This window comes from Eretmochelys imbricata, chromosome 2 (genome assembly GCF_965152235.1).
Source record: "Eretmochelys imbricata isolate rEreImb1 chromosome 2, rEreImb1.hap1, whole genome shotgun sequence".
Taxonomy (NCBI): Eukaryota; Metazoa; Chordata; order Testudines; family Cheloniidae; genus Eretmochelys; species Eretmochelys imbricata.
The window spans coordinates 154,912,871-155,397,026 of NC_135573.1; the positions used below are offsets into that span (position 1 = coordinate 154,912,871).

The following is a 484,156-nucleotide window of genomic DNA, read 5'->3' on the forward strand; positions in this document are numbered from 1 at the left end:
AACCTGGGAGTGGGAGGGACAGTGACTCCCAGCCCTGGGCCTGAGCAGCACTGGGATTAGGGGAACCAGGCAAGAGGGTCTCGGTACCTGAGGTTGCCCACAGCAATCAGGGAGTTAGTGAGGACAGCGCCGGGTGGAGAGTTATCAGGCAGCTCCTCAATGAGCTCCTGTGAGACCCAAAGGAGACAAAGGAGTGCGTGAGATTCGGGCCCCGCTGACACTTTCCAGTGAGGAGATTACAGCTCCCCGCACACCCAGCAGGATCCGCCCACCTGCCTCCCACTCCTCCCATTCCTGCCCACTAATGACCAATCTCAGAATTTCTCCCGTCTCTTCTCCCCAATCTTCAACCTCAGCAATCCCTGCCCTCAGCTGCCCCTCCAGCACCAGCCATCCCTCATCCATTGACCCAGGGAGAAACCTGCCCTTCCCATGTCTCTGTCCTCCCTCCAGCTGCCGGGTGCCTTGTCTCACTCACCACAATCCTCTCCACCACAGCTGTCTTGCAGCACTGTGGCTCCAATGTGTCCTGCCCTCTCTGCTGTGCAGCGAGACACACGGGGTGGAAGGCGTGCAGGAACATGAGCTGCTGGGCCTCATCCTGCACCCACCAGGAGTGGGGTTAGGGGAGAGAGAGCCAGGTAGCCAGGGACCTCCCTGCCCCACCCACGCCAGCTGCAGGACTCAGGCCTCAGTGGGGGATAGTGGGGACCCTCCCATTGTCCAAATCACCCACGACTCCTACACAAGCAGGGTCAGGAACTGGGACAGTGCCTGTGTGGGGAGGAGACCCCGGCTGGTGTGTGACCAACACCCCCATCTTGGGAATCCGAGGTCATGGAGGAGAAAGGTCTGCATTGGGGTGGTGGATCATGAGGGACAAGACCCTCTGCAGGGGGTTGGGATGCTGGGAAGGGGCAGGACAATCTCAGTTCCAGCACAGCTGGGGAACGTTTGTACCTTTTCTCGGTCCTGGAGGTGCTCTTGGATGTTTTTGAGAGCAGCCTCCTCTGTGGCCACGTCCAGTCATTCCTCCTCCTCCTCGTCCTCAGAGTCCCTGGGGGTCCCTGCACCGGGGAGAGAAGGGGACAGGGTGACTCCTGCTGCCACTCAGGGAAAGGACAGGGGCATGGTGGGGCAATGTGCCCCCTTTCCACCTCCGGGATCTAGGGCAGATTGTGCCCCACACTTCCCCCTCTCAGTGATGCCTTCAGCCCCCAACTCCTTCAGGAGCCCATAGCAAAGAGATCCTCCCACTGTCCTGGACTCCCTGGGACGTGCCTTCCCCTCCCCCGACAATGGATCACCAAGGACCAAAGTGGCAGCATCTAGTGTCAGTGGGGTTCACGTGGCTCAGGCCAGACACCTGGGCTGGGGACCCACCCCCATAGCACTGATCAAGGCCTGGGCCCAGGGTGTTCACAGCTCCCTCCTCACCCCTCCCTGAGTCCAGCCTGGCTCCTCACCTGGAACAAAGCAGCGGCGCCCATCGGCCTTGCTGCTGCCCTAGTCCCAGGTGCTGTTGCTGTCCCATGGGGAGCAGGCCGAGCTGCTGTGCTGGGAAAGGGATCCTCCACCTCCTGCCCTGGGGAGGCTGGAAGGTCTCAAGTGACCAGGCTGGGCTCCTGGGGCTGGTGCTGCCCACACAACAAGCCCAAGAGCCACCCTGCCCGGCTCCCCTTCTGGGCTGGGTCTCGCCTGTCCAGCCGCATCCTGGGCCAGCTCCATTTTGGCCTGGCCGGGGCCTCTCCCACCTTGGTGCCTGTGCCGGGAGCGGGTTTCCTCTGCCAGGAGGCTGGGTCTTTCCACCTCCTGGCCCGGCTGGGAGCTTCTTCTCCGCTGCGGGGACAGAGGGGCCACTCTGCTCCTTGGGAAGATGGCAGCTACTTCCCTCAGGCTCTGGGGCCACCTGCAGAGCCTTCTTCCTGAACATCCTTTGGAGCCTGGACATCCTGGAACCGAGCAGGGAGCAGGCGTGAGTTTGGGGTCAAGGCAGCCTCTCACTAACCAGCCTTTTTGGTCCCTCCCCATCCCTGCCCCAGCCAGAGCAGTTCCTCCTCCCCCCACAGGGGTGCAGGGAGTGCAAGCTACACACACTGGCAGGAGTTCATTGCATGATCTGCTCCCAACGTTCCCCCTCGTCATCCCTGGTGCTGCAATACCCGGGGAGTCGCCTCCTTTTTGAGCACTGGGGTCAGTCACAAAGACCATCAGTCACTTTGGACAAGCAGCTGCCTCCTGCCATCCCAAGCCACACTCCCCACCCCGAGGCTAGAGAAGGAACAGAACCCAGGAGTCTGGACTTCTCCTGGGAAACCATTCCCCATGTCAAAGTCACAAACTCCCTTGGCACAGGAAACCCAGGGCCCCCTCGTTTCCCATTGATTTTGATGCTCAGCCGCTCACAGGGTCTGGCCCAGCTCAGAGACTCTCAGCCTGGGGAACAGTCTCCCACAAGGGAAGGCCTGGGAGCCCCATTGCTGGGACATTTCCCAACACACCGGGCATGGCCCAGGAGAAGTCTCTCCCTAGTCTGAGAACAAGGGACTCCTGGGGGCTGTTTGCAGATCAAATCTCCTTTTGCAGAAATTCTGTCCCCCAATTTCTGCCTATCCCCAGACAGACAAGGGAAGCCACCAAGGAACCCTAATGCCACTCACTTGCTCTAGGTGATGGAGTGATGGATGGATGATGTTCAGGGTCGTCCCTTGCCCTCCTCCTCACTCCCCAAGCCCAAGACAGGCTGGAGAGTGTGGTGACCTGAGGAGTTACCCTGCCCAGCCAGCAGGGAGGGTGATGACACTGGGCGATTGACACTGGGCGTGAAAACAAGAGTCTGGCTTATTGCCAGGGGACGGAGAAACTCAGCCAGCAGCAGGGGGTGCAGAACGCTTCCCTAGTGCGGGGGTGACAGCGCCTCTCAGCTTCTGACATCCCAGCACTTTACACACCTTCCTGGAGCCTCCCAACCCCCCTGGGCTGTAGGGGCTGCGACCCCAACCCTACTGATGAGAAACAGGCCTGGGGAGGGGAAGCTACTGGCTCAGAGTCACACCAAGTGTCAGAGCCATGGATGGGACCCAGCGGTCCTTATTTTCAGGCCCCTTCACAAACCACTGCTGCACACTCCGTCCCACAGCTGGCAATTAGAACCAGACCTTCATGTCTGGTCCCCCTGCCTTTGAGAGGGAGTGTGCTCTGCTGTAGTGACTGGACCAGGGCATTGGGAGGCAGGACTCCTGGGTTCCATTGCTGGTTTTCCTATTGACCTTGGGACTCTGGGCAAGTTGTTCTCTTCTCTATGGCTCTGTCCCCAGCAGTCAAATGGGGATTTAATACTTTCCCACTATTGGAAAGTGCTGGGAGAATCCCCCAGCAAAAGCTGCTCTTACAGTGCTAAGCAGCATCTGACCATTAAAGGTCATAGAATCATAGAATCATAGAATATCAGGGTTGGAAGGGACCCCTGAAGGTCATCTAGTCCAACCCCCTGCTCGAAGCAGGACCAATTCCCAGTTAAATCATCCCAGCCAGGGCTTTGTCAAGCCTGATCTTAAAAACCTCTAAGGAAGGAGATTCTACCACCTCCCTAGGTAACGCATTCCAGTGTTTCACCACCCTCTTAGTGAAAAAGTTTTTCCTAATATCCAATCTAAACCTCCCCCACTGCAACTTGAGACCATTACTCCTCGTTCTGTCATCTGCTACCATTGAGAACAGTCTAGAGCCATCCTCTTTGGAACCCCCTTTCAGGTAGTTGAAAGCAGCTATCAAATCCCCCCTCATTCTTCTCTTCTGCAGGCTAAACAATCCCAGCACCCTCAGCCTCTCCTCATAAGTCATGTGTTCTAGACCCCTAATCATTTTTGTTGCCCTTCGCTGGACTCTCTCCAATTTATCCACATCCTTCTTGTAGTGTGGGGCCCAAAACTGGACACAGTACTCCAGATGAGGCCTCACCAATGTCGAATAGAGGGGAACGATCACGTCCCTCGATCTGCTCGCTATGCCCCTACTTATACATCCCAAAATGCCATTGGCCTTCTTGGCAACAAGGGCACACTGCTGACTCATATCCAGCTTCTTGTCCACTGTCACCCCTCGGTCCTTTTCCGCAGAACTGCTGCCTAGCCATTCGGTCCCTAGTCTGTAGCGGTGCATTGGATTCTTCCATCCTAAGTGCAGGACCCTGCACTTATCCTTATTGAACCTCATCAGATTTCTTTTGGCCCAATCCTCCAATTTGTCTAGGTCCTTCTGTATCCTATCCCTGCCCTCCGGCATATCTACCACTCCTCCCAGTTTAGTATCATCCGCAAATTTGCTGAGAGTGCAATCTACACCATCCTCAAGATCATTTATGAAGATATTGAACAAAACCGGCCCCAGGACCGACGGAGGTCGGAGTGCACTGCCCAGGAGGAGGAGTGTTTGGCTCTGGGGTTTCAGCTCAGCCCTGTCTATAGAGAGGGGCCCGGCCATGGAGTTTGACTGAAGGAGACCAATTCTCCAATTTGTTTAGGGCATTTTGAATTCCAGTTCTGTGCTCCAAAGTGCTTGGTGTCATCTGCAAATTTTATAAGCATTCTCTCCACTCCATTTTCCAAATCATTAATGAGAATATTGAATAGTACCAGACCCCGGACTGATCCCTGCAGGACCCATTAGATACACCCTCTCCGTTGGACAGCCAAGCATGGAGGAGGACTCTTGGAGCATGGGCTTTCAACCAGCTGTGCACCCACATTATACTAATTGCATCTAGACCACATTTCTCTAGTTTGCTTGTGAGAATGTCCTGTGGGCAGGAGTGAATGTAAGTCTAGGGACTTACCGGTACGGGGCTGGGCTGGGGCCGGCTCTGGCCCCTGGAAGGGGCAGGGCTGGGGGAGGTCAGAGCCATCCCCGGCCCACCCTGTACCGGCAAGCCCCCTCCCCGGGGTAACAGCAGCAGCTGGGGGCTCCGGCAGCATTTTAAAGGGCCTGGCAGCCGGGGGCTCTGGCAGCATTTTAAAGGGCCTGGGTCGGTAGCGGCGGCCAGAGCCCTGGGCCCTTTAAATCGTCCCTGGAGCCCCGCCGCTGCCGCTTCCCCAGGGCTCCAGTAGCAGGACTCCGGCCATCACTACCGACCCGGGCCCTTTAAATCGTCCCCGGAGCCTGCTGAAGCCCTGGGGAAGCGGTGGCGGGGCTCCGGGGATGATTTAAAGGGCCCAGGGCTCAGCCGCCGCTACCGCCCCGGGCCCTTTAAATCACTGCCCCAGCCCCGCTGCCGCTACCCCAGGGCTCTGGCAGCGGGGCTCTGGCAGCAATTTAAAGGGCCGGGGGCTCCAGCTGCTGCCGGGAGCCGCAGGCCCTTTAAATTGCGCCTGGGGAAGCCGATCCACCCCGGTACCTCAGTGATTCTAAGGCACAAAGTCCAAGGTGGGGAATAAAATTCTGCCATCTTAAGCTAGTGTTTTCCATGCCTAGAATTCAGCTGGCACCAGATGAATCAGACTAAACAGGTTCTAAACCTCTCGGAGGTTCATGGAATCATGGAATATCAGGGTTGGAAGGGACCTCAGGAGATCATCAAGTCCAACCCCCTGCTCAAAGCAGGCACAATCCCCAATTTTTTTTTTTTTTTTTTTTTTTTTTTGCCCCAGATCCCTAAATGGCCCCCTCAAGGATTGAACTCACAACCATGGGTTCAGCAGGCCAATGCTCAAACCACTGAGCTATCCCTCCCTCCTTTCTTACCTTCTGAACAGGGATGTCTGTTTTCCAGTAAAATCAGTAAAAGGAAAGGAGAAAACTCGAAAGAGGGTCCTCCTTGCACCCATGTATATGAACCAGAATTCTCTCTCAGTCCTAAAGGAGAGACCTCGAGAAGGAGACTTGCTGAGGCAAAGCCACAGGGATCTCTGAGGTTTCTCTGGCTCTGCGCCCCTGTCCTGCCTGGCTGATGTCAGCATCTCTCTGTGACATCACCACCTCCCCACCACCTTTGACCAATAGGCTGAGGTCCTGCAAAAGGCCCTTGTGATGTCACTGCCACACCCACCCCTCCCCTGCAGTGCTGATGTCCTGCCCCTGGCCAGCCCCTTTGGATGTTTGAGCTACTCTCTGTGGATCAGGAAGCAAGCCAGCTAGACAGTAAGACATCAGAGGCTGCTCCCCATGCTAGACTCTGTTTTTCATAAATTAGTAGACTTTCAGCCCAGAAGGGACAATTAGAGCATCTAATATGACCCCCTGCATATCACAGGCCTCCTGTATGGCACAGTAGCTGGTTTTTGACCAAACACATTCAACAAAGGCATCTAGTCTTGATTAAAATACATCAAGAGATGGAAAATCCACCACTTCCCTTGATACTGTACTTTGTTCCTTAACCCCTCTGTGCCCCTTGTTACTTGTCACTAAGAGTTTCCTGCGTTCCATGGGGAAATTCCAGAAGACTAAAAGAAAGATAATATTGTGACAATATTTAAAAATGGTAAATGGGATGAACTGGGTTATTATAGGCCTTTCGGTCTGACGTGGGTCCTGGGCACAACAATGGAGTGGCTCATATGGGACTCAATTAAAAAAAGAATTAATGGAAAGTAATATAATTAATGCCAGTCAAAATGTATTTATGGAAAACAGATCCTTTCAAACTAACTTGATATCTTTTCTGATGAGATTATAGATTTGGATGATAAAGGGAACAGCGGTGATGTAATATACTTACTACATGTAATATACTTACACACCCGTAAGACATTTGACTGGTATCACACAACATTTTGATTAAAAAAACTATAACAATATAAAATGAACATGGCACACAGTGAGACACGGGCAGTGGGTGAAGCTTCCCCTTCGGGTGGCTAGCTTGCTACCCCGCCTCTTCTGGCTGAGGCCCCGCCCCTGCTTGCTGCTCTCAGCCCCCTCTCCTGGCCCTGGCCAGGGTGTGGGGGCTGAAACCTCTGCCCCTCCCCACTATGGTCCTACCCTGGATGGGGTGGGGGGCTGAGAGCTCAGTTTGGGCCATGGGACGGGGTGGGCTGAGACTGCAGCAGAGCTCTCTCTCCTGGCTGGAACTCCAAGCCCGGAGTCCCTCCCTCATTCTGCCCGCGGCCATGCCCATGGCCCATCCTATTCTGCATCTTCCCCCACAGCCCCTCCCCTGTTCCACCCATGGCCTAGTCCCCATTCCTCCCCCACTTCACCTCTTCCCCCCTGAAATTGAATAGAAATGTAGGGCTGGAAGGAACCTCAAGAGGTCATCTAGTCCAGGGGTTCTCAACATTTTACTTTCTGAGGCCTGTCCCAACATGCTATAAAAATTCCAGGGCCCAGCACCAGGGGGGTGAGGGTGTGGCTTGGGGTTCTGGGTTTCAGCCACTGGAGGCGGGGCTCGGGGCTTTAGCCCTGCAGGGTGGGAGCGGGACAAGGGGGTCAGGGCTTCTCTCTTCTGTGGTGGTTGGGGAGGTTAGGTCTCCGGATTTTAGCTGCCAGATGTGGGGGCCTCGGGGCTTCAGTAGGGTGACTAGGTGTCTGGTTTTCGACTGGAACACCCAGTCGAAAAGGGATCCTGGCAGCTCTGGTCAGCACCGCGGACTGGGCCATTGACTGTCCAGTTGGTGGTGCTGTGCAGTGGGACTGGCAGGCTCCCTGCTAGCTGCCGTGCCTTGCGGCTCCCAGGAAGAAACCGGCATGTCCTCCCTCCAGCTCCTACATGTAGGGGTAGCCGGGGGGAGGGGGGGGCGCGGCGGCGTGGGTCTGCATGCTGCCCCGCCCACTGCCTGCAGGCGCAGCTTCCATTAGCCAGGACAGGGCAAGGGACAAACTAGTGCGCCTAGCAGGCAGCTGTTGAGGGGTGATGGTGTGCACTTCTCCCGCTGCTGCTGGCCCTCTTCTCCTCCTCGTGCTCTTCCATGTGCTCCTCCTGTGGCTGGGCTTGAGCTGCGGTGTGTGGCCTGCAGCGAACTGCGGTCTGTCGCCCCATCGCTGGGACCCAGGAGTTGGAGGTATGTGTATTCCCATCTCAGAGTGCTGGGAATGGGGCTGCACCCCCATCCCCCTCACTGCATTCCTCCCTGTCCCAACCCCCCTGCACCCTCATGCCCCCGTCATTGCATCCCTCCCCCTCCCAACCCCGCTTCATCTCCATCTCCCTCACTGCATCCTCCCCCATCCCATCCTGCCCAGTCCCTCACACCTATCCATCCTAGCCCTATACCCCTTACAGCACTCTCCCACCCATCCTCTCCACATCCCAGAGCCGCCACCCCATGTCCCTCACCCCCACAGCCCTGTATCCCATTCACCTGCATACACTGCTGCACTCTCTGTGCTCCCCACATCCTCATGCACCTGTCGCCTTCTGCTTCCCCCTGCATCCCCATCCACCCCACATACCCCCATATCCCCTCCTCTCTCCTTTACTGCCCCCTTTCACCCCACTTTTGTCTAGCTACATTATAAACTCTTTGTGGCAGAATCTCTCTTTTTATGTGTATGTCCAGCATCTACCTCCCTGGAGCCCTGATCTTAGTTGGGGTCTCTAGGCACTAAACAAAAATTTTAATAATAAGTAATGCGGAAGTACATATGTTAGACCATGCTAGATGTGTACACATGAATACATGTGAGTATCTGCATATAGGCGTGGGAGTCAGTTTCTACAGATTTATTTATATAGGTATATGGACAAGTATGCATTTCTGTGGTTGTGCGCTATGGATTTGTATATGGGCTTCAGGAGTGGGCCATTAATGGATCCATTGCAGCTGTGATAATGTGTGGTCCTAATTCTACACATAAAATTACAGTAACTTTAGTGAACAAAAAACATGGAGCTGATTACGAAAAATGGGAAAGGGGAGGGAAAGAATCATGAAAACCTTTGTGAAATTTCATTTTTTTTAACATTAGCCTTTTTGACTATTTTGCTGCCAGCTCTAGCGTCAGGTAACAAATAAAACATGAAATTAGCATAATACATCTGTCAAAACAATAAATATGCCTGTTTGGGCCTTGCAGTGAAAATGAGCAGATGAGCAAGGATCGGGGAGAGCAAGTGATGGAGGGAGGGGGGATGGAGTGAGAGGGGGTGGGGCCTCAGGAAGGGGCTGGGCCTCAGGGAAGGGGCGGGGCAGTGGGCTGGGCAAGGGGGTTCAGTTTCTGCAATTAGAAAGTTGGCAACTCGGGTTTCAGCCCTGCAGTGTGTCAGGGCTGGCTTTAGCACTGCAGTGCGCTGGGGCTGGGGACTTCTGCCCTGGGATGCACCAGGGCTCAGGACTCCAAGCTCCCAGCTTTAGCCCTGTGGGGCGGAGGGGCTCGGGGCTTCTGCACCACAGTGTGCTGGGGCTCGGGGTTTCAGGCTTTAGTCCTGCAGGGCACCGGGACTCCGGGCTTTAGCTCTGCGGTTTAGGGGGACTCAGGACCCCCCAGGGGGTGGCAGACCCACAGTTGAGAACCACTGATCTAGTCCATCCCTCCACAATGAGTCAGGCTTAATATACCTAGATCAGTGGTTCTCAGACTTATTTGATTATGCTCCACTTCCTTGTGTCTGTAGTAGCAGTAGTCAGGGTGCCCAGCCAGCAGCCACTGCTCTCCAGTCGCCCAGGTCTGAATGTGCTTCTTGTCCTATCCTCAGAGGTTAAAGAGAACAAGTTTTCTCCCTCCTCCTTGTAACAACCTTTTAAGTACTTGAAAACTATTATCCTGTCCCCTCTCAGTCTTCTCTTCTCCAGACTAAAAAACCCAGTTTTTTCAATCTTCCCTCATAGGTCATGTTTTCTAGACCTTTAATCATTTTGTTGCTCTTCTCTGGACTTTCTCCAATTTGTTCACATCTTTCCTGAAATGTGGCGCTCAGAACTGGACACAATGCTCCAGTTGAGGCCTAATCAGTATAGAGTAGAGTGGAAGAATTACTTCTCATGTCTTGCTTACAACACTCCAGCTAATACAGCCGAGAATAATGTTTGCTTTTTTTTTACACGTGTTCCACTGTTGACTCATATTTAGCTTGTGATCCACTATGACCCCCAGATCCCTTTTTGCAGTACCCTCCTTTCTAGGCAGTCATTTCCCATTTTGTATTTGTGCAACTGATTCTTCCTTCCTAAGTGGAGTACTTTGCATTTGTCCTTATTGAATTTCATCCTATTTACTTCCCTTAACCTTCTCTTCTCTAGACTAAATATGCACAATTTTTTCAATCTTTTCCTGTTCAACTTGTTCACGTCTTTGTTAAAGATTGGTGCCCCAGTTTGGACACTTACTTGCAACGCTGCTGTTAATACACCTTTGTCTTTTTTGCAAAAAACTACATCACATTGTATTTGTTTCAGGAAGCCTCCCTCCCAATCCCTGGCATGTAGGAACCAGGACCACAACCCAAATCTCGCTGTCTTGTAGGTTCCTTTTCTGCAAATACTTTTTCGGATTGGTCTTTTTATATGGAATACCCATCTAAAAATTAGGAGAGGGCTTTTGGGGAATTGTTTGGTGGGTCTGGGAAGCAGCAATGTCTGCAGAGTGGGCAAGCTTCAACAGGGAGATAAAGGCTGCCAATGATGTAATTTCCTACTTGATTGTTGCTCTAATGCTAGCTAGGCCCCAGCGGCCCTTCACCTTGGAGAGCAGCCAGTGAAGGTTAATATGAAGCAGAGGCTGGTTAATACTGCACCTCCTCCTGCCTAGGCCTGGGACACAGCTGCCAGCTGTATCTGCCTGGTGGCTACATACTCAGGGCTTTACAGAAATGTAATGAAAAGGCCCCTAGGGTTGCCAACTTTCTAATTCCACAAACCCGAAAACCTTTGCCCTTCCCCCTGCCCTGAGGCCCCACCCCTTCTCCGAGGTCCCATCCCCACTTTCTCCAGCTCCCTTCCTTCTATCACTCACTCTCCCCCACCCTCACTCACTTTAACTGGGCTGGAGCAAGGGGTTGGGGTGTGGGAGGGGGTGAGGGCTCCAGCTGGGGGTGCAGGCTCTGGGGTGGGGCTGGGGATGAGGGGTTTGGGGTGCAGGAGTGGGCTCCAGGCTGGGCCAAGGGGTTTAGAGTGTGGGAGCAGGCTCAGGGCTGGGGCAGGGGTGCAGGAGGGGGTACAGACTCCGGCTGGGGGTGTGGGCTCTGGGGATGAGGGTTTGGGGTGCAGGAGGGAGCTCTGGGCTGGGCCAAGTGCTTTGGAGTGTGGGAGGAGGCTCAGGGCTGGGGCAGGGAGCCGGCTCCAGGAGGGACTTTGGATGCAGAAGGGGGTTCTGACATGGGGCAGGGGGGTTGGGGTGTGAGGTGTAACGATGCTACCTTTGGTGGGACACAATTGAGAGTATCAATTCAGGACAAATTGCTTAGAGCAGGGCAGTCACAGCCCAAGGCTGAGTGTCCTTTATTATTAAGGCACGCCAAACCAGCCAAACAGAGAGGACTTCGGTTTTATCCCACTGGCTAACCAGAAGTCATACAAGCAATTCCCTCAGATACTGCAGTTCCCTTGTATCACCACCAGCACCATAGTTATGGGGATGGATGGTTATGAAAATCAATACCCCAGTAAAAGAAAAAAGGATCTCCTGACCCAAAGGACCAAGCCCCAGATCCAGGTCAATATACGAGTTAGATCTTACCCACAAATCACGCTGTTGCCAATCCTTTAGAATCCAAAATCTAAAGGTTTATTCATAAAAAGAAAGAAATATAGATGACAGCTAACAAAGTAGTCAATTACATACAGCAATGGCAAAGTTCTTGGTTCAGGCTTCTGGCAGTGATGGAATAAACTGCAGGCTCAAATCAAGTCTCTGGAGTACATCCACAGCTTGGATAGGTCATTCAGTCCTTTGTTTGGTGCTTCAGTATAGCAAAAAGAAAAGGAGTACTTGTGGCACCTTAGAGACTAACCAATTTATTTGAGCATGAGCTTTTGTGAGCTACAGCTCACTTCATCAGATGCTGTAGCTCACGAAAGCTCATGCTCAAATAAATTGGTTAGTCTCTAAGGTGCCACAAGTACTCCTTTTCTTTTTGCGAATACAGACTAACACGGCTGTTACTCTGAAACCTGTCAGTATAGCAAAGTTCCTCCAGAGGTAAAAAGCACGATTGAAGACAAAATGGAGACGATGCAGCTGAGCTTTTGCCATGTGGCTTGTTCTTCCTTTGTTCCAAACACAACCTACCCAGCATATGGCATAGAAAAACCTTAGAGTTCTGTCCATATACATGTCCCTGCATGCCTTGCTGAGTCACAAGGTGTACCTGCCTTCTCTCAATGGGTCAATTATATAGCTGATGGTCCTTAATGGGCCATCAATCAGGCTAGGCAGTGCTGATGCCAAATTTTCTGGGGTGTTACCCAGAAGCATACCACAAGTTTGAAATACAGATAGTCTAAAGCCAATACTTATAACTTTAAATACAAAATGATACATGCATACAGATAGCACAATTATAACCAGCAAATCATAATCTTTTGATAGGCATCCTACTTGATCTCCTTTGTACAAGATTTGGTGCAATTATAGGACCTTGGTTGCAACAATGATTTATACAGTCATAGTTCACGTCAGTAACATCACAGAGGTCTGGGAGGGAGTTAGGGTGCAGGAGGGGGTCCTGACCTGGGGCAGGAAGTTGGGGTGCATGGTCTGGGAAGGAGTCAGGGTGTGGGTTCCGACTTGGGGCAGAGGTTCCCAGCCAATGGGAGCTGCGGAGCCGGTGCTTGGGGTAGCGGCAGCATGCGGAGTTTCCCTGATTACTCCTGCATGTAAGGGCTGGACATGCTGGCTGCTCCCGGGAGCCGCATGGAGCTATGGCAGGCAGGGAGCCTGCCTTAGCCCCACTGTGGCGCCGACTGGAACGTTAACAGCCTGGTCAGCATCTGCCAGGGTCCCTTTTCGGCCGAGCATGCTGGTCGAAAACCAGACGCCTGGCAACCCTACGCCCTGTCCTGCAGCCGGCCAGTACACTCTGTGACTCTGGCCTGTTGGCGAGAGGCCCAAGAGGGATGGACGAAAGCAGGGCTTGGCCATGTACTGAAAAACCACACTGGGGCTTTAAGAATGGCTTATGTGACGCTGCCTTTTATTTGCCATCTGGGTTCTGAAGCCCCAGAGAAACATGGCGGCCGAGATCTCGCTGCCCCGTCCATTCGCCTCCGCTGTGAAGAGGGCAGGTGCAGACCGACGCGGCCCGGCCCCGGGGATATGAGGGGGGCTTTGCCGCCCTTCCCCTTCGAGCCGGGCACGCGGAGAGTCTCGCGCCGCAGCGTGACCCCGGCAGAGGGCGCCGCAGGGAGGGCAGAGCGCGCACCTGTCCCGGCCCGGGACTCCCCCTCTGTGACTGTGGTGTGCGCGCATCCCGGGCCGGTGGGCTGCGTTGAAGGGGCACGTCCAACTCGGCAAAGAGAAGCCGCGCGGCTAAGACGCAGACGTTCCCCTGTGAAGAAACTGCATTTACAGGAAAAGGAGGACTTGTGGCACCTTCCAGACTAACCAATTTAAATGCTCAAATAAATTGGTTAGCCTCGAAGGTGCCACAAGCCCTCCTTTTCTTTTTGCGGAGACGGGCGGACACGGCTGCTGCTCTGAAACCTGGATTTACAGGTTCCGACATCAATTTGGCGGGAATTCTCCAGAACCAGCGAAGGGGCTCCGGCACCGCCTTCCGCGTGCTGGGCGCCTTCCCGCCTCCCTTTCGGGCGCCGTTCGCCAGAGGGTTGTTTCCCCGCAGCATCCCGGCATCGGCCGCGACGCTCCGGGAAGTCCGTGGGAGGGACGCGGCCGCTTGCCACCGGCTGCTGTTGACGTCGGCGCCTCCGGGCTCCCCAGGCCGGCAGCGAGCGGCGCGGCCCTAGGGCCCCAGCGACGCCCGCGGATCTCTCGGCTTTAGGGCGCCGCCCAGACCTGAGCGGGCGGCCGCTCTTCCCTCCCAGCTCCTCTCTATGGTCGCAGGTCCCAGTTCCCGCCGCCCACTCCCGTTAGTCACGTGGGCAGCGGTTTCCGGCGGGACTCGCCGTGGCTGGAGCCGGGAGGTGGCGGACGCTCGCCGCGTGGGTCGGTGAGTGCGGTCCGCGTGGGGCCCCCTGCGCCCCCCACTCCGGGGGGCCCCGCGCATCAGCCCCGCCCGCTCCCGCCGGGTCGGTTTCGGGGAAACCGGGGATTCGCCCCCCCCCCCGCTGCCGGGGGCGGTTACACGGCCCCGGGCTCAGCCCCCGCCGCTCGCTGCGGGCCGGGGGTCCCGCTCCCCTCCCCCGCTCTCTAGCCGAGCCCCGCAGAGCGGGGCGGGCGTGACACCTGGGGGCGCTGCCCCGGGGCCAGGGCGGATTCAGCCCCCGCTGCAGAGGCGGGGCAGGGCACCCCCCGGGGGCTTCTTTGAATCGCTGACAGCGAGACCCTCTGGGCGTGCGGGGGCGCGGTGTGAACCCGTCTCCTGCCGGCTGAGGGGTCCCCACTGATGCTCCCCGAGGCGCTGATCCTGGGAGCTGCCCTGGGCGGAGGCGGCTGCTGCCCGCCCCCGGGAAGCTGGCAGGGTTGGGGCTCAGCTTTGGCGCTACCAGCAAGTAAGAATAACAATGAAAGCCCGTCTCGCAGCGAGCCTAGCTGTGCTCCATTTCTGAGCTCTGACGCAGGGGCAGCAATAACTCAGCAGTAACTAACTGTTTGATAATTAAAAAAGAAAAGGTGGGGTGGAGAGGAGAGGAGGCAGCACATGGAGCAAGGAGCTGGAGGTCCCCGCTTCCCATGAGCCGGGTAGGGAGCCTGCCCCCAGCCCTGCCACCTTCCCCACCCCCTGGGCCGCGACCCTCCTCGATCACCCACGGCACCCCGCCAGGCCGCACCCCTCCCCTCCAAGCACCCACTGTGCCCCCCAAGCCGCTCCCCTCCCCCATCCCAAGTTTTATTCAGGGGTATATAGTAAAAGTCATGGACAGGTCACGGGCTGGGAATTTTTCTTTTGTGCCCATGACTTTCACTAAAAATACCCATGACTAAAACATTGCCTCAATTATCAGCTATATAAGGTTTGGCCAGATAGAGGCCCTGAGACTACCTGTTGTCCTAGGCTTGTTGCAAATGGTTGAGTTGAAAACAGAAATTTCTACACTTCCTGTCCTGCTGCTCAGAAAACTGCATCAGCAGAAGTGGATTTGACCAGCTCTTACCGTTACTTCTGCAGCAGGGGTACGAGAGCTCACCTTTTCATTGGATAAACTTTCTTCTGATAAGTTTATGCCAGTAGCATACACTTTTCTCAAATTATATATATAACTCAAAAACTTTTTAATGCACAGTTAAAAATCACAATTGGCCAGGTTACACGCTGTGGAAGCTTTTCTTTTGTGATTTTTAACTTGCAACGTTAATGTTGCATTCCTATACATTTAATTGCCTAGCTTTCTTTTAAAAGTAGGTGTGGGAATGACCCCTACGTATATGCGCTTCCTTGTGGTATAGATACATTTCAGGTAAACTGTGTGCGTATCAGCTGGGCATGCCTTTAACTACACGAGTAACAGGTATGCACGTCAAAGACCACATAGTTTATTAAAATAAATTTGTTAGTCTCTAAGGTGCCACAAGTACTCCTTTTCTTTTTACAGTTTATTGGGGATTCTTTTATGGTGTTCTTCACACAACGCACAGTCAACCTGTGGAGCTCCTTGCCGGAGGATGTTGTGAAGGCCAAGACTAATAACAGGGTTCAAAAAAGAACTAGATCAGTTCATGGAGGTTAGGTCCATCAGTGGCTATTAGCCAGGATGGACAGGGATGGTGTCCCTAGCCTCTGTTTGTCAGAAGCTGGGACTGGGCAACAGGGGATGGATCACTTGATGATTACCTGTTCTGTTCATTCCCTCTGGGGTACCTGGCATTGACCAATGTCGGAAGACAGGATACTGGGGTAGATGGACCTTTGGTCTGACTCAGTATGGCTGTTCTTATGGTCTTACGTATTCACAAGAACTGCGCTCCAGTTAGGGTGGAGAGATCCCAAGATGTGCTTGAGGACCTGCTCTCCACACAAAAATTTGAAGTTTCTGTCCTGCTGGAGAATCCAGTGTATTGCTCCCTCTTGAAATCTGACTTATTTAATCTCTCCCCACTTAAAAAAAAAAATGTAAAAACTTATTTTTTCAGAGGTATTTTTAAGTTACTACCACAGTTGCTGTAGTGTTTTTTTTTTGTTTTGTTTACTCACCTTGTTTATGAATTTTTTGAGGCTGGGATGTTCTTTTTATTAGTTAATGAGAATTGTTTTGATGGTGGTGGCACTTTTGCAATGGAGCAGTTGGGGCGGAGCTTTGTGAATAAAATTATTATTTGGGGATGCAAAGTCTGAATTGTGAGTGTTATATAGTGATTAACTAGCTTTCTTTTAAAAACCAACTGAGGAGTTGAGGGGAGTAGAATGAGTTTGGGTGCCCGGCCATTTGAAAGGAGGGTTCAGGTTAGGAGGCAGCACTAAGGCAAACAGTTGTCTCCACATTTTGGAAAAAACTGCTCATTTAAATAGCTGTAATTGTGCTGCTTACAATGTAACATTTTCTTTTGCTGTGTATGCTCAATCTTGCATTTTTATACAGTAGAATCTCAGTTACAAATACCTTGGGAATGAAGGTTCTTTGTAACTCTGCACAAAATGTTATGGTTGTCCTGTCAAAAGTTTACAACTGAACATTGTCTTAATATAGCTTTAAAACTTTTATTATGTAGAAGAAAAATGCTGGTTTCCCTTTACTTTTTTAGTAGTTTACATTTAACATAGTACTGTACTGTATTTCCTTTTTTTTTTTTGTTTGTGTCTTTGCTGCTGCCTGATTGGATACTTCTAGTTCCAAATGTGTGGTTGACGGGTCTGTTCATAACTCTGGTGTTTGTAATTCTGAGCTTCTACTGTAATTTTATTTTGGAGGAATTTTTTTCATTTAATAGAGCACCTGTTCATTGAAAACTGTCAATTTCGCAGTTAGTCTGTTTCTGAGTTACATTTTTTGTGGGTGTGTCATAACCATACAGCTAAGGGTAGCTTAGAATTCCTCCTTACCTGTAAGGGGTTAAGAAGTTCAAATAACCTGGTTGGCACCTGACCAAAGGGACCAATGGGGAAAGAAGATACTTTCAAATCTTGGGGGCAGGAAAGGGGGAATTTGGAGGCTTTGTTGGTGTGCTCTCTGAGGAAAGCAGAGAGGCATCAGGTCAAAAAAACCCTCCTTCTCCTATAAACCATCCTGTACAAGTCTCTGGTATTACACAGAGAGTAAGTAAATAAGGCAAGGCGCGTTAGATTACCTTTTGTTTTCAGCTTGTGAATTTTCCCTTTGCTAGAGGGAGGTTTATCCCGGATTTTTTGTAACTTTAAAGTTTTGCCTACAGGGGAATCCACTGTGTTTTGAATCTGTAAATACTGTAAAGTATTTACCATCCTGATTTTACAGAGGTGATTCTTTTACCTTTTCTTTAAATAAAACCCTACTTTTAAGAACCTGACTGATTTTTCCATTGTTCCAAGACCCAGGGATTTGGGTCTTTGATCATTTTGTAACCTATTGGTTAGGATATTATTCTCAAGCCTCCCCAGTAAAGGGGGTGTAAGGGTTTGGGGGGATTGCTGGGGGAAGAGGAACTCCAAGTGGTCCTTTTCCCTGGTTCTTTGTTAAATCACTTGGTGGTGGTGGCAGCATTACTTAAACCCAAGGTACAAGGGAGAATTTGTGCCTGGGGAGTTTTTAACCTAAGCTGGTAGAAATAAGCTTAGGGGGTCTTTCATGCGGGTCCTCACGTCTGTACCTTAGAGTTCAGAGTGCGGGAGGGAACCCTGACAGGGTGCAAGGGAAGACAGTTAGCATTTTTCTTCAGTGCAAAGTATATATTTTATACCCATCCTCCACTCTCCTTCAGAAGTAACTTAATGGATTGTCCTCAAACTTAATCACCTCTAGGATGGAGAACAAGCATAATATATTTCATTCCAAAGTATGATTTAAAAAAAAAAATTGTTGGTGAGTAAAAACAAGCTGTTCTAACAAGAGAAAAATTTGCACCATAACAGCAGTTGCAATCAGTTACTGCTACATGGTTTGTGATTACATAATGGAAATTATATTGGAATGCATTTATGCATGCCCAGAGGCAGATAAAGATGAGCTGAAAATCAAAAGCTTGTAAGGTCTTAGAGCAGGGATCGGCAACCTTTGTCATGTGGCCCACCAGGGTAAGCCCCCTGGTGGGCTGGGCCGGTTTGTTTACCTGCCAGGTCCGCAGGTTCAGCCGATTGCAGCTCCCACTGGCCATGGTTCGTTGCTCCAGGCCAATGGGGGCTGCGGGAAGCGGCGTGGGCCGAGGGATGTGCTGGCTGCTGCTTCCCGCAGCCCCCATTGGCCTGTGGGAGCTGCGATTGTCCGAACCTGTGGACACGGCAGATAAACAAACTGGCCTGGCCCGCCTGGGGGCTATCCTGGCGGGCCGCGTGCCAAAGGTTGCCGATCCCTGTCTTAGAAGCAATATGGGTATAGATGCTACCTGTTTAGTTTGGGACCAAAATGTAAGTTTTGTGAAACCGTTTAACGTGAATAGATTATTTTTTATTGAAACAGGATTTGTATTTCAATATTCTCATGTATTGCTGTGAACTCATACACAGCATTGAGCTAGTACATGAGAATTGAAAGTCACAAACTAAAATGTAGCTTCTAAGTCTCGTGTTAACTGTCCAAAAGAAGTGAAATCTGTCAAGTGAATTGGATTTAAAATTTTCATTTTTAATTGTTCTGTGTGGATGTGCTATTACTAACACAGGCAAGGGGTTTAAGAAAGATTGCCCTGACAGTATACATATAAAACATAAAGTTGCAGACTTTACTTTCTCTTCTGGCAAGAAAATATGCCTTCCGTAAACAGAGTTACAAGTGATGAATTTTGTTAGAAGTTTTTATATTTGGTCAGCAATATCCCAGTTTTCTTGAATTAAAAAAAAAATCCCTTTGGGTTTGTTAGTTTAATGGTGAATTTTGTGTTTCTGTGTGTATCAAGTTTCCCCAAAATCAATATAAATATGGAAAATTTATGGTGGCTGGGATTTTGCTTGTTCTGGCAGATACCACAACATTTAGCGTAATGATTTCTCAGGTTCTTAAGGTAGTGGTTGTCAAATACAGGACTAATTCTATACATTTAACTACAGTATTATATATTTTCTGATTTTATAATCTTAAAAACAAAACTTAAAAACTAAAGAAAAAATAATTCTGAATTTCTACATTGTAGGTTAACACCTCAAATTGAATGTAAGATTAGTAGAAAATCTGTACTAGAATATTTGATTTTATTACTAAACATTTGAGTACTTTTTTGGCAAGGTCCAGTTATTTTTATGAAACCACTTAATGAACCCTGATATTTATATATTTTTATTTCAGAAACTGAATATTATACTGGTATGAAGTCTGGGATTTGCTATAGTATAATTATTGCTAAAGTGAGTCTTGGACTAGTGCAAAAAAACTGTGCTAAACTAACAATCCAGTGAAAGTTTTATGAACTGATCCCTTTGAACTGCCAGCATTAAGACATGAATACTACATACCACTGAATTTTGGAGGCACTCAGATTTCGAATAGTATAAATCATTATTTTTATCCCAGGAAGGCTGAGAGTTATTGGCCCTTAAAATCATATAATGACATCTTGCTTTTTATTTTTCTGCTTGAATCCTGACATGATTTTAACTGCCACTATCAGGACCCATTACAGCCAGACATCAGTGCTTCATACAATCAGAAATCTTAGAAACAACTTTCATCTGGTATAGAGTATTAATCTATTGGGTTGTGATATCAGCTGCTAAAATTCTGTTAGTCCTAAAGTGGAGGTATGGTGCAGTACACAAGATTATCAGAATGTAGGAACCTTAAGGTGCAGTGTTTTGTGATTTGATAAAGCTAGAAGCAGTGTGTCAGTACAAATATGTTAAAGCTTTGATTCTGAACTAGAAAGTGTCTCTAAAAATGGCATCATGGGGTTTCATTTTTTCTCATTGTGTACCTAGGTTAGGAAAATTTATGAGCATTTTATCTGTGCTGGTGCATCTGCATGGCTGCTAGTGACAGTACAAACTATAACATAGGCAGGGCACAGACAGGATTTTTACCACCACATTACCTACACCCTGTCTATCACTACAGCTTCTGCTGTTGGTAGCAATGGTGCAAAAATGTTTATACGCTTTCCTAGAGGAAAGCCAATATGCCTTGACTTTTCAGTCTTTTTATGTTTATTTTATTTATTTTCTCCTAATTACCATTGCTGCAAACTTAACCTGTGGTTTGAGAGTCAAGCAGCCAGGTTCTTTCCTTTTCACTCATTGCGTCAGCAATGAAAGTTTTGTAGGTCAGATTAGGGCCTCAATTACACTTGTGCAATCTGGTTGTCTTATTTGTGTTGTTAGATGTGCAGCTGGTTGGGATTTTCTGACTGATGCACAAATGGAATAGAACCCTGCTCTAGGAGCTGCATTGGCTTTGCAGTGCTAACATGAGTAAAAAGTCATAAAAAATGTGCTGTTTGTTGGGAAAGAAAAGCAGATTTCACTCTGAATGCAGGTAGGGAGCAGTTATATTGCTTAAGAAGGTGCCCTTCTTTGTAAGTCTTTTTCAGATCTGAGCCATACTTTAAGGAGCAATAAACTATTCCAGAAGCCAGTTCTTGAGAAGAATAGACATGGTTTTACCGTAAGTTATTTGATTGCCCGTTGTTTAATTAACAATTTGAACGTCTCTCTACAGAGCTTCAAAATGACTAAAAAGAGGAAACACCAAGAGGATTTCCAAAAGGTGAAGCTAAAAGTTGGAAAAAAGAAGCCTAGACTAGAAAATGCAACTGATACAAACTTCAAAACGAAGGCCATACATCTTCCTGAACAGCTTAAAGAGGATGGAATACTTCCCACGAACAATAGAAAACTTAACATAAAGGTATGGTAAGGTAAAAGTTTCAGCAGTGATTTGACAATTTATTATGTTTTTTAACAAAGGTTGTGTTTGAGCACTGTCCCACTGACCTTGACCAAATGCTGGACTATGGATACTTGTGAAGTTTAGATAGTGGCTTGGGTCTTTGGATGAGCTAATAACCTAAGGCAGAGATTTTAAAAAATAGGAGCCGGAAGTTAAATATTGTTTAGGAAGCTTTAACTCAAGACACCTGTTTTTTAAAATCTTGGTGTTATGTCATTAGTTTTTCATTAGTTTGTCCAGAGGCAGAAGGTTTCAAAAATAGACTCCTAAAGCCATATTTAACTTTAGGTTCCTGTTTTTCTTCATTTTTCATCTGCGTGCTATCCCCTCTCTAAGTCCATCTGTTGCAACCTGAAAGGAACTGCACCTTCATGATCTATCAAAGGCATCTGTTTTTGGCTCCTGGCTCTTCAGAGGTCACCTCTCTTGGGTAGGGATCTGTCTCTATCTCTTGACAGGGGTTTTTCCAGGCTGTAGTGTTTCCCGCCTACACTGTGATAGCCCTAATAAGCCAGACCACCTAAGCAGGCTTTCTCTGCACATTGCTTTCTCTCCAAAGGCTACGAACAGCTGTAATTGCCAGCAGTACAGGGTACCACACAGGTCTTTCTAAGCAAATACATTTGCTCTTAATGTGAAGGCATTACAGAGAAAGCATTAAAAACAATAAAAGAACCTACACATCTGCTAAAAAGCTTACCAGAGGTGACCCCAACTCCAACCTGGGGTTCTGTTCGGTGTCAGTCCTTCGAAACACATAACTGGATTTTCCCCTGGGGTTACAAGTTCATAATTGTCTCAGATTCAGAACCAGAACTATTATGAGTATTCAGTCTTTCCTTTATATAGCTTAGGCTTATGATCTTGGTCTCATGTAACAGGTGATCGGCAGGCAATGGCCACTCTTCAGGGCAATAACTTCATAAGACTGTGTTTTTGCATAACTGGACATAGGGACTGATGGTGCAAAAATGTATTTGCATTGACCTCCCCTTAGATCAGTGGTGGGCAACCTGTGGGGTGTATGCGGCCCATCAGGGTAATCCACTGGCGGGCTGAGAGACAGTTTGTTTACACTGACAGTCCACAGGCATGGCCACCCGCAGCTCCCAGTGGCCGTGGTTCACTGTTCCTGGCCAATGGGAGCTGCGGGTGGCCGTGCCTGTGGACAGTCAATGTAAACAAACTGTCTTGCGGCTCGCCAGCGGATTACCCTGATGGGCCGCAGGTTGCCCACCACTGCCTTAAATAGTCCTCGGGTCCTCATTGACCTGCCCTTAGCTAATCCCCAGGAAAACCAGTTAATACTTTTTGTTCCAAAAGTCCATTCTTGTCTGACACATTGTTCAATATAGTCCTTTTAATCAATACAGTCCAGCTCTCACATCTGTCACCTTTTTCCCCTTCTAGAGGTTGCATACAATTCGAGCCACAATAATTCGTAAATGATTCTTTTAATATATTGGACTCCAAAGATACTTAAATTTAATTCAGTACGTTCTCCAAAGTACAGCAATTTTCTGCAATATATCTGTCACACCACCTTCCTTTCCTTGACTCTAGCTCTCCCACTGGAGGAGATGAGGGGCCACCTTCAAAGAAGTAAGTCTGCTATGGGTAACTTAAAAGCAGCTGTGCAGTCATAGCTGGCGTACTCCAGCTCTACTCCGCAGGTAGAAGTGGGTAAGAGAGAGTCTTGCTTGCTATTATTAATTCAGGAGGCACACAGATGTTATGATTATGAAGGTCATGTAAGTACCTAGATAGCAAACCATGAAATTATTGCATACTTCCTGTAATTAGGAAGGTAGGTGACTTGTTGGCTGTTATGCTCTAAAAGAAAGCATTTTTGGATCTGAAATTATTAAGCTCTTGATATAGTCCATTAAAACAGTTTCTATACCTATTAAGTCTTTTAAGAACAGATTAATACTAGAAAATGGTCAGTTTAAAGTTTTTGAAGGAATAACTAGTAAATGTGTCTCTCTCTTCTTGTAGGATCTGCTTTCACAGATGCATCACTATAGTGCCGGAGTTAAGCAAAGTGCTCTTCTTGGGCTCAAAGAACTGCTGTCCCAGTATCCATTTATAATTGATGCACACCTTTCAAATATACTAAGTGAGGTGGCAGCTGTATTTACAGACAAGGACTCTGGTGTCAGAGTAGCAGCAATCCGGCTCCTTCAGTTCTTGGCTCCAAAAATCCGAGCCGAGCAGATTGCTCCATTTTTTCCTTTGGTAAGTGCCCACCTCTCCAGTGCCATGACTCATATCAGTGAAGGAATTCAGGAGGATTCTTTAAAGGTCTTGGACATCTTGTTGGAAGAGTACCCAGTCCTCCTTACTAATCGCTGTAGTATATTGCTGAAGAATTTTGTAGAGCTTATTTCTCACCAGCAGTTGTCAAAAAACCTGAAAAGTAGAGAGAAAATATCCTGGATGCTGTCTGTTAACCCTAACCGCAGAGTAACTTCACAGCAATGGAGGCTGAATGTACTGATCAGATTCAAGAAGTTTCTCCAAGCATTGGTAGATGGTTCCAGTGGATCAGAAGAAGATGAAGAGATCCAGGAGCAAAAGGAGAACTCCCAGTTCATGAGGAACTCAGTATGTATAAGCTGGAAGGAGCATGCCAGTAATCAGCAGCACATCCAGCTATATGAAAATGGTGGGTCACAACCAAGGATCAATTCAGCATTCAGACTAAGGTGAGAAAAATGTTACTTGTCTGATAGTTTCATTGAGTCAATTCTATATTTACAACTAAGCTAATATGAAACTGTTGTATGTTGTTGCTGCTGAGCCACAGGTGTTCATTTTTGTTCTAGGACTCTAGCGAGATTTATATTAGATCATTCAGTGAGATGGGTTATTTTACCACAACAATTTGATCAGGTTATGGAATATGAAAATATAGAAGTATTGAGCCATTGATAACCATACTCTATGTCCATTATGACTCTCTCAGTGCTGTTTTTCATTAACCACAAATAAAATGGTCATTTATACCACTTGTTACAAATTTTCAGTACAGGCCATCCTTCCATTACATCTTCCATGCAGATGGAACACCAGAGCATTATTTTTTACTGCGTATAAATGGAGAGTGTGAAGGCAAATCCCTTTTTAGTAGTAGAAGTTAAGTGTACTGGCCCAGAGAGCGTCTCATGCTTTAATGATGTGCATATTCTAATGTGATGTAGACACATTAACTTCAGGCCATGTGATCAGCACTTTTTTTTAACTGAGGAATTTTGAAGGCTCAAAAAGTTAACCTGTCTTGACTGTAACTTTGATATCTTTTCTCCAACCTACAGTTTCTTTGCCTGAACATAAAATCTTTCATACTATCCATTTTATAAATACTGTCTGGCTGTCTGAGGTGTACAACTATGTAGCTATTTGGTATAATCACACAGGTCACTTATTTTGAGGTCACACATAGAATTGTCAGTGCGCACATGCTTTTCATCAAATTACCAATTTTCTAGATCAGTTCACTTATAGATAAAATGTGACTTCTTGAAATATGATTCCTTTAACTGACAAAAATTAGTGATGAAAGTGAAAAATAACTTTTTTAATGTATGCTTACTAACAAGAAATAGAAATAATTAACAGAATAGATACTGAGAAATGGACTTAATTTTACATTTATGAAAAAACCCAATTGTATATTTCTAGTCCTCTTCCCTAGTGACCCTCCCTACACTAGACAAAAAGCCTTGCCCCACTTTGTTCGTGCAGTGCCTGTAAGACAGTTTGCATCCACACACAAATGTCATCCTTGGCATTTTATATTCATTGTAGCATTCATAGAATGAACTGCCTGAGAACAGTAGTACTACCTACCTCTTAGGTAGCACCTTTCATCCATAGATCTCAAAGCAGTTTACAAAGGAGACACGTAGCATTATCCCCATCTTATGGAGTGGGGAAACTAAAGCACAGAGCTGAAGTAACTTGCCCAAAGTCATGTAACAGGCCAGTGACAGAGCTGGGAATAGACCCCAGGTCTCCTGAGTTCCAGTCCAGTGCTCTATCTACTGTATATCTGATTGAACTACAGGAGGGTATAATGTGTCTTTCCCCTGTGCAAATTCAAAGGCAAAGCTATTAGCTGGTCTTCCCATCTCCACTGCCACGTTTTACCTGTCAGTGACTGTTCTGTGCTTCCTGCCATGGGGGCGGATCAACAGGAAGCACCTTATTTGCAATGAGTACTGGGAATTATATGAAGTTAACAATAGTGTGCAGTTGATTGCCAGTATCCGCTTCTGTAAGCTAGCAAGTAAAAGAGTTCAACTATCTTCTTGATTTCCAATAAAATCTGCTCCACTGAAAACTTTGATTGAGTTATAAGCTGGGCTGTGCCAGTGAAAAAGCCCTGCTTGGATAATGGAGTGCAAGTCAATTCACATGGAGTCAGAACTAGCAGGTTTACGCCAAGATGTGTCAGAGGCTTGCCAAATTGTGCACTGAATGCTGTCCATGCAATGTGAGAGCTGAAGATGCATCATAACAAAGACTGAGAAGATACCTGAACATGTGGTGCTAGCTGAATTAGCTGCCCTTTCTGTGAGAAGCTGGATTTCAGTAAGGAATCCAGAGAGCCGCTGATGTGAGCGAGCATGAGGAAGAGCCAGCAGATTACCAAGAGGAGATGTTACCAGAATCTAAAGGATGGCTGGCAAAGGAAGGTGATGGCAGCAAAGTCAAGTTATTGGGAAAAGAAGGGCCCTCCTCAAAAGGTATTGAGATGTATTTCATTTGATCACATTTGATGGTTGTTTTACTATGTGCACTGGGGGATTGGGGGGACCTGGGGAGTGAGATAAATAGGACCAGTCCATCTTGTCTTACTGGTTACAGCCATGATTGCTAAGAGTGCAAGTTACCACTAATAAGGGTAGAAGTAGTCTGGTGCTGGAGATCGAAAATAGATGACTAGATAGTAGTTCTCAACCCGGGGTCCTGGGCCCCCTGGGGGGCTGTGAGAAGGTTTCTGGGGGTCCTCCAGGCAGGGCCAGTGTTACAGTCACTGGGGCCCAGGGCAGAAAGCCAAAGCCCCACCATGCAGGGCTGAAGCCTGGGGCCCTACCACCCGGACTGAAACCAAAGCCTGAGCAACTTAGTTTCGCGGGGCCCCCTGTGGTGTGGGGCCGCAGGCAGTTGCCCTGCTTGCTAACCCATAATGCTGGCCCTGGCTTTTATATGCAGAAAAACAGTTGTGGCACAGGTGGGTTAGGGAGTTTTTATAGCATTTGGCGGGCGGTGGGGGGGCCTCAGAAAGAAAAAGGCTGAGAACTCCTGGACTCAAGCATAGAGCCCTTCTCCCTGACCACTTTTTCCTGCCCAAAATATCACATTAACCTGGAGGCTCTTAATCCTGTCATCCCTAATTCCATCTCTTAGCTCTGCAGTCAGTTCTCGGGGCTTGTCCACACTTGAGGATCGATGCTGCGGCGATTGATGTATCCATGGTCGATTTTAGCGGGTCTTTAGTAGACCAGCTAAATCGACCGCCAATCGCTCTCCCGTCGACTCCTGTACTCCACCTGATCGAGATGAGTAAGGGGAGTCTCCTGTCGATGTCATGTCATGTAGTGTGGACCCCATGGAAAGTAGATCCAAGCTATGTCAATTTGATTTACACTATTCACGTAACTCAAATTGCATAGCTTAGGTAGACTTTTCCCTTTAGTATAGACAAAGCCTCAGCCTCTGCTACTACTGTTGCTGCCAGGAAAGAAGTAACTTCTAATGGGAGGGAAGAGAAATGCCTGGGATTCCCGTGGCTTCTACTCTTCATGGACAGTCTCAAAATGGCCAACATAAATGTTTAACACACAAACAGTATTAACGTCCTCCTGAAAGCTACATCTTTTTATTGCACTAAATCTTACAGGCAAGGTTAGTGGTCCAAGATGTTACTCATTGATATAATACTTTTATTACCCATGAGAGGAATCAGTGCAGATAGTGCAAATAAATTTATCATGTATTTTAATCTTTTGCTGCTCTGACAGCGGGGGACAGCAAAATCTCTCAGTTGGCTACACTTCTAGCTTTCTGACAGCTTTCTTATCAAAGCAGTCGCTGTTCTGGACATAAAAAACAATAACTTGCACACAAGGTGGAGAGGGGGGTGAGATATTAATTGCTGCCGTGTCTGGTACAGTCTGCTATTTTTATTTAAACAAAACAAAACCTCATTTGCCACCAAAGTGAGTACCATACATACCCCATAACTGGAGTATTAGCTTTTGAAATAACTTATAATAGGCCCATGTTTGTTCCCTATCTCTTCCTCCCAAGTGCTCCAGGCAAGAATTAAGCTTTTTACCTTTAAAAAAAAAAATGTAATGCATACCTTGTCTTAGTGATCACTGAGTATTAATATTGCAGATGGGCTCTGTGAAGTCTTATCTGCATACTGTTTAGCTTCATTCCAAAATGAGAATATTTGAACAGTTCAAAGCCATAATTTAATGTTCAAATTTGCCTTTTTCTGATTCTTCACTAGGTTTTGCTGATACTTATGAAGTTGTAGTTGCAATGGATGAGGAATTGATTGAAATATCTCCTCTGCGAAGATTCCACTTTGTCCCACCAAATTCATTTTTTAGGAGGTCAAGAGCAGAGAAATGAAATCCCCTGACATCTTGAAGAAGGCAATGTCGCGGGGTGGGATCTTCTTTGAACTACAGTTGGAGCTAAAGAGGAAAAATAAGCTGCAGCTGATTCAGGAGGAGGAGAGAGGGAAGCTGCAGAGGAAGTTGAAGGAGACTAGATTGCAGGAGAAGACTGAGATGGACCAGGCAAGAGAATAAATGGAGTATTAGATGTACATCAGGTGGATGAAGATGGAAAGCTAAACTCAACTCATTTGCCAAATCATTAGGTCTTCTGTACTGCCATTGGCAATGCTCCCCAAGGAGAGGCATACATATCAGCCTGATGTTGGTTTCAAACAGCCTTATACAAGTGACTTGTCTCTTTTGGCATTTGCAAATGGCCCCGCTCTTGCCCTGTCTCTCCACTAGACTCCCTTTACCCTCCCTCTGCTAGGCTTTCATCGTCCTCTTGCTGCTCTGATGACACAGATCAGTATTATGCGCATCTATAGAATCTTTTTTCCTTGAGCTCCATCTTAATTTTTTGTTTTATTAGAATCTGTCTTATTTATTAATTAAATAGTCTACATTCTATTAGAAATTATTTGAATGCCTAATAGTGACATAGGACAAATAGTAAATAGTGCTTTTACCACCCAGTCCCTTTGTATCCAAGTGTCCTATAATAACTACCTTGTACAAGGTAAACAAGATGAATTGTTACAGTAACAGTTTTTCCAGGCTACCTTAGCATTAAAATATATTGTAAGGACTATACATTAGCAAAGTGGTTAACAATTTCACTGACATGAAACACTCATAGCTCCCATATCCCTGTATAGCAAAGTATACTGCAATAGTCAAATGTCAACTTTACAGACTACCCTAATCTTTGCGCACTGTAGCTTTTGTTAGCTGTGGAGGTCTGTTTACACCTCTTTTGCCACTGAAGTTGCACATACTGGTTGAGCATATCCTGGATCTTACCAGTTTTTCTTTAAATGGCAGTTATGCTGGACTCTTGCCCACGAGTTTCAGCAGCTGAGTACAATATATCTTTCTGCTTTCACAGTTCAGTCCATCTTGCTTTCACAAATGTTGTGAAAAGTCAGGCTATTGAAATAAGTGGATGTATTCAGTCAGTGTTTTTATTACAGTTTAACAGGAACCTGGAGGAGCTTGCTTTCAGGTTTTTCAAGGGCACATTGATCTACCATTCAGTGCTTGGTGATGTGGTAATTAAAGCAATTTGTCTCCATAATGTGAGTAAAATTCAACAGACTACTGCAGGCTAGCCTTTGCAGAGAGATTGTAAAGTGTTATTTCTGACTGAGAAGTAAGTATTCCAGCCAATTATTGTCATTCTAGAATCCCAGCACAATGTAATCCCATCACTGCACTGTATCCATACCACAACCTTATCCTACTGTTTGGATAAGGCTCAGGTCGAGAAACTAGACAGACCTTAATGTGAGGTTGCTTGCCCTGGGACTTCTGTTGGAGTTCCTCTTGGTGTGCCAGATGCTGTCATACATACTTTGCTCACTGACTGTAATCTAAAGGTCTGTAATCTAAAAGTAGAATAATAATGAATTCCACCCACCACTGTTTGACTCTCCTCCTCAGTGTGATCTTTCCATAACAGCCAAACACAGGACATTTATTCTAATATAAACTGGGACAACTCCTCTGAGGAGAAGTTCATGCCATCAGTGGTGATAATAAAATAGGAATATTGAAGATATGTCTATGCTTAAACAGCTACAGCACTTCAGTGTAGACACTCACTACAGTGACGGGAGGGGTTCTCCTGTTGCTGAAGTTAATCCACCTCCCTGACAGGTGATAGCTAGGTCAATTGAAGATTCCATTGACCTAGTGCTGTCAACACCAGGGGTTAGGTCGGTATAGCTACATCTCTCGGGGGGTGGATTATTCACAACCCTGAGAGATAAAGCTGTGCCAATGTAAATTTCTGGTGTAGACTAGCTATGAGATACTTACACAAGATTCACGTATTATAACTATGTTCTTATATGGACTCCACTACTAAGTTCTTTAAGCTCCCACAACCATTTTGGAAGTGTTCTGGGAATGGTAGATAGGTGCTTTTGTAGTTTCAAATGTCTTAGGAAACAAATGCAGTGTTTTAAGCAATGTTCTGTAGACATTAAATTGTGCAAATAAAAGTGGTGTAACCAGCTTTTTCATGTAATCTCTATCGCTGCAGTGGTTCACTCTCCTAGTTTACATGCACTCTAAGTTTCCTAGTTGCTAAGAAAGATCCTCTGGTGGTGCCTCTAATGCTTCTGCATATAATGTTCCTTAGAAATAAAAGGAAACTGATGTGGGTTGTTAATTTTACTCTTGTGGATGTAAGTGCTGTGGGAAGTGGCACTTGAAAGTCTGGGTGGGAGACTTCCAGGGAAAATAAAAGAGAAAAACCTAAAAAATATAATTTCCCTCTGCTGCCTTGGGTGGAAAAAAATGCATACAGGATATTTTGCCCTGAAAAATACCGCATCTCTTATGTAGCTGGTTGAGGGAAAAAACAAGCCACGGTAACGTGATCGCAAGCCTCTTTGAATGTTGTATATCTATACCGGGGTTCTAAAGATTTTGACACATGCTTCATTTCCTCTTTCTTGGCTTCTTTCTCTGTCTGCTTCTCTCCTTGCTTGGTTATTTTTCACTGTTCTTTCTCCTCCCTCACTGTGCCCTTGCTGCTGAGTGGGAGTGTGCACTACTTCTGACCCCTTCTCTTCTTCCCTTTATGTCTCTTGCTGTCCTCCCCTCCCTGCAAGGGATCGTGCCTGGTAATACACAATTATTATGGAGCAGTAACTTTAAAAGATTTCAATCTGCTGTGCCTGTTTAGTATATGCCGTGGGTTGTACCATAGGCAAGCCTTCTCTGCAGAGTTTGGCTAATTGTAGAATTTTTAAATTACAAATGTGGCCAAGGCAAGTATTTTTTTTCAAACTATCATAAGTTATTTATCTTATTGGGTGCACTTTAGTTTATTGAGATTCTAGAGAGATTATTATAGTTATAGTGTTATTTCCATTTTTAACTATAGGGACTTTCACTGCAGCTGGAATGAAGTGAGGCCACTATTTATCAAGTCAAAGTAATGTACACAAGTTCAGATTTATAATGGGAGTTGCTTGTCAAGCGGGTTGAAAACCAGACTGATAATGGGATATGGTGTCCAAAATCATAGGATGAGGGCATTATTGCTCTCCAGAGAGTTCTCTTTCGGGGGGCAGATGAAACATGTTGCCTGTAATGTGTTTTTGTTAACCCATGAACCCTTTGAAAATATTTTCAAATCCTGGTTCTTCTGAGATTGCTCTGTTTTAGGAGCTTTGTAATTTTAAAATATTTACTGGTTCTCATTTATGGGCGCATAACTCCCACTGAATTCCACAAAAGTTGCATGAATGTGTCTGAGGGAAGAATCTGGCCTCCTGTGTAGTGCATATACCATATATACTTGTTCATAAGCCAAATATTTTTGGTAAAGAAGTGATGCATCAAAGAGCAGGGGTCGGCTTATAAATGGGTCTACACCAAAATTTGATGATTTTAAACTCTATGAAATCATTGAATTGAATATCTAATACATTGTCGTTTTGTTTACCTGGAGCATCTGCAGGCATGGAGCCCCTTAGTTTCCTGTGGCCGCGGTTTGCCATTCCCAGCCAATAGGCAGGGCCGGCTCTAGGTTTTTTGCCGCCCCAAGCAAAAAAAATTTTTGGCTGCCCCCCCTATTTTTTCCCCGTGCCCCTCCCCAACCTTGCCCCTTCCCCAAATCCCCGGCCCCGCCTCCTCCCCCAGGCGTGCTGCATTTCCCCTCCTACTCCTCCTTTCCAGGCTGGGAGGGAGGGGGGAGAAGCGGAGTGGCGGTGCGCTCAGGGGAGCAGGCGGAGTGGAGGTGAGCTAGCGTGGGGAGGGCCGCAGGAAGTAACCCCGGGGGCCGGGGGGGGGGGCGGGCAGAGGAACTGCTCCCTGCCCCAGCTCACCTCCACTCCACCGTTGCCTCCTCCCCTGAGTTCTCCAACCCCAGAGCACCCACGGAGTCGGCGCCTATGAGGGCCGGCCCCGGAATGCTGCCCCTGGAGATGTGCCGCCCAAGCACGTGCTTGCTTTGCTGGTGCCTAGAGCCGGCCCTGCAAATGGGAACTGCGGGAAGTGGCGCCACTTCCCGCAGCTCCCATTGGGTGGGAACGGCAAACCAGGGCCACTGGGAGCTGAGGCTCCTTGCCTGTGAATGCTCCAGGTGAACAAAACGTCCGGACCCGCCAGTGGCTTACCCTGATGGGCCAGGAGCCAAAGTTTGCCAACCCCTGAAATATTGGGTTGGCTTATGAAAGGGTCATACAGTTTTTACCATTTTTACTTATCCATTTTGGGGGAGTCAGCTTATAAACGAACTGGCTTATGATCGAGTATATACGGTAGATCTTTTAGAATACAGACAGGGTGTTAAGGGAAAACGCCCTTGGATATTCTAGCTCACTTAGAGAGAGAAAATATGTGGGACATAGTTTTTCTTTTTGAATCTATTATGCTAAAATTATACCATTTCACTTTCTTGATAGTTTTATTTTAATAATCTTATTTTCACATGAATCTGTAGTGGTCAACTGCCAATTGTTACTCTCTACAAGAACAAAGCATGTAAAACTGGCTGAAGCATCAATGGGTTCTGAAACCTTGTTTGCACTTTTGTCTGCATTTTTTTTTACCTACTATTATTGTAAGCGAACCCTAAGATTATAATAGTTGAAAGAGATTAGATTTTTTCTCTTTTTCAGTTTGTAAACTCTCCTTATTTAATAGCACTTTGTTTACAATCAGTTTTAATTATTTTTCCTCTGCAATCATTTCACTCTGTGGATTTTTCACGTAAACGGGGGAGAGGAAAACATTTATTTTATTTTTATTAAGTAAGTGTGATTGTAAAGGCACAAAGATTGGCAGGGGAATTTGGAAGCTGGTGTAGAACTTTAACTTTTCTTCTAGCTCAAACTGACAACATCTCATCAAAATGAATTCAGTGCACTGTTTCAGTTTTTTAAAGCAAATAGTTACTTTTTAGCTTAATATATTAAAAGCTATCATATTGTGCAAATACAGTGCAGTGAAGGTGGTCCACTTCTCTTTTTAATGTAATGCTCTTTATCTCTGATTTTTTTGCTTCTGTGGTTTAGGTCCCTGGTAGGCGTGACAGACAGAGTGGAAAAAGGCCTGTCCTCTGCTGAAAATTTAAAAGGGTTTATTGAGATAATAATTCCAATATTGATTGAGTGCTGGATTGAAGCGTCTCCTGCACAACTTGCTGCTCCCATTCTTGGAAATCTTTTGGAACCTGAATCTCAACAGCTAATGCAACAAGTGCTTAGTATCATATACTTGCTGTGGAAACTCACAAAGCAACATGACGAAACACACAAAATGGTAAGAGAAAGGAGTAATGTGATCTACAGCTTAAGCACATAAGTTAAATTTGCTCTGCCTATAATTTGGTGACTCTTTATGATATAAGTGAGGAAAATAGTTTTTAAAATAATGGAAATAAAAATTTAGTCCCAAGTCTTGAAAGTTATCTTATGGAAGTATGAGTTTGAGCTTTCTCATCCTTTAATCTAGAAAAGTAGCTATCAAACTGCGGTCTTTCGACCACCATTGATTTACAGAGTCCTTCCTGGCACTCTGCAAGGCAAAAAGTTTTGAGATCGAAGCAGTGGAAGATTGGATTGTTGGGAAGGTATATGGTTCTGTGAGAGCATGTTTGATTCTCCAACTTTTCATTCTGCAGACAGCTCTGTAGGACAGTGAATCATTTTTCTGAGCTGTAGTAATCTTGAGAAGCTGGAGAGGCTTCATAAAAGAAAACAAGGTCTCAAAGAGCCACAGAATAATCATGGTGTGAGGTCCTTATGTTGCTTTCCGGTATTTGCAGAGTGATGTCATGACTCTCAATTTTGAAGATAATCAAAATTACAACAAAAATATTGCAAAGCAGTGTTGAAATGTCTTGCCTTCATTATTTGCAGCTCCGTGCCTGTTCACCAAAGTAACTCCTTTTTTACTTCTGCTACACACTTCTAGATTCTGCAGCATGGTATAGGGATGTCACTTTTCCCATTCCCTCTTCCCCTTTGGCTGCTGGGAGGGATGGGAAGAGATATGTTGGCAATTCCTTTCCTAACATCTCTGTAAGAGAGTGCAGGTTGATTTGCTGAGCACTCTCTATGCTACTATATGTTCCAGACAGCATGGGTAGCTGTGTGTCTTTGATCAGCTGTTTTGCTCCTGAGATCAAATGGAGTTGGAGTTGCTCTTGTTGAAACCATGGACTTCAAGAGATGCACAAGATGAGAAACAATGCTGTAAAAAGTGTGTGTAGTATGTGTGTGTATATATTACTCTCTTCTGTACATGTCACAGTTCAGGGCAACTGCAAGTGTATTTCCCCTCTATGGTCTAGCAAGGGCACCTACTCTCAGGTTACTGGCTCCCCAGCTGTCATCTCTTGGGCAGACACACACGTCTCTCCCATTCCTGACCTGGGTATTTCCAGGCTTCACAGTTCCTTGCCTACACTGACTTCCCCAGCAAAGTCAGACTGCCTAAGCAGGCCTGCTCTGCTTTTCTCCGCAGAGGCTGTAAATGATGCAAATGCTGCAGTGATAATTTACCAAACAGCTCTTTCTAATCAAGTAAGTGTTTTCTTAAGAAAAAGCGTTATAGAGAACACATACCGAAAATAATAAAAGCATCTGCACGCATGCAGACAAGCTTACTAGATATCACCTCAACGCCACCAAGCGCTCCCGCTGGTGACCAGTCCTTCAAATCACATCAAGGTTTTTTTTTGTGGTCAAAAGTTCAAACTTGTAGTTAGCTCAGAACAAGCATGCCCATGAATCTGTATGTCACTGTCTTATCCTTGTTTTGGCCTCTGCTCTTGTCCTCCTGTAGAAGGTGATCACCAGACAATGAGTTTCTCCTCAGGGTGCAGCTTTGAAAGATTAGGTCCAGAGGAGAAAACTTACCTCGTCCCAAGTATTTCCTAGGAATCCCACTTAACTTTTTCTAGCATGTTATTTCAAAGAGAACTTTGCTCATAACACTTCTCAGGGCTTACATTAGCCATGTCTCTTCTTTAGAGATCTTACATACAATCCCACATACTCATTTGTATTTTGAATACAATGAACTCCTAAGATCATGAAACTTAATTCAGTGAGGTTTGACCAGAATATTGCAGGAAATTCCCATATCTGTCTTAATACTTAATGTTTTATGATGTTACATTGTGAGATTTTCCACAGTATGAAGGAAGTTGAAGATAAAACTATTATTTTAAATCACAGTTGGCACTCTTGTTGCAAATTGCATTATAAGACTGCTTTCAGGGGTTAGTTTGTTTTAAATTACACAGGGTTGAAACTAGCCAAAAAACCTGTTAATTTTAATTAATTTTCTTCTTCTATAAAATTTTGTCATGAATCAAAATGTTTTTATTCAGATCACTGTCTGTCTGAAGGACTCTCTGAATTGACACACCAATGTTCATGGGATTGATTTTTATTCTTAACTAATACTACATCTTAGTTACTATGTGAAGGATCTAACAATAAAAGAGCTATGCTGCATTTCTCTTTCAGGAACTCAATTATACTAGCTTTCTTATGGTTGCAGTGGTCACTAGAGTGCCATGGTATTGACAATTGTATAAAAACTTAGATAGATGAAACGGTTGATGTTATGTCCTGCTATTTTCAAGTGTTCAAAACTTCCTTGAAACTTTCCTTTGGGGCAGAAACATTTCAGAACTTGAGGATATTACATTTTTTTTATCCTTTTAAATCATGGAGTCAGAATGAGAAACGCCCTTTTTTCTTTACATATTGAACCCATGCAAATGACTGAATTTTGGAAGCAGAAACTTTGCATGTAAATAGTCCTTGAAAAGTGGTGTTTTGGAGAAATGGTGAAGGTGCAGAGAAGAACCACTAAAATGATTAGAGACAGGGCTGGGAAAAATGCCTTCCAGGGAAATTAAAGGAGCTATAAGTAGTTTCTCAAAAAGAAGATTGAGGAGATGGTTTGAATAGTGTATAAACACCTTCATGGGCAGAAAATACCAATAAAGGGCTCCTTATTATGGTGGTGAAAGGCATAACAAGGACTAATTGCTGGAAGTTAAAACCAGATAAATTATAAGTGGGGCTCGTGGCATCATCTGTTGTTAAGGTTGCCTGTTACTTACTGTTAAGACTCTGTTTTCAGTTGCTTATAACATTGCATATCTAACTGTTTGGCCTTCAATTTTCTATGCTGGATGTCTCTCAAGTTGAATGATTTTTGGAAAATTTTGGCTGAAATGGTTCAACGATTTCTGAGAATCAGACTAGGGCAAATAACATTTTTTTCTTCAAGGAGTGTCCCTGTGAGTGCTCCACTTTAGGTGTCTTGACGCCCTGCGCTTGTAATCAGAGATTTGTGGTAGCAGTGGCCAGTTGGGCTGTGCACGCACTGTACCCATCTCATGCCGCACCGATCAGCAGCGCCCTCTCCTACTTCAGAAAAAAATTATAGTAGATAATTCTTAGTGGTGGTGTTAGCTTAGTTGTAGTTAGCTTCCCTATCCCCTTGCCCTACTCTAATTTCTTTAATTGCACCAAAAAAAAATTTTTTTTTCCCTTTTACCTCTCCTATCTCTTTGGCAGTCTTAGCCTCAAACAGGGTTTACTCCTTTTTTTTTTTCTCTGAGGGCTTGTCTTCACTACCAGGGTAAGTCGACCTAAGTTATTCTACTCCAGCTACGTGAATAACGTAGCTGGAGTCAACGTAGCTTAGGTCGACGTACCCCAGTTTCTTCATTGCGCTGCACTGGTGGGCGACACTTTTCTGTTGACTTACCTTAGTATTCTCGGGGAGCTGGAGAACCAGGGTCGACTGGAAAGCACTATGGTCGATTAAGTGGTTCTTCACTAGCCCCACTAAATCAAGCGTTGATCTCCCCATAGTGAAGACCCAGCCCTAAGAAAACTACTCTCTCAGGCATGCCAGGTTCACCTGGTTTTAAATGCTGCCTGACTTGCAGACTCACATTACTTAAAAGTTTCAGAGTAACAGCCATGTTAGTCTGTATTCGCAAAAAGAAAAGGAGTACTTGTGGCACCTTAGAGACTAACCAATTTATTTGAGCATAAGCTTTTTCATTGTTCTCAGATCCAAGGGTTTGGGTCTGTGGTCACCTATGCAAATTGGTGAGGATTTTTACCAAACCTTTCCCAGGAAGTGGGGTGCAAGGGTTGGGAGGATTCTGGGGGGAAAGACGTGTCCAAACTACGTTTCCCAGTAAACCCAGTTAGTTTGGTGGTGGCAGTGGTTATTCCAAGGACAAAAGATAAAATTAATTTGTACCTTGGGGAAGTTTTAACCTAAGCTGGTAAAAGTAAGCTTAGGAGGTTTTCATGCAGGTCCCCACATCTGTACCCTAGAGTTCAGAGTGGGGGAGGAACCTTGACATGGTGGCAGAGTGGTGGGATTAACCTGAAATCATTTTGAGATCAATTTGAGATTTTTTGAACTAGAAATACAGATTTTCAAAAGGAAATTTTTTTTTCCTTTGGGGCTGCTGGAAGGGAGGTCCAGAAAGCAGCTGAAACTGAAAGCAGCTTGTTTTTTCTCTGTTTTGGAGCCAGAGGAGAGACAAAAGGGGATTATCTTTGTGAATTGCAGGTTTTCTTTGCCTGGAGGCAGGGTACTTAACTCCTGCAGGGAAATTCACAGTCTTCCAAACCAGAAGGTTTTTTTTCCCCCCTATAAGTAAATGGGGGGGTGTTCTACACGTTTGCCTGGAGACAAAAGTGGAGGGGCTTTTTTTTTTTTTTTTTTAGGATTTTGATTTTTTTTTACAAGGAGCACAAGTTTGAAAAGGAATTTTTTTTTTCCTTTGGGCTGCTGGTAAGCAGGTTTCCAAGTAGTTGGAGGTTTTTTGCTTTGATTTGGGGCCAGAGCAGAGACAAGGGAATTGTCTTTTTCTGTAGGCTGACAATCACTATCAGAGAATAGGTATTCTATTCCAGCACAGCAAAATTTTACAGCCAAGTTTTGTTTGTTTATTTCTAAACCTCGGGTGTAAAGTTAGTTAAAAAACAGAGAGGTTAGGATGACAAAATCCACGGCTCGACAAAAGCTGGAATTAGCCAGATTTCAGGCTAAGGAAAAACAAAGGGAGCATGAAAGACCGATAGAACTCATGCGGCTGAAGAAGGAGGAGAAGGAAGAAGAGAGGAAGCATGTGGAGGAGGAGAGGGAAAAAGAGAGGAAGCATGCACTGGAGATGGAGAAGGTAAAGGCTCAGCAGAATATACCAACAAACCCTAGCAGTCCTTCTCCAGGTACCACTCCCCATCCCAGAAAGTTCCCCACCTACAAGGCAGGCGATGATACTGAGGCCTTCCTAGAAAACTTCGAAAGAGCCTGCCTTGGGTACAACATCTCTACTGACCAATACATGGTAGAGCTGAGGCCGCAGCTCAGTGGACCCTTAGCTGAGGTGGCAGCTGAAATGCCTAAAGAACACATGAACAAGTATGAACTGTTTAAATCCAAGGTGAGAGTCATAATGGGGATAACACCCGAGCAGTCTCGTCGGAGGTTCAGAGCCCTAAGGTGGAAACCAGACGTGTCATTTACCCGACATGCCTACCACATTGTGAAACATTGGGATGCCTGGATATCAGGAGCAAGTGTTGAATCTCCAGTAAATTTGCCCTTCCTAATGCAAATGGAACAATTCTTAGAGGGTGTTCCTGAGGAAATAGAAAGATACATCCTAGATGGGAAACCCAAAACTGTAATCGAGGCAGGAGAGATTGGAGCCAGATGGGTGGAGGTGGCCGAGAAGAAGAAAACTGGTCGCAGTTGGAGCAGAGATCAGAAGGGACAACCCCAGACCACAGCCTATCACCGGGGGCCTCCCAAAGCCCCACCTACCTCCCAAAGAACCCTCCAGACCCTTTATCGTCCCACCACCCCATTCTCCAGGAACCCACCTCGCCCCAGTGACCCGTCAGCTGGACGATGTTTTAAATGTAACGAGCTTGGGCATGTAAAGGCCAACTGCCCCAAGAACCCCAACAGATTACAGTTCATTGCACCGGGATCACACCAGAAGTCTGCAGGCCCAGATACCTCCCAGATACCCTTGGAGCGGAGGGAAACTGTGAGTGTGGGCGGGAAGAACGTCACCGCATGGAGGGACACCGGAGCACAAGTATCCGCTATCCATGCTTCCTTAGTGGACCCCAGTTTATTCAACCCAGAGATCCAAGTGACGATTCAACCCTTCAAGTCCAACTCTTTCAATTTGCCTACAGCCAAGTTGCCTGTCCAGTACCAGGGTGTCAGGAACGTGGACTTTTGCAGTCTATGATGATTATCCCATCCCCGTGCTGTTGGGGGAAGACTTGGCCAATCATGTGAAGCGGGCCAAGAGGGAGGGAATGGTCACCAGTAGCCAGGCTAAACAAGCCGTGAGGCCTAGCTCTATTCCGGAAACTTCTGTCAGGACCCAGTCAGAGGTGATGGACCCGTACCCCAGGCCAATGTCTGCAACAGCAGTAGTGGATCCAGTCCCAGAACCGGAACCAGCGGAACAACCAGCACCAGACCATTTGCCAGCACTGAATCCAGTACTTGCAACCTCAACACCAGAGGGCCCCACCGAACCTGAACCGGCAGCAGCCCATAACCCTACACAAGAGGCTCAGCCGGAGCCTGAACCCCAACATAGTGTCCCAGCGGAGAGTGGTTCACGGTCACCGGAAACAGCCCCATCCCCTACATCGCTTCCAGAGGGACCAAGCATAGGTCCACAATCCAATGAGGAACTGATGTCTCCAGCATCAAGGGAACAGTTCCAGACCGAACAGGAAGCAGATGAAAGTCTCCAGAGAGCTTGGACGGCGGCACGGAGCAACCCACCGCCTCTCAGCTCTTCTAATCGATCCAGGTTTGTTGTAGAAAGAGGACTTTTATACAAGGAAACTCTTTCTGGTGGACACCAGGCAGACTGGCATCCTCAGAGACAGTTGGTAGTTCCAACTAAATACCGGGCCAAGCTCTTGAGCTTAGCCCACGATCACCCTAGTGGCCATGCTGGGGTGAACAGGACCAAAGACCATTTGTGGGGGTCATTGCACTGGGAGGGAATGGGCAAGGATGTTTCTACCTATGTCCGGTCTTGTGAAGCCAAAGAGTGGGAAAACCCCAAGACCAGGTCAAAGCCCCTCTCCAGCCACTCCCCATCATTGAAGTTCCATTTCAGCGAGTAGCTGTGGATATTCTGGGTCCTTTTCCGAAAAAGATACCCAGAGGAAAGCAGTACATACTGACTTTCATGAATTTTGCCACCCGATGGCCGGAAGCAGTAGCTGTAAGCAACACCAGGGCTAAAAGTGTGTGCCAGGCACTAGCAGACATTTTTGCCAGAGTAGGTTGGCCCTCCGACATCGTCACAGATGCAGGGACTAATTTCCTGGCAAGAACCATGGAAAACCTTTGGGAAGGTCATGGGGTAAATCACTTGGTTGCCACTCCTTACCACCATCAAACAAATGGCATGGTGGAGAAGTTTAATGGAACTTTGGGGGCCATGATACGTAAATTCGTAAATGAGCACTCCAATGATTGGGACCTAGTGTTGCAGCATTTGCTCTTGGCCTACAGAGCTGTACCCACCCCAGTTTAGGGTTTTCCCCATTTGAATTTGTATATGGCCGTGAGGTTAAGGGGCCATTACAGTTGGTGAAGCAGCAATGGGAGGGATTTACACCTTCTCCAGGAACTAACATTCTGGACTTTGTAACCAACCTACAAAACACCCTCCGAACCTCTTTAGCCGTTGCTAAAGAAAACTTACAGGATGCTCAGAAAGAGCAAAAAGCCTGGTATGATAAACATGCCAGAGAGCGTTCCTTCAAAGTAGGGGACCAGGTCATGGTCTTAAAGGCGCTCTAGGCCCATAAAATGGAAGCATCGTGGGAAGGGCCATTCACGGTCCAGGAACGCCTGGGAGCTGTTAATTATCTCATAGCATTCCCCACCTCCAACCGAAAGCCTAAGGTGTACCATATTAATTCTCTAAAGCCCTTTTATTCCAGAGAATTAAAGGTTTGTCAGTTTACAGCCCAGGGAGGAGAGGACGCTGAGTGGCCTGAAGGTGTCTACTACGAAGGGAAAAGTGCTGGTGGTGTGGAAGAGGTGAACCTCTCCATGACCCTTGGGCGTATGCAGCGACAGCAGATCAAGGAGCTGTGCACTAGGTACGCGCCAACGTTCTCAGCCACCCCAGGAGTGACTGAACGGGCATACCACTCCATTGACACAGGTAATGCTCACCCAATTAGAGTCCAACCTTACCGGGTGTCTCCTCAAGCTAAAACTGCTATAGAACGGGAGATCCGGGATATGTTACAGATGGGTGTAATCCACCCCTGTGGAAGTGCATGGGCATCTCCAGTGGTTCTAGTTCCCAAACCAGATAGCTCAGTGGTTTGAGCATTGGCCTGCTAAAACCCAGGGTTGTGAGTTCAATCCTTGAGGGGGCCATTTAGGGATCTGGGGCAAAAATTGGGGATTGGTCCTACTTCAAGCAGGGGGTTGGACTAGATGACCTCCTGAGGTCCCTTCCAACCCTAACCTTCTATGATTCTATGTGCAGATGGGGAAATACGTTTTTGCGTGGACTACTGTTAGCTAAATGCTGTAACTCGCCCAGACAACTATCCAATGCCACACACAGATGAACTATTAGAGAAACTGGGACGGGCCCAGTTCATCTTTGCCTTCGACTTAACCAAGGGGTACTGGCAGGTATCGCTAGATGAATCTGCCAAGGAAAGATTCACCACACATCTCGGGCTGTATGAATTTAATGTACTCCCTTTCGGGCTGCGAAATGCACCCACCACCTTCCAAAGACTTGTAGATGGTCTCCTAGCGGGATTAGGAGAATATGCAGTCGCCTACCTTGACGATGTGGCCATATTTTCGGATTCCTGGGCAGACCACCTGGAACATCTACAAAAAATCCTTGAGCGCATAAGGAAGGCAGGACTAGCTATTAAGGCTAAGAAGTGTCAAGTAGGCCTAAACAGAGTGACTTACCTTGGACACCAGGTGGGTCAAGGAACTATCAGCCCCCTACAGGCCAAAGTGGATGCTATCCAAAAGTGGCCTGTCCCAAAGTCAAAGAAACAGGTTCAATCCTTCTTAGGCTTGGCTGGTTATTACAGACGATTTGTACCGCAATACAGCCAAATCGCCGCCCCACTGACAGACCTAACCAAAAGGAAACAGCCAAATGCCGTTCAGTGGACCGAAAAGTGTCAGAAGGCCTTTAACAAGCTTAAAGCGACACTCATGTCTGACCCTGTACTAAGGGCCCCAGACTCTGACAAACCATTCCTAGTAACCACAGATGCGTCCGAGCGTGGTGTGGGAGCAGTTTTAATGCAGAAAGGACCTGATCAAGAATTCCACCCTGTAGTGTTTCTCAGCAAAAAACTGTCTGAGAGGGAAAGCAACTGGTCAGTCAGTGAAAAAGAATGTTATGCCATTGTCTACGCTCTGGAAAAGCTACGCCCATATGTTTGGGGATGGCGTTTCCACCTGCAAACAGACCATGCTGCCCTGAAGTGGCTTCACACTGTCAAAGAAAATAACAAAAAACTTCTTCGGTGGAGTTTAGCTCTCCAAGATTTTGATTTCGACATCCAACACATCTCAGGAGCTTCTAACAAAGTGGCTGATGCACTCTCCCATGAAAGTTTCCCAGAATCAACTGGTTAAAATCGTCCTTGAGATGTGGAAAATATTGTTAGTCTTTATGTACTTGGTAGTATATTTAGAGATGCATGTATCTTATTAACTCTGTTTTTCCTAGCGCTCCAGGAAGAAATCCCAGCCAGTGTTTCACCCTAGCTGAGATTTGGGGGGCGTGTCATAAATGTAAAGGGAAGGGGAAACCCCTTTAAAATCCCTCTTGGCCAGAGGAAAACTCCTCTTGCCTGTAAAGGGTTAAGAAGCTAAAGGTAACCTCGCTGGCACCTGACCAAAATGACCAATGAGGAGACGAGATACTTTCAAAAGCTGGGAGGAGGGAGAGAAACAAAGGTCTGTGTCTGTTGGTATACTGCTTTGCCAGGGATAGAACAGGAATGGAGTCTTAGAACTTTTAGTAAGTAATCTAGCTAGGTATGTGTTAGATTATGATTTCTTTAAATGGCTGAGAAAAGAATTGTGCTGAATAGAATGACTATTTCTGTCTGTGTGTCTTTTTTGTAACTTAAGGTTTTGCCTAGAGGGATTCTCTGTGTTTTGAATCTAATTGCCCTGTAAGGTATCTACCATCTTGATTTTACAGGGGTGATTCCTTTACTTCTGTCTGCTCAAATAAATTGGTTAGTCTCTAAGGTGCCACAAGGACTCCTTTTCTTATTACTTAAAAGTGCCCACATGGCAGAAAACTGACTGCCAGGATAAGAAAAGCCAGGGATCTCCAACTGAAGCTCCTCATGATGGAGAAATCTGTTAGGCCAGCCTCCAACCCCAAGTCCAGGTGCCCTGGCCAACTGTCAGCAGCCTCTGACAGGGCTGTGCTCCAACAACGGCTGCCAAGAAGCCTGCTCCTAGAAAGGCTGCAAAAAAATGGTCGCAGACATCCCTGCACTGAGAGTCGCCCAAAAGAAAGCAATCTCCTGCTGAAAGATCTCCCCTGGTACTGAGAGCGCTGGACTGTGAGGCACCAGGAACGTACAGTACCGAGAGTTCCCAATGAGCTAAAGACCCTATGCAGGCAAGCTCTAATGGAGGTTCACATACTAAGTGAAACCTTCCGCCTTGGCACACAGGTAGCTAAAGAAGATCTTGGCACCGAGCGGTACAGTGGTGCGTCCTGCTCTACCTATTCTGCTCAGTAATCTGTGTGCTCTCAGTAACCCCCTGCCGATACCCAAGCAAGTGTAGGAGGAATCCATCTGGTTCAAATGCAGTGGGGGCAAGCGCTGGAATACAATAGTTGGGACAAGGTGTGTCTGGGAGAGGTGGTGGAGACTGGGATTGTCATGTCCAGGAGACTGGGAGTGGGACCTAATGGGAGATGGAGGGAGGTGAGGGGGAGAGAGAGATCTGACAAGGTGCCAGGTTATAGGGAAGAAGATAACTGGGACTGGCTGGGCAAAGAGAAAAAAATTCTGCAGGAGGTGAGGACACAGATTGGATGGGAAGCCATGGAATGGTGACTGGGCGCTGGTGGCAACTGGAGGAGACAGGCAGATCAGGGAGCTGGGGAGGGAACTGGGATTAGCAGGCCAAGGGGATTTGGGGACTAGAAATGATTGGGCAAGGAGATGGGGAGTCTACAGGAGTGTGACTAAGGCTATGTATCACTGTAAGGTAGGTAGCTTCTCTTTGTCAGCAAAAAGGAGCTCTCTTGCTGACAAAATACACTCTCTCTGTCTCTCTGTCTCTCTGTCTGTCTGTCTCTCTCTCTGTCTCTCTCTCTCTCTCAGAGAGAGAGCGGTAGGTTTGTTGGTGGGAGACTGTCTCCTGCTGACAAACTGCTGTCCATACCAGCACTTCTTGTCATTACAATTTTTGTTGGTCAGGAGGTGTGCGTTTTCACACCCCTTACTGACAAAAGTTTTAATGACAAAAGTGCAGTGTAGACATAAGACACTGATCAAGGAGCCTGGGATTGGAATCAGAAACAACGCTACTGTGAAAGGGACAGGTGGGAGGGGAGAGGGCAGAATTGATCAAGCTTGGAGGTAATGGGCAGAAAAGTCTGTGCCAAATAGAGAACACTTCCCTCCAGAGTTTGGAATGAAACCCAAGATCACACTGCCTCACCATTCCTCTGCTGTGAGCAAATCTCTGAAACCCACTGTCAAAGTGTCCCCATTCCCCTCTAGTGCTGTCCCAGTTGGGGATGACAACCTACTATTCCTATCCATTACTCCATTAGCTACAGTAGCAGAGTTCTGTGTGGACCAAAAGGATCCAACCTGGCTAATGAACCACGTAGGTGTGGATATGATGCCACTTGGTGGACATTTTTTTTAAGTTTGCTTTTTAAAAAACTTTGGAAATTACACAGAAATTGCATTAAAAGAACATTTAAAATGCAGAGTCAAACACTCAAAAGTTAAGAAATGCCAGAATTAAGGTTGCCTGTACAACCTTAATTTGATCCTCTTGTGTGACTGTATTATGATACAGTCTTTAATTACATGATTATGTACTGTTTTCCATAGGGCCCCTGCTTCATTCAGTGCACACGATGAATGGTGCTTAATTAATGAGCAGCTATATATGTTGTTTTCTTTGTGTTCAGTGTGTGGTCCTAGGCCTGATTTACTGCAGACTATACAAACACTGACAACAGAATTATTAATTTCTTCAAGTGCTTTTCTGTGGTGCTCATCATTTATAGCATCCGAGTCTGCACCAACATTAAAGAAATTATTGTCAGAATACCCCTGTGAGGTGAGGTGGTATTATCCCCTTTTTACAGAAGAACTGAGGCACAGAGAAACTGAGAACAAAAGTATCCTTTAATTTTGGGTGCCCAGTTTGAGACTTAGGATTGGATTTTTCAGAATATTTAGCATTATATAGCACAGCTCAACATCAGTTGCATGTGTGAGTGCTCTCTCTCCCCTCCCTCCCCCCCAAGTCAGGCATCCAGAAAATGAGGAACACAATTAGTGATCACCTCTGAACAGTTTAGTTTAAATGACTTGACTAGCATCATATAGGAACTCTGACACAGGCAGGGATATGATCCAATTCTGTACGGCAGTTTTCATCTGCCTTATCTATGAAACTGTTCTTTCACTTTTGGTAGTCCCTTGTATCATTCACGACACACATTCCAACTCTGCAGCAAGCGAGACAGGAGTCCTACAGGCAGACTGCTTCACTACGCAACCTTGATTTATCCCCAGGCAGCTCCATTCTGTGCATTGCATGAGGCAGAAGTGGAAAGGTGTGCAATTAGAAATAAGGTACTAATCTTTAACCATGAGGGTGATTAACCATTGGAACAAACTACCAAGGGAAGTGGTGGATGCTTTTGAAGTCTTCAGATCAAGACTGAATGTAGACACAAGCTATTGGTCTCGTGGCAGGGATAACTGGGAAATTCTGTGACCTGTGCTATACATGAGGTTCCTTCTGACCGTAAAATCTATGCAAGTAATAAAGCCCTGTTTCTTCTCCCTATGTTCAAACACACCCATTGCCTTTTCCTTTCCCTTCTGGTTCACACTTATCTTCCTGCTACATTTGAGATATTCCCAACATTTCTTATATCCCCGGTTATCTCCTCTTTGGTAAACATGGAGGGAGGTATTTTGGCTTTGCAGAGGGCAAGCTCCTTTTCTTGCAAGGCTGCCCTCTGCCTTCCTGCTGGCAGCTGTTCTATATAGCCTGGGTGGACTATGAATTAAACAATGGGAAACCTTATTGCGAACTAAGGGGATGTCTGCATGCGGAACCTCAGTATGTACTTTCTGTTCACACCTTTAGTTAATTCAGTTTACGTGTTCCTGTGTACCTGTTCACTAAGAAAATGTACAGGATCTACTCTGGGTGAAACACTGCCCCCAGTCATAAGTGATTATCATTGTCTAGTGAACCATTTTGTTGTCGTGAAAGTCATCATCCCATAAAGAATGTGTATGTGAAAGAGCTTTAAATCGGAAGCTAAAATATTTTTTTCTCCTTCCTATGTCACATCCTGTTTTTTTTTACTAAGCATTAGTTTTTGGTAGACTATTAAATGATTACATTTCACTTCACTTACAAGCATTGTTTTCTAATGTATTATCTGCTTTCCTTAATAGGAGGCATGGCTTCGAATGAATTACCTTGTTGATTTCAAGCATCACTTCATGCGTCATTTTCCTTATTCTTTACAAGAAACAATTAAGCACAAAAAGAGAGATCCATACAAAAGGTATGAGTAAAACAGGTGTCACTTTACGTCTTTTTCTTTCATGAATAAGTGAGACCACATGTATGAATGAGATACACAGCCTAGTATTAATCTTTCAGCATAGCAAAAGGAAAAAATACTTTGGGTGGGTTTTTTTCTTTAAGAGATGTGGAGAGGTATTTAGATGGTGGTTAGGTTGCTCTTAATTGATACATTTATAAAGAGTCTAAGATAATTTCTCATATGAAACTAGATCTGGATGTTATTATTTCAGAGAAACTAAAATGCAGAATCTTAGAAGTATAAGTATTCACTTGCATTTATTAGACAATTGGGTTCTCAATTTGTGGCCTGCAGGGCACTTGCTGCTGGATTCTCTAGGTGTGTTTGTTCTACTGGTTTTGGGTATCCTGTTTCCTGCTGTTAAATTGCATTGAAAACCAACTAAAATACATTTATTTTCCGTGTAGTTATGGTAGAGTGTTGGATGAATGTGAACGGAAGGTCCATAATATCTCTATTAAGATATGGTCCATGTTTCAAGAAAGTGTGAGAGCCCTGTATTAGATAATGGATCGGTTTATGCATTATATCTTAGTAGTAGTAAACAAAAATCTGTGATCTGGAGTGTATTTGGGCCCTAAGTGGCTGAGTAATTATATAAGGGAGAGTAAAGACACTTCTCTCTCCAAGCCAGGGTTGATCAGAACCTGTCTCCCCCTATCTGTGCCTTGGCAGCACAACTGAGCCAGTTTGGTGGAAATAATAATCTGTTGCTTGGAAGGGCCAATACCAGATTGCTTCCCTTCTCCACCCCCAGGCAAATACTGAAGGATTTGTGGCTTTCTGTGAGGCCGTGTATAATAGCATGCCCTCACCTCAAGAGCACCCCATTATGCCAGGGCATGTTGTTGCAAGGGATCCTCATCTCTGGTACCTCCTTGCAGCTTCTTCTTCAGCTCTGTAATGGAACATCTCTTGTCAGTATCTTCTTCTAATTGTCTCTATCTAGGTGCTTTGTGGCCAAATCACATAAAAATGCAATCCCCTTCCAGGGTCAATCTATAAATCCAAACGTCTTCCAACTAATAATTCTTCTGCGCCTCTTGGGCTACACTTTTGTCCCCTACTCCTGGGTGCTGCAGAGCTTCTCCTATGATACTTTTTCCTAGCAGGTTTTTCCACAGGGCCTCTAGGGGTATGTCTGCACAACATCTTGAACCAAGCCTCCCAGCCCAGGTTGACAGACTTGGGCTAGTGGGGCTTGTGCTAGTGCTCTAGAAATAGCTGTATAGACAATGATTTTAAGTTGTGGCTTGGATGCTGAAGCCCCATGGGGTTTACACTGGTGCAGCCACGCTGATAGTTGAAATTCCATCGTAGGCTGTATCTGAATTACAGTTTCTCTGGGCTCCTCAACGGGTGGTGTGTAGCCTACAGGCACAATTTAGCCCTACATCAGGAAATCGTTGTGCTTGAAAGTGTGCATCAGTGGAGTCTACATAAAAACCAGCAAGTGTTGTTAGAATTTCAATTCCTACTTCAGCTCCCCTCAAAAACTGTAAAATTCTGAAAATGAACATTAAAGGAATGCATGCATCATTCATGTCCTATATATTCCTTCTTCATAACTCCATGCAAGTTACACCTCATCACCATATCTCTAAACTATGCCCCACCCTACCTCTAAGCTATAAGGCTATTTTGTTGGGTCAGTATAGAATCAATAATATATTTAATTAGACAGGTACCCCCCAAATTTCTGAAAGCAGAGCTCCCTTTCAGGAAAATAAGACCCGTCACCCCTCTCCACCCCAAATCTCCACTGTGTATAATTAAGGTCCATGCATCTTAATTTACAGATCTTCCATAAATTACACTCTCTTGGCTAGTTCTTTTAGCCACTTCTCTCCTTTTGGGAAATGCTGCTGTAGATATTCAGGTGGTTATACTACTACTACTTTCCTGCATGCTTTGAGCAGTTACATTAAATCTTAACTATGTATCATCATTGGCTTCTGAGTTAGCACTCACTGAAATGAATAGGTCAGTTCTCAAATGAGGCAGTTCACACTTGAGAGCTGTTGTTTATCTTTGCAAACTCTAGCAGACCTCTTTGAATTGATCACCTTCCACATTTGGAAGGGTTTATTTTTTTGAACCGTACAAATTAATTTTTTGTTTTTAATGTAAGCTATTACTAAGCTATTTTAATGTAAGCTATTACTCTGAAGGACAAATTAAGTCTGTCTGTAAGGCCCCAAACCCTGGTGCCTCACTCTTAAGGAAAGACAGAATTAGACCTAAAGACTTCAAAGCTAATTTGGTCTCAACATGTGTTAGCAAATACGAGAGCTCCATACATTTTCTGTTGGTATAATACATTGATGGAGTGTTAAAACGTCTTTATGAAATAAAATAAAATAAAAATGCTATCTTTTTGGGTGGTAGAATGTGTTAAATATATGGTGTTTGACATATATGGAAGTATATGTAGGCTTTGCTGATTGATAAAATTACTTTTAAATTTAGCAATTTACAGATTTACCAACTAACATTTTGTACTGCTTTAAAAAAAAAAAAAGAAAAAAAGGAGTGACATTCACTCTTAGTTATAGCACACTGGAAACTTCTAAATTGTGTTAGGCTAATAGTCTCGGGAATGGAGGAGTGAGCATGGAAAGGAGTCATAATTATACTCTTGCCCTTCCTGGGACTGTTGTATAATCTTGTGAGCTCAGTGGAGGTGTTGGGTGCTTATCATGTTTAAAAATCAGGTCACTTATTTATGTATTTAACCATAGATTTAGGAGCCTTCGTGAGGCTCCTATTTTTAAAAGTTTTGCTTTAAACCTGTAGTGCTTAGAAGAAATTTTTTCTATATTACGATAACTTTGTGAAACATTAATACATTAAAAACTGCATTCATTTTTCATAAATATCGATATATGTATTTTACTTAGCACCAAGTACTGTATGACATCGTCAAACAGCGTAGACCATCTTTTATTGAATTTAACCCTGTGTGACATTATGGTTTCACTGGCAAGTGCTTCAACACTTCAAATGGATTCTGACTGGCTGGGTATGATAAGAAAGTTTGTGACCGAAACCCTTCAGCATGGCTGCAGATTGAACTGCAAGCAGTTGAACAGATTGCTTGGAGTGACATGGAGACTAATGCAAATACAACGAAACAAAGGTAAGAGTAGTTAGCAGGTAGTTGTCTTTAAAAACCAAATATATCCTATGCACAGGAAATGTTCTGTGTCTCTGATTAACTTCTACAGTCTAAGGTGGATGGGGTACAAAGTTAAGGATGTCCTAAAATGTTCTGTAGTGTGTACTGTCCACAAAGTAATAATATTTCACTGTATACATCCCCTACTTCACAGGGCATTGAGAATTGCTGATTAAAGAGTTTTGTAAAGCACTTTTAGATTCTTGGATTAAACATACTCTAAAAGTGAAAAGCAATAGGAGTAGTATATTTGTGTATTTGTACCCATTTTCTCTTACCTTTAAGTAAAAAAAAAAGAAGAGGAAAAAGAGATCACTTTAATGAATAAGGGAATTCATTTACATCTGCATCTTATTGATCACAGTTAATCAGTATTTCTTGAGGCCATTTCAATGTTCCATTCTGTGTTTAAAATCATTTTCATGGTTTGTAGATGTGCCTTTGTAATGATAAGAAGGCTGTCATACTGCTATAATGACATGGAATGATAAGCTTGCATTGATGAAAGCCTGTGTCAAGTAACACTTTATTTCCCAGTGTTTCATTAATTTTCCTTTCCAAGAGAGGGCGCACATCTGTCACTTCTAGGTCCAATGCAGAATGCCTCTCTTTCAGCTGCTTTTTCTTGATTGTGATACAGGTGAAATATTGCTGGCCCTTTATGCTGCTCCATTTTTGATGGAGGACTTACTCAGGCTGTGTCAACACTTTGGGCTTGTCCACACTACTACTTTTGTCACTATAACTTATATCACTCTGGGGCGTGAAAAAAACATCCCCCTGAAGAACATAATTTACACTAACAGAAGTGCTGGTGGGGACAGCGCTATGTCAGTGGGAGAGTGTCTCCCGCCGACGTAGCTACTGCCGCTTGTGGAGCTGGTTTTATTATGTTGACTGGAGAGTTTTCTCCCTTTGGCACAGAGTGGCAACATGAGCGATTTTACAGAGGCGCGCCAGCATCAGTACAGCTGTGCTGCTGTAAGCTCGCTAGTGTAGACATGGCGTTAAAATGCTACAGCAGCACACTTCCACTGGAGTGTGGTGTAGAATGAGAGGTGATCTGTGAAATAGCATGAATACTTTTATCCATTAAAGGCTTTACAGATAAGGACCAAGTTCTAGAAGTAGATCTGGATTCATATAGGGATTCACAGTAGTGTGTGGTGTACCAGGGTTGGGCTGTGTGTGTGGAACTAGCTGTGTCCAGATGGAGCATGTTGTAACAGTGTCTGGATCCGACATGGGTAGGTCTTCTGCATCTGAATGAAAAGGGTGAAATCTGTTGATCCTGGACAATCAAAGATCAAGGAAAGAAGGAATTAATGGCCAATGCAGGTATTTGAATGTCTTTTAACAGTAATGAGTCCAATAGGACCCAGAGACTGAAACCAACTTTACAACTAGAGGGCTGATGCCTTGATTAGAGTGTGAGGTGGTAGCTTCTACCTGCTTTTCAAATGCTCTCCCATTCCTAATAGTCACACCTTCTTAGCATTCAAATAGATTATCTGTGATTTTCAGTATTCATTCATTTTCATTCTTGTATTATTTTTCATTGTGAAATTCTTTAATACTTTAAAAACGTATATGTTATGTGGGTTTCAGGTAGTTCCTTATCTAGCATTGTAATTTTAATTGTCTGAGGAATTTTACACTGCAAGCATTATTTCAAGATTTGTCTGTGAAGGCTCATTGTACATCCTGCAGAAATTGATTCCAAAATGGTTTACTCCCAGGATTTGGATTTTACATAGAAATGGGTATTTTAAAATATTTTACTAGCTCCTCAATAGATATTCTTAATGTAATGAGAAGATAAAAAGCACTTCTAAATTTCACATTTTTAATGTTTTTTCTTTCTAGTGGCAATGGAGACTTTGATAAAAGCAGTATATACACTGTACCAGCAGAGGAATCTCCTCTTTCCTGTTCGTATGTTGCTTTTGAAATTTTTTAGCAGGGTTTATCAGAAAGAAGAGTTGAGCGCTCAAAGAATCAGGTAAAGATTTTTTCTTTATTTTTAAAATTTTTAACCTTGCAGATTTAGTCTCAAAGTTTAGGCCATGAACTTCCACGGTAGAACAAAGCTTGTTGATACAGAATAAAAGCTCATTGGGGAAAGCTCAGATGATGTGTCCCTTTGCTCCATTTTTCACAATTTCTTCCCCACTGCCAGAATTGTTTTGGAGAATTTGGCCAATCTGTGCTCAAATATAATTTATTACCTAATTTCTATTTCCAGTAAATTTAAGCATGTGTAAAATTTTAAATAGTTAATTATCCCAGTTCATTCATTAAGCAGAGGTTTTTAATTTCTTTTTTGCCTTGAAATTCCACACATGACTACTTTTTAAAACATTTTTATGTGTGGCAAAGATGGAGATTTGCAGAAATAGATACATTAGAAAATTAGATCGTTTACATTTAGCTTGGTAAAGAATTAAATTGAACTACAATAGAACCTCAGAGTTACGAACGCCTTGGGAGTGGAGGTTGTTTGTAACTCTGAAATGTTTGTAACTGAACAAAATGACATGGTGGTGGTTGTAAAAGTTTACAACTGAATGTTAACTTAATACAGCTTTGAAGAAGAAAATGCTGCTTTTAACCATCTTAATTGAAATGAAACAAGCACAGAAACAGTTCTTTCTTCATCAAATCTTTTTTTAAACTATCCCTTTATTTTTTTTTAGTAGTTTACGTTTAACACAGTACTGTACTGTGTTGCTTTTTTTTATTTTTTTAATTTTTGGGGGGTGTGGGCTCTTCTGCTGCCTGATTGCATACTTCCACTTATAAATGAGGTGTGTGATCTGTTCGTAGCTCAACAACTGTATGTAAATTGTTGCTGATGTGACATCTAGGATTGCAGTTTTTTCTCCTTTTTTAGTAGGGATAAAATGTGAGTTCTGTGAGAAGGACCTCTCTGTACATCCAACATGTTTGGAAATGTGGACACCCATATTGTTTTTGCTCTAGTACCTTCACAGAGCTCCCTTTTATTTCTGAATATTTGGCCCTGAGTTTTTAAAAGACAACATCCAATTTCTTTCCTGTATCTATGGTGCAGAAACTTTTTTTACTACACGTCTACATTTCACTAGCTGCTAGCAGTGTTGATTAGTATACTTTGGATATCTTATTCCCAGAAATAATTATTTTTAATGTTCAGCCTTTTTATATTATCACACTTGTGTGATTCCACCGCAGCCCAGTTAACAGCTGTGGAGTTTTCCAGAGCTGCTCTTGGTTCTTATTTAAAAAGTAATGGAACTTTGTACAGATTGTAAGCATTTTGGAGTAGGGACTGTCTTTTTTGTAATGTGTGCGCGTAACCTTGCACAATGGGGCCCTGATCCCTGTTGGGGTTCTCTAGGCACTACTGTAATAGAAATAATATAATAATGATAAAAGTTGTAGTAATAACTTGCTCTAGCTCAATAGTGGCTGAGCACTGTGCCTTTACTCATTCTATCTGTGGATGCTGAGATGGTCTAGTAAGACAAAATATGGGAGTTTATATTCTGTGCCCCATGTAAAGCAAAGAAGTCAGGAAACAGATGAATGTGCCCTGTTGTCTGGGATACTTAAGGAAAGGTCACTCCCTGAGAAGATGCTCTGTCTCCAATGTACTTACTGTATCTGTCAAAACCAAGAAGTTACTGCTTATACAGAAGGCACTTAAACTGATTTTCAGGATTTGTGTCCCTCTGGTTCCTGGCGGATTCCAAAGATCCCATTTAAATCTGGGAGATCTTTGAGCCAAACTACTTGGATCTAAGTCCTCAGATTTGCATGGTTCCTCGTCTTCTGAGACTTCAGGCACTTTATCCAGTGCCTTCAAGAGGAGAGAGTAGGAGTGCTCAGGCTAAGGGGTGTCAAATAACTAGTCTGTTGTGTGTTCTAGGGCAGACTGTTGCCTCAGTTCCTGAGACCTCCAGGTACTGCATTCTTGGTAACAGAATGCTCCTCAGACATGGAGGGGAAGAGGATAGTTCCTGACAATTCACCTACAATTCTACTTGTTGGTTCTATCCAGTCTCTGATCCTCCACTCAAACAGGAATATAATGCCTCTTCTGCAATGACTTCATCATGATCCCTTCTTAGAACAGTCATGTGTTCTCTGTAGTAAGCCTGATGCACATTCTCTGGCAAGTACTCTGGTTGCAGCGGACCGGAAATAATACATCCCTTTTCAATCAGGCAAATTGAAAAGGGATGTAGTATAGAATTAAATATGAAAATATACAATACACTCAATATGGTGTTCCATGTTATTAAATTAAATTTTAATTATGCTTGCATTTTCAATATGTCGCAGATTTTTATATTGATGTATAATTACTTTGTAGCACTGGTATTTCTTTAGGGGATATTTGAGGATTTAGGCTTCCAAGGAGGTGGTTTGAGATTGTGGAGTATGCACATTAGTTGGATGCCTTTGCTCTGTATAATGAAATGGATTATCTGGATGTCTCTACTATTCCAGGAAATAATTGACAGTTTACATAGCAAAAGTTTTGTTTCACAATAAGCCGTCCCTTGCTGTGAGTTGGAACTTCAAGTGGTCCCTGCACGTTCCCACTCCTGGGATGTGCAGTAATGCAGCTCTGCTCTCATAGCAGTGCCTGTTGGAGTGCTCTCGCATCTCCTCTTGGCCCTTCTCTTACTGCTACTGAATATTCTGAAGGTGAGGCTATGAGAGGGATTGTGATGTTTCAGCCACCTCAGTTTTTTCTGTCAGTGGTTGCAGACAGACCAGAAATCTCACTAGTTTCTTCCAACCAGGATCTTTGAATCAAGACTCTCACGTTGTTAGCTAGCTTTCAGTTGGTGTCAGATTAGTCTTTTAAATTTTATCGTTTTAAAAGTTATTTATTTCTTTATTTAGTTCATTTTAGTCCATTCCCAACCTGCAGCACTGATCTGTGCATCTTCAAGGAAAAAGGTGTTTGCCTTGGGGAAGGTTGTTCTCTGTTTCTCTGAACCATATGCAACACCTTGACCCGAAGGGCTCATAAGGAGCATCAAAACTGGCTCCAAGCTTGCCTTCTCCATGATGCCTTTGCAACCAAGTCCTCTTGATTTAGAATCCTTAGGATCTGTAAGTACAGATAGGTCTCCTTCAGGGACTAACGAGCAGCATAAGACCCCTTCCAAGATCTCTGCTACCAGGGTAGAATCTAATATCCTGGTACTGAAGGTTTTGCAACCATTGGAGTTGGCTGTCTAACAAGATGAGCCGTCTCAGATGTTGACCTCCATTAACAGAGCCAGTCTTCAGGAATGTAATCCTTTGTATCAGACACCTCTGGTTCCAAGCAAAGAAATGGCACAAATATTGACCTCTGTTAGCAGAGCCAATCTGTGTCATGGGACCCCTCAGATACCATAGCCTCTATTCCAAGTGCATCTTTGTGATGGGTTGGATCACAAACCCCCTGGGCGTTGGAAACTGATGTGCCAAGACTACTTCTGCTCCTGCTTTCCTGCCCTGTCAGCTTAGGACTTCAGTGCCCTGCCTGGTTTGAGCCAGACCTGATAGCCTGCTGCAAACCCAGACCCAGGTCTGAACTACATCCCCTAACAGCTGTACGCTTAACTGAAAGCAGCTTACAGAAGTGTTCCTCTCTTGAACACTCAGATGCCCAACTCCCAATGGAGTCCAAACCCTAAATAAATCCAATGTAAATTGCAAAAGAGCCACAGTAATACATCAGCAGCCCCCCATCCGCTCCCGCTCCCAGCGCCTTCTGCCCACTGGCAGCCCCGCCGATCAGTGCCTCACCCTCCCTTCCTGCACCTCCCAATTAGCTGTTTTGTGGGATGCAGGAGGCGGTGAGGGTGAGGGTGAGGGGCGAGGGCACGGCAGGTTATGGGGAGGGGTGGGAAGGGGTGGAGTGGGGGCAGAGGCAGGGCCTGTGGCAGAGCCAGGGGTTGAGCAGTGATCACTCCCTGGCACATTGGAAAATTGGCACTTGTAGCTCCAGCTCCGGAGTTGGTCCCTATACAGGTTGGCCACTGCTGACATAAGGTAACTGAAGACTTCAGTTGTAGATGAGATACACTCTCTCTCTAGGGCTATCCAGACATACACTTGTTTGCAACCAGACACAATTCAAAATGCTTGACGTTTTGTTTGAGAGCAGGAGCAGACAGCCGGTTCATATCAGATGTTTTTCTGTTCAACTGGATAATAGGTCTTCTTTATGCCTTTCCTTTCCCCCATTTCCTTCAGTTCAGAGTCCAGAAAAAATAGACAGGCTAAAGTGTCAATAACTTTGATTTGCAACAGAATAGGTGAGACAACAACTTCAAGATTTTCTTCATCTATCTAAAGGGACCTTTTGGTTTTTCCCAGTAACCACTTACCCAACAGAACGGTCTGATTTATCACTCAAACATATGCTGTCTGCATTTGACAGCATGGCCATCGAACTCTGACAGACATTAAAAAGTCTTGCTTTCTTGAAATTCAGCATGTCCCAATAAATTCTAGCAAACAGTCAAATCACCACCCTTCTGTGACTTCAGATGGAAGAGATTTTTAATTTAGGACAATAATAACATAGTTCCAGAAACATCTTCTATTTACTCCATACTTGAATACCTACTTCAGTTAAAGCTATTGGGACTTTATATTGTCTGGGAACGTCCACTTAGCCATTTTGGTGCATCATGCATTAATTGATAAGACAGTATTCATGCATGATATAGTTAAGAGGTTCATGAAGGGATTAGTAAACGTTTATCGTCCAGTCTGAGTAATCTCTGATATGGGATCTCAACCTAGTACTTACTCAGTTTGTGACCACGCCCCCCCCTTTGAACCTATGAGGGAATGTTCCTTATTTCACCTTTCTGTCAAAACAGCCTTCATTATACTAATCACATCTTTCTAGAATAATAAGCAAATTACAGGACCCATGGCTGACTAATTGTTTACTGTCACCCACAATGACAAAGCAGTCTTCCATCTCATCCTAAATTCCTTCCCAAAGTAGTAAGAGTTCTGCCTCATCAGTCTGTTAACTAACTGGTATTCTAAAATAAACGTGCTAACAATAAACTTGCATACATCATTTAATAAAACATACATTCAGCCTTTCCCTCTTTAGGGGTGGATCTGGTAATGATGACAGTGTTTCGGATCTCTGGGGTAGATCAGGGTAGACTCTGAAACACAGATCTGTGGCCTGGATGTGGTTCTGCAGTGAATTCACAAACTGTAGAATGATCATATACACGTGACCCTCCATATGGCTGAATGGGATGGATAGGTTCCAGAAGCAGAGGTTTGAGGTGCCTCTCAGAGATCAGGGGACCTGTTGAGTGAACTTCATGCTCCTACTCAGGTAGCATTGAGTTTGTGCCTGAGATGTACATGAGTAATTCAAATAATTCTTTCCAGTGTACATCATCTTATATTGTTTATAACACATTTCACTTGCCATTGTGCTGCCCTTTCACGTAGATTTAAGTCCCTCTGAAGTTCCTCTCATTCTTTTCTCCTCTTGACTAACCTCAATAATTTTGTCACCTCACTCTATCATCCTTCCCTTTTCTCTTCCCCTCCTCATCTACTTCTAACATCTCCTTTGACACCTTGCTCTTTGACAATGATGTCTCACTCTTTCACAGTGTTTTTTATTATCTGAAGAGAGCAGGTCTGCAGTAGGTATCTCAACATCTGCAGCTTCACCACAATGCTCCTTTCCTCTTTAAATGTTCTATTTTTCTCCCTGGTAGTCCAGCAGATTCAGTCTTGCACAGTCTGTCCAAATCTTTAGTCTTTTGCATCTGATGCACATAAATATAATTTCTTCTTTGCCTATTTCTCTTCAAAGTTTTCTTAGCTCTTCTCACTTCCATCTTACTTTTTACTTGCCATACATTGTTCCTTGGGCTGCATTTCTGTTTTCTGGAAGATATCTGTTTTGCTCAAATAAGCTCCTTTATCTTACCATTAAACCATTTTTATTGTCTTTGGTGTTTTTTTTTTTTTTTTTTTTTAATTTCTGAGTGTCACTTGTGGTATACATTCTGAGTCTGATATTAATTTCCTTTTGAGTCTGATATTAATTTGCCTCCCTTAACTAATTTCTCCATTTTAAAAAATAATCCCCTCTTTAAAGTTTGGAATACTACTTGACATTTTTTTTTAGATATAGAGAAAAAGAACTGAGTGCCTTGAGGACCATGCTCCCTGTTATACCCTTAGGTCTAAACTTTTGAAGCCAATCAGAAGCACTCATGCATACGGCTACATTTTAGTCACGGGTATTTTTAGTAAAAGTCATGGACACGTTATGGGTAGTAAACAAAAATTCACAGACCTGTGACCTGTCCATGACTTTTACTAAAAATACCCCTGACTAAAATGGGGGAGGGTGGGGAGAGAGACTCGGGGGGCACAGCAGGTGCTGGTGAGGGAGGGCTCGGGGGGGAAGTCGCGGCCCGGGGGGGGCACCATGGGTGCTTGGGGGACGCCGTGGGTGTTGGGGAGGGAGGTGCAGCCCAGGGAAGCACCATGGGTGCTGGGGAAGGGGGCGCGGGTGCTGGGGGGGGTGGGGTTGGCGTCGCGGCCAGGGCGGGCATGGGTACAAGGGGACGGGCTTGGAGGGGCTGGGGCAGGCTCCTTATCCAGTTCTTGGGAAGCGGTGGTCCCAGCTCCCTAGCTCTACGTGTTGATTCCACTCTGCCCCAAGCCCAGTTTCTGCAGCTCCCATTGGCTGGGAACTGGAGCCAATGGGAGCTGCAGGGGCAGTGCCTGGCTGCTGGCAGAGGCAGCAGGTGGAGCTAGGGGAGCTGAGGGAGAGGAATAACCCCTTTCCCCCCACACACAAATAAACAGTAGCTCAAGCCCTGAGCCCCCCTGCACCACACCCTATGGCAGGAGGACCCTGAGACTCACCTTGGGGCTGCTTGAGCTGCTCAGGCGGCTCCTGGGCCAGCCACAATGGGCTGCTGCAGAAGTCTGAGGTCACGGAAAGTCACGGAATCCGTGACAAACACGGAGCCTTACTCATACAGCCTCAAAGGTCACACTTTCACTCTCCAGCACAGGGGAGGGCAAACTACGGCCCATGTGCCAGTTCTGGCCCATCAGGGCTTTCAGTCTGGCCCACGGGGATTGCGAGCCCATGGCGCAGCGGGGCTAAGGCAAGCTCTCTGCCTGCCCTGGTCCTGCGCTGCTCCTGGAAGCGGCTGGCACCACATCCCTGCAGCCTTTGAGGCGGGAGCAGAGTGCTCTGTGCACTGCCCTTGCCTGCAGGCACCGCCCCCCGCAGGTCCCATTAGCCGGGAACCACCCCACACCCATGAGCCACTGCCAGACATACTGGCCACTTCCAGGAGCGGCGTGGGGCCAGGGCAAACAGGGAGCCTGCCTCAGCCCTGCTGCACACCGCTGCCACCCCGGAGCTGCTCGAGGTAAGCGGGGCCACAGCCCGTATCCTGCACCCCAACCACTTGCCCTGAACCCCTTAACCCCCTGCCATGAGCCCCCTGCTGCACCCCTCTTACACTCCAACCCCTTGCCCTGAGCCCCATCCTGCACACTGCACCTCCTCCCACATCCCGCACTCTCTCCTGCACCCCTTCCCCAGCACTACATTAATGGCCCTGCATACAATTTCCCCACCCAGATGTGGCCCTTTCGCCAAAAAGTTTGCCTGGACATGCTCCATCTTTGGGTGTAAATCTGTAGAAGCGATATACTTAAAGAACTGTGTTTACTGTAATTTACTGTGTTTACTGTACCCTGTAATGAACTTTTTCTTGGATGGAGAGATACAGGAGACATATCTGTAACGGTTTAAATACATTGTTGGAAACATGGACAGACTATGTATTTAGTCATAAAAGATAACAATGCAAGATTAAAACCTTCATGATAAAGTGAGGGAAGTACATGAATTCATGGAAGTTCATTACATAATTCATTCAAAAATATCCTTTAAATAATGGAAATATTGGGAGGATTGAATAATGCAACACACTTGTTTGGAAATATATACTTGGCTAAATATAATCCAACTGCTATGCTTTCTGAAAGGGAGAATAATGCCTCTCTAATCTGTTAAAGTTCTTTAGAAAAAATATAGATAAAGGAGATGTGATGGACATCATTTTTTTTTTTTAAAAAAAAGCTTTTTATAAGGTCTCTGATAAAAATAAACAAACAACCTTGCTCCTAATTAGGAATATAAACCATGAGATAAGAGAGAAAATCCTGTGGATTAAAGAGTGGGAATGGTTATACGAAATGTCAATTTAGGGTGAAGCAGCAATGGAAAAGGCAAATAGGATGGGTAAGAAACTAAAGGAACATGACATTGTATTGAACTCCTTTCTTTGAAGCATTTTGTCCAGTTTCCTTTTCTCTTAAAATAAATAAATAAATAAATCTGAGATTAAAAAGATAGAGAAGGACAGTGAAGATATGATTAAATATGATATGAGCCAAAAAAAAAATAAAATTTTAGTTTGGAAAGTGAAGAGTTACAGGGGACTTTTGGTATTCAGTGTTAAGGATATAGTGAACCCTGAATTGTGTGTACTTTTCCTCTGGCCCATAATATGTTGGGTCACTAAAGGATATTAATAGATGGTAAATTTAGAGCAAACAAAAGGAAATGCTTTTTCACCAGCATATAGTCAATTTGTGAAATTGAGTTCTGAAGGAGGTTGTTCGGTTACATGTTGCATAAACTGTTGGGGCTGTGAGAGAAGTGCGTGTATGATGATTCACTACGTACCAACACAATCAGACTCCTAGCTGAAACATTATAAATAGATACTACATTACAGTATTATAAGTATTCTGTATTTATTGTAAACATAAAATAGATTTAAGAATATTTGTATTGAAGAGAAAATAATTTTTCCAACTAACTTTTTCCCCCTTCTTTTAGGAGCCGAAGTAAAGTTTTATCTCGTTGGCTGGCTGGCCTACCTCAGCAGCTTGCTCTCCTTGGTTCAAGAAAGCCTGAGCTTTCAAACCAGTTGATTGAGACCATTCATTCTGCTGCATCTCATTCAAACAAGGAATTGTTACAAAGTTTGCAAGCCACTGCTTCTCGAATTTATGGTAAGACTTTTGTACTAAAACATAATGAATTTTGTCTTGTCACTTGACATGAGAGGGATGGTACAAGGAGTGAAAAATCCTGTGTCTCCTGACTAAAGGCAGAGTACATACATGAAATGGTTATTCATACCCTTAAAATAGAAATTTGCAAAGAAAGTCATGGCTGCAGCAATTTTATTTCCCTCAAAACTGAAGTTTCATTTGAAGCTATCTTTTTTTCTTTTTTTTTTTTTTTTTAGGCTGGACTGATAGATGAGAACATTTGATATCTAATTTCTGTACAAAGCTGGACTTCGTGATATTCCTTTATTTTATGTTTCTCTCTACTTAACAGTAGTTTAATGCTTTCTAAAGGCCTTGTTTGTTCAGGTTCTTAACTGAACCATCAGGGTTGTAAGGAGTACGTTCCTAGTAGAGCTGTTGATTAATTGCAGTTAACTCATGTGATTAACTCAAAAAAATTAATTGCGATTAATGGCACTGTTTTAATCACACTGTTAAACAATAGAATACCAATGGAAATTTATTATATATTTTTGTATGTTTTTCTCCATTTTCAAATATATTGATTTCAATTACAATACAGAATACAAAATGTACAATGCTCACTTTATATTATTATGTTTGATTACAAATATTTGCACTGTAAAAATGACAAATAGTATTTTTCAGTTCACCTCATACAAGTACTGTCGTGCAATCCTTTATCATGAAAGTGCAGTTTACAAAAGTAGATTTTTTTTGTTACATAACTACACTTAAAAAACAAAACAATGTAAAACTTTAGAGCCTACAAGTCCACTTAGTCCTACTTCATGTTCAGCCAGTTGCAAAGACAAACAAGTTTGTTTGCATTTACAGGAGATAATACCGCCCACTTCTAATTTACAGTGTCACCTGAAAGTGAGAACAGGAGTTTGCATAGCAGTTTCGTAGCTGGCATTGCAAGGTATTTACATGCCAGATGTGCTAAAATTTGTATGCCCCTTCATGCTTCGGCCACCATTCCAGATGACATGCTTCCATGCTGTTGACGCTCGTTAAAAAAAATAATGCATTAATTACATTTGTGACTGAACTCCTTGGGGGAGAATTGTATGTCTGCTCTGTTTACCTGCATTCTGCCATATATTTCATGTTATAGCAGTCTGGGATGATGACCCAGCACAATGTTCTTTTTAAGAATGCTTTCTCTGCAGATTTGACAAAACACTAAGAAGGTTTCTAAAGATAGCTACAGCACGTTACCCAAGGTTTAAGAATCTGAAGGGCCCTCCAATATCTGAGAGGGACGAGGTGTGACACATGCTTTCAGAAGTCTTAAAAGAGCAACACTCCGATGTGGAAACTACAGAACCTGAACCACCACCACCAAAAAAAAAAAAAAAAAAAATCGACCTTCTGCTGGTGGCATCTGACTCAAATGATGAAAATGAACGTGTCAGTCCGCACTGCTTTGCATCATTATTGAGAAGATCCTGTCATTGGCATGGAAGCACGTCCTCTGGAACGGTGGTTGAAGCATGAAGGGACAAAGGAATCTTTAGCGCATCTGGCATGTAAATATCTTGCAACACTGACTACAACAGTACCATGCGAACGCCTGTTCTCATTTTCAGGTGATATTGTAAACAAGAAGCATGCAGCATTATCTCCTGTAAATGTAAACAAACATGTTTGTCTGAGTGATTGGCTGAACAAGAAGTAGGACTGAGTGGACTTGTAGGCTCTAAAGTTTTACATTGTTTTATTTTTGAATGCAGTTTTTTTGTACATAATTTTACATTTGTAAGTTCAACTTTCATGATAAAGAGATTGCACTACAGTACTTGTATGAGTTGAATTGAAAAATAGTATTTTGGTTTTTACAGTGCAAATATTTGTAATAAATAAATATGAAGTGAGCACTGTACACTTTGTATTCTGTGTTGTAATTGAAATCAATATATTTGAAAATGTAGAAGACATCCAAAAATATTTAGAAAAATGGTATTCTATTATTAACAGTGGCAAAGAGTCCTGTGGCACCTTATAGACTAACAGATGTATTGGAGCATAGGCTTTTGTGGATAAATACTCACTTCGTCAGATGCATGTAGTGGAAATTTCCAGAGTTTCCAGAGTAACTATGCAAGCAAGAATCAGGCTAGGGATAACGAGGTTAGTTTAATCAGGGAGGATGAGGCCCTCTTCTAGCAGTTGAGGCGTGAACACCAAGGGAGGAGAAAGTGCTTTTGTAGTTGGCTGGCCATTCACAGTCTTTGTTTAATCCTGAGCTGATGGTGTCAAATTTGCAAATGAACTGAAGCTCAGCAGTTTCTGTTTGAAGTCTGGTCCTGAAGATTTTTTGCTGCAGGATGGCTACCTTTAAATCTGCTATTGTGTGTCCAGGGAGATTGAAGTGTTCTCCAACAGGTTTTGGTATATTGCCATTCATAGTATCTGATATTATTAACTGTGTGTTTAATTGTGTGGATAATTTTTTTAGTCACACGATTAAGTTTTTTAGTCTCTTGACAGTCCTCATTCCTAGAGGTGTTATACTTTGGATAAGACTTTTATAGAACAGTATTTGTTGCAAGAGTGGGGAAGTTAGCCCTTCTATATTGGCCAAATTCCAGTTTGGGTAATTATATTCTTCTTACGCAGATTTTTCCCTGAAATTTCAAGAAATTACATACTTCCCTGCTTTGCTTGGATGCAGTATTTTTCTTCTCTTAGACTCATAGACATTAAGGTCAGAAGGGACCATTATGATCTAGTCTGACCTCCTGCACAATGCAGGCCACAGAATCTCACCCACCCACTTCTGCAGTAAACCTCTCACCAATGTCTGAGCTATTGAAGTCCTCAAATCATGGTTTAAAGACTTCAAGGTGCAAAATGTCGTGTACTAAAATGATTAATCTTTGGGTCAGGGATCATCTTTTCATTATATTTGTACAGTGCAGTTCTCAACTTGCGGCTCACTCAGCACATGTCTGCGGCGCATGTGACGTTCTCAGGTCCATACAGGTAGTATTGGATGAAGCCCACCATGGTAACTAAGTTGAGAACCACTGATACAGTACTTAGCATACTTAGGCCCCCTGGTTCATGACTGGGGCTACTAGTTGCTACTGCAATATGAATAATAAGTGTTGCTGTATGCTGTTAAACAGCTCCTCTGTTCCATCCCAGGCTGCATTTTGCTTGTGGTTGAAAGGAATTCCTGTGTTTTATATAAAAGTTGGTTAAATATTTTGAGGTCTATCAGGATGAAAAGCTCTATATAAAGTATTTTTGTTACTGTTGTTTTAATAATAATTTCTCTGTCTATTCCATTATTCTGCAGCATTGGAATTTCCTGAAGAAAGTATTTCTTACTGCAGTGTTGCCAATTCACGAGTTTTTATCCTGAGTCTTGCAATATTTACTGTTTTTTTGTAAAGCCCCAACTCTTAGTCAAGTGATATTGTAAGAATCTGTTTTCATTTTAAAATTAAGTTTCTATACTTCACTGTTGCAGAGAAAAGTCTGAAAATGTGACCCAAGCATACACTATACACTCAAGAACCATAAGACATCTAAAAAGAACTCTAAATCTAATATTTTTAAACAATCTCAAGATTTTTAAACCAATCTCTTAATTAATTTTTGGACTGACTCATGATCTTTGAATGCTTGGGCTTAGCAATACTGGAACTGTAAAGAAGTATCTAACCTTTCACTTTCTAAAATAATGGAATCTTTAAGTTGTTTCCCTGAGTCTGCAGATAGTCTGGCTGCTTTGTTTATCACTTTTTCTATACATGTGCTTGAATGGGAGTTTTTTTATAGTGGACTACACTTATCCAAACATGGATAATCTAAAAGCAAGTGGTTACCAAAACCCAAATAGAAAGAGCCATACAGAAACGGACATTGAAGCAACAACGAAAATTCATATGGATATTTTACTTAACTGATATTGTAAAATGCTTTGAAGATGAAAAATGTATTGTAAATGCTTGGTATTGTTAATACTTTTAACTTATTATACTTACAGCCACGTAGGAGCCCCAGTGGCCTTCCTGATTTCTTTACCCCTCCTTGATTTCTCTGCTACTTTGTCCTTACAGACAAACTTCTTGATTGATTTGCTGTTACATTTGTGAAAACAGTCCCCAGTGGCCATCCATTTACTATGGGTCCTAGAATTGAAGGGACAAGTTGGGCTTTGGTAGATTAATCAGTCTTCAGTGTCTTATGCAATATTAGGGGGAAAATCTTTTCAAGCATGATAGTGTTTAATTCAGTTTTTTTTGTGTACCTTTTTTAAAATTTAGATCCACTAGATGGCACTCTGGTTCTTCTTCCAGCAGAGTCACAGCAACGCTTAGTGCAGCTTGTATACTTTCTACCATGTTTACCAACTGACTTACTTTCTTCTCTAAGTCGCTGCTGCATTATGGGAAGAATGTCTTCAGATCTAGCTGCCACCCTCATTGGGATACTGCATGTGAGGTAAAATGTCCATCTATTTAACTATGCTTTTGGGTTTTTTTTAACTTAGCATTATTTTTCTTAAATATCAAGTTATTTTATGCAGTGAGTTTTCGTTCACCATGTCATAATTACACTACTAATTTGTAATTGTTTATAAACATTATAGTAATTTAGCAAGTAAGGTCAGATATCACGTGACCCTGCAGAGCCAGAAATGGGAACTTGATGGTCTTGTCAAAATCACATTCTCAGTTCTTCTCTTTGATCAAGTCCCTCCACAGGTTCCCCCTTAATTTTTCCAGTCTCTTATCTCTGTGTTATGATCTGTCCCCTTTGCTCTGCCAGAGATGGCAGGTTCCATTTTCATTTTGTTCGTTTTCCCAATAGGCACATTAACATGCTCTCATTTACGGTGAAACTCTTAGTAATCAGTGTCGTCATATCCTGCCCTTCTTCAAACTCCTTCTTAAGATGAATGTCTACCTTGGTTGCTGTGGTAAATAGCCTAATGATACTGGCCAGACAGATGGCTTATTAATAATTAATCTCTTGTTAATAATTGCTCCTTGCCTTGGAAGATCCTCAGAAATCCAGCTTGAAAGTCATTGGATGAAATCCTGGGCCCACTAAAGTCGATAGGAATATTAATGGGGCCATGTATTTCACCCATTGATATTTTAAAGTGTATCTTTTTATAAGAAGGGTTCCTTCTAGGTGTGACAAATTTTAGGTAATATTTTTCTATTGCCTATGTGTGCCTCAGTTTCCCCTGTAGGTTACATTTTCTCCTGGGTGGAAAATGACTGTTTGCTCTCAGGGCAGGCTCAGAGACATAGGTACTAATGTTGCCTAGTTGTCTGAGCTTGAGTGGGTCATTGGAAAAGGACTGGCTGAGGTGATAATGGCAAATCCAATCACTAGGACACTGAGTTTAGCAACCAAGGACCCAGAGGGAGATGGATTTCCTCATCTTTCAGCAGGAAGCTGAGCAAACATCCTTTGGCTGGAGAACAAAGGACTAGAGAGGGGTGTGTGTCTGGGGCGGGGGAGAAGAGTTGGCTGCTGGAAGGAGCTGGGGCTATCGCTTGGGATCTGACTGAGGAGCTCAGATGGAGAGACAGACAAAGCTTGAACCATGGGGTTCCCTACAGCTTGGCCGGGCTCGGGGCTAACTAGAATGGTCTGTGCTTTAACCTTTAGTTTTCTGTGCTAACCTAAGGACTGTCTATGCTGTGTTCCAGTTGACTAATAAACCCTACTGTTTTGACAATGCTGTTTGAGAGTCACTGCAAATGCTTGGTGAGGTGCACTAATCCCTGAAGAGTGTACAAATCTCTACCAGGAGAGAGTCTCAGTTGGCCTCACTGAACAGAACTTGCAGTGTGACCCTGGAGGTCTGGAGCCACAGATGTTTGGCCACAGGAGGTGGTGAGGCCGTGTGGCCTACCTTAAGGAAGAGTGAGACCCTTGGGGGTGTGGCACACTGAAGAGTTTCTCCAAGAGACTATTCCGAAACTAGGGGGGTAGCACCAATGCTGTGGATCTGTAAAGAAGGTATCTTTAAACTTAAATTTGTCTCCCTCTATGGTTGGACACCAGATAAATAAGCTCGAGGAGAGGATTGAAAAAGTCACACAATTTTTCAAAACGCTCTAAAACTTAAGAAATAGTTTTCCAGTAAAGTGTATGGCGCATAACACAGTGCATAATGGTGGGGTGTGGTATAAAATTTTTATTGGTACTAGTTTAGGAAAATCTGCACAACGTGTTTATGGATTCACCACTAGTGAATAATGCAACCAATGCACAAAATGGTGCCAATAAAAATTGTACATACCATGTTATCATGTGTTAAACTATAAGATTAAGGCCCTGTGTAGTTTGTGGCAAGTTAGAAATAAAATTCTGTGGCAAAGCCCATGGCCATATACTAGAAGTTCAGTGGCTGCCTCAATTTCAATACATCCTTTCAATTTTGAAATAAATGCAAAAATGATTAATGCAATGGGGACAGTTTTCCTTGTGGTGTTTATTTTGATATTAAATAAAATTTACGTTATGCTGTCTCAATTTTTAAGAGTGCGGCAGATTTTTGTATTAAACGCATTACTGCATTCTGGAAGTTGTCAGGAAGCTGGAGATTTTGGCAGCTTGGTAGGGGACAGTTGGTTCTTTTGGCACCTCAGAAGGCGTGGGAGGTAGTTAAGATTTTTGGCACCCAGGAGGTAGTTAAGACTTTTGGCAGTGGAGAAGTAATGCATCTCATCTGCCCTTCCTCTTTGCAAGCAGAGGCAAAGAGTGATTTTGAATTTGTGGGGGTGGGGGCCAGAAGGGGCGGGCTTTGAACTCCTAGTCTTGTACCCTAGTGATCCGTGACAGCAATCAACTTGACCCACTGCTCTCCACTCCAGTTTTTCCTACTTCAAACAGCAATTATGAATAAGAACATTAAATAGGATATTTCTGCTTCAAAGGACTAGCAGTGAGCAAGTTAACAAAATTGCCATTTAAATTGTTGTTAGTATGTTGGAATCAACACCCCACTGAGGTGACTGTGACTATGCACATCTTGTTGTTTCAGTCTGTCTGTGGACTCGGGGCCTTGTCTACAACTAGATTTTTTTTTTTTTTTTGATTAAAATTTCTGATAGTTGCTACTACCAGTAGAGCTCCATGGATGGTAGCAGCAGTGAGAAATCTGCTGTCGACAGACATTTTACCAGTTCGTTGCATAGATCTACTCTGAATAGAGTTAGACAAGATGGTGGTTAAAATATCAGCATCCGGACTACCCCAGAAATCTCACCCTTACTGCCCCCTTGCTGGGGAGTTTTAAGAGGGGAAAAAAAAAAGAATGCCAATTGGGTAGAGGCAGCCAGAAATAAAACACTGCACTAGTTTACAGTCAGGCCCCATTGAGATGAGTAGCTTACCAAGATTTGAAAATAATTGGGCACTTATGAATAATGAGAACATTCAAAGTTACAGTAATAGAGATTTAATAATTTTTTTTTTAGAAGGCATATGAACTCCTGTTTCAGGGCATAAACCAACCTCTAATGGACGGAGGGGCTTGTCTACATGGGAAGTTACACTAGTAAAAGGGTAAAGTATGAATTAAACCAGTGTAACTCCCTGTGAGGGCACTCTCATTCCAGAATAAGAATGCCTTTTCTCGGTTTAGTTAATACTTCAGAAGCAGTTTAAACTGAACTGGAAAAAGACACTAATTGCAGAATGAGTGTCCACAGGGAGTTACACCAATATAACTATGGTGGCTTAAGTATACCAGTATGATCATATCTGTATAACGTCTTGTGCAGACTAGCCCTAAGAAACTTGTCTTGTGGGCAGGTTAGTCTATAATTGCCTGTTGCAGCGTTTCTGGCACTTTCCTTTGAAGCATTTGGTGTTGTCCGCTCTTAGAAACAGGATAGTATTCTAGGCGAACCATTGTTTTGATCTAATAAGGCAGTTCCTACATTCCCATCTACATAAGGAAAAATCATGGCTGAAAACTGATATCTGCAATAGTTGTTCCCTCTGGAATCATTTTTGAAAATCACGCAACTGCTGGTGTCGATTGAAACAAGCCATTTTCAACTTTGCAACAGAAAATGTGACTGAGCGAAAATTAAAATGTTCTTGTCCCTATGTATGTTACCAATTAAACCTTTTTCAGTATCTGTTCTGAAAGGCCCATTGCTGACCTCTGTTTTCATCAGTCAGTTTCCTAATATATATGTATGGTGGGCCTTTGTATTTGGAAAATCAGATGTCAAGAATTATAACATTCATAAACCAGTCGTAGAACACTTCAGTCTCTCTGGTCACGCGATTACAGACATGAAAGTTGCGATATTACAACAGAAAAACTTCAAAACCAGACTCCAGCGAGAGAGTGTTGAATTGGAATTCATTTGCAAATTGGATACAATTAACTTAGGTTTGAATAGAGACTGGGAGTGGCTAAGTCATTATGCAAGGTAACCTATTTTCCGTTGTTTTTTCCTACCCCTCCCCCCCCACCCCACCCCCCGACGTTTTTGTTAAACCCTGGATTTGTGCTGGAAATGGCCCAACTTGATTATCATACACATTGTAAGGAGAGTGATCACTTTAGATAAGCTATTACCAGCAGGAGAGTGGGGTGTAGGGGGAAAAGAAAACCTTTTGTAGTGGTAAACACCCATTTTTTCATGGTTTGTGTGTATAAAAAGATCTTCTGTACTTTCCACAGTATGCATCCGATGAAGTGAGCTGTAGCTCACGAAAGCTTATGCTCAGATAAATTGGTTAGTCTCTAAGATGCCACAAGTACTCCTTGTATTTGGAAAGTTTTCTTTCACAATCAAAAGGGCTAAAAATGTAAGTTTAAAAATTCCAAAACTTTAAAACAGACGGCTGCACAGTTTGGTAACAAGAACTTGGTTCTGCTGCATATTCTGTAGCCACAGAATTCTGGAATACATGTGTTTTGCCTATACAAGTTTATATAAATCAATCCTCCAGATTCTTCAATATGCTGTAGCTGTTGGATTGCCTCTAGATGGCACTGTTTTACTTCTATTCAAATTCTGTTTTGTGGAGAATACTTTTTCATGTACAAGTTTCTTAGTCCAAACCACCTGCCTGTCTGTCAGATACTTCAAATAGATCCTATTCAGCAGCACCGTTGACTCGTCGTTATATTTGATAATTGTTTTTCCTGTCTTAAAAGGGTCTTTCCTTTTAGTTATCCCTACACTGAAAACCACGTTACCTGTATATGTGAGTATATTTGTGTATATATTCCCAGAAACACACGGGTGTATATTCTCAGACAAAGCCTATATTAAATTGGCGTTAATATTGAAAGTAAATATTCTGGGTAAAAATTTAGGGTATTATGCTGTCAGAAACAGGATACTTTTCTAAACAGACTACTAATTTAGGGTAAAAATATTACAGGGACGTTGTAATTATCCCCAAAATAAGCATTATAAACCCAGGAATTTAAGAGGTATAGATATTAAACTTTTAAAAATCAAATAGGTTATGGTATGCAAATCCACAGTTAAGGCACCCAAACAACCTTACCTCAGCACCAGAGTGACAGAGTACACACAAAATTATAATTAATGTACATTAGTGTTTGTGATCTACTGTTAATTGGAACTGATTTTTAAAGACATTAGAAAGTTTCAACTTTTTTCCCCCCTCATAGAGTCAACCTGCCTTTCTGGAAAATAGTAGTTCCCCAGTGCTGTTAGGTGTTCGAAAGGAGCAGCATGTGGAACAAATGGATGGACCGCTTTACTAAGGGCAGCCTGGCCTCCGTCCCACTCAGAACAATGAAAGATGGTAGAGCGTGTTTGAGTTTCTCTGAAGGAGAACATTATTTCACCTTTGATAGAAAAACTTTTATTTAAGAAATATAATAGATAAAATTCCCATTGTTCCTAAAAAAATTTTTTTTTCTGAATCTACTGATTGCACCAAATCTACAAGATCCAGCTCTCTGCTAGTTTTTGTGTGAATTGATAATGCCTGGGCTGAGATCATTTGACACACAAAATTTACGTTGTGCTTAATTTCTTACAATTAATTTTAAATAGATTCTTTAACTCCCAAATGAATGGGTTTACTTGTAAATTCTCAGAACATTAATTTAGAAGAGCAAATGCTGTAATTTTGGGGAGAGTATGCTATATTCTTCGCACATAACAAAGTGGTTGAATCCCTGCTTTAAGTTCAAATCTCAACTGAACCTTAACTATGGAACTGTACTGGCAACTCCAGCAAATGGATATATATATAGGTGGGGAGAAATTCTCTCCAGGGATGGGAGAAATATATTAGCTGAACCTCTGATAATAGAGTAAGGCTTTAAAGCCAACAGTAGAAACAGCTGTAATTAGATTTGGAAAGTATTTTCCATTGTAACCTCTCTGCCTCCATTTCCTCATTTTTAAAATGGGGATAATACTTTTTCTACTTCACATGGGTCAGCTGTTTGGCGGCGCTTAGGACTTTCTGGGGGAGGGGAAGGAGCGGGGATGCGGCGTGCTCCGGAGAGGAGGTGGAGTGGTGGTGGGAAGACGTGGGTCTGCAATGGAGCAGGGACGGGAAGAGGCGGGCCTGGAGCATCCCCCAGCAAAGTTGGTGCCTGTTCTTCTCCAAGTAAGCTGCCACTGCTGCTGCGAAGGCGCTTCCTAGCGTCCTTGCCTGCAGCGGGCTGTGTCTGTGTGGCGTAAGCCAGGGCACTTCCCACCCACAGTACAGTATATAATGCCTTTTGTCTTCCCTAAACAAATTTCCTTGGAACCTAACCCCCCGCATTTACATTAAATCTTATGGGAAAATTGGATTTGTTCAATATCGTTTCACTTAAAGTTGCATTTTTCAGGAACATAACTACACTGTTAAGTGAGGAGTTCATGTATATAAGCAGTTTCTTTTTGTGTTCAAACAGCCTTTGCAACCACAAAGAAAATTAGTAGCAGGTGAAAGCTTACTTTTAACAATGCTGAGGCCAAACTGTTGTTTCATTTAAAGTAGGGATATTTTTTTCTCCAAATCCCCTTTAATTCCTCTAGATATTAGTTGCAGTTTGCCATACCTACACTTCCAAAATACCTGATCCTCCAAAAGAGTTGATTAAAAATAAAAAAATTCTAGCCCTTTACCTGTATATTACAGCCTATGGGGGCGGAAACACCATCTTTCCCTCAATATTTATGATCAGGTCTTGAAAAACTTACCAGACCCATACTAGTTGAATACCTACATATGAGGACAAGGGCAAGACAAGAGCAGTGTTCAAGGATGGCATCCTGTTTAGAGTTCCAGCATTTTCTAATGCCACCTCCATGACCTCCCTTTACTCCTTTCCTCTCCTCTCCCCCATCCCTCCAATCTGGCGGGAAAGATGTGAGCAGTGTTTATCTAATGTGCAGTCCTAAAGCCACTAACTGTATGATTTTAAACCAGTTTGGTTAAACTGATGCAAACGGGGATACTCTTACTGAAGTTTAAAGCAGTCCTGTTTTGGTTTGGCCTAAGTCAGTTAGGAATTGGTCTAAGATAAACTGAAATAAACCACTCTTAAGCCAAAATAAATGTCCACACAGGCATTGACAAAACCAGTTTAAGAGCTTGTCAGCATGGGAAAGTTTTCAGTGTCTCTGTTTTATCTATACAGGTATAACTATCCTGAAAAAGTCCATCCATATGGTTTTGTTCATGCTGGATTAAGCTACTTTCATGTAATATTGCATCCACAGAGATCTCTGCTTTTAAAAAATAACTGCACAATATTCTGGGGCAGGTATCCCATGGTGCAGTGTCCTACCACTTAGGTCTTTGCATTATGTGATACCTATTGGAACCCACTGCAATTCTGGAATTTGGGATCAAACTAAAGAAAAACCCACATGATTCTTCTCCAGTTGTCTTATAATTCACCAGATTTTTTTTTTTTTTTTTTTGCAACTTTTTGCAAACTTTTGCCAGAATGCTGCAATCTTGATAGTCATTTCCTTGTCAGGCTGCTCCATAGGTAGTGGCAGTCAACATAGCCAGATGGTGCTGGTTGACTTGAGGGTCATCCACGATGATGTAGAAATACTGCTAGAGGAGGATGAAATCAAGTAGATACTTCCGCATGACATTTTCCTGGAGTGTTTCTCTCGGTGGAGCACTGTTTGTGGGCTCAGCCAACTGGATTCAACTGGTGGAACAGGATAGTCATGTACAACTGGGATAACCTGTAGTGGCTGCAGAATTTCAGGTTACTTTCCTAGAGATCTGACCAGAGCTCACCCCAAAGCGGTGGAACACCCACGTGAGAATTCCCCTCAGATGGTGGAGAGCATGTGTCATCACCATCTGGAAGCTTGCCAGTCCCCATTGTTGCTAGTTAGTAGGTAACCAATTTGATGTATTAGTAGAGAAACTGTCAGGGCTGTCAAGTATCGGGGGTAGCCGTGTTAGTCTATATCCACAAAAACAACAAGGAGTCTTGGTGGCACCTTAAAGACTAACAGTTTTATTTGGGCATAAGCTTTCTTGTGTAAAACAAGTGGTGTTTTACCCACGAAAGCTTATGCCCAAATAAGTTTGTTAGTCTTTAAGGTGCCACCAGACTACTTGTTGTTTTTGTCAGGGCTGTTGTCATGGCGGAGTGTGCTGCAGGCCTGGGTCAGACTCGGAAAGCTTGGCAATACATGGGAGATTATTGATCGATTTGCATGGTTGGGGTTTCCAAATTGTAGTGGGGTCACTGTTGGGACCCAGATAGCTATTCTTTGCCTCCTAAACTAGCTTCAGAATTCATCAGCAGAAAGGGTGTTTCTTCATCAAGCTGCAAGGCCAGGTTGACCGCTGTGGAAAAATTAATCAATATTATTATGGGGGTAGTCTGGAAAGCTCCATGATGCCAGGTTATTTAGAAATTCACGTCTGTTTTATGCAACAGGAAAAAATTATTTTGCTCCCAAGATGACTAAGCACACTAATGATGGTGTGATTCCTCCTGTCATTTTGGGAAACCCAGCTTATTTTCTGCTTTCCTGGTTTATGAAACTTTTTACAGTATACTTCAATAGGAGAAAGAAGCTGTTTAGTTAAACACTGTGTAGTTGCAGAATGATGGTGGAGTGCAAATTTGGAAGACTAAAGGGAAGGTGGAGGTGTCTCATGACAAAGTTGCAGGCTTCTGAGCACTATCTCCCTTGTCTGATAGGTGCTGGCTGACTTAGATAATCCAGTGCAACTTTCTTCTGTGGACGAGCCCTAACTACCCTTGACTAAACTAGTAGCAGAATTTGCATCCCTAATTATGTTAAATTATATGCAAGCACAAATGGCCTACACCCTATGTCCTAAAACCATTTATCTTAGTTCTTTCCTTTAATGCATAAACTTCACCTGTGTACCTGTTCCACTGAAAATGTAATTGTGAGCAGTTACCATGTGTGTCCATTTGCACGTTTTGTATGTGCCTTTCAGATGCATATGTTTGAAAGGTAGCCTATAGTGCCTCAGCTACAGGGCTTATTGAAAGACTTGACCATATTTGTGAAGAATATGTCCAAGAGTTCTATATGTAGCATGTGTGTGCCTCAGCAGCTGCTGTGTGTCTGCCTCAGCGCCTCTTTCATGCATGTCTTGAACAGTGCTGTTTCTGCTGTCTTCTCTCATTAATTTGTGGGTTATTTTGAAAGAAGTGAGGTAGTTTTCGTATTTGTTAGAGTCAGTTTTTGGAGAGTAAAAGTTTGTCACCACAAGTAAAGATGATGGTGGGAGAGGTAAGGGATTTCAAAGTGCAAATGAATATTTTTGAATTGCTACATTTCCTGTCAGTAAATCTGAGCTCTGGCTGCCTGGAAGAGGGTAAGAGAGTGTACTGCAGAGTTGAGAACACCAACCTCCTCCCATTTAAGCTAGGGATTTGTTATCTAAGCACCTTGTATGTGGCAGCTGCCACGGTATCACATGGAAAGAGTTGTTTCAGAAATAGCTAAGACCCAGGTAGGGCTTTAAAATCAACACCTTAAACTTCACTCAGAAATCATTTGATAGCGAGCGTAGATCAGAGCATGAATATAATGGACTCCTTTTGGGATATAGCCACATTCCGCACTAACTGCAGTTTCCTAGTGGTTTTGAGATACAGTCCTATAGCGTATATTCCAGTAATGCAAAGTGGAGATTATAAAGGCATGGATAAAAGTAGCAAGGGCTGCATCTGAAAGAAAAGGTCACAACTTTCTTGCCAAATACAAGTGAGAAAAGAGACTTTTGACAACTGCTGCTACCTGGAAAATCTGTGACATGAATAGCAAAAGAAGCAGTGAGCTTAAGTTAATAAGATTCAACTTTGATTTTTAATAACAATCGGTCTGTTGAACTGGTTGCCTAATGATGCAGTTACAACATGCTCAATAGAGAGATTCTCATTGAGATTAGATAAAATTATGGAAATTATAGTGTACCGTTTATCATAGTTAATTTAGGGTTTGGGCTAGATGATTGAAGAGGTCCCGCTCATCAACAGTTCTGTAACAGTTAGATTCCTATCTTTGATAAAACGAATTTATTCAAAAAATGGAAACTAAAACTTACATTTAACTATATCTCCTCCCCCATGTATTGGAGAGTACAAAAGGCATGTTTTAAGAGTTAAATATTTCTAACTTTTAAATTATGAGCAGTATTTAAATATATTTTTAGAAATTCACAAATAACTGAAAACTATATGTGTAAGTATGAATATATTTCACTACAATTTGTGTGCAAGATAGTTTGCTATTTTCCCCTGTTTGTAATGCATCTACATTTATTCATTGAAATTGAGGTTTCTCTTTATATTGAACATTTTGATCCCATTTCCTAATCACCTCCATGAATCTCAAAAAGTAATAGTTTTAACTAGATACTTAAATCCTATGGAAAGGGTGACCATATTAGTCTTGTATTTAATTTATAGATTAGCTTCACACAGCATATATTAGCATCACAATATTTGGCTATACTAATACTTTGGGCTTCTATAGAACCTTTCATCTGAAGCTCTCAAAGCATTCCCATACAATTAATTAAACTTCACATACTTCTGGCAAATAGAATCATAGAAGATTAGGGTTGGAAGAGATCTCAGGAGGTTATCTAGTCCAACCCTGTGCTCAAAGCAGGACCAACATCAACTAAATCATCCCAGTCAGGGCTTTGTCAAGCTGGGCCTTAAAAACCTCTAAGGATGGAGATTCCACCACCTCCCAAGATAAAGCGTTCCAGTGCTTCACCACTCTCCTAGTGAAATAGTTTTTCTAATTTCCAACCTAGACCTCTCTCACTGCAACTTGAGACCATTGCTTCTTGTTCTGTCATCTGCCACCACTGAGAACAGCCTAGACCCATCCTCAGATAAGTCATCTGTTGTACAGATGAGTGAACTGAGGCACAGAGAGCGTAAATGAATGACTTGAAGTCTCACAGTAAATGGAGAGCCAGACATAGAACCTAAATCTCCTGGCTCTTAGACCATGTTCTGTGCATTTGATAGTTACATACAAAAACCTGTTAAAATAACATTGCTTGACTTTACAACTTGAATAATCAAAAGTTAGGAAATGTCAGAACAAAGGTTGCTTGTGCAACTTTAGTGTGGCTCTCTTGTGCATATGTATTATGATACAGTCTTTAATTATATAATCACATATTATTTTTTCCATGAGACTTGTGTTCATTGAGATGGAGTAAAGAGGCCCAAAGAGTCAAAAGTGTTAACATAATCCTGTCACTGTCCAACATTAAACAGTTTTAAACAAGATTTAGGGTTTGTTGTACAGACTTCAGCCTGCTTAGTGCCATGGCAACCACACCATTTAAAATCTCTTTAACCTTTTATTAAGGCTGCAGGAAAAGAAGGAAGAAACAGTTAAAGCATTTGAAATGTAAAATATTAAGTAAAGCTTTCATATTAACATCATTCCTTTTTCCCTTTTGCTGAAGAGAGACTTTAGAAAGAAGCAGGCCAGTCTTGTAGATGGTATTAAAGATGGTAATTACTGTCCTTTTGGGGGAAAAGATGGGCTGGAGCTGTTGTTATTGGTGGTGGTGTTTAAATCCAATCCCATTTCCTAAGAAGGCAAAACAAAAGGGGAGAGAAAAGAATAGCAAACAGAGAAAATGCAGCTTCTGTCTCTGGTGTTGAGTCTCCCTTGCCACCTCATTGTTGGAAAAACACTCGCACAGCATGCTGTCTTATCTGCTGCTTTGAGACCTGGCAACTTGTACCAGCATTGGACTATTAAGGGTATTGCTTTGAGCTGCTTCTTTCTGGTCACAGGCTCACAACAATGTTGCAGAATATACAATCTTGGTTGGCTAAGTCAGATTCTTATTAGACCGATTGAATAAAGGAGAGAGATAAGAAACAGTGATAGGGAAGAAAAAGGACATGAGAGGGTAGGGTTGACGAGAGAGAGTCTCAGATCCCAGGTGGTGGTTGGGATTCAGCCACTGATGGTAGAAGTTACAATGTTATGTGGGGCCCTCTTTCAGGCCTGGTCTAGCTGGGAAGTCTCTCAGGATCAGGATGAAGAAGGCCTGGGGTTCCAGGGTGTGGAAGCCACGGTAATGAAGCTCACTCCAATAGCCAGTTTTTCTCCCCAAGATCTCTTTGTTTAAGGACCCCAAAGGGAAGTGATGCATGGAATAGTCCATCCTCTTATTATTTTGTCCATCAGTGAGGCCTTATTTGACACCCCGAATTTGGTTCACTCATTTTGGTTTTACAGTATTCTTGTTTACTAGACAAGATCTTAACACAGTCCTTGTTCTATCACTAGACCTTTTTGTTTGGACTAATTCAGTCTTTCTCTCTTGCTTTTGAACCTCTTCCCATCAGCATTTGTTATAGGTTTTTGTGGCATTTTATAAATTTTCCCTCACTTTTTACAGTCGAACTCATAAATGAGGTAAAGTTGTAAACCCAATGATTACAACAGATTCCTCCCTCGTTCACTGCGCTGGATGGACCTGATCTTATGATGACTAAGGATTGTATTGTGAAAGAAAAGAAACTGTTTTTGATGGGACCCCTTCCTCATTTGTTGCAGAAGTTGGAAGCTGTATAGTGAATGAGGGAGGGGATTGCAGGGACAGAAAGGTTTGTCTCATAGTGGCAGTAAGATGAAACTGGTATGTGTCTGTGGTGGGGCGGTATCCCACCCCCATGCCAGGTTGGGCTATAACAGGCTAGAGCGGCTGCACAAGGCGGCAGCCAATCAGGGAGGGCGTGTTAGAGAGCCAATCAGGGCCAGTATTACAGCCAGCCAATCAGGGCTAGGCAAGGCCCTATATAAAGGCTGCCCAGGAAGGGAGCAGGCAGCGTCTCTCAGACCTGCAAGGGAGAAGGTCTGTCACCTGAGTGAAGGAGACCAGCACCCAGGACAGCGCAGTGCTGGGCAGGCTTGGGGGAGCTGAGGAGAGCTCCAGCCCAATACCCGCCAGGCTGCAGGCGCTGATAGAAGGGCCCACAAGTGCAAGCTGGCCAAAGGGGAAGTGGCCAAGGGAGGAGAGGCGAACAAGGGGAGCGAAGGAGGGCAGGGAGGCTGCTGCCAGAGGGTCCCTGGGCCGGGACCCAGAATAGAGGGCGGGCCTGGGTTCCCCGCTTCCCCCTTGTACTACACCCAGCCATTAGGAGTGGCCATAGCGGACTGCACCCGACCCCTAATAGAAGTTAGACTTTGGGGATGTGGTTGGCCACTGCGGCTGGGGTGAAGAGAAAAGACTGCTGTTAACCACCCTACCCACCCCTCCCCCCCCCGAAGGGGGTGAGTGTGGACTTGGGGGCACTGCTGGAGGCAGTGTCCTGAAGAGGACGCCACGGAGCAAGGAGCAACGCGAGTCCAGATGCCAGCAGGACAAGAGACGGATGGGACACCACCGACAGACGGTGCTCAGAACTGAGCTAATTCCCAGAGTGTACAGCAGGAGGCACTGCGGTGGTGAGTCCCGACACCGTCACAGTGTCTGACCTGCTAGTTCCTAGCTCAGGCTAAATTCTGCAAAATCTACAGAACTACTTGTGATCTCTTATTTTTGACCTTTGTGATTTTATGCTCCCTCTGTAGGGCTCTTCAAAACAGTGGACTTAAAACCTGTGGGCTTCAAGCCCTGTCTGTCCTGTGATGGACTAATCCCCCTGAAGGATGGTCACAGTAGACGTCTGTTCTGCCTGAGGGAATTGCACATTCCAGACAGATGTTTGGTATGCTTGTCCTTCTCCATAAGTATGAACAAGTCACACATGCACGCGAATTGTACTAGTGGACAAGCCAAAATTGTTCTGTGTCCTGTCAAGCAGGCAGGTGATACCTAAGGCTGATGCAGAGAAGTTAGCAATGACTAAAGATCTGGCGTCAACACCCCAGCGCCTGACCTGACCTCCACATTGATGTCAAAGTCAGCATCACCATCACTTCCATTGTTGAAGTCAGGCTCTGAAATGGGCTCTCTGAGACCAAGGCAGGAGTTCAGTGCCTTCTCGTAAGGACTGATACGGCAAGGCCTCTGGAGGGAAATCCTTCAAGCCCTGCACAGCATCATGGACTGGAGAGAAGGAGCAGCCTGCAACTCTGGACTCAACCAGCGCAGCTCTGGCTCTGTTGTCACACCTCTCAGCATTGATCCTGGCCTTGGTGGTTGAGAGTAGGAAGAACCAGGGCACCTTACCCATCGGCACAACCTCTAGAGGTCTACTCCTCACCGTCATGGAAAAGAGTCCTCCCTGTCCTTGAATAAAGAGCTGTTCTCCCTGAAGTCTGCCATTGTCTTCACCAGGAGACATATGGGCTTCCACTGCAGGAAGGGCTTCTGATGTTTGGTTTTGGTCTTCTCTATTTTTGACTACCAATAAAACACCCCCAGGGGGAAAAAAGGAAGGAAATTGGTGTTTATCCAATAAATCTTTCCCTCCCTGACACCCTCTCTCCTTGCCCATCTAGTCTCAATTTTCTCTGCTTCCCCCGACTCCCAGTTCCAGTCTCTTTGCCTGTCCAGGGCTGGCTCTGAGGTCCCTTTATCTCGCAGGCTCCTTGTCCCTGTCTATGCTCCCCATATACAGCTCTTGTCTCCTCTGCATGCAATTCAGGCAACTTCCCTCTCCAAGCTACTTGGGAATCAGCAAAGGGTGCATTGAAACGAAAAGAGAGACTGGCTCCCTGTTCACCGTTCTGGTACCTGGATCAGGGCCCAGCATGGGTTAGAACTGTCCAATGCTGTAATTGCACAGAAACCCTGAAGCCCTGGGATGGAGTATGCTTTGGGCAGGCAGAATGTTTGGGGAATTAAGCTACGAAGATTCTAGCATCTCTTTACTGAGCGTGTGTGAACTGCAATTTTCTCAAAGGCTTATAACTTGGCCAAATTTGGGTGGATTTTCATGGTGGCAGGAAAAGTCACATCCCTGACAAATAGGCCACCCCTTGCCAAGTTTCAGGTTTCTGCCCCAAGTCTTGGGGGGTGCTAGAGCTTCTCAAAGAACAGGTCACCAGAAGTTAACATGGGCAAAACAACATGTATTCCCCCGAACCTCATTCTTGTAGATGGCTGAACCATTTTGGCTAAGGCAGACACTCAGCATGGGAAATTTCAACCCAAATAATTAGTTTGACAAAGTTATAAGCAACTGAAAACAGAGTCTTATAACAGGAAGTCTTGGGCAACCTTAATAGGTGGTGCTATTAGCTCTGCATTATGTCTTACCTATTTAAAAATATAACACCATGAGAAACTTCAAAACGAGTTTTACATTGGGTCTCTTTTCTCTGTATGTTTTTTTTATTATAATTCCTGTGTTTAAGATCCTTATCCATTCTAAATATATGCTGACACTACTATTTAATGGACTCCATTGTTGCATAAAAAGAGATATTTTAAAGTTACTGAATATAATGAAAAATATAACTTGGCCTTCCAAAATAGTGACTTTTTAATTTAAAAAAATTTGTTTTATTTTAAATCTATAACATCAAATGTAAAATAAGGTTCCAGGTAAAATATAATTGGTCCAAATTATTGTGTCTGGTGGCTGCTATTTTTTCCCATAAGTGTTGTATCAGTAGTTATGAAAATTTACCACGTCAGGAACACAATCTACAGGCCACCTTTGTTGACAGTCATGGAGGAGGAACGTTTTCTATTATCCATTTAAAAACAACAAACAAAACACCCAATAGGCAAATAAAATTGTGTGAAGCTGGTATAAGTTTTACTTTAACAGTTGAGGGATGGGTGTGCTAAAAATAACACATACTGATTTGATTTTTAAATTGATTATATTAATGTGTGATTTCCAAAAGTGTATTTTTAATTATAGTGTTTTATAATAGCCCTCCCGTTGTTTTTGTTTTTAAATAGATCTTCCTTTGCTGGATGGAAATGCCAAGTGCAGGACAGTTCAGTGAACGATGTGGACTACTTCAGCTTCTTGTTTTCGACACTTACAGGCAATCCCTTTGAATTTTATAAATTGAAATTAAGAACATGAAATTGATTGTGATAAAGTGATATTGAATCTCATTTAGTCTAATTACTGTATAAAGTAGATTAATGATGAATATTAAATATGGGTTAAATACTTGTACACAATGGAAAAAGATCAGAAATTCTAGCATTGTGATATGCTTTGGTTATGGGTGAGAAAGCACTTTCATTCTTATTTTCTATTTTTAGTGGCTTACTCTTTCACCCTCAATTGCCATGTGGACTGAATATTTTTCATATTTTGTTTCAGTACATACATATGTACTGCATCTTGGCAGGGGGTTAGACTAGATGACACGGTCCCTTCTCACCCTACGGTCCTATGTTTTCTTTTTGAAAACTTAAAGGAAGTCTATTCAGCAATGTTTGAATTATTTGAGTAAGAAAAAGAAATTATTCCTGCTTTAAGTGAATTGCGTAACTGCTTTATTTATTTTGATTGATAATAGAATTAATGAGCACAATAGAGTGGGCTTCCAGTGCTCTTTAGACAAACAGAATTATTACTAACCACTGAACACCGATGCAAATAAAAGTCAAGTCCCAAGATTTTCCCAAACAAAGAGGATAAAAGATGTGCTCTACAGAGTGTCTGGATGGTTAAATCTGGCAGACCAAGATGGGGAGTGAGGTTTTGTGCATGAGTCGCAAAGAAGCAGTTTGGATTTCAGATTTCATATTTAGCATGTACGTAGTCCTCAATCAGAGGGAGAAATTATTAGTGTGAAAACTAGTGTACTGTGCATCCTTAATGCAACAATTGATATTTTACACATGTGAAACTGGATATTGCAATTTTCCCTTTGTGAAATTGCTTTTGCAGATCCCAGCTGCTTTTGTTCTCCACTTTTGGAGCTGAGCATTATGCCACATGGATTGCAGAAATGTGAAAAGCTGTTAGCCTAGGATGGGCTTTGTGCCTTGTTGTGTGCATTGAAACAGCTCTTATAAAAATAGGCACAGCAGCACCTCCCACTTCAACGCCTTTTTTTTTTTTCCCCTGGTGGTGATCTTATGGAATCTCTGGTCATGACTCTGGAGTTAATGATGAACTGCATTTTACACTTAAAGCAGCATTTCAACTTCTTTGCTTTATATTAAGAATACAACATATCTTTGATAAAATTACTGCATTTACTTTATTTGAGTTACAGAACAAAAAGTTTTCTGAAAATTTGAGTTAAAATTTATTTTTAAATGTGTTCTCTAAGAAACTTGGCATTCTTCAAAGCTTTTTAAATCTTGAATAATCTTAATGGAAAAACAAGCTTCAAATTTCTCCTCCTCCCATTTGTGCATTCCTGCCCCGATCGTATTCTTGCTCATCTCTATGCCTTCCCAAGGCTCCCCACAGTGCTGCTTCCTGGTGTTGGGAGCTGAGGGGGGACAGTGAGGGGTTGGGGATAGAGTGGGGTTATGGGGAGGAGCAGAGGGAAACAGATATGTGTGGCTTTGGGAGGGATGAAGGATTGTATTGAGGAGAGATGGGTGCTGTCCAAAGAGAGGGGCCTGAGAATTGGGGAGGTAATCAGTCTCTGAGGACAGATGTCTGCAATTTATGGCCCCAGTGATGTTGCCTGAGTGCACAATGGAGCTGAGGCAGTAGTGCTGTTGTGTGTAGCCTTTCACTCACTGATCCCTTGGCACAAAGGGACAGGGCTCCCCATTCCAGTCCCCAAGACCAGTGCACAGTCCTGATTTCACCAACACAGGAGCCCCCTGCATATGAACCTCTTCTCAAATTCCTGACCAAATATACATTCCTGGCCTCATTCCACATTGACCCTGAATCCTGCATTTTTAGCTACTTGCCCATTATGGTCCCTTTGCAGACTCCTCTTCTTCCTGTTCTCCCCAGACTCTCTGCACAGCCTCCTCTCACTAACTGCATGCCCCCTGCTGCCCAGTTTACCTCCAGACTTTCATAGGTAACTAAATTGAATATACATATGTTTCCTTTTAACTCTGACAGTCAAATTCCACAATTAAATATCTATACATTTACTTGTTTGCCCATATTTTTTTTAAAAATAGTTAAAATAAAAAAACCCACCCAATCCTCCTGTCATAAATATAAAGGGAAGGGTAAACACCTTTAAATCCCTCCTGGCCAGAGGAAAAACCCTTTCACCTGTAAAGGGTTAAGAAGCTAGGATAACTTCGCTGGCACCTGACCAAAATGACCAGTGAGGAGACAAGATACTTTCAAAAGCTGGAGGGAGGGAGAAACAAAGGGTCTCTCTGGGTGAGGCTTTTGCCGGGGACAGAACAGGAATGGAGTCTTAGAACTTAGTAAGTAATCTAGCTAGATATGTGTTAGATTCTGATTTCTTTAAATGGCTAAGAAAATAAGCTGTGCTGAATCGACTGGATATTCCTGTCTTTCTGTCTTTTTGTAACTTAAGGTTTTGCCTAGAGCGATTATCTATGTTTTGAATCTAATTACCCTGTAAGGTGTTAACCATCCTGATTTTACAGAGTTGATTCTTTTTACTGTTTCTTCTATTAAAATTCTTCTTGTAAGAACTGAATGCTTTTTTCATGGTTCTTAAGATCCAAGAGTTTGGGTCTGTGGTCACCTATGCAAATTGGTGAGGATTTTTATCAAACCTTCCCCAGGAAGGAGGGTGCAAGGTTTTGTTGAGGATTTTGCGGGGAAAGACGTTTCCAAACAACGCTTTCTCAAAAATAAACCCGGTTAGACGTTTGGTGGTGGCAGTGGAAGTCCAAGGGCAAAAGGTAAAATAGTTTGTACCTTGGGGAAGTTTTAACCTAGGCTGGTAAAAGTAAGCTTAGGAGGTTTTCATGCAGGTCCCCACATCTGTACCCTAGAGTTCAGAGTGGGGAAGGAACCTTGACATGGTGGCAGAAGTGGAATTTAAAGGTGTTTACCCTTCCCTTTATATTTATGACGCCTCCTGATAACCAGCTGCTCCTGATAACCAGCACACTGTTCCTCTCAGCTCTCTGGCACCAGAAAGCAGCACCACCGGAAACCATGGGAGAGGGAAAGAGTTATTCTTTGTCGAGTGCCTGGACATGGCCATTCCACTGTAGGTGTGTGCGCACCCCGAGTACAGTTGCCAGAAATTTTTCCCTCAGTGGTACCCATTGGGTTGGCTCTGGTGCTGCACGCTCACAACGCTGGCATAAAGGGCTCTGGCTGACCTTGGACCCCTTCATTTTCTTCTTAACGCCAGTGACGTTCGCTGGAACTGCTCTTCATGCTATGGCAAGCTGTTCTTAGTGGTCTTCATTTTTATTTGTTTCTTCATATTGTGTATAGTTAGAGTTTAAACAGTTGCTCAGTTATATAGTTTAGTTGGTGCTTCTCCATCAGTTAGCAGAGTTTTGCCTGGAGGCATTTGCTGAGGCCAGAGACCTGCTGTCTCTTTCAGTACCACTGGCAGTACAAGAATTGGCAGCATTGGTGCCAGTGGGCAGGAGGGAACATGTAGTCCCTAGCTGTCATCTGGTTCCAGGCCCCGCTATTACCATCTAGAGGGAAACTGTCCTGGCTGGCCCTGATGGAAGCCTCCCAGCCCCATCACCGATTTCTGGCACCAGTAGGAACCACACCACCATGATTCCCAGAGGAAAACTTGTTAGCTGATTTGGAGGTTGGGTCAAACTCCTCCCATCCAAGGAGTCGCCCTTATTCTCCCTCCAGCCATCCAAGCCCCGTCGTGGACCCCCAGCACAGGTATGCCCACCATGTCCTTGGCCTACCGGTTACTGTCCGCCCTTTTGGAACCCTTTGGGGTTTTCCCCAATGCCAGGGCCCCATTCTAGAAGCTCTGACTTGGAGGCCTCCAAGAGAAGGGTGCCTCCATCTCATTGGGCAGCACCCGACCTAAACTCCGGCATTGAGCCCAGTATTGAACTTCAGGATCCGGATCTGCAGGATCCCTTCAGTGCAGAAGGAGAGGAGGAGGTCCCTTGCGTGTGCAGGCCGCCTCCCCGGACGAGGCAGTGTTGGGGTGGACATGTCGCCTCCTCAAGAGGACTATAAGGCCCACCAGGAGCTATTGAAGAGGTTGGCCTCAAACAGGCTTGCACACAGAGGTAATGAAAGAATCCTCCCATAGTCTGGTTCACATCCTGGTTGCTGTGGGCATGTTGAAAGTGGCTCTACCTCTCAGTGAGGCCATTATGGACTCAGTGAAAGCCCTGTTGCAAAGCCCTGCCTCCCTTCCCCCCACATCGAAAAAAGCAGAGAGGAAGTACTTTGTGCCTGCCCAGGGTTATGAGTTCCTCCTATACTCTTATCTCTCCCTGCTGCTCCCTGGGGTCCTTGGTGTTCTTGGCGGTCAGTGAAAGGGAGAGACAGGGCCTACAAGGGGCAATTCCTAAAGCAAATGACTCCAAGAAACCGGACCTCTGGTCTCCTGAGGTCCAGCAATCCCTACAGGACTGCATGGGTGGTCTCAGACCTATTCTAGACCTACGCCGACTCAACGGCTACCTCACGGAACTGAAGTTCCGCATGGTCTCCCTGGCTTCCATTATCCACTCCCTGGTACTCTGACCTTGATTTAAGAGATGTCTATTTTCACATTTTGATCTTCCAAGGCCGCAGAAGTCTGTTCTCACTCCGGTGCAGAGGATGGAGTTTATCAGAGCTGTGCTTGACTCCACCCAGGCCAAGGCCTTCCTCCCAGAAGGCCGTTTCACACAATCATGTCACTAATACCACACATCAAGGACCACCCCATTATGTTTTTGTCTGAGACTTCTAGGTCACAGGGCCTCATTCATGTACGTGGTACAGCACGCAAGACTATTCCTCAGGCTCCATCAGGCTTGACTGGCCTTGGTCTACTCACTGAACCGCCACCATCTAGACTATGTGCTCACAGTGCCTTCCCCAGTCCTAGCCTCCCTCAATTGGTGCCTGGACCCTTTGGTGGGTTGCTCAGACGTTCCCTTCGCCTGGCCCCAACCTTTGATTTCTGTGATCTTAGACATGTCAGAGCTGGGCTTGGGAGCTCACCCAGGGCCCCTCAGGACCCAAAGCTTGTGGTCCCCAGAAGAGCTCTCGCTACACATCAATGTCAGAGAGCACAAGGCAGTTTGTCTGACCTGTCAGGCATTCCTGCCTCACATTATGGGCAGGAGCATGCAAGTGTTCACGGGTAATGCTGCAGCCATGTTCTACCTCAGCAGGCAGGGAGGGGCTTGCTCTTCCCCCCGTGTCAGAAAGCAATTCACTTGTGAGAGTTTTGCATAACCCAGTCAGTCCACCTTGAGGCTTCTCACTTTCCGAGAGTGCAAAATGAACTGGCAGATTGCCTCAGCAGGCGTTTCTCCCATCACTACAGTGGTCCCCTCGCCTGGCTATTGTCAGGGACGTTTTCCACCGGCGGGCGACTCTCCAAATAGACACTGTTTGCAGCCAGATACAACAGAAAGTGTCACCAGTTTTGTTCCCTATGAGGCCACAGCCCCAGGCTTGCTCATGGATGCCTTCTTGCTCTCGTGGGCAGTGCACCTGTTCTACGCTTCCCCCCCATCCTGCTCGTGCACAAGGTTGTGCTGAAAATCAAGCAGGACAGGGCATGGGTCATTCTCATGCTCCCTCTCCTCCCAGACCTGATCTCCCAGAACCACAGTCAGCTGCTCCATTATAACCTCAGTACCACCATCCACTTGATGGCCTGGAAGCTCCATGGATAAATATTGCAGAGTTGGCTTGCTCAGACAGGTCTGCTGGGTCCTATTAGGTAGCAGGAAGCCCTTTACCAGGGCTATATACCTCTCCATTTGGGCATCCCAGCAAGGAGTCTCACTCCCACAGTCATCATTGCAGTCCGTTCTTGAGTATTTTTTACACCTGAAATAGCAAGGTTTAGCGATTTCATCAATTTAAGGTTCATCTTGTAGCAATTTCAGCATTCCACCCTACCTGGTGAATAATTGATCCATTTTTTCTCATGAAGTGGCCATTTATTTCCTCAAAGGCATAGGAAGACTATACTCACAAATACAGGAATCAGTCCCTTCATGGGACTGTGATGGGTGGACTAGGCTCTGAGGCCCCCTCATGGAAGCCTTTTGACCCTGCCACACCCCAGAAAAGGGCAGTAGAGAGGTCCTCAAAGCTGCCTATAGTGGCTATGTGGGAAGTAGCCCACCGGGGCCCAGCAGGTCAGTATAAGAAGAGCTGCAGGGCCAGACCAAGTTCAGTTCCTTTCTGGAGCTGGAGGAGCATGGATGGTGTGTGGCTGGCTGAGGGAGCTGCTGGACCTTGGATGAGGTAGTGTTGCCAGAAGCCATGGAGAACAAGAGGGAGCCTTGAGCTTGGTTGCAGGGACTCCATCAGGACAAGATCCTGAGGTAAAGGTGAAGACGGCACGGGGAAGTGGCCCAGGCCATTAGAGCATTAGTGCAATTTAGATAAAGGGACACAGTGACAGCTGCTATCTACAGGGTCCCTGGGCTGGGACCCAGAGTAGTGGGCTGGCCCAGGTCCCCCCAACCCTCATTAGTCACTGGGAGAAGTGGCCTAAACATTGAGGCACCCCAGAAGGGAGAACTAAACTCTTTTAGTGGCCTAGCTGAAGAGGGCGAAGACGTTGCTTCCAGGGATGGAATCCTGGGGCATCGCTCTATTCCGGAGCAGGGACAAACTGAGAGAGACGTTACAGAGGGCACTGAACTGGAAAATCTCTCCAGGTAAGAGAGGCCTGGGAGGGAACCCTGACCAAAAGGTGCAGAAATTATAAAAGCTCTCCAGGTAGATAGGCCTGGGAGAGAAGATCTTGAGCAACTAGCATGGAAAATGAATAGCTCTCCCTGTAGAAAGGCCTGAGGGAGAAGATCCTGATCTACTGGAGTGAGAGACCGCCAAATCTCTCCAGGCAGAAAGGCCTGGCAGGGAAACTCTGAGAAACTAAGGCAAGCACTACTAAAGCTCCCTGGGTCAGAGGCCCCTGTTGGACTTGTACCTCGAAAGGGGTTTGCTTTGCTTTTATCTCTCTCTCTCTCACTCACACACACACACTCACAGTCACACACACACACACACACACACACACACACTCTGATTTGGCCGGGCTGAATCAGCGAACTCTCAACACAAACAAGTAGTGAGAAAGTGCAGGCACACGCATTTAGCCAGGGGGTGCTCCTGACAGGTGAGTGCAACCCCGTACAGGGACCTAAAGCTGGTCTTATCAAAACAGACAGCCCTCCCACCCCCGTTTGAGCCACTGGCAATGTGCCCCTTGTCATACCTTTTCTGGAAGGTGGCCTTTCTGGTGGCTATTACTTTAGCCAGGAAGGTCTTGTAGGTCCGTGCCTTTATGTTGGACGACCCCCCCCCCCCCCCCCCCAAAATACATGATCTTCTTTACGGATAAGTGCAGCTTCACGCTCACTCTGCTTTCCTCCCAAAGGTGGTTTTACAGTAATCAGGCAATCTTTCTGCCAATTTTCTAGCTAAAAACACACATGAGCAGGGAGGAGCAACGTCTCCATACTCTGGACATTAGATGTGCCCTAGCATTCTACATCGAGAGGATCAAACCGTTCCGTAGATCCATCCAACTCATAGTGATTGCCGAAAGGACTCTGCTCAGAGACTTTCGTCATGGATTACATCATGCATTTGCATGTGTTATGAGCAGCAGGTAGGTTTTCCACCACCAGCTAACCTGACTGCCCACTTCACGAGAGCACCAGCATCAGCATTGCTGGCTCATGTCCCTATTCAGGACATTTTCAGAGTAGTGACTTGGTCATCATTGCATACGTTTTCTACTCATTATGCCATTACTGAACTGGCTAGGGATGATGCCAGTTTCGGTCGAGAACTCCGATCTCACCATCCTATGCTACTGCTTGGGAGTCAACTACAGTGCAATGGGCATGTGCAAGCACTTGAAGAAACAATGGTTACTAACCTTTCCATAACTGTTGTTCTTTGAGATGTGTTGGACATGTCCATTCCACAACCCACCCTCCTACCCCTCTTTTGGAGTTGGCCAGAAGGAAGGAACTGAGGGTCTGCAGGGTCAGCCGGACCCTTTATACTGGTGCTATGAGCACATGGCACCAGAGACTGACCTGACAGGTACCACAGAGGGAGAAATTTCAGGCAACTGTGCTTTGGGCGTGAGCACACCTCCAGTGGAAGGTAAGGTTATGGAAAGGCCAGTAACCATTTTTTGTGTGTGCTGAGGGGATGGGGATAAGTCACATGCAAATTAATTACCAGATTTACAAATATACTCCAGCTGCTCTGGTGAAGCAAACTAGTTTTAAAGCCCAGTTTAACTGGCTAGTGTACAGCCTGCACATACCAGTGAATCTGAACCTAAAAGTTAGTTAAATTTTATAAAATTGATTTGAGGTTGATACTACAGATCTTCAAATCATTAGATATATTACATGGTAGTATTGCCTTTAGGATTCTTATTTAACATAGTATGAAATTTTTAATAATTTAAAGATAAACTACATTAAGATGGAATTTATATTGAATGTATTTATATTGAATAATTTAGGGGTAAAAACAATTATAGCAATGTTTTAATTGTAGTGACACCACGAGACGGGAAATATGGGGAGATGGAATCAATATCTTTAAAAATCAGTTTCTTCTCTTCTGGGACCACAGAAACTATAATGCTTGAATCATAATTGTTCAGGTGATAGTGTGACATCATTACAGAGCAGTGTTTGGTTGCCTCAGTTGTATGTTTACATACTTCAATGAGATTGGAATTTTCTTAAGGCTAATTTTAAACTCTGAATTACCTAGGTATGTGTTGCTTGTTTTTGCAATAATTACATCATCAATGTAGTGCTTTTATCATTAATTATTTGTATGTACCCACAACTTTAATACAATTTTAATGTAGATTTTTGTCTGGGAATTTATGTAGTCCTGTAAATGTACTAGGTACTTTACAATTGGTAAAACACACAGTAGAAACAGAGAGTGAAATGGAATTCCTTCTCTGGTGAGCTTTAATGTAAATTCACAAATATAACGAGTACTGGTGATGGACAAGCAGCTGTATATGGACATAAGGGCTGATAGCCTGAAAGCCCAATGTTCAGTTTTGTCTGAGGCGAGGGGAGGACACAGATTAAAATATTACAATTTTAAACATTTTATATATGGGTCATGTTACAAAGTATGATGAGCATCAAATGGAATCTCCGTTGCACTCATCCTTGCTCAGTTTTTTTTTTTTCATTTTTCAGGACTGATATTTTGGTTTCCATACAAACTTATTTGCTGGCTTTTCTTTCCTTTCTCTGCATAAATAGTTGAAGCAGTTTGTTTTACACAGATATAGAAATTGCCTCTAAAATTTAAAGTAGGGATCTGTGATATTTAGTTTTGCTGTACTAGCAGCCAGTGGCTGCTAGGAGTCTCCAAACCTGATATACAGAGAACTATAGTTTCTATGACTGGAAATTTTGTCCAGGCACAAAACAGTATACTATTCATATTTTGTAAAGCTGTACATTGTGAAAAATAGAAGTGTCCCTCAGACTTTTTTTTTAACTGAATTACACTCAAAGTTTTGAATGGATGTTTCTTAGCTTTTCCCCTTAACCTACATTTTTGAACTACTTTTTTGTTTTTGGACATTTTCCTTTTTGAACTCAGAACTCATATTTTTATATACTACTTTCAAAATATCAAGTGAGACGTATTAGAAATGTGGAACAACAAACGTTCTGTGGGCACAAATAAAGGAGTTTTTTTCAATAGTGCTAATAAAGTAGAACAGCGCTTGACTTGCTTTGTGATCCTAACGATTTCATTCTTCCACTGTCTCTAGGATTCTCTAAAGAGGAGTTGACTAGCCTTCAGAGCATTAGAGGAAAACCTCACATTAGCCAGACACAGTTTTCATCTGTCCATCTCTACCTGACTGATCTGGACCAATTTTTACACCACTGGGCTGTGACAGAGGTAATACATCAACACTAATTCTAAGTGACAGCCAACAAACTCAGAACTCTGTCCCTTTTCCTTATCCCTTGATGTCTAAAGTCCTTTCATGAGTTAAAAAAAGCTCAGAATATTATTACTGTTAAACGGCAAGACCATTCTGTAGCTCTCAGGCAGTATTTTGGTAAAGCTGCTTAAAAAGGAAGCATGCAGTAATAAAGTGTGTAAAATATTACTTTTCAGAAGAGGGAGTACAGCTTTGGTGGAAAATTCTTAAACACAAATGATTGTGTAAGTGTTGACTGTCAAAAGAGAAGAAATTATCGTAGAACGCTAATTTTGAAAGATTTTTTGGGAGCACATTTCACTGTTAATTAAATAGCACCCTTATTAAAGTTGAGTCATATTAAGCTGATATTGAGAGTACTTGGATATAATTTCTTATGCTTATTCACTCAGTTTACTGAAATGAGTAGCCTTCCTGTGACACTGTGAATTCAGTGCCTGTCTATAGGACCATACAAATTTGAAACTTGGCTTTATTGCTGGTTCTAGAAAGATCTGCGGTCACCAAATTTTATTTTAAACTAGTGAACTGTGTGGTGTGATTTATCTGTCTTTTATTACATGGCTACCACATAACATAACTTCTTTGTATGATAAAAATATAACTGAATTTGTTTGATGAAATGCAAACAGAGACTGAAAGTATTTAACAAACCTTAGTGACATGGACACTGCAGTTTTGATCCACCCACTGAACAATGAGGTTGGAGTGCTATGACAAGAGAAATGCTTCTTGGACAACTGCTGTAATTAGGAATTTAATATTGTTTATGTAGTCTTTCAAGTAATCTTTTTTTAAAGAAAGAAGACATATTTTAGACTGTTCTGTTTGCTGTAATCAGACCTACAGCATAATTAAACCTACAGTGTAATTCATAGTCTTACTGGTGACCATATTTACTGAGGTAGAACAATGATAGTCTAGATCTGTCTGTACATGTGTATGTATATAGAAGTCTGTTTAAGTATGCACATTATTTACACATACAAAAAATTTACTAGACTAGAAATAATAGTTTATTGTCGATATAAAATCTGGCCTTTGTATCTCTCATGCTAGTCGAGACAACTCAGCTAGGGTAGTTCAGCCTTCCTCAAGGCCTGGGACTCAGCAAGGAGGACTATCGTATTTGAGAGAAGTCTGAAATTCCCCAAGGTTCCTTGGTCTCATACACCTCTTGATGGAAAGCTCCAAGTTCTTTTTCAGGTTCTCAAATGGATAATGGTCCCTTAGCAAGAAGTTGAGTATCTTCTCCGACTTACTCCTCTCAGAAAGAATATTTGGGCTCAGGAGTGCCCATCTGCATTTCCTCTCTAATTGCATGTCAGACAGAGACTTGAGGTCCCCCACAAGGGCTAAACTCTGAAAGTGAGCACTGTCTAGGAAGCGTAAATTATTCCCAGACAGGCACAAAAATCCACAAATACCATAAAAACCAAAGAAGAGTGAAAAGACATTCCAGAGTCTCATCTTCTTCTGTTATCTTACCCAAGGAAGGGGAACTCTGTATTTTGGGTTATAACTCTTAGCTGGGGAAATGAGAAGTTTTTCCCTACAGACATGTTGGAGAGCTTGGGAAGAAATGTAGTAGTCTCCATTGGGGTTCAGCCAGATACAAAGGAGAAGCAGGCTAAAGCCAAGGGAAAATACCTTCCCTCCAAAACCAGGGCTGAATTTTCACTTCTCCATCAAGGGAGAATAAGAGAATCCTGATAAGGGAAAATATTTGAATTGGAAAGCCATGAAATATTTTATATGGTCTTGGATCCTAAATATTCCCTCTTTATGCTCCCCAAGCTTAGTACGATAGTTTTGGTGTGGTTTTTACTGTGGTATTGGACTTCCCCAAAGACCCTGCAGATAGAAAAATTGAGTTACCCTCAAATGAGCGTTCAAAACTTCATCTTCAGTCCTCATAGCTCACTAACAATCATGTTTCACTAGATCCATGATGTCTTGATTCAGTGACCTATAAAGCTGCAGCTGACAGAACCATGATGAGCTGAAGTCAAAGCAAAAGAAAATCTCTCTGGTTAATGAGTCTGTAGTGGATAGATTCATGCATTCTATGTGTTTGGCAGAAAATTCAATGGCAGGAAACCAAGTATAGCAGACAGCAGATAATCTAAACAAATCCTGTGTGTCTCAGATTCATTGGGGAAATCTTGCTGGAAAGAAGATTAATAAGGTGGTGGCTGACATGGATAAATAGAGAGGATTCACTCTCTACCACAGCAAAGCCTAAGATAGACTATATACCACAGAGGTATCAGAGAAGAACTTTTTTTGTTCCAGGGGTAAAGTCTCAGCCTGGAGCATCAGAAGGAAGTAGACCAGTGATCATAGGAAAATAGATACTCTGTATTGCAGATGGCTGTCAGCTTTTCTGTGTTCTTCCTTCCTCACTTCCACTACTTCCAAAGATGAAAAAGGAGGAAGTGACTTATTTTATCCTATGGCTGAAATTGACAAAGAAGTTCTTGGTACGTGTACCTAGTGGAACTGTCACAGAGGTCTCTGCTCCATCTTTCCAGCAGGCAGGATTTCCTATCACTGGGTCCACTCCTGGCACAGAATTACATGAGTCTGAGTATTGAGCCACAAGCCCTAACGAAGATGGTAGGTCACCACGAAGCTATCAGAGTTCCTCAGAACAGCATGTAGATGTGAACCAGCTGTTTGACCTTTCTTTCCTACTTGGGATCTCTCAATTCTTCCATTGGATGGCCTCTGATCCGGCTGTAGTAACATTGTCAAGAAGTCTCTGAAATCTCTCTGCTATTGGCACAAGTCGTCTTATTCCATCCATAGGGACAAGATCATTCTGTGTGCTCCAGTACCATTCATTACCAAGATAAACTCTTCCTTTAAATACATCACAGGAGATCATGCTGTATACTACTGAAAACATATATTGGGCTATGTACGACTGAAAACATATATTCATCAAATTCATCATCACTGTCATCTCCATACAAGGCAGGCTGCTGGCCGAATATTTTCAGGGTGGTGAGCATCTTGTCTTCGCACGTGAACATTTGTTTAGCTGAAGGATTGATTTGGGAGCATATGGTATTTCACATATAACTGGTGTGATCAGTACATCCTCCAAGACCCATCCATGCCTGATAGGGGAAGGTGTAGTTCTGGATGTGCTTGATCATCCCCATTCCATTGCCTGATAATTTGTTTTCCTAGAAGCAGGCCGACAGACAGAAAAACTGCTACCTACAAGGGGTGCATTTATACCTGCTATCAAGAACACAGATATCAACGTAGCTCTGCAGATGTTATAATGTTGCTCTTCAAATGGTTAACTCAGCTTGTGAACGCCTCCAGTGCATTTATGAACTCCTTTAGTGACTGTGTCAGCCATTCTGAGCATCTTCAGAGCGAGGAGACAGCCTTTGGAGGCTGAATCAAATACCTTCCAGTAAGATAATTTGGTCTTTCTAGCCAGCCTTCTGGGTAATGTCACATCCTGAAAAGGCATGGAAACCTGGCAGTGTGGTGGCTTTTAATGGTCTGAGTGATAGGAACACATCCTGAGGGATGTTCAGTGATTGTTCCCCAGCAGCAAGCACAAAAAACAGAATCTTGCGGTTGCATCTTACAGAGAGAGCTAGAACATCTGTGTCTTGTACAATAAGTCTTGTTTAGTAGCACCTTTCTCTATGGCATTGATGGCATGCAAGATAATGTCAGTGTCGGCCTCATCATAGGAACTATGAAGAAATTCCACTGAACAGAGTGAGGTGGCATTCATTACGCCATGTGACAACTAAATTCTTTGAGGAATACTTTGCATGCTGGAATATTTTTGCTGCAGGGCATGCAGTTAACTTGTCCTTCGTGTGAATATGAGACACTAGCTTCTTCATTGTGACACTGGAGATATATGTGGAGTCAATGGTTATTAATTGGACAGGTGCAATAGCACGGAATCTCTTCTTTCTGGTAATATTTTCAATTGATTCTTCTGTGTATGTATCGGACACAAGGCGGACTTGGTCATAGGTCTGCTGTTTTCTCTGTAGCCTCCTAATGAAATGTTCAGCTGACCCTTGGCAAGTGTTAATAGTTTCTGGTTTTCTGAGAGCTTGTACCTCAACTTTACTATCTATGATTGCTATGCTAAAAGGCCTCTGCTGGTCAATTCATCAGAGGTTCTGGCTTAGGAAGACCATGCAAGATGTGCATCTGTGTTCTTTTTGCCTTGCATGTATGCATTGTTTCATTGCATTCGAACATCGATCATGGTACCATGGAGAACTTGTACTTTCCCAGAGTCTCACATAGACCAGCATCACACTGAGATCTGGACACAATCAGGAGATGAGCCAACAATAACCCGTCTGTGGTTGGCTCAGTAATAGTCCCTTCCACCATCACTCTGACTTTCTTCTTTGCATTTGAGCACAGCTTTAGTGTGTTCTTTTTCATTGGAGCCAATAAATTGACGGAGCTTTGGATAATTTAAGTTTTGTAGGCTTCGTACAAGTCGTGAGCCAAAGTATCTGTTCAACTGACATCTAAGAGTGACTGCTTCATACAGTTCCTTACCTGTCTCACATGCTGAATCTATGCTTAATGGATGCCTCCACATTTCTGCCATACTGCAGAAGAAGCAGGGGTTCTTCTCAAATCACATGCCATGGGACCTAGTATAGGGCAAGTCTCACTCACAGCTGGCACTTTGTCCCAGTATCTTCAACTTTTTCCTGATGCTAGACGTACTTCCTCTCCAATGCTAAATTCAGGTTATGGGTGCACTTCTTATAGCATATAACGTGCCACCGAGCATTGTGTTTAACCAAGTCCTCCGCGGTGGTGTTCTCCAAAAATGCAGCTACTAGTCAGTACTCTTCATCTCCCCATTGATGTCTAAAAATGATCAAGACCAAAGTGAAAACAGGGATTTTGCAATACATTATTTGGGATTGTAATTAATTATGTTACATAATGTATGTTACGTAAATATGTACATACTATTTGCGGATGGATTCCAGTAATTTCTGGCTGGATGCTGATATCTTAACTAGTGCCTTATTACAACTCTTTTGGCATAATACACAAAGCTGATAATCAATACCACTGAACCACTTATTTTTTTGCCAATGATGGCATATCAACTTGAAGCACTCCTTCCATTTAAAGTAATCTGAAACATTAAAAAAATTAATCAGTTATGTTATGAGTAGGGCTCTACCAATTTCACCGGTCATAGGATTTTTAAAATTGTAAATTTCATGACTTCACATATATAAATCTGAAATTTCATGGTGGTATAATTGTAGGGGTCCTGACCCAAAAAGGAGTTGAGTGTGTGTGTGTGTGTGTGTGTGTGTGTGGGTCGCAAGGTTATTGTAGGGGGATTTGCGGTACTGCTACCTTTATTTCTGCGCTGCTGCTAGTGGCAACGCTGCCTTCAGAGCTGGGCAGCAGGAGAGTGGTAGCTGCTGGCAGGGAGGCCAACTGTAAAGGCAGAGCCAGTGCCAGCAGCCGCACAGAAGTAAGGATGCCATGGGATTGTTACCCTTTCTTCCATGCTGCTGCTGCTGGCGGGGGCTGCCTTCACAGCGGGGCATCTGGCCAACAGCTGCCGCTCTCCAAGCACTCAGCTCTGAATGCAGCACAGAAGCAAGGGTGGCAATATCACAACCCCTCTAAAATAACCTTGTGACCCCCTCTGCAACTCCCTTTTGGGTCAGGACCCCCAGTTTGAGAAACGCTGGTCTCCCCTGTGAAATCTGTATAGTATCGGGTAAAAGCACACAAAAGACCAGATTTCACGGTCTGTGACGCTTTTTTCATGGCCGTGAATTTGGTAGGGCCTTAGTTATGGGCATTAATTGATAACACAGTACTGTCAATTGAGGGCCATAATTTAGCTTTGTGATGGCTGCATGTTTGACATGCCTGTGTTAAAGTATAATTTAAAAAATTGATATGTAAACATTTTCTCAAATAAGTACATAATTGTTCTAGGTTTGTCATGTTTGGTATCATTGTGTTGATGGGAGAAAGGGCTTTCGAATGATACCCAATTTGACCCATTTCCGACAACATTGTATTATCAACATTTCCACCAACTGGGGAACCTGGAGCTGTTGAGGGGATCAGTAAGTCCCCACTGCTGTGCCAGAGAGGGTGACACATTTGAAATTATGATTCTGTAGTTTTTTATGCATCAGATGACACTTCTCTTACCTATCGTTAATTTGCCCATGGAATCACACATGCTCCCAGACAGACACTTTTTATCCTCCTGACCTGTTTGGACATACAGTATAAGGAGATCTGGCCTTTCTGCTACTAGCTTACAGTGCTGGGCATTCATTGGTGCAATCAGAGATACAGACTATTCATTAAAACTAAGATGAAAAAGAGAAGCTAGTGTTTAAATATATACATACCTGAGATTTAGCAGGAGAAACCTATCACATCTAAATAAGGCTCACTTGTCTAAAGAAAAAAAGATAATTTGGGGGTTGGGTAGTGAACTAGACTGCACTATCTTGTAACCATTAGCTTTGGTTGCATGTGGTCATGAATAATAAGTGGAAGATTGGATAGATGTACTGTCCAAAAGGTAGCTCTTCTAAATGGTTTATAACAAAACACATTTTGGGAATTGTTTTGGTCCCCCTAATTTTTTTAATGTTTCTGCATAGAAGGATTATTAAATACTCCTAGGATGCTAGAAGTACAAAGCCAAATAAGTTTTAACAATTTACTTACTAATTTAAGGAACAACATACAAGAAAGCCAGTGTTTTTTTTAAAAGATGCCATTTTGTGTAAATGTTAATATTAATCTTCATCCTTGGTCATGAGAGATTAAATATAAATGCAGGAATCTTCGCCCATTTTATTGAGCAGCTAACACTTACAATGACCACTGCCACTTATTAGAGCCAATTATTTAAGATTGTACCCCTGTGACTAAAACTGATGAGATTCCTGAATAAGCTGTTGCAGCTTAAAGCAAGAAGAACTTCCGTTTTCATTCATTTTAACTGGTCATATGGTCATGTGCATGTCAGTAATACTGTTCCACTACTCTGTAAGTGAATTGACCTGTCAGTGTCAAATGAAATAGTAATAACAGAAATGAGCAGTTTAACAAATGAAACAATGTGCATGTGATAATTTTTGTTGCTATGAATTTAATGTCTGACTGTGTGGCCTCTGAAAATTTTAGAAAAAATGCAATTTACCACTTTTTAATTCTTCTTAAAGTCTGGATTCCAGAGTAGCAGTCTTGTTTGTCCTATACCAGGCATGGCCAAACTTACTGACCCTCTGAGCTGTGTACAATAATCTTCAGAAGTTGGAGAGCCATGAAACACACACAGCCTGCCCCACAGGGTGGTGCCCCACCTCCCCCCCCGCACGGGGCTGAAGCCCCAAGCCGCAGTGTGCCCCCTCATGAGGCTGAATCCTCGAACTCCCTCCAGTCTGGTAGGCGGAGAATGTGCAGGGCGTGGGGGGGCTCAGCGAGTTGCACTTTAAGTGTAAAAGAGCTGCATGTGGCTTGTGAGCCGCTGTTTGGACACACCTGTCCTATACAGTACATTTAATGACCTGTGGGAAGGAGTAGGCAAAAAAGAGTGTAAATTTAGAGGACATAACTTTGGGGAACCCATCCAGTGTCAAAAGTGTGAATAGACTGAATCCAGAAATCATGGAAGAAAATGGAGACACTTATTGCATAAGGTACTTTTGCATGTAATACAAAAAAGTGTAGTGATGAGATCACCTTTTAAAAGATGGAAACAGCCTAGTCCTTAAATGGTCACAAGGTGGAGAACATTGATCAAGAAAAGGATCCAGGAGTTGAAGTTGACAAACTTTAAAAAGTAATAAGTGGTAGCTGTTCAGAAACTGAACACTGATGTGACTAAACTTATTGAGGGAGCAAAAAAAAGCAAAATTGATCATATTACCATAAAAAGGGCTATAGAAACTATAGTTGGACTGCTCACTGAATGAGACCCAAAATAGTAAGGGCATTGAAGAATCACATACTGTCTAGAAGAGGTGATAAAGCAAGGATGATAAAGAATCTCTGAGATGGTAACATAGGATGGGAAAAGTACATTGCTATTTTAAGGAGTGTAACTTTGGATTTACATCCTTGCAAAATCTTGATTTCTATGCTTTACCTCATTCCAAATCCAGATTTCAAAATTAGAGTTGAGAGATTGTTTTCATGTGGCAGATCACCATCTGACCTGGGTTGTTAGTTGCTGAACTGCAGACTGATCAGAAAGTCAGTAACTGAAATTTCCAATGCTGGCTGCTAATCAGCTTGCAGAGCAATGGCCCTTGACTGACCAGTGACCGCTGAGTTATACCACAACAGAGTTTGCTTATGTTCCTGCCATATAGCCTTGTAAGTATAGTTTTTTAAAACTTACTATGAACTCTTAGTTAAGCAATGTGATGAAACATGAATTGAAAATGTTGCTGATGCATGTCAGCTGTTTTGAATTAGAAATAAAAATGTATTTTTATTTTAGTCTCTTTAAGAAACAACTTAACATAAACCTTTCATTTTTATGTAGAATATCCAAAATTTAAGCTTACAAATAAAATAAACACTTTTACCTTAAAAAAAATTTGCTGTGGCTATGAAAGCCAAAGAAATAAGGAGGAGGAGGAGCCTCAATGTACACAAAACACTCATTCAAAAATGTAGTGAATTAAATATTTTATCTTTATTCTACTGTTCCCTTTTTGTAAGAAAATATAAATGCTGATTTCTTCTTCTTTTTTCCAACGAAAAATTGTAACAGGGCTTTGGGGCTTATTCATGTGTCCCAGGGCTTCTGTTATGATCCTTTGAAACTGGGAGCCTTAGTCACATTTGTGCTCCTATCATGTGCTATGAATTCAGGAATCTAGGAAATTGAGTGTCTTTTCCTGCCTTTTAGGAAAGAGGGCAGAGGGAGAGACCCAGGGTCAGAAGATGATCTGTGAGGAATTGGGGCTGTTTACATCGTCATGTGTAAGACTTGAAAGAGAGACAACTTCAGGGAGCTGGAACTAGTTGGGGGAAGCCTTGGCTATGTAGGGCTGGGGAGCCCGGGAAAGAAGAGCTTTAATGACCATTAACCCCGTGAGTGAAAGGCTAACATGAGACACTGAGACTGTTTTGGGTTGTTTTGGTTTTGAATTTTGTTAATAGAGAGAGCTCTGAAAAAAGAACTAGAACAGTGCTGTCATTTGGGGTGTGATTTCACCTTCCTCCAGGTGGCACATCAGCCACAAGAGAGAGAGTAAGTTTAGCCATGCTTTCTGGGTATAAGTAGCTTAGAAAAAATAATTCATCGCTAAAAAAATAAAGATATTCTAAATAGGCCTTATGTGTCATACAGTTAGGCCAGGAAACCTTTCTACATTTGTCCCCTAGCCCATGGTTGGTTATTTAGTTCTAATTTTTAGTGTAAGTTGAACCTTAACAATGTTTTAGGATTACTCTAAATCCTTAGATGTACATTACAATGTAGTGTGTAAATGTGTGTCACACTGTGCATGTATTTTTTTCAGTAATTTGTAACTAAATCACATTGCTGTTCTTCTTTTCTAATATATTGGACTGTAATTTCAGCCCCACCATTTTTCCTTCTTATTCCCATTCTGAATAATCTGCTCCTGCAGACTGCATTTATCCTGTGCCCTCTTTCTGTGTAGGTGTGGGGTTTTTTGTTGGTTTGTTTTTGTTGGTTTTTTAAACTCTGCAATGTGGATGCTTTTTCTGGAGGAATTGAATCTGGAATGTTTTTCATATCATGCTCTGTGAGCTTAGCCAAGCCATAACAATAAAGATCTCTTGTTGTAAGCAGCTTCTCCAACAACTCAGACCACTGTTAATATTGCCCTGTCAAATCTGTTTACTTCAGAGAGAGGAAGCAGCACCTGACAGGAGAGTACATTGTCTGGTAAGGTATGGTGCTCCGGGGGATGCTGGCTTAGCTTTAGAAGGCAAGCTTCATTGCCTGCCCCATCACCTGAAAATTTCTCATTTTCTTCACTCTGCAGAAACGTGATACTGGATAGAATTCTGCTTGCAACACAGTCACCCCACATAGTATCTTGGGAATTAAGAGCACTATAGCCTGTCCCATTTAGTTACCAATATTTGAAAAGGATGTTACCATAAATTGAAAATAATTATTGGTTTAGTTCCTGAAGTCTTTGTGTTTCTTATTCTGTTTTATAATAAAATAATTTCTCTCCTTACCTTATTCTATCCCACATTCAACTTTAGTTTTTATTTGTATAAAGAATACATTGAGCTAAATTCTCTTCTGGTGTGACTCCGTTTAGTGGACAGTGAAGAATTTGGTCCACTGCTTTTTCTTCATATTTGTGTAGTCTCTGCATGCTCACATATGTTTGTCGGGATGGGAGAAAGATGTGCATATCTTTATTTCTCTGAAGAGAAAAACTCTGCAGTATAATTAAGATTGAAATAATATGCTGACTTCCAGAAAGGAGTTACTGGTACATAATTTCCTTTGAGGGGTGGAAGTGGAGTAAAAGAAAAGGTGAGGGATGTTCTGGATGTTGGATGTTCTGAAGAGCGAAAGGGAACTGGAATAATGATGAGCTGCCACAGTTCAAGTGGGTTTCATGTCAAAGGTCTGATGGGTCACTTGTAAATGGGGGGGAGGAAATGTTTGGGTTGTAGGGCCTGCGAATGGACTGAAAGAAAGGAAGGGATAAGAAGAAAACGGGAGGGTTTGAAATAATAGGAAATTAATAAAATAGTAATTTGTATTATGAACCCTTTCCTAATTTTAAGTCTTTCACTTATATCAGTGGTTAAAAACTGGGGAAATGCTGAACAAAAATACATGGTATATTGAATAAAAATAATAAAATGTTAATAATGTAAAACTTTAAAAAAAAAAAAAAAAAGTGTGCTTCTCCATCCCTTTATCTCCTCCCCTCTGTGTGTGTATTGCATGTTTAGAGCCTGATCCTACCAAGTTGCATTTGAGTAACTTTACTTATATAGGTAATCATTTTGAAGTCAGTGGGACTAACTCACAAGAATAAAATTGGTCACAGGCATAAGTGTTTGCGGGACAGAACCCTTAGGTTGTATGCTTTTTGAGTCAGGAACCTGTTGTATTATGGCCAGTACTTAGTAATTTTTTAGCTGCTAAATAAATAAATAACTACAAAAAGATAAAACTCTCCTCCCAGATCATCTTTTCATTGTGTCCCTTCTAGCCAGAAGGGCTCAGAATGAGACTGAGCTCATTTCAGTCTGAGTTCTCTCTCTCTCTCTTACCCTATCTTTTGTCTTTGGAGGTTCAGCTTCTCACACATGAAGTACTGTATACAGGATGATAAGATCTGCCAGCAGTCTCCCTGGTTCAGACTGCAGTTATGACAGGTTTTTCACATTGGAGTAGGGGGAATTCAGGCTGCGAAGTAATGCATGCAACTGCTTGGAGGTAGAAAAGTGCACTTAATCAGCCAGAGCAGATGGGCATACAATTTGCCCCTTCATTCAAGGTCTGAAGGGCAAAGGAGGGATAATCAAATTGTACATGGCCAGCATTCTGGAATACAGAATATCAGTATTCACTAGCTAACAGTCTCGAGATTGTCAGAATCATCCTGAATTTTTGCCCTCAGTTCTGGGGTCCAGCCCACTACCTCTCTCTGTCTTCTGCTGGAGAGGTTTCTCCTGTGGTTCTGACCTCCAGCCTGCAGGGACTGTTCTTGGGGCTACCTTTCCTGCTCTTCTTTTTTTCCACTTCCCATTATTTGGCTTCCTTGCTCTCTGGTAGTAGCAGACTAGAAGTGGAAGACAGTCCACAATGGGGGATGGAAGACAGTCCACAATGGGGGATGGAGGGATTCACCAGCCTGCAGCAGCAATAGTGAGTTTTCAGAATGTGATATTTTAATGATGTGGCTCTGGTTAACATAAGAGGTAGTCAAGCTGCTAGAATGTTGAGCATTGGTTTGAAAATATGCCATTGAATGCTTTGTGTATCCTCCATTGTGCTTATGGTTATTTCCAATATGTAAAATCATCCTTCTGTATAGCTTAGGCTTAATTTATTCAGGTGGCCATTTGATCAAAATAAAAAGTTAACTCACAACAAAATGCTTTTCTTGAAGCTTAATTTTTATACCAGTTTAAAATGTACAGACTTTTTTCTGTGTCCATTCACTTCTATAATATTCTGAAACAAAATTGCTCTGGCTTTGGTCCAAGGGCAATTTGTTATGAGTGTGCTAAAAATGTGATAAATGCTAATTAAATGTAAAATAATGATTCTGCTGTGACGTTCTAGCATGGAAATTAAACACTATGCAAACCCTTGCCTAAGGAAAATAAATTGTAAGAAAATATACTAATTTTGAAGTGATAATTAAGTTTTCTTTGCTGTTCATTTCCATGTCTAACCAAATTTGAGTTTCACTTTTATAACAGACATTTATTATTGGACAGACATTTCAAACAAGATTTAATTTATATTAATGAAAATAATTTCCATTATTGCTTTAGAAATATGAAAATAGAATTGGACACACAGAATGTTTGTTTTGGTTGAAGGTAAGGAGGATTCAAAGAGAATTGGAAAAAATAACTTCTAGAGAACAACATAGCACTGGTAATTCAGCACTATGTTGCTGTTAACTTGCAGCTCTGGGTTCTTCCATCGTTGGCTGGGAAGAACTAAATTTATGGTGGGAGATATTCTGTCAATTTGGGGTTCAATGAAAATACCTTTCTGGACTGACAGCACCCTGTCTCTAAGCTGGTGCCAGGAGAGAAACTCAGATCTTTATTTTCACCAAGTGGTTCATCCAGGATTTGCTGGGTTTAAGAAGTGGGGTTTGTTTGGCAGTGGGCCTTGTTAGCTTGCCAGTTAGGTCTTTAATAATATGTTGATAGGCTTGGCAGAATTCAACTTTAAATTTTTTAGTAATATTGTTTATTTTTAAGCATTTTTTCTATTTTTAAAAAATGGGGGAATGTATAAGAGCAGACAATAGGGGAGGTCAGACAATTATTTAATGACAATAGATGATGAAATTCAAAAAGTTAAAGCTTTATAACCATTAAAACACAATTGTCAAAATCACATGTCAAAATATACAAGGTAAATATCTTGAAATGAAACATGAGTGCTCAAGCAGTAATTTTTCTTTCTTTGCCTATCTGTAATTTTCAGTTTTTATTGATATAAATATTTTTCATTGGGGGTGTGTGTGTGTGTGTGGTGAAATCGACATTTACTGACATTTACCAATAAAAATCCTTCCAAGCTTAGCTGTTGACCTTGCATGGGTGTAGCTGGAGAGGAAGCTGAGTGATCAGCTAGGGTGCTTCCAAGTAGGAACTTCAACAGAGAAAGCTTGGAATTTGGCTTTTGGTATTTTGGATTATTTATGTTTTTGTTTGACATAGGGGGTGGCTATTTAAAACTATGAACAGACACTGGGTCACAAACCTTAGAGACATGGGCCCATTATGGATCTTGTTCATTTTTGTTTGGCTAAAACAAACACCTTAGGAAGGAAGATCTTGAGGATCAGGTTGAGAACTTTTATGGGCCAACATAAGGAGCAGGTCAAATCTCTCTTACGCCTGTTGGCTTTTCAGTGGATAGTGATGGCAGAATGGTAATTGTGTGAGCCTGCTCTGAACTCACTATAACTATAGCAGGTTCCACAAAGTAGTTTTTGGGGCAAGAAGTAACTAGGTGTCTTTGATTCAGTGAGATTAATGTTTTTAATTAATAGGTCCATCATGTATGTATGTTTTATTTGGTTAATCTGAGCTCTGATTTTGGGGTCATCTTGATACCTCTGCATGTAGTAACAAGGAAACAAGAAATTGAGGGTCATGATGTATGGGGGTACTTAGTGGGGAGGTCAGGAAGAACCTCAATAGTATCATTTAAATGATAGTGGTATGTTACTGCTTACAGTCTTTTCTGTCTTAAGTGGTGCCCTCTATTGACCGTAGGTGCTTGTAGTGTTTTGAAATATCGGTTTGTGTTCTAGATAGGACTTTGTTTCTGTTACAAGATAATCAGTAGGTTCAATTGGTTATACTCCAGTCTCTCTCCTGGGCTAGTATATGAATTTATAATGTACCTTTCATCTTGAAAGATCCCAAAGCACTTCACCAATTTTTCATTGACATACAAACTGCATACATTACAACCAATTTACCTGTCACTGAAATGCAACCATATCTGGGATTAAGTGTAATAATAGTTTAATAGTACACAACCACATTACAGGATTGGAAATGAAGATGAATACAATATCTGTTTGATGCTGTGGGGGCAACTTAGGTTGAAGTATCTGGAAAAATCACATGAGAATTTGGCCAGGATACCATGATTAACAGCTTGTATAGTTTTGAAAATGCCATGGAATTATACCTAATCAGAAGTGATAGACCTCAGCATTGTGTTCTCCAAAAGACAATGCTTCGAGTAGTATGCAGCCCCAGCAGCATAATAGGGCGTTGGTTTATTTTTGATACCGTGGGAAAAATGTTTCCTATTGTATCAGCACTGCTTGCTGAAACACTTACGTGTTCCTTGAATTTCTTTCATCCAAGTACTGACCTTACCTACTCTGATACTGTTCAACTTGCAAGATCTGATGGGATCAGAGTTGCTTAGCAATAAGTTGAGATAATTTCTGCAGCCCAGTATCTCCCACAATTCTGGTACATATGGGCTATTCCCCTCTTTTTTGCAGTTTCTGGGGGCAGTTCAAAGCTGTAGTGCAGTCTCTGCTAGCCATGTCTCCTCCTCTGGCAAATGAAGTGTAAAATATAATTAGGAAAGCCAAAAAAGAATTTGAAGGATGGCTAGCCAAAGACTCAATAAGTAAGAGCAAAAAAAATTGAGTACATCAGAAGTAGGAAGCCTGCTAAATAACCAGTGGGGCCACTGGACAATCGAGATGCTGAAGGAGCACTTAAAGAAGATAAGGCCATTGCGGAGAAACTAAATGAATCTTTTGCATTTGTCTTCATGGCTGAGGATGTAAGGGAGATTCCCAAACCTGAACCATTCTTTTTAGGTGACAGATCTGAGGAACTGTCCCAGATTGAGGTGTCATTAGAGGAGGTTTTGGAACAAATTGATAAACTAAACAGTAATAAGTCACCAGGGCCAGATGATATTCACCCAAATGTGAAATTGCAGAACTACTAACTGTGGTATGTAACCTATCCTTTAAATCAGCTTCTGTGCCAGATGACTGGAGGATAGTTAATGTGTTGCTCCAGAGGTGATCCTGGCAATTACAGACTGGCAAGCCTAACTTCAGTACCAGGCAAATTGATTGAAACTATAGTAAAGAACAGAATTATCAGACACATCGATGAACACAGTTTATTGGAGAAGAGTCAACCTGGTTTTTGAAAAGGGAAATCGTGCCTCAGCAATCTACTAGAATTTTTTGAGGGAGTCAACAAGCATGTGACGGGGGATTCAGTTATATAGTGTACATATATTTTCAGAAAATCTTTGACAAGATCCCTCACCAAAGGCTCTTACGCAAAGTAAGCTGTCATGGGATAAGAAGGAGATTCCTCGCATGGATCAGTAACTGGTTAAAAGGTAGGAAACAAAGGGTAGGAATAAATGTTCAGTATTCAGAATGGAGAGGGTAAATAATGATGATGCCCAGGGGTCTGTACTGGGACCAGTCATATTTAACATATTCATAAATGAGCTGGAAAAGGGGGTAAAACAGTGAGGTGGTAAAATTTGCAGATGACACAAACATACTCAAGATAGTTAAGTCCAAAGCAGACTGTGAAGAGTTACAAAGGGATCTCACAAAACTGGGTAACAAAATGGTAGATGAAATTCAGTGTTGATAAATGCAAAGTAATGCACATTGGAAAACGTACTCCCAACTATACATATAAAACGATGGGGTCTAAATTAGCTGTTACCACTCAAGAAAGAAATCTTGGAGTCATTGTGGATAGCTCTCTGAAAACATCCACTCAGTGTGCAGCGGCAGTCAAAAAAGTGAACAGAATGTTGGGAATCATTAGGAAAGGGATAGATAATAAGACAGAAAATATTGTATTGCCTCTATATAAATCCATATAAATCCATGGTATGCCTACATCTTAATACTGTGTGCAGTTCTGGTTTCCAATTCTAATATATCTTTTTTGAGATGTGGCAAAGGTACAGAAAAGGGCAACCAAAATGATTAGGGGTATGGAACAGCTTCTATCTGAGGAGAGATTAGTAAAACTGACTTTTCAGCTTGGAAAAGAGACGACTAAGGGAGGATATGATTGAGGTCTATAAAATCATGACTGCTGTGGAGAAAGTAAATAAGGAAGTGTTTATTCCTTTTCATAACACAAGAATTAGGGGTCACCAAATGAAATTAATAGGCAGCAGATTTAAAACGAACAAAAAGAAGTATATCTTCACACAACGCACAGTCAATCTGTGGAACTTTGCCAGAGGATGTTGTGAAAGCCAAGACTATAATAGGGTTCAAAAAAGAACTAGATACATTCATGGAGAATAGGTCCATCAATGGCTATTAGCCCAGGTGAGCAGGGATGCAAAACCGTACTCTGAAGTGTCCCTTACCTTGTTTGCCAGAAGCTGGGAATCGGTGACAGGGGATATATTACTTGATGATTACCTGTTCTGTTCATTCCCTCTGAAGCACCTGGCATTGGCCGCTGTTTGAGGATAGGATACTGGTCTGGATAGACCATTGGTCTGACCCAGTATAGCCGTTCTTATGTTCTTATTCTCTCCTCTTCCATTTCTAGGAAAGTTGATCCAGAAGATAAGGAGAGAGAAAGCAAAGATCTCCACACTGGCCAAAGAAACCCTTGAGCATTGGCCTGTGGTAGACTTGGCATTAGAACCTCCATTGAATCTATATGTGAGGCCAGACATCTTCACCAAGATCATATCTTCCGTCTAGACCCAGACTGTATACAACTGACCACAAGGCTATTGAGAGGGAAGCACTAATCGTGGTCTGACTGTCTTCATGAATGATTGGGATTCTAGTTTTAAAGTCTGTCTGAAGGAGAGTAAAAGCCTACTCTGTCTTCTGGACAAGGTTTAGCTTGTAGTGTCAAGGAAACGATCCCCAAGGACCTTGGAATTCCAGATATTCTGGACTTTCTTCAGGACGGTGTGGTCAAAGGACTCTAGCCCAGATCTGTAGCACACTAGGGATTGGCCATAAGTTGCACTTTATACGCAGGGTCCTTGGGTTCCTTGGCAGAGGAATACTGAGATTTCCCAAAGCAGTCAAACTGGCTAGACTTGTGGTCAGACCAGTCTTTCTGAAATGGATCTAGTTCTGGTGCTAAAATCCCTAACAATCCACCTGAACCATTTACGTTGGTCACACCATTCTACCTACCCATAAAAACCTGTTTCTTGATTGCTGTCACGTCTGCTGGATGAGTGTTGGAGTGGCAGTTTTATCCATGCAGGAACCTTGTTCTGTGTTCCATGATGGCAAGATAGTGTTAAGGACTTCAGAATCTTTCTTGCTAAAGAAGAACTCAACTTTCCATGCCTCGCAGGAGATCATCCTCCCATTGTTCTATCCAGAGACATGGCATCCTACAGAAATGATGTGACATAATCTGAATGTTCATAGAGTACTAAAGATTGCCATCCAGCCTACCACATCAACAAGAAGATTGGGCATCATGTTCATATCCTTACCCCAAAGAGTCAATGGCTCTGGATATCCAAACTGTCTTTAGCCAGATTAATCATATTATGCATTGTAGAGGCATGGAATCAAAGTACACCGCACTGGATCTTTGACAACGTCATAGGCGGAAAGAGCCTGCATGTCCTCTGCAGGGATCTGCAGAGCAGCAACATGGTCCTCTATTAGTTCCTTCATTAGACACTATGAGTTGGACTTTCTGTCCTCTTCAGAGGAATCCTTCAGCAGGAAGGTGCTGCACGTAGTGATCCAGAAATAGCTTGCCATTTTGGTAGTTAATTTTTATGTGGGGGGAGACTTTCTTCATCTCATTCTATTTCTTTATCCCTGTCTTCTTCTGTTTGTTGCTTGCTACTTCCTGTACATATCAAAATCACGGGAGACATGGGGCTGCAGAATGAGAATTTTTTTACCCAATAACTTCCTTTCTGCTACCAGTGTCTTCCACAATTCTACCCTCCCTTTTAGCAAAGGGATAATTTAACTTTTACATCTACAGATTATTGGGTTAGTTATCCTGTTGTACATAATTTAGTGGTTGGCATGGACATTATTATTACTAATTCTATTCGAAGAGATTTTCACAGTTTTGGAATGAATCATTTGGCAGCAAGCTGGAGAAGGGGGTGTGACTAGAAGAATCTCCCCTGCTTTGTTAGTTGATATTTGTACAATTTGGGGACAGCTAGTCATACCTTGCTTGAGGTTTTGATCTTGCTATCTGATATCCGGTTTTTTAAAGGACAGATCGAGAAGTCATTTCACTTCCCCATTAATGTAGCATGTTATAGTTAGCAAAAAGTAGTTTGTTATTTATATTACAGGGCCGCCTAAAATCCCAGTTGAGATTTGGACCCCATTGTGCTAGGGACTGTAAAAAGGGGTGGTGTTATGATAAGTGGGGCCTACATATTCACCCTTATTGTGAGCTCAACTGTAAAAAGTATGTGAAAGGTAAGATGGCACAATAACCTATAAAAACAAATGTTTGTGGGGGAAGATAGACTGAATTTGTCCAAACAGAAAGTTCTGCTGATACAACTCAAGGACTGTTTTAAGATCGTGGTTGCTTGGTAAAAAGAAAAGTGTGGAACCAGAAATCTGTGAATCAAAATTGGTGTGTTGGAATCTAGGCTGTATTGCTGGACACAATAATGAGGGGGTGGGCTATTTCATCCACTATTCCCTTTTATGGGTCATTAAAGAGAAATTGGGAGAAAAATTGGCTACTGGAGCAAGCTTCACCATCATGACGGCCACCCTCGTCATGTCCTGGGACCCCAGGCCTTCATCCTGATCCTGAGAGATGTCCTGACAAGACTGGACCAGAATGAGGGACCTAAATGATATTGCCACCTCTACGGCTCCAGCTGAATCCCAGACACCACCTGGGATGAATCAGGATTGGACTTCAGCAGCAGTAGCAATGGCTCCAGCCCATCTCGGCTAACTTCTTTTTCCCAGAAGGACAATTATTACAATCTTTGATACTGCCTGTCAAACAAGGGGGGTTTTCCTTCTAAAAACTCTCCAGCTAAAGGGAAAGAGAATAAGGGATGTTAAAATGAAAGCCTTATTCAGTACTTCACATTTCAAAAGCTTTAACTGTTTTTCTTCTTTTTTTAATCTTTAATAAAAGGTTAAAAGGATTTTTAATAATGTGTTTGCCATGGTACTAAGCAGGCTGAGCTCTCTGCATACCAAAACGCGAACCTTGTTTGACACTGATTAATGATGGACAGTGACTGGGTTATGTTAACACTTTTTGCCCATTTGTTTAATCTAAATTAGTATAACAGTGGTCCCTCCAAAGAGTTTACAATCTAAATAGACAAGACAGACAAAGTATGGGATGGGAGACAAGCACAGAGAGGTAAAGTGACTTGCCCGAAGTCATACAACAGATGGTTGGCAGAGGTGAGAATTAGAATCCGGGTCTCCTGACTCCCATTCCAGTCAGCTGTCCATTAATAACGTATTTCTTGCATCCCCAAATATCTCTTTCTGCTGTTTTATTTGTATTTGGTGATTTCTGACCCAGGCAGTTTCTTTTGTAACACTAAAGGTTACTTTTAAAATTTTGAAAAAGGATCAGCACTTTAAGAGGGATAGCTATTGTGTGTCCACATATGCCCATGTATTCATATGTGTACACACAGATGTATGTACAATAAATACCATATTTGCCTGTCACATGTGTTAAATTCATAAATATAACTGTTTGTTTTCTTTCATTTAAACAGGTGGTATGTCACAGCTTGTCCACTATACCTTCACGAAGTCAGTGTTTTGACATCCTCCAGAACGGTATCTGTAAATACCTGGTAAATAACATTTTTGTTGTATTTTCTAAAAGTTATGTCCAAAATATAGAATGCACTTTGAAACAGCTTTGTGATATTCTGATTAACTCTGTACCCAGCTCTCCAGTATAGCAGCAGAACACCAAAATCACCAGGATCACAAATGGCCCTAGTAAAACTTCCTCTACTGAATACTCATCAGGATCTTGTGTTGGGACCTAATACACTAGACCCTGGTGCTCTTAAGGGTCTCTTAATCTCAATAGGTTGCAGCACTGTCTTTTGGCCACGGGCGCATTTCCTAGGCCCAAGCTGTCTTTCACCCCTTCATGGAAATGGGCCCTGTGTCCCAGCTGCCCTAGGTCCCCAGGACCATTGCTGACCCCTCAGGCTTCCTGGGACCACTCCCTTTCCCGGAGTTCCACCTTGTGTGTGGTCTGTGTTTACAGTTTAAACTCCCCAAGGTATAAGATAGGTGAAGCAAACAAACACACACACACACACAGAGGCATCTCAGATAATTCTAAACACAATTACACTTTACTTAAGATCGCACAAAAGAACTAGAGATCTAACTTCCTGATCTAACCAAAAATTCCTCAGATTTGTGGTCAACAACTCCCACTACCAATTCACAATACTGCCCTTTGCCCTGTGAGCAGATCCTCATGTGTTAATGAAGCATGTGGCAGTGGTGTTCTGGAAAAGTCAAGAGTCCACATATTCCCTTACCTAGACTACTGGCTAGTAAGAGGCCAGTCCAGGACTCGGGTACCATCCAGCTTGGCCACCATAGAGTCCAACTTAAATGTGCAGGGGTCCTAATCAATATGGAGAAATCTATGCTGACTGCTGTATAGAGAATAGAATTTATTGGGGTGGTCCTGGACTCTACAAAGGCCAAGGATTTCCTGCCAGGGTTGAGTTTCCAAACAAAACAGGGTATTACTCTAGATCAGCTGCGGCCCATGTGACATCCTCAGGGCCTTGCAAGTAGTGTATTATGTGGATGTGGCCCACATAACATGTGTGTCCCACAATAGTAAATAGGTTGAGAATCACCGGTCTAGATTTAAAGGCCTATTCTGTCAATACAATGTAAAACTGCCACGAGCTTCTATGGCGCATGGGAGCATGCACTTACATGGTGCAATATGCTAAACTGCACCTCAAGAAGCTATGAAGCTGGTCAGCCTCAATGTGTTCACCAGCCTGTCATCATGGAAATTATGGTTCAAATGCTTGTTCAGGTCTTGTCCTCCCTGGACGGATGGACAGAACCCTTGAATGCTTGCATGAGAGTCTTCTTCATTCCTTCACAACAGACACAGTCACAGAAGGTATTCCGCTGGAGGAGAAGGTATTTGTAGGTATTTGTCTTTGTATTTGTATGCCTCCAGAGGCTGGTAGGGGCAGTGTGCTGGGAGAGAAGCTGAGCCCTGATTAGGGGGCAGGTTTTCTCTGACTAGGGGTCCTATAAAGGTAGCCAGCCAGTCAGGCAGCAGCACAGACAGCTGCAGCGGCACAGGAGCCAGCAAACAGAGCTGTAAACAGGGTAGTTTGAGTGGGAGTTTGCAAGGGGAGTTTGCAGGGAAGACTAAGAGAGCCAGGCAAAGGAACAGATAGGCTAGTGAAGGGAGTGTGTGGTGGTCTGGCAGTGTTTTGGTGCTCGTTGGGGGTTTGTTTTGCTGTGGGTGGTGGTGTTTTGGTTTGGTTTGTTTCCTGGACTAACAGGATTTAGGTGGGAAGGCAATGACAGATACAGAGGCAGCAGTGGGAGTGACCCATGCAGTGGAAGACACAATGAAGATGACTGGATGTGGAAGCTGTGGCATGTACGTGATCCTGGAGGGGATACCTGAAAAGAGTTTCGTCTGCATGAAGTGCTGCCTGGTAGAGCTGATGGAAGAAAAGATTCGAGGACTGGAGATGCAGGTGGAAACTCTGGTTGAGTTTAGAATGGGGTTCGAGCGGATGATGGAGCAAAGACATGAGGAGCCTGAAGGGAAAAGCTCAGACTTGCAGATGGAAGCAGGACCAAATAACTCTGAGGGGAGTCTTCTAGGTGAGGGAAGTGGACAGTGGAATCCTGTGACTAAGAGAACCAGGTAGAGGAAAAGACGGGCTAGTGAAGGAGAAATAGAGCTCAGGAACAGGTTTGTGGAGTTGGGAAAGGAAGAAGGGGCACAGCAGGTGATACTGAAGGTGAGAGGGCAAGGAAGAAGAGAAGAGCAGCTAGTCCTATAGGAAGAGGGGACGAGTCAATGGAGATAACACCAAATATGAGCCTGAGGGGGATATGGGATGGGTTGCAGAGGATTGCAAGGAAAATAGGAATCGAGAGGACTAGCAGCCAGAGGGAACAGGGGATAGACCGGAGAATTGCACCATCACCAGGAAAAGGCAGGACTGTGTGATTGGGGACTCCTTACTGAGAAGAATAGACAGGCCTGTAACCACAGCTGATCCAGAGAACAGAAGGGTGTGCTCTCTGCCAGGGACTAAGATACGGGATGTGGACCTGAGGCTGAAGAGGATCCTAACGGGAGCGGGAAAGAATCCACTGATTGTCCTTCATGTGGGAACAAATGATAGGGCTAGATTCTCACTGGAACGTATCAAGGGAGACTATGCCAGGCTGGGGAAGACACTTAAGGAAATCGAGGCTCAGGTGATCTTCAGTGAGATTCTGCCTGTTCCTAGAGAAGGGCAACAAAGGTGTGACAAGATTATGATGATCAACAGATGGCTCAGGCAGTGGTGCTATAAGGAGGGCTTTGGGATGTATGGCCACTGGGAAGCATTCATGGACAGAGGACTGTTTTCTTGGGATGGACTTCACTTGAATTGGGAGGGAAATAGACTTCTAGGATGGAGGCTGGCATAACTGATTAAGAGAGCTTTAAACTAGAAATTTGGGGGAGATGGTTGGGAGATGTCCAGGTAATCGCCATGCTGGATTTTAACATTGAGAGGGAAGAAAACAAAGTAAGAATGGATACAGCTGTAGGTAGGAGAATGGACATAAGGAGGAAGGGTAGTGTAGATACCAGTCTAATAGGTGATACTGGCAGTAGAATGTCTGTGCCTAATTGGGTAAAGAATGTGAGCGAAGCCAAACAGCAAAAATTAAGATGTTTGTGCACTAATGCGAGGAGCCTAGGTAACAAAATGGAGTAACTAGAGCTGCTGGTGCAGGAAGTGAAACCAGATATTATAGGGATAACAGAAACATGGTGGAATAGTAGTCATGACTGGAGTATGGGTATTGAAGGGTATATGCTTTTTAGGAAAGACAGAAATAAGGGCAGAGGTGGTGGAATAGCATTGTATATCAATGATGAGGTAGACTGGAGACAAATAAGTGATGGAATGGTTAAGACAGTCTGGGCAAAAATCACATTGGGGAAGAAAGCTGCTAGAGCCTCCCCTGGGATAGTGCTTGGGGTGTGCTATAGACCAGCGGGATCCGATATGGATAGAGACCTCTTTAATGTTTTTCATGAAGTAAATATTCATGGGAATTGTGTGATCATGGGAGACTTTAATTTCCCAGATATGGAGGACAAGTGCAAGTAATAATATTAGGGCTCAGATTTTCCCGGCTGCGATAGCTGATGGATTTCTTCATCAAGTAGTTGCTGAACCAACAAGAGGGGATGCCATTTTAGATTTGGTTTTGGTGAATAGTGAGGACATCATAGAAGAAATGGTTGAAGGGGACAACCTTGGTTTGAGCGATTATGGGCTAATTCAGTTCAAACTAAATGGAAGGATAAACAAAAATAGATTTGTGACTAGGGTTTTTTATTTCAAAAGGGCTATCTTCAAAAAATTAAGGAAATTTGTTAGGGAAGTGGATTGGACTGAAGAACTTGTGGCTCTAAAGGCAGAGGAGGCCTGGAATTACTTCAAGTCAAAGTTGCAGAAACTGTCAGAAGCCTGCATCCCAAGAAAGGGGAAAAATTCATTGGCAGGAGTTGTAGTCCAGGCTGGATGGGCAGGCATCTCAGAGAGGTGATTAAGAAAAAGCAGAAAGCATACAAGGTTTGGAAGATGGGAACGATCAGCAAGGAAAGCTACCTTATTGAGGTCAGAACATATAGGGATAAAATGAAAAGGCCAAAAGCTATGTAGAGTTGGACCTTGCGAAGGGAATTAAAACCAATAGTAAAAGGTTCTATAGCCATATAAATAAGAAGAAAACAAAGAAAGAAGAAGCGGCTAAACACTGAGGATGGAGTGGAGGTTAGGCATGGCCCAATCTCTAAACAAATACTTTGCCTCAGTCTTTAATGAGGAGCTTAGGGATAATGGTAGGATGACAAATGGGAATGAGGATATGGAGGTAGATATTACCAGTTCCGAGTTAGAAGCCAAACTCGAACAGCTTAATGGGACTAAATCGGGGGGGCGCAGATAATCTTCCTCCAAGAATATTAAAGGAACTGGTACATGAAATTATTAGCTAAATTGGAAAAGATGGGGATCAATATGAAAATTGAAAGGTGGATAAGGAACTGGTTAAAGGGGAGACTACAGTGGGTCATACTGAAAGGTGAACTGTCAGGCTGGAAAGAGGTTACTAGTGGAGTTCCTTAGGGATCGGTTTTGGGACCAACCTTTTTATTACTGACCTCGGCACAAAAAGTGGGAATGTGCTAATAAAGTCTGCGATTGACACGGAGCTGGGAGGTATTGCCAATACAGAGAGGGATCGGGATATCATACAGGAAGATCTGGATGACCTTGTAAACTGGAGTAATAGGATGAAATGTAATAGTGAGAAGTGTAAGGTCATGCGTTTAGGGATTAATAACAAGAATTTTAGTTAGAAGCTGGGGATGCATCACTTGGAAGGAACAGAGGAGGAGATGGATCTCAGAGTATTGATTGATCACAGGATGACTATAAGATGCCAATGTGATATAGCCGTGAAAAAAGCTAATGCGGTCTTGGGATGCATCAGGCGAGGTATTTCCAGTAGAGATAAGGAGGTGTTAGTACCGTTATACAAGGCACTGGTGAGACCTCATCTGGAATATTGCGTGCAGTTCTGGCCTCCCGTGTTCAAGAAGGATGAATTCAAACTGGAACAGGTACAGAGAAGGGCTACTAGGATGATCCGAGGAATGGAAAACCTGTCTTCTGAAAGGAGACTCAAGGAGCTTGGCTTGTTTAGAGCCTAACCAAAAGAAGGTTGAGGGGAGATATGAGTGCTCTCTATAAATATATGAGAGGGATAAATACCGGAGAGGGAGAGGAATTATTTAAGCTCAGTACCAATGTGGACACAAGAACAAATGGATATAAACTGGCCATCAGGATGTTTAGACTTGAAATTTCTAGCCATCAGAGGAGTGAAGTTCTGGAATAGCCTTCCAAGGGGAGCAGTGGGGGCAAAAGACATATCTGGCTTCAGTACTAAGCTTGATAAGTTTATGGAGGGAATGGTATGATGGGATAGCCTAATTTTGGCAATTAATTGATCTTTGACTATTAGCAGTAAATATGCCCAATGGCCTGTGATGGGATGTTATATGGGGTGGGATCTGAGTTACTTTCCTGGGTGTCTGGCTGGTGAGTCTTGCCCACATGCTCAGGGTTTAGCTGATGGCCATATCTGGGGTCGGGAAGGAATTTTCCTCCAGGGCAGATTGGCAGAGGCCCTTGGGGGTTTTCGCCTTCCTCTGCAACACGAGGTAGGGTTCACTTGCTGGAGGATTCTCTGCACGTTGAAGTCTTTAAACCACGATTTGAGGACTTTAATAGCTCAGACATAGGTGAGAGGTTTGTTACAGGAGTGGGTGGGTGAGATTCTGTGGCCTGCGTTGTGTAGGAGATCAGACTAGATGATCATAATGGTCCCTTCTGACCTTAAAGTCATGATTCTATGAATGTAGATTGGGGCTCTCACTTGGGTCCCTTTCAGACACAAGGTCTTTGGTCTATCCAAAACCTAAAGCCAAATGTCAGGGAGCTTTGGGCTATCTATTTGGCTCGCATGGCATTCCTGCCATGTATCAAGTGGTAGAATTTGTTGGTGCTCACAGACAATGACCATGTTTTGTGTAAACAAAATGAGTGTGCGCGGGGGGTGGGGGGGAAGGCATTTGACAAAGTTACGCCAAGAGATAATCCTGCTTCGGAATTTCTGCATCACCAGTTTCATCAACCTGAAAGCTGCTTATTTACCAGGGATTCAAAATGCTCTGGCAGATCATCTAAGTAGGTCATTCACAAGACACCATGTGTGGTCTTTGTCCAGATGTGACCCAGGTCCATTTTCCAGCTGTGGGGGACTCCCTAAGTGGACCTATTTGCAATAAGAGCAAACACAAAATGGCATCATTTATGTTCCTGAGTGGCCCACAGTTTTTGACTTTACTACCCATGTCGGTCAGACCTCCACTGTCACTCCTGTGGGATGCGGATGTGATCTCCCAGGACAGTGGCTGACTCCTTCATCCCACCTGACAGCCTGGATGCTTCATGGCTGACACCCTTGGAAGGAAGGTGTTCTAAGGGAGTTCAGACAGTTCTTCGAAATTAGAAGTCTTTGACTAGGACTACTTATTTGCTAAGTGAAAAAGATTCTCCATTTGGTCCAGACAGAAGGATGTTTCCCTGGCTCGGTCTTTTATTCAGGATATATATTGGACTATCTCTTGTATCTGAAACAACAAGGGTCAGCTGTTAGGTCCATCAGAGTCCACCTAGCTGCTGTCTCAGCTTCCACTCTCCCATGGATAACCACTCGCTTTTTCCCAATCCTATGCCCAACAGGTTTCTGAAGGGGTTAGACAGATTATATCCACATATATGCAGCACAGTCCCTCCATGGAAGCTAAATTTAGTTCTAGAAAAATTGATGGGGTCTCCACCTTTGAGCTGCTAGCAGCCATTTCTCTGTTACACCTTTCTATGAAGATGGCTTTTTTGGTCGCTGTTACCTCGGCCAGGAGAGTATGGGAATTGTGAGCCTTAGTATCAGAACCTCCTTTTATGGTCATCTTCAGAGACAGTTTTCGTTCGACCTCACCTGAAGTTCCTGACTAAAGTAGTTTCCAGTTTTCACATTAACCAAGCGATTAATTTACTGGCTTTCTTTCCAAAATCTCATTGCAATAAAAGTGAGAAAAAGCTTCATACTCCAGATGTTAAAAGAGCTTTGGCTTTTTGCCTAGATTGGATTTAGCCATTTAGGTCTTTGTTGCAACTGTTCATTGCAGTTTCAGACAGAATACAGAGCCACCCAGATTCTACCGAAAGGATGTCTTCTTAGATTTCCACCTTTATTTATCTGTGCAACTGTGACATCCCCAGGATACAAGCTGGACTTTTGAACAGTGGTGTCCCCTTAATTCTCCAAACCAGGGCGTCTCTTACACTGATTTGCTAGTAAAAGCAGCCTCCCCAGGCTTTGATCTCACACAACCATCAGCATGTTAAGATACTCTCAAAATTATACGAATGCTTTCACAGCCACTCATGAACAGATATAGGGCAACATCCACATATTCCTCAGTCCCAGCTTTGCACCCCAGAAATATGCATCTTACACTGCTCAAGACCCTTTTGGGCAGTGCAGGCTCATAAATCTGTCATTTTATCAAAGAAAATGAATATGCACCAGCCCTTCTGCATATCTGAGCAGAGATTCTCCAAACACTTTAATCAAAACACACTGATTTAGATAAAAAAATAAAACAAGTTTATTAACTAAAGAAAGATTTTAAGTGATTATAAGTGATAAAAGTGTATAAATCAGATTTGGTTACAAAAGAAGTAAAAGATAAAATCGCAAGCTGTTTCCTAAACTTTATCAAGCGAAGATTTGAAGGAAACAGCTCTTCTCACCCGTCTTGATGTTGCAGGCAGTTTACAGTTCTTAGTACACTGGCTGGATTCCCTTCCCATCCTGGGACCAATCTCCCCAGTTCAAAGTCTTTCAGCCAATCTTATTTCAGTAAAGATGGGGGAGGAGAGAGCTGGTCTGGGGCCTTTCTTCCCCCTTTTTATATCCTGATCCTTTTTACTGGAAAAGTCCTTGCTCTGTCCTGGGGTCAGGCAGTTCCATGGCATATGTGAGCTGCCGACTGTCCTTCAGGTGAATAGTAAATTTCTTGATTACAACTCTCCTGCTGGTGAATGGCCAGTTAAACAGTCACTGGTCTCTTAGCACATAGCTGGGTGTTGGCCACCCCTTTGTTGTCTCTGAAGAGCTAGACTGTGGGCGTTCCCCAGAATTACAATATGTTCCAGTAACAAACATATAGCGAAATCTCATATTTCCATATACAATGTTGATACACATATTTTAACAGAACGATAATATTCAGAAGATTATGATTTTTCTAGTGATACCTCACAAGGCATAATTTGTACAAGATTTATCATAATTTTGACCACAATAGTGTAGACCGCCATAGCTACCAGCTGGCTATCACAGGGGATATCACACCCCTGGTTAGAGTGTTGGCCCATTCGATTAAGTCTTAGGCTACTTCCTCTGTCTTTCTGGCTCACATGCCCATCTAGGACATTTGTAAGGCAGCAATCTGATGATCAGTCCCTATGTTTGTCCCTCACTGTGCCATATCTCATCAATCTAAAGACAATGCCAGATTTGGATGGGTGGTCCTGCAGTCCCTGTTCAAGTAGACTCCAAGCCCACTTCCTGTTCAAACTGCTTGAGAGTCACCTACAGCTGAATGGACATGTGAAATCACTCAAATTAAAAATGATTACTAACCTTTTTATAACTGTTACTCTTCAAAATGTGTTGCACATGTCCATTCCATGACCTTTCCTACTTCCCCTCTATTGGCATCTATATGGTAGAAAGAAATAACAAGCGTCATGGATAGCTCCACCCATTATGGCTCTGTGTAGTGGTGTGAGGCAACAGAGGTCACTTGTGCCGCCCCGACAGGTACTGCTGAGGGAAAAATCTCCAACTGTGTGAGGCATGCACACATCTGTAGTGAAATGGACATGTGCTACACATCTTGGAAAAACAAGAGCTACAGGAAAAGGTTGGTAACCGTTTCTTGTGGCTGAAATATTCCTCCATAACAGGACACATACCTAGACTGTATCAGAGAAATTTGAAGCACAGCTCAAATACAGGAGGATTCTGCTGTCAGGGAAATATCGTTTAAGCATTTGAATGCAGGAGTTTGCCAGTGTGGAAGTGTTCCATGGAGTACATTCTTCAATGCTCTGTTTTACTTGAATGTTTACTTGATCAGTTTCCCTGCTCTTTACTGAATCTTCTCCACTGTTTTGAGATTCTGTACTGGAGTGACCAGAACCTATGCATTTTGCTCTAGGTGCCTCTGCTAAATATTGTGATCAATGATTTGTTCTTCTTTGAGTGTTGGTTCCTATGTGTATTCCACTGTGGGTAAACGTGCGCTTCATGCTCTTTGAGACCAGTGAATTCTTTCAAGTAGTGTCCATGGGTCCACGCCTCTACTCTCCTTGTGCTCCACTCCAAGGGTAAAAGGGTGGACTGGACCAACCACCTCTCCAGTTCCTTCTTACCACAGCATGGCCTGGATCGGAATCCTCCAGTGTCTGGAGCTGACACTTTCTATTCTTTCTGTAAATATTCAAAGTTATATATATTATTATTTATTTTTTGTTGTTTGTGATTTGCTAATTCTCTAGTTAGTGTTAAAATCCCCACCCTGGGGAAAACTCCTAGTTCTCCTGGTGTGGGATTTAGATTATGCCCAGTATACTGGCCTTCAAAAACTGCACCTACTGCCCTGCTCCTTTTTGGTCACCAAGAACCATTCCGTTGCCTCTGCTGCTTCAGAGAAGCTCATATCTCTGCCAAGTGTAGTATCTGGTGCTCTTTTCCCAGCAGCGTACCCGAGTCAGACCCAGGCCAGGGAGATCCCCCTGTACATCAGGCAGAGTTGGCAAGGAGCCCCTAGTACTAGGAAAGGATCCTTTTGACTGGTCCCCCTCATGAGAGTAAAGGGCACTCTCTTAAACATAAACCCAGATCTTCTTCTAGATTCACTAAGAGGAGAGATCCCTCCCTGTCAAAGTTGGGTGAGCCTTCATGTCCAAGCCATAAGGAGTTAGGTCCTCCTAAGCCACATGGTCATGTTCAAAAGACGTATAGGAGCAAGACGCCTTTGGTACCAGGCTCTGCATTGACTTTGACACTGACTGCAGTGCCACCTAAAATGAAACACTGGGACTCTAAGGACCAGGAACTGCCAGTATCATCATCAACCGTGTGGTCAGAGACTCATTCGCTGACGGCACTGTTACGGCCCCATAAAGAATTGCTGTCTACACCTACTCTGGTGGTATGGACTGACAAGACGCAACTTCTGAATGTGCCGGTGACTTATACCAGTTCAGACAGTAACTTCATCTTCCCAGACCCACAATCTTTCTTGATACTGGGACCAGTCCTCACCAGGAAGATAAAAATGCCTACAGGAATCTAGGATTCTGGAAGAAACCTATCCCCGTCCCATCCACTATCCACAGTCTCCTCTCAGTGATGCCAACAGCACTACAATGCAGCTGGATCCAGACTTTTCATCTTTGGGAAAGTCAGATGTATCAGTGGAACTGCTTCTCCGCCACCTAAGGAATTCAGACCAGAAACGGGATTGAGAATCTCCTGGAACCAGGTTTGGCCACCCAGGAAGGAACTTTCTCCTCGGGACCAGTGTGTACCCAATGCCACCACAATCCGCCTTTTGATTCCTCATACTGTCCTTATTTGGGTCCCTTACACATGTTCCCTGGACTCTGTCCATTCCAACAGGTAATCTTATCACCATTCTCTTCCAAGATGTCAGTCTGAAACCATTGAGCCCCTAGAAAAAGGAGAAGATGAGCTGGATCTGCCAGTTCCACTGGGCTCTGTCATGGTAGTCAGCCAATGAAGCAGTCACTCCAGCCTCTCCACCTCCCCCAGATGATTATAGACAGTTTCAGGAGCTGTTATGGAGAGGCGGAAGAACTCCAGATCTCCCTAGAAGAGATCCAGGACCTCCAGCATAAGCTCCTGGATATTCTGCAACCTGCGGGCTCCAATCAGGTTTGCCCACCCAGTAAATAAAGTCATTAGAACTGACAAGGGTTGTGTGTCACACACTAGCTACCTGTGCCCCCCTTCAAGTGGTCAGAGAAGTTATACTTTGTCCTCGCTAAAGGAGGGGAGTTCTTGTTATCCATCCTGCTGCAAACTCCTCAGTGGTCCAGGTGGCCATGCAAAGATCCAGACAACACCTAAGGGCCATCGCTGCAGATAAGGAGGCCAAGCGTCTCAGCCTTCTGGGAAGGAAGATGATTACATCTATCAGCCTGCAGTTTAAAATCTCAAACTATCAAGCCTTTCTCACCAAATATAATTTCCTGAATTACTCTAAATTTCTAGACTTTAGGGACAAGTTGCCCCGGGAGGACAGGGTTTAGTTTCAAACTCTTATTGGTGGGGGCAAACCGCTGGCCAGAACCTCTTTATAAGCTACGTCAATGCAGCTGATACGGCATCAAGAGCAACGACAGCCACCACTGTGATGTGACAGGAATAATGGCTGCACTCTTCGGGGTTTCCCCAGGGATGTTCAAAACACTGTATTACCTTTCTGTGAGACTCATCTTTTAAATGAGAAGATTGACAAGTGTTTGCACGTGTTGAAAGACTCAAGGGCAACTCTGTTTCCTGGGCATATATGCACTTGCCCCAAAGAAAAAATACTTTTAACAACCCTACAAACCAAGGCCCTTAACTCAATCCTTCTATCACCGGTGCTCCTATGAGCCACCCTGCAAATGACAGAAAATGTAGAGGCCAAGATACCCTGTGACTTCCACTTCAACCATGGCTACTCAACCTCACATTCCAGCTAAGAGATATTTTTGACAACTTTTAGAGAGTTGCAAACCAGTATCAATGGCATCTCTACCTAATTCCGAGATCCATTTGGGGGGACTCCTAGCAAAATTTCCCCACAATTGGGCAACAATAATAGACACATGGGTGCTGTATATCATCCGTTCTGGCTATACTATCAAGATTCTCTACCCACCTCCTCCAGAACTCATTTCCCTGTCCCTTTTCAAGGACCACTCTCATGAAAGACTCCTCCTTCAGGAGGTATAGTCTCTTCTCCAACAGGGAGCAATATAGCAGGTACCCCCTCAATACTGGGGTTCTAGTTGAAATATTTCCCAAGAAGAAAGGAGGCTGGAGACCAATTTTTGACCTGTGTCAACTCAGTGCTTTTATTTGCCAACTGAAATTCTGCATGGTTACATTGGCATTGATAATACCATCTGTCAAAAAAGGCACAGGGTTCGTGGCTTTTGATATGAAAGGTGCATATTTTCTTGTAGAAATTCATCCCTCCCGCAGATGATTCCTCAGGTTTGTGGTGGGCCCCCACCAATACCAATACAGCGTGCTCCCCTTGGGTTTAGCTGCAGCTCCCAGAGTCGTCACAAAAGTGTTCTCAGTAGTTGTAGCTCAGCTCAGATGAGGCGGCTCCTCCACCTTCCTGTACTTGGACAACCAGCTTCTGACTGGCAGGTCTTGCCTGGAAGACTTACGACAACCTCGTCACTGCTCCACCTTCTAGCGTCTCTGGTAATTTGCGCAAATGTGGGGAAGTCTACACTGACTCCAATGCAGACCATAGAATTTATAGGAGCAACATTGAATTTAATCAGGGTGAAGGCCTATGTCCCCATGGACAGATTTCATGCCAGGGGTGCTCTGATAGATCTAGTTATACATAGCCCTTGAACATCAGTTCAGATATGCCTAACTCCCCTGGGCTGTATAGCGTCATGTATTTATGCAATGCTGTATGCTAGACGACTCCTCCATTGCCTAGAGACTTGGCTCCAAACAGTGTATAGACGAAGCAAGCACAGCATGAATACTATAGTGATAATTCCTTCCGCTCTGGTATGGTGGAGTGACCCTGGACATGTGTTCATGGGAGTTCCGTTTCTAGCCCCCACACTCAACAAGACAATAATTACAGATGCCTCTATGATGGGCTGGGGAGCCCACATGGACAATCACACAGAGCAAGGCACTCTGACACCTTGGGAAGCTCAAATGCATATCTTCTGGAACTGAGAGCTGTACGAGAAGGTTGCAAAACATTCCTGCTATTCATACTATCCCGTCCCATCCTGATAATGTTGGAAAACATAACTGCCCATTTCTATATAAACTAGCAGGAAGGTGCATGCTCTGTCCCCCTCTGCATGGAAGTGGTGTATACAGAGCCACATCACCCTATTGGCAGTGTACTTCCCAGGTACCCAGAATTCACTGGCAGGCAGCCTCAGCGGACATTTCACCATCAACATGAGTGGCAATTACATGATTCAGTAGTAAACAGCATCGTCACTCTTTGGGGAACCCCCACTTAGGACCTATTTGCCTCGTAAGCAAATGGGAAGTGCAACATATATAGCTCCAAGGGAACTCAAGGTCAGTACTCCGGGGCGATGCTCATTTCCTACCTTGGACTGATCACTTCAGTTATGCCTTCCCTGTCAGCCCACTACTATGTCAGGGTCTGCAGAAGATTTGACTATACAAGGCACATTGCTCCCAGATGGCCCAGACAGTTCTGATTACCAAGCCTCCTACAAATGTCGTCCCTTCTGCCCATCAGCATTTGGACCTTTCCGGATCTTTTGATCCAGAAAAATGGTAGGGTTAGGAATCCCAACTCTGATGCTCTTTATCTCACAGCTTGGTATATAGATGGATGTTGAACCGATAATGTTCCTGCCGTGAAGCTGTGCAAAACATTCTTCACCAGAAAATGTTACCTAGCCGAATGGAAAAATTTCTCTGCCTGGGCCCAGTAAAACCGTGTATCTTCAGAGACAGTCCAAAATAGCGGGAATATCTGCTATCTTCTTACTCTTAAAATGGCAGGCCCTTCCCGTAGCTCACTGTGGGTTGACCTGATGGCGATTAGCACGTGTCATCTACCATCAGATGGTTACTCAGTCTCTCCCTACTTCCAATTTGGCTCAGTCACCCCTTTGAGTGAGTGGTGTTGCGATCTGTTGCACAGAGTTACCACACCACTCAAATTTGGCCTGACCGCCCCTCCATCTGGCATAACAGAGGGGCACCTGCGCCATATTTGAGTGGCATTGAGACTCCATGTTGCAATGCCATTATTAGAAGACTCGCCGCTCCTCCCTTAGAAAGTTTGACGAGGGGCACACCTCTCAGTTGAGACCTGTGCTTTCTGAGCAAAGAATTAAATGCATTAAAACAAGCTAAAACAAAAGTGGCATTAATTCACAAATCCTGTCTATAAAATAAGATGATTTTGATAAAACGCAGAGAGATGGAGTGGTTTGTTTACACGGCTCAGCAGGAAAGAGACATAAAAGATGTTTTGGTTTTGGCAAACAACAAACTTTATTTTATATTCAGTTCTCAGATCACTGACTCTGAAAGTAGATTTAAAAGGGGAGTTGAATAATCATCCCATCTACTGCATATGCCCCAAAGTACCCTTAACTGGTTTTCTCTGTGAAGATACTAACAAAGGATCAACTCCTGCAATACAACGGAGCATCAAGTTAAACGTCATGAGTAGTGTTAACAAAGCCAATGATTAGCGTAAAAATAGTAGTCACTATGCCAAAAGAAAGAAGATACGGTCCAGATACATTACTAGGGCTTCTGGGTGATTTTAATCTAGCTGACTTCAGTATTAGAGTGTCTCAAGTGCCAGGAGAGGAAATCTGCTAAATAGGTTTAACTACTGAAATCATCATGAGAATGAGAACAAAGACACCTGGAGCGTTCATGATCAAAAAAGATGGCATTTATTTAGAAAAGTTATTGTCCTTTACAAAATGCCAATGGAAGAGCAACCGAGTGGGGTGTGTTTCCTTTTAACTACAGCAGACAGCAAGCAGAAATGACTGCTAGGTATCCTGTCCCTTTTTTATACCCTTGTTTAGGGGCATAAGGAGTTAGGGAGCCTGGATGCAGACACTGCAAAGCAGAAAATGTCAATTTCAGGCGCATTGAGGCATTTACCAGGAGTGGGGATCCACACAGATAATGCTTGAAGAACGGATTCTTTCTGTACAAAATGCTTTATGCTGAAATAAATATTCTCCTTCAAATCAGAAGGTAAATATCAGTTTTAGCCAATCATGCATCTCTATATCTGGGAAGTGATCAGATAATTTCTTGACTGAGTCTTTGGCACTTAGGAGGTTTCAAGAATATTTTACTGTATACACCTGAATATCTGTGTTCAATACATCTGATAGACAATTTAACATCCTGACTCACAATGTGTATAGAAGACAGTTATTCATAGATTCTAAGACCAGAGGGTCCATTATGACCCCCCGAATAACACAAACCATAGATTATCACCCTATTTCTGCATCAAGCCCATCACTTCATGAGTAGTGTTTGCTCGGAAAGAATTAACCCTGTAATGTTCCAACAAGAACGTTTGTCCTCCTTTATTGTAAATGAAGTATTCCTACTAGAAATTTGAAATTTTTTTACACTTCTTTTCACCCGCCTACTGACCAATCACACCCACAAATCATATTCTGTATTTCCATAGTAAAATTATTAACAAAGCTAGATGGACTAAAAATTTGTACCTGTTTTCAAAACTGGAAATACAAACATGCCACCTCATAAGTGAGTCGCCAGCTGGTTGCTTGAAAACTAGAACTGTTTGTTGCAAGCTTGACTAGTCTAAAACTGGTTTTATATTCAGATAAACAATGCTTCATTAGTATTGATGACCAGTGTGTGAATCTTATCAAACATTTTTTAAATGGCCAAATACAGTAGAACAAAGATTCTAGCACCAGAATGGCATTTCAGAACTCAAATATCTTTTTAATTGTCCACGTCTATGGAAAAGAAAAGATTGGAAAATTGTGGTTTTCAGCCTTCTGTTTATCTGCTCTGCCTATGCCAATCCTTGCTTATGTTCAGGATGATATACTCTTAGTATTACAGTGTGGGAATGATTGGTTCAGGAAACTGTGGGCTCACTGTGCAATATTCTTCATCAGTTTTAATTTTACTCATGGTGCCAATGTAGTAAAGCACTTAAGTACATGCTTAACTTTAAGCAGGTGAGTAGTCCCATTGCTTATCCACTAGATCCCTTCCTTTTTTAAAAAGACCAACCAAAGGGTGTCACCCTATCCCTGTGACCCTTCATTCCAGTTTCAAGTGGTGGGAGAGCTGTTCTCTGTCCCATGATATAATCTGGAAAGGAGGGAAGGCACACAGCCTGTTCTGTCTAGACTGCTCTTCTTGCGTATGCCTTGACATCCTTTGGAGCAAGTCTCAAAGCTTTGTTTCCTTTTTAGTTATGTTTGAGATGGGTGCTGTATGTGTGATTTTCCTTCCCAGTTGTTTGGGCTACCGGCTTACTATCCGTTCATGTTGCGAGTGGTCATAGGACATTGGAAAATTTTATAAACACTACTGTAATTACTGATAAATGAACATTAAGTTCCCATTTGGCTACACAGAGATGTGTAGTGAAGGAAATTTGTGTCTACTCTTTACTGGTGACCTCAAATGAAAATTTGTCAAAGCATTATGGATCCAGACTCGTACCCCAGATTAGTGCTCTTCAGTTTGATGTTGGATCCTGTTATTTCACTTTGTAGGCTGGGAACACTGCAAAAAAAGTTTGTGTGTGTGGCATAGGCTCTGTGCTCAAGAGTGACCTGTCTGCATTAGGCAGCAGTGCTGATGGGTCCAAGTGAGTCCTGTCTAGTATCTGATGGGAGAAGTGGTGGCTGTGATGCAGGACTTTGGACTGGGAAATTTCAAGTGGGAGAAAAATAGAGCTTGTTGTGAAACACGGAGAACTCTTCCACCCCCAGCCAAAAAAAGCAACACCAGTGGGCTATTGCTTTTGTTTTTCTGATCATCTTTGCTTTAAATCCTTATCTTGAGCTGGAATAAATGTTTAACTAAATGTAACAAACACGGCATTGCTATATGGCATATTTTGTTTAATTATTACTGGATATTTAGATTTACGTTAATAGTTTACCTTCAGTTTAACATGGGAGTCACTTCCCGAGGGAAAATGAGGGCAATTTTTAAAAATTGTTGAATGTATTAATTTGAATAGGAGGGTAAGTGATTTTTTTGTGATATTCTAGAAGAGAAACATTCTATGCTAGCGGTATTTGTATGCCAATAAAAGACTGTTTGTGTCAGAGATAATGAACTTGTTTTGTCTCCTAGGTTGGACTGGCTGTAATACCTGATAGCACAGCTGGATCTATTTTGTGTGCCATGAGTAAGCTCCTGGATCAAGCTTGCATCCTTAGTGAAAATCTACACAAATTTCTTGCCTCTTGCTGTTATAGTCTTCTTTACTTCCTGTTAACTTTAGACAAAGAGGATGCAGAACATGTGCAGAAGAGGTAATGCTTGTTGTAAATGACAGAGAATTTTTAAAATTTTCTTTAATTTAACATCTGTGTTTTGAATACTTGTGACTTTTTTCACTTTGTGCTTTGGCCCCTGTTCGTGCTTATTCTGAAATAATTGTTGGATTTAGGAAAATCCCACCATATGTACGGTTAGCTGGAATTATAAAAAGTTATTTCAAACCTTTTGCTTATGATAGTTGTTGTAGGTTATGTCAGAAAACAGTGTTCTGTCTTGGCACTGGAAAGGTAGGCATTCATACCTTAATCTTTGGATTTAGCCTTTGGTTCATTAGGAACAGTGAAAGTGACACTTAAAATTCTTGGATTTAGAAAGTCATTGTTCTAAGACACTAGTGCTTTTAATTAGTCTATACTCTTAACTAACTAGAATATTGAGCTTTAGCAAAGCTGCTCAGACATGATTTTATAGAATTTGGAAATCAGTTTGACTAAAAAATGGCTAGATATATTTAAACCATGCAAGTATGTTTACCACTGTAGATGGAATGTATTTTTTTTAGAGAGGCAAGATAGATGACGTAATATCTCTTATTGGTGAAAGAGACAAGATTTTGAGCTTACACGGAGCTCTTTTTCAGGCTTGGGAAAGGTACTCAGAATGTCACAGTTAAATAGAAGGTGGAACAGATTGTTTGGCGTAAGTGATTAACACTCATTCAGGGTGAAGTGGCATGTTAACACCTCTTTAGTCATAGGCCAAAAAAGGAAGGTTATCCGGTTACAGATTGTTGTAATAAGCCATAAATCCAGGGTCTTTATTAAGTCCATGATTTTTAGTGTCTATCAGAGTTATGAATTTAAAATCCCAGGCTTGTCTTTTTAAGATGTTATGCAGGTTTCCTTTGAGGATGAGGACTGAGAGGTCAGATATGCAGTGATTGTTTTGTGAAGAGTGCTCACCCATGGCTGATATGGTGTTTTTGTTTCATTGTTTGTCTGTGTGAGTTCATTCAAGAGCGTAGCAATTGTTTGGTTTCACTCACATAGTTGTCATAAGGGCATTTAGTGCACTGGATAGGGAACGCCACGCTGTAATAGGCAAGTGCAGGACTCATGGATCTTGAAAGGTGTGTTGTGGAGGGTGTTAATAATCATAGCAGTGGAGATATGTCTGTGCATTTTGCATCTGTTGTTATAGCAGGGTCTAGTCCCGCTTTGAGTTGGTGTGTCCTGGTCTTTGAGGAGCTTGCTTCTGATGATGAGGTTGGGGGTTATTTGAAGGCCAGAAGAGGGGGTTCAGGAAAGATTTCTTTCAGGATGTGGCCCTCACTGAATATTGTTTATTGTAATTGTTTAATGATATCCTGAATAGGTTCCAGTGTGGGATGGTAGGTGACAACTAGGGGTGTGTGGTCAGAGGGTTTTTTCTTCACACATTGAAGCAAGTTTACTTGGGGTATTTGGGTGGCCTGTTCCAAGATGCAGTCTACTTCTCTGGGGAGTATCCTTGTTTGGTGAAGGTAGTTTTGAGTGTGTTAAAGTGTGTATCCTGCACTTTCTCCTCAGAGCATACTCTGTGCTTTCTGACTGCCTGGCTGTAAATAACAGATTTCTTGGTGCGTTTGGGGTGGTTATTGGATCTGTGAAGGTAGGTATACTGTCCTGTGGTTTGGACAAAGTGTTTGTTGTTGAATGTAAAGTTGTAATGGGTGAAACTTTGATGTTGATGAGGAGGAAACGGATGATGTTGACTGTGTGTTTGGGGTGGATATCCGAGGGTTGTCCGTTGTCATATAGATATCTGGGGCAGGCAGCGATGCTCTCATTGTGAGGGTGTTGGTGTATTGGGAGGTGACATCCATCATGGCAAGGGTGGTGTGCTGAGAAAAGTTGTTAGTATTGCAGAGTTTCTGAAGGAAGTCAGTTGTGTCCTGCAGGAAACGAGCCCTTTGTGTGGTGAGTGTGGTGAGGGTCCCATTGTTGAAGCTGATTGTGGTGTTCAGGAAGTTGAGGCTGGTGTGGGAGTGTTCTAGAGAGAGTTTAATGGACGTGTGGTGGTTGTTAAAGGTGTGGTGGAAATCTATGAGGGAGTTTAGGTTGTCAGTCAAGAGGATGAAAATATTATTGATGTATCTCTGGTATATCACTGGTTTTGTGATGCATTTGTCCAGAAATTCGTCCTCAAGGTGGTCCAAGAAGAGGTTGGCACATGGGGAGCCATCCTAGTTCCTATGGCTGTTCCTGTGGTTTGGACAAAGTGTTTGTTGTTGAATGTAAAGTTGTAATGGGTGAAACTTTGATGTTGATGAGGAAGAAACGGATGATGTTGACTGTGTGTTTGGGGTGGATATCCGAGGGTTGTCCGTTGTCATATAGATATCTGGGGCAGGCAGCGATGCTCTCATTGTGAGGGTGTTGGTGTATTGGGAGGTGACATCCATCATGGCAAGGGTGGTGTGCTGAGAAAAGTTGTTAGTATTGCAGAGTTTCTGAAGGAAGTCAGTTGTGTCCTGCAGGAAACTAGCCCTTTGTGTGGTGAGTGGTTTTGAGCATGGTTTCTATGGGTTCTGATATTCCTTTAGTAACCATGGCCAGATGTGGGTCTGCTTGGGTTCCCTTGATTGTGTATCTTGGTAAGCATGCAGAAGGTCCTTGGGGTGGGTTTGTGGGGGGTGAGGTTGTAGAGTTTCTGTTGGAGTTGTCTGGGGAAGGATTTGATGATATCCTTAAATTCCTGGGTGAATTGTGGTGTGGGGGGGGTCTTCGTTGAGTTCTTTGTAGTAGGTGGTATCGGAGAGTTGACAAGTGGCCTTGTTAATGTAGTCACCACAGTTGAGGGCTATTATAGCACCCTTTTTGTATGCTGGTTTGATCACTATCTGGGGGTGGCTGGATTTCAGGGACAGTATAGCTGTCCTCTCAGTAATGGAGAGATTGCGGTGGATGGGATGTTAACCGCTGTACAATAAAGAGAACAATTGTTCTCATATTATATAGTTTTTAGTTTTAGAATTTACATAGAATTTACAAAAACTGTATGTAGGACCTAGTTATTCGTTTATGACTGATAAACACTTCATTGCAGACTGGATGTAAATTTCTATTCTCCTGTACTTGCTGTGTAACCCTTGTGGAATATTGTATTTCTCTAATACTCTCTCATGTGGATTCACTGCATCCCCATGAATTGCCATATGTGTATAGTTGAAAACAGCCTATCAGATCTATCAGTCTTAACTTTATGGGCACCTTGACTTGTGCAGATAAGGATACGGCCTGGGAGCACGCTTCCAACACACTTCTATTCTGCGCTTGAGAAATTGCCAGCTCTGTTCATTGGTTGTTATTTCCTCTCCCCAGGGACATGTTGTGGGGATCGTGTATTTCAGTGCTAGCTCTGGTGCCACGAGTGTTGAGGTTGATGCTGCAGAGTCTTCAAGTGAGCAGGGCCTGTCGGGAAGAACTGCCTGTCATTGGCCAGTTGCTGCGTTTGCTAATGCAGCATGGACAGCTCAGGAGTCACATGGTGACAAGTGAACTTCTTGTGCAACAGATTGTCAAGGATATTATGGTATGAAACTATTTTTTTTCCCAGAAGACTTCAAGAATACCTTCTTCTAGCAGTGAGAATAAACCTCAACATCCCTAATCTGCATACAACACTCATTCAAATCGCATACAAAAAAGGCACCCAGAACGTGGCTTGTGGAATCCAAATTTTGGTCCATAGCTGCCTTTTGTGTGCCTTGACAGGGCAGCCCACAGAATAGGGGGGCACCTATGTGAACATGTGCTACTTCTCAGTGATGATCCTCACTGGCTGCTGTGTCATGCGGCATTCTCTGGGACTGCCAAAAGCGTGCAGTATGCCACTATCAATCAGTGTCAGGAAAGCCATTCCATTGCTGCTGCGCAGATTTCTCTGCGTAAGCTCTCGCTGACAAGGAAGACCAACCTCTAAACTTGTAGCCATGGGGAACAGTGGCCAAGTAAAGGGGCACTGGACACCAAAATCTATTGCGTGGCAAAAGGCATCTGAGGTTGGTTATTTTCGTTACAGACAACAACTTGATATAGAAGGGACTACAGTGAGGGAGACAAACGAGGGTCAATCCATGAGTTTACACTAAAACAGTAAAACATTTGAGATTTGTCAAAAATAAGGAACCTGATCGTTTGTCACTGAGTTATAGAACAGCATCAAATTGGAACAAACTTTCCTAAAATATGTACAACCACACTTCACTACCTGGGTGGGGGAGAAAGGGCAGAGACCCAGCACGAATCAGTGAGGCCTGTGGCTTAGCAAATCTTGAAAGAAGGGCTGTCTAACTGGGGAACATTGTGTAACTGCAAAACACTTACTGCTTCTGTTTGCTGAGTGGGCTGCCGCCAGGATTTCTGCGCAGTATTACTGTGCTTGTTTTGGGACTGTCGATCTGAAAAGCAGGTGTCTCAAATAGGTTACTTGTTTTGATGGAGTGGGCTAGGATGTTCTTTAGCTTTAAAGACGGAGGGCAAATGTGGCTTTTTTAGACTTCAGTAGGTGGCTGTGCATTCCCCCAGGCCTAGCATGTCCACAGGAGCCAGTAAGGCTATAGCTACACTTAGGGTGGCGTGTAGAATACAGGCACAACACGTGTAGCTAAACACCACAGTGAAAGGCAGGTTGTGTACTTGTCACTGCAGTGTGTGGCTACACCTGGCAGTGAAAGGCTCCAGGAGCAGGAAAGGCTTTGACAGCTCCAGGGAGCTGCCGGAGCCTTTGCCCGCTGTTTCCACACTGCCGGAGCCTTCCCTGAGATATGGGAGACTGCTGGGGCGTGTACTGTGCCGAGTAGTACTCTGCTCTACTCACCTATCCCATGTCTCACCATTCACACTGCTCTGGATACCTGTGCTAGCGGGGCATGCAGTGTTACTTTCCACACCGCCCTCAGTGGAGATGTGCCCTAAAAGAGCCTCTGCCATATTCTGTGAAGAGATGACAGACTTGGTTTCTGGGGTTTAACACCGTGATATTTAAACCTGCTCGGCCAGAGCCTGTGGTGTTACGCTCCCTGTGGGCATAACTAGTATGCTAGAGTATTCTCTACCCTAGAGCTCTCAGCGGTTCATCTAGGGCAGGGATTGGCGCGACCTCTGGCACACGGCCCACCAGGCTGCGGTTCGCCATTCCAGGCCGATGGGGACTGTGGGAAGCGGCACGGGCCAGGCCATGTGCTGGACACCACTTCCTGCAGCCCCCGGTGGCCTGGAGCTTCAATTGGCTGAACCTGTGGATGTGGCAGGTAAACAAACCGGCCCGGCCCACCGGGGACTTGGCCTGGCGGGCCGCAGGCCAAAGGCTGCCAATCCCTGATCTAGTGGTAGCCCTGGTGAGAGTGTTTTTATAAAGCTCCTTACTGTAGACATGGCCAGTGAGTCTTCTAATCATTTCCACGAATGATTTGGAAATGCATTGTAAATTGCTGAATTGGAACTAAGCAAACAAACATGATTAAAATAGCATAGAGACTGCATAATGGTACACTCTGAAATAATTGCAAGTGAATGACACTTATCAGATAAATTCACACACCCTTCATAGTATCGTAGAAATGATCTGTAGCTGATCTTGTAAGAAGTAATGAAGTTTTAAAATTATCATTTCACTAGAGCGCTGTCTCTCTGGTAATGTTTCTTGAACTCCAAATGATGGCTTCTCCTTTTCTCAGTAATTACGTGGTGTGTAAATGAACAAGGTTCCTCTGTATTTGATTTCTTGTTTGCAATAGAATTTCTGGTTAACTGAAAGTATCAAGCCAACAAACTGAAGCTTCATGAGTAGTACTGTTAGTTTATTGGGTCGCATGTGGGGTTTTCAACCTGTTTCCTTTTTGCTCCAGACACTGAAGAGTGCTGAAGTCCAAGAGCAATGGCTAACAGACCTCCATTACTGTTTCAACATATATCTTGCCACACATCCACCGGGACCCGGTGCTATTAGCACAGAATATTGAAGAGATGAACATTGTACATCTGCTTTAAAGTGTTTACTTCCATTTAATTCTGAATGGAAAATGTTGGAACAATGTTTGTTATAAACATTTTTTAAGTGGAACTTAAATAAAAAAAAAATTTCATAAAATCTGTTTGTACTACATTACTTTGGTCTTGAAGCAAGAAAGTAACATTGCAGTGGAAGTAGTTTAGGTAAGACTGTTGACTGCAGGAGAGAATATGCTGAGGACAATCCCAGCTGTTGAAGTGAAAATATTAAATGCTGTCACTGTGGAGAGCATCTCCTTTGTTTATTGGATTCTTGTATTGACTCCAGTCATTTTCCATTATTTATACTAACATTTAAAAGATTTCATTGTGTAATAGTCCACCTTAAAAAGCATGAGTAATATTTTTGTATTGTATAACAGTATTTTGGATATTTACTGAATATAAAAAATAGAAATGTAGTAAAGAATAAAGTCAGAGTAATAAAATACAATATGCTTAGGAAAAAAGGAACATGTTACATACATATTTTTTCTTAAAAAACATGTCCACCAAAGTCATGCCCTTGTCTGCCTTTCATTTCACTTGAGAAGTCAATGGCAACACTCCAGCTCACGTCAGTGGGAGAAGAAGGCCCCATGGTATGCATGGCAATATAAAAAAAAACTATGACTATTTCACTAACAAAGACATTTCCTTTGGTTTGAGGGGAGAGAGTGAAGTGGTGAAATCCTGGCCCCACTGACTTTTATAGGGCCAGCCTTTCACCCTAGAAACTTAACAGTTAACATGGTCCTTTCTTTCAGTCACAATTTCTACCAGTATGTTAGCATCGAACAGTGAGCTCAAACACAATGCTTCTTTCTCTTCAGTGATGAATCAGAGCGCACAGGTTGCTGTTGAGCAGATGCACTCATTCCTAGTGGAGGCTATACTTTCTGCTCTGCATAGATTTTGAGGTACTTATTACAGGTAATTTCAAGCTTTTGGTACTCTGAATTTGGGGTGAAATGAGACACAGTGACAAAGATTTTCTAAAATAGTTAACCCTTTGCTCTGCACACTTAACTTGTGATTAGAGCAGTTTGGAAAAAATGATTTCAGTCCCTCAGGAAATTCCAATACTTTGGCATTTACTTTCATCCCAAAAAGTAAAATCAAATTTTTGTGGGATGAAAAATTCTGAGAAACTTTGACTTGGAAATATTGAAACAAAAACTTTCAACATTTTTTGACTAAAATAAAAAATTGACTATTTCAGCCACAATGAAATTGACGAAGGGCAGCCATCTAAAACGACATAAACACAAAGTATGGAGAGACATTGGTTAGGATATTCCCGAGGGGGTACGCTATGGTAATGAACAAAGAATTTTAATATGTAGCAATACTAGGAATTTTCACTTCATAGCAGAGTGTGGAATAATCTCAAAGGAAAGGGTGGGAGCCATATTAGTTCACCCCCCTTTAAAATTAAGAATAAATATGTGGATTGCATTGAGAAATTGGCTGTTTCATAGATCTGGATATTAACTGCGTGATAGGAGGGGAGGTTGGGTTTCTAATTTAGAGGGAATTTCAGCTCCCTAATTTTTAATCTAAGTGTAGAACTAGCCCTTGTTTTATGCTTTTTACCTAGAGAAAACTACTTGCTTGTATTGTTCTCCCAGGAAGTTTTATTTTAGCTTTCATAAATCAGAAGTGCTGTGATAGGGTTGGAGAAGAGAGAGAAGGCAATACTGTACATGTTCATTATATAAAGTTTTTTTTCAAACCCCGTACGTGGCTGAACGTACGGCTGTAATTAATACTCAAAACATATTTACAGATAATTTTGATAAATTCTGTAAATTGCTAATTCCAGCCCACTTCTCAACTTTACAAAATTTCAAATGTCATTCTGTCAGTAAATAAATTATTTTTTAATTCTACATTTCATTGGTACACGAAATGAGTTCAACTCCCTGGAAGTCTGGTTTGGCATTACAGCACCGAGATAATACAAGAACGGAAAATACCTGTGTTAGCTTAATATTTTGTATACTTTTTTCAATTACAAAAAAGATTTCATACATCCCTGTAGAACCGGGGAGTAGTCTTTAAATTGTTCTCAGGTTCCCTATTACTACTTCTCAGCTTTGCTTAATGCTTGGGTCTTTTGGTTTTTGACTTTGCAGCAGTGGTTGGTCTCATGTTGTATGAAAACTGCTTCAGTTTCCCTTCATTCTCCAGCAGATGAACATACTGCAGGTTGCTTACTGTAAAAACAAAAAATGTTGTGAGTTCTGTGGGGTAATACAGATTTTTTTCAAAGAAAAGCTGCAGTCTGCTGTGGATCCTAGCCTTCACGTCTGCATAAATTATGAATACTTTGTTATGTAAATGAGGCCATTTAACAGAACTGTCCAAAGTTTCATCAGCAAACCAAATACAAAACCCTTCTTGACAACTCCACTTGAGTCCATGGTTCTGTTTCGCTCTATCACAAGCTGGGGAGGCAGGCACATTCATTACTGCGCTTCATGTCAACAGAATTTTCAGAAGTACTGAAGTGACTTAGGCACCTACATCTCTTTGACTGACTTTGCTCTAGCTAATTATTGAAACGTTTACAGGTGACAGGCGTATCTCTGACAACAGCTGGTTTGTTGAAATTAACCAGGCAACGGCAAGATACTTTGTTTAGTATTGTTTGTGGGAGCTTGACGATTTACAAACCTTTCATTTGAAAACAAAACAAGGACTTCTCACAGCGTACACACCCCTGTTCTAGGCTTGCTCAGTTTTGAACTCCAAGAGCGGAATCCAGCTTGACCCCTGCAGAACCTGCTTCCGAAGTTGGGAATTCCAAACTCCCGACAGTTTTTCTATCATATGTACAAAATATTATATATCTGACAAACAGTGGTGTGGTTTTTTTACCTAGTTCATGATGCAACATGTAAATAACTTGCCTGCCACAAGATGGTATAAAGAATAAAAGTGCCAAGATTGTGATAAAAAGATAGCCATTTGCAATCAGTTAGTTTAAACAAATACTTCCTGGTTGCAGTTACTTGTCAAAGATGGTCTGAGGTGGCAGGGGAACCATGCTTTCTCTCCCCTTCCCCATGGGCTAAAATAGGGTTTTCAAAACATCCAGCAAATTCAGTTTTTATCCTTTGCCAAGTTCTCCCTCCACCCATCTTGTGGAGCAGTGGCTGTGCTTCCTGCCAGGGCTTTGCCACTGTACCACACCTGGGGTGTAAGCTGCCTCCCATCCATACCTTTTTTTTGTCCCCATCCCAAAATGTTCAGCCTGCGTATGCCAGTGAGGATGTTAAACTAGTTTGGTGCCAGTCTCCAGTTGGCAGATTTGTCACCATACACTTTTTCACAAGGCACAAGAATGTTTGTTAGTGCCAATATTCTTCTCCTTCCCAGCTGTTCCCTTCTCAGAGAAATGAATCAAACTTGAGTCCATTTTGACCTACGCTAGACAACTACGTCAAAAATACTGTTTCTGGCATTAGCCGCTGACAGCTCTGAACTTTTCCAACAAACTTAATGTCATGCACGAAGGGCGTCAGATGGAAAACACGTTACTGTCTTTAAGACAGGGCTAAAGTTCCCTAAGCTCCTATTAGGTGAATGAAAGTAGGTACTGTTCTACAGGCACCGGGCAAAGTTCCTATCACTATCCTACTTGTCACCAAGTTATGAAAGGTAAAGTCCACTCGAAGCTGCAAAAGAAAGCCTTTCTATTTCATAAAAGACAAGAGCAAAGAGATTTGCTGCCCCTAAAACTGAAGAACTAATCAAAACACTATTTAAGTTTTAAAATCTATCTTCAGCAGTTCCGTGACTCAGTATGCAAAGGTAGCAGATGAAACACCTGTCTGGTAGCTTTCGAGGCTATACTGAGACTGACCAGAGGTGTTCTCTTAAATAGTGCAAGAAAGAGTGTCGGTTTGTCTCCCTGTGAGACAGAAATGTGTCTACCATTATAATGTAACTCCAAGGGCAGCGCTGCTTTAAGACTCCCCTGTGACTTGAGAGACTTCTAAACGAGCCGGAGAGCACCAAGAAAAGGGCCTAGGAACATTTTTAGTTTTCTTTCATTATTGTCCTAACACCAAATATTTTAAATCAAGGAGTCCGCTTTTTAGCTATGCAAGGTCTTGATTTTTGAGCCACAGCTGGTATGACTAGAGAGGACTGCTCTGGCCATTCAAACTGACCCTCTGATTTTGCAAAACTAATGACTGCATCACCCCTGCTACCATTGGTCTAACCAGTCGCTGAATAACTGCAGACTAGTGCTTTAACATCTGTCCTCTTAGTCCGGTCCAGTGTTTGCTGATTGAGCTCAGTGAGAATTTGTTCCCAGATTCTATTCTCATCTCGTTCCTCCTTAGCCATTGCTCCCTGTCCTGCCATCTCTTAAGAAATTCCTTTCTTTTGTGATCTTGAAGCTAATTACAAACTGTGCTCAGCATCTCCCTCTTTTCTGGTAAATAGGTTAGCTCCCTTTTCTCTGGCCTTTTCTTCCAGTCATGATGGCATTTTGTTGCAGTTCTGTGCATTTAGCTCTAATTCATCTAAATCCTTGCTCAGCCCTGTAAACCAGACCTGCACACAGTGTTTCATGCAGAGAACAGAGACAAGTCTTCATTAGCAACACCCAGAAATGTCAGCATGGCTTCTGGTAGCAGTGAGATCTACAACTGTAACTCTTACCTAGTAACACCTAGCTTTCATGTGGTGCTTTACAGAGAATATCATGGTCCCCATTTTACAGAGGGGTAAACTGAGGCACACACAGTTGAAGTGACTTGCCCAAAGTCACTCAGAAGGCCTGTAGCAGAGCCAGGAATAGAACAGAGGTCCCTTGATCTTAGTTCAATTCACGTGGCCAATGTGTCCACATCCAATGGGCAGTTTTAGCAGGAAGGCCAAGGACTGAATGAATAGGAATAGGAACTACCCTCTCCCACAGAAGCAGGCCTAGCTCTGGGTAAAGTACTGCAGAGAACAATCCTATGCTACCAAGGGCCTGACCTAATCTAGAATTAAAACGGACAGACAATAGTGTGCCTAGCAGCTGGTGTGCGCCTCTGTCACCAAAAGCAATCCACTGCCCATCTTAGGTTAGTGTATTGCTACGGGAGCAGGGCTGCATGATTTTCAGTTTCATTAAAACCAATTGTTGAAATACAGTTTTTCAGGAGTCTCGGTAACTCCTGAAATCAGGAAAATGGCAGGGCAAAGGGTATTGGCATTTTTTCTCTCTGTAACACTGAGTATACGAGAAAATGTCAGGTATAATTCTTCCTTTAATGAGCAGGGTCCCTTAACGCTCTTGTTGTTCTCCCTGAGTCCTGGATGCCTTTCAGCGGCAGATCTGGGCTAATGGCTACTTATGAGAACTAACCTGGAAAGGCTGAATAGCTCCCAATGTAATGGAAAGTGGTGAGAGGCCACTAGCCCTTTCTAATGGGCACCCCGGTACATGGGGAAAGGGACTGGGCCTGGCTACTTTCCCCTCCATCTCTCACCCCGCCCTGCTGCCTTGAGTGCTGTACGTAGCAAGGCTACTCCCAAGTGCAGACGGCTGACGTGAAAGGGATTTTAGGGCTCACATTTCAGCCTTTTAAGTAAGGTTAACACTTAGAATCACTCTGCAGAGTTGAACTGCACTAACAATGGCATTGTGGGCTCTGTGATCCCCAGATCAAACGTGTTTCATCTACCTAAGCAGTAAGCAACTTGGGGCAGCCACAGTCTAGCGCCTAGCAGAGAGGGATCCTAGGCTCTATTGCAATACAAATAGTAAGTAAAAACATTTTTTTGCAGATTCAACATGGGATCTGAGTCAAGCTGGATTCTTTCCATCTTCTGCACTCTTGCTGGTAACAGATTGTTACATGTGTGCAGCTCCAGTGCCCTCCGTCTCTATTCTCCATTCCCCATCTGGAATAACTCTTGCCTTCAGTGGCTCTGCACAGGTGTAACTGATTAGAACGTAACAAGCAATTCTGTAGCTGATGCACAAGGAGGAACAGAATCCAGCTCACTTTGTGACTTGTGCTGGCTCTGCAGGAGGTAGGAGTAAAAAGAAGAACAACGTGTTTTTATCACTGCAATGGGCAGCCAGGGGAGTGAATGCGCTCAGCACACAGATCTAGGGAGGAAGAAGATTCAATTTTTACGCAGCACTTTTCAGCATAGAACAGTGGTGGGAAAGGCATTTTGGGGAGCAGGAATGGAAAGAGGGCCACGGTAATTAAAAATGAAGAGTAAAGATAAAAATCCCGCCCCCTTCCCCAATCCATCAATTACTCCCAAACACCGTCGGAAAAGTACATCTAAACATAACCTGTGAGTGTGCAGAGTGTATGGCTTCTAGCTGTGGACCATTAAGAGCTGGTGTACAAATGTGACCTAATTGAAAAGGGACAAGCAGCCTGCATCCCCAGCGAGGGTGTGGAGTAATCAGTTCTTGGTAACACTGGCTGTGCTGTGCGGCAATGAGGCTGAAGGCAGAGGGCTGCTTTTCAGAATGCCAGAGGAATTCACCCATAACCTACTTGCTACTAGAGTGTGACTCAGTAGTAGAAAGAAAAAAGAAAGTGCTTTCACCTTCACCACCTGTGTAACTGTCTCCCCCCACCCGAACACTTCCCCTCAACGTATAACATCACAGCGACAGGGATTTTAAAAATGCTTTTCTGCAGGAAGGTACCAGCCAAGCATCCCTGGGAGTTGGTTCACAGATATGACATCGTGAAAAAGGTCTAACCAGCAAGCCAGAGTGTATCTGGGCAGTATGGTCAGATGTGGGTATCTGTGTCCATGAGCACATGTATGCAATTGTACTTGTCTACGGTAATTTATGTTCACAAATTCTCAGTGTGTGTAGAAATGTCCTATCTGTGCTTTCCACATGGTCACCAGATACTGTGCTGATAAATTAAGTATGCACAAATATGTGTATACAAATGCACACAGGTGAGTTTAAACATCTCTCCTTCTCTCTAAACTGCCACCATGTAATAGGGTTTTTCCTACTCACATTTGTTTGAGCATATCTTGTTAAACAAACAAGTTAATATAAAAGAAAAAAATAAAAAATAATACTCAAAAGTCCAAAAGGAGTGACAGAACACAGAACCCCAGCTCTCTGGGTGCTAGCTGTCTAGGCACAATGATACCTTAGACTGGATGTTCACTTGGTTACCTCATTTTTTGGTTTTATTATTATTACTATAGTTTTGTTTCCCCCATTTTCCTTTCATACTCAAGCCATCTAAAACTAACTATAACATTTTAAATTCCAGCAATGCTTCCAAAGCTTCACTAAGGCAGCACCCTTACCTGAGATCATGTGCACATCAGAAAGCTTATGCTTTGAAGAAGGTCTTGCTGGATGGCAAACTTTTCCTTCTTGAGAACGACCTTTAAGAAACAAACATGCATACTTTTACAAATTCACACCCGGGTGTGCTTATGTACAGTTATAGACCATTTCAATGTCAACTACAGCACTCTCTTAATTTTAAACACAAAGACTTACATTAAAATAATCTTATCATAAAGAGTCTCATAAAACATTTATGATGGAAAATTGTTAGGGCTGTCAATCGATTAAAAATGTATCTTGCGATTACTCACACTGTTAAATAATAGAATACCATTCATTTAAATATTTTTGGATGTTTTCTACATTTTCAAATATATTGATTTCAATTACAACACAGAATACGAAGTGTGCAGTGCTCACTTTATATTTATATTTTATTAAAAATATTTGCACTGTAAAAAACACAAGAAATAGTATTTTTCAATTCACCTAATACAAGTATTGTAGTGCAATCTCTTTATCATGAAAGTTGAACTTACAAATGTAGAATTATGTACAGAAAAATAACTGCATTCAAAAATAAAACAATGTAAAAGAGCCTACAAGTCCACTCAGTCCTACTTCTTGTTCAGCCAATCGCTCAGATAAACATGTTTGTTTACATTTACAGGAGATAATGCTGCCTGCTTCTTGTTTACAATATAACCTGAAAATGAGAACAGGCATTTGCATGGCACTGTTGTAGCCAGTGTTGCGAGATATTTACATGCCAGATGCGCTAAAGATTCCTATGTCCCTTCATGCTTCAACCACCGTTCCAGAGGACGTGCTTCCATGCCAATGACAGGATCTTCTCAATAATGATGCAAAGCAGTGCGGACTGACACATGTTCATTTTCATCATTTGAGTCAGATGCCACCAGCAGAAGATTGATTTTTTTTTTTTTGGTGGTGGTTCAGGTTCTGTAGTTTCCACATCGGAGTGTTGCTTTTTTAAGACTTCTGAAAGCATGTGTCACACCTCGTCCCTCTCAGATATTGGAGGGCCCTTCAGATTCTTAAACCTTGGGTCGAGTGCTGTAGCTATCTTTAGATATCTCACATAGGTACCTTCTTAATGTTTTGTCAAATCTGCAGAGGAAGTGTTCTTAAAAAGAACAATGCGCTGGGTCTTCATCCCAGATTGCTATAACATGAAATATATGGCAGAATGTGGGTAAAACAGAGCAGTCATATAATTCTCCCCCCAAGGAGCTCAGTCACAAATGTAATTAACGCATTATTTTTTTAACGAGCATCATCAGCATGGACGCATGTCCTCTGGAATGGTGGCCAAAGCATAAAGGGGCATACAAATGTTTAGCACATCTGGCACGTAAATACCTTGCAATGCCAGCTACGAAAGTGCTATGCAAACTCCTGTTCTCACTTTCAGGTGACACTGTAAATTAGAAGTGGGTAGCATTATCTCCTGTAAATGCAAACAAACTTGTTTGTCTTAGCAACTGGCTGAACACGAAGTAGGACTAAGTGGATTTGTAGGCTCTAAAGTTTTACATTGTTTTGTTTTTGAGTGTAGTTAATGTAACAGAAAAATCTACTTTTGTAAGCTGCACTTTCATGATAAAGGATTGCACGACAGTACTTGTATGAGGTGAATTGAAAAATACTATTTGTCATTTTTACAGTGCAAATATTTGTAATCAAACATAATAATATAAAGTGAGCATTGTACATTTTGTATTCTGTATTGTAATTGAAATCAATATATTTGAAAATGGAGAAAAACATCCAAAAATATATAATAAATTTCCATTGGTATTCTATTGTTTAACAGTGCAATTAAAACTGTGATTAATCGCGATTAACTAAAAAAAAAATTGTGATAAAAAAATTAATCGCGTGAGTTAACTGCTAGTAATCGACAGAGCTAAAAATTGTTAATATGATCCATAATGGAATTTCAAGTAACTTTTCGGTACATTCGGTAGTTTCTACACAAAATGTGGTTAAATAAGTATATTTCCTTTTCAAGTTTTCCACAGTGTTTGGTTGAATAATTATCAGAGTAAACCTGCGTTCAACTCAGTGTTAGAAATGCTGAGTATGTGTACTTTAAAAATGAGCAGATAAGTAATATCACCTCCCAATCACCACATTCACCCCAAATTCAGGTCTGGTGAAATAGAAATATGGGAGATGTCTGTCTGTCTGAGGGACACCTGTCCTGGAGTAATGATATGCAGTGACCCATACAGTTTTAAAGTTAAAAAATCAGGTTTAGAAATGATTTGCTTCTAAAAGTATCCAAACTGCTTCCCCCCCCCCACGACTTGGATTTATCTGTGTATTTAAAAAAAAAAAAAAAGGATTGCTAACTCTGGTGCTGCAAAGTCCTTAGTAACTTGGGAAGTATTAAATCTATAGCAGACTCCAAAATCTAGGAAAATTGAGAGTTATGAAAGCATCAGCAACGAAACACTTAAATTCTGAAACTTTAAATTGCCACAACAGAATTACCGTATATCTGCTTAAGGATGGATTGCTTGCTTGTTTTTATGGCCGAGTTGCTTTTATTTATAGATTTCAGGTTTTTACATGAAGACACTGATTTCAGAGGGCCATGGTTCAGCTGTTTCTTCCAAGCGACCTGGATGAAAAAAGCAGCTGTCTCTTGTCTCCATTTGTCTTCATCTTCTTTGCACTGCCGCTCAGCACTAAAAAGCTGAACCAACTTCTGTCTTAGCTGGTAACTGGAGAGAAGAGAAGAGCACTTGTTTTAGATGACCTGTTTTAACTTCAGTGTTTTACATGGATCAGTTCACATGGTGGATTACATGAGTAACTGGGAAAACAAAATTCCCACTGATGTGACAACTCATTTGGATGAGGAATGTTTGCTTACCAGACAGAATAAGACCTGGGTTCAATTCCAGATGTGACCATTAATTTCACACAATTACTAAAGCAGACAACGACCATGGGTATCAAAAGTTACGCTGGAATTTCAAACTATCTGCAGCCAAACTAATAAATAATGTACCAAAAAATCACCCAAAGTGAGGACAATATTAAGAACAAAACTACGTGTGGTGTAATCTATCAATAATACTACCTCTGTGTTCATTGCATTCACAACTGAATGTAGTGGCATAAACTTTTCTGGTGCATTCTCATGCATATTTGCAAATTAGGGACACAGTATAGGGGAAGATACTGGCTGAGTCTATTTCCTCTTTCTACGCAGAACTTGAGAAGCTCTAAGGCCTGATTCTTCACTGCCTTGCAGCTTGTGCCATCATTTATACCTGAGCAATGTGGATGTAAAATGCTACCAACCAGAATAACAGTATTATGCACCCAGAGTTCTTCGTACTTCTGAAGGACTCTCAGTCCCTTCCCTGGTTTCTCCAATCTCTTAGTTCTCCCTAAATGTTTCACTCCATCTTTCTTCCAGTCTCTCTCCTAGCCTTACCACTGCAGCTGTGATGTGTCATTGACAGTTCACAAACATCCCTTCATATCCTCAGGACGAGGTCTAAGTCCCTCCCCTTCATTTGGCTAATAACACTTGCACAGAAGAGCTACATTTTTCCTTGCCTCAGATGTTAGTAGTCTGCGCTGTACTTGCATTTTATACTAGAGAATAAACTGACTGGCCCAAGAATCCACTCTAAATCTTCCTGCTATGACTTTTCCCCAGGTTAACAGTAACTTATTAATTATGACGGCATTTGATGCTATGGGATATAAGATGATGTCATTGGTGTTTGGCTGCTCTTCTGAAGTGAGTCAGTGAAATCCGTCTAGTTTCCACACCCCCATGAATCACTATCACACCTGTTGTTCATTGAGATCCATGCTGGAAGCCTCCACAGTGAAGAAAAGGAAGGAACGGATGCGAATGAACACAAATCCCATCTCACCTGGGAAGTAACGGCAGCCTTACACTGCTGCTGCCCAGGCTGTACCAGCTCTTTGACAATTGGTTTCTAGCACCTTTTACAACAAGATCGAAAGTAAAACAAACTAATGCAACAGAACCAGAAGCAAAATCATCACCGGAATGTGCTATAAGCCATCGTACTAGAAGGCGCATGAGACAGTGGACTGGATGGCTCAAGTGATTGTTAATGAGATCTAGAGTCTTTTACCGCTACAACAGGTTGTCTATTCAAGTCCAGGTGACCAAAAGTTACCAGCAGCTGTGCTTTTTCAGTGGCCTGTGTGAAATGAGCTGGTGCTCTCAGGTATGCCTATCACAAAACCCACTACCATCCCTACCCATGGCTGAAGCGGAGGCACAAAGGACTGAATATACATGAAATTGGAACTACCCTCTCTTCCTCTGTGAGGTTGCCCGCCCATGCCAGATTGGTTTTGCAAATAGACACCACAAGTTTACAGGGCTGTTATTCTGACACTTTTCACAAGTTCTACATTCATTTAAAAAAAGCTGAGAGAGAGCTGATGAAAAGCAAAGGCTAGTACCGACATGAGGATTTAACTAATCAAAACAGAGCAACACTATAATGGTTAAGTCAAGAAGCAAGTAAACAAACATTTCTGTGGATTTGTTGCAGGCCTTCTTCCAGAGACAAGGAAGTGTTATCCATGTATGTGTTAAGTAACCTGAGCTTAGTCATAACAGTAGGCCATTACAGGAAAAAACCTGTACACTGCTGGATAACTAATGACTGTTGCTATTAATTTAGTCTACAAAATGTATGTAAAGACAAATGCAGAAAAAAACACTGGGTAACCGTTTAATAGCTGAGTGGAAAGGAATGTTAAACTGTACTCCGTGTTCGACAATTACTCCTGTAATAAGTGCTGCAGGTATTTACTGATATATAAATCAAATGGTCACATGGACATTATATCCCATCATTGCCATCAAAGATCTCAGAGAACCTTCTGGTAGTTTTTGGAGACACACAAATATTGCAGGGAACCAAAGGGGAGGGGAACCTATGTAGCTGTGCTTCAGCTTATGTGCAAATATTCCACAAAAATGTGTCTATCTGGTTCTGAGGCAAAAAAGAAGGGAAGCAGGGGGTTAAATTTTAAAAAAAAACCCACAGAGTGCTGCGCTAACAAAAATTCAAAGCTCAGTCAGCACACTAGGTGCATATACCATGACTCTGAAGTGTATGTGTAGCAGGAATGAAAATGCTAGCAGTCTGTGCTCAGGTTTTTGGGTAAGGAGGCTTTGAACTTAAGAAAGTTGTAAGTAAAGTTAAAGATTTGTGTGAAAATAACAGACTGAAGTGCCTGATGCCAGCTGGAGATTTACAGTGACAGCAACCAAAAGATTTCCAGCTTTTGTCAATTCATTGTGGGCCCAAGAGAGTGCCACCAGCTTCAATGCACCAGACAAGGGAGCGAGGCGGACACAGGAACTGCAAGCCTCGGTGAGCAGGATAAGCAATTAACCTTTGGCAGGCCAGATGCCTTAAGAAACGCTTTTGGGGACTAAATTTGTGAAGTTTGTGGACTGTGGGAATTGAAACATTTTTCTGGAAAAGGGAAATTTAACGCGCATCACAGAAATATAAGTTACTAGCATGATGTCAGTCCAGAATGCTGAAGGGATGAGCTTGGTTGTATCTCAAACTGTTTTACATTTTCAATAAATATGGTAAATTGACTCTGCAAAACTTACAGTGAGAGTCAAGTCTATTTAATCTCCTAGTTTAGTGGTTGGTGGAGTCAAAGAACTCAGGTACATACTGTCATATAGCTTCATTAAAGTAAGTCCATACCTTTCTTGACAGGTTTCAGAGGGGTAGCCATGTTAGTCTGTATCAGCAAAAACAACGAGGAGTCCTTGTGGCACCTTAGAGACTAATGAATTTATTTGGGCCCAAATAAATTTGTTAGTCTCTAAGGTGCCACAAGGACTCCTCGTTGTTTTTACCTTTCCGGACACTCTTTACAGGCACACAAATCTTTTACATAAAGTGGAGGGCTACAGAAATAGTGCACTAATCACAAAAGCACACTCCACAGTCATTCTGCACTTGCTTAGCCTGTTGTTGAACTGCTCCTTGCTGCTGTCAATTTGCCCTGTGTATGGCTTCATAAGCCAGGGCACTAAGGGATAGGTGGGGTCTCGCAGGATCACAATCGGCATTTCGACTTCCCGTACAGTGATCTTCTGCTTTGGGAAGAAAGTCCCTGCTTGAACAGGCCAGTGTTCTGAAAGATGCATGCATCATGCACCTTTCTGGACCAGCCTGAGTTAATGTCTGTGAAACGCCCACGGTGATCCACAAGCCATTGAAAGACGGCATCAAATGTGGACGGAAGAACAGGGGTTGCTGGGATGCGAAGCAATGCATCACGGGGCACTGGGACTGGACCTCCTCCACCTTCCCACAAGCCTTAGCAGCAAAAGAGGAAGAGGTGCTCTGTGGGATAGCTGCCCAGAATGCACCACTCCAAATAGCGCTGCAAGTGCCCCAAGTGTGAACATGCTCTTGCACAGGCAGCTGTCAGTGTGAACACACAATAGTGGTTTCCCTTCTGCGCTCTCTGAGCGGCACTGTAACTGCCAGAGCTGTACCTTTGCCAGTATAGAGGTGTGCTGAGACTGAGGGAAAGGATTTCAGCTAGTCAGACTGCTGGAGCATGGGGTGAGAGAGACTTTTGCTTTGAATTTACTGAGCTTGTTAATTAGTTATTAGCTGGGTTTCACCTTTTATTTTATTTTAATTCTTACTTGTATGCTTCATTACTTGTAATCAATTAAAATCTTTTATTTTCTGCAGTTAATAAACTTGTTTTATTGTTTCATCTAAACCAGTGTGTTTGGATTGCTTCATTTAGAATAACAGGTTTTGTGCATATCATTTTCTATTAATAAAATAATGGACTTTATATGAGCTTGTGTTGTCCAGGAGAGGGCTGGGCAGTACAAGACGCACCTTTCTGATGGAAGTCTGGGACTGGGAATTTGCTGGTGTTGCTCTGCAGTGTAATTCAAGAGTGGCTGGCCACAGTACTCAGACCTTATAGCTGGGAGTAATTTACATGCTGGAGGCTGTGTGTGAGCAGACCAGGAGTGGTTGGTCTCACAGTGAAGCCGTGTAAAAGGCTGGAGAATTGAGGGGACTGTTCAATAGTCCAGATTATGTCCTGGGTAATGTCTAGAGCCCTACCAAGTTCACTGTCCATTTTGGTCAATTTTACCATCATAGGATTTTAAAAATCATAAATTTCATGATTTCAGAATTTTAAATCTGAAATTTCATGGAGTTGTAACTGTACGGTTCGCGGCTCAAAAAGGGGGGGTTGCAAGATTATTGTGGAAGTTCATGGTATTGCCACCCTTACTTCTGTGCTGCTGCAGGCGGCAGCGCTGCCTTCATAGCGGGATGGCCGGAGAGCAGCAGCTGCTGGCCGGGAGCCCAGCTCTGAAGGCAGCACCACCAGCAGCAGCAGCACAGAAGTAAGGATGGCCTGGTACAGTATTGCCGTCCTTGCTTCTGTGCTGCTGCCTTCAGAGCTGGGCCCTTGGCCAGCAACCGCCATCCTCTGGCCACCCATTGCCACTCTTACTTCTGCGCTGCTGCTGGGGTGCTGCCTTTGGAGCTGGGGTGCCTGGCCAGCATCCGCAGCCTTTCGGCCACCCACTCTAAAGGCAGGGCAGAAGTAAGGGTGGCAATGCCACGACCTGCTACAATAACCTTGCAATCTCCCCAATGGCCCCTTTTTGGGTCGGGGTCCCGCAGTTTGAGAAATGCTGGTCTTCCCTGTAAAATCTGTATAGTACAGGGTAAAAGTACACAAAAGACCAGATTTTATGGTGAAGAACAGATTTCACAGTCTGTGATGCATTTTTCATGGCCATGAATTTGGTAGGACCCTAGTAATGTCACATGCAGGGACCGGGAGTGTATTTTTTTTTCCATTGAGTACTTTTTCTATTATTAATTATTAGTGACTTTTATCCCATATTGCTTTACATACTACTGAATATATAAGTATAACTTTCCCAAATATTATACAAACTATATACAGGGATCAGTACATCTACATCTTGGGGGAAACATGCTGACTTTTTGATGCACCATCCTAGAACAGAAAGTGACATATAACATTCAATCAAAACTTCAGCAAGAATTTAGATAGTAGGCAATGTAATTACCCAAGTTGGAATTTGCTTCAGGCCTCAGGTTTTATATTCCAATTTTTCTGAAAATTGCCATGGGATCCTTGCTCATCAAAAATGGTCAGAACCTACTTTTTGTGTATTAAATAAAAGAAAGCATTTCCAGCAGCACGGTGCCCCCTAAAACCTTGTTGGGACATTGATTCAGTACTAAGTGGAAGAAGTGCTCCCTATTGAATCAACACAATACTACCACATACTTTCAGCTGTGTTGTCCTTGATGTCTCCTATCCCAGTAGTGAGCCACCCCAACTCTGTTTAGCTTGTGATAGGTCATAGGGGCACAGCCCACACAGGACACCTTGCAGATCAAATTTTTTTTCCTAAAACATTTAACTGTTGGTTCCGGCAAGGAAAAATAGGTCTAAGGATAGCTATTACCATCGCTGAGGCATTTATGAAATGCACTGTGGGAATTTTGGGGGTCACTGCTCTGAGCACCATAATAAGAAACTCTGGGTCATCCATCCTTTGTTATAAAAAAAAAGCACAATGTTTTACAAATAGATGAGGAGGAAAAATCTTAGTGGGAGCTACTGCAGAATCCCCGTGGCACAACAAGAAGAGCTAAGGGCAGACAGTGTAGATAGGGTTGGGAAATGAAATGATTCTTTGTCTCACCATTCACCAGACCGAGTAAAGGAAACATGCCAGAAACAGTCAAAGTTTTCTGGAAACAGAAGATGACAAATATATGAACATAAGGGAGACATCACAAAGAAAATGAGAAAAATTAGAGAGAAATCCCAGCATTAATTAAAAACACCACAGAGCAGGCCTGGAACCTCTCTCTGCAATAGGAGTGTACCCAGAGAAGGTAAAGTGACTCTCATATTCCAACAGCAATTTAACTGGAAATATACAATCCTATAAATCTAACCGTGTATTGAAAAGATTTCAGGGGCATTAACAAGAGGCAGAACAGGAGCACAGATACAGACTGGTTAGAGTGAGTGTGACTGTTGAAATGGTCATATTTGAAGGTTAGGAATATAAGAATTGCCAGATCAGACCATGGCCCATCTGTTCTGTATCTTGTCTGTAGTAGCGGCCAGTAGCAGATGTTTCAGAGAAAGGTGAGAGCTCCTTATATTGCATCTAGTTAATCATACAATGTTACAGGTGAAACATCACTTCCCAACCTCTACCGGTAACAAGCTTGTTTGCCTTTGTATATTTTTCTTAGCTTGTTTACCTGCAAATTATTCATCTACCAAACGCTCCCTTAACACAAGCTTGTTCAATTGTCTCATGTGTTCTTGTTGCAGTGAATACCACAGATAGACTAGAGCAGGGGTAGTCAATTATTATTTGTCCAGGTCCAAATTTCTTGGTCAAGGTCCAGACCCCCATCCAGCTCCCCTCCCCTAACCACCCAACAGCCCCTCCCAAGCTCCCCGATTGCCTGCCAGCTCTCCACTTGCCCTGCTCAGAGAGTAGGGTAACCTTATTTCCATAAACTGAAAACAGGATGCATGGGGCTGGCCTGAACCACCCAGCATTGCTGTTTTCCCCCCACCAAATATTTCTGTGCCCCCAATTGAACCAAGCAGCAGAGATGGGGGCGGGGAGAAGAGAAACGGGTATGGGCTAGGATCTGGGCAGCAAAGCAGGGTGTGTGTGTGTGAGTACTTCTGAGTTCGGAGCCAGGAGGTGAAGCCATTGGACTATGATCCAGCTAGCCATGCAATGCCCCTTTGGGGGCTGGGAAAGCAGAGAGGCAGGAAGGGGACTCCGGGTAACAGGAGGGACCAAGGAGACTTCAGATAGCAACCCTGGGGAGAGCTGGGATGTGGCAGAAGCAGGTGACTGCAGGTGGACTGGGGAGGGAACAGGCCACTTGGGGCAGGGGGCTGGAAAGGGCTCCAAGGACTGACCTCAAAAGACAGGCCCATCCCTGTGCTGCTGCCAATGGTGCTGAGGTTGCACAAGCAGTCGCCCAGAGAGACACTGTGCCCCACATCCTAGCCCAGCTGCTGGCCCCCTGCCGTGGGGGGGGTCTCCGCTGGGAAACAGGCACGGCTCCAGCCCCGGCTCAGCTTCAGCCCATGCTAGGATCACCACCTTTGAAATGCAAAAAAACCCGGCGCTCCCCCCCACAAGTCAAGCCGATCACAATCCCAATCCCCAACCACAAGGCTACTCCGCAACTCTCCCCGCTTTATCAGCCACTTATAGTATCAAGAGAGAGAAAACATATAGATAAGATTGATAACATCGCACGTCTCCTCACTCTCATGTAACTCAAACCCTCTCTCACACACACGCAGTGCACTTCTGCACTGGTGGGCAGACAGCCACTGTATTTTCAACAATTTTGATCTATTATCGCTTAAACTGCAGAAGTGGGAACACTGCAGCATCTTTAGCTGGACACAGAAAGTTTTAACAGTAGCTATCCCAGTGTATTGTGACAAAAATGCAAATCTTTAGACCCACGTTAAAAAAAACCTGGCATATTAAATTATTTTTAGGGCCAGGCTGGATCAAATATCGGCCATGTGGAAGCTCTAGCCCATGTGATCACTGAAAAGTGTCTAGTGGTCCGGATTTGGCTCGCGGTCCTCTGCTGACTACCCCTGGATTAGAGACTCATATGCACTGCAGAGATTTCTCTATTGCATTATCCCCCGATGCTGTCTGGTGTGCTGCGGAAGGGAGAACAGAGCCAAAGCTCCACCCATTGCCCACAAATGGGGGATGCAGTGGTTCTGTGAAACCATTGCCACTCCCATGCTGTGAGCGGCAGTAACAGTAGCCAGTGCAAGATGGTAACGGGGTGTCTATGCTTCCTTACTAGCTTGCATGGCTACACAAGCTAGGCCACGATCTGTCCTGTAAGCCTTACTGTACAAAGCAGCATGCTCAGTCACCCTATCAGTTCAGGACTGCTCTCTCTCTCTCTCAACCCTTATCCACACTTCTGCATGATTAAGCCCAATGGGCGAAATAAATGTCCATCATACTGTAAATGTGGCCTGTATATCTATGTGATGCTGTATGATTGAAATATGACCATCTATATCATTAATATTGCCACTGTTAGACAACTGCAACAAATCTTGTACAAAGAATGTCATGTAAGGTGTCAATGGAAAAGTTATGATTTGCTAAATAAGATTATCCTAAATCCATGTATCATCACTGTATCTGAAGTTATGAATATTGCTCTATATATCTGTATCCCAAATGTGTTTGGTCCTGGGGTAACACCCACCTGGTAAAATCTACATTTGAGGGCCCACCAAAGGCAATTAACACTCACAGCGGGCCATAGAAGAAGCTCCTCATGCCTGTTGAGCATTCCTGTGGATGTCCCAGCCAGGCGGCTAATGACTAAGGCTCCGTGTTTGTCACAGAGATTGCAGAAATCACGGATTTCGTGACTTCCTGCGACCTCTGTGACTTCTGCAGGGGCTGGTGTGACTGACCGCAGAGCCGCCCAAGCCGCTGCCTTGGGGACAGCCACACTGGCCACTGCTGGAGTGGCTCTGCAGCCAGGTGCTCGGACGGTGCTGCAGCCAGCTGCTGCTCTGGCAGCCCCAGGTAGCTAGTCCCGGGGACTGGCCAAGCAGCAGCCGAAGTGGCTGGCCCTGGGGACCGCCGGAGCAGCAGCTGGCCCTTGGGCTTCCCCAACCCGTGGTGGCTGGAGCAACTGCTGGTCCTTTGGGGCCTCCCTTCCCGCCCTGGTGATGGCCGGATCAGCAACAGGTCCCCCAAGGGCTCTCCCCACCCCAGCAGCGGTCAGAGCAGCAGCGGGCCCACTGGGGCTTCCCTCTCACCCAAGTGGTGGTCAGAGCAGCAGTGGGTCCCCTGGAATTTCTGTCCCCCCTCACCAGCTGTCGGAGCAGCAGCAAGCCCCCAGGGCTCACCCCCCCGGCGGTGGCAGGAGCAGCCGTGGGCCCCCTGGGGCTCCCACCAGCAGATAGTGCTGCAGGCGCCACAGGGCTCCTCCCAAGGTGGTGGCAGGCGCGGCAGTGGTCCCTCTGCAGCTGGTGCAGCGGGCTCCCCCCTGGCAGGAGGCTTCCCCACTACGGTACTACCAGGTTATTTATGGTATAAGTCATGGACAGGTCATGGGCCATGATTTTTTGTTTCTTGCTTGTGACCTGTCCATGACTTTTACTAAAAATACTGGTGATTAAATCATAGCCTTAGTAATGGCTGCCCCTGTGAGTCATCAAAGCATGTAATGACATGTGATATGCTCATGTGACCCTGGACTCCATCTTGGGCCTCTACTTTTCCACAAACTGAGGCTGTGGGCTTTGTGTTTGAAACAGAAAATTTCCAGGCACTTGGGCAAAGGGTATAAAAGACACTGGAAACATCGCCATCTTGCCTCTTTCATGCTCTGATTCTCTGGACTATGGACTTACAACTAAAAGGAGCATTCTATGGACTGACGACCTTCCAATCTTTTGGAAGTTACCAGAGACTTTACAAGCCAGCAGTTTATTTAATCACTGCTACAAACCTGAAAAAGAACTGTGCAATGATTGTATGTATATGATCTATTAACCATTTTAACTCTCTTCTTCTTTTCTCTTATGAATAAACCTTTAGATTTCACTTACTAAAGGATTAGCGGCAGTGTGATTATTATATATTGACCTGGGTATGTGGCCGATCTCTTGAGATCAGAAGAACCCTTTTGTTTGATGAAACTGGCTTTCAGTAACCACTCATCATAAAGCCTAGTGTTTGAGTGGTGAAATAAAGGCTGGAATGCTTAAGAAGACTGCATTTCTGAATTCTTGTTAACTAGTGTGGTGAGACAGAAGTTTATTTTGGTTACTGGCTTGGTACATATTTAAGGATAGAATAACCACCAGTTTGGGGTGAGTCTGCCGTATTTCTCAGCAGTTTGTCAACGTGCCTCAGTGGTCACAGCTGAGAATGCCAAATTCAGGACAATCTATAAAACTTTTGTTTTATTTAATTTTAAAAGGAAATTAACACTTTTTAGAGTAAAGTATACAGAGACTTGGAAAGATTAGATGATCGGTATACGTTATCAATTATAGTTTTCTGTCTTCACACAAAAAATGAAGAAGTAACATTCCACTCAAAAATTTAGAAAGGAGGAATTAAAAATGTATGATATACTGCATTTGCAGATAATTGGCTTACTCTCTTTCTGTCAATTTTTAGAATTAGAAATTAAATATTAAGAAACATGATCAAATATTTTATTTCTGAATCTATTATTAATCTCAATTTTTTACAGTCATATGGGACAGATTCTGCCACATTTACTCCCACTGAATAGTACCTTACTCCATGAGTAATATTGTCAGTGACTTGGGATTCTACTGGTGCATTTAGCAAGGGTCTTCCACTAGGATCTGATGGGCATACACCACATAATAAGTTCTCTGCACGTGTGAGGATAAAACAGGGTTGTGGGGAGATCAAGCATTGGTAGACCTCAGTCCTTCCTGTCCTCCTTCTCCTCTATGTAACAATAATTCCCATTGAGTAGAGTTACAACTAGAGTTTCCAGTACTGGCTGCCAAGTACATCTAAGCTGCCAAACACCTTGCTATTTGGACCCTATTTAATAATCAGAGGTCAGTGTGGAATTGCACATGAGTTGGCAGGAGGTGGTGGTAGCAGAGATGGCAAAAATCTTTGCTAGATAAGTAGTTTAAACTGCTGCATGGGGGATAAATTTCGGGCCTTTGTTTTCTGTGAAGTAATAGCCATGTTCTAAACAAAATGTTTATATTTTAACTAGCTATTAAAAATCATTACTCTCCTTGCATTCTTTATGAACTGACTTAATGACTCCTGGCCAGTAGCACACATTTCTACTTATTTAGTGATAGAGAATTAAATCCCTGATTTATCACTATAAATGTTATAGGGAAAGGGACGAAATAGAGAAAGCAAGTTCCCAAAGAACTCTGATTGTGTTTTATCTCTCTGTATCTCTCTCTCCCCTATCTTCTGTAACAATCTTACCTTCTCCATGTCCTCTGAATAACAGTAGCAGCATAGTTCTTCTTCCGAAATAGCTCTTTTCTTGTTCTTTCCTTTTCTATTATCTGCATACGGATCTCTAATGGGATAAGTTCAATATTCATACTCTGACATGTGAGATGGGAACATAATTGATCATCTGCATTCTTGGACCCCGTTATATCTGTTTTTTCCAAGTTCAGACTATCATCAAAAATAGTGTGTGCAGCTGGATCACTTGGCACAGGTCTTGTAGTTCCTGCTTTGATAGACAGTAAAGTGCAGGTCTTTTTTGCTAATTCATTATTTGCCACATTGTTAATTTGTACTACAGCATGTGAACTGTCATTTCTGATGTTTACAAATCTCATTTTTGCACTTCCGGGTCTACTGGAGCCAGCTGGGGAACATCTCTCACTGTTTAACTCTTTATTTCTTGCTTTCAGCATGCGTGGTTTGCCTTTTGATAGAGTTTCACACTGCCTTGAATTCCTTGAGTTTCCATCAGTGCAGTTAATATTCTGCAAGCGCCCTATTGTTCCTTCACAATGGCTTCTGTTGCCAGCTATAGATTGACTTTGATCTGCTAATTTCTCCGCAGCACTGGCTGTGTTACAACAAGGGATGTGCTTTTCATTGCCATGTGCTAAGCCTTTCTCGCTTGCAGTCTGCTCCTTGTGCTTTTCACCATACCACTCTGTAGCCGCCACAACTTGATGGTTAGCTTCAACTTTGGCTCCGTCATTTTCTTTACCACAATGGAAATGGACACAAGCTGTCTTGCTTTTGGTGTGTTTTCTGGATAATTCTTTAGAGAGATAAATGAAAAATCAATGTTACAATCATTAATACTGCAAAAATGAGCTTATTTTTCTGATTCATTTTTTGCATAATAACCATTATGTGGCACACTGACATTTAGAAATATGGAAAAAGAAAGTGAATGAGCAGGAAGTATTAGAGGGGAAAAACATCCACGGAATAAAAGGAACCAAACTTCTTTATTTGGTTACTCTGTGAACATTTAATTGATTTCTCTTACGGACACAAAATTTGAATCAGATACCTAGACTACCTCTCACTGAGAAGTAATGTTCAACGGTTTTGATGTGTTGGCCTTCCTTGTGAAAATGGATTCAATGTATGGTAATGGAACACCCAATCCTATTTACACATCTGCTTGCTCCACTGAATAAAGTACAGCAGAGTACCACCACTCCTAGCATGTCTAAGAAGTTTTTGATGTAGTCATGATGTATTCTGTCATATAATGAAAATCCCGCTCTGTATACTTAGTGTAATTCCCTGCCACAGATATCCCAGACTGCTCTATGACGGGTTTCCCCCTGGGCCGCCACCTGGAACCGGAGTACCACTGAGCCCTCTGATCCACCAGCCTGGGCTCCCTTTCACACTGTGCTGCTGTGACAAGTTGCAAATAGCTCCAGCCTGCACTTTCACCAGCATTCACACAAGTAGGGACACAGCCAGTTGCAGTTACAGGCAGGCTATCTAACCACCAGTCTCCCAGCCTAGGACCCCAGAGCAGTACTGTCCTCCTGGCCTGGTCAAATCTGGCCAGTATATGGGTTTAATATCTGGTCCGCCTCGCCCTCAATGTGAAGAGGACCATGCACACTTGTGGTAACCAAGCTGAGAGTTCCCTCAGACACCTTAGTCAACAGCACACTGGTTTGTATTAAAACATAAAATAAGTTTAATACCTTCAAAAAGATAGATTTTAAGTGATTGTAAGTGATAGCAAACAGATCAAAGCAGATTACTGAGTAAATAAACAAAAACACAAACTGAGCTTAACATATTAGATAGGTTGGAGATGAATTAGCAAATTCTCACTCTGAGTGATAAACAGGCTGGCAGATTCTTAAGGCACAGCAAGCTGCCTTTGCTTTGCAGCTTGGGTTTCCCAGGTTTTAATACACAGGCTAGAAATCCCTTTAGCCTGGGACCATCACATCCCCCAGTTCAGCCTTTGTCCCTCAGGTGTTTCCAGGTGAGTTGTTGTAGGGAGAGTGAGGTACCATCATGATGTCATTTTCCCCTTTTATATCTTCTTCCCACTTGCTGGAAAGCTCTTTTGCTGTGACCTGGGTCAAACAGTTCCCATTGTGTAGAGCTATATATGAGAGGTTTCTATTGTACACAGTTCCTGGGGTAACCCTTGTGCTTATGTGCATTTCCTCAATAAGACATTAATATTGTTTGGCCTTTTTACTGTTGTACCTGAAAGGCTGTTTGTGGGTGTTTTCAACTTCACAACATCAATCCAATGAGATATTAATGTCTCGGAGACCAAGACTTTTAGAATGATACCTCATCAGGCATACTTTGTACAAAACATATCCTAATTACATGACAGTGGTGAATACTGGGGTGCCAGGGTGAAACACACTCAATTTCTAGATCCCTGTTCCAACATCCTAAATCAAACTACAAAAGTCCCAATTTTCCTCTGCTGTAAATTTTCTCTTTCCTATTTTCAGGTCCAGGCTGGGACAACTTGTCACCTGTGACAACAGCTTCTAAACATTCTGGTGATAATGGCTTGGAAGTGGGACTGGAGCACAAAATGAAAATCCCTCAGATTGTTTGCTTTGGCTGCAATGCAGAATTTGCTTAGTAAGGAGCCCCAAGGGAGAACAGAGAAGAAGCTAGAGCACAGAAAGGAGTCAATACAGCATGCAGACAGAGCTAATGGATAAGACAAGAGAGAGAAAAAATACATTTGTTATTATTGTGTGTTTGATAAAATACAATCACAGGAGAGCCATAGAAAATGCTTAGGTTATACAGTCCAGTAAAGCACATAAAAACCCATTGGGCTAAATTCATCCCTGACATAACTGCTTTAACTTCAGTGGAGAAGTCAGAGATCTATTGTCTGGATAAGAGGTTATAGCATATTACCATTTGGTTTGCAGGTAGGAAAAGGGATTATTGTCCATAGTCTTTCAGATTGGGAAGACTTGTCAAAGGAGTAGCTCAGGGTTTGGTACATACTGAGACTGTTGTTATTCTTACTAATCTATCTGAACAAGATTGCCATGTAGGCAAATAGCCCAATGTGCTCCGGGGGGTATATTTTTTTAATTCAGTTATAGGAATGGGGAAGGGAAATTTTTATATTCTTGGAATATATTCTTGGAATATACAAAGTGTGTTTTCCAGTTCACAGCAATATCAGCATTTGTGCAACATTTTATGCTAATCAGACTTAATGTACTATGGTTTTTCTTCTTTAACAAAAAAAAAGTGGGAAAAGGAGGATTTTCCTAATTTGCGTCTATACATTTATCTCCTAAAAAGATCAAAATAGGATGGTTCTATGAACATAATATGACTGTGACTAAAGGCATTATCCTGCTCCCAGTGAAGTCACAGGCAAAACTCCCACCAACATCAATATGAGCAGGCATGGGCTAATACTAAGTACACAAGTACATTTCCAGTATTGTCAGAACAATATCTCTGATTCCCCAACAGATTCATTCCTATCTTGATAAGGAAAAGTGAGACAACCCTTTAAAAATAGAATCCATCATATTGAAATCTCTGGGTGACCTGCTGTTTGCACCATGAGTATAATAGATAGAACCTGAACTGAAGTCAACCATGACTCACTATTATGGTTAAAAATAATTTGCTACAGAACTTTCAGTCATTAGGCAAGTAACTAAGAGGAGAAGGAATTGAAAATGGTCAAATTCAAAACAAAATGGAGAAAAACAAAATGGTTCTAAAAGCTATAGACCATATATAAGAATGAAGTGAGCTTTTTCTGAGTAGGGAAACCAGGAGATAATGACTGGCGAGTACACCCTGGCATGTGAAGAGTGGTCTGTAAAATTCTCTCTGCTCTGAGAACTAATAGGCATTTCTGCTGCTTCACATGAGAGAGAGAGTGAAGACCGGAAATAGGACTGCCTGAGTGAAGAGCAGAGTGAAGATAGGAGCCTTTAACTAACGTTTCTTTTATTTTAATTTTTATACATTAATAGCAGGTGCAAAAAAGCAACTTATAATCACTATGCTGGAGTTCCTTCCAAAGTGCCAGATTCAGTCATTTATTTTGGACCAAATCCTAAGCAGATCCTTTCTAAAAGGCAGATGGCTTTCTGTTGGGAAGCAAGAACTTGATACTCGCTGAAGGCCAAATCTTGGACCCCACTGCATTTAATGGATTTTTGTCTGAGTAAAGACTACAGGATCTGCCCCTTAAGACTAAATCCTGCATTCCCAATTTGGTACTTATTCAGGTAAAACTTTGAGATCTATGAGAGTTTAGCCCAAATAAGAACTGATTACGGGCTTCAGAGTTTGACTCTTATTGCATCTAGTTCTCTGGCATCCCAACCTCTCCAAGCTCATCATCAGAAGCAAGCTCCACACAGACCAGGGCACACCAATACAAAGCATCACCAGACTCTGACCAAACAACAGATGGAAAAACTGCAGACATATCTCCACTGCTACAATGATCAACACCCCCCACCACACACCTTTCAAGATCCACGGTTACTACACATGCCTTTCGCAACACATGGTGTACCTCATCCAAGGTACTAAATGCCCCAATAGCAACTATGTAGGTGAAATCGGACAATCATTATGCTCTCAAATGAACTCACACAGGAAAAAGATAGAAGACAAAAACACTCTATTACCTGTGGGTGAACACTTTTCACTAAATGATCAGTCTCTACATATCTGATCTGCCAGGCCTCATCCTCAAAGGAAATCTGCACAACACTTTCAAAAGATGAGCCTGGGAGCTTAAATTCATAACTTTGCTAGATACTAAAATCATGGACATTGGAATTATGGAAGAGAGACACTGGACTTATGGTTTATTACAACAATCTATAACCCACTAACAAACCCCATCCCTCAGCTGCTTTCTTCCCTCCCCTCCCTTTCTTTCCTCCCTAAGATTGGAGTGGTGCTAATGGGCCACAACACTTTGAAATATGTGTTCACCACTTATGCTAAACAATCTGTTCCACATTGTATTTATCTGTGACACTCTGATTGAGTTTCCCGGACCTGAAGAAGAGCTCCCTGTAAACTCGAAAGCTCGTCTCTCTCAACAAGAGAAGTTGGTCCAATAAAAGATATTAACTCTCCCACCTAGTCTCTCTCAAATCCTGGGACGGACACAATTACAATAAACCTTTTATCAGCACATTCCTGTCATTTTAGAAGCTTATTACCCTTTTTTGGGGGTGGGGGTTGTGTGCTTTTTTTTATCAGGGGGCTAACTGGAAGTTAACTGGTTTGAGAGCTTAAATAATAGACTTTGTAACTAAATTTTGGCTATGAAAGATGGAAACCTGATTTTTATGATACTTGCATTTTATAAAAAGTCAACTGTAGGGACATGTCACTGTGAGCAAATCCTGAAAGATGATTTTGGTGAGACTCAGGGAAATGTCACAGGAGAGTTTTGGCAAAGGAGGGGTTGAAAGAAAAGGGTATTCACACTTCTTTTACATTTTTTATACTTCTGTTTTTTCTTGTTCCCTTTCCTCATTTTTTCTGCATCTTTCAAGCTTTTTGTCCCTTTCCTTTTCCCTCCCTTACCTTCACCATCCCACATTTCTCTCTGTCTCTGCCACACATATTCATTCTGCAATGGAAAACCTTATCTCTGGCAAGTCTTAATTTTCTTTAGTTCTTTATATTTGCAACCGTAATATTTTAATGTGGTGTTTATGAGAGACGGCATTTACTGTATATGCCGAGATTTACATTACTATTTGTTTATCATTACCCAATTATATAGCCCTATCATGCAAACATCTGGCTAAGAGAGAAATCTTTTGTCTGGTTTTGCTATAAGGTCAATTAACTATGCTGTCTAGTAGGCCGTTAACCTGCTCCCAAGGTAAAGGAGTTTGGGTGATGACGCAGAAGAAACAGATCCTTAACTTCCTTTTTCTTTGCTCCATGGTAATAGACTTCCAGTTGTCTGAAGAACAGACAGGAGGTGGGGTTAATTTTACATGAGAGACTACCAGGAGTTCTTGGGGTCTGAGATTGCTGGAGAGCAGTAGGCTCTTACAATGCCCTCAATTACACCTGTATAATTCTTCTGTGATGTAGCTACAATGCAGATTCAATGCATGAACTAGTCTTACAAACCAAGAGGTTATTAAATAGTTTTTCCCACTAGTGGCCCAATCACTAATTGTGTTTGGATAATATTTTGTTATTTCTTTTTTGGATTGCTAAATATGCACTGGAAATTCAGATCAAACAATTCTAATGTATGTGTACTTTTAGCTCTCCTGCTGGGTAAATCTTTTCTTAGTAAGATAGAAGATTATAACCCTTTTAAGAGGAACTAATCTTGCTGTTTCCCTTGACTGACATTTGCACCGGTATTTGGGGGCTAGGGAAAGGTGTATGTGGAAATGTTGGGGGGACATTAAGGAACGTGATGCCTCCCAGCACCTCTTGAACAATGGTGGAGAGGGAGTCACAGTTCTTGTTCTCAGGGAAGCACAAGCTCTGCTTCCTCCTACTGCCGCCAGGATGCAAAGTATCCCAACTGGAATGGGGCACAATAGGAGTGCCCTGTCATTGGGAGCAGCCTGCACAGTCCTTCTATGCGCTGGGGACCTTCACCTTGCACACTCTGTCTATATATAAAATTTCCCCACTGAAGTTCACCAGAAACCCACAGGAATTCCAAATATGTTTTTTCTTAAAGTAAAGCAACACTGTACTTAGTACTAATTGCTTAGGAGAGGAACACAGCTATTTACATAAAACAATATATATCCACTTATCAGCTATGATAGGAAATAATTGACAAAAAGAACAGAAGATAAAGGCGGGTGTTTAAGTGATAACTTTTATCTTTCAGTTCCCTTTATTTGAAACAGAACACCGATAAACTACCAATCACTTGTCTTGAAACACTTTGAATATTAAGTCTAAAACACATAATAAATATTTGTAATTATGACCATGGAAACTGACAGAACTTGCATACTAAAATGTGGTTCATATTCCAATGAATATATTAGTATCCTGTATGTCTGTCTTAAACGATAAAAGAACAAAAAGGGAGCACAATATGCTTGCTCTCAAGATGGAACTGGTCAGACAGAGCCCATCTATAGACTATCACTAGACAGCCACTGCCTAGTCAGTCTGGCCAATTCATTGATTACAAACCTTTTTGGTTTTTGTGATCTTCACCCGGTAGCTCTGCAGACAGACATTTTTCCTTTGGTGTTGTTTTGTTTTGAGAGGTTGCAGGTGATCCTCTATTGTTTTTCCCTGCCTGGTTTTGAGAAATGCTACCGCAGAAAAGCCTGTAACTATGCACATCAATTTGTTTACTGGACAGCTGTGGAGTGCTAGGAGTTCTGTTACTCTTCTCTCTATTTGCAGGATGTGGCTGTACTTGCACCCTATTGAGTACCAGGTTCTGCATTCCCTTCCGCAGTTCTGCTTCTTTCCTCTTATTTTCTTCTTCACGTTTCCTATAATTAAAGTCAATATTATAAATGTTAACAAAGACCAAATATTACAGCATGTTTCTGAAAATGATTCCATCATCAGTGGAAACTTGACATAAATCACAGTATGAGCTTGATAGTCTAGGTTTTTCATGCTTTTATTTTCAGCACTGCCCACTAAAGGAACAGGTGCATATGGTGCTGAAACATTTCTGCTTGACAAAATGTAACAACTGAATTTGGGCAGTAGCTGAATTAAGGTAAATTGATAGAAGTCAGGTTTAAGTCCATCTCACAGAGGTTTGAACCATTTTAATGAAATAGATTTTGCACCTTTATTTAAACCACTGGAACTTTTTATAAAGTCAAGGTCCCAAAAATAGAAACCACAATCAGAATTAAACCTCCCTTTTTGTTTTAGTTTTATTGAAAAAACCTTGATGTTTACTTGTTTAAAAGTTCTCTTATGAATTATTTACTAAAAAAAATACACTAACATAAGGACAAGTCTACATGTGCAAAGAAATAGTTGTAATACAAATTAAAATATCTGTATAAAATGAAGAAATAATCTGAAAACAAGTAACACTTAGAAACAATGCAAATGAATGCATGGAACATTCTACTTTACTTTTTTAACTTTTTGTGTTAATTGTTAACATTAACATATACAAACTTTCAATACAGATAATAAATCTTATTCATAACCTGTATTGTTACCTTTAAAAGACTGATTTGTGTTTGGTCAATCTCTTATTATCTGTATATTTATTTTGTTCAAATTCTAAAAATGGTAACCATATATTATAAAAACTACTCGATCCTGATATAAAGCTGTCTGATTTTTTCTCCCCGTTGAAGCAATTTCCCATACTTTATTTCTTCATGCCGCCAATGCTATTATTAGAACTATTACTTATTCTGCTGTAGTGTCGAGAGGTCCCAGCCAGGATAAGGCCCCATTGTGCTCAGAACTGTACAAACACATCAGGCAACATGATTCCTACTGCAAAAGGTTGAAAATCTAATGTAAAAAAAGGCACAAAGTGAGTGCAACAAACAATAGGAAGGAATGGGGGGAGGGGAGAGGAACAGTCACATGGTTATGTAGGCCATAAACAAGCAAATGTGCATAGCTTGATTATTCCAGTTCGGTTCAAAGGCTTTTTCTCTTTTATTAAATAATTAATAAATTGAATGAGCTATTGCCAGTTGCTGTACAATCTACCCATCATTAGTTGGCCAATTTCTTGTTGCAGCAGAAGTGGCTCTTGAGGAGGAATTTAGAGGTGGAGATGGTCATCTTCAGCTCAGGTTCAGGGAGGGCATTCTGCATGTAGGTGGCATAATGGAAGAGAGAGCAGATCATTGTGGGAGAAGCAGCTGGGTGTTTAAGGCTGGCAGAGCGGAGAGGGAAGGGAACACCATGATTAGACAACATTTTTCAGAAGTAATTCTAACATTTTGCTTCTCTGTTGTCTTTCTTGTCTATTTAAGTGGGAAGCTCCTCGGGACAGGAACCGTCTCTCATACTCGGTGTATGCGCAATGACTAACACAATGGGCCCCAATATTGACTGAATAACAATGTGGTGCCCATAGTCCCAAAATAATAAATAGAAGAGTGGAAGGAAAGGTGAGGACAAAAAGCTTGATTTAGAGACAGTATGAAATGCGGTGCCAGAGTTGAGATTCAAAGAGGGGTTGACAATCAGAGCAACAGACAAGGAGTAAGATCCGAGTAGCTGTGTTTTGAATTAATCCTGAAGCAGTGCTTCAAATTAGTCATGTTTGTAGATCAAATCATGTAGCCTTCTTTTGCAAAAATTGATATATCTTATACAAATGCAAAATATTTCAAACCAGAGTTGTGAATTCGAAAGTTGTGTACACTTATTTTACCCATAAAATAATATATTTGATTTTAAAAATGGAGTCTTTGAAAATAAACATTGAATAGGTATGAAAGATGATTCTGGCCAAGATTAAAAATAAATACAAGTGGAATTGCACCACTTTTAAACTCTGAAGGTTTTTCCTCAGAACTGGAATAAATCCCATAATCTGTGGCAACATTATCGTGCACTTGTTTTTATAAATAGAAAACTAAGCTGAGGTTATAAAATAAAGTGACAATTCTTCCTATAAAAATGGACAGGTGGTAAATGTCAGATCACATAGCCCTCTGATATTTTAATTTGTTTCCAATGCTGTAACATGGTTTGTGGACTGTTGACACATTAGCTCACAGCACGGCATATGACAGGTTAGTTATGCAGCATGTCATCATCAGTTCCTGTGATTCATATCAATGCCAGTACGTGTCATTTCAGTGTGATCTGTCAGGGAGAAGCCTTAACTTTATCTGTCACTGCTATCTTAGCATGTATGTTCTGCAGAAGAAGCTGATTGAACCCGGGTGCCTGAAATACTGTTAATGGATCTACAAACTGCACTCCTGGCAGGTTGAGGTACTTCAGCATTCCCTCCGGCATTGATAACAGTGGCTGGTTTCAAATAATAATATTGGCATTGCACAAATAGACAATGTGTGGGTGTCTGTCTCATGTACAGTATAGATCTCACTGCCGTTACTCTGCCATTTGATCTGATAAATTAGACCTTACTATTCACGGAACAGTTTTTTTCCTTTCTTCCGGAGAAGCAAACAGCCTACTACTTGAATCCACAATTCAGTCCATAAAAGAAATGACACAGGCAATATACAATCAACCCACGAGTAGCCTGAACCTTGTCACTCTGAATTCAAGTCTATCTGTTGACTAGCAGAACAACACAAAAGATTGTAACTGCAACACTAGGCTAATTAAAAAGTTTTAAAATGAACACTTGACTGAGAAGAAATAAATGATAGTTTTTCTTCCTGTAGAGGTACTTTATGTCAGTTTTACCTCAGAATTATGTGGCACTGTGCCGATCTCACTCTCCCTCACTCTCCAATCAGGAGAGTTTACCTTGTGATTTATTTTATTTATTTTGAGATTAAATTCAGTTTATTTTACACTGCGCCAAAATCTTCAATTGGAATGTGCTGTCGAATTTTGTATTGAAAATCCATTATTACCTTGTAGAAGTTGTTGAGGAGAAGCTGGTTGTTTTGACTGCTGAATAGGAGACAGTTGGGTCTTTTGGCGCCCACAAAGGCACAGAAGGTAGTTTGAGGTTTTTGACAAACAAGAGTAAATTCAGGCTTTGTTATTCAGTAAAAGATGCTTCTCCTCCTCCTTTACAGGGAGGAGAGGTGGTGATTTTAAATTTTGGAGATGGCAGGTGTAGAATTCCTCATTCCCCAGACCTCAACAGTAATAAGTTACCTCTCTGAGCCCTGCCCTGGCATCTGCCACTACATCCAACAACAGATAAGTATATTAGCTGGATATTTATGCTAATTAATGCATCAGAAGTGAAATACTTAATAACATTTCCATTTAAGCTGTCCCTGTTATGTTTCATTGTTAACAACCCATTGAGATGAATGGGCAGTTCACATCTCTCAAAGCTGTTGTTTCAGAATGTCTGCAGACTCCAGAGGACAGTAAATTTATACTTAGTTCATATATTTGCAAGCAAAAGGGATGTAAAACAAAGAATGGATTCTGGAACAAAATGAAGTAGCAAATTCTAAAAGATGGATTATTGTTTACTCTATCTTGTTCCCTTAAATGTAGAGAGGTCTCCCTACAATAAGGAAGGACAGCTGGAAGAAAATGCAATTTTCAGTTTCAGTTCATGTGCAAAACATTAGAGAGTCATTCACTACGTTCTTATTCTCACAGAGACATTATATCAAATACTGTTGTCAATTTTTATTAATCTGAAATAAAATTCTTCTAGGCTAAAAGATATATGTTTTTGCTCTTTGGATGTCAGGTGATATTTAACATTTATTTGGATAGAACTAAACCTTTCTGTTCCTCACCTCATCTGTTTGTTTCACATGTGTGTTAGGGGGCTTATTCCTTCACCCACTTACTTGCCTGGTCCTTCTTGCATGAACAAAGAGCAACGATACCCAAAGTCCAAAGGTGCAAAGAATTCGATGTTTATTGGGGTGAACTTCCAGCAAGCATGATTCCAGTTTCCTTCCTTAGTGTCCCCCTTCCCAGCTCTGACACCACAGAGCCTTACACCTGTGTTCCTGTTCCCATTCCACCCCCTTAGCCAAACATGATTCCAATTTCCCCACCCCGATTCCCTGTTCCCATTTCCCACACCCATCCACTTCCTGATTGGCTGCAGACTATATAGTAAAACTTGAATTCTGCTTAGCTATACCTTAACCAATCATTTTCCTGAAATTTAACTAACCAATCCTAACATATTGTAACATGATTATGTAACCAATTATATCCCACCACCTTAATTAGTTTACACCCAGCAAAATTAATTATACAGCAGACAGAAACAATCACAGAACCAGACAGAGATTATACAGACAAAGAATAGCAAAGTGGGAACTATAATGACAAAACAATACAGAAGTGAGAATTTCACATCCCAGCTATTGATAAGTGAGTTCTTGCCAGACAGGATGCTATCAAACTAAGTTTCCTTTTTCATTTTCTAGGCACTTCCCTGTCTCTGGAGGTGATAGGCATTATCAGGACAGGACTGTATTCCTAACAGCCCAATAGCACCTTCTTTCAATGTGACTAGTTTGGAACGTGAGGATGTGACCGGTCGCTTCCCAGCTTATGGCTGCCTCTGCTGCTTAGCCAAAGGCCTTAGCCTAAGCACAGGGCCTCAGACTGTCACAGTAAGAGAAAGACCTTACACCGGCAGACAATGATTTTGATTCTTTCTTTTATATCTCTATAACTAGCTAAGTGATAAGAATACATCTAAATTCTTAGAGTACAGGCCTTTACGGACAGGCCTGAATATCTATATCCTAACAATGTGGACCAAGTGAAAGGTCAAACAGTCTCTGCACAGATAATCTCCAAACAGATAATTTCCTGTACCATGACGGCATATGAAGTAGTTCAGGCCCCTCAAGGGGTACAAGCTCATTCCACCAGAGATCAGGCGACATCAACAGCATTTCTAAATGACATTCCTATATTGGACATTTGCCGGGCAGCCTCTTGGCCCTCTGTGCATACTTTTTCAAACCACTATGCCATTATAGCTGCATCCAAATCGGATGCAAACTTCGGGAAGGCAGTCCTGCAGTCCTTCTTTAAACAGACTCGGAGCCTCACCTCTTGCAAGTACGGCTTGTGAGTCAGCCACTTGGAATACACAGCTGCATCTACTCAAAGAAGAAAAAACAGTTACCTCTACCTGTAACTGTTGTTCTTCGAAATGTGGTACAGACCTGTCTTCCATGATCTGCCCTCTGTCCCCTCTGCATCAGAGTCTGTACTTCTGATGTTCGGAGCTAAGGAACTGAGGGGGTTGGGGCAGTGCTGTCCTTAAATGGCCAGGACAGGTGGGTACTGCTAGGCAAAACTCTCTAGCTCCAGTGCGCAGGGTGTGCACACACCTGCATGGAATTCACATCTGCACCAGAAGAACAACAGGTACAAGTAGGTGACCGTTTTCTACAGAGATTCCTAGAGATGGTTATATAACAGTTTTGCCACAAATATACATAGTAATGACAGTTTATGGCCTGATCTTACAACCCTTATGCAAGTGAGGAGTCCCAGTGAAGCCAATGGTACTACTTGTGTGGTAAGCACTATGTATCTTAAGGCTATTTCAGAGTTGCTATATTAAGAATTTGAATGCCTATGAGAAATGAAGCCCATGAAAAGAGTGAAGAAGAGACAAGAAGTCTTGTATTACTCTCTTTAAAACTAACCAGTTAAACTGACTATTGATGCCTCACAAAGAACAGTGGTTGCTGCTTTATTAAAGGATGGAACTCCAATTGCTTTTGCTTCCAGAACAATGATGAAAAGTGAAACAAAACTGCCCATAGAAGAAGAGAGATGCTTGCTGCACTATTTGGGTAAGAAAGGTTTTTAAGTATATGTTCATGGTAAACAATCTGAAATAGAAACTGAAAATAAATTTTTAGAAGCCATTTGTTACCAAGCCCTTGACTAATGTAATCACCCCGCCCCTCTGCCATACATACAAATTCAAAAACAGAGAATCCTGAGGTACCAGTTTATCCTAATGCAGGTGCTTGGTAAGACTTTTGTTACGGCAGATGCACTCTCTAGGGCACATTTATCTGAAGCTGACAGTAGGATGGCCTATAAGACTGTAAGTGCTCATGCTGACTGAAAACCTACCAGTCTCTACTGAGAACATTCAGGAGTTGATACAAGAAACACATGAGGATGTGATCAAAAGGATGATATTTGACGGATGACCAGAGACAGAGAGATGTCTCATCCCTAGTTCATCATTACTGGTCTGTTCAAAATGAGTCAACGTTTGCTGGTAATGTATTTTAAATGATTCCATGAAGCATGAGGAAAGAAACTGTGACGCTGCACTACATATGTTTTATGAAAATATGCTTATGAGTGTAAATAATGATGTAACTGGAATATGCTTTATGCAAAAGGTCACTTGTAAGGTAAAATTACAAAGCTTATAATCTACTGAGTGTGTTCATCCTATTTGTTTGTATGTATCATTCTTGTATCTGAAACTAGAAATATGAAGTATTACTCTGAGGTCCTACTGAAATTATGCAAAGTGTGGGCCATTAATGGTGGCTTAGGCTCCCACTGACTAGGACAATTGGTTGTGAATGGGTTTATTTACCTGCAAGCCTTCTTGTGTACCTGACCTGGGTAATGAAGAATGAGGTCTTACAGTGACACGTGACCATGACACATGATACTGGAATCCATCTTAAACCTGGTGCTTTTACATTTAGAAGGAGGGGTGGGGGACCCAGAGAGACAAAAGATTCCCACCTTGTGCCAAAGCTATAAAAGGGGGTGGAACAGAACAAAGGGGGCGCCAGTTATGAGAAAACGCCTAGTTACCACCTGAGCTGGAACTAACAGGGACTGTACCAGGGGAAAGGATTGGGCCCAGACTAAGAAGGAGTCTAGTCTGTGAAAGAAGCTTATTGGAACACCTCTGAGGGTGTGATTTAGCTGTATTCAGTTTCTTAAATGTATTAGGCTTAGACTTGTGTGTTTTATTTTATTTTGTTTGGTAATTTACTTTGTTCTGTCTGTTATTACTTGAAACCACTTAAATCCTATTTTTTATACTTAATAAAATCACTTTTCTTTATTAATTAACCCAGAATAAGTGATTAATACCTGGGGGAGCGAACAGCTGTGCATATCTCTCTATCAGTGCTATAGAGGGCAGACATTTATGAGTTTACCCTGTATAAGCTTTATACAGAGTAAAATGGATTTAATTGGGGTTTGAATCCCATTGGGAAATGGGTGTCTGGGTGCTGGAGACAGGAGTACTTGCTGAGCTGTTTTCAGTTAAGTCTGCAGCTTTGGTGGCGTGGTTCAGACCCTGTGTCTCTGTTGCAGCAGACTAGAGTGTCTGGATCAACAAGGCAGGGTTCTGGAGTCCCAAGCCACCAGAGAAAACCGGCTCAGAGGTAGTTGCAGCACATCAGGTGACAGTCCAAGGGGGTCTCTGTGACCGAACCTGTCACAGAGATGTTATGTTGCATTCATGAAGATAATCTAAGGAAGGAATTATACATGAGGAGAGTCACTGAAATTCTTTTCCAGTCTGGTCTGAAATGTCAAAAGGGTTTTGAAATGTTCAGAATGTCAAATACATTGATCACAACAGCCTAAGGAACCAAACCACCCCCTCACCCCCAGAACCTTTGCAGTGTCACGGAGAGACTTAAGTGATGGACACAAGCACCTAACTTCCTCCAACATCCTAGATGCCTCTCAATCAGGCGACAGGCCAAAACATGACATAGAGGCAGCCCGCCTGGGCCTGATGGATGGACTAATGATAGCCTTGCACAGGCACCACAATTCCATTTTCACATTTCCTTGAATCTTAGCAGCATTCGTCACTCTTGATCATGAAGGGCTACTTCGCCGCATAAAAGAAACTGACAGGAGTGGCTGAAACAGCACTACTTGATCCATTCATTTCCCCCAGACAGCTCACAAGGTGCTGTGATGAGTACATTACCAACAGGGCTAACACATGAGTTCCTGTATGTATTATCCCCGTCCTCTTCATCATACACAAAATGACTCAGAGGTAGCAAAACGCCATGGACTCTAGTGCTAACAGTATGCTCAAAACACTTATCTCTATGTCTCTTTCTCCTTTGCCATCACCTACATGTCTCAATGAGTGTAAGAAGAGCAGCTGGCTTGGACAGAATCTGAGGAATTCGAGAGTGATGGTGCTAAGAACAGGTGGGAAACTTACAACACAGACCTCACTCTCAGCTGAAGGTGTCTGAAAACTGATGCTCAAAACTTCAGGCCTTGTTGAATTCCTCATTGCTCCTAAAAGAAAAGGAGTACTAGTGGCACCTTAGAGACTAACCAATTTATTTGAGCTTTCATCGGATGCATCTGATGAAGTGAGCTGTAGCTCACGAAAGCTTATGCTCAAATAAATTGGTTAGTCTCTAAGGTGCCACTAGTACTCCTTTTCTTTTTACGAATACAGACTAACATGGCTGCTACTCTGAAACCTGTCATTGCTCCTAGAAACACTGATAGTATTAGTGCCTAGAAGTGTTTTTTTATATTTGGCTAGCCAGAACACAATGGCCTTTCCTCTCAGAAAAGGAATTCACCATTACTATCCACGTGTTTGTCACCTATAGGTTAGACTACTGCAACTCACTTTATCTGAGGATGAACATAACTGACAAAAGGAAGCTGATGCTACAGCAATACAGAGCAACACATATACTGACAGATACATCACACCAATACTCCTCGGGCTCTGTATCTAGTGTAAGTTTGAAGGCCTAATTCTGATTTGCAAGACACTTAACCACCTGGGTCCAAGATCCCACACAAAATATTTACCCATTTACAATCCTTCAAGACACCTACACTCCAAAAGGACATTACAGAAACACTAGCCCAGGATTAGATTCTTGGGGGAGGGACAAAGCATCTTCAGGGACAGGAATGCAGTTGTCGAGTATCTTATCAGAAGAGACCAAACTGAGTCCAATCCTGACCATAATGAGGTCCAACTGGATACCCCCTCTTTGATAACATCTTCTTCTCACAATGGCATTTTCCTAGGACTAAACCCACAACTGGACAGATCACAGAGGAGAATATAGATGGCAAGAATAAATCACAACCAAAATCAACCTCCTCCTTCCACAAGCACAGATAAAATACCATCCAAACACATACACTGGAAAAATGAGAGGTTGTGGAGTGCGAATGCCTAGTGCTCCAACTGCTGTATGGACCTTAGGGTATGTCTACAGTGCAGCTGGGAGTGAGCCTGAGAAGACAGACTTGTGCTAACAGGGCTCAAGCTAGCGTGCTAAAAACAGCAGTGTGGATGTTTTGGCTTGGGCAGCAGCTTGAGCTCTCAAGCCCACCTGACCCCCTGAGTCTGAGTTTGGGAGACTAACCTGAGTCTCCGCTGGAGCTGCAATATCCTCACTGCTACTTTCAATGTGCTAGCTCAAGTCTGTCTACTTGGGCTGGGAGGCTCACTCCCAGCTCCAGTGTGGACCGCCCTTAGGGACCACAGTGGCAGTTGTCTTAGAGTATGTTGACAGTGCAATTAAAACCCTGTGGCTGGCCCATGCCTGTTAGGATATAGATATTCAGGCCTGTTGGTAAAGGCCTGTACTCTAAGAATTTAGGTGTATTCTTATCACTTGGCTAGTTCTAGAAGTATAAAAGAAAGAATCAAAATCACTGTCTGGCAGAGTAAGGTCCTTCTCTTACTGTGACAGTCTGAGGCCCTGTGCTTAGGCTAAGGCCTTTGGCTAAGCAGCAGAGGCAGCCATAAGCTGGGAAGCGACCAGTCACATCCTCACGTTCCAAACTAGTCACATTGAAAGAAATTGCTATTTCCCACATTGCTATTGGGCTTTTAGGAATACAATCCTGTCCTGATAGTGCCTATCGCCTCCAGAGAAAGGGAAGTGCCTAGAAGATGTAAAAGGAAACTTAGTTTGATAGCATCCTGTCTGGCAAGAACTCACTTATCAATAGCTGGGATGTGAAATCCTCATTTCTGTATTGTTTTGTCATTATAGTTCCCACTTTGCTATTCTTTGTCTGTATAATCTCTGTCTGGTTCTGTGATTGTTCCTGTCTGCTGTATAATTAATTTTGCTGGGTGTAAACTAATTAAGGTGGTGGGATATAATTGGTTACATAATCATGTTACAATATGTTAGGATTGGTTAGTTAAATTTCAGGAAAATGATTGGTTAAGGTATAGCTAAGCAGAATTCAAGTTTTACTATATAGTCTGCAGTCAATCAGGAAGTGAGTGGGTGTGGGGGTGGGTGTATGGGTGCGGGAGATGGGAACAGAGAATGTGGGTAAGGAAATTGGAATCATGTTTTGCTAAAGGGGGAGATGGGAACAGGGAATATGGGTAAGGAAATTGGAATCATGTTTTGCTAAAGGGGGAAGTGGGAACAGAGAATGGGGGTAAGGAAATTGGAATCATGTTTGGCTAAGGGCAGAAATGGGAACAGGGACACAGGTGTAAGGCTCTGTGGTGTCAGAGCTGGGAAGGAGGATACTAAGGAAGGAAACTGGAATCATGCTTGATGGAAGTTCACCCCAATAAACCTTGAATTGTTTGCACCTTTGGACTTCGAGTATTGTTGCTCTCTGTTCATGCGAGAAGGACCAGGGAAGTGAGTGGGTGAAGGAATAAGCCCCCTAACATCTTGGTGCCGTGACTTGGATGCATCGCATTGGATAGATGAGTGGCACCCTGTAAGTCCCCTCCCCAACATTCCACGCAGCTGCTTGCAGGGGGTATCGCGAACTCTCGTGATGATAGTTGCGGGTTCTGGCAAGCCAGGGTAAAGGATTTTTTGGATAAATGGATAAGGAAGAACCAGGGCCCATATCAGGTGCAGGGGTCAACCTGGGATGAGATTAAAAAGGAAATGGAGGAAGTGTTAGGGGACCCAGAGGGATGGGGTGTGGCTGAGGAGCCCACCCTCCTTGGTATATGGGTAGTGGAAGAAGGTCCCTTGCCCATAGGGACTGAATGCCTTCCAGGGAAAGGAGGCACTTCAGTCTGCTTGTGAGAGGTTTGAAGTAAGGGCAGCATTATGGGAAGCTGCCAGTAATCTTTCAAGTTTTGTGCTGCTTCAGCAAGGGCTGCTGAAGAGTTGTAAATTAGTTAGGGGTAGTGAAAGATGATTTGGCACAACAGGGTTTAAAGTCAAAAGCAGAGTTAACAGACTACCTTTAGAGACTGGAGCTGGGACTTGGTCCTGGGGGAGTGGAGAGAAAGAAGGGGGAAAAAAAAAGTTTCAGAGTGCAACCTGCCTTTCCACACTTTTGTTTTTCTGAAGTTTTAATGGAGGGTACTTTGGATACTTATGTGAGATGTGAAGAAGGAAGTTTTTGTTTAATGATAAAACCCAGTTATATAAATGTAATTGTATGTGCAACTCTGTGCAGTCACATTGGATGGAAGCTTGGTAGTTAAATTATCCAAGGGGGTCAGGTCGAGTGGCTACTACCACCACTGTGCTTCTGTCCCCAGAAGCCTTTACAGCTATTCTGAGGGGAAAATGGGCCCTTTTCCCATAGAAATGGTCTATAAGGGATTGCTGCAGGCAGAGAGAGAATCTGATCAAAATTATTTGACTTTTGGGTAATGTAATCAAAGTCACTAAAGGATGGAAGGCGTTTCTATTGGAACTTAACTTGGCTGCCCCTGGTTGTGTCTAGTTGTACAAGATGGAAGTGTAATCGGAGTACAGTTGTGTAAAAAGAGTAATCACAGTGCAAGGGATGTTAGGCAAAAGAGAATTTTGTGTGTGTGCACAGGTAAAAGAAAAGGAAAAGGGGAGGAATGATGGGAACACTGAGCCTTGGGATGGCTCTGGGGGATTAGATTGTTGCTTTGGTGGGTGCATGAAAACTCTGTGGGCGTGGGGGAGGCAGTTACACCTTGTGTAAAATTAATATGGCTAATATAATGTTATGGAGGTTAAACTATGGAAGGAATGTGCATTTTCCCAGGACGTGTGCAGTGTATATTGGAAAAAGGGGTAAAAGAAATGCAAATAAAACACGGTACTTCATTAAAATCCTAATAGGGCTCCAAAAGGAGCCACAATAAGTTGTGCTTTCTTTTTCAGATCTCTGTGTTTTGGAGCAGGAGATGAAAGTGGAAAGTAATCAGAACTCTAGTGTAAGTGGAATGTTTCCCTTTTAAGACACTCTCTAAACTGCTAACAGCTTTGGATCCAGAAGCAAGCTAGTAAGCCTCTGTGTAAGTGCAAATTACTTAGCTGATGGGCACAAAGGAGCTGCAAATAACGAATACATCTGGTCAGCAAACAAGCTACTAGAAGACTCAGATTATGGCCCTCCAGGAAAGGGAAGTGAAAAAAACAAGTCAAGCCTGAAAATAAGGGGGACAGGTTGACCTTAAGGGGTGTGTGTGTGTACAGTGCTAAAATCTGAAGCTGTGTCTCAGCTATTACCTGAGAATAAACTTAAAGCTTGGTACAGCAGAGAAACGATTGCAAACTCGGTCTGTTGTACAAGAGGGGAAACTGAGGTACACCACCTCATGAATGTCATAAATGACCAGTGAGTGGCGTAATTCACTAGCCTGACTATAGAACAAAATAAGGACAGCCTGGAAGTAATTCTTCTGTTTTTCCTGCAATTAGCAAGGAAATTTGTAAAAGAAAGTGGTATTATTATTAAGCAATAATCTGTCCCTACCAGGGGGGTGGAAATTGTTTCTTTTGTTTTTCAGACACTCTACAAGCAAGCTGGCGCCAGTGGAAGAATAACTCAGAATACCATGGATCTGTGTTTTGTGTTGTTTGTCTGTGGTGTTTGTCTTGTTGCTAGCATTGTTGTGTTTTAATGAACAGAAAAATCTCATGATATGGGTGGGGGATGGCTTCAAAAGGCTGACCTTGGGGGGGGGGGGTGGGAAGATGTGTATGGGAATGCAAAATGCTCAACTAGGAGGCCAGCACCTGTGTAATAGCTACCATGGTACCTGGAAATGGAATGGCAACCAAGGTGGTCCCCACAATCCCTATGGAAATAATGAGAAGTGGAGGAGCTCACTGGGAATCAATGGGGTGTGTAAAATAGTGTAAATCAACAGAAGATGTTTGGATGTACCCCTCTCCTATGACTATGGAGGAGCACGATCAATGGCCTAAGCAAGGGGTGGACAATTGGGTGTACTGTGTATAAGGTGTTTTGCTGAGAATGTACATATTACTGGGGGCACAATTACACCAGCCCATAACCAAACTATACCCATCTATATGCTGCTATCTGGACTTTGGTGCACAAATGGATCTGTGAATCTTATTGCTGTAAATAAGCCAGTGCCTACTGCCTGATTCCATACCAAGTGGTCAAGCTGGTTTGGACAATATCCCATTTCTCTGTGATCATTCAATGAACTTATGATATGGACAAAAGCAAGCAAAACCTGCAGGGGCAGCTTGTTGCAACTGCCAGCAACTGGACACATAAGATCGTGACCCCGTCGAAGGAGGAGAGGCAGTGTTTTGGGGGTGTCTCGGATGTTGGACCATACTGCAGCGGTCAGGACTCGGTGTTGCTGTGGATTTTGTATTGTTAACTGTACTTGTGTTACGTTGCATAGGGAGATAACCTATAAGTAATGTAATAAGCCCTCCAAACCCTGCAGTGTACTAGACAACCTGGACCCAACCTTCTCAGGCCCACTCTAATGGGAAGTCTGGAACACTAATTGGAATAGGTGTGGTATGCCCGTACCAGAGAAGGTGCAGGGCACTATACTACACAAGGGGCAGTGGGACAAATAGAATATTGACACCTTCAACCTTGATGCCTGGCCCTATCAGGAAATGTGTCGCCATATGTCCTATGCTTTTTCAGGGATACCTGGGCAGGAGGATCCCAAAAGAAAAAGGAAAAAAAGGGGTGGAGTGTTAGGATACAGATATTCAGGCCTGTTGGTAAAGGCCTGTACTCTAAGAATTTAGGTGTATTCTTATCACTTGGCTAGTTCTAGAGGTATAAAAGAAAGAATCAAAATCACTGTCTGGCAGAGTAAGGTCCTTCTCTTACTGTGACAGTCTGAGGCCCTGTGCTTAGGCTAAGGCCTTTGGCTAAGCAGCAGAGGCAGCCATAAGCTGGGAAGCGACCAGTCACATCCTCACGTTCCAAACTAGTCACATTGAAAGAAGGTGCTATTGGGCTTTTAGGAATACAATCCTGTCCTGATAGTGCCTATCGCCTCCAGAGAAAGGGAAGTGCCTAGAAGATGTAAAAGGAAACTTAGTTTGATAGCATCCTGTCTGGCAAGAACTCACTTATCAATAGCTGGGATGTGAAATCCTCATTTCTGTATTGTTTTGTCATTATAGTTCCCACTTTGCTATTCTTTCAGTCAATCAGGAAGTGAGTGGGTGTGGGGGTGGGTGTATGGGTGCGGGAGATGGGAACAGAGAATGTGGGTAAGGAAATTGGAATCATGTTTTGCTAAAGGGGGAGATGGGAACAGGGAATGTGGGTAAGGAAATTGGAATCATGTTTTGCTAAAGGGGGAAGTGGGAACAGGGACACAGGTGTAAGGCTCTGTGGTGTCAGAGCTGGGAAGGAGGATACTAAGGAAGGAAACTGGAATCATGCTTGCTGGAAGTTCACCCCAATAAACATCGAATTGTTTGCAGATTTGGACTTCAGGTATTGTTGCTCTCTGTTAATGCGAGAAGGACCAGGGAAGTGAGTGAGTAAAGGAATAAGCCCCCTAACAATGCCAGCTGACTTGGTGCTTGCAGGGCTCGGGCTAAGGTCTGTTGAATTCCAGTGTAGATGTTCAGGTTTGGGCTGCTTCCTGGGCTCTAGAACCCTGTGAAGTGGGAGGGTCCCAGTGCTCGGGCTTCATCATCAGCCAAAATATCTACAGCTCAATGAAACAGCCCCACAGCCCCAGCCCTGCGAGCAAGTGTCAGCTGGCATGAGCCAGCCGTGCGTGTCTAATTACAGTGTAGACGTACCCTTAGAGAACATCAACACTGCAGAAAAAGGTGTGCTCATTCTTAACTCATGTTAGTTAACCTACATTAGCCAACCTGGGTTAAAACAGCAGTAGAGACACAGCAACTTAGCTTGTAATTCAGGTTAGCAGCTCAGGTTCATCCCCAGGTTGCCCTATAGGTTTTAACTTGAGCTGCTAACCTCATTTAAAAGCCAAATTGCTGTGTCTTCAGTGCTATTTTAACCCAAGTTAGACAATACAGATTAATTTATCCTAGTTAAAGAACATACTTTTTTTTTTTTTTTTTTGCAAGGTAGACACAGCCTTGGTGAAATGAGAGATAGCTGGGCAGGCTTTAGCTAAGGAAGCCGCTGTTAAGGACCAGGATGTAGGCGGTTTGGCCTCGTAGTCAGAGTAGGAGTCATGTCTAGCGAGCAGAGCAGGCGTCCAGGTTGGGGAATGAAGGGAAGGGTCAGCACCAGAGTCAACTGCCAGTTACCAGAGTCAGGGGTCAAGCCAGAGTCAGAACCAGGAATCAAAGTTGAGGGTCAGAGCTGAGCTCAGATACCAAACGCTAGAGCCAAGTCAAGCCAGTGTCAGGGTCAGAAGTTGGAAGCTGGGGTCGGAGCCAGGACTGGTAACTGATAATTGAAGGCAAAGTCTAAGGGCAGGAACTGAAGGAGAGGCAAGAATCAAGCACGGAGCAGGAACACAGAGGGAACAGGAGCGAGGGGGCAGGGTGAGGCAGGAGCCAGGAGTGGAGCAAGAATCAGGAAGTAGGGTTGGGAGCCGGAGGCAGGCACAAGCAGGATCCAGTGCAACCACAACAGGAAACCACCTTGTTGCTCGAACTTCCTGTGCCTTTGGATTAAATAGTGTGGTTGAGCTGGGTGATCCTACAATCTGGAGTCCCATGGGTGGTGCTGAAGCTATAGTCCTACTAGCTTCTTGGCCCACCAAGTTTCAGCACACATTGGGTACAGAAACCCTTAGTGATTTATGGAGTTGGTGTATGTGGATCAATCCTGAGGAGGCAATCTTCCAATTAAGGATAAATCATAATGCCCTGGGAGCACAAGTTGGCCACCACTACTGAGAGGACCTCGGAGAATACTCTGAGGGCTAATGAGAGGCCAAAAGGGAGAATTCTGTACTGATAGTGGTCTTGGCCTAGTGTGAGTCTGAGGTATTATCTGTGACTCAGTATGATCGAAATGTGGAAGTAAGCATCTTGAAGGTTGAGGGTCAAGAACCAGTCTCCCTTTTCTGATGATGGGATAATCATCGCCAATGTGACCATCCTGAACTTCTGAGGCTTAATAAATTTGTTAAGCAACCTGAGGTCTAGTATAGGTCTCCAACCTCCATTTTTCTTGTGTATCAGGAAGTAGTGAGGGTAAAAGCCTTTGCTTCTTAGATGTACGGGCACTAGCTCTATGGCTTGTACGCTGAGGAGACGGTCTATCTCTTGTTGTAGCAGGCTTTCATGAGAAGGGTCCCTGAGTTCACTGTGTCCATGATAATCGAACTGTGAGGCAGGTGGGAGAAGAGATATGCTATGTCTTTTGCTGGAACATAATAGCTTTTGTTGGCTCGCTTGCACTTTGGTGGGACTGACACAAGGGTCTGCCATATGAGTTAGGCAGGGTTGAAGAGGGCCACGTTAATAAGGAGGGCTACTCTGAACGAGACAGAAGAATGTAAAATGTCCACTAGTTTGTGGTGTGACTCGGTCACCTCTGGGCCAGCTCCTGAAATAGCTTAAAGTCATCTGCCAACGATGGTGGAGGGGGCATCACTATCTTGTCTTGTGATGATGATGAGAAATTAGTCTGGGGGGTATCTTCCTTCTCAACTTAATTGTTCAGGCTGCTTGGATGCCCTCAATATAGCAGCCAAAGGAGGAGGTGTCCTTGGCTCTTGATAGGCCACACTATAGCCATGGGAGGCACAATGTTTGCGTGCCTGCTAAGAGTCCCAGTAGGGCCATTGAGAGGGTGGGAAGGGGGCTGGTGGTTAGTACCGTGGCTGCCCATACTAAGGAGGCTGGGGCTCAGAGCAACTGTATGGCTGAGGTCTGGAATTGGCCACCTGTAGGGTGGGTCCAGAAGAGTGGCGGGAGACCACGTCTTCTTGATCACTATCTGACTCAATGAATGAAAAAGTGGGTACATGGCATGATGTTGCCAGTGAGCCTGGAGCTCTGGATGGACTCACTACTGGAGCCCTAGTACTAAGTAGAGGCAAATCCAGTGCATCAGACACTGAAAGGTCTGTTGTGTACCGGAAGTCTGGCGGTGCCGAAGGCATTGGTACCAGTGGTGGTTGTCGGTGCCAAGATGTCTGCATCAAAGGAGTCAATGATATGTACCTGATAGTGCAATCCGCCGTTGCCTGGCAAGCACTTGGCTGATTCTTTGTACTTCTCATGCCCAGTTGGTACCAATGATTCCTTGCCTGTGCCCACTGGGTCCCTAGACATCCCAACATGCTCTGTCGGGGCACTGCCATGCAAGCCCTGGGTACCTGACTTAGACAACTTCGGTGCCGCTGGTACCGATGATACAGAGCAAGCCAGAGATCGTTTTTAGCTTGGTCGGAGCTCACTCTGGGGACTCATAACTCTTTTCTTAAAGGTCTTGCAAGAGTAGCTCATGGGTGTTTCCTTGAGCTCACCTCCCTTAGCAATAGAGGGTTGCGTTGAGGCTTCCTGCTCTCTGTGGCTCAAAGGGTGGTTGAAGGGCCACCTCCATTAGGAGAGGCTTGAGTCTCAGTTCTCTATCCTTTCTGGATCTGGGCTTCAGCTGTTGGCACAAACCATACTTTTGTATGTCTGGGGGGTGTGGGGGGTGTCTCCAGATGAGGGGGGAGTGCGAAGAAAAATGAAGTCTAAAATAAAGTGTTTTTTTTGGCTTTGGTAATAAAAAATAAAGGAGTAAAGAAAAGAAAGGGAAGCTCCAAAAAGGTAGCTAAAACTAACAATTCTGAAGAAGTTAATGATCCGCTAATGGACAGCTAAAGTTCTGTCTCTAACCAGGGGCGGTTGAGAAGGAACTGAGGAGGGTTCACCTGCTTAGGGTTCCTTGGCCTTGTGGCAGAGCATGAGCGGGGGGGTAATGCATGCGCAGGCCAAATGGACACCGCTACACCAACAGTGGAGAACCAATAGGGATATTACTTGAAGAAGAACATGGGACACACTGATCTGACTGGTTTCAGAGTAGCAGCTGTGTTAGTCTGAAGTGAGCTGTAGCTCACGAAAGCTTATGCGCTAATGAATTTGTTAGTCTCTAAGGTGCCACAAGTACTCCTTTTCTTTTTACTGATCTGACTGTTGTCATCGTCCCCGTTTTAAGCCTCAGTGACTGAGAAGAAAACAAAAACAACGCAAGTCTCAGAATTAATATTGTTTTTCATCTTGTCCTGCTTCTCCTCAATATAAGCTGGAGTTTATTAGTTATGGGGGCCCTTTTGTTTTAGGGTCTTTCCACGCTTGAGGTGGTATTTCCTCTGTAAATGGAGTTTTAACATTGGATGTTCTCAGATATCTATGCTCCTTCCTTTGGCTAATAACAGTACAGCAGATTGTGAAAGTGGCTTGGGATATGGTTGCTGAATCAGTGTAAAAAAACCTGCCAACAGCTGATTTCTTCTTTGGGCTTCCTGACACTTTTGGCTGCATAACACAGCCTGAAAAATATTTCTGATTTCAAATTTCTGAACTTCCCTCTCATTAATTGACGTTGCAGGGTGCCTCATCTACTTGGTTTTCTTACTACATACTTTCAGACTTGCTAATGTCATTTGCCACAGAACAGTAAGAGATACTAACATATCTAGTCTTCTCATTACCTCTTACTCCTTTGTCCTTGTTCAAGACTTCCATAATCTACAGATTCATTGTTAGAATCCTTTTCTTAATTCACTCATATTCTACAACTCTGAACTTTTACCGGATTCTTCTCCTTTTCAAGAATTAAGTTTTTTATTCTGGAATTACAAAGCCATAGGTCTCATTGGGATCAGTTCATTTGATTCTAACACTTCTGGCTTCTTCCGTTTTTGTTATCTGCATCTGGCTGTCTGAGGGCTCAAGCAGACATCACTGAATTGGTTTATATTTTGAATAATTCCAATAATTTGTAATCTTAAGAGTTAAAGACTTATTTTTTTAAAACGAAAGCTTAGATTCTAGAGCACAAGATGACAGATTTTAGAAAAAATATTGGGTTTGCTTACTTGCCAGGAGCCAGCCCCATTTGATCTCAAAAAGGTCTCTGGAGCTGACCCTAATAAGTTCACTAGTTCTCAATCGATTTGCAAAAAAAATCACAAGACTAAACAAAAGCCCCCAAATAGCAGGTATTTACTGGACAGTATAGCCAGTTAAGACTCTGGCAATTAACATGTGTGATCAGAGAACACGATCCTACATGCAGCACAGCAAGATTTTTGAACTTTGCCACATACATTCCATTTGTTACCATCCCTGTGACAATGGCAGTGCTACGTCTCAAAAGCCAGTGGTCGAGACCAGGCCTTCTCCTATGAACCACCTAATCATCTGTGCAGTTTTGTACATGATATAAAATATCTTTGTTTAACCAACATGAAATAGGTTTATATAAATGATATGCATTTAACCAATTTGTATATCTACAGATGCTGTTAGCAGTTATAAATTTATTTAGCACATAGCACATTTTAAATGCCATCCACAGTATTTGTCTTCACTTCTTGCAACAGTGAATTACATACTGTAAATTGCCTGTACTCTGAATAAAACACTTCCTGTCCATTTTATCATAACCATCATTGTCTATCCTTATCATTTTTAGGTGAAGTACCCAATTTTTTTAAAAACAAACTAACTCAGAACATTACAACTTGTGGAATGATTTATATATAACTAAAAAAAATCAATTAAAAATTTAGGAAGAGAGTTTTAAATACAGAAGTTGAAGTCTTTTTTTTTTTTCTTTTAACCTAAGAAACAGTTCACCACCATTCAGTATTCCCATATGCTATCTACATTTATCTGGAGAGCAGGTTTATCAGATCAGGAGGGATATTAGCTGGCTGTATGTAGCTAGGAGTAAAACTCTGGCCAAGCTTAACTGTAGAATGCACAGATGGATACACAGAATGGTGACAACATAATGTCCCCTCCAGTTTATGACAGATCATAAAATTGCAATTAGATAAAATTTGTTATATGTGACAACTTGATATGAATATATGCTCAAAATTGTATATCAATTCAATTTAAATAAATATTTCCCCCATACTTGGTATAGAGACTTTGTCTCCACTATTTTCAATGAATCAGAAACAGTATAATAAATTTTATAATATACATTAAAAACACACACAGGAGAGTAACAGAAACACCCACATATCATAATGAAGGAATGATGTCTTATGAAATTTTGTAGCTGAAAGTATCACATATTTTTCAAAACACCAGGGACATCACAAGTACGAAAATAAATTCTTTTGGTCAAATCAGATCTAAATCACACAGAAAGAAGCACAGTATTCCATGTTAAAAAGGAAGTTATTAGATAATTTCATCAGAGATGGCTGGTCTATGTATGGATCTTCCACTAAGTTCAGGGGAGTTCCATAGGTAGGGAGGCTGCAAACCATACCCTGTGACAAGTCATCCCTGAGCCTGAACTGGTGAGACATCTGAGGTAATTACTTGAAAATCTTATGACAGGCCAATGCCAATCAATCAGGGCCCAGCCAATCCACAAGCAAGGGACTAACCAAGTGACCCCGAAGCAGGTTATATAGGCTCCTAATGAAAGCAGCCACTACAGCCCGCTCACTGTTGCTACCTTGTTTGGAGGATTTGCAGATGCCTCAAAGTTCTGAGAGATTCCCCCAGCCTGCGCCTTTTGCTGCTCCTGTCCCTGCCTCACCCTCAGCTGGCTCCCCTGCTATCCTGACATACCCCAGGAGTGAAATCTCAGTCCCACTGAAGTTAGTGGGAATTTTGTCACTGGTTTTAAGGGGGCCAGGATTTCATCCTTGGAATTTAGATTATCTGACCATTATTATTATTGGTCCTTATTGGCCATAAATGATTAATACAACAGTGGAGATCAAATTCTTCCCAAAGAAGGGATGTTATCCAAATTGCAAGGAGCAACACAATTAATGTATATACAATAAAGCAGATGACAGCTGTCATCATATATAATATGGAGATAAGACAGAGTTTACAAGCCCCAGTAATGTATGCTCCATGTTAATTCAGGTGACCTTTCTGCAGAAGTAACAGCACACACGTCATGCAGCAATATAAGAGCTAATGTTTTCATCCCAGACTTCTTCAGAGAAGTCTTCCAACTTTGGTAGCAAACATATTCAACAGAGAATAAAGTGAAATAGTTTCCAGACACGGACTGGAAGTTTCAGGAGACAATATCTCCACTCTACATGTCTGATGCTGTTCTGAGAATGGTTCTCTTAAATTCCTGTTGAGATGTGAGGAACCCCACTACAAACATTCCACTAGGGTTAAACATGCAACAAAAATGATAAAAGGTCTAGAAAACATGACCTATGATGGAAGATTGAAAAAACTGGGTTTGTTTAGTCTGTAAAAGAGAAGATTGAGAGGGGACAGGATAACAGTTTTCAAGTACATAAAAAGTTGTTACAAGGAGGAGGAAGAGGAATTGTTCTTCTTAACTTCTGAGGATAGGACAAGAAGGAATGGACTTAAATTGCAACAAGGGAGGTTTAGATTGGACATTAGGAAAACCTTCCTAACTGTCAGGGTGGTTGAACACTGGAATAAATTGCCTAGGGAGGTTATGGAATCTCCATCATTGGAGATTTTTAAGAGCAGGTTAGACAAATACCTGTCAGGAATGGTCTAGATAACACTTAGTCCTGCCATGAGTGCAGGGGACTGGACTAGATGACCTCTCGAGGTCCCTTCCAGTCCTATGATTCTATGTTAAAAAAGCTTTAGTGAAAACCTTTTGGCTGAGATTTTCAGAGCCACTTTCAGCTGTACAATTCCCATTACAGTTAATGAAACTAAGGCATCCACGTTGCCTGAATCTGAAAATCTCAGCTTTTGCATTTCTGTTGCTGACAACACTTCTGGTCTATTAGAGACTGAGGGGTGCTCTGTAGCATTGCTATTATATTTGTTTTTGATCGTGTTTGGTTACTTGAGTTTGTATGTGAATTGAGGTATGTATGTGGATTGGGTCGAAGTGTGGTATAGTTTTGAGATGCATTTTCCTTTCAGGATTTATTTGTTGCAGAGAAATGAAAGGGAAATATGTGAATGTTTTGTGGAAATGCCGTGAGATAGGAAACACATCTTCATATATGTTTGTATAGTATCTAGCAAAATGGGGCCCTGGTCCTAATCAGGGCCTCTAGGCATTGCTGTAATAAATAATAAATCTCTGTACAACCAGATATTACAATTGAGAAGATTCTTCTGTGGGTTGTTTATAGTAAAAGAGTTTTTAAATATCTCTTCTGTGAGTGTTGAAGTAGCAGAATCAACTAACTTAATTAAGCACCATCCACCAAATAGGATGTGAAGTAACTGAATACTAGTTTCTTTCAGCTGGGTAAGTGGCAATATTTTAATGCTGGGACAAATGGAAAACATATACATCTTTATGTAAGTGGCAACATTAGCACGAGTGGATTAGGAATCAATTTGTCCCTCTTGAATATTGTGGAACTTCAGACTACAAAGTTCTATAAACTATATTTTAGTTGCTTGATAGAACAAGCAGTTAAATTATTTTGATTAAATTCACCTGTTTGTTGAAAACTTATATTCTTAGTATATAATCTCATCACAATTCTGGCACTATGTCAATTATATAAGGTAGACGGTCACTCATATTCATCATGTTTTATGTATAATTACTTGAATTACATAAATTATTTAGTCTACGTGCTTTCTAATCCGATGTCAGTTTTAAAGTACTTTTCTAGTTAAAAAACAAACAAACAAAAACAGTGTGTAGAAAATCTTTGTACAGTATATGAAACCTACTACTTTTGCCTTTCTTGGCTGTAAAATCCTTACAAAATTGGTGAAGTACAATGTTGGTGAAGTACAACGTTCTTTTTCTAAAATAAAGTTAGCTAAGGTAAAGTTAGCTATCGATAATCAAACTGTGGTCTTCTAAATATCTCCCATTTATTTTCCTCATCTAATTACTAGTATCTTCCCCAAACTGATGTCAGACTAACTAGAGCATAAGTTCCTTTCATACCCCTGTGAAAATGTTTTGAACACCTTTCTATCTTCACTGTATGAATATTGGTTAAATGTTTACTGATGCTCAATTAACAACTTTGTACTCTGCAATATTTTGTCTAGTTCCTGGATTTTACTTAAAGCGTGTAACTTTAAATTAGAATTATCAAGGGAGAGGGGGAAGGATCACATTTAAAGCAATCTGGAAAGAAATCTGACTTTTCACTTGGTACAGTTTTGTGAATTTCACTGTGATGGGTGATCACAGATAATGAGAAAGTTGTGAAATTCTGCTTGTTTTCATTTTAGAGCAGGTTGCAAAGCTTCATAAAATAGATACAAAGTTAATTTCAGACCTATGTTTATTTTCAAACACCTAAACCATATTCTCTTTTAATACTAGTAAGAGACTCCCTATTTAAAAAATCACTCATGTATTCATATTCAGACACCTATAACATAGGAGTTGAATTGTGGATTCAAAGCCTGTAGAAGTGGAATGTGGAACAAGCTACTGGAGGAAGTCAGAGAGAACCCTAGAAGAATCACCTATTTGTTAAAGCTTTCCCAGAATAAACAAAATCTAGAGGAAAAAACAAACAAGTAAAGCTTCTTAGTATCTGGGAAAGATAAAAGGCAAAATCCCTATGAAGACATCCATTAGGAACAATTACCATACACAGATGTAATACAGCTACTACAGTAATGGGTGATAAAGAAACATCCTATATAGATTAGATAGGATGTGGACGTCAGATATACTGCAGATGTTTGGAGGGAACATGGGCATTGTTTATCTGATCAGTTTCTGTTCTCTTTTAATTTACCTTGTTACTGGGCTATTAGAATACTTCATTTAGCCTTGCACTTCTGCTATGAATTGGTATTTACCATGGCTTTAACAACCTAAGAATAAAAATTAGGGGATGGCAAAAGTCATTTTATGCCTGCCCTTGACAGGAAGATAATTTAAAAAGTTTAATTTGCTGTACTGTAACTGGTGAACTCTTTCTATCTGTGTGAAAATCTATTTAAGTTCTATATTTAATAGCTTCTTTCTCCTTCTACCATCCTGTATTTCCTTCACTTCTTACTCCGCTGCTCACTCACTTTTTGCCCAAATACACTTTGCTCACTCTCAACTTCCCCTTTGTTTCTATCCTTCATTCCTATAGTCTTGTTCACTATAGTCTTGTTCGGTAACTCCTTTAGAGAGACAAGGTAGGTGAGGTAGTATCTTTTATTGGGCCAACTTCTGTTTTTGAGAGAGGTCTGAAGAAAAGCTCTATCTAGCTCAAAAGCTTGTCTCTCTCACCAGCAGAAGTTGGTCCAATAAAAGATATTACCTCACCCACCTTGTCTCTGTAATATCCTGGAACCGACACAGCTACACCACCACCACAGGAAACTCCTTTGTCATTTTAAAAGGAGAAGTACTGAAAAACCAGCTAACAGGGTTAATACAGAGCAGGATTGGCACAGGCAACTCTTTAGAAACTGATTGGGTGGGAAGTCTCTCTTCACTTCCCAACCCCTGAGAAACAGAGATAAGGGGGCAACTCATCACAGGAAGAATGATTCTCAGAGGGAGGGAGGATAGTATCCTGCATGACAGAGGCCCAGAGTTATCCATCACCACAGAAATGATAAAGCTTCAAGAAGTATTTGTTTATTTTTTAAAAAAAACCCTCCAAACATAAATGTATTATACAATGTACCTATCTATACACCATCTGGTAGAACACTAGATTTTCCTTTAAGCGAACACAGACTTTATTTCTAAAAAGATGTAAAAAAATATAGAGCAATTCATCTGTAAACTACTATTATCTTCAACAATTTCATTTTTAATAGCTTCATTTCTGCACTCTCCATGTGTTAGACTTACTTGGCAGCAGCATCTTTTCTCAGCTGTTCATGCTTCATTAGAAGATTTTTTCTGTCTTGGAAAGCCTTTCTAACCTTGTATCCTTTGTAGACAGCTTGGATTTTGAAGGCAGCAATGTCCTGTATGGCAGCTATAGACAGAGCACCATGTTCTAACATAAACTGAATCACCTCATGGTGTTCTCCAAGCAAAGCATAATCAAGTGGCGTGTATCTAAAGACAGAAAACATACAAGTGTTATGATAGATTAGACTGCTAGTCCCAATGTATATTTTTGGGCTAAAAAGTGAGATGGAAGCTCCACTAAAGAGGAAACCTCCTCTAAGGAAAGAGTTTAACACCTTTTTCAGAGAACCACTTTTCCAAATTCTGAGGATCTGACCGATTCCATACCTTAACATGTTTCTTTAAAAAGAGGATTTGAGCAAGCAATTAAGACTTAGTTGTTCCTTGAGGCTCACTTACAAATATATCCTCTGGGAGATGCACTTTGTTCCTAAATTAAATTTATAAGTGAAAAATGCCCGTGATGTGAGATTAGGTGGCATGCTGGGTTATTTGCACAAGTATTTCCTTTCTGGGGACTTGATTCTAAATTCTGGTTTAGATCATAAGTAAAACTCATCTTGGTAGTCCCATTCTACCCTCTAGCTAGTGAATCTTTATCCACATAAGAATACCACATAAATACTGTAATTACATAATTAACAAGGTTTACATCTTTGACAAAGAGAGGCCAAAACAGAAATAGCAGTGATTTTGCAGGACAGGGTTAAGTGCCTTGGCAGAGATGTGTTACAGAAAGATTGATGATATTATGACCAACTATAGCACATGGTATTACTTCCACACTTTCAGAGGCATTAAGGGTAAAATTTTTAAAAAAAGACTTAGGAGACTAAGTCCCATTTTCAAAAGCCACTTATGGGCCCAAGTGCCTCTGTTTTTTAATGGGACCTAGGCAAAGTCAGTTAGGGTATGTCTATACTACAATAAAACACCCACGGTTGACCCAGGTCAGCTGACTCAGGATCGCAGGGCCCGGTCTGTGAGGCTATACAATTGCAGTGTAGATGTTTGGGCCCAGGCTCTTGACCCTTCCCCATCACAGCCTGGCAGACTGAGCCCTGAGAGCCTGAGTCAGCTGACCCTGACCAGCTGCAGGTGTTTTATTGCAGCGTAGACACATCTTTAGGCACTTTTGAAAATTTTAGCCCAAATTCACACAAGCAGTAATGGGCAGCAAAATGTACACAACCCTCCCCCGCCCTTGATTTGAAGTGCCCATGCTAGGAAAATACATTTATTAACTGAATATTAGTGGTAACAGAAAAAAAATATGATGCTTATACAATGTATCAAGTTAAACAGCTAGTATCAATGCATGAGGTAATAAAAATTAAGGCTCTTTTTGATGGTAACCAGCAAGGATGCAATGCAGATAAAGACAGGAAGAACAGACAGACAGCACAATTGGACTTGCCATATGGTGATGGTTTGATGGGAAGATTAGAGTGTCTGAACTGAAATGTCAATAGGAATAAAAGGCAATGACAGAGCATGGAGATTTGTAGGTCAAGGTGTGTTGCTGATAAAACATTAAAGGAGACAAAGATTTGAAATAATTCTTGGACAGATACTACTAAAAGGAGCTCACTTGAGAAAAATCAATTTTAAAAGTTTACCTGCTGCTTTGAATATTTTTATGGAACAAATACAAAAAGATATTAAAGCATATTTTTAGGTTCCTAAAGCATGGGTGTCAACAGAGGTTACTTACCTGTAACTGGAGATTGTTTGAGATGTCTGGTCCCTATATGTATTCCACTAGCCCCACTCCTTCCCCTTTGCTTCAGATCCTTCGGACTGGCAGTAAGAGAGGAACTGGAGAGGTGTCAATCCATAGTGCCCCTTATGTCCTCAGTTCGGAGTATGAGGAGAGCAACTACACAAGCACGGACCAAGGGACACCACAGCCAGAAATCTCCGATCTCAGGAGCACAGTGTGCACTTGTTCCCTTGTGTGGAATACACATGGGGACCAGCACTTCAAGAAGGAGCCACGATTACATTTATAAAAAAATCATTGGGCTTATATTGACTCTCTTGTCTCCCATTTACCTTTCTCAAAAGCCTTCTTTGCTCCTGAAACGTCCCATCTCTTGGCAGAAAATAATGTTCTGTGACAGTTTGATGTTATTTTAAAAAGGCATTCTTAAGAGTTTTTTAGGATCATCATATTTCAAAAACAGTTTGGTCTAGAAACACCAATTTGTTTTATTAATTTGTCCTCAGTGAGAGTATTTAGGACTGAGTTTTAGAAGACTGGTAGTTAGATTTAGACTTATATTAAAGTTCCAAATATATGTATATTCTGGAGCTATGAATGTTAACTCCTTAAGCCAAGTGGTATGGTTTCACAGTTTGTGCAAAGGTAGGAAACTGCTAAACCTCCCTTGAAGAGTGCTATTAGATAAGAGCAAATGGATGCCTCCCCACCATAGGGGCACCATGCGTTAACATGTGGAAGTGTGCATATTTGAATGTCAATCCATCAAAATCAAACTACAGCTCTGCACCTAAGGTTCACTCATACCCAATTATGACAGAGTTTAGATGATATGACACACTATTTGACAAATGCAAATATAGCATCCCTATCTGTGCAACATTAAGGTTGAATATTTAAATACACAAAATTCTGGAAATTCAAAAGTTAAGGTTCCTATAACAAGAATGGCACTCATACCTAGAAGACTACTGCTTATGCTCCTAAATGTATGGCTTACTATGTACAGTATGTGCAATGTGGCTGAGTATTTGGAATGTTGTCGCAGCCTTAACTCTTCAGCTTCCTGAGATTAGTGCATTTATGTTCTTAACTGTAATTCTATTAATATAGTATTTTAAAATTTACTTCCCTTGTCTTTTAAAACAGTAAAAGAAACACACAAAGAAAAGAGAATAGAGATGTGCCAGTGCATTTAGATTAGATAATGCAATTATAAGCAAGAGCATATCTGAATGTGGGATCTAAGGATCACACATACAAACACAGTGATGCCAAGAGGTGAACAGAGGGCTTCCCTAGATGCTAGTGAAGTGGTTATAGGCATACCAGGGTAAAAATCTTTAACTTGAAATTCTTCAAGCACCATTAGCAGCATTCTTTAAGACAGGTAGAACGCTGGTCACCCTCCAGTTCTCGAGGAGAATATCTGTTTTTAATACTATAAATTAAAATTAATTCAAATACAGCTGTTTATTTTCATTTTCTATTGAAAGCCACCATAGATAGCATTAGAGAAACACAACTGGGAGCTGCTTAATGCTTTCTACTGTGGTTTTCAATAGAAAAATGATAATACATTGCTCTGCAGGACAGGAAGAGACATCTGGATGGTCAGAGCAGGCAACAAAAAACAAATGATAGGGGTAAGCAAGGCAATTAAAAAATAATAAGGGAGACAGGATGGAAGCCAAAACCCTGCAGCACTAATGTACATTGGATTTTAAATCATTCTAGTGATTTTTAAAATGTTGATGTACTCATATCTATTTGGCATGTCGATCCATAATTTTGTTTATGATTGTGATGAAGTTGTCTTCTTGAAAAGAGACACCAAAATATGTAGTAGCACTGATTACCTGCAGTCATGTGACCAATTTAAACTATCACAACCGAAGATTTTTAAATCAAAAACTATTATTTATATGTCAGTCAGAGACAAAGAAAACAGATGCAAATTTATAGTCACCCTATAATTATAGAGGGATTTATTTTTAGTTGGACCATCAGAATACAGATAACCACCAGGTAATCTGCAATAACTATTTTTAAAATACAATTTTACTTTTCTCCTTTCACCAGATCATGACCTCACTGAACTGAACAGCAAAACTCCAGTTCGCTTCAACAGGAGCAGGACTGGGCCCTGTATAGACATCTGTTGGTAGATTTGTGAAAACGAACAGCTCCATCATCTTTTAGTGACGCAGTATAAGAAACAAGAAAGCAGAATTTAATTAAAGAAAGTGTATTTTGGGGTTTTTGAAATAAGGTTGTACTAAACAGAAGAACATAGGGTTAAGGTGGAATAGAAAGACTCATTTCCTAACTCTGGCATTTTGGGATGTATAAGTAGGGGCATAGCGAGCAGATCGAGGGACGTGATCGTTCCCCTCTATTCGACATTGGTGAGGCCTCATCTGGAGTACTGTGTCCAGTTTTGGGCCCCACACTACAAGAAGGATGTGGATAAATTGGAGAGAGTCCAGCGAAGGGCAACAAAAATGATTAGGGGTCTAGAACACATGACTTATGAGGAGAGGCTGAGGGAGCTGGGATTGTTTAGTCTGCAGAAGAGAAGAATGAGGGGGGATTTGATAGCTGCTTTCAACTACCTGAAAGGGGGTTCCAAAGAGGATGGCTCTAGACTGTTCTCAATGGTAGCAGATGACAGAACGAGGAGTAATGGTCACAAGTTGCAGTGGGGGAGGTTTAGATTGGATATTAGGAAAAACTTTTTCACTAGGAGGGTGGTGAAACACTGGAATGCGTTACCTAGGGAGGTGGTAGAATCTCCTTCCTTAGAGGTTTTTAAGGTCAGGCTTGACAAAGCCCTGGCTGGGATGATTTAACTGGGAATTGGTCCTGCTTCGAGCAGGGGGTTGGACTAGATGACCTTCTGGGGTCCCTTCCAACCCTGATATTCTATGATTCTATGATAAGGTGAATAGGGCAAATAAAATTTAAGTAAATTTACTTTAATTCACTGTATTTCTGTTCATTTCACTGTTATTGTGTGAAGCACCAATCCTGAAAGACTTACACACGTCTAAATTTACACACTAAGAGTAGCCTCATTGGCTTCAATGAGATTACTCACACAGGGTAAAATACACAGAAGTTTTCTGCAGGATCAGGCTGAAAAGTACAATAGAAATTTAAGATAAAGATTTGAACAGTCTTATTTGAAAAATAGTGTCTTCAACTGCATAATTTAACTATTCTCCAGTCCCGAGATTACTCCAGCGTTTTTTAGATGTGTTCAAGCTCATGTTTCTCAGACAATATTTGAACATATGACAGACAAACCAGAGTAGGTGTGCTAAATTAGAAAATAATTTGTTTAATAAACTGTACCTCTCTTCATTGTTCTCCATGTGATTAGGGAAAGCATCAAAACCCAGCAGCAACTTTATAGCATCAAGGTAGCCATTGTTACACAGCCAATGTAAAGCAGTCCTTCCCTATAAACCAAAAATATATGAAGTAAGAGGTTTATTAGCTGCTAACATTATATTGCGGAAAGAAAAATAGCATATGGTGTCATTCAGGGCTCAAATGGACCTTATGACCAAACAAGTGGTTCCAAAATACACCTTGTCCATTAAAAAAGAAATAAAGAGCTTAAAAGCAAAAATCACTAAAAAGATTTTTAAAAATAGATATGGGCCAAATTTGCAGCTGTGCAGAATTTATACTCTGTGAAGTTAAGAATAGCAGAAGGAAATCTGTCTCTAAGCCTCCTTTCAGTTTCCGAAATCATGGGCCAGCGAGGGGCCAAAATAGCCCTCTGTAATTTAGACTGGCCTAAGGACCAATATAAATGATGCCAGTGGATGTAGTCTTGTAGAGCCATGGATCAGATGGAGCACTGTGCACTCTGCCGTACTTCAGCAGGCTCCCCAACATTCCACCTGCATCAAGGGCATTGGTGGCAGGTGGCATAGAGCTTTCCATGACAGTTCTAAGTCTCACAAGGGTTATCCCATGTCAGGAGAATCCTCAGCTGACTTTTTAAGGCAACTTTCTGGCTGCTTTGAACTACTTGATGTAGCAGAAATCAGTTGAAGCTAGGGCCAAGGATCTGGCCTTCAGGTAATACTTTGACCACATTCTTGGCTGTCAGTACAGCTGAACGTTGTGGCTCCAAATTTGAGACCACTGTAAGTAGAATTTCCAGATATGAACGCTCTGTAGCAAGTTTCATTAAACTGACTGTGGGACAGAAAAGTATGTCGCATGCAGTGTGGTAAAAGGTTAACATATTGGGGCAAGTTAGCTGCTGGTGTAAACTGGTGCAGTTCCATTGACTCCAGTAGAGTTGTGCCAATTTACAGCAACAGAGAATTTGTCCTAGAATACAAAATCTATTTTGGTACCGAGTTTCACTTAGTGCCTAAGGGAAGGAGCAAAGGAACATACAAGCAAACTACAATGTTCTTATTTGCCCTTAAGGGCTAGACAGACGAATAATTGCTGCAGTTCTTTCGGCAAGTTTGTTGCACCTCACTTTCTCTATCCTCACTAACACATGCTAGAGACAGACATGGTGTGGATTACAAAATTACACTCCCTTGTTAAATATTTAAATAAGAAAAACAAACAAGTAAAGAATAAGGAGTTTTTAAAAGGATAATTTTAAGATGTTAGCTTTAAATGGAAAAGCCAAAGGACAACATGGAAATGTGCATCTTCAGTTTATGGTGTATATTAAAATAATAATCTTCGATCAAGCCCTAAAAAAGTGAAATATGAAGGGAAAGTAGTCTTAGGCCTGCTTTTTCTTCCCCTACAATAGCAGTGAACACAGATTCATCGTACCACTGGTGTGAAAAGCAAGGATTAAGGCCACTGTGCTGCAGAAAAGAGAAGGATATGCAGGAAGGAGAAGATACTTTCAGTTTAAGCTTGGTCTGACATTAACTTAAATGACACAGTGAAGAACAACATACCTCTTTATCTTGAATATTTGGATCTGCGTTATTTTCCAGTAACACGACCATGCAGTTAATATAGCCTCCATATGCAGCACACTGCAAGGGAGTTCTACCTGCATAATCCTGCACATTTGGGTTGATTTTATTTTCTATCAAAATTTGACATACATCAGCATTTCCACCCAGAGCTGCCCAGTGAAGGGGAGAATGACCATCTTGATCAACCAAATCTACTCTTGCTCCCCCTGTAATAACAAAACAACATTTGAACATCAGCAATAAAAGCACCAAAATATTTTTGCATGTCAGAGGAAGGGGAGATTAAGCCCATGTCATGTTAGAACACCTCTGAAAACCAAAAGACCAGGGGTTTCATTTTCAAAAGCACCTAAGTGACTTAAAATCCCAAGCACAATTTTCAAAAGTGACTTGGGCACTTAGGAGTTTCAATGGGAGTTAGGCATCCAACTTGTTCAGGTGCTTTTGAAAATCCCATTAGGTGCCCATCTACAACTTTAGGTGTCCAAATACCTTTGAAAATCTTGCTGTTAGGTGCTTGAATCCTTTTGACTTGAAATGAGATATAGGCTTATAAATGCCTAAGTCATGTTTGAAAATCGAACTTAGATGCTTTTCAAAATTTTACCGCTAGCCTCACCACATTATGGGCTTTTGCAGTTATTTCCTTTTTCTTTACTCAAGCATGTAAAATTCTTCTACCCAAATCAAATTCATTTATTTAGTTTGCTTTCCCCAAGGTGCTCTTACAACAGTTAAAAAATACAGTACTAAACTACAAAAAAGCCACAAAATATACCAATCATTGGCTCTAATCAAACCAAAAAAAATCTGTCCCTATAATAATATAACTATAATGATTCATATGATTCAGTCAGCCCCTGATCACGTTATGTCCACCAACTCATCACTTCCACAAAAGCCAAAGAGAAAATATGAGTGTAGACCAAACGTGATGCTTCTACAAATGCTGGTAGCTTAGATGATACGCCTATATCTGTGTAATATAATTATTTTCTTTTGTGGTTTCTATTATTTCTAAAATTGTCTAAACAATAAAACTTTGTTTATAATAAAAAGTTACAGGAAAAACACATTAAAGTGATGATATCAAAAAAGTTGATTTTTGAACTGTATTTGAAACAGGTAAACCATTTAAATGTTCAAAGATTGCTACTGAACCCATTCTCACCAATGGTAAACAAAATTTAAATTGATCTCATTTATAGGAAAGAGAAAAAAATACTATGTGAGGTTTTAGGAGATTAAAGGGTACTGGAAGAGACTCATGGGGAGAGTGGGGAGAGACAAAGGCTGCTTTTGGGTATATGTTTAGTTTTTCTTAGTTTTAGTTAGTCTTCTCTCAATGCAAATAATTTGCTTTTACTACTTACTGTTCTATGAAATGTACTACACATAAATCTTTCCCTATTGGACTAATTTTGGGCTCTTCTTTTTGTCCAGCAATGCCATTTATTTTACTACCTACCTACAACAGCATTTTAACTCTGTGAATGGATTTGTAAATTTGTGACAGCTGACCTTTAATGAGTGTCTGTATCACTTCTTTGTGTCCCATCTCGCAGGCTCGGAAAAGTGGAGTATGCTTCATTACATCAGTTGCATCTATCTGTGCATTATGTTCTAAGAGCAATTTCACAGTGCTGACATGGCCGGAAAGGGCAGCAGCATGTAATGCTGAAAGAATAGTTAGAAATTAGACAATGACAATTAGAACTGTCAAAAATAATGATTCATTTCAATAATTTTGGTAGAGAGAACTGCCATTCAATCACAGAACTGTGAACAGCTCAAAATAAAACAAGTGACAGGCAATCACTACTTCTCTCTTGCCACGCAAACAACACAACATAATGCATGATATAAAAAGGTGGCAGCTTTGTTACATCTTCTTTACTCATGGAAACACAAATTCAAACCTCACCAGAAGTTCGACTGGCTTATACTGAATTGTAGGACAGTAGCCTCTGTACACACTATATGAAGCTACTGCCTCCTCTTTTACTAATCCTATTACTGAGTCACTCCACTACAGACAACACTGCCTATGGCTACTGCAACAAACCCCTTATTTATTTCTCTGAGATTTTCCTGACATCAAATAAAATGGTCTCATTTCACACTAACATGAGATAAATGTTTTTCTGCAAAAGATCTTGGAGATGTGCTGCCACTGGATTTCTGTTCTGAGGAAAAGGTGTGGAAAGTGCAGAAACCAGCTGCAACTGGCTCCTGTAGCAGTAAATACTGCATTAGAGGTGTAGTGAAAATTCTTGTGGTACAGAAAGAAGGAGGCAGCTGAAAGCAGCTGCTTCCCTCCCATTCCAGAATTTTCTTTTTTCTGACCGTTGCATGTAGTTTTGCAAATTTTAGGGGGAAAGTTAAGGCTGGGTGGGTAGTGTGAGTCAAGTAGGGTGATAGTTAGTGATGAAGGATGGTTTCTTTATATGGCAGTAAGGGAATATCTGGATTTCCTAACATTTGATGTTTGTTAACACTGTAGATATTTGTAAAGTAAATGTAGTGTTGTATTTTGGGGCTCCGTTGAAACTCATTTTCAAACTTAACTCTTTTGCTAGATCATGCCATTTTGGCACAATCCCATGTTAGGAGAGTGCAAGAGCAGTGCAAGCAAGACACATTTTGCCTCAGTGGCAGGTGGAGCAACTAAATTGCTTCCTTAAAGAGATGCAGCACACTCCTTGCCAGACAATCATGTGACAGACCAGATTCATGGCTCTCTGCTCCCTCTCTCTGGGGGGAGTAATATGGGAGTAGTTCCTGTGCTCCCTTGACTGCAGGAACTGCAGTTTTGCCTGCCCTTACATAGGTCATGGTAGGGTGTCCTTTATATCCTGCTCCCATTTCGCACATGGGTGTAAGCGAGAGTCTAACCCTTTGTTCACAAAGATTTTCATTTAGGACTATGCTTAGCTAATAAAAGGCCATATGTTCCCATCTTCTATGGGGCACAGCAGGCAGCAAAAGGGACCAGTGAAGGGCTTGGGAATCAGGGGGGAGATTCAGTCTCGATGGCATGTTCCCACTTGCCCCAGAGACCAAGGAAATCCTTCTGCATGAAAGTCACATGGGATTGGTTCTGCAGACTCCTATCCTTTCACATTTCCCCTCTGTTTTCTTACCCCTGAATCTATGCACCATCCACCTCACTCTGGCTCAGCCCAAAGATTACAGCACAAATCCTTCAGCAGGGCCTGAGACGGCAGGAGGATGGTAAGATGTTGCTTGGTTGCAAATGATGTTTCTATCATCCATAACCTCATCCCACTGGAGCTATCAACTGAACTTTGTCAAAATACAAGTTCAGCTAACCCAGATGGTTCTTCATGGAAAATCAAGCCAAAAAGAGTGATGACATTTCAACAGATTTGTTGAAATGGAGGGCAAATGTTTTGGAGATTTGCTTGAAATATTGATTTTATGTGCTTTGGAGTGGTAAATATATATTAAAAACCTCCTAACTGTAAGAACAGTAGGAGAATAGAACAAACTGCTTAGGGGAAGTCGTGGAAGCTCCTTCACTGGAGGTTTTCAAAAAGAGCCTGGATCTCCATCTGTCTTAGATGGTTTAAACACAACAAATCCTGCATCTTGACAGAAGGTGAGACTAGATGACCCTTGTGATCCCTTCTAACCTTATGGTTCTATGATTCTAAACAATCCAAACAGTAAGTTGAACTATGAAGAAAATCAGTCTCAAAAGTATACTTTTAGTACATCTTTTTCCTACAAATTACTTTTCTGATGACACAAATTCTGAGTAATTTAGAATGACTATATCAATATTTATATATACACATTTATGAATGCCAGTTACAGTAGATTGAACCAAATGCTTCCCTTACAAATGATCTTTTGATCATTTTGTGAGCTGTACTTATTTAAATTTCATTTGTTCAGAGAGTAAAACTAGGTGCTTTAAAAAATATCTAGGTGTCTCTAATTTTCGCAGGTTTAATATACATAGTGCCAGATAGTGATCATTCCTGAGCTGGTGTGTCAGGGGTAGGAGGTGGAGGACACATAGAGTCCTTATCCACCCTTTGTGCTCCTGTGCAAAGAGTAGCTAAAAACCTATACCTTGCATTCCTTGAATGCTAGTGCAGGAGAGGTTTAGTGCTATCTCAAACACAAGACGCACTACAAGGACTACTGCCAGGAGGTACTGCTTGCAGCTCTATGCTACAAGATGTATCAATGGCCAGTCTTGTATGTGTTCCTCCAGCGTAGTGAGGCATTTGCCTGCCTCTGTTTGCCACAGGCTGAGTACCTTCGTGAACTAATGCTGATACAGTGCCCCTGTATACCCATTTACGCAGCTGTAGCTCTAAAAGCTGCAATCTACTTCGCAGAGCATATACATGGTCAGTAAAACAAACCCTAAAGTGTGTAGCCTTAATAACTGAAATCATGTGTGCATAGTAACCGTGGTCCACATTTTATCACAGAACATTTACACTGTACAGTCAATTTTTAAAAAAATACACAAATGTTTAATTGTTGGGGCTACCATGGGGGAAAAATCATTAATTATGTACAGAAGCTTCAGTTACATTAGTGAAAAAAAGCCAAAATCACTGAAAGCTCCACTAGCAATTTGGGTGGGTGGCTGGATAGACATGGAAATTTGACAAGAATGAAGTAAGTCCCTGCTGCTTAGCAGATTTGGATGGGTCTTGATTATATGTTCTGACCCCACAGTAAACTCTAGACTCTGTTTTCTGTATTGCACTGAAACTGAAGGCAGTAAGCTACTCAATCAGATAACAGATGGGGTGTATGCAACAATACAATAGTAAAAGAGCTGCTGTGTCAGCTTGGCCTGGTTCTTCCCCTCCATCACTCATTCTGACGCAGGCATCTTGTTTCCCACTCTGTGCTCAATATTTTCTTGTAAGCAAAATTTTCTGTGATGGAGTCACGGTGACTGAAGAGATTCTTCAGCCAGCTGGTCACAATAGAACCTTTGTTCCACCGACAGTCAGATCCCTCACGATTGTACACAGTTGGTGACGGCAGAGCTATAAAGCTGCCCCTGCAGTGCTCCTGCAGTGCTGATCCCTGAGAACAGTGAAATTCCTTTTCCTTGGTGTCATTTTCCTGCACAATAAGGAACGTCTTGATGTTCTATCAAAGCTTTGGTCTGAATGGAGATTTTGCTCTTTGTAAGTAAATGCAAAAAAACTACATTAATGCGATGTTATAGCTGAGCTTTACTCAACACAAGCACAAAAGTCAGAAAATTCAAACTTGTGGTCCCCACAGCAACTGTATCCCAGTCCCCTTAGGCTTGTGCACTGTATTCTACTACAACCTTACTTTCACAAAAACCATGGGAAACATACAAAGCCTTCTGAAAAGATAAGTCTGGGACAAGGGAGTGATTTCAGGGTGGTATATATGCATGATCTTTTGTTAACGGGAGGCCAGATAAACTGAATATGGAAATTCTTATGCTAAAACATATAAATTCAATATGGCCAAATTCAGACTGCTCGGGGACAAGGAGAGAACAGTGGCATAATTTTGCACTTCTCGACTTTTAATGTGCGCAACTCAACTGTAGTTTTGCATTAATGGGTTGTTTTGGGGAACTTTCATTTTTTTGCATTAAAAATTCCTCATCAAAACATGAAGGTTAGAAAATGGTCACACATTAGTGCAATGTGTTATGTGAGACAGAAAGGACTGTAAAACAAACCATTTGACTTATCCAAGAACAAAACTCACATCTGAATAATCTCACAAACCCAGGGGTTCCCAAACTTGGTTCGCGGCTTTTTCAGGGTAAGCCCCTGGCAAGCCGCAAGACGTTTTGTTTACCTGAACTTACCCTGAACAAGCTGTGAACAAAGTTTGGGAACCCCTGCACAAACCCAACAATTGAGATGCTGTGCTCTGTCTGTTCTGTAAGCTGTAGAAAGCCTTGTTGATGTGTGGAGCTTTAATAACTGTGGTGACTGCATGGGATTACTACACTTTTAAAGTCTGAAACATAGTGTGTGGCAGAGTTTAAAAGACATGTCAGGTGGCAGCAGTTATAGCTGAGATTGATAAGAGACTGCACCAAGAATAAAGTGGTAATGGATGTAGCTTGTAAAGACAAAGTCATTCGATTTAAGGTTAATTAGGTTTATGCCTTTTTTTTCCTTCTTGGGGTATATCTTTGCTGCAGAGTTAACCAAGACGGATCACTCAAGTTAGCCTCACCTGAGTATGAGTGGCCACACTATACAGCCACACTTAAATGCATTCACACTGGTGCTGCGCTCACTTGTATGAAGCTTTAGGACTTCTGGGGGGTATATCCCATGCTTATTAGCGGTGCTTTAAGCTGAGCCGTTCTATGATTCTTTTTCAGTCAACTGTGGAAGAATTTCTCTTGGCACAGAGGGGGACTTGTGGGAAGGCATGGAAGGACTATCAGCACTTGAGTGGTTTAGCCTGGGTCCTCACTGAAAAGTGGGTGGAATACCAATCTGAGTGTATGCAACACCTGGGCTTTAGCCTATTATACCCCAGGACAGGACAGCTAGCCTGGGTGCAAAGTATCACCACCACACTTGGGTGAGAGGGTTTTGCGTGTAGACAAGAGACAGGTTAGGGGCAACCACGCAAGGAAGAGCCCGAGTGAACTTTGCAGTGAAGACATGTCATATATGAGGGCCTGAGACTGTCTTAACTTGAGTTAATTCTGCAGTGACGTACCCTTAAATTAACTATTCTCAAGTTAGCTTGACTGCGAGTGGCCATGTTATAAAATAACACTTGAGCTACACAGAGTGGTTGGATTACTGCACAGTGACTATATTAATAGCACAGAGAGATTGTGCTAGCAGCTGATGAATGATTCAAGCTTTGCTTACATCTGATGATGGACCCTCCAACTTAAGTTAAAGGTATAGGACTCAAGGTAGGGGAAACATTCAAGTTATAACTTGAATTAACTCTGCAGTGAAGACAAGCTCTGAAAGGTGTTTAAAAAGAGGTTTTCTATATAAAAATTTAGGAGTTCTCGATTCTTACTCTACGTATTGACTGGTGAAGTATTAAGGAAATGGAATGTGATCAACCAAGAAGGAACGAAATATTTTTACTCAAACACTCTGTTAACACTTATCCAGTGTAAATACAAGGGAAAAAAGCTCTCTTGGGAATTCAATTCCCCACACGGTAACTAATAGAACATTCTAATATACACCTCTACATCATCCAAGAAATCCTTCCAACAGCAATAATAGATGAGATGGGGGGAAAATAATCTGAACAAACCCTGAAAGCCAATCAACCAAAAAATCATAACCAAACCCCTCCTCCAACAAAAAGTTTTTAGACATAAACCCATTTTTCTCTTTTCCAAGCCATCTTTAAATAACCAAGTTCTGTGACTTCAGCATGAGTATTAAAAATATCATAGTCCTCTGCTTAAGAGGAGCAATCTACCACGAGGTCCAGGTCCAAAATTCCTCTCCCCTCACATTCTGCTATGCACAGATTGTCTGACTGGCTGTCACCCCACTATCTCCTACATGTCACTGGTACATCTGTGTTTATATGTGGATAGTTTGTAAAGCACTTTGGAATCCTTTGAGATGAAAAGTGCCGGATAAATATAATAGCAGCATATTATCGTTACAAAATTGTATGACTTTTTCTATTGAATGAGATTGAATTCAGTTGCTATGAGAACCATAACTTTGAACTTCATGACTTTGTGTGATTTAATTCTGAACCACTGTGCTAGTTTCATTAAGCTTTTCGCATTGACTAGATAATAGGATGTAAAAGACCTGTTGGGTTACCACATTTAACCTCTTGCATTGGCACAATGTGTAGTACATTAATCCTACTAATATTATATGAATCCTATTTATGATTTTCATGCTGATGACTCAACTACTTCACTGGATGGTTTATTATATTACCTACAAGTTTTCTTCAGCTACTGAGAAATGTTCATCTATATTCAAGATGAAATGTTTCTATTTTTAGTAGGGTTGTCAATTAATCGCAGTTAACTCACGCGATTAACTCAAAAACGTAATTGTGATTAAAAAAATTAATCACAATTAATCGCAGTTTTAATTGCGCTGTTAAATAATAGAATACCAATTGAAATGTGTTAAATATTTTGGATCTTTTCCTACATTTTTAAATATATTGATTTCAATTACAACACAGTATATAAAGTTGACAGTGCTCACTTAATATTTTTTATTACAAATATTTGCACTGAAAAAATGGCAAACAAATGAAATAGTATTTTTCAATTCACCTCACACAAGTGCTGTAGTGCAATCTCTTTGTCATGAAAGAGCAACTTACAAATGTAGATTTTTTTTAGTTACATAACTGCTCTCAAAAACAAAACAATGTAAACCTTTAGAGCCTTCAAGTCCCCTCAGTCCTACTTCTTGTTCAGCCAATCATTAAGACAAACAAGTTTGTTTACATTTATGGGAGATAATGCTGTCCGCTTTTTATTTCCAATGTCTCCTGAAAGTGAGAACAGGCATTTGCATGGCACTTTGGTAGCTAGTATTGGAAGGTATTTACATGCCAGTTATGCTAAACATTCGTATGCCCCTTCATGCTTCGGCCACCATTCCAGAGGACTTCATGCTTCTATGCTGATGATGCTTGTTAAAAAAATAATGTATTAATTAAATTTGTGACTGAACTTCTTGGGGAAGAATGGTATGTCTCCTACTCGGTTTAACCCACATTTTGCCATATATTTCATGTTATAGTAGTCTCGGATGATGACCCAGCACGCTGTTCTTTTTAAGAACACTTCGCTGCATATTTGACAAAACACAAAAAAGGTACCAATGTGAGATTTCTAAAGATATCTACAGCACTCAACCCAAGGTTTTAGAATCTGAAGTGCCTTCCAAAAGTCTGAGAGGGATGAGGTGTAGAGCATGCTTTCAGGAGGCTTAAAAGAGCAGCACTCTTATGTGGAAATTACAGAACCCGAACCACCAAAAGAGAAAATCAACCTTTCTGCTGGTGGCAACTGACTCAGACGATGAAAATGAACATGCTTTGGTCTGCACTTCTTTGGATGATTATCGAGCAGAACCTGTTATCAGCATAGATGCATGTCCTCCGGAACGGTGGTTGAAGCAAGAAAGGACATATGAATCTTTAGTGCAGCTGGCACGTAAATATCTTGCAACGCTGGATACAACAGTGCCATGCGATTGCCTGTTCTCACTTTCAGGTGATATTGTAAACAAGAAGCGGGCAACATTATCTCCTGCAAATGTAAACAAACTTGTTTGGCTTAGTTCAGAGTAGCAGCCGTGTTAGTCTGTGTTCGCAAAAAGAAAAGGAGTACTTGCGGCACCTTAGAGACTAACCAATTTATTTGAGCATAAGCTTTCGTGAGCTACAGCTCACTTCATCAGATGCATTCAGTGCAAAATACAGTGGGGAGATTTATATACGTAGAGAACATGAAAAAATGGGTGTTACCATACACACTGTAACGAGAGTGATCACTTAAGGTGAGCTATTATTAGCAGGAGAGCGGGGACCTTCTGTAATGATAATCAAGGTGGGCCATCTTGATTATCACTACAAAAGGTCGTCGTCCCCCCCCCCCGCTCTCCTGCTGGTAATAGCTCACCTTACCTGATCACTCTCCTTACAGTGTGTATGGTAACACCCATTGTTTCATGTTCTCTACATATACAAATCTCCCCAATGTATTTTCCACTGAATGCAACGGATGAAGTGAGCTGTAGCTCACGAAAGCTTATGCTCAAATAAATTGGTTAGTCTCTAAGGTGCCGCAAGTACTCCTGTTCTTTTTGTTTGGCTTAGTGATTGGCTGAAGAAGAAGTAGCACTGAGTGGACTTATAGGCTCTAAAGTTTTACATTGTTTTATTTTTGAATGCAGGTTTTTTTTGTACATAATACTACACTTGTAAGTTTAACTTTCATGATAAAGAGATTGCACTATAGTACTTGTATTAGATGAACTGAGAAATATTATTTCTCTTGTTTTTTACAGTGCAAATATTTGTAATCAAATATAAAGTGATCACTGTATACTTTGTATTCAGTGTTCTAACTGAAATCAATATATTTGAAAATGTAGAAAACATCCAAAATTATTTAAATAAATGGTATTCTATTATTGTTTAACAGTGCAGTGTTTAACATTAATTTTTAATCGTGCAATTAATCGCGATTAATTTTAACTGCTGACAGAAAGCATCTCCTGTCTAATATTAATGTTTATTTAATATTTGCATAGTGTAATATCTCCTTTTTCTCAGTTGGTTCTCAAATAGAAGAACTGCTCTAATCTGCACAAAAAATGGTTGTTCTCTCCCCATACTGAAGACCCTGGGACTGCTAATGTGCAAAGTTAAGCCCATGCATAAATGTTTGTAGGATTTTACTTACGTGTATAAAATTACTAATGACTGTTTCTAGCAGGTTTTTTTAAACCAAATGCAAGCATCTAATAGCTCTTTACTGTAAAGCAAGCCTTACCTGTGCCAGCATATTTATCTGCCATGTTGATATCAATGTCCAATTTTAAATTCAGCATAGTCCTGATGACATCATCACTGCCTTTCCCAGCTGCCCACATAAAGGATGTTCTTCCCTCAAGATCTGAGTCATCTTTCACAGAGGGATGTTTCAAAAATACTTCAACTGTTTCCTGCAGAAAAACTTCACTGAGTAAGAATGCCATTGAAATTAACATAAAAAGAGTCTGTAATGACAGAAGAAACTATTGTTTTGCTTAGCAGTTTTTGCTTAAGAAGCAAAACAAGGCTTCATTTTTCCTTTTTAAGGTTATATACAATATGTCTCATAATAACATTTCTGGCTTGTAATATCATCACTTGTATCATGTTGTAGAATTCTCAACCCTGATCATTGTGTTATTCTCTTACTATGCCTATTTTTTGTTTATAACACCCATGGCTATGTCACAAGTTATGAATACACTGGTCTTATTCTGATTTCACTTCTTACTTTCTGTAACTTACAATCACTGTGAGGGAAATGATGGGATAACATTACTAGAAATAACCATCTTGACGAACAGCAGAAACAATGCAAGAAAAAAATCCTCTTTTTTTTTCAAATTTGGATATGACTTCACATGAATAGAATTTCCTTTTTCAAAGACCACTAAGTGATCCTATAACAGTTTCACTGTATGATAGGTAACATCTTTAGAGACAAAACCACTATTTCTAACAGTCAATAAAATAATCAGATTATTAAATTACTAAAATATAGTAAATCAGAAAGATGAGAAAAGTCATTACAGCTTAGCCCAGGCTTCCATTGTGTAATCGACACACTAGACTTCCTCTTTAAATCAAAGAAAAAAACTCCTCCACCTCTTTCTCAGGTGATGCTTTGGTTTTAAGCTGTCAATGATATAAGACCTTTCTAATCCACCTCCCAGCATCACTGATTCCATTACAGTTTCTAAAATAGCAAATTATAAGAAAAAGAAACAAAACAGTCCAAAACACAGAAGATTTACCCTTCCCAGCCCTCTAGGCTAGGTACACATGCTCTGAGCTCACAGGACCCCACCAGCCGAAAGCCAGCAAGTTATATTATTCCTACAGCCAGGTCTACACTTCCACTTACTTAAGTATAATTTACATTGCTCAGGGGTGTGAATAAGCCACCACTGAGTGACGCAAGTTACGCCAACCTAAGTGCCGGTATGGACAGCGCTATGTGATGGATAGACCTTCTCCAGCCAACGTAGCTACCACCTCTGGCAGAGGTGGATTTATTATACTGACGGGAGAGCTCTCTCCTGTTGGCATAGAGCGTCTTCACCATAAGCGCTATAGCAGCACAGCTGCATCAGTGCAGCTGTGCCGATGTATCGCTTCTAGTGTAGACTAGCCCTAGGTCAAACGTAAGTGGATCAGCTCAATATTGGAATAACTGGGAGAAACTGAATAGACTGAGGGTCAGACTACATGGTTGAATGGTACCTTCTGATCTTAAATTCTATGAATTTATGAATCTAACTTGCAGAACAAGAAGGCCTACTTTCCAAATAAACCCACTCATTTAACCTGATGCTGGTTATATAGTTAACGTCTGTAGTAAAGGAAGGGGCAGTAAGGTTTCTTTCAAAACATCAGTTTGGGAGAGGGAACTTAAGGAAAAAAATAAATGTTAATAGGTACCTCTGTGGAAATAATTAGAGAAAGTTTGCATTCAATGAATTTATCAAAGCGTGCCAAGCTCAGGACAGTCAGGAATGGGTCTATACTGGTGAGTTCATCTTGATTTCCTGAGCTCTCTGCACAGTGAATAAGCTACTTTTTGAGTTCAACCTAATGTATTCCAGTAGCTCCTGAAACTGGGAAGGAGCTAATGGAGCTGTCTTCTGAAGGGAGGGTTTGTAGCTTGGTAGAAGATGAGATGGGCAGCTTGAACCTGGTTGTCTGTACAGATAACACCAATAGCAACAGAGATCCTTTCTGAAAGGGAACTGTGCTCGCGAAGGGTAAATCATCTCAGGGTATATCTATAGTACGAAATTATTTTGAAATTGTTCTATTTGAATTTTCGGAAGTGATTTTATACATTCGGTCTTGTGTGTCCCTACTAAAGCGTGTGAATTTGGCAGAGTGCGTCCACAAAACCGAGGCTAGCATCGAATGTCAGAGCGGTGCACTGTGGGTAGCTATCCCACAGTTCTCGCAGTCCCCGCCGCCCACTGGAATTCTGGGTTAAGCTCCCAGTGCATGATGGGGCAAAAACATTCTTGCGAGTGTTTCTGGGTGTGTGTCATCAGTTGCTCCTTCCGCCGTGAAAGCTATGGCAGACAATCGTTCCGCACCTTTTTGGCGTGCAGACGCCATCATGCTTGCAGCAGACAGTGCAATACGGTGCACCGCTTCTCCCCCGGTACAATGAATCCACCTTGCATTTCCTCTCGTCTTTCTATGTAATCTCTATAAATATCTACTCTTTCTCTTCCTCATCAACCACTTCAGCTGCCAACTCTGCTTGGCCATCGTAAACCGAGCAGCACAGCTTCCGCCGCCAACTCTGCTCTCCCGCTCTTGCCGCACTACTGAGCTTCTCAATGTTGTCTGTCCTGGGCTCCCGCCTCCATGAAAGCTACAGAAGACAACCATTTCCCAATTTTTTTCGGCTATCATGAACCGAACAGCACCTCTTTTCCACTGCCATTCTTTTCTCCTACGTTTTGCGCCCTTTTTCCAGGAATACCCGCGCAGGCGCCATAGCGCGGCAAGCCTGGAGCCCGCTCAGATCTCCACTGCAGTTTTGACCATTGTAAATACCTCATGCATTATCCAGCAGTATGTGCAGTACCTGCAAAACCGGGCGAGGAAGCGACGACAGTGCGATTACGATAGTGATGAGGACATGGACACAGACATTCCTAGAAGCATGGCATGTTGTGATTGGGAGACCATGGTGGTGTTGGACCAAGTTCATGCCTTGGAATGCCGATTCTGGGCCCGGGAAACAAGCACAGACCGTATAGTGTTGCAGGTATGGGATGATTCCCAGTGGCTGCGAAACTTTCGTATCTGTAGGGCCACTTTCATGGAACTTTGTAACTTGCTGTCCCCTGCCCTGAAGTGCAAAGACACCAAAATGAGAGCAGACCTTACAGTTGAGAAGCGAGTGGCCATAGCCCTGCGGAAGCTTGCAATGCCCGACAGCTACCAGTCAGTCAGGAGTGGACAAATCTACTGTGGGGGCTGCTGTGCTGCAAGTAGCCAATGTAATCATTGACCAGCTGGTATCAAGGGTAGTGACTTTTGGAAATGTGGATGGCTTTAATGTGCTGGGGTTCCCTAACTGCGGTGGGGCGATAGACAGAACGCATATCCCTATCTTGGCCCCAGAACACCGGGGCGGCCAGTACGTAAACCGCAAGGGGTACTTTTCCATGGTGCTGCAAGCACTGGTGGATCACAAGGGACGTTTCACCGACATCAATGTGGAATGGCCGGGAAAGGTGCATGACGCTTGCATCTTCAGGAACACTGGTCTGTTTGAACAGCTGCAGGAAGGGACTCACTTCCCAGACCAGAAAATTACTGCTGGGGATGTTGAAATGCCTATAGTTATCCTCGGGGACCCAGCCTACCCCTTAATGCCATGGCTCATGAAGCCATACACAGGCACCCTGGACAGTAGTCAGGAGCAGTTCAACTATAGGCTGAGCAAGTGCAGAATGGTTGTAGAATGTGCTTTTGGACATGTGAAAGCACACTGGTGAAGTTTACTGACTCGGTTAGATCTCAGCACAACCAATATTCCAATTGTAATTGCCGCTTGTTGTGTGTTCCACAATATCTGTGAGAATAAGGGGGAGACATTTATGGCAAGGTGGGAAGTTGAGGCAACTCGCCTGGCGGCCAATTTTGCACAGCCAGACAACAGGGCAATTAGAAGAGCGCAGCAGGACGTCCTGTGCATCAGGGAAGCTTTGAAAGACAGTTTCATGACTGGCCAGGGTACAGTGTGACAGTTGTGTTTGTTTCTCTTGAAGTTACCCACCCTATATATATATATATATGAAAGGAAATAAAGTCACAAGTATTTAAAAACCGTTCTTTATTATTTGTCGCACAACATATTGAAAGAAATCAGAAGGTAGACCGGGGGATGGAGGGAGGGTACTGGGGGAGGAGGGAAGGACAAGTCCAGAAACCAAATCAAAATTTCAGACATGCCAGCTTTCTGCTGCTTGTGCAATCCTCTGGGATTGAGTGTGTAGGTCCCCGTAGCCTCCCCCGTGTTTTTGGGTGTCTGGGTGAGGAGGCTATGGAACTTGGGGGGGGAGGGAGGGCGGTTATACAGGTGCTGCAGCGGCCGTCTGTGGTTTTGCTGCCTTTCCCGCATTAGATCCACCATACAGTGGAGCATGTCAGTTTGTTCCCCCATGAGCTTGACCATAGCATCCTGCCTGCTCTTATCGCAGGCGTCCCTCTTCTTTTCATGTTCATTTAACGCTTTATGGGACTCTGCAATTGTTTGCGTCCACACATTCAGCTGGTCCCTATCAGTGCGGGAGGACTGCATGAGCTCAGCGAACATGTCGTCCCGAGTTTGTTTTTCCTGCCTTCTAATCTGGACCAACCTCTGGGATGTAGTAGATAGGGGCCGTGTTGAAACATTTGCACCTGCGGGAGGAGAAAAAGGGAGGGTAGTATTTTAAAAGATACATTTTAGAGAACAAAGGGGACACTTAGTGAAACAGGCAATTCATCGTACACAGTACGTGTTCTTTCTGTACAAGGTCGCATTTTGCCTGTTATATTGAAGTGCCTGCCACTTTGGTGTGAATAAGCCATCACACGCGGCTGGGCAACAGAATTCAGCTTGCAGGCAGCCATGGTAAGCCCTAGGGGCATGCAGGGTTCTGCTTCTTCCGCATTCATTTCAATGCTTTCAAACTACCAGGCCCCCTTTCCCATAGCAAGCAATGCCTGGGGGGTTTGCCATATAAAAGGAGGGCCTGCAGGCTCTCAGGGATGATTGCTTCACCCCGCCCAACACCCCATGTGGCTCCGATGAGGCTCTAAGCAGGGATGAGCCCTTTAAACTAAACGCGAACAGCCCAGCACAGCTGGGTTTCTCCCCACCCCCAGGCTCCGATCAGGCTCTCACTCACCAGAAGTGCCTTCTCCAGGGTCATGGTCCAGGAGCCTGCATTGGGAATGGGAGGAGGCTACTGGGTCCAGCGTTAAGAATAGTTCCTGGCTAGTGGGGAAAACGGATTCCCCATTTGCCGCTTGTGCACTGTCCTCCTCCTCCTCCTCCTCTTTGTCCTCCAATAACTCATCCTCCTCGCTCCGTGCAACTCCCCCCTTGCAGGTGTCCACAGACAGTGGTGGGGTAGTGGTGGCGTCACCCCCCATAATTGCATGCAGCTCATGGTAGAAGTGGCACGTATGGGGCTGTGACCCAGAGCGCCCATTCGCCTCCCTGGCTTTTTGGTATGTTTGCCTGAGCTCCTTGATTTTTGTATGACACTGCTCTGCGTCTCTGGAGTAGTCTCTTTCCGTCATGGCCCTGGAGACGTTAGCGTACGTATTTGCGTTTCTTTTTTTGGAACGTAGTTCTGCCATAACAGATTCATCTCCCCAACATGTGATGAGATCCAGTACCTCCTGTTCGGACCATGCTGGAGCTCGTCTGCAAATCTGGGACTGCGTGATCTCTTGTGATGGTGGACTCTGCATGGTTGCCTGTGATGGTGGACTGTGCTGATGGTGACGAAACAGGAAATGAAATTCAAAAGTTCCTGGGGCTTTTACCGCCCACCTGGCTAGTGCATCGGAGTTGAGAGTGTTGTCCAGAGCGGTCACAAGGGAGCATTCTGGGATAGCTCCCGGAGACCAGTAACGTTGAATTGCATTCACAGTACCTGTAACCCGGAACTGCAATCTCGATTTTAGCGCTACTCCACTTGCCGAGGTGGAGTTCAGAAATCGGATTAAAGAGCCCTTTAAATAAAAAAAAAACATTTGGTCTTGTGGACAGAATTGGTTTTATTTCGAATTAACTTGGCTAATTCAGAAATAACCGCGTACTGTAGACCAGGCCTTAGTGTCACCACAGAGCAGGGGCAAGCTGGTAGTGAACAGGGTGTTGAACGTATGCATCCCTGAATGAGGCTCGAGAGTCATTCCTCTAAGAACATAAGAATGGCCATACTGTGCCAGACCAATGGTCCACTTAGCCCGGTATTCTGTCCCTGATAGTGCCCAGTGCCAGATGCTTCAGAGGGAATGAACAGAATAGGGCAGTTATTGAGTGATTCATCCCTTGTTCTCCACTCCCAGCACTTAGAGGCTTAGGACACCCAGAGCATGGGGTTTCATTCCTGATCATCTTGACTAATATCTAGTTCTTTTGTGAACCCACTTACAATTTTGGCCTTCACAACATCCCTTGGCAATGAGTTCCACAAGTTGACAGTGGGTTTTGTGAAGTAGTACCTCCTTTTGTTTGTTTTAAACCTGCTTCCTATTAATTTAATTGGGTGACCCCTGGCTCTTGAGTTACATGAAAGGGTAAATAACACTTCCTTATTTACTTTCTCTACGTCATTCATAATTTTTTAGATTTCTATCATAACCTCCCTTAGTCGTTTCTTTTCTAAGTTGTAAAGTCCCAGTCTCTTTAATCTCTCCATACCCTAATAATTTTTGTTGCTTTTCTTTGTACCTTTTCCAATCCTAATATAGCTTTTCTGAGATGAGGCGACCCGAACTCAAGTATGTAAGGTGTGGGCATACCACGGATTTAAATAGTGACATTATGATATTTTCTATCATATTATACCTTTCATTATACCCTATCGTACCTTTCCTAGTGGTTCCTAACATTATATTAGCTTTTTTGACTGCCACTGCACTTTGAGTGGATGTTTTCAGAGAACTATCCACAGTGACTCCAAGATCTCTTTCTTGAGTGGTAACAGCTAATTTAGACCCATCATTTTGTATGTATAGTTGGGATTATGTTTTCCCAACGTGCATTATATGTTGCATTTGTCAACTTTGAATTTCATCTGCCATTTTGTTGCCCAATCACCCAGTTTTGTGATACCCTTTGTAACTTTTTGCATTCTGCTCTGGATTTAACTATCTTGAGTAATTTTGTATCGTCTGCTAATTTTGCCACCTCATGGTTTACCTCTTTTTCCAGATCATGTATGAATATGTTGAACGGTACTGATCCAAGTACACATCAATGGATATTTACCGCTCTGCATTCTGAAAACTAACCATTTATTCTACCCTTCGTTTCTTGTCTTTTAACCAGTTACTGATGTATAAGAGGATCTTCTCTCTTATGCCATGACTGCTTACTTTATTCATCCACTTGATCACCCTTATCCACATGTTTGTTGACACTCAAAGAATTCTAAAAGATTGGTGAGGCATGATTTCCCTTTACAAAAGCCATGTTGACTCTTCCCCAACAAATTGTGTTCATTTATATGTTTAACAATTCTGTTCTTTACTACAGTTTCAACCAGTTTGTCTGGTACTGAATTTAGGCTTACTGGCCTGTAATTGACAGAGTTGCCTCTGGATCCTTTTTTAAAAATTGGTGTCACATTAGCTATTCTCGAGTAATCTGGTACAGAAGCTGATTTAAGTGATAGGTTACATATCACAGTTAGCAGTTCTGAAATTTCATATTTGAGTTCCTTCAGAACTCTTGGGTGAATACCATGTGGTCCTGGTGACTTATTGCTGTTTAAATTTATCAATTTGTTCCAAAACCTCCTCTAATGACACCTCAATCTGGGACAGTTCCTCAGATTTATCACCTAAAAAGAGTGGAAATCTCCCTCACATCCTCTGCAGTGAAGACCAAGGCAAAGAATTAATTTAGCTTCTCTGCAATAGCCTTATCGTCCTTGAACGCTCCTTTAGCACCTCGATCTTTATTATTACATGCAATTACCAAGATGCTATGATATAGACTATTGTATTCATGTTTGAAAAAATTTCAAAATCAATATACAATTTTTAATATATATTTTTGATATTAACATTTTGAAATCTATCATCTATATAATACACAATACAGGAAAACTGAATAAAACTTGTGAACACACGTCTGGATACAGATTACTCTACAAACCATTAGAAATCTGTTCTGAGGGCTATCCTATTTCATAGAATCATAGAAGATTAGGGTTGGAAGAGACCTCAGGAGGTCATCTAGTCCAACCCCCTACTCAAAGCAGGACCAACACCAACTAAATCATCCCAGCCAGGGGTTTGTCAAGCCAGGCCTTAAAAACCTCTAAGGATGGAGATTCCACCATCTGCCTAGGTAACCCATTCCAGTGCTTCAACACCCTCCTAGTGAAATAGTGTTTCCTAATATCTAACCTAGACCTCTCTCACTGCAACTTGAGACCATTGTTCCTTGTTCTGTCATCTGCCACTACTAAGAATAGCCGAGTTCCATCCTCTTTGGAACCCCCCTTCAAGTAGTTGAAGGCTGCTATCAAATCCCCGCTCACTCTTCTCTTCTGCAGACTAAACAAGCCCTGCTCCCTCAGCCTCTCCTTGTAAGTCATGTGCCCCAGCCCCCTGATCATTTTCGTTGCCCTCCGCTGGACTCTCTCCAATTAGTCCATATCCTTTCAGTAGGGGGGGCCCCAAAACTGGACACAATACTCCAGATGTGACCTCACCAGTGCCGAATAGAGGGGAATAATCACTTCCCTCAATCTGCTGGCAATGCTCCTGCTAATGCAGCCCAATAAGCCGTTAGCCTTCCTGGCAACCAGGGCACACTGCTGACTCATATCCAGCTTCTCATTCACTGTAATCCCCAGGTCCTTTTCCGCAGAACTGCCACTTAGCCAGTCGGTCCCCAGCCTGTAGTGGTGCAAGGGATCCTTCCGTCCTCAGTGCAGGACTCTACTCTGTCCTTGTCCTTGTTGAACCTCATCAGATTTCTTTTGGCCCAATCCTCCAATTTGTCTAGGTCACTCTGGACCCTATCCCTACCCTCCAGTGTACCTACGTCTCCCCCCAGCTTCGTATCATCTGCGAACTTGCTGAGGGTGCAATCTATCCCATCATCCAGATCATTAATAAAGATGTTGAACAAAACCGGCCCCAGGACTGACCCCTGGGGCACTCCGCTTGATACATGATAATTATCATTAGACAATAATTTGTATAATCTATGTTATATTTTAAAATACTTTGCTTTATGTTTCAGATATACCATACTTACAGCAAAGTTGCTCTGTGCTGCATAATGTAAGGGTGTTGCCCCTTGGCTATCAGATGGGATTGTTCCAAACTTATTTCTTTCTAACAGGAGATGGACAATCTGTGCATGGCCTGACAAAAGAGCAGAAATTAACATATGAATAACGTATGCAGCTGACTAGTTGCTTTGCTCTGAAGTCTTCTTTCCTACATAAGAAACATTAATAAATGCTGGGACATTCAAATAAAATCATAAGATTTCACATGAGCTTTATGTTGCAATTGTCCAACTTGGCATGCTGTTTTTGCCAATGGTGCTCTAGTTTCACTGTTCCTTCTACCCTCATCTTTTGCAGGCCACCAGGGAACCATGATGGCCTGGGGAAATGAAACTGCGGAAAAGGCCATTTAGAATCTATAGTAAAAGACAAAAGGCTATTATAGTTTATTACTACACCATCAATAGTACTTTGTTAGACAACAGTCTACTATACTGTAATAAGTGAGATGGATACAACCAAAACCTTGAATTTGACCCAGTGGTCAGCTCAAGGCAGCAAAGTGAGCCGTGGTCTGGGATGATGTGCTTTTGGTTGCTCGTGTTGCTTAAACCAGCAATTTCATTTCAAGGTACAGTGTGTTGTAGGAATCAAGCCTGGAGGTCCTTACTCAGTTTTTATTCACGCAGAATTCCCATTGAAGATCATGGTAATCTGACTGAGAACGACATGAAAAACAACTAAAAACCTCAAGATTTGGCCTCTGGATATTATTTCTTGCAATCATTTGAAAAACTTCTTGTAAGCATTCTAATTTCTTCCCCCAAAACTCCAGTTTCCCCAAGCACACCCATTATTTCAACTCTATGTTCCAACTCATTAAATGAATTCTACATGAGAAAGTTACTTACCTTACAGATATTGGAGGTTATTTGAGATGTGTGGTCCCTATTTGTATTCCACTGTGGGTGCACATGCACTTTATGTGCCTGGAGTTGGAGAATTCTTGCAACGAGCGTCTGTTGGTCTGTGCATGTGCCATTGCTCTTGTTGTGCCTTGAGCCAAGGGTATAAAGCAGGGATGGCCAACCTGTGGCTCCAGAGCTGCATGCGGCTCTTTAGAGGTTAACATGTGGTTCCTTGCATAGGCACTGGCTCTGGGGCTGGAGCTACAGATGCTAACTTTCCAATGTGCTGGGTGGTGCTCACTGCTCAACCCCCATCTCTGCCCCAGGCCCTGCCCCCACTCCATACCTTCCCCCAAGGCCCCTGCCCCTTTCCCCCGAGTCTGCCATGCCCTCACTCCTCCCCCAATCCCCCCAGAGCCTCCTGAGCATGCAAAACAGCTGATTGCAGCAGATGGGAGGCGCTGACTGGTGGGGCTGCTGGTGGGCAGGAAGTGCTGGGGGATGGAGCTGATGTGGGGGGCTGCTGACGTATTACTGTGGCTCTTAGGCAATGTACATTGGTAAATTCTGGTTCCTTCTCAGGCTCAGGTTGGCCACCCCTAGTATAAAGGGTGGAGCAATACAATCACCTCTCCAGTTCCTTCTCTACTGTAAATCAAGGAATGATCTGAAGCAGAGGGGAAGGACGAGTAGTGGCATACAGATGGTGTATACATTTCAAAGAACCTCCAGTTACTATAAGATAATTAACCTTCTCTTCTTTTTAGTGCTGGTCCTTATGTGCATTCCATTGCAGGTGAATGACAAGCAGTATTCAAGTAGAGTGCGAGGATGCAGGTTGCAGAGTCATTTGAAGGACTGCTGAGCCAAAGGATGCATCACCTAAGGAGTCCTGTATTAGAGCCTAATGTCTCATGAATGTGTCGATGGAACTCCATTTAGCTACCTTGCAAATGTCAAGTAGAGGCACATCCTGAAGCGATGCCACTGATTCTGCTAGTGCTCTTGTAGAATAAGCCCTTATCCATGAGGGGAGGAAGATGTGACAGCTGGTAGAAGAGTAGGATACAGCCCGAGATCCATTTAGAGATCCTCTGGGGAGATATAGCTTGACTTTGGAGTCATTCTGCTATGGCGAGAAACAGTTTAGGTGATTTTTTGATTGGTTTAATCCTTTACAGGTAGCAGGCCAAGGCTCGTCATATGTCGAAGGAATGAAGTCTTCTATCCTCCTCAGATGCATGTGACTTCAGGGAAAAAACAGAGAAGTGGACTGACTGATTTAACTGGAACTCTGAAAGTACTTTGGGGTGAACTTTGGAAGTAACCCTAATGAGACTTTGTACTTATGGAATATAGAGAATGGAGGCTCTGCCAGTCGGGCTCCAAGCTCATCTACCCTTCTGGCTGAGATGATGGCCACAAAGACTAAAACTTTCATTAACAGGCGATACATGGAACATGTGGCTAGTGTTTCAAAGGGAAACTTAATGAGTGATGAAAGTACAAGGTTTATGTCCCCAGTTCTGTGTTTGATAACTTATAAAACGTACAGCGTTTGTATATACGACTTTATAACTTTGGCCTTGTCTATACTACAAATGCTTTGCTGGTATAGCTATGTTGGTACAGCTATACAGATGGAGCCCCAGAGCACAGATACAGCATAAGATGACAGAAGGATTTTTTCTATCGACATGTTAATACCACTACCCTGAATATAACATTGGCTGTGCTTACAGAATCACTCTTCTCTTGGCATAGAAAAATAATAGAATCATAGAAGATTAGGGTTGGAAGAGACCTCAGGAGGTCATCTAGTCCAAACCCCTGCTCAAAGTAGGACCAACATCAACTAAATCATCCCAGCCAGGGCTTTGTCAAGCTGGACCTTAAAAACCTTTAAGGAAGGAGATTGCATCTCTAGGTGTTAGGATATAGATATTCAGGCCTTTCTGCAAAGGCCTGTACTTTAAGAATTTAGGGGTATTCTTATCAGTTGGCTAGTTCTAGAGGTATAAAAGAAAGAATCAAAATCACTGTCTGCTGGGGTAAGGGCCTTCTCTTACTGTCACAGTTTTTTCCTCTGATTTCCACTCCCTTTCTTAGCTCACTTTTAATGGTGCGGTTCATGCGTTCCACCTGCCCCGCAGCCTGGGGGTGATAAGCAATATGGAACAACTGTGTGATTCCAGTGAGGGCTGATAGCTCCCCTAACAGATCTGACCGAAAAGCAGCTCCTTGGTCTGAGTCAATCACCTTTGGGACCCCCCAGCGAGTGAATACCTCATTTACCAGTATTGTAGCAGTTACCTGGGCAGTTTGATACTTTGTGGGGAAAGCTTCCACCCACCGGCTGAAAGCATCCACTACCACCAACATGAATCGTTTTTTTCTGTGATCTGGTGGTAGGGGTCCTGTGTAATCAATCTGTATTCTTTCCCATGGTCCCCTTGGGGTTTGTCTCATTAATTTTCCCCTTAGCACCTTGTGAGGTGGGCTGTGCCTGGCACAGTCCAAACAACGTTCCAGATGTGATTTTAAATCAGCTGCCATTCCTGGCCACCAGCACAACCTTTTTAAAGTTCCCAGTGCCTCCTCAAACCCGGGGTGTCCCCCTGCCAAGCTTCCATGCACCCAGCTTAAGAAAGCCATCCGACTTCCCTGAGGGCACAACATTACCGGTCCCTCAATTGTTAAGACACACCAAATCCCTTCCATTAGTTCCACCTTTGGCACATGCCTGTCCCCAGGTTTCATGATGCCTTCCAGTCCTGGGTCAGATTCCTGCAACTCTCGAATTCGCCCTCCCCGATCTGTATCCACCCCACTTCTTGTTAACACTGCTACAAGCACACTCTCTTCTGGCTCCCAGGGCCATGGGGGTGCCTCTGTTGCAGCCCACTTGGCCTCTACATCGGCCAGATTATTTCCTTTGCTTAGGGGTCCTGTTTTCTTGTGTGCCTTTATCTTTACCACACTGATCCGTGTAAAACAGTGACTGGGCTCCTCCACTCGCTTCCACCAGGTAGCATGCTTGATTGTGGAGCCGTCTGTTGCCCTGAAATGATTATCTGCCCACCATCTCAGCATTAATGTGGCACCACGAAATACATAATCTGAATCTACCACCACCCAACATTCTGGCTCAAATTTGGGATCCACTTCATTTAAAGCTGTTATCAAGGCTGCCAGTTCTGCCTCCTGAGCTGACTTTGCTTCTAGTGAGAAACCAATGGTGCTGACTGTCTCATTGCCTCTGATTCCCACAACAGCTAAGCCTGCAGTTTTCCGTCCCCCTTGATACCTACAACTTGATACACCCAAAAACCATACCAGTGTCCCCTCTTTTACCTGATTGGGGTTAGCCGCCCGAAACACCTGATGTTGGGTTTTACCTGGGCTGGCTTCACATTGGTGTGGGGTGCCAGCCAGATGTAATCCAGCTACCCAGACTATGGGGTCCTTTAACACCTCTGCTTTAATGTTTTCTGCCTACAGAGCCAGCAACCATTTAGCAATACGCTGTCCACTCACTTGTCCCTGTAAGATAGTGTGCATGTTTAACAGCCGCAGGGGGTCATGATGAGATCGGACTATGACTTTCTGCATTCCCGTAAAGTATTTAAATTTCCCTACCCCGCCAGTAGGAGCACAACAGCACCTTTTCACACCACCCATACTTCAATTCCACAGCACTCAAAAGTCAGAAGGCAAAGGCCACAGGTCGGTCCTTTGCTCCATACTCCTGTGTTAATGCACAACCAATGGTAGTGTCCGATACCAAAGGATACAGATAAAAGAATTTCTCCCCATCCGGGGAGGCCAGCACTGGAGCACTGGCCAGGTTTTCCTTTAGCACTCTCACTGCCTCAGTACACTCTTCTGACCACTCCCAAGTTGAGGCTCGGGTTAGGTCAAATAGAGGCTGGGCTATTTCTGCATAATTGGCCACAAAATCCCTGCAAAATCCAGTTAGACCCAGAAAACTTTGCAAGCTTTTAACATCCGTAGGCAGTGGCAGGGACTGGATCAGTTGCACCCGTCCCTTATCGATTTCCCTTCCCATCTGAGACACTTCCACTCCTAAGTAGGTCACTCTTGTCTGTTCCATCTGAGCCTTTTTCCCATTGACCTTCAATCCTGCTCTTGCCAAAGCTTGCAGGACCTGCTCAGTTAGTTCCCTGTCTTCTTCCTCTGTCCCTGACATTAGCAACAGGTCGTCTACATATTGTATGCACCTTGCTGAATCCACCCCCTCCAGAGCCTGTCTCATGTATCTGTGAAAAATTACAGGGGAGTCCCTATATCCCTGGGGTAGGACTGTCCAGCATAATTGTCTGCCCTCCCATGTGAATGCAGTTTTATGTTGACACGAGGTAGCTAGTGGCAGAGACCAAAACCCATTAGCTATGTTAGCTATTACCAAAACCCACTGGAATTATGTCCAAAACTGTGAAAATTCGGAATTGGGGTCCAATACGAGCCAACATTTCAGGGTATGCTGCCACCACTGAGGCTGGCGAATTGGCCAGAGCATTTAGTGCCCTGTAATCCACAGTGAGGCGCCAGGTACCATTTGGCTTCCTCACGGGCCACACAGCAGCATTACAAGGGGATGCAACTGCCCGAATCAGTCCCCTCTGTTCCAACTCCCCAATAGTTGCCCCCACCTCTGCCAATGCCTCCCGAGGAATAGGGTACTGTTTCTGTGGGGGAGGGTCCCCTCCCTCCATCAGTACCTCCATGCTGCCCCTCCCACAATCCAGGTTATCCTTCGCCCACATAGGGATGTGTTCCCACCCAGCCGGGGGTGGTGGGAGGGCATGTGCCGCCTTAATGGTCATAGTGGCTATCCCCATGGGAATGGTATAGCCCTGACCGTCCTGCGTTTGCCCCAGTAAACACACCCAATTGGCTAAATCCAGTACAAGTCCCAGTTTGTGTAAATCTCCTGCCCCCAACAGATTAAGCATATCATTACAACCCCACATAATCTCCCCTTCCCCCCAGATTCCTTTGATTTGTCCCCGCCTCAGGGTTAACTGTGTCTCCCCTCCCGTTGCCCCTACAATTGTCACAGTCCCTTCTGAGGGTCTCCCCTGCCCCCATGTGGTTAAACTGATGGCTGCTCCAGTGTCTATCAAAAAATCCCTCATGGGACTCCCTTCGATTGCCCCTGGAGCGTGGGGCGACCAGATGCATCCCGTCCTAAACTGAAAACATGGACAGGACGCCTCCCAGGGCACCCCTAAGTTGCAGCACCCACCTCTGTTACATTGTGTTACATTGCATATGGAAACGATCAAGGGGGGCACAACCCTCTAGAGAACAGCCACTAATTATAACCTATAAGTAATGTAGTAAGCCCCCCCCAAGTGTACTAGACAACCCGGACCCAACCTTCTCGGGCCCACTATACTGGGAAGTCTGGAACACTAATTGGAATAGGTGTGGTATGCCCGTACGAGAGAAGGTGCAGGGCATGGTACTACACAAGGGGCAGTGGGACAGATGGAGCATCGACACCTTCCACCTTGATGCCTGGCCCTATCAGGAAATGTGTCGCCATATGTCCTATGTTTTTCCAGGGATATCTGGGCAGGAGGATCCCAAAAGAAAAAGAAAAAAAAAAAAAAGGGGGTGGAGTGTTAGGATATAGATATTCAGGCCTGTCTGCAAAGGCCTGTACTTTAAGAATTTAGGGGTATTCTTATCACTTGGCTAGTTCTAGAGGTATAAAAGAAAGAATCAAAATCACTGTCTGCTGGTGTAAGGGCCTTCTCTTACTGTGACAGTCTGAGGCCCTGTGCTTAGGCTAAGGCCTTTGGCTAAGCAGCAGAGGCAGCCATACGCTGGGAAGCGAAAGGTCACATCCTCACATTCCAAACTAGTCACATTGAAATAAGGTGCTATTGGGCTGTTAGGCACTATCAGGACAGGATTGTATTCCTATCACCTCCAGAGAAAGGGAAGTGCCTAGAAAATGTAAAAGGAAACTTAGTTTGATAGCATCCTGTCCGGCAAGAACTCACTTATCAATAGCTGGGATGTGAAATCCTCACTTGTGTATTGTTTTGTCATTATAGTTCCCACTTTGCTATTGTTTATTGGCATGGTCTCTGTCTGGTTCTGTGATTGTTTCTGTCTGCTGTATAATTAATTTTGCTGGGTGTAAACTAATTAAGGTGGTGGGATATAATTGGTTAGCTAATCATGTTACAATATGTTAGGATTGGTTAGTTAAATTTCAGTAGAATGATTGGTTAAGGTATAGCTAAGAATATTACTATATAAATTAGGGGCAAACAGGAAGCAAGTTGGGGTTCGAAAATAAGGAAAAAGGAACTTGTATTTAAGCTTGCTGGAAGTTCACCCCAATAAACATCGAATTGTTTGCACCTTTGGTTTTCGGGTATTGTTGCTCTCTGTTCATGCGAGAAGGACCAGGGAAGTAAGTGGGTGAAGGAATAAACCCCCTAACACTAGGTAACCCATTCCAGTGCTTCATCACCCTCCTAGTGAAATAGTGTTTCCTAATATCCAACCTAGACTTCCCCCATTGCAACTTGAGACCATCGCTCCTTGTTCTGTCATCTGCCACCACTGAGAACAGCCGAGTTCCATCCTCTTTCGAACCCCCCCTTCAGGTAGTTGAAGGCTGCTATCAGATAGGGTGACCAGACGTCCCGATAAAATCGGGACTATCCCAATATTGAGCAGTTTGTCCCGATACTTAGTTTCGGGTGCAGCTTTTTTTTTTTTTTTTTTTTTGCGCTTAGGCAGCGGTGAGAGGCATGGGGAGCGCCTCTTAAATTGTTATATTCACCCGGCACATCTGGGTCTTTGGTGGCACTTCGTCGGCGGGCACTTCTTTCTTCGTCAGCAAGATTTATTTCCCACCGCCGAACGTGCCGGGTGAGTGTAACAATTGAAAAGGCGCTCCCCCTGCGGCAGTCCCGATATTTTGGATTTAGCATCTGGTCACCCTACTATCAAATCCCCCCTCACTCTTCTCTTCTGCAGACTAAACAAGCCCTGTTCGTCCAGCCTCTCCTCGTAAGTCATGTGCCCCAGCCCCCTGATCATTTTCGTTGCCCTCCGCTGGACTCTCTCCAATTTGTCCACAACCTTTCTGTAGTGGGGGGGCCCAAAACTGGACACAATACTCCAGATGTGGCCTCACCAGTGCCGAATAGAGGGGAATAATCACTTCTGCTGGCAATGCTCCTACTAATGCAGCCCAATATGCCGTTAGCCTTCCTGGCAACCAGGGCACACTGCTGACTCTTATCCAGCTTCTCATCCACTGTAATCCTCAGGTCTTTTTCTGCAGAACTGCCACTTAGCCAGTCGGTCCCCAGCCTGTAGCATGGGATTCTTCCATCCTCAGTGCAGGACTCTGCCCTTGTCCTTGTTGAACCTCATCACATTTCTTTTGGCCCAATCCTCCAATTTGTCTAGGTCACTCTGGACCCTATCCCTACCCTCCAGTGTGCCTACTTCCACCCCCAGCTTAGTATCATATGCAGACTTGCTGAGGGTGCAATCTATCCCATCATCCGGATCATTAATAAAGATTTGAACAAAACCGGCCCCAGAACCGACCCCAGGGACACTCCGCTTGATACCAGCTGCCAACTAGACAACGAACCGTTGATCACTACCCATTGAGCCCAACAATCTCGCCAGCTTTCTCTCCACCTAATAGTCTATTCATCCAATCCATACTTTTTTAACTTGCTGGCAAGAATACTGTAGGAGATTGTTTGAAAAGCTTTGCTAAAGTCAAGATATATCATGTCCACTGCTTTCCCCATATCCACAGAACCAGTTATCTCATCATAGAAGGCAATCAGGTTGGTCAGGCATGACTTGCCCTTGGTGAATCCATGTTGACTGTTCCTGATCACCTTCCTCTCTTCCAAGTGCTTCAAAATCGTTTCCTTGAGGACGTGCTCCATGATTTTTCCAGGGACTGAGGGGAGGCTAGCCGGTCTGTAGTTCCCCGGGTTCTCCTCCTTCCCTTTTTTAAAGATGGGAACTATATTTGCCTTTTTCCAATCAGCTGGGACCTCCCCCGATCACCACGAGTTTTCAAAGATAATGGCCAACAGCTCTGCAATCACATCAGCTAATTCCCTCAGCACCCTCGGATGCATTAGGTCTGGACCCCTGGACTTGTGCATGTCCAGCTTTTCTGAATAGTCCTTAACCTGTTCTTTCACCAAGGAGGGCTGCTCACCTCTTCCCCATGCTGTGTTGCCCAGGACAGCAGTGTGGGAGTTGACCTTGTCTGTGACCTTGTCTGTGTCTATACTGGGGTTTTGCTGACAAAGCTACGTCAGCTGGTAGGTGTGTTTTTTCACACTCCTCACTGAATAGCTATGCTGACAACATTTTGTAGTGTAGAACTGGCCTTACAGAGACTCAGACTGGATATGTTAATGGAAAAAAGTCAGTAATAGCAACATTAGAAAGATAAAAAAATTCAACTGTATTTTTTCCTGGCTGAACTGCGGGTTTTGGGAGGGAAAAGGTAGTACATGAGAGATGAATATCACACACTATCTCATGGAGACAAAAGATGCCCATTTGCCCTCACAGTGCCTGAAAAGGTCTTATTAGCAGAATTTTGCAAAGCTTCATAACTTGAAGTAATGTGTTCTTCACATTAAATGACTGGTATATCAGAGAGGAGCAGGGACATCAGTGTTTCTTCTGGTTGCTGCACTCGTTCACAAATAAAGCCATTTAGTATACCTACAGTTTCAGAGAACTTGATATTCATCTACTGAGCACTGCTGCTACTCACAAGTTCTGGAATCAAAACAAATCAGTTCCTTTTCATGCTAAAGTTTTCATTATACTACTTATCACAAATGTAACATTTTGCAATTTCAGGTGAAGTGCAAAGTTTAACTTATTAAGCTTTGAAAAACCCTTGTGAGGGGAGAAGAGCCAGCTCTAAAATCATATACAATCAGTAATATGAATGATTATATCCTCAGCTGGTGTAAACTGGCATAACTCCATTGACTTAAACAGAGCAGGTTTAGACCTGCTAAAGATCTGGCCTATTGGTTCTACTGATCTTTGAGATCCTTAATGCCCCTACAGGAGGGTAGGGTGCCAGCTTCTTGTAAATGAGAGGTTGTTAGGCCCTTGCTCAAGACTAGCCTCTTGATAGTGACAAACTTTACAACTATTACTTGTTTCTAACCCACCTTTTTGCGGTAAGGTTATTGAAAATATGCTGGCCAGGCAACACCAGTATCCTCTGGAGTCCATGGACATCTGTCATCCCTCTCAACCAACTTTTCAGCCATGATATAGTACACAGATTGCACTGATTTCATTTGGCTAATGATTTAGTCTTAGCAATGGACAAATGTTAGGTGTCCACGCTGATGCTTTTAGATATCTCTGTTCAAGAGGTTCTGTTAACTCAACCACAGACCATAGCAGTAGTGGCTGGCACTTCAGTGATTCTGCTCCTTCTTCTTAAAGATCCAGGAGGGTGACGTTTGGTAACTGCTCATCTCTTTCAAGGGCTCTCTTGTACAGTGCTCTTCTGGGACCTAGTCAGTCACCCCTCCAATTCAATGCTTTTGTGGGTCTGCTTGGGGGGCAGTATACAGATAACATACAGTTCTGTCTCTCTAATCCAAAACCATGCTCTGAAGTGTCCCTAGCCTCTGTTTGCCAGAAACTGGGAATGGGCAACAGGGGATGAATCACTTGAGGATTGCCTGTTCTGTTCATTCCCTCTGAAGCACCTGGCACTGGACACTGTTGGATGACAGGACACTGGGCTAGTTGGACCATTGGTCTGATCCAGTATGGCCATTTTTATGTTCTTATCCAACCTGGGAGCTGTGATGTCTTTGGAAATTCCTGATTAAGACAAAAAGAAAAGGAGTACTTGCGGCACCTTAGAGACTAACAAATGTATTTAGTCTCTAAGGTGCCACAAGTACTCCTTTTCTTTTTGCGAATACAGACTAACATAGCTGCTACTCTGAAGCCTGATTAAGACAGAAATTTAGAAGAAGGTGAACTGAAGTTCAATCCTCACAAATCTCTGGATGACTGGAGGCAGGATCTAGATTTATCTAATGTAATTATCTGACTCCCATTACTATAGTCTCTGACTAACTTACAATCTTTAATATCACCAATATAATCTTTAATATCACTTACAAGCTTCAATATCGTCTGTGAAAAAGGAAAGCATTATCAGCCCCATTTCATAGATGGATAACTTAAGCACAGAGAAACTAAGTGATTTGTCCAAGGTCTTACAGGAAGCTGGATTTACAGGAACCTAGATTTGCCAAGTACCAGGCTAGTGCCCATAACCAATAGAACATCCTTCCTCCACAATGCTAGAGCTTATGATTGCAGGGGCGTGCACATCCTTTGTCAACGAGGTTCACCATTTAGGGGATCTTCTGGATCCCTTATTACTCCTTGCTTTGGTTGCCAGAAAGGTCATGCTTATTTATTTCACATGATGGTTACAAACAACTCTCTCTGATGTGGTTTTGTCACAGTTATCTGCGTAATTATCTCTCATTGGTACTGTGCTAGTGTTTAAGGAGACCAGTAGGGATCTGGGCCCCAGTGCGTTAGGAACTGTACAAACACAGAATAAGAAATGGTTTCTGCCCTGAAAAGCTTACAGTATAACAGACAAGACAAAAAATGGATTGAGGGAAGGAATAAAACATACAAGCAGAGTGAAAAACATGATGGTTTGCAAACATCTTGTTAGTTCCACTTTTTTTTTTTTTTTTGAGAGTGGGGTTTTTGCTGGAATTGGGATTAGCTACATGGAAAGAGGGAGAGGGAACACCGAAGGGAGGGGGCTAAGAAAAGAGAGGGAAAGAGGAGGAGCATGGAAAGAAAGTGAATTGGGGCTGAAGTAAAGAGACTGTGAGGGAGGGGGTGGGAAGGCATTGAAGCAAGCAGCTAATCAGTGAAGGAAAACACCGTCCAGAGTAAAAACTCTAAAAAGTAGTTACTGATGACATCATCAGTGTCTGAAAGTCCCTACTCTGGGTGCTTGTCTCTGCTCCTGCTGAGTGGATCATCCTAGGAGTTTCTTCATTCCCCAAGCCACAAAGCTCTGGGAGCCTCCAAAGGTGGTGGTAGTGGGGGCTCTCCCTTAAAAATAGTTCTGGATCTGATTCTGATGAGTGAGAAAGGTAACCCCATTTGGGCCTTATCTTCCTCTGACTGACCACTCATGGTGTAGCTGTACCTGCTGCAGCTGCTTTTCTCTGCTCCTCTGGGCTGAGTCTCTAGGTACCTCCAGATGGGATTATTCTAATGGACTCAATGAGAGGTTACCCTTGAAGATCATTCTGAAGGAACAGTTGGTGCGGAACGAGGTGGCCCACTTGCTCAGTTGTGTTAGCTATAGGAAGCATAAAACACAAGTGATCCAAACAGTGCAATGGCTCCCCCTAAGCATTAGGATGTAATTCAAATTGTTGATATTGATCTTTAAAGTCCTGGTTGGTTTGAGGCCTGAGAAACTGCCTTTCCACCTATGCATCCCATTTAAAATGAGAATAGTTAATATGCTCTGAGTAACTGCTCTTAGATTTGAATGCATGGTCTGATGGTATAGGACATTTTCAGTGGAGGTTCTCAGTCTCTGGAATTTGCTTCCCAATTAGTCTGATAGCCTATCATAATTATTCTACAAAGATTAGTTAGCATAGTGCCAGGCAAGAATTTAATAGTAATAGGAGACAGGATAAAAAACTGACAATGGCCCTAAGTAAGTTTTGCATTCAGTGTTATTCAATTCACCCAGTAAAGCTGCCCAGTGAAGAGGAGTTCGAAAGAGGTTGTCATAAGATGTCACATTGCAGCCGTCATAAGAGGTCAGGACATCAACCACTGCCACATTCCCATCAGCAACTGCAAAATGAAGGGGGGTTCGTCCTTCATAGTCCTGCCAGTTCAATAAAGATTCTGTGGGAGCAGCATCCTGTTTAACAAAGACATCAGAAACATAAAAATATGTTATATGAGTTTGAAAGAAAAATTATATACCCTTCATGGATAGTGGAAAATGCCTCACAATAGGCAAGAGATGAAGTGTCACTAATCCGTACAGCGGGAACTGGATAGTTTTATAACCAGTTACGTATACTAAATCTGCAGTTACTGTCAAATATTTTTGGCTCATGTTTTTGATATCTATCCCAAGCTTCTGTTGCAGTATTTCATCTTCAGTTCACACCAATGGGTTTTGCCCTGGTTATGTAGTGTGAACAGATCCATACACAGGTCCTTAAAGGACTGACTCAAGTATTTGTGGAAACCATAATTAGATCTCTCACGTAATTAGATCACTTTTTCCAGGTTTAAAAAGCTTCGTAGACGGTCCCACTGCTCCACCGCATAAGATACTCCTCTTTACCACATATTAGTGGTGGTGTCCCCTGGCCCGTTTCTAAAACACGAAGCTCCATTTTCAATTCTTTGAGGGGGTCAATAAGCATGTGGACAAGGGGGATCCAGTGGATATAGTGAACTTAGATTTTCAGAAAGCCTTTGACAAGGTCCCTCACCAAAGGCTCTTAAGCAAAGTAAGCTGTCATGGGACAAGAGGGAAAGTCGTCTCATGGACTGGTAACTGGTTAAAAGATAGTAAACAAAAAGTAGGAATAACTGGTTAGTTTTCAGAATGGAGAGAGGTAAATTGTGGTGTCCCCAAGGGATCTGTACTGGGACCAGTCCTATTCATCATATTCATCAATGATCTGGAAAAAGGGATAAACAGTGAGGTGGCAAAATTTGCAGATGATACAAAACTACTCAAGATAGTTAAGTCCCAGGAGGACTGCGAAGAGCTACAAAAGGATCTCTCAAACCTGGGTGACTGGGCAACAAAATTCAATGCTGATAAATGCAAAGTAATGCACATTGGAAAATATAAATAATAATTTAGATGGGGTCTAAATTAGCTGTTACCACTCAAGAAAGAGACCTTGGAGTCATTGTGGATAGTTCTCTAAAAACATCCACTCAATGTGCAGCAGCAGTCAAAAAAGCGAACAAAATGTTGGGAATCATTAAGAAAGGGATAGGTAATAAGACGGAAAATATCATATTGCCTCTATATAAATCCATGTTACGATCACATCTTAAATACTGCATGCTGATGTGGTCGCCCCACCTCAAAAAAGATATATTGGACTTGGAAACGGTTCAGAAAAGGGCAACAAACATGATTAAGGGTATGGAATGGCTTCCATATGAGGAGAAATTAATAAGCCTGGGACTTTTCAGCTTGGAAAAGAGAGGACTAAGGGGGGATATTGTAGAGATCTATAAAATCATGACTTGTGTGGAGAAAGTAAATAAGGAAGTGCTATTTACTTGTCATAACACAAGAACTAAGGGGTCACCAAATGAAATTAATAGGCAGCAGGTTTAAAACAAACAAAAGGAAGTATTTCTTCACACATAGCACAGTCAGCCTGTGGAACTCTTTGCCAGAGGATGTTGCAAAGGCCAAGACTATAATAGGGTTAAAAAAAGAACTATGGATATTAGCCAGGATGGGCAGGGATGGTGTCCCTGGCCTCTGTTTGCCAGAAGCTGGGAATGGGTGAGAGGGAATGGATCACTTGATGATTACCTGTTCTGTACATTCTCTCTGGGGCACCTGGTATTGGCCACTGTCGGAAGACAGGACCTTTGGTCTGACCCAGTATGGCCGTTCTTATGTTCTTAAAGATACTATTCAACACAGCGTTACAAAGGAAATTTAAGAGCCTTCAGGTATTTTTTGTTTTTAAACACTGTAGTTCTACAAATACATGAGTTTCTAACTGGTTGAAGTTTGATCATTTAAAAACCTTTAAAAAATGTGTCATGGTCAACCAATCTGATCAGCTGACACAGGTTTCATTTGGTATAATAAGCAACATTGGACATTGAATTAGGTATGAAGAATTCTAAAAACATTGCATGTAAAGACTTGACTTGTTTCTCATGTTTTCTTAAAAGCATAACATAAAATGTATTAAACTATTTAATCAAGTATTGCAGATGTATGGTCTCTAACTATATACTTCTGAAAAAAGAACAAGGTGGGTGCAATGGAAAAAAAGGTTACCTACCTTTCGTAAATGTTCTTTGAGATGTGTTGCTCATGTCTATTCATGCTAGGTGCATGCGCACTCAGGTGTGCAGTCATCAGAGATTATTGCCTTAACAGTATCCGTAGGGTCAGCTGTGGCACCTCCTTGAGTGTCGCACTCATGCATCAATATTATTAGGCGCCGCTGGCCCTAGGCCCTCTCAAGTTCCTTCTTGCCGGCAACTCCAACTGAGGGGCAGGAGGGCGGGTAATGGAATGGACATGAGCAACGCATCTCGAAGAACACCAATTATGAAAGGTAGGTAACCATTTTTTCTTCTTCGACTGCTTGCTCATGTCAATTCCATTCTAGGTGTCTCACAAGCAGTTTCCCTGGAGGTGGGCTCGGAGTTCATGATCGTACAGGTTGCAATACTGCTCTACCAAAGCCAGCATCGTCTCGGGCCTACTGGGTAAACGCATAACGTGATGTAAATATGTGGACGGACAACCAGATGGCAGCCTTTCAGATATCCTGGATTGGCACTTGGGCTAGGAAAGCTGCTGAAGAGGCTTGTGCCCTGGTTGAGTAGGCAGTTACAATTGCCGGAGGAGGCACCGTGGACTGCTTATAGCAGTAGTGGATACAGGCAGTAATGCAAGATGAGATTTTCTGGGCTGACACTGGACAACCTTTCATCCTGTGGGCCACTGCAATGAATAACTGCGGTGACTTAAGAAAGGTTTGGTCCTCTCAATGTAGAAGGCTAGCCGTCTTCTGACATCCATAGAGTGCAACCCATGCTCCTCCTTCTACTCATGCGATGTAGGGAAAAAGACAGGTAAGAATATGTCCTAAGTCATATGAAACTGGGAAACAACCTTGGGTAGGAAGGCCAGATGCGGTCGTAGTTAGACCTTGTCCTTGTAAAACATTGTGTAGGGTGGCTCTGAGCTAAGTGCCCTAATCTCAGAGACTCTGTGGACAGATGTTATTGCCACCAAGAAAGCGACCTTCAAGGAGAGGAGGAGGAGGGAGCAGGAAGCCAGAGGCTTGAAGGGGGCTCCCATGAGCTGCAACAGCACAAGATTTAGGTCCCCCGGAGGAATGGGGTCCCTGATGTGATGGTATAGGTGCTCTAGGCCCTTGAGGAACCTGGCAGTCATATCACGGGCGAAAACTGGCCTGCCCTCGAGTGAAGGATGAAAAGTTGAAATAGTGGCCAAGTGGACCTTAACAGATGAAAGAGACAGACCCTGGATCTTAAGATGCAGGAGGTAATCCAGGATTGACTGCAGTGAGGCCCTCTTGGGTCGAATGCCTTTATCCAATGTCCAGCATGTAAACCATTTCCATTTGGTAGATTGCTCTGGTTGAGGGCTTTCTGCTGCCTAGCGGGACCTGTTGGATACCAGCCAAGCACAGCCGCTCTTCCACATTCAACCATGCAGCAGCCAGGCTGTCAGATGCAGTGCTGTCAGGTTCAGATGCAACAGTCTGCCATAGTTCGAGAGAACAGGTCCGGCCGGAATGGTAGTTGTAATGGGGGGCCACCAAGAGGTCCAGCAGTGTGCTGAAACAGTGCTAGCATGGCCAAGCCGGCAATATGATTACTTTCGTTCTGTCCTGCTTGATCTTCACGAGGACTTCATGGGTTAATGGCACTGGAGGGAAGGCGTACATCTGAGCCCACGACCACAGAAGCAGGAAAGAGTCCCCCACCTTTGGAAAATGATGCTGACCACCTCTGAATGGAGTGACCACTCGTGGCGAGATGAGAAGGTCCTGCTTAGGCGATCTGCCAAAGTGTTTCTGGCCCCAGGGAAGTGAGCGGCCATGAGGTGAATTGCGTGCTGAATACAGAAATTCCAGAGTCTGAGGACTTCTTGGCAAAGGGCTGAGGATCGCCTTGCTTGCTGATATAGAACGCAGTGGTGGTATTGTCCGTCAGGACTTGAACCACCTTGCCTTTTATATGAGGCAGGAAAACTTGACAGGCCAAGCGTACCATTCTGAGCTCCCTGACATTTATGTGTAAGGAGCGATCGTGACTCAACCAATGACCATGCATGCCAAGATCGCCCAGATGAGCTTCCCATCCCAGACTCAAAGCATCGGAGACCAGGGTAACCGATGAGGTCATGGCTGCAAAGGGGACTCCCTCCATCACCGATGTGGAGTCCAACCACCAAGCGAATGATGACAGTATGCGGTCTGGACCCTTGACTGCCTGGTCTATGTTGTATCAGTTGGGGACGTAGACCGATGCCAGACATGCCTGTAGGGCCTGAGATGGAGCCAGGCATGTAAGTGCAGGCCGCCATGTGGCCCAACAGTCTCAAGCATGTGTAAGCAGTAGTGAGAGGGTAGGTTTGCATACGTGAGATTAGGTCTGACAAAACGCAGAATCGGGCTTCGGAGAGGAAGGCCCTGGCCCGAGTAGAGTTGAGGACTGCTCCTATGAACTCTATGCGCTGCACTGGAACTAATGTTGATTTTTTCTTGTTTATCAATAGGCCTAGATCGCAACATGTGGAGAAAACCAGATCATGGTGCTGCCGCACCTGATGCCGAGACCTGCCCTTGATCAACCAGTTGCCGAGGTACGGGTAAATTTGAACACCCTGATGCCTCAGGTAAGTGGCCACTGTCACCATGCACGTTGTAATCACTCTGAGGGCTGACGAGAGACCAAAGAGCAGCGCTGTGAATTGGAAATGGTGCTGGCCCAACACAAACCAGAGGAATCATCTGTGTCCTGGCAAAATGGAAATATGGAAATACGTATCCTTTAAGTTGAGGGCAGCGTACCAGGAAGGGGATCATGGAGGCCAGGGAGACAATGCAAAACTTCAACTTCTTGAGATGCTTTTTGAGGTGACGCAGGTCCAGGATGAGTCTTAGGCCCCCTTTTGCTATTGGGATTAGGAAATATTGGGAGTAGAATCCTTTTTCCTTCTTATCCCAAGGGACCGCCTCCACCACTCCCAACCTTAGGAAGTTTTCCACATCCCGAGCGAGGAGTTGCTCGTGAGAAGGGTCCCTGGAGAGGGACGGGGAAGGGGGGTGGGAGGAAGGGGCAGTCGAGAATTGTAGGGTGTAGCCCAAGGTTATTGTGTGGAGCACTCAACGATCTGATGTCACTCATGACCATGTCGATTGGAAGGGGCGCAGGCAGTTGAGGGAAGAACGCGAGGGTGGATCCAGGTACTTGACTGGAGTGCCATCCTCGGATGCACCTTCAAAACTCCTGTCTCTGGCCCCCATGGTGTTTCAAAGGACCAGGTTGAGCTGGCAAGTGAGAGGATAAAGGGTCGCAGTGCTTAAATGCTTTGTCTTTGTCCTTTCTCCTGTAGGTACCCTGCCAGGAAGACTTCCCAGGACTGAGGCAGAGGAGGTCAGAACTGCTTTCTGGCCTGCTACGGAGTGTGGAGGCCCGGCACTTGCAGGATGGCCTGGGATTCTTTAAGGCCATGCAGCCTGGTGTCAGTGAGCTCAGAGAAGAACCCCACACCCTCAAATAGGAGTTCCTGGACTGTGGCCTGCATCTCTTGGGATAACCTCAAAGACTGTAGCCAAGAGCTGCACCTGATAGCCACCGCAGAGGCAACCGCCCTGGAGGCCAAGTCTGTAGCATCCCAGGCCATCTAGAGAGTGCCCTTTGCCACCGTTTTTCCCTCCTTCAGGATCGTGGCAAACTCGAGGGCCAGGTCCTATGAAAGGGCCTCCCTGAACTTGATAAGGGAGTCACATAAATTAAAATTGTACCTGCCCAACACGGCTTGGTGGTTGGATACCTGGAATTGTAGGCTGGCCATTGAATAAATCTTTCTGCCAAAGAGTTCTAGTAATTTGGCATCCTTATTTTTTGGTGTGCTGCTAACCTGGCCCTGCCTATTCCTCTTGTTAACTGCGGACATGACCAGCGACTGGTGGGTGCGTAAAGAGATATTCAAACCCCTTTGCAGGGACGAAATATTTTTGTCTGCCCTTTTGGACAGAATCAAAGATGGGGTCTGCCACAGCATTTTAGCAATCTTTAGGACTCCGGGGTGGACAGGTAGTGCAATGCAGGCTGGGGAACTATATGACGGTGAACAAGTAGTCTGATTGCTCCTCCAACTCCTCAATTTCGAGGTTTAAGTTGGTTGCCACCCTTTTAAGGAGAGCCTGGTGCTCCTTAAAGTTGTCGGGGGGACTGCCAGTCTGGGAGGGCCGGCCCTTTGTCCAGCGACGAAGACGACAAGGGCGTCACTGGCGGAGGGGCGGGTTCCCCTACCCTTTCTGAAGACAGCTCCTTGGGTGTTGGTGCCTGTTGAGTTGTCCCTGCGGTGGATTCTGCACTGTGTTTTGAGCCCAGTGCCGGTGGTTTGTCCGAAGCGGCCACAAAGGAGCGGTGGGAGTATGGAACTAGCATCACTGGTACCCCTCAAGGGTTCCAACATGGCCATTGAGCAGGCCACTGTACCTGCTGCCATGCTGCTGGTGCTGTGCTGGCCTCGTGGGCCGACGGGGATTTGTACCCCTTTGCGATGGGCTGAACCCCAGCTCCGACTCGGATCAGTCACCTTCTGGTGACCAGGGTGGGGCTGTGGAGGTCTGTGTGTGCCTGTGTGTAACTCTTGTTGGAGACCAGTCTCTAGAGGGCGGGGATTGCTGCCAGTCCCTCGAGGGGTATCGAGGCAGAGGAGATCAGTGCCACGGTGGCGAGCAGTCCTGCACTGGCGGGGACCGGCACCTAGGAGACTGCCTGGATGATACAGATCTGCGCCAAGGTGATCATAGGCAGGAGGCTGTCTGGTATCAGGAGCGCAGGGACCGGTGCCTCGATTCCAGGGATCTGTGCCTTGTGGAAGGAGAGCATGGTGCTGGGGACTTGGGCCTTCTAGCCGGCGACCAAGGTCCTAGGCCTTGGGAATGGGGACGAACGCCTGTGATCCAGGGACGATGGTGCTCCTCTGTCCTTTGGGGAGGTCCCATGACTGGCTTGCCCTTGGGCTGCAGGGCTGTAGCCACTTCCAGTGCCTGGTGCGACATTTGCAGAACTGGTAGGCTCACCAGGTCTTTGGCAGCTTGGGCCGTCTCAGGCAATGAAGCTCCACATAGAAACTGGGATCCCCTACTGCTCCCGGGAGTCGGAGTTGGATCCTTGGCTGGGCTAGGGGTTCTGAGTGTAGCTCCGGGGCGGGCATGGGGCCTGAACTAGGTCCTTTGCCCAGAGCGCCCTTCCCCTTCTCGGATGGTGATGGGAAGCCCTTTTTCTTCAGATGCTTCTTGGGCACCAGTGAGAGGGAACGGTGCTGGGAGGCTCCTGGTGCCAGTGAGACGCTTCTCACCGATGCCGAGGTGCTAGGAGTGGAATCCGGTCAGGAGGGCTCTGACACCTGATGCAGGACGGCCTCCATCAGGAGGGCTCTCATGCAGATGTCCCTCTCCTTTTGGGTTCTGGGACGAAAGTCTTTGCAAATCCTGCACTTACCCTTTATATGGGATTCCCCCAAGCACTTCAAACAGCTGCTATTGGAGTGAGTGATAGGCATTGGCCAGCTGCATGACAAACACAGCTTAAAGCCCAGGGAATGGGGCATGCCCCGCTCCAAGGTGAAGTTGCAGCTGGGACTCTAACTACTAAACTAACAACTAACACTTATTTTAAATGCTAACTAAGTACCTACAAACTATATAGAATGGGACTAACAATGGGCTAAGAACCGCTTACGTTCTTGCTATGCAAGCCAAGGCGCTCTGACTAACCACCATGGGCAGTAAAAAGGAACTGAGAGGGCGTAGGGCTGGTGGCGCATAATATTGGGATGTATGAGTGCGGCACTCAAGGGGGCGCCACAGCTGACCCTATGGATCCCGCTAAGGCAAAAATCGCCGATGATAATGCACGTGCGCGCACAAACCTAGAATGGAATCGACATAAGAAAGCACTCAAAGAACAACATTCTTTGCTAGCCATTCAATATCAGCACAACACAACCCCAGGGCTTTCAATGTGTCCCATGTCACATGCTCAGCTAAGTGCAGTCCTTAAAATTCCACTTATCCTACGAAACAGGAGTGTCTTTTAACAACCCTCCCCCAGCAAAATGATGTTACGAGCTGAGGAAACCTTGTTATGGGTCAAGTTACAACCGCTCTGGGATTCATGGGCACGCCCCCCACAGCAGCGGCCCCCCGCAGCAACAGCCACTCCAAGGTTTAGTCAGGGTATTTATAGTATAAGTCATGGACAGACCACGGGCCGTGAATTTTTGTTTATTGTCCTTGACCTGTCCGTGACTTTTACTAAAAATACTGGAGACTAAATCGCAGCCTTATGTATGACCCTGGAAGAAACCTGAGGAGAGGTTTTTGGGTGAGAGGTGCAGGATGAAAATAGTGTTCTTGGTGCTGTGAGCAAAAGAAGCTGTTTCCTGCTATTTTATTCCTTCTGTGTTCAGAGACACGGGACTTGGTACGTTTTTTGTAAATAAGCAAAACTGCACCAAAGAAATACCTACGATCAATTTCTTCTCTTAACTGGAATAACCTACCAGATTCTGAATGTTTGGCTAGGTGCTTGGGTCAAAAAGGGATAACAATAACAAAACAGGACTCAGTGTTACACAGTGGAATTCAGCTTGCAGGGCAGGAAATCTCCTACATAAAGGGAAAGAATTAAAATCTTGGAGCCAAATTCTGCTCTGTTTCACTTCTGAAAATTCAGAGTAACTCCACTGGTGTAACTGAAGAATTTGCCATGAGACATTAAGCAAGGATAACTTTCTCTAGTACAGAGTGGGGTTTAGACCACGATAAATGGGAAATTATTAAGAGAAAATACTGTACACGGTTGCATCCAAAAATCTGCACGTTAAAGGGGAGCTCCAGTGAAAACTAGAAGACATTCTGATCACTGCACCTAGTAACAAAGGGGCCTGCCTGATCCAATTCCCATTAAATTACAGGGAGCTTTTGACTTCCCACGGATATTGGAACAGGTCCTAAATCACCTACCTTTTCAAAATGTTGTAAATATTAAATGCAAAAACTAGCAGTGCTTCAACGTTGAGAATGATAAATCAAGAGGAGAAAAGTTTGGAAATTCCATAGTTACTGTTTATACTGCAATGTTAATTCAGCCATGTTGCACATCTTGTATATTTTATTGAATAGATAAAATAACACAAATACATTTGGGGTTATATTTAACCATATTTCACAGGTGCAACCTGGATGAGTTAACGTTGCAGTATAAACCATAACTCTAGAATTTCCTCATTTCTGACTCATTGATTTCTAGTAATATTAACTACTGGAATGTCCTAACATTTGATTACTTTATTTTAAAGCTTAATGGTCATTTTTGGATGTAATATTATAAGTAAATATTTAACTATCTATGCCATATTAAGTAATCACTAGAAGAGTTCTCAGTTTCATGCACTGGAAACATTAATTATAGACTTTTAATCAGTAGATATTAGTTATCTGTGCCTTACTAGAAAATAATGCAAAACAAACAATAAAAAACCCCACAAATAATAATTATCCAAGACCAGTATACCAAACTAGGCTGTAAATTATCACTGGATATAGCCACAAGTTAGTAGTCAGGCACAACAGCTGGGTTAAATTTGACAGATTCTATCCACAAAGTTTCATCTAATCTAGTATATTAATAAGAGTTGGGAAATAGGAATCTTTCCTATTAACTAAGTACACAATTAGAAGAAATGTTTTTACAAATGCCAAGCTATTATAAATTTTAGAAAAATAATAGAAGTATGGCTTACAGTTCTACTACATTGCCAAATTGTTTTTACTCGAGCCATACAATGAATGAAGGGAGGGAATTAAGTCTCTTCCCTCACTCTGTTATTTCCTGGGTACAGTTGGCTGTCATTGTGCGCATTTGGACCGCTTAGTAGGTGGAATATAAGGCAGAAAGATGAAAAAGCAATCTCACTATTTTTAAGAGATGGCTCATTCAAAATGACAAAGTGCATAGCAATGAATGACTTTTTCAATGAACACTCCAAAGTTTATTAGAGAAGAAATGTGTGCACAAATTGATGGTATTATTATTGGGAACCAGAAGATCATCATTCCCTCATCTCTGATTTATTCCTGCGTTTTGGGAAGCCAAGTGCTTAATGAGGAAGTTTTAAATTAGTGGTTTTCAAACTGCAGTATGGGGAGCATGATGGTCCACAGAGCACTTCCACATAGTCTGCAGAGCTGCTTTTGCCACAATAGTGAAGTATCTTTTAAGCTTCATGCAACAACTCTTGTTACTAGTTGTACCTAGTCCAGGACACAAGTGCTTCCAGATTTTTTTGACAAATTAATATAAAAGTAACTAAGCACCTATCACCTCCTATACTGCTGCTTCTTTCTTTCCTAGGTGTTTTTTTCTGGTGTAAAGGTTAGCTGTGATTAGATTTTCACACTATGTTAAAATTGAAAGTGCAGAAGTAAATTGCAAAGTGATCAGGAGTGATTAGAGTAATGGAGATGGCAGGAAACCATGGAAGCTTTTTGAACTAATAAATATCATGTCTCATACTTGTAAAAAAAATAAACAATAAAAGATAAAAAATAGGGATATGGAACTCAGCAGCTGCACCCATCAGATGGTGCAACTTTACTTTGTTCTTTTACCCTTAATTCTGTCCCAATTTTTTTTCATGTAACAAAGTACCGTGGGGTTTAGAAAGGTGAGAAGGGAAGTTGTTCAGGAGATGAACTCCAGCTTAAATTCTGGCATTACTCTGAAAGTTTATGAAAATGGCATTGTAGGGTTCCATAAAATAATTTCTGTATCAAATATGACCAGTTGTTCCTAACTGCTAGCCCTGAAAATTTAACCTACTCTGAGAGTCAAGTTGAGCTCTTTCCTTTTCATACATCATCATCTGTTATAAAGGTTTTGTAGGTCAAAATATCTCCTCATTTAAACCAGTGCTACCTCTTTCCCTTTTGGTGGCTTATCCAGGGGTAATCAGCTGGAAGTTAATAAGCAGTTGGTTGATGATGCACAAGGAAGTACAGAATCCTTCCACTCATGCACTCAGATGTGTTGGCTCCAGAAAGAGTAAACAATAGTAAAAACTTACTTTTAACATTTTTAAACTTGTAAAACCTAGCTCTGAATGCAAGCAAGGAACACATCCGTTGAGTAAGAAAGGGCCACCTATGTACAGTTACTTTTCACAATAACACCCGACCATGATGTTGATCTTGTACCACTGAAGGCAATGGAATCTTTGCCACTAACTTCAGTGGGTGCAGGATCAGGCTCTTTATGAGATGGTCCACACTATGAAAAAGATTGATAATCTCTGTTTTAAACAATTCCAACATTTGAAAACATAAAACTCTAAATCTGATTATTTTAACCACTGCCCATTGTTCAACAAATATCTGTCTATAGCACTGGAATTGGGATGTTTATAAAAGGACTATTTTAAAGTTATCTTGTACTGTAAATAAACCCCGAAGTACTGAATATATTACAAATAGCTTCAAAATTCAAATGCCATATTTGGAATAAAAGATGCCCAATACAATTTTGTAAACATTATTATTATTACTATTGATTATATATGTCAGAAAATTACTATTTTAATAGTCTACAATTTAAAATGGCTAAATGTAAGGTTATGAATGTACTTTAGCAAATTGGGCTAAATTTGCATATGTGCAGAAGAGTTCTCAACTTGCAAGATCTTCTAAGTATAAACAGCCATTATAGATAGCTCAATGGATGTCTGCCTCGTGAAAAAACATCTTAAAGAGGTAGAAAATAACAAAGACTGCTGTGATATTAAAGGGAAAATGCAATTCTGCATTTCATACCCTTGTTTCATGTCACTGAAGTTACTGGGGTTCCACGGAGTGAAAGTCAGGATAGAATTAGGCCCTAACAATTTTGTATGACTCTGTGCAGTCATTATAGTTTCTAACAAGAGAGAGAGAGAAGGAAAACATACAAGTCAGCAAAGGATTATTTAATCTACAAAGGAAGATTTCTAGAGGGGACTATATAATTCTGAATAAACTGATCCAGGCATGCTGAAAATTGATTAGCATATCCTTGTACTCTGACCCATAACGTAAGAAGCTGGATTCACATAACGAAATTAAGTGGCAGTCAATCTAGAATCAACTAAAAGAAACATGTACAACGTATTAGGTAGTCTCCTAATGAAATTCACTGCTCAAATCATTAAGACAAATAATATGCCTATTTAAAAGGGTAGATTTTACAGCCCTCAAAACATTTACAGCTATGTAAATAATCATATCATGCTTTGGGCCATAAATTTACTGTCCTTTGCAGTTCAGAAGGAATTCCTTTCAATCTTCAGCAAAACACAGCTGCCTAGGTGCACTGTGAGGTATATTCTATTTCTTATGAAATAGTTATTGGACACGAAAGGGTTTAGCATTACAAGGACCAGTGGAGTGATCCATCAAATTTTATACTTCCATGAAACTGAAAATATGTATATCGAGTACAGGACCATAGACAGAAAGGAATTATTATAATAAACTCTCTTACCAGAATACATTTGACTGTTAGAATTGCACTGGGATCCTTGTGGTTAGCTGCCCAATGAAGTGGGATTTTGCCTTCAATATCAGGTATTCCAATATTAGAATCGTGTTTTATAAGAAGTTTCACATGCTCTGGGTTATTGTAGTAGGCACTCCAGTGCAGAGCAGTTTGCTAGAACACAACATCACAAATTTTACAAATACATAAACTTTAAAAATGAAATTAAATGGATACAGTTTCAAAATTAGTTTTGTGAAAAAATACTTGGAACGTATAAAAAAAAATCTTCATAGATTCTTGGAAGATCCAAGAATCTATGAAGATATCTCTGCATAGATTCTTGGAAGATCCAAGAATCTATGAAGATATCTTTTTATAAATTCCAAGTAACCTTTCTTAATGATCTCTAATCCGGTTATATTTTTTAAAGTGTAGAGATTTACACTATTTACACTGCTGTTGCAACATGAACATTAATGTATCTTAGATCTATAATTAAGGCTAAGATTTTGTCACAGATATTTTTAGTAAAAGTCACAGACAGATCACAGGCAATAAAGAAAAATTCACAGAAGCCCACGACCTGTCCATGACTTTTACTAAAAACATCCGTGACAAAATGGGGAGCTGAGGAGTCCCCACACTGCCCGCAGCAGCTCAGCAGCTGCGGAGGCCCCAGCTTGGAAGTCCAGGGTCCCCCCCTACCCGTGGAGGCTTGGAGCTGTGGAATCCCCCCACCGCCTGCAGCGGATGGGAGCTGCAGAGTAACTCCCACCACTCTGAGCCACCACAGGCAGTGGGGGGGATCCTGCAGCTCCTAGCTGCCACAGGCTGAAGTCATGGAGGTCTCTGGAAGTCATGGATTCATTGCTGTGTAGAACTCCGGGCTTGGGCTGGATCCCAGGGTGTAGGGCCCTGCAAGGTGGGAGGGTCCCAGAGCTCAGTCTCCAGTCTGAGCCCAGAATTCTACACAGCAATGAAACAACCCTGCAGCCTTAGCCCTGCAAGCCCAAATTAGTTGGCACGGGCCAGCAGAGGGTGTCTAGTTGCCGTGTAGGCAGGCCCTTAGTTTCAGTATGAAGTTCTGGACATTGGACAAGAGTTTTCATATGATGTGATTTCATCTATTTGACTTCAAAAACTCACAAACCATTAAAAAACAAGGACATTCAAAGATATAGGACACCTCTTAATTATGCATAATGTCCACATAGCATATTTCCACTGAGACAGACAGATTTCACTTCACTAGGAGCTTCCTTCTCCCTACAACAAACAAGGAAACATGCTACACACAACTTATTTACTCTTCATAGCAGAGTAACAAACTTAATTGGGACACCAGAAATGTTAGTAAATATTCAGCATTAACTTATGTGCACAGGTTTATTGTGTAGTGTGTTTTTCTTTGCTGGGCCTGAGACAATCCCAAAATCCCTCTCTCTCATCATAGGACTGTTTTTTCCCCTTTCTCCCACACACATAAGGATTTTGTTCCCTCCCTCTTTCCATACACAGGGACTGTGTTTACTTCCTATACCAACACACATACAAAAGGGTTTTCATAGGGCTGGTCTCCACTATGGGGAGATCAATGCTGCTGCAATCGATGCAGCAGGGGTTGATTTAGTGGGTCTACTGAAGACTAAATCGATGGCAGAGCGCTGTCTGGTTGACCCCGGTATTCCACCTCCCTGAGAAGAGTAAAGTGAGTTGACCGGAGAGCGTCTCCTGTTGACGCAGCACATTGAAGATACCGGGGTAAGTCAACCTAAGCTATGTCAACTTCAGCTACACTATTCACGTAGCTGGAGTAGCGTAACTTAGGTTGACTTACCCCAATAGTGAAAACAAGCCCATAGATATACATTATAAAGTCAGAGGGGACCACTGTGATCATTTAATCTGACTTCCAGCATAACACTTATTTGAATTAATTCCTGTTTATTGAATTAATTCCAGCACATCTTTTAGAAAAACATCCAATCTTGATTTAAACATTTCCAATGATGGAGAATCCACCATAAACCTTGGTAAATTGTTCCAATGGTTAACTACCCACACCAATAAAAATTTGGACCTCATTTCTAATCTCAATTTGTCTAGTTTCAACTTCAAGCCAATGGATCTTGTTGTAACTTTTTCTGCTAGATTGAAGAGCCCTGTATTATCAAATTTCTGTTTCCTAAGGCACTTACAGATTGTGGTCAAGTCGGTCTTAATCTTCTCTTTCTTATACTAAACAGATTGAGCTCCTTAAGTCTTTCAATATAACATATGTTTTCCATCCTTTAATAATTTTCGTGGCTCTTCTCTGAACACACACCAATTTATCAACATCCTTCTTCAATTATTGACACCAGAAATGATCACAAAAACAACAAGGAGTTCGTTGACACCTTAAAGACTAACAGATTTATTTGGGCATAAGCTTTCATGGGTAAAAAACCACTTCTTCAGATGCATGGAGTGAAAATTACCACTTATTTGGTAATTTTCACTCCATGCATCTGAAGAAGTGGTTTTTTACCTACGAAAGTTTATGCCCAAATAAATCTGTTAGTCTTTAAGGTGCCATGAGACTCCTTGTTGTTTTTGTAGATACAGACTAACATGGCTACCCCCTGATACTTGACACCATGCAAGGCAGAAATGATCACAGTATTCTGATATTAATTGCACCAATGCCAAACAGAGGTAATATAACTTTCCTATTCCTATTAAGTGTTCCCATTCAGCTTTGTGAAACTGGCCCTTTAAAAACATCAAGTACATATATTATTGGTTTGGACTTTTATCTGTTTGCACACAATGAACAGAAAAGGAGTACTAGTGCACCTTAGAGACTAACCAATTTATCTGAGCATAAGCTTTCGTGAGCTACAACTCACTTCATCCGGATGCATTCTGTGGAAAATACAGTGAGGAGATTTATATACACACAGAACATGAAAAAATGGGTGTTATCATACACACTGTAAGTGATCACTCTCCTTACAGTGTGTACGATAACACCCATTTTTTCATCTCCTCACTGTATTTTCCACTGAATGCATCCGATGAAGTGAGCTGTAGCTCACGAAAGCTTATGCTCAAATAAATTGGCTAGTCTCTAAGGTGCCACTAATACTCCTTTTCTTTTTGCGAATACAGACTAACACGGCAGCTACTCTGAAACCACACAATAAATGTAATCAACTCAGGATCACCTGTACCTAAGCTATCACTAATTTTTAGTTCTGTGATCAATTTCTCTTAATCTGTCAAGAGGAGATTTTGTATAGAATTCTCCTGTGACAGATGCAACACTTTTTGGGTTAGGCAACGATCAACTATAATTTTTAGAAATTCCAACTATGTTTTAGTACTGGCAGCATGAGACATCCGGCAAATCATGCAGATTAAAGTCCTGCATGATAACACAACCTTTTACCCTGCAAATTAAAGATAGTTGCTTAAGGAGCTGATAATCCTATTCTCCAATGTGATTTGGCGGTCTGTAAATGGTGGTTTTAGTACCCTATTTGTGCTTTATCTGTTAGAGCACTGATCCATAAGCATTCAGGATCATTTGCTTTCAAGTTGTCAATGACTCAGAAACAGGTAACGGGTTTTGTTCACTTCCCCTCATGCAAATCAGTTTTGTTTACTCCCTCCTGACATAGAGGATGTATTTTTACTCCTCTTGATCCTACCCAGGGATTGTCTTTATTGATGCCCTCCGAACACAGGTCTTTACTCCTCACTACATGCAGGTTCTGTGTTTAGGAAGTGCGGATGCAATGCTCTACCCACAAACACTCTTAAAATTTACAATTTAAGATAGATTACTGCAGTCTATAGCAGCCCCATAACATCCTTAAATATAAATCCATACTAAGACAATGGCCCAAGTAAACAGAGCTCTGCCATTTGACTTGCTGTGTGACCTTGAGCAAATCAATCCACAACTGTATTAATTTAGATGAACTAAATGGGCCAAAGATGTTATCATACCCCAGTCACTGTCCAATATCAAACAGTGTTAAACAAGGTCTGGGGTTTGAAATACAGAGACCTCAGCCTGCTTTGTACCATGGCAAATACATCACTAAAAATCCTTTTAACCTTTTATTAAACATAAAGAAAGGAAAGAAAAACAGTTAGAGCATTTGAAATATAAAGTATTAAAGAAGGCTTTCATTTTAACAACATCCTGTGTTCCCTTTAGCTGAAGAGTTTTTACAAGGAAAAAACCTTTCGTTTGACAGTCCCTTAGATGGTATAAAAGATGGTAACAACTGTGTTTTTGGGGAAAAGAGAAGTTAGTTGAGATGAGCTGGAGCTGTTGTTAAATTCCAATCCCATTTCATCCCAGGTGGTGTTTGGGATTCAGCTTGAGCTGGTAGAGGTGGCAATGTCATCTGAGTATCTCTCTATAGCCCAGCCTAGTCAGGACAACTCTCAGAATCAGGATGAAGAAAGTCTTTGGTCCCAGGACATGGAGGAGGTGGCAGCTATGATGGTGAAACCTGATCCAGTAGCCAATTTTTCTCCTTAAAGTCTCTTTCTTTAAGAAACCACAAACGGAATGGGGGGGGGGGTGTGGAATAACTCATCCCCTCATTATTTTGTCCACCAATTAGGGCTAGTTTCCAACACTTCAGTTTTGGTTTATTGATTTCTGTTCCACACGTCTCTTGTTTACCAAGTATGATCTTAAAACAGCCCTTGAGTCATATCAGTAGACCTTTTACTTTGGACTAATTAAGTCTCCCTCTTCCTTTCACACTTTTTCCTATCAACATTTGTTATTACAGATTATTGTGACATCTGATGAAATTTCATGTACTTTTTACAGTTGAGCTCACAATTAAGGTACATTTGTAGCCTCAATTATCACATCATCAGCTCTTAGCTTTGCCAACTGCATAAATGAAAAATGCTTATTCAGGGGTTTTACTAGGATTAAAACTATCCAAACAATGTAACAGTTTTGATGTTTGTGGACCCTGATTAACATACATTGACTGTTAAAGATAAATGTTTTTCTCTTTTTTTCCCCTTCATGGTGTTACTACAGGGCAGAGTTACGGTTTCTGCTAATGGAGAAACATTCAGTTTTGAAGAATAATGGGAGTGGGGGGGAAATGACCATTAACTCCCCCAAATATTCAAAGGTAGGTTTTGCACAAGATTTCAGTGAGTTTTAACTATGTGGAAAGTTTGAAGAGCTTCTTACAGTTAAGGTTGTCTGGATGCCTTAACTGTGCACTTCCATACCTTAACATTTTTGGATTTCTTTTAAATTGAACCTGAACTGATAGTTTCCTGGGTTTATAATGCTTGGTTTGGCGATAATTTCAATATCTCAGTAATGTAGCTTATTCCAAATAACTGATACGTATCCTCAACCTTAAATCCATTTTACATAAATCCTGTCTGGAAATAACAAATATATTGTTACAGATCATTATTGTACCATTGTTACAGATCATTACTTGTGACAGGGTCGGGCCAGATGGCTACAGGAGAGTGATCGAACGGAGATATATTAGTCCCACATTCAAGCAGGTCCCTTTTCCCTGGGTAAGGTAACAGGGGCAGTTCCAGAACAATCAGGAACTTGCTGGAATGAATTAAGGCAAGCAGGCTAATTAGGGCACCTGGAGCCAATTAAGAAGCTGCTAGAATCAATTAAGACATGCAGGCTAATCAGGCACCTGGTTTAAAAAGAACCTCACTTCAGTCAGTGGGAAGTGTGCAAGGAGCTGAGAGTGGGAGGGCGTGCTGCTGGAGGACTGAGGAGTACAAACGCTATCTGGCATCAGGAGGAAGGTCCTGAGGATAAAGAAGGTGTTGGGAGGAGGCCATGGGGAAGTAGCCCAGGGAGTTGTAGCTGTTGCACAGGTGTTACACGAAACACTGTAGACAGCTGTGTTCCACAGTGCCCTGGGCTGGGACCCGGAGTAGAGGGCGGACCCAGGTTCCCCCCACCTCTTCCCCCGAGTTGGTACAAGAGGAGTTGACCTGGACTGTGGGTCCCACCTGCAGGGAAGGTCTCTGGCCTATCCCCCCGACCCAGTAGGTGGATCAGCAGAGACTGCAGGGATTGTTCTCCTTCCTTTTTCCCATGCTGGCCAGTGATGAGGTTAGCTGAGTGAACGGCAGGTTTGAGCCACAAGCAAAAGTGACCAAACTGAGGGCTGCCGTGAATCTCTGAGGTGAGCAAATCTGCCAATAAGCGCAGGACTCACCAAAGCAAAGGAGCAAATTTGTCACATACTGTACCAAGCTTATTTTGTGAAAGCAAAAAACCCAGTTACTTACCTTTCAAAACTGTTGTTCTTTGAGATGTGCTGCCCATGTCCATTCCATTCTAGGTGTGCTTGTTCCCACGCACGTGGTCGTTGGAGATTTTTGCCTTAGCGGTATCCATAGGGTCAGCTGTGGCGCCCCCCTGAGTGTCACACTCATGCGTCGGTATATCAGGTGCCACCAGCCCTATGCCCTCTCAGTTCCTTCTTGCTGGCAATTCCGACAGAGGGGTAGGAGGGAGGGTAATGGAATGGACATGAGCAACACGTCTTGAAGAAAAACAGTTACAAAAGGTAGGTGACTGTTTTTTCTTCTTCAAGTGCTTGCTCATGTTGATTCCATTCTAGGTGATTCACAAGCAGTATCAATGGAGGTGGGCTCGGAGTTCGCTGTCTTGCAGCTTGCAGAACTTCTCTGCCTAAGTCAGTGTTGTCTTGAGCTTGCTGGGTAAGCGCATAATGAGACATGAACATGTGGACAGACAACCAGGTAGCGGCCCAACAGATCTCTTGGATTGATACCTGTGCCAGGAAGACCGCTGATGACGCTTATGCCCTAGTCGAGTGTGTCGTCACGATCGTTGGCGGAGACACCTTCACCAGCTCATAGCAGTATCGGATGCAGGCTGTGATCCAGGATGAAATCCTCTGAGCAGACACTGGGCAACCTTTCATTCTGTCTGCCACCGCAACAAACACTTGCGTTGACTCATGGAACGGCATTGTACTATCTACGTAGAAGGACAGCGCTCTCCTGATGTCCAGTGTAGCCTGCACTCCTCAGATGATGATGAGGCTTTGGAAAGAAGACAGGTAAGTATGTGTCCTGGCCAGTGTAAAACTAGGAAATTACCTTGGCCAGAAACGTCGGGTGCGGGCGAAGCTGGACCTTATCCTTGTAGAAGACCATATAGGGTGGTTCCAAAGTAAGTGCCCTGCTCTCAAACACCCTGCAAGCCGATGTTATCACAGCCAGGAATGAAACCTTCCAGAAGAGAAGCAGGAGACGGCAGGAAGCCAGAGCCTCGAAGGGAGCCCCCATTAGCCTCGACAGCATGAGATTCAAATCCTGGACGGATGGGATCTCGGACGTCCGGGTAGAGATGCTCCGGACCTTTCAAAAACCGTGCCGTCATGTCATGAGCAAAGATCAACCTGCCTTGGAACGGGGGATGGAAAGTAGAGATAGTGGCCAGGTGAACCTTGACTGATGACAGGGACAAACCTTGGAGTTTGAGGTGCAGCAGATAATCCAGGATCTCATGCAAAGGATCTGCTAAGTTTAGAAGTGTGTGCAACAAGAGTGATGTAGTGGTGGGAGTCTGCTATAGACCACCGGACCAGGGGGATGAGGTAGATGAGGCTTTCTTCCGGCAGCTCACGGAAGCTACTAGATCGCATGCCCTGATTCTCATGGGTGACTTTAATTTTCCTGATATCTGCTGGGAGAGCAATACTGCGGTGCATAGACAATCCAGGAAGTTTTTGGAAAGCGTAGGGGACAATTTCCTGGCGCAAGTGCTAGAGGAGCCAACTAGGGGGGGCGCTTTTCTTGACCTGCTGCTCACAAACCGGGTAGAATTAGTGGGGGAAGCAAAAGTGGATGGGAATCTGGGAGGCAGTGACCATGAGTTGGTTGAGTTCAGGATCCTGACACAGGGAAGAAAGGTAAGCAGCAGGATACGGACCCTGGACTTCAGGAAAGCAGACTTCGACTCCCTCAGGGAATGGATGGCCAGGATCCCCTGGGGGACTAACTTGAAGGGGAAAGGAGTCCAGGAGAGCTGGCTGTATTTCAAGGAATCCCTGTTGAGGTTACAGGGACAAACCGTCCCAATGAGTCGAAAGAATAGTAAATATGGCAGGCGACCAGCTTGGCTTAACGGTGAAATCCTAGCGGATCTTAAACATAAAAAAGAAGCTTACAAGAAGTGGAAGGTTGGACATATGACCAGGGAAGAGTATAAAAATATTGCTCGGGCATGTAGGAATGAAATCAGGAGGGCCAAATCGCACCTGGAGCTGCGGCTAGCGAGAGATGTCAAGAGTAACAAGAAGGGTTTCTTCAGGTATGTTGGCAACAAGAAGAAAGCCAAGGAAAGTGTGGGCCCCTTACTGAATGAGGGAGGCAACCTAGTGACAGAGGATGTGGAAAAAGCTAATGTACTCAATGCTTTTTTTGCCTCTGTTTTCACTAACAAGGTCAGCTCCCAGACTGCTACGCTGGGCATCACAAAATGGGGAAGAGATGGCCAGCCCTCTGTGGAGATAGAGGTGGTTAGGGACTATTTAGAAAAGCTGGACGTGCACAAGTCCATGGGGCCGGATGAGTTGCATCCGAGAGTGCTGAAGGAATTGGCGGCTGTGATTGCAGAGCCATTGGCCATTATCTTTGAAAACTCGTGGCGAACCGGGGAAGTCCCGGATGACTGGAAAAAGGCTAATGTAGTGCCAATCTTTAAAAAAGGGAAGAAGGAGGATCCTGGGAACTACAGGCCAGTCAGCCTCACCTCAGTCCCTGGAAAAATCATGGAGCAGATCCTCAAAGAATCAATCTTGAAGTACTTGCATGAGAGGAAAGTGATCAGGAACAGCCAGCATGGATTCACCAAGGGAAGGTCATGCCTGACTAATCTAATCGCCTTTTATCATGAGATTACTGGTTCTGTGGATGAAGGGAAAGCAGTGGATGTATTGTTTCTTGACTTTAGCAAAGCTTTTGACACGGTCTCCCACAGTATTCTTGTCAGCAAGTTAAGGAAGTATGGGCTGGATGAATGTACTATAGGGTGGGTAGAAAGCTGGCTAGATTGTCGGGCTCAACGGGTAGTGATCAATGGCTCCATGTCTAGTTGGCAGCCGGTGTCAAGTGGAGTGCCCCAGGGGTCGGTCCTGGGGCCGGTTTTGTTCAATATCTTCATAAATGATCTGGAGGATGGTGTGGATTGCACTCTCAGCAAATTTGCGGACGATACTAAACTGGGAGGAGTGGTAGATACGCTGGAGGGGAGGGATAGGATACAGAAGGACCTAGACAAATTGGAGGATTGGGCCAAAAGAAATCTGATGAGGTTCAATAAGGATAAGTGCAGGGTCCTGCACTTAGGACGGAAGAATCCAATGCACCGCTACAGACTAGGGACCGAATGGCTAGGCAGCAGTTCTGCGGAAAAGGACCTAGGGGTGACAGTGGACGAGAAGCTGGATATGAGTCAGCAGTGTGCCCTTGTTGCCAAAAAGGCCAATGGCATTTTGGGATGTATAAGTAGGGGCATAGCGAGCAGATCGAGGGACGTGATCGTCCCCCTCTATTCGACATTGGTGAGGCCTCATCTGGAGTACTGTGTCCAGTTTTGGGCCCCACACTACAAGAAGGATGTGGATAAATTGGAGAGAGTCCAGCGAAGGGCAACAAAAATGATTAGGGGTCTAGAACACATGACTTATGAGGAGAGGCTGAGGGAGCTGGGATTGTTTAGCCTGCAGAAGAGAAGAATGAGGGGGGATTTGATAGCTGCTTTCAACTACCTGAAAGGGGGTTCCAAAGAGGATGGCTCTAGACTGTTCTCAATGGTAACAGATGACAGAACGAGGAGTAATGGTCTCAAGTTGCAGTGGGGGAGGTTTAGATTGGATATTAGGAAAAACTTTTTCACTAAGAGGGTGGTGAAACACTGGAATGCGTTGCCTAGGGAGGTGGTGGAATCTCCTTCCTTGGAAGTTTTTAAGGTCAGGCTTGACAAAGCCCTGGCTGGGATGATTTAACTGGGAATTGGTCCTGCTTTGAGCAGGGGGTTGGACTAGATGACCTTCAGGGGTCCCTTCCAACCCTGATATTCTATGATTCTATGAACCGGGCCTGCTTGGCCCGAATATGTTGTTCCAAGGCCCAGCACATGAACCTTTTCCATTTGGCCAGCTAAGTCGCTCTGGTGGAGTGTTTCCTGATACCCAGGAAGACCTGTTGAATACGGGCTGAGCATGACTGTTTGTCCACGCTTAGTCATGCAGTAGCCAAGCACCAAGTGCAGCACCGCCAGGGTTGGGTGCAAAAGGCTACAGTGGTTCTTGGACAGCAGATCTGACCAGAGGGGCAACTGCAGCAGAGTGCCTACTGAAAGGCTCAGCAATGTGCCAAACCAGTGCTGGTGAGGCCATGTGAAGACTATTAGGATAATTCTCGCCCTGTCTTGCTTGATCTTCACAAGGACCTGTAAATCAATGACACTGGCAGGAAGGCATACATTGGTGCCCCTAACTGAGGAATGAGAAAGGCATCTTACAGGGAGCCCCTGTCCATCCCACGGATTGAACGGAACACGTGGCATTTTCTGTTCTGCCTAGACATGAACAGGTCCACCTAGGGAGTCCCCCATCTCTGGAAGATTAAGCTGATCACTCCAGATGGAGCGATCACTCATGGTGAAATGAGAAAGTCCTCCTGAGGTGATATGCCAAAGTGATCGGAACATTTCTGGCTCCAGGCAGGCTATCAGATGAATGACATCCTGTCAGAGTTCCTTCCCCACTCTGAACTCTATGGTACAGATGTGGGGACCTGCATGAAAGACCCCCTAAGCTTATTCTTACCAGCTTAGGTTAAAAACTTCCCCAAGGTACAAACTTTGCCTTGTCCTTGAACAGTATGCTGCCACCACCAAGCGTTTTAAACAAAGAACAGGGAAAGAGCCCACTTGGAGACGTCTTCCCCTAAAATATCCCCCCAAACCCTACACACCCCCTTTCTTGGGGAGGCTTGAGAATAATATCCTAACGGATTTGTTACAAAATCATCAAAGACCCAAACCCCTGGATCTTGGAACAATGGAAAAATCAGTCGGGTTCTTAAAAGAAGGATTTTATTTAAAAAAAAAAAAAAAAGGTAAAAATCCTCTCTGTAAAATCAGGATGGAAAATACTTTACAGGGTATTCAGATTCAAAACACAGAGGATCCCCCTCTGGGCAAAACCTTAAAGTTACAGAAAACAGGAATAAACCTCCCTCTTAGCACAGGGAAAATTCACATAAAACAAAAGATAAACTAATCCGCTTTACTAATCCTGGCTTACCTATACTGGTTGCAATATTGGAGACTTCGATTAGGATGGGTTGGAGAAGATGGATTTCTGTCTGGCCTCTCTCAGTCCCAAGAGAGAACAACCACGTAAACAAAGAGCACAAACAAAAGCCTCCCCCCTGCCAAGATTTGAAAGTATCTTGTCCCTTTATTGGTCCTTTGGGTCAGGTGCCAGCCAGGTTAGCTGAGCTTCTTAACCCTTTACAGGTAACAGGATGTTGCCTCTGGCCAGGAGGGATTTTATAGCACTGTATACAGAAAGGTGGTTACCCTTCTCTTTATATTTATGACACATCCCACTCACAAAAATCCCAAAGGCGGGAAGCTTCTTCATATAGGGCCAAAGACCTGGCACCATCATGCTTGTTGATGTAATACACCACACGGGTATTGTCCATCAGGACCTGCACCACCTTGCCCGTCAGGTGGGGCAAGAAAGCCTGGGAGGCCAAGAGAACCGCACTGAGCTCCCTGATGTTGATGTGGAGAGTCAGATCGTCCAGTAACCAGAGGCCCTGCGTGCTCAAGCCGCCCAGGTGGGCTCCCCAGCCCAGGTCCAAAGCATCGGAGACCAGGGTCAGCAACGGGAATGGGGCCTCAAAGGGTACTCCCTCCAACACTGATCCGGGCTCCAACCACCAATCCAGGGATGACCTGATGTGATCCGGCACCCTAACTACCCCGTGTAGGTCATGCCTGCTGGGGACGTAGACCAACGCCAGCCACGCTTGCAGAGGCCGGAGTTGGAGCCAAGCATGGCTGACCATGTACGTACATGTGGCTATGTGGCCAACTGCCACAGGCAGGTGTGAGCCATGGTTAGCGGGTGGTTCTTTACATGGGACATAAGGTCTGACAGCCTGAAAATGCACTTCTGGAAGGTGCTTGGAGTCAAGAACCATTCCAATGAACTCTATTCACTGCACAAGAGTTAAAGTGTTGTTTTTTCTCGTTTATTAACAGGCCCAGGTTGCGACAGGTGGAACGCACCAGACTGAGGGTCCTTTGCACTTGCTCCCAAGACCAGCCCTTGATGAGCCAGTTTCGAGATACGGGAAGACCCGGACCCCTCGACGTCTCAGGTAAGCAACCACTGGTGCCATAAATTTTGTGAACACCCTCAGGGCCAATGAGAGGCCAAAGGGCAGCGCTGTGAATTGAAAATGGCGTCCACCCACTATGAAATGGAGGAAAACTCTGTGACCTTAGAATATGGAAATGTATTCCTTTAAGTCGAAGGCAGTATATCAGTCTCCTGGATCCAGGGAGGGGATGATGGAGGCCAGGGAGACCATGCGAATCTTCAACTTTCTGAGAGACTTGTTGAAGCGATGCAGGTCAAGAATGATCTGAGGCCCACTTTTGCTTTTGGAATTAGGAAGTAGCGGGAATAGAACTCTTTTCCTTTCATGCCCCGAGGGACCTCCTCCATTGCATCCAGGAGCAGGAGGTTCTCGACCTCTTGGATGAGGAGTTGCTCGAAGAGGGAGGTGGGAGGGAGGGGTGGCTGAAAATTGCAGGTTATAGCCCCAAGATACTATGTCCAGCACCCAGTGGTCTGTGGAGACCCGTAATCAGGCCGAAGGGTAGGGATGAAGATGGTCAAGGAAAGAACAAGGTGGATCTGGGGAATTGACTGGGGCGTCACTCTTAAGCACATCTTCAAAATGAGCGCTTCTGGCCCCTGGGATGTTTCACTGGGCCAGGCTGCGCGGGTGAGTGGGAGGAGGAAGGGCAGCGACAACTAAAGCTCATGTCTCCATCACTTCTCCTTGCAGGCCCTTGATGAGGCTGCCAAGGCCTTTGTGGCGGGGGCAGCCGGAACTGTTTCTCTGCAGACTGCAGCGTATGCGTACCCAGCGAGCAAAGGGTGACCCAAGTCTCCTTTAATCCATGCAACCTTGCATCAGTCTGTTCCAAAGAGACCGTTCCCAGTGAATGGGAGGTCCTGGATAGAGGTCTGCATCTCTTGGGACAGGCTGGCAGTCTGAAGCCAGGAGCTGCGCCTCATGACCACCACCGACTTGACCCTAGCCACCGAGTCTGCCCGCATCCCATGCCATCTGGAGAGAGCACATTGCCACTATAGTGCCCTTCTCCACCAGGGTGCTGAATTCCTGGGCCAGACCCTGAGCAAGGAACTCCTTGAAGTTAGGAAGGGAGTCCCAGACATTAAAATTGTATCTGCCCAAGAGAGCCTGATGGTTTACCACCTGGACCTGCAGGCTGGCTGTTGAATAAACTTTTCTCCCAAAAAGATCCAATCTTTTGGCCTCTTTATTTTTGGGAGTTGAACTAGTGTGCCTCTATTTGTCCCTTTCATTGACTGCAGAGACAACCAGTGAGCCCGAAGGTGGGTGGGTATAAAGGTACTCGAACCTTTTGGCTGGGATGAAGTACTTTTTTTCGGCCCTTTTGGAGGTGCGAGGGATGGACGACGGGGTTTGCTAGAGGCCTTGGTAATTTTCAGGACTAGGTCATGCACTGGTAATGCAACACGTGCCAGGGTAGAGGCTGAGAGGACATTGAACAAAGTGTCCACCTGCTTGGCCATCTCCTTCACCTCTAGGCGCAAGTTCTCGGCCGCTTGTCGAAACAGGGCTTGATGTTCCTTAAAATCATCCGGTGGCCTGGCCCTCAATGGTCGCGTGACCACACTGTCCAGGGATGAGAATGATGACTGTACCACCGGGGAAGGCTCTGGGGCTTCATCCCCCAAGGGGAAGAGGGGTTTGGGGGTAGGGGCTGTCTCCTCTACCCTGACCTCCGAGAGGGTCTGATGCACCGAGCCCGGTGCTGCCAGCTGTTGCTCCGAGGCAGCAGCAGGTGAGTGGTGCAAAGAGGGCATCATCATCACCGGCATGCCCCAGGTGCTCCAATAATGCCACTGAACATGCTGCCAAGGCAGCACCGTAGACATCGACGCAGGCTCAGGTGCCCATTTGTGCCAGTGCGGTCTTGGTGAGGGGCTGAACTGCCCTTCTGTGCTGGAGGAATCCCCTTCCGGTGACCATGGCAGGGCTGTCGACGCCTGTATCTGCCTGCAGACAGTCGTCGCTGGAGACCGGTGTTTGGAGTGGGAGGATCGGTGCTAGTATCCAGGGGACCGGTGCTAGTATCCAGGGGACCGGAATCACGACGGGGAGTGCTCCCACGGGGCAGGTAACCAAGATCTGCGCTGAGAAGGCAATTGCTGAGAGGGAGAATGGTGCAGGTGGAACAGAGACTGGTGCCTCTCCCAAGGCGATCTACGTCGATCAGGTGCCTCCCCCAAGGCAATTGAGGTGCCAGTGACCGAGGGCGAGCCCCAGAGGATGTGGGCTGCGATGCTGGAGATCTGCGGTGTGGAGGCGGAGAGCACCGCCACGTCTCAGGGGATCAGTGGCGCTCCACTGCCCTCTGAGGGGTCTTAGCAGCTGGCTTGTCCTTGTAGGGAGCCTTTGCTGCTTCCTGTGGCACGCGCGGTGCAAGTGGAGGACTATGCTCTCTCAGCGCTGGGGGACCTTGGGAAGGCATCAATGCCGTCAGAAGTTTGGGTCCCCTACCACTCCCGGGAGTTGGTGGTGAATCCTTTAAAGGCTCAGGGCCCAGACCGGGGAGGCACGTCCACATGGCTCTGGCGTGGCAGGGCAGCCCAAACTGGGTCCTTTGCCTGATGACCCATGGCCTTTCTTGCCTGGTGCTGCGGAGCCATGCTTCTTCGTTTTCTTTCTGGGCACCAGCAACAGGGAGCAGTGCCGGGCGGAGCCCTATGCCGGGGGTGCGCTGCACACCAAGGCTGAGGTACTAGGCGAGACTTGGTGGGATGGCTCAGAAGCTGGACGAAGAGCAGCCTCCATGAGGAGAGCCCGCAAACGTGAGCCTGCTCTTTCTGAGTCCTGGGTTGAAAAGTTTTACAAATACAACACATGTCCTTCACATGTGATTCCTCCAAGTACTTAAGGCAGCTGCTGTAGGAGTCACTTACAGGCATAGGCCTGTTACAGTCCGCGCGGGGCTTAAACCCCGGAGACTGGGCACGCCCCACCTGGGGCAAAGTTCCCGCTGGGACTCTAACTTCTAACTCTTAACTACACTTAACAACTACTTAATACTAATTATTATAAACAACTATTTACAAGGCCTTAAGGCTCCAAGTCAGAAGAGACAAAACCACTAGCCCTTATTATGCAAGGAAAGGCGTTCTGACTAACCACCACGGGCAATAAGAAAGAACTGAGAGGGTGTCGGGCTGGCAGTGCCTGATATACCAATGTGTGAGCGTGGCACCCTATGGATACAGTAAAGATAAAAATCTCCAACAACCACGCACGTGGGCACACCTAGAATGGAATCGACATGAGCAAGCACACAAAGAACAAAGGTTTCAGATACAGAAAACGTATCTGCCAAGGTAACAGAAATAACAGACATGTTTCTTTCATATTTATCTGTTTTATGAATTGGAATTGCATTAAAACTGCTACAAGAATTGTCACTAAAGCAGTATCTTACCTTGTTTCTGTCCTGTGTATCCACTTCTCCTGGTGCCATGTATTTTAGCAACAAAGCTAAGCACTTGGGACTCTTGTGGCGGGTAGTTAAATGTAAAGGCGTCATTTCTTCTAAATCCTTTTGCATCCAGTTTGCTCTACGAGCAAGTAAAAGTTTCATGAAGCGATAATTTCCCTGGATAAGGAAAAATATAACAGTAAGAAACTAGTTCTAGCAACTTAATCAAACCAAAAGATGACAATATTTAAAGACACCATTGTTTTATTACGGTGACAAAGCAATACCAGCCAGCTGTAATGACTGGCAGGGACTTGAACCTGGGTGGGCAAGCTCCACTTGGTGGCAGTCTTAACCCAGCCACTCCTTGTGATCCACAAACCACAGAAGATGTACACTATACGAAGTCCTGTCCAAAAGCTCCAAACTGACAGCTGCCTTGGAGGCTCCCAATTGGTCCCCTGACCCCATATAAGCCCACAGAGTGTTCCAGGATGCATCCAGGCAACTTGCAGATTACCAGTTAGCTACGATAACTGACTCTGATGCTGAGCTCCCAGCATCCACTGTGGCTCTGACTTGGATTCTGACCATCACTCGGGACCCAGAACCCCAACAGAAGTTATGATCTCTGGTACGGATCTCAGCCTGGAAATCTGACCTCGAGCTGCTCAAGCCCAGACCCTTGTCCCAGGACCCTGACAGTTTGCCTGGACCAGTCCATGCTAAAGGTCATCCCCATAGGAACATGGAGGCAGTGGGTCATCACATGCCTGGCATGTCTCAAAGGGCACTAGAAACATCTGAATGGGTTGACCATCCCCAGGAGGAACTCCCTACATCAAGAGCACAAGTGTTGCAGCTCTCATTGCAAAGCCAGATCCTGTAGATGCAGATGCTGCGCTGCGGACTCAACTAGTGCAGTAGACTCCTGGGGAGCAGGCTCCAAGGTGAGAATACTGCTCTCTAGAAATGTTCTGCACCTGCGTCCTTGGATGTGGGGCCAACCTTCCCACACGCAGTGGAGACTGCCAAAAATTTAGGGGGTTTCTTAATCATTGCCATGTGCAATTCCTGCTCCACCCCTAGTCCTATCTACTGATTTAGCGAAGGCAGGATTTGTAATTAGCCTCTTTAATGGGAGAGGCATTAGATTGGGCCTGACTCTGGCTAGAAAAGGAATGCCAACACTGCTGAACTGGGATGCTTTCTTTCACGTATTTTCTACCATTCTGGATGATTCCTACTGCACTTTTTTTGCTGTGGCAGACCTGCAAAAACTACAGTGGGGAAGAATTGGTTGCCTCCTACACCACCCACTTCAGACAACTTGTCTCTGACACAGAGTGGAATGAGGAGGCACAGCTCCACCAGTTTCAGTGGGGATTGCATGAGGAAATTAAAGATGAACTACCTTGCATGAAAACCCAAACACATTTGGATGCCTTTTTTGATCATGCCATATGCATCGATAACAGACTACACCAGTGACATAGAGAAAGGAATGGGTCAGTGCCACATCCCAGCCACATCCCAGGTGCCACTCTTCAAAGTGGTTGGTCCCAGGGCCCATGCAACTTAGTGCAGCCCACCACCATGTGACTACCAAGGAAAGGGAATGCCATTCCCACCACAGTTTGTGTTTCTCCTGAGGGGAACCTAGCCACGCACTTGCCGGCTGTCTGTTGTGGTCCCAAGACATCCATCCCCTTATAAAAGCATGCCCAAGGCACAGCAAGCTCTCATTACACCTCTAAGTTCAGGTCCTCCTCTACATCCCAGGTGAACCTTGATGAGTTCTCCCACAGTGTGCACTTGTGGACTCCAGGGAAGCAGACAACTTCATGGATGCTGACACTGCACAAACCTTGACCATGCCAGTGCAGCCAAAGGTAAGTCCTGACCTCATAGAGACTATAAGATGGTTAGTTCCTGTCCTCAGACCTGGTGACCCAGGAGACCATGCCTCTGGAAACTGTTATCTAGAATCATTGAGAAATCCTAAAATTTGGAGCTCTCTCTTTACCGCACTTTCCCATAATCGTTGGCATCTCATGGTTGGCAACACATGACATGCACATCCTGTCAGTTTCCACTCTGAACTCTTTCAGCACATCTGCCTGCACATACCATTTGATGGAGCCCAGCCAGAGACTGGATTACCACTTGGAAATCCCCTGACCCTGGCCATGAGTCAGGTGAGACCACCACCAGAATCAACCCCTGTTCTTCCCACTAAGTACCACAAATACCTGGATGTCTTTAGAAAAAAAAAGTGAATGTCCTATCAGCATACTGAGACTATGACTGCCCGATTAAGCTACAACCTGGGGCCAAGATACCCTTCAGCCACATCTATGCAATATTGGAACTGGCAGCCCTGTGGCTCTATCTCCAGGAGAATCTTGCCAAAGGGTTACTCGGGCTATCAACCTCCTCTGCCAAGGCCCTTCTTTTTGTCAAAAAGAAAGATGGGAACCTGTGCCTATGCATGGACTATCGGGCCCTCAATCAAGTAACTGTCAGAAACCGGTACTCCCTCCCTCTCATCCCAGAATTGTTGGGCCACGTGCAATCAACCCAGGTACTCACTAAGCTCAACCTGTGAGTTTACAACCTGGCAAAGATCAGAGCAGAGGATAAATAGAAAACAGCTGTTTGAACCTGCTGTGGCCATTATGAATACTTGTTAATGCCATTCAGTCTCACAAATGCTGCTGCAACTTTTCAGCATTTTGTGAACAGTGTAGTCCATGACATCCTAGACTAGTACGTCGTAGTTTACCTTGACAACATACTTGTCTTCTCCAGAGTCCAAGACAACATACCTAGCATGTCTGATCAGTCCTGGATTGAAATTTACTTAAACTACAAGTTTCCTGGCAAATATGTCTGTAATACAGATATTGCACACCTAATTTCATGCATTTTTAAAAATCTTTCAAGATTGTTTCTTAAAGAATATATTTACTAAAAAGTTACTTTTTCTCCCACTAGGGCAGGGGTAGAATAAGAAACTTTATTTTTATACACTTTCAGCTATTGCCTGTATACTGCCTTATCACATTGCCTCAAAGACATACCTATAAATTATGAGCCAGGTTTTCTAAGATGCCATGTATTGTGCAACCTCATTTGTGATATTTTGTGCAAATTATTTAATAAGCTAATTTATATAATTGCAAATACCCATATACATCAATATTAAAAATGAGTGGATTTAATCCTGGTGAAAGACGTTAACTTCACAACTACAGCAAATGATGTCCTCTCTATCTAAAGAGCAGCAGCAAGGCAAGCTGCCCCCCACAGACTGTTCTGCCAGCAAGGCTCAGGGGACATCTCCACAGCAGCTGGGAGGTGTAATTCCCACATTGGATAGATATTTCTTCTCAAACTATCACCTAAAAATAGGGCCACCATGGCCTGGGCTAGCCACCTAACTATGCACCTAGGGAGATCAGTGGGATTGTATTCATGCATCTAGCCTGAGCCACATGGCCACAGTGCTATTTTTGGACATTAGCTCAAGAAGAGTTTGTACTTGTACCTGAGCTCGGAATCAAACCTCCCAGCTGCTGTGTAGATGTACCATAAATCCTGGCTGGAGGTGGACTTCCGTGAGGCACTACTGGGCCAGTTCAATCTCTGTGGCCCCATATAGTTCTTGGCCTCTGTGCTGAGTCTGCCAATTAGTGTGTTTGTGATGTGGGAACTAAAACTGAGAACTCAAAACCTCCCCACATATCAACTGTTTGTGAGACGACAATGGAATGCTAGGTACCAGAATTCCTGGGTTCTATTCAGCACAAAACCAAAACAAATGGTGGGAACTAATGGACACCCTATACACCTGGGGTGAAGGAGGATAAAGACGAATTCCTGACCCTGGGAGCAGAGTGTTTCCTAGTCATTTGACCTACAGACAGCATAGTCAAGCACATACATTTGAATGTTTATTCTGAAAGGCACTGTAGCAAAGTAGATGACAGTAGGCTCTGTCATGTTAGAGACCTGGGTCTTATTCCCCACTCTGCCTCAAATGACCTTGTACAACTTCTTAGTTACCTTATTTACAAAACAGGGGGAAATACAGTGGCCTGCTTCTAAGTGCAATAGGTATGAGGCCTTGGGCAATAGTAAGGCTGTTAACATGTACAGAAATATTAACAGTGCTGGGAAAACGCTTGATCTCTCTATTCCTTTGTCTCCTCCTGTGGCATTTTATCTGAGTAGTGAGAACATGGAAGTGTCTTAGCAGGTCTGGATCGAGGGATATGGCTGATCCACACAGTGTGCAGGTTAAATGTGTGAGCGCACAGGTGGCTTAAAGTTCACCTTATCACTCTCCTGATCTTCGTTCAGCTCCTGTGTAAGGCTGGCTCTTTTGCACAGAGTTAGAGCAGTCTAAGGGATATTTTAACTAGAGCTGGGCATTATTATTTTTTGACAAATAGTTTATTAGCCAAAAAATGATGTTTCAGTAGATCCAAAGCTATCTGCAAATTTGACACATTTCCCAGATATTTTCAGCCAAATATTTTTTTCAGGCGCCATTCACCAAATGGCTGGAGCAGGTGGTGGTGTCACCTCTAACCCCCTTACAACTTTTAACTCACTGGTTAGGACACTCACTTAGAATGGCTGAATTTGAGGCTCAATTTCCTCCTCTGCCCGATATGGTGAAAGAGATTTGAACTTGAGCCTCCCATATTGCAGGAGAGTGCCTCAGTCCCTGGGCTAAAAGTTATAAGGGAGGTAAATACCATCTCCTACTCCTTCAGCCATTTTGTGAACACAGCCCTTCATTTCCTTTACTTTAATGTTAAAAAGTGCCTCAAAATGAAATCTGTTGACTATTTTTGATTTCATGATTTTTTTTCAGAATTTACTGCATTCTGTTACATGCAAAACAATTCTTTCCTGATTTTTTTCCCCCAGGACTAACAGTGAACCCAAGAAATTCAGCTATTTACCTAGCTCTAGCTTTAATTGGCACAAGTAGCTGAAGCTCGAGCCAGGGGCCAACATGGTTCCAGGGCACGCCATCCATGCTCCCTTTCTTTCCCAAAGAGTAACATGTCATAGCAAGTTGTCATTTCTTTCATAGAACTTTTGGATATTGAAAGCAGTGTCACATGGCATGTTGGCTCTGCTGTTTTGTAGCTGAGCCTTTATTATACCCTCAGCTAAAGCTACTGATACTTGATGATTAGCTGTCAGTTTTGGGGCCAAATTCTGGTTGCTCTGACTCAGAGGTGCTAGAAAATAAGATGGTGCAGAGATCCGTTTTCTCCTGCTGAGGAACCAGACAGAATCTGGTGCTTTGCCCTCCATGAGCCAAAGGGCATTAAGAAGAAGTTATGCTAGAAGCTCTTGACATCCCAAAGAGGCCATGTTGCAGACTGAGGAAGATGCTGGGGGAAGCATATGTTTCACCTGTTACAGAATGTAGAATTGGCAACTCTTCGGTGTATGGCTCCAGCACACTTGGAGGCATGTTTCAGGAACAGGCGGCCTCCAGAAAATTCTAGGAGTCAGTGGAAATTGCCTCAAAACCAATTCTAAAACTGACTTAAGGCTATCAGGCTTTGGCCCCATAGTTCTAGTGTCTTTAGACCCTTCTGGACAAAAGCAATGCAATGGACATCACATCACGGAATGGGGTCAAATATGAAAAAAGGAGATGATTTTCAAAGAGAGAGATAAACCATAAGAAATGACACACTGTTGGAGAGCGTGTGTCAAACTGAAGAAAGGCCAAATAAATAGAAGAAAAAAATAAGAAAAAACAGAATTTGTGCTAGTGAATTTGTATGATATTGTATTTCCTTGACAAACATCCTATGTAAATGTGTGAGGGATAGATGGGATAAGTAACAATTTAACACTCAGACTATTGCTGGTTACTCTGGGTTCTGCAGTTTTAAAAAAGCTGACGAAAAAGTCAGTAAAAGCAATCCTATATTAAACAGAATGCATTTATGACCTTCCAGTAAGCAAATGGGGCCATAGAGCTCTGCTGGATGTGGGTTTTCAAATTCTGGAAACTGTGGATGAATCCTAGAAAAAGCAAATGAGCTCTATTTCTCAAGTCACAGAGGATGCTGGTGGAAGACTGGACATTCCTCCTCCTACCCACCCTAATTTGTAATTAAAACGTTTCAGTTTGGACTAAATGGGGGTGCGGGGGAATCAATTCACAGACCCTATCAAAAATCTCGTATCTCATTCTAGACGTTTAAGTCTGCACTTGGCCAAACACTGGAGAAAATACTGTAATGTAGGGAAGTGCAGGCACTGGCAGGGAATGAATTAGATGACTTAAATAAATCTTGTCCATCTTTAAATTTCCACTATTCTATTATGTAGATTACAGTGGCTGACTTTAAAAAATGATTATCATACCAATAAATGTTAGACAGTAACGCTAATAAAGGATTTTTCGTCATACTATTTCAGAATAACACTTACTGTAGTTTTCTTCACTAGCACTTTTATGCACCATTGGTGAAATTCACCCTGATGTGAAGGGCCACCACCAAGCCCTCTACACTACCTTATCTCCACAGAGCGGATGCCCTGAAGGACTGCTGACAGAATGATCATGTTGGAGTGCTTGCGTACTTCCTGCAGCTCATGGAAAGGATCCCTCCATTGGCACAGTAAACCATAATGGGAGCAGGGTAGAGGTGGGTAAGGGAAAAGACACTAGATTTCTCATGGATCCAGAGGCCCCAGACTCAATGCCAGTGGCACAGAAAGACTATAGTTGCTATTCCCATAGGCCATAAGGGTGGCAGAGAGTAGAATTCACATCCTCAACTGCTCTGTACTTTATCTATGTATGGCCTGAACACTGGGGTTTTATGTGAACAGAGTGGATTCACCAACGCACAAATAAACCTGCTAGGATTATTTTTCCTACTACAATATTTTACTTTAAAATAAAATGGACAAAATATTAAAGAGGATAAATTAAGGATGAGCTCAGACAAATCTCCTCTTCCAGCTTCTGAAGTTTACTGCCATTGATCCTTGCTCTTCAGTGAAAGCTTACAAAAAAGTCTGCCAAAAAACCTCAACAAAGCTGCCAGAAAATGCAAACTGCTCCCAGTGCCAGAGCCAGCAAAGATACTGAATCCTTTAACGATATTTGCAGCAAGTTCAGTGAATGGTGAGTCACTATTTCCTGTTCTTCTGCTGTGTGTCATCTGAAGCATGAACTTAGGATTCTTCTCCTTTAATACGCAGATATGCATCAGGGCATATCTTGAAATGGACACATGTAACAGTACAATATTTGTGCAACTACGAATCCATGCTAACACATTCAATTGACTTTATTCATCATGAATTTTGGAAGAGGGGGGTGGTGGGGAAACTCTTATTACTAATGCCATGGCACTTTACAGGTAAATAAATAGACAAAGAACTTGCAAACTAAATTAAAAAGAAAAAACAACAAAAATGATAACCCATGCAGGGCCTGAGAATTGAACTGGAGGGAGACAACAGTAAACCTAGGTCTGCACTGCACTACAAACCTATAACGGCATAACTACATCACTAAGGGAAAAATCCACACCCCTGAATGACATAGTTATACTGACCTAACACCCCTTCCCCCCGCCACATGTAGACAGAGCTCTATTGACAGGAGAGCTTTTTCCATTGACACAGCTTCCGCCTCTCAGGGAGGTGGATTAACTATGCTGATGAGAGAAAGTGGAACTTTCACTTCACTTCACTAAAGTGACGCAGGTGTGCCACTGTAGCGCTGTATGTGAAGACAAGCCCTAAGTAATGTGAAGAGAACACTGTTCTTGGGGGGAGAATAGTATTTTCCTCTCAGAGAAGATCATCTAAGTTGTTTTTTTTCACATATCTTGCTAGTTACATATTATTCTGTGTGCACACAATAGGAATTTCTCTCCTTGGTGGACAATTATGGAACGTTTCAGAGAAGCAGAATCGAGTTTTTTTGGAAGGATTTAACTGAAGAGTGGGTGAAAGTTAAAAAGTATTACACAGAAAAATAAAGAAGCATGCATTATTATCATTATCCCCATGCACTACTCTATGGTCAAGTAATGAAAACACTCCTATTTTACGTTATTTTATTTGTTGCCAGACATTTTCCTCACCACTCACACACCTACTGTTTATGTTATCCTGTGGCATGCTGGGCCACTAACAAATTCCTCTCCTTAGGAAACAAAATCTGTGATGAAAATCTTATTTTCAAAGTACGAAAACCTGTACTACTGCGAAGGTTCCGATTCTTCCAAATTATTTAAGGTTTTGTTGTTGTTTCTAACAGCAACAATAATAAATATGGGGAAAAGACCTGCCTGAAATGATTTCTGACTACCTCATAATGAATTTAGACGTGCTACTCTAATTTTTGTTGTTGTTGTTTTGTTTTAGCAATGCCATTTGTGATGCTGTATTCCTTACAGTTTTAAGAAAAAGATTAGCTACTAGCTATTCCCAAAGACCTTTACTTCCAGATCTCTCCATCACTGGAAAAAGTGATGGTGGGAACCTCCTACCCAATATCAATGAATTCACAGAAGTTGAGATATCCAAAAAGTTAAAAGATGAAATGAAAAACTGTCAGACTGAGAACCTATTTCTACTGACAGGTTCCAGCTTCAGGTCAACTAAAATGCAGAAAACAAAATTGCATATAAACTCTCCAGCTATACAGGGTAAAAGGATTCCTAAATATGGCCCCAAATTTACAACATACCGTGCATTGGCAGACGGGTGTGCCCAGATGGATCCAACTGCAGGAACTGGTCCTATAACTCCAGTTGGTGGTGTTTAATTGAGTAGTCTTGTTATGAATTTAATGGGCAATTACTTGAGATGATCAATGTATATTATTATTTTTTCTAAAAAGAGGTGGAGAAGGAGGAGGGAAGACTAAGTGGACTTCTTGGCTTCAAAGTTTTACATAATTTTATTTTTGAATGGAATTATTTTTGTACATAATTCTACATTTGTAAATTCAATGTTCATGATAAAGAGACTGTGTTACAGGACTTGTATTAGGTGAATTGAAAAATACTATTTCTAGGGCTTTCAAGCAATTAAAAAAATTAATCATGATTAATCGTGCTATTAATAATAGAATACCATTTATTTAAATATTTGTGGATGTTTTCTACCTTTTCAAATACATTGATTTCAATTACAGCACAGAATACAAAGTGTACAGTGCTCACTTTATATTTATTTTTATTACAAATATTTGCACTGCAAAAAACAAAAGAAATCGTATTTTTCAATTCAGCTAATACAAGTACTGTGTAGAATTATGTACAAAGAAATAACTGCATTCAAAAATAAAACAATGTACAACTTTAGAGCCTACAAGTCCACTCAGTCCTTTTTCAGCCAGTCGCTCAGACAAACAAGTTTGGTTACAATTTGCAGGAGATAATGCTGCCTGCTTCTTGTTTACAATGTCACCTGAAAGTGAGAACAGGCATTCGCATAGCACCGTTATAGCTGACGTCACAAGATATTTACGTGCCAGATGAGCTCAAGATTCATATGTCCCTTCATGCTTCAACTACCATTCCAGAGGACATACGTCCATGCTGATAACTGGTTCTGCTCGATAACAATCTAAAGCAGAGCGGACCAACATGTTCATTTTCATCATCTGAGTTAGATGCCACCAGCAGAAGGTTCATTTTCTTTTTTGGTGGTTCGGGTTCAGTAGTTTCCACATTGGTGTGTTGCTCTTTTAAGAGTTCTGAAAGCATGCTCCACACCTTGTGCCTCTCAGATTTTGGATGGTACTTCAGATTCTTAAACCTTAGCTTTTAGCTATTTTTAGAAATCTCACATTGGTACCTTCTTTGCATTTTGTCAAATCTGCTGTGAAAGTGTTCTTAAAATGAACACGTGCTGGTCATCATCTGAGACTGCTATAACATGAAATACATGGCAAAATGGGGGTAAAACAGAACAGGAGACATACAATTCTCCCTGAAGGAGTTCAGTCACAAATTTAATGACGCATTATTTTAACAAGCATCATTAGCATGGAAGCATGTCCTCTGGAATCGTAGCCAAAGCATGAAGGGGCATACTAATGTTTAGCATATCTGACATGTAAATACCTTGCAACGCTGGCTACAAAAGTGCCATGCGAACGCCTGTTCTCACTTTCAGGTGACGTAAATAAGAAGCAGGCAGCAGTATTTCCCGTAAATGTAAACAAACTTGCTTGTCTTAGCAATTCACTGAACAAGAAGTTGGACTGAGTGGACTTGTACGCGCCAAAGTTTTACATTGTTTTGTTTTTGGAGTTATGTAACCAAAAAAAAAAATATCTACATTTATAAGTTACACTTTCACGCTAAAGAGATTGCACTACGGTACTTGTATGAGGTGAATTGAAAAAATACTATTTATTTTGTTTATCATTTTTACAGTGCAAATATTTGTAATAAAAAATAATAGAAAGTGAGCACTGTACACTTTATATTCTGTCTTGTAATAGAAATCAATATATTTGAAAATGTAGAAAATCATCCAAAATATTTAATAAATTTCATTTGGTATTCTATTGTTTAACACTGCGATTAATTTTTTGAAGACCGATTAATTTTTTTGAGTTAATCACGAGTTAACTGCGATTAATCAACAGCCCTCATTATTTCTTTTGTTTTTAAGGTGCAAATATTTGTAACCAAAAATAAATATAAAGTGAGCACGGTACACTTTGTATTGTGTTGTAACTGAAATAAAAACATTTAAAAATGTAGAAAACACCCACAAATATTTAAATGATATTCTATTATTGTTTAACAGCACAATTAATTGCTATTAATATTTTTATTTGCGCAATTAATCACGATTAATTTTTTTTAATCACTTGACAGCCCGATGCAAAGGTATTGCCCCATCTGAGTCTGAAAAGAATTACACTGAGCTGCATTTAATCTAAATACTGATGTCATTTCTGTTCATGTTGTCTTGCAATCTCCACCATCAGACAGAGGTGGGATGTCAAAACAGAACTTTTTGAAACCCTGAACAAGAGAACTCATGAGTGGATAGCTATTAATAAGGATAACACATAGCTCTTCATCCTTAGAACTCAAACACTTTACAAAGGAAGGTAACTATCATTATCTCCATTTTACAGATGGGGAGGCACAGAGAGGTTAAACTGACTTGTACAAGGTCAAATTGTGAGTCAGCGGCAGAGCCATCCCTAGCCATTTGGGTGCCCTATGCAGCTCCCCCACGGCGGTGTCGTGTCCGAGGCCTCCCCCTTTCCCCAAGGATCTGGGAGGCAGGAGCTGTGGGGGGCCACTTTTGGGGGCCCCACAGGCCCAGAGTGGCCCGGTAGATTAGCGGGGGGCCGGGAGCAGCCCGCTCCGCTTCCCTCGCCCCGGCGCCAGCCCTGTCGCTCGGGAAAGGGGGCTTGAGGGAAGGGACCCCCCCCTGCACTCACTGGCAACGGCGGGAAACGGAGCAGCCCAGCCCGCTCTACTCCGCCAGTGAGAGCTGGGGGGGAGGGGGGGACACACACCTTTCCCCAACACTTCCCCCCTCCCCCCAGCGACATGGCCGGAGTAAGAGAAGCGGAGTGGTCTGGGGGCGCGTCACTCCGCTTCCCGCTGCCAGAGAGCGCAGGGGGCGTCCTTTCCCCAACCCGAGTGACATGGCCACGGCCGGGGCAAGGGCAGCAGAGCGACGCGGCCCCAGCCCACTCCTCGTCCCGCCGCCGATGGGTGCCGGGGCTCATCCTTTCCCCGCACGCATTGGCAGGCGGGAAGCGGAGCGCCGCAGCTGGGAGCTGGCGGAGTAGAGCGGGCTGGGGCCAGGTTGCTCCGCTTCCCGCCGCTGCCAGTGAGTGCGGGCTCACTGGGGGACGAGGTGGAATGGGGGGAAGGGCAAGAGGTGGGGGTGCAGGGAGTTGGCTGGGGCCCCACACCCCCCCTTGGGACGGCCCTGCCCTTGCAGTGTGCGCAGCCCGAGGGGGGTGTGGGCGGCCGCGGGATAGGGCTGGTCGCCAGAGCTGGTTCTGCTGCACGCGGATGCCTACGGCACCAAATTTCATGGTGCCCTACGATGATGGCCCTGGAGCCAGGTTTAAAACTCCAGTCATCTGACTTCCAGTCCACCAGCTAGTGTTCACAGACAAGTCAACAACATCTTGTGTTCAGTAGTATCCAAGATTGCCCATAGATCTAGAAAAATCAGCATGGACAGCTGGAGCCTTGTTCATTGCTAGGAGGAGATTTTCAAGAAACATGACTAATCCAGCATGACCGGAAGGTCTGAAGGACCTGCCTCTTTGCAAGCAGTTAGACCAAATGACCCTGAGAATCCCTTCTAACCCTATGGTTCTATGAGGACCTGAGGCTGAGCTGTAATAATTTATGAATACTACATGTGACTTGGTTATTGAGATAAATACTGTACAGCTAGACTGGGGTACTGGAATGCTTAATTGATTTCAATAGCAGACCTGCTAGGGAATTAGCAGAGCGGCAAAACAATGTCTCTAATAAGTAAACACAGCAGGTGTAATTAAGAAACAATGACAAACTATTTAGATGTGAAGATGCTAAGTCTTTGGCTACAGCCCAGTTACATTGCTGTGCTTTGCAAAGGCTGGAATTGGACAGATCTAAAGGACCTGAAACAGTTAAGAAGTGACTCTCTGGAGCCATGGTTACCAAACCTTTTAATACTGTAGCTTTCTTATAGATATTTCAAAACTATAGTTTGAAAATATGGATTTTTTTTGGTGTGTCCAGACAGTCTACGACAGAGAGAAGAGGTCTGTTTCAAAATGCATAGTTGTACCATAGTTGGTTGAATCTCTGATAGTGATATCAAAGACAAGTAGTCTTCCAAAGTTTAACAATTTCTATGTTTAGTTTTCATAGAAATCGTTGCTGAAACCCCAGATTATCAGAAATAGCTGGAAGTAAATGGAAACAGCACTTTCATAGCCTAATTCTTTCAGCTCTTTGTACACTCCTCTAACAGAAATTCAGTATTCCTGGTGTGTTAGATTTGAAAGCTCGGTCTTCAATGTATGATCACTTGAAAAATCGAAGAGATTTATTTAAGACGAGATATTTAAGGTTGGGTTACCAAGAACGGGTTTAAATTCAGCGGTTATCTGAAGATTCACACTCAACTCCAGGAAAATATTCATCAAAATGGGAATACAATCCAGACAAATGCGGTAATATTTAGTCTTTTAAAGTGTTTTGGTCACTTTCACTTTTCCTTTTTTCAGAACTCTGATAACTCCCTTTTCAGTGCGGCATCTCCACAGACAAAATTTCTTCATGAATCTCCAGTTTTCTCCTTCATATCTAGTATATTTGTATTCCTACCTTTAAGTGTTAGGTTCAGTGCATTCAATTTGCCAAATATGTCCTCTAGATAAGCTAATATAGTCAAGAAGTCCATATTACACATGTAATGTGCAAGGTCTGTTTTCTCAAGGAGGAAAATTCTGATTTTGTCACAAAATTCAAAGATTTGTTATAACATCAACATGACAAACCACCTGAATTCACAGTGAAATAAATTGAGTGTGGTCAGAGCCCATCTCTTTGCACAGCACACTAGAACAACTTGTGTTTTCTGCCTGGGATTTTATAAAATTAACAATTCTAAAACAATGTTGAGGGCCTCATGTACTTTAGGTTGCAACTTCTTTGATGCTGTAGCTTAGTGATGAATCATGCAATATGTCCAAATTGCTGCCGGTGCCTCTTTCTTTATTTATGCTGTAACGCCACTGTTCTTTTCCAGCCATGGGTGCTGTCCCATCAGTGCACGGCCCACACATATGACCTAGTTAAGACCTTCATCCACTATGAATGTATCGAGGATCTTGAATATTTCATCACCAGTTGTTCGGTTTGGGATTTCTTTACAAAATACAAGTTCTTCAGCTATTGTATCTGCTTTGACAAATCTCACATAACACAGAAGATGAGTCAAGTTGGGTATGCCTGTGGATTCCTCAAGCTGCAGTGAAAGATATTGACTCTTCTTAACTTGTTCTATCAATTGGTCCTGGATGTTTTCTGCAAGGTCATCAATACATCAATGGATGGTATTCAATATAGTCATGGTTTTCAGTGCCATGGCTGCTTACTCTCCAGTCATAATTCTATACATATATTGCTGGTAGAAGTAGAAGGGTCTTTCCAATGGTGTGTGCTTGTTTGCATTTTGCAAGGCCACATCATAAGATGCTTATAAGGCTTTTTGAGGAGCAGCTGTTTCTTTAGACATGACTCTTGTTTATGAATTCTGGGTGTTTGGTTTCTAAATATATCTTACTTTTCTGTTTAACTTTATTAAAACCATCTTCTTCAGATAAGATGCAGGTGATTTTTCAACCTAGTTTAATAGTCTCTTAATTAGGAAAAAACAAAAACGGCCTTACCTATTAATTTTCCCCCCACCCCCCCAAGCACTCATGGCTCCCCCACGAGCCATGACTCACAGTTTGGGGAGCAATGCTCTGGACAGAGTGTGTGTGTGCAGGCAGAAGAGGAAGTTGTTATGCCTTGTTTCCGAGGAACAGGCAGAGATAGACACAGGCTCGACAAAACCAGCGTCTAAGGCAGTTTGGCCTTCCTAAGCTTCAGGGGATGGTAAGTCTTAGAAAGACAGGCAAATATATAGAGCGTTTTATTGTTTCTCTTATGCTTTGCTGTGTCCCTGCTGCTAAACTTAAACAATACTTTATTTTGAAAAAGGTGTCTGGTCCCTGTATTAACCACTGCTCACAGGTCCCAAAGGGAAGACTTGAATGTGCCAAGGCCAGTCAGAGCTGCTGAGCAATTATAGTTGGTACACAGGCAGCTGTAGCATGAGACCTTGTCTAAGAGTGGGGGAGACATGAGATTTACCCCAGATTTGGGGAGAAGCAAGAGGCCTAAGGCTTGATAGGGTACACTTGGAGCCAGGGAGGGGCCGAAGGCACAGTTAGCTCTGCAACTGTGAAAGAAGAGATCTAGGAAACCAGAGGATTTCAGATTGCACTATCGTTTATTAATATATTTATTGAGATTTTTAAAAATGCATCCATCATTAAAAATGGATAAACATTATTATGTGTTACTAAGTTGCCTCATCACAATCTTCTTACTACTCTTTTACAAAAAGGGATAGACTCACAGTTCAATAACTCCTTTTGCTTTAGAGGAATATAATGAAATTAATTTATTTTATTATTTCATCAATAAAACATTCTGAAATATGATAGCATTTCAGTTTACCACAAACCAAAGGTAAAACAGGGTCGCTATATTAAAAAAAAAAAAATCTTAGCAAGGGTATAATCTTTACCGTTTCAGTCAAATGTAAATTTAAGTTATATTTATTTATTTTCCCTTTTTAATTGTATAATTTTAATTCTGAAGTACCTTGAGATTTGTGGTATAAGTGTAGTATAGTTTACTGTCCTTATATCTAAATTAACCCTTTTATTTAGCTCGTTTGTGGAAAAAAAAATCCACATGCTGATCAGATTTCCTCAAGAGGGCACTCTCCTCCAAATCTCCTATTGTACACACTATTTTTTCAAAGACTGTAAAAATTCCCAAACTAAATCACTGGAGCAATTTTTTAACTTAGAAATTACACATTAACTTTTGAACCATAACACTTCAAAAGATAATTAAAAAAATCATATTGAGTCACAGTTGAGATTTAACGGTTGCTTATTTCTGATAAGGTAAATTGTGCATATTCATTAGTAGTGATTCCTTAGATCTCTAAAACTAGGATAAACCTGTAGATTAACAAATACTCAAAAATTTTTTATCAGTGTACACAGACACTCAGATAAGAGGCAATATTATATGAATTACATGAATGGCACCTTGATCTTAGATTAAGAAACAAAACATAGAAGCATATATTAAATTTCACGTTACAATAGCATCCTTTCCAAAGAGGTTAACATAGACCCTATGCGAAAAGAGCGGTTTTAAAACAGCTGTTCACTATTAGACTCTTTCTAGACTTTTACCACTCAATCAACTTGTTATGGCTCTGAAAGGTATACCTTCATATGGCTTGCCTTTATGTATCACAGTGTAATCTGAATGCTCATTTTTATATGCTGAGATTAATACAGTTGAGCCTGCTCTGCTTTTGAACTCTTGAATTCTACTATTGAAAAATTATAGACGTTTACACCCAAAAAATAAGTAGTGAGAAGAGGGTTATGATGTTTTGACCCACAGAATTGCATGGCCATTTGTACCACATTCAAGTGTTTTAATTTCTTAGGAAGGAAATTGACTGTGCACCTCTTTTAATTGAGACTTTTCTTCTACATTTTCTCTGACTGTATCCCCTTGTAGAAGAAGCATGCTCCCAATTCATCGATCATGACTAAGAATGACACAGAGCAGATGGGAGATTTTGCTCCACTTGGACTTATCAGTTTCAGCTGCTATTTAGGAAGCAGGCTAAACCTCTCAGAAAAAATATAACAGTCATTGCTAGTATCCTTTATTTCTCATTCATTTATACATTTAGATACAGCATTGTTCCAAAATATCTTAAATGTAACATTTACAACAGCACCTAAGATACAAACATCAGAACTAGCATTCTGATGTTTATAATAACAGCTAACTGCTAGAAAGCTGAGAACAGTTCTTCAAAATAAAGTAGAAATAATATAATATTAACAAAACTAAAAAGAATGTTTTAGAGAGGCAGATTAGTTAAGGCTGCTTCTGTTTTGATAAATTAGGTATTTGTAAATGAGGTTGTGATACTGGTTTGATTTGTAATGCAGTAAAACCTTTTCTAGATATTGCTGTAAGTAGACTTTATGTGGTTAAGAAAATTCTCAGCATTTATAATACAAGCTTGATTATACTACCCTTATACACATTGAGTTATACCATACGCCCCAAAAATCAGTGGAACTATTCTGGGGAGTAAGGTATGACTCAAAATGAGTAACAGTATCACAACAGTAAGTTTTCTCTATATTTGCTGACAAGAAACTTCATTAACAGAGTGGCATCTCCTGCTCTTCCAGACCTGCTCTGTACTCAGATTACATTTCCTGAAAATAAAAAATCCCCTGAAACAGGCAGATTGTAGCAACATGCCTATGTTTCATTTTCGGATTTTGCCGTGGGTTGGGTTTGAATCTACAGTGCCTGGAGTAGCTCAGGTTTAATGCGCAGTGCATATCCCTTTGAGCCACTAACATTCTGTGATTAGTGGCTGGCTTGCAGTCCTCTTGGCTATTTTGTCTGCATATACAGACTGTAATCCATTTGGCTAACAAGCAGTAGATTCAAGCCTCTCTCGACCGCGTAACTATTGAGTAATGTTTTCAATATTGTTTCCTCAAAGGGGTAGTGGATCCCTGGAATAAATGTTGAACTATTGAGACTCTTTGGCACCCATTCAGAGCCATGGCTTGATCCCCAAGTATGTGCAAAAAACATTGATAAAAAAAACCTTTCACCTCTAAGAAATGTTTTTTTTTCTTGGGGGGAGAGGGCCTGAATCTTAGGAAAGCCTTGTGCAAATTATCCTAAATTTGGATCACTAACTTCACCCCACACCTCCATGGGGCAGCAAACTTCAAGGAGATGTAAGAAAGCAAGTGGATTTTAGAGCACTTTCAGGAGTCATCCTTTAAACAAAAAGCATTTCCCAATCTTAAGTACAGAGGAGTTGGTGCTCTCCTATAATACCGTATGACAAATATTTTTAACACAAACAATGGTTTTCTTAGCCATGCAAAGGCAGCTCATGGCAACATTTAGAAATGGGTTTTTTTTGTGCTTAAAAAAAGCAAATTGGAATCAGAATTTAGATCTCAAAAATTCCCAAAGTCTGAATGGCTGACGCACACTATTTACAGTACTAATCATTTCTATGTACAATTTATTTGGTGTTGGTCTGTAAATCTTGTAAAGTATAAAAATGATCTGTGTATCTCAGCAATTACAAAATAAAATCTTAATATTTAAACTGCTTTTTTAATAGCTAAAATTAACCCTGTTGCAAAGATTCCTTGTTGCTTTACTAAAACAAAGGGTACACCAACCAAGCTATTTTGGTAAACTTAACACTAGAAGTGATATTCATCTACCAGGCTGCAAAGAAAGCACTAAAGCAAAAAGAAATTCAAGTGTCTCCATTATACACCGCAAAACTGTAAACAGACCACATGGACATCAATTTTTTCTGGGGTGTTCCCTTGAATTTTTGTAAGATACAACTGATACACTGGGTGAGAATCAGAAACCGAAGAAGATTAAAAAATTCTTATCTTAGCTCCCAGTGCTGTAGGTACTGTTAATTCATGCTGCAGTGTTCTATGCTGTGTTACAAATGTACTGAAGTCTGAACTGTTACTAAAAAACAACTGTCATTTCCCTTTTCTCTGTCTCCCTAAGTGTCTAGGAATTTATGAGAGCTAAATTTGATTTGCATCTGTATCCTCAGAAAAGTTGCTCCTTAAAGTTTAAGGATATTGTGAATAAAACTGATATATGATTAAATTTTTCACTAAATAATAATAATGTTGCTTTGACACTATTAAATACAAGCAAGCTAACTAACGGGTGTATTAAAGAAAATCTTCAAAAATACATTTTACACATTGGTGTTGCACTATGGCATTAGTCCACTGAAGTTCAGCACTGCAATAAATCTCTGGGTGCTATATTTTCCTTCCACATTGAGAAAGGTGATGCCATACTCTTCATCTCAAGTAAACTGCTGCCTGGCAAATTTAAATATCTGATGTATTGCTAATCCTCTCAACTCAACCGTGGCAGCATCATCACTAATCTTGACATTGTATCTAAATCTTACAAAGTACCCTTTTAGCAACTCCACTAGAAGCAGTTTAGACTCTCAACTAAAACTCTCAGCCCAAAGAGAGAGGCTCAAATAGCTGAATAGCAGTTTTATTTGCCAGTTTCCAAGTTTAAGATGTTCATCCATCTGGCAAGGCATCTTAGGCAATACATCAGCCAAGAACAACTCTCTATGTCTTGAGACCAATTCTGGCTATCAAACATGGCTTGACTGAAAGCAAAGCAGCATCTTTAGCTGCTCTGTAGCTGAACTCTGATAATACTTCTCTCCAATGCCTCTTGCAACCTTGGCTTCGATATCTTGGTTTCCATAGGAATAGACAGCTATTAAGTGGCATATGGTCAAAGGGTATAAGGGAGAGGAAAACTGACCAACACTGTAAAACCAAAAGGAAAAACTTTCCCAACATGTTTTTTTAAAAAAGGAAATAAGCGCCTGTGTGCCTTCAGCATTGAAGTCCATTTATCCATGACCACAATTTGTGTATGCTTTTCTGTGCAGTGCTATGAGCACCTCAGAAGTTCTGGTGTCTAAATATATCAAGAAAAATTAACTGCTTCCATCTAAAAAACACTGCAAGGACGAGAATGCAATTAGCATTCTAGTTTCCAGCTGATCTCTTCTACTGTTATTGATTTGTTTTCCTACACTGTTCTTTAAAGCCATTCAGGCAGAAGTTCCCAAAATATCTAATCTCTCAAGAATTAGAGACAGAAGGTGAAATAGAACCCATTCATATTTATAGGATCTCTGTTTACTGCTTTATGCAGAATGAAAATTGAGTTATTCCAACTAATATTTTAGTGATTTAAGAGATTTGTCACACAGTACTGAATCAGTGAAAAAAAAAAAACATATCACAAAGTAAAATGTTCCTTGAAATAATTTTCCTAATCTAACACACTCCAAGTATGACAGGGTTGAAGTTATAAACCTATTTCCCTGAACTAGAACAGTCTTTACAAAAAAAAAAGTACAGTATAAGTATTTCCATGCACTCACTGCTTATTTTTTCACTCCTACCAGCCACATGGTTTTAATGGATGTTTATAAATATGTAATGTTTACTTCTTAATTTGTAGTACTCCTAATTACAGCTGAAATTTACTGGATAACTGTAGAGCTATATGTAATTGTTTTCATCATAGCATGATAGCATATTCCTGTTTGCAGAAAGAAAGAGGATTGTTTCAAAGAACTCAAGCCCCAAGTGAAAATCTGAAACAGGAAAAGGCCCCTTATATTTCTACTAAATCAAACTTTAATATCCCCTCTGGGTTGGGGGTGGGGGAAGGGTGGAGTGGAGACTAAAGTTACCTGATGAATTTAGATGTTTTCCTTCAAATAAATTTTTTGTAAATACGTTTTTCATTTCTCCACCAGCTCTGCAGATTTATCTTTATAAAACAAGGCAAAGAAGACCCCGTCTTTATATAAGTATATGTTAAGACATAAGTAAAATGAGTTAAGTCTCATAGCTTCCAAAAGCGTGGTGTCTTAAATAGAATGGTTTAAATATGAGTTTAAAAACTGATTTCAGAGTAACAGCCGAGTTAGTCTGTATTTACAAAAAGAAAAGGAGTACTTGTGGCACCTTAGAGACTAACCCATTTATTTGAGCATAAGTCCTATTAGCAGTAAAGGGCCTGATTCTCAGCAACTTTGTACTGTATTGGTAGGTCGCCAAATACAAATGTAACCTATTTTGCAAATGGACTCCTGGATGTAATGCGTAATTCTGAGTATGCATGCAACTAGACTGGCATGCACACTACACAGCCAGAAGTGCATACATACACATCTACAGAGTTACTTAAAACCAGGCCCTAAAAGTCAAAACATAAAAAAAAAAGAAAAGAAATTAAAAGATTAGACAGCAGAGAAGACATCAGGATAGTTAAACAGAAATGTAAGGGACCTCCATTTGACAGACAGAACTGTAGCAGCCCAGTGACCCTAACACCATGGTGGGGCACTGTAGACACAATTGGGAGCAGGGGGAGAAATCTATTGAATCATCAGCCTCACTTCCTGTAGCACATAGGTGTTCCTTGGAGATTTCACATACAAATACTGACATCACCTATTCCAGTTTAATTTCTGAGATCATAGGAAACACAGAACAATTTGGGATGGTTGCTAAGAAGCAAGCACCAGAACATGGAATCCCCTCAACATATGTTCAGAAATCTTTTCAAACTATGAACTTATATTTTTTAAAAAGGAGTGGAAACATTATGACATTCAGATTTCTAGTAAACAGTATTATTCTCCATTTTATACATAGGTTTCATTTTACTATTTGTGTCTACACACAAGATTTGATTAAAATCTTTTTCATGCACCATGACCCACGTTTGAATTCCATCCACCAAAAATAAACAAATAAATAAAATGTCTGAAATGTTGTTTCTAAATATATATATATATATATATATATATATATATATATATATATATATATATATTTGTTAAGTGTTTTTCGTGATGATTCACCTGGTGGGAGTGGGGAGGATTTGACAGGAATAGACAGGGCAACCCATATTGTTATTTACCTTTGGCAATAATTATTGACAAACTTGAGGCTCAGTTATATTTGAACCACTTTGTATACATATATAATGGAGGGGTTTTAGACTGAAATCAGGTCAGAAAACCCTTAAATATTTGGAAAAATGAAAAAAGTCCAAGTAAGTTATCTAAAGCCCTAGAACTTCTAAAGATCACTGGGCTTCTGACCTCTTAAATTATGGAGAATAGGAAGCTGAAAATGAGATACTTTTTAAGTCTTCCAAAACATGTTCTACTTTATCAAGACAACCGTTTTTTCCTCTGTCTTAGGATGCATGAATATATTATTTCATTTGCAAGGTTACCCTCAGAGGTCTCCACACGTGCTGTCAAGGTTCCTTCCCCACTCTAAATTCTAGGGTACAGATGTGGGGACCTGCATGAAAACCTCCTAAGCTTACTTTTACCAGCTTAGGTTAAAACTTCCCCAGGGTACAAACTATTTTACCTTTTGCCCTTGGACTTCCACTGCCATCATCAAACATCTAACCGGTACACTACTAGGAAAGAGTCTGTTTGGATACGTCTTTCCCCACAAAATCCTCCCAAACGTTACACTCCCTTTCCTGGGGAAGGTTTGATAAAAATCCTCACCAGTTTGCGAAGGTGACCACAGACCCAAACCCTTGGATCTTAAGAACAATGAAAAAGCATTCAGTTTCTTAAAAGAAGAATTTTAATAGAAGAAAAAGTAAAAAGAATCACCTCTGTAAAATCAGGATGGTAAATACCTTACAGGGTAATTAGATTCAAAACACAGAGAATCCCTCTAGGCAAAACCTTAAGTTACAAAAAGACACAAAAACAGGAGTATCCATTCCATTCAGCACAGCTTATTTTCTCAGCCATTTAAAGAAATCAGAATCTAACGCATATCTAGCTAGATTACTTACTAAGTTTTAAGACTCCATTCCCGTTCTGTCCCCGGCAAAAGCATCACACAGACAGAGAGAGAGAGAGAGAGAGAGAGAGAGAGAGAGACTTTGTTTTCCCCTCCCCCCAGCTTTTGAAAGTATCTTGTCTCTTCATTGGTCATTTTGGTCAGGTGCCAGCGAGGTTATCCTAGCTTCTTAACCCTTTACAGGTGAAAGGGTTTTTCCTCTGGCCAGGAGGGATTTTAAAGGTGTTTACCCTTCCCACCTAAGCTGGTAAAAGTAAGCTTAGGAGGTTTTCATGCAGGTCCCCACATCTGTACCCTAGAGTTCAGAGTGGGGAAGGAACCTTGACATGGTGGTAGCGGTGGGATTTTAAAGGTGTTTACCCTTCCCTTTATATTTATGACACATGCGATGGATGTTCTCACATTTTCATTACAACACTTGCATGTCAGGTCTATTGGTCACTTTCTGTCACTTACTTTTAATCACGTATGAAAAAATGGTCTCTTCAAAGTTTCAAAAAAATTAGTATTGAATTAACAATTTCAAAACTGACAAACTGAAAAAAATTATAATTAGACAGAAAAGGACTAGCTGTTCATTATTCTGAAAAGGTAGATTAATCTAAGTGAATCTTATAGTCTAAGACATGCTAACGCAAAAGCTGCCAGTTTCTTGGAATCAACAAAATTTACTTACATAATTTATTTATAGATCAAGTTTGCCTCCAGTATAATTCACCTAATTCTCTTCAATCACCAATTTAACCAACTGCTTACAGACAGATGGAGAGACGAATGACAAATTAGTGCTCCCAGAGTTTGTGGCACAGCCATAAAAACTGAATTTATTTTTCAAATACCCTTTATAGCAATAGCCTTACAAGCTGAAGACATCCTATCTGGTTTACTATTGATTCAAATGACAAACCTGAGCATCAGATTAAGAAAGTGTCAGACACCCGATAGAAGATTCCTTGACAATACAGGAGAAAGGTATCCTGTCTCAAAATGATCTATTGCTGTTACAGTGTTTACTGAAGCATTTATGGAAACATTGTATAACAAGCTAATTTATTTCAATTTGCAATTATAATGCCAACAACTAATGATAAGCGGTAAAAACAAACAAATAACCATTCTGTCTTATTAACTGAATACTAAAATACCAGTCACCTTATTTAAAAACAATTGAAACTGGGTAGCTAATGCTGCAGCAGTAGTCTTGTTTTTCATTACTAGTGAGGAAACCTAGACATACACAGAAGGGGTTTCAAGGTCCCAAAACAGTATATTTTCTTGTACCACCAGCTCAGCTGGTGGGGGGGCGGGGAGGGGGAGAAGAGGAGGTAAGCATGGTATTTCCGAAAGGACAAGCAAATGGAGGTACTTTTGTCTATAGAGCCATTTAAAAAATATGTTCTAGACTGAAGATGTCAAAACACTGGGGGCAGCATTGAGCATATCTCTTGTACACCAAGGGAAACTACAGTGCTAAACATGCTAGGGAAAAGTGAAAGAGAGTGGAACAAGATGGAATCTACTGAGATATGAGCAATTATGCTATCCAAGTATAGCAGCACGTTCAAAGAGAATCACACTTTTAGAGCAAAACCCATTATTTGCAAAGCTAAATATAGCTACAGAATTGTTACAGTACATGAAAATAAAACAAAATGAAAGGGGAGGTGAGTAGACTTTCTGATAATTTCACACAACATGGGGCTGGCTAGTGTATGAAAGTCAGGATGTTTCAATCAACATACGAAGGCCAATTTTTGGCAGTGAGATGAACAATGGATAGTGTGAAAGTGTTCTCTAAAAGGCTTAAAAAGAGTGTTGTTCCCTGCACAAGAGATCACTATTTTTAGGCAACCTCTTGCTTTAAGTGACAATCCTAAAGTGTCCCTGATTTTGCACAGTTCTATTCTATCTTTATTACAAAATTCTCTCTGTTGGTCCAACTATCTCTGCTGGTTTGGGGTTGTTTTTTTCCCCAGTCTCTTGAGTGGTCACTTAGGACAGGTTTCACTGTACATTATTTAAAGACTTTTATAAATGACTTTTTTCACCTTATCTCGTGCATGGCAACTAACACTTTTTAAAAACAATACTGAATTTGAGGACATCAGCTTGAATGATTATTGATAAGGAGAACAAAATAGAAAAGATTACAGAAAGTAACAGTTGCTAAGGAGGGATTTGCAGAATTAAGTGGGCACTTGGCAGCAGGGATTGTATAAAAGGAAAAGTTATGGTACTCTTTCACACTCTGCTCACAAAATAAGCTTCACCCACTTGACACCCCCAAAATGAGCCACTGCTATTAGTTGATTGTGCAGATGTTTAAAATGTGTGCGCCCTCTGGGTTCAGCTCTCTCTCACTGGGGTTTGAATATACCAATAGGCTCTACTGGGCTCAGCTTCCCCTTGGTGTACTACACTGGTTTGAACTTGGCTAATACTTTCAAGGCTCTCTTTAAAACATGACAACTAGAAACTATTTTAAAATGAAATCTGATATTCTGGAGAACTAGGCAGCTTGAGAGGTGTGCCAGTATGCTCAGCTATACCATATACATACTGGCCAAGCTTAATCCCTGTTTGTCAGACAGGAAGTGAAAGACTATTACATGCATAGGAAACAGTATAAAAGAAGGTCTGAAGCCATAGATGAGAGAAGCAGACCAAAGGAACAGTAAACAGAGGACTGGGAGGAATAAAGGGAGCAAGAGGTAGAGTATGAGAGCAGAGATATGTGGAAATGGAAATTATATAGGGACATGAAAGTGAGAGGAAGAGCTTGATTTGATGCAATAAGAGACAGGAAATTAATTAGGTGAATAAAGGATAGGAGTCACATGGCTGGAGTGGACAGAAAGGAAGTGATGTTTTGGGTAGGCTGAAGGGGAAGCAAGCGAGGAGGCGAGAGAGGTTATTAAGATGAGAAGGTTATCCAGAAGAAAAATGCCCAAAATGTAGACAAGGGTTTTAACCACAGAGATAATGAGGAATAGGCTAATAGAACTGGTGATATGAAGAAGCTTCAGAACTTGGAAAGAAACCAGATATGGGCACATAGCCATAGCTATTCCTGACCACATTATATCAGGATGATCATGCTCTTGACTGCCTATAGGGCACACAAGACATCTTTTTCCACAAGACTTCTGTTTTTGTTATTAAGGGAAGATGTTTCTTATGGCTTAAAAAAAAATCTCCCAGTAAGAAATGGTATGAATTTAGGTGTGAAGTAATTAGAAAGTTAGGTTAAATGTTCTTTTATGTGATTCTTAACTTTTTACTTGGCTTCTAATGTGCACAGATGAACACCGAAACTTAGATCCAATTAGCTCAGATCTGACAGAATCTAAACTTATACTGAGTTTGTAAGCTGAGGGGTTGGGGAAAATAGTGGAGTCATCAATAGTTATAGAGAAATGAGGAGATAGAACTGGAATAAGAGAAAAGTTAAGACGTTCAGTTTTGTAAAGACTGGGTTCGAAATGGCAGTGGAGCATATTAAAGAAAATGTCTGAGAAGCAAATTGGAAAAGCAAGAATGAACAGAGGTACATAGCTCAGGCTTTTGTCAGCATGAAGGTGGCAGCTGAAACAGCAGCAGTGGACTTCAGTGGGAAAAAAACAGGTCCTCTGTCACTTTAGTCACTGAAGAGGGATGCCAGATACTCCCTTTGAGAATGTTGCATCTGCAACACTCACACCACATGCTGACCAATTATTTCATAACTGAAATTAGGATCTACTTTTAGAGCACTTCCAGCAAACCACCAGTAAAGCCCTATTCCATTTGTTTAATGGGTATTGTCATTAAGTGGTGTAGCACAGGGAGTTGTGGCATTGGTAGTAACCACCACCAGAATTTTGAATTCCAAAACAGCAGCAAAATTGTGGCTCCAGAGAGCATTGCCACAAAATCATGAAGCCACAATGAAACGGAAAATGTTCACCTCTCCACCTTTAATTAAAAAAGATTTTGAAATGGAAAAAATATCACACACTAGAAAAAATATTAAAATTAAACAAAAACATTTTTGCCTCACTTCTGAATGCTTGGACTGTTTATTCTTCATATCTACTGGATCTGCATTACTCAAATGTGTTTTGATGCCCCCTACTTTGTAGTGTAATAACAATCAGTGTTCACCAAAGAGCCTGAAAAACACTGAAAAACAGTAAATTATGGGCAAGGAGGGAATTCACATTCTGAGCTTCAAAAGCAATTGTGAAGACATAAGTTGATGTATATGATTGACTATAATTTTTGCTTTAAAAAGCCTCTTATTACAAGTTCAATAGCAGTCAAGGCTACTCAGCACTTTGCAGGAAGTGGTCAGTTATATGCAGGATTAATTAGGCCCAATATCGTAATTCCCAGAGTAACATTTTACATACAGAAAAGCATAATCACACTAACATGTCAAGTTCCAACTTGAAAGTAGTTGCATGTTGAGAAGTAAACGAAGTAGGAGATGCACATGTGAAAAGCACTGTTTTAATAACTTTGTAAATTAAACAGGTGCTTATTTAAATGTTATCTTGTTACTTACTCTGTGGAGGAAAATACTAACACTCTAAACCTTTTGAGGCATTCTGCTGAACACATTCATTTACTAGTATAATAATGCCTCATTCATTGAGTTTATATCCTTTGGATCAAAAACATTTTCTTCAAGGAATAGCCAGATAGCAAAAGAGCAAAAAACACAATAATTCAGCTGCCAAAACTGTACATGTAGTGCAATAGTTAATATATAGTATCTATTCCACTTAACATAAAATCATAAAATCATTAATTGACTCTTAGAAGGAACTACCAAATTTCTGCAACAATAAAATATTAATTTAATAAACTATTTTCTTTCTTTATAATTCCTGCTAAAGATTTTCCTCTTTGGTGGCTATTTACTTTTGCTACATCAAAATCTTTCAGATTTATATCCCCCATTGGCGTAATAAAGTTACTTTTACTCAAGACATAAAGAACCAGCCTGAATTGGTATTACACTGCCAACACTGTCGCACAAAAAATATCATTTAAAGTTACACAGGTTCATTAACAGCAGGGATGTATAATTAAACAAAAAGAGGTTAAAGCATACATTAGCCTATTCTACTTTTCTATCTATTACTTTTTTAAAAGCTTTCATATGACTTCCTCTGAGTCTCTGAAAGCTAACCATCCCTCCTTCCTTTCAGTAAGGCTGACATTTGACAGCTTCACATAGCTGACAGGCTTACCCAACAGCCCACCCTCCCTATTCTCAATCCAATTAGACCTCTAATCCTCCAGATGAAAGGCCCAACTACTCACGTTCCTCATGACAACGACAGCTATTGATTATTTGTCACTACAGCTAACACCTTCTCTGTCGAGGCCACTCTGACAGAAGCAAACCTACCAAATTAGACAGCACTTTATCTGCCCTAGAGGCCAAATGGCACAACAAGTAAAGGCTAATAAATGGTATAAAAATGAACAAATCATAACATTATGACAGGTTGATCGTTGCCAGCAGCTTCACAGCTCAAGCTTGATGCTCTGTTAGACCTGCTCCTTCTCTTCTCTCCTCCACTCCTGCTCCAACTTTGACTGCATTAAAGGCCAGAACAATTAAGGCATTTGACCAGCAAAGATAAGCCAGGATAGAAGTATCATCAAGGGACACAAATGTCAATAGCAGACTACCGTTTGTCAATACAACCATTCTAGAGATGCAAATGCTTATGTCTCTTCTCTCCACTAGGTTGCACTGATTCTCTTCATAAAGAATTCTTCTCAAACTCAACAGAAGCACTGCAAAAATTAACCCCCAAATGTCACACACAAAGACTGGAAATGTTGTGCCAAGAGCAGGATTTGTAACATTAAAAAAGGGATCCTAAAACTCCACATAAAACAGAGATAGCCTAATTTCTAAAGTTTTTGTTATGTAATAGAGCGAAAGTCTTCCTTTCACTTTGATGGAGTTACGTCATAGAGGAATTTGTTTCTTGGATTTTTCATTATTATTAGAATGTAAGCTCTCTTAAATTGTTAGCTGTTCAAGGCAGGAACTGTGTTTTCATAAGGGATTGTTCAGTACTCAGCAAATGGGGGATCAGTAGTCTGGTCCCTATCCGAGTACAAACAACAAATAAATAATAATAGCATTTGTTAATTGTATTATAATAGCACCCAAAACCTTCAGTCAGGATCAAAGCTTCATTCTGTTGAACAAGACAACACACATGGGGGGAAAGGGAGACAGTCCCCGAGCTGAGAAGCTTACCATCAAAGTTGATATAAAAGGCAACATGTGAGTGTAACAAACAACATGAAGGAGGCAGGGAGAAAGGATGAGGCAGGTAACAAGTAATAAGGTCATGAGGTTAAGTAAATAAGCTGTGTACAAAATTTGATGGCCCCAAATCATGTTAAAGGTGATTTTCTTTTAATAAATAAATTAGTAATATCTGGTATCCATGCCTGCCATTCAACCTAGCCATAGTTAGTTGGCTGATGTCTTATGCATGTAGAAGTGTGTCTTGAGAAAGCAGTCTTATGCCTTCAAAATTATGTATAGATCAAAAAAGAAAAAAATAAATCAAATGTTTGTTTTGTAACTATAGTATATGGATTTTAATTAATAATTTTTCGAAAATTGACAATTTAAATGAGAAAATGTTTTTATCATGTTGCACCTGTGTTTCTATGATGTACCGGCAAAAACAAAAAGATACAATTCAATATTAATTAAAAAAATCTAACCCCCCAACTAATACAATTATTCATTCAAGGAAAAATATTTCAACATACAGTAGATCTGTATCTTATTTGTCCACAAGGTGGTTTAACTTTATTTATTCTCACTAAAAATAATATATAACTTGCGGGTTGGGCATGAAGGAACACATGCATTAGTTAACCTGTTTTACCAAAAATATGGGAATAAGCTGCAAAAATAAAAATTCTATCTAAAAGGTTCACATTTCTAATATATTATCTTAAAGTTCATCAGAATTAAAATAAAAAGTTTGGTAAACAAAGATTCCTTATGAACGATACTGTATCAAGAAAGAGGATGGTATCGTAGGTCACATAGATGCTATACTAATGGGCTCATTAAAAACATGAGCTAGATGGAAAATTGCAACTTTTTAGGAAGAAAGCTAACTCCAAATTAAGATTTTGTTTTTAAAATGTACAAAACAAGTATAAGTTATTAAAAAATGGACTAGCAGATGAATACTTTGAATTCCAAAAAAATCATTCTAAAAAATGTAAAAATGATACATTTTAGAAATATTGTAATATTTGCCATAATTTCTCTGTTATAATATAATAATTTAATGCTTATTATGAACATTAATACAGATATATCTTGATTTAAATACTGTTTTGCTCTTTTCAAAGAGTATCTCAACATTAGAATAGATGGGGCTTTATAAAACTCCTTGGGTTTAAAGAGACTTCTAGTGACTCATTTAGAATCATAGAACTGGAAGGGACCTTGAGAGGTCATCTAGTCCAGTCCTCTCCCCTGCACTCATGGCAGGACTAATTATCTAGACCATTCCTGACACGTGTTTGTCTAACCTGCTCTTAAAAATCTCCAATGATGGAGATTCCACAACCTTCCTACGCAATTTATTCAGTGCCTAATCACCCTAACAGTTAGGAAGTTTTTCCTAATGTTCCACCTAAACCTACCTTGCTGCAATTTAAGCCCATTGCTTCTTGTTCTATCCTCAGAGGTAAAGAAAAACAATTTTTCTTCTTCCTCCTTGTAACAACCTTTTACATTCTTGAAATCTGTTATGTCTCCCCTCAGTCGTCTCCTTTCCAGACTAAACAAACCCAATTTTTTCAATCTTGCCACATAGGTCATGTTTTCTAGACCTTTAATCATTTTTGTTGCTCTTCTCTGGACTCTCTCCTATTTGTCCACATCCTTCCTGAAATGTGGCGCCCAGAACTGGACACAATACTCCACTTGAGGCCTAATCAAAGCGGAAGAATTACTTCTCATGTCTTGCTTACAACACTCCTGCTAATACATCCCAGAATGATGTTCGCTTTTTTTGCAACAGCGTTACACTGTCGACTCATATTTAGCATGTGGTCCACTATGATCCCCAGATCCTTTTCCATAGTACTCCTTCCTAGGCAGTCACTTCCCACTTTGTATGTGTGCAACTGACTGTTCCTTCCTAAATGGAGCACTTTGCATTTTTCCTTATTGAATTACATCCTATTTACTTCAGACCATTTCTCCAGTGTGTCCAGATCATTTTGAGTTTTAATCCTACCCTCCAAAGCATTTGCAACCCCTCACAGCTTGGTATCGTCCGCAAACTTTATAAGTGTACTCTCTATGCCATTATCTAAATCATTGATGAAGATATTGAACAGAAATGGACCCAGAACTGATCTCTGCAGGACCCCACTTGTTATGTCCTTCCAGCATGACTGTGAACCACTGATAACTACTCTCTGGGAATGGTTTTCCCAAGAGTTTTCCAACCAGTAGCTCCATCTAGGTTGCATTTCCCTAGTTTACTTATGAGAAGGTCATGCAAGTCAGTATCAAAAGCTTTACTAAAGTCAAGATATACTAGGTCTACTTCTTCCCCCCATCTACAAGGCTTGTTACTCTGTCAAAGAAAGCTATCAGGTTGGCTTGACACGATTTGTTTCTGAGAAATCCATGCTGACTGTTACTTACCACCCTATTATCTTCTAGATGTTTTCAAATTGATTACTTATTTGCTCCATTATCTTTCCAGCTACAGAAGTTAAGCTGACTGTCCTTATTTCCCTTTTTATAGATGGGCACTATATTTGTCCCTTTCCAGTCTTCTTGAATCTCTCCCATCTTCCATGACTTCTCAGAGATAATTGCTAATGGCTCAGATATCTCCTCAGTCAGCTCCTTGAGTATTCTAGGATGCATTTCATCAGGCCCTGGTGACTTGAAGACATCTAATTTGTCCAAGTAATTTTTAACTTGTTCTTTCCCTATTTTAGCCTCTTCTGATCCTACCTCATTTTCACTGGCATTCAGTATGTTAACTATCCAATCACCACCAACCTCAGTCCCCTTGAAAACCATGAACACCTTCACTTAATTCTCTAAACTGGGTGAACATGCCCAGTTATTTTAAAATTTTCTCATACACATTCTTTTTCCAAACCTTTTGATCATTTTCAGAGATTTTTTTGTTTCGTCTTTTTTTTTTTTTAAATATGGTGCCCAAACCTGAATGGTGTATTCTATCCAAAACCTAGCCAGTGCCAAGTAGAGTGGAACAACTGTCATTCATGTTTCATGTACAGTATCAATAAAATCCAATAGGATACCCTTTTATAACAGCATTGCACCACTGACTCAATAAGTTTTTCCTCTGCTATCATCCCTGCAACTTTCTCAGATCTGAGAGATACAAATTGCCTTATGCATCTGGAAGTCCCACCACCCCCACCCCAGCAGAGGACTGATGTACAGTGGGAAGAGGCATGCAATGGACGTGGCCCATTGTTCCCATCCAGATAAATTCCCTCTTCTGTACTTATTACTAAGCAATCCCTCTGATGCCCGCCCCCTACACCCAAGGAAACAGAGTTAAGAAAGAGACATAGGTTATAAATATAAGTAGAAACTGAAAACACAAAATGGTTAAAAGAAATTAAAAAGCAACTAATGTGGATCCCTGCACTGAGTCCCATTAAAGTCAAAGGGGCTGTAATGGAGGCAAAGTCATGTATGAACATAAATATTTTCCAGATTGGAAACCTTAAAGACCAAGACTGATTAAGTTTGGGAAAGGAATAGAATATATTAACAAAGTAACCATGATAAGCATATGTCTTATTATTTCTACTTTAAATTAAGTCTATGCATACATAAAAAAAAAGCCTATCCACAACTGCCCTTCTACATTGCTATTCTTAGGCTCTGCTCCTGCACTGGGATCTGTAGCATGTACCCCCTACATATGTAAAATCCCATCACCCTTAACTGGACTCAGAACAAGAACTCACATAAATAAAGTTACACACATCCATAAACAGTTGCAGAAATGAGTCCTTAGACTGTAAGATCTGTAAAGCTAGGACAGTATTTTTATATGTTTGTACACTGTCTCACACATTTTGGGTGCTGCCACATTCACACATAAATAACAACATACATGGAACAAATATGTTATTCCAGGTTTTCAGAGTCCATAAATCTTCCACAGAGTGATTACGTACAATTTTAATAGAGTAGGCTGCCTAAACTCAGAAAGATCAAAGAGAACCACATTCCTCAAGGCTATTTCACTTTGTTTAACAGCATAAGAAGTTATTGCATTTTCCTCTCTTTGACATGATTTCACACTCGATTGTTGTGCACCATCATGTATGAACATCAAGCATTCTCTAAGAATCTGTTGTACACATACCATAATCCATCTATGTATTTCTACCACACTAATTACCATGGTATGTGAATGACTATTAAAGATCTAGGGCACTTGGGGTATATCTACACTGCAATAAAAGACAGCTGTAGCTGACTCAGGTAAACTGATTCAGGCTCATGGGGCTTGGACTGTGGGAATGTAAAATTGCAATGTAGATGTTCAGGCTTGGGCTGGAACCTGCGCTCTGGGACCCTCCCCCATTATGGGGTCTCAGATCCCAGGCTCCAGCCCAAGCCTGAACATCTACATTGCAATTTTACATTCCCACAGTCCAAGCCCCATGAGCCCAAGTCAGCTGACTTGGGCCAGTAGTGGGTCTTTTATTGCAGTATAGACAATCCTTCTAAGGCCCTGACCTTGAACTGACTCATGCACTTGAAGGCAATGGAACTAGTCCACACTATGTAAAACTAAGCATGTGTGTAAATCTGTGCAGGATTAGAGTCTAAATCAAGATTTAACTCCACAATTCTATGGAATCACACTGATGTAAAACCAGTGTGAGATCAGACTCAACCCTCCTAATATATATGTTGTGTGACTGAAGTCTGACTTAAAACAATATAAATTCAAGCAACTACCTTCTATAGTCCTCCTCTGGGCTCTACTTCCAGTAATCTGCCTGAATTTTAATCGATTTCACTAGGGCCCAAACGCATTAAATTTAGGCCAATTCCCTGCAATATATCCACTAACTATATAACTGGGGGCCTGACTGAATCTGACTACCTGATGTTCTTGTTAAACTTCACAGTTTACAGATTATGTTATACACTGAAGAAAACCAATAAGAACAAGGGGTCTTCTATATTCAAATTGCAGCATCCAAACAAAGTATTTTAGCAAGAGCAGTAGCAGCAGATATCATCATACTTATACAAAGAAAATACATGACTCCACGTAGGTCACATTACCAAAGAGCCAATGCCAGATCAGAAGGGGCAGCTTTAGGAACTGCAGCACTGCTACCTCATTATTGGACCCCTTTCAATTTTGCAGTTCTACTTAAAAGCCCCAGAAGAATGCTGCAAACCAATGTATGACCGATTTGCCTGTTCCTTCAAGTTACATTTGGCATTCAAAGAGAATGAAACTCTTGTTAGAGGCAGAAGCTGGGAAGCAAGTTCCGCACTCAGAGGAAGATGCTAGTGTGCAGAATCTCAAAAGGAGAGTTTATCTGAAAACAAGTAATTTGCTGCTGATGGGAAGCCTCCACAGAGCCCATGAATACTAGTGAAATCGAAGAGTAGCAGGAGGGTGCTGCTGATGTGGAAGAATGTAAACTGGAAGGCTATGGCCAAGAGAATGACCACCACCATGATGAGCAACGCAGAGACAGACAACTGACTGACTCTTTTTTTCTACAATAGCTCGGTAGGAGTAATTCATACTACTGGTCACTTTATTTCACACTAGCCCAAATACAAAGTACACACACCACCTGAAACAGGCGGAACTTTATTGACGCTGGCTGTTTCTGAGTCTAAATAAAATGAGTAAATTTAACTTATACTGCCTGGAAAATATATTAAAAGTGGACCATGAGCTGGCTTTGTAAAATCGCTACTGAAATCAATGTTCTCTCTATCATAGGACTATTCTGGAAATTGAAGAAAGCGCTTTGATATGCTCAAGAAGCTAGGCTTCCATTGTCTTGTATGTTTCTATCTACACAGCACTGTGACCATTTTACTATAGTTGACCGAGTCCTTTCCCCTCCTTCTACAGCCGGGATACCTGGAATGTGACAAATCAGGACATACACTTTTCTGAACTGCTGAATATATGAGACAATGATTTGACTTGTTTCCCAATATCTAGACTATGACCTTCTATCTGTTTTCATGACATAAATTAAAACATAAGGGTAAAAGTTCAGAGGCCTTTTATTTTTAACTGAAACACACACAACATAATTCAGTTGACAGGGCCCCTACTTCCAACACTCTGTGAGCTGCCTAAGGGGTTATAGCTCCAGGAAAGATACCTTGGGGGGAAAAAAAAAAGACAGTTATCTTTTCCGTTAACTGGTGTTCTTTGAGATGTGTTCCTTATGGCCAATCAACGTAGGTGCGCGTGCTTACCACATACACCAATGCCAGAAGTTTTTCCCTCAGCAGTATCCATAGGGGACTGGCTCCGGTGCTCCCTAGAGTGGCGTGCACATGCCGCGATATGTAGGGCGCCGCCGGTTCCCCTCACCCACAGTTCCTTCTTGCCGGAAATTCCGACAATGGGGAAGGAGGGCAGGTTGTGGAATGGACATGAGCAACACATCTTGAAGAACACCAGTTATGGAAAAGTTGACTGTCTTTTCTTCTTCAAGTGCTTGCTCATGTCCATTCAACTTAGGTGACTCCCAAGCAGTAACCCGTGAAGGTGGGAAGGAGTTCACGGACATGTAGGTTGCAACACTGCTCTGCCAAACCCAGAGCAGTGGGTCCCTGGCTTGCTGAGTGATGGCATAGTGGGCCGTGAACGAGTGCACTGAGGACCACGTCACGGCTCGACAGATGTCCTGGATTAGGAAGCGTGCCAGGAAGGCCGCTGAAGATGCTTGTGCTCTGGTCGAGTGGGCTCTGACGATCAGCGGTGGAGGGACTCCCGCCAATTTACAGCAGGCCCAAATGAAAGAGGTGATCCAGTTAGAAATCCTCTGCGTGGACATCAGGAGGCCCTTCATCCTATCAGCTGTAGAGATGAACTTATGGAAAGGCTTTGTCTGATCTAGGTAGAAAGCCTTGGCCCTTCTTACATCCAAAGCGTGGAAGCGCCTCTCTTCACTACTTTCATGGGGCTTAGGGCAGAAGACCGGAGGGAAGATGTCCTGGCTCATGTTGAAAGCAGACACCGCCCTGGGAAGGGAGGCTGGGTGGGGCTGGAGCTGGACTGTGTCCTTATAGATGACTGTGTACGGCAGTTCTGAGGTCAGGGCTCGCAGCTCGGGAGACTCACCTCTCCAACGTCACTGCCACCAGGAAAGCTATCTTCCACGACAGGTGAGACAGGGAGCACGGGGCCAAAGGCTCAAAGGGCGGGCCCATGAGCCTGGACAAAACCCAATTGAGATCCCACTGAGGAACCGGGGACCAAACTTGAGGAAAAAGTCTCCCGAGACCTCTGAGGAACCTGACCATCATGTCATGGGAGAACATTGTCTGCCCTTGTATAGGCGGATGAAAGGCGGAAATGGCTGCCAGATGCACCCTGATAGAGAAGTGTGCCAGGCCCTGGTTCCTCAAATGAAGCAGGCAGTCGAAGATCGACTGCACCAAAAAATGCGAAGGGGAGATGCCCCATTCGGCCACCCAGTGGGAGAACCTCGTTCACTTTGCCAGGTAAGTCTGTCTAGTCAAGGGCTTTCTACTCTCGAGGACGACCTTCTGGACCCCTTCCGAACAGGACCATTCCTCAGGGTTCAGCGACGCCACATCCATGCCATGAGATGGAGAGACGTGAGATTGGGGTTCAAGAGTCAACCATGATCCTGTGACAGCAGGTCCGGTCGGTTCGGCAGGGGCCATGGAGGGATCGCCGACAGGCTCGATAGCGTCCCAAACCAGTGCTGGCAAGGCCACACTGGGGCGATCATGATAACCTGCGCCTTGTCTCTCTTGATTTCCACTAGGACTTTGCTGATGAGCAGAATTGGAGAGAACATGTACATCAGGCTTCCCGCCCACAGCAGGAGGAAAGCAGCGGAGAGGGAGCCTTTCCCAGACCCTGTCTGGTGCAAAACCTGTGGCATCTCCTGTTCTGCCTGGTGGTGAACAAATCCACTTGGGGAGTTCCCCACCTCTGGAAGATCATGCTGGCTACCTCCGGTTGGAGCACCCACTCGTGGTGAGAGGAGAAGTCCCTGCTTAGGTGATCTGCTAGTGTGTGCTTGGCACCCAGAAGGTGACACGATCTTAGGTGGAATCCATGGTCAATGCAAAAGTCCCAAAAAGACGGAGTGCCTCTTGGCAGAGTGCTGAGGATCGCGTTCCCCCTTGTCTGTTGATGTATAAAATTGAGGCTGTGTTGTCCGTCAAGACTCTGACTACTCTGCCTGAAAGGTGAGGTAGGAAGACCGCGCACACTCTGCACACCACCCTGAGCTCTTTGATGTTTATGTATAGCGTCGTTTCCACTGGGGACCACATACTTTGGGTCTGGAGGGTGCTGAGGTGCGCCCCCCAGCCGAGATCCGAGGTGTCCAAAATCAACTGGACAGGGTGAGGAGTGCTGATGAAGGGACCTCCACCCAGGACCACAAACTGATAAGTGGTTGGGACCTACCATAAACCAGAGGAAGCGTCTGTGTCCCTCAAAGATGGCGATGTGAAAGTACGCATCTTTCAGATCGAGGACAGCTACCAGTCTCCCAGATCCAGGGAGGGGATGATGGAGGTCAGGGTGACCATGAGGAACTTCAGCTTTGCTAGGAAGCGGTTCAGGTCTTGCAGATTAAAGATAGGTCGCAGACCACCCTTGGCCTTTGGGATTAAAAAGTAGCAGGAATAGAACCCCTTGTTCCTGTACTCTGGAGGAACGACCGCCGTTGCACCTAGCTGCAGTAACCCCTCTACCTCCTGCATGAGGAGACTCTCATGAGAAGGGTCCCTGAAAAGGGATGGGAAGGAGGGGTAAAAATTAACTGAAGGGTGTAGACCCACACCACCGTACTGAGGACCCATCGGTCCGATGTTTATAGATGCCCATGCAGGGAGGAAAGAAGAAAGGTGGTTGGCAAGAATAGGGGAGGGAGGATCCTGGGAACAGTCCGGTAGGTCGCCCTCGGGTGAACCCTCAAAATGAGCACTTGCCTGCTTGCTTACTGCAGGTCGAGCTCGACTGAGAGGCCTACAAGGGCTGTTGGCTAAGACGCCTCTTGTAGCCTCTGGATTTCTTATGGGGAGGCTCCTGGCAAGGGTGCTTCCCCTGACCCTGAGGCTGCTGTGGCTTAAACTGCTTGCGGGCAGGGCCGGGAACATACAGACCCAGCGTTTTCAGGGTTGTGTGGGAGTCCTTAAGCCCTAGAGCTTATTGTCCGTCTGGCACATGGCGACAGCTGAGGCCTTGGTTTGGATGGCAGGGTCCACTGCATCTGACACAGCTTGGAGCGTCACCCTGGCCGCAGTTGTGCCCTCCTCCATAATAGCCAGGAACTCCTTCCTGGAAGCCTCAGGAAGAGAGACCTCAAACTTGGCCATGGCTTGGCACATGTTAAAATCAAAGTCCCAGGAGGGCTTGATGGTTGGCCATCCTCAGCTGGAGACTAAAGGATGAATAAACCTATGCCCGAACAAGTCTAGTCTCCTGGGAGTCTTCATTTTTAGGGGTAGCCCCGGGTTGACCTTGTCACTGCCTGTGGTTAACTGCTTCTACCACTAGGGAGTTGGGGGCAGGGTGGGTGTACAGGTACACGTGGCCTTTGGATGGCACAAAGTACTTTTGTGCTCAACCCTCTTGGAGATTGATGGCAGGCAGGAGGGAGTTTGACACAAGGCGTTAGTGGTCTTAGAGACCCCATCATGGAGGTGCAGAGCCACCCTAGCCGGCGCTGTGGAGCAGAGAACATCAAAGAGAGAGTCCAAAGGCTCCTCCAGCTCCTCCGCCTGAAGACCCAGTTTGGCAGCAACCCTCTTCAGTAGCTCCTGGTGTGCTTTAGCATCATCCAGAGAAACTGAGGGAGGGGGCCCTGTTATAGCCTTGTCTGGCGACGATGAGGAAGATGCTAGTGCTGTAGGGTCCTCCACAACCACTGGTGGCCTAGTGGCTTGTTCCCCTGCTCCTTCTTTGACCTGCGGGGTCCTTGCACCCAAGGCTTCTTGAACTGGAGGAGGGCGGGACAGAGAGGGAGCTGGTCTCTCCGAGGCCCCGGACACCAAGCAGGCGGCCTGACAGGGCTGGGTGAACGTCCATGGATTCCAAGGATACCATGGTGCCGGCCACTGTGCCTGAGGCCACAGGGCCAGTTGCAGTGCTGACAATGTAGCCAGTACTGGAGCTTGTCCCGCCGTCAGGGAACCTCGCTCTGAACCAGGGCTGGATCCTGAGTGGTTGCTACCTGGTGACCAGGACGGATCGGAACAGTGGCTCTGTCCCAACTGGTGCCAGTCACTCGGCCTGGAGTCCTGTCTGGAGCGGAGTCTCAGGGATCGGTTCCACTCAACAGATCCGTGACAACCTGGAACTGGTGATCTACATCTTGTGCTTGAAGAGTGGTACCAGGATGAGGAGCGGGACAGGACGTCGGAATGGGACTGGTGTCAGGAAACGCCCGCACGCAGCAATGCCTTCCTAGGGGATTGGCAATGGTCCGAGGATTGGCGACATCCATCCCTCAACGGGTCTCTGGAGCGATACTCCTGCCGGGGGGGCGCATGCCTCCAAAGGTCTGAGCCTGGTAGTCAGTGAGCTGCACCTTGAGCCTCTCTGCCCATGCCCAAGGTCTGGGGACTGAATTGGGCTGCACTGCGTCTGCCTTTTGTGGTCAGATGCGTGGCGGCTACAGGAGGGTGAGTGCTGGTGGGACGTTCCCTGTTTCAGGGAACGATGCTGCTGAGGTGGGGACCAAAGTGGTCCAAATGCAGGTTTACCCCATGACCGGGGAACTGCAGGAGCCAGTGCGGGTGACACAGGGAGGGACATGATCTCCTATGCCACCTACAGGGCCTCTGGCGTGGACAGCACTCAGAGCTGCCGGAGGCCTCTGCCGCTATCTGGAGTAGCTGGCAGGGAACGGGTTGGGCTACATCACTCCGCCAGAGCTTGTGCCCGAGATTCCGACGTGGGTGAAGGGCTGCCCAGCATGGAACCTCACACCCAGTCTTATCCTTTCCCTTGCAGGAGGCTGGAGACTGGCCTCGCGCCATCTTTTTGGTCGTAGCCACGGATGGGTACTGATGCCAGCTAGTGGATGGTCCCGGTGGGGCGCTGCATATCGAGGTCACAGTACTGAGCGCTGAGTCAGAGTTACTCCAGTGCCAGAGTGAGGGCCGACTCCATAAGGCGTGCTCTTAAATGAATATCGCGCTCCTTACATAGATACTAAGGTCAGAAGGGACCATTATGATCATCTAGTCTGGCCTCCTGCACAATGCAGGCCACAGAATCTCACCCACCCACTCCTGCGAAAAACCTCACCTATGTCTGAGCTATTGAAGTCCTCAAATCGTGGGTTAAAGACTTCAAGGAGCAGAGAATCCTCCAGCAAGTGACCTGTGCCCCATGCTACAGAGGAAGACGAAAAACCTCCAGGGCCTCTTCCAATCTGCCCTGGAGGAAAATTCCTTCACGACCCCAAATCAGGTTTTTCGCCTTCCTCTGTAGCATGGGGCACAGGTCACTTGCTGGAGGATTCTCTGCTCCTTGAAGTCTTTAAACTACGATTTGAGGACTTCAATAGCACAGATATATGTGTGAGGTTTTTTGCAGGAGTGGTGGGTGAAATTCTGTGGCCTGCGTTGTGCAGGAGGTCAGACTAGATGATCATAATGGTCCCCTCTGACCTAAATATCTATGAATCTCTGAATCTATAAAACATGGCGATCAGCTAAACCCTGAGCATATGGGCAAGATTCACCAGCCAGATACTACAGAAAATTCTTTCCTGGGTAACTCAGATCCCACCCCATCTAACATCCCATCACAGGCCATTAGGCCTATTTACCATGAATATTTAAAGATCAATTAATTACCAAAATCATGTTATCCCATCATACCATCTCCACCATAATCTTATCGAGTTTAATCTTAAAGCCAGATAGATCTTTTGCCCCCACTGCTTCCTTGGAAGGCTATTCCAAAACTTCACTGCTCTGATGGTTAGAAACCTTTGTCTAATTTCAAGTCTAAACATCCTGGTGGCCAGTTCATATCCATTTGTTCTTGTGTCCACATTGGTATTGAGCTTAAATAATTCCTCTCCCTCTGATATATTTATATAGAGCAATCATATCTCCCCTCAGCCTTCTTTTACTTAGGCTAAACAAGCCAAGCTCCTTGAGTCTCCTTTCATAAGACAAGTTTTCCATTCCTCGGATCATCCTTGTAGCCCTACTCTGTACCTGTTCCAGTTTGAATTCATCCTTCTTAAACATGGGAGACCAGAACTGCACACAGTATTCCAGGTGAGATCTCACCAGTGCCTTGTATAATGGTACTAACACCTCTTTATCCCTACTGGAAATACCTCATTAGCTTTTTTCACGGCCATATCGCATTGGTGGCTCATAGTCGTCCTATGAACAACCAATACTCCAAGGTCCTTCTCCTCCTCCGTTACTTCTAATTGATGCGTCCTCATCTTATAACTAAAATTCTTGTTATTAATCCCTAAATGCATAACCTTACACTTCTCACTATTAAATTTCATCCTATTACTATTACTCCAGTTTACAAGGTCATCCAGATCTTCCTGTATGATATCCTGGTCCTTCTTTGAATTGGCAATACCTCCCAGCTTTGTATCATCCGCAGACTTTATTAGCACACTCCCACTTTTTGTGCCGAGGTCAGTAATAAAAAGATTAAATAAGATTGGTCCCAAAACCGATCCTTGAGGAACTCCACTGGTAACCTTCCTCCAGCCTGACAGTTCACCTTTCAGTAGAACCCGTTGTAGTATCCCCTTTAACCAATTCCTTATCCACCTTTCAATGTTCATATTGATCCCCATCTTTTCCAATTTAACTAATAATTCCCCATGTGGCACGGTATCAAACGCCTTACTGAAATGTAGGTAAATTAGATCCTCTGCATTTCCTTTGTCTAAAAAATCTGTTACTTTCTCAAAGAAGGAGATCAGGTTGGTTTGGCATGATCTATCTTTTGTAAAACCATGTTGTATTTTGTCCCATTTACCATTGACCTCAATGTCCTTAACTACTTTCTCCTTCAAAATTTTTTCCAAGACCTTGCATACTACAGATGTCAAACTAACAGGCCTGTAGTTATGCGGATCACTTTTTTTCCCTTTCTTAAAAATAGGAACTATGTTAGCAATTCTCCAATCATAAATTCTCCTGAGTTTACAGGTTCATTCAAAATTCTTGCTAATGGGCTTGCAACGGGTGCCAATTCCTTTAATATTCTTGGATGAAGATTATCTGGGCCCCCCAATTTAGTCCCATTAAGCTGTTTGAGTTTCGCTTCTACCTCAGATATAGTAATATCTACATCCATATCCTCATTCCCATTTTTCATGCTACCATTATCCCTAAGATCCTCTTTAGCCTTACTAAAGACTGAGGCAAAGTATTTGTTTAGATATTGGGCCATGCCTAGATTATCCTTAACCTACACTCCATCCTCAGTGTTTAGCAGTCCCACTTCTTTCTTTGTTTTCTTCTTGTTTATATGGCTATAGAACCTTTTACTATTGGTTTTGATTCCCTTTGCAAGGTCCAACTCTACTTGACTTTTAGCCTGTCTCACTTTATCCCTACATGTTCTGAGCTCAATAAGGTAGCTTTCCTTGCTGATCCCTCCCATCTTCCACTCCCTGTATGGGTTCTGCTTTTTCTTAATCACCTCTCTGAGATGCTTGCTCATCCAGCTTGGTCTACAACTTCTGCCAATGAATTTTTTCCCCTTTCTTGGGATGCAGGCTTCCGATAGCTTCTGCAGCTTTGATTTAAAGTAATCCCAGGCCTCCTCCACCTTTAGATCCATAAATTCTTCAGTCCAATCCACTTCCCTAACTAATTTCCTTAATTTTTGAAAGTCAGCCCTTTTGAAATCAAAAACCCTAGTTGCAGATTTATTTTTGTTAATCCTTCTGTTCAGTTTGAACTGAATTAGCTCATGATCACTTGAATGAAGATTATCCCCTAACCATTTCTTCTATGAGGTCCTCACTACTCACCAAAACCAAATCTAAAATGGTATCCCCTCTAGTCGGTTCAGCAACTACTTGCTGAAGGAATCCATCAGCATCTAGGAAAATCTGAGCCCTATTATTATTACTAGCACTCGTCCTCCGGTCTATATCTGGGAAGTTAAAGCCTCCAATGATTACGCCGTTTCCATTAATATTTACTTCATTAAAAACATTAAATAGGGCTCTTTCCATATCCAAATTAGATCCCGGCGGTCTATAGCACACCCCAAGACTATGCCAGGGGAGGCTCTAATAGTTTTCTTCTCCAATGTAATTTTTGCCGAGACAGGGGCTCATATTTGGTGTAGTCTCCATTGACTCTACCCCTTTTCCTATAGGACTAGCCGCTCTTCTCTTCTTCCTTGCCCTTCCACCTTCAGCGACTACCTGCTGAAGGACCTTTTCCTCCATCAGCTCTATCAGACGGCATTTCATGTAGACAAAACTCTTACCAGGTACCCCCTCCAGGATCATGTACATACCGCAGCTTCCACATCCAGTCATCCTCATTGTGTCTTCCACTACATGGGTCACTCCCACTGCTGCCTCTGTATCTGTCATTGCCTTCCCACCTAAATCCTGTTAATCTGGGAAACACAAACCGCACCAAAACACCACACCCACAGCAAAAACCAAATCCCAAACAAGTACCACAATACAAACTCCCCTTGCAAACTCCCACTCAAACTCCCCGGTTTACAGCTCTGTTTGCTGGCTCCTGTGCCGCTGCAGCTGTCTGTGCCGCTGCCTGACTACCTTTTAGGACCCCTAGTCAGAGAAGCCCCATCCCCTAATCAGGGCTCTCCTACTCTCCTTCTTAGTCCTTAGCTTGAAGGACTTGCAAATCTTGCACTTCTCACTAACGTGTCCCTCGCCCAAGCAGCGCAGACAACTGCTGTGTGGATCACTAACATGCATGGGCCTCTTGCAGTGATCACAGGGCTTAAAGCCTGGGGACTGGAGCATGCCACGTCCCGAGGCAAAGTCCCATTGGGGACCCACGAAGTCTTTAACTATAGCTAAGGGATTTATAAACTCTAACAGAAAACTATATACACTATAATTCAAGAGATAACTAGTTCGTACGAATGAGCAGTAACAGCACTAGCTGTTAGTCTCTAAGGTGCCACTAGTACTCCTTTTCTTTTAGCACTAGCTGAAGCAGCAACAGTTCCAGCACCGTCACTGGCGGCAAGAAGGAACTGAGGGTGTGGGGAAGTGGCAGCGCCCTATATACCACGGCATGTGCGTGCCACTCCAGGGGGTGCCGGAGCCGATCCCCTACCGATACTGCTGAGGGAAAAAGTTCCAGCACCGGTGCACGTGGCGAGCATACACACCTAAGCTGAATGGACATGAGTAAGCACTCGAAGAACAGAAATTTCTCTGAGGAGCTCAAATGGTCTTCCTGTAGGAGCTTGTAATGTTAAACTACTTCCTTCATCATCTCATAGAGCAGAATAAACACCCTGTTTTGGCTCTAGGACTGCCTTCATAGTTACTCAATGGGTGAGCCTTAGCAGGATCGACATCCACTCCCAGAAGAAAAGATATTCCAGCCTTTGACTTTTCATCTATGTGATTTTTTTCCTGTTCTAGTCTGATATAGACCAATTGTCCTCTATTTTTTCTTCACTTGCACATTTACAGGCTTGCTTATGCGTTCATACCGTATGCTGATCTAGCAATTTTAGACAGGGATTTAGAGCATTACTACAATCTTACGACCTATATTAGGTCGACTTACAGCCACCACAGTAATTACTGTGGCGACTGATGTCCTCACTACCCTCCTTCTCTCGGTGGTGCGTGTCCTCACCAGGAGCGCTTCTCCCGACTGAAGGGGGCAGCTTGGGGGGAGTGAGCTCCAGGGCTCTCAGCTCCGCACAGCTCCCTGCTGGGAGCCCAGCTGCCCCCTCGGGGCTTCTTGCCTTCCCATTCCCAGCTGACCTGGCCCAACATTGTTTAGCTGCTTACATCGGACAGAATCACAGTTTGTAAATTACTAATTGAATCAGCTGCCTGAGTCTCAGGTTTGAAGTTTAACTATTGACTTTCCTTGTCAGTTGTGGATATTCTGGCAGAAACTCACCTCTAGTCACAAATTGCTGCTGCTTAAACAGCTAGGAAGGGGTATTTATGAATAGAAAGTTAATCTGATTATATAGGAACATGAAGGCAGCACAGAAGTGAAGATGGCAATACCGTGACCCCCCTGCAACTCCCCTTTGAGTCAGGACCCCCAATTTGAGAAATGCTGGTCTCCCCCATGAAACCTGTATAGTATAGGGTAAAAGTACACAAAATAGCAGATTTCACACTCTGTGACACGTTTTTCATGGCCAAGAATTTGGTAGGGCCCTAATCATAACTTCATTGCTATAGATTTTGACACTATTGTAAATACTAGCCTGATTCAAAACCCATTTAAATCAATGGAAATATTCTCATTGACTGCAATGGGCTTTGGACAAGGTTCTACGTGACCACAATAACCAACAGACATGAAGAGTAACTTACTTCTTCATAATTTTTCTGATAACAGTATTTATTGAAGATGTTCAGTAGCCATTTTTCAATCAAAGTTCTGTTGTTGTTTTGAAAGATTTTTTTTTTAAAAGATGGAAGGGCTTGCTGCATTTTAGGGCTAATGGCATCCAAACATGTCCCATCATTACATCACAGGCTTAGCAAAAAAGTATCTGTAACCAAGTAAACATTTCCACTCTCCACTTCAAACTTTGGAACTGAAACACAGATTTCCATATTTAAACCATTATTTGTATGCACACACACAAAAAAACATGTCCTTGTTTATCTTGAATACTAAATTTCAGCTCATTGCCTTTAGAAATATTAAACCAACAAAAAGGATTATAAGGGAAAGATAGTTCTCCCTGATAGTTAAACTGCTGGCTTATTAAATGTTATTGGAACACCTGTGAAACATAAAAATTCTTAAAGAATAGGGAAACTTGGGTGAATCAGATTTATTTCCCATTCTACCCATTTACTTACAGTCAGGCTGAAACCATGTCCAGTTACGCATGTTTCCCAAACAAAAGTAAAACCCCAATCAATCAGCATTTCTAATGATATTTCAGCAAAATGCTATGATGAAAAACATTTTAGGAAGTAGCATTTTCCAGAAATGACATTTCAACAGAGCACAACTCTTTGTGTTGCCAAGTGAACGGGGCCTATGCTAACTTTATGTGGACCACTGGCAAATAAATGATGTGCTGTCTACGTGCTATTTTTTGCCCATCATTCTGGGCAAGTTTTGGGGTCGCAGGAGTGAGTAGGCGATAGAGCCTGAGGAAGCAGCAGGTCTCAGAGTGCAAAGACGAACTACAGGATTGTACAGGACCCATGATAGGCAATATCTCTCCCCTTCTGCCCTCCTTCCCATTATTTGATCATCCTGCAGGCACTATAATTCCTGTTCCACTTACAAGTAGTCCATCAAGCCATCCCACTTTTCTGTACAGTAACCTAGTCTCTCTAGAAAGAGGAAGGATCATTTGTAATATAGAAGAGAACTGAGAGTCAGAAAACTGCCTGGGTTCTATCCTCAGCTCTGCTCTTAGTTCAGTGTGCGCCATGGGACTGGTCACAATCCCATGTGCCCCTCGTTTCTACACCTGCTGTATGGAGATAACAATACTGCACCATAACTAACCCCAGCTTTGTAAAGCCCTTTGAAATCTTCAGATGAAAAGTGTAAAATTATTATTATAACCTTAATGATCATTTTAGGACTCATGTCTTTGTGCTAGATCCTTGGGCACTATCACTATCCCCATTCCTTCATGCACATTGCAAGCAATGCACACTTGAATTGAGAGTTGGGAAGACAACAGTTCTAATTCTGCTCCTGCTGATGTCAATGGTTAAGCTTCAAATGATTTTTAAAGAAGCAAGAGTTAGGCCCATTCTAATCAAACACATTTGGAAATCCTGTTAGATGTGCTTCCCTCAACGAGGGGGCATAATCTTCCTACCTATTCCTCAAAATGTTTCCCTCTGATTCATGAGTCTTACCTCAGTTCTACCCCAGTTGGGTTTTCTAAGCAATCCGACAATCAGGAATGAAGAAACTCTCTCTACTTCTTCAGGACTAACAACCAGACTTAGTTTTGCCTCTTTTCTAATTTCTCCAAATTTGCTACCCTATTTTCAAATTTTTAAGCAGAGCCAACAATAGTCTCTTACCACTTCAGTTGTAGTGAGAGAATCCTGTATTGTATCCAGTTTTCATGCAATAAATCTATGCCATGGATCATTGCAGTTTTCAGCTCCTGCAAACAGACTCTGGGGATGTAGAGCGGCTGGAGCCAAGGCAGAAACTGCAGCAGTGCTGACATCCTTAGCTGGGCAGCCAGGCTTTGAAAAAGCTCTCTTTTGCAAAAGGTAGCATTCTCCCAAAGCATCTTTGGGGCATTTATAAGATTCCAGGCAGTGTTCTGAATCTCACATCTCCCCCACCCCCACATCATCAGGTTTAAGGTGATGCCTTAAGTTAGAGTCTCTCGATGCAATATTTCAATGCTTCTTAAATCAAGAGGTAAAATAGGTCAAAGATAACAGGAACAAAATGGTACTTATGATTCAAATGAAAACAAGACAAGTTAAATATATATGTGTACACACACACACACACAAAGAGTGAGAGATCAATTTGAAACTGGTCAGCTGCAGCAAAATGACCGAACTTCATTTTGATAAAGCTATCTTGCTCCTAATCCCCACTACAAAATGTTATCTTTGACCAGATTTTCCTGAAAAATTTTTCTTCTAGTTTTTGTTCCCTATCTCTGTGTGTAAGATCAGAACAAAAACCAGAGGAGCATGTGCATGTACAGCAGGGGCTATTGAGAGAGGAAGGGGAAGCTGTTTCTGCATGGGAGCTAAGAGCCCCATGTTATGGCCAAACTTTGGCAGGAGTTGAAGACAAAATTCAGCTCCCGCTGTGCTCCTGCCCTTGGAAAGCACTGGGTCAGGGTATACCTGCTTCCTCCTCTAGCTACTGCAGTGGGTTGTTAGGCCACTTCTGCTCTCTACAATCAAGGGTTTCAATGATCCTGGAAGATGGGGCTGCTTCTCTCCAACCCTATTTCAGAGGGGAAGAAAGAGAGACATCTTTCTTCCCTGGCCTCAGAGGACCCTGCACCCAGAAGCATTCAAAATATGCTTTCTCCAACTTCCTTCAGTTTTAGTAATCTTAAGTGTTACTTGTAACACTAGAAGAGAAAAAATAAATAAAAAATGAGAATTTCAAAATGATGATATCTCTTTAAAATAACTATAAGAGATAGCTTGATATAGGAATAAACATATCTTTGGAAATGACTGGGCAGATTTAGAACAATTTTATTACACAACTAGTAAACACTAGTAATGCCTTCCTTACTTTAATTCACTCAGAGATGAAAAGTCTTTCTTAATTCTTTAGTTAATCAGCACTCATTGCTTTATACTCCTGTATCCCATCAATCTGACATTTCCCACTGAGTTAGCTAAACTCAGTGTTACGTTGTTTTACATGCTTTTAATACAAATAATGTAGAAAACTAAAAGCTACAAAAAGAAAGTGTCAGGCATGGAGAAACTCTATTAAAGAATTAAAATATTTAAAATGTTTTTAGTTAGTTTATCTTCAATTTAACTAGATTTAGATGCTGACAATTCTTGTTTCAAAATTAAGTATCTCATAAAACATGGTAATTTGACACTAAGCCTTTGAAAACTGAGCACAAAGCAGGGGGTAAGGTTTTCAGATTTCCTAACTGAGAAATGGCATTATCAATTTGATATGTATTGTACATGTATTCATCTACAGAACTACATTTGCAAATAAAGTACCTTATAAAGGATGTGTAAATATATATGTGAGTATTTTAAATAAGTGAATTTTTTTTAGTCTGCTTTCTTTATCTCTAAAAATGATATGGAGAGTTACCTGATTTCAAACATTTATGGTTTTGTTTTTATTAAATATTTTATATGAAAAAATGAGAGAACACTGGAAAAATCTCACTTTCAATATTAAAAGCAAATGAAGTATTAGATTTGCTGTAAAAGTGCAAATACTACAGCTGTATAAAGTCTTCCTCTTAAAGCCAAGGACAAATATGCTCACCATTAGAATTCTAAGGTGAGTGACAAAAATTAATAAAACTAGCTGCTATCTTACTCTTCCTCTCTGCCCCTACCACCAGAGACAGAGAGAACTGGAAGTTTAAGGGAATGAATGCTGTGGGATTAGGCTCCTAATTCTAAAACAGGTATTTGTGGTTTTGCTATGCTCTATTGGCAGAATCAGAGAATAGGATTCTTCTCTTTTTCGGGAGTATGCTGTAGTAGGAGAGAGATTTTAATTGCAAATTAATTGGCCAAAGACAATAATTCAGTTGGGAAACCTGGTTTTTCCCACAGTGCCAACATATTTTGGCAGATCTAAAATACAGTACAAGAATGACAGATATTTGGAGGAATCTTCACCCTCTTTCAATATGATTATACCTTTTACTCCCATCAGATTCCACATATTCCCTGACAGATTTTATTTTCTTTCAGAGGTTCTTTTGCATTCATCTCACTCTTATAAAATCATTCTACTGTCTACTACTGACAACTAAATTTGGACCTGTGTATTCCCAGCATATAATGTGGCAATTGAGCCTCTACTGAATAAACCTGAATTCATAACATTCTGGGAAGACGAGACACATATGGAAGTTTTAGTATATACATTATATAGGGGCACCCTGAATTTTTTATGTTCAGAGGCTTTAAAGGCTTATTTGTGATAGGCAAATAATTGTGCACAGTTGGGCTATGAAGAAGTCACACATAGCATCTTTTAAAACATAAATTGCTATATCATATGCCTGAATATGAAACATTTGAAGAGTTACAGTCATGTGTCCCTTTCCTGAAAAATAAGAATTACAAGTTTTGACCTCACAGTTGATAATAATTAAGGTGTGAGTCCAGATGGACCTACAAATTTAGGACCAATTCAGTCATCCTTCTTCACACTAAATAGCATCTTACTCCACTGACATTAACAGAACTACTCGTGGAGAAAGATACTACACTTAAAGTCAGCAAGGATATCAGAACTGGACCCTTAATGCAGAGGTACTGCAGCTAAGTTTGATAAGGGCATGTGATTGTAACCTACAACTTCAGTTGTTCATAACTCTCTCTCTCAGCATTTTCCTTACATGCTGTAATTTCACATGCTTAATCTCAGTCCACAGATGGTTTAAAATGTTTTTAAGTTTGGGCAGGTTCATTTTTGAATCATATATTGGGAGAAAAAACATCATATTTTCCCGTCTGAAAGAAAATCTTGCAACCCTTTTCGCATGCTCTGATGTATGTACCCCACAGTCAGATGGGGATAGAAAAGTTAAATGCTTTCACTGCATCAAGGAAGAAGAGTTGCCCTTCTTTGCAGAGAGTTCCTTGGCTGACAGGAGGGCCTGAGTGTTTATAGAGAGGAGTTATTGTTGTTCTTCTAGGGGGGAAAACTGAGCTTTTCCCACACTAATTGAAAAATGTTCAGGTTGGTAGGTGAAGAAGCTCAGGATTGGGATTGTGAACTGGTGGGGTGAATATCCGAATGTCTGTCTGCTGTGACCATTTGTTTGACTGGAGCTAGTTGCAGGGACTATTTGACTGTCTGTTTGTTTGCTTGAAAAGTGTGAATTGGGAATGCTTTGTTCCAGGAGGGCCTTGAAAAAAACAGTTACTTACCTTCTTGTAACTGTTGTTCTTCGAGATGTGTTGTTCACGTCCATTCCACATTAGGTGTGCGTGCACTGCATGCGTGAGTGTCGGAAACTTTTTCCCATAGAGGCTCCCGTCAGGCTGGCGGGGCCCCCCCGAGTGGCGCCACTGCGCCGTGCATATATACCCCTGCTCCCCGATCCCCTCCGGTTCCTTCTTGCCGGCGACTCCGACAGAGGGGTAGGAGGGTGGGTGGTGGATGGACGTGAACAACACATCTCGAAGAACAACAGTTATGAGAAAGTAAGTAACTGTTTTTTCTTCTTCGAGTGCTTGTTCACGTCCATTCCACATTAGGTGAATCACAAGCTTACCTCTGGAGGAGGGTAGGAGTCATGGAACAACTGCTCATAGGACCGCTCTGCCAACTGCCGCATCCTCTCTGGCCTGCTGGCTGACCACGTAGTGGGTCATGAATGTGTGGACCGAGGACCAGGTGGCTGCTTTGCAGATCTCCTGGATCGGGACCTGTGCCAGGAACGCCATGGAAGTCGTTTGTGCCCTGGTTGAGTGGGCCGTGACCGCCGGGGCCTGAACACCTGCGAGCTCATAGCACACCCAGATGCAGCTTGTAATCCAAGATGAAATCCGCTGTGCCGACACTGGGAGGCCTTTTATCCTCTCGGCTACAGCCACAAACAGCTGCGTGGATTTGCGAAAGGGCTTGGTGCGCTCCAAATAGAATGCCAGCTCTCGACGCACATCCAGGGTGTGCAAGCTGCGGTGACTCTGGTCCGTATGGGGTTTCGGGAAGAACACCGGCAGACAAATGTCCTGGCCCAAATGGAATTGGGAGACCACCTTAGGGAGGAACTTGGAGTGCGGTCAGAGCTGCACCGTGTCCTTGTGAAATACTGTATACGGTGGCACAGGGGTGAGGGCCCTCAGTTCAGACACCCTTCTGGCCGAGGTAATGGCAACCAGAAATGCCACCTTCCAGGAAAGGTGGAGGAGAGAACAGGAAGTGAGGGGCTCGAAAGGGGGTCCCATGAGTTTAGAGAGGACCAGGTTAAGGTTCCATGGAGGGACTAGGGGGTGTGAGTATGGAAACACCCTCTCCAACCCTTTAAGGCACTGTCCCACCATTGGGTGGGAAAACACCAAGCCCCCCGAGAACCCCGGATGGAAGGCAGAGATGGCCGCCAGGTGTACTCTGAGTGAGGACGGGGCTAGCCCTTGCTGCTTGAGGTGCAGGAGGTACTCCAGGATGGCCTGCACCAGGGCCTGGCTCGGCCGCACCTGTCGGGGTTCACACCAACATGAGAACCTTTTCCACTTGGCCATATAGGTCGCCCTGGTAGAGGGCTTTCTACTGCCAAGCAGAATCTGCTGCACAGAAAGGGAGCACTGGCTCTCCAAGGCGTTTAGCCACAGAGCCTCCACGCCGTCAGGTGCAGTGACTGCAGGTTGGGGTGGAGAAGCCACCCACTGTCCTGCGTAATGAGGTCCCAGTGTAGGGGCAGGACTACTGGGGCCTCCACCGACTGCTCTAGGAGCGATGTGTACCAGTGCTGGCGGGTCCAGGCTGGGGTGATGAGGATCACTGCTGCCCTGTCCCTGCGCACCTTAAGTAGGACCTTGTGTACCAAGGGGAGCAGGCGGAAGGCATACATCAAGCCCCCTCTCCACGGGATCGCAAACCTGTCCGCAAGCGAGCCCAGGCTGCGGCCCTGGAACGAACAGAACCGTGGGCACTGGGCGTTGGCCCTGGTGGCAAACAGGTCTACCCGGGGAAACCCCCACCTGCGGAAGAGCGAAAGCATGATGTCCGCCCTGAGCGTCCACTCGTGCATGCGGTACGACCTGCTGAGGGAGTCCGCCAGCTCGTTTCATACCCCAGGAGATAGGACGCCTCAAGGTGAATTGCGTGGGCTATGCAAAAGTCCCAGAGGAGGAGAGCCTCGTGACAGAGTGGCGAGGAACGGGCCCCGCCCTGTTTGTTTATATAAAACATGGCAGTAGTGTTGTCTGTCAGAACTGTCATGCTGTGACCACTCAGAGTGGCATGAAAGATCTGGCAGGCGAGATGAACCGACCTGAGCTCCTTCACACGGATATGGAGTGACCGCTCTGCTCCGGACCACAACCCCTGCATCATGAGGTTCCCCAGGTGAGCTCCCCATCCGTGGTCTGATGCGTCTGTCACCAGCATGAGGTCCGGCTGTGGGGCGGCGAAGGGGATGTCTTCGCAAACCACGGGCTGGGACTGCCACCACCGCTGGGAGTCCAGCATGTCCCTTGGGGCTGTCACTATCAAGTCCAGGGGGTCCCTGCCTGGGTGGTACACCCAAGTGAGCCACACCTGCAGAGTCCGGAGTCTCAGTCTGGCATGCCTAACCACGTGCATGCATGCCACCATGTGACCGAGCAGCCACAGGCAGCACCTGGCCATTGTTGTTGGAGACTGGCGAAGGGAGGTGACCGCTTGCTGGATAGCCTGGAATCAGGATACTGGAAGGCTTGCTCTGGCCTGCACCGCGTCCAGGACCGCCCCTATGAATTCCACTCTCTGCGTGGGTACGAGCGTGGATTTGGGGACGTTGACCAAGAGCCCCAGCTCGCGGAACAATCTCAGGGCCACCTCCACACGGCCCCTCACTTCCGCCTCATATTGGCCCGCCAGGAGCCAGTCGTCGAGGTATGGGTACACCCGGATTCTCTGCCTCCGTAAGAAGGCCACCACCACCGCCATGCACTTGGTGAACACCCGTGGGGACGCGGCTAGACCGAACGGGAGAACTGCAAACTGGTTATGTTCTTGGCCCACAGTGAAGTGTAGGAACCGCCGATGTGCTTGGTGGATGGTGATATGAAAGTACACGTCCTTCATGTCGAGGGCAGCGTACCAGTCCCTCGGATCCAGGGAAGGGATGATGGTGCCCAGAGAGACCATGTGGAACCGGGCCTTGACCAGGAACTTGTTGAGCCCGCACAGGTCTAGGATGGGGCGAAGGCCCCCTTTGGCCTTGGGGATGAGGAAGTACCGGGAGTAGAACTCCTCCCTCCTTAGGCTGTGCAGCACCGCCTCTACCGTCCCCACCTCTAGCAGCGAGTGGACTTCCTTCTCTAGGAGGTGCTCGTGAGAGGGGTCCCTGAAGAGGGACAGGGAGGGGGGAGGGAGGAGAACTGCAGCGAGTACCCATTCCGCACCGTGCGTAAGACCCAATGGTCTGATGCAATGTTGGACCACGCACAGGAGAAACGGGACAGCAGGTTCAGGAAACAAAGGGACGGATCCGGTGAGTGGTCTGGTACGCTGTCCTCGAGCGCACCTTCAAAAGCCTGGCTTAGTGCCCGGCTGGGGTTTGTGCTGGCCTTGGTTCTGGCCCGGCGCATTATTGTTACTGTTGTTGCGCCGTCGCCTGTTATCCCTGCCTTGCCTACGGTAAGGCTCATGCCTATGGCGAGGCTGGCACTGGCGTTGAGGGGGAGGCTGTGGCTTAAAGGGCTTCCTCTGGGTCGCCGGGGTGTGCATACCCAGCGACTTAAGCGTAGCCTGCAAGTCCTTAAGGCTGTGCAGCCTCGTGTCTGTCTGGTCCGAGAAGAGACGGACCTTTCGAAGGGGAGATCCTGGAGCGTATTCTGGACCTTGGGCGGCAGGCCTGATTCCAGGAGCCACGCCAAGCACTCATGACCACCCTTGAAGCGATTGTTCTAGCTGCCGTGTCTGCCGAATCCAGGTAGGCCTGGAGAGAGGTCTTGGCTACTGACTTGCCCTCGTCCACCAGGGCCATGAACTCTTGTTGGGAACCTTGCAGGAGGTTGTCCTTAAGCTTCCCCACTGCCACCTAGGAGTTGAAATTATGCCTGTTGAGGATGGCCTGCTGGTTCACAATCCTCAACTGAAGGCCCCCAGATGAATACACCTTTCTGCCAAAAAGGTCCAGGCATTTCGCCTCCTTGGCCTTAGGGGCTGGGGCCTGCTGTCCATGGCGCTCCTTTTTGTTTACCGCTGAGACCATGAGGGAGCATGGACTCGGGTGGCAGAACAGGAACTCACAGCGCTTAGATGGTGCAAAGTATTTACGCTCCTCTCCTTTTGCTGTTGGAGCGCTGGAGGCCGGGATCTGCCATATGGTCTTATAGTTAGATTGAATGGTCTTAATGAGCGGGAGCGCTATTCTGGATGGAACTTCGGGGCTCAAAATGTCCACCATGGGGTCCTCCTGCTCAACTGTCTTCTTGGCCTGCAACCCCAAGTTCTGGGCGACCCTGCACAGCAACTCCTGGTGGACTCTATGGTCTATTGGTGGAGGGCCAGACACTGCTGTACCCGCCACTGCCTCATCCGGGGATGACGAGGAGGTTAGCTGGTGCTCAACCCCCTATGGCTGGTCCTCCTGCTCCCCTTCTCCCATGGGAGGGGCCTCCGGCTCGGGCCGGGGCGGGAGTCCAAGGGACGGTACCAGACTCGGTGCCAGTCTCTCTGGTTTATCCTGAGGGGATGCTGGAGGCCTGGATACTGTAGCCTCCGGCACCATCTGGCGTTGGTGCGGGGACCGGGACCGCTGCACCGAGTAACTTGCCCTGGATTGGGCCCCTTGATGCTCCTGATGGCCCTTCTGGACCCCCTGGGCCTAATGGCCTGGTGGCCCCCATTGGGGTTGCCAGCCCACCTGAGGATCCCTGCTGTCCCGGGCCCGGTGCGGGTAGCTATAGAGGCTGAGTCTGCGCCGGACTGCGGCGACGCCAATCGCGAAGGCCATGGAGATGCCAACTATGTTCGCCGGCAGGAGAACGAGCAGCTCCTGGCTGAGCGGGAGCGGTACCGGTATCGTCGGGACCAGGATCTGGACTGGGACCGGTACCGGCGTTCCCTGGACCAGGACTGTCTGCGGGAGTCCTCTGACGAGGGCCGTCTCAACTCCTCCCGGTGCCAGTCTCTGGGTGGTGCCGGAGAGCGGTGTGCCCCTTCTGGTGCTTCCTCGTGCCGACCCACTCCTGGTGCCACAACCTCCTTCCAGGCCACTGGTAACTGAGTCCGCGGAGTCAGAGCTCGACCAGGACCAACTCCAGGAGCAGTGCCGGGACGGTGTCCTAGGGCGGCACACCATTGCTGGCTTACCCCTCGACGGCACCCGTGGCATGGGTGCCGGAGGGTTCTCCCTATGCAGGTGGGGGCTCGCCGCCAACAGCTTGATGAGGTCCTTTGCAGCCTCAAAGGTGCCAGGCATGGAGTGCTGATCCGTTATGCCCTCAAGCCCATTGTCCGCACTGAGCTCACTTAGGTCTGGGCTCGGTGGGGCTTGTGCTGCTGGGACCACCAGTGTCGGCGCCGGTACCGCAGCCTTCCCGCTCTTATCGACGCTAGGGGCCTTGGGAGGCGCCGGCCTCCTGTGCGGGGAATGACTGCGCCTTCCTTTCGGCTGCGCCGGGGGCTGCACCGGGGAGGACGAGCAGTGCCGGGCCCTAGTCTGGCGCTCTGGGGCCAACAGTTACAGTGCTTAGCCGGTGCCGGGTCTCTTGACGGCTCTGGAGCACTATGCACCGAGGAAGCCTGAGCCGGTGTCAGGCGCTTCGGGCCCAGTGGCTGCAGTGCAGCCTCCATCAACAGCTGCTTTAAACGAAAGTCTCTTTCTATCCTTGTCCTTGGCTTAAACGCCTTGCAAATCCTACACCGCTCAGTTTGATGTCCGTCCCCCAGGCAACGTAGACACGAATCGTGGGGGTCACTAACTGGTATAGGTTTGTGGCACGTGGCGCAAGCCTTGAATCTGGAAGCCTCTAAGCACCTAATCACTTAAGTGTCCACAATAAAGGTATGTTAACTAACTGATAACAGCTACTCTGAAAAGGCTAAGGGACTGCTCTTCTACGAGAGAGAGAGAGAGAGAGATTGTTCCAATGCCACCATGGACGGTAAGAAGGAACTGGAGGGGGTTGGGCCAGCAGGGGTATATATGCACGGCGCAGTGGCGCCACTCGGGGGGGCCGCTAAGGGAAAACGTTTCTGATGCTCGTGCACGCAGCACACACACCTAATGTGGAATGGATGTAAACAAGGACTCAAAGAAGAATGGTTGTTTAGAGGGAAGGCTTTGAGCCTGGGCAACTGCTTCAAGCCAGCAGCCTTATAAAAAAGCAAACAGTTGCAAACTGAGTGAGCAGCAAACAGAGGGAGTTTGCCTGTGAGTTCACCCTGGGGGAGTTCCCACAGAGTTTTTTGCCTTTCAGGCTTCTGTGAGCAGTAAATACAACATCTGAAGAGGCTCCTAGAAAGAAGCCAATATAGATAGTGAGCGATCAGCTGTTGTGACCTGCACAGGATGTGCCATGTTTGTCTTTCTCCCAGAGGATAGAAGCAACTTCGTCTTTACAAAGTGCAAGCTGGTCTCCATACTGGAAGAGAAGCTTAAAGGACGTATCAACCCTGCGCTGCATCAGAGAAAATGAAGACTTTCTGGATAGAAGTCAGTGTTTGGTACTGCAGGCACAACATGTTGAAGAATCAGAGAGGACAATGGAGAATGGGGAAGAAAATTGGCAGCATGTGACTTCCAGAAGAAGAAAGAGGAGAACCCATGTACCCCCAAAGCAGACAGAGGTAAGAAACCATTTTCAGGCTCTCTGTATAGCTACTACGGTGGAGAATGGTTTGGAAGAGTCATCTGAGGGAAGGAGACCCCATCGACTGGAAGGCAAGGGATGCATTGTCCTAGGGATGGGGGTTCCATGACCACCACTCCCAAAAGGAGGAGACGGGTGGTGGTGGTCAGGGACTCCCTCCTAAGGGGGACAGAGTAATCCATCTGCCGTCCAGGCCAGGAAACTCAAGAAGTGTGCTGCTTGCCTGGAGCTAAAATTCAGGATGTAATGGAGTGTCTGCTGAGACTGATCAAGCCCTTGGACCGCTACCCCTTCTTTCTTCTCCATGGGGGCACCAATGATACTGCCAAGAATGATCTTGAGCAGGTCATTACAGACTATGTGGCTCTGGGAAGAAGGATAAAGGAGTTTGAGGTGCAAGTCATGTTCTCATCCATCCTCCCTGTTGAAGGAAAATGCCCAGGTAGGGACCATCGAATTGTGGAGGTAAATGTGTGGTTGCGTAGGTGGTGTTGGAGAAAGGGCTTTGGATTCTTCAACCATGCGATGCTGTTCCAGGAAGAAGGATTGCTAGGAAGAGATGGGATCCACCTAACGAAGAGAGGGAAGAGCATCTTCGCAGGCAGGCTTGCTAACCTAGTGAGAAGGGCTTTAAATTAGCTTTGCATGGGGATGGAGACCTAAGCCTGCAGGTAAATGGGGAAGTGGGATACCAGGAGGAAACACAAGGAAGAGGGTGCATCGGGGAGGCCTCCTGATTAATACTCAGAAAGTAGGGCAATCGGCTAGTTATCTTAGGTGCCTGTACACGAACGCAAGAAGCCTAGGAAACAAGCAGGAAGAATTGGAAGTCCTGGCACAGTCAAGGAACTATGATGTGATTGGAATAACAGAGACTTGGTGGGGTAACTCACATGACTGGAGCACTGTCATGGATGCGTATAAACTGTTGAGGAAGGGCAGGCGGAGGAAAAAGGTGGGGGAGTTGCACTGTATGTCAGACAGCAGTATGATTGCTCAGAGCTCCAGTATGAAACTGGAGAAAAGCCTGTTGGGTGTCTTTGGGTTAAGTTTAGAGGCAAGAGCAACAAGGGTGATGTCATGGTGGGCATCTGCTATAGACCACCAGACCAGAAGGATGAGGTAGACAAGGCTTTCTTTGGACAACTAACAGAAATTTCCATATCACAGGCCCTGGTTCTCATGGGGGACTTCAATCACCCTGAAATCTGCTGGGAGAGCAATACAGCAGTGCACAGACAATCCAGGAAGTTTTTGGAGAGTGTTGGGGACAACTTCCTGGTGCAAGTGCTGGAGGAACCAACTAGGGGCCATGCTCCTCTTGACCTACTGCTCACAAACAGGGAAGAATTGGTAGGAGAAGTAGAACTGGGTGGCAACCTAGGCAGCAGTGACCATGAGATGCTCGAGTTCAGGATCCTGACAAAAGCAAGAAAGGAGAGCAGCAGAATACGGACCCTGAACTTCCGAAAAGCAGACTTTGACTCCCTCAGGGAACTAATGGGCACGATCCTCTGGGAGGTTAATATGAGGGGGAAAAGGAGTCCAGGAGAGCTGGCTGTATTTTAAAGAAGCTTTACTGAGGATGCAGGAACAAAGCATCCTGATGTGCAGAAAAAATAGCAAATATGGCAGCCAACCAGCTTGGCTTAACAGAGAAATCTTGTGTGATCTTAAACACAAAAAGGAAACTTACAAGTGGAAACTTGGACAGATGACTAGGGAGGTGTATAAAAATATTGCTTGAAGAGGCAGGGGTGTAATCAGGAAGGCCAAAGCACAACTGGAGTTGCAGCTAGAAAGGGATGTGAAGGGTAACAAGAAGGGTTTCTACAGGTATGTTAGCAACAAGAGGAAGGTCAGGGAAAGTGTGGGTCCCTTACTGAATGGGGGAGGCAACCTACTGACAGATGATGTGGAAAAAGCTGAAGTACTCAATGCTTTTTTTCCCCTCGGTCTTCACAGACAAGGTCAGCTCCCAGACTGCTGCACTGGGCAGCACAGTATGGGGAGGAGGTGAGCAGCCCTCAGTGGTGAAAGAACTGGTTAAGGACTGTTTAGGAAAGCTGGACATGCACACGTCCATAGGTCCAGATCTAATGCATCCAAGGGTGCTGAGGGAATTTGCTGATGTGATTGCAGAGCCATTGGACATTATCTTTGAAAACTCGTGGTGATCAGCGGAGGTCCCGGACGACTGGAAAAAGGCAAATATAGTGCCCATCTTTAAAAAAGGGAAGAAGGAGAATCCGGGGAACTGCAGACGGGTCAGCCTCACCTCAGTCCCTGGAAAAATCAAGGATTCCTTGAGGACCTGCTCCATTTTGAAGCACTTCAAGGAGAGGAAGGTGATCAAGAACAGTCAACGTGGATTCACCAAAGGAAAGTCATGCCTGACTAACCTGATTGCCTTCTATGATGAGATAACTGGCTCTGTGGATATGGGGAAAGAGGTGGATGATATATACCTTGAGTTTAGCAAAGCTTTTACGGTCTCCCACAGTATTCTTGCCAGCAAGTTAAAGTAGTGTGGATTGGATGAATGGACTATAAGGTGGAAAGAAAGCTGGTTAGATCGTCAGGCTCAACAGGTAGTGATCAACTGCTTGATGTCTAGTTGGCAGCTGGTATCAAGCGGAGTGCCCCAGGGGTTGGCCCTGGGGTTGGTTTTGTTCAACGTCTTTATTAATAATCAGGATGATGGGATAGATTGCACCCTCTGCAAGTTTGCGGATGACACTAAGCTGGGGGTAGGGGGGAAAGGTAGATATCCTGGAGGGTAGGGATAGGGTCCACAGTGACCTAGACAAATTGGAGGACTGGGCCCAAAAGAAATCTGATGAGGTTCAACAAGGACAAATGCAGAGTCCTGCACTTAGGATGGAACAATCCCATACACTGCTACAGGCTGGGGATCAACTGGCTAAGCAGCAGTTCTGCAGAAAAGGACCTGGGGATTACAATGGATGAGAAGCTAGATATCAGTGAAGAAGGCTAACGGCATATTGGGCTGCATTAGTAGGTGCATTGCCAGCAGATTGAGGGATGTGATTATTCCTCTCTATTTGGCACTGGTGAGGCCACATCTGGAGTATTGAGTCCAGTTTTGGGGCCCCCACCACGAAAGGATGTGGACAAATTGGAGAGAGTCCAGTGGAGGGCAATGAAAATGATTAGGGGACTGGGACACATGACTTATGAGGAAAGGCTGAGGGAACTGGGCTTATTTAGTCTGCAGAACAGAAAAGTGAGGGGGGATTTGATAGCAACCTTCAACTACCTGAAGGGGAGGTTCTAAAGAAGATGGAGCTCGGCTGTTCTCAGTGGTGGCAGATGACAGAACAAGGAGCAATGGTCTCAAGTTGCTGTGGGGAAGGTCTAGGTTAGATATTAGGAAAAACTATTTCACTAGGAGGGTAGTGAAGCACTGGAATGGGTTACCTAGGGAGGTAGTGGAATCTCCATCCTTAGAGGCTTTTAAGGCCTAGCTTGACAAAGCCCTGGCTGGGATGATTTAGTTGGTGTTGGTCCTGCTTTGAGCAGGGGGTTGGACTAGATGACCACCTGAGGTCTCTTCCAACCCTAATCTTCTATGATTTTAAACCCTGCCAAAAAGAGCCATTGTTTATTTCCACACTAAAACTAGTGAACTCTAACTTTCCACCATGAGGAATTGGGTACCATTTGGTTTATTTTTTTCTGTTGAGAACAGAAGGAGCTGTCCATGTCTTAACTATTTTTGTGGGTCTAATTGTGAAAGGTCATTCGATACCTAGGACTGGTTGGTGCCATTTGATTTCTCAAAAAGTTCTTGACAGGTCTTACTACATGCTCACAAGAACTCAGAAAATAAAAAGTGATACAGAGTCCTTAATGAATTAAGAGAATTCCTAATTTCATGTTAAGAACGGCCATACTGGGTCAGACCAAAGGTCCATCTAGCCCAGTGTCCTGTCTTCTGACAGTGGCCAATGCCAGATGCCCCAGAGGGAATGAACAGAACAAGTAATCATCAAGTGATCCATCCCCTATCACCCATTCCCAGCTTCTGGCGAACAGAGGCTAAACACACCATCCCTGCCCATCCTAAGAGCCATTGATAAGCCTATCCTCCACGAACTTATCTAGTTCTTTTTTGAACCCTGTTATAGTCTTAGCATTCACAACATACTCTGGCAAAGAGTTCCACAGACTGTGTGCATTGTGTGAAAAAATACTTCCTTTTGTGTGTTTTAAACCTGCTGCCTATTAATTTGATTTGGGGACCCCTAGTTCTGGTGTTATGAGAAGGAGTAAATAACACTTAGAATCATAGAATATTAGGGTTGGAAGAGACCTCAGGAGGTCATCTAGTCCAAACCCCTGCTCAAAGCAGGACCAACACCAACTAGAAAGTTCCTTATTTACTTTCTCCACACCAGTCATGATTTTATAGACCTCTATCGTATCTCCCCGCCCTTAGTTCTCTCTTTTCCAAGCTGAAAAGTCCCAGGCTTATTAATCTCTCCTCAAACGAAGCCACTCCATATCCCAATCATTTTTTTTGCCCTTTTCTGAACCTTTTCCAAGTCCAATATATCTTTTTTGAGATGGGGCGACCACATCTGCATGCAGTATTTAAGATGTGGTCATACATGTGGTCATGGATTTATATAGCGGCAATATGATATTTTCTGCGTTATTATCTCTCCCTTTCTTAATGATTCCCAACATTCTGTTCACTTTTTTGACTGCTGCTGCACATTGAGTGGATGTTTACAGAGAGCTATCCACGATGACCCAAAGATCTCTTTCTTGAGTGTTAACAACTAATTTAGATGCCATCTAAATTATTATTTATGTTTTCTAATGTGCATTACTTTGCATTTATCAACATTGAATTTCATCTGCCATTTTGTTGCCCAGTCACCCCATTTTGTGAGATCCTTTTGTAGCTCTTCGCAGTCTGCTTGGGACTTAACTATCTTGGGTAGCTTTGTATCATCTGCAACTTTTGCCACCTCACTGTTTACCCCCTTTTCCAGATCGTTTATGAATATGTTGAACAGGACTGGTTCCAGTACAGACCCTTAGGGGACACCACTATTTACTGCTCTCCATTCTGAAAACTGACCCTTTGTTTCCTATCTTTTAACCAGTTACCAATCCATGAGAGGACCTTTCTTTTTATCCTATGACAGCTTACTTTGCATGTTGTTAATTCACACAATTTTATTTTGAATCTCACATTTGTTGGTGACTTTCTTAAAACCCCAGCTCTTCTGGTCAGAGGATTATGAGAGAAACTCACCTTTTGTTTTGAGAGAAAAAAAAAGTTTTCTTGATTTTTTGCTCAAACATGAAGGTTAGAAACTATGAACCCTAAAAGCTCAAAAGCCAGAAGACAAATACAAAGAACCCAAAATATATTTTTAAAATCTCATGATTTAAGCCCATCTCAATAGTTTTGAGGTGTGGCATGCTTTATTTATTTATTTTTAACCCTTAGGGTTCAAAAATAATAAATCGCACATGAGGTCCTGTTAATTTGAAAGATTTTATTTTGGAACAAAGTTATAAATGCCACACTGAGCATGCACAGGACCTCATTTTCATTAAGATTTAGAGTGAACTGCTCAAATACCAATAAGGAAGCATGTGCAAGAAAGAGCAGTGAGGCAAAAAGGCCAGTTTGGTTTCCGCCTCCACGGGTGAAACTGAGGAAAAGCAGAAGTGAAAGGTCCCTTTATGTATGTTACCTCTGCCGTATATGTTGTATGTTGGATAACAGTTTGCTGTTAAATGAATTTACTATTTAAAGCAAAAAAAGAAAAAAATCTAGTTGTAATGCAACATTAAAGGTGCAAGATCAAGAGTCAAAACTTCCAGGAACTAAAGTTGCTCTGAATGTTAACTTTGCATATGTTGCATATTTTGTTATATGCCTGAGCGACAGAGAAACAGTTTAACGTTTATATTCAACAAAGGAAGGAGGAATGGAAAATATTACGTATGTGCAATCTTCACCTTATATAATGAAACTTGTAACAAACAACAACTCAAGAAACTAATAAGTAGTCTTAATAAAGGTGGCTGAGAACTTTGTGTGAAGCTAAAGAGAATTCTATACAAGATTAAATCTCAATGGAAATGAAAAATGTTCTTGTTTATAAAATTCTTAAAACATAAATGATCTGAAATACTTAATAAAATTAAGTTTTTAATGTATGAAAAGTTCGCTTGTAGCTAAAACATTCATTTGTCTGCCAGTTACATACACAAAATAAAGAATGGACTACACTGGTGATTCAATGTAACATTTTACAGCAATATACATATCTATGCAAAGAACAGAGTCTCTCATACATAACTGTATGTTTTCAGAATGTATGCCTTGGGAGCAATGGGTCAACTAGACTCCTAGAAAAGAGTAGTACTATATCTAAAACCAATTGTGGGTAGAACTCTAGTCACCTTGGAGAGGTGATCACTTACTAAAGGTAATCCAACATAGTAAAATATTTCAGGATATCTTTATATGGTCACTTGAGGAATTTAGACACGTAAGGGTTACCTTTCAGGACAACATTTATCAAGCAACAATTTTTACTGTATATTGTGTGTAGCTGAAGGAACTTTTGGGTGCAATTAACACTACTTTTAAAGGTTTCAGAGTAACAGCCGTGTTAGTCTGTATTCGCAAAAAGAAAAGGAGTATTTGTGGCACTTTAGAGACTAACCAATTTATCTGAGCATAAGCTTTCGTGAGCTACAGCTCACTTCATCGGATGCACACTGTGGAAAGTGACTGTAGCTCACAAAAGCTTATGCTCAAATAAATTGGTTAGTCTCTAAGGTGCCACAAGTACTCCTTTTCTTTTTACTACTTTCAAAGGAAACAAATAAAAGAGAATTACAGAAGACCATCTTGCACAGTTTACTTGGTTTTTAGCATTTCCCAGTGAAACTTGTACGCAATTTGACTTGGCAAATGAACAATTATTTCCTAATACTGTTTGGGATCCACTAACGGACCCCTATGTCCATTGAAAGACCCACTGACTTCAATGGACATCTGACTGGGTACTGGGGTCTGCTCTAGCAGATCCTGAAGCAGGAATATGGCCGTAACCAGTTGCACATGAATAACTGTTAAATCAAAACATTTCTCTTTTCAAACCAAGCACAGACACTAGTCCTCAGTAAGGATTCTGACCATCAAATATTTCACAGTTCAAACTTCACCCCATTTCATTATAGCTCCGTCTAAAACAAAAATATGTGTGTGTATACATATATGTACACACACACACACACACACACTCACACACAAAATTAAATATTTTGGAAAATTATGAACAGGTGAAAACAAAGTAGTATAAATTACATGGTTTAACACACAGCTGAGTGAACATGGCTGAACTGACCTTAACTTTTGAACAATTAAATCCTCAACCATAACTATGAATTAAAAAATTAAAAGAAAAAAAATCATTAATTTCAATATACAATTGCCATGATCTGTCCTCACTGCAACTCCTTTAAAACAGCGCTGTCCTTTCCTGACTGGCTCTGTAGCTCCGCTCCACCAGCTATGCCTCTTCATACCCTTTGCCATGCAGTCACTTCCCTGTAGAACAACCTACAATTCCTCTCCAAGCCTAGTTGCTGCAGAAGCCCTTGCTACCTAAGCGCTGTCTCACCAGCTGATCTCACCCACCTGCTTGGTTACCCATTACTTTGGATACTCCTCCCAATCCTAAATACTCTTCATACATATTGTTCCCCTCATGACTAAATTATATTTATTGTTGCCACCTGTGATGGATATATCATACATAAATAGTAGGGCTGTCAAGCGATTAAAAAAAAATAATCGTGATTAATCGCACTGTTAAAGAATAATAGAATGCCATTTATTTAAATATTTTTGGATGTTTTCTACATTTTCAAATATATGGATTTTAATGACAAGCCAGAATACAAAGTGTACAGTGCTCACTTTATATTATTATTTTTGATTATAAATATTTGCACAGTAAAAAACAAAATAATATTTTTCAATTCAACTAATACAAATAATGTAGTGCAATCTCTTTATCTTGAAAGATGAACTTACAAATGTAGAATTATGTACAAAAATATAACTGCACTCAAAAATAAAACAATGTAAAACTTTAGAGCCTACAAATCCTCTGGAATGGTGGTCGAAGCATGAAGGGGCAAATGAATGTTTAGCTTATCTGGCACATAAATACCTTGCAATGCCACCTACAAAAGTGCAATGCAAACGCCTGTTCTCACTTTCAGATGACACTGTAAATAAGACGCGAGCAGCACTATCTCCCATAAATGTAAAAAAACTTGTTTGTCTTAGCGATTGGCTGAACAAGAAGTAGGACTGAGTGGATTTGTAGGCTCGAAAGTTTTACATTGTTTTGTTTTTTTGAGTACAGTTATGTAACAAAAAAAATCTATATTTGTAAGTTGCACTTTCACAATAGATTGCACTTCAGTACTTGTATGAGGAACTGAAAAATACTATTTCTTTATTTTTACAGTGCAAATATTTGTAATAAAATAATACAAAGTGAGCATTGTACACTTTGTATTTTATATTGTAATTGAAATCAATATATTTGAAATGTAGAAAAACATCCAAAAATATTTAATAAATTTCAATTGGTATTCTATTGTTTAAAAGTGTGATGAAAAGTGCGATTAATCACAATTAATTTTTTTAATAACGATTTTTTTTTTAGTTAATTGCATGAGTTAACTGCAATTAATCGATAGCCTTAATAAATAGGAAACAAACTGATATAACTGAAGAAGGCACAACAGATATGTAATGAATTTCCTAATACAGTACCTAAATTTCACTTCACGTACTTTAGCTTTTAAGAAATTCTCAGAGTTGCTGCTGGCACTGATAGTTAGTTAACGCACAGTCCTGCAGCCATTCAAGTCAATGACAATACTCCAATACGTATCACTGAATGTAGGAGCAAGCTTACAGAGTCAGAACTTCATTGTTCTGAAATGGACAAGAATTGCTTTCCCTAGAAGGGAACAGTTATTAGAGCAAAGGGCCACTAGATTAGTGGCTAATGAAGTCAACCCTATGTTTAAATCACAAAAAATAGAGAGAATAAAGAGATTAACTGTTGCACAAGCCAAATTCCTAGTAACATTTTCCAAAATACTAACATTTATAGCATGATGGCCTAGAGAACAGTAGAGTCCTTTGAAAATACTGGGTATCATTTACTTAGTTATTTAAGAGTTTCTTAAACTGAATGCCAGTGGCAACATTAGCAGCGCATTAGGTATTAGAGCATTTTTATTTGATTACCTTTTGTGCAGCAAGGTGGAGAGCAGTTCTCTGGCTATGATCAGCTTTATTAATACCTACTCCTGCCTTCAGCAAGGCCTCAGCACAATCTAACCTGTCAGCCAACACACAGTACATGAGTGGAGTCCTCCCAAATTGGTCTTCTTTATTTTTCAGCTCAGGGTTTCCTATAATTATACAAAAGATGATTACTAAAGTTTGCATCACTAAAGCTTAATTAAAGGTAAAATGTAACTATCCATTTGAGAAAGCATGTAATCTGTACAGACAAAACAATCTTTAGTCATAAGTTGCTGCCTCAACAGTAAGTGTTTTAATAGGTTAAAGAGGTACTCACAATTATGAAGGCTACTGTAAAAACAGATCAGTCCCTACTTTTTTTATCCCATCCCATAATAAGGAACAGAAGGAGAAACTGAATGAAACTGGATTTTAACATCAATATTATCATCTATTTCACTGCTCCTCATTTTAGCATAAACAATCAGCTAACATGCTTATCCATCTCTTTTGGATGCAAATACTGGCACAGCATGAGTGAGTCAGCTGGTTGCTGCCAAGAGATGTTGGGATTGGAAACTTGAAGTTCAAGCCCTTCTAAAAAATTCAGATCGCTTCCTTTCCACCCACAATAGGGAGGGAATGAAGATGCATCCCCACAGTGCCAAAAGTCTTAACTGCTTCCTGGGTGTCAAAAACAGAAACCAACCCCCTCCTTCCTGGGTATCAAATGCCCCAAGTATCCTTTACTAAGCTGTCTAAATTGAGCTCCCACCTGACAACTTCTACAATGTAGTTCTGTATCATCAGTATAAAAATCTGCAACACATTAGAAATAGAACATTTGGGAGCAGGATAAAATAAATCATATTTAATATAAAAATAAACCCCCATGGAATACTATACTGATTATATCATGCAACTTCATAACTCCCCCTGTGCTCAGAGCCACAATCCACTGAAAGTTAATGTGGCCATGCAGGGGATTCCTTCCTCCCCCTTAATCATTTGTGCAGCTGCCTGGCAGAAGAACATAACTAGCCCATAATACATATTCAGTCATTCTTGTTTCAGTTTGCAGCATCCTGGGACTACCAATCCCAAACATTCAAAAAACATGAATCGGCCCCCCCAATATAATAGAATTAGTTTTAAAACCATGATATATTTCTATAAAAAAATAAATGATTGGTTATTTTTATTTGCCCTCTGGTTTCTAAGACTTTAAGATTCACGTTTGCAAGTTTTCTCTGCAATCACGAGGGCTAGAAACTTATTTTTTGTAAATGAAAACTAAGATGCTAATATAATCACGACTCCAGAAGCTGGGGCTTTAAGAAAAGAATTAAACCCCATCACACTCTAGACCAGGGGTGGACAAACCTTGGCTCAGGAGCCGCATGTGGCTCTTTTACAGTTGAAGTGCGGCTCACAGAGCCTGCTACGCCCCCACTTTCCCCCAATTCTCCACCTAAAAGACTGGAGCGGGGAGCTAGAGGCTTCTGCCCTGCAGCTGGGTGGTGGAGCTAGAGGCTTCTGCCAGAGACGACTCGTGCTTGCTGAGAGTGGGGGGATAATTTAAAGGTTTGGCTCCCTCCATCAAGAGCTTGAGTCTTGTTCCCCCCAGGCATGCTCCCCCTTACCCTCAGCAGCCCCTCCCTGCAGCTCCCAGGTGTTAGCTCTGCACAGAGGGGCAGCGGCAAACAGCTGGGAGCTGCAGGGAAGGGCTGAAGCTTTCGCTCCACAGGGAGAAGCAGCAGCAAAAGCAGCAGCTCTCCCTATAGCTCCCAGCCTTTTGCTAATGCCTCTCCCCAGGGCTGAATGCAGTCCCCAGCTTGCTGGCTCCAGTAGCTGCTGTGCAGGGAGGGGGCTCTGTGGCACCATGTGACTGAAAGCAGGGCCAGCAAACTCTAGGAAAAATCTGGGGGATGTGGGAGAGGGGGGTATGCAACTCCAAATGGTCCCCCAAGCGTTGCCTCTGACTTCTGCCTAGCAGGGACCTGTTGGGGCTCGAAGCTTCAGCAGGAGAGGGGCTGAAACCCTGAGCTCTCAAACTTTTGAAGATTGTCATATATGGCTTTAGCCACCTCTACTGTAGACAAAATTGCAACAACTGCCACAATGCTTCCAGTCTTCATATTTTACAATTTGTCTTGTCACTGCTGTTAGACAGACATAACTACTGGGTATACTGGCAAGGTCCAATGAGAAGGCCCTGACATGCTACTGGATAGAGGTACATAGAGTCTTGATGGCATTTTGAAACTTTCTTTGGGAAAGAACAGACATTGTAGTGTACCTGTAAACACATCCATACACTTTCCACCCCTAGAGATTCTTGTACAAGTCATACACCAGCCTCTCTAGGTCTCTTCTTAACTGTGCCAAGGACAGGGGTTTTCCCCCCATCATGTCTTCAAGTTAGGAATATCCACATGGCTGCCATAGGGACAACTTCTCCCAGCCAGTTCCGCTCTTCCAAATTTAGGAAGTAGCTGGTTGGAACCACAAAGCACTAGCTCAATCCCTCACCTCTGAAAGGAGGGGAATACCAGACCACCCCGGTTATGGAAATCTACCCTTGGACACTAAAGCCAGGGTCAACAGCATGGGCTTCTTTATGAGTCCCATCCAGCTTGCTCTAGACCCCTTCCTTCACTCTCATTGGTCCCATCATCTGTCTCCTAGGTATTTTTTAAAGGCAAACCTGGAATGGAGTGCTAGGAAGATTCCCCTCACAAATCAAACAGCCTATTCACCTGGTACATATTGTGACAGGGTATACCAGACCCTCTGAGGCCCCCTGACACACCCCGTTCCAGAAAAGGGCAGTGGAGAGGGTCCTTCAAGCTGCCTAGAGTGGCAGTGTGGGACACAGCCAATCAGAGCCCAAGAGGTCAGTATAAGAAGAGATGCAAGGCCAGAGTAAGGCCAGTTCCTTGCTGGAGATGGAGGAGCATGGATGGTGTGTGGCTGGCTGAGGGAGCTGCAGGAAGCCGGAGAGGGATAGGGAATGGGAACGAGCGCTGGTTGCTGGGCCTCCAGTAGGACAAGGCCCTGAGGTAAGGCTGAAGATGGCACAGGGCTGTGGGGAAGCGGCCCAGGGAATTAAAGCAGCAGCATGACTTAGATAAAAGGACACAGTAGGTAGTTTCTATCTACAGGGTTGCTGGGCTGGTACCTGGAGTAGTGGATGGGGCCAGATCTCTCCCTTCCCCCTCATTAGCCACTGGGGGAAGTGGCCTGGACATTGAAGCACCCCAGAGGGGGAACTGAATTATAGTGGCCCAACTGGAGAGCTGCAGCCAGAAAGGCCCTAAAAGTCTGAAGACATAGTCTCCAGGGAGGGAGCCCTGGGGCACCGTTCTATCCCAGAGCAGAGACAACTTAAGGGAGATGTTACGGAGAGCACTGAGAGAGACTACTGTTGGACTTGTACCCTGGAAGGGGTTTTGCTTGTCTCTCAGAGACAGACTGTATGTGACTTGGCCAGAGGGCTGAGTCACAAAGACCCACCACAGAGTGAGTGTGCAGGAGCCTGCACTCAGCCAAGTGGGTGCTTGTGAGAGGTGAGTGCGCCCTGCTACATGTATAAAAATTAAACTTCTTTTTGAATCCCCCTCTTTTTCTCCCTTCAGGGCAACCAAGCACAATGTCAGACTTTGTACAGGCATGATTCAGCACCATACCAAAAGATTATTTATTGCTCCATTTAGTCCATTGCCTCACCCTTGTGCTCTACTTTATCACCTACTGAGAACATATGATTTGATATGAAGTAGTTATTTACAGACTCAAAGTAATGGTAACTAACCAGAGTACTTAGTTAACTCCTGGTATTTACCTTGTTTGTGATAGACAAGAGACCACAAAATGCAATGCCATCTGCTGTGGAATTACCTCCTGCAGTTCTCTGTCCTCTCTATTCTTGGACACTCTGTCAGAGTTTCCAGTAAGTCTGAGAGCCTCCTAATTAGAGCTGGAGAACTAATTGATTTTTTGGTTCACTGGCAGGTTTAAAAAAAAGATGGGGGTGGAGGGGAAATTCGATTCAACCTGAACCAAAAAGAGAGGTTACCTACCTAGTACAATAACTGGAATTCTTCAAGATGTTGTCTCTCTATGGGTGCTCCACATCAGGTAGTGTGCATACCCATGCAGTCTTGATTGGAGATCTTTGTGAATAGCAGCCACACCTGTGCCCTACACAGCCTTGTACTCCAGTACAAGGGTGCATAGAGAGTGATGGACCCACTGCAGTTCCAGTTCCTTCTCAACCATGAAGACCAGAGACAAGGACTCCAAAGGAGAGGGGAAGTGGATCAACCACAGAGGCAAAACAGCTACTCTAGCAACTATACAAGCTAAGTAACCTCTCCTTCTTTGAGTTATTGTCCCAATGGGTGCTCCCTATAAGATTCCCAAACAGTACCCTCAATTACAGAGGAAGATATTGAGAAGATAGATTCAGTAGAGCATAGAACAGCTTCACCAAAGGCCACATCAGCCCTAGTCCATACATGATAGTGTAGTGCTGGGAAAATGTGTGCAAAGAGCTGGAAATGAAGTCCTGGAAATGGGTGCCCCAACCTAGAAGGTAGGTCTCTGTGGTGGTAATCTTTGTAGGAGAAGGATGTGAAAAGGGAACTCCCACACAGTACTTTCAATGATCTTTCCACTGGTTTAGGGAGCAGAGAACCCTCCAAGGTACTGCCACCAGTTTGAGCGTTTGTGCTTGCTAGGGGATGCAGAAAGAACTGAGCCAGCCTTGCATGTAGTGTTACTGATGTACAGGCTCCCACGTGGTCTAGGAGCAAAAGGTCAGCTCTTGCCGTTGGTTGAGGATTCTGTTGTAGTGTGGAAATAAGGCTGGACACTATAGCAAATTCATCCATGGACAGGTACGCTCTGGCAGACATGGAGTCCAGTATGGCTCGGATGAAGTCTATTAGTTGTAGAGGAGCGAGCAGACTTTTCTCACATTGAGTCAGGGGCCCAGAGAGTAGAAGAGGAATAAGTGCCTTATTTGCTTCCAAATGCACCTCAAGAAAGAAGCAATCCTTGAGGAGCCAGTCATCAAGATGGGGGAAGAAAATTATTCCCATCTGACAAAGATTGGCTGCAATGGCTGATAGGACCTTTGTGAAGACACTTGGGGCAGCTGAAAAGCCAAAGGGCAGGACATGGTACTGATAATGGTCCTTGCCAATGATGAATCATAGGAAGCACCTGGGGGAAGTTCCATGAAAGTACGCATCCTGGAGGCAGAGGCAATGAACCACTCACCCGGACCCAAATATGGAATTATTGGTACCATGGTCACCATCCTAAACTGCTCAGTGAGGACAAAGGTGTTTAAAGCCTTGAGATCAAAAATCGGCCTCTACCTTTTTTTTCTTGGGAACCCAGAAGTACCTGGAGTAGAATCCTTTCCTGATGGAAATCCATTGGAATGGGTTTGATCACCCCAGAAGCAGAAGAGCTTGTATCATCTGTCATAAGAGACCCTTGTGAGAAGACTCCCTGAAAAAAGGATGGGGATGGTATGCGAAGGAGGGATGGAGCTGAACTGGACAGCCCAATGAAACTCTCTCTTGGATTCATCTCTCTGAGATAATGAGCTCCCAGGAAGTACAAAATGAGAGGAAGTCCTCATAAAGGAGTGGGCTGGTACAGCAAAGGATCCAGAAAACAGATGATTCACAATGCTCAACCAATAGGTCAAAACAATTGCTTAGAGGAAGTTGCCTACTGAGATCATACTGTAAAGGATGGCCCCTGATTAGGAAATCTGGACCTCTTTCTGGAGGTTTGGCAGTGGACTGGGAGAGGCAATTGAGCTATCTGTGGCTTACAGTATTTATTCTTTGTCACAGGTGTATAGATGCCAAGGGATCACAAAGTTGCCCTGGAATCTTTGAATGAGTGGAGGGATCCATCTATGGCATCAATGAAAGGCTTAGGCCCTTAAAACGGAAGGTCCTCCAGAATATTCTGTCCTTCCAGGGGAGGACAAAGGATTGCAACCATGATACTTGACGCATGACTACAGTAGTGGCCAGAGAGTGCAAAGCTTTGTCCACTACATCAAGTGAAACCTGAAGGGAAATCTTAGCAATCACCTGGCCTTCTGTGATCAGAGCTTGAAACTGCTTCCTCTGGTTTTGAAGCAAATGATCAATAAAATGAGAATTTGGAGCAATTTGTGGAGTTATATTTTGCTGTCAAGTCCTGTCAAGACATGACCACTCTGAATTGCACGGCAGCTAAAGAATAGCTTTTATGGCTGGGAAGGTCCCAGTGCTTAAGCTCTTGGTTGGAGGGTGTTGATCTAGACCAATATTTCTTTTATTGACAGCACTGATGATCAAAGAGTTAGAGGTAAGGTGGGAGAAAAGTTACTCTGAACCCTTGGGCAGTGCATACTAATTTTTATCACCCCATTGACAAGTAGGTAGAATGGTTGCTGGTGTTTGCAACACTGTGCAGGCTTGCAATAAGCAGTCACTGACTAACAATCTTGCCCTGAGAAGAGGACTAGAAGATATCCAGAAAGGAGTGCTGAAATTCTTGTATTTCCTCCCAATGGACATACAAGGCTTCTGCAATCCTTTTTATAGGATCATAGAATATCAGGGTTGGAAGGGACCTCAGGAGGTCATCTAGTCCAACCCCCTGCTCAAAGCAGGACCAATCCCCAATTTTTGCCCCAGATACCTAAATGGCCCCCTCAAGGATTGAACTCACAACCCTGGGTTTAGCAGGCCAATGCTCAAACCACTGAGCTATCCCTCCCACCTAGATTTGAGGTCCTGAAAGGTCTTGCAATATCTGAGTAGGAAGGCGGAGGAGGAGGAAGGGGGGGCACCATAACTGCTTCATCTGCTGAGGAGGAAGATTTATTGGATAGTGGTGTCTCCTCTATGCCTCACTCTTACTCTTGTGAACGCTCACCCTGAGGAAGAGGGTCCCGAGGTTCAGTGGCTGATGGTTTTGACATGTCCACTTACAGACATCAGAGTCCAAGGAAGTGTCCTCTCTTGTGTCTATTGGGAGGCGTTACAGGTGTCCATATCAAAGACTAAGGAAGGAGTTGTAACTGCATTGATATTAGAGGCAGAGTCTTCATGAGATCATGTGGTAGCACTGGAAGACAGGCCAGATCCAGAGGGACTGTCAGTACTGGCAAGAAAACCTTTTGAGTATCCCTTGACAGAGGGGATTTGGGTTCTTCCAGAAAACAAAGATCCTCATTGAAGAGGAAGCTGGGCAGTACCAGTGAGTTTGGGAGTGACCATGTCAAGTAGTACTGGGGACTGTACTGATGGATGATATGGGCACTCCTTGCCATGACTTGATGAGGACTGTACTGAGGATGATTTTGATGGAGTCGTTGCTTGTTGAGGAGTCCTTGAGTTTAGAAGTCTCCACTTCCAGTACCGCTGCAGGTGCTGCTTAGGGTTGCTTGCTCTCAGTATTGGAAGTCTTTTTGGGTAGTCTCAGTACCAGAGGACATACCCATACTGTACAGGGACATAAGGTCTCCTTGTTCCCTGACTTTAAAGGTGATTTTTTTTTTCCTCTCCCTTCTCTTGTGCACTCTCTGGGGAACAGGTCTCTGGTGTGGGTCCCTCTCCATCTCTCCTGTCTGGGAGACCCAAGTTTCAAATCCCTGCTCCATTGACTATTTATATATAGTTGAACAGGAGAGACTGAGTTACACCACACCAGAATATCCTACAACCCAGTCCAGGGGTCGGCAACCTTTCAGAAGTGGCGTGCCGAGCCTTCATTTATTCACTTTAATTTAAGGTTTTGCGTGCCAGTAATACATTCTAACATTTTTTAGAAGGTGTCTCTCTATAAGTCTATATAACTAAACTATCATCATATGTAAACAAGGTTTTCAAAATGTTTAAGAAGCTTCATTTAAAATTAAATTAAAATGCTGATCTTATGCCGCCAGCCCGCTCACAGCCTGGGGTTCCGTTCACCTAGGCCGGCAGCAGGCTGAGCAGGGCCTGCGGCCAGGACCCCAGCTGGCAAGGGGCCGGCAGCCAGAACCCCAGACTGGCAGCAGGCTGAGCGGGGCCAGCGGCCAGTACCCCAGATCGGAAGTGCACTGAGCAGCTCAGCCTGCTGCCACTCAGCCTGCTGCCAGTCTGGGGTTCTGTCCACCAGCTCTTGCCAGCCAGGGTCCCAGCTGCTGGCCCCACTCAGCCCTGCCCACATAGAGTAGGTACCTACCTTCTCCCTGGTTCTAACCCATTCTCTTTCTCTCTCTCTGCACTGAGCTGAGGGTGGGGGTGCACTGAGCACAGGGCTGGGGGGTGAAGGAGCAGGCTGGGGGTTGGGGTGCAGGGTCTGGCCAGGAGCTAGAATGGGGGAGGGGGCTCACGGTTGGGGCAGGAGTGCTTACCTGGGCAGCTCCCATTTGGTGTGAGGGGTGCAGGAGCTCCAATTTGGTGCTCAGGGTGCAGGTGGGAATGTGGGGCATGCAGGAGTCAGGGCATGGGGTGGGGGGGCTGGGTATGTGGTGGGGGTGCCAGGGGTCAGGGCAGAGGGCTGGGGGTGTGGGCTAGGGTCATGGGGGTGCTCCCAGCTTCCTGCCTAGAGCGGCTCACGGCAGCGGGCTGGAGGAGATAAACCCTGATTTCACCCCCCTTCCCCAAAGCCCTGTCCCCACCTCATCTCCGCCTCCTCCCCGGAGCAGCGGCTCTGCTTCTCCCCCTCCCTCACAAGGGCCATCAGCTGATCGGGGGCAGAGAGAGGAGGAGGGGCAGGAACTCAGCATGCTGGGGGAAGAGGCGGGGGAGGGGGAATTTGCCTGCACTGCAGCAGCAGCTGGCAGGACCAAGCTTCTTCACCCTGCGCCGGCAGGGGGTGGAGAAGAGCGGGCTGGGGCGGGCAGGATTTTTAATGGCACGCTGCTGCCTGCCGGGGTCCTGGCCCCAGCCCTGCTCAGCCCGGTGCCAGCCTGGGTTCAGCAGAGGGCTGAGTGGGGCCGGTGGCTGGGACCTGGCAGGCAGCAGCATGCCATTAAAAACTGGCACACGTGCTATAGGTTGCCAACCCCTGGCCCAGTGGTTAAAGCAGTGTCCCATGTTAGAGACACAGATCTAATCTCTGTTCCATATGAGACACAGGAAGGAATTGAACAGGGTCTCCCACATCCCATGTGAATGCCCTAACACTTAAGGACAACTGGAGGGCTGAAATCTCAGGAGAACATTTTGTCTAAGGCTATGTCTACATTAGCACTTTTGTCAGGAAAAATTTTGTTGGCCAGGGGTGTGGAGAAAAAACAACAACACACTTCTGACCGACATAAGTTTCAACGATAGAAGCGCCAGTTTGGACAGCATTATGTTGGTGGCTCTCCTGCCTATATAGCTACCACCACTCATTGGGGGTGGATTAATTATGCCAACGGAAGAGCTTCCTGCCATCAGCATAGAGTGGCTACACAGGAGATTTACAGCAGCGCAGCTGAAACAGTACAGCTGTGTCACGGTAAGGTCTCTAAACTTGCATGCAATATAGGTGTAGCCTGGGATGCTGCATGATTAAGCAAGAGGCCATGAGTCCAAATTCTAGTGTAGACATAGCCTAAATTTTTCAGCAGGGAAGGGGCTTGGAGAGTGGAAAATTCCTAAAGGCAGAACAAAGAAACCAAAGTGTTGATGACAAGCTTTAAAGCCACAAAGGCTTGGTGAACAGAGAGAGACAGAATATTTTGGTCAGGCAAGAGGGGCATGCTTTCATAGTGGAGGAGGTACCACCCCATTTTGTAAATGGCACCTAAATTAAAATTGTCAAACTATGTGGTAAATTTGTGTCAACATCGCAAATAGTTTCAGGTTGACCAAAACCATACTCTTTCAGCAAATAAACTATTAATCCAGAACATTTTGTCCAGCTCTACTTCTGATCAAACTACTTCTGGCATTGGTCAAGCTAGCCATTCATCCGTTCAGGAAGCTGAAATTAGCAAGGGGAGGTCTCTTCAACTGAGAAGCTAAGTTTAATATAAACAACTTAGATTTTTTTTTTGTAATGTTGAGTCTGTCTGTAACCTTCCCTAGACACCTACCTATAATCTTGCTGCATCGGCCTAGTATGATGCTGATGACTACGCTCAATGCCCACAAAAAACTCACCCTTGGCCTTGTCTCATCCATCCCTGAAATAAGAGGGCTGATGCACAAAACAGTTCTTTCTGATTTTGGTTGGATTGGAATGTCCATAATTGTCTTTTGTGTGGTATGTCAGCCAACAGCATGAAGTACAGATGCACAAAAATAATTAATTAAAAATAGAACCTTGCTAATTTACACTAATGACTGAGAGAACTGTTGCAATTTACTGAATTTTGAAAATTAGACTAAGCAGGCAATATAAAAGCAAGAATAATGCACTGCAAAAAGTACTTTGGTCCTTTAATTTTAGAAGTGTAGTTTAGTTTTAAAAATAGGAGATTTTTTTAATACCCTAATATTCTACAGAATTTTTTTGCAAAATGAAATTAAGTCAAAACAAGACTTCACTGCAACACTTTGCTATTAAGGGGTACCTTTTTAGCCCTGGCCTATACTTGTGTACATGCAATTCTTCATCTGTACAAACACAGGCCCCAAACGCCTGGGTGAGAATTCTGCCCTGAATTGTTCTTGCAAAGTGCAGAGAAACTGATGTTTTGTGTGCATTTTATTTATTTAGATGTAAATAATTATAAGACACCAACAAGAGTTCTAGGTGCCTTAACACTTAATTTTATAGCATACTACATCTAACAGCATGAAAAGAGGTTATTAGCGAGGTTCTATTATAAATTATTTTTAAATGTTAGGATTAGTGCTACTCAAAGGGGTGTTTTTTTGTTTAAATTAAGCCCTAGTTATACATGTAGCTGGTCTTTGATAAAGAAAATAAACTAGAATCTAACAGTTACCATCCACATTAGTTACATACACTACACAGGTGTTTTAAAAAAGTAATGAATTCTAATTGTTTTAGGTGATACACTTTCCAATTTTAGGGAAGCCAACAAATATATATGTTCTTTAATGTGTAAAGTAAATTAGAATGCCATCTTATTTTCCTCATGGCTTCTAGGCTTACAATGTTTGTTCATTGCTGCTCAAGGTGATAAGTTGTAGTGTTCAGTAGCAGTATTAGAAAGCAATAAGTAGAAATGGGTATTGTCACTTGTTCACCTAATTATTTTATGTGGTCATTAATCTGGGACTTCAGTCAGGGTGTAATAGTTATGCTAATGATAAACAATGGGAACCAAAACTGAAGGTGCAGTTCTTCCTTGGCTCTTAAAAGCTTTTCTTAAGTTCTCACTTCATAGTTTTACATGAATTTCATCACACACTGGGTACAGTTTGTAAAAGAAATGTTCTTCTCTCTCAAAAAGACTATGGAGCTGGAAGCCAGGAGGCAGAGTGAGGAGGCAGAGCTGGAGCAACAGAACCTTGATGACCAGGACAAATGCAGGCCTCTTGAAAAAGAGAAGAGGGTCAGGTCACATCCATGGACTGAAGACAGCAGAAATAAGGGTGTGCCTGATGTGTGTATGATGGACCCCATCACCCTGCCTGGAGCCTGAGTCATCATGGACACTAAAGGTTGTTCTGAGATTCTGACTGTGGGAACGTGGGAAATTATTTTTCTTGATGTGGTGTTTTCTGTAATGAGGCAACAAGGGTTAAATCCCAAGGGCACACGTAGAAGCCTGTCATGGCCAGACTCAGTGGTCGAGATAGCAAGCTCACTGTCTACCCTCGCCAGGGAAACTGAGACAGTGTTAAGTGTGTCTGGCCCAGTTAAAAGGTGCTGTGGCCCAGAATCTGCTGGGAGTAGTGAGTCACTCATACAGTTAAGAAATGCTTTGGACCAGAACTCCACTGGGGGGCAGGGAAGGTTGGCGAGTGCAGTAACACAGTGGTACAGCTAGGAAATGGTGTTTACTAGTTTGTTCAGCAGCTGCATAAATTAATACATTAAAAAATAGTTCCTATGGCAACTTCCACTTTGCTACCTTGTATGTTTACTTTACCACAGTCTCTTTCTTTACATTGGTACTTAACAAATATCTAGATTATGTTCTGTACAGGATACAGAAGAGATGGTACCATGCTCCCAAGCATTTTACAGTTTGGATTATGATCACGTAACACTAGGAAACATGAAACAGTAGTCAACATAAGGCTGCGAGTCTGTAACAGCGACTCTCCGTTACTTTTGCAGCTGCTGGTGCTGGCTCAGGGGCTGCCCGAGCTGGGCAGCCCCTAAGCCACCAACAGCAGTTTGGGTGAGTAGGAGTGGGGGTGCTTACCTCTGAGTGGGGGGCTCCCCAGCTCCCATGACCCTGCAGCTCCTAGGCGGCGAAGCAGCTGCGGGGGGGGGGGGGGGGGGGGGAGGCTTCACGCTGCTCCAACCCATAGGCCCCCAACCCCCACAGCTCCCATTGGCTGGGATTCCCAGCCAATGGGAACTGCAGCAGCCAGCACTTGTGGTGGGAGCAGCACGCCAAGCCCCCTGACCCCTCAGGTGCTAGGAGCTGCAGGGACACAGAGCCGGGTAGGGAGCCCCGCCAACAACCCCTCTCCGTCCCTCCCCCCACCAGCAAGGGTCCTGGCCACACACTACGGCCTGACACCACCCCCCCCCCACAGGAACAGCAGGGCTCCCAGGCCGTGCTGTCCAGCCCCCTGCCCCATCAGTGGGGTCCCCAAGGCCACTTCCCCAGCACCCATGGTGCCCCTGGACTGCCCCCCTGCCAGTACCTGCAGCTCCCGCCCAAGTTTCAGTCACAGATATTTTTAGTAAGTCACGGATAGGTCACAAGCAGTAAACATAAATTCAGGTCACAGGCCATGAATTTATGTTTACTGCTTGTGACCTGTCCGTGACTTTTACTAAAAATACCCGTTACTAAAAGTTAATCTTAAATATAACTAAATAATGTATAGTTAAGGCTACATTTTAGTCACGAACTATACATTATTTAGTTATATTTAAGACTAACTTTTAGTCACGGGTATTTTTAGTAAAAATCATAGACAGTAAAACAAATTCACGGCCCGTGACCTATCCATAACTTGTACTATACTCCTGACTAAATCTGGGGAGTGCCACGGGTGCTTGTGGGGGGCACCACAGGTGACAACCGGGGGGACACCACAGATGGTGGGGGGCACAAGTGCTCGGGTGGGGTGGGGGTTGACAGGGCTGGCAGGCTCCCTACGCAGCTTCTCAGAAGTAGCAACATGTCCCTCCCTCAGCTCCTAGCTCTGTGTTGTCAGCTCCCATTGGCAGGGAACCATGACTAGTGGGAGCTGTGGGGGCAGTGTCTGCAGGCAGACGCAGAGCTAGGAGCTGAGGGAGGGACATGTTGCCACTTCTGGGGAGCCCCCCCCCCACCCAAGGTAAGCACCCAGAGCCCTCACCCCTTCCCGTGCCCCAGCCCTAAGCCCTCCACCCAAACTGCTCCTTCTGCTGCTGGGACAGGGGGGAGGGTGCGGTACACGGTTGCCTCAGACTGCCCTGGCAGCAGCCGGTGCGACTTGCCCAGGGGCTGCCTAAGCTGCTCAGGCAGACCCAGAGCCAGCCACACTGGCCACTGCAGAAGTCACAAGAGGCACAGAAAGTCCATGACAAACTCGCAGACTTAGTTATAATGGCATGTCCCACAATAAGATAGGTGGGGAAGGGGTTAAACATCCACTGATCTGAGGGATTGCTGTTCCTTCAGAAAACCTGACTCCTGGAACCAGAGTTCTTCACATGCACTCATTAGAACAGGGGGACCAAACAGAAACATGCAGAGGGCTAAAAAGGATCCCTAATAGAAAGATTTCAGAGTAGCAGCCATGTTAGTCTATATTCGCAAAAAGAATGTAGCTCACGAAAGCTTATGCTCAAATAAATTTGTTAGTCTCTAAGGTGCCACAAGTACTCCTTTTCTCTTTGCTAATAGAGGAAGTTGTTTTTTTTTTAACCCAGCCTGCCATACTGCTGTTGTGAGAAGTTGTGCAAAACTGGCTGGGTTAGTGGAATATTGTCAAAAGATCTTGAACAGTCTCAGAACATTAAGGCAAGTACTGTCTTGGCTCATAATGCTGCCCAGTGCTCTGGTGTGGTCACACAAGCATACTACAAACTGCCCAGTTTCCTTCAGGAATCTACCAATGGTTTCAGCAGTTCCTGATGAAAAGCCAAAAAATACTGTTTTGATGTCATCACTGTTGTGATGTCATTCCAGTTTTGCCAGGCAGTGGTTGGTTCCTCCCCACCTCCAGCAAATGCAGTCTACATCATATCCTATTAATGCATGAAAAAGTAGAGCTTTTACCTTCTTTGCCAAATATTCTAGCAACTTCGAAAACTGAAAAGAACCTATAGTTTCCTTCCCATCCATAAGGAATCCAGAGCAACATTATCTGGGTCATACACAACAGTCCTTGAAAGAACTACTATTTCTTTGTCCACAGCCCTGATCAATACTTTCTGCTGTTTCTGACAAACGGCATCAGCAACATGCAGGAAATACTTGTATCATGTTTCTCCAAATGAACACAGTACAAGGTTATTCTAGTGCTGCTTTGCAGTGATGAGAAAAGCATAGTTTCACCAACACTGGTGCATAATTCTTTGCTGCCAACTTTTAATGATAATGGCCCAGTCATTTGACAAGTTCAGTCTTGTTTTGGCTAACTCACAGAAACCTTTTCCAGTTTACTTTGAACAGTAGCGTATCTAGGGTTTTGAATGGGAGCAAATGTGTGGCAGAAAAACTTCTATAGTGTACTTCAAGCTCTTATTTTCCCAAGTTAGAAAATCCACACAGCCCCATCCAGGATCTTCACTTCAAACAGCAGGTGGTGGTGGTGGTAGTGGTAGTGATTCCCTCAAACTTTTTCTGTGCTAGAAAGTTTTCAGTGATCTGAATGTAGCCCGTAAATAGGATTTATGCTTTGTGCTAGTTTAATTCATTCATTATTTCCCTTTCTTTTTGCTCTCATCATTAGGTCATTGTAGTTAGTTAAAAGGGCATGATTTGCTTATTTGGCTCTGGAGAGATAACAATTTAGGTGACAAGATAAACCACATAAAACTATTAAATATCACTTCCTAATGCAATTTACTACTTTAATACTACTAATTTACTCCAGCAAGACTTAATCATGCTTTCTGAAATTGTATGAAGACATCTTTGCCTGACTAGCACTTGAACAACTTTGAATACTGGTTCAGGGGGAATCATTTCTGAAAATCATTTGCTTAAAAGGGTTCAATTTCCCACTGTAGACTGTTTCATTGTTCAGCTAATTTAAGACATTTACACACTTGCCCTGGTTAAGATAGTGAAACTGCCCGATTCTCATGCTTTTTATGGACATGACAGACCTGAAGCATAAGCGTTTGAAGGCAATGAAATGAGTTTTGAAGATTGGTACAATTTGAAAAATGAGCATGAATAGATGTATTTAGCCAGTAAATTTTATATTTTCAACAAAAATTGAGTGATTTCTTTATATCTCCAACTAAACTACTAGTCTAACAAGTGTTACTAATAAATTTAAAGGTGTATTGCACATTTGATAGTTAATATAAATACAAACTAAATTCCTTGGTATTTCCAAAGTCCTTATCCTCATTGAGGCCCAAGAGCTTTATTCTCAGAGGTGCTGAGCAAATGGAACTCCCGTGGTCCCAGCAGGAGTTGCAATTACTCTGCACCTCTGAGAATTGAGCCCTTTACCCACAACAACAATTATATTTCAAAATTTAAATGAGTCAGTTTCCAAAGTTATTTAAATAAGTGACAGACTGCAGACTGTCGGCCCTTGGTCAGAGAGGGAGTGTGAAATCTTAGTTCCAATCAACTCAATGAGACCAGAATTTTGCATTGTGTCTTCATCTGTGTTTGGAAATAACCAAGAACATTACCAAAATCTAAGTGACAAATAAGGTTTTGGTTTATTTTTCTGAAATTCTGTGTAGTAGTAAAACATTGCTTCTCCACATGTTCAGGCGACTCAAGCAGTTGGGAGAGAACTTTACTAAACTTTCCAGAAATTTACTCACCTTTGGCAAGTATAACCACGTGAAATTTCACCCAAAGGGGAATTTGGTCAAAATGTTAAATTTCCCAAAACAGGTGTTTTAAACCAATGTGCCTTCTTGGTCAGACCAGTTATTTAATCGTTATGATAAATTTTCTATTTAATCTTATCATTTAATTACATCACAGACAATAGATGATGATAATAGGACTGCATATTTTTACAGGCATTACTAAGAGCATACTTCCACTTAGGATCAGAACAAGGACAGTAATACTGGAAGTTAAATACTGGAGTGAAAAGCTGCCAATTTTAGATAGCTGAGACATGCATCTATAAAGAGAACACTTACCTGCTATTAGCTTTTGGAGGGCACCCTTATCTCCATTAATAGCAGCAGCATGAACTTGAGATGCTAGTGAGGAACCATTGAACAGCCAGTTCTCTGAAACATTCATACTCTTCCCAGGTATTGTCACAGGCTGGATCTACATCAACAACATTTTTAGTAAAAATTATATATTTTTGTACAAATCAAAATGTAATGCAATTTTAATCACGTAATGTGAAGAAGACTAATAGAATGTTAAAGTGGTTAGATTGTGCTGTAAAAACAAAAACATGTTCTGCTTTATATGTTAACAAAAACCTCTAACTTAGGCTCAATAGACAAGCCATACATTAGAGATATTTGTAATAGTCTTGTTGCCTGAAAAACAAACACTAATTGAGACTCTTAGCTGAACTCTCCAAATAGCATAGAATATATATTCATCTACAGTTGAACAGAATGTATTTAAGAATTTTATTTTATCTGCTTGAGTCACTAACAGAAGCCTGGCACCAACCATCCTTTTCCAATACATTTGTCACAGATAGTAAACATAAGCATATTAGTCCAAGTTAACATGATCTCTTGAGAGTTAGTAATATAGCTCCATTTACCAAAGGATCTCAGTGTTCTACAAAGTGGTATTATCCCCATTTTACAGGTCAGGAATCTCAGGTATAGAAAAAAGTTGTTACCTGCCAAATGTCACACACAGTAACAGAACTGGAAATTTAACCTAGATTCTCAGATCCATGCAATAATCACTATATCGCACTGCTTCCATGCTACATAAGGGTAGTAGGATTCAGGGTATTTTTAAATTAAAATAGGAAGTACCCCAACCATCTGCATATTACTCAATTGTCCTTATACAAGGGACAATATTCTCAAGCTCTCCGAAGAAAATTCATTCTTAAAATTGTGTTCTCAATTCATGTATGACAATATTAAAGTATCTAGTGAGTACACTCTAAATCAGTGGTCCCCAGCGTGGTGCACGTGGGCACCCGCTGGGGCAGTTTTGTGCGCCTGCAGGATACCCCGCTGCCAAAAAGCATTGCCGTTTCTCGGTGGCATTTCGGCAGCAACGCTTCTTGCCGCTGCTGCTTCTCGGCAGCATTTCAGTGGCCGGTTCTCCAGCAGCTGCGCTTGGCGGCGGCGTGTCCGGCGCCCACCACAGTCTTCTGGAAATAGCAATATGCTATTCCCACAGAAAGGTTGGGGACCATTGCTCTAAATTATGGCTATATTTCACAGTTTATGAGCATGTGGTCTAATGGATATTGTCATGGGGTCATTTTATCACAGTTTCTTATTACTAGGGGAAAAGGACCACTTCTCTCCACCCTCCACACTAGAGTTCCAATCTCAGTCTCTATGCCAAGGCAGTAGTCTAAGGTTGGTCCCCCATATTTCCCTGGCCTCCTGAGATTGTCCTTCACATTCCCCATTCCCTAGAGAAAACCGCAGAATACAGCTAATTTTTCAACAGTTTTAAACAACCACAATTCCTCGAACCTTTAAAAGAGAAGTCCAAAACCTTCAGACAGTCTGAATAAAAAAAAGTAAACAGTCTCCAAATCTCCTCCTACTCCAAAAAGTAAACAAAACAGACTCTTGCTCCAGGAGGGGAACAACATAGTTTTTAAGTCCCTTCCTGTTGCAGAAAAGCAACAAGCAAAGGCTTTGCCAATTCTTGCAATTTTACTACAAATTTCATGATACTTGGTGTTTTTTGTTATGATATGAATACAGCCTAAGATATGCTTTATACAAGATGAGTCATGTGAGGTATCATTAGAAAGTTACGATTTACTGAATGTGTTTAATATAATTTGTATGCATGTATCATTTCTGTATCTGTCTATGTAACAATTACAACTGTGGGTAAGTGCTTGGGAAACACCCACCAGGACAGTAAGCAATCAGCCTTAATGGGCCATTTGGAAAAGACAATGAGTCTTTGAAGATGCTGATCCCCCATCTTCCCAGGAGTTCCTTCCTGTAGACCATGCAAATAAAACTTGTCTCATGGTTGCCCTTACACTGAAAGGTCATGTGATGATATTTTGTACCAGGTGACACTACTGATACTTTTCGACTGGAAACAAAGGCTTCCTGCCTTATATAAATTCTATTTAAGGCTGGGAAGCAAAGGAATCTGAGCTTTCCATTTGCCACCCCACCTGAGGAAGACTGCTGAAAGCTCCTGAAGAAACCAAGGAACTAAGCTAGGGGAAGGCAAGGGCTGAGTCCAGGCTGAGAACAGGAGTCTAGCCTGTAAAGAAACATAACTGGAACTCTGAGCTGCAGAAACACTACAACCTGCCTAAACAATGTTTAGGGTGAGAAATTACTGTGTGTAACCCATTTCTTTAGTGTATTAAGCTTAGTTTGCATGTTTTATTTTATTTGCTCAGTAATCTGCTTTGCTCTGTTTGCTACCCCTTACAGTCACTTAAAATTTACCTTTTGTAGTTAATCGACTTATTTCTTGTTCATTTCAAAACCCAGTTTGTGCAATTCACGTGGGGGGAGGGGGAACCTGTGCATCTCTCTCCACATTGAGGGAGAGGGTGAATTTTTACAAGTTTGCACTGTGCAGATCTTTCTATATGGCACAAGACAATATTAATTTTGGGTTTATACCCTAAAGGAGGTGTGCACATGAATGCTGGCCAATCCCCGAGCCAATTCCTCCCACACAGAGCTGATCTCAGCATCAATGTATCCATTTGCAGCTGGCCGTGTTCCTACTTATGTGTGTGTGCTGGAGAAGTCTTGAGGGCCTGGCACAGCTAGGACAGGGTGAGGAAACCCACACTGGTGGAATGGGCAGAACCAGTGGGACCTCAGCACATCAGGTGGCAACATGGATGGGGGGGTCCAACCTGTCACACATCCTACTGCATAAAAATGTTAGCTCTTGCTTTTGCTTTTTTAAAAAAAAAAAAAAAAAAAGTTTCTAGTCTTTGTGGTTGCAGAGAAAAGCTTGAAAATGTGTCCTGATTCTATCCTAAAGGTCCAAAAAGCTGGAGGCACACTAAAAGAACCCCCGCCCAATTTTTTTTTAAATTCATGATTTCTAAGATAATATCACAATTTAGGGGGGCCTGACTCATGATTTTTGAAAGTTTGGGGTTGGCAGTACTGAAGCAGTCTTTAAATTCCATTTTGCTATGAAATGAAAAGAACAGTCTTTTAAACAATACACAGAGGAGGCCCTTCCCTGTGTAGCAACTTGGCTATTGATCCATGCCCAGCAGTGGTTTTCCCCTATGTAATAACTGCTCCCATCTGATTCTAAGCTGTCACTTAACCCTTGCCTCTCCAGCCCCATAGCTTTCTTCCTCAGCTATGTTCCTGACTTCCTACAAATTACATCCAACAACATATATTTAGGCAAAAATGTAATACAAACTAAGCTGATCTGCAACTATTGCTGTTGAGTTTTTGCAAAGAAACTGAGACTTGGGAATTATATACCAGTCTAGGGAAAAAGTAAATAAACAACCTGAATAATGGAGAGAGAAGAGATTACTGTATCCTTTAAAAATGATGCAAATGCAACATCTGCCTTACAGCGGGATACATAGTCTACTTGGACCTTTCACATTGGATAGGGCTACTGGAAATGTTGTTCTTGTTTTCTGATTTATTAAAGTTGATCACATTCACATTTGATGATGTATTCCAGGATGCTACTCAAAGGGTGATGGATTTCCCTCTGAGTTAGTGGAGAACTAGCTGCCCTTTGATACGTTTTCCCTTGTCAGTTTCTCCTCTTGCTCCTGTGAAAAAAAACTCCAGTATACCTTTTCCAACAATACCCCAAAAGGCCACAAAAAGATAAAAGGCCTAACACAATGAGATCTTCCTTTCACTGGGGAAGGGGAAAAACCTATGAAATCCACTAGGGACCTTGTTATGCCAATCCCATAAATGGGGAGGTGCTCTTATACAATAGTGATGGCTCTAGTACACAGCTGTAAGACACACATAGATTATGGCATTTAATGCATAATAAATCATCAGGGGGGAAAATAGTGTCTCCTAACTTTCTACAACTGGCTCCCACAAAATTCTTCTTCTTCTTCCATGAAGGAACTTGGTGAATATCTGCTTCTTTTGAGATGCCTGTGCTCTTTCCTTGAAGGTCTGTGCTTTTCACTGAGTTTTCTGAGGAAGAAGAAGAAATCAAAAGCCTTCTTCCAGGTTATTTTTTTCTCCCAACTTAGCAAAGGATCTATGCCTTCTTATATGTTCCTTGAATTACAGTGAGGTTAAGGAGATATGGGATATTTGTGATTCAGATCATCATAGATTCTTTAACGGGGAAACCATCAACTTCAAACAGCTACTTAAAAATAGTTTTAGTACCTCACCCCATGTTCCCTTGCCAATTTTTGTTGAGTTTGCCTATTTCTCTCTCCTATAGTTGCATGGAAGACCCTCAGCGATTAAGGGAACTACCCAACAAGACTCAACTGTATGTGGAGCAGATTTGACTGTTGTTGGAACATCTGGTAGCAGTTTTGGCTACCTGCCAGCAATGTTCCCTCTATTTTTTTCCATCCATGTGCGCAATGAATTTTGTTATGTGCACCATATCAAGGTAATGCACACATTATGCCACCAGTAGAAACAAAAAGCTCTAGATATAATATATATTTTTAAAAAGTTACCATAGGGATAATTACTCCAGCCAAGACTGGTTAGGCATTTTAGAACTCACTACTCAAAGAATTAAATTTAAATGTAAGAGAGAAATAAAATTTATGAAATGCATAGACCAGTAAAAAAAACTAAAACAACACACTTTGAAAAAATAAAATTACAAAGAATATATGTGCATTGCAGGAAGTACCAAGAAGTAATAACAAACAACAAAAACCCAAGTATGTGTTGAGAGGTGAGTGTGAAAGAAAGAGTGGGAAGTGCAAAGTTTCAAAAAGTTCAATGAATAGAACATAGTTGGGGCGGAATTGATCTGGACAAGGAGAAGAAGTCTGGAGATAAAAGTGAGAAGGGATGGACAGACAGTAGAAACACACGTGAAACTGTTTGAGCAGCATATTCCAGAAGTCCTGAGGTCTTTCTGAGTGTAGCCTTCATTGATTTGAGATCTACCATACCATTCTCTCACTAGAAGGGAAAACCTATAATGGCAGCAGGCTGTAAAAAAGACCCAGTTTGGGAATAAGAACCATTCAAGAATTGTATGTTTGCTGACAATGTTTTAAAGAAAGTCACACCAGTGAACTGGTGGAAGTCACTTAAGCACTTGGATTCAGATTGTTAAACTGATAATCTCATTTTTAACAGCAGTAGCTTCTTCTGCCAGTGTAGAAAGAATATTTTCTTCCTTTGGACTAATTCATTCCAAATTGAGAAATCGTTTGAGACCTGAAAAAGCAGGAAAGCTTGTTTTTCTTTTCCAGATTATGAACAAATAGGAAATTGAAGGTGAAGATGACTGAGTTAGCTGCAGAAGCCAATATTTTAAATTTCTCATGTTGACCTGGCTGACACAGTCGATTTAATTTTTTTTAAATTCATTTAACTATTTTAGTTAAACAAACAAAAACAAACCTGATTTTAAAAAAAATTGAATGTTTAATTCAAAAATTCATATGCTTGTTTTGTTAAAATATTACGTGTTTGCTGTTGAAGAAAAAAAAATCCAGAATACATAATGCTGTTGGTTTTAGTTAAATAAAACAATTTAAATGTCTGTTTGGTGATGTTCTCCTCTTAATACAGCATGGCAAGAAAATCCTCCAAATATTAATGATTAACCTGTTGAAATGGAGATACTTATGAAGTCATTGGGAGGTGAACTATCTGCTTCAATTACCTTTGGTAAATGAAATAACCAAACAATCATTAATTTTCCAATATAGCTGTAAAAGTAATCTGAAAAGTTTTCAAAATAAAGCACTTTAAAAATGTATAGTGTGTACCTTCTAAAAATGAAATGTACATCTATCTTGGAGTTGTGAAAATATGTATTAAGGTTATAACAACCAACAAGAATGCACTTTTATGTAGAAATCCATGATTAAATCAAGTCTTCCTGACTGATTTAAATCAAATCCACCCTGAATTAAATTTATTAACCTAAACTTGCGATACTGCAGATTATGTACTATATGTACTTTATGACTTTTAAACCACACTTTGTACTTTTGGATAATTTTAGAATTATACTCATATGTATAGACACCAAGGCTATCCATTAATCGCTGTTAACTCACACGATTAACCCCAAAAAATTAATCGTGATTAATCACAGTTTTAATTGCACTAACAATAGAATACCAAATGAAATTTATTAAATATTTTGGATGTTTTTCTACATTTTCAAATATATTGATTTCAATTACAACACAGAATATAAAGTGTACAGTGCTCACTTTGTATTATTTTTTATTAGAAATATTTGCACAGTAAAAATGATAAACAAAGTATTTTTCAGTTCACCTCATACAAGTACTGTAGTGCAATCTCTTTATTGTGAAAGTGCAACTTACAAATGCAGGGTTTTTTGTTACGTAACAACTTAAAAAGAAAACAATGCAAAACTTTAGAGCCTACAAGTCCACTCAGTCCTATTTTTCGTTCAGCCAATCACTAAGACAAACTAGTTTGTTTACATTTACGGGAGATAATGCTGCCCACTTCTTATTTACAATGTCACCATAAAATGAGAACAGGCATTCGCATAGGACTTTTGTAGCTGGCTTTGCAAGGTAGCTACATGCCAGATATGCTAAACATTCATATGTCCCTTCAAGCTTCCACCACCATTCCAAAGGACATGCTTCCATTCTGATGACGCTCGTTAAAAAAGTAATGCGTTAATTAAATTTGTGACTGAACTCCTTGGGGGAGAATTGTACATCTCCAGCTCTATTCAACCTGCATTCTGCCATATATTTCACGTTATAGTTGTCTCGGATGATGACCCAGCACGTTGTTCATTTTAAGAACACTTTTGCTGCAGATTTGACAAAACACAAAGAAGGTACCAATGTGAGATTTCTAAAGACAGCTATAGCACTCGACCCAAGGTTTAAGAATTTGAAGTGCCTTCCAAAATCTGAGCGGGACGAGGTGTGGAGAATGCTTTCAGAAGTCTTAAAGAGCAACACTCCAATGCGGAAACTACAGAACCCGAACCACCAAAAAAGAAAATCAACCTTCTGCTGGTGGCATTTGACTCAGATGATGAAAATGAACATGCATCCATCTGCACTGCTTTGGATTGTTATCGAGCAGAACCTGTTACCAGCATGGACGCATGTCCTCTGGAATGGTGGTTGAAGCATGAAGGGACATATGAATCTTTAGCACATCTGGCACGTAAATATCTTGCAATGCTGGATACAACAGTGCCATGCAAACACCTGTTCTCACTTTCAGGTGACATTGTGAACAAGAAGTGGGCTGTATTATCTCCTGCAAATGTAAAGAAAGTTGTTTATCTGAGCGATTGGCTGAACAAGAAATAGGATTGAGGGGACTTGTAGGCTCTAAATTTTTGCATTGTTTTGTTTTTGAGTGCAGTTATTTTTGTACATAATTCTCCATTTGTAAGTTCAACTGTCATGATAATGAGACTGCACTCCAGTACTTGTATTAGGTGAACTGAAAAATACTATTTCTTTTGTTTTTTACAGTGCAAATATTTTTAATAAAAATAAATATAAAGTGAGCATTGTACACTTTGTATTCTGTTATAGTTAAAATCAATATATTTGAGAATATGGAAAACATCCAAAATATTTAAATGGTATTCTATTATTGTTTAACAGTGTGATTAATCGCATAATTTATTTTTTTTAATCACTTGACAGCCCTAACAGACACTCTTTCCTTAACCTAATGACAGGTTTCAGAGTAGCAGCCGTATTAGTCTGTATCTGCAAAAAGAAAATGGAGTACTTGTGGCAGCTTAGAGACTAACAAATTTCTTTGAGTATACGCTTTCGTGAGCCACAGCTCACTTCATTGGATGCAGTAGTCTCGAAGTTGCCAAAAGTACTACTTTTCTTTTTTCCTTAACCTGTGTATTAGATAATTTTAACATTAAATGCAGGGATAATGAAACATTGCCATCTTTAGTGTACGAGTAAAGAGCAGCAGAACTGTACTTAACATGCCCTGACTGAGAAGGTAACCCCCTAAATTGAACCTCACTTGCCAAGCAGGCAGTAAGGATGCCAAATCCCAGGGAAAATGAGAGGAGGTAGGAATAGAGACAGGTGTTTCTACTTGATGGTGTGGACTCTGCCTAATAGTTACAGACACCCCTTATCTGGTGTTGAAAGACAGAACTGACTGGACTCAATTGAGAACCTTGGTTCTGTTCAGTGATTACTAGAACTGAAATGACAGAAGATCAGATCTCAGAGCTATGCCATAAGCCTGGTGTATGGGTAGTGCTGTAGTGAATAACAATGAAGAGTCAGCAGCACAGAGGTACCCCACTACCCAGTGAAATCACTAAGAACTGGGCTAAGTGGTGGACCCTGAGACCATACAATTGCAGAAGAGGCAGTTCATAGCAAGCAGCAGCGATAGCAGCAGGGAAGCATGAGCGTACGGTGGCAAAGACAACAGCAGCAAGCAAGTTGCAGAGAGGGTGGCATCAGTAGAGGCATTGCTTGACGCCCACCCCTCCTTTTGAGGGACGGGAGCTGAACCTATACAAACACACCTCCAAACTATTGGTCTTCACTGACCAAATTCAATTAACTGTGAGGGGTGTGCAACAGAGAGAAAGGAGATGGTAGAAAACTGAGGCAAAGGATACTGCCAGCATATGGTGGGGTGGGTGTTGGCTTATGGCTACCTACTTTTGGATTGTGGCTGTGGTATTTTCACAAATTAAGTTTACTCAAGCTGTTCTTGTGAAGGGTACTGATCCAAGATCCCAGAGGAGCCCTGCAAAGTGTAACCCTTTTACCAGGTGGATTTGGCAACAACAAAGGCCATGTTCAATAAGTAGGGGTTCCTTTTAACAATACAGAACAGAAACGGCTGGAACCCTGACCCAATAATCTCAGAAAACTAACCATCACCCCCTCCCCCTGGCACCCCAAGAGGCAATACTTCCCCATTCGCAAGCACTAAGTCTGTGTATAACAAACAAAAACTTTTATTAAAAGGAGAAGGGAACTCAGCGTTAATTAACCAGCTGCACTCCACTCACAGTTGGTTGACCTCCTTCAGTGAAGATCCAGATTTCAGAGGTGGGATCAAATGGGTTCACCGCCCACTCCGAAAGGGGGGGTGGGCATCAAGCAATGCCTCTACTGCTACTGGCTCACAAGACAAACTACAGGTTCCTTTTATGAAAGAAGTCATTTTGGAACTATTTTTAATACAAATCAACCATAGGTGTTTCCAATCATCTAGTTATTACATAATTAACATCTCTGTATGAAATTGGTTATTACACTGAAAACTTTTATTAATGAATATGCTACTTATTTTACATGTCCTTAAAACTTGAATCCTGCAGTTAGGAACAGTAATTTACCTTATTAATTTTGAGAACCCAGGATGCTGGCAACATTACATTTTATCATGACAACAAAATTATGGATAATTACTTGGACATCAATAGGACTTAAATTATGTGAGATTTCATACTAAATTATGATGATTCTTGCTCACATACACAAGATTAAAGTGACATCACTTTTCTGTGTTGGCAAGATACCAACTTGTTAAATTTTAAAACAATAAAAAAGCAGTTGTGCCAAATTTTGATTGATCTATTCGTTGCATGTATAACAGCATAGTTCATTGAAAGATATAAAAGCATTCTAAAAATATGAATGAATTACCAGTAAGTAGATATTACACTAATTTTATATCTAGAGAAACTGAGAAAGATGTTAGGGTTGAATGTGTCAGACTGAGTATCTAAAGTTCAGCACATAATTAAAATTTAAGCCAAATATGACTTGAATAGAGGTTTCAGTGTCTAAATTTGGACACCCATGTCTGTAAAATTTGGGCAAAGTAACTTGCCCTAGGTCAAGCATGTCGTCTGTGGTAGAGTCAGGAACAGACTCCAGATCTCTTAACTCCAAACTTATACTTCCTTCACAGAATAATGAGCACCACAGCACACTTAACTAATGTTGATCTGCAAATGAGTTTTTAAAATGGGCTTGTGTCCTGTTTTGCTTCTCTATACTTGTTTTTACATTAGAAATATAAATAATAGTTTGAATTAGAGCTGATCAAAGGGTTTTAAATATTCCATTCAATTTTATTTAACCATTTTGTTGCTATTCTCTGAGCTCCCTCCAGTTTATTGATAACTAAACGTATTTTGGAACCCAACTACCACAGTATTTGGCATCCAACAAATGCTTGTAGTAAGTAAACAAATACCTTAATTACATACCACTGACCAAGGAATTACTTTACTGGCTATGGCCTGAACTAATGAAAATCGGTGTACCGATGCTGCCATTAGCAACGTGTGCTTATTTAATTTTTTTTAAGCTGAAGCACACCGTTGCTAATGGCAACAGACACAAGAAAATTAACAAACAGCCACACTATTTTTAATTAGAAAATCCCTAGCCGAGTTTAAAAACCAGAACAAAATACATACAAACTGAACTGTCCTGAACATTGCCCCGTCAGCCACTACGGTTGCCAGTTCTGGTTGGATGTATTCCCGGAGGTTTCATCACATGACATAATCTTGAATGAAAGAGTTATCTTTAATTCCTGGGGACGCCAGGCCGATCCCGGAGGGTTGGCAACCCCATCAGTCACTGGTGACCCTGGGGGCCGCGGCACAACACTGACAGCCGGGTACCACGGCGATGGGAGAGCTGGACACAGAGCGGGAGCCTGGGGCGTAGCAAGGTCCATGGGGTGGGAGCCGAGGGGGTGGCAGGGGCCCGGCGAGCGGGACGTTTGAAGAACAAAATCTCTTCAGAGACCGTGAAGATTTTCGGCTTCCCCCACGAGCCGCTCGGTGGGGGCCGGGGCTCCCGGCGCTGCCGCCCCGCTCCCACAGCCACCGCCACCGCCGGACACGCGTGTCCCCGGCAGCGCGGAAGGCGCCGGGCAGGGCTGAGAGGCGCCTCGCCCTGGGACCGCCCCGCTACTCACCTGGGCCGCCGCCGCGCGGGCCCCTCCCTGCCGCGCCGGGAGGGGAGGAGCGGAGCAGGCACTTGCCGGGGCCACCCCCAGTGCATTGTGGGAGTCGCTCCGCTCCGCGCGCGTGGAAGAAGATGGGGGGGGAGAAGGGAGAGAAATGCCTACCTTTCCCAGGAGGCAGCGGGTTGCGACGGCCCCGCCTCCGCGCTCAGCGAGGTGCATGGCGGGAAATGGTGTTCCGCCCACCTCTGCGGGCAGGACTGCAATTCCCGGCGTGCCCCGCGCCGCGCTGGAACCCGGAAGTGTGTGGCTGAGGCGGGAGCTCCCAGTGGAACTTGTCCGGGGTGTTTCCTGGAGACGGGGGAAGTGAGGAGCCGCCGCCGCCGCCGAGAGTGGGAGCCGCATCACCCCCCGCCCCTAGTGTGACTGATCTACCATGAGACCCGCCATCTTCCTGCCCCCGCCTGACCCCGGCTGCGTCCTCTTGATCTTGGTGAGTGACCGGCCCAGCCTCCCACCGCCCCTGTGAGCCCGGCGCTGCCCCGCTCTCACCGGCCTGGCGCGGCGGCGGCGGCGGCTGCCGCTGGGGGTACTGGCTCCTAGTCAGACAGCCCTGTCCCGCCATGGGCTGGGAGCTGGGGCGGGGGGTGAGAGCTGGGGGGATTGAGGGGGTGGCAGGTGTCCCGGCCAGTCTGTGACTAGTTTCCCATCGTGAATCCTGGGTTTCCCTCCGCGCTTCCTCGTGTAGTTTCAGGCACCTCTTTCCCCGTCTGCGCTGGGTGGGGGGTGCCGCTGGGTGGGGGGCGCCGCTGGGTGGGGGCGCCAGCGGGCTCGGTGTATTGGGGCGGATACTCTGGGTGACCCCTCATGGGGGCGAGCTGTGGTGCTGCTCTCGCCCCCCGACACCCTCCTCTCCCCTCCCCTCCCCTCCCCTCCCCGAGCCCGCTCCGGGCGGTGTGTGTGCGGCGGGGGGTAACTTTGGCTGGCAGCGCCGCCGCATGAGCTGCCCGGGGGGGGAGTTAGCGGGAGCAGCTCCGGGTTGGCGGACTTCTCTGTTGTGGCTCAGCCTGATAGGCTGCGAACCCGGAACGAGTCGGTCGCGCCGGCGGCAGGGCAGAGGCTTGGGCGGGGAGCGCACCCCGGGCAGCAGGGTCCTCTCCAAGGAGTAGCATCGCTCACCGGATCCTGTAGCCGCTTCACACATACCAGAGAGAGTCCCAGCAGATCTCCAAAGCTTCAGTGGAAGCACGGGAGGGGGAGGGGAATAAACATTTCCCTGATCTGAGTAAAAAAGAAACTAATCTAATGGGGAGCTGCAGTTTCTTCGTTTGTAATAATCCTAGATCTTAGTGACAGTAGAAAAGAGACCTCTGAAAAATGTCTTTGTGTTGACAGTTTCCCTTCAGATTCTCATTGTCATGTGTTTTTAAAATTGTACACTTATTAAAATCCTTGTTGCGGTGTTAAAACAGCAGATTTTCTAGTGGAGCAAGTGTAAAGTATACTTCTAGCGTTTCATTCAAATTGACAGTGAAAGTGTTTCACTTCCTGTTTCTCATGAGCCTATGTGGATTCTTAATGTTTGCAACCCACTTTTGAACAGGCACTGAGTACAAAAGCCTGTATTTATAAATAGCAACAAGGCTTCTGTAACTAATGTTGAAAGACATAATTGAATGATCTCATACTGTCAATTTAGTTTTTGAAGTATCTGTCTTTAGGTATGCTATTGGAACGTTTTTTAAACTAATGCCTCATTTATACATGATTAAATTACCTTCTTGTGTAAAAATTTGCACACTCCGCTTTATATGAACTTGAAATGATCGCCAACGTGGACATTTTGTACTAAAAGGTTTTTAGTCATCCTTTTCTAGATAGCTCAACTTATTTGTTAACTTGTTTCCACTTTGCTTCCAGAGTGGGCCACATTCTGGTTGCTTTATTGCCTAAGTAATTCATTTAGATACATGGGACTTGTGTGGGTAAGATTAATAGGATTAGGGCCAAGGGTGCTAATTTATTTAATTGATTTATTTTAAACTTTTAGTTAAGAGGAGCCTGGTTAGAAAAAGGAATAATTTAAGCATAGGGGTATGGTAAAAGAGCAAACCTATGGAAAGGGAGGAAAAAATGGCAAGGGGAAAAAGAAGGGTATGACAGATGAATGGGAAATACAAATAGTCATACAGCTTTAAGGTTAATAAAATACTTATTGTATTAATGTATTGCGAGAGTACAAATGGGCATAAATTCATGCATATATTTACATAAATTTGCAAATTAGTTAGATCCCTTTGATTCCTGGCAGTTTGCCAATATGACTTTTTATATTTTATGCTACTCTCAAGCAGCTACACTTTGAGCCTAACCGAACTGATAGTACTCCTCTAATTTAGCGTTATGGCTGAAAGTTTAAAGATTTGGGCATATACAAAATTATGGCATGTACAGCAATTGTAATCTGTATTCCTTTTGCATAAGTAACATATACTTCTGTATATGCTGATAAATTTGTCTTACATTACAAGTACAATGTAACTGAGTTCCAGTTGCTATGGAAATAATTGTTACTTCCCTGAGTTTTTTGTTTAACTGTATCCGACTGCGTAGTGGATTTCTTGTTGCTTTCAAATACCAAATCAAGCAGTCATGCACTGAAAAGCTCAAATATATCTAGAGTTGATATTTTTACTGTACAAAGATTCAAATAAATAAATGTTTGCAAACCTTGATACCTCGTTAAAAACTTGATGGAACATATCATGGTATTTGTGCATGAGATGTTTCCTGTTTTATTTCCAGTATTCAGTTATTTCAGGGGCAGGCAAACTTTTTGGCCTAAGAGCCGCATCGGGTTTTGGAAATTGTATGGAGGATGGGTTAGGGGAGGCTATGCCTCCCAAAACAGCCAGGCATGGTGTGGCCTGGCCCCTGCCCCCATCTGTCCCTTCCCCCCGTCCCCACCCTGCTTCTCGCCCCCTGACAACCCCCGACCTATTCACCTCCCTGCTCCCTGTTCCCTGACTGCCCCTTGCTGCCCCCATTCAACCCCCCCCGTTCCCTGCCCTCTGACCTCCCCGCCCCCTAGTCACACCCCCGCCCCCTTACCGGGCTGCCTGGAGCACTGGTGGCTGGACAGCTATGCCACCATGCAGCATAGAGCCCCTGGTCAGGCCAGGCTCTGCAGTTGCGCTGCCCCAGGAGCTTGCAGCCCTGGTGCCCAGAGCATTGCGCTGGCGGCGCAGTGAGCTGAGGCTGCTGGGGGGACGACGCAGCAGGGGAAGGGTCGGGGGCAAGCCTCCCGGGACAGGAGCTTAGGGGCCGAGCAGGAGGGTCCCACGGGCCGTAGTTTGCCCATCTCTGAGTTATTTCCTAGATTGCAAGGCCAGAAGAGGCCGTTGTGATCATCTAGTCTAACCCCTACAGGCCATAGAACTTTCCCAAAATCATTCCTAGAGCAGATCTTTTAGAAAAACATCCAGTTTTGATTTAAAATTGTCAGTGACGCAATTGTCATGTGCTAGGTGGCCTATATTTTTTGAGGGAACTGTGCTGTTTGAAAGAACCCTATAGTTTGGGGACCACTGAACTAGCACAACAGGGTCCTGACCCATGACAAGGGTGCCTAAGTGCTACAGTAATACAAATCGTAAAAATAACTTATGCCTCTTAATAGAAATGCTAATAACATGAGCAGAAAAGAACTCAGTGCCATTTTGGAATATGAAATACAGGATTTGAGCATACTTCATCTCAGCCTCTTATGGTGAATTGGTTCGCTATATTTCAAACAGTTGATAACCAAAAATACTCTGCATTTACATGGAGGGGTTTTCATTTAGCATCATGCTACAAAGACTTTGGTTAAATTATTATAAGTGTTTTACCATCCATATCAGTATCCAGGTATATGAAATTTCATAACTGTTTATGGCTGCATATAGCTTGCTGCTTATACAAAGAGTTCAAATCCTGTATTTTTATTACAATGATACAATAGCTTTAGTTGCATATATATGAGCACTGTTCAACTATGGTTATTGGAACCCTTACATATAACAAAAGAATCAAGCTTTTATTGTTGCAAGAACTCAGTAGAAATTGGGAAATACAAGATTGAAAAACAATGTGTATAAGTTAAAAGAAAGTTTTATTCCTTAGTTATTAGTGCAGTCTACATGTATGCAGATTTCATGCAAAGAGCCTTATGCTTCAAAAAATCAGTAAGTAATGAGATCAAGAACTTCCATATATTTTAGCTGCAAATCTCTTCATAAATAGATCATCTGCTGCAGCTTTTCATGTATATGATTAAAAAGTAACTAGATGTGTGTGGGGGAAAAACACAGAACAAAGTTGCAGTGCTTGATATTATCAGGGTAATACCCCAAATTGAACATCAAACTTGGTCCTGTGTTGAAAAAGATCACTACGCTTATCTGTTTGAGTCAGGTCACTCACCATAATGCCTCTTAATAGGCACAGATTATTATAATGTAGGGTGTATCAGTATCCCCATGGAAATAGATTTCTGACTTGTGCCTGCTTAACACTATGTCATGAAAAGAAAATCAGTCAAACTTTAGATCTTTCAGATCAGATAGTAATATTTTTGCATATCATTTTTATTCTGTGTGTCTTTACCTACTAAAATATGCTACAAACTCTTCAAGTGGGAAAAACATGTCCTTTATTGTTCATATCCACTATTTCCAGGATTACGCACACAACAAACTTTTGGGATTGGCTTTTGTGGTGGTGTATGAGACCCTTTTTATGTATATAGTTTTGATAGCTTCCAAAAGGTGCTAGATGCTGCACAGACATGTAGAACATATGATCTCCAAAGGGAAAAGAGACAGAGTAAGTAAGTGGAAATCAATCTGGGACATGATAGATACATGGATTGTTAGTTCTCTTTGCTAAGTATTTGTTATAAAAACTTAATATGAGGTCTTTGAAGGGCAACTCCAGGTGAAGGGGGGGTAGGGAATACAGGATTAAGAGAGGCAAATCGATAAAAGTAAGAAGAAACTGACCAAATAAAAAAATTGTTATTTAAAATAGCTGGCAACTTTTTTAAAAAGTATTTCTTTCCTGTGGTTTGCTTTTTTTTTTTTTTTTAGTTGCTGATTCTTAAAGCTCAGCTCATTTTCTCAGTAGCAAATGGCTTTCATTTTTAGATGGATATCATGTAATGTCACTTGTTCATTGTATGGCTTGATGTCACTAACTGTACACACAATCTTGCTTTGTGCCTGTGCACTCCTCCCTTTAAGTTAATACAAGTTACTAATATCAGATATTATTCTTTGCTGATATTGGCCTTATACTCCAAATTTTAAGTTCACTTTCTCCAGAGGCTCTTTCAGTGTGCAGCTTACCTACCAAAGCATTTGTAGGTGTTGAGGATAATGGCTTTAAAACATGCGTCAGTCAGTGAACTACCAAAGAGTTTCCAGTTCAGCTTTAAATTGAAACAGATCTTGATTGAGTTTGAAGGTTTTGGCCTCCTTTAGGCCTGGTGTCACAAATCAGTCCGTGGTAGGACATTCCCATTAGGCTCCATGGGGAATGCATGCACATGAGTCCAATAACTCCATCTTCACCACAGCAGATTCTGCAGAGTGTCTTTTTAGACAGTTGGTATTCACTTTCCAGCTGGAGCATACTGACTGTGTCGTCCTGTCTGTGTCCCCAGTGATGCCAACAAATAGCCCATAGTTCGTAGAAGGGGTGAAACAAAAGAAAGGTGAAGAAAAGCCTTTAAGCAGCTCCCTGCAAGGGAGTATCAGTGTCCACTTCAGAGTTCGCTGGGCTCCTGTGCAAGCCTCAGTTCTTTTTTCCTTCAACTCAGGGGCTCTGCACCCTCGTTCTGTGAGGGCAGGGGCTCTCTAGGCCAGGGGTTTTTGCAACAGATTTTTTGGTGGCCTCAGAGTGCAGCCACCAACTCTTGCTGGTGACCTCACTGACACTTTTTCCTAAAATTATTTTTTTTTCCTAAAGTTGTTAAAGTAATATGCACATATATACATCCAAATCTTTGTAATTTATTTATGTAAGGTTTTGGGTTGTTTTTTTGCAGACTCAGTAATAAAAATCATGCACAATTGTCTCTGTTCTTTTCTGGACCTAACAGAATAGAGACACAAATAAGGTGCTTTGCATGTTCTTGTCTTTTTTTGTTATTGTTTCTTTTGCTTTTTTGGTAAAAGTGGTTGTCTGTGTAACAATTCTGAAGTAAATTTAAAAATGCTTTGACACAATAGAAGTTCAAATAATAATGAAAAACATCTGTGTGGCTTGGAGGAGGAATGGGGAGGCACAGCTGCAGGTGGTCCGGGGCTCCTCTGGGCAGATGTGCGGGCTCGGGGCTTCAGCCAGCCTGGAGCTCCTCTGGACGGCGGGGGCAGGGGAGAGTGTGTGCTCTGGGCTTTGGCCAGTCCGGGACTCCTCATCACCCCCTCCATCTGCCTGCCACTCACCTCCTCACACACACCCCCGCTCGCCTCCTCGCACATACCCACACATTAAAAAGACTCACAGAAAATCCTTTCGATTTAACACCAAGTTCTGTTACTATACCCTGGAAGTGAGAATATATTGAATGATGTATTTCATTTTGGACTTATAGGCTCTAAAGTTTTATATTTTTTTGTTTTTGAGTGTAGTTTTTTATATTTTTTTGTTTTTGAGTGTAGTTATGTAACAAAAAAATACATTTATAAGTTGCACTTTCATGATAAAGAGATTGCACTACAGTATTTGTATGAAGTGAATTGAAAAATATGTCTTGTTTATCATTTTTACAGTGCAAATATTTGTACTCAAATAATATTAGGTGAGCACTGTACACTTTGTATTCTGTGTTGTAATTGAAATAGATATAGTTGAAAATGTAGACAAACATCAAAAATATTTAATACATTTCCATTTGTATTCTATTGTTTAACACTGCGATTAATCACAATTAATTTTTTTGAGTTAATTGCGTGAGTTAACTGCGATTAATTGACAGCCGTAGGTGTAACACGCTGTTTCATATCTCCCTCTTTTTTTGAGGGATGCTACTAGTGAAGAGCTGACTGACCATGAAAGCTAAGAGGCATTCATCTCATTCCAATTTAAAATAGTTACATGTAAAACTCCCACAGAGGTATGATTTTCCCTGACCATATTCCCCAGATGAGCCCGCTGAACTTGCAGACTTCAGTTGGTACTGAACTATGTGATGCTCTCTAAAGCCTGCCTGGTGATTCAGCCAGTGGTGATCACTGGACTCTACGCCTTGCTTTAACAGCTGGGAAAACTATATTTAATATTACATCATGTTGGGCCTCTTGACAGCTAAGACGTACACAAAGGGTTGTGGTAATTCTCAGTGAGGGTGAAATCTCAGCCCCGTTGAAGTCAGTAGAAAAACTCCTGTTGATTTCATTGGGACCAGGATTTCATCCATCAAAAGTTTTCTATATGCGCAATCTGAAAAGCTGACTTCATCTCAGGTATTAAATCTGCATAATGAGGGCACTAGAGGACTTAGTGAGTCTCCTGCTCTTCTCCCTTCCCAGGTAGAGGCAGATGTTCTGGGTTATTCATGTGTTCTGTTTTATTGTTTTTCCTTTTTCCTGCCCTCCTCTCTTCACATTAATTTGGCCATAGTGGGAAATGTTGTCAAAGAGGAACGTCTTTTGTCTTTATAACATACTCTGAAAGTGGTCAGAATCTGCATGAGTCAGAAGTCTTCTGGAAGCTTGTTCCATAATTGAATGCTTTGTACTTCTCTCCAGCTCTCTCATTATTTGTCCTGGGTTTTGTTGGGTGTGTTGTCCCAGAGCAGCAAAACTGTCTTAGAGGATTGTAGATGGAGGAGTTGATGAGTCCTGACCCACTCTTAAAAGTTTAAGCAGCAATGAAAGTGAATTAGAACACAGAGGTAATGTGCTTATGGTGACCTGCCTACTGAGGCAGCAGGCTGCCATATTTCACATGATCTGAAGTCTCTCCATTGCTGCCACCTTAAGCCCCAAATACAAGGAGTTCCGGTAATCTGATGTGGAGGTGACGCATGCATAGATCACTGTGATCAGTTCTGGGAGGAAGAGATGAGACTTCTAGCAAGCTGGAGATGGAAGAAAGCATTTTTTTTTTTATCACTGGCGCTACCTGGTCTTCTAGGCTAAGTGCAGAGTCAGATATGAACCTGAGTCATTGCACAACTTTGACACATGGGCTGGGAGAGGAGGACTGGGCCAGATGCCCTTGTTAAAGGGGAAGATGGTAACCCAGCCAGTTCTTCAGTGTCTTCTCTTTTTTGCTTAGCCTCACTTTAATCATGCCTGACTTGAGTTTGTGTTTTTGCATCTGTGGAAAAGGAGATATGCCACTGTGTTGTCAAATTGTTGGCGGTTGAGTGCCTGGCATGTTGCTACTTTTCCAAGTGGTCTCATGTAGCTATACAACAGGAAGAGGAATGGATTTCATTCCTTGGGGACTCTGCAGGCAAAGATTTCTAGGGAAGAGGAAATCACTCTCTGGGTACTATTGAAAAGGAATGACTAACCATTATAGTGCTGTGCCATCTACTCCAGCTATGTCATGTAATCAGATCAGCAGTACATCATGGCCAGCTGTGTCAATAGCTGCAGAGAGACTGTGTCTGATTGATATATGCAAATTTGTGATTCTATAAGGATTGTTTTTTACTTTCTATATTGTACTATTACTGCTCTCAACTTCACATTTAACTGTTTTTTTTTTAGTTAACTATTAAAACCCTCTTTCTTAAATCTTGGTGAAAACTGTCTCCACTTTTTTTTTTTTTTTTGGCTGATGTCTAAAATGAAATTATCTTAAAACATTTTTATACATAAAGCTTTTTGAGTCAAATCACTTGGGATTTCAGACCAAATGAGTGAAAGACAAATTGGTTGCTTTACAAAGGTAATTAAGACAGTATGTGGTGCACAGGGTAGCAGTAAGGGGTTCTTCCTTACTAATGATCCATTAATTAGTGAGGGCAGCTCAGCAAGTATGTGGGCCTCTTGGGGATTACCTCTGATTGACATTTAAAGCTGGTGTAGTTAAAAACAGTATAATTAAGATGGGATAGGATTTTTTTTTCATTTCATTTTGGGCTAACAAATGACAGCAATGTTAGTTAAAACCATATAAATATTTAAATATGTAATCCTGTTTAAATTTTAGCTATTGGATATTCTATATTCAACATGTTAACCTAAAACAATATAGTAATCAATTTATCTTGTAATAACTCTCTCTGGCTGCAGTGTTTAGCAGAAATGAATCCTAACATTCTTAAATTGAGGAGTACTTGTGGCACCTTAGAGACTAACAAATTCTCTAAAGTGCCACAAGTACTTCTCATTCTTTTTCCTGATACAGACTAACACGGCTACCACTCTGAAACCATTCTTAAATTGATAATTCAAAGAACAAGTCCCCAAATACTGAGAAATATGTGAAAATCTCTTCTGGTTTGAAAATCTTAGGTTTTCTGTTCCATTTGTGTGTGTGTGTGTGTGTGTGTGTGTGAACTTTTGTATGGAGCAAGCCTTAGGACTTCATTTAGAAGAGATTTTTGTAATAAACTCTTTCACTTTTCAGGTTATTTGTAACTTAATGAAAAATGTCCTTTTAGGCTGTAACTTTGTATGCATAGTCTCATCCCAAAGCCGAATCTTCCTTTGGAAGTCCAAGCTAAATTGCTTCAGGTATACACGGTTATGGTAAACTTATTTATTGTAAACCTAAGTTCATTTTTTCCCCACTTAAGAAAAATTTGGGGGCCTTTTTTATTGCCAAATAACCGAAGTGACCAAATGAGAACTTTGAGGCTTATTGTCCTATCCAAATTTGGATAGGAGGCTGTATATTTAATAGGACTGTCAATATTTGCACTAAAAATGATAAACAAAAGAAATAGTATTTTTTCAATTCACCTCATACATGTACTGTAGTGCAATCTCTTTGTTGTGAAAGAGCAACTTACAAATGTAGATTTTTTTTTTTGTTACATAACTGCACTCAAAAATAAACCAATGTAAAAAACTTCAGAGGCTACAAGTCCTACTTCTTGTTAAGCCTACTTCTTGTTCAGCCAATCGCTAAGACAAACAAGTTTGTTTACATTTACAAGAGATAATGCAGCCCTGTTCTTATTTACAGTGTCACCAGAAAGTGAGAACAGGCATTTGCATGGCACTTTTGTAGCTGGCATTGCAAGGCATTTACATGCCAGATATGCTAAACATTTGTATGTCCCTTCATAATGGAGTCTGGTATTTTCTTTGATGCAATCCTGTTTATTTACGAGGAATGTGCAAAGTTCAGCTTCTCCAAATGCAAGAGGAGCCGTGGAAAAAAAGAAGCAATTTCTTGGCTTATGGCCCCAATCCTCTTTAGCCAACACCAAACCCAAAAACATGCTCTTGCTTTTCCAGGATCATGCTGTGCTTACAGGCTACTGCTTGGCTTTCTTTTTGCTTCTCAGTGTCTGTCTGTCTCTCCCTCTCCTGTTCAGTTTCTGTGCTCTTCTCCATCTCCCTTGCTCCACCCCCAACATAAATTATACTCTGCAAACCCTTCCGTCTACTCAGTCCAAACTCTGGAAAGGTTCAAAACCTCTTTCTGTCTTAGGTGGGGAGCTTCTGATTAACTCATCCTGATGGTTACATTAATTGACGGGTGCATTCCCACCCAGTCTCAGAGACTGGTCATCCAAGCAGTCACCTGTATATCTCTCAGGATAACAGTATGTAGGTTGTTCAGGAAGATCTGTTACCTATATGTTCAAGATGAACACAAAGAATTTCTGTGGAGCCTGGGGTCTCTCACTAATATTGAAAGTGTTGGGTAAAATTTCTAGCCCGTAGTGGATTGGTGAATGGGATCATGGAGGGTAGTCTGTGAAACGTTGTGGTCTATGGCATGTGCCACTAAATCAGATGAGTGTCTGGACTCTAGCCTCAATTGGGTGAGTGTGTTCAGTGAAAGCAGAATTGTGGATTGAGGCCAGTATGCAGGGTTTTCTCTGGGGTGGTGGGGACCTGTCATATAGTGGTAAATTAGATGGAGGGTGGGGATAAAAGGACAGAATAAACTAGAAGTCTTGCTGCTCATCTACACACACACACACACACACACACCCCCCTCTGTGTGAAAATATTGGAGTCTGTATGTCTTTAATCTGCTTGAAAGCAAGGACTACCTAGAACTAAACAAAGATAACTCAACTGATCAAATAGCAGCATTTCTGTATCCTTACACTTAACCCTGACTGACAAGTTGTAGGCAGCAGCAGCATTAACAAAACAATAACATTTCAGTATCAAAGACTGAGGTTGCTTTCTATCCACCTGCATTCTCTAGCAGTTATAGTGTTATCTTCTGCTCCCTTTGGGAAAATGGGATGGGGGGGGAAGGATGTGCCCCAATAGTTACGTTACATTCCAGCCCACTAATCTGCTTTAGTTTAGTTTTCTATAATGGCATTCTTCTTAAAGCATTGCAACGTTATGAAGTTCACCGGTAGCCTAAGCTATACTCCTTAACCTGTCCCTGAAGTGAAGCCACCTCTAGGTTAAAACAGAAGTTGTCTGATAGCGCACAGCACTCCTTCGCAGTATTGCCCTTTAAAACAAGGTTAATAAATGGGAATGTGTTTGCTCAGTTTTCAAGACCAAATCCACACTATTAAGTCTGCTGAATAGTATTAGCGAAAAGAAAAGGAGTACTTTTGGCACCTTAGAGACTAACAAATTTATTTGAACATAAGCTTTTGTGAGCTACAGCTCACTTGCTCAAATAAATTTGTTAGCCTCTAAGGTGCCACAAGTACTCCTTTTCTTTTTGCGAATACAGACTAACATGGCTGCTACTCTGAAACCTGAATAGTATTAGTTTCATAAACAGGGTAAAAGAAGACATCTTTTATCTGTGCTGTCCTACATCATTTTATATTTTTTCTCCTGTTTTCACTTCCCAAATGTGTATTTTTATAAACTACACCACCTCTAGGTGATTTTTGCAATAATTACAGAAATAAAATGAAAAATTGGCAAAAAGCCAAAACATATCAGCCTTAACAAAACTTCCCACTCCTGCATAGATCTTGGTTTACATCAAACTTCTCTATCAGCAAAGAAGAGTAAATAGGTACACCTGAAGATCAACTGACAGGTATTTTGAATTAAGGGAAGAGAGTTTGTTCCAAAGCCTAAGATGCTCATGTGGTATGCTTTACCATGAGCCCTTTCTCTTTTTAAATCACAGGAAAATCCAGCTCAAGTTCCTCTGATCACAACTGTAACAGTAGGGCATGGGGAGAGTTGGTCTCAGATCAGAGCAAACACTTTAAACTTAATCCTGAAACCAAAGTGCAAATAAGGGAGTACAGGAGCAATGTACTCCTGCAGAACCAAGCTAAATATTAAGGTATAGCCCCACATGGAGCACACTATAGTAGTCCAGTCTGGAGATGACACAGGCATGGCTTGCAGTGGAAAGGTCTTTGTCTAAAAGAAACTGCCACAGTTTCCTAACCAGATGCAGATAAGTGCCAGGGTGGGGGAAGGGAAATATTTCTGGTCATGACTGCTATGTGATTGTCCAACAGTAGCTATGGTTCCAACAATACCTTCAGATTATGAACATGATTCATAGATATGGGGGGCATCCACCTTCAGCTATGAAGAAGATATTTTCTAATTTATCTTTTAGTATACAGATATGTATGTTAACCTGTGAGATTATTTTGTCTGAAATATTCATTTTGATCACCTCTCGTCTCCCAGAGGTTAAAATCACTATATCTATTTTTATGTCCTGAGCTAGATTAATGTAATTTTTTCACAAAATATTCATGCTTTGATTCAAATTGATTGCTAAATGCTAAAGCCATTCTCACTCTGTTAACTTTTGAGAAATCCTTGATTTAGCCAAGGGATGGAACCTCTTATGACTAGGGCATCTGACTTTTTTTTGTTTCAGATTATAAAATAAATCTTTGGATTAAAGAAAGAATTAGATTGTGTGTTGTGGTAGGAATCTCTGTATTTAAGCTTTCCATTCTAACCCCTGTTTTCAGAAGGCCATCTCTTCAAATCTTTCACTTTTCAGGCTAAAATTTCCCAGGTTTGTCTTTGCCCAAAGGAGAAAATCTCTCTTTTTGTAGTATAAGCAAAATTAGTTCAGCCATTTTGGAGCACAAAGAGTATTTTATATGAAATCTCTTTGTGATCTTCGTTAAACAGGTATAGTAGGGTTGGGCATTTGACTGATCAAAAATTGTCAAATATTTTAAAGCAACAGTCTATTAGAACAGTAACAAAAAAAAGAGTCAACCTTTATGGTTTCCAGTAGACTTAACCTTAGATATTCATGTCTAATGACAAAAACGTTACTTAACTGAGTTATTTTAACACAGAAAAATGCATAAAACAATTAAAGGAAGTTCTAAAAAATGAAAGAATAATTACCTTTTAGCAATGTTAGACTAATATTTAAATGTGAACATTATTCAAGACTGAAGTAACAAAAGAAAAAAATGAAATTAAATAGAAATAAAACAATCAGAGCAAATATTTTTTAAAAGTCATTTTTAAATGCACATATACTAGTCAGGCAGCAGACCAATTCTTCAGGGATCTTGCATTTCACTATCTTCTTTTTCTTCATCTGCTTCATCTATATCTTTTTCATTGTCATGATCACATTAATCGGTATCCCCTTCATCTGATGAATACTGAATCAATTCTTCATCTGCCATTTTCTTCTTTAATCTTGAATTTTGATACATGGTCACTACTTTTCAGCAGAGGTGGTCTGAAGTCTATTTCTGGTTTTTGCATGGACGATTCCCCAAACTGACCACTGTCACCTAGAGTAGAGCACCCACAGGGAGTCACATCTTGAAGAACCTCAGTTACTGCACAAGCAGAGTAACCTTCTCTTTACATTTTCTGTATGAACTCAGCTACAGGTTCAAACAGTGAAATGAGTGAGTTTTGCATCCAAAAGACATCATCATCAAAAATGTCAGTTTTCAGAGTAACAGCCGTGTTAGTCTGTATTCGCAAAAAGAAAAGGAGTACTTGTGGCACCTTAGAGATGAACCAATTTATTAGAGCATAAGCTTTCGTGAGCTACAGCTCACTTCATCGGATGCCAATGTCAGTGCGGATTACTCGGGAGCAAGACTTGGCCACCTTTTCTTCAACAGCAGCTGATTGAAGAGCTAGATAATAGAAGTTGCCCATTGAGTATGACAGGTAATGTGGATGAAATTGAGTGCTGTACTAACTGATTCTGAAAAATAGCTGCTGGTACTTGTTTATTTTTTAAAAACTTGACAATGCTTTTCACTTTTTTCACGTATAATAAAGCTGTCAGATCTTCAATATCAACACCGCAAAGCTGCATCATATGAGCAGCACATCCATAACACAGGTTTCAGAGTAGCAGCCGTGTTAGTCTGTATTCGCAAAAAGAAAAGGAGTGCTAGTGGCGCCTTAGAGACTTAGTGAGCACGAAAGCTCATGCTCAAATAAATTGGTTAGTCTCTAAGGTGCCACTAGTACTCCTTTTCTTTATCCATAACACAGAAGCCGTGGATACTCCTTTATCTACTTAGCCCATTCTCCTTGCCAGAGGATGTTGTGATGGTCAAGACTATAACAGGATTCAAAAAAGAACTAGATAAATTTGTGGAGCATCATGCATCAATGGCTGTTAGCCAGGATGGGCAGGGATGGTGTCCCTAGCCTCTGTTTGCCAGAAGCTGGGAATGGGTGACAAGGAATGGATCACTTGATGGTTTTCTGTTCATTCCCTCTGTCTCACCTGGCATTGGCCACTGTCAGAAGACAGGATACTGGGCTAGATAGACTTTTGATCTGACCCAGTATGACTGTTCTTGTGTTCTTATAATAGTGATGACTAGTTATTATAGATTTAAAAATCCTGTTAATAAATTTCTTTTCTTGAAAGAGATGGTCATGGCTACCTAATCAAATACTAAAGTGAGAAAGCAAAAATTGAGGCATGGCTTTATTCAGTGCACATATATAATCTCCTTCAGGGAGGGAATGTCAATGGAAAATGACATGCCATCTTTTCTGTATTCAATTAATTTTTTTCAATTGCATTTTAGAAGGCATTTCAGTAGAACTGACTCTACCTTATTTTTCCAAAGAAAGATATTTTTAAAATATAATAGATAAAAATGTATAGCTGTACTTTGATCTAGCTAAAGAAAAACCTTATGACAGTCTAGTTAAAACGATCAAAACAAAATCCAGAAAACTGAATTAATTAGTTAGGAAATATTTCTAGAAAGGTGGAACCAGATTAGCTCATTGGTTTCTGAAGCAAAGCAAAAGTATAGTATGCTGTAGTAATGGAGGCCATTTAGATAGGGTTTTTTTTTTTTCCCCATGATTTTCTTCCTGTCACATATGTCATGATAACAATCCAACTCCTTTCCACCTCAATAGGATCACTTGTCATAGCTAGTTCCAGACACTTAAGGATAAGATTTGCTATGATCAGGGGTGGCTCTACCAATTTTGCCGCCCCAAGCAGTCACCACTGAATTGCCAGGCGGAGCTGCCGCCCAAAAGCCACCATGGCAGGAAGAGCGGTGGAGCTGCCACCAAATTGCCACCGTGGGACCCGGACTGCCGCCCCAAGCACCTGCTTGGAAAGCTGGTGCCTGCAGCCGGCCCTGGCTATGATTAGGGATGCAGAATCAGTACAATCTGGAATTTCATAAATTCAAAGATATTTGAAAGCAGATGCAACTGGAGCACCTGAAAACCTTTGCTAAATGCACCGCAAACCTTATTCTACCCCTATAGGCAGGAAAAGAACTGCTCCACTTTCTGCTCCACTTTACCGAACTAACCACAACAGTGGGGGATTAAAAAAAAAAAGAAGGAACCAGATGGGGCTCAGATTTTTTCCAGTTACAGGAACAAAAATCCCATTTTGCCCCTCCAAAATTCCACCTACACAAAAGAGAACCTGGAAAGCTCTTTGAAAGAGACTGTCTTCACCCCTACAAAAATTGGTCGCACCAATATGAAAGAAAGTGGAGTCATTTTGGGAAGCTGTCATCTTTAGCTAAAAATCTTTTATATATAAAAAAACCCTACCCATATTTAACATATTGCTCTATTTGCCTAGTGACTCCAGTGCAACTGTTACAGAACAATGTAGCCCGAATAGATATGTCAGCTCTCACAATAATTAGTAAATATAAGGCTAGAACTACCAGGTTCAAATAAAAAAACAAAATATAAATAATCCAGATTGGTTTGTGTTAGTTGTTGTCCCAAGTTAGTGATTGTAACTACAATAGATAGATTTTTTTTTTTAAAGTGGCTGTATTTCTAATGTTTATATTTTTCAAATCAAGTTGTAGCTATAGCTGTTGTACAAAAATACGAATAGTAGAAAAAACTTATTTTCTTATTGTTGTAGTTATGAAAAGTTGCAGCTACCACATTTTTTCAGTAAAAACCTTTAAGAAGTGATTGTTCTTGAAGGCTTTATGAACTAATCAGTTCAGAGAGACATCTTTACAGTACAAAAAATAGCAAACAGTATTGTGTTTAATCACCAGATAAGGACTGGCAGTACTCAATAAATCTTAATTATGGGAATGTTCAGGATCACTCTTGGGTGTTTCTGTACCAATTAAGGGTTAAACTGTCCTCCCTGTCTGATTCAGTGCTACTTTCTCGTGGAATTGCTCACAACTTGTATCCACCTGCAACAGGCTGCAAACCCTTGTGCTTCCTGTTGCCTGCCAGGTTAATGCAAATCTCAAAGCAGCAGAAGATTAGCACTGTGCAGAAAGAGAAATGTACCTGGGGACTGAAAGTCAGGCACAGAATCCTGTGGAGTTAGGGCTTCAGATAGTAGCTCCAATATGTCAATCTGGATTAGAAATGGGATAGAGCTGTTTACCAGGCACAAAAATAATTTCCTGGTAGAGAGGAGAGGCAGTTGGTCCTGTGCCTTTAGCAGAAAGAAAGGTAAATGAAAGGTTTAGTGAGACTAAACTAAGCTATTACTGTTAGTCGCCTTTCAGATGCAATGCTAATTGGAAACCATGATGCCCTAGGGAATAATAGATTACCTATATCCTCCAGACAGTTTATATTGGAAATGAAGACCTCTATTTCATGATGTGAATTCCAAAAAAGAAAGAACCTGAAATACCATAGGTCTAGCCTAGTGCTTGCTTTTTAAGATTGTCTTATTCACACACTCATTTAAACCACTTCAGTATTTTTGCAAGGAAGTATTTAAAATAAGAAATTTGACAAATGGATTTTGCCTATCCAGGTCTGCCTCTTCTGTTCAGTTAGCAATTAGTGTGTGCAAACACCAATGAATAGAGCAAAATGTGGGGGGAAGAGTCACTTAATAATCAGAATAAAGTAAAGTAGTAGTAACATGGAACTAATTAATTTGGACATGCAATGTGGGTATTGAGTAACATTGCTGTCACCTTAGGTTAAAAAAAAAGGTGCATAGTTGGGGTTGGAACAGATATTAAACCCTTGTGCTTCAGGGCATAAGTCAAACCCTACATGACAGAGGTAGGGGAATTTCTTTTTTCTGTGGACATTATTCTGTAACTGCCCACTATAGGGTTTCTTGTACCTTGCTCTGAAGCATCTTTGAAGAGATGGGATCTTGGACTAGATGGACCATGGTCTAATCCAGTGTGGTAAGTCCTTTATTAAGATCAGCCAACTTTATCTCAAGTCTTTTTCCATTATATTTACCCTAAGGTCCCACCTATACCAGGTACAGCCAAGTCAGCAGATCTGTTCCGATTTGTAGTGTGCATTAAACATGTCCAAGGCTGTAGCCTGTGGAAGATGAGCAAAGTACCATTGGTGCTACAGTTTGGTTCAGTATTGTATCCAGTTCCCTTGACTTGAATGTATTGTAGATGTGCACTAACTTCCCGTTTCTTTTGGCCATGCTTGGCTCGTTCTTCCACTGGAACTTTTAGAGGAGGAAACTGCCATCAAAAGGTACATAGGAACTGTTAATAAGAAGCCCAGGTTACTCCATGTTCTACTTAAGTGTATGTTTATCTCAAGATCAGTCCATTTTTAAGTATCAAATGTACAAAAAGTCTCCTTTTCACAGTGAGAAGTATTCCCCCCTCCCCCATTCGTCTATCGCTTAAGAATAGGGAAACAGATCTCACTGAGACTTTCCACCAAAAACCACATTTGAGTTGAAACAAAGTATTAAGTTCAACTACGAAGGAGAATGTTTTAGAAAGTTATGAGGTTACAAATAGACCCAATGAAACTCTAAGATAGCCGTTGCTTAGTAGTAAATACCATAATAGCCATTTATTTGATAAAGTTCTTGGAGACCATTGAAGGTGTATTCCATGAAATTCTGTTGGTGAAAAGGTTTTCGTAATGGATTTGTTGGCTGAGTTGAGTTAGTTTGTTCCTGTTTGATGTTTGACTTTAAAAGCTGCTGTGTGTATTGTACTATTACAAAATTAAGTAAGTGTCAAGGTATCTAGAGGTCTTATAGGTGACTTTTTTATTATTATTTAATCTAAATAAATATTTTTAAATATACTACTACTTTCTGATTACCTAAATATTTTTGTTCTGGCACATTTTGTTTAGCAGTATGCTTTTAAAAGCATACCTTCAATGCCTGTTTTTGAACAAGAATGCAATTGACATTCAGAGATGATTTCCTCAAAAGGATCTTGTTTGTTGCCCAAGGGTGGCATTCATAGACTTCACTAGAAGCCAAGATAAAATTTGTCAGAACAGTGTAGCTTCTTAGCAATTTAAATAAGGAAACTGCATCTCCCTTCATGTTGAATATTAATAGTAATTTAAAAAAAAACTTCTTTCATCTCATGGATTATTGGGTCAAAAGGCGATGTTTTCTTGCCTTGGGCAGTTTATATGTTAAAAACCTCTGAACTGAACATAAACGTTGCATATTGATTGGCATAATGTTTCATATAAGAAGATACACTTTTTTTTTTTTTTTTTTTTTTACATTTAGCCTTATCCATCCATTGTGAAGGTTTTGGCATCCTCAGCTGTTTTGTCAATATGTTGATATGTCACAACTTTTTACAAAGATATTGGACGTCATTCTTTTATACTTCTCATGAGAAATGGAATATTTCAGTAGCTTCAGACTAATGGAGCTTTGGGGAAAGGTATACTGTACGCTAGTTTTAACAAAAATGAGAAATGAGTGTCTAAGTGCCCCTCTATCTTCACTGCAATGTCTGAAGACTCTGTTTTTTGGGCTTTGTTTCAGTAGTTGTACCAAACCTTGATGCAATAACAGACTTTGAGAAAGCTACCAAACATTTTACTTTAAGGCTCCTCTCTTTGAACAGTTTGCCTCACGTGTTTGTATTGGGAAATGCTAGTTTATATTTTGTTTCTCTGGATTGGGGTATGGTTTTATCTTGGTCAGTGAACCCTGTACTTGGTTTTCAGTAAAGTACATGCACATCGTGGTAAGATGTATTTTACAAATATAAACATAAAAACTTAAGGAGTTCCTGCCCCATTTAAAGTAAGCATATATTACTAAACACCATGATAATGTAAAACTAGTATTTTGACTCTGAAACCAGGTTACCACAATAAACATGCAGGTGATAAAATTTGTTTTCAGAATTTGTGACCACTGCTACAGTAACACTATGCTAACGACAGATTTGTGGCTTTAAGAAATTATACCCTTTCAGGTTGATATGTCAGGGGATCTGACATGCTGAAACTGCAATGCAGGTAGAGCGTCACACAGAAGCCTGTCACAAAGGTTCCTCTGCAGACCTGTGTGGTACATCTTAGAAGGTCCCACTTTCTGGAGGTTTTTTCTTAGTTTTTCAGGATTTGGAGAAGATATCTGGGTATCATGTTCTTGTCTTAATGGGAAGACCATCAGAGGAGACTAGTCCCAAAACCCAGTAGTCTTCAGGGAAATAATTTCAGACTCTCAGTTTTTTGGGACTTCACAATTCTGCAGTAGGGATAAATCTATTCTGTGGAGGAGACGGAACATTTTCTGGAGCTGGGTTGAGACTGTGGAATCATAGAATATTAGGGTTGAAAGAGACCTCAGGAGGTCATCTAGTCCAATCCCCTGCTCAGAGCAGGACTAATCCCCCATAGTTGCCCCAGATCCCTAAATGGCCCCCTCAAGGATTGAACTCACAACCCTGGGTTTAGCAGGCCAATGCTCAAACCACTAAGGACCATCACAAACCTCCGCCTTCCACTCCAAGTGCAAGGTGCATTTTGTTGACCTTGCTTTCTGTTACGTAAATATATAGCAATGTATATATTTTTAAAAACCCAAACTGAAACCCTATCAAATTAAGACACTCCAGTACACAGACTTCTCTCCCTGAGACGACAACAAGTGAGACAGGTGTATAGTCATATTGCTTAAAGAACAGCTGGAAGGCCTTCAGATACCATGCTGATGACCATGGTATAAAAACCTATATAGACTAGAATTCCAAGACTTCAACAGTCCATGTATGAGAGAGGTACTGAAAAACAGCTACTGTAGATACACTGTCTCAGTAATAGACATCTTGCTTTCTATAAGCTTTCCCCTAGATACCATTGTTTTTTAGAAAATCAAAAAGGACCAGGTTGAGTGATACAGATAACACCTTACTGTTACATGTTACCATGGTTTTCCAAGCTGATTTACATATGCCTAAGTGAACGTTCCAATGTTCCTAACATCTAGGGGAGACCTGTCACTTGAATTATGTTGGTACTGGAATCTAGAAAATCTAAAATCAGTATCATAGATGCTTAATGGGAATTGATAATAAAAGCTAGATAATCCCAATAGGGGAAAAAGAGAGACTTTGCTTACATCCCTTCACATACCACTTGAAAAGTATACATAGATTTAGGGCTGTAAGTCTCATTTATGCTACAATACAATAACTACAAGTACTGTTAATGTGAGCCCAAATAAACTCAATCTCCATCCCAAATGTGGCAATTTTGCTTCTGTTTTTTTCCCTTCTCCACCTTTCCTGAGATTCTTGGTCCACCTCTTCCTTTAAGGCTTTGTCTTAATTGACACAAAGATTTCTCTCTCTCGATCTCTCTTTTAACAATAGTTTATCTCACTGTAATATCCTAACTGGAGATAGGGCAGTTGTATAATTCAGAATGAGGTAACTAGGTGAGGTCAGCAGTCTTATGCCCCTCCTACTACCCCAGGGTTGACCTTGCCTCATTTACATTGTGATAAAAGGACAGTGTCTTGTCTCCACTATGTTTTTACAGTGGGATAGCTAACGAGCATTAGTTATCCTGTGGTTAAATTTCTCCTATTTTATTAGTGAAGATTTAGCTGTGGTGTGTCTTGTCTTCTATTCCACCTTCCCTTCTGTGATGGCTGATTTCTGCTTTAGGAATGGCCTATGCAGGAAACCATTCAGCCCCTGTATCTATGCACGAAAAGTGAAATTGATAAGCTAGTGTGGTTTCTTCACACAGCTGCAAGTGAAACTGTCTAGTTCTCATACATTTTCCTTTGGTGCTTTTGCCCCCTCTCTACCTTCCAGATTTCCGTGCACCACAAAGGAATCTTAATCTTTGCAGAGAGGAGAATGGAAGGCAATGTGATACCCAAAACCTCATCTGTTATTGATTATATCTTGTCTGGCTTGAAATGTTTTTTCTACATTTAACTGCTAATCATGCTATTAGACTCTTTTTTAAAACAAATGGTAAGTAAATGTGGATAGAACTTGGTATTGCCATAGTAATTACAATGAGTCCAGATATGTAACTTAATTTTATAATTGAAGCCTCTAACGGTCATGGTGATAGGTTCTGTAAACGTTTAATACAATTGAATGTCATTGCATTCAAGGACTGAAGAGATGTGAGGAACCATAGAAAATGAGGATATGAAAACAAGCTAGTTTAGCTGGGCACAACTGCAATTTAAAAAAAACAAAACAAACAAACAAAAAAACCCTCTTAGCTGAAAACTCTTAGATGGTGCTAACACTGTACTCCTAAATATTTTTCTGTGGAGTAAGACAATTGGATTGCTAATATGTGGCTTTCATTTCACTGCTAGGAGTAAATGGACTGGTCTTCTGTTTTTAAAAATGTAAATTTCTGAATAGAGATTTTTTTCTTCAAGGCATAGAAATTACCGGTAATATTTACTGAACATATTTAGAACTGAAAGAATAGGGAGAAAAATTGAATAGGTTATAACCAGATAATACTTTAACTGCACAAGGGATTTATACATATGTAAATAAAGTTTAATTACAAATTTGTAGTGCCTTTTTCTGAAACTACTTGAATTTTTGCTATGTTATGTATTGTCATTTTTAACCTATGATATTTAAAATCTGTGAGATACGTTATTTCTCAATGTTGAAACATTATAAATGTTAAATATAGATTTAAAACCTGTTTTGTTTTGTTTTTTACAGGTATCGTGGCTTCTGAATCCAGCAAGAAGTGAAATAACAAGTCTAGATAGTGGAAATATAGATGACATTTTAAGTAAGTACTTTGAAACTTCTTGTCTTTGCATGTGTCTAGAACTGTTCTTTACTTGTGTGTAAAGCATGGGTTATTGTCAGATTAACTTTTGACCGGTGCTTTGAAAATTGCTATATAAATAGAAGTGTTAAGTATTACACTTTTGTCAGTGTCTTTGCCCAGAATTGGTTCTCTGAACGGAAGGGTTACTTTGAAAATTATCTTGCTGTTGTTTAAATTAGGATCTTAAGAGACTAAGAAAAAACTTGATGTCTGAAATGAATACATTATTAGTGAATGTGGGAAGTGTGACGGGTTCCCCCCAGGGTGCCACCTGGAACTGAGGTACCACTGAGCCCTCTGACCCACTAGCCTGGGCTCCCTCTCACACTGAGCTGCTGTGACAAGCTGCAAAGTACTCCAAGCTTGCACTTTCACCAGCATTCACACAAGTAGGGACACACCCACCTGCAGTTACATGCAGGCTCTCTAACCACCAGCCTAGGACCCCAGAGCAGTACTGTCCTACCCTGATCCATCTGGCCAGTATACGGGTTTAATACCCGGTCCGTCTCTCCCTCAATATGAAGAGGACCATGCATAGCTTGTGGTAAATGAGCTGAGATTTTCCCCAGATACCTTAGTCAAACTCACACTGGTTTGGATTAAAATATAAAATACGTTTATCTATAAAAAGATAGATTTTAAGTGATTATAAGTGATAGCAAACAGATCTAAGCAGATTACTGAGTAAATAAACAAAAACACAAACTGAGCTTAGCATACTAGATAGGTTGGAGATGAATTAGCAAATTCTCACCCTGAGTGATAAACAGGCTGGCAGATTCTTGAGGCACAAGCTGCCTTTGCTTTGCAGCTTGGGTTTCCCAGGTTTTAATACACAGACTAGAAATCCCTTTAGCCTGGGACTATCACATCCCCCAGGTCAGTGTTTGTTCCTCAGGTCTTTCCAGCTGTGGTGTTGTAGGGAGAGTGAGGTACCATCATTATGTCATGTTCCCCTTTTATATCTTCTTCCCACTTTTTGGAAAGCTCTTTTGCTGTGACATGAATCAAATCGTTCCCATTGTGTAGAGCTATCTCTGAGAGGTTTCTATTGTACACAGTTCCTGGGGTAATCCTTTGCTTGTGTGCATTTCCTCAATAAGCTATTAACATTGTTTGACCTTTTTACTATTGTACCGGAAAGGCTGCTTGTGGGTGTTTTCAACCTCACAACATGTTTCACATACATAGCCAAACTTCATAGCTTCACATACGACGATAGCACATACAGTCCAACAAGATATTAATGTTTAGCAGATCAAGACTTTTAGAATGATACCTCACAACAATGCATACTTTGTGCAAAACATATCTTAATTACATGACCGTGGTGAATAAGGGGGTGCCAGGGTATCACAGGAAGATTTTATATAAGAAAAATCTGTCAATAAAATGTTTGAGAGAGATCATCAAGCAGCTGAAACCTGCAAAAGATCCTAGTAGTCTTTCTTGGATAAATTATGCTTTTATTCTTGTAAGTGATATCCAGACACCACAGTTATTCACCCAATTTGAAATACACCGACAAATTGACAAATCAGTTATTGCTGTCTTATTGTGTTTGCTTTATGCAGTCAGATGATGTTCCTTGCATGAACATTCTTCATCTAGAATCTAATAAATACCCAGTTTGCCTAGGGGTAAACTTTGACTGTGTTTTGCCTGACTAAATTTTTCTGTACACTTCAAATAGGTAAAGTAAAGTGGCTTTTTAATACCAGACGTTAGAACTGTAAAATAAAAAGGTTGTATGGTACTGCAGGATTGTTTCGTATAGTAACTGTGTGATTCTGAATTGGCCAGTCTAGTTTTAAATTTCTTAAGTGGTAATCTGACAATGGAAATGATGGAAGCCCTTTTCCAAGGACATTCATCATTTTTTCCTAATATACATTTTAAATGGTCATTTTCTTAATTTCATCCTATTACCCTTATCAATAAGTACTTCATGATTCTTTGGGCCAGCTTAAATTCCTACATCTTCTGTGAATGTTCTTTAGCCTATTTAACACCACATAGACACAAAGATAATTAGAGAAAATCTTAAATAAGGCCAAACCTCACACTTATCTCTGCAGTACCCTATGGACACTTTGTTCCCCCACCCTCTTCAATTCATACTCCCAGAGGAATTCTGCACCAAAAAATTAAAAATTCTGCCCAAAATATTTTAAAATTCTGCATATTTTATTTGTCAAAAAACAAAATATCATCACATCAGTTTCAATTATTTTGGTGATTTATTTAAATATACCAGTCAATCAATATGTCTGTAACAATACAGACAACAAAAAAGATTCTCCTAGGAGTAGAGAGTTAAAGAAACACCTATGACAACCCGGTTCCTGTTTCTCTGTTGTGCTTTTGTTGGGTACTTCTTGGGGGAAAGCTCTGCCTCTCCGATCCCAGAAACCCACTCTCCCTGCTACCCTGAGCCCATCTGCAGGGTCCCCCCCCCCAGCCCAGACACCTCAGCCCCCTACCTCCGTCCCAGAGTCCAGCCGCGGGGTGTGTCCCGTCCCCCCCCCTCAGCCCAGACACCCAAACCCCTTACCCCCAGAGAGAGAAACAGCCAGATGTTGGATCCTGGTCATGTATGCAGTTTCCTACACACTGTCTCCTTCCTTCAAGACATGCTGGGAACTGCAGCTGCCTGGAATCCTCCAGCTCCCCTTCCCTCTGGCAGTAACCTGTATTTGCAAGCTGGAGAGCCAGGCTCTGCTCGGTTCAGCCACCCCTAGTGGTGGCCAGCAGCTCTGCAGCACCAATTCTGCAGGGGAAAATGAACTTCTGTGTAGAACATTAATTCTGCACAAATTCTGCATTGCACAGTAGTGCAGAATTCCCCCAAGAGTATATTCAATACCTTGCATTTTATCATTTTTTGTTTTTAGTCTATCAGTCAGTTTCAATCTGAGTCTTCATATCCAAGCCAATTTTAATTAATTTTGAGAGTAAGATTTCAAGAAAACACTATTTAAATGCTTTTCTAAAATCCACTTTGTATTCTGTTCATGTAGTAACTCTGACCTGAAGAAGAGCTCTGCGTGGCTTGAAAGGTTGTATCTCTCACCAACGGAAGTTGGTCCAATAAAAGATATTACCTCATCCACCTTGTCTCATGTAGTAACTTTGGCTTTAGACAAAATTACAATCTGGCTTGTGTCTCAAGGATTTTTTTCTTGGTAAACTAGTGCTGCTTGTTGACTATAGTCTCAAGGTTTTTTTTCTTGGTAAACTAGTGCTGCTTGTTGACTATAGTGCTATTGTGCTTAAATAGTTAGTGATTTTTTCCCCTCAGTATTTGTTCCATTATTTTGCTAGAGGTAAAAATGTAATTTACCAGATGGTAGTTACCAAGGTCACACTCATTTATTAATTATGAGCCTATTTTTGCAGGCCCTCTCAGAAGCAGAATTATAAGAAGAAATAAAGCAGCAGAGCCCTGCTCACATTCACAGAGTACAGTATGGTAGATCACTGCAGGAAAGACTAAGCCACAGATGTATGTTGATTTCTCTAGGTGTGCACATATATAACCAAACACAGGAAATGATTCTTCCCCTCAGGAAGAAGGCCAGCTGTCCAAATCAGCATTAGGGAATCAAATTATGTAATATAATTTGATTTCAAAGCATTAAGGACAGATTATTTTAGGCAGGGTATCGAGTGCTGTGACACTATACCTAGGAGGACATCTACAGAGCCATAGAAAAGTTACAGCTACATCTTGTCACCACCTTCTGCTGTGGGTTGCCATGCCCTAATGTCCAGGTTATAGTTCCTGGCTTCTGCTGCAATTGCCACGCCTCACTACCAACTCCATTCCACCCCTCCCCCTCAACCCCCCCTATAGTAGCTGGCAATGAAGTGATGAGAGGGGCAAGTAGCCAAGATGTGGAAGGAAAAGTAAACAGTAAAGGGGCCTCTTTCCCCACCATTTCTTTCTTTCTAGCTCTCCTACCTCCATATTATAAGTCTAGGAGTTTCCTCAGCATGCACCAGTACAAATTAAATCTGGTGTGACTACTGATGGTGATAACTCTCTTCCCCAGTGGTCAGGGACTTAGCATTTTGAACTGGGGAAGGTTTTTAAACCACAGTACTCTCCTTAATATATAGGTCCTAACATAGATGCCAAGTCCAGGCAGGCATCACCTCAGCCCTTTCCTTCGGTCATGAAAAATTTCAGATGGCATGAGGCCAACTCATCCCCTGTCAACTCCGGTGCAAAAACAAACTGGCACTGGTGCCTTTAGTCCCTCCACATGCATTCACAAGCAGTACTAATGTTGGTGAATAGTATTGCAGGTATGATCTTCTCAACCTAGAACGCCCATGGCCTACGTGTATCTGTCTGAAAAATATAAGAAGATACAAATCTGTTTCATGGGACTTTGGTCCTTCAGGTGCAATACAGATGCCCGTTATTTACCAGCTGTCTTAGTGATACAATGGGAAACTATGGAAAACTGAAACAGAGTCATCAGAAATGTCAATTTACAATTCTGGCTCCTCCCAGACACTGTGTAAAGGAATATAGATCATGTGGCAAACTGAAGCAGTCCCTGAAGTAAAACAGGAGAAAATACTTCTCTGTTGATGGGAGCTAGAACAAGTACAGGGTGCTGAGGTGAGGGCTGTAGCTGCCCTCAGTTCCGTCAGAGTGATCTGCATGACTCCCAACTGGCCCTATCTAGAGTTCGAGAGACACACATACGATTTGGTGCCAGCTTTTTTCAGCTTGGGAGTGTGCTTGAGCCACTCGCCTCCAGATCATCTCCTTGTGTTCAGGTGCAATACTGCAGGGATTCTAATGCTCCCTTTAGCTGTTCTGGCTCCACAATGATCTGTTGTTTTATGTGGCCCTCCAGCCAGGTCACTGCCCAGTCCATTCCCCTTCTGGGGTTAACAGAAAAGGCCAGAAAATAGGAAACTTCAAGACTGTCTCCCAACCTCTGTCTGGAACTTGTCTCTCTTCTTCGAGTGATTGTTCACGGCCTTTCCAATTAGGTGTGCGCGTGCCACGTGCACGGAAGTCGGAAACTTTTTCCCTTAGCAGCTCCCGTTGGGACGGCAGGGGAGCCCCCTACAGTAGCACCCTCATGGTGGTGTATATATTACCCTGCCGGCCTGACCCCCCCCTTCAGTTCCTCCTTACTGTCCGTAGCGGCGTTGGAATGTTCTCTCTCTTGCTTGCGATCACTTAGCTTTTCATGCATAGTTATCAGTTAGTTATCAGTAGTTAGAAATCCATTGTTGCAGGTGTCTGGAAGCTACTTCCAGCACCAGCCTTGGGCTGTGGGGCATGCCGAAAGCCCAGGGTTTTAAAGCTTGTGCCACGTGCCGCAAGTCTATGCCCAAGAGCGACCCCCACGACTCCTGTCTCCGGTGTCTGGGAGAATCTCGTTAGGCAGAGTGCTGCAAGATCTGCAAGGCCTTTAAGTCGAACACCAAGAAAGAGAGATTCACCTTAAGCAGTTGCTCATGGTGGCCGTGGTACAGCCTCTGACCGACCGGCACTGGCCCTGGCATACTCGGTGCGAAGTGCCCTGGCATCCATGCGCGACCCAGCACCGCCCAGGCACCATAAATTATCAGCACCGAGACAGGACAACAAACTTCGGCACTGGTTGACTTCTCAGGCACCGACTAAGTGGCACAAGGGAGGGGAAAGAGGGCGCTCTCCCCAGAGAGCGGCTAAGCCACCTCAAAGACGCTCCCAGCACACAAAGACACATTGCGGGCCTGAGCCAAGACCCGGCACCGTCGACTCCGGTGCCACAGGCCCCCTTGAGTCCAGTACCCATCGAGTTTAGTGCCGACGAAGGGCTGGAGAAGGTCCTTGAACACCCCTCCGCACCCAACACTTTCGAGGCAGCAAAAGATCTCCGTCCAGAGGGAAGCTGGCAATGGTGCACCGCTGTAGGTCACTGTCTCAGCACTGCTTCCGGTCGAGTTCGGTGTCCTATTATTCCCTGGCACCCATGACCCAGTGTGAGGTTACAGCACCGGAGGCGAACCAGCCAGCACCGCCCGCGGTGACTGCACGCCGGTCCCTGACACCATCGGTAGCCTGGCACCGATGTCACCGGCACCGAGTGCAAGACATTGGTCCCAAGACTCCCAGTACTGTTCGCGGTCCCAGTCAGCCAGGCACCTCTCCCTGGCACCCTGCGACCACTCAACGTTTGGCACCGCCCTGGTCCTGTCAGTCAGCGTCCTCTGGATCCGAGGCCGACTCCGATCGCTTTCTAGCTATAGTAGACATAGAACAATAGCTAGCAGAGAATCCCAACCATCCTGGCAGCCGCAATGGGCACCTCCGGGTCAGTGGCCCTTCTGGACCCCTTGGGCTTACCACCAGCAACAGGGCATCTCCTCCAGAGCATCTAGGTCTGGACAATCTAGGCGATGCCATTGTAGGGTCGCCACACAGGCACCCATCAAGGACAAGGGAAGCCACTCTCTGTATGCCACCCCTGGACTCATGAGCAACCAGCACCCCTAGGCCCAATACCCGAGACGGTGCCGTGCTCTGCGACACCTCGAGAGGTGCCAGCCCCGCAGGGCGCTGAAGTGACCCAGGTCTATGGGGACACACAGGAGGGTCTAGATGAGGACAACCAACAGCACCTCACTTCCTCCTCTTCCCCAGACAAGGCTGTGGCAGGTACGTCAGGCTCAGGACCATCACCAGTAGACCACAGGGCTCACCAGGAGCTACTCCTCAGAATCGCCCTCAATATGGGCCTTCAGGTGGAAGAAACAGTCAAGCACGAGGATCCCATGGTGGACATTCTGGCCCCTGAGGGTCCCTCCAGAATCGCGCTCCCTCTCATAAAGATCATATAGTCCGACTACAACGCTATTTGGCAGACCCCGGCCTCCGTCATGCCAACAGTTAGGGGGTAGAAAGGAAATACTTCACCCCTTCCAAGGGCTACAAGTTCCTGTTCTGCCATTCAACTCCTTGTTCCCTAATCGTTTCAGCAGTCAACGAAAGGGAACGACACAGCCAACAAGCCTCGTCCCCCAAGGCCAAGGAAGCTAAGTGTTTGGACCTTTTCGGTAGAAAGGTCTACTCCTCTGGGGGCCTCCAGCTACGCATAGCCAACCAACAGGCAATCCTCAATAGTCACAACTTCAACTCTTGGACAGCAGTGTCCAAGTTTAAGGATTGCCTGCCCCAGGACGCACACCCTGAGTTTGCGGCTTTAATCGAGGAAGGAAGGTGGTGGCTAAGACTTCCTTGCAAGCCTCCCTCGATTCAGCGGATGCTGCGGCCAGAGCCATTGCATCAGAGGTAGTCATGCGACGCTCAGCATGGTTCCAGGCGTCGGGCCTCCCTTCAGAGGTCCAGAATACCGTCCAAGACCTTTCTTTTGAAGGTTCGGGCATTTTCTTGGAGCAAACAGACTCCAGGCTGCATGGCCTCAAGGATTCTAGGACCATGCTGAAGTCCCTAGGGATGCATATGCCGGCAACCCAGAGAAAGCCCTTCAAGCCTCAGCCTCTGCAGCAGGGACAGTATCAACCCCAACCCAGGCAGGAGCCATATCGGAGGCAGGGCAGAAATAACAGTGCAGACAGAACAACACGCCTGACCAGGGCCAGAATAAGCCCCAACCTGGAAACAAGCAAGGGTTTTGAGGGTGTGCCCGAGGACAGTGTACCAACCCAATTCCGGGATCCATCCCCATGGTTTTTAAACCGATTATCCCACTTCTATCGTGTGTGGTCCCATATAACGTCGGACTGATAGGTCCTACACACGGTACAGGTGGGATAAGCTCTTCAGTTTTCCTCCTCCCCTCCCTCCCACCCACCTTCCGCATCCCTCTTCAGGGACCCCTTTCATGAACAGCTTCTTATGCAGGAGGTTCGTTTGCTCCTCAAGATAGGTGCGCTGGGGGAGGTTCTGCAGAAGCTACGGGGAAAGAGGTTTTACTCCCATTACTTTCTAATCTCCAAGGCAAAGGGGGGTCTTTGACCCATTTTAGACCTTTGCGGACTCAACAAATTTGTGGTCAAACTCCGATTCCACATGGTCTCCCTGAGGACTATTATTCCATCTTTGGAGCTGAGGGATTGGTATGCTGCCCTCGACATGAAGGACGCATACTTTCATATCGCTATTCATCCAGTGCACCGACGCTTCCTCCGGTTTTCCGTAAACCAGCATCACTACCAGTTCATGGTTCTCCCATTCGGCCTCTCCACAGCCTCCCAAGTGTTCACGAAATGGATGTCGGTGGTGGCAGCCTTCCTGCGGAAAAGGCAGGTTCAAGTGTACCCATACTGAAGAGGTTCAGTCCCACGTGACGATGGCCATGGACACGTTTCACAGGCTGGGGCTCCTCTTCAATGTGCCCAAATCTTCTCTCATATCACCCAAAGGTTAGAGTTCATAGGGGCATTCCTGGACTCGATACAGGCAAAAGTGAGCCTTCCAGGCCATAGAGCAGATAGTAAATACAATGCTTCGATATCCCACTACCACGGTCAGGTATCACCTACAGCTGATAAGACATATGGCAGCATGCACGTACGTGGTTAAGCATGCCTGACTGAGACTAAGATCCTTACAAGCGGCACCTTAGAGACTAACCAATTTATTTGAGCATAAGCTTTCGTGAGCTACAGCTCACTTCATCAGATGCATACTGTGGAAAGTGTAGAAGATCTTTTTATACACACAAAGCATGAAAAAAATACCTCCCCCCCCACCCCACTCTCCTGCTGGTAATAGCTTATCTAAAGTGATCACTCTCCTTACAATGTGTATGATAATGTAGCTCACGAAAGCTTATGCTCAAATAAATTGGTTGTAGCTCACGAAAGCTTATGCTCAAATAAATTGGTTTGATTATCATACACATTGTAAGGAGAGTGATCACTTTAGATAAGCTGTTACCAGCAGGAGAGTGAGGTGGGGAGAGGTATTTTTTCATGCTTTGTGTGTATATCTTCTACACTTTCCACAGTATGCATCCGATGAAGTGAGCTGTAGCTCACGAAAGCTTATGCTCAAATTGGTTAGTCTCTAAGGTGCCACAAGTACTCCTTTTCTTTTTGCGAATACAGACTAACAGGGCTATTACTCTGAACCCTTACAAGCGTGGCTCGCACTGTCTTACCATCCATACAGAGATCCCCTGGACTTCATGGTGACAATCCCAGGTCAGGTGCTACAATCCCTGCACTGGTGGCTGGACCGACCAGTGGTCTGTGCAGGGGTCCCCTTCGCCAAGCCCCAACCTTCTCTGATGTTCGTAACAGACATGTCAGATCTGGTCTGGGGCGCACACTTAGGGTACCTGAGGACGCAAGGCTTGTGGTCGAGGGACGAGATACCTCTCCATATCAACCTGAAGGAGCTCAGGGCGGTTCGTCTGGTCTGCCAAACCTTTCATGCCACATTACAAGATCACAGCGTGACAGTCCTGACAGACAACACCACCACCGTGTTCTATATAAACAAACAAGGTAGACCCCACTCCTCACCTCTCTGCCGCAAGACTCTTCTTCTCTGGGACTTCTGTATAGCCCGATCCATTCAACTCAAAGCATCCTACCTCCCAGGAGTGCAGAACAAGCTTGCGGATCACCTCAGCAGGTCTTACCACATGCCCGAGTGGTCAATCAGGTCAGACATCATACAGTCAGTCTTCCAGAAGTGGGGTTATCCCCAAGTAGACCTCTTTGCCACCAAGAGCAACAGTCAGTGCCCTCAGTTCTGCTCATTCCAAAACCACAGTCCAGGCTCAGTCGCTGATGCATTCTTAATACCATGGGGCCAGGGTCTGAAGTACGCCTTCCCCCCATCCCGCTTGTCCACCGGGTCCTCCTCAAAATTCGCAGAGACAGGGCGATGGTAATCATGATCGCCCCATCTTGGCCCTGACAGCATTGGTATACAATCCTTATAGAGCTGTCCGTGGACGCCCCAATCGCTCTGCCTCTCCACCGAGACCTGATCACACAGGACCACGGGCGCCTCCTTCACCCGAACCTGCAATCTCTGCATCTCACGGCATGGAAACTCTGTGGCTAAATTCCATGGAGAGACAGTGCTCTCAGTCGGTGAGACAGATTCTCCTCAGCAGTAGGAAACCTTCCACTAGAGCTATCTACCTGGCAAAATGGAAAAGGTTTTCCTGTTGGTGTGAACCCAAGCACCTTCAACGGCTCCAGACTACCATCCCAGTTATTCTAGAATACCTCCTACACCTTAAGCATCAGGGTCTATCCCCTTCGTCCATCAGAGTACACCTGGCAGCCATTTCAGCTTTCCATCCAGGGGAGTCTGGGCACTTGGTGTTTTCTAATCCCATAGTAGGGCGATTCCTCAAAGGTCTGGAAAGGGTGTTCCCATATTCTCGCCCAACTGTCCCAATCTGGAACTTAAACTTGGTCCTCTCCAAACTCATGAGCTCACCATTTGAGCCCTTGGCCACTTGCTCCCTCCTCTACCTTTCTTGGAAGGTGGTGTTCCTGGTGGCCATTACTTCAGCAAGGAGGGTGTCCTGAGCTGAGAGCCCTCATCTCTGAACCACCTTACACAGTGTTTCATAAGGACAAGGTACAGCTTAGACATGCCCTAAATTTCTCCCCAAGATGGTCTCCCAATTCCACATGGGTCAGGACATTTGCTTACTGGTGTTCTTTCCAAAACCCTACACGAGCCCAAGACACCACAGCCTACACATCCTGGATGTCCGGAGAGCCCTGGCTTTCTACCTAGAGCAAATGAAACCTTTCCGCAAGTTGACCCAATTGTTTGTCGCCATAGCCGACAAAATGAAGGGTCTTCCTGTCTCTGCGCAACACATATCGTCCGGGATCGCAGACTGCATTCGCACATGCTATGAGTTGGTAAGGTCCCAGCCCCAACAATTACAGCCCATTCAACCAGAGCACAGGCATCTTCGACAGCCTTTCTGGCTCAGGTCCCTATCCATGAGATATGTAAAGCAGCCACCTGGTCTTCAGTGCACACATTTACAGCCCACTATGCTGTTAACCAACAGGCCATAGATGATGCAGCAGTCGGCAGAGCTGTTCTCCACTCAATCGTTCCATGACTCCTACCCTCCTCCTATGGTAAGCTTGGAAGTCACCTAATTGGAATGAATGTGAACAATCACTCGAAGAAGAAAAGACAGTTACCTACCTTTTTGTAACTGTTGTTCTTCGAGATGTGGTGTTCACATTCATTACAATACCCACCCCCCTTCCCCTCTGTCGGAATCAATGGCAAGAAGGAACCGAGGGGGGTCGGGCCAGCAGGGTAATATATACACAACCATGAGGGCGCTACTCTAGGGGTCTCCCCTGCCATCCCGATGAGAGCTGCTAAGGGAAAAAGTTTCCGACGTCCGTGCACGCAGTGCGTGCACACCTAACTGCAATGGACGTGAACAATACATCTCGAAGAACAACAGTTACGAAAAGGTAGGTAACCGTCTTTTCTTGGCTTCTTTTATTCTTAACACCTATACAACCTCTCTTGGTTCCAGCCTATTGACCCTGTTTGGGTGGCTAAGTACTGTTTCTTCAATCCCACCACCATTTTCCATGGGTTGTTCCTACCTTTACCTTGCGTATCGGCATCTTCACAAAATCTGCAGACTCTGCTATACTCGCCCTGACTTTGTGATGCCTTGAGGATTCTCCTGGGGCCAGCTACAAAGGTGCTTCCTCAGAGCTGCTCTCAGCTCCCCTCTGCAGCAGCTGGACTGTATTGCTAACAGCCTCTCTGCTATTTGCCTTAAGATAGTCAGTACCCCTCTCCATTAAACAGGAGTTTCCCCTCAGCTCTTTTGGGGATTAGGATTCTATCTCACACAGCCTCTCTGGTTTGGAGCAGTCAGTATTTCCCTCTTTCTAACAGGAGTTCCCCCACAGCTCTCTTTCTTGAACAGAGGTTGTATCCTAGGCCCCTTGCTTTCAGCATACTCAGTATTTCCCTCCTTCATTCAGAAGTCTTTCCCCCCCCTCCCACCTTTCTCTGGGAGTTGGTTTTATAGTTTAAGCCAGCTGCAGGGCTTATGCTAGCTTCCTTCGGCTGAACATCCTTTCCAGTTAGTCCCCTAGCTTGGAGGATTTAGGAGGCAGCCTTTCTTGCTGATTTATGTCCATGTTCTGAGGAAGGAGACAGCCTTTATGCTGGTCCCCTTCTCCTAGTTGATCCCCGATTGGTTAGGAAAGAAGGGAGCCTCGCCCTGCCCATTCTGCCAGTTGTTTGGTCCCAGGCCCTCAAAGAAACAGTGCCTGTCTTCTTCCCAATCACTACTTATTCCTGGGAACACTTCCTCTCTGTCTGCCTTTAAGTTCTTGTATATCTCTGCTGGACCTTCCAGATCCTTTAAAGACCATGCCAAGTGGTGAGGTGAGCTGACCACTAGGCCCTTCTGCCCTGAAGGGCAGCCTACCCCACCACAAAAGCAAAGGGCCACCTACAGCTTTGGTTAAAATGAGGTCATTGGACACTGTCCAGAGAAGGTACTCTGTGGAGTTTTGCAAGATTAGGGCTACTGGACTGTGGTAGTACAAATAATAATCACGACCACCACCAGCACAGGAACAGCTTTGTTCAATTCCCAGTCTCAAGCAACCCATGCAAATGCCAGGATATGAATAAAACAATCCATCATCTACTTTAGGTCAAAGCAATACAGCCCGCTCCAATTTGTATTTGTATGCTCAGAGTACTAGGAACAAACAGAGCAGGACTCCATCTAAACAAGTTATTGAGAGAGTCTTAACTTCACGTTTCCATTTTACTATCCCACAAACAATTCTTTGTTTTTGCTTATGGATATCAGCTCTTTTCCTTTCCTGATTTCAGTCACTACCATTTGATCTGACATGTATTTCCAGGGTCTCTTCTAGGATCATGGTAGTATTAAATACTGGCTTTCAGGGGAAAAAGGAAATTCACTTCTCTCTTCCTTGAGAACTTTCTTGATCAAGGATCTACACACAGAGAGAGCTTGACACAATTGTACAGTGTGATACATTTTCTGTAGCAGCTTGGGTACATGATGGTGACAGGGAACTCAGTCACAGACTTGGAATGGTGATGAATATGTCATGTACAAGGAAGGTCTCATCTCAGAACAATGTTAACAGAATATGAAGATAGCCATAATAGAAAACTAGTGGTGTCACAGAAACTAAATCCAATCCCGATTGAAGCCTTTTGGGAATGCTAATCTCATACAGAGGCATGCTTCAATGAAAGAGTTCTGATGAGACCTATCCAGTAATTCTGCTGTCTCCTGTATATTTCACCCAATCACATATATTGGCAGAGTTCAAGGTCCCATTGTATATTCTCCATCCCTTCAACTGGTGAGTGCAGAGAATCAGGTCCACCGATTAGTGAACCAGGCAGAGCTATCCTTAGGTCAGATGCCAGTTGGAGATAGTGGAGGGGGCTCATTGGGGTCCCAATTCAATCCAAGGAATAGGTACCATATGGAGAGAACGGCATACACTAGCTAGAACGCATGGGGTCTTGGAGCAATGTTTCTTCCATAGATAAGTTTTGTTTCATTTCTGATAGTCAAAGTGTCTGGTATAGTTTACATAAACTAGGAAGAACATGATCATCCTTACCCCAGAGAAAACTAACTTCTACTATCTTGGGTGAAACAAAGTTTCCTATCTCCTTGTGCACTGCCTACTAAAGGGAAGATGAACAGCAAGACTTACGTGGCAAAAGTCAGATTAAGCAAAGTAGAAATTGCACCTAGAAACGTCCTCACCCCTTATAAATCATTTTGATGGTGGTGATTATTAACCTCTTTACCTCTAGAAACAGCAGTAAAGTGCACTGTGGTCTCTCTCTCTGTCAGGACCCAGTATATGAGGTGGTGAATGACCTCTTGCAAAGCTAGGCAGTGTCTTTGCTATGTCTTCCCACCTCTTCCACTGCTCCCAAGGACAGTACAAAGAATAAGAAGGAAAGATCATAACTGTTTGTTTCTTTCTGGCTTAAGAGGCTATGGCTTTTAGGTCTGATTAATCTAGCATTGGACTTTCCAGTGTTTCTGTCTCGCAAAAGAGGTCTGCTGTTGCAAAATTCAATCCTCTATCTGAGACCAGACAGGTTCAAAATGGAAGTGATTATCACTATCTTTGATCCAAAAAGTCAACAAATAGAACTTACTCTACTGCCTTGTGCAAAGTCCATAGTTCAACTGCTATGTTAAACAAGTGAATCACAGCCTTGAGTTCCTCCAGAAGGGCCTTCTTGTACATATATGAGTGAGCAAAAAGATTGTCTCTGTAGGATAATGTTAACAGCATGTTCAAAAAAAAGGAAGTTTTGTACAAATTCTAACGTTAAATACTTCCTTTCCAGCCTTATGAGGAACTGGGCAGGATATGAAGGAGAGGAGGAAGCTGGGATTGATTGGCAAAGGAAACTGGAAATAGGAGAGGTGTAGGAGAGATTGGGAGCCAGGCACAAGTTGGTTCACAGAGACAGGATGAGGAGCTAGGAGTGGGGGAACTGGGACTGGCTGGGCAAGGGGACTTGGGCTGGGAGTTTGTGTGTGGTGTGGGAAGAAACAATGGGAGTTGGGGAGAGGACACTGGAAGTGGGGGGTGTGTGTGTTCGGGGGAGACACTGGAAGTGGGGAGGGAAGACTGGTACTTAGGGGAGTCCAGGACTGCCTGGGTAAAAAGACTTGGATGAGGAGTCATTGGTGGGAAGAGACAGAACTAGGCCAGTGACAGACTGGAAGGGACAGGACCAAAGGGCTAAAGCTTGAGCAGAATAGACAAAATTATCTCTGCCCACTAGAGCGCACACACTCCTGCAGACCTGGAATGGGGATTCCTGAGTCTCGCTGTTCTGCTGTTGGCAAGTATCTGTGAAACCCACTGCCCAAGTATTTCATCCCCCTCTAATGTTGGTTCACACAGAGGATGACCACGTACTATAACTATCATTTACTTCATCAGCTCCAGGAGCAGAGGTCTGTGTGGTGGATCAAAAAGCATTAACCCTGCTGCTGAACCATGTGAATGTCAATATGATGCCACATGATGGGCTTTGTTTTTTCTTCAGTTTGTTTTTTTAAAAACCTAGAAGATTATACATACAGCCATACTGAATGAACATTTTGGTTGCAAAGCTGAGCACTCAGGAAATTCCAGAATAAAGGTTGTCTGTGCAACTTTAATTTCGCTCCCCAGAACATATGCATTATGATAGTCTTGAATTAAATTAATATATTTTTTACACAGCACCCTATCTCTTTCAGTGCACAAGATGGACCATGCTCTGGAAATGAATTGGGTTTGTGTATTGAGGTTTTTGTCTGTAGGGCCGCTGCCTCCTTGTTGCAGAAGTTAGAAGGTGTGTACTGAATGAGAATGGGATTGCAGGAAGAGAAAGGACGATAACATGGTTAAGGCCCTGCACAACTGGATTCTATCCCTGCCTCAGCCACAGAGTTCCTATGTGGTGCTAGGGAAATCACTTAAACCACACATTTTACAAGTGATCGGTAATCATGTGTTTCTTTTTTCTGGGTGCCTGACTTGAGACCCTGGAGTCTCACTTGCAGAAGAGATGAGCACGCTCCACTGCAACTGAAGTCAGTGAGAGCTGTGCTTTGGACATATAAAGTTCTTATATAATGCTAAGTACTACAGCAAATAAGATCCTAGGCATCTCAAACTGGGCACACAAAATTTGGGGTTACTTTTGACCTTAATCTCTCTGTACCCCTTTTCCATCTGTAAAATGGGGATATCTCCCCTTCACTTCACGGGGGAGTTTTGGAGTTCATCAACATTAACTGCTTTAAGACTCGGATACCATAGCGATGAGCATAACAGAAAAGCTCATTAGGAAATTAATAATTCTGACTTCAGACCAGGATTTGTATATTGTGCAGTAAATAAGGCCTAGGGCCAGACATCGAACAATGAGGAGAAAATAAAATATTGAACTGCTGCTCATTAAGTAAGCATCATAAGAACATAAGAATGGCCATACTGGGTCAGACCAAAGGTCCATCCAGCCCAGTATCCTGTCTATCAACGCTGGCCAATGCCAGGTGCCCCAGAGGGAGTGAACCTAACAGGTAATGATCAAGTGATCTCTCTCTCCTGCCATCTATCTCCACCCTATGACAAACAGAGGATAGGGACACCATTCCTTTCCCATCCTGGCTAATAGCCATTAATGGACTTAACCTCCATGAATTTATCCAGTTCTCTTTTAAACCCTGTTATAGTCCTAGCCTTCACAACCTCCTCAGGCAAGGAGTTCCACAGATTGACTGTGCACTGAATGAGACGGGTTTGTAGAAAAAGTATATGTTCATCTATAGAAGATTGTTTCATAATGCACACAGAATGGGACCAAATTAAGGTTTCACAGACAACCTTAATTCTGGCATTTCCTAAACTTTTTGAGTGCTCAACTTTTCAACCTAAATGTTAAATGTTCTTGTCATTTTGCATGTGTATGTGTATGTCTTTGTGTGTAATTCAACATCCCTCATAAGTACTATATTCTTTGGTTTGGAGCAACCTGATAGAGGTCCAGAAACTTCTCACTTTCATCTGTCACAGATGCTAAATGTTATTGATTTGTTGTTTAATTATTTGTATTGAATGCAAAGAACTGAACTCTAATTGTCTAAATGTAGCTTGTTGACATTGTAAATACACTTGACATAATGGAGCCCCCTTCCCTTTCTCTTCCCATATAGACTGTACCCATTTATAGCAGTATTTCAGTTGACTCATCCCATTCACTAAATTTGTAACAGCCACTAGATTGTAATCTCCATAATCTGGAAATGCTTGTTCTTGTTGATTGTGCATACTCTGGCCCAGATAGTCTCTGATTTAAGTGCTGCAACAAGTGTTTGCATCACAACATGACATTGTTTTATGTTGTTGTTTTTTTTTCCAGACAATGCTGACGTTGCTTTAGTTAATTTTTATGCTGATTGGTAAGTGTCAAAAGCTTTTCTATTTCACGTTAAAAATCTCTGCATGTTAGAATAGGACAATTTCCATCGTAACAAGTCTTACCGTTCTAATCAAAAATACAATACTTGTCATTTTTCAAACCAGTTCTCATTGTTTTTCATATAAAAATACTTTACATGTATGCAGTATAGTGTGCTTCATCAGGAGAATCTGACAGGGAAAAAACTTTAGCTTAATGATAGTGAATGGCAGTAAGTATTTAATGAGTATTGCCATAACTTCTATATAAAGCTGTTCTGCGAGGGGGAAAATCCTCTTAAGTTTTTGAGCTCTTTTGTAATGAATGATAGCCTAAAATATATTATTTCTCTTTCTCCCCCCCCCTCTTTTTAGCTCCAATGACTAATATTCATTTAAGGGAGAAGATAAACTCAAAACATCCTTGCTCCTTCAGTTAAGGTTTGAGCGCTAACACTATGTATCCTGAGAAATCAGAGGTCTTCTAGGAAGATTAGATTTGGCATTCCTAAAGTAAAAATCAAGCAGAAGAGACAAAATACCCAAGCTTCAAGTGTATCTCAGAAGGAAACAAAAGCAGTTTTAAAAAAATCCTTGTCAGATTTTACTTACTGATAATTCATTCAACTGCTCTCAAGTGATTAAAATTATATTTGAAATTTATTTGAAAACTTAAGATCCCATCTTTTCTGTATATATAAGTTGCCAATAAAAATAAAATATTTTTAAAAATAAAATACATCTCTTCTTAGGACTTGTGCAACTTCTATGTTTAGACTAGTTTTAATTTAAATCAATTTAAAAACCAATTTAGTTAAACCAGCAGAAACACCTCTGTGCACCCACTTAAGGTATGTCTGTGGTATAGAACCTGTATGGTGACCTAACTATTTCAGCATAGTCCCTTAGGGTAGGCACAGTCTATAATGACAAGGAACTTTTTTTTGTCTGTGTAGGAGAACCACCTCTCTGAATAACAGTAGCTATGTTGACAAAAGCCCTCTTCTTTTGAGGGCTACATCTACACTGAGGGGGTTTTGGCATTGCTGTGTCAGTCAGGGATCCGTTTTTTTTCACACCTCTGACCAATGTTAACTATACCAACATAAATTAAGTGTAGACCAAACATCTTATCAGTTTAACACTGGTTATATTGGTTTAGCATGTGCTTGTAAATTTGCCACCACAAACTAAACCAATATAAACTGTGTTTATACCAGTGTGCGTATTCACACAGAAGCTTGCACTGGCTTAACTAAATTGGTTTAAAATTACACCTTTTGCTAAATAGGTGCAACTTTGTATGTAGACCAGGAGTTAGTGTATATTCAATACAGAACTGTGTTTATACGTGTTTGGTTTTTTTATGGTCTCTCTTTGATTGGTACAGCTGTTGAACCAGAACAGTAGGCAACCAACTTGCCCGAATAACAATGGTGTATATTTTCAAAGCACCATGCAAATATCAGCTAATTAATTAATCTACAAAACCCTTCTATGATGTACTTTGGTATCCCTATTTTAGAAATGGGTACAGTGAGATTAATTAAATCACTCCCATTGACTATTTTCTAAACTTGTAATCGGAGCCGTTTCCCCAATGCTACAGAATTCCTGTCTTGGCAAAGAATTGTAGTCCTGAATCTAAGGGCTGGTCTGCAATTGAAAGTTGTAAATTAAAACACATTATCTGTTCCGGAATAACTCCCTGTGGATATTCAGGAATAATTTTCATGTGTAGACAAGCCCTAAGGGATGGTATAACACAAACTTGCATTAAAAAGCTAAGGCTTGATCTATATTTAAATTTTACTGTCATAGCTGTCATTGAGGAATGTAGAAAAATCACGCCCCCTACCCAACGTAGCTATGCCGGCAAAAAAACCCTTGCATAGACACAATTATACCAACACAAGCCCTTTTGTTGGTGTAGTTTATTCTGTTCAGAGCACTGGTTTAAGAAACTATACCAGCAAAAGAATCTTGCCAGTGTATAAGCTGTATCTCTGCTGGGAGTGGAGTTGCCAAGATAGCTCTACTGGCATATTTTTAGTGGCAGACCTTTTTAAGTGTAGACAAGGCCTCAATCTGTTTTATTTTTGGTGTAAGTTTGCAAGTAGACAAGCCCTTAAAATTTCATTTTAAAACAAATATTTCTAGCCCTAGAAGATAGTCTTAAAAATGTGAACAGCGCAAACCAATGAACTGTTGCTGTAAACAATAGCTCTAGGAGGGTGAACTGCCCTGTTCATTTGAATGAGATGTTAACTCTGAAAAATGTGATATCCACTTGATGTCAACACTTCAGGATTTCACAGTTTATTGTTTTAGTAGAAAAATACAGTAACATGCTAATCTGAAACAAGTTGCCCAGTTTCCCCTAACCAGGTGCCTTTGGGAGCTTCTACAATGCACATATACATCTTCAATACAAAATTCTTCAGCATAACAAAAACAGAAAGCTTGGAGACAGTAGATGGTAAACTAAATTTAAGGCCAAAATAAGTAGTGGGTTTATTGTACTTACTGTGGTGGCCATTTTAAGTTTTAATATAATGAAAACGTCCTCCAAAGAGCCGAGGCTTTTGTAGCTTTTTTCCATCATGTCCACCCCTTTTTCCCAAAGCAGGAGAGAGGCTCTCTACCCAAGATGTCACTTGAAAATCTGACATCGCTGCAAGATATGAACCATGGAATTCCCTGTCTGTGTACATGTTACCACATCATGATCTTAAATCTAAAACTTTAGTTTGAGATTTTAAGTTCAGCCATCTAAGGCAATTGTTATGGTGATCAATACCATTTCCAATGAGAATCTAGAGGCACTGTTTATATGAGTTAACCATTTTAGCTGCAGATTACATGAATCATGAGAAACCCAAATAATCTTTTTGTTAATTACACTTAGGGTAATATAATAGAGGAGAAGGAAGAAATCTTTGATTTTCTGAATAGAATTTACTTTCTGTGGACTTAGGTAGATAGTTTGAGGGGTGCGAAGCTCTTCTGTCTTCCATTTAGTGTTTGAGGTTTTTCAGCTGAATCTTACAGTTGTCTTTTGTGAATGGTGTCATTCAATCATATGTTGTGTTAATCACAAGTACATATTCCCTTTACGCACATTTTCCGTTGTTTGAGTTTATTTTTTCCTTGTATAGGTGGAAATGTTACTGTGACTTCCATATGGCCTACCAACAGAGTCCTAACCAAATACATACTTTCATTTTGCACAAAGCCACCAGATCATATGCACATGCTAAAATACAGGAGAACTCCTATTTCATGAGCTTTTAAATATGGATTGAGAAATTTATAAAATTGAGAAGTAAATAAAATTGAACATCTCAAAATTACAGCAAATATGGTACATAAATTGCAGAACATTACAATCCATCACTTTCTTCTTTGTGCTTCAAACCACTGCAAAGCAGTTTCCAATGCATTGAAGGCATTGAAATGTGAAGGGATATCAATTTGTTCTTTGACATCACTTTAGTTACGTGATATTCTTTTTCCCATCAGGAAAAAATGATTTGTATAACTGCTTATTCAGAAGATTGGTGTTCATAAAATTGAGGTTCTACTAAATCACAATTTCTCACTGAGTCACCAATACAAATAAAATTTTTGAAAGTTATTAATGTATTTGTTGTCTTTGACTGTCAACAGGTGCCGCTTCAGCCAAATGCTGCATCCTATCTTTGAGGAAGCTTCCAACGTCATTAAGGAAGAATATCCAGATAAGAATCAAGTAGTGTTTGCCAGAGTAGACTGTGATCAGCACTGTAAGTAACTCAAAGTAAATCCCGATTTAGTTCTGTTTTTTTATTTTAACATGTCTATTAAGGAAAGAAGAGTTTTTTGTAACATCTTGCTGATAAGTGAAGCCTAATTAATTCCAATCTGACATTGGCAAAACTATTAAAGAGCAGCTAGCGTGTAGTGAGTCGTCCACTGTAACTTAGATAGCCCTGGGGAAGCTGCCTGAGCTAGAGTAGCCTGTTCCCGTCATCTTGTGGGTGGCAGTGCAGCCAAGAATTCCTGCCATGCTACATCCCACACTACTCACCTACACAGGGGTGAGGTTGCGTAAGCTGTTTTGCACAAAACCTATGAGCCTTAGCAGAGTAGGGTCCCTCCCTTTTTCAATATGAAAAATGGCTCTCCTGTTAGTGTTGCCATCAACAAGTGGTTGTCTTGCTTTTGAAAATATGAGAAGATTAGATGGTTTTATTCCAATAGTAAATAGCAAACCAGGAAGCTGAATTAAAAGCAGTAACGGGTGAAGTGTAAGTAACGTCTGTTGCCCCAGTGAGAGACAAAGGGACAACCATGGAATTCTGTTTCATTTGTATTGCAGAATAACAGCCATATTTTCTGTGCAATGTTCTGCTTCCTTTTGGTGCATCAGCAATTTAGGGTTTGATCCTGTAGAGTTTAGAGTACATACCTCAGAGGTGCTGAGCACTCCCTGCTGCATTAGGAGTTGATGGCATCCAGCATTTTTAAGAAAGTGCTCAACACCTTTTGATGGTACAGCTAGTTTTTTATCCATGGGAAGAGTACATCCTGTTTTTCTGGAGCTAAAAATCCAAAGTAGTAGTAATGTTTTAATGCTGTGTGCATTTAAGTCTCTTCAGTTGTGTAGCTCTAGATAGAAAAGTATTTACCTGTTGACATGAATAGGTGTGCACATATCTCTGAGGTATAATTGACACTGGTACTTTAAATTACTGTTGCCTTTTTTGCTGTTTTGACAATGAAGGTGCTGTTTCCTGGTCTCCTAGAACTGGAGCTTTTCCTTGGGAAGCGTGTGACTCTCTTTTGGCAGTAAAGTTTCTTTACTGTTCTTGTAGATTTAGTAATGACTAAATACCAAGCTTCGGTATCTTCCACTGAGAAGCCATTATTTGTGCTCTTTTTGTTTTGGATATTCTAGTTCTTCCCATAGATAGTGTCCCAACAGTTAAAAGCACCCTTCTTCTGTTCTTGAAGGAAGTCTCAGGCATGAACGCTATATGTTTGGGGCAGACTATATATCAGCTCAGAGTATGAGTTATAAAATAAGATTGTTCTTCAAACTGTCAGGAGTGGGCAAATAGACTCAATTTTTGGTTTCTGCAGAGGTGTCCACAAGGCCAGTTCATAATCAGAAAACATTTAAAAGACTTCTTGATTGAATTTTTGCATCACTGGATGTCAGAATCTTCCTGTGATGTCCTCAGCTTTAAAAGATCTATGACATTCTATTTCCCTAATAGGAATCTTTGAAGTAGTCAGCTGGCTTTGTGCATCAGGGTGGAGGGGATCTGTTGAGGCACTGCAGTAAACATCAGAGCATAAACCATTCTTGATGGACAAATTAAATTAGGCATGCAATAGCTGAAATCTCTCATTTCTCTGAGCAGCCATCCTCCTGTCCTGTGTGTGTATTTTAAAAATTCTCGTGCAGAATTTGCTACAGCTGCTTGTAGAATTTCCAGAGCAACACCAGAACGTAATTCTCCAGTGTACTTCATGGAGTATGTCTTTATTTTACTTGGCTAATTTGTTACTTCACATAATCACACCACTGCTGATGCAAGAAGAACATTTTCCTGCTAAACTTCTGCTATCTGGAACACCTTTCTAGAATCCTAGAACTTAGAAAATGAATAATGTATTTTAGATTTTATCCCAATGCCTTGTTGACTGATGGACCTCTCTTGCCACCTCCTTTCACCATTTCTCCCTCTCCTTCCACTCTCCCTTGCTGTCTTCTGGCACTTCCCCTAAAAACACTAAATATCAATCTATATTGTATTATGGCGCACGCCTGGCAGCCATAAGCAAGAGCAGATACAAAGTATTGAGATCTATCATCAGTACTAGTCTCTGGAAAACAAAACTTACAGGTAAATAATTCAGTCAGTAATTCCCCTAAAGGTGTATTGTTGTTTTAAAAAAATAAATAAATAAAAATTGTCAAACACATCGTCTTTGCTGGAATTTTCCTGCTCTCTTACTATCTGGTAGCTGCATTATATGTCTAGTCTGCTAAATGTTTAAATGTAACTTCAGTCATTTGTTTAACCTGTTTATCAGAAACTTGTTTACCTTGTTGTATTTGCTTTGTATCAGAGTAACAGTGGCTCACTGTCGCTTTCAAAATTTACATAAATATTATCTCAGAAAAAGTTCTTGAACTAGTCAAACCAACTTATATAGATTTACTTTTATAAATTTTTTTCTTTTTGAATTAATATTCCGATTACTGGTCAAAGTAAATTCACTAAACTTTGGAAAGTTATTAAGCAATCTGGCTCACAGTTTTTTGTGTGTGTTTTGTTTTTGGGCTTTTTTGTTTGGGTTTTTTTGTTTTGTTTTATGTTAGTTATTGACTTTTTAGGATTTTGGATGTTACATTTGTTTTCAAGATATGGAAAACTCTGAAGGGTGGAGCTCATACTGCCTATAGCTAAGGTTACATTAACACTTTATATAAGCCTCTACTTAGTTGCATTTTAAATTTTAGGACTGAAACTTTTCTGTGCTTACTCTTTGCCTAAGGTTGAAACTTTTGACCCATTTTCAAGAGCGACATGGGGAAAGTCAGTAGTTCTGCTAATACTTTTTTTCAGCTGCTTTTTGAACTTTTGCACCTCCATATTTAGAAGTAGAGGTTTGAAATTTAACAGGAGGATAAGTCTTGGGGTTAAAAGTACCTTTTCCTATCCCTAAAAAATTTACCCAGTTTTAGCTGAGTTATAAGCCTCTGAAAATTGCCATTTGCAAACATTCAGTAGAGTTTAAGAGGCGTGTTGCTTTATTTCTGAACATGCTAACTGCATTGAGCATATTTCTAGCCTCTACTGAGCCTGCTGCATGGTAGACAGGTCTACAGGGTCTGAAGGGGGGTCTGGGTGGTGATGATGCAGCAGTACTGCCCTTTTTGGTCTAAGAGGGCTTGGACTGGGTTGGGAACCAGGAAGAGTTTGTGTCAGCTCTTCCTAGTGTTACTTCCGTGCTCTTCCTTCCAAGCACTTATTATTGAGCCACGGTCTCACGTCGCTTGCTTAGGAGGCAGACAAATCACTTCTCCCCATTTTACAGATTGTGCAAGATCACCTCTGGCAGAACTAGAAATAAAACCCTGGTCTCTAACACGACAGACCTAAACCGTGTGAATTATGGGAGAATGTGTGTGGCAGGGGGAGCTTACTACTTTTAGGGGCTACCTTACTTCTGTCTTGTGGCCCCCTTACTTCGCACTACTGTTTAAATTAAAGCCAGCCACTTGACGTCCATGGCCCCACTATTTTCCCTTAATTTGAGTACTAGACCTAAGTCTCATCTGCTATGCAGCACTGCCTTTCTGAATGACTATGGCAAATTATGTTGTTGTTTATGCAGTTTGTAGTCATAAGACCACACTCAGCTTCAGAATCAGGAGTGGAGCTCAGGATTCCTGATTCCCAAGATTCCTCTATTGTCTAGGAAATAGTTGTGTAAGCCACTGGCAAAATGTGCATTGCATCAGGAACCTTAATTCTGGCATTTTCTAACACTTGCGTGCTTAATTTGGCAACCTTTTACATAATTTCAAGATAGTAATTAGTATATAATAGTATATTTAATGTGTATTACTGTATTAAAGGAATTACTAGGTTAATTATCCAGTGTGGTCCTTCTGATAGCCTATATGCAGTATGCTGCAATACTTAACTAAACATTTATGAACTAAAACATTGTGGCAGCCATAATATAACTTTCTTATTCTTATAGGTTTGTTTTTCTACCCTAATGTTTATTTTTGTCATGTATATTTTTAATATTAGATAACCTCTCTAGTATAAAAAGTCATAGGCCAGTACTGTCTATTTTTGATTAGATTAACAATTTCTGTTTCTATATTTGTGTTGCATGATTTCAGGTTCTGTAGCACTGTTAGTACAGGAATATTGTTGTAGAGGTGATGAATTGTTTGCACTGCAAACTACCTGTTTCCTTTTGAAATCAAATCTCTGCAGGGAGCCCATATATCTGCTCTCAGACCACTCTAAATAGCATTCAGAATGGTCAACCTGGCATAGATACCTTTCATTTGATGCACTGTTATTCAGGCGCACTGCAGGTCCCAGCATCTCACACCAGCCTCTGAGGCAAAGCAAATTAAAGAGAATTATTGATGTTCTGCAAAATGTTTGATGCTTAATGACAAAACCATCATTCTGTCTGCCCTCACAGCCAATATAAAGATATTCTGCCAGAGACTAATATTTATAGTCCTGATGTGATTAAAACAATTTTTAAACTTTTTTAATGTGATATTAAAATTTTGTATATATTACATTTTAAGCTGATTTATGGGTAATGTGAAAATATTAAGTTAAAATGCGTATGTTCAGTCTTTTCTTTCAAGAGTATGCTGAAGGCTAATTCACATTATTTAATGTGCCTAAACTAGTACCCGAACCTCAGTTACCAACATCACCAGTTTCTAGGTGCCATCTGCTTGGAAATTCAGGTAATGTAATAAGCTGTCAACCTACCTGTCTTCTAAATGAATACTTAGAAAATGCCATACTGGTCATGAAGGATCCATGGGTTCATCCAAACTTGCTGCATATTGATTAAAAAAAATAACTCTTTTGCTGGGCAGCCATACAGTAATAAAGCCATGGTGCTATTTTTTCATGATAACGAAAATTTACATCATGCTGTCCCTCCTGTATCTTCTGTTTTTGCAAGGGGGAAGAGGGGTGTATTGCAATATATAAGAATTCAGAACATAAGTCAATTTTTAACTAATGGGAGTTAAGAAGATGCCTTCCAGAACTGATTACTGCAGGAATTCTTGCACTTTCCTCTGAAGCATCTAGTACTAGCCACTGTCGGAGTAAAGGTACTGTGCTAGATGGATCACTGTGACAGTTCCTTGGTTACTGTGTGTTAAATATTTCTCTTCAAGTAGATATTTAGTTTTTGCCATTAGTGTAGTTCTCTTTGTAAGTGAGAATTAGGGTCATATGATGGTCTGATGCTGAAAATATGTGCTGGATTTTTAATTCTTTCCTGAGCTAACAGAAACTGGAAAGAATGAAAGAGGCATCAGTTCATTAGAGAGAAAAATAGGAGTAGAAGGAGGAAAGAGATAGAGATAGCAAGTATCTCAAATATGGAAACACTACAGAGGCAAATTGTGGAGTCTCTTCTTCTGATGTCTCTAGTAAATAAATTTAAAGTCCTTCTGCCACTGGAACTCCTGCTTGGTTGCTCATAGCAAGTCTGGATTTAAAGTTAACTCTATTAAGATAATATCTGTACAGAGTGCTCCCTGTTCCCGCCCCCACCTTCTCGTTGCTTTGAACCAGAATTTCTGAAAGGGTTTGGTTCTGTCACAATAGTAACAGCTTTTTAAACACCCATTCTATGTAATCTGGCTTCACCAGGCAATACAATGAGGTTTCAGGAAGCAAATTAGATGGATAATGCTCTGACTCAGATTAAATTTGGGATCCACCTTGGGTGGTAAGAGCTTGGGGTGAGGACTAAAAGCATCACCTTTGTTTAAAAAAAACCAGTAAATAAAATAATTATAAACTGGCCCTGGGCGCCTGAATATATCTTGCCCTTCCTGCCAAACCTTTCAACAAGGAAGGCAGCAACCTATGGAGAAGGTGAATGAACATCCATCTTGCAAGTGATTCAGAGGGTATGTCCATGATCCTTGCTAGTACCAAGTCCTGGCCACGAGCTAGGTAATTTAACTGGCAAGTATGGATGGAACATCACTTTGAGGAAATACTTCGTGAAAGGATGAGTGAAATGCCTCTTGTATAGAAGAGCAGCAGGCAGCAGTGGCTCTTGAGTGAATATTAACTATGGGGAAATAGGATTCTTCATCAATAGAGCCAGCCATGTATTCTACTTAGGTGTGTGCGCTTCCGACACACCAGAGCTAGAGAAATGTATCTGCGGCCTGGTCTACATTAGGGGGCGGGGATTGACCTAAGATACACAACTTCAGCTATGAGAATAGCATAGCTGAAGTTGACGTATCTTAGGTCAATTTGCCTCGCGTCCTCACAGCGCGGGGTTGACTGCGGCCACTCCCCCATCGACTCCGCTTCCGCCTCTTGCCGCGGTGGAGTTCAGGAGTCGATGGCAGAGAGATCGGGGATCGATTTAGATGCGACAAATCAATCCCCGATAGATTGATCACTATGTAGACATACCCTAAGAACACTCACAGGGGCAGTGCGCACAACCTGCAGCCATAGTTTTTTCTTGTGTCTACTAGTTAGTGGTACCTTAGGCTAAGTTTAGTGTTAGGGCAACCAGCTATTCTAACTAATACTATACTAGGTCATGCCATCACTAGGGTTCAGTCATTGTCCATCATGTTTAGGGGTCATCCCCAAAAATGATCCCCACGCAAGGTGTTGCTTGTATCTCAGTGAAGGATATGTCAAAGAGCAGTGCTCCATCTGCAAGTTGTTCACAAACAGGACTCAGATGGTGAATGACTTGCGACTAAAACAGTACCAGCTGGAGCGGGCCATGGGGCCTGCTTTGTTACCAAGGCCTCACATGACTGGTGATCACCTTCAGATCCAGCAAGTGATGCCGCTCTGTGCTTGGGCTCCAGCATTTCCCTCAAGCGGAAGAAGGGTCATTCTCCCTCCCCTGGTACGGCGAGGAATAGGTCCCATAAAACAAATCCGGACCATTCCAGGACTCTGGGAGACTCCTCCTCATTTTCTAAGAGATGTGCTAACTGACACTGTTCTCCCTCCAGCACATGGGATGGAGCTGTTCCATCTAACCACTCCCTGGTACTGATTTGAGAGCAGTGAGAGCCTGTACTGTCAAATCTAGTTCCAGCTTTGGAACATCTGCTGAGTCCAGTACTGATTACATCAGCACCGGTCTCCATACTGACAATATATTAGGTGACATCAGACCTGCTTTGCCTCTTAGTCCCAGACTCTCCACTGGTTCAAGAGTTTGCTGGGGCCATGGCTTCTACTGCATCATCCTCCATTGTGCCTTTGGCACCTTCTGGCTGTGTCACAGAGCTGCCAGGCTTGTCGGCACCACAGCTCACACTGCCGAGGCCTCTGACTGTGGAGTTGAGGCCGACACCAGGCCTGGCATGAAAGGTTCCTTTGATGTTGGTGCATCCTTTGGCAATGTCATTGTCCAAGTGGCAGATCACATTGTCAAATTTGGTACCACTCTTAGCCTCAGCGCCGACGCCTCTCTCGGTACTGTATGGGAGTGTATCTCATTCAGTGCTGATCCCCCATGCCTTTTTGGCACTGATGCTGCCCCCGTATTGGGCTTCAGGTGAGCCTGACTTTGGCCTGTCAGGTCTGACTCACTTGTTGTCACCACAGAACTTCTGGGACTCCTCAAGATCAAGGCTGGGGTCGTATTCACCCCCGTCAGATAGGTGCCAGAGAACACCCTTGGATCAACAACGGCACCGAGATTGGCATCAGTCCCATGGTTGGGACTGGGGCTCTTAGCCTGGTGCCTGCTGACCACCAGTGCCGTATCTGTATGCTCAGTAGCCTCCTTGGAAAGCTCCTCAGTCCCTGAGGTCCCACTTCTCAACCTACTCCAGAGCAAGATCACCAGTCCTGATGGTGGCTTCCGCTCTTAAACCACCTCAGCTGCAAATGACCACTGAGCCCTCCAGGGCTCTTCCTACCAGATCGTGTGGTACAAGAACAGGACCCGTCATTGGCACAGCAAACAGCCTCCTTGTCCTTCCTGGACAAGTCTACTGTGCTGGAATCTTCCTTTCTTTTGGTGCCCAAGGACTTTCAGATGTATCAGGAGCTCCTTGAGTACCCAGGTGGAATCCCTACAGGAGAATACACATAAACTGCTGGATGGTCTCCAATCATCCGCTCTGGGGACACTAGCCATCCTGATAAAAGAGGCTCTTTTGGAGCCTGCAAATGCCCTCTGGAATACTCCAGCCTCATTGCCTCCCATGGCAAAGTATTTGGAAAAACTGTACTTTGTTCCTATGCAGGGTTTGGGGGTTTCTACTCCCTCCTATATCTCTCGTGGTAACTGCAGCAAATGACAGGGCACAGCAGTGGAGGCATAAGTCCACCTCTAAGGACAGAATCTAAGACAATGAGCTTAATGGGGAGGAAGACTTATACTCCCATTTCCCTGCAAATGCACACCGTGAAGCAACAGGTGTTGCTCTCTGAATCCAAACTAACACAGCTACCCCTCTGATATCTCTGAATATGACTTTCTCAATTAGACACCCATTTCTGAGTTCACAGACAAGTTGCCAGAAACCTCCAGGGAAAAGTTTATGGCATTCATTGCAGAAGGCTGCAATTACGTCTTGGCTACCATACAGTCGTCTTTGGATGTGGCAGATGCCGGGCCCAGAATTAAGGCTATAAGCATGAGGAGGGCCTTGTAGCTGCAGATTTGGGGCATCGGGCAAACTATTGAGGATTAACATTTGATAGCTGGGTTTTGTTTTCAAGAAACAATGATGAAAATGATGATGAAATGATGAAAAGAAAAAAATGATGAAACCCTGCACTCTTTAAAAGACTCCTGAGATACTTTACATTCTTTGGGAGTATATACACTAGCTGTGAAGAGACATCACTATAGTTGTCAGCAGCAACAACAGCAATAACACTCGCAGCCTTTTTTGGGCGGTCTTCCCATCCTGTAAGGTAACAAGACTACGCCAGCAAGGGCCACAGATCCCAAAAGAGAAGATTCTCTGATCCAGGTTTAACCAGCCACCTCATCACACTCACACACCCCGGCATCCAGCATGTACCCATTCTCACTTGTGTGTCCACAACAGCAATCCAGCAGTAACCACTCCTTCTCTGTCCCCCTGTTTTGGGAACAGGCTGTCTCATTTTTTACAGTTACAGTGGACAAGTAGATTGTAAGTTACTGAGGGGAAAGTCCAGGGAGGAAGTCCTCTCTCATGTCCAGTTCACACTATGCCTATTCAAATCATCTAGGTCTCATCCTAAACAGTGGGAAGTCAACGTTGGCTCCAGCTCTCAGAACCAAGTTCATTCAGGCCCTGATTTAGTCTGAGTTTGAGAGCTTTTTTGCTGACCAAGCAAGTCCACGGGATTTGTCACTGATGTCTGGACCTGCAATCTCAACCCTCAACCACAGCCCAAGTATCCCTTAGGTTGCTAGTCATATGGCTGCATGCACACAGGTAGTCCAATTTGCCAAGCTGCACCTACGTCCTCTTCAGATGTGGCTAAAGTTGGTCCGACATCCAAATGGTCATCCTCTGGACACACTGGTCTGACGTCTTCCTCCAATCCTGGACTTCTCACGGTGGTGGATGGTTCAGGACAATGTGTGCCAGGGGTTCCTTTCGCTCAATCCCCATTAATCAGAACTGTTGTCACCAGTGCCTCCTTAATAGGTTGGGGAGTGTATCTGGGATTGCTGAAAGTTCAAGGCCTGTGGTCAGAACAGGAAACTTCTTTGCGTATCAATGTCCTGGAGCTTTATGCCATCTACAGTGCCTGGCAGGCCCTTCAAGCTCACATCAGAGACTCTGCGGTGCACATCCTTACCAACAATGCAACTGCAATGTATTATGTGAACAGACAGAGGGCGCACACTCCAACACGCTGTGTCAGGAGGTGATCAGGCACTGGCAGTTTTACATCAGGGAAAACATTATCCCCATGGCCAGTCATTTACCTGGATCCAGAATCAACTGGTGGATCACCTCAGCAGAAATTTCTCATTGAATCATGACTGGTCCCTGAAGCCCAGCATCCTGCAGTCCATTTTTGCAGTTTGGGGCATTCCAACAATTGATCTCCTTCACCATGAGAGGCAACAAGAAATGTCATCTGTTTTGCTCCTGACGGGGTCTCAGTCCAAGCTCCTTGACCGATTCCTTTCACCTGAGCTGGGAATCTGCACTCCTATATGCTTTTCCTCCAATTCCCATCATTTCGTAAGTCACTCTCAAGCTGAAATTAGACTGTGCCAAGCTCATTCTCATTGCTCCAGTGTGACTGAGACAATGTTGGTTGTCTAGCCTTGTCACATTATTGATTTGGCCTCCGATATTCCTTCCACTTCATTCCAACGTCTTGACTCAACATCCAGGTCAGGTTTTGCATCCAGCACTCAGCTCCCTGCATCTCACAGCATGGATACTGCATGGTTAGATGTGGAGTAGGAGGAAGATATTCTGAGGCAGTTTGGCAAGTCTTGTTCAATTGTAGGAAGCACTCCCCCAGAGTGACCTATTCAGCCAAGTGGAACTAGCTCTTGAATGGCTGAGGAGTTGAATCGAAGCTGGCTTGTATCCAGGACATCTTGGAGTATCTGTTACACCTTCAATCTTCTCATCTTGCATTTGGCTCATAGAGAGCATTTCATCCACCTATCCATGGGAAGTTGGTGTTTTTCAAACCCCATGGCAATGAGTTTCTTGAAACGAGTCCTCTCCACCTGCCGGTTAAAGAAGCCGATTCTTCTGTAGAACCTTAATACGGTCTGAGTGACTCTTATGGGGCCTCTGTTCAAGTCTCTAGCAACTTCTTCTTTCACCCTTTTGTGTCAGAATACTACCTTCCTCGTGGTGATAACATCTGGAAGGAAAGCGGGTTTGTTGCAGGCTTTGATGGTGGAGCCTCCCCCCTACATGCAATTTTCTAAATAGAAAGTAAGTCTGTGCCTGAACCCTAAGCTTCTTTTATCCAGAGTGGTTTCCCAGTCACTCGTGAGCCAAGCATTATATTTACCAGTGTTCTTCCATAAGCCTCATTCAACCCTAGAGGAACATGTTCACATGTTAGATGTCAGGCGATGGTCCTACCCAGATAAAAAAAGCTAAACAAACCTTTCCACTCCTCATCTCGCTTGCTTGTTTCATATGCAGACCGAAAGAACAGTCAAGTGGTCTCTTCACAGATGATCTCCAGGAGGATAACTTCCTGTACCATGACAGCGTACAAAGTATCCTGATCTACATAGTACCGGGTTTACAATGGCACTGGGCCCACACTCAGAAGGGGCTCCAGTGCCTGGATTGTGGCCTTGCCCCTGCTCGGCCTCTCCCCACCCCCTCCTGTGTGAGCGGTAGGTGGGGCCTTGGGAGGGAAGAGGTCAAGCTGGGGCAGGGCCTCCGGGGGTGGGGGGAAGAGGCCAAGTAGGGGCCCACAAAAGATTAATCCGGCCCTGGGGATTGTACCTCCTCAAAGGGATACAAGCCCATTCCACTAGAGCCCAGGGAAAGTCAACAGCATTTCTAAGTGACACTGAACATTTGCAGGGCTGCCACTTGGTTCTCTGCGCATACTTTTGCGAGCTACTATGCCATTACTGCTGCATCCAGATTAGATACAAACTCTGGGAAGGCAATCCTGCAGTTCTTGTTTTAAATAGGCTCCGAGCCCCACCTCCTACAGGTACTGCTTGTGAGTCACCTAAGTAGAATACACGGTTGCATCTACTTGAAGAACAATAGTTACAGGTAGGTGATGCACACCTATATTCCACAACCCACCCTCTGTCCCCTCTGCATTGGAGTCTGTACTTCAGACATTCAGTGTGAAAGAACTGAGGGGATTGGGGTGGCACCGCCCTTACACGACATAGGGCAGGGCTAGGGCCAGAGGGCAGGAGTGCTGCCCCTGCAGGTACTGCTGGTCCAAGTTCTTTGGCTCCAGTGCGCTGGACCCGGGCACACCTAAGTAGAATACATGTCTGCATCACAGCTCAAAGAACAATAGTTACAGGCAGGTAATCTCTTACACACACACACACACACACACACCCAATATGAGTGATAACAAAGTATTCTAAAGTAACGAGGAAGCTGGCAAAGCTGCGATTTCGTTTCTACTGAGAGATATGGCTGAAACTCTTTCACTGCAAAGCATAAAATTTCTGGGCAGATAGATATGAAAAGACATGATTGGACTTTGGGACCTTTATGAATACATATTTTGATTGCTCATATGAAGTCAAAGCAGCCCAACGTATACAGGTTCAAGAAGTCACATCCCCTTTAAAACAAAAGGCATTATACAAGGGTTGGGGAGAGTGGGGCTGCTTTAACAGAACAAAAATATCAGAGTAGCAAATCCAGCAAGTCAAAGTTGGAGCATCGGGTGCTTGCCTTACTTTTTTGTAAGACTTTTTGGGGAAAGGAAAAATAGAGGTGTGCACCCGTATGTCAATGTCCAAGAAGTATATGGTAGTTAGGGTCTCTGCTAGCTCTTGAAAAGATATGTGAGTACATACAATCTTTCTTTTTTGCCGGGGACAAAAGTCTCTGGAGGACCCCACCAGGAAAAGCAAGAGTTTGCCACAGACTCCTTTAGAAACTATTTTTGTTCATCTTGATTTGTGCAACTATAATCTTCCAGAAAATTTTCCATGCCAGCTATGAGAAGAGCTGATGCCAATGCACAGCTGTGGTGTTGATCAGGATTTTAATGCTTTTCCCTTTGACAAAAGGCCCTGGGAGCCTGTCTTAGGCATCTATTTGTTTATTGAGAATCTGACTTTTCAGTTTTGTGAGGGACCATGAACTGCAAAATGACACCTTCATCCGTTCTCAGCAGAATGTTTGTTACTTCCATGAGAGATGGGAAGTACTGAGTAACGAGTACTTCCCGAGAACAATGTAGTAGGAGGCCACTTCATTAGTGTGTCCTGGGGTGAGTGAAGAGAACTGTGCACCCATTCTGTAGTAATGTGAACTTGGCCAGCACAGAAGGTGGCTCATCCTTAACTTCACAAGTTAGTTTAGGAAATATCTGAGCAAATCTATTGGCTGAGCTCCCTACTGTGAAGATCTGTTCCAGTGTGATCCTGAGCAAGAATGGATTCAGTCTTCCTTGAGTCTAAAATGGCGGAGAAGTTTGTTTTTTCCTTTGACCCTGAGCTCTGTCATTTTAAATAGAGAAGTGATTTGAAAAGCCTGACTCAGTCCCTGAGAAGACTTGGTTCTGATGAGCCTGACTTAATTGTGGCTATTCATGTTGCCATGGGAAACAGCGAAACAGCCACCAATGCCAGACACTTAAAGAAGCAGACCATCTTGTTTTGGATATAGCTGTTGCTCAGCTTGCATATGAGGGGCTTTCTGTGAGACTTCCTCATTAAGATACGTAAGTGTGTCTCAAAAGCTGAGTTCCAAGCCAATCCTGCTGACTGACAGATTTGCCAACCATATGTCATATGAAGTTTGATACTTTTGATAACTTTATTCTGAAGATCCAAAAGTGGGCAAAGCCTTTCCTTTTTCCTCCCTCCTTTTCTACTTAATATCAAGTATAAACTTTTCCTTTGGAGGACTTTGAAACCTGTTGTTTGTTCCTTACTGCAACATGGAAACAGCTTCTTTCCCTTCAGCAGTTTCTAAGGAGAAGGGTTTATAGAAAAGAATCGGGAAAGATGTGGAGAAGGAACTGAATTGAATTTGAGGGCATAAACTTTTCTGCTGTCTCTAGGATCTGTATTTGTGGAATTTCATTCTGCTGCAAAGCAGGATGCGCAGTTTGCAAAAGAATGGAAAGGACTGAATTTGAGATGTCTGAGCATTGCTGATGATGGATTTAGAAGTGATTTGAAGCCTCAGCATAATGCATAGCTCAAATTATTGAATTGTTTGGGAAATCTGTGTTCTTGTAAAGCTTTCAAAAACTGTTTTAATTGTATTTTTAGAAATCTGAAGTGATAGGCTTTCATTATATCATGAGCATAACTTGTCCATATACAACGTGTCAAATACAGTGTTTGTCATTTTAAAGAAAATATAAAAATGATGGCTGGAATGTGGGGCATTTTGTTTGTTTTTTCTCCCCTGGTTACTCCTACCTGAATCAAGTGACAGTATAGAATCTTCTTGGTCCAAAAATGAGCAGTGAGAATGCCTGGGAATATTTTAAAATTTAATTTAGGATTTACTATAACAAATGTGATCTCTGAATGAATTCAAACAATATAAAATGCAAATACATGATGTATTTCTAATTTTATAAGGAGTATATTTTTGTAGTAGCTCTGCTTGCGTTAGCTCTACCTGTATCAAATGCCAGGGTTTAATGAAACATTTAGGATTTACTCTATTTGACTTCTGAATGAGTGCAAACAGTTTTTCATGTACTTGCATTTTATATTCTGTGAAAGATGGTTTTCAAATACATATTTGTGTAGGCCTGTCTTCTGCATGTGTTAACTCTTCCTTCATCTCAATGCAATTTATAAAGAGTATAAGTTCTGACTTATGACTGAATTCAAACACTACTTCATGAAAATGTACTTTAATTATAATTTTTATGCGAATGTAGTGCTCAACAAACATTCTGGCCTGATAGTCCTGGCGACATGAATCTCTGTCTCACAGACATGCAGACAGAGCCAGGGAGATACAGTCGTGTGTATACCCCCATATTGCTTTAGTAGTGTGGCTCAATCCTGACTTGCAAGGGCTAGAACCTCTAGAGATAAAAGTTTTTCATCTGAGACAAAAAACAAGTTCTAATTATGGCGGTGTGTTTTTGTGAATATCTGTTCATTGGGGACTGGACTGTGACTACCAAAATCCATCGGACAGTAAGAGCTTTTGATCACTGCTCACCTACATTAGATTGGAGCTGGTGACCTAGTTGTGAAAGGTTCTATATCTGCTATTACCAATCTCAGGAGCCTTCTAGTCCACATATGTTTTCTGAAAGAATGTTAGAAGTAGTTTTTATTTTAAGAGAAATTAAGTATTTATTTATGACCTGCTAATACTGAAAACTTTGAAGAAGGTTTTACGGACTTCCTTGGGAAACTTGCTCTAAACCTCGCCCCCTACCTCCACCCCCCCCACCAGAATTAAGAGAATAAAATAGTCTAGCTCCATTTAGAAATGCAATTTTTTGCTTTCATACAGTATCCTAGGATATTCAGGAAATAGTTTATTTCTGTTGCATCTTCTGTGAGCTGGACCTTTTGCTAGGGGAAGTTGGTGGGTTGAGCCTATTACTGACAGGGATGTTAATATGTCCCTTTGCTTCCTGCCCTTCAGCAGGCAGCAATGAGGCTAATGGCCTCACCAGTAACAGCTCAGGTTCAAATCTTCCATTTTAAGGGAAGGTAAAGAACATCGTATTGGAGAAATTCAAGTTCTTATTCTTTGACTAAACAGCTGTCTTCAAGTCCTAATTTCAGTTATGTACTTAGTACAGAGATGATACTGTTGTCCTTGTCTGACATTCTGCATCCAACAGGCACTATGTGAGCGATTCTGTTAGTTCTTTCAGTAATACTTAAAACCTCTAGTCATCAGGTTTTGCTGAGGTGCCTGTAGAGTCTTCTGGGAATGGAGGGGATGGTCCATCATCCGATTTGTTGCTACCTCTGCAATTCCAAAAGCTGTTAAGTACCTTTTTGTATCTGAGCGCTTGTGGATGGAATACCACTGGGCTTAGTCTCTACTGCTTTACACACCCCATCAATGTTGGGCTTGCTGTTGTGAGATATGTTTTGGCCTGCAGTTCCACCAATGTGCAGATCACTAGATAGAAATCCTCTTGTTAAAAGGGCAGACTCCACTTTCCGGTTTTCTTTGTACCTGACAGAGCTACTGTAGATATGTCTCTGAATGCAAAGTGTCCTTAGGTTTAATCAGATGAGAAGGATGCAAATGAATCTGACAGGACAAATATGTAGAGGGTTGGCTGAGTTTAGTGTGCCTTTTTAGTAGTGCATTTGTCCTTTCCAGTATGATTCATAGCTTTGGCTTATATTGGATTCATTAGTTTTCCTGGATGCCCAGATACAGCTGTGACAGATTTTCTTTTTCTTCTTCTTCTTCTTCCATCTATGCCTGGTCCAGAGGCTGCAATGATAGCCCTCCTGCAGAGCTTGCCACCTTGACTAATGCTGTTTTAACCTTAGAGCACACTGCATTAATCCAGTTGTATGTGGCTAGACCCTTGAAAAGCACCACAGAACTTTAGCTAGCACAGAATGCAGCAGCTGGTGTCTTGAGTGGGGTGAACGGTTAGGAACTTAGTGCAGCATTGCTCCATCCTTTGCACTGCCTACCCATTGGCTCCTTGTGTAATTATGATCTATAAAGTGCTAAATGCTCTGGGATCCAGTGATCTGAGAGATCCTTGTTCTGTTTACATTATTGTGAACTGCGCTTGCTCCCTCTTTCTGTGGTAAAATTATTCCAAACTGTCGAAAGACTTTTTGTGTGTGTGGAGACCACTTGCATTTGGAAGTCTCAAGATGACTTGCTTGCTTCAGATTGCAATAGAAGACATGTCTGTTAATCAGGCTGTTTAGTGGGCCCTTAAATAGATTTAATACAAGAATGAGTACCACAGGAACCAAAGCAATATGCAGGCAAATCAGTCCCAAGACAGGACTTTGCTTTTTATCTGGCTCTAGGTATTCCAGAGCTATCATTTCTGGTTACCAAATAGTCCCTAGCAGTGGGTCCAAAAATATCTGATACTTCCTTTAGAAAAGAAGAAATAGGATCAGATTATATTCACAAAGAAAACCAAAGTAGTCATTATGAGTTAAATACCCCAGCTAGAATAGAGAAGAATCAGGCTCAGTTGCAGCAGAGCTGAAGAGCAGATCATGATGAGTGAATAATTTTTTTAGAGGAGAAACTTGCAAAGTCTTTTGGTGGCTTCCTAGTTTCTAAATTTGGGGATAAAAAAGTGTTGTATTTTTATAGATCTTTTCATTTGAGGATATAAAAATTACAACTCACCTTGCAGACCAAAGGGATGGTATCAGTGTCCTAAACCTGTGGATAAAAGGTGGATATTATTCCACTTTTATCAATGAGAAAACTGAACTGCAGAATGGCTCATTGCAGTGCTTAAGTCTTTCAGAATGCCTTTCTGACATTCTTTTTGGGAGCTGGAACAGTGTTCCAGCACTTCTGCTAATTCTAGCCACTTCCCAGCCTCCGTGTGTGTATGGGAGGGGGGGCCGGGAAGGGAGTGTGACCCCAGTGCCCAATTGGGGCAGCCAATCCCAGATCAGGTGGACTCTTTCCCCCACCGGCAGCAAAGTGTTCTCTGAGCCAACAGGTACTGGTGCCAGGCCCTGGTCAGGGGGTGCTCAGCAGTGGGTCAGTGCAGAGGGAGCTGGGGATGCTACAGCTGGAACCCGATCCGGGAAGCTTGAGGACTGTAGCCCCCTGGAGCCTGAGGCATAGACCAGAGCCAAGCAATATTGAGAGCCAGGCTGTGGGGCTGCCTAGATAGTGGAGCACATTCTGCTGAGCACAGGTTGGGGGAGGCAGGGATGGGACGGGCTCTGCAGGGAGTTATCCCCTGGACCTCTCCAAGCTTCTCCATTGCCCCTATCTTCCTCCCAGCTCCTCCCACTACCCCTGAGCTCCTCCTTCCTTCAACTCCCTCTCAAGGCCTCCACTGTTCCCCCAGTATACACCTCAGGCCCCTCCCATTTAGAGCAAGCTTTCACCACCTCAGGGATTCTGGCACTTCTTTTTTTAGGATATAGCACTGGTTAATTGCCTCCCTACCAGTAAAGAGGAAATTTCTAGCAGTACAGGAAAAGTACTAAAAAGTTGTTAAAGTGTTGTGGCTGTTTAATTTATTGGAAAGTGCAAGACTGTTTAGTAAAGTCCAACTTGCCTTCTTAAGTAATTAAGTGCAGACTGATAAAATATTCAAAACAGTCACAAATTTCCTCCATCAAGTGTCTGAATGTGTAAGCTGCCGCAGTAGATAAAACTTCAAAGAAATAAAAGCTTGCTCTGTAATTAATTCCTAGGTTGTTCTTTAAGTTAAAGAATATCCAGTACAATAGTTAATGATTTATTTTATATTGATGAACTAATACAACTCATCTTGCAGACCAAAGGGATGTCAGCAGTGTCCATAGGTCTGCACCTCAGACACCATTGTGCTCCGTATGAGAGTATGTAGGAAGGGGGCAGGCCCGTTGTCACTCCAGTTCCTTCTCAACCACCTGCAGCCTGAGAAGGAGCGTTGCAGTGTCCATTAACTAACTACGCAGCTTGCTGCCTCTCTCACTTAATTTTTTTTTCTTTTTTTCAGTATTTTCTTTATTTTTGTTTTACTACACTTTGTGCATTTTTGGGAAGGGGAGTTTCCCCTTCCCTTCTTCTTTTGCATGATTTGAGCCTTTGTTTTTTGTCAGGCCTAAATCTGCAGCCTTAAGCATGGGTTAAACCCAAGACCTTGGGCTTCAAAGCCTGCCACACGTGCCAGTAGTCTTTCTCCCATAGTGATGGACATTCAAGCTGCCCCTGCTACCTGGGAAAATCTCATATCCCCTCCAAAGGGAAGATCTGCTCGGGTTTTAAAAGCAGATCTAAGAAATTGAGGGAAGATAGTCTAAACTTCTGCTAATGGAGCGCTCCCTGAGACCTATAGGATCCGAGTCACCCCCCCTCAGATCCACAGAGAGCTCTGGTGACTCTCTATTGTGACGATAAGCAAAGACCGGGGTGCCCTTTAGAACCATCTAGACCGTCAGAGAAGAAGAGACCCCCTTCTTGAAAATGGGAGAAGAGAAAGGGAAAGTCACCCCCTTGGTCTGGGTCTCAGTAGACCTCGCACCCCATTACAGGTACAGAGGCTCCCATACCCACCAGTACTGAGATCATGGCACCAGGCCAGAAAACGACGCTGTGTACTGAGAAGCTGTCTAGTAAACCAATTAGGGCTGCACCAGAATCTGTGCGTTCGAAATACAAGGACTACAGAGCCAAGTTGAAAATGTTGTCTGCACCGCCTTCAGTAGCTAGAAAGACATACTGATCGCACTTCGATACTGTCTCCAGTACCCCGGCATATTGACTCCTGAGGTTCCCTATGCGGAGTCCCCAGTACTAGCCAGTCTCCAGTCCCATGAGGACCTTCAAATCCTGGAAAAGCCTGAATTACCGTTGCTGAGGGGTATCGAAAGACATTCCTCAGCCTCACCGCAGTTCAGAGGAGTCAATTACCAAGCCCTGATAGCAAAATACAATTTTACCAATTATTCCAAGTTTTTCATCTGTTGTTGAACACCTGCCACAGGATCAAAGAAAACAATTTCAACCCCTCACAACAGAAGACCAGACCATCACCTAGCTATCTGTCGGGCCTCTTTCAATGCCGCTCACACAGATGCACATTCCGTGGGCACAGCAGTAGTCCTGCTCTAAGCTTCTTGGCTGCAATCCTCTGGTCTTCCCCACAAGATACAAAACACCGTCAAGGACTTTCCCTTTAAGGGACCCAAGTTGTTCAGAGATGCCATGGACAGGTCCCTCCATTCTCTTAAAAACTCCCAGGCAATATATTATCTATGGGCATCTATACACCTGCAGCAAAGATAAAGTATAGTAGATTGCAGACAGCTCAACAGTCTTGTCCAGTCCACTACATGAGAATGGCTGAGCCTCTCAGGAAGAAGCCAAGGTTCACTTAAGGGACCAATCCTCTGCAGCAACCTCACAATTGGTGACATCCTCAAAGCAGCCATTTTAACCTATTGATCCAGAGTCATGAACTCTTTCCCACTCTCTCTTAGACATATTCTCCCCTCCACACAATATCATGTCTCCCATTTCCTACTGTCCTGTAAATTCATCACCTCAGACAGGTGGATCCTCGATTTGACTTCTACAGGACACCATCCAGTTCAGTTCCTTTCCACCCTGCCATCCTCTTCCACTTCAGGGACCTTTCTCTTGAGGGTCTTTTGAGGCAAGAGATACAATGCTTCCTAACACTGGGGGCAATTGAACCTGTTCCACTGGATTGTTTTGGAAATGGGTTGTGTTCCCGATACTTCCTGGGCCCCCCAAAAAATGGGGAGGTGGAGACCAATTCTCAACCTCAGGACATTGCAGATTTTTGTCCACTCTCAACAGTTCAAAATGGTAATCCTAGCAGCAATAATTCCCTCTCTGGATCTAGGAGATAGGTTTGTCTCCCTTGATCTTTAGGAATTTTATTTCCATATCACTATACATCCTTTTCACAGTTGCTTCCTATGTGTTGTGGTGTGTTCATCAAAGTCCCCTCTGCTGCCATAACCCGTCTTTGCCAGATGAGAATAATCATCTTTCCTACCTGGACAATTCGCTCCTGAGAGTTTGCTCATTTCTCAAGGTACAGAGAGCAAGCAGCCCTATCTCTGTTCCACTCATTGGGCATCTGCCTCAATGTGGACAAGTCTACTCTTGAACCCATACAATGAATAGACTTAATTGGGGCCACTCTGGACTCGTTTATCACCAGAGCATACTTGCCCCAGAACAGATTTGCCACTATGTCCAGCCTGGTCTCAACAATATCAGAGCCCGCAAACCACAACAAGGCCTCGCCTGCAACTTCTGGGCCATATGGCAGCTGGTGCATTTGTGACACCCTTAGCAAAGCTATGCTTCCAGTGTCTTCAAGCCTGGCTGAGAACTATCTATACACCCAACAAGCACAGTCTATCCAAGCAGGTGTTTGCCTGCACTTCCTACCCCATATGAAGGGCTGCCTGATCAGATAATGCTGAACAACAGAGCAGTAATTGTCAAGAAGGAGCAAGATCCCAATCCTTATGAGCTGACTCCATAAAATTGTGGAACTAGTGCCTATTACAGCACATACAGATCTCAGTAGTTTATTTACCAGGACTTCAGAACACAGTAGTTCATTTCAGCATTAACTACGACTGGGAGCTGAAGAACAATGTATTCTGAGAAATCTCTTCAAAGAAATCTCTTTACAACACCATCCAATGCGAAGAGCATACAGTTCTACTCCAGGGGAGGGTAGGATCACATCTTGATAAGAGATGCCCTAGTCATTCCTTGTCCTCATGTACTGCAAATTCAAACAAGAAAAGTTAGTAGCCATCCTCATAGCATTGTCATGGCCAAGACAGGAGTGGTTCCCAGAGTTCGTTCTCATGTCTCTGCAGCTGCCCCTCCACCTTCCCCTGACAGCAAATCTTCTCACTTAGGAGTTGGGAGCTATCAGCTCGGTGCTTCACCTCAAGGTGTGGCTACTAGATGGCTCTCTGTTATAGGATAAGACTGGAGGTACAAACAGTTCTGCTTCATAGCAGAAAACCCACATCAAGGAAAACTTAGTTCCAGAAGTGGAAGCGCTTCCAGACTTGATGCAGTCACCAATCTATGCTTCCTCGTGAGTCTTGTCTAACACACGTTCTCAAATACTTGTTCAATTTAAAAACCACAGGATTATCGCTGAGTTCTATTAAAGTTCACCTAGCTGCCATTGCAACTTTTCACTCCCCCATCAAGGTGTTTTCAATCTTCACCCACCCAATCTCTATGAGGTTTATCAAAAGCCTGTTCAACTTCTTCCCTTTTGTCAAGGAACCATCTCCACCATAGGGCCTCAACTTAGTCCTCAGTGTGCTGAAGAAATCCCCATTTGAGCCTGTTGGTAACTGTTCCCTTCTTCAGCTGTCCTTTAAGACATTGTTCCTCATAACCATCACCTGGCCAGGAGGGTAGGGAAGGGAAGCTTAGAGACTTGATGGCTGATATACCCACTGTACATGCTGTTCTATGGGATAAAGTGATGATACTTCCAGACCCTCGCTTCCTACCTAAGGTTTCTTCAGAATTCCACACTGATCAGGAGATTCATCTGACAGTGTTTCATCCCAAGCCTAACTCTTTGAGGGAAGAAATGAGCCTCCATATGCTGGACATAAGAGGAGCCTTCGCCTTTTACCTAGACAGGACTAGACCCGTTAGGGTTTTGCCTGGGCATTTCATCTCAATCACAGAATGAATGAATGAAAGGACATCTGATTTCCACCCAAAGACTGTCAATATGGGTTACAGGATGCATCTTAACCTGTTACAAAGCCTTGGGGGCTTGCTCCCCTCCAAGAGTGATTGCTCATTTCCCCCAGGGTTCAATCTACTCTGTAGCCCCACTTAAAAACATACCAATCTCAGACATCTGCGGGGTGGCCCCCTGATCTTTGGTGCACACATTTTCCCAACACTGTGCCTGCTTCCAGAGCTGACACAGCTTTTGGTGATGTTGTTCTACAATCCATACTGTATCTGCCGCCTCAGGATCCTCTGCCGGAAATGAGGTACTGCTTGGGAATCTCCTGATTTGGAGCACCCATAGCAATACTACTCAGAGAAGAGGGAAAGGTTCCTTACCTTGTACAGTAACTGGATTTTGTGTGTCCCTGTGGATGCTCCACTTCCCGCCCTCCTTCCCCTCTATCTCCGAGTCTTTTACTGGACTTTCATGCTTGGGAAGGACTAGGAGTAGCGGCGGGTCAGCCCCCTCCCTTTGTACTGGAGCGCAAGGGTGTTTTGGGCACAAGCACAGACCCACAGATACTGCTGACAAAATCACTGATCAGGAGTGCACAGGCATGCCCACATCCTGATGTGGAGCACCCATTGGGACATACATCTTGAAGTACTTGTTACTGTACAAAGTAAGTAACCTCTCCTTCTTTATCCACCACTGAAGTGCTGCCACTTCTTGAGTTGGGTGCAACAGATGTTTAACATCCTACAGCTATCATGCACAACAGCTTAGTACAGGAAGAGATTAAAGTGGCTACGAATTGTAACTGTCAGGCAGAATAGAATTATTTAAATTTGAGTTTGGTGAGAACACTTGAGGTGTGGACATCCTTATGTAACTGTGATACAGAATTATTTTTGTCAGTATATGTCTGTTCAGTATAAATGGTTCCTCGTCTGTACTAAAGCCAGTTATAAACAAACCAAGTAGATTTCTGATTTATGAAATTATCAGTTGTATTTGTGATTTATGAATGTACGTTTGTAAATAGGTAAACTTAGAGAGACAAGGTGGGTGAGGTAATATCTTTTATTGGACCAACTTCTGTTGGTGAAAGACACAAGTTTTCAAACTTCTGCAGAGCTCTTCTTCAGTTCTTGGAAAGGTACTTAGAGTGTCATAGTTAAGCTTAAAAGCACGTCTCTTTCACTGATAGAAGATGGCCCAATGAAAGTTATTACCTCATCCACCTTGTCTTTCTAATATCTGGGATCAACAAGGCTACCACACAGTGCAAACTTACAGAGACCCATGCAAAATTTTTGGAGCACAGCCGGATGAGAACTCTTTCCATTTGTGTGTGCTGTTGCAGTCTATAGAAGGATCTTAACATCTTTTGGAAAAGAACCTAAATAATTATCCTTCGGGGGGAAATACTAGGATAGCAGCAGTGGTTATATTTAAAAAGTAAACCCATCGTTTCTCTTTTTTTCACTTCCAAAGAGAAGTTGTGATAAAGTATTTGAGATCAAGCATATGCCAGCCATCTGTTGAGAAAAAGGTGGTATTTGCATTGATGATCATTACGCAGGCTCTGTAGTCCATGCAATGAAATGCTATAGCTATGCTCTTCATGCTGTGTTTGGGGGAGAAAAGTGTTCTAAGAGATTTTTTAAAAATTAAACATAAAGGATTTTTTAACTAATAAAAGTACTGAAACTTCAGATTCTAATCTATTTGCAGTTGTGCAGTGACTATTCTTACTAAAAGACTTTTTCAGTGAGTTACATTTTGGAAAGAGCATTGTTTAATAAAAGTTGGCTATAATAGGTGGAGCTCATTTAAAAAATACCTGTTAAAATAATAAATCTATTCAATCAGTACATTTTCCATCTGCCAAACTAAAATATAATAACAGTGCCTGCTAGTGCCGCTGTTAAATCTGTCAGCCTTTTAATTAAAAACTTAAGTTTTCAAGCTTTACAACTCTATAATAAAAAAAGATTTTTGGTCTGAAAGATGGCCTACTGAATATAAAGTCTTGGAACAATTGTTAAATTTTGTGAAAACACATTTACTTTGTTCACAAATATGAACAATGAGTTTGAATCTGTGATTCTGTCTCATGGATTATTCAGATTACGGCCAGCTTTGGTAATGGGAAAGTAAGAGTTTGAGCCAGGAGATTAACTTGGTGATCTGCAATTACACCAAAAAGTGAGATCTCATTCCACAATATTGCAGGAGCTCTCAGAGATATGTAGGTAGAGATAGGGATTTGTACCAGCTAGACCTTGGGTTTCTAGGATGTACGTGAAGGTAGAAAATTTCATCAACAGTAGCAGGATTTAGTAATTTGGGAATTGGAATATCTTTTCTCCTGATTTCTCAGTGTGGTTTAGTCTGCATTTTTTCCCCAAGTCAGTAGGAGTGTTTAAAACAAAATAATCTCTAGAGAAGAGGTGATGCATCTAGACTTACATAACACAGTGTTATGACCTGGCAAATCAGTCAACACCAGCTGCTTCAGAGAATAATCTGTTATGATAGAGATGTCTTATCAATGATCACCCTGCTGTTTTCTGTCTCATAACTGCATCTGTACTTAATTACCCCTTCCCTAGAGGTGTATGTTCAGTAGTAGTTTCCAATCTTAATTCAGGTTTCAGAGTAACAGCCGTGTTAGTCTGTATTCGCAAAAAGAAAAAGAGTACTTGTGGCACCTTAGAGACTAACCAATTTATTTGAGCATAAGCTTTCGTGAGCTACAGCTCACTTCATCGGATGCATACTGTGGAAACTGCAGAAGACATTATATACACAGAGACCATGAAACAATACCTCATCCCATCCCACTCTCCTGCTGGTAATAGCTTATCTAAAGTGATCACTCTCCTTACAATGTGTATGATAATTAAGTTGGGCCATTTCCAGCACAAATCCAGGTTTTCTCACCCTCCGCCCCTCCCCCCCAAACTCACTCTTCTGCTGGTAATAGCTCATCCAAAGTGACCACTCTCTTTACAATGTGTATGATAATCAAGGTGGGCCATTTCCAGCACAAATCCAGGTTTTCTCACCCCTGCCCCCCCCTCTTTTTTTTTTCCCAAAAACCACACACACAAACTCACTCTCCTGCTGGTAATAGCTTATCCAAAGTGACCACTCTCCTTACAATATGTATGAAAATCAAGGTGGGCCATTTCCAGCACAAATCCAGGTTTTCTCAGCCCCCCCCCCCCCCCCAAACACACACACACACACACACACACACACACACACAGTCACTCTCCTACTGGTAATAGCTTATCCAAAGTGACCACTCTCCCTACAGTGTGCATGATAATCAAGGTGGGCCATTTCCAGTACAAATCCAGGTTTTCTCACCCCCCACCCCCATACACACACAAACTCACTCTCCTGCTGGTAATAGTTCATCCAAAGTGACCACTCTCCCTACAATGTGCATGATAATCAAGGTGGGCCATTTCCAGCACAAATCCAGGTTTTCTCAACCCCCCCCCATACCTGGAAACAGGATGGTAAGGTTCTATGTAGATGGATATTCTCATAGTCTCTGGTACAAAAGAAGAAAATCTGGAGATGTTGGATGCTGTCCTCGACCAGATCAAGAAGACTAGCTTCTTGGTAAACCCTGTTAAGGCTCAGCTTATGTGTTCAGAAGTAACCTACCTGGGCATAACCATCGGAGAGGAAGGCAAGCGACCAGACACTCAGTGTGTCAACCTGATTTGTAAGTTACCTGTACCCCAAGACGTATCAGAACTAAGATCTTTTCTGGGTCTTACCAGGGTCTCAAGGGAATTTATAGAAGGATACACTGAGATGGCCAGACCATTATACACCCTGTGGAAGAAAGACAAGAGTGGCAGTGGAATGAGGAACATCAACAAGCTTCCTGTGACCTGAAACAGGCACTCACCGAGGCACCAGCGTTAGCCTACCCAAAGCCTGAGCAGCCATTCCGTCTAAGGCTGGCAACGTCCAACAAGGGCATAAGTGCTATCCTCATGCAGGACCATGGAAATGGCCTTTGACCTGTGGCCTACGGATTGAGGATACACAGTGAAGTTGAAAGGCGGTTCAACAGCTGCGAAAAGGAGGTCCCAGCATTAGTTTGGGCTGTTGGACACTGGGAATACCTTATAGGTATGGCTCCAGTAGTCCTGAAAACTAATCACACTCCACTCGACTATATCCTGTCAGGGCATACCAATGATGGGTGAGTTTTCAGCCCCAGACTGGCTAGTTGGATGTTAAACCTGCTCAACAGAAACCTGGAGATAGTGAAGACTCCTCAATTAGCTTTCGTCCCTTATGCACTGCTTACTGTAGGACAAGATCATGAATATCCATTTCCTAGGCAAGAGAGTGATCTTCCCAAGTCACCTTTCAAGCTAAAGAACTACCAGGATGCGAAGGACAAGGGTCTCAAAATATGGGTGGTAGATGGTAGCTGCTACCACAAAGACAGAAGTCCCTGTGCTGGTTATGCGGCATTGCAGCCTGAATCCCAACATATCTTTCAGGGAATGGTTCGTCTGCTCTCAGCTCAGGCACTGAGGCAGTGGCAGTGTTGGCTGTCCTGCATGGAGAAGATTCCGAAGTTGACATCTGTATATGTTCAGATTCCAGCTGGGTGATCCAAGCCTTTAGCGAATGGATGCCAATCTGGATTCATCAAGACATGAAATCTGCGGATGGACAACCCATAGCATGTTCAAGATACTTGTTGCATGCATGGGAATTAGTCACTGTAAGAATTGGCAGCAAACACCTGTTAAAAGGTGAGGGCTCATCGTAGAGACATCAAGGAAATTTCCAACCTCCATAATAAGGTGGACCAACTGGCAAAAGAAGCAGCCTTATTGGGAGAGGAAACACTCTGGATCCAATTGGAAGGGAAGGTGGCAAAAGTGGGAAGTAAAGCAGAGGATCTTACTGACCAACCAGATCTGAAGGAGATGCAGAAGATCCAGAAATTCACCAGCTACTGGAGAAAGGGGAGCACAGAAACTATGAAATCTTCCAGGACAAGCATGGTCTGATTATGGCTCTGAAAAAGGACATACAAGATGTGGCACCTGTCTTGATATTACCAACATGCCTACATCAAGAAATGATCAGCTTGGCTCATCAGAAAGGCCATTTCAGCATAGAGAAGACAGTGCAGTGAATAGTACAAGTGGCATGGTGGCCTAGTGTGGTTCAAGACACAACCAAGTACATTGATGGTTGTTTGGCCTGTGTGGAAAATAACCCCAATGTTAAGGGCCCCAAAGGTCCGATGCATCACCAACCTATTGGAGGACCCTGGACTCGCCTCCAGGTGGACTTCATCAGTCCCTTACCTAATACCGGTAGAGGCCAAAAGTACAGTTGGATTGTAATTGATGCCTTTACAAAGTGGGTGGAGGCCTACCCCACGAGGAACAACACAGTGACAACAACTGCTAGAGTGCTCCTAGAACAGACTTTCTCTAGATTTGGCCTGCCGTAGTGTATCGACTCTGACCAGGAACCCCATTTTGTGGGAAAGGTTGCTTGGGCAATGTGTCAAGCTTTAGGCATACAGCGAAAGCTACACACTGCTGGCCATCTCCAGAGCTCGGGCCTGGTATAGCGTACAAATCGTACCTTGCAGACAGCGTTGAGAAAGTTTGTCAGCCTACAGAGGAAGGACTGGGATTTGAAATTGCCTCTAATACTCATGGCACTTAGATCTACGGTAGCATCTCCTGGGTTCACACCCCAAGATGTTATGACAGGTAGGCTTATGAAGACCCCGGAGCACTGTGGGTAGGTGGGACCCCACCTGATGGGTATCAGCCTAGGCTGAAGGTGGATAGTTTCATGCAGAGGGTGTTGCAGGATATTAGCTCCATACAACGCCAAGTCGCCATCCAAATGAAGTCCAATGTTAAATCTATGGACAAGAGATTGGGCTCCCTTAGACCTATAGAATGGGATGTCAGGGACAGAGTGTTGTATAGATACTTCTCAGAATAAGGACATACCCTTAGTGTCAGATGGGTTGGACCCGTACATATTGTTAATAAGGCCAGTCCTACTGTGTACGAGGTGGAGCTTAGGGGACCCAAGGGAAAGAAGTCCAAGTGGTTCCACTCGAGTCAGCTGAAAGCGTGGAAGGATGCTGGGAGGTAACTCTGCATTGTCTTTGCATCATATAACTGTACCCTTTTGTTGCTCATCCCATAGGAGCGAAGATTCCTCCATCGTCTTTTGTGGGTGGCCATTACTGTAACCATGGGAGGAACCTTATCAGTGGAGGAGGGAGAGCACTATTTCTGCAGTATCGGAAAAGTGGAGGGTATAAGAGGGTCTGAGTTAACAGATAAAGAGCCTATTAAAGCACGGGGTGTTTACCACGGGCCAGTAGTTGAAGAGGATTTTGGGCCCATCATGACCTTTGCATACAAGAATGGTTCAAATTGTGCCTTGATTTGGAATGAAGAGCTGGGGGATAGATCCAATATGGCCACAGCCCAGTATAGTGCCCAGATAAATCTTTTGAATAAAGATTCAGAACCCTTGGGCAAAGTAGTGAAGTTTAAACAAAACTGTGTTGGGACCTGCAAGATCATAAGGTGTAAACTGTTCAGGTGGACTTATCACCAAGAGTTTACTTAGATGCCCCTGCATGTCCACCAGTCTAAAATTTAAAATCCAGGAGGGGACATTGCAGTTAGAGATCTTTTTGAGTGCTCAGATCAACATACCCTTCACTAGGGTAAGAATACATACTCCTACCCGAACCATGTTCATCCGTCTGATTGTACTAGTGCTCATGCACACCGGTGTGACACCTATGGGAATGTAAGTAATTTCTGCTCATTGAGCAAGGTTATATTTTTGACAAGTTGTTACAGTAGTACAAACATATCTGTTGCATTTAATGATTCTGGGAGGTGGTATGTCTCAGGAGTATTTGGGGTTAAGCTTCGACAACAAGTGACTATGATCCCAAAACCGTATGTCAGTAAGTTAGGCCCAGTAGTAATTCAACAGGACCTAAAGCGTCTGCTTATTATCAACCCCCGTTACACCGTAAAGAAGGTTGTTATTAACATGCAGCTCTTCGCACAAGATATTCAGCCTGAATGTGCACCCTTTCTGAAATCGTATCTCATGGGATGGGATGCATGGGTAATTAGCAGTGAGCCTACATACCTGAGCGAGAAGAGACTTCGCTGCAAAAGTCTTGGAAGGAGTCGGGGCAGGGTTAGGCGTAATCAATGCTATGAGAGCTGGTACCCTAGCCCAGTGCATGTAGGCCATGATATGGCAGCATTGGAACAACCTTGACTACTCCTTTAAATCAGATTAGTGATTTCTCATGCAACATAATATCCACTGTGCGTAAAGGGCTAGATGCACAGAAACGAAGTCAATTCTGAATAGTGCAAGCCATAGGTGTCCTACAAACCAACCTATCATGGGCACTTACCTGTATAAAAATACAATCATGGCTGCAAACTGTGGCATCACATCCTCAAGGTTGGATACCAAGGAACCATCCCAGTGGAAATTAAGAATCTGAGGATTGATGATGTTACACCTTTCGAGAAGGAGCATCATCAGTGGTGGTGGGATCTGGTTTTTGTTTACAATCCAGACTCAAGAGAAATCACGGCTCACGTCTTAACTATTGCTAATGCCAGCACTAATTGGGTATATCTCCTGATCCCCTTGGGAATAATAGTTAATAATACCATAATGACACCCATAGATATCCCTAAGTGGGCACTCAGAGAGCAAGAGGAATATCACTCTGTCAGTCTAGTGCATGTGTCTGGGAGGAGGAACATGGATACGTATGTTCCACAGAGGTCTATCAAGAACCCCGTATCTGCCTTAATAGCCATCAGGGAAAGTGTCATTATAATCTGGAAAAAGAAAAGGAGTACTTGTGGCACCTTAGAGACTAACCAATTTATTTGAGCATGAGCTTTCGTGAGCTACAGCTCACTTCATCGGATGCATACTGTGGAAAGTACAGAAGACGTTTTTATACACACAAACCATGAAAAAATGGATGCTTATCACTACAAAAGTTTTTCTCTCCCCCCACCCCACTCTCTTGCTGGTAATAGCTTATGTAAAGTGATCACTCTCCTTACAATGTGTATGATAATCAAGGTGGGCCATTTCCATCACAAATCCAGGGTTTAACAAGAACGTCTGGTGGGGGTTTAGGGGGGGTAGGAAAAAACAAGGGGAAATAGGTTACCTTGCATAATGACTTAGCCACTCCCAGTCTCTATTCAAGCCTAAGTTAATTGTATCCAATTTGCAAATGAATTCCAATTCAGCAGTCTCTCGCTGGAGTCTGGATTTGAAGTTTTTCTGTTGTAATATCGCAACTTTCATATCTGTAATCGCGTGACCAGAGAGATTGAAGCGTTCTCCGACTGGTTTATGAATGTTATAATTCTTGACATCTGATTTGTGTCCATTTATTCTTTTGCATAGAGACTGTCCAGTTTGACCAATGTACATGGCAGAGGGGCATTGCTGGCACATGATGGCATATATCACATTGGTAGATGTGCAGGTGAACGAGCCTCTGATAGTGTGGCTGATGTGATTAGGCCCTGTGATGGTGTCCCCTGAATAGATATGTGGGCACAGTTGGCAACGGGCTTTGTTGCAAGGATAGGTTCCTGGGTTAGTGGTTCTGTTGTGTGGTATGTGGTTGCTGGTGAGTATTCGCTTCAGGTTGCGGGGCTGTCTGTAGGCAAGGACTGGCCTGTCTCCCAAGATTTGTGAGAGTGTTGGGTCATCCTTCAGGATAGGTTGTAGATCCTTAATAATGCGTTGGAGGGGTTTTAGTTGGGGGCTGAAGGTGACGGCTAGTGGCGTTCTGTTATTTTCTTTGTTAGGCCTGTCCTGTAGTAGGTGACTTCTGGGTACTCTTCTGGCTCTGTCAATCTGTTTCTTCACTTCTGTAGGTGGATATTGTAGTTGTAAGAATGCTTGATAGAGATCTTGTAGGTGTTTGTCTCTGTCTGAGGGGTTGGAGCAAATGCGGTTGTATCGCAGAGCTTGGCTGTAGACAATGGATCGTGTGGTGTGGTCAGGGTGAAAGCTGGAGGCATGTAGGTAGGAATAGCGGTCAGTAGGTATTCATTTGCAAATTGGATACTATTAATTTAGGCTTAAATAGAGACTGGGAGTGGCTAAGTCATTATGCAAGGTAGTCTATTTCCCCTTGTTTTTTCCTACCTCCCCCCCCCCCCACGTTCTGGTTAAACTTGGATTTATGCTGGAAATGGCCCACCTTGATTATCATACACATTGTAAGGAGAGTGGTCAGTTTGGATGAGCCATTACCAGCAGGAGAGTGAGTTTCTGTGTGTATGGGGGTGGGGGGTGAGAAAACCTGGATTTGTGCTGGAAATGGTCCACCTTGATTATCATGCACATTGTAGGGAGAGTGGTCACTTTGGATAAGCTATTACCAGCAGGAGAGTGAGTTTGTGTGTGTGGTTTTTGGGGAAAAAAAAAAGGGGGGGGGTGAGAAAACCTGGAGTTGTGCTGGAAATGGCCCACCTTGATTATCATACACATTGTAAAGAGAGTGGTCACTTTGGATGGGCTATTACCAACAGGAGAGTGAGTTTGTATGTGGGGGGCGGAGGGTGAGAAAACCTGGATTTGTGCTGGAAATGGCCCAACTTGATTATCATACACATTGTAAGGAGAGTGATCACTTTAGATAAGCTATTACCAGCAGGAGAGTGGGGTGGGAGGAGGTATTGTTTCATGGTCTCTGTGTATATAATGTCTTCTGCAGTTTCCACAGTATGCATCCGATGAAGTGAGCTGTAACTCACGAAAGCTTATGCTCAAATAAATTGGTTAGTCTCTAAGGTGCCACAAGTACTCTTTTTAATCTTAATTCAGTGATTTCTATCACCCTAGATGTGCTAAGGTCTTGAGGGAAATGGTAATGCTCCAAATCTTAAAGGAAAAGGCTGAAAACTTGAGTAATGCCTGCTGACCTAAGATACTTGGAAACTTGGTGGAGGAAACAATTTATGGACAACTAAAGAGAAAAAGCTTTGCAGAGCAGCTGTTAGGTGTTGTGAAGCACAGGCTGTGTGCTAGACTCACCCAACATTCTTTTAAGATATGACACTGATTGGATAAGAGAATGTAGTAGGCATATCTTATTTGGATTTTAATAGTGTTAAGGCAGTACGGCACAGAAATTCATTGATGGGAGATGCATTGTGTGGTACAGAATCTAATGGATAACAAATGATGTTTAGGAAAAAGTGGGCTTTCAGCAATTTTACATGAGATTTAAGAAGATTAGTCAATGGGGGATTACCTCAATTCAGTATTGAAACCATTGTTATTGATATTCATTAATGACACTGAGAAGAGGTTAACTTGTGATTGACAAAATATGTGGTTAGGGAAGATCAGTGGCAGATATACATGTACAGATCTGGTTAATTTAGAATACTGGACAAGAATGACATGAGGTTTAATACAAAGTATCAAGTAATAGCCTGCAGAAGAATAACTTTGAAGCAAAGATGTAAACTGAGAATATTTACTGCACCCTCAGGAAGAGAGATTTGATAGTGATGGTGATAAAGCCCAAATCATTCAGTGGGAGGTCATTCTGAAGAAAGCCAATTCTGCATTGGGATGTACTCAATCTATGTAAAGGAATCACTTGCAATACAAGAAAAGTGCTACTTTGCAGTGAATTGTAAAATTAAATCGGGAGTCTGAAGTACTGCAGTTCTACTACACACTGATTAAAAAAAATTACACTGAAGCTGGAAAAGGTCCAAGTGATGGCAAACAAAGTGACTTAAAATAGTGAATTAGGCAAGGTTCAGGAAATTTTAATGTAGCTTAAATAACTGTTATGGGAGGAAGAAGAATATCTACACTGTACACTGTTGGTCAGACAAGGAGCAATGGGACTAACTTAATACATGACATTCTTGATCATGAGAATCTGCTGTTATGTGAGGCTTGGAAATGCTTGGGTTTTTCTGGGAGGGTTTTTTTTTTGTTTTTTTTTTCCTTGTCCTTTTCAAAGACTTGGAAACAAGTCTTGATATTTGATGCGCAAAGACAACATGTTTCCTGAGACTGTCCACATAAAATATTCTGAACTTCCTACTAGATGCACTTTCAACAAAGTAGTGTTCAGACTCCTTACAAAATGTAAGTCTTTGCTCTTTTTCAAGTCTGGGAAATGTACTCAGAATACAAGAATAGCTTAATACAAGGCTATGCTATTGTTTAGCATAACTAGTTAACACATATTTCAAGGGACCATTCAAGGTGTAGTGGCCTGTTAACACCTCTCCAGTCATAGAAGGGAAAGGGGAAGGGGGAAGCTGTCAGGGTGGGGAGCGGGTTTCAGTGGATTATAGATTGTTGTAATAAGCCATAAATCCAGTGCCTCTGTACAGTCCATGGTATTTTGGTGGCCCATTCTATGGTGCAGTGTACTTCTCTGATGGAGTATCTTTGGTGAAAGTTGGTCCAGTAAAAGATATTACCTCACCCACCTTGTGTCTCTAATATCCTGCGTCTGACACGTCTACAACTAACACTGCATACTTGTTTGGTTTTAAGTGTGTTAAGGAGAATATCCTGGACTTTCTCCTCAGAGCATATTCTGCGGTATCTGAGTTTGTCTGAGGTGGTTCCTTGATCTGTGAAAGATGGGTGTGGTGATCTGGGATTTCTTATGTGTAGTTGTCTATAGGATACCATTGTTGAAGCTGACTGTGGTTTCCAGGATGTTGATGCTTGTGTTGGAATGTTCTAGAGGGCTAGTCTACACTGACGACGTTAATGTGGCTTGTGTGGTCGCGACGCAGCACTGGGAGAGTTCTAAAAAAACCCACCGCCACGAGGGGCACAGCTGCCAGCGCTGGTGCACTGTCTATACTGGCTCTTTACAGCGCTGGAACTTGCTGTGCTCAGGGGGGTGTTTTTTCACACCCCTGAGCGAGAAAGTTGCAGCACTGTAAAGTGTGCCAGTGTAGACAAGCCCAGAGAGAGTTTAATGTATGGTGGTTGAAGTTGTGGTGGAAATCTATGAGGGAGTTTGTTGTCTGTACAGAATATGAAAATACCATTGATGGCCATCATGTCAGTTTTAACGTTACAGAATCTGTCCTTTTTCCATCAAGAGATTTACCTTAGGTGTTTTTGCAGAAAAGGTGGTTCTGAAGCCAGCTCTAACTTCTTTCCCACAAAAAAAAATGGCCTTTCACTTGTTGCTTCTTTTGTCCTAAACTCTTTTGCTGCTTGGAAAGATGATTACATGTTTAGATATGTTCAGTGTGGTGAAGTACAGAATTAAAGTTTGAAGAATATGTGTCCTGGCTAGAGAAGAAAAGAGAATTAAATCTGTCATGATTTAGAATTTAGAGCAAGTCAGTCATGATTTACTGCAAAGGGGAATAGTTTACAATATAATATTTAATAGTCAATGCATTTCCATAGTTTTCTGCAGGACAGTAGTGTGAATGACTTAGTTCTGGTTCTCTTCCTATGCTAAGTTGTTTAAGAAGCCTAATAGGCTGAAGAATTGGATATGTTCTCTGTTTTGTCTGACCTTGGATGTGCTATTGGATCTCTTTAAAACTCTTCTGGGAGTTTAATGCCAAAGCCAAGTGTGTGTATGGGTGTGGAATGTTCTACTACAGAAGTTGGTTAGATCATACCACAGCTCTGTCTTGACTTCGCCCTTACTTAATTAATCTGAAATGTGGTGGTAATCACAGAGATTCCCTCTCTTCATCCTAAAATTGTTACATTCCAGTTTGGTTGGGAAGTGGTCTTTCCTTTCTGTTGTCCTTGTACTTAAAACGAGAGGTTGTGACAGGTATAAATGTGAGTACGTATGACTAAAAAACACTGATATTTGGAAGCATGGTTTTTCTATTTGTATTTGCTAGAAAAATCTAGTAGTGTGGCTGGCCTCAAGAAGTTGGATAAGCGTACGTCTCTCCAGGTTATGAAATTGGCCCTGTTTTAGTTATTTTTATGAGGGTTGTGATGACCCCTTTCGCAACGAAGGCTGAAGAGTTTCTTCAAATCCTAGGCTGAGTAGTTATCTTAGCTATTTTATGTATGTTTATCATCCTGTTACTAGCTGAAATGAGCTAGCTGCTTCATCTGATCTCTCCTGTAATGTGAATGTTGCATTCAGCAATCTTGCATATTACAAGACTCTTCCCACCTCCCACATTTGAATATAGGTAGTGTGGGGAGGAGCTGTTCGAAGGGCAAGCGGAGTTGTGGTGGGTTAATTTAAGTTTTTTGTTAAGGGTGCCTAAAGCTATGGATAAGATGCCTTTTTAGCACTTTAATAAATCTTAGTAGTAACGCCTTGATTTTTAAAGTCCGTTAGAAGATTTACAACATTTTACCTGGTAACCATAGGTGCTGACTTTTATTTTTCCCTCGGGGTGCTTCATCCCTGCTCTGTCCTAAGGCCCCATTCCCATTCTGCCCCTTCCCTAGGCCATGCTCTTGCTCTTGCTCTGCCTCTTCCCATCCCTGCCCCACCCCCTCCCCCAAGCCATCCGTCCTCCCTCAGCTGTCAAACAGCTGTGGCTGGTGGGTTCTCAGCACCCACTATTTTTTTTTCCATGGGTGCTTGAGCTCCGGAGCACCCACAGAGTCGATGCCTATGCTGGTAACTTGATTTCTCCAAATTCTCCTTTACCATCCAAAATGTTCTCCACATAGTCACTGCTGGTGGAAACCGGTGTTTTTTGTTGATTATTAGTTAGTCATGACAGTGCCCAGAGGCCCCAATCAAGATCAGGGTCCAAGGAGCAAGGCAGTGTACCAACACACGTGAAGTCACTGTCCCCATACAAAGAGTTTACAATAAACAGCTTGTTTTAGAAACAGGAAAGTGCTATCTGGCTCAACATATCTGTGTGTATTTGTCTGTATCTTAATCCCTTTTTTCTCAGAAACCAATCTAGTTATCTCTTGAATTCATTTATACTACGTGCTTCAATTATGATAATCCAGTAACTTACTCTTTGTACGCGTGTTCCTTATTTATTCAGTTCCAAATTTTTACATTTTAAACCCCTTATCAGTAGAAAAATGTATTTCTGTTGACTTAATCACTTTCATACCTTTTAATACTTCTGCTAGTCACTTTTTATTCCTGTTTATAATTGCAGTAAAATGTCATTTATTACCAAATAATTTTTGAAGCTTTCCCAAAATCTGTGGATACTTACGAAAGAGAGGCCCATGCTTCTGCCTCAAAACCACTGGTTCCCTGTTTTCAGTACAAAACTCCTGCTGTAACTTGTCTTCTACTTGTTCTTATTGCTCCACTAAGAGACGGCCTCACTTTCCACATAAAAATAGACCCTGTGATAAAGTATATATCCAGAGGTAAATGTCATCAATTCTCACATTTCAGAGTTGACTATTTCTAGTGAAGCTGTGGGCTAACCATGCTATCAGTAGAGACCTGCTGGCATGAATCTAATGTACATTTAGCTACCTTCTTTATTGCTTTCATCTGCTACTTTGCATGTTTCATACCATTCCCTTTTCTCTCTTGCTTGCTTTCTTTTCTCATTCTTCTCTCTTCTTCTCCCAATCTCTACCCCCATTATTAAACCCCCTTTCCCTCCATTCCACTTCAAACTGTACTTTAAATTTGTAATTCATAATGAATTTTAATGTCTTATTAGTTACATATCTGTTTAAAAAACTAAATCAGAGTAGAAGCCACGTTATCAAGCATTAATACACTACTTCATTAGAAGAAAAGGAGGACTTGTGGCACCTTAGAGACTAACCAATTTATTTGAGCATAAGCTTTCGTGAGCTACAGCTCACTTCATCGAATAACAAAGCTTATGCTCAAATAAATTGGTTAGTCTCTAAAGTGCCACAAGTACTCCTTTTCTTTTTGCGGATACAGACTAACACGGCTGCTACTCTGAATACTTTATTAGACTTTATCTAAAAAGACAAAACAAATGTTCCTAACATAGCTTGCTTTCATGGAGATTATGCATTTCATATGAGTCTGCACAAACTTTCCAAGTTTGGCAGAAAGTAAATTAGGTTACATGTGTACATATTAGTGACTATTCAAATAGCTGTAATTACAATTTTAAGGGCATATGGCATTCTCAATGCAATAGGTGGTATCCAACTGTTCAGGAGCTAAGAAATAAGTAATAGTTCAACTGTTAACTGTTCAGTGTTTTCCAACCTCTGACTCTACAGAAGATCACCCTAAGGCATACCAGGGTTCTGTTCCTTGTGAAAGGAAGGCTGAGGCATAGTGAGAATCGCTAGTTCCACATATCTCTTCAGGGATGAGGTTTTAATCCTTCGCTCTCACAGTTGATCCAAGATTTTGGAATGAACTCCCACAAAAAAGGAGGACAGCAGGAAATAAGGATAGTCACAAACCTCCACCCCTTCTGCTGCGAGTGCAATGTGCATTTCTTCAGTCATGCTTTCTGTAACTTTAACACACAGCAACATGTACAGTTAACCGCCCCCCCAAAAAATACTACCAAAATAAGACTATATGCACAGTTATCCCCTTGGGGAAAGGAAGGCGGAGAACAAACCACACACATTAGATGTTTATCATTATTTAATGCACTATTGGAAGACACTCTAAGTCCTCGTCTACACTACGAGGTTAGGTCGTATTTAGCCACATTAGGTCGATTTTATAATGAATGTGTCTACACAATCAACCCCGTTCTGCCGACCTAAAGGGCTCTTAAAATCAACTGCTGTACTCCTCCCTGACGAGGGGAGTAACACTAAAATTGACCTTCCTGGGTCGAATTTGGGGTAGTGTAGAGACAGTGCTGTGCAATTTCATGGTACTGACCTCCCGGAGCTATCCCAGAGTGCTCCAGTGTGACCCCTCTGGACAGCACTTTCAACTCCGATGCACTAGCCAGGTACACAGGAAAAGCCCCGGGAACTTTTGAATTTCATTTCCTGTTTGGTCAGCATGGTGAACTCAGCAGAGCAGGTGACGATGCAGTCCCAGAATCTCAAACAAGCTCCAGCATGGAGTGAACAGGAGACACTGGATCTGATTGCTGTATGGGGAGAACAATCTGTGCAGGCAGAACTCCGATCCAGCAGAAGAAATGCTGATATATATGCCAAATCGCACAGGGCATAGCGGAGAAAGGCTACACCAGGGATGCACAACAGTGCCACGTGAAAATTAAGGAGCTCAGGCAAGCCTACCAAAAGACAAAGGAGGAAAAACGTCGCTCTGGGTCAGAGCCCCAGACATGCCGCTTCTATGATCAGCTGCATGCCATTCTAGGGGGGGACCCTACCAGTACCCCAACACTCTCCGTGGAGACCTGCAAGGTGGCAGCCTCAAGCAACACAGATGAGGATTTTGTGGATGAGGAAGAGAATGTGCAGCAGGCAAGCGGAGAATCCATTCTCCCCGGTAGCCAGGACCTTTTCCTCACCCTGGACCTCTCAGGGTATATTGTTTCCGGACCCTGATGGCGGAGAAGGCGCCCCGGTGCGTGCACATTTGTAATGACACTACAGGGGTTAAAAGCAATTGTGTTTAATGTTTGATTTGCCCTGAACAATTGGGATACATTCACAGCCAGTACAGCTAATAGAAAAGAGTGTTTACATGTCTGTGGATGGAGCGGGAATCCTCCAGGGACATGTCCATGAAGCTCTCCTGGAGGTACTCTGAAAGCCTTTGCAGAAGGTTTCTGCGGAGGGCTGCCTTAGCAGCTGGGTATTGATTGCCCTGGCTACTTGGATCACAGAATCCCCCATGGTAGATTTGCCCACTCCGAAACGATTCCTGACTGACCAGTAGCAGTCAGGCATTGCAAGCTTCCACAGGGCTATTGCCACTCGCTTCTCAACTGTCAGGGCAGGTCTCATCTTGGTATTCCTGCGCTTCAGGGCAGGGGAAAGCAACTCACGAAGTTCCATGAAAGTGGCCTTTTGCATGCGAAAGTTTCGCAGCCACTGGGAATCATCCCATACCCGCAACACTATGTGGTCCCATCAGTCTGTTCTTGTTTACCGAGCCCAGAATCGGTGTTCCGCTGCATCAGCGTGCCACTATGGTATCCCAATTACCACATCGTGTGCTTTCAGGAACATCTGCGTCCATGTCCTCCTCACAATCATCCTTGTGCTGGCAGCTCCTAGCTAGGCTCTGCACATACTGCAGGATAATGCACGAGGTATTGCAGTGCTCACAAAAGCAGTGTACGGCTGAGCGGGCTCCATGCTTGCTGTGCTATGGCGTCTGCACGGATAACCCAGGAAAAAAGGCGCAAAATGATTGTTTGCCACTGCTTTCAAGGAGGGAGGGAGGAGGAGAGACGGACGACATGTACCCAAAACCACCCGCAACAATGTTTTTGCCCCACCAGGCATTGGGAGCTAAACCCAGAATTCCAATGGGAAGTGGGGACTGTGGGATAGCTACTCATAGTGCACCACTCTGAGAGTCGATGCTAGCCACGATACTGGGGACGCACTCCACCAACCTAATGTGCTTAGTGGGGACATGCACGATCGACTGTATAAAATCGGTTGCTAACGATGGACTTCAATAAAATCAACCTAATTTCCTAGTGTAGACGTGTCTTAAGTGTTGGTGATTCCAATGGCTATTCTCCAGCATAGCTGGACTAACGTTATTCGCAGTTCTCCTTATTTGTTCCATGAAATAATGTTAGTCCAGCTATGGTAGAGTATAGCCATTTGCAAATGGTTTTACATTATAATCAAGTTTTAGAATCTCATAATATAGAGAAATATATTTGTAGACTTAAAATAGAAAAACTGCAATTTTTACAACAAATCACTTTAAATTTGCTGTCTCTTTCCTAGATAAGTTTGCCTTTCAATTCTCAGGTTTTCTCCAGTGAAAAGTTAATGCCATTCACCATACAAAAATTTGAGGAAGTACTAGTAAAACCAGCAAAGCAGAAATTTAAATACAAAAACAACAAAGAAAATAAGCATGGATTAATTAGATTAGCAACTAATAAATTAGATTGTTGTAGTGAAACAGGTATCAGAGAGAGAATATTTGAACTTTTCTATATCTGAGACGTCTGCTACTTTGTTTCTGTGCCCCTGCTTTCCTCTAAAAATGGCCTCCACTGTAGGTTACAAAGGCTCCTGCCCATAGTGAATTGAGATTCCAGTTTTATTTGCTTAAATTAGAAAGCTTTATTATAGCTCAGTATGGAAGGCTTTCATTTATTGTACATTTATTGTACATTTATGTACATTTATGTACTCTTTTTTGTAGGATTTAAGTCCCCATCGCTGCATCAGGGTTTGTTGGCACACATCTCATTGACTTTAGTGGGACTAGATATGGATACTGGTATCAGAATGTAGGATCGGAGCAACAGCTCTGCTACAGTTAAGGTTAAGACTAGCTTTATTTTTAATGACTGACAGTTTAAAATGCTCTCACATCTGTAGAGGTAATGACATTGTCATGAAATTTGGTGTGTATCATGAGGGTGTGAAGTACAGTCAGTGATCCAAATTTGGAGCCATTTGACCAAGGGATTCTCAAGACACAGTCCTGGGAGGTGTGTGTGGGGGTGGAGCTTTTCTTAAAATTTATATATTCTGGCAAAGTTTTTTTGCTCACAGAGAGAGATTGAGCTAGGACTCAGATCAATGCACCAAGGTCTCAAACACTGGAGAGTTACCCCAACAGAGTGCATGGCACCCACCAGCCCATGGGGGGAAATCAAATTAAAATGTTTTTAGAAAAAGAGTTTGCTTTTCCAGTTAGGTATGCTAAAGCTTGCATGCCTATCCACACTCTGAATGTATTACACTGCACATGTGCTGAGAGAGAGGCTATCTATCTAGAAAACTGCATCAACATCACAGGATCTGTTTGGCTCTGAAGGTATGTGTTAATGGTCATCAAATCTGAGCACCATGCCAGGCTGTGAGTTCAAATCCAAACTATGTCAGAAATCTGAGGTGTTTAAAAAAAATAATGTAGGCATACAGTTCCAGACTACCTCTGGTTGTTTTTTATTATTATGGGGAAATGTAATCCAGCTACAGCAGAATATTCAGAAGGTGCTGACACTATGGTTTTGAAAAGAAAAGAAACTGCACAACTACTCCCTGGGAGGAGAGAGAGATTATAGGTGAAAAGAGTAGGTGGGAACAAGGGGTAAGAGTTTGGGGATCAGGTGATGGGAAAGGATGGGACACTAGGAAGGGAACATGGGGGGTGAGTGACGGGGGAACTGGGTGAAAATAGGAGTAGTGTGGCCCGTGTCAGTCCTAAATTCCCCTCCTATATGTGCACCATGATCTGGAGGCCCTCAGCTCATCTGTGGGGTGTGGCATCCTCTCTTCTCCCCCTCATCTGAGCCAGGTTCTGGAGGGGGCTTGCGTATCTGGGAGCAGTTGAGCCCCTCTTCCTATCCTCCCTGTGTGAGCTGGAATCCCTGCCCTGTGGGTTGTCTCAGCTCCCTGCCTGTGCGTGTATGTGTATGCGCACGTGCACCAGGATATGACTGGCCCTGCCCATCTATAGGGGTCTGACTCCACCTTCCCTGCCCCCTCTAATGTGAGCCAGGTTCTTGTGGGAGCTTGCATTTCTGGTGGTATCTGAGCCCCATTCCCTAAGCCCTTCATGTGGTCTGGAATCGTGGGGAATCTTTCTTCCTTAGTTGAAGTCTCCTGTGCCTGGTGGCAGATGACGCCACCTATTTTTCCAATGCTGTCTGTCCAGAGCAAGACCATCATAGGTTGTCTCCATGATGACAGCATCCTTTACGATTGCCCTGTGATGGGTCATTCTTTGCCCTCCATGCCTTCTCTTCATTCTAGGTGGAATCCAATCTAAGATATAACTTGTGCTTCTGCCATAGGATAGCCTGGTGACATGGGTGAACGTAGCCATCTTTGTCTTAGACCCATGCAGCACTACACTTCTCCATTCCTTATATGATCTCACCAATGAATTCCCACGATTCTTCTCAGACAAAGCTTCTGAAATGCATACAGCTTCCTGTTGTGTACTTTCACCATCAACCATGTTTCCAAGGCATACAGTACTTTTGGAAGGACAGTAGTGTTGTACAGTTACATTTTATCTGGGTAAATGTAACTTCTTAATCTTCCAGATATTTGACAGATGGAAAAATGATCCAGTGGCTTTGCTGAGTCTTGTCTTCACTCCTTTAGTGAGCTGGTGTTTAGCAGATATTGTACTTCCAAGATAAACAGAGTCATCAACTCTTTTGTTCTCTTCTCCATCAATCACACATCCGCCAGCGTTGACAGCAGTCTCTCCTAGCTTTGTGATCTTGGTCTTCTGCATATTGATACGAAGTCCCACTTTGGTGGCAGCTGCTTTTATGCTCATAAAGGGTCTTTTCCTTCCATCAAAGTTTATAAAGTTAGCCTAACCAGCAGTGAAGGCACATCTCAAGCTGCAACTTAGCAAAAGATTTGAGGAGTTAAAGACACTGACAAATGGCATAGAAGAACAATGGTAGTTTTTCAAAGAAGCAAATATGGATGCAGCCCGAACTGCATTGGGGTGAGAAGATCTAAGAAAGTTGGAGCATTTTTTTCTAAATACATGGAGACTTGTTGAGGAAAAGAAAGAATTAAAGAACAAAATTCAACAAGAATAAGACAGCAGGAACTGAGCTATTCTGAAGTATATGCAGACAAAGGCAAGGAAGTTAAGAGATCAGCCGGAAGAGATAAGAGAGAATGGATGGAAAACGAAGCAAGGGAAGCTGAGGAGAGGATTCTAAAAAGCTTTTTCTGGTATCCAAATAACTGACGTCACAATTCTCAAACCATTGAGGCATTTTAAATGCTCAAGATGGTACGATTTTAACCACAGAGGACAGAGTATTCTCAGGCTGTGCTCCACCACCGGAACCACTAACACGATTGAGAGAGATGAAGAAATAGGGGATTTATCTATATCACGACGAATAATCACCTTTGAGGAAGTAACTAAGGCCATAAACCAACTGAAGAGTGGTAAAGCACTAGACTATGATAAGATAGATACTGAAATGTTAAAAGCTGGAAAGGAAGTGAGGGTGAAGTGCATGTGCAGGTTGTACAGATTGGTTTGGGAAAAAGAGGTCTGTCCTAAAGATTGAAGAAGAGAACCCCCCAAAAGTGGGGACCAGCTTATTTGTGATAACTGGAGAAGTATGACCCCCACATCTGTACCTAGAATAGTGTGGTATATTACCATTTTGAATAGGATGAAAACTACTGTTGACAAAGTACTCAGGGAAGAACAGTCTGGATTTCATAGATACTAAGGTCAGAAGGGACCATTACGATCATCTAGTCTGACCTCCTGCACAACGCAGGTCACAGAATCTCACCCACCCACTCCTGCTAAAAACCTCACCTATGTCTGAGCTATTGAAGTCCTCAAATCGTGGTTTAAAGACTTCAAGGAGCAGAGAATCCTCCAGCAAGTGACCTGTGCCCTATGCTACAGAGGAAGGCGAAAAACCTGCAGGGCCTCTTCCAATCTGCCCTGGAGGAAAATTCCTTCCTGACCCCAAATATGGTGATCAGCTAAACCCTGAGCATATGGGCAAGATTCACCAGCCAGATACCCAGGAAAGAATTTTCTGTAGTAACTCAGATCCCACCCCATCTAACATCCCATCACAGGCCATTAGGCCTATTTACCATGAATATTTAAAGATCAATTAATTACCAAAATCATGTTATCCCATCATACCATCTCTTCCATAAACTCATCGAGTTTAATCTTAAAGTCAGATAGATCTTTTGCCCCCACTGCTTCCCTTGGAAGGCTATTCCAAAACTTCACTGCTCTGATGGTTAGAAACCTTTGTCTAATTTCAAGTCTAAACATCCTGGTGGCCAGTTCATATCCATTTGTTCTTGTGTCCACATTGGTATTGAGCTTAAATAATTCCTCTCCCTCTCCAGTATTTATCCCTCTGATATATTTATAGAGAGCAATCATATCTCCCCTCAACCTTCTTTTAGTTAGGCTAAACAGCCAAGCTCCTTGAGTCTCCTTTCATGACACAAGTTTTCCATTCCTCGGATCATCCTGGTAGCCCTTCTCTGTACCTGTTCCAGTTTGAATTCATTCGTCTTAAACATGGGAGACCGGAACTGCACGCAGTATTCCAGATGAGGTTTCACCAGTGCCTTGTATAATGGTACTAAAACCTCCTTATCCCTACTGGAAATACCTCTCCTGATGCATCCCATTAGCTTTTTTCACCGCCATATCACATTGGCGGCTCATAGTCATCCTATGATCAACCAGTACTCCAAGGTCCTTCTCCTCCTCCATTATTTCTAATTGATGCGTCCCCAGCTTATAACTAAAATTCTTGTTCTTAATCCCTAAATGCATAACCTTACACTTCTCACTATTAAATTTCATCCTATTACTATTAGTCCGGTTTACAAGGTCATCCAGATCCTCCTGTATGATATCCCGGTTCTTCTCTGAATTGGCAATACCTCCCAGCTTTGTATCATCCGCAGACTTTATTAGCACACTCCCACTTTTTGTGCCAAGGTCAGTAATAAAAAGATTAAATAAGATTTGGTCCCAAAACTGAACCCTGAGGAACTCCACTGGTAACCTCCCTCCTGCCTGACAGTTCACCTTTCAGTAGGACCCGCTGTAGTCTCCCTGTTAACCAATTCCTTATCCACCTTTCAGTTTTCATATTGATCCCCATCTTTTCCAGTTTAATAATTCCCCAGGTGGCACGATATCAAACGCCTTACTGAAATCTAGGTAAATTAGATCCACTGCGTTTCCTTTGTCTAAAAAAATCTGTTACTTTCTCAAAGGAGATCAGGTTGGTTTGGCACGATCTATCTTTTGTAAAACCATGTTGTATTTTGTCCCATTTACCATTGACTTCAATGTCCTTAACTACTTTCTCCTTCAAATTTTTTCCAAGACCTTGCATACTACAGATGTCAAACTAACAGGCCTGTAGTTACCCAGATCCAGTAGGTTGTGTTCAGATCAGATTTTTACCTGGAGAAGACTTATTGAGAGAGGCTTAGAATACTAGCAGAAGATTGGTTTTAACTTGGCTGATTTTATGAAAGCATTTGATAGTGGCCTCAGAGAAGCCTTCTGGAAGATTGTGGGACACTATGAAATTCCAGCAAAGATTGTTAATTTGATAAAAGCTTTTATGATTAGCCTGCATTCTGCATGAGGACAGAGAATGGAGGTGCAGAATGGTTTAAGATAATGCAAGGTATGTCCCATCCCCATTTCTTTTCTGTAGTGTCATAGATTTTGTGATAAGAAGCATGTCAGGTGTTGTCAAGGCCACTGGTATTGTTTGGGCAAGTGATAAGCTGCAAGATATACCATCTGCAAAATCTATAGCTGAACTGTATACCAACTTGGATAGAATGAAAAGACTCTCTTTATGAGCACAAAAGCAGATCTGGGGATCACTGCTGACTGCACCCTGGGGTGTCTACCCCCCGCCATATGAGCTAGATTGGGGAGGTTGCCTTTTTGGGGGTGCCTGAGTCCCTCTCCCTACATCCTCATGTGATCCAGGATCTGCGGAAGTCCTGCCCCTCTGGTTGGGGAGCTTAGAAAAGGCGTGCTTTGAGCATGCACCAAGAACACACTTCGGAGACCAGAGCGAGGATTGGAACTGAGAACAAGTATACTTGACACATATCAAAAACTCTCCTCCACTGGGGAGAGGGGAAGGGAACACCCACTGACATGAATAGAGCCGTTCACACTTCACACAGCCATTCACAAGAACCTTCACACCTGCTAATAATCTTAGGAGAGATCTCTTCTTTCCTCCCACAACTCCAACAAGGGCTCTGGTAGAACTCAGGCCTTCAAACCCCACAAAGAATTTTTCTGTGGTTACAAGTTTATCAGCATTAGTTCAGAACATGCACAACCATGAATAGTTCAGTCTTTCCTTTACACAGCTTGGGCCTTTGATCTTCAGGCTCTGGGAACAGGTAATCAGCAGACAGTGGTCATCTCCTCAGGGTATAGCTTCAAAAGGCTGAGTTTTTTGCATAACCAGAGGTGGGAAATTTGTATTCAACTCCTGCAAGTGATTAACGAGGCACACACTTGATACTTTTCAGAGTAACAGCCGTGTTAGTCTGTATTCGCAAAAAGAAGAGGAGGACTTGTGGCACCTTAGAGACTAACCAATTTATTTGAGCATGAGCTTTCGTGAGCTACAGCTCACTTCATCAGATGCAATGATGAAGTGAGCTGTAGCTCACGAAAGCTCATGCTCAAATAAATTGGTTAGTCTCTAAGGTGCCACAAGTCCTACACTTGATACTGTTTGCCCCAAAAGTCCATTCTTGTCTGGCCAGTTCGGTATAGTCCTTTGAAGTTCATGAGATTTCCAAGGGTTAACATCCCATCTCCCCTCTAGATAAGTTACATACAACCCTGGACTGCAATAATACATAACCTTTATATTTAATACAGTGGACTCCAAAGATGCTTAGTTACATATGTTTTATTTTTTTCAAGGATATTTCAGGAAATTGCCACATCTGTGACAAATGGTCTGGGTCTGCAGTGAGGGATGAAGGTATTATGCAGAGGGGAGAAAGTGGGGAAAAGGTGGTAGGGGAGGGAAGAGGGTTTAGGGGGCTCTGGTAAAGGGGTGTGGGTAGATATTAGGGGGAGGGAGGAAACAGGAGGGGTTGGTGAACTGAGGGATAGCACAGGAAGTTGAGGAGGGGTGGCTGTCAGCTCTGAATTCTCCCCTTCTGTGTGTGGTTTGGGATCCGGGAGAGACTGTTTCTCTTGAGGTTTCTGATCCCCTCTCTTTCCCCCTTCATGTGAGCTGGGGTTGTGGGAAAGAAGGTAACACAAATGTAAACATTTGAAATCCAGAAAACAAACAGTTAAGATACATCACCTAAATTTTCCATCTTTAAAATGGGCCTCCTAATGTAAAATTCTTTAAGATCTACTGAGGAAAAGCATTCTATAAAAGCTACGTCTTTTGGTTATTTTCTAGTCACAGCAGCGTTTTGACTGTAAACCTAGATGAGCACTACAACTGTCCAAGTGACCACTCACTCCTACCAATAAACGTTTCTCTTTCTGTTTAAAAAACTAGAACATTAAATGGCAAAAAGCTTTGTTAACTCAGAGTTAAAGTTGCCTGGTGATAACTTGTGCCATTCCAGAATGTTGAGTTCAGCAAAACTCAAACTTCTGAAAACGAGGAAAGACAGAGTTAAGGTAAACAGCCACATAACCTTAATTCTCTGCCCAATTTGAGTGATATCCCAACACGCCCATAACACACACACTCCCATTCTGCCTTTTCACTCTAATGGACTGATGCTACCCATACTAGCCCTACGCTCAAACACTGAGCATACTCCCCCAACAAAATAGCACATCTGTAAAATATAGCAGCCACTTCATGTCCTTTTACAACCCTTTCACACTTGCACACAGGATACCATGTGTACCTATACTTCCCCCTGCCTATCATTAAATCCACAGACTGCTCTCATATGGCAGAACCCATGGTGAGCAGACCCTAGTGCTGTGCTACCAATGTAGCCTACACAATTTTGTGTTGAATTGTTGCAAACTGGAACCTGCAGATACACAGGTACCTCTTTCCTTTCATAACATACGTGGTGGGGGGACTCAGATCCAGATCTCCTCATATCACAATTGCAGCTCTTTCAAGCTGCTTCACTTTATTCCTCCACCATTCAATACAGTTACATCTTACACAGTGAATGCAGCTGGAGTACATGCAGGTAATTCCTGGTGGCCGTTGCCAGCTCCATGGGAAAGAGTTAAGGTTATGTATTTCCTGGTTTTCAGAAGTTTGAGTTTTGCGGAATTTGACGTTGTGGAAGGGCACAAGCCATCGCTGGAAACCTTAACTCTGAGTTAACAAAGTTTTTTGTCATTTAATAGTAAGTAAATAAGTGGTGAGACTGTTGCAGCATATTTTTGTCATACTTGGCAAATAGAGAATTTTAAATTTATTTTCTAAATGTATTTGTATATAGCTTCAAATGCTGTAACCTTCTAAAAGTACACAAATTAATACCATCTCCATGTGGTGCCCACCGGGCTGTGTACTTCTTAATACCATTGTATGAAGATTTATGAAAACATGAAATTAATTAGTATGTACTGGGTTAGTGTATATCCTTGGCTCTAGCTCTGAGGAAGCTTTAGTCATTGCATTATTTAGGTCTTGATCTTGTTTACATCTTATTAAACTTACTTCTCATGTGGATTAGACTCCGTTACTTGGCAAGTTTTTAAATTTTATTTGTTTATTATTGCTTATTATGCCCTGTTTTAATATTAATTCAATTTTCTTTTAAAAAGCCCTCCACGATGTTCACATGAAGGGTGCTAAATAAGTGTAAGTGACTGATTGAATCTAGTTTTAGAATTATGCCAGATTTTGGTCATTATGATTTTGTATGGTCATCAACATATGCAAGAAATTGCATTTCTTGAATATAAATACCATAGCTACTCTCCATTTCTCTCTTCTGCAGTGCTTTTCATTTTGCTCTTGTTTAAGACGGGGGAAGCAGGACTGTGTGTCCAACGCCCCTGTCTTTGTTAGTGTTTGTGCGTGTGCATAAGGATTAATAAACAGTACATTTCCATATCTATAGCATTATTTTTTCTGTTAATTTCTTTATTAGCGGACATAGCTCAAAGATACAGGATAAGCAAATATCCAACCCTAAAACTGTTCCGGAATGGGATGATGATGAAGAGAGAGTATAGGGGTCAGAGGTCGGTGACAGCAATAGCAGATTATATCAGGCAACAGAAAAGCAATCCTATTCGAGAAGTTAATGACTTGGAAGAAATTAAGTCTCTTGACGTAAGTCTCTTGATTGGTGTTCTATGAAGTATGTGGATTTTAGAGTTTTGTATTTTGAGACAAAGTGAATCATGTAGTGTTTAATTTGTATGTATTTCTTGATTTTTTTACCATTCAAAAGAATTATTTTATTGGCTTTTATATTCGCAATGAAAAGCAGATAATTATTTCTAGTATTTCAAATTATTGGAATTAACTTTTACTTTTTTTAATCGCATGGATTTTGTTAAAATGTTATCTACCTCACTGGAATTTTTTTCATTTATGTGTCAATTTGAAAACAGGAAAAGAAGCACTTTACATTCCTTCACTGAAAAAGTATTAAGTAACATTTCTAGTCTAAATTTTTAAAACCTGCATTTTTGTATGGTCACACCTCATTTGGAGACAGATGGACAACAGCCCTTGCCCATGTCTCTGATTGTGGGATAAATGAAAAGCATTTCTGGGTTTAACATCTTTTTGGGGGAATAATAATAGCCTTTGGTGACTGAAATTTTAAAAAAAAGTCATAAGTACATACTTTGTTTTACAGCGCAGTAAAAGAAATATCATTGGATATTTCGAGCAAAAGGACACCACCAACTATAGAACTTTTGAAAGAGTAGCAAATATTTTGCACGATGATTGTCTCTTCCTTTCTGCAACTGGGTAAGTTTTTACATGTATTGGCTGTGTGACTGATCCTGAAGACTTTACACTAACAAATTAGTCCTGCTTAATAGAAAGAATTTTTGGTAAAGAACTAAAAGATTATTGGATTAGAGTCTAAAAGCAAATCCTTGTACTGAGATCAACCTAGAAGACTAAATAAAAAACACATCTAGCCAGATAGCTCTTAGTATCCTTAGTTTTTGTAGTGAAACCTTGTTTTGTTGGCATTATGCCGCTTCTTTTCTGTTCCTGCAGTAGTCAGTTTGGGATTTTCTCTGCACAGAAAGTAATAGGGAGTCCATTAGCAATATCAGGCATTTAAATTTTAAAAATGCTGATGTGTAGAATGTTTTGTAGCAATCTGAATATTTTTGTAACTTTCACATTTGTTTAATCAATACTTTCTAAGGCTTTCTTATAAATACTCTGTTTTCTTAAAATTCCATTGCTCTTCATAATAATTGCTGTTTGAGAGTAAGAGAATTCAGTAGCTAATTACATCTGTGCTAGTGAAAACATAGCTGCTTAAAATCTTTTCACCTGTAAATTCCACCATTTGCTGCAGAATTCCAAAATCCCAGGCTTTGGGGACCATCAGACATAAAATTCTCCAGTGGCCTTGAAATTCTTTATCCATCTTAGTACACTTGTTTGGAGCTACAAATGAAAATACACAAGGTGTGGGCCAAAATTTTTCATATGGTCATATTGTTGAATTTTTACCTATGAAATAGTAACACATGTCTTCCTGACCCCAGCTCATTACAAAATGAAGAGAACCTAACTTCACAATTGCGGGATTTTCTATAATTATTTTTTAATGTATTGTGGTAGCACCTAGGGACCCCATTGTCCTAAGCACTGATCAAACATTTATATCATTGTTTCTCAAACCTTTTATGCTAGCAACTCCATTTGGATTTTTTTTTAAAAGGTACACATGCACACACATCCCACTAGAAAAAATTGCGACCCTCTACCTTCATCCCCCGCTCAGGGCTGGGCTTCAGCCGCGCTCGGAGCATGGGGCTCCGGACTTCAGCCCCCTGCTGCCCTCAGAGCTCCCAGTTGGAGCTTTCTGCCTTGGCGACTCCATCAAAATGGAGTCGCAACCCACGTTTTGAGAACTGCTAATTTATATGAAATGGTCCCTCCCCCGAAGAATTTAATATAAAAACCAGACCATTTTTATGGCTCACTCATCTAAAAAAAAAAAAAAAACAAAAAAAACCACACATCAAATTCTGTTTTGTTTGGCAGTTATATTATGTGATCTATAGCACCAATGCTAGATGTCCCTCCACTTATTCATGCCTTAAACTACTGCCATATTTTACATCAGATGTGGTTGCATGTTGTTAGTGAATGAAGATTCCACTGTACAGAAGTTTCTTAAAATGCATAGGAATGATTTGGGGTGCCAATGAATCACCATAACACCCATTCTTACCTCAGCCCAAGTGCAGCTTTTGTTTTTGAGGAGGTGAGGGTTCTCTTTGATGAGGTGCTGCTTTTGGCCAGAATCTCATGTTGTTCCTAACAACAATGTGCAATCCTGAATAAATGTAAGGCCTTGTCTACACTACACAGTTTTGTCAAAAAAAGCCAGCTTTCGTCAACAAAACAGTGGAGATATACACACTACAATGCCGATTTAACTCTCCTGCTACACCGACAAAATAAAACCACCACAACGAGAGGCATAGGGTTTTTTGTGACAAAGTTAGATCAGCGCAGTGTCAGCGTACTCACTGTGCTTGCTTATGTTGCCCTAATTGGTCTTCAGGAGGTGTCTCTCGATGCCCATCGTGACCGCTCTGGTCAGCAGTTTGAACTCCACTGCCCTGAAGGTACACAGGTATGTGCCCCTCCCACATTTAAAGGCCTGGGAATTTTTGAAATTCCTCTTCCTGTTTGGTCGGCATGGACAGTTCACACAGGATTTTCCCAGCTGACCATGCCTGCTTTCCGCAGTAGATACGCTCCTGTGTGGAGCACACGAGAGTTGTTGGCCCTGTTGGATCTGTGGAAAGCGGAAGCTGTGCAGTTGCAGCTTCTCTCCAGCTGTAGGAACTTTGATACCTACGGGCAGATAGCTAGTGAGATGCCAGAGAAGGGGCACAAGAGGGACATGCAGCAGTGCTGTGCTAAGATCAAGAAGCTGAGGCAGGCGTACCAGAAGGCCAGGGAGGCCAACTGTTGTTCTGGTGCAGTGCTGAAGACATGCCACTTCTAGAAGGAGCTGCACACCATCCTCGACTGCGACCCCACCTCCTCCACCACCAAGAGCTCCATGAATACTTCAGGGGGACTGAAGGCATCGACCAGTCAAGTCAACCCCAAGGACGAAGTGGTAGACAAAGAAGTTGAGTTGGAGAAGAATGTGGAACACACCACAGTGTCGTCTGGTGGCATGGCGAGTCAGGACCTCTTTTCCATTCCAGGTTTCAGAGTAGCAGCCGTGTTAGTCTGTATTCGCAAAAAGAAAAGGAGGACTTGTGGCACCTTAGAGACTAACACATTTGTCTCTAAGGTGCCACAAGTCCTCCTTTTCTTTTTCCACTCCAGGGTGTCTAGCCAGTCTTAGCGCTCTGGCTCTGGCATGCCTGAAGAAGGAGATGCAAGCTCTTGTAAGCACGCATTGTGCTTTGATACTGCATGGTGAGAGGAGATTGAGCTCTCACATACTTTATGTGGGAGAGGAGGCATAAGGAACAGAAATTAACAAATGAGCCTATGCAGCTGTGCAGTGGGGGCCTGGTGCAAAAGTTCGTTAATGTACACCAGGATGTCCTGCGAATCCTCCATAGAGATCTCTAAAGAACTTTTCTGTAGGTATTCTGCAATTCTCTGCCAAAGGTTCCTTGGCAGAGTTGCCTTGTTTCGCTGTAGGGATTGTTGCTGTGCAAATTGGAAATTATTTCAGCAGGGACCAGAGCAGCACACAGGCAAGCAGCATGTGGACCTGGTCTGAAGCCGCATGCATGCAGGAGATGCACCCTTGCATCCTGGATTACCCTCAGGAGTGAGATATCAGGTTCAGTTACCCCCACTTGTGGGCTAAGGTGCCAATATTCAGAACACTGTACCGAGGCATGTGTAGTGACCCTCTTTACAAATCACCCAGACCCTTTGTCCTTTCTTGCCCACTCCCCCTTCAGAACCCATTACCCCTCTACCCCCTGGCTGACCTCACCATTTTTCGGACTGTTGCCAAACTGTGTGCTAGTAAAGGGACAGCGAGAAATAAGTATGTGTAACTTTTGTGATTCATGACTGTAAGTGAATTCACAATACTGTCTCTTTCATTGTTTCTTTGGCTTCTGCAGTTGTGCCCTTGAGGACCCGATCCGCCGCACCAGTGGAGCTCCTCTGTCAGCTAAGTAGGGCCCTACCAAATTCACAGTCCATTTTGGTCAAGTTCACAGTCATAGGATTTTAAAAATTGTAAATTTCATGATATCAGCTATTTAAATCTGAAAGGTCATGGTGGTGTAATTGTAGGAGTACTGACCCCAAAAGGAGTTGTGGGGGTCGCAAGGTTATTGTGTGTGTGTGGGGGGGGGGTTACGGTATGGCTACCCTTATTCCTGCGCTGCTGCTGGCAGCAATGCAGCCTTCAGAGCTGGGCAGCTGGAGAGTGGCAGCTGCTAGCCAAGAGCCCAGCTCTGAAGGTAGAGCTGCTGCCAGCAGCAGAGCAGAATTAAGGATGGTATGGTATGGTATTGCCACCCTTACTTCTGCACTGCTCTGTGCCGAGCTGGACCCTCAGTCAGCAGCCACCACCCTCCAGCCGCCCAGCTCTGAAAGCAGTGCAGAAGTAAGGCTGGCAATACTGAGACCCCCCTAAAATAAACTTGTGGAACACCCCCCCCCAAACAACTCCCTTCTGGGTCAGGACCCCCAATTTTAGAAACGCTGCCATGAAATCTGTATAGTATAGGGTAAAAGCACACAGAAGATTTCATGGCGGGAGACCAGATTTCATGGTCCATGACGTGTTTTTCAAGGCTGTGAATTTGGTAGGGCCATACAGATAAGGAGGCAAACCAGGAGGAGTAAGGATATGTTTTGTGAAGTGCTGCAGTCAACAGATGCATCACATAGTGAAACAAGAGGGTGGAGGGAGTCAATTAACGAAAGACTCAGGCAGGATAGCTTGGAAAGGACACAGTGGCAGGAGCAGATGATAAAGCTACTGGAGGGCCAGACAGAGATGCTCAAGTCCTCCATTGCACTGCAGTTTGAGCACATCTGTGCAAAATTCCCCCTGCAGCCAATACTGAACTCCATTCCCTGCCCTCCCCAAACTCCCTCACATGTTTACTCCTGGGGGAATTCTGCACCAAAACGTTAAAACATTAAAAATTATTCCCCAAAAAATTAAAAATTCTGCACCCAATATGTTAAAATTCTGCATATTTTATTTGTCAAAATAATATAATCACACCAGTTTCAATTATTTTTGTAATTCATTTCCAAGTACCTGTCAACAAGTATCTCTGTAACAATACAGACAACAAAAAGATTCAGGAAATGTTTTTTGACAAATAGATTCCTTATTAGGCATATTAATACAGAACTCTGAGTAATAATTCATTTAAACTACAATATAGAACCGTATTTCCCGCACCCCTCAGAAGCAGTGCAAAGGCTTGGGGGAGTCAGGGCTAACTGAGCAGCTGAGAGAGAGGGAAGTAATTGCTGGAAAGGAGCCTGGGTATGAACTTGAAGGGTTGTTGGGTATGGGTGGGAAAAGTATGGAACAGGTTTTTTTGGGGGCGGGGGTGGGGAGGGATTGTTAGGGAGCGTCCCCCATGCAGACTCTGGCTGACCACTAGCCTCCCTCATTCAACCAAGCACATCTGCCCCTGTTCCCATGTGTCCTTGCACCCCGTCCCCATGTGTCTCTGTGCCCCCATTCAACCCATACGCCCTCCCCCTCTGCCCATGTGGCCCTGCACCTCTTTCCCTGCCCCTATGGCCCTGCACCTCCACTCCCATTCAGTCCCTGCCCCAGTCTGTCCTCCCTCACTAGCCCTTATGAGTCCCTGTCTAACCCTCTCCCCTGCCCCGAAGCAGTCCCATGCTGTCTGTCTCCCTATATCCCCTGTCTCCTGATCTGGCCCAACAGGTGCTGTGAAGAAGGCAGGCCCTTTCTCTTCCCTATCATAACGGGGGCTGGCCAGGAGCAGCTGCTGTGTTCTAGTGCCACAGTGCCCACTGGTGGGCAAAAGATGGAACTGCAGCAATTATTCAGTAGAAGCGATTTCCTGCAATAAATAAATAAATAAAAATAATAAAAATATGCGCAGCACATGCAATATGTGCATTGGTGCAGAATTCCCCCAGGAGTACATTTTCCTGGTTCATCGCAGTATTCTGTGCAATCCACAGTGAAAGTTGGAGATACAGCTGTGAGAGCCATAACCCAGAGACTGTTCCCTGTTTGACAAAATGTTTGTCCTGTTATTAAACTTTAATCTTTGAAATAAAATGAGTCTTTGTGTCCAACATACATTAGTTGGTGCTAATATCAAACACAGTGGCTGTAGGCAGAAATATTTGCTCAGTACAAATAATGCTCAGAAAGTAAGCCCTATAGGGGTCATTCAAAGACATAAAGGCACATTACTGGGAATCGGTGTCAAAATGCTCCTTCAAAGCTTCCCTATTTCGAATAGCCCCCTGCTATGCCCCTCTCATTGCCCTGGTATCTGGCTGCTCAAAATGAGCAGCTAACTGATGTACTTCAGCACTCCACCCCTCGGGAAACTTTTCCCCATTTGCTTCACAAATACTATGCAGAGTACAGCAAGTCGCAGTGACCATTGGAATATTTTCCTCACTGAGATCTAACCTGCCAAAAAGGCAGCACCAGCAATCTTTTAATCAGCCAAAGGCACATTCAACAGTCATTCAGCACCTGCTGCGCCTGTTGTTGAAGCACTCCTTGCTGCTATTTAGGTTCCCAGTGTAAGGCTTCATGAGCCATGGGAGCAAGGGATTGGCAGGTTCTCCCAGGATCACTATGGGCATTTCGACATCCCGTATTGGAATCTTCTGGTCTGGAAAGAAAGTCCCAGTGTGTATCTTTCTATACAGTCCAGTGTTCCTAAAGATGTGCACATCATATACCTTCCCTGACCACCCTGCACTGATGTCAGTGAAATGGCCCTGGTGATCCACCAGCGCCTGCAAGACCATACAGAAGTAGCCCTTTCGATTAATGTACTCAGTCACAGGATGGTCTGGGTCCAGAATTGAGATATGTGTTCCATCTATCACCTTGCCACAGTTAGGGAATCCCATTACCTCAAAGCCCTCAGCAATTCCCTGCACATTACTGAGAGTCATAGTCCTTCATAGCAGGAGATGATTAATAGCCCTGCACACTTGCATCACTGCAACCCCCATTGTGGACTTACCAACTCCAAACTGATTTGCAACTGACCAGTAGCAGTCTGGAGTTGCCAGCTTCCACACAATGATTACCATTCGCTTTTCCACAGTGAGGTCTGCTCTCATTCTGGTGTTCTTGCGTCACAGTGCTAGGGCGAGCCAGTACACAGTTCCAGGATGGTGGATTTGCACATGTGAAAGTTCTACACCCACTGCTCATCATCCCATACATGTATCACAATGCAATCTCACCACTCAGTGCTTGTTTCCCAAGCCCAGTACTAATGGTCCACTGTGTGCAGCTGCTCTATGAATGCCAGCAGCAGTTTTGAATTATTTCTTTCCATGGCACACAGCAGGGCAGGCACCACTGATTCACTTTCTGATTCGCAGCTGCATGACCAGCCCCGTTGTGTTCATAATGCTCATCACCAAAGTGGTCAGCAGTGCAGGATCTATATCTTCAGGCAGAGATGGCGGAGCATGTACACAATTAAAAAGGGCTGTTAAAAATTGGCATGAAACCAAGTCAGAAGCCCATGGAATGATGGGACAGAAAGAACTGCGTCATGGGATGCTGAACACGCCCCCATGATGCACCATGATCCATTCCCAGAGCTCCTAATGGCAGAGGGTGTTAGGTTGCACAGTGCGATAGCTACCCATGATGCAACTCTCTCTGTAAATGCAAGAGCACCAACTGTGGACACACTCCGCCAACTCAAGAAGTGTTGTGTGGATATGCACAACCGACGTAATTAAAGCGGTTTAAGATCATTGATGTAACTTAAGTCGACTTAACTCTGTAGTGTAGACGTGGCCTAAATTTGGTTAAAGAATCCATCATGTGGCTCTTAACTCACACTGAAACCTTTGTTAGTAAGATCTATAGGTGTGGGCAGTGCTAAAGTGTCAACTCAGTTTCTCATGACATTAGTTTGTAAAGGACTTTCCTTTTCAGTGATAAAGAACTTCATCGCAAGTTAAACACCTTGCAGCAAATTCCACTATTGCAGAAGACCCTAAATTAAGCAACAAATGAGTGAAGTATATCTATTTTTATTCCTGTTTTACAGTAGTATTGTCATGTAAAATTAGTAGGATTTTTTCTATCAAAAATTCTAAGCCCACCAAAATATCTGTAGAAATCTGTAGAAGAGCATTAAATGTTTAGGGGGAGTCATTTAACTTTCAGAAGCACAATGGCAGTTCTCTCTCATGAGAAAGAAGTGCATAACTGCCATTATGCCGTTAGAAAATTGCCCCTCCCCTTAATGTGGATGTGCTGGTAATATGTGATTATACAGCTTTTGACTTTGGTTATCAATAGTCAACAACAAAAATTATCACTTATTAAGCACTGATGAACTCAGTTACATGTCAGTTTAGTTTACTGGTTAAAGAATAAGACAAAGGGTATGGCTACACAGCAGTTGTTTGGGGTGCGAGGGGGGGGCAGTTGTTGTAGCACATATAGATGTATCCAAGCTAGCTTTAACAGTGAAGCTGCTTTTAACAGTGAAGCTGCAGCAGCATAAGTTAATTTAATATTGGTAAAGTGCACTGGAATCTTCTGATAGAAAACACTATAGAAGTTGACAATTATCTATATTTTATTAAATAATAATGTATTAACAGGAATATTTCAACAATAAAAATAATTCAGTGGGAAGAGAGATAAAATGGGCAGTAGCTGATTTTTTGTAATTGTAGAAGTAATAAAATATTACTATAGGTCCTGCTTTTGCAATGTTTAGTGTGCTGGCACATGACTATCTAAAGTGACGGGGCCTCTTGCAATTTGTCTGTCTGCTTCATGTTGCAGGATCAGGACCTTAGTTAGTATAATGTCTTTCACACAAATGGAATTCCAAAATGCTTTTGAGTTAAATCAGAATGAGGATTGGCAGAGAAATTAAGAGATATAGGTAGTATAGAAAAAAGTTTCTTCCGATTGAACAAACTCAGTACACTGCTACGGTCTCTTAAACATGCAGAAGAAACCAATAAAACAAGCACCTAAACAAAATCAGCACCATACAAGTGGTCCTCACTTTTTACGAGTTTATTTTCCGGTGAGTTAGAGCTTAACAAACGAGGTGTATTTCTATTAAAAGGGTATGGCTATGAAAGTAGAGAAAATCAAGGGGGAGAATGATCAAGTGTATCTCTTTTGGCAAGGCTGTGTACCTCAGGCTCTCTGCATCTGCCTCATGTTCTAAACCAGTGAACCAGCATCTGAGGAAGTAAAATCCTTCAGATGTTCTGTGACCACAACTTTCATTCTTGTTCTGAGGACCAGAAGGACTAAACTACTATTAAGAATCTTGTTTCTTTATAGTGTCTTTCCATTCTTTCAAATCTCTCAAATGCTCCTTCAAAAGCCAGTAGAAGTATAAAAATGATATTAAGGATTCCTCTGTCCCACCACTTCAGGAACAGTAGCCAATAGTAATGACCTGAAATTCTTACTGAAAATATTTATTTAGATATTGTAAGACATCGAAAAAATAGTCTAGAGAAGTGCTGGTGCCTTGGATTTCAATTGTCATTGCTTCTAATCTATCTAGTACTAGATCTGACAATGTGTATTTAAATAACCCAAATTTTCCTGGAAACTGCCTCTGAGGATATTCCAAAACAGTCTTTTCTGTGTGCTCTGGAGGGTCTGCCAGACTTGTGCATAAATATCACCAAGTTTTGAAGGCTAACCCCTCCCTCCTCTCTCTTGGAGAGGCCAAGATTCTACATATTAGATTTGAAGAGAATAAATCAAACTGCTATTCTTCTCTATTGAAGAATCCAGGAATTGTCTAATATTTCGTCTGCATTAGGTAAATTTTATACTGTGTGCTAAAATTTATTCTGTCTGCTAGATTTCTAAATTCTACAAGCTTCCCGTTGATAGCCATGCTCGCTTCTTAAGTTGAATTCAGCTGTAGCCAATTGTTCCTGAACAGTTTGGTACTCATTAATTATAGTGACTGTGATCTACATGCTTTCAGAACACCAGTGCTTGGACTCCTCGATTTATTTGAAATAATGTCAAAGGGATCACCTTATATTGGACCTCAAGTGGTTAAGCCACTTAGTTGCCAAATATTTCAAAACAGAGTCGATCCCAGTTTTCCTAGCCTCAACCCCAGAGAATCTCTCTATAAACTTGTAATATGCCTCTCTCTACATTCCCATCTCCCCAGCCCAACTGTTATCAAAATCATCCCCACTATCACTTCCTTAAGAGACTTAATTTCCATTTCTGTACTCTCCCTGATAGCCTGTCTTCTGCTTCATTTTTTCACAAAGCATAGTTGCAGCCCAATTCTGGAACCAAGGAATGTCCATATTTGTATAACTGATTAGTCTAAGGAAAAGCCTCTCAGATGGCAATCTCCCACATCCTAGTGCTGCTCAGCTTTCAGAAGTTAGTTGTACAATTCAGCAGCAATTCTCTGAACCTGACAGAGCACAGTCCATGTGGCATTCCACTTCAGACTGACATGAGCAGAGCTTTCCTGCCTTGAGGAGGCAACCATACTGAAACAAAGGATAAGGAGTTTTGTCATCTGCAGTACTGCTCGTTTTGCTGTTGGCCTGAGAGAATCCTCTGGGCTCTCTTCCACTTTCATAACCTGCTTTAAGGTAGGGCCTATGAGGCACTGAAGCTGGAGAGTGATACATTTTCCACTACTGTTATGGTGACTTCAGGTTCCAAACTTGTTGGAGGGATTTTTTTGTCTAGGCTCGCCTGTTGGAAACTTACACAAACAGGTGTTTCTAGTTTGGAGTATATAGAACTAAATGGTTCTGGTCAGATCCAAAATCCACCTATAAATTCTAAAGATTATAAAGTACCTTCCTAATCCTAAATAGGGTTCTCCCAGTCTGAGTCTGGACAGACAGCTCAACAATTGTAAGGTTATATGAACCATCAGCTTACAATGAGCTGAAATAAATACGAAAGCTTTTCATCTTGCAGGAAAAGCAGACACCTCACAAACCACCCTCAAGACAATACTGCTTTTGCAGTGCTGTCTTTGAGTTGTTTAGGTAAAGGAAGTTGAAACAAAGCCACAGTTTTACTTGTTATGGTACATGGAGAGGATTGGCTGGGTGGGCACAATTTCAAAGAATTATAAAGAAAATCAGAGTTGAAATATCACCAGTGTAAAAGTTAGTCTTCACTGCTTACGAACAAGATGGATAAAAAAGAAGAGAGTTGTAGACTGAACCATATAGGAGAGGTCTTTGCAAAGAGGACGAACAAACACCAGAGACTAAGAAATATGTTGGTTAATGGGAGTGAAACTACAGTGGGGGAGAGAGACTGGCTGTAACTGCAGAGGTAGATTGGGAGGGTGCTATGGTCCACAGTGTGGAAAGTTGTACAGAACCCAAATGGAATCAGAAGAAGCTGTCAGGAAGAGGAGGGAAATCACTTTTTAGTACTAGAAAGATATTGATATACTATAGGGAATTCAAGGAAGAACCCTAGTGATTTTGGAAGTGGAAGAATTGATTTTACAGTTTGAGGAATGTTTTAGAAACTATATGTATGCAGTCCATGATTCTGATTGTGTTTTAATCATCGGTGGGAAAGAGAGAAAAAGAATCTACCTAAATGATAGATGATGAATAATAGGAATGGGAATTTACAAGCTAGTGCACTGTAGATTCACACCCTAGCTTGCCATGCACTAACAGCCTGTGTAGACAAGCCCTTAATCATTTCCCCCCTCAACCAGGTTTAATTTGCTTAGCGTCTTTTATATCCAGTCATCCATAGTGTTCCAGATAAAACAAAGAATAGACAGGATGCTTGAATTTGAGGCACTGAAATACAATAAGACCTTGTAGACCGTCTTTATTCACCAAGAAAGAAAGAAAGAAAAAGAAAAATCATGGCACAAAATGAAACTTGTTTTCATTTTTCTTTGTTGATCACTTTGTAAAAGGCGTGTCTTTTACCATTAGAGCTGTTTTCTTTAATGTAGTGCACTCCACTGCTGTTTGATTTTAATTGTGCTGAACTCAGTAGCGGTGGTTACATACACATGACCAGTGATTGAAGTGGAAGGAGACAGAAGAGGGTCTTGACAAAATAAATGGGTCCCACAACAGATTGTGCTGCAGAACTTTGTTTTTCTTTTCTGTAGGTGTATGACCTGATAGTAGCTGAGATACTTCTGTTTCCACACCTACTTCTGAGTCTGATACAGTGAAAGACAATTTTGTACGTGGGAAGTTGCCTTCGTGTAGTTCCTTTATTAAGGGGTGGGTGGTGTTCTGTCACATTGTGGTTGTATCTTTTGGTTTTTGAGTTATGTATGCCCAAAGGAAAATGGGAAACACAAGGAGGCAGGCAAATATGTTAGAAAACTCCTTTTATTAATAAGCATATAATTATGCATTGCTGGAGAGTTGTCTTCTGTACCTGGAGTACAATAAAAGTAATTAAATATATATCTCATGGTCAAAATGACAACTACGGTAGGAAGATAGAAACAGATGCAAGTATTTGAAGGGCATAAACACTAGAAGCAAGAGGGAGAGTAATTAGATTAAATGAAACAAAGAAAAATGTGGGCTGTTAGAGATTATATGGGGATTTGTGTCTTATCAAATCACAATTGCAAAAATGCAACTACATGGGATCCATTGGCTTTTCTTAAGTCAGCTATAAGTAAATTTTATATAACTAATGGTGAGAAACTACTGTCTCAACACTGATAGAAACTAGATGTAAGAGAGCAACTTATTGGGAAAGATGGAATAGAGTTAACTTGTGTTTATCAGTGTTTGACTTGCTTTTTATTGGAAAAACTAAACTCTGTATTACATAGTAACAGGAAAAGAAACATTAAGATATTTGGTTTTGCTCCCTGTGGAATATACAGATTAAATCAATAAACCATAAACACTAGATTCTTTCCTCTAATTATTAATGAAGAATTAAGGACCTACCTTTCTGATATGAATTATGCTTTAATAATTAGGGGCCTGATCTAATGCCCATTGAAGTGGATGAAAGAACTTTGGATCAGGTTCTTGAGTTAGTATCGTTACAGTTTTGTTAAATGATCTGGAGTTCTTTGAGATGTCCACATATATTCCACAACCCATCCTCCTTCCCTATTACTCTGGAGTGTTTTAACTCCTTAATTCTGTGGTAATAAAGGAACTGAGTGGCTACTGGGCCCTTCCCGCCCTGTATGTCCTCGGTACAGGAGCAGGAGGACACTCAGGGTGCAGGCATGGCCACACCGAACACTGCTGGCCAAAAGATTCCAATATCAACGGCCTGAGGCACATGCACACCAAGACTGGAATATATATGGACCACACATCTCTGAGAACTCCAGTCACTGTAAGAAAGGTAACTTCTTTTTAAACAGTCTTGACTTAATTTTTTGTTTGTTCTGTTGCTCAGGTTTTAATTTAACCTCTTGTGAAGTCTTAATTTCATTAGTTTTCTAGTCATCTATAGAGTTCCAGGGTAGACAAGAGCTGAATCTCCAGTTAAAAGAGTAAGCAGGAAAAAAAGCTTTATTAATGCAAACACTTCTCTCCCCTCACATACACATTCTCTTTTTTCAGGCTGCCTTTACATCATGAAGAAGCAAAAAGGGCCAACACTTTTAAAAAATCCTTTGAAGATAACCTTTAAATTATAGAAAGTAATGTGGTTTAGTAATCAAGAGAAGATGCACCAATATATTAGAACCTCTTTTATCCAAACCCCTGTTATCAAAAACAAAAAACTTCATTACACAAAGTTAGATTATATTCATCAATGTGCATCACCTACAGTGTGAAGCTCCTCACATACACCAAAACCTGTTAATCTTAATTCCACATCCTCCTCTCCCTGTCCCCTCACACCCAATTCCAGTTGATCTCTCTAGTACCTTAATTGAAAGATCAGTTTCTCAGTGCTCAAAAATGGTAATGAATGAGTACCTAAAAAATAGATATGATAGCAATTTCAGCCAAGTGGATTATTGCTTTCATTATCTAAGCCATTTTATATTTATCTATCAGTACTAAAGCATATTTCTTCACTGCTTTTATTTAGGCCTATTTCAAAACCAGAGAGATTTAGTGGAGACAACGTAATCTACAAGCCACCAGGGGTAAGTTTAACTCCTTATGTTGCTTGTTTTCATTATGTGTATTAAATATGGTCTTATGGAAGTTTAGATAATTTAATATGTTTCTGCTTCTCAATTTTTGAATTGTTTTATAGCTGAATATTTTATCTAGAAAAAGAAATATATGAACATGGGAAGTAGTGGTTCTGAATTTGGGAGGTGAAGTGGTCTTAGTCTAACAATGAAAAAATAAGTATACACACCTACATTTATTATTTCAAATTTATGACTTTCCTGAAACGAGAGAGTTTTTTCCAGAAAAATGACACATTTGTCAGATGTCCCACTTCTGTTTCTTTTGTCCTGCAGAAATTTTTTTTCAATATGCATTGCCAAATTCTCTGCCTTTGTACCTTATTTAGTAGATTTTGTTTTCCTCAAAGCAGGTGATGTTTACCACACCTTCCCTCACTTTCTCTTGCACCTGATATTAGATGACTTATCTACAGGTGTCTGCTGTTCTGTTTTCTGAAGAAAACATTCTCTTAACGTTAATTATATAATCACAGAAGTTACCAAGCTGTCATTCATAATAATGAAATATATGTATCGTTTTTATTCGTAAAAAATCCACAATAAAAGGAAATGCTCAGTTTTTCCTTTTTAAATCTCAATGAAACCTTAACAAGCGTTCCTTATTTTAAACTAAGACAGCAGACAGTCAAGGTGACAAATACAATGAAAGGTAACTAAAAAAAATCAGATGGGTTTCCAAACACGCTTTGCTGCAGGAAGAGTCTAGAAGGTCACTTTTGAATCTGTTCCTGTTATCACTCCCTCAGCTTTTGACAGTTTGCTTCCCTGACACTAACCACAAGTAACTACAGTAGAATTCATGCAGTCTTCTTCAGAGTCAAATACCAAGAATACAAAAAGAAAGCCTGCCACAATTTAACAATGTCTCTCTGGCAATATAAGTTTAATCAGCCCTGAGATTCCAGTTTCTCTCCATCCTGTTAATTTTTTCAATGTTTTTGTAAGCACCATTTTTAAGAAACCTAACTTCTGTGTGCAGCTGAAATCTTGAAGTCCTTCATAGACCAAGTTATTATTGATCAGCAACCCTACAAAATTCTAAAATAAATCTTAATTAATTTATTCTAATCCTCCCATTTTAACAGATGCAAAATTGTATCAGATTTTTATTTTTAACATTAACTTGTAAAGTGGAGTTGGTTGTATAAACTATTGTATATATCTATTTGTTTAATGTTCTTTAAAGCCATAGTTTGGGAATTGCATATGTAATACATTTGTCTGAACACAACTCCTCATTGCAGTCCTGTCCCACAACTATATATGCACTCCACCACTATTTCCATGTCATGTACTTGGTCTCCCTTTAGGTAATATAGTATTTACTTATTTTCAAATAAGAATAATCAAAAATTTTTTTTAAAAACAGGAAAATGCTCCAGATATGGTATACTTAGGTTCTATGACCAATTTTGATTTGACTTATGCATGGACACAAGATAAATGTGTGCCTCTTGTTCGTGAAATTACATTTGAAAATGGAGAGGTAAGGATTGCTTTTTTTCTTCCACCTTTCTGCTTTTTTCATTTAACCATCAATCTGCTCTTTCAAAAATAAACTCACTCTCTCTAGAACTCAGTTACACCCTGTCAGTAACCTTCCCTGCATTTATTTTACCTTTTGTATAAAATAGTTGCACTTCAGTTTACTGTTTACTTTGTTTCTCAGCTCTTAGTGAAGGGTGAATTGGAGGGAGGTTAGTGGATAATTAATATACTAGTTGAGTATAGGAGATTATAGATGAGGATATGTGGATCATTTTGGAAGTATCAGAAGATCTGTGATTTGGGTATATAGGTGTAGGTATAGTGCTGTGACCTTGGTGTATCACTTAACTTTTCTGTGCTTCTGTTTACCCATCTTAAATAGGTACAAGACCTTTTGCATAGAGATTTTGAGGTGCTGTAAAATCCTTATGTGAAAGGCATTGTATGTATGCATAGTATTCATGATTATTATACTGTGAGCTTGAAATACCTACTAGCCAGGGTGAAAAATGCAGTGAGCATGGTACCACAAGTAGTGTAAAGGAATAAAACTGTAGTACGATGAAGTGAGCTGTAGCTCACGAAAGCTTATGCTCAAATAAATTGGTTAGTCTCTAAGGTGCCACAAGTACTCCTTTTCTTTTTGCGAATACAGACTAACACGGCTGTTACTCTGAAACCTGTAGTACGCTGTCGTTCGTTATAAAATGTTGTCAATCATCTTTCTATTTAATACATTATTTAAAATATAACTTAATAGGAAACAAATTTACTGAATATATTTGCCAGCCTCCACAAGCATTAATCTAATATGTATTTGCTGAATAGTATTTGACAAGCTATAGAGTTGGCTGAATGCCACAAAAATATTAAATTATTCTATAAATACCTGTAAAATTTATTAATATTTGCTGAGCCTTATTCAACCAACACTGCTTGCTACGTCTGTCTTGCTTTTGGGTGACCTTCCTTCCCTTTCTGTTTTCCACCACGTTTCTTCCTTTAATAAATCAAGATGTATCTTTCCCTGGATTGTTCTTAGTATTCATTTCTCATCTCCTCTCTGTTCCCTTTACAATGTGTTCTTTTTTCCTTCCTTCATTGTATTCTCTGCCTCCTTATGTTTTCTCTCCTTTCTGTATTCCCACCCCGAAATTATAATTTACGTGTAAATATGTAAACATACAAACTAAACTAAAATAATATATTGAACTCGCTAATTAGTTACACTCAGCACATTTAGACTACAGCACCTGTTAAAACCTGCAATGCAGTTCTAACATATTGCCGTGTGTTAGCCACACGATGATGTATAAACTGAAGAATCATCATGTATTTTCTTTTGTGGGGCATTTTAGCTTTCTCCACTACCTGGGATATCCTGTGCAGTTTTGACTGTGTTCAAATTATTCTGTTAGCTTCCATAACAGGGGGGAGAAGACAGAGAAAAAAATATTTTGTGTGGTAGACCATGCTAAGTGTAATCTTTTAATCAGCATTTAGACTTTTCAGCAGAAACTTCTGTTAAACACAATTTTTAATTCTTCATTTGCATTTCACGTGCAAAAGATGCCAGGTATTTAGCATTTTTAGAACTGCATGATGGATTTTTAGTGTACTTTTCCCACAGTGAAATCAGATTCTGATCCCTAGAAACCAAGGTTCATCATTGTAAGTTTGTATCAAGTTTCTGTCCCAATTTTTCTAGTTGCTCTTGTGAATCTCCACTCCAGTTTACTTAGGCAGATACTTACAATCCCAGGTCATTCCAAATTGACATTTTGCTTAGCAACATTTGTTTAAAAACTCAGTGCTGCCAGTAGCCAAACTATTTCAAACATGCCAGAATTTTGATGCTTCTGCCTGCTTGTAATTTTATAGTAGTTAGACATTTAGTATATAATGACTAATATTTTTAAAACAGAAGTATGAAGCATTGTCGTCAATGTTTTAAGCTGTATTTCTTTGACTTGCCAGTATGTGTTATAAAATATGATGTAAATAAAAGAGAGTTCAACATTAAAACATTAGAAATTAATTTTAAATTGAACTCAGTCTTGGTAAATTAATTTCTCTGGTTTGCTTTGTTTAAATTGTTTTTAATATCAGATTAGTTATGTGTGCATACTGGCCACACAATTGGGAATTCAGAGCAGGGTGATTCATTGTGACATTAGACAACATAGAGTGGTTGAACTTCTTCAAGAAGTTTCTTCCATTTTGAAGCTCTCTGCCAGTCTGAGAGATTCTCAGTTCTTAAAATGGAGAAATACCACGGGATCCAGTAATATCTCTCAAAATAGAAGAAAATAAGTGTGATCACAGGTTAATCAATCTGTTGAGAAAGCAGTTAAATTTGTAAAGTATAAACACTTCGAAGTCAGAGGAAACCATGTGATATAACATGCTGAACGGCGGGTTCAGATTTTATTCTGGAAAGGATTAATGGTTCTGTGAAGACCTACAGAAAAGCTGTGGGAGGTTATGCCTTGGGAGAAACATCTTTCAGTGCACTCCGTGCAAAACAAAGAGCAGTTGCAGGAGAGAAGTCCAGAAAGTGAGACAAGCAGCTGTTCCATTCGCTGATCATCCAGACCTGGTAGAGAATTAGACTGGAAAGGCAAACCAAATAATACCTGTGTTGGACTGCATTTAATAAATCCCACAGACAACACTCCAGTCCTGGATGTTAGCCTTAAAATAGAAATGATATGGGGGAGCAGAAAAGTGCTGCCAGACTGGAACCAATGACTTGTGTGTAGGAGGCCTAACTCAGTATGTACACACTAGTGGTACTGAGCATTTAGTTCAGAGTCTGAAGAATACTGCAGTAACTTGTTCATTTGTTAGGCAACACGTGCTGGCCTTTGGCAGAGAAGACATGATCCTTGAGGACAGGTCAGCAGGAAGACCAAAGGAATCTCTTTGATGAAGGTGTCCTTAGATTTCACTTTTTTCTAGACAAGCAAGGAAGTCAACATAGCTAATGATTAGAGATGGTCAAAATAACTGGGGTGGAGGGTTAGGAATTGGGACTCCCACTCCCCACTGTTCATAAATATTTAAAATGCTTTCAGACTTTCTAGCCAACTCTGTTGACAGCCCGCCATTTGAGGGATTTGGGGGAAATAACTTTACGAATATGACCTTGGTTGTATACGGAATATATATATTATTAAAAGGATAGAATGGGTGGACAGTGTAGCAGATGCTTTTCCCCTCCCAGGAGGGGAAAGTGACATTTCAGTCTAAATATCCAAGGGCTCTACTTCGTACTTCAATTCTAGAAAAAGGGGTCAAAGCTAGAGATGAAATGGTACGACGAACACCACAGCACAAGCAGATACTTTTCCTTGTTAGCTCCTATGAAGGGTGGCAGAGGGCCCAGCCCATCTCCACGTGGGTAGAACTGACTAGGAACAAACATGGTTAAATATGGAGATTATTTTGGTGGGGGAGAGAAAGTAGTAGACATGTAGTAAAAATGGTTGGAACAGGAATTACATGAAGTACAAATGGATTTTCAGAAAGTTTTTAAAAATTCCTGTAAAAGACCAACCTTGGTCTTACTCCAACACTGCTTCTTGAATGTTCAGGTGACAACCAGCTAGCTCACCCTGGAAAAAAAAAAAGTTCAGACAAATCCTTCCAGTTACTTGTAGGGTAAAGCATTTACCACAGCATCTCTCTGCATGTAAAAATATGTCCCAAGAAATTTAGATTTGGTGGTAGAATGGACAAAATATTCTCTATATCTGAGGAAAGCAGAGAATATGAACTAGGAGTACATGTTAGAAAAAGGATTTATCTCAAAGTTAATTGAGTTCAGACACACCATTTTTAAAAAAGCAACCTCCAGAGACAAGGGCCTGTCCCTTTTTTAGGAACTAAAGCCTGTCTGTCATTGGACAGTGCTGAACAACAAGAGTCTATTTTAAAGGGGGGGAAATCAACTGAGAGTCTAGTAGGAGTATTAGAATGATTAGCCACCAAGAAACTTCTATGATGGAAGGAGTGGTATTTGGTTGTAGGCAATATAGCATTATTACATGTAACACATCATGGTATTCTGTGTTTAATAGGAGAGGGATCTTTGGAAACCATAGGTGCAGCACTTAGAAAATAGCAATGAATTTGCAACATGAAACACTATAAATGCTCAAATAAATTGGTTAGTCTCTAAGGTGCCACAAGGACTCCTTTTCTTTTTATAAATAAAGTCTGGTTTTTGGGTTGCATGCTGTACGCAGAACCAATGCATTGCAGGAAGGTAACTGCCCTTCTCTATAAGGCTAATTAGTGACATTGTGCTTTGCTGAAAGACTACTAAGGGGAGATACAGCAGTTTACATATAACTATAAAGATAGGATGGGATGAATATCAGGAAATATTACCTAACAGGGAGATCTATAAATCTGTAGAATAGTCAGATTTATATCTATACATCTGTGTAATACCCAGAGGAATCAGTGGAAGCATCATTGCCTAAGTCATTTAATGATGGGCAAAGCACTGGACAATGTACCCTAGGGTAGTCGTACAAAATGTACATGAAAATGTAATCACGTAGGCACAAAATGAGCTCTCCCACTCGTACAAAACAGCAATCATGAAAAGAAAAAAATATGAGGGATTGGGGGAAAAATCAAAGGAAAGATAAACTGGGTAAGTCTTGCATTATACCCTCAAGTTAGCTGAAATCGTGCTCTGGTAAACTGAAGGAGTAAATTCGTAAGTTTATGCCCTCTACTAAGACAGCCTGAACACCAAGTGTAGAGAGATTCACCCTGGAAATAAAGAGCGAAAGCCCCTCCAAGAAGGTCTGAACTGTTGTGATGGGGTATAGGTAAAGTTTCAGATAAGCGAATCCCAAGTTATTTAGGGTTTTAAAGATCATCAATAGATTGAAATAAATCTGAAAGTTGACTACTAGTCAATTTAGATACTGAAGAACAGAATGGTTGGTATCGGCCTGGAAGGAGATATGGGATTGTGTGGGTTTTTTGTTTTCCAAGGTTGAGGCTGTAGTTACTTTATTTTTAAATAAGTCTGATGGCAACAACTTCAGGCATGCCATCGTAAGTCTTTTGTACCTGGTTCTAAACTGTACTGCAGTTTAGTTAAATCTCTTATTTATTCTTTTGTATGATATCTCCTGCCTCATTATTGACTATCCTATTCTATCAACTGGCTGTAAAGTTGTGGTCCTACCTAACTAGAAATATCACTAGAATTGCCTAAAATGGATGTTGTGTATTGGAAGAAGTCAGGTGTGTTTCTCATTTGGTACCTTTCTTTCTGCAGGAATTGACAGAAGAAGGCCTTCCTTTTCTTATACTTTTCCACATGAAAGATGATTTGGAGAGTTTAGAAAAATTCCAGCAGGAAGTGGCACGACAATTAATAAGTGAAAAAGGTCACTAATTATTATTGCCTTACCCTGTCACTTTGTAGGCATACTAACATTTTTTTATTCAGCCAAATGCTAAAAAATGCATAAATAGTTAGAGCAGCACTCTAATTTTAAAGCTCTTTAGGGCAAGGGATCATGTTTACTTCTATAGTGCTTAGCACAAAGAGGCCCTGAACCTATTGGCTCCTCTGGGCACTACTGAAATATAAACTATTTATTATAAACAGTTACTTCAGAAATGCTTATTTTATATATGGGATTCATACAGTTGAATTTTTATGACCTATAAACTTAAATTTTCTAATCTATATTGTAACCAAAACAATTTCTCAGAACATTTTTATTGTTTTATTGTGTTTGCTTGTTTACATTCATTCTTTCATCCGTATTTGTTACTGTAATCTACATAATACCTCAGATTTTATTAATAAATTTACCAAGGCCTTAATATTTTCACATTCAAATATTTAATGTAAATTTTGGTCTGTATTCTCATTTTTAAGGTACAATAAACTTTCTGCATGCTGACTGTGATAAGTTCAGACACCCACTCCTTCATATTCAGAAGACTCCAGCAGACTGTCCTGTTATTGCTATTGACAGTTTTAGGCACATGTATGTCTTTCCAGACTTCAGTGACTTAGCGTAAGTAAATCCTTCCTTTCTTTTGAAAATCGTGTCTTCTTGTGGCAAGACAAAGAAATACATTTGTTTAAATACTGTAACCAATATTATATGACTGAAAGTAGGTAAAATATTTTATTAGCTGAGGTTGGGGGCGTAGGATCCAGGATCAGATCTCCAGCGGATGTAAATGATTGCACTACATTAACTTTAAAGGATCTATGCTGATGCACATTAGCTGAGAATCTGACCCCAAGTTTTAAATGCTGCTGCAAGTTCTAGTTCCTCAATTAGCCTTCATATGTCTTAGCACCGTGGTACCTCTACTGCCAACATAGAAACGTCAGTTTACTTTGGAAAGTTTTTGAGCAGTGAATAAAATAGTTAACTGATATATTATGCAATTAATGTGTATAAAATATTCAGTGGTAAGAATCCTCCAATCTGTCACCATCTATTTTTCTCTACTGCAATGTTGACATTCGTGAGCTAGTCATGGACCGTTGGAGGGGAAGCTCCTTTTACATAAGTGCCCACCAGATATTCTGCTGTCAGAGTCAGTGGAATATGGCTGATTTGTTGGGATAATAACTGCCTAAAATGTATAAAATAGATGGAGTATCAATTTAATCCCTGGTCTTCAGTTTTTTCTAAATACAGTGGTATTTCTAACTAGGTGGTTTGGGACCTACTTGAGAGACCATGTCTCTCTCTCTCTCTCTCTCACGCTGCCACAACGGTGGCAAGCAAAGATGCTTGCGCTAGATCCTCCTCAGTTGAATAGAGAGAGGTGACTGGCACTAGAGCATCATCTCTGAGGGACCCACTGTCAAGCCTTTCTTGTAGCCAACTGGGTGAAGGGATTGGGCCCTATCTGGGCTGATTGTTTATGACGAGTGGAAGTTTGATGGTGAAAATCCTGGTTGTGTTGGGGAAGATTTGACTGGAAATTTTCTGGGGGACTTGCTGCTTTTTGTTCTTGTTGGATTTTTGCTTTTAGTAACATCCAGGTTGCCCAGAGTACCAGTTTGGGTACCTCTTTATAAGTTATAAATTACAATAAATAAATAAATCAACATGAAATGTATGAAAGCAGAATAGTTTTTCCTGTGCTATGCCACACCCATCTACCTTGCCCTCTCTATCAATGTGAGCTTTTGCACATAATGTTGGCAAAAGCTGCTAAAGGGCATCTCTTCATCAACAACCCTGCATAGTGAGTGAGCAAACTGTGTGTAACTTGTATCACTGAACTGCTGTCACAAAACTGTACTTTTTCATTAATCACTGTCAGCTTTATCCATGTACCTGTTTAGCTTCCTATTTGTTATCTGAAGAGCTGATTTTTATATTGTTTAGAGCAGCATAGAGTATACAGTCAGTGCTTAATGAACAGGAAATAATTTACACCCCAAACTTATTCAACACCCACTCCACATGTATCTAAATAAAAGTAAGGTGTTCACCACAGGACTCTTTGTCTTGCCCAGACAAGGTTTCTGTTACTCCATAGATCCAAAATGAAAAGTTGTATGAAGGCTCTCCAGCTACCAGATGTGTAATACTGAATGAAACACTTCTACAAACTCTTCTAAAGGGGACTGATGTTTGATGATAAAGTGACTGTCAACACTGAGTTGGTTTCCTAGAGTTTTGGCACCAGAGGGCAGGCCCTCAGTTGATGTAAGTTGTCATAGCTCTATTGGCTTCAATAGAACTATGACAATTTAAACCAAAGGATTTGTACTGATATCTTTAATGTCAGAGACAACAGGAAGAACAGTGAGGATATGATTTTATCTTCTGTTTGTATTTAATCTGGCCAAAAAATCCAGCTCTCTTTGAGAGTTGTATTCAATGTAACATGTAAATGGAAATATGTTGCCAAGTGTGGTGATTGGATAGTCATGGTTTGATTTTACCAACGTGCATGCACACAGCTGCACAACTAATTTGGATGTGCAGTTGCTATGTTGATGCAAATTATGTATTTATGCATCCAAATGATGTGAATTGAGTAAGCAGTCACTGTAATACTGTGTTCATACACTTGCTTGAGTCCCATTGTACCTATTCAAGCTTTAATATCCCCTGCAAGCCTTCTTGAAAAGATTATGCTATGTGTCAGTTCTGGTGCTCGACAAATGTAACCCAAATTTTAAAAGCAAAGCGCAAAATTTATAAACATGGCAATTGCCCCAAGTCTGAAGTTACTAGGACCAAATGTGAATGGAATCTGTTAGCAATGATGACCACAGACACTGTGGCTAGCAAGAAACCATTGTATCATGCACAACCCTTGGTATAAACATTGCAATCAGGCTTCCTGACTTCTCAGTGTCTTATTCTGGAGCCCCACCACACAGTGTTGCAACAGAGTTTGGCAGAAATCTGGTGATCATTGCCAGCTTCTTATTCAAATTCTAGCAGGCTTATTCTTAAAATGTTATCTGCCTATAATATAATACAAGCCTTAGTGTATTTTGATTAATACTAAAATCCTAAAACTGTTTTTGTTACATTTACTGTTGCACTCTTATGAATATTTTGTGCAAAGTAGCATGTTCACCGCGCACACAATTGGTTTTTAACAAAACACTTTGCAAGCAATTTGCATTAGAGTAATAATAGTTTAAATTTAATCATAGCTATAATAGCTTATGTACATAATTATCAGTTATAGCTGTCATGTGGATTTGTAGTTCCCTTCAAAAAATTATAAGGTATTTTTTGTCTTTTCAAAAACACCTCTGCTTCATAGTCTGTATCTGACTAGTAACAGCTACGGCTTGTGTCAACAAGCAGTAAGGGTAATGCATTTGTCAGATATAAATGAGAGAAATTGGCAGGTTCATAGACAGTCCCATAGGATCAAGCTGAACTTCGGAGACATCTAGATATGGCAGAAGTGACCTTGTGAACAGTTCATGGTTTTTAAATAAAAGGTAAAATCTTAAAGCATCTCAGTAATTTGCAAAGCCCAGCTATTCTGTTGGACAGGGTCTGATTTTAGAGAGGAACTGCTCCAAGGGCAAAATGGAAAACTGCCCTTGCCTTTATAGTAATGCCCTTTGGCCATCCAGCCACATCAAATTCTGCTGTCAGGTTTGGAATCAGAGTGGAACCTGCTGTTCTCGTCTGCAGCATGCGTAGTGTGGAGTTGAATTGAGCATACAATGAGGTTATTGGCTAGGACAACGCTGTGGGAATTATTGAAGGGAAGAAATACTTGCTGTGCACTCAGGAGATAGCAAAGAAGAAGAAAAAACCTAGTGTGGTAGTTTAACACAAATGTACCATCCATTTAGCTTTCTACCATAAATTAATCACTTAAAGTGAACATACTGTATCTGATGCACAGGAGAAATTTGGGCTACTCTAAACAATCTACTTTATTTTTCAGTTTGATTGTGTGCTTATCTATCATATGTTTACTGGGCGGGATTTTGTTTCAGAATTCCAGGTAAACTCAAGCAATTTGTACAAGATTTGCACTCCGGAAAATTGCACAGAGAATTTCATCATGGCCCAGATCCAACTGATGTAGCACCTGGTCAGGTAAGACTTACAGAAATGAAAGCATTTGTATATGGCTGTTTGGGCAAACCATTTATTCTTTTTCATCATGAAAACAGTGCTTTTACATTACCTTGGTGTGTAAGATTGTGTGTAAGAAATCTGTTTATGGAAAATATAGTATGTAGCCATATTTACCTAGCAATATTTTAAAACACTACAAGCCAGCACTGATAAATCTCAGAACGTACTTAAAGTGAGAAAAATCCCACATTTTTGTGTTCTAACTGAACAAGAAAAAAATTTGAAATGTTTATTTCTTCGTATGGAAACCCTTCTGAATGGAACTGGCATTGTTTTGCTAGTGTGATGTAATCTGTTCATTTTAACAATTCAGTGATTGAAAATAGTATGGCTTAAATAAAACCAATTGTTTATGAACTCTTTTACCAATATTACATGAAGTTGTACGGAATCCATTTTTACTTTGTCTGAATTCCATGTGTACTTTCTTTTAGAGTAGTGATAATATAATTTAGGGCTGTCAAACAATTAAAAAAATAATTCCAATTAATCGTGAGATTAAAAAAATAGTGATCGCTATTTTAATCTCACCGTTAAACAATTATAGAATATCAGTTTAAATTTATTATAAATTTTTCTACATTTTCAAATATAATGATTTCAGTTACAACACAGAATGCAAAGTGTACAGTGCTCACTTTACATTGTTATTTTTTATTACAAATATTTGCACTGTAAAAAAGATTTTTAAAAATAGTATTTTTCAGTTCACCTCTTACAAGTACTATAGTGCAATCTCTTTGTCGTGCAATTTATAAATGTAGATTTTTTTTTTCACCACAAAGCTGCACTCAAAAACAAAACAATGTATAACTTTAGAGCCTACAAATCGAAGACTGAAGGGGCATATGAATGTTTAGCATAACATAAATACCTTTCAGTGCTGGCTACAACAGTGCCACGCGAATGCTTGTTCTCACTTTCAGGTGACATTGTAAATAAGAAGTGGGCAGCATTATCTCCCGTAAATGTAAACACACTTGTTTGTCTGAGTTATTGGCTGAACGAGAAGCAGGACTGAGTGGACTTGTATGAGGTGAATTGAATTCAGCAAAGCACTCAGTTCTTCAGTCCACTCACTGGGTGAGCCTGGGACAAACTCTGCTTCTACTCCAAGCCTCTATCTGTACTCCATTAACTGATTTATCTTTGCCCTAAGGAAAGTTTCAAGAATGTGCTTCTTATGAACTCGCTTGGCAGCTGGCACAAGCATAATTTTCTTTGGCCACATACCTATTAAATCTCATATTAATATTTTGCATCAGAGGATTTAAAAACACTTCACAAGCATTCATTAATTAACCCTCATAACACTCTTGTGTGGTATGGAAATATTAAGACACAGCGTGGCTAAGTGATTTGCCCACGTTTGAAAGAAAGTACTGTATGTGGCAGATTTAAGAAGAGAACCCAAATCTGACACACAAGCCTGTGCTCTAGCCATGAGACTGTCATTCCCCTTCTATCTAACTAGATGGACTCAGTATTTTTTAATCTGTTAGGACTTTCTCCTCTTTTTTTTTTTTTCTGCTCTTTTTATATCTCCAGTTGTTCTTAGCAAATTGATCTTTTTGAGCTTGGGTTATTTTTATGCAACTGTGCCAATGTGTGTGGCCCAAATGTACAGTCGTAGAGGCTCCATTCTCAAAATTCACCTGAGTTCAGCACACCTCAGTGGTGGTTGCACTGTTTTTCACCACTTGCAATCCTGGAGCATGCTGAGGACTGACGCAGGAACACTGGGCTACACCAGGGGAATCCTCAGCTGCCACTTTCGGGTAGCATTAAAGTAATTTTTGTGACGCTGTTGTGGCAGCACAGAGTGACCTATACAAGACTGAGGATCAAGTCCCAGATGCTCAGCTGAAACATTTGACTGGCTCACTCAAAGCTTTTCCCTTTGAATCCTTTCAGGCCATTTTAGGATAAGATTTACAGGAAGCAGTGGGTGGGAGGGGAAGAGCTTTCAGGCACTTAACACAGGACATGAACGTTTACATGGACTTTTGCAAGTAGATATCACAGATCAGATTGTTGTATTGAACACTGAAGCCAGGCTTTCCAGTGATGTACTCATCAACTCAGAACTCAAGAGGAGACCTTAAAGGAAAATCTGGGCCCTGTTATGTAGAAGTTCAGTTTAGATAGTCAAAATGGTTCCTTCTGATAGTGTCAAGGGATAGTTGTGCTACTGAAGATGCCATATTTCAGATGGAGTAAAATAGAGGTCCTGGCCACTTTTCATTAGATACCTTGGTACTTTCTGAAAGTTGGGTTGATGGTCCTGCTTCCCTGAACAAAATGTAACACAAGTACAGTAAGTGCTTCTGCCAGGTGCAATATAATTTGAAAAGGGGTCTTCATTGTATCTCTGTGGCAATCCAGGGATGTACATTCTAGGCATCTTTTGGCTGGCTTTTGCTTTCAGTTGATTTTGGGAGCCACATTAGAAGATATATTTGTTCAGAGTCATTGGATGGAAGTCCATTTTAATAAAGTTCAGTTCAATACATTATTTAGACATTACTTCCCACAAGAATGTGTTTGGTATAGGTGTCTGGCATCAATCATTTTTGTGTTCATTATTGGAAATATATATATATTTGGAGGGAAATATCTAACTCCATAGATTCTCGCATTTTAAGGCCAGAAGGAACCATTTTGACTATCTAAACTGAACTCTGTACATAACACAGGCCATGGAATTTCACGAAGTGATTACTGCATCCAGCCCCATACTTGTGGTTACCTAGAGCATGTCTTTCAGAAAGACCCATGTTTTTGGTTGAGGTCTGTTAATTTGGCTTAACTACATTGCTCAGATGTGTGAAAAAACCACACCCCTGAACAGCATAGTCAAGACGACCTAGCCCCCAGCGTAGACAGTGCTAGGTCAACGGAAGAATTCTTCTGTCAGCCTAGCTACTACCTCTCACGAAGATGGTATCTACTTCAATAGGAGAACCCCTCCCATCAGCATAGGTAGTGTCTACACTGCAGCAATGCAGCTGTGTCGCTGTAGCATTTCAAATGTAAATAAGCCCTGCGACTCTTAATGCTAGAGAATTTACCACATCCCTTGGTGAGCTGTTCCAATTGTTTATTCCCCTCGCTATTTAAGGGCTTGTCTACACTTGAAAATTAATATATATTTAAGGTAGGATGTGAATTTAAAGCACAATAGCTTTGAAAATAGAATAAGCTAACCCAGAACAAGGCACTCTTTTTCAAAAGAAGTGTGTCCCCATGTGGAGTTATTCCAGAATAACTCAATGTGTAGACAAACCCTGGAGAAAAAAAAAGGACTTCAAGTGGTTGCACATGTCCATTCCACTTCAGGTGTGTGTTTGCTCAGTGCACTAGCATTAGAGATTTTTCACTCAGCAATTCCCGTCAAGATAGCACATGTGCCCTCTGCTTACTTATGCTGCTGTGGGATGGTATAAAGGGAAGAGCTGCCTCCAACCCCCTTCAGTTCCATCTTACCGCCTGTGACTGTTGTAAGAGCATTCTACCTTGCTACTGCAAGTGTTTTCCTCTTTCTCAGTATTTTTATTGGATGTAGTGGGTACTTGTCAATAGCTGATAGTATACAGTCTTAGTGTAGGCGTTTTTTTCTACTAATAGGTTTCCTTTTTTACTACCGTACGTTATTGTTCCTTTCGGTTTTGGGTACCGGTGCCAGAGCTTGCTTTGTTCCCCGGGTTTCAAACTTTACAGTGCATGCAAGAAGACAGTTCTGGTCAACAGCCTGCACTGTAGGTGCCTGAACTACCCTAGAAAAAGGTCACATCAGAGGAAGATGCCAAATCTACAGGGACTTAGCCCAGAAGTAAAAAAGACAGGAAAGTACCTTCTTATGGAGGCAGCCCTGTGCCCACCCTCAAAGCCTTCCCCTTTGGGGCAGGCACTGTGCAACTCTGCTTTAGTCAGGAGTGTTCCCCCTTTCCAGGCAGAGTCTGTGCCAATCTCCTTCTCTGGTACTGAAGAAGCAGCATCAGAGGACAGCAACCAGAGAGCCATTGTCCAGGAAATCAAGGTCCCTGGCACTGAACTCCAGCAGTCAAGTCGGGAAGGAGAATGGAGTGCACATAGTGCTGAGGCACTCTGTGGTACAGATACAACCTCCAAGAGAGGTCATCGACTTCAGCGCCGCTAATGGGGCCATTGAGATCGACCTCGAAACGAGCACCATCCTGTTAAGCAGTGCTGTCATCTTTGGCTCAGCAGTAGCAGCAACAGAATCTTCCGGTGCTGTCAACACTTGAGGCATATACCCGCTAAGCGCTAGCATCACTGGCAGACCAAGAGACATCTCTCCCGGTACTGACGGACACTCTCATGGATTTGCTGGCTACCAGAGTTCCATGTCCAGTACCCTTGCTACCTCCAGACAATCTGGTTCCCACTCGAGAGGCAAGCCAGCTTATGATTTCCCTGATGCCATCCTCTCTGGACTACCGTCACTACTCCCTGGCACAAGAAACACTGCACCTACCTGATTGGACGGCTAAAGTTCATCGTGCAAGGGAGAAGTTGGATCTTGTGTGTCGCAGCCACATCACGTAAGCCATTGCGCTCCTTCAAGAGACTTTAACCTCTGGTATCTAGTGGAGCCTCCCCGTTGGTCAGCTAGTAGCCATGGTTGGGAAGAAGTTGAGCTCCAGTGCTATATTGATGGCCGTGCTGGAACCCATGTGGGTTTCCTCCTGCCTCCAAACCCTCTCCGCACCCTCCGCCCTCTATGTCCTCCAATAGATGTTGTGATCCTGCATGGCTAAAACTGCAAGAAGCTGCTCCCAGTGCCAGGCCCTGTACCGAACATGAGCAGTCTGCCTCAGTGAATCCCCCCTTTGGAGGAAGTGGGGGAAGCTCCACCTCATCCGGTCTTGGGTTCTTCCTCCTCCTCATCGCCCAACGAGGTGGTTATGTCTTATGTTTCTTCACGTCCCCGGGATGATTATGGAGCCCACCAGAACCCTTTAAAGCGGGTGGCTTCCTCCCTAGATATCCAGGTGGAAGTAGTTCAGGAGCCACACACAGATTGGTTCATACCTTGAGATCTGTGGGGCCTTCTCAAATGACAATCCCCGTAAATGAGGTTATTTTGGAGCCCAAAAAAGTATTGTGGTAAACACCATCTTCACTGCCTCCTACAGCAAAAAGGTCTAAGTGGGGTATTATGTCCCCTTAAAGGGGGTTGAACATTTTTACACCTCGTGTGATGGCCTTCAGTCAAGGGGAATGTTGCCTAGTGGTCAGGGCATAGGCCCTTTGACATGCGGGGTTGGGATTTGGTGGGGTAGCCTGGGCTAGAGCCAGATATACCAAATTTATATCCGCAGATATAAATCGGATATCCAAGGAGCTGTAGGGCTCTGTCAGGAATGGCCGGGGCGAAAGCAGCCACACGTCAGGCCACTGCTCACAGGAGCCAGTGCCCTGCACAGGCAGCTCCTCCAGCATGGTTGTACCGCCCCCAGCCCGCCCACTGGGGCAGGCATCAGGCTTAGCAGCAGCTGTCCCTGATCACGCTAGTCCAGGAGCATGCAAGCCGCTGAGCCTGAGCTCCTGACACCCAGGAGCACTTTAAAGCTGCCCTCCCTGGGCCACTTCCTAGCACCCCACTATTGTCCAAAGTTCGCAGTCTGTAACAAGACACTGTGAAGGGGATCAGGTCTCTGCCTGGCACCACTTCACAGCCGGACATGGCATGGCAGCTCTCTCCCTCTTGGGGCAGCAGCTGCATCCTCTCATGCCTGGGGCCTCCAGCCAGGCCAGTTCTAAGTCTCTCCCCTTCAGGGACAGTCCCTAAACAAAACACGGGAATCAACACGGATAAACTGGGTTAGTAGATGAGGGGAGAAATGTCTCCCTCTGAGGGTCTATCAGAAGCAGGTCCTCCTTCTCTCAGGGAGGGAACTTCAAGCAGTTGCTGAGAAAGAGATCCTGCCTTCCTTCAACCCTTCCCTCAGGAGCTGCAAGGTAATGGTCGTTTTTCTTCCCTGACCTGCCCATAAGTGAGCTGTTCTGCTTCCTTTTAACACCTCCTCCAGTCTGTGCATCTGTTGTAGGTATGGCGGGCAGGGCTGGCTGAGCCCAGAGCAGCCTTAAAGTGTGGGGTTTGTATACCTCAACACACCTTCCCATCACCAGGGTCTTTGGTCTCAGCTGCTAACAAAAGCAAACACCACAGACAGTGGGTATCTATCCCAAAATCAAAAGATGCAAGGATGCTCAATCTTCTGGCAGGAAAGCTTATTCAACAGCTGAACTAAAACTCCAGATTTCTAATTAGCAAGCGTTGCTGGGACATTACAATTTCTGCCACCCGGCAATGTTTTAATATTTGCAGAGAAGTTACCAGAGGAGGCCAGGCAAGAGCTTCTGGCAGTAGAGGACAAAGGAAAGTTGGTAGCCGGGACCTTGCTTCATGCTGCATTGGATGCTGATGATTCTGCTGCCAGAGCCATGGTACTGTCCATTACAATGCACAGATGTTCATGGCTCCAGTCATCGGGTCCTCCTCAGTAGGTCCAACAGACCATTCAGGATCTCCCTTTTGAGGGACTGAGGTTTTTTTTCATAGCAGGCTGATGACAAGCTTCATAACCTTAAAGACTCTAGGGCTATATTCAAGTCTTTGAGTATTTACGCTCCCCTCCCAAAGAAGCAGCAGTGGTAGCCGCAGCAGTATCACCATTTTTATTCTGGTATGTCTCGGCACCGGAACCAATCTAGCAGGAAAGAGAAAAGTTACAGGAGGAGACCACCTCTTCCTTTCTTTTCAGCCATGGTGAGATCATCATCCAGACAGCCTTGAAACACCAAGCAGTCAGTTCGACATTCTTGTTGAGAGTAGCTTACCAGTTTGTAGTATCAGGGTATGTCTATACTACCCGCCAGATCGGTGGGCAGCGATCGATCCAGCAGGGGTCAATTTATCACATCTAGACTAGACTCGATAAATCGACCCCGGAGCGCTCTCCCGTCGACTCCTGTACTCCACTACCGCGAGAGGTGCAGGCGGAGTCGACGGGGGAGCGGCAGCAGTCGACTCACAGCAGCGAAGATGCTGTGGTGAGTAGGTCTAAGTACGTCGACTTCAACTACGTTATTCACATAGGTGAAGTTGCGTAACTTAGATCGATTCCCCACCCACCCACCCACCCACGTGTAGACCTGGCCTCAGTTTCTCCTGTCCCTGTTTTTTCCAACATGGTATCCCACTTCCTAAGTGCCTGAAGCCATGTCACTAATTGCTTACTTCTCTCCAGTCCATAGTCACTTAAGTTTTTGAAGGGTCTGAACCATCTATACCCCCAAGTAGAGGATCCTATTCCCTCTTAAACTTAGACCTGGTATTAGTAAAGCTAAGGGGACAGCCCTTTAAACCGCTGGCTACCTGTTTGTTGCTGCATTTTTCAATGAGGGTCACCTTTTTGGTGGCTATTACCTCAGCAAGGAGAGTAGGAGAATTGAGAGTCTGGGTATTTGACCCACCAAAAACAAACATCTACAAGGACAAGGTATACCTATGCCTTCATCCAAAATTTCAAAGTGGTTTCTCACTTCCAGATCAGTCAGGCACTTTACTTGCAAACTTTCTTCCTTTCCTAAGTCTCATGCTTATAAGGATGAGGAGAGAGACTCCACACATTTGGATGTTAGGAGAGCATTAGTGTTTTACTTGGGCAGGACTAAACTGTTTAGGTTATCCTCACAACTGTTCATGGTGGTTGTGGACAGAATGATGGGCCTTCCGGTCTCATGTCAACAAATCTCGTTGTGTATTCTTCTGTATATGTTTGTGCTACAACATGGCCAATGTAATTCCACCACACAGGGTGCTAGCACGTTCAATGAGATCACGTGCAGCCTTTCTCGCTCAAGTGCCTATTCTGGATATTTGTTGAGCTGCAGCTTGGTCATTGGTACATACCTTTGCATCTCATTAGGCCATCTCTCAACAGTCTAGCGATGATGCCAGATTTGGATGCATAGTCCTTCCATCATTATTCAGGCAGACTTTGATCCCACCTCAGGATTGAACTGCTTTGTGGGTCACCTGAAGTGGAACTGACGTGTGCAACACACCTCAAAGAGCAATAGTTACAGAACAGATTAGTAAGCATTTTTTTCCAGTTTGAAATTTGCTGATTTCAAATTCCAGCCACTGGATTTTGTTATGCTTTTAGGTGCTAGCTCAATGAGCCATCTAGTATCAGACATCTTCTGACACTAAAATTTATAGCCACCTAATTTAGACACACATCTGGCCTCTTATTGTTGTCATATCTGAGCACCTTCCTTGCACACAATATCTGTCTGCGGTTAATAAAGCAAAACTCTTTTTAAAAAGAAAAAAAAAAAAAAGATATGCTTCCTCACTAAAAGATGCTGGTGTCATTTTCTGCCTCTTATGTTTTTATTCATTGTGGAAATCTGAAGTCTTTTAATGCCATTTCCATGCTGGTGAATTTATTTTGAGATTATGTCTGAAGTTTATTCTTGACAGCTTCCCACTACTTTTATCCTCAAATCATGTTACAACACATGGTTTTCCCACTGTATTGAAGGCAGTGGACCTTAAAGTGCCACATGCAGAACTGTAAGGACTTCTGGTAAAGAATCTGCATCTTTTACCATGGTGACTTATGAGAGAAGGCATCTAAAACATATTCTTAATACTGCACAAATGCTCCAGTACATAGTCTGGGGTCTGAAATTCCAGCTTTCAGTGGGATTACAAGCATTTCTAGGTTTCAAGTTATTTGGCTCTCCAAGAGAAACGCTGTTTAATAGCTGCACATTTGCCCTGAATGTGCTGTGATTTTTTTTTTTTTAACTACTGAGGCAGGGATCTTGAGAGGAAATTTTGATTGATGAATTGCTCATTATAGTCTGTACTTCCTGTTTGGAAGGTTTGGATTAATGACTATTACAGCATTAAAGCAAGTTTAGTAATCAGTAAATGAGACCTATTGCTCTTTCACTCCACAGTTCTATGCCCTGTAGTTGCTTGCCATCAGTATTTTGATTACAATGAAAGAATCTGTACTCAAAAAGTCAAATGTGAAAGTATCTAGATGAAAGGGTTGGTGCTAAAACTGTTACCGAGCTATGATGTATGCAGATTCAAGGCACAATCCTGTATTTTATCATAAAATACAAATCCAGCCCATGGATATTTGTATATAAACCAACTACATGTAGCTGGTTTTAAGGTATTTGCTTATACACAAGTCAGTCCACCTGGGACACCCAAGTCCCCAGGCAGGAGAAGAAAATTGTAGCAAGTTCCACCTGGCTTGCTGTGTAGCTCTGCACTGTATATGGAGAAACTGCCTGAGGGTTTGGCATGCCAGATGGGGCTTGCTTCTGCAGCTCCCCAGCCGCCTCTGCAACTTACCAGGTGCTACCTGCTCTACTCTTGTATGAACCTCTCTGCTCTACAGAGATTAATCACTAGTTACAGACAGGTAGATCTCAATGAGAGGACAGATATATATACACACACACACAAACACAAATACTTATGTGCAGAAAATATGTTTTGCATAAATTATCACAGTGCAATGTTGTTATTGGGAAATCAAGTCTCAAAAGTTAGTTTCTCCTGAAAATGTAACTAGGTCATGCTGTCACTCCAATATGTTCCCCCACAAAATGAGTTCAATTAGAAAAAAGGTTATTTGGGTGTGTTTCCAGTCTATGCAATCGCTGAAAACTAAGGAAGCCACCAGTAAAGGCAACATTAATACTCCTGGGGAAATTCTGCACACAGCCAGCCCCGCTGCCTAGAATAGCTGCCTACTTCTCATCTTCCTTCCCCATGCCATCAAAACACATGTATAAGTGTGTACATGTGTCCAACTGGCATATATTACATAACTCTTCATACAGCACCATGCTATCGTGTGTGTATGTGACAAACGCTGCTTATCAGGAGGCATACATTTGTCTTTCTCCATGTACAGGTGGCCTTTGAATTATCCATATAATTTGTGTTGTATACATTTTTAATAAAAACCTTTTGCAGTTGTTTGAAATTTGTCAATGACAGTCTGACTTATTGGCAGACAGAAGAGTCTCCAATGGATTTGGCGCAGCTGGTAGTTAAAAATCTTTTTTAGGAGTAAGGGTCACTTTTGCCATTATTTGTCATAATTGAAAACTTACACGGCAGCAGGTAGCCAACACATAGACTCTTCTCCATAAGCAACTACACTTGTTTTGTGGCTAAACAGGTGGGTGTAGGTGTAGATTCTGGTGAAGAATGTTTTATCGATCAGAGAAGTGCAGCTGGAGATAAAATTTTGTCCATCTCTGTGTTTCTCTGGCACGGCTCTGAGGACCAATCCTCCTCACTCAACTCAATTAAACATTAAAAAAAAATTCCTAGGAAATTAATATGCAGACAGCTTTGTTCAGAACTTTGCTTTTGTGTCAGGATTACTCTGTGTGAGAGACACACCTAAGAAATCAAAAGTTAAGCCACCTACCAGTACATACTTTCTGCTCCTACTCAGAGCTACACACGTCCCGATTACTACAATTACTGTACATGTACACATCCTTAACTCTGTCCCCCTCTGGATGCCAGCCTTGTCACCTCCTTTACCAGACTCCCCCTTCCCAACACACCAATGTCCAGATCTAAATGTTCTTATCTTAATCATGTGCTTCACAGACCTGACTATGGAGCAACGTATCTTCAGGTATCTTCCTCCCCATTTTACAGACAAGGTAACTGAAGATCTGAGCATGCACAGTACTTGGCACCTCTGGGAATAGAACATGGGTCACCAATATGATGGAGTCAAGTCTCACTCACTTAGCCACACCACCTCCAGACGAGGCCAAATCTATGTGTAAAATGGGACTGTTGCAACTTAACCACATCTGCAGAGTACTGAGAAACAAATTAATTACATGATCACATGCTGTTTGCTTTACAGGATGGTCTTGTGGTTAAGGTATTTGTCTCCTACTTCCCCATAGGAAAAGAACCATACTGTTCAGTAATGCACATGTATGTTGAAGTCTGAGGTCAGACTTAAGGTTTTGCATTTAGTGTGCAGTGAGGAATGTGGTGTAAGTATTGTTACTGTACACACTGGAGGTGATTGGGTCTTAGGAGGATCAAAATCTGTCTAGGCTGATGTGTGGTGGTTAAGATGTGTTAAAGGAGGAAATGTTAACTGGGTATTTCCTTGATGTTAAGGGTCTTTGTGGATGGCCTTTCCACTTTAAGCAACCTGAAGTGTTTGTTTTAAACCAGGTTATTTCTCTGAGTATATAAAAGAAATTCATTCCATCCAGTTCAAGAAACTTAGTGTTCTGTTTGTTTTTAGTCTCATTTCTCATAAGCAATAATCTTAGAGTATCTTTACTTAATGAAAACATACTTTTGTGTTCTTTTTCAGCCAATTCAAGATTTAGCAAGCAGCCCACCAGAGAGTTCGTTCCAGAAACTAGCACCCAGTGAACATAGGTACACCTTATTGAGAGAAAAAGATGAACTTTAAAAACTTGAAATAATCTTGCAAGCCTTTCAGACAGCAGCATTGACTTCTGTGTGGTTGAAATAGTAACCCTATATTTTCATAATTCTGTGTATTTTTATTTGGGATAAACTGAAAAAATAAGTTTGTTTTTTTTTCTCCCTGGGCTTGTAAATACATTTGTTTGGTGGGTCATTCTGTACAGCGTCTTTTCAAAAGTTATGTTCCTAATGCTAGAGTAAAATATCAGAGACCCGTCTAGACTTTTGATCTAACTCTAATCTGTAAAACTTTTATAATCCAAATGAAGGTGGTATTGACAGAGACATGCTGTTAACTTGCACTATCCCATTAAATAGGACTTTTGGGTTGTTTTCTGTGTAATCGGGTAGTACGTGCTTTTATTTCTTCCTCTCCAGGTGAATAGTTATGCTGGTACTTCTTTTTTTGTCACATTCTTCTCATCAAAAGGGCATATTCTGGATACTTGGGGGGGAATAAATTAAAGTTTTACAGAATCTTGTGTGGTATTTTACTGTACATATGAAACTTGCATGAGTAAACAAGCATGACTGTTAAAAGTATCATGTGGGAAAATTATGATTAAGGATATGTCTGTATTGCCTTCTCTCATGATCCTAAGCCCTTAATGCTGTTGCACATAAAAAGCCAAGTTAAAGGAACATATGAAGGTTGCAAAATCAAGCACTCAAAAGTTAAGACAGGCCAGAATTAGGGTTGCCCATGCAGTATGAGAGTCTTGAACAACATAATCTCACACTCTTTTTTTCTACTGAACCCTGCCTCATTTGTTGCACAGGGTGGATGGGGTTCACTTAATGAGCTTCTAGTCATTATTCTGTTTAATCCCCATTGTCCAATCTGACACCAGGCCTTCCTTACTGCCTACTCTATAATCCCTGTTCTGAAGACAGAATTACAATTTTTCTCAGGGGCTCATCACTGTAGTATCTGAAAGCTTCACAAAGCTTATTTTCACAATATCCACGTGGGCTGAAGAGCTATTCTCTCCATGTTCTAGATGGAGAACTGAGACACAGGGGTTAAGATCAAGGGTCTTATAATTTGGGGTGCCCAATTTGACATACAGCACCTGATTTTTGAGAGACTTGGCCTTATGTAGCACTTCATATGTTCAAAGCACAGCTCCCATTGGCTGCAGCTGGTGATGGTGCAGCACTTCTGCAAATCAGACTCCAGCATTTCAAGTCAGGCACCCAGAAAATAAAGCACACACAATTAGTGACCACTTGTGAGAAGTTTATTAAGTGCTTGCCTAGCATCACAATGGAACTCTGGTATGTTCAAGGAGAGAATAGCCAATAGTCTGGGGGTTGGGGCACTCAATCTGAGATGTGGAAGATGAGGGTTCAAATCCCTGCTTTGGAGCAAGACGTGACTCCCAGGTGGGTGACCTAAACACAGGTCCAGTTGCTATGATCAGTGTGTGTCTGGTTTTTCACAAGGGCTACCTTTGCTTAAGTACCTAACTTCAGGAGAGGGTTTGTGGCTGTGAATCCCTAAGAGATAGGTGCATAAGTCCCTTTCTGGATCTTGCTGTATTCCTATAAATGTCCTATAGGCTTAGGTGGTTCCCTCCTCAGCAGGACTTCTGTGACCACCTTTCTTGGGTGCCTAACTTGCCCCATACAGTACATAGGGTACTAGGGGCCATAATGTGGGGCTGTGCTTTTCTCAGGGCAGCTGGACACCTAGGAATTAAGTGATGTAATGCCTAAGGTCCCCTCTGAATGTAGTCCTTACTTCCTAATGCTAGTTGACTTATGAGGATTTACTTCTCCCCAAACTCGCTTACCAAGGATGCCCTGCCTAATAAATTTAAACTACTCCTCTTTTTACCACTTTCTCAAAAAACTTTGGAACCTCTGAAGTTACTCTGTTGAGCACTCTATATTTCTCCAGTGCACTTCAGCAAGCACTACCCCAGCAGCCCTGACCCTAAATTTCCAGGCCCTCTTCTACCTTTCTGTGTGATTAGTACGGATATGCAGCATGAGTGCAAGCCCTTGCCTACCACTGGAAGTTTTGTGAGCCCCTTTCTCCCTTGTAGTGAAGTCACCAAATGCTTCTCCTGGTTGCCACAGCCCTAGCTATCACTACTACTAACTAAATCCTCTATCCCCTGTCTTCTGCTTTGGTATCACCATCTTCTGCAGTGATCGCTTTAGCTTGTGAGGAATAATACAGATGGTCAGAGAGTAGATCCTAGCTGGCGGGAGTCTACCCTCCATTCCCCGTGATCTCAACCCACTCTGAGGACCAGCTGCCACAAACGTGAAGATTGGTTAGCAAGGTCTAAGGTAGCTCTACTCCAAAATGTTCCAGGGTGTTTTCCCTCTATAATGGTTCTGGTGCTGTGTTAGTGGCTGCTGTACCAGGCTATGAGGCACATGAGCTACCTGCCCTAAGTATATGCATGTGTCACTTCAGTACATAGCAACCCTGTAGTCCTACATGCTCTGTGCAGTAAACAGAGTAGCCCAAACCATCATGAATCTGTTGGCAATGCTGCTGCTGCTGCTAAGACTTTAGGATTTGGCTAGAAAATGCCAAGCACGTCATAGGTGCTGCCATAAACAAACAAGAAGCAGGAAGCCTGCCTTCAAGAGCTCCTAACCCCAGGGACAGACAAACAGGGTTAAGGAGAAGGGGAAACACCACTTACTGTACACATCAGTTACATGGTCTATAAGCAACATTGCAGATGTTCCTCTTCAGTGGATATTTTAACATGAAAGAGGTGGCTGAGCTCAGGTAACATGCGTGGAAGGCACTACACAGGTGATACTAGGTATGCACACCTCTGAATTTCAACATTAATGTACAGCGTAAATATAGCGCACAGGGTGGTGAGCCTCTATGCAGATGCACAATGTGATGAAAAACTCTTCAAGCACTGTGTTCATCCACCATTACATTTCACTAGTTTAGATATTTTCCCTCGGGGAGGACAATAGTAAATGATACTTTCCTAATTCAACAAAAGCTTATTTTAAATATTAATACATAGAATATTGTTTTAAATTATTAAAATAATTACTTTAAAAAAGTAATAGATTCTTGCTTGCTTACTTATACCTGTCTCTGGAAATTTCTACTACATGCATCCGACGAAGTGGGTATTCACCCACGAAAGCTTATGCTCCAATACGTCTTAGTCAGTCCATAAGGTGGCACAGGACTCTTTGCCGCTTTTTTTGAAAAAAAGTAGTAATCCATTAGATCCCGTAAAGGAAATACAGAATGCCACTCAAATACCTGCTCTTCCGAAAATGAAGGCAAAAACCTTACTTAGTCTGGGGAAAAAGTGCCTGGCTTGTATTCCTGAGGTTTCTTAGTGTCCATGGAAAATTAAATGTTTGTTTGGCTACTGCAGGGACACCGCTTTTTTCCTTCTATGCAAATAAACTTTTTTATTTCTCAAGTCGAGGTTTATAATCCAATAGTGTTGCAGGTTTAATGGTATACTAAGTTCTGCGTACATACAAAATGTAATGAAAAGAGTTTGTTTACTGCATTTTGCTGCTTCTAAAATATGAATAATTTTGACCTATTACATGGAGTTTGTTTGCAACAGTACAATGAATAGCACGGTGCTATAGCTACAGAGTGGCATGCCACTACCGCACCTTCATCAGATTTTCATCCCATGTAAGACAGTGTGCCGTGGTTCAGTCGTGCACAGAAGGAAAGTAAATGTGTCCAGTGAAAGTCCCACAATCACCAATGGCTTCTAGTTAATTAAAAAAAAAATTGAAAAGTAGGA

At 42.7% G+C, this 484,156-nt stretch overlaps 3 protein-coding genes across 11 annotated transcripts; 2 read left to right on the forward strand and 1 right to left on the reverse strand.

The window, feature by feature from the left end:
• The first annotated feature begins 13,572 nt into the window (after window positions 1-13,572).
• TEX10 (testis expressed 10) lies at window positions 13,573-134,972 on the forward strand. Of its 6 annotated transcripts, XM_077810862.1 has the most exons (16): window positions 13,967-14,041; window positions 15,047-15,165; window positions 20,766-20,954; window positions 22,995-23,704; window positions 32,830-33,076; window positions 46,552-46,664; window positions 49,607-49,845; window positions 51,751-51,886; window positions 60,806-60,981; window positions 65,289-65,466; window positions 81,358-81,446; window positions 91,284-91,417; window positions 111,454-111,534; window positions 128,795-128,976; window positions 132,307-132,517; window positions 134,835-134,972. In XM_077810862.1, the coding sequence occupies exons 3-16, from the start codon at window positions 20,775-20,777 to the stop codon at window positions 134,946-134,948; spliced, it is 2,790 nt and encodes a 929-aa protein (XP_077666988.1). In that variant the 5' UTR covers window positions 13,967-14,041; window positions 15,047-15,165; window positions 20,766-20,774; the 3' UTR covers window positions 134,949-134,972. The 6 variants fall into 6 exon arrangements, with proteins under 6 accessions (XP_077666989.1, XP_077666992.1, XP_077666987.1 ...); XM_077810863.1 differs by lacking the exons at window positions 13,967-14,041; window positions 15,047-15,165 and adding an exon at window positions 13,573-13,587; XM_077810861.1 differs by lacking the exon at window positions 15,047-15,165 and having other exon boundaries at window positions 13,960-14,041.
• A 963-nt stretch (window positions 134,973-135,935) lies between these two features.
• INVS (inversin) lies at window positions 135,936-351,167 on the reverse strand. Of its 3 annotated transcripts, none has more exons than XM_077810860.1 (17): window positions 351,070-351,167; window positions 339,943-340,078; window positions 323,515-323,681; window positions 257,153-257,326; window positions 241,288-241,455; window positions 228,448-228,628; window positions 215,740-215,849; window positions 206,479-206,650; window positions 197,469-197,624; window positions 195,924-196,153; window positions 194,329-194,435; window positions 189,183-189,395; window positions 163,623-163,933; window positions 156,423-157,227; window positions 144,800-145,032; window positions 142,294-142,374; window positions 135,936-137,195 (listed from the first exon to the last, which is right to left on the reverse strand). In XM_077810860.1, the coding sequence occupies exons 2-17, from the start codon at window positions 340,046-340,048 to the stop codon at window positions 137,080-137,082; spliced, it is 3,330 nt and encodes a 1,109-aa protein (XP_077666986.1). In that variant the 5' UTR covers window positions 340,049-340,078; window positions 351,070-351,167; the 3' UTR covers window positions 135,936-137,079. The 3 variants fall into 3 exon arrangements, with proteins under 3 accessions (XP_077666986.1, XP_077666984.1, XP_077666985.1); XM_077810858.1 differs by lacking the exon at window positions 351,070-351,167 and adding an exon at window positions 350,561-351,055; XM_077810859.1 differs by lacking the exon at window positions 351,070-351,167 and adding an exon at window positions 349,139-351,055.
• Window positions 351,168-351,375: 208 nt separating this feature from the next.
• Window positions 351,376-480,866, forward strand: ERP44 (endoplasmic reticulum protein 44). 2 transcript variants are annotated; one of them, XM_077810867.1, is made up of 13 exons: window positions 351,376-351,550; window positions 373,595-373,667; window positions 390,661-390,700; window positions 394,368-394,483; window positions 443,288-443,472; window positions 444,008-444,123; window positions 445,913-445,984; window positions 457,604-457,661; window positions 459,085-459,201; window positions 464,509-464,620; window positions 465,121-465,262; window positions 468,697-468,799; window positions 480,271-480,866. In XM_077810867.1, exons 1-13 carry the CDS (start codon window positions 351,494-351,496, stop codon window positions 480,370-480,372), a joined length of 1,293 nt encoding a protein of 430 aa, XP_077666993.1. In that variant the 5' UTR covers window positions 351,376-351,493; the 3' UTR covers window positions 480,373-480,866. The 2 variants fall into 2 exon arrangements, with proteins under 2 accessions (XP_077666993.1, XP_077666994.1); XM_077810868.1 differs by lacking the exon at window positions 445,913-445,984 and having other exon boundaries at window positions 351,379-351,550.
• The last annotated feature ends 3,290 nt before the right edge of the window (window positions 480,867-484,156 follow it).

What these genes read in the sequence shown, in the direction of transcription:
- INVS (XM_077810858.1), bottom strand. Translation starts at nt 350,581, where the DNA reads ATGTTCAGGACAGTTCAGTTT. An exon ending in TCCACCTTGCTGCACAAAAG is followed by an intron (nt 257,327 to 323,514) that starts GTAATCAAATAA and finishes TTCCTTATCCAG; the next exon opens with GGAAATTATCGCTTCATGAA. An exon ending in ATACACAGGACAGAAACAAG is followed by an intron (nt 241,456 to 257,152) that starts GTAAGATACTGC and finishes GTTGTGTTCTAG; the next exon opens with CAAACTGCTCTGCACTGGAG.
- TEX10 (XM_077810863.1), top strand. Translation starts at nt 20,775, where the DNA reads ATGACTAAAAAGAGGAAACACCAAGAGGATTTCCAAAAGGTGAAGCTA. An exon ending in AAGAGAGATCCATACAAAAG is followed by an intron (nt 46,665 to 49,606) that starts GTATGAGTAAAA and finishes TATTTTACTTAG; the next exon opens with CACCAAGTACTGTATGACAT. An exon ending in TTGAGCGCTCAAAGAATCAG is followed by an intron (nt 51,887 to 60,805) that starts GTAAAGATTTTT and finishes CCCTTCTTTTAG; the next exon opens with GAGCCGAAGTAAAGTTTTAT.
- ERP44 (XM_077810867.1), top strand. Translation starts at nt 351,494, where the DNA reads ATGAGACCCGCCATCTTCCTGCCCCCGCCTGACCCCGGCTGCGTCCTC. An exon ending in AGTAGACTGTGATCAGCACT is followed by an intron (nt 394,484 to 443,287) that starts GTAAGTAACTCA and finishes TTTCTTTATTAG; the next exon opens with CGGACATAGCTCAAAGATAC. An exon ending in CTCTTCCTTTCTGCAACTGG is followed by an intron (nt 444,124 to 445,912) that starts GTAAGTTTTTAC and finishes ATTGGTCTTCAG; the next exon opens with GAGGTGTCTCTCGATGCCCA.